The sequence below is a fragment of the Lissotriton helveticus genome, chromosome 7 (assembly GCF_964261635.1).
Source record: "Lissotriton helveticus chromosome 7, aLisHel1.1, whole genome shotgun sequence".
NCBI classification, from domain to species: domain Eukaryota; kingdom Metazoa; phylum Chordata; class Amphibia; order Caudata; family Salamandridae; genus Lissotriton; species Lissotriton helveticus.
Genome location: NC_136068.1, coordinates 1,954,141,311 through 1,954,618,322, shown reverse-complemented (window position 1 = coordinate 1,954,618,322; position 477,012 = coordinate 1,954,141,311). Strand labels below are relative to the sequence as shown.

General features: G+C 48.0%; 1 protein-coding gene and 1 non-coding gene across 2 annotated transcripts; one reads left to right on the top strand and one right to left on the bottom strand.

The window, feature by feature from the left end:
• Positions 1-164,429: 164,429 nt before the first annotated feature.
• On the bottom strand, positions 164,430-443,082 carry LOC144770014 (E3 ubiquitin-protein ligase TRIM39-like). Its single transcript, XM_078654207.1, has 6 exons — positions 442,459-443,082; positions 387,262-387,354; positions 272,691-272,789; positions 214,231-214,253; positions 183,645-183,697; positions 164,430-167,263 (listed from the first exon to the last, which is right to left on the bottom strand). Exons 1-6 carry the CDS (start codon positions 443,080-443,082, stop codon positions 166,743-166,745), a joined length of 1,413 nt encoding a protein of 470 aa, XP_078510333.1. The 3' UTR covers positions 164,430-166,742.
• LOC144771250 (small nucleolar RNA SNORA69) lies at positions 248,752-248,883 on the top strand. The gene has a single exon (XR_013599204.1). It is a non-coding gene; the product is annotated as a small nucleolar RNA SNORA69 (small nucleolar RNA).
• Positions 443,083-477,012: the final 33,930 nt, after the last annotated feature.

The window sequence follows — 477,012 nt, the reverse complement described above, 5'->3', positions numbered from 1 at the left end:
CATCCTGGGACCGGTTTCGGATTCATAATCCTCATCAGCCAGGCTATCTTGAATCCAGTGGGCAAGTGAACAAGGGACTCACGTCTGAGCATACCCTGCCACACTTAGGGCGAACAAAGCGATACAAAAGGGGATGAAGGACGGAGCGTTTGTATAAATCAAACACTCACCCCCAGTCAACTGATCTGGGTTTAATCCATCACCATTCTTTAGTTCACTCAGCCACCCCAGTTCAGACATGGCTATATGCAAATCAGTCTGACCCTGTGCCTTATGGGAACAGTCCAGCCCGAACTGCCAAGCCATGTCTTCCCTGGACCGGAAACAAGCATCCTGGGACCGGTTTCGGATTCATAATCCTCATCAGCCAGGCTATCTTGAATCCAGTGGCCAAGTGAACAAGGGACTCACGTCTGAGCATACCCTGCCACACTTAGGGCGAACAAAGCGATACAAAAGGGGATGATGGACGGAGCATTTGTATAAATCAAACACTCACCCCCAGTCAACTGATCTGGGTTTAATCCATCACCATTCTTTAGTTCACTCAGCCACCCCAGTTCAGACATGGCTATATGCAAATCAGTCAGACCCTGTGCCTTATGGGAACAGTCCAGCCCGAACTGCCAAGCCATGTCTTCCCTGGACCGGAAAAAAGCATCCTGGGACCGGTTTTGGATTCATAATCCTCATCAGCCAGGCTATCTTGAATCCAGTGGCCAAGTGAACAAGGGACTCACGTCTGAGCATACCCTGCCACACTTAGGGCGAACAAAGCGATACAAAAGGGGATGATGGACGGAGCGTTTGTATAAATCAAACACTCACCCCCAGTCAACTGATCTGGGTTTAATCCATCACCATTCTTTAGTTCACTCAGCCACCCCAGTTCAGACATGGCTATATGCAAATCAGTCTGACCCTGTGCCTTATGGGAACAGTCCACCCCGAACTGCCAAGCCATGTCTTCCCTGGACCGGAAACAAGCATCCTGGGACCGGTTTCGGATTCATAATCCTCATCAGCCAGGCTATCTTGAATCCAGTGGCCAAGTGAACAAGGGACTCACGTCTGAGCATACCCTGCCACACTTAGGGCGAACAAAGCGATACAAAAGGGGATGATGGACGGAGCATTTGTATAAATCAAACACTCACCCCCAGTCAACTGATCTGGGTTTAATCCATCACCATTCTTTAGTTCACTCAGCCACCCCAGTTCAGACATGGCTATATGCAAATCAGTCAGACCCTGTGCCTTATGGGAACAGTCCAGCCCGAACTGCCAAGCCATGTCTTCCCTGGACCGGAAAAAAGCATCCTGGGACCGGTTTCGGATTCATAATCCTCATCAGCCAGGCTATCTTGAATCCAGTGGCCAAGTGAACAAGGGACTCACGTCTGAGCATACCCTGCCACACTTAGGGCGAACAAAGCGATACAAAAGGGGATGATGGACGGAGCGTTTGTATAAATCAAACACTCACCCCCAGTCAACTGATCTGGGTTTAATCCATCACCATTCTTTAGTTCACTCAGCCACCCCAGTTCAGACATGGCTATATGCAAATCAGTCTGACCCTGTGCCTTATGGGAACAGTCCACCCCGAACTGCCAAGCCATGTCTTCCCTGGACCGGAAACAAGCATCCTGGGACCGGTTTCGGATTCATAATCCTCATCAGCCAGGCTATCTTGAATCCAGTGGCCAAGTGAACAAGGGACTCACGTCTGAGCAAACCCTGCCACACTTAGGGCGAACAAAGCGATACAAAAGGGGATGATGGACGGAGCGTTTGTATAAATCAAACACTCACCCCCAGTCAACTGATCTGGGTTTAATCCATCACCATTCTTTAGTTCACTCAGCCACCCCAGTTCAGACATGGCTATATGCAAATCAGTCTGACCCTGTGCCTTATGGGAACAGTCCAGCCCGAACTGCCAAGCCATGTCTTCCCTGGACCGGAAACAAGCATCCTGGGACCGGTTTCGGATTCATAATCCTCATCAGCCAGGCTATCTTGAATCCAGTGGCCAAGTGAACAAGGGACTCACGTCTGAGCATACCCTGCCACACTTAGGGCGAACAAAGCGATACAAAAGGGGATGATGGACGGAGCGTTTGTATAAATCAAACACTCACCCCCAGTCAACTGATCTGGGTTTAATCCATCACCATTCTTTAGTTCACTCAGCCACCCCAGTTCAGACATGGCTATATGCAAATCAGTCTGACCCTGTGCCTTATGGGAACAGTCCAGCCCGAACTGCCAAGCCATGTCTTCCCTGGACCGGAAACAAGCATCCTGGGACCGGTTTCGGATTCATAATCCTCATCAGCCAGGCTATCTTGAATCCAGTGGCCAAGTGAACAAGGGACTCACGTCTGAGCATACCCTGCCACACTTAGGGCGAACAAAGCGATACAAAAGGGGATGATGGACGGAGCGTTTGTATAAATCAAACACTCACCCCCAGTCAACTGATCTGGGTTTAATCCATCACCATTCTTTAGTTCACTCAGCCACCCCAGTTCAGACATGGCTATATGCAAATCAGTCTGACCCTGTGCCTTATGGGAACAGTCCAGCCCGAACTGCCAAGCCATGTCTTCCCTGGACCGGAAACAAGCATCCTGGGACCGGTTTCGGATTCATAATCCTCATCAGCCAGGCTATCTTGAATCCAGTGGCCAAGTGAACAAGGGACTCACATCTGAGCATACCCTGCCACACTTAGGGCGAACAAAGCGATACAAAAGGGGATGATGGACGGAGCGTTTGTATAAATCAAACACTCACCCCCAGTCAACTGATCTGGGTTTAATCCATCACCATTCTTTAGTTCACTCAGCCACCCCAGTTCAGACATGGCTATATGCAAATCAGTCTGACCCTGTGCCTTATGGGAACAGTCCAGCCTGAACTGCCAAGCCATGTCTTCCCTTAACCGGAAACAAGCATCCTGGGACCGGTTTCGGATTCATAATCCTCATCAGCCAGGCTATCTTGAATCCAGTGGCCAAGTGAACAAGGGACTCACGTCTGAGCAAACCCTGCCACACTTAGGGCGAACAAAGCGATACAAAAGGGGATGATGGACGCAGCGTTTGTATAAATCAAACACTCACCCCCAGTCAACTGATCTGGGTTTAATCCATCACCATTCTTTAGTTCACTCAGCCACCCCAGTTCAGACATGGCTATATGCAAATCAGTCTGACCCTGTGCCTTATGGGAACAGTCCAGCCCGAACTGCCAAGCCATGTCTTCCCTGGACCGGAAAAAAGCATCCTGGGACCAGTTTCGGATTCATAATCCTCATCAGCCAGGCTATCTTGAATCCAGTGGCCAAGTGAACAAGGGACTCACGTCTGAGCATACCCTGCCACACTTAGGGCAAACAAAGCGATACAAAAGGGGATGATGGACGGAGCGTTTGTATAAATCAAACACTCACCCCCAGTCAACTGATCTGGGTTTAATCCATCACCATTCTTTAGTTCACTCAGCCACCCCAGTTCAGACATGGCTATATGCAAATCAGTCTGACCCTGTGCCTTATGGGAACAGTCCAGCCCGAACTGCCAAGCCATGTCTTCCCTGGACCGGAAACAAGCATCCTGGGACCGGTTTCGGATTCATAATCCTCATCAGCCAGGCTATCTTGAATCCAGTGGCCAAGTGAACAAGGGACTCACGTCTGAGCATACCCTGCCACACTTAGGGCGAACAAAGCGATACAAAAGGGGATGATGGACGGAGCGTTTGTATGAATCAAACACTCACCCCCAGTCAACTGATCTGGGTTTAATCCATCACCTTCTTTAGTTCACTCAGCCACCCCAGTTCAGACATGGCTATATGCAAATCAGTCTGACCCTGTGCCTTATGGGAACAGTCCAGCCCGAACTGCCAAGCCATGTCTTCCCTGGACCGGAAACAAGCATCCTGGGACCGGTTTCGGATTCATAATCCTCATAAGCCAGGCTATCTTGAATCCAGTGGGCAAGTGAACAAGGGACTCACGTCTGAGCATACCCTGCCACACTTAGGGCGAACAAAGCGATACAAAAGGGGATGATGGACGGAGCGTTTGTATAAATCAAACACTCACCCCCAGTCAACTGATCTGGGTTTAATCCATCACCATTCTTTAGTTCACTCAGCCACCCCAGTTCAGACATGGCTATATGCAAATCAGTCTGACCCTGTGCCTTATGGGAACAGTCCAGCCCGAACTGCCAAGCCATGTCTTCCCTGGACCGGAAACAAGCATCCTGGGACCGGTTTTGGATTCATAATCCTCATCAGCCAGGCTATCTTGAATCCAGTGGCCAAGTGAACAAGGGACTCACGTCTGAGCATACCCTGCCACACTTAGGGCGAACAAAGCGATACAAAAGGGGATGATGGACGGAGCGTTTGTATAAATCAAACACTCACCCCCAGTCAACTGATCTGGGTTTAATCCATCACCATTCTTTAGTTCACTCAGCCACCCCAGTTCAGACATGGCTATATGCAAATCAGTCTGACCCTGTGCCTTATGGGAACAGTCCAGCCCGAACTGCCAAGCCATGTCTTCCCTGGACCGGAAACAAGCATCCTGGGACCGGTTTCGGATTCATAATCCTCATCAGCCAGGCTATCTTGAATCCAGTGGCCAAGTGAACAAGGGACTCACGTCTGAGCATACCCTGCCACACTTAGGGCAAACAAAGCGATACAAAAGGGGATGATGGACGGAGCGTTTGTATAAATCAAACACTCACCCCCAGTCAACTGATCTGGGTTTAATCCATCACCATTCTTTAGTTCACTCAGCTACCCCAGTTCAGACATGGCTATATGCAAATCAGTCTGACCCTGTGCCTTATGGGAACAGTCCAGCCCGAACTGCCAAGCCATGTCTTCCCTGGACCGGAAACAAGCATCCTGGGACCGGTTTCGGATTCATAATCCTCATCAGCCAGGCTATCTTGAATCCAGTGGCCAAGTGAACAAGGGACTCACGTCTGAGCATACCCTGCCACACTTAGGGCGAACAAAGCGATACAAAAGGGGATGATGGACGGAGCGTTTGTATAAATCAAACACTCACCCCCAGTCAACTGATCTGGGTTTAATCCATCACCATTCTTTAGTTCACTCAGCCACCCCAGTTCAGACATGGCTATATGCAAATCAGTCTGACCCTGTGCCTTATGGGAACAGTCCAGCCTGAACTGCCAAGCCATGTCTTCCCTTAACCGGAAACAAGCATCCTGGGACCGGTTTCGGATTCATAATCCTCATCAGCCAGGCTATCTTGAATCCAGTGGCCAAGTGAACAAGGGACTCACGTCTGAGCAAACCCTGCCACACTTAGGGCGAACAAAGCGATACAAAAGGGGATGATGGACGCAGCGTTTGTATAAATCAAACACTCACCCCCAGTCAACTGATCTGGGTTTAATCCATCACCATTCTTTAGTTCACTCAGCCACCCCAGTTCAGACATGGCTATATGCAAATCAGTCTGACCCTGTGCCTTATGGGAACAGTCCAGCCCGAACTGCCAAGCCATGTCTTCCCTGGACCGGAAACAAGCATCCTGGGACCGGTTTCGGATTCATAATCCTCATCAGCCAGGCTATCTTGAATCCAGTGGCCAAGTGAACAAGGGACTCACGTCTGAGCATACCCTGCCACACTTAGGGCGAACAAAGCGATACAAAAGGGGATGATGGACGGAGCGTTTGTATAAATCAAACACTCACCCCCAGTCAACTGATCTGGGTTTAATCCATCACCATTCTTTAGTTCACTCAGCCACCCCAGTTCAGACATGGCTATATGCAAATCAGTCTGACCCTGTGCCTCATGGGAACAGTCCAGCCCGAACTGCCAAGCCATGTCTTCCCTGGACCGGAAACAAGCATCCTGGGACCGGTTTCGGATTCATAATCCTCATCAGCCAGGCTATCTTGAATCCAGTGGCCAAGTGAACAAGGGACTCACGTCTGAGCAAAACATCAGGGGGCGTAAAACCTGGCCGGAGAGGCCGCACCGTCGATCAAGCAAAGCTTTCACGGAGTACGCCGCTCCCAGCGGGAGCCGCTCCGTCCCTATTAATCAGAAAATCAAGCAATGGCGCCTGCGAGCGCTGACTCAAGAAAAGTACGGCAATTCTGGCTAAGCCGACAAATACAGTAACATACTCCTAGTACCAAAAGCACCTTCTTGCCACAGGCATTTAACATAGCGCGATAAAAGCTCAAAGCATTCAATATAGCGCGATATGAGCGCAAACATACTGGTAATATCATCAAAGACAATCCAACTGTCAACTAAGACATAAATCATAGCATAATGTTCGGAGCACTTAACTGTCTGCGTGAGCAGCAAAGAAAGAGGAGGAGACACAGTGTACAGCAGCTCTTATGGGACTATACAGGATATGATGTATGTACAAGCATCATGGGAAATGTAGTTTTATTTGCATACAAAACGTTTTTCATTGGCTGCTGCGAGTGGCAAATATAAGAAAGAGAAGCATAATCCGAAGCCTCCGGTCCTGTAATAGAATCTAGACGACGGCTGGTGAAGGGCTGTTCTTAAGACATTCCTTTTCTGCCTGCGCTGAGAGTCGTGGCCCAGACCAAACTGGAGGGGAACCGTGCTCTGCCTAATCGGTGCGCCTGTTACAACAAAGAAAGCCTAACAGTAAACACAGCTCAAACAGGCACTGCACAGTGACAATGATACTTTAAAATAGTTTTAAGTACATACATTGCGTTTTTCAATATTAGGATGATTTTGTCTGCTAAAGAAAACAAAATAAGCCTCATTCAGAAATGAAATACCAAACTGGGCTTTGTAGATTACCAGCGAACGTCCAGTCACACAAACTTGTATTTCATAAAAACAAACCCCAAACGCTAAAGCTCTTTATTTGAAACAGTAAATGTAGATCTACATGACTCTCTGCTGCACCTAACATGTATGCTGACTGCAGAGCACCATTCTGTGAAATGCGCATTCTAGTACGTGTGAAGTTGATTGAACTTGGCAATAGTTTCGAGGCTTCCACTAGATCTGTACCCCTTAGCAAGCGACAAATAACTTCTGAACTTGCATATACCTGCGTAGTGACTTATTACAGCATAGCTGGTAATGCACTGGTAACAGGATCATCACGTAACCGGAAACATCACACAGTTTCTTCCTGCCATGTGATTTACTGTCAGCCGAGGCCGTGTGGTCATGTTTGGAATCACACTGTGGCCGAACATCTTTGCCTAGAGCTGCTACGGGAATGGTGTTAATAAGGCCCTTGTTATCAGGCCATTCTCTGCAGCCAATCACGTCCTCATTCCCAGGGCCCGAGTTAAGTGCAAGTAAAGTTCTGTGACCTACGGAAATGCGTGATTTTGCATTTCAGTGTGGTGATGCGGACCATCACACTGAAATGCGATAGAGTCACACCTGATGCGTGACACTTGGTAGGACTGCAAAGGCAAACAAAAAGTGAGAGGAGCAAACAGTGTGTTACAAGAGAAAAGTGGCATGTGCAAGTTACAAAAGAGTACCAAACACAGGTACAAGGATAATACTGCAATAAATGGCAAACACTCCAACCACAAGAACACACTGGGAAGGCACTTCCATAGTCAAGGAAATAGAATTTTCAATAATGGGAGGTCTTCCTTCAGATGATAGACAGGAAATGAATTAGATTTGGAGGTGTCTTTGAAGGAGAAGAGCTTTGAGGTCTGTTTTGAAGGCCTGGGAGGAGGCAGTGGTCGGAGCTGAGGCGAAAGTGAGTTCCATATTCTCACTGCGTTGCCTGAAAAGGATTGGGCCATCGATCTTTCCTTCTTGAAAGTGGGAGGTTCAAGCAGTAGATTTTCCGCATTTCGTGATGGTCTCGAGCCTCCAGAGAGTTTCAGTTTATTCGCCAGGTAGTGAGGAGAGGAGAAGTGCAAGGCTTTGTGGGTAATACACGCAGTCTTGTAGATAGATCTTGCCTCGATGGGAACCAACGGAGGGTGGATAACATCGGTGTGATGAGGTCGCTTCTTTTTGCCCCACAGATGAAACGAGCTGCGGAGTGGAAGACAGATTTAAGGGGGGACAAGTGGGATTTGGGGAGGCCAGTCAGAAGAGAATTTCAGTAGTCCAGTCTGGAGAGGACCAGCGATTGCACCAGGGTTATAAGGTCCTGCTCTGGGAAAAAGCAACAAATTCCCCAAAGAAGGCGCAGTTGGTATCGTGCAGATTTTGCAGTAGAATTGATGTGGGGGATTAGATTGAGTTTGTTGTCGAGTATGACACCAAGGGATTTTGCGCTGTCGACAATGATGGCTTTATTCTTAAACAGATTCATCTGATCCATCCATGATTGCACCGGGGGAGGAGAGAGTGAGGAGGAGAAGAGGAGGAATTCAGTTTTGGAGGGGTTCAGAATCAGTTGATGAGTTGACATCCAGTTTTGAATGGATTCGAGAGTCGAGCTTAGGATGGCGAGATCATGAGTGGAGGCAACCTTGAGGTAGATTTGAGTGTCATCTGCGTAGAGATGATAGTGAATCCCGGAGATTTCCCAGTGGTTCTAGGTAGAGATTGAACAATGTGGGTGCAAGTATAGAGCCTTGAGGAACACCTTGACCTACTGCCAAAGGAGATGAAAGACTGTTCACTATTTTGATCATTTGGGATCTATCAGAGTGGAAGGAAGAAAACCCTTTAAGCACAGTGCCCTCCATGCCCATTCTCTGTTGAAGAATGTTGAAGAGAGTGTTGTGATTGACAGTGTCAAAGGCTGCAGAAAGGTCGAGGAGAATTAGCAGACAGGACACCCCCCGAGTCGAGTATCCTCAGCGCGTCATCAATCACTTGCAGTAGGGCTGTTTCAGTGCTGCAGTTTTGGATGAAGCCGGACTGACAATTGTCAAGAAGATCATTGTCCTTGATATGACAAGAGAGTTGTTTCGCATCACATCTTTCTGTGATCTTCGCAAGAAAGGGTAGGTTAGTGATGGGGCGGAAGTTGTTGAGGTCATTCGCATCAGCAGTGGGTTTTTTAAGCAGAGGGGTGACCTGCCCAGTTTTGAAGGAGACAGGAAGGGAGCCTTGACAGAGGGAGAGGTTGACCAGAGTGGTCCAATAGGAAAGAGAATGGGAATAGAAGTCAATGGCAATGGCACTGGGGATAGGGTCATGGTGATGGTATCGGAGATTTCAAGTTTGTGTTTTACTGCAGATATGCAGTTGTGGAGCAGACAGCGCAGCTCGGTCAAGACTGTTTTGGTGACGGGGGCACTTGGGCTCTGAAGGGTGATCAGGATATTGTGTTTATACGAGGGTACTCGGGAGGGTTTCGGTGGATGCTCGGTTCTGACAGAGGAGATCGTCGGAATAGAGTAGATAGTTGGGTTACTGGGAGGTGCAGGTTGCAGAAGGGAGGCATTCAAAGGCTTGTGTGAGTTGACGAAGTTTGTAGATGACAGGTTCAGCTTGGCTATAGTAGGGTGAGGGGGCGAGGTGCATCTCGTGGGATGGTGAGGGTTTTCCAAAGGAGTAGAGGTGTATGGAAAGGTAGAAATCTTGGAGCTTAAGAGTGAAATGGCAGTTACAAGCTGGGAGATGGAGGTAATCAGAGTCTAGCTTACTTTCCAGACAGAGTAAGGCAGAGCACGGATGGTTGGGTGGCTGGATGGAAACAGGAGGGGGTGGAAATGGTGGTGGAAGGTAGGGAGAGGTGGGGGTACTGGAGGGGAGTTGGGGTATAGGGTTCAAAAGTGGGGAAAGGTGGAGGTTGAGAGCAGGGTTGGTGAGTCAGAGGCGAAGGGAGAGGTGTCTTTGTTGGAGTTACAAGAAGGAAAGGAATTAAGGACAAATTTAGGGGGAGATGGGTGCGGATCAGGGCGGTATGGTAGAAGGAGAGCGGAGGCCTGTGTGGCGTCATGGGAATGTAGGGGGTTAGGGAGGAAAAGAGGGGAGGTGGTTGAAGAGGTCCTGTCATCGAGAAGGGGTGGCTGTGAGGAAACGGGCATCTGGTAGAGTGATGGGGGTTGGGAGAATGGGAAGCTGAAGAAAGGAAGTGGTTCTGCTGTGCCCGAGGGAGGGAAATGGAAAGGGTTACCAGGGGGGGACAGGGGGTAGCACAGCACAGCTGGAGGAGTGGGGGGAAGGAGAGATATGCAATGGGTTTGTGGAGAAATCAGGGTGAATAACGGGTGGAGGGGGGGGTAGAGGAGAGGGGGGGAAGGAGGAATAAGGGGTGCGTAGGGAAGGTTTACCGGGGGAGAGGGTTGGAGGAGAGGTGGACTGAAAAGGGTTGTGGCAGGTAGGAGACTAGGTGAGGTGAAGAGATGGGGGAACCGGGATGGTGCAACTTGGACGAGGAGCGTATTAGTTAGAGGTAAGGCTGAAGTGATGAGTGGGGGGGCAAACTGTGAGGGGGGAGGCATAGGAGAGGAGGGCACAGGGGAGGGTGAGGGAAGAGGGGCTACCTGTGCTTCTCGAGGGTGCACCCTGATGGTATGTAGGGGGGTCAGGGGAGGAGAAAGTGAGTAGTAGGTGGAGCTAGATGAAGAGTCAGGGGATAACCCAGTCGCAGGGGAGGGGAGTAGGGAGGGGAAGAGGTTGTCAAAGAGCGAGAGACAGGTGTCTTTGCCTTGGATCATGACAGTACCGTCATCATCATCAAGATGGCCACCGGAGCAGGAGCTTGCTAAGAGCTCCTAGTGCTTGGGATCCCACCTTTTGGACTTATCCCTGTCAGCACCCACCGCTCCGTGGAACCGAACACATGAAAGTAACAGGATTGTAACCAGAATCTTTTTCATCCCTTCCTACCTTGTCCGGCGGATGGTTGGAACCTGCTAGCCATTCGTCTCAGTCCGGGTCGCCTGGAGACATCACCACCCTCAACGGACGACTGTTGACCATCGGTTCGGATGTCTCGAGCCTACGGAGGGTCGGTGGACGATCTGAAGCTCACCCCCTCCCCCCCCCCCTGCACCGGATTGTGGATACCTTGAAGGGCTCTTGCTCCCGACGAGTCTCGAACCTTCGGAGGGTCGGCGGACGATCTGAGGCTCACCCCCTCCCCCCCTGCACCGGAGTGTGGATACCTTGAAGGGCTCTTGCTCCCGACGAGCCTCGAACCTACGGAGGGTCGGCGGACGATTTGAAGCTCACCCCCTCCCCCCCTGCACCGGATTGTGGATACCTTGAAGGGCTCTTGCTCCAGGAGCCGACACCGTCGCCCTAGCTCCACCGGCTGCTGGATTCTGGACTACGACATCTCCTTCGTCCTGGCCCCATCGGCTGCCCGCCGCCAACCTCTCGCCTCTCTCTGTGGCGGAATATCAGAGCCTGGATATCCGAAGGTGTTGAGAAGCGCCTGGGTAAACGATTAAGAAAGAAAAACAGCAGCCACGGCGTGCGTTCCACCGAACTTCGGAAAATTAAAAAATGGCTGCCGCAGTGGAACGCAAATCATCGGAGCTCGGAAATAACCTTTAATGACCCCGAGAGGAGTTCTTTCATCATGTGTCTCTCGGCGCTGTAAACCCTCTGCTGAAGGCGACTATCGGCGCACTGATGTCTAGATTATATGCAGATCGGTTGACCCACACAATGAAAAGCGCAGTTGACACCAGCATTGCCGTCTTGGTCTTCGCCTCGCAGCCCCTCGCAGCCCCCCACTGCCCCCCAGCTGACCGCTGCTACACTGGTGAGTTTGGCACTCAGGGCTTCGCCGGTATGCCCTGCATGCATGATCGGGCAACTACAGTGCAGCTCTGCTGTTGAAGCGACGGTGCAGCTCTGCTTTGAAGTGCCTGAACTGCGGCGTGGGGATGCCTGCCTGCTGCCCAGACCTACAGTCTAGCTCTTCACCTTGGTTCTGCTGCATCGTGTTTGTTGTCGACCACGATGTCAGCAACTTTTAAGAATATAAGGTATTTACATTCAAATTGTAAGCTCTGACTTTCATTTCATTTTTGGTCTCTCCACGGCCCAAAATGGCCGGGCCATAAACCTGGAGCAATAAATCGCCTCCATGGCCTCCAGATGTACACGTGGCTGCACAACATCTCGGCCAGGGGTCACCAAACACAGATAAGACTTTCTCCTCCCCTCCTAGCATCTGGACTAACTCGACCTGCCTCAAATTAGAAAGGGAAACTAAACTGTAAATACAACAGACAGAGGACTGCTATTCTTGTCTCCCCTTCTCCTTTTTTGGAGGCCATCTTAGACTAGTCTTCCACTCTGGTTATTATTATTTTATCCTATTCCCACAGCACGGTACTACACCTACCCGCTCAAACCACCCCTCACCTACCTACACCTTCCTCCCCAGTGTGTTCTGGTAGTTTGATTTTTTAGTGTTATCCCAATAACTGTATTGTTCCCTTTTGCAATTTGCACTCATCACTTTTTGTAACACTGTGTCTGCTACCTCACACATTTTACCTGCTATAGATACTTGCACAAGTGCCACCATTGCCTACGTAACGTTTGCTCTTGTGCTGGAGTGTCTGCCTTTCTTTGCAGTATTTTACCTCTATTTGTATTTTATACGTTTTTTTGTATCCTGCACACGTATCACTTTTCTGCTGTAATGCACCGACTGCTACCTCATGTATTTTGGTTGCTCACTAGTGTCACTTTTATCCTTATAACTTAATGCTTGTTCTTATAATTTGTTCCTTTTGTGAAGCGCTCTGACACACTCAGGTAAAGTCTGCACTACATAAAATTGCATAAATAAATACACCACCACTCCCAACATGGAACCCACGGGTAAACACACATATAAAATTACCTACCCACCGAGCTCACCAAAAAAAACGCTAAACGCTTCAAACACAACTTCCTGAAGGCCCACCCGGAAATCCCCTTCGTGGACACCTACTTCTCACTGATCAATGGAGCCACGAGCACCAACATCATCTTCTACACTATACGTAGAGCACAATGGAGGAAAGTGTTCCTCGCCTCTCTCTCTGTCTCCACCACTAGAAAATCCGCCCATGGTCTAACACTTTCTATCACACCATCCCAGCTCTTCCCAGGCAAAGCTACCATCACTATCTACAACAATGAGATCATCCTTTGTCAATCCACAGATAGGAACCTTGAACTACTCGACAATTTGTTCCCCATCCTCAAAGATCATATCTCCAACCGTCGGATCTCCTATCCTAGCTCCTCAGACTACACAACACCCCCCACCTCTAATCGCCCATCTAACTCTCCTAACCCAGCACAGCATCAGAATTACACGCACCTCTCCCCTCCCCCCAACGCTCTAGTCACTCACCCACCCACTGTAACTACTACACACCCCTCAACCACAGGCATAGAGCACTCCTCTTCCTCTTCTTACATTCTCCACACCCACACCCCCCCCACCCTCCACCTCACACCTCCTACTAGTCCCACAGAACCCCTCACCGCCCTTAACTTATCTCCCCTTCCCCGCAGCAGTATCATCTCCCACCCTATCTCCCTACCCACGCTCAGTCCCCACTTCCCCACCCTCCCAACTAGTCTCTCAGAACACACCACCTCCTTTACCCTAACCCCTCCTCCTCTCTCCCCCCCCATTCTCAGCCCCCACCACCCTCCATGCACCTCCACCATCCCAAGCCTATACTCACCCCCCAACTGCCTCCCGCCAATGCCCCCACTTATACCACCAACCTCCCCCCTACCTCACCCACACCTTTCACCCCCAAACTCTCTCACCTACCGAATTTCATACCACTTACTAATTCCGCAGAGCTCTGCACTAACACTAGCGCACCCCTCCCCCCCCTCGCCAGTTCCCTATTCAATCATTCACCTTCGGCTCTCTTCCCCAACACCATCCCTAATCCCACACTGGACATGATTATCTCCACCCTTTTACAAGTCAAAGAAGATCTTCACACCATCAAAGAACTGCTCCTCATACACCCCAGACATCCCCCACCCACCACCACTTCCGCGCTCAACAAGCCCCCCACCCGCCCCACTGTCCCTCGCACTCAACACGCCCCACATTGGCAATCTATCCCCGCTCGCAATAACACCAATCGCCCCCAACGCGCCCTCAATCCCTTCTCGGACCACGACATACACACCCTCCTCCGTTCATATGTCCCAGCTCCCCTAAACAACACAACCACCACACACCTTTCCATACCCACGATTCTCTCAAATCCCCTTAGGCCCCCCACACAAAACTACAGAAGCTCCGTCCCCAAGAACCTTAGAAAAGTCCCCCTCTCTCTAGAACCCTCCACCACCCTCTTCACCCCCAGACTCAAATGCATCCTACTCAACTGCAGATCGGCCCCTAGACACTCCTCCGCCATCGCGGATCTCATCATAACAATGGACCTCGACCTAGCTATTCTGACCGAAACCTGGCTATCCGAATCTTCTACACCTATATTGGACATTCTAGTTGCCCCCAACTACCACATCATTAGACTCGACAGGAACAGCAAGACGGGCGGGGGAATCGCATGCATTTTTAGGAGCAACCTCTCTGTGACTAAAGTCACTGTCCCCTCACTCACCTTCTGTGAACTCATCTGCCTCGAGATCACCAGCGGGGGCAAACCTGTATGCTCCTTACATGTCATCTACCACCCACCCGGGGACAACCTCACCTTCTCCCAACAACATATGGACACGATTTCAACCAACTCCGGACGGCAGAACACTCAAATCTACCTGGGTGACTTCAACCTCCACTGGAACGATCAGAAAGATGCAGTGGTGAATAGTCTTAAATCTTTCCTTAATGCGCTTGATCTCACCCAAATCTGCAACAGCCCGACACATGACAAAGGCTCTATCCTCGACCTCATCATCGCCAAAGAGGACTCTACCCAACTGGGGGCAATCCAACCCTGTGACTGGTCAGATCACCACATTATCACATTCTACATCAACGAAAAGGTTAAACTTAACCCGGTTCAACCCACCAAACCCAAGATCTGGAAAAGGAACATGAAGAAGCTTAACCCCAACTCCTTGCCTTACCACAGCGGCAGCCTCCTCCTTCCCCCTACCGGCGCCTCTGATGTGCAATCCCTGACCGACCTATACCTCAACTCTATGACCTCAATAATCAATGAAGCCGCCCCACTGCAACTGAAGAGAGCCCCCACCAAGATCTCGAACCCATGGTATGACGGCAGACTCAATGAAGATAGGCGTGCCATGCGAATGGCAGAGCGCACCTGGAGATCAGATCCCTCAGCATTGCACCTTAGTACGCTCAAGAAAAAGAGGAACGCCTACTTTAGGAAAATCAAGTGCTCGAAAACAGACTGCTTCAGCCTCCAGCTCGCCCAAGCAAAAAATCGACCAAGAAAACAGTTTGAACTAGTCAAAACTCAAACCAAGGAACAACCTCTACAATCAAACAGCACAACAAGTAATATACCACCCTGTGAAGACTTTTCAGCCTTCTTTATGCAAAAAACTGATAATATAAAAAACGAACTCCTCAATGATGTAAGCCGATACTCCAGCCCCATTAGCAGAACTACCACTCTACCTAAAAACAACGTGGCATGGTCGTCCTTCGACACTTACTCTGAAGAATCAATTAACAAACCGCTCGGCACCTTGAAACCCTCTAATCACCTCACAGACCCCTTACCTGCTAATGCTGTAAAAGACTTCACCCCCCTGCTCCTCCCACTCTGGACTACAATCATTAACAGTTCCCTACAACAAGGACTCATCCCCGACTCCCTCAAGGTAGGACAAGTCACGCCTATACTCAAGAAACCTACAGCTGACCCGGCCGACCTAAATAATTACCGCCCTATCACCAATATCCCCACCTTGGCCAAACTGCTGGAAAAATGCGTACAACTCCAACTGACAAAACACATTGATCAGTTTGACCTTCTCAACCCTCATCAATCAGGCTTCCGAGCAAGACACAGTACGGAAACGGCTATGACACACATAATTGATGACGCCCTCCAAATCCTTGATCACAATGACTCCTGCCTCCTCATCCTACTTGATCTCTCATCAGCATTTGACACCGTCAAACATGAGAATCTACTTGAGCTGTTAAACACCAGAATGGGTCTATCTGGGACTGTTCTCAAGTGGTTCACTTCCTTCTTACATAACCGGTCTCAGAAGTTCAAGATCAACAACGTGTTGTCCTCGTCTGTACCTGTAACATTAGGCGTCCCAAAAGGATCTTCCCTATCCCCCTGTGGGGTGGTGGAGAAGCAGACCAGGAAGCAGGAGTATCTGGTTTAGTGGTTTTTATTGCTATACAAAGTGGTGCTATAGTGTTTGGGCAAGACAGTCACTCAATAAGCCTTCCTGTGCAATGCCTTCTGGTATTTGTAGTTGGCTTCCTGGGATTCTGATAGTGCAGGTCTCCTTGTCCGAAGGGTTGGGGCTGTCTCTCGTCAGTGCTCAAAGGAAAAGAAAGAAGAAAAGAAAGTCCCGTAAGGACAGGTTCTCAATCTTTAACGTGTGACGCGGGAGCTGAGGGGAAGTGAGGGGGTCGACACCGCTACCTTCACCAGTGTTCGCTTTTACAGCCGGTATGCCAGGAACGGTCGCGGAGCAGAAGGATTCCCGCCTCTATTCCCTGCCCTTAGTCCCCTCCAAAGCGCGCCCCCAAACTGAGGAAATGCGCCCCCGTACCTTGTGGAGCCACGTCCCTCCGGGGCCGTGGCTCGAGTTGTTGCGTTGCCAGGTAGGGTCTGGCTGCCCTTCTGTATCGTCCTCCGTCCTCTGGTTCTCTGCTCCTCGCGACGACTCTTCTGTCTCTTCCCCGGGCAGGCTTCTTTCCGACGGCAGGACTGAGTAGGTTCGGGCCAGCGTCCTCCCTTGGCATTCTCCGTCCGTTGGATCAGCTGATCGCCCATCAATCCCGGCAACCTCCAATTTGAAGTCCTCCGGCCCACGTGACCACCCGGAGTCGGGAAAGCCTGTCGAGTTAAAGGGCCAGCTCCCCGTAGACACACTCTGAAAGAACATGAGAGGAGTGGGGGAAAGATGCACCGATGTTGACATTCCGGTTTGTACAGCCTGTTCACCATCACCATCCTGCTCCTCCTCCTCACACACCCTACCCCAGATTGTTCACGGTCGGGGAACAATGGAAAACGGGAAAGGAAATCAGCATTGGCATTCTCCGTGCCCTTCCGGTGGATGACCTCGAAAGAGTACGGTTGCAACGAGAGGAACCCCCGGAGAATGCGTGGATTATTCCCCTTATTGCGGCTCATCCAAAGCAAGGGTGCATGGTCCGTAAAGAGCAGGAAGTGGGCGCCCTCCAAATAATACCGAAGTTTCTCAATCGCCCACTTAATGGCAAGACACTCTTTTTCGATTACAGGGTACTTTTGTTCTCTAGGAAATAACTTCCTACTGATGAATAGGATAGGATGTTCAATACCTTCATCAGATGTTTGAGACAGAACGGCTCCTAAGCCGTGTTCAGAGGCGTCTGTGTGTAGCAAAAATGGCTTTGAAAAGTCAGGAGACCGGAGAACAGGTGCAGTTGTTATAGCCTCTTTTAGGTTCTGAAAAGCTTTCATTGCATCAGGGGGGGGTTGGTGGAGGTCCCTATCCTTGACGTTCTTTTGGAGTAGATTAGTTAGGGGGGTTGCAAGTTCAGAGTACTGTGGTATGAAGCGCCTATAGTACCCAAGGAGTCCCAGAAAAGCCCTAACCTTTTTCTTTGTAGATGGAAACGGGGCCTCCACTATTGCCTTCACCTTTTCTGACTGAGGTTGTATGACTCCATTACCCAAGAGATAGCCTAGATATTTCACCTTTCTAAATCCAGCTTTTGATTTTTTTGCATTAACATGTAGGCCTGCTTCTTGGAGAGCGGTAAAGACTTGGTTACAGTGTTGTAAATGGGTATCCCAGTCTGGGCTGAATATCACTATATCATCCAGGTATGCGGATGAATAGTCCTGGTGGTTTTGCAACACCTGATTCATTAGCTGTTGGAACGTGGCAGGTGCTCCATGCAACCCAAAAGGTAGGACCGTAAACTCATAAAGGCCGCTAGGGGTGACAAAAGCGGTCTTCTCCTGGTCCTCTGGCTTGAGTGGCACTTGCCAGCACCCTTTGGTAAGGTCGAGAGTGGTGATAAACTGGGCTTCTCCTAATTTTTCTACAAGCTCATCTACCCTTGGAATAGGATAGGAGTCACACTTAGATATAGAATTCACAGCGCGAAAATCAATGCAAAACCGGACAGAACCATCCGGTTTAGGCACTAAAACAATTGGGGAAGACCAGTTACTAGTTGAGGGTTTGATGACGCCCAACTCCAACATACTTTCTACTTCCTTTTCGATTGCCTGTCTCCTAGCAGCTGGAATTCTATAAGGTTTTTGTTTCACTATTTTTCCTGGTTGTGTAGGGATGGAGTGTTCTGCCAAGGTAGTCCTCCCGGGTGAATCCGAGAAGATATGTGCAAAAGGACTTAGGGTGTTCTGAAGGGAATTGATCTGGTCCGAGGTTAACTCGGGGTCAAGGACCAGTTGGTTCAGTGTTGAAACGCTAGAAGGGAGGCTTTCGATGTTGTGTACGTCTTGTGGAGGGGGTCCTAACCACTTCTTGAGTAGGTTTATATGGTACAGTTGACATTTCCTAGGATTGACTTGCACCCGGTAGGACGTTAAACCAACTTTTTCTGTTACCTTATAGGGGCCTTGCCAACCGGCTTTTGCTTTCCCAATTACAGTAGGGAGAAGAACCATAACCCAATCTCCGACCGATAACTGTCTCCACTTCTTGCCTCTGTTGTATAACAATTGTTGTTTTGTTTGGGCCTTTTCAAGATTTGCATCAGCAAAGTCCCTTAATTTGTGGAGTTTAGAGCGCAAAGCTCTAGTATAGTCGAGAAAGGACTTGGTTTCTTCCTCTTTTTCTTGTTCCCACACTTCCTTGGTTATCTCAAGGAGACTCCTGGGTTCTCTTCCGTACAACAGTTGGAAAGGGGAACAACCTAGACTGGTTTGCACTTGGCTTCTTACTACATATAAGGCCAGTGGCAATAACATGTCCCACTCCTTTCCTTCTATTGTTAAGAGTTTCTTCAGGGTCAATTTGAGTGTGGCGTTGTATCGTTCACATAAACCATCCGTTTAGGGATGGTAGACTGAGGTCTTAATGTGAGTGATGTCTAGCGTTTTGCATATTTGCTTCATCAATTTGGATACAAAAGGAGTTCCCTGGGCAGTGAGGATTTCCCTAGGGAATCCGACTCTGGAAAACAGTTCCATCAATTTGTCCGAGATGTTCTGAGTGGTAGGGGTTCGTAATGGAAATGCTTCGGGATACCTTGTAGCATAATCTACTATAACCAAGGCATACAGATGTCCTTTTTTTGTACGTGGAAGGGGACCAATAAGATCCATTCCAACTCTTTCAAATGGCCGGCCCACTACCGGTAGAGGTTGAAGTGGAACGGCCGGAGGTGAATAGGGGTTCTTTTTCTGACAAACCTCACACTCTTGGCAATACTTAGTAACGTGTGAAAATATACCAGGCCAGTAAAAATGTCGTAACAGTATTTGTATAGTCTTTTGTGCTCCCCTGTATCCCGCCAATAAATGCGAATGCGCAAAAAACAGGACCTGTTCTCTGAACGCTTGAGGTACTAACAGCTGAGGTGTATCACCCTGCTTCCCAACCCTATACAGCAATTCATTCTGTATTACAAAAGATGGAAACGTTGGGGATGCCTGTTCTGCCTGTTCCCACGCTAAGCGAAGAGTCGGGTCGTTTTTTTGAGCATACCTGAAGCTGGAATCTATGAGCCAGGGGGCTTGTGTGAGGAACGTAGACTGGGTTGAGGAGAAAGGGCGTTTTTGTAACCTTTCTTGTAAAAGAAACAAAAAGGACGGGTTGTCTTGACCAATTATCATCTGTTCTGGTAGAGTAGGTACAACCCCAAGCCTAACACCCGAAGTGTGTCCAGTAGGGAGTGTCACGGGAATTTCTATCAAAGGATAAGTCTTTACATCCCCATGGACACACCTAATGGGAACCGTCCCCTTCAGGACCCCATAAGAAGGAGGTACTAAGGACTGGAGAATGACTGACTGTTTACAACCGGAATCAAGTAGAGCAGTTACCGTTGTTCTGTCTATGAGGACACTTACATGAAAACTAGGACCCAGTTCTGCTGAGTATAGGCTGGAACATGGTATGCATCCGATATCCATGGGCTCTTCCTGCGGTCTCTTCTTGGGACAGTTCCTAGCGATATGACCCCACTCCCCGCATTCAAAGCACTGTGGATTACGAAGGGGAGGAGGTTCTAACTTGAATGGTTTTGGCTTCGGATATTCTATTGTTGGTTTTATGGGTTTCTTCTCCTGTTTAACCACGCTTCCTGTGGGTTTTGGGGTCTTGTCTGTGTCCCAAGGTAATGCCCTAGGTTGCGCTCTGTAGAACGTTGTGGCCATCTCTACCGCCTGTTCTGGACTAAGGTGGTGATGTTGTTTGAGCCACCTTTGAATAGGATAGGGAAGAGCCTCGAGATATTGTTCCAAGTATATCATTGCCATTATCTCGTCTTTTGAATGATTCTGCGGTTGTAACCATTTGTCTGCAGCCGCTTTTAGTTTAAAGTACAAAGTTTTTGGATTGTCGGAGGGTGTTCCTCTCTCTTTCCTGAACTTAACCCTGTGAGCCTCAGCGTCCATACCCATATGGTCTAAGATGAGTGCCTTAATGTCCTTGTATGAGGTGTTACCATTGGGGTTGGCTACTTGATAAGCAGCTTGTGCTTCCCCGGTTAGCAGAGGTGCAAGGAAAAAAGGCCACTTGGCTTCGGGCCAGCCCGAGGCGCGTGCCGCTCTCTCAAAATTAAGTAGAAAGGCATCAGGGTCCTCTCCGGTGGCATATTTTTGAAGGGAAACATTAGGACCAGTACCCGCACGTATTTGTAACTGTGTGGTTAAGTCCCTTCGGTCGTCTGCCACCTTTTGCATTTGATCGGCGTGATTTGCCAGGCCATCTTTTATGAGTTCCCGGTCTGCATTGGCAGAGGACATTTGTTTTTCCACCGCCCATTCTAATTTCTCCTGGCCCCGAATCAACTGTTGGATGAGATTTTCCATGTCGGAGGCGACCGTGATCCCACTTCTGACACCACGTGTGGGGTGGTGGAGAAGCAGACCAGGAAGCAGGAGTATCTGGTTTAGTGGTTTTTATTGCTATACAAAGTGGCGCTATAGTGTTTGGGCAAGACAGTCACTCAATAAGCCTTCCGGTGCAATGCCTTCTGGTATTTGTAGTTGGCTTCCCGGGATTCTGATAGTGCAGGTCTCCTTGTCCGAAGGGTTGGGGCTGTCTCTCGTCAGTGCTCAAAGGAAAAGAAAGAAGAAAAGAAAGTCCCGTAAGGACAGGTTCTCAATCTTTAACGTGTGACGCGGGAGCTGAGGGGAAGTGAGGGGGTCGACACCGCTACCTTCACCAGTGTTTGCTTTTACAGCCGGTATGCCAGGAACGGTCGCGGCGCAGAAGGATTCCCGCCTCTATTCCCCGCCCTTAGTCCCCTCCAAAGCGCGCCCCCAAACTGAGGAAATGCGCCCCGTACCTTGTGGAGCCACGTCCCTCCGGGGCAGTGGCTCGAGTTGTCGCGTTGCCAGGTAGGGTCTGGCTGCCCTTCTGTATCGCCCTCCGTCCTCTGGTTCTCTGCTCCTCGCGACGACTCTTCTGTCTCTTCCCCGGGCAGGCTTCTTTCCGACGGCAGGACTGAGTAGGTTCGGGCCAGCGTCCTCCCTTGGCGTTCTCCGTTCGTTGGATCAGCTGATCGCCCATCAATCCCGGCAACCTCCGATTTGAAGTCAGAACTAATGTGCCGTCTGGGAAGTGAGGTGGGTATTTGATGGGCCCTTCCTCTAGGTATGCATGATGTCACCTGGCACTAGATAGACGAAGGAATTGTTTACATAGAATAGGACCAACAGGACCACTTTCAGAACCATCACAAAGCAAATTTGGTCAAAGTAGAACAGATTATAAACGAACACCCAGTGACCACTGGTGATCACTGAACTTGGCATCAGCCTGTGACAGAACCACATTCGGCACCAAACGTGTTGTACGCCCACAATCTCAACAGACTACTATTGGACCCTAATCTCCTGAGAATAACTAACATTAGGGGCAAAGGGCATGAGGTGGAACAAAATCTGACTAACAAGGTCTAAATATGCAAAATCTGACTAACAAGGTCTAAATATGCACGACAACCTCGTCATCATAAGACCACCTTTAGCGGAACTCAGAACAGGGTGCGTAACTCATACTTCAAGGAGAACATTTCCAAGCACCACATGTCCGTATAAGGGCCTGGCGCCCTACATACCTCGCAGTCTCCCAGGCCAACTGGCCATCTCAGCAGCGGGCACAGATGCCCTGAATCCATAATGTCAAGGCTGCTGCAAAGGCAGCGGGAGTCCTAACTCAATCAGAACTGACTCCACTGATAAAGTGGTCTAAACGATGCAGCTGGCACTACTTGCTGCACAGCTGTTAAAGGTCTGAACGGTGCAGCTGGCACTACTTGCTGCACAGCTGTTAAAGGTCTGAACGGTGCAGCTGGCACTACTTGCTGCACAGCTGTTAAAGGTCTGAACGGTGCAGCTGGCACTACTTGCTGCGCAGCTGTAAAAGGCCTAAACGGTGCAGGTGGCACCTCTTGCTGCGCAGCTGTTAAAGGTCTGAACGGTGCAGCTGGCACTACTTGCTGCACAGCTGTTAAAGGTCTGAACGGTGCAGCTGGCACTACTTGCTGCACAGCTGTTAAAGGCCTAAACGATGCAGCTGGCACTACTTGCTGCACAGCTGTTAAAGGTCTAAACGATGCAGCTGGCACTACTTGCTGCACAGCTGTTTAAGGTCTAAACGATGCAGCTGGCACTACTTGCTGCACAGCTGTTAAAGGTCTGAACGGTGCAGCTGGCACTACTTGCTGCGCAGCTGTAAAAGGCCTAAACGATGCAGCTGGCACTACTTGCTGCACAGCTGTTAAAGGTCTGAACGGTGCAGCTGGCACTACTTGCTGCGCAGCTGTAAAAGGCCTAAACGGTGCAGGTGGCAACTCTTGCTGCGCAGCTGTTAAAGGTCTGAACGGTGCAGCTGGCACTACTTGCTGCGCAGCTGTAAAAGGCCTAAACGGTGCAGGTGGCACCTCTTGCTGCGCAGCTGTTAAAGGTCTGAACGGTGCAGCTGGCACTACTTGCTGCACAGCTGTTAAAGGTCTGAACGGTGCAGCTGGCACTACTTGCTGCACAGCTGTTAAAGGCCTAAACGATGCAGCTGGCACTACTTGCTGCACAGCTGTTGATTACCTAAACCGTGTAGCTGGCACTACTTGCTGCGCAGCTGTAGAAAGGCCTAAACGGTTTAGCTGGCACTACTTGCTGCACAGCTGTAGATGAGGCAACAGCATCCTCCTGATGGCCTTGTAGTCCTCCTTCACGACCAGCCTGACGGTCTGCGCTGTGCGGCAAGTCTTAAGACAGTGGGAACACAAGCAAGGGTTGTTTAACAAATGCCCATATCCAGGGTGGGAGTTTTACTAGGAATCTGTAGTGGAATAGATTGAGATGGCTATATACTCGATTCCCAACCCAAGATGGCCGCTATAGAAAACTTCTGTCTTTGCATGTGGTGAGCTTCCGGCTCAGTCCTCTTTCTGTTTTAGTGAAGGCAAAAGTTCAGACCTCTTTCCCTTTCTGCGATTAGGGCATGTGAGGACAGCCTCCACTCTGCCCTGCAGTGCCTTCTAGATGGATGGGCCAGAAAAGTTAAGATGGCCGTCCATTTCAATCTGTGCAACGGGAAACCTTCCACATTTGTCCCATATAGTCCCAATAGGCTCTGCGCATTTGAATAATATCTTCAGTAGTGTAGACGTAGGACTGAGGTTAACTAGGTCTCTACTGACTATATTAGACTTAAGTTTTTTGCCAGCTAGCTCAGAGTTCACTAGAAACTTTCTCGAATAAGCGAGGAGGAGTTTAACCTCCCTGGATAGACAAGAAGGGATTTAGTTTCTGACAACCATAAAACATGACAACTTTGCTCTCCCTGAATAAGAGTATATCTCTAGAGTCGTGTGAAAACAAAAGACAGCTATTTCACTCAGTCAAAGGTGCGTACTTAGTTTCACCAGATTGCAGAGAAAAAGAGACGGGCATTTTCAATAAAAGATGTTATTTATTGAGCAGTCTCTTTCCTCATACAAGAGAAATGAATTGCTACAATTGCAATACTTGTAGTAAAGTAAAGTGCATACAGTAAAAGCAGGAATATAAAATAATACTGTAAAAGCATTGATATGGTTTCTTAGCCATATGATACTTTAAAATGGATAAAATAGATACATACATATATACATTGACTGATCGTACTCAACTGGTGCTTCTAACTATGCCTACCCCGGTGTACCTGGCCTAAGCCTAATACGTGGGAAGGAGTAAGTAAGTAGCAGTTTAAGTTAAGTTTGTTTTGCCAAGAATCTGACTCAAGAATTCTCTGTAAGGGTTTAGTCAGTTCAGTACCTGGGTATTAGAAGGCAGGAGGGCTGGTATCTCTCTCTCAGGACTCGGTATCCCAGTCACCCGCAAGGGTAAGCTGGAAACGCCGGAGGCTGGATTTCTCGGCAAGAGAAAAGACAGCGTCTTTCTCAGCTCTCGCATCAGCTGGGCTCTCGGGCAAGTAGTAGCTGCTCCAGATTCATCACCACCGTGTGTTTGCTTAAGGCAACGTTGGTATATTTATACCTGAGAGGTGCCGGGTTTGACGTAAGGATGGACATAAGACGTCAATAAAGATGTCACTAAGAACTGGTCGTTCTTACAGTGCTTTACAGGAGTTCTCGGACGAAATCAAAACAATATCAGCGGGGATTTCCCAGGTTGCTGGAGGCTTGGATTTGTTTAAGAACTCGGTGTGCTTTCTAGGGGGCTGGAGGAATAGGCTTGCTTAATGTGACAGCATGCGCTATGACTGAATTATGAAAAGGGTTTCTATGCCGTTGTAGGGATATTATTGATTTATAACCGGACAAGGGCAAAGAATAGGAATATTGATTCAGGTACCTAGATAAACACACTACAATATACTCTATTCCCAACCCAAGATGGCCGCTATAGAAAACTTCTTTCTTTGCATGTGGTGAGCTTCTGGCTCAGTCCTCTTTCTGTTTTAGTGAAGGCAAAAGTTCAGACCTCTTTCCCTTTCTGCGATTAGGGCATGTGAGGTCAGCCTCCACTCTGCCCTGCAGTGCCTTCTAGATGGATGGGCCAGAAAAGTTAAGATGGCCGTCCAATTCAATCTGTGCAAGGGGAAACCTTCCACATTTGGCAACACAGAACTAGAAACTCTTGATATACTAAATATAAATTCGAGGAACCCAGCAAGCTAGCCCAGTGAAATAAATACAAATAAAAGCTAAACATAAAGATCAGAAAATTAAAATTAAAATTACAAATAGAGGCAATAGGGTTTTCTCGAAGTCGCCGATATGGGCGTTGTACAATGTCTTAGTAGAGATGCAGAGAACATCAGGACTTCCCTGAAATGATCGATGGCTCCATTGGAGCTCTGGAGGAAAGCCTAAACAACCACTTCCAAAGGGATCCCCAGAGGCGGTCAGATCGCTGTGCAATCGGTAAAGTCAAACGAAAACAATGTCGCGGGGCGGGGCTGGGCAGCGTCTTGTTCCTCGGAGCCTTCGCTCACAGCCAGGCCCCCAGTCCCTCGATCCTCGCGGGGATCACAGCGCAACGACCACGCTTCCCCCGAACCGCTGAGGGGCACCACACACGGACAGAACGCAAATCCATTGGCCCCCCGCGGATCTCTCGACGCGATGTCAGCGCCTCCTTAAGATCTGCCGAGCGGTGCTGCATTCCCGCAACCTACCAGAAGCCGGTGTTGCGTTCGTCGCAAGTAGCTCTCCACCCCCCAGGTCTTTGGGGATATCTCACCAGCTCTGAGGGTACCTTCTGATCCCGTGTGCATCGCTGAAGCTGGCACCGTACCCAGGTAGCGTTCAGCTCCCAACCGACGCTGAGCGGTCACTCGCCCTCCTTGTCCGCGCCGGTGGAGCCTATCGCCGAGGATCAATGAGCGCGCCCCGCTAACGTGCCAGCAGCCGTCTCACCGGTAATGCACCGTCTCCTACCTGGCACCGTTATTACAACAAGCCTTGGCAAAGCCAATAGCTATCACCTTTTGCTACACCCTTTGGAACACATATGTGATTAGCTAGAGCTCTTGGCTTTGCTAATGTGTGTAAGCCATGTTGTAAAGCAGTGTGGCTTGTGTGCAGCATCTGCAAAGTTATAATAAAAACAAAATAAGCGTTTTTATTACCTTGTCTATAGCTAGCGCTCTAGTGTCTGGCTTGCCTGCAACTGCATTCCTATTTAAGCAAGGCAATGCAGGCGGGCAGCGATGCACCGGAGATGCGCCAGAGATAAGCCCGGCTGCGCGCTGACCGCGCCTTGCACCAAGAATGCTGCCGGCTTGCTACCTGCCCGATTAAATTACTCTAAGGAGGCTCTATTGAGTATAGGAAATGAGGTAAGGGGCGGGCCTCAAAAAGATCCCCCACAGACCTCTGCTATCCTGGCCTGTGGCCTGATCAACAGTAGATCCCTGGTCAAACACCATGAGGAGGTGTCGAGATTGTTGGAAGACATGGACCTGGATGCTCTCTTTATCACAGAGACCTGGACCAGTGCTGATTCCTCTGCTGAGTTGGGCTTTGCCTGCCCCGAAGGGTATAAGATATTTCATAAACCCAGGTCTCAGTGAAGAAGTGGGGGGGGTTGGGGTCATTTTTAAGGAGAGGTGGAACTTTGCTCCACTTCAGATTGATGAGGTCGTAGGGATATCCTCCTGGACCTCTCCGCGGCCTTCGACACTGTCTGCCACCGTACCCTAGTACAGCGCCTCAGCAACGTCGGAATCCAGGAGAAGGCACTGGAGTGGATCATCTCCTTCCTCGCCGGAAGAACACAGAGAGTCCGCCTCCCTCCGTTCAGATCAGAGGCCACCGAAGTCATCTGCGGCGTTCCTCAAGGCTCCTCGCTCAGCCCAACACTCTTCAACGTCTACATGAGCCCCCTCGCAGCCATCGCACGCCAGCACAACCTCAACATCATCTCCTACGCCGACGACACCCAGCTGATCCTCTCCCTCACCAAAGACCCCGCCACCGCCAGAGCCAACCTACACAAAGGGATGACAGACGTTGCCAAGTGGATGATGAACAGTCGCCTGAAACTGAACTCGGACAAGACGGAAGTCCTCATCCTGGTATCTGCACCCTCCGCCTGGGACGACTCCTGGTGGCCCCCCGCCCTGAACAGCGCACCCAAACCCACGGACCACGCACGCAACCTGGGCTTCATCCTGGACTCATCCCTCTCCATGACCAGACAAGTCAACGCCATCTCCTCGTCGTGCTTCAACATCTTGCGCATGCTACGTAAGATCTTCCGATGGATCCCCACCGAGACCAGGAAGACGGTCACCCAGGCCCTCGTCACCAGCCGTCTGGACTACGGCAACTCCCTCTACGCCGGAACCACCGCCAAACTCCAGAAGAGACTCCAGCGGATCCAGAACACCTCAGCACGACTCATCCTGGACATCCCCCGCCGCAGCCACATCTCCGGACACCTGAGAGACCTGCACTGGCTCCCGGTCAACAAGAGAATCACCTTCCGTCTCCTCACCCATGCACACAAAGCCCTACACAACCAAGGCCCAGGATACCTCAACAGCCGCCTCAACTTCTACGCTCCCACACGCCAGCTCCGATCGACCAGCCACGCCCTCGCCGCCGTCCCCCGCATCCGAAGAGCCACCACAGGAGGAAGGTCCTTCTCCTACCTGGCCGCCAAGACTTGGAACTCCCTTCCGACCCACCTCCGCCTGACCCAAGACCACCTCGCCTTCAGGAAGCAGCTCAAGACCTGGCTGTTCGAGCAGTAGCGGACCCCCTCACCCCAGCGCCTTGAGACCCTCCGGGTGAGTAGTGCGCTATATAAATGCTATGATTGATTGATTTATTGATTGATAGAACTGCTGGGCTTCACCCTGCAAGAAACTAAAGGAAGGGTGCTAACCGGTATGGTTAGTTATAGGCCTCCAGGCCTAGATACACACTTCCAGGCGTTGTTTGACACTATCGCCGCCCTAGCCTTGAGCCACTCCAGACTGTTGCTCCTAGGAGACTTCAACCTATGGGACAATGGGTCCTTAGGGAGTCACCTGAAGGACCTACAACATATATGTGAGAATTGCGGCCTTGATCAACTGATATTGGAACCAACCCACTCAGGTGGACATGTACTGGATCTTGTGTTTGCTAATCAGACTGAGACAGAGGTGACTGGCATACTACCCCAATGTTGGACTGACCACTCCCTGATTCACTTTAAGATCACTATATCCACCCATGTGAATAAAAATGCCTGTCCTGCAACCTACCGAAAGGGAAGAGACTGGTCTAAATTATCAAAAGATAAAACAGATCCATCTTCACCAATCAGACACCTTTTGCTCTGGGTAATTCGGTGGGTCAGAATTATCTTGCCTATTATAATTATATCACTGATACCCTTGATAAACTTGTCCCCTTGAAAAAGATAAGGAACAGAAGGAAACCGTCAGCCCCCTGGTTTAGTGAGGAGCTGAAATTATTACGTAATCAGTGTAGACAGGCAGAAAGGAAGTGGCGAAGACTCTATTTAGAGTCTGATAAGAGACTGCTAAAGACAGCGCAGAATAAATATAAAGGGGCCATCGTCAAATCAAAGGCTCTTTTTTATGTCACCTCTATACTTCAATCACCGAACAGCACAAAAACTCTCTTTAATATTATAAGGGACCTTTCCAACCCGGACTGCACGAGCAACAGGGTGGTTGCAACACAAAAGCTCTGTGACAAAACCGCTATCTTCTTTGAAGAAAAGATTGCCAAAATTGTGGGGGGGCTTGCTCAGGGTAAGGCCAGCAGTCAGGACGCACACCTTCAGACTGCTGAGGAGGAACCACGGGCAGTGTCATCCATGGAGAGTTTTCAACCCCTCACAGAAGAGCTTTTTAACAGACTTGCTCTCAGTGTATCTTCTGGCTCCCCCTTAGACCCCCTTCCTCATAAGATCTGGAAGGAGTATGGGCCAGAGCTATTTCCCTGGATGTGACTGATTTGCTGCCAGTCCCTGGAGGAAGTAGTGCCGGAGGTATGGAAGCAGGCAATGGTAACTCCCCTACTCAAGAAACCCTCGCTGGACCCAACTATCCCAGCTCATTTTAGGCCTATATCTCTCCTGCCCTACCCTATAAGAATCCTGGAAAAGGCTGTTAGTAGATCTTTGTCGAGCTAGCTATCTTGAAGCCAAGGCCATGGGACAGAAACTGCGCTGGCTACCATGCTGGACACACTGCGAATGCGAGCCAACAATGGTAATTCATCAGTACTAGTCCTGTTGGATATGTCGGCCGCATTCGACACGGTAAGCCACGCAGTTCTGTTAGGCAGACTGGAGAAACTGGGGGTGAAAGGCACAGCTCTGAAATGGCTACAATCGTACCTGTCAGGTAGACAACAGGTAGTGACCATGACTCCGTATGTCTCTTCCAAGTCCCTGGTTCACCACGGAGTGCCACAGGGCTCGTCGATCAGCCCTATCCTTTTTAATATATATCTGCGGCCTTTGATCCCCATTATAAAATCTTATGGGATCGACCTGATCAATTACGCTGACGACACCCAACTGGTGTTTTCCCTCGAAGGGAAACATGCAGTGTCTATGGACACATTCCAGGAATGCATGTGTCGGGTTTCTGGTTGGCTAAATGCTAACTCCCTACAATTTAACGAGGGGAAAACGGAGGTAGTCTATTGCTCGACTGCGAAATTGAATCAGCAGCCACAGTGTGAGCTTAGGTTCTCCCCGGAGGCCGATCTCTGTGTTCCAGTTAAGACAGTGCGTAACCTGGGAGTACTGTTTGATGAAAATCTTCAAATGGTATCGCAAACTAACAGAACCATCAGCGTCTGCTTTGGTCTGCTAAAAGCACTCAGACAGATTCTCCCTCTTCTACCCGATGAGGCCAGGCCCCTGGTAGTAAGGAGTATAATCTTGTGCAGATTGGATTACTGCAATTCCCTATATTTAGGTGCCCGCTCATATATCTTGCAGGGGCTGCAGAGAGTCCAGTCTCTGGCAGCCAAGCTGGCACTTAACAGACCACGCAGTTTCTCGACCACAATGGCGTTGAGAGATCTCCACTGGTTGCCCGTAAGGGACAGAGTCACATTTAAATCACTGTGCATTGTCTGTAGAGCATTGCACAGTACGGGCCCCTTACCAATGCAGGAAAGATTTAAATGGTACAAGCCCACCAGGCTCCTTCGCTCCTCCAGTCTGAGTCTAGCAACAACCACCAGATTCAAGAGAGCCAGGATGGGAGGCAGGGCTTTTTGCACGGGCTGCATCAGAACATCAGGCAAGCCTGCTCCCTGATAGGTTTTAGAAGGAGCCTAAAGACCTGGCTATTTGCCAAAATCTGAGATTCCGGTGCCCACTATTCAGCCCCGCTATCTACCGTTTCCATCTGATTAGGTTTTCTCTAAAAGCGCCAGGATACCCGTAGGGTGGCAGTTTGCGCTATATAAGAGCAACATACAATACAATACAATACAACACAATTATGTACACGTGAACAACCTTATTAAAAAAATAATTACTATTAAAACAAATGGAGTGTTTTTTGATGGGAATGTTGGCAACTGTGGTGTCCGGCAAAACACGTTCTAGTGTTTAAGAGTTTGATGTATTTCACTATACACCCGCCCAGCACAGGCGTCACCAGTCAGATGACCCTTCTAATAAAAGAGGCCGGGGGCATGTGCCAGGGGCCAGTTCTCAGTGACCCTACTACTGTGTCCGTGTGCTATGTACATCACCATGTGGGTCTGGTGCCCACTACTTTACAATGGCAACAAGGGGTGCCACCCAACATGTGTGCCCCCTCGTACTTCAGCTGCCATAAAGAAGGGGGTGATATGGCCCAGAGCAAACGGAGACAGACCATCTCCAACACCTTGCCATCCACCTGCAGAGTGTTGGTGTCAGACAGGCAGCACCACCCGCTAGGCCACGCTGAGGGAGAATGTGCCCTGACCCCTCCAGGTATGACAGGGCCCATGCTAACAAATGCCCAATGTGATGTGGCACCCATAAGGTGCCCAAGACAGAAAGAAGGGAAGCCACAGCATGACAACAGCGCACCCCTGATGCCCCCCTGCTGAACCTCTGTGGTGAAACTGCTGCCATTCACATACTGCCAATTTTCCCGGCGGAAAAGGGGAGGAGGAGCCCCCCCCAACGAGATGAACTACACCAAGCATACAGTTGCAACGCCTAGATGTCTGAGCTCTCATGATGAGGTGCCACCCTAAGCGGCAGCTGCCTGCCGTCTTGGTCCCATCTAGACCCCCCCTGCTACACTAGCAAGAGCCTGCTGCCACGCTTAGGCCCAGGAGGTCTCTGCCGCAAGTAAGGAGTGCCCCAACCCCTCTTACCAAAGAGCGAGAAAGCAAGCAGCCCTGCCACCCACCTGGCAATCAATCAATCAATCAAGAGTATTTGTAAAGCGCGCTACTCACCCGCTAGGGTCTCAAGGCGCTGAGTGGAGGGGGCTGCTACTGCTCGAAAAGCCAGATCTTAAGTTGCTTCCTGAAGGAGAGATGGTCCTGGGTGAGTCGTAGGTGGGTGGGGAGGGTGTTCCAGGTCTTGGCCGCCAGGTAGGTGAAGGATCTTCCTCCGGTGGTGGTTCTGCGGATCCGTGGGACGGTGGCGAGGGCGAGGCTGGCAGAGCGGAGCTGGCGGTTTGGCGTGTAGAACGTGAGGCGGTTGTTGAGGTATTCGGGGCCCATGTCGTGGAGAGCCTTGTGTTCGTGGGTGAGGAGTCTGAACGTGATCCTTTTGCTGAAGGGGAGCCAGTGCAGGTCCCTCAGGTAGGCGGAGATGTGGCTGTGTCGGGGGTTGTCCAAGACGAGTCGTGCTGAGGCGTTTTAGGTGCGCTGGAGTCTTTTCTGTAGTTTGGCGGTGGTCCCAGTGTAGAGGGCGTTCCCGTAGTCCAGACGGCTGGTGACGAGGGCCTGGGTGACCGTTTTCCTGGTTTCAGTGGGGATCCACCGGAAGATCTTACGGAGCATACAGAGTGTGTTGAAGCAGGAGGAGGTAACGGCGTTAATTTGCCTGGCCATCGTGAGGAAGGAGTCAAGAATGAAGCCCAGGTTGCATGCTTGGTCCGTGGGCTTGGGTGGGGGGCCCAGAGCAGGGGGCCACCAGGAGTCGTCCCAGGCGGAGATGGATGGGCCGAGGATGAGGACTTCCGTCTTGTCTAGGTTCAGTTTCAGGCGGCTGAGCTTCATCCAGTCTGCGATGTCTTTCATTCCGTCTTGGAAGCTGGCTCTGGCAGAGATGGGGTCGTTGGTGAGGGAGAGGATCAGTTGGGTATCGTCGGCGTAGGAGATGATGTTGAGGTTGTGCTTGCGTGCGATGGCTGCGAGGGGGCTCATGTAGACGTTGAAGAGGGTGGGGCTGAGCGAGGAGCCTTGAGGTACGTCGCAGATGATCTTGGTGGCTTCTGCGAGGAAGGGCGGGAGACGGACTCTTTGGGTTCTGTCGGAGAGGAAGGAGGTGATCCATTCCAGGGCCTTTCCTTGGATCTCGGCATGGAGGAGGCGGTTTGTCAGGGTGCGGTGGCAGACCGTGTCGAACGCAGCCGAAAGGTCGAGCAGGATGAGGGCGGCGGTTTCTCCGTTGTCCAGCAGGGTCCGGATGTCGTCGGTGGCCGCGATGAAGGCGGTCTCGGTTCTGTGGTACGCTCGGAATCCGGATGCGATGGGTCGAGGGAGTCGTTCGTCTCCGGGAAGGCTGTCAGCTGTTTCTTGACGGTTTTCGCGATGACTTTTGCAGGGAAGGGGAGGAGCGAGATGGGGCGGACATTCTTGAGGTCTGAGGGGTCTGCGGTGGGTTTCTTCAGGAGGGCGCTGATCTCTGCGTGCTTCCAGCTCTCCGGGAAGGTGGCGGATATGAAGGAGTTGTTGAGGATGTCCCAAAGTTTGGGTGCGATGATGGAGTCGGCTTTGTTGAAGATGTGGTGTGGGCAGGGATCGGCTGGGGAGCCCGAGTGGATGGTGTTCATCGTGTGGGCGGTATCGTCCGTGCTGACCTGAGTCCAGGCACACAGGGTGGTGGTGGGGGGTGTAGGTTCGGTGGTGGGGTACGAGTTCTGAGCGCTGAAGCTGTCGTGTATGTCGACGATCTTACGGTGAAAAAAGGTGGCCAGAGAGTTGCAGAGGTCTTGGGAAGGCGTGATGTCGTTGTTGCTGGCGTTGGGGTTGGAGAGCTCTTTCACGACGTTGAAGAGTTCCTTGCTGTTGTGGGTGTTGTTGTCCAGTCGTTCTCTGAAGGATGACCTTTTGGTGGTGCGGATCAGCTGGTGGTGTTTGCGGGTGGCGTTCTTAAGGGCTGTCATGTTATCCGTTGACTGGTTGTGGCGCCAGGCTTTCTCAAGGTCACGGCAGGATTTATTGGAGTCTTTGAGATCGTTGGTGAACCACGCGGCTTTCTTGCTGTTGAGGTTGCTGGGAGGGTTCTTCAGTGGAGCAAGGGTGTCGGCGCAGTCGGTGATCCACTGTGTGATGTTGTGGGCTCCTTCGTTGGGGTCCGTGGTGTTGGTGGGAGGGTTTAGGCTCAAGGAGGTGGTGAGTCGGTCGGTGGTGATCTTGTTCCACCATCTTCGGGGGGGTTTGTTGAGGGTGGTGGTGGGTCGTTGTTTTCCTGAAGTTGAAGTGTACGCAGCTGTGGTCGGTCCAGTGGAGCTCGGTGGTGTGGCTGAAGGAGATGTGGTTGCTGGAGGAGAAGACGGGTCGAGCGTGTGGCCGGCGTAATGGGTAGGGGTGTTGACCAGTTGCTTGAATCCGAGGTTGGCGAGGTTGTCTAGTAGGGCGGTGGTGTTGTTGTCCTGGTCGTTCTCCAGGTGGAAGTTGAGGTCTCCTAGGAGGATGTAGTCGGGGGAGGCGAGGGCGAGCGGGCTGATGAAGTCTGCGATGCCTAGCTGAAGTGTGAGCGTGGTCCCGGGGGTCTGTTGATGAGGGTTCCTCTGAGGGTTGTCTTGGGGTCGGTGTGAATCTGGAAGTGCAGGTGCTCTGCGGTTGCGAGGGTGTCGTCGGTGTTGGTCGTGATGTGGATAGTGTTTCTGTGGGCGATGGCTATGCCTCCTCCGGTCTGGTTGATGCGGTCCCTCCGGATGATCTTGTGGCCGTCCGCGATGGCAATGGCGATGTCGGGGGCTGAGGAGGCGTTCATCCATGTTTCCGTGAAGAAGGCGACGTCTGGTGCCGTTTTGTCCAGGAGGTCCCATAGTTCGACGGCGTGCGTGTGGATGGAGTGGGTGTTGAGCAGGATGCACTTGAGGTGGTTGTTGTTGGCGGCTGTTTTGGCTGGCGCGGTGCAGGACCGAGTGCAGGTGAAGTAGCAGGCGTGGCAGGTGAAGGCTCCGTGGGTGCGTTTCAGGGTGGCTTGGTAGCAGGCTGGATGTTGGCCGGTGTTGAGTGCGTGGAGGGTGGCGTCGTCGTAGCTCAGTCGGGTTGGCGGGGTCCAGGGGTTCTGGAGCTGGGCGCGGTCCAGGCGTAGACGGGCGTAGACGGGCGTAGACGGGCGTAGACGGGCGTAGACGGGCTTCCATTTGGCCGCTGCGCGTACGCGCGGTCCCTGCCATTTATGGGGCAGTGGGAGGGAGGAGCAGCTGGGAGGCGGGAGCGGGGCGGCGAATGGGGAGCGGGAGACAGGAGAAGGGGGCAGGGCCGCAGGAGGGCAGCGGCGGGGAGCAGAGGGGGTTGTTGGAAAGAGCGGGAAAGCGGAGCGGGGGAGAGCGAGGGCAAGCCTGGAGAGCAGGGGCCCTAAGGAGAGGCGGCAGCAAGAGGGCCAAGCAGGCAGCGGCAGCAGAATCCGGGCACACGGGGGCCGTGCGGTAGTGGAGTGACCGGGTCAAGGGTCACACCCTTGACCCGGTCCTGACGCGAACAACAAGGTGCGTAGGAAATCAGGCATCCTGAAAGGCAAAACAAGGTAGAACGAGCATTTGCAGTGCAATCAGTTTTGCACTTGTGAGAGTTAGAGCTATTTGCATGTAAACTACAAGGTCTTTTACCCATGTGTTTTGGCTTGGAGTGAAGTGGATGTATGTGGGGTGAAGTGGGTGTAAATTATAAGGCTAATGCGGGGAAATCCACAGTTGTGCACTAAATGCTATGGTAACTGAATGACATAATAATCCAGTTGTTTTATCAACACTTTATTTATGAAAGGTACAAAACAAACATTTGAATTCCAATGATTGTCTACTGTTACCTGTATCTTGAAGAAAACAACTTCAACAATCATGTTTTTCCAACAGACCGAATGTGTTTCCCTAACACTGGGAAGGGTGTTTTTTACCTGCAATTATCCATTTTTGACTACATGGTTAAGTACTGTTCCCTTCTTTTTATTGCAGTCAATCAAACAGACAGTAAAGTCCAACCTTTCGCTATGTTTAATACTAACAGTTCTCTTTAAAAAAAAAAAACACTTTCCCCAGCTAACTACTGTAAATTATGTTCGTTAAATCAAACAAATAGACAACATGAAGTATGGTCCCATATTACCATCTCCCCGTTCTGGTGACATTACCAAACAAACCATTTGCCCTTTGACCTTGTGGATTATGAGGTCATCAGAACCACATGATGGCAACAGTGGATCCTATTACTCAGTTACGTATTTTATATGTCATAGTTATGTATCCTAAATATATGCATTTTCCCAACATTGCTCTGGGTGTTAGTGTATGTTTGCGTGAAAATATGTATGACACTTTGGAGTCTGCTGCTCTCTCTGAAGTAAAGGAGGTCATTTTAGCGCAACGCGCATGCTGTTGTAATTTGGCAGCGATCGGGGTTAGCATCTAGCTGAAGCCATCTTGTTTTCGGCAGCCATCTTGTCTGCCAAGTGCTACCATGTGCTCACCATGTGCTCTGTCCTTCCTTACTGTTGTTTGCTCTTGTAATCTGCCTGTGAATAAACTATATTTAGCTTCTTCTACTCTTCACATGCTCAGTTGAGCTTGCAGCTGTCCATGCAGCTGTTCTTAGTCAGTAACTGTCAGGTTGTGTTTACTAGAAATAGCAACTGCTAGCTCCTCCTTCCTGTTGACTGGGCATTTTCTATATGAGCTTATATGGACATAAAACCTTCTGTTTGTACTTGTACCGCCTTCTTTTGAGCCCCTGTGTGGGTATAAAAGGTCCATGTTCCTTCTGCTCAGTGTGCTACTTCATACACTACCGAAGGGTGATGTGTGAATGTAGTTCCACCTCTTGAGGTTAATAAACACTTTGTTTTATATTCCAGTTTCTGTGCCAACTTCTATTCTATTGGTCTGAAGACTTGTGAAGAGAAGCGCAAACCCCTAGCACTGGTAGGCCTTGCTGAGGCCCACCATGACAAATTGGAGCCCAACCAGTGGGGCTCATCGGTTACTCGGATGCCCGAAGGAGTGGTCAAAACGTAGGATTGGAATCTCGCTGCGGACGATCGCTGCCCGAGGAGACCCGCGTCTTGGCAACCACGGCGTTTTTCCTCTCTTTCTGATCTGACCCTACAGGTGGTGCCGGTCCTCGACTGAGATCTCTTCTGTTGATTCGCCGTGCAGTGACCATTTGGTTGATTCAAGAACTTGGCAGTTGGAATCTGGACAACAGGGATTGGTAAGAGTCATTTTGATGCGGCGCTTGTTGTTAGTTTGACATTTGGGATTGGTAAGGTCGTTTGATGCGGTGCTTGCTCTTTGGTTTGGTATTTGCATTGGCCAATGATTTGGGATTTTGGGTATATATAAATTGCAATTTATATAGGCAGGTAATGAGGAGAATTTTCTCTACTTTGAATGAAATTTGAACGGCACAACTTGATTTAAGTGCTACTTTGTGTATAATACTGCATATATTGCACTATTTTTGGCATGTGTTGCTTTTGTAATGGTACCAGTTTGAGACTTGAGGAGACACAACCGCCCCCCCCCGGAGGTGACGCCTAATAGGGATATGTATATTAAATATGGTATTTCTTCTATAATGTACAGCACATTATGGAACAAGTATACTAGCAAGGATCCTGTGTTGCGTTGGCCTATGCATGGGTCATTTGATTTACGAAAGATTCAGTATGTGGAACAATGTATGTTTAAGCGAAAGACTAGGCAAGATATGTTTGACTGTGTACAAATGTGGGAGTAAGAAGTGCGTGAGCGAATGAAGCGAGAGCAAGCCTTGATCGAGAAAGAATAACAAACAAGCATTGGCATAGCCAATAGGTCTCGCTTTTTGGACCCTATAAGTATTTACTTATGCAGCAGAATATCCTTGGAGCAACAACACCAACTGTTGCATGGCTGAACACTTATAAGGCCCCAAATGCGAGACCTATTGGCTATGCCAATGCTTGTTGCTATGAGAATCTGGTCACCCTACCTTGTGCCAAGTCCAGGCTATAGAAACATCACAAATAAATAAATACACATAGCTATGGAGAAATCAGATAACCCAAGAACCACAAAGAAGTTCATACAGGGGTCTCTGTGACAGTGACAAACCTATGCACCTCCCAGGCTAGTGTTTTACGGTGCCACTCTGAAACAAGACCATGCAAACGTCACCCGATGTAAAATAAAACAGTTAAACGAGGCTAATACCAGAAGCTAAGAGTTCTCAAGCTCACAGAGAATGGTAAAACACATACCAGAGCAGAGCTACCGGAGGCTGCTCACTGGAAATGAAATGAAAAGGAGAGAAACACAGAGTAGCCATGATTAATGACAGCGGTCTAGAGGAGAGCTGGGACGAAGCCTCCCCATTTATCATCCACCCCATCAGTCACCGCCCCTCCCATGGCCCTCTACGCGCAGGCACCAGTAAAAATACCATGTGTGCTTCAGACTGAAATGCGGTTAATTAAATAATGGAGCATGGCGAGCGCTGCTCAACGCTGTTTGGAAGGTGGGAACGGTGTTCTTTGCAGGCAAGGCAAAAAATCCATGCGGGTGCTGTAAATAAATAAAGGCGCGTGGCGAGCACTTCCGGATGCTGTGTTGGAGGCGGGAGTGGTGTGCTTTTGAGGCAAGGCAAGAAAAAAGAGCATCCCGGCCCTTTACTAAATAAATGCCACGTCGATAGATGATTTTTGCGTGGTTGGAGGGATATTCTTCGCACCAAACAAAGAAAAAAAAAATCATACTGGCGCTGTTAATATATAAATAGATATAAACATTTCACGTGTGTGTTCTGGGAAGTAAACGCTTGTGACGGGCGGGTGAGAGGCCAGGGAGGGGGTGGAACAAATGGCTGAGTTTTAGCGAGGTGGGAGGGAACGAAGCACACGGAAAACAAGTAGCGTGACACAAGAATACAAGAGCGGCCGGGAAACTGAAAGTACGATGGGGCGGGAGAGCCTGGTGGGGGGGCGGGAATGCGAGCGAGGGGAGGAGAAGTGTGGCAGGCGCGCGGAGGGAAGGAGAAATCCAAGTAAGGCTGTGTGCGGGGAGAGAGAGGGGAGGTGCTGGAGCTGGGGAACAGATGGCCGTGAAAGTTTATGGCCCCAAAAGCACGTGAACTCGAAGAAAACCGCACGAAAAAACCCGTGGTTTCACGAGTATTTTGAGCACTTGAATTCTCGCCATTTCCCATTCCTTCGGAATGGAAAAGGTGAGACCTAAAAAGTATGTATGCGAAAGCATTAGAAATGAAAAATAATGAAATGAAAGAAATAAAAGAGAGAGCAGATAGGGAGCGTAATTTCAAGGTAACTGGCCAATACGCTGTTCAGCGACCCCTCTATCCTATCCTTAATAAACCACAAGATGATTCTCTTTTGCTAGACCGTTCTCCGCCTCCGTATACTTTTCCTTCTGCTCCTCATGATTCGGATGAGAACTCTTCTACAGAGCAGGAGAAGTTACGGGAAACCCGCTCTATGTTGACCGCTGAACGAACGTCTGAGCTTCGATCTTGTGCTCGCAAACCCGCTTGTGGTTTTGCTCCTGCTTCTAAATTAATAGATAACATGAAGGATTGGCAGGAAAGGGAGCAAATATATTTTACCCAGGTATTTACCGCAGAAGTTGTTGAGCAGTTTAGTAAATATTCTGATGAGTTGGAGCCCGCAGATATAGCAAATGACTGTAAGCAAATGCGTGATGGTCTTTTTGTCTTTTCTCAGGTGGCTGACTCAATCAGGCATTTGGTTAAATTACTTGTTGACACAGTCCATTTGCGGGAAGAGAAAAAGGCAGCAGACGCAGCTGCACAAACATCCCAGACCAGCGTAACACAGGCTTCTACTTCCGAAACAGATAAGAATGTAGTAGTTCATGTGAGACCTATGCAGGAAGCCGCACCGTTGTATGTCCCTCCTAAAGGAACAGGTACAGCTGATGATAAGACTTCCACTGATGCAAAGGGTTATTTTATTTATAATTGGGTTTACACTCCCTGGAATAGAGCGGAAGTTATGGCTCTTAAAACTGCATTGCCCGATCCGCGGAAAAATCCAGCTGCTTTTTATGAGGAAGTTGAAGGAGCCATTAGCTCTTGTACCATGACTCTGCCTGATATCGACATGTTCTTTGGATTGATATTACCCCCTGATATGTGGAGAACTGTTCGTAAAGTTGATGATCGTGCGAGTTTTGGGGCGGTATGGAAAGACAGAACAAATGGACGTAGAAAGGGACCCGCACAGAAACCATGTCAGTTCATTTTAGACCTTCCCTCAGCTATATTGGTTAAGTTAAAGACGATTATTCCCCCTAAAAAGATAGATTGGACTGTGTTAGCATCTTGTAAGCAAAAGACAGATGAATCGGTTTCTGACTTCTTTACACGTTTCGACGAGGCATTCCATGATTTTAGTGGCCAGTCATTGAAAGGCATCTGTTTGTCGATAAATATGTCGCCAACTTGTTGCCAGGAATAGCTAGTCACCTAAAGGCGAGTGAGAGGTCATGGACTACCTCTTCTCCGGTTTCTCTTTTGACTATGACTCAGTATTATGAACGCCAGGAATTAGAAGCGAAGGGTAATGAGGATAAGAAGACTAAGGAGTTAAAAACTAAGGTTATTTTAGCTCAGGCTTATGGTCCGCCTTCTAGAGTTAATGATAGAGGTGGACGTGGGTCTTATGATCCGTCTTTTCCTCCTTATGTTCGTCCGTCTTTGTCTGCTGACCAGTGTGGGTACTGCAAGAAATTTGGACATTGGGCTGCTGATTGTCCGGTATTGCGTGCTCCACAGTATCCGCGGGGAAGGGGACAAATGAGAACTCGTTCAGGATATTCAGGGCCTAGAGGAAGCACGGATGATCGTGCTAGATTTGATACTAATATGCGTGGACAGAATGGTTTTAACACTTTTGATAGACGGAACCAATATCAAATGTCAGATTATTTGCTGTCTGATTTGAAAGATTCTGCTTATGCATAGGATTGCCTAGGATGGGGTAAGGAATCAGTTGAAGTTCTGGTAGATCAGAAGGGTCCCTATGTTACAGCACATGTTTTGGGTTCTACTGATCAGTTTCTGGTTGATACAGGAGCTACTCGTAGCGCCTTATCTAAACAATTGGTTCCAAGGGCTCCCCTGTCTGGCTTAACCTCTACATCGATAGGTTTCGATGGAACACCTTCCCTTAGCCCACTGTCGCAACCACTTGCATTTCATGTTGACAAATTTACTGCTCCTTGTCCATTTTGCTTTCTCCGAACACACCGGACAATATTGTGGGTCTTGATATTCTCAAGTATTTCAGGGTTACGATACGATGTTCTCCAGAAGGTGTACTTGTTATTTTGAATGACAACTACCCCGTGACTGAGAGATCTTGTCTTGTTAAAGAAGACACTGCATTAGCTTCACTCCCTAGTACTTTGTGGGCTACTTCAGACACCGATGTAGGGCAAATGGTTATTCCACCAGTACATATTAGTGTCAAGGAGGGCGCTTCATTGCCACGCTTGACTCAAGACAAAATTTCTCAAGAAGGCGAAGAGGCACTTGTACACATTGTTCATGATTTAATTGAAGTGGGGGTTGTGGAAGAGGTTCCTTACAATATTTGCAATAGTCCTATTCTTCCCATTTTGAAAAAAAATACTGGGCCCGATTCACAGAACTAACTTAAGGCAAATTCCTAAACTTACTACCATTTTGGTATTCACAGAAGTTAGGACTCCTAACTTTAGGACTCCTAAATGCCTTCTGTGAATACTGAAAGTCTTAATGTTAGGTTTTTCCCAGTTTAGGAGTAGTAAAGTTAGGACTCCTAACTTCTGTGAATACTGAAATGAGGAAGTGCCTTCTGTGAATAACAAAATGATAGTAAGTTTAGGATTTTTTCTTTAGTTAGTTCTGTGAATCAGGCCCACTGATACTAGGATTTACAGATACATCCTTGATTTGCGAGAAGTTATCAAGATTGGGGTACCACAATACCCAGTGGTTTCTGACATAACGACACTTCTTACCTTAGTTCCTCTGACAGTAACTCCATTTACTGTCATTGATCTAAAGAATGCCTTCTTTTCGATTCCTATTCATCCTGATAGCCGATATTTGTTTGGTTTCACTTTGAGTAATCAATTGTACAGATTTTGTAAAATTCCTCAAGGGCACACTGAGAGTCCTAGTAATTACAGTCAAGCATTGAAAAGACAACTTGATTCTTTCACTTTATCTGAAGGAGTGGCTCTCATACAATATGTCGATGACATCTTGTTGGCAGCCAATACGCCTGAACAGTGTGAAAAATGTACTTTTTCTTTGCTTTCTTTTCTTGTATCGCACCGTCACAAAGTGTCACAGAAGAAATTACAATATAGTAGACTTAAGGTTATCTACTTAGGTCACCTTCTGTCTAAGGAGGGGCGTGCACTTACACCAGATCGCATTCAAGCAATTTTAGACACACAAGTGCCTTGTACTCAGAAAGATGTCTGTGCATTCATTGGTCTGACTTCTTTTTGTAGGCAATGGATATTAGGCTTTTTACACATTATCAAACCCTTGTTGGTGCTTCTGACCAAAGACACTCCAGTGCCCCTTCAATGGACGACTGAATGCCAGAATGCTTTTCATCAGTTACGCCAAGCTCTTTGCTCAGCAGCAGTGTTAGGGACTCCAGATTACATGAAGGTTTTTACACTCTATACATGAGAAAGATGGGTGTGCATTGTCATTTTTAGTACAGACACATGGTGACAAGCAGCATCCCTGTGCATATTTCTCAGCTGTTCTTGATCCTGTTACTTGTGCATTGCCTGGGTGCTTCTGTTCAGTTGCAGTAGCAGCAGCCATGTCCATACGTCAGAGTGAAGGGATAGTTTTGTCACACAAACTGTTGGTGCTAGTACCCCATGCAGTCCATGCCCTTTTGAACCAAACTAAGACGCAACACTTGACTAGTGCTCGTTTGACAGGATACGAATTGACACTCTTGGTCCTCACATTACCCTAAAGAGATGTGACAAAGGGTCGCCTCGATTTGCAAGATACACCCCTTTCAGATGTAGATGGAGAACTATGGGTTGATGGGTCTTGTTTGAAGTTACCAGGTGCCATGACCTCAGCTGCATATGCAATTACAACACTTCAGACAGTAGTGGATACAGCTCGTATACCACAGAAGTCAGCTCAAGCAGTTGAGCTAATAGCTTTGACACAAGCATGTGAACTTAGTACTGGCTTATATGTGAACATCTATACAGATAGCATCTATGCTTTTGGAGTGGCCCATGATTTTGGCCTACTTTGGAAGGACAGAGGCTTTCTTACATCCCACGGGATGCAGATAATGCACGGAGAACTAGTACATAATCTTCTGACTGCACTGACATATCCGAAGAAAATAGCTATTGTTAAGTGTAGCACACACAAGAAAGTGACTGACAAGACAGGACAAGGCAATGCCTTTGCAGATCGCATAGCCCGTAAGACTGCGATGCAACAAAGCACTACATCTATGTATGTAATGAAATCACAAGCTGAACGTTGGCATGATGCTAGACAAGAAGTGCTAGATATACAGAGATCTGCTTCCTTGGAAGAACTTGAACACTGGGCTAAAGAGGGAATATTGGATGATGAGGGCTGTTGGCGTAATAAAGAGATGGATAAGTGGAAATTGCCTATAGCCTATTTACAGCCTAAGGTTCATATGGCACATGGGCTGGCACCTTTTGGAGCCTCTGCAACAACGAAATTGCTTACGCAAGTTTGGGAGCATCCAGAAATTGCCGGCACAGCTAAAAGGATAGTATAGTCCTGTTTGATCTATCGGTGGTACAATCCGGGTAAAGGGACACAGACTCCTACAGGAGGGTTTGCTACACCAACTGCACCTTTTGAAGTTTTGCAAATGGATTACATCCAACTTGTACTCTGCAATAACTTGAAGTATGTTCTAGTGGTGGTATGTGCCTTCAGTAAATGGATAGAGGCATAACCAACAAAGGATAATACGTCTCTCACCACAGCAAAGGTGCTTTTAAAAGAATTATTCCCTAGATTTGGTGTTTGCAAACTTGTTGAGTGACAACGGACCTCATTTTATTTGGCAAGTTGTTGAGTATGTCCTGAAAGGATTATGGATCAAATAGAAGTTTCATGCAGTCTTCCACCCACAATCAGCAGAGCTAGTGGAAAGGTATAACGCTACTTTGAAGCTGAAACTAGCACAAATTCTGGCTTCCACATCTTTGAAATGGCCTGATGCACTGCCCTTGCAATTGTTGTTTATTAGATCTGAGCCACATTCACGATCTGGGCTTACACCATATGAGGTGGCATTTGGGAGACCGATAAACATTTGGGGAGTTCCTAAGCCAGGCCCCATGCATGATGTACCATGTGTTCTGATGAGTGACTAATTATCACAGTTGACTGACAGTTTCATTTCTATTCATCAACAGGTTCAAGAAGCTCTTCCTGACAGGTCCACAGGTGAGGCTCATGAACTCCGGCCCGGCGAATACGTAATGGTCAAAGTCTTTGAGAGATCGAACAGCTTGGAGCCAGGATGGCGAGGACCGGAACAAGTGCTCCTAGCAACAAGGACAGCGGTTCAGTGAAGAACAGGAAGAATTGGATTCACAGCACTCACTGTAAGCGAGTGTCGCCTACTTTGGTGGAATCTGCTGTGCTGACTGACCATCGAGAGATTCTGGATATAGAGAAAAACCAAGCCATATCACCTGACGAATCTGAGGAAGTCTTCCCGCACCACACGATCCATGGAGTATCCCAATACCAACTGAGACCACAGAAAGAGTCTGCATTGTTGAAAAAGACTGGTTGAGCTACCGTCCTGGGTTTGTAAAACAGAGCTGATGTGGCAAGGGGGGTATCAGTCCTACATAGTGACACCCGTCTTGACCCTCTGTGAAGAAACCAATAGCTGCCCAGGACTTTAGAGCTCCAACGATTGATTCAACAACAAAGTGATTATGTCTGCAGGGATATCAACTGTTGCTAAGATCTGTAGCAAGAAGAACATTTGTGCTGTAGGATTTGTTGTTGCTATGGTAGTTGTAGCAGTGACAACCTGGTTTGTTGAGAAAGTGGCTCCTGCTCGTCAGCTGCTGATCGCCACTACCCCGGTACCAGCTGAACATCATTACTTTAGGCTTCCATATCATGAGCAAAAGCATCGACAATCCTACTTTAACAACACGTTTATTCAGATGCTGCATCACACTCACAATGCCACAAATACTACTGACTGTTGGGTGTGTGGGATGATACCTGCTCACAAGAAGAAGGGAGGAACACCTTTTATTCCTCTTCCTTTTTCTCACAATGGTTCTTGTCAAGCCCAGATTGCGCTTTTATTTGCTTCTGAAAGGGCCAACATCTCAAGGATGACAGTAGGACGGATTAATTATCACCTCAGTAAAGTGTGTTATCCAGATGAAGATGGTTACCCTCAAGCTAAAGGGACTAACTGGTAACGGGAGGATAATCAACCTGACAATATTTCTACACCATATGTTTTCACAAATACGAGAACTATAAAGAACAGTGGACCATTTGTGATATCTGTTACCAGGGCTAAAGCATATTTATGTATAAGTAGTGTTGGGAGAATTCCAGTAGGAAGGAGTGAGTGTACTGTGTTCCTGACTATTGAAGGTGCCAATAACAGCAGTTTCATATCCTCACATAATACTTATTTTGTGTGTGATAACAAAGGATATTACCAACTCCCAGTTGGATGGTCTGGAGTTTGATATGTGTCTTTTCTGTTGTCCCCTGTGTTTTTTCGCGCCTGTATCGTATCATCGGGACTTGAAATTATACAATGATATTTCCCAAAACAGAAATAAGAGGACAATACGTATTGATGAAGTGGACCAGACCAACACCGCTTTGCAACAATATGTTGATTTCCATTTGGGTTTGTTTTTCTTTTTGGGTGCTGCATTAAACAGCAGAAAGATAAGACGATTGACTTGAGTTGTGGAAGCTGTTACCAATCAGATAGCTATGGCAACATTACAGAAGAGTTGCAAGTTGCAAGGATTGCAGCACTCCAAAATTGTATGGTTTAGATGTGATTTTGGCTGATCGAGGTGGTGCATGTCACATCATCGGTAGTAGTTGCTGTGTGTACATTCCGGATCACGCTCCTTCAGTGTTTGATGCAATCTCTAAACTGCATAAGATTGCTGCAGAAATTCATCCAGAGACTGGTACATGGACTTTTTCAAGCTGGTTTTGTACATTATTTGTTACCCGGGGCTGAATGCTACTGACCCTCCTATGTATAATACTAGTGATATTATTTACATGCTGTGTATGTATACAATGTGGTCCCATGCTTTGCTCCATTTGCATCACTGCTTGTGCACCTGCTAAGAGAAATGTTGCAGAAATAAAAGTCCAACAAATGTTGAAAAAAGAAATTACTGAAATAATGTTAATAATCGTACAGGGTGCATATTTAGATTACCCCAAATGAACAAATGTCTTCAGCTAATGCTAAAAGGGTTGTCTGTTGTAATTTGGCAGCGATCGGGGTTACCATCTAGCCGAAGCCATCTTGTTTTCGGCAGCCATCTTGTCTGCCATGTGCTAACATGTGCTCACCATGTGCTCTGTCCTTCCTTACTGTTGTTTGCTCTTGTATTCTGCCTGTGAACAAACTATATTTCTACTCTGCACGTGCTCAGTTGAGCTTGCAGCTGTTCTTAGTCTGTAACTGTGTTTACTAGAAATAGCAACTGCTAGCTCCTCCTTCCTGTTGACTGGGCATTTTCTGTATGACCTTATATGGACATAAAACCTTCTTCTTGTACTTGGACTGCCTTCTTTTGAGCCCCTGAGTGGGTATAAAAGGTCCATGTTCCTTCTATTCAGTGTGCTACTTCATACACTACCGAAGGGTGATATGTGAATGTAGTTCCACCTCTTGAGGTTAATAAACACTTTGTTTTATATTCCAGTTTCTGTGCCAACTTCCATTCTATTGGTCTGAGGGCTTGTGCAGAGAGGGGCGAACCCCTAGCACTGGTAGGTCTTGCTAAGGCTCACCACGACAAATTGGCGCCCAACCAGTTGGGCTCATCGGCAACTCGGATTCCCAAAGGAGTGGTCGAAACGAAGGATTGGAATCTCGCTACAGACGATCACTGCCCGAGGAGACCCGAGTCTTGGAAACGGTTGGACTTGGGCCTCCTTGGCAGGTTCACCCCTAGACTGTTTGCCTTTAGCCTCTGGCATGGTGGTAGTGATTTTAGGCCTCTGCGTACTTTAGCACTGTGGCCCAGTGTAAAGTGTGTGAGCTCTCTCAGTGTGTGTGGTGAGATCGGCCTGTCCTCCCATAGGAATGATTTGGGGATATGTGTGTCCATGGTAGTTCCTGATGTGTGGGGAGTGCAGGGGCGAGTTTGGTATGTGCAAACTTGTGAGATTAAATGCTGCGCGATGATGTGCACGAATTTAATGTGTCTAGTGTGGAAGTGCCACTTTTAGAAGTTGGCTTGTCTGTGCAGTAAATGTAAATTGACTGTCTGGCTTGGATTGGCTGGAGATGGCTAGTGTGCCTGGCTCCAAGAGTCAGGATGGGTCTGCCCCGGTGGTGAATGGAGAGATCTGCATGTTGATGGGAGGGAGGAGTTGCACCTGGGACCTGAATAGGACTGGGCCTTCCCTCCACAATGCTGGCTCCACCCCCTGTGGTGTGTAATGTCCCTGGCCTGTCTTGTGAATAGAGAGGAGAGCTGAGCAAAACAAAGTGCTCCAGAACCAGTTGCATCTGGCTTGCCCCTTGCCTGCACCTTTGGAGACAAAGGATTTTGTCTATAAAAGAGGGGCTGTGACCCCCTGAAAATGTTCTTGTTTGTGGACTTGAATCCACCAGGGGCGTGCTGCTGCTGGGGCTCAGGGGAAGGCTTTCCTCCCTGGGCCCTGCCCAGCCCCTGGATGCCTGGAGGACTTCTTTTTCTGGGACCCTTTTGACCTTGCTTGCTATTTTCTGGACCTTGCAGAGACTTTGGGAGCCCCTTTTTGCGCCCTGGGAGTGCTGTGCTCCTTCTCCTTATTGACCCCTTTGGGAGGGAACCCCCAGCGTGGGGATTCCCCCGTGGCACCTACCTTGCGGGTGCCTACCCCGCTTCTTGGGATATTTAGATGCAGGTTCCCACCCTGCTTGATGGCCGCTGGCTGGTGTTGAGTGCGCAGGTGCCTACCCTGCGTCTTCGTTTTGCTGTTGTGGTGACTGTGGGTGCCCACCCCACTTATTAGCGTCCTAGCAGGTGCCCACCCCACACACTAACTTTATTTTTATTCATGAGGGAGCCTACCCCTCCTTTCTCACCGCCGACATCGCCGTCCGCGGCCCGCCTGGTTGTGGGCGGGGCCGCCGGACAGAAAAGGAAGTGACGCCACCGTGTGATGTTGCGGGGCTCCCGAGTGGAGGGAAGAGCCCTGCAGTAGCGGGCGGAGCGGAGAGAGCCCCGGGTCCCAGGAGGGGGCCCGGGTGAAGTAGTGAAGCAGCAGCCAAGGTCGCCGATAGCAGCGCGGGGCTCCCGTGATTAAGGAGAGAGCCCCGCATCGTGCTGCATGAAGCGCCCCAGATCCTGCCCGAGCCGGTGAGTGAGGGCAGGGTGGGAGACATAACCGGTACTCCTCTTCTGGGCATCCCCACTGAACAGAGGGCTGCCCCCACGGTAGGGGCATATTGTTTAAAGGGCCCGTGCCCCGCTATGTATCCAGGCACCATAGTGGTGCCAGTTTCCCGAGCGGCCCCGGATGGCAGCAGGCTGCTCCGATGTTCCGCATATTTGTTGCCAGAGCCTAGAGAGCTCCAATGCGCGCAATATTTGTTCCAAGAGCCTAGGTGGCTCCTCGGCTCCCCCTTATTCCTAGAGCCTGGATGGCTCTAACACTTTGCATTAGTTACTTTCAAGAGCCAGATGGCTCCAGTGGTTTGTTAATTATTTACTGCGCCCCGTGTGGCTCCCATCCTTGACCCATGTTTGCTTTCAGAGCCTAGAAAGCTCTAACATTTGGCGCATCTTTGTTTCAGGGCTACTGAGAGCCCATGCCACAGTTCTGACTTCACAGCTGCCCAGCAAGTAGTGGGCAGCTGCACCGTTTAGGTCCTTTTCATTTTAGGGGACCTGTGTTGGACCCGGGAGTGAGATGCACTCCTTTGCCCCATCTCTTCCTGCACGGCTGTGCAGCACTTAGTGTCAGCTGCAACGCATAGGCCTGCTTTTGAGACTCCCAGCTGCCCAGCAAGTAGTGGACAGCTGCCCCGTTTAGGTTTGCGCCAAGTGCGCCCCCTTGACTGTCGCTGCATTGTCAGCGTGCCCTGACTCTGGACAGAGGGCATTTGAGCCCCTTAGAGATGGCCAGTTGGCCCTGGGGACTATTAGGTTTATAGATCGTAAGGCCATAGGGTGAGTTAAATAGGTGCTAGGAAATGTAATGTTTATAGTATGTGTCATGCACCTTGATTTATGCTTATAGAGGTGCTTTCAATGCTTATTGACCTCTTGTCTGATGTTTTATTCCTCTACTATGGTCTAGGTTTGATTTATTTCCTACTACAGGTTATGTTATTAAGTTTCTTTACTAATGCAAGTTATGTTTAGGAGATTATGGTCCCCCAGATTTTAGTTTATGAGGTTGGCGCAGAATAGAGTTCTCGCCTTATGTGGTACGGTACCTGTTATGATTTAGGTTACAGGTTGGCATGGAGGATTAAGTCTGCCAGTGATTACTGGGTGTGTTCTGAGATTATGATATGTTCCTACGTTTACTATTCTTGACCAAGTGCTAATTGTGACAGTGGCCCCGTGGCCCTGCCATGTGTAAATAATCCCCTGTGATAATTTTGCCCGTGCCAGGGGGCACCGTGTATATTGTGTGATTACCATCTTACGTGTTCTATGATCATACAAAGGCTATTTTTATATATAACCTTGTGTGGAGTTCCTTTTGTGGTGTGCCTAGTATGTTATTACTGTGTGTGTTGTGCAGATGCTTTACACATCGCCACCGGGATAAGCCTGACTGCTCGTGCCAAGCTACCAAGGGGGTGAGCAGGGGTAATCTTTGGCGTGTAACTCCCTTTCCCTGACTAGAATGGTGGTGTGGTACAGAATTCCGTGTTCTGTCATTACTAATATGACATTGTTAGCCTGATGTAGCTGCATACACGTATATTCATAGTTATGTACCATTTAGTGTTAATAACGAAGAGTAGCTTTTGTTTCTTCTTATAGGTTAAGTTGCACATTAGTTACAGAAACCACACTAACGCCATTTTGCATTTGTCGACTCGGGCCTGGGTAGTGATCAGGTGTTGTTTTTCATGTTACTGAGCGAGTCCCAATTAGTTGAGCTACAAGACAGCTGAATTCATGATGTTTTTCTCTGCTCTAAGGCCCAAGGTCGCATCTGGCTTTAGAGGTGATAAGCACATTCTTGCCGGCGCCAGGCTGTTACTCCCATGTACCGAGACGTAAGGGAATTATCCTTTCTGACCTTCCCCATAATAGCAGAAACAGACTTCTGAGCAGGCTTTGTGTGCCATATATGGTTCTTCCTTAAGATCCTGTACCTATTGGGAGGTTGCCAAATATGGTTATTTCATGTAATGTAATTAAGGTATAAATGACTTGTCTCATGTGTAAATCGTCAGTCTTCTCGGCGCACTGATTTTGGTGTGGACGAGGGGGCTCCTCTGCGCAGTCTTTTGTTAATAAACGATTGCTATTTCTTCACTGCCAACTGACTGGTTATTTGGTAATGTTATTGGGCTATTGGTAAGTGTGGCCCTTCTCGATATTTTTCCAGTACTACAGTTGGCGACTCCGCCGGGACTCCGCGCTTGGGGTCGTCCTCCCGTAATACGGGGTGAAATAAGGACATTAGGGGGATTGCTCTGGTCGAGGGGGTGGATGGATATATGATTTTGGCCGAACTCCGCTCTCGCGATCAGAGAGCCCCAGCTGCTAGTGCCCCTCGCCGGAGTCCTACGGGTGTAACCCAGGAACCGATCCGAGTTGATCTTCGGGAGTGGACAGTGGAGAACTTGCAATCCTACTTGAGTGCACCAGGTGAGTGTATTAGTTTGTTGTTTATGAATTGTGCTATTGAGAAATGTTTTGGAAAACAGTTAACTGATTTTGGTGGTTTGGTGGTCGGCATACCACAAGGAGTTTTGGAGATCTGACGGGGCAGCATTGAGGCATTGATAACAGCTTCCACTAATTATGACTAATGAATTCGCTCATGTTTGTTGCTCTTCATACAGACTCCATTGGGAGCGGGTTGTCTGTTTCCTTTCGACATCACGACAAGGTGCAGTGCCGGCAACGTGGGGTTTTTTTTTTATTCAACTGGAGCGATTAAGCCAAGTAGATACGTGCCTTGGGTAAGAATAGCTAAGGAACCCTATTTATTATTAGCGGTTTTGAAAAAACAATCTCGCCAAAATGTAAAAGCTATTAGTTGCCAATAAATGTTACAAGTACGCATTCTCACTCTGAGATGTGTACAGCAACATAGTTTTTTATTTATAAAGGAGTAGTAAGTGGAATACCGAGTTCTTTAGGCTCTATTTAGATCGAGCAAACAGCAATAGTAGAATTTACGAATGTGCATGCTGCGAAGGTCTTTGGTTAAACTTGAACCTAATGGGGTTGTGATAACAGACAGTCTTCTTTTTGGGATTATATATAAACAAAAAAGCCTGTGTCCCAAATAGGCAGAGTTTATTGCCACGATCTTAGTTTGCAAGCGACTCCATTCTGCATAGTCGCATATATCAACGGCTGTGTTTTAATCACAATTGAAATTATTACATCTGCAAAAACAGCATGAGCGGCATTTTCCGTAGGTCTATATCTAACTTTATTGTACTCTTGACAGACAAATCGTTCCTCTCCAGAGTGTACGGTTAAGCTCACATCAGGAGCAGCTAACATCCATCTCAATAATTGTAAAACGCTATTCGCTGCCGCGAGCATCTCTAATTCGTACACAGATGCGGCATTATTCATCTTAGGTAAGATGAGTGGGGGTTGAATAACAATGTGTGGTCATTCCTTAAATATCAGTTAGTGTGTTTACATACATGTATCTTTTGTCATAGATTTATAATTCTCTCTGACTAACCGCAAAGGTTGGCTAGATCCTGACCAACAGCATAATAGAAGTTTGATGCAAGTGATCAACAATCACGTTATTGGTAAGAAAAATACCTAGAGCATTAAGTCTTGTAAAATTAAGGAATAAGTGAGGCTCGTTAGGATTAAAAATAATGTAAATCTAGTTTCATCTTGTAACATAATTGTAGTACACTCTCTGAAGGGTTACTATAGAACCAGGCAAGTAGACTCTAATCTTTTTTAACATAAGCCATTTGTGATGAGCATGTAATTCGACATAAACTTATGGTAATTAAAATTGGATGCTCGCCCTGAAATAAAGGTCACAATAGAATAGTGCCTTATGCACAACCATCGTAATACTAAAAATTATGATTTGATCTTAGCCTACTGCCAGCTAATACTTAGTGGGCTTAGGTCAATTGATTTACAACTGCTCAAATATAATAATATCAGTTTGTACCAGGTCAAGTAATATCTATATTACTTTGATGTTATAGGGAAAATCGTTTCAAGGTTCAGTACTTATGATTAGTCTTATGTTTTCTATGCATTTTAATATAGTGAAAGAAGTTTATGCCTGTGTTTTTTGGTTTTTAAAAAAAGTATTGGGATATATGTTATGTTGATTATGTGCCTTTTGTTTATTATTTTTCTAGATGAAAATTGTGGCTCCTGAAGAAGGCGTTTCTTTGTAACGCCGAAACGCGCGTCGAACCATTATCATTGCCACTTAGTATCATTATTAATATTTTTTACTGTTTGTCAATTTAAATGTTTTTGAGTATAGCAAAATTGTCCAAATTGTTTTTAATTATTGAATGTGTATATATGACAGTATGACAGTCGATGTCTACTTTTTAATATGATTGTTATTAAATGAATCAGATTTATTAAACTTGTACTGTTTTCCTTGAATTCACCTTTCCCTATGTCCTATAGGTGTCCATTGTGTCCTATAGTTTTGTATGTATTTGGAGTTGCTAATTACACACAGTGCACCGGCAGATGCTCCACGGACTTGTTTGGTGAATAATAGAGGTTGCAATCAGACGCCTCGGTGTGGCATTTTTGAGTGCACATCCGGCCGGACTGCCCTCGGAAACGTCCGTGGTTCTACCTGGGCGACTTCTGGACATATCTGAAGCGGCGCTAAGGTAGCGGGCTCAGTCAGAATAGTACTGAAGGTGAACCCGGAGGATTGCGGGATGGTCTGTAGGCCGGTTTGTGGTTAATTCCTGTCTGATGACCTCTTGGTAGTCTCCGGACTTCCTGTTTTTCTTTGTTTCTGTTTGGTCCGGTGGCTGGAGGTTCACAACTTCTCTATGAACGGGAGTCGACGGGCTCCGTACTTTGGCGGTTTCATATCGATCGAACATTGAAAAAGAAAAATGTTTGCCTTTTAATGTGAAAAGTTGTATGTTTAAATTTGTGTGTATGGTTGGTGTGGAATTGACGAAGATTGAGTCTGAATGAAACGTGGCCATGTTTTGATTGTGTGTGAAGAAGTGTGAAGGGTGATCACCTAAAAATGTCGTGTTTTAGTAAAATATGTTTGGATGCTGTTGTCGGCGGAAAAATACACGATTAGATGAAATTCAGCCTGCCCCACCAGAAGGCAGTCCAAATTTTGATATGTATGTAAAACATGGTCTCACGCCCATTTTATTCAGCAATCTGTGGCATAAATACACCAAGGATAACGAAGAATTACAGTGGCCTGTAACTGGGTCTTTTGATGAGACGAAAATACAGTATTTACAGGATCGTTTGTTCTCTAAAAGAAGTCGGCAGGGAATGTTTGATTCTTTAAGATTATGGCAAAAAGAGGCAAAACGTCATCGAATTAGAGAAGAGAAGTTGTTAAAAATACAGAATGGTCAGACCATAACTCAAAAAGCTATGGCATATGATAAAGAACAAACTGAGAAAAAGATAGAATGTTTAGACAGACAGTTCCGACTGCAGGCAGATAAAAGTTACACAGCTCGACCTGAGGTTTAGGATGAAATAGAGGAGTTATTAGACAGGCGTCCTCCACCCCCTTATGCTCCGCAATGAGTGTATCCTGCGATACCCCTGGCAAGTGCCCCCGATGCACCTGTCGTGTTAGCTACGGCCCCTTTGACTTCTGCCACGACTATGTCAACAGGAACTATTTCTACTCCTTCCCCTACGACACCTGCTATGGCTACTTTATTGACTGGCGATTTATTGACTCCTGTCATGTCCCCAATGACATTGATCTCACCTTCGTCTTCTGTGGCTTGGCCTTCCCAGTCAGCCACTTCAACTCCTGCCAGGGTTGATTTGACCCCCTCCCATGCTCCCGGAATAGGGGGCGTTCGACGATTATATACACGTGCTGTTGTAGGATGCAAGGAAAAACAGATGGTGATAGATCAGGCGTCCCAGTGGGTGCGGAATGCTATTTACACTATGGAGGATATTTGGGGAACTATGAAGGATTACAAACCGGTTATGCAGCAATATACCTTAGAAACTATGGCTAATCGGTTGATTTCTTTATAGGAACAGTGTTTTGAGGCCGGGAGAGCCCCGCAGGTCCTATACAATAGTGTGGACCGGGCCCATAAGTTTGAACTAGGACAGGAACATGTATTTTTTTTAAAAAAAAATTTTTAAACAAAGTTTTATTGATTTTATACATCAACACACAACCAAATGACAGTGGTTTCTTTAGTTTCACGAAGCAGATCAATAGTACAACAAATTTGCCCCACATATCTACGCCCTATCCATCTCCCTATCCCCACCCCCACTACCCCCACCCCCCGTGCCAGTGTGCCTCCGTCGCTACTCTTGCAGTGCAACATAAATCTGCATGATACAGCATGTGACTACTCCTTGGCCTTGAACAGTAACTCCCCAACCTATAAGGGGACCAAACGCTACACAGACCAGTGCATGCTACTCAGCCCAGCGTTCACAATCCGCAGTACGACCAATCGGTTCCTCGGCTGCCATTGAGTATGGAGGCCTAGTGTACTATGTCCCCAGTGGATGTCCCCGCCCTCCCCGCCTCCGTCGCCTCTTCCTGGCTCGCTTGGACCTCCGCCTCACTGCCCTCTGCGACTTCTGACATTGATTGTAATTCTACCACTAGCGCACTCCACGCCCTGGCCGCTTCTAGCGCTTTATCATTATTGGCGCGGCTGGCTAATTGTAAGCGAAGGGTCCCTACACTAGAGGCCCATTGCTGAAAACACCCCCGCCATCTCAGGAAGCTGGGGCCCCCCCTAGATTTCCAATGTTTTGTGAGCACCCTCTTGGCCAGGATCAACCCCAAATCGAAGAATTTACTGGTAACCTTTGTGGCCGGTGTGTGCGGGAACCAGAGTAGAAGGCAGGCCCCCATATCAGTTTCAACTTGGCGTCCTGTGATCTCATTCAAACACATCATAACATGTACTGGCAGCCCAACGACGTGGGGGGTTCCGCCAGACCCTTCCTCCAGCGTTTCTGGATCGCAGAGACCAAAGCCATGTGGAGTAGGAAGTCACCCCTCGGCAAATCAAATGCCTCCTGCAGATCGGAAAACGACAGCAAGACACCATCCCTGTACAAATCTCCTACCATGTGGACCCCACGGTCCTCCCAAGTAGCCAGCCCCGACCAGTCCCCGCCGTGCGGGAGGGCAGTACACATGCCTAAGGGGATCTCCGGCGCATAAGGAACATGAATACCCGCCCGCTTTTGACTACGAAGCCAGCAGTGGCGGAGGGTGCGCTCCTCCAGAGACAGCTGGTCCAACCGAAGTCCCTGCTGAAGCAGTATGAAAGATAGAACATGCCGCCGTATAATCCTGCCCTGTGAGCCGTCTGGGCCCCTAAATTCCCGCGCCACAGCCTGCGAGAGCCACTGTAGCTGCGCCGCCAGATAGTACCATTCAAAATCCGGCACTGCTAGGCCTCCTTCCTCCCGCGATCTGAGTAGGGTGGTTAAAGCTACACGCCTCTGCCAGAGACCCATATAAAGCCTATCACCATCGACCGCAACGTCCGAAAGAAAGAAAGCGGAATCCACACGGCAGCGTGCAGAAAAAATAAAGCAGGCGCGGGAGGACCACCATCTTCAGCAATGCTATCCGTCCGGCCACAGACAAGGGAAGGGTGCGCCAAAATCCAATACTGCCTCTGACGCTTCTCAGCGCTCTGCCCACATTTCCCTCATACAGGAACGAGTGGGTATGATAAATGTGAACCCCGAGGTACCGTAGACACTCAGGCTCCCAACGTAGTTCCCCAAGCTCCGCAGGCCGGGCACATCGGGGAGTCAAGGGGAACAAGCAGGTCTTGGACCAGTTAACACGTAGCCCCGACAGTTCACCAAACTCTCGGAGCAAGGCCCGCGCGCCCCGCACCGAAGTCTCCACATCAGCCAAATACAACAGGAGGTCGTCGGCATATAGGGAAATATAGTGCTGAACACCACGCAACAGCACCCCCTCATAATGCCGCCCCTGTCGTGCCCGTGCCGCCAACGGCTCAATCGCCAAAGCAAATAGGAGCGGGGACAGGGAGCAACCCTGCCTGGTACCCCTCGTCACCGAACACGCCGCAGATATCATACGGCCCGTGCGAACCCTAGCAGTAGCAGAAGCATATAGCAGCTGCGTCCAGCAGACGAAGCCGTTCCCTAACCTGAACCGGCGAAGCACGCAGAACAGATACGGCCACTCTACACTATCGAACGCCTTTTCGATATCCACCGAGAGGACAGCCGCGTACGGAGGGCCCTCCCCCTCAACGTCCATGACCCATATCAAGCGCCGTATACACGTCGAGGTGATCCGCGTGTGGATAAAGCCCGCCTGGTCCGGGTGAACGAGAAAGCACATATGGGCAGACAGTCGCGTGGCCAGAATCCTGCTCAGCACCTTATAGTCCACAAAGAGCATCGAGAGCGGACGGTATGCCGTTCTTGCCGTGGGAAGGCCGCCCTTCTTCAACAACGGCACTATAATCGTCTCCCTCGTCGACTCCGGCAACCTGCCCAGCTCCCACGCCTCCCCATAGACCTGTAACAATTGAGGCGCCAGGAGGTCAAGGAACGCGGCATAGACCATCACCCCCTGGCGTCTTCTTCCGGGCCATGTGCTTAATCGCTGCTCTAATCTCCCCCAGCGTAATAGCAGCATCCAGGGCATTTCCATGCTCCGAATCCAGCTGCGGCAGCCGAGCCTCATCTAGGAAGGCATCCAATCCAGCCGGGAGCATAGACAGTCTGCTCCGATAGAGCTCCGAGTAGTAAGCTAGGAACTGACCATTAATTTCCTGTTGGGAATAAACCAGCGTCCCGGCAGGCGTGTTCAGGGACAGAATCGGTGTGGTCCCAGAGTGAGGGTTTGCTAGCCACGCCAGCAACGATCCGGCCCGATCCCTCTCGGCATGGGCCCGGACCATATACTCCCGGTAGTCATGGCAGCGAAGCCTTTCCACTTGGGTGGCTACTCGCTCCCTAGCCGCCAACACCTCCTCCCTATCGCCCCCCTCCGTGTGGTTAGCCTTCTCCACCTGCCGAAGCGAGGCCTCCTCCCGCTCCACGTCAGCCAGCAGCGTCCTACGCACCCCGGCCGAGGATGAAAGGCACGCGCCTCGAACCACCACCTTGAAGGCGTCCCATTCGATCGCCCTGGCAGTCGCGGTGCACGCATTTTCCCGAAAATAGCGCTCAATGCATTCCTGCAACTCTGTGTGAAATATCGGGTCTTCCAGCGTCAACGGATTCAGCCGCCACGTGGGGATCGGCTGCCGCCGTCTAGACCAGAGGACCGTGAGCAAGCAAGGGTTGTGATCCGAGATAGTCCTCGCCAAGTATTCACTACTGCGCGCTAGTTCCTGGGCCCCAGAAGTACTGTGGTTCTGAAAATTCTGGATTCGTAATCGTTGTGGACTCGAGAATCAAAACTTCGTCGAAGTATGACGAATTTGGTATCAAAAGACCGAGAATGACGAGCACAACATGTACATATATTTTCAGCACATTCGAGGGACGATTTCACCTCGAAATCGTCATTTCCGTTCAGAACCCTTGGCTTCCATTTTATATACTGCAGCCATCTTGTGTGTTGCCCTTTACATAGGCCTTAATCCAGCTGAATTCAATTCCACAAGGACACATACTCCTTAATCGACTTTTCGTTGACCTATACAAGTTGAAACCATTGCCCCAGGCCGAACTCGTTAGGTCAGTTCCCCTCCCAGTGGCCGAACAAGATAGCATCAAGGCTCAACCAGCCATAAAACCATTTCAGCACGCACACCTGCCGTATCTCGCTCACATCTGTCTCCACTCCTTTCTCTTCATTTTCTTTATGATGGGGAGGTGCCCGGTTTTATTGGGGGTCCACCGATATCTGATGAAATGTTGGGCCCTGCCGAGTGATTTGTTGTAGGCAGCACAAAGTGAAATATGGACATGTCATCATGACTCTGCTTTTTCTTTGTATTGGAAATATGTTAACGATTTACTTTACAACCAAGAATGTTTGCCTGAAGCTTAAAATTGTGTATAAAAAGAGAAGCCTGACTTTGTAAATTTGAGCAGTCTCCTGAGAATACACTTCCCGTGTGTTGTACTTCTAGGACACTTGTTACCTTGGTTGCAGCCAATAAAATCGATCCTTGACTTCACCTAGAAGAATCTGAGTTTCTGTAGGTCTGAATCAGGAAGAACTCGAGGTCTCTGGGTGTACCCTGACACCGCTGGGTTACCGGTTCTGTGCCGGTTCTTAAGAAAACCCAGTACCTCAGTTGGCGCCCAACGTTTGGGGCGATTCCAGTGGTACCAGTCAGCCAGAGATTCGTGAGGAGCTTCGTGTGAAAATTCCGGAGGACGGCCAACCACCTCATCGACCCCTGCATGTCGACGTGGTCCGAAGGTCTTTGCTGCGAGGTTCCCCGCTTCCCGACGGCTACGAGGACTGCTGCCTTGGCTATCGCCCTGATTTGGACCCTTGAAGTTTAGTAGAGCGAAACACTGAGACGAGTCTTCTGGTGAAGTCATCGATATTTCAGTTAAGTATAAGTGGAGCGTCTCCCAGTCCTTAGTTGGTTCATAGTTTTTGGTATCCTTTTGGGATAGTTTTGTGTTGGTACTTGCAAGCACCAAAATCGAACGACTTGTGTATTCACAAGAACTATCGTAATCGATAATCCTTCGAAGTTTGGAACTAGACTAGAGAGCGAAGATGCCTAGTCTTAGACTTGGAAATTTGTTTTGTCTTGGTGGTAATAATAGGGACTCCCGATTGGAGGACTCGTGTCCGGTTCCTCCGGTTGGAACTCCAACTTACGAGCTATATGTGAAACATGGGGTAGGCCCCATCACATACAATGAAGTGTGGATCAAATACACCAGAAAAGATGGTGTTTTAAAATGGCCCCAATATGGTAGCTTTGATACCGAAATCTTAGATAACCTTGAAGTTAAACTGTTCAAAAAGAAAGCCCGGCCGGCAATGTTTGACTCTTTCCGCCTATGGCGTAAAGAAGCCAAACAAAAGGAAATCAAATTAGCTAAGAAAAATAAGAGAGAAGGGGAACTTTCAGTAATGCAAGCTGCTATGCAGTTTAAAGACAATGAAGAAGAGCAGATGAGTGAGCAGTTGCACAGGCAACGTAAAATGGTGATAGATAAATGCTATCCAGTTTTGCTGCGTCTTAAGCAAGATGCAGCAAAAGAGCATGAGAAAGATCAGTTAATGTCACACCTTGTTGGAATCGGCCGCATGGCGTGGCCCTACCCCTCCCGCATGGCGGGCCCCCAACGACATCAGTCCTCCGCCGAACCTCGGGCGACCCCTGTTGCCCGACCCTGCACGCCCCAACACCCACACTGCCGGTCCGGATACCATCCCGGACCACCTCTACCGGCCTGACTCCATCTTGGGCCCAGCACCTTCTGAGCACGAGGCTCGCCCGACTCCATCTTGGGCCCACCACGTCACGGACACATGGCCTCGGCCCCCGGCCCAGGCCCCAGCGAAGCCCCGACATCGAGGCACCAAGATCCGCCCAGGTGGTCAAGTGGCCACTCAACAGATCCGAGAGGAGGGAAGTTTCGATGGGCCTCCAGCCGTCCCCGGACGCCTGGTATCGATCGCCCTCCGGCCTCCCTGGGCGCTGGCTCCACCCCCCTGCTGGGTGTCTGGACACCATCATCCCGGCCCCTCTGGCCCCCAGGCGCGAGGGACCGGACATCAAATGACGCCAGTCCTATATCTGGGCCAGCCCCGGAGAAGGACGGGAGTTGTATCCTGGACTGGAAGCCCTGCTGACGCTGTCGCGGCCGACACCAGAAGAACTCATTGCCTGTAACCTGAAGAGACCCTGAGAGCCTGCTGGCGCTGCCGCGGCCCACCTCCGAACCATCCTGAGAGCCTGCTGGCGCTGCCGCGGCCCACCTTCGAACCTTCTTGAGAGCCTGCTGGCGCTGCCGCGGCCCACCTTCGAACCATCTTGAGAGCCTGCTGGCGCTGCCGCGGCCCACCGTCGAACCTTCCTGAGAGCCTGCTGGCGCTGCCGCGGCCCACCTTCGAACCGTCTTGAGAGCCTGCTGGCGCTGCCGCAGCTCCACTTCGCGGAACCCCCCGGCTCGAGGATTGAGAGCTGTGCGTAGGGTACCCCGTCCTACACCCGAACCAAGACTGTCCCGCTACCCTGTCCCTTGGTTACGAGACTTTACAGATCCCTCGATCTATTGTGTACCTATCGTGAAGAACAAGCAACCATTATTCTTGATAAAGCCTAAGAACTTATCCTCTTGTGTGGTGTCCGTTTGTAGTGTGGTAATTATTCTGCTGTACGATCCTAGGAGAGGACCCTCACCAGGAGGCCTCTCGGTAACGCTCGGCTACTTCCCAACGGAGGGGTGGACCTAGGGGTGGTCAGTCAGACATCTTCTGCCTCCCCCGGGAACGCCTTTCTAACATTGGTGGCAGCGGTGGGATCCGAGCCGACGCAGATGGTACAGAGAGTGATTCACCCACTACCGAGAAAAACACACTACGACCATGACTACGCAAGAAACGAGACCGACTACAGAATTCCAGAAAGAGAAAATGGAAGATTACAGTCACAAGGAATTGAAACAATTCTGCAAAGACCTGGGCATCGCTACCACTGGCCTAAGCACCAAGGAAGACTTTAAATCGGCCCTACAAGCCTGGGTGGAAGCCGGTGTCACGCCACCACAGAACGAAGATAACCCGGGCCCGAATGGACGCCCGGAGACCGACCCGACCTCAGCGGGAGAAAGACCCGCAGATCTAGGCACGGGCCTCTCCCACGAAGACGCCCGAGAGCGCGAGAGGAACCGGCTCCACGAGTTGGAGCTCGCCCGACTCCGACAAGACAGAGAAATACAACTAGCCGAAAGGAAATTAGCCCTCGAGCAACTCCGGTTGGAAGGAGACCTGGAGGAAAGAACAAGACAAAGAGACCTCGAAGAAAAAAAACTCATGCTCGAGCACGAGCGTGGCTTAAAGGAACTAGAGCTCAAGGCCAAAACGAACGATGCCAACGTATCCGGGGGCAAGACCTCGCCCCCTCCTATGGACACGAAGGTGCACATACCCAAGGATGTCGTCAAAGAGTACTATAAGAACGACGACATCCAACAGTGGTTCAAAGCCTACGAAGTAGCCATGACCGCCCATCGAGTACCCCTCAAGGACTGGGGCGCCGGCCTGTGGGGGAAGTTCGTCAATGAGGGGAGAGACGCCCTGCTAGAGCTCCCCGATGCCGAGATGACCTCGTACGAGCACATGAAAACCGCTCTCCTCACTCGCTACAGACTCACCCCTGAAATGTACCGGCAGCGATTCCGAGACTGTAAAAAAATCCCCGGTACCACTTGGGTGGAGTACGTAAACTTTTACAGCAGAGCTTTCGAGGGGTGGATCAAAGGCAGCCCAGGTCACCACCTTCCAACAGTTGGTTGACCTCATCATATGGGAACATCTTGCCAACAACTGCTTCATTGAACTTAGGCAGCATCTCCTCGACAGCAAATTGACAGAGCCACGAAAACTCGCTGTCGAGGCTGATAGATGGGTGAGCACCCGAGTCCCCCGAAGCCCGATGGGAGACTGCGGCCGGGGATCCCCGGGGAACCACCGACCACGAGGCGGCGGGGGAGGCCAGAGCAGAGGCCGAGATTCCCCCACGGGGTCCTTCCCTACCACCGCTTCTCCATCCCTGGGACGAGGGGGGGGTCCCTCCAGCGAGACCGGGGCCCCGCCTGAATGTTACGTGCCATAGATGCCAGCGACAGGGTCATTATGCGAGTGACCCCCTTTGCCCGATGAACCAGCGACCGGCACCACCGGGCCCCCGAACCGCCAGATCGCGGCAGCCGCCCTGGGTACCGAAGGAAGCGAGGAAGAAGACAACGACCCCGAGCAGGCCGAGTGGGAGCCAGCCGCGATGATCTTGGCATGCCTGGGTGATCGAGACATGATCCCCCGAGACCCGATCCCAGGCAACACCCAGAAATACCGCCAATGGGTCACCATCAATGGACGCCGGGCCGAAGCCCTCCGTGACACTGGAGCCAGCGTGACAGCGGTCCGCTGCCACTTGGTGACCCCGGAACAAATTCTACCCAATATCCTGTGCCCGGTACGGTCGGCGGACAATTCCGAGAGTTTGTGCCAGATGGCCGGCATCCCCTTCGAATGGGGAGGGGTGTCGGGCATGCTGAAAGTGACCGTCCGAGACGATGCCCCCGTGGACTGCCTCCTCGGGAACGATCTGGAAAGTTCCGCCTGGGCCCACGTCGAGCGGAGAGAGCATCTGGGGATGCTAGGCCTTCCCGAATGGGTCTGTGCGACCACTCGGTCCATGACCGCCCGGGCCGCCGCCCTGCTCGAAGATTCTCTGCCGGAAGAACCAGAGTGGCCCGCACCTCCACCGCCCGCCGTCCCCGAGGAGGCCGACCCTGAACCCGGCCCCCAGGGGCCCAGCCATGAAGACCTTGCCGAGCTCGGCCACCTTCCCGAACTAGCTCAATGGTGCCAAGAAGGTGGCCCCACCCGCGAACAATTCCAGCAGGAACAGAAAACCTGCCCCTCCCTCGAGGGAATCCGACAACAAGCAGCCACTCAAGCCGCCGGAGACCCCTCAGGGTCCCACTGGGTCTATTGGGACCACGACCTTCTCTACAGCGAGCAAAAGATTGCCGAACTAGGGGCCAGCCGGGTGCTGGTCGTTCCCCTCCGATTCAGAGCCAGTGATGGCGGGACTATAACTTGTTTAGAAGTTTTACTAGTCTGTAATGATACGAGGACACTACAAGATGGCGCCCGCACTAGGAGACTATATATAGACACTACAAGATGGCGGCCGTGCTGAACGCCAAAGTCGGAGTACACTTGACTTACTAACGGTGAGCACGAAGCCTCTAAATTGTACAACCAGGTTAGAAAGTAGGGTAGTCTCGATACTTATGAATGTACCCACTTTTCTTTTGATAGACACGGACTCGTGTGTGACACATATGGAGAGGCAAAGCTACTAAGAATAGATATAATGTGATATATACTACGGGTCAGAAATTGATCACTAAGGTGAGACACATATAAGTTGACTTAAAACTGTAGTGGAAAATGTTGAAACCGTCCTATGTTTTTATTAATAATAAGATTGAAACAGGTATCAATTTACTTTAGGTATAAACGGAAAAGAATTACGGACATTTGAATTGGAATTTACGAGTTTGGATAGATCCATATACTTTTGAGCACCAATACTATATAACCGAATACTATTTGGTGAGTGGAATTAATGATCATATTTCAATTGAATTTAAAAGACGTGACCAAACTGTGCACCTAGTACACAAGAGATTGGTTATAATACTTGAAATACTAATCTAAATTATAGGTGAGGACATAACAGAGAATATATTGAATGGAAATGAATTCATAGATTGCTACGTGAAGATGAGTTGAATATAGACATCCACCACCAACTAGGTGAGCTATATACTTGTGATCTGTCAGCTATGGGTGTTATCGGGAACCACAAACCTTAGACTTAATAACTATACATACAAAACTCGTATTCAGTGGATTTGAGAATATTTGTGATACATTGATTTGCTTTGTTGTACGTTGAAATTCATGTCTTTGGCAGATATGATCCTTCTTGGAGAAATCAATGTGATAATATCGATTGTTTATTAGATTGTGTTTTGAGATGAGAAAACCAATGTGATATTTTTTCTGAGATGCAGAGAATTTGTGAAGTATTTATAAAAATTTTTTAACTGTAACTGTGCGAATTAAGATTGATTGTTACTATTTGGGTTGCAGCCCTGAAGAAGTCAAATTTCCTATACGGATTTGACGAAACGCGCGTTGGCTGCGAGCAACTATTTTTTGGAGATTGGACTTGATCTGAATGAAGATTGGAAAATAAAAAAGGAATAGTGAAAACTAAAAAGGACTTCTTTTGACAACATTTGTGTGCTCGGAAGAATACAGTTAATGTTTGGAACCTTGGTTTGTCTTGGTGACTGTGGTAACCAGTCCCCCACCTCTTCCTGAGCACCATCATTGATAATTTGATCTTGCATTGTTTAAAGTACATATACCTTGACTTGTGCTGTGCGCTCTGTTAAACCGTTACCATTTCAGAGACTTCCTGTTGAACTTGGCACATGACGTGCCCCTCGCCGGGCACCTGGGGCAGGACAAAACATACAGCCGCCTGGTGACCCATTTCTACTGGCCGAAGATGCGCAACGATGTGCACAACCACTGCCGCACCTGTCCGACCTGTCAAGCCAGCGGGAAAAGCGGGGGAAAAGTCAAAGCTCCGCTCCAACCTTTTCCCGTGGTCACCACCCCCTTCGAGCGAGTGGGGATCGACATAGTGGGGCCCTTGGACCCCCGCACCTCTCAGGGGCATCGCTTCATCCTCGTCCTGGTGGACCATGCCACCCGCTATCCTGAAGCCACCCCCCTCCGAACCATCACGGCCCCAGTAGTAGGCCGAGCCCTGATGGGGTTCTTCTCCAGAGTCGGCTTCCCCCGGGAAGTCGTGAGTGATCGGGGCACAAACTTTATCTCTAAATATATGCGATCCCTGTGGCAACAGTGCGGGGTCACATATAAGTTCACCACCCCGTATCACTCCCAAGGAAATGGACTTGTGGAGCGGTTTAACTGAACCCTGAAAGGGATGATCAAGAGCCTAGAGGAGCCGCTATGACGCAAATGGGATGTCCTGCTGCCCTGCCTCCTGTTTGCATATCGCGAGGTACCCCAGAAGTCCCTGGGGTTCAGCCCCTTTGAACTATTGTATGGGCACCCGGTCCGAGGCCCTCTCAGCCTGGTCAAAGAAGGCTGGGAGACGGCTGCCCGAGGTGCCCCACCAGATGTCTACCAGTACCTCCTGACACTCCGCAACCAGACTCGGAAGTTCCGGGAACTTGCAAAGGCCAACCTCGAGGCCAGTCAGGAGGAGATGAAACGCTGGTATGACCAGAACGCCTCGTCCATCGAGTTCGAGCCAGGCCAGCAGGTCTGGGTCATGTCCCCGGTCGAACCTTGTGCCCTCCAGGACAAATGGACGGGGCCCTTCAAAGTGGTGGAGCGCAAGAGCCCCGTCACCTATCTGGTGGACATGGAGTCCCCCAGGAACCTCCTCCGGGTTCTACACGCTAACCGGCTCAAGCCGCACTTTGTCCGCACTGAACTAAGTCTGCTGCTAGCGACCGATGACGGAGCTGAAGACGACTCCGAACCCCTACCAGATCTCCTGAGTACCGCCGAGAAAGACGGCTCCATCGAAGGGGTCTTGCTCTCCTCCGCCCTGACCCCAGAACAGCACCAAGACTGCCGGAAGCTGCTGGGACAATTTGCAGACTTGTTCTCCCTCACTCCTGGAGTCACCCGGTGGTGTGTCCACGATGTAGACACCGGGGACAGCCCGCCTGTCAGGCACCGAGCCTTCCGAGTGCCCGACCGAGTGCGGGCCTGCATACAATCGGAGGTGGCCAAGATGCTAGCTCTGGGGGTAGTCGAACCCTCCAACAGTCCCTGGGACAGTCCCGTTGTCCTGGTCCCTAAGGCCGCCGCCCCCGGCTCACCCCCGGAGCTTCGGTTCTGTGTTGACTACCGGGGACTGAATGCCGTTCGAGGACCGACGCCCATCCAATCCCCCGGGCGGATGAACTGATCGATCGCCTGGGGGCCGCAAGATATCTCAGCACCTTCGACCTAACGGCCGGGTATTGGCAGATCGGCCTCACCCCGGGAGCACAAGAGCGGTCAGTCTTCTCGACCCCGGATGGCCACTACCAGTTCAAAGTGATGCCCTTCGGCATGAAAAACGCCCCGGCCACCTTCCAGAGACTCGTGAATAAGGTGCTGGCCGGGCTAGAAGAGTTCAGTGCCGCCTACCTAGACGACATTGCGGTATACAGCCTCCACTGGGCCGAGCACCTACAGCACCTCTGGGAGGTCCTGACGGCCCTTCGACGGGCCGGACTGACAATAAAGGCCAGCAAGTGCCAGATCGGCCAAGGGTCCGTGACCTATCTAGGACACCAAGTAGGGAGCGGCCAGGTGGCTCCCCTCCAGCCAAAGATTGACGCCATCCGGGCCTGGGAGCCCCCCGGTCACTCAAACAGCGGTCCGAGCCTTCCTGGGGCTCACCGGATACTATCGTCGCTTCATAAAGGACTATGGAAGCATTGTGGGGCCCCTCACAGAACTGACCTCCAAGAAACTACCCCAAAAGGTCCGCTGGACCCCCGAGTGCCAGATCGCCTCCGACACACTGAAGACCGCCATGTGCACCGCTCCAGTGTTCCAAGCCCCCCGACTACAGCCGAGAGTTTGTGGTCCAAACAGACGCCTCGGAGCATGGCATTGGGGCGGTCCTCTCACAAGTCAACCCTGAGGGAGTCGACCTTCCCGTGGCCTTCATCAGCCGGCGGCTGCTGGCCAGAGAGCAACGATGGAGCACCATCGAGAGGGAAGCCTTCGCCGTCGTGTGGGCCCTAAAGAAGCTCCGGCCCTACCTCTTCGGCACCCACTTCCGGGTCCAGACCGACCACCGGCCCCTGCGGTGGTTAATGCAGATGCGAGGAGAAAACCCGAAACTATTGCGATGGTCCATCTCCCTGCAAGGGATGGACTTCCCTGTGGAGCATCGCCCCGGCAACGACCACGCCAATGCTGACGGCCTGTCCAGGTTCTTCCGCCTCGGCGAGGAGAACCCCCAAGAAGATGGGTGACTCTCCCCTGCCTTCAGCTGGGGGGGACGCGTGTTGGAATCGGCCGCATGGCGTGGCCCTACCCCTCCCGCATGGCGGGCCCCGAACGACATCAGTCCTCCGCCGAGCCTCGGGCGACCCCTGTTGCCCGACCCTGCACGCCCCAACACCCACACTGCCGGTCCGGATACCATCCCGGACCACCTCTACCGGCCTGACTCCATCTTGGGCCCAGCACCTTCTGAGCACGAGGCTCGCCCGACTCCATCTTGGGCCCACCACGTCACGGACACATGGCCTCGGCCCCCGGCCCAGGCCCCAGTGAAGCCCCGACATCGAGGCACCAAGATCCGCCCAGGTGGTCAAGTGGCCACTCAACAGATCCGAGAGGAGGGAAGTTTCGATGGGCCTCCAGCCGTCCCCGGACGCCTGGTATCGATCGCCCTCCGGCCTCCCTGGCCGCTGGCTCCACCCCCCTGCTGGGTGTCTGGACACCATCATCCCGGCCCCTCTGGCCCCCAGGCGCGAGGGTCCGGACATCAAAGGACGCCAGTCCTATATCTGGGCCAGCCCCGGAGAAGGACGGGAGTTGTATCCTGGACTGGAAGCCCTGCTGACGCTGTCGCGGCCGACACCAGAAGAACTCATTGCCTGTAACCTGAAGAGACCCTGAGAGCCTGCTGGCGCTGCCGCGGACCGCCTTCGAACCTTCCTGAGAGCCTGCTGGCGCTGCCGCGGCCCACCTCCGAACCATCCTGAGAGCCTGCTGGCGCTGCCGCGGCCCACCTCCGAACCATCCTGAGAGCCTGCTGGCGCTGCCGCGGCCCACCTCCGAACCATCCTGAGAGCCTGCTGGCGCTGCCGCGGCCCACCTTCGAACCTTCCTGAGAGCCTGCTGGCGCTGCCGCGGCCCACCTCCGAACCATCCTGAGAGCCTGCTGGCGCTGCCGCGGCCCACCTCCGAACCATCCCGAGAGCCTGCTGGCGCTGCCGCGGCCCACCGTCGAACCTTCCTAAGAGCCTGCTGGCGCTGCCGCGGCCCACCTTTGAACCGTCTTGAGAGCCTGCTGGCGCTGCCGCAGCTCCACTTCGCGGAACCCCCCGGCTCGAGGATTGAGAGCTGTGCGTAGGGTACCCCGTCCTACACCCGAACCAAGACTGTCCCGCTACCCTGTCCCTTGGTTACGAGACTTTACAGATCCCTCGATCTATTGTGTACCTATTGTGAAGAACAAGCAACCATTATTCTTGATAAAGCCTAAGAACTTATCCTCTTGTGTGGTGTCCGTTTGTAGTGTGGTAATTATTCTGCTGTACGATCCTAGGAGAGGACCCTCACCAGGAGGCCTCTCGGTAACGCTCGGCTTCTTCCCAACGGAGGGGTGGACCTAGGGGTGGTCAGTCAGACATCTTCTGCCTCCCCCGGGAACGCCTTTCTAACACACCTGTTAAGTTCGCCACCCCCCTATGCACAGAATGCTACGGCACCTCCGCAACCTTTAGTTGCGCAACCTGTAATTGCATTGCCTCCTGCTTCTCTACAGCACCCACCAGCTACTCTTCAGCTGGCTCATACTTCTCTGGTGCAGCCTCCTCAAGGCTCACCGACCACATCCGCTCCGCCTATGCCTCCTACGACTTTGCCTAGCGCTCCTTTTATTTCTCCTGATGTCTCCTCTGCTATTGTCTCTGACTCTGCCTTGTCTCATCCCGTTTTTCCGCCTGTTCTTCCTTCAGTTTCACCTTCCATTCGGCAGAAAATGGCCAGCACTGTCACTAGCCTTCTTTCACCTCTTTTTGGGTCGCCTACTACGACCCCTAAAATGGAACGAAGACAGTTGCGAAGTCGACTGCCTGACTATCAAGAAAGAGACTCACTGAATCGTTTGGCACGAAAGTGGGTTATGGACACCGTAAAATATGATGTAGAGTCGGTCATGGAAGTCTTCCATCAATGGGAAGCACCGACGCAGAGATATGTTTTCGAACAGATGTGTGTTTTCCTTTGTGAGGATTTGGAGGACAATGATATGGAATGCATCCCGCAAGAGATGTGTCGTATACGGTTTAAGTTTGGAGAGGGTATGATTGTGGGTCCCGATGTCGAGAAAGCGATTGAAATATTGTTATCCTATCGGTGTAAGGGGACCGGTTCTGGGTCACAATCTGAGCCTATTGCATCTGGTAGGAAAAAGGCGCGACAATACCCCATGAGGGAAGTTCCCCCACAATGGAGAGAGGGCAACACGACTGTCGACCCCCCTATTCTGCCACATTTTCAGCGTGTATGGGTACATGTCCCATGGAAGCGAGCTGAAGTTTTAGCACTCAAACAGACATTGCCTGATCCGCGTAAGAATCCTGCAGGGTACTACAAAGAGTTGTCACAGATTGCTGGATCATATATAATGAATTTAGCCGATATAGATATGCTATTTGGGAATGTTGTTCCACAGCCTTTATGGAGTAAGATTCGTCATACAGATCACGATCAGGAATTAGGTGACTCATGGGCTAATATTACTGCTACAGATGCCCGACAAGTTGGTGGTGCCAAGCCTGAGCCTTTGATAGCAGAACTCCCCGGTAAAATAGTGGATTACATGAAAACGATAATGCCTGCAATACGTGTAAATTGGGACAAGTTGTCTGCATGCAAGCAGAAGAAAGAAGAAACTGTCTCAGATTTCTTCACCAGGTTTGAAGAAACATTTGTCGATCACAGTGGTCAGGATATGACCACAGAAGGAGGTCAGAGATTGTTCGTCGATAAATTTGTGCACAATCTACTTCCAGAATTGTGTAAAAAGTTAAAGGATTCAGAAAGTTCTTGGGCAGTTTCGTCTTCAGCGCAGATATTAGCTACAGCACAGTACTACGAAAATAGGGACAAAGACGAGAAAGACAGAGCAGAGAAGAAAACTAAGGAGTTGAAAACGAAGGTTTTGTTACAACAAGCATATCCGCCACATGGTGGTGGTAATCAGAATACTAGTGGCCAGAATTACTATCAGAATAATTTTCAACAGCCTCAACAGTATCAAAGGAACTTGCAAAGAGTCGAGTACACTCAGCCACGTGCACCTATAGGCCCCAATCAGTGTCTATATTGCAAGGAAGAAGGTCATTTTAAGAATAATTGTCCAATTCTGTTACAGCGTGCAAATGGTGGTTCAAACACAAGAGGTCGAGGCGTTCAGCAAGCCTCTAGAGGTAGAGGACGTGGAAACGTCCCACAAAACACACGTCCACTTCCACCACAAAATTCTATGAATAGGTTCAATCAACAGAACAACGCATCTGACAGAACAGCTCAGTACTATGTCGATGATTACTATACAGAAAGTGAGAATTGGGAAACTAATGATTGCTAGGACAGCCGTAGGCAAAGAGGGAGTTGTTTCAGTTCCAGTAGATCAGAGTGGACCATACGTTGAGGTGATTACATCAGGTGTGTCAGAACCTTTTCTGTTGGATACTGGTGCTACAAAGAGTTCTATTATGCACTCCAAACTCCCTGGCGCACCTTTGTCTGGCGAAATGAACGTTTCTGTAGGTTTTTCTGGCGCCCCAGTTAGAAATCCGATTTCTGACCCTTTGTCTCTTTCTGTTGGTCCTTGCGAATTCGAAGCACCCCTCATTCTGACAACAGATTGTGGTGAAAACTTGCTAGGATTGGATTTGCTAAAAAGATTGTATGCGACTTTATACTGTTCTCCTTCAGGAGTACAACTTACTTTAGGTAAGAAAGTGGTTTCTCCCATGTACCTGTCAAGAGATAAACTTCCAGCAGAATTGTCGTTTCTTCCAGATATCCTTTGGGCCGCTGGTCCTAATGATGTGGGTCTTTTAGAAATACCACCATGTGTTGTTGTCAGGGTCTGACTAACGTGCCTACCTAGAATTGGACTACATCTCCCAGAATGCCTAGCATGAAGGGGGAGGGCCTCAGAAGGCATATATTCTCCTGGACGCCATCTACTGGTGCTTGTGATTTGTCTTCGTAGAGCCGATGTTGCGGACGCCCTGTCCCCGCGGAGTTCCAGGGAAGGTGTGGTTCGTTTTGTTCTGTGGCTGCGGAGCAAGCTGTAGTGAACTACGTGACGACAGGTACCGGCTGGTACTGTCAAGAGGTTACAGCCGCAAGACGCGTGAGACGCCAGGATTGCCCCCTCCGCGTTCTTGCGATACTGTTTGTATTTGTTTATGTGAGTGAGCAGGAGATGCTTGGATTTCCCCCTCACTGTCACTCACGGGACGCGGATTCATCTGCGAAGCAGACACCGGCTGGTGCTGCATGTCATAGGTGGCGAGGGAGACGCGGGATTTCACCCTCCGCGCTTACCTATGCCTACACGGTGTTTCTCGGCTGAGAACACCGAACGGGAGACGCAGGATTGCCCCCTCCTGTTGCAGGGACTTTGTTTTCGTTGTGTTTCCATACTCGAACTGTGAGTAGGAGAAGCCGGCTGGCTTTCTATGAACGTTCACATTTTTCTGTTCTTTTTACATCAGCGGATGCTGTTGTACCTTACAAGAAGCGGCTGGGAGAGACTGTTATCTATCCAGACGCCTCTTGAGAACCCCATTTTTCAGTCATGATTTCCACAGGCTACTGGTGAGTGAATGAGGGTGATACAGGTGGGAGGTTGATGTGTGTGTCTCTAGCAGAAAATAGACAGGCTATAACGTACCGCTCTTTCCTTTAGTCTGAGGAAGATTCCATCAGTGGGAAGGGTCTATTTTCCTGAGAGTTATCAGGTGAGGATTCACAACAGCACTTGTGATATAGCTAAGGGGTTAGAGTGCAAGGAACTAACGTGTCTTTCCTTGTCGTTACAGGTCCTTATCCCTGCTGTTCCCTTCCCCTTCCCTGTTTTCCCTCGCCTGACTGCTTTTATACTCTGGAACTACTCAGTCAGAGTGTGGAGACGTCAGGAGGTGGACCCCTATTGAGCATCTTTTCGATCCTGAGGAATAGCAGCCGTGACAGTTGTAACATTGAAAGCCAATGTGAAAATGCTACGAATTCCCCAATACCGAATTTCTAGTGAAGGTGAGAAAGCGTTGCTAGCGATCGTTTATGAATTGATTGAAAAGGATGTGATTGAAGAAACAAGAGGCAACGTTTGCAATAGTCCGGTTCTGCCTGTTTTAAAACGAACTGACCCTTTTCAGCCACCCGTGTACAGATTTGTGATTGATCTTAGAGAGGTCAATAAAATAGTTGTGCCACAATTCCCAGTTGTCCCCGACATTACCACATTATTGACTATGATTCCAGCTTCTGCCTCTTGGTTTTCGGTGATCGACCTGAAGAATGCCTTCTTCAGCATCCCTATTGCTGAGGAAAGCAGGGATATTTTTTCCTTCAGTTTAGGAGGTCGCAGCTTCCGCTTTAAATGCGCTCCTCAGGGCTACTGTGAAAGTCCTTCGATATACAGTCAAGCTCTAAAAACACAGCTTGATACGATTGTTTTGCCTAAAGGTGCTACTCTTGTACAGTATGTTGACGATCTACTTATTGCTGCAGATACCGAGAAAGTTTGTAAGAAAGCAACGTCATTGTTACGCCATCTGTGTGATTTACATCATAACGTGTCACTTTCCAAACTGCAATACTGCCGACAAGAAGTGACCTACTTAGGTCACCTCTTATCGAAGGAGGGAAGGAAACTGACCCCAGAGAGAATTCAGGCAATAGCGAAATTGAGTGTGCCTAGAACACAAAGAGAAGTGCGTGCTTTCTTGGGTATCACATCGTACTGTAGACAGTGGATTCCAAATTTTTCATTATTGGCCAAACCTTTGGTGGCATTAACATGTAAAGGCACACCCAATCCCATTCCTTGGTCTGAAGAGTGTCAGAAAAGTTTTCTCGAATTACGCACAGCATTGTGTTCGGCTCCTGTGTTGGGTACCCCCGACTACAGTAAGCCTTTCACATTATATGTCCACGAGAAAGAGGGCTGTGCATTGTCTGTGTTGACTCAGTTGTTTGGAGGTAGGCAGCGTCCATGTGCCTATTTTTCGTCGACTTTGGATCTGGTAGCTAAAGCATTGCCAAGTTGTTTAAGAGCCACAGCAGCGGCAGCTGTCTCTATTCGACAGTCTGCTGGTTTAGTAATGAATAATACACTAATCGTGATGGTCCCACATCCAGTAGACACATTGTTAAATAGAACCAAGACACAGCACTTAACTAGTGCTCGTCTGTCCAGTTACGAACTGACATTACTAGCGAGTCATGTGCACATAAAAAGGTGCAGCACCTTAAACCTAGCTACATTGTTGCCAATTGCAGAGGAATCAGATGGTTCAGAACAACACGATTGTTTTCTCAGAACAGAGGAAGAGACGAAAGGGAGAATAGATTTATTCGATACTCCTCTTGCTGAGTGTGATGGAACACTATGGGTGGATGGTTCATGCTTCAAGCTCCCGAGTGGTGACACGACTGCGGCATATGCCGTCACGACTTTGCATACAGTTGTTGAAGCTGCACGTGTCCCGCATAATTCAGCTCAAGCAGCAGAATTGATTGCACTCACGAGAGCATGTGTGTTGTCTAAAGGGATGAAAGTGACTGTCTACACCGACAGTCAGTATGCATTTGGAGTGGCTCACAGTTTTGGACGATTGTGGAGAGAACGTGGATTCCTGATTTCGCATGGAGCTAAGATTCAGCACGGTCAGTTGGTGAATGAGCTTCTTGAATCACTGACCCTGCCTCTGCAAGTGGCGATTGTGAAATGTAGTGCTCACAAGAAGGTGACTGATGATGTTGGTCGTGGAAATACATTCGCTGATGAAATCGCGAAAGAAACTGCAAAGAATGTGATGAGCCGAATGTATGTTGCAGGCCCTGCAAGATGGACTGGTGATGTTGGAATGTGTGAAGACACGATAGAGAGTGTGAAGTCCATCCAAGCTGAGGCCACAGAGAAAGAGTTGAGTACGTGGAGAGAAAGTACGGGTAGGATGGATGCAAATGGTTGCTGGATTGAATCATCAGAGCATCAGAGATGGTTGTTACCCGATGCATATGTGTTTGCAGTGGTTACAATGGCTCATGGAATGGCTCATATCAGCGTGAAAGGGATTTGCGAGTTGTTGGCCCCAGTATGGAAGAATTCAGGGATTCCCAAGTGTGCAGAGAATGTTGTCAAAAATTGCATGGTATGTTTGAAACACAATCCTGGTAGGGGAACCCCAACTGCAGCTGGTCACTTTGCACCTCCTACGTATCCGTTCGAGGTTTTGCAGCTAGATTTCATCCACATGGAGAGGTGCAACAATTTAAAATACGTACTCGTTGTTGTTTGTGCTTTCTCAAGATGGGTAGAAGCCTATCCCCTAAAAGACAATACTGCCTTGTCCACAGCAAAAGCCCTTGTAAAAGAGTATTTCCCTAGATTCGGAATGCCAAGAACGGTCTGGTCTGACAACGGGAGTGAATTTGTGGGTCGTGTAATGAAGAATGTATGTGAAGGACTAGGTATCCGGCAGAAGTTTCACGCTGCAAATCACCCCCAATCAGCTGGATTAGTAGAATGTTACAATGGCACTTTAAAACTCAAACTGGCCAAAATCCAAGGGAGCACAGGTCTTAAATGGCCTGACGCTCTACCCTTAGCACTCCTGTCCACCAGAATGACTGTGCATTCACGAGTGAAACTTAGCCCTTATGAGATCGTTTTTGGCCGGCCAGCCAATATATGGGGAGTGCCTAGGCCCAAAAAGTTTAGCGAGCTTGAACACCCTGTTTTGCTTGATTACCTGTATGAATTGACGGCTAAATTGCGTGTTTTGCATCAACAGGTTCATGACACCCTGCCTCCGGTCTTTGAGACTCCAGGACATGCCATTGAACCTGGATCCTGGGTGCTGGTAAAGAATTTCCAGAGAACAAAAAACGACCAGCCCAGGTGGACTGGACCTCACCTCGTCCTTCTTTCTACGAGATCTGCGGTTCGGGTGGAGGGGAAGGCCAACTGGGTCCACGGGATCCATTGTAAAAAAATCCCTTTCCCTCTGCCTCACGACCAGTGGGTCCGGAAGGGTGTCACTGACTCAGAACCTGATGCCGTGGCACATGCCGTCCCTTTTAATGATTTGCACGTAAAAAGAACTGACTCTGAACCAGAAAATGAGAACGTTTCGCACAAGGCTGTGCCACCATCCAAGCTATTGAACACTGCAGAGCCTGACCTTTTGTTCCCGGATCAGACAATACCTGGGAAACAACGATATAATTTGAGACCGAGAAAAGCGAACTAATAAAACAATTTCTTTTTGCAATTTGAGACTAAAGATCCATAGACTAATAAAATCGATATTTTCCTTTCCCCCCCAAGTACTATTTTTGAAAGTGCAGCTCTCCCATCTAGGAAACTTGCTTATTTTTGTTTTTCGAACCGCCATCCGGGTTCAGCTGCTAGGGCCGCGGTTGCCTAAAAAGTCTTTTGGGTGCAGCTAACGACGTTAGGTCGGTAGTTCCGGTTGGTCTAAGGGAGTTGCCCTGGACTGACGGAAGCATCCTTTAGCAGAATCAACCTACCACCGCGGGTATTTTTAATGAGTTATGTTTTGTTCTCTTTTCGTGTAACATTTGCACCCACTGCATCACCTCCTCCTCCCACTGTTTCCTCTCATTCTTTTCACCCCCTTCCTGATCATGAATCCAATAGAAGGTTAGAGTTCATTAATAACTCCTTCGTTCAGCTTTTGCACCAACACCAACTAGTAATGAACACAACTAACTGTTGGGTGTGTGGTCTTATGCCTCACACTACGGATAAAGGTATCCCTTATCTAGTTCTGCCTTTCAGTCATAATGGCTCTGTGTGGGCATACAGAACCATGTTCATATATGCACGAGAAGTCCAACCCCTACGTTCTGTAAAAGACAACCTCAAGACTAGCGCCCTAGTCAAAGGTATAGTTGACATGATTAAGGAAGTAATTTCTTATGAAGATACCCCGGATGATGAGATACTTGCATATGTGGGTTGGAACGTGACCAGATATGGAGCTACTTTAATTAAGAAACAGCAAGCAAAGAGGTCTTCCCCGATCTGGATTGTACCCCATCAGGGTAACCTGTGTCTGCAAGGTATTGGCAAGAATCCCAGAGCTCAGTTAGGGAGAAGTGTCTGTACAGAAACGTATGTTTTGGGGTCTCAGACCTCCCCTGCGTTTTTAGCAGCCCAAGGGTACTTATTTCATCTGCCATGATAGAGCCTATACATGGTTGCCCCCTGACTTTTCGGGCTCATGTTTTGTTTCATTCCTGTTGCCTCCCACCTACACAGCAGCGGCCGACTACCACCGGACATGGATAGTTAGAGGTGTTTTGAGTAAAGAAGACACTGCAGGTCAAGAATTTGGGGACTTTGCAAAGGGGTTTCTGCCGTTCTGGGGATCCATGGCTAGCAGTAGGAACATAAGGCAATTGACAAGGGTAGTTGAGTCCACCGTGACCGAAACTGCTGGTGCCCTTAGTAACTTGACTGCTGAGCTCCAGTCGGATCGACTTATGACCCTTCAGAACCGGGTCGCTTTAGATGTTATGCTTGCAGACCGAGGTGGGATATGCAGATTGATCCAATCTAGCTGCTGCATTTTCATCCCAGATAACGCTCCAACGGTGTACCAGGCCATCTCCAAACTACATAAGATTTCCGAATCTATTCATGTGGATAAGGGAGATTGGTCGTTAATGGGATGGTTCTGGGAACTGATATCTGCCTGGGGATGGAAAATTCTAATGGTCATTGGGATGGTCTTAGCCATTCTTTTCCTGTTCTGTCTGTGCATACAGTGTGCTCCTGCAATATGTGGCCTCTGTGTTACATCATGTGTAAGGAAGCCTGTGTCAAGAGATGAACTAAGTACTACAATGATGTTACAGCAACATCTCAATGACTTTAGGAATACAGATCTGGACTCAGACTAACATGAGGATAGATTAATTGCCTATGTAAGGGCAAAAGGAGGGTTTGTGGTTCTGAAAATTCTGGATTCGTAATCGTTGTGGACTCGAGAATCAAAACTTCGTCGAAGTATGACGAATTTGGTATCAAAAGACCGAATGAATGACGAGCACAACATGTACATATATTTTCAGCACATTCGAGTGACGATTTCACCTCGAAATCGTCATTTCCGTTCAGAACCCTTGGCTTCCATTTTATATACTGCAGCCATCTTGTGTGTTGCCCTTTACATAGGCCTTAATCCAGCTGAATTCAATTCCACAAGGACACATACTCCTTAATCGACTTTTCGTTGACCTATACAAGTTGGAACCATTGCCCCAGGCCGAACTCGTTAGGTCAGTTCCCCTCCCAGTGGCCGAACAAGATAGCATCAAGGCTCAACCAGCCATAAAACCATTTCAGCACGCACACCTGCCGTATCTCGCTCACATCTGTCTCCACTCCTTTCTCTTCATTTTCTTTATGATGGGGAGGTGCCCGGTTTTATTGGGGGTCCACCGATATCTGATGAAATGTTGGGCCCTGCCGAGTGATTTGTTGTAGGCAGCACAAAGTGAAATATGGACATGTCATCATGACTCTGCTTTTTCTTTGTATTGGAAATATGTTAACGATTTACTTTACAACCAAGAATGTTTGCCTGAAGCTTAAAATTGTGTATAAAAAGAGAAGCCTGACTTTGTAAATTTGAGCAGTCTCCTGAGAATATACTTCCCGTGTGTTGTACTTCTAGGACACTTGTTACCTTGGTTGCAGCCAATAAAATCGATCCTTGACTTCACCTAGAAGACTCTGAGTTTCTGTGGTCTGAATCAGGAAGAACTCGAGGTCTCTGGGTGTACCCTGACACCGCTGGGTTACCGGTTCTGTGCCGGTTCTTAAGAAAACCCAGTACCTCAGTACAAAGAATAGTGTCAAGGCGTACGTGGAGATCATGAGGCGCGGAGTAAAACGAGTAGTCCCTGTCGGCGGGATGGAGCATCCGCCAGGCGTCCAGGAGGCCCCATTGCTCTTGCCAGTTCCTCCGGGCCTTGGCCACCCTGCGCACTACCGACTGAGCCAGCGGGGGATGGGAGCGATCTATATCCACATCCACCACCGAATTAAAGTCCCCCCCAAGGAACACCGTGCCGATCAACATAGACGCCAACCTCTTTGACAACGCCGAAAAGAACGCGGCCTGATCAAAATTAGGGACATAGACACTGCAAAGCGTAACATCTCGACCATCCAACCTCCCCATTACTGCCACAAACCTCCCATCTGAATCAACCTCCGTCGTCATGGGCTGGAAGGGGACACCCGCTCAAACCCAAATCAATGTTCCTCTAGCATGGGCGGAATAAGTAGAATAGAAAAGTTGCCCCCTCCATCGCCGCTGCAGCGCCCGCTCCTCCACCAGAGTTAAGTGGGTTTACTGCAGAAAAGCTACCTGAACCCCCTGCGCACTAGGTATGCATGCACCTTATACCTCTTACTCATGGAGTTAAGCCCCCGCACATTCCATGTAACACATTTCAGTTCCAGTTTAGCCGCCATCTGTAGATCTATAGCGGTGGGCGATCCCTAACAACCCCAGCGGCACACTGACAAACCCCTGCAACATCAAACAACCCCAACCAACCCCCAACCCACCCACCCCCAGAACAAGCGCCAAACAGTTGTTACCCATCCAAACTCCTACCCCCAGAGGTGAGGGAAACTCTGGAAATCACCAGAGACTCACAAGCTATGTGAGATAGAGGGGATAGCTCAACACCCTCCGGCCGGACAGCAAGAGACCCACCACATCGTGATAGGCCGATCCCGACTAAGAAAAGACCCCCCCCCAAGCAGCACCCCCGCCCAATCGAAGTCACATTTCCATGGCGCCCCCGCAAGTGCCGGCAATACCCCGGTGATACAGGGAAAGGAGCCACACCCAGCACCCCGAAGAGCAGGACTCCAGCAACCCTGGGATGGACATCCCCACAGGCTGAGCACCCCTTCTTACTGTTCCTCGCTCATCTGCCTGGCATTCACTCGTCCATCAGTCCATCGGCCGTCTGGGGGGTAACCTGAGGTAGCTCCCCAGGATCCTTCTCCGAGCCCCCATCCGAGCCCCCCAGTCCCGCTTCATCAGAGCCCAAACGGGAGCCCGAGTCCACTGCTAGGGCCTCCGCCGCCACTCCAGAAATGAGCGAAACCGCCTGCAAGGCAGCCTGCTTCTCCAGCTCCGTCTGCGACGCCGACGGGGACCGCCGGCTCTGTCCTCTTTTCGGATTGCGCCTGCTCCTCCGCGGCCGCGGCCGGCCCTCCATAGCCTCCGTCCATGTTCCCGCACCACCCTTGCCCGCTTTGTACCGTTCCAGCCATTGCCAAGCGTCATCTGGTGAGTCACAGAACGTCGCCACTCCATCCACCAGCACCTTCAGGCGCGCCGGGAACAGCAGAGAGTACTGCACCCCCTCGTCTCGGAGAGCTCGCTTGACAGCGACGAAGGAGAAGCGGCTGCGCTGGACCTCCTGGGAGTGGTCGGGAAAAAGGGACACAGAGGCATTGTCCACCTTGTACGGGCCATTCGATCGAGCTTGCCGCAGGATAATGTCCCGATCTCTGAAATGCAGCAGACGGGCTATCACAGGCCGAGGGGGACGGCCTGGAGCCAGGGGTCGGGCCGGGACCCTATGAGCCCTCTCCAAAGTATAGAAGTGCGTCAGGCCCTCAGGAACCACCACATCCCGCAGCCAGCGTTTAAGATAGGAGACCATATCGTCCCCCTCGACATTTTCGGGCAAACCCACCACTCGGATGTTATTGCGCCTATTGCGCCCTTCTGCATCGGCCGCCCTCCTTTCCAGGTGCTGCACCTGCGCGCCAAATCCTCCAGCGTAGCGTCCGTAGCCTTCTGGGCCGGTTCGAGCGTCTCCAGCACCAGTTCCGCAGACCTGACGCGGTCAGCGAGCTTGTCGTGGTCCGCCTTCAGTAGGCCAAGGATCGTGGATACCTGTGCAATATCCTGGCGCAGCGCTTCTCTCGTGACCCCCATTGGCCTTGAGGATCTGGTCCATCTGCTGCTGCTGGAGGCCCATGTTCTGTCCGTCCGCCGCCCGCTGGTCGTGCACATCAAGGGAGTCCTCAGATTGATCCGCCGTGGCCGCGCCAGCACCTTTCCGTGGCTTCCCCATATCGTACCACCTGAGCACACAATTGCGCCAAGCACCAGGTGTGTGTCCCGCTGTGTGACCGGGGCCGCGGAGCGCACCTCCACTTTGCTGACCAGTGTATGAAGCTGGGCGGGGTCCACTAGACGGCTCCGGGCGGTAGCGTAGGTCCACTCTCCAGAACACTCGTCCGCTAACACGGACCGCCAGCAACACCAGCCACGCCAGGCCGCTCCGGGCCCCCAACGGACACCGGATGATCCAGAGAGCAATCCCGCAGCCAGGGGAGCTCCAATGCTACTCCGGGCCCTCACCAGCGCACAACGGGGATCGCAGCAAGTGTCTCGTGCCAGGGGAACCAGCCACGCCGAGGCAGGTCGGCCGGGGGTCTCCCACGTTCCGGGACCCGTGACGCAGAGACCAATGCGCCACCACTAGAGTCTAAGCCGGGCCAGGGACACGGCCCCCCCGGCGCGATGGCAGGCCCTCGAAAGTACACCAGCTCCCAGTCCTCCAGGGCAACAAACGGGCCCTCAAGGGGCCGGGCACCAACCTCTGCTTCCGGTGCCAGGCAAGCTTCGCTCTGAGGTCGGGAGCCCTGGCCCCGATGCACTGAACGATCGGCCTCTAGCCAGTGCTGCGCCTCACAGCGCCTGCTCCGCTGGATCCGCCGCGGGCGGAGGCGCCCCTCGGCGGACAACACACCGCCGGTCGGGCGCAGCGCTGCCTCAGCTTTACCCCGGGCAGGCCCTCTGTCCGTGTGCGCCAGGCAGGTGTAACAGCAGGCCCTCGGGTACCAGCGCGGGACGTCCTCAGCAACCTCCGTCGGCGGGCCGACCCCCAGTCCGCGCCGATTCCCGCTCAGCCACGGAGGGTCAGATCTCTCGGCGTCCCCTCCAAAATCGGGGCCGGGGATCTAGGAACGGCTGTAGGCCCTCAGCAAGATGGCCGTCCGGCGGCACTCAGGCTTCCCGGCGACCGCTGATTTCAAGATGGTCGCGGGACCCTCCAGATGTCCAGCCGCTGTCGAAACGCCACCAGACCTCCAGGAACCACAGCGGGTCGGTGGCGCCGCCGGGGAGGGGGTCCACCAGGATAAGTGCCGAGATCAGCCCGGAGCTCGGGGCTCAGGCGACCATGCTCGGCGGAGTCCAAGCCACGCCCCTAGGACAGGAACATGTATATGGAAATTTGGTTACCATTATGCGATATCGGCAAAGATTATTTACAAAATGTCCCGCATGGGATTCTCAGCATCCCATGCGAGAAGTCCATCCCATTTACCATCCTGAAATTCCAAGACTTAAGGATAATGCCAATCAGGTCATTCAGGCCCGAGTTGAAGCACGGTTTCAAGAACAGTGGGTATATACTCCTTGGAAACGAAACAAAGTCCTATCCCTAAAATCCCATTTACCCGATCCACGTAAAAATCCCATTGCCTATTATAAGGAGATTACTGAAGCAGCTTCTTCAGCTGTGATGACTTTGGCTGACATGGAATTATTTTTTGGATTATTGGTTCCAGTTGATGTGTGGCGCCAGGTACACGACCAACCTCACGCTAATGAGTTAGGGGGGACGTGGGAGCAATTTAAGGCTTGGGACGGGGAACGGAAACCTGGAGATAAACCTAGAGCTGAAAATGTTGGCCTTGCCAGGTCGAATTATTACATATATGCACACACTAATTCCACCCCGAAAAGTGGACTGGGATAAACTGACTGCATGTAGACAGAAAAAGGATGAAAGTGTATCAGATTTCTTTACTCGATTTGAAGGCGTGTTTATTGATTTCAGTGGACAGCATTTATCGGTAGAAGGGGGAGTAAGATTGTTTGTTAATCGATTTGTGACTAATTTATTGCCGGAAATATCAGCACGGCTCCAGGCTGCAGAAAGTACTTGGACCACCTCTACTCCCTCAGTTATATTGAGTATGGCTCAATATTATGAGCATAGGGAGAATGAGAGTAAAGACAAGTCCGATAAAAAGACTAAGGATCTTAAAACCCGTGTATTATTACAACAGGTGGCCCGGGGACGTGGCAGGAATGAAGGAGGAAGGGGTTTGTTCCAAGAGGGGCAGGGACAGGACGATGAGGAGGTCCGGCTGTTGCTTTGGGACAGAATCAGTGTGCTTATTGTAAGCAGGAAGGGCACTGGTGAGCTCAGTGTCCTTTCCTTTTAGCACTGAATAGAACTGTGAGAGGCAGAGGTAGAGGAAGAGGACGGGGTGGTATTGATTGAGGCGACCTGAAAAGAGAGGAAGTGATACAAGGTGAGTCCAGAGGGAATTATTTTGATAATACCAATGGGAAGCAGTATTACAATGGAGATTATGGAATGGACGAATCAGATGGATATTTTTATGCATAAGACAGCCACGGAGAGAGAAGGGGCCAAGTGTCAGTACCCGTGGACCAAAAGGGGCCTTACGTTAAAGGATAAATAATGGGAATGTCTGAAAACTTTTTAGTGGACACGGGTGCAATGAATAATTCGATTGCTCATTCATTGGTCCCATGGGCTGCTCTGTCCGGGCATAATAATGTTTCAGTTGGATTTTCTGGTATTCCAGTAGTAAGCCCCATTTCAAAGCCACTCTCATTCACGATAGGCCCAGTTACAGTAGATTCTCCATTTCTGTTGACATCACAATGTGAGGAAAATTTATTGGGATTGGATTTGTTAAAAAAGATGCATGCTAAGATTTATTGTTCTCCGGATGGAGTATTATTGACAGTTCAGTTACCGGAACTATACACCAAACAGAATGTCATGAAAAGTGACCAGCTTCCTCCGGAACTGGCGGCCATTCCTCCTACGTTGTGGGCAACTGGTGATACTGATGTAGGCTTATTGAATATTCCACCAGTTTCCATTACGTTAAAACCCAATGCTAGGTTGCCTCGTATTCCACAGTATAAAATCTCCCCAGCAGGGGAAAAGGCATTAATGTCGATAATACAGGATTTGATAGACAAGGGCGTGGTGGAAGAGACAGCTTCTAACACATGTAACAGCCCCATATTACCGATTCTAAAGAAGGCTCTTATAGGGAGCAGTCTTGATTATGCTCATACGTACCGCTTTGTAATTCACCTCCGGGAGGTTAATAAGGTGGTAGTACCACAATATCCAGTGGTCTTGGATATTACAACGATACTTGCTATGATTCGCCCTACTGAATTTTTTTTCTCAGTTATTGATTTAAAGAATGCTTTCTTCAGCATTCCTATGTTAAAAGTTAGGCTGCACACGTCAACATTATCGGCGCCATCTTGCTCTCCTTGAACCCATTCGTGCACGTAAGCGGCAGCCATTTTGAGCACCATGGCCTCCCTGCCCCTCGCTGATAGCCAGCGCGTCTCTCTCTCTCTCTCTCTCTCTCTCTCAACCTCGCAGGCATTCCCCCCGCACACTGGCCACCCCCCGCTCTCACATGCCTTGGGTCATAAACCCCTCTTCAGCGCAGCTCTGCCTCGGAATCCCATCCTGTTCCCAGCGCGACACCTCCCTTCATTCCTTTCATGGTCCCAGGCCCTTTGATACAAACCCCTTTTCCTGTGTGCCCGTTTGTCTTCCTCGTTCCCAGGCCGCCACCTGGCTCTGCGGATACTGTTTATTGCCCCCCCGTACAGTAGGAAGCTTCCCCCATTAAAGGACCCTCGAATTGATCAAAGCCCCCACCCTATGACATCCGATCAACCCCACACATTCCGTGAATCGGCGGAATGTCCAACTGCGCGATAATCATCACCTATTGTGACCGGGGTGGGGACTTCAACTGTAAATGTGTGTGGGAACGGGCCTGTAGGGGAGATTCCGGGGATGTCCTTTCATACTTCAAAGCATTTCAAGAATGTGTTACCTGCAATAAAGATCATAAACCTGTGTATAAGAGGCCAGGCCTCAGAGATGCGGTTAGAGCACCTCGTGACGATACTTGCTGTCCGAACTGATGTGTTCTCCTCCGGAGAGAATAAACCCTTGTTTCCTGCCTTCCAGTCTCCAGCGCCTGCCTCTTCATTGATTAATATCTTGTGGGTTAAAGAGGCGACACCGCCGGGCAATACTTAAGGATCTTTTCTGATTGGTAGCCTAACCTTTTTACAATTGGCGTCCCAAACGTGGGGCCCATCAGTGACTCGTGGATCCAGTGGGAGAGGTCCTGACGACAGAGTGAATGACTGCAACGATCGGGAGTGCACCTGTCCGATAGACCCTCGTCTGACAGCCGATCATCCGAACTTCACTGGTTCCGAACAGACCTCTCTCGAGTGATCTACGGTCCTGACTGGGAACCATCAGGAGTGCCGCGAGGATTACGAAGAAAAGAGGACGATCGGGCGCTGGATTCGGAAGACAAGAAACTGTCCATGCGGTCCAGGTAAGGTCGTGTAAACACGACGAATTGCGAAATGATTGTTTGATTGTTTAGAAAATACTAGTATTACTCTTTGTTGATTTATTTGGAGATTCGCTGTCTGCAAACGGAGAAACAACAGGCTCTCTCTTTGCAAGCAGTGAAGGATAGGTAACGCAGCCGTCATGCCTATCTTTCTCCCCCACTGATTAATTATTTGAACCTGAACTATTGTTCACAGACTGTTTTCTGGAGATTCTCTGTCTGCAAACAGGAAAGAGCTCCCCCCCCCCCCCTTTTTACAGATAGTGAAAGGGTAGGTAACGCAGACCTTTGCGGGCCTACTTATTCTCCCCACTGAATTGTTTGATTGACCGAACGTTGACTATTCGATATTGGTTCATGAGGTATTCACTGCCTGCAAACAACGTAGAATAGAAATATTCTGTCTAGTCTTTGCACGCAGTGATAAGATAGGCAGTGCTGACTTTTGTCCTCGTTGTGAGCCGTCATGCCTGTCTTCTCCCCACTGATTGGTAGCCTGTTTAGCCCGGACCGCTTATTAGAGATGGACCATCCGGCTCCACTGGAAGGCACCCCTAATAAGGACATGTTCATGAAGCATGGATTGATCGCTATAGCCTATAACAAACTGTGGCATAAATATACGAAAAAGGATCGAGAAAGTCAGTGGCCACTGATAGGATCCTTCGATGATGACAAAATAAACGCGCTAGAACAGCCCTTGGTAAAAACAAGACAACGCCCACTATGCTTGATAGTTTCGGCATGTGGCGCAAAGAAACTGAACAACGTAAAAAGAAAACTGAGAGTAGGTTGGGAAAAGAGCTGCGAAAAGCAGCCCACCTAGCTGCTCAGAAACTAGAAGGAGAGATAAAGGAAAGAGAGAAAGCCAAACAGAAACTAGAAATGGAAACATCAAGCCAGTGTCCGGTTAGAACGTCCTCCATGCTCTACCCTGATTTACCCTCGAAACAACGAGCCAACGATGATCTGCTGTTAGGTCCTCCGATCATCTACATGCCCCCTCCATATGCCCCTTCCCAACCCTTAGCACAGCACCCACCACCCCCAGGTACAAACGAGGGTAGCGCCACAGCTTCGGCCCCCATGACCTCTGTGCCGGCCGAACTCCTTGTATTAAATACTACGCAAACGACAACGTTAGGCGACCCTGAGACCCGAAGGGCTGGTTCTGCAAGAACAAGCAGACTAAGCAAAGATGAGCGAGCAGGGATCGACAAGATAGCAAGGACACTGGTAGAAAGGAAGGAAGATGAAGAGTACATCACAGATATGTTTAACTCGTATACAGGGAGTCACAGACGACATTTTACCGTACGACTGTGTTACCATGTCTTGAACGCATACGAGGACCGATATCGAGACAAAGGTCCCGAGAGCCTAACGACTCTGTACCGGAAGGTCGATATCGGGGATGAGGGCGAGTGTGATGTGACGGACCTCCTTACGTGAACGCTTGAGGTTTTCCGCCACCTCACTGAACGAGAATCGGGAACTAAACCCACGACATCCGTAGCGACTGAATCACAAACTGAGCAATCTAACACCATGATGCCGATACGAGAGGCTGCCCCTTACTGGGTTCCTCCACGAGGTGCAGGGACTAACGATGATGCAAACCACCAAGATGCAAAAGGAAGGGTAGTGTACAACTGGGTCTACCAGCCATGGGACCGGCAAGAGATTCTGACATTCCGAAAATCTCTGCCTGACCTACGTAAAAACCCCACTGCCTTCTATACTGAATTGGGTACAGCCCTAGGTTCAACGATTATGACCCTGGCTGACATCGACTTGTTTTTCGGGTTATGTCTACCAGCTGATGTGTGGAAGCAAATCCGGAAAGTCGACCACCTTGAGCTGTTTGGACATACCTGGTCACAACTCGATGACATTGATAAACAACGAGGACCTGGACAAAAGCCTTTGAAATCCATTCTAGACCTTCCAGATAAAATCGTACAGAAATTAAAAACCCTGATTCCAGAAAAGAAAGTGGATTGGTCGATAGTAACGGCCTGTCGCCAGAAACCCCAGGAGGATGTATCGGAATACTTCTCCCGGTTTGAAACGGTGTTCTCCGATTACAGCGGCCAGGACATGACCACTGCAACCGGACACCATCTGTTTGTCCAGAATTATGTTAAGGGTCTGTCACCGGAGGTCTCCCAGAAACTGCAGGCTAGCGAGAGTAGTTGGGCAGCCTCCAAACCTACGGCTATCCTCCAGATGGCCCAATATTATGAACATCAGAAAAATGAAAACGATAGAGCAACAAAGAAAAAGAAGAAGGACTTGAAAGAGAGGGTGATGATTGCCCAACTGCAAGGGGTGACTATAGGACGAGACCAATACCGGGGAAACTATCAGACGAACGTCCCTAAGACTGCATTTCCCCAGGACCGCACTTTGACTCCCCACAGTGGACGTACAGACCTTAGAGAGGACCAGTGTGCTTTCTGCAAAGGAACTGGCCATTGGAAATCCCAGTGCCCAGTTCTTCTGGAATTAATCAGAAACAAAGACCCCAAGGACATAGCAAGTGGACCGAGAAATAAGGGACAACAGCGAGGGCCCCCAAATGACACGACTAACGACAGATCAGGCAGACCAAATACATTTGATCGACCCAGACAGAACCAATACCAGCAATCTGACTACGATGACGCCCACAACTTTGCATAGGACTGCCAAGGGCAAGGGAGGGATCCAGTCGAGCTCTATGTTAGTGGGAGAGGTGTGGCGCCGCGGCCAGGGCGACTGACGCTGGAATCTGGGGACCACGGTTCGATCCCCGGCTCCGGCGGCAGGTTAGCCCAGCACCATGTGACTCTGGGCAATAGCTCGCTTAATCTTCCCGACGGCCCCCCAGCGCCTAGAGACCCTTACGGGTGATTGTGCGCTTTACAAATGTGGACTTTACTTTACTTTATGTTGACCAGCAAGGCCCTTACGTCACTGCTAAGGTCCTGGGTACAAAGTCTCCATTTCTGGTAGACACTGGCGCAACACGTAGTGCGTTATCTAAACGACTGATTCCAAGGGCACCCTTGTCTGGCTCACTTATAACATCGACAGGTTTCGATGGAACGCCCTCCACTAACCCTTTGTCCGCCCCGATCCTCTTCGACTTAGAAAACAACACCACTGACACCACGTTTTTGCTTTCCTCCAATAGCCCCGATGCCATTATGGGACTTGACTTATTGAAACACTTCCGAGCGACAATCAGATGTTCTCAAGACGGAGTTCGAGTTTTCCTTTACGACAACCCCGTTCTGCTTAGACATTGCCCTCCCCGACGCATGTTTTCCATCACCGACGCTGACACATCCCTGCTTGACACTCTTCCTCCGTATCTGTGGGCCAAGGCGGATTCGGACGTAGGGCGCATGTTGATTGACCCAGTGCACATTACTGTCCGACCAGACGCAACACTCCCAAAACTTCCACAATATCGGATATCGCCCGAGGGCGAGAAGGCATTGGTAAAGATTATTCAGTCGCTGATAGACGCAGGAGTGGTAGAGGAAGTGGTGAGCAACGTTTGCAACAGCCCTATCTTGCCCATCATCAAGAAACAGGGAGAGGGAGATGAGAAAGCATACCGTTTTATCATTGACCTTCGAGAGATCAACAAAGTGGTGGTACCCCAGTACCCCGTGGTCTCAGACATCACCACCATCCTGACTTTGATTCCTTCTACTGCCACCACCTTCACTGTCATTGACCTCAAAAACGCATTCTTTTCCATCCCCATCCACCCAAACAGCCGATATCTCTTCGGCTTCACCCTAAAAGCCCGCTCATATAGGTTCTGCCGAGCACCCCAGGGCTACACCGAAAGCCCTAGCATCTACAGCCAGGCCCTCAAGAGACAACTGGATCAAGTCCAGTTACCCGATGGAGTGGTGTTAGTGCAATATGTCGATGACATCCTTTTGGCAGCCGACACCACTCCATTAGCAGTTACAGCCACCATTCAACTCCTGCACTTCCTCGCGGAAAATGGCCACAAGGTCTCCAAGAAGAAGTTGCAATTCTGCCAACCCCAGGTCACTTACCTAGGCCACCTGTTGTCCAAAGAAGGAAGGAAACTCACTCCCGACCGGATCCAAACCATTCTCGAAACTCCTGTCCCTAAAACCCAGAAACAGGTTCGCTCCCTACTAGGCCTCACCTCCTTCTGCCGACAGTGGTTACCAAACTTTAGCCTCATTGTGAAACCGCTGCTTTCTCTGCTAGCTAAAGACGTCCCCTTCCCACTCCCTTGGACCCCTGAGTGTCAAACCTCCTTCACGGAACTACGAGATGCCCTTTGTTCGGCCCCTGTCCTAGGTACCCCCGATTACACAAAGCCCTTCTCCCTTTACACTCACGAAAGGGAGGGGTGCGCTTTATCTGTCCTGACCCAGTCCATTGGCCCAAAGCAACGACCGTGCGCTTACTTCTCTGCCACTCTTGACCCTGTAGCCAGAGCCTTGCCTGCCTGCCTTCGAGCTGTAGCTGCTGCTGCAATCTCTATCCGACAGAGTGAGGGGATCGTGCTCTCGAATTCCCTCACGGTACTGGTACCCCATGCAGTTGACACCCTCCTGAACCAAACCAAGACGCAACACCTGACGAGTGCACGACTGACTGGATACGAACTGACTTTGCTTGCACCCCATATCGCCCTGAAAAGATGCACCACACTGAACCCGGCAACTCTGTTACCCTTACCAGAGAACGATCCCAATGTGCACCCTGTACATGACTGCATGACTCTTACGGACGAACAGACTAGAAGTAGGGTTGACCTCAGAGACACGGCTTTCCCTGACCCTGACGGAGAGCTGTGGGTGGACGGTTGTTGCATCAAACTCCCCGATGGCACCACTTCCGCTGCCTATGCAGTCACCACGGCTCGAACTGTAGTCGAGACAGCCCGCATCACGCAACGATCTGCCCAGGCAGCGGAACGGATTGCCCTGACACGAGCCTGCATTCTGGCAGCAGGAACCACAGCGAACATTTACACCGACAGCCAGTATGCCTTCGGGGTGGTTCACCATTTTGGGCTCCTTTGGAGGGAAAGGGGATTCTTGACCTCACACGGCACCCCCATTTTGCACGGGGATCTAGTCGCCGCCTTGATCGAAGCTGTCCTTCTCCCCAAAAGGCTTGCAGTCGTCAAATGCCAGGCACACAAAAGGGTGACAGACATCATTGGGCAGGGAAATGCGCTAGCCGACATCACTGCCCGAACGACAGCTGAAAATAGGACGACAACACATATGTACGTGACCAGGTCACAAGCAGAAAAATGGACTGACGCTAGGGACACTATTAGAGACATTCAAATGGCTAGCACACAGCACGAACTGACTGAATGGACACGGGTGGGATTAAAAGATGACGAAGGCTGCTGGCGGACAAGAGACACAAACAAATGGTTGCTACCTGACTCGTACCTGATTCCCATACTGACTATGGCACACTCCCCTGCCCACATAGGATCAGCCCCCATGATTGAACTTGTCTCCAGAGTTTGGCACAATGATAAAATCACAGACTCCGCCAAACGTCTGGTCCAACAATGCTTGATATGCCTGCAACACAACCCCGGGAAAGGAACTGTAGTACCCCGGGGAGGATTTGGGGTCCCAAATCACCCGTTTGAAGTCCTGCAGATGGACTACATCCAGCTAGACAGGTGCCAAGGCCTGAAATATGTACTTGTTGTGGTGTGCGCATTTAGCAAATGGGTGGAAGCATACCCAACCCGTGACAACACTGCTATGGCCACTGCAAAAGTACTGTTAAAGGAGTTTTTCCCCCGTTACGGCCTTTGTCGTATTTTATGGAGCGATAATGGCCCCCACTTCATAGCCGAAGTCATCCAGCTCATCTTAAAGCCGAAATTCCACGCAGTCTTCCACCCCCAGTCTGCTGGACTTGTTGAGCGACACAATGCCACACTAAAGCTTAAACTGGCCAAGATAGTGGCTACCACGGGTCTGAATTGGCCAGACGCCCTCCCACTGGCATTGCTATCGATGCGTTCCACCCCCACCAGACATCACTTAACACCTTATGAAGTTGTTTTCGGTCGACCCATGAGTGTCTGGTCTGCACCGAAACCAACTTCCATTCATGACGTCCCGGACCTCCTAATGTCTGATTATCTGTATAAATTGACTGAAACTCTGTCTGTCATTCATCAGCAGGTGCAGCAGGCCATCCCCGATGCTTCCAGGGGTCCGGGTCACGCCATCTAACCTGGAGATTTCGTGCTGATCCGAAACTTTCAGCGGTCGAAGAGTTTGGAACCCCGGTGGACGGGCCCCTGGCAAGTGTTAATCACCACTCGGACGGCTCTTCGTGTGGAGGGGAAACGGCACTGGCTGCACGCACACCACTGTAAGAAGGTCTCCTCGACCCTGGCCACGGCAGAAAACATCGACAACCAAGAAGAGCTCCTGAACAAGGACCGACCGTCACTAACCTGCTATCCTGATACCAAAGCACTTGAACTTTCGAAATTCTCTGATCCCACTGTGCCATCCAGAGAAGGGTATTTCCTGCGTCGAAAGGAGGGAGCTTCGGCTAAGTAGACCACGAACTAAGTTAAATCTCAGAATGGTGACCCAAAGCAACCAAGGGTTACCAGGAGAGAAGCTAAACTAAGTCTGTGGTTCTGCCCACTACCGAGCACCTTGAAGATGAAGATGATGGAAGCGCCAGATAAGAAGATGATGGAAGCGCCAAATAAGAAGATGATGGAGGCAACAGGAAATACCCACTACAGAAACCCAAGAACAGACAGACTCCACAGCTCAAAGACAATTGCACTCTTCATCACAATCCTTTTCTGTTTTCTCCTCATGACCACACTCTGGATTATGGAAGAAAATGCACCTGCTCACGAAACATTCCTGACCACTGCTCAGCCTACCACCATGAAGGAACATTATCTGATTTCGCTCTCTCCTCAACTCAGAGAGAGACGAAAGGAGTTTTGGAATAACTCTTTCGTACAGCTACTTCACCAGCACAATCTTGCCACCAATGCCACCAACTGTTGGATCTGTGGGTTGCTACCCCACGCCACTGGACACTCGATACCATTCATCCCTTCACCCTTCTCAGTTCATGGCTCCTGCCTTGCTTGGCTGATCCTCCTGCAAGAAAGCTATAAGGACAATGCCACCTCCAGCAAAACCGTAACGCATTTCTTCCACGGGGTCTGGCGAAACAAAACAAAGACACACTTCTGCCCGCAGACCTCCAACGACTCAATCCACATGGACATCCCTGCTAAAGAACGAATTGAAATGCAGGTGTTCAACAATCCAACCAGACCCACCTTCTCCTACCTGCGGAAACGAACGGCTGCCACTCTGACTGTGGCCCTGTCAGTCATCAACGTCACAGGCCACATGTGCATAGAAGGACGTGGGACACAGCTGGTGGGCCGCAGTGCTTGCTGTTTTACCAGAACTTTGGACTCCACGGATCCACGTTCCTTTGTGTCGTCCCCAAACATGTATTTCGTCTGCGGCACAAAGGCCTACACCTGGCTCCCCAAAGGCTGGGGGGGCACTTGTTTCATCTCCTTCATCCTTCCTCCGACTTATGTGGCCCCAGCGAATCATCATAGACAAAAACGAGCCAAGGACATTGAACAAGCCGACTCAACAGGAGCGCAGTTCCTCGATGCCATGAAGGGACTTGTTCCCCTCTGGGGCCCGATGGCAAACAGCCGTGCCATCCGACATCTGACTCAGGCAGTTGAGACTACTGTTGAAAATTAGTACGGTTTGGTGAACATTATCTGCGCCATCTTGCCTCTTCCCCTGATGCCACACTTTTGTCGTGTGCACCCGCCATTTTAAGATGCCCTGAACAGAACAAACCCTTTTTGCATACCGCTGGCCCCTGACATAGCCCTTCGCCCTCACTAAGCCTGCACGCTGACCAACCCCCTGCTTGCACCTGCCCTGAATCATAAACCCCTCTCCGGCGCTGCTCTGCCTCAGGCCCTCATCCTGTTCCCAGCGCAACACCTCCCTTCTTCCCTTTCATGATCCCCGGCCCTTTGATGCAAACCCCCTTTTCCCCGTGTGCCCGTTTGTCCTCCTCGTTCCCAGGCCGGCACCCAGCTCTGCCGATACTATTCCTTGCCCCTCCCCGTACAATAGAAAGCCTCCCCCATCAAAGGATCCCCGGGTTGATCAAAGCCCCCACCCCACGAGATCCGATCGAACCCCACATTCCATGAATTGACGGAATATCCAGCTGCGCGATACTCATCACCTGTTGTGACTAGGGTGGGGACCTCTACTGTAAATGTGTGTGGGAACGGGCCCGGAGGGGGGGGGGGGGTTCCGGGAATGTCTTTCCGTACATCAAAGCTTTGTCATGAGTATGTAAACTGTAATAAAAACCGCAAAACCCTGTATATAAGGGGCCAGACCTCAGACATAAGTTAGAGCACCTCAGAACGATACCTGCTGTCCGTTTTGCCGTGTTCTCCTCCGGAGAGAATAAAAACCTTGTTTCCTGCTTTCCAGTCTCCAGCGCCTGCCTCTTCATTGATTAAATAACTAGAGGGTCACAGAGGCAATACCGCCGGGCAAACATCGATTGTCCACGACCCGAATGAGGTTTTTACAATTGGCGCCCAACGTTGGGCCCATCAGCGACTCGTGGATCCAGTGGGAGAGGTCCCGACGACAGAGTGAATGACTGCAACGATCGGGAGAGCTCTTGCCCAATAGACCCTCGTCTGGCAGCCGATCATCCGAACTTCACTAGTTCCGAACAGACCTCTCTCGAGTGATCTACGGTCCTGACTGGGGACCATTAGGAGTGCCGTGAGAAATACGAGAAAAAGAGGACGAACGGGCGCTGGATTCGGAAGACAAGAAACTGTCCACACGGTCCGGGTAAGGTCGTGTAAACACGACGGATTGCGAAAATAATTGATTGCTTGATTGTTTACAAAAAAATATACTAGTATTACTCTTTGTTTGACCTATTTGGAGATTCACTGTCTGCACACGGAGAAACAGTAGGCTCCTTCTCTTTTGCAAACAGTGAAGGATAGGTAACGTAACCGTCGCGCCTATCTTTCTCCCCCACTGACTCTATTATTTCTTAACGGTTTTTGGGAGACTCCCTCTCCCTCACTGATTAACTGGGTTCTTTAACCCCGAACTACTGTTCGCAGATTGTCTTCTGGAGATTCTCTGTCTGCAAACCGGAAACAACAGATTCCTCTTTGCGGATAGTGAAAGGGTAGAGGACGCAGACTTTTGCGCCCTACTTACTCTCCCCATTGATCTTACTCTATCTTATTTATTTATTGATTGTTTGATTGTTCCTCATTATTTGTTACTTTTTGTTCATGAGGTATTCACTGCCTGCAAACAACGTAGAATAGGAATATTCTGTCTAGTCTTTGCACCTAGTGATAAGATAGGCAGTGCTGACTTTTTAGTCCCTCGTTACGAGCCGTCATGTCTGTCTTCTCCCCACTGATTGATAATTGGTTCAGCCCGGACCGTGTATTAGAGGTGGACCATATAGCTCCACTAGAAGGCACCCCTAATAAGGACATGTTCATAAACTATGGATTAGTTACCATAGCCTATAATAAATTGTGGCACAGGTATACCAAAGAAAGTCAAGACAAACAGTGGCCACTGGCAGGATCCTTTGACCTTGATAAAATAGAAACGTTGGAAATAGCCCTTCGCAATAATAAGACAACGCCTATTATGCTCGACAGTCTCGGTATGTGTCGCAGAGAGGCTATGCAACGACAGAGAAAAGACTAGGACAAACCAGGTAGAGAAATATACCGACAGGACAACCCCGGGACACCACGACCCAAAAGTTATCCCCCGACACTACGCAAAAGACGGCCAGACTTAGGGCCAGACCAATGCGCTTTTTGTAGATATGTCGGACACTGGAAAGCCCAATGCCCGACTCTACTGAGCGTGAGTAAGGGCAAAGGGCCGACAGGAATGACAGGCCAGCAGAATGAGAAAAAGCGCGAGACAAAGAAAAATCCGACTCGCACGGACAGACCAGATAGAACCACCACGTTTGATTATGCCCGATGGCACAGGTTCCGCCAGAACGATTTCAGCGACATGTTCGAGTTTTCCTAGGTCGGACAATATAAAAACGGGAACCCAGCCTAGTTCTAAATTAACAGACGGAGAAAGATAATTTTGGCCAAATAATCACTGTTTTATGTTTGTCTTTGGATCTTGTGTGTCATGCTTTTACTGTCCCCCCCCCCGTCCGAGTTTGTGTGTACGTAATATATGAATCTGCGTCATCCCCCTGCACGTGCTTCCATGTTACATAAACTATGTTAATAGAAATTTTAGCATGAAACAACCTGGAAAGAAAGAAATGGGAAACGAAATCAGTAAGCCACTGATAAACACGAACTTTTATTTTAACATAACAAGCAAAGAAAAACACAATAACGCTAGAAAAACAAGAACGGTAAACTATAGAACAGGAAAGTCAACAGAACATTCGCCCCCCCCACATTCTGGAACCTTCCAAAGTAGGGCTGGGTTACGGCTACGCCCAACCGGCGGCAACCCATATAAGGCGGGCCCTGCTGCCAACACTTGGTCAGGAAATCTTAACGTATGGGGGAGCCGGAGGAGAGGCAGGGGCCAGCGGAGTCCAGCCGCAACGGCCCTAGGTAGTTGCCGGTAGTCCCGCCACATGCCTCCTCGGCCCAGCCGCAACGGGCCTGGATAGTCTTAAGTAGTCCCGCCACATGTCCAGAGAAGAACGAGACACCTCTTCCTTTTCCCTTCCGTAACAGTCGCAGCAGCTCTGGGCGGCGGGATGCCCTGTCCACACCTCTGCAGGAATGCGTCCAGGTCGGGCTGGGAGGGAGAGGCGACGCGGACGAGCCTCCCCCACCTCCATGGATAGGAGGTCTCCCAGCCCCCGGCCCAACGCCGAACACCCCCAGTCAGGCGATGGTGCCCCAATACTTGCGCAGCACCGAACGTGCAATGGTGCCCATATTTTCGGAACACCGAACCTGCAATGACTGCACCGATACTCGTGCCGCGCCGAATGCGCGCCACAGGTGGCCATACTCCCACAGCACTGAGCACACGACTTGGGGAGCACCGGATGGGGAGAGACCTTCGTGCGGGCCGATGAAAAAGAGCAGCATGGGGTGCACCGGAAGAAGGAGACGGCGCGAACGAGTCTCCCTCGCCCCCCAGGTGGGGGCATCACAGCTGCACCCCAGCCGAACGTCCCGCTTTCACAAAACAGAGCCCTCTTTCTTTCACTCCGAAGGATCTCTTCCACTCTTGCAAACTCGACGAGAGTGGCCCCTGTAGGGCCTCAAAATGGCGTCTGGGTCCGCTGGAAGGCGGGCCCCGGCCGCTAGAGCAACTTTGACCAGCAATATAACTCGGACACTTGCCCACTGGGGCACAAGCCCCCATCTCCGACAGCATCTCCGCAGCCTTGAAGATTCTACAAAGGTCCCCGGCGGAGCCTTCGGCCCCTGCAGGCTTCCGGTAAGGGACGGCTGCCTTGATCACTAACGAAACAGGCATGACATTGCCACTCCTTCTGTTAGCATGAATTCTAGAACTGCCGAAAAGGACTCTGGTCCAACTGCCGGTTGTAGGAAACATTTTTCCCTGATGCTACTTCCGGACTGACCCGGCCCCGCCCAAAATGGCGCCGGTATCAATAGGAACTTACGAACACCTCGTGGTGTCCCTTTTCACTATACAAACTTGATGTTCTGAGACTTATATGATCCTTTGTACACTTGGCTAGAAAAGACAAGGAGAGCTCACTCGACGAACATTGTGAAAGGATCCCGTTAAAAATGTTGATTACAAATGTACGGTGTATTATATTTTTATAGCTGATGTATAACCCCATTTATGACGCACACATACGGTATGCATATAGGAAATCTGATTGCAACTATTCTGACTATGCTTCTAAATTATGAAATAAACGCCCCCGAACCCCCCGGCCAACTGATAGACGTTCTGGTTTGCTACAAATGAATTGCTAAAACTTTCAGATGTTTTTTATTGCTGCCAAACAACACCCCCCACTGTACGCACTTTAGCCATTGCCGTGCCCGGCCAAATACGACTGCACCCTTATGAATCCACATACTATGATCTCGCAAAAATAAAGGTCCTTTTTTTCAAAATGATGAACGGGTATTGCTTGCTTTATTTAAAATGTGGGATGGGCGGGAGAGTTCTTTTCTGTGCACCCTACTATGCTCTCTCTTTAAGGTTGAAAGAAGATGGTTGCCCAGCCCTGGAGGTCGGATCGGATCGACAACACGACACTCTGCCTTCAAAGTACGCGACTGACTCATGAACTCTCGCATGGAGGAAGACCTCGACTTCCAAGGATGGGTAAAACGAACGGTGTAAATGAGGGAATGTAAAAGAAGGGTGAAATGAAATGATGTAAATATTATAAAGTACGACGTTCAAAGGTACTAGGGAACAGAGCTGACCCAAGAACCGAAGAACCTTAGAACGTCACAGCGTTGAAGGAGGTTTAAGGATCCCGATAGTGAGATACATCTTTCGACTAGATACCTCGCACTAGGCACCTCTGGTTTCCTTTTTTTACGTTTCCCCGCACACGACCTATATGGACACACTGCCCCCCCCCCCCGACTCCAGAAACCATATCCCCGGGGACTCTGCCCCAAGGAGGAAAGACGAGTAAGAGGTAAGTAAAGGACTGTTGAATCCATGTATTTGAATATGCGCGAATGCTGTCCCCCCCCCCTTTTTTTCCTCCCTCTGCAGGTTACATCAGAGATTACAGCCGAGGTGTGGCGAAGATCTGAAGCCTTGCCGTGTCTAATACACGAAGCAGACTAGCGCTGCAAGGGGGCGCCTAAGCGCGCCTACTAACTACTCACGTATCGAACAAACCCGTAAAATTAGTATGACCTGATAAAAAGTGATCACCCTTAAACCAGACCACACGAATGAACCCATGTCACGTATGATGCGAAACTATGAGAGAATGTGTGTGTGTGACTGAGGCGTTGACCCAACTGGTCGAAGGACCGAGAATGCGAGAAAGTGCGACAAAATGGTACCTCCTTTCTTTTTTCCTTTTTCTCAAGGCACGTCCCCTCTACCCTGTCTAATGCTCAAACTGCATGATTACAAGATTCTAACGCAGACCCGTGAATGTCCTTTACTGTGTAATGCACTAAATAGCCTTTCTTGAATACACTGCCACCCTCTCTGTTGCACGTGTACTATTTAGCCTGCCGTTGCACTCTCTCTCTCTCTCTCTCTCTCTCTCTCTCTCTCTCTCTCTCTCTCTCTCTCTCTTTTTGCACTCCCACTCTTCCGAGCGATTAACCCCGAAATTGGCAAACCGCCACCCCTAGCACACCACCCAATTGGCTTCAAATACCGTCAGTATTTGCACAAAAACTTGTCTTTAATACAATCACCCTGAGACCGTGTCATTACCTCTCCTTTTCCGCTAAAAGTCAATAAACCGAGGTTGGGCCGTAAGGGAAAGGACAGGTAAGACGACAGAGGTTCCCTAATCTGGCCTGTAATAAGGGAACTACATGTCAACGGCTCCTATGTTATAAAAAAGGACCTCAGAATACGCGACCCTCCCCACCCCGAAATTGTCGCAATACCCAAACAGTAAAAATGATCACCCCTGTCCCCGTATCAGCCGCTCCAAACTGGAGTTATGAAACTACCCCTCATTCCCGGTTGTGAGAGATGGGTCGATTTACGCCCTTACCATAAGTTTTCTATGTCCCTAGTTGTTTCCCATAAAACCCCTGTCTTTTCTGATTAAGTAATCAGGCCGTAGGAAGCTACAAAGGAACCAGAATGATGTTTTACGAGGTTAAAAGACTAGGCCAAAGTGAAGAAATCGTTGAAATGAGCCCTGCCGAAAGTGAAAAATGTTTAGTTGAAAAGCAGGACGCATTGATAAAAAGAAATGTTTAGCCTATGTTCGTCCCCCAGCAAATACCTGTTTAGTACCATGTTGATAGCACACAGAACCCTTGGTAAATATAAAACCCTAGAGAACGGCATATCTTTGTCAGGCTCGTCTTACGAAGGTGGGTCTCCATCAGATAAACTGTCGTAACTGTAATAAATAATTGTGAAGGAAAGTCATGGTAAATCCAACAGGCCCGCCATCGGTCATTTATATGTTAGTTGTGAACCCTAATATAACGGACGTTTTCGTTTCTGCCCGGAGCTGAGAGAGAAATAGACTTTTGTGATTACCTTCCTCTGCAAATTCTCTAAAGACTGTCTTTTCAAACTCGTTTAAGGGTACGGCTGTCGGGAGAGAGAAGGACCGGATGTGGGAGCACGAGGCCTGACTGCAGACTATGGAACACCTGCGACATTGGCCAAGGCGAGACCACGACAGAAAAGAGCTGCAGGACGAGGCACTGTTTTCGACAAAATGAGAAGAAAGGGCCGACCTGATGCCCCTGCTCGATGTCCAGTGTTTGCCAACAAGTCCCCGCTCTCTGAATTCGGTCATAAGCCTGCCTATCTGAAATTCTCCGTCCCCCTAGTCTGTACCCGATCTGGCCCTGCTCCATCCCCCTTTTTCCTCCGACCTACCCGAAAGAACTGCTCACATGCACCCTTCTTCCATCTGAACTTTTTGACAATCACCTCAAAGGACACAGGGCGAAAAGGACCTTTTCGACCAGGAATGCGAGGGAAAGGTCGTGCCCTGCAACGCGAGACCTAGAATAGAGCTGGACCCGTAGCTCCACCGCCGGTGCTCCACAGCGCCAACGAAAGACAACAAAGAATACTGAGAACTCATTAACTGCGAACATTCTGACATCCCAATCACCGTTTCTGCTGCGCCTCATTTCTCTCCCAGCCGCCATTGTGTTGATTATGCACCAATCCGAATCTGATATATGTAATAACCTATCAGTTCACATTATGAAATGTACTCGCTGCTCTCGCAACAGAATCGTTTTTGTATTGCATTTCTATGACTTTCCTGCTAGACAAATTTATCAAAGTTTATCAATAGGTCCGCCTCCTAAAACTAGAAATCTTAAAATGTATTGTTTACAACTCTTTCATCTAGGGTTCCTACTGCTTTCTTTCTCATACCCACCACAATAGAACCGAGTAGAAAATGAACCAGCAAGATGCCTTGAATATGTTAAAGGGAGGACTGTTGAAAATTAGTACGGTTTGGTGAACATTATCTGCGCCATCTTGCCTCTTCCCCTGATGCCACACTTTTGTCGTGTGCACCCGCCATTTTAAGATGCCCTGAACAGAACAAACCCTTTTTGCATACCGCTGGCCCCTGACATAGCCCTTCGCCCTCACTAAGCCTGCACGCTGACCAACCCCCTGCTTGCACCTGCCCTGAATCATAAACCCCTCTCCGGCGCTGCTCTGCCTCAGGCCCTCATCCTGTTCCCAGCGCAACACCTCCCTTCTTCCCTTTCATGATCCCCGGCCCTTTGATGCAAACCCCCTTTTCCCCGTGTGCCCGTTTGTCCTCCTCGCTCCCAGGCCGGCACCCAGCTCTGCCGATACTATTCCTTGCCCCTCCCCGTACAATAGAAAGCCTCCCCCATCAAAGGATCCCCGGGTTGATCAAAGCCCCCACCCCACGAGATCCGATCGAACCCCGCATTCCATGAATTGACGGAATATCCAGCTGCGCGATACTCATCACCTGTTGTGACTAGGGTGGGGACCTCTACTGTAAATGTGTGTGGGAACGGGCCCGGAGGGGGGGGGGGGGGTTCCGGGAATGTCTTTCCGTACATCAAAGCTTTGTCATGAGTATGTAAACTGTAATAAAAACCGCAAAACCCTGTATATAAGGAGCCAGACCTCAGACATAAGTTAGAGCACCTCAGAACGATACCTGCTGTCCGTTTTGCCGTGTTCTCCTCCGGAGAGAATAAAAACCTTGTTTCCTGCTTTCCAGTCTCCAGCGCCTGCCTCTTCATTGATTAAATAACTAGAGGGTCACAGAGGCAATACCGCCGGGCAAACATCGATTGTCCACGACCCGAATGAGGTTTTTACACTACAATGAACATCACAGCTGGTATCTTTGCTAACAACACCGCCGAGCTTCAAGCGGTCCGCTTGGTGGCCCTCCAGAACCGCCTTGTCCTAGATGTGGTTCTTGCGGACCGTGGTGGAGCATGCCGCATTATTGGGTCCAGCTGCTGTACATACATACCGGACAACTCACCCTCAGTGTACAAAGCCATCGAACATCTTCACAGACTCTCTTCAGAAGTCCACCAGGATCAGGAAGAATGGTCGCTTGGTGGTTGGTTCTGGAACACCGTTAAGAACTGGGGCTGGAAACTGTTCACCATTATCCTGATTCCTGTAGTTGTAATATGCGGTCTATGCTTAGGAATTCAATGTCTGCCACCTCTGTGTTCACTATGTACAAATTGTATTTGCCCTAAGACTGTGGACTTTGGAAACGAACGCATGGGAGCATTATATGATGCCGAGGTTGGGAATTTGATGAAGATTGTCATTGAGTAGGCAAGTTGGCTAGATATGTTGAAAAGGGAGGACTGTTAAAAGTTAGGCTGCACACGTCAACATTATCGGCGCCATCTTGCTCTCCTTGAACCCATTCGTGCACGTAAGCGGCAGCCATTTTGAGCACCATGGCCTCCCTGCCCCTCGCTGATAGCCAGCGCGTCTCTCTCTCTCTCTCTCTCAACCTCGCAGGCATTCCCCCCGCACACTGGCCACCCCCCGCTCTCACATGCCTTGGGTCATAAACCCCTCTTCAGCGCAGCTCTGCCTCGGAATCCCATCCTGTTCCCAGCGCGACACCTCCCTTCATTCCTTTCATGGTCCCAGGCCCTTTGATACAAACCCCTTTTCCTGTGTGCCCGTTTGTCTTCCTCGTTCCCAGGCCGCCACCTGGCTCTGCGGATACTGTTTATTGCCCCCCCGTACAGTAGGAAGCTTCCCCCATTAAAGGACCCTCGAATTGATCAAAGCCCCCACCCTATGACATCCGATCAACCCCACACATTCCGTGAATCGGCGGAATGTCCAACTGCGCGATAATCATCACCTATTGTGACCGGGGTGGGGACTTCAACTGTAAATGTGTGTGGGAACGGGCCTGTAGGGGAGATTCCGGGGATGTCCTTTCATACTTCAAAGCATTTCAAGAATGTGTTACCTGCAATAAAGATCATAAACCTGTGTATAAGAGGCCAGGCCTCAGAGATGCGGTTAGAGCACCTCGTGACGATACTTGCTGTCCGAACTGATGTGTTCTCCTCCGGAGAGAATAAACCCTTGTTTCCTGCCTTCCAGTCTCCAGCGCCTGCCTCTTCATTGATTAATATCTTGTGGGTTAAAGAGGCGACACCGCCGGGCAATACTTAAGGATCTTTTCTGATTGGTAGCCTGACCTTTTTACACTATACACCCTGAGAGTAGACATATTTTCGGCTTCTCGTTATCAGGCCGTAGCTTTAGATTTTGCCGTGCTTCTCAGGGCTATACAGAAAGCCCTAGTATTTATAGTAAGGCTTTGAAGGTAACTTTGCATGAATTGACTCTACCCTCAGGAAATGTCCTTCTCCAGTATATCGATGACCTGTTGGTGGTGTCTGATACGGAGGAGGACTGCAAAGAAGCTACGGTTAAACTATTGTCCCATCTAGCAGCCCATGGAAATAAAGTATCTCTTTCTAAATTTCAATATTGTCGACAGGTGGTGACCTACCTTGGTCATCTACTGTCGAAAGAGGTTGACTCCTGAACGTGTGTCTACTATTTTTAAACATGCCTGTTCCTCGTACTCAACGAGACATTCGTGCATTTCTTTGCATAACCTCTTACTGTCGCCTGTGGATTCCTAATTTTTCTCTTCTTACTAAACCACTGTTATATCTGATTACGAAAGAAGTGCATGAACCCTTACCCTGGACGGATGAGTGTCAGAAAGCTTTCGATTCTTTGAAAACTGCTCTTTGTTCTGCACCTGTTTTAGGAACTCCTGACCACCGAAAACCTTTTGTACTTTACGCGCACAAGGTGGACGGTTGTTCGCTTTCAGTGTTAACGCAAGGATTTAGTGGTAAGCAAAGACCTTGTGCTTATTTGTTAGCAGTATTGGACCATGTCGCTAGAGCACTTCCTAGCTGTCTGAGGGCTACTGCCGCGGTGGCGGTGGCCATTAGGCAGTCGGAAGGACTCGTGCTAAATTCTGACCTCACAGTGATGGTACCGCACGCTGTGGACACACTTTTGAATAAAACAAAGACACAGCACCTTACAAGTGCATGTCTTACTGTATATGAATTGACTTTGTTTGCCCCTCATATTACTATAAAAAGGTGTGCTACTCTGAATCCAGCCACGTTACTACCTCTCTCTTTGGATGAACCAAATAATGATATTACATCATTGTATATTTCGGACAGAAGAAGAAACAAAGGGACGACTGGACCTCACAGACACGCCCCTATCTGACCCCCAAGGGGAGTTGTATGTGGATGGTTCTTGTTTTAAATTACCAGATGGCACAACAACAGCTGAATACGCAACCACCCTGCGTACTGTAGTTGAAACGTCTTGAGTTCCCTATCATTCTGCACAGGCAGCTGAGCGAATAGCCCTGTTACGAGCATGTGAGCTAAGTGAAGGACTGGAGGTAAACATTTATACAGATAGCCAGTATGCCTTTGGTGTGGCTCATAGTTTTGGGAAGCTGTGGGCGGAAAGGGGATTCTTCACTTCTCATGGCCAACGAATACAACATGGCCCTTTGATATTAAGGTTGTTAACTGCGTTGACCTTGCCCCGGAAGGTAGCAATTGTTAAATGTAGTGCTCATAAAGCCATAGTGGATACTGTGGGAGAAGGAAATGCTTTCGCTGACCAAAATGCAAAAGACACTGCTAAATCTAAAATGTCCCCGATGTATGTAAATTCAGCCAGGTGGGTGGAGGAGTCTGATATGTTTGATAACACCATGGAGAGTGTCCGAGAGATACAGAAGGAAGCTACTCCAGCTGAATTGGCCCGGTGGGAGAATGAAGTAGGAAGGTTGGATGATAATGGCTGCTGGGTTGATTTAAGTGAGAAGCAACGATGGATGCTTCCCAATGCTTTTGTCAATGCGGTAGTGACTATGGCCCATGGGAATGCACGTATAGGAGCAAAGGGAATTTGTCATTTACTGGACCCAGTTTGGAATAATCCCAATGTTTTGAAAATTGCCACCCATCTGGTCCAACATTGTATGGCTTGTTTACGATACAATCCTGGAGGAGGAGAACCTATTCTTAGTGGGAACTTTGCACCACCCTCTTTACCTTTTGAGGTGCTCCAAATGGATTATATCCAATTGGAGAGAGTGAATAATCTGAAGTATGTCCTGGTATTGGTTTGTGCATTCAGTAAGTGGGTAGAAGCTTACCCTACCAAGGAAAATACTGCACTAGCAACTAATAAAGGAATACTTCAGAAGATACGCGGTCCCTCGGGTCAAATGGTCGGACAACGGGACCCATTTTAATGCTGATCTTATCAGACATATCTGTAATGGATTACACATAAAACAGAAATTTCATGCTGCTCGACATCCTGAGTCCGCTGGGTTAGTCGAGAAATATAATGGGATCTTGAAGTTGAAAATGCTAAAATTCAGGAAAGTACCGGGTTGCGGTGGCCAGACACGTTGCCCTTGGCTTTGATGTCTTTACGCGTGACCCCCCATTCCCGTTCAGGTCTGTCCCCGTGCGAGGTTATTTTTGGACGACTAGCTAATGTATGGGGTGTTCCTCGTCCGAGAAGTTTTAGAGAAATACATTATCCAATGATGTCGGATTATTTGTTTGCCTTGACTAAAGACCTCCGTTCTATCCACCAACAGGTATCTGATGTATTGCAGCCCCTGCCGGAGGGTTCGGGACATCGTTTGGAGCCCGGCTAGTGGGTAATGGTGAAAAATTATCAGCGAAAATCGAGCCTTGAGCCTAGGTGGATGGAACCGGTACAAGTTTTGCTGGCCACCCGAACAGCGGTGAAGGTGACCGGACGGAAGCACTGGATCCATGTTGCTCATGTTAAAAAGGTACCAAAGAGAAAGGAGGTCTCCTTACAAATCCAATTAGGGACAAGGAGAGGTAAACGTACAACAGAAGAAAATTCCCTATCTTTCCACAATATGGAGAAACTTTTATAGTGGATGCACTATAAAAGTTTCTCCATATTGTGGAAAGATAGGGAATTTTCTTCTGTTGCATGTTAAAAAGGTGCCACTTCCCCTTCCTTTTGATCGTCTGAATCCAGAAGGGATATTGACCCAGGAAGGTGAAAGTGTTCCTTGCGTGGTTCCTTTTTCTGACGCCCAGGAAATTAAAGGGTAAGAAAGGGGAGCCGGGGGCACGAGAGAGGCCGCGTCAACAAGTGTGAAAAGGGAGCTATTATCGAGGTTCCTTGGTCACAAAAGAATCTGTTGCTCCAGTCGTTGCACGAAATGTTCATGGAAAATCTGGCACCTTGGAAGCTTCCTCATCTGTTTTGTTTAGTGATCAAGAATTGCCAGGTCAGGCTCGATACAACCTGTGGCCCAGAAACCGACACTGTTCCCCCAATAATTGCAGGAGATAGGGAAAGACTTTAGTGGTAGGGACTTGCTAGAGAATCTTGGGGGTACTGAACGAGACACTGAACTGAACCCGTTGTGAGCTGGAACTTTGTGTTGCTCTGTTCAGAAAGAAAGACTGAGAAACTAGGAAAAAGGGGCCCAGGTTGTAGTGGGAGAAAATAATCGACAAAAGTGTTTGTTCCTTTTTGATGAACGATAGGAGCCTGCCTGTGAGGCTCTAGACGGACACAGGAAAGAAGCACCCTCTGGGAGGATGGACTGCATTTTTTAGAATAGTTTGGACTCTAGTTAGAATGTACCCTTTTGGTTCGATTTATTCCTGAGGAGGAGCGTCCCCTTGCTCCGTGATATATGCCCATTTATGTACCTATGTTTTCATCATCGACAACCAGAGTGAAGGTTGCTTTCGTAATAACCGTTGCAATGTTGTTTATCATAATAATGAGTGTATTTTTATATCTAGAATTCCATCACCCCATGCAAACAGTGATAGGGACTCCTACCTCGCCAATAGGGCACCATTTCTTCACGTTAGCCCCTCATAAAGAAAGACATCGTCAGACCTATGTTAAGAATGTATTTGTAGAAATGCTGCATCAGACTCACAGTGCTACCAATACGACAAATTGTTGGGTTTGCGGTCTGCTACCCTGTGTAATACATCAACACGATCTCTTTATCTCATTGCCCTTATCCTATCTAGGAAGTTGTGAAGCCTGGTTTAAATGATTGAGTATGATGTACTTGCATTACCCTGTAGATACCTCTCGATATACCGAAAGGGATTACGAGATGATTCTGACTATATAGAAGTACACCAAGGTTTTGGCCCACAGGGAAATAATGGGGAGGGGTCCTTGGATCCCACGGCTTGCATGAATATTTATACCGAATATGAGAATGTTACATTGTTGAAAACAGAGATATTGGATTTTGGCGAATTTAATTTCACCCAGTATTTTCAACACTTCTAGGATCGAAATGTTACCGATAACAAGCCAATTCCTGTGCCCATATTAAATAGCACCTCAGGACATATCCCGGTAGGAGACAGTCGGTGCAATTAAACCTATCGATTGCGTAACTTTAGTAGTCCACCATTGATAACACCCCCGAATGTTTATTTTGTTTGTGGAGAGAACGCTTATACTTGGCTTCCCCAGGGGTGGATGGGCCATTGTTTTCTATCCTTCCTGTATCCCCCTGTATATATAGCTCCCCCGAATGATCATAAGGATCATCGGTTAAATGGACAAGGGTCTCTAATAAGACATGATAAAAGAGAATTGGATATGTCAGAAGTAGATCAAACTGATACCCCAGAGCAGCATTTCATTGATATAGTAATGGGAGTGTTTCCCATTTGGGGACCCATAATGACAAGCAAGGAGGTGAGGCGGTTATCCAGAGTAGTTGAAAGAGTCATTAATACCACTGCTGGTATATTAACAAATTTGACAGTAGAACTTCAGGCTACGAGACTTGTTTCTCTTCAAAATCGTATGGTGCTAGACGTTATCTTAGCAGATCGAGGAGGAGCTTGTCGGATCATCGGCAGCTCCTGTTGTATATACATTCCTGACTCCGCCCCCTCTGTCCATTTAGCCAATCAGAAATTACACCGTATAGCAGCAGAAATACATACTGATACAGGGAGTTGGTCCCTCTCCGGCTGGTTTTGGGGCCTACTGTCAGCCTGGGGATGGAAGATTTTAATGGTATTAGTAGGTATAGTGATTGTCCTGTTCACATTTTGCTTATGCATACATTGTGGGCCTGCCTTTTGTTCCTATTGTGCCAGGAAAGTGTCCTCTGCCCTGGTAACGCCCCCCTTGAAGAAGGAAAAATCTCAGATGGTACAACAGGAAATTCGAGATTTGATGCAGATAGATGAGGGTATCTTTGAGGATTAATTTAGCTACATCACGCTAAAAGGGCGGTTCAGTGGTACAGAATTCCGTTTTCTGTCATTACTAATATGACATTTTTAGCCTGATGTAGCTGCATACACGTATATTCATAGTTATGTACCATTTAGTATTAATAACAAAGAGTAGCTTTTGTTTCTTCTTATAGGTTAAGTTGCACATTAGTTAGTGAAACAACACTAACGCCATTTTGCATTTGTCGACTCGGGCCTGGGTAGTGATCACGTGTTGTTTTTCATGTTACCGAGCGAGTCCCAATTAGTTGAGTTACAAGACAGCTGAATTCACAATGTTTTTCTCTGCTCTAAGGCCCAAGGTCGCATCTGGCTTTAGAGGTGATAAGCACATTCTTGCCGGCGCCAGGCTGTTACTCCCATGTACCGAGACGTAAGGGAGTTACCCTTTCTGACCTTCCCCATAATAGCAGAAACAGACTTCTGAGCAGGCTTTGGGTGCCATATATGGTTCTTCCTTAAGATCCTGTACCTATTGGGAGGTTGCCAAATATGGTTATGTCATGTAATGAAGGTATAAATGACTTGTCTCGTGTAAATCGCAGTCTTCTTGGCGCACTGATTTTGGTGTGGACAAGGGGGCTCCTCTGCACAGAGTCTTTTGTTAATAAACGATTGCTATTTCTTCACTGCCAACTGACTGGTTATTTGGTAATGTTATTGGGCTATTGGTAAGTGTGGCCCTTCTCTATATTTTTCCAGTACTACAGTGGTCTCTGCCTGGCTTTGGCGCAAGCCTCAGCCAACCAGAGATTCCCATTTCTAACATTGGTGGTCAGCGGTGAGGATAGGACTTGCGTTTGCTCAATACCGCAGTGACAACTGGCTGCACTACAAGCTCTGCATTTTAGATAGTCACATGTTTAGGGATTAGTGTCTGTAAGGTTGTTCTAAATGTCATTTTTGTTGAAATGAGTTTTATGTTGCACTATGAGTTGGGTGTCCTGCCAAGTACAGAAACCAGAGTATCTGGAGGAGTGACTGCCCTTGTGCAGACTGTTATTTGTTGGGTTGGCCTGATGCTGAAGGAGTCAGGCCTACAGCGCAAGCTGTAGGAGCGATTGCCCATGTGCTATCTGCTATTTCTTGGCGTGGTCTGACGCTGAAGGAGTGACTGCCCTTGTACTGTCTGCTATTTCTTGGGTTGGCCTACAGTGGTAACTTAATTGGCATGGAGTAACTAGCTCAGGAGGGTAGATTATCCCCTAAGTGCAGTTTGTTGATTTAGTTTCTGGTATCCCCAGTAGGGTAGGATCCAGTGGTGGCAGCAATTTGTAATCCAGTGCAAGAAGTCCCATTCCCAGTTCCCAGAGTATGGTACCTGGTTGCCAGTGAGGGGTACAGGTTGTGTTTCAGGGCAGTAAGATGCTGTCTCACCAGTATTGGGGGGAGTGTGGATGAAAGTTGTATTGCACTGGACGAGTGGATATTAAATGGTGTTAAAGGGCTCTTCAGTCTGTGTTGTCAGAGAGAGCCTGGCAAGTGAATGTTCTTCAGAATAATTCCAACACCTGTTGGAGGGTGTAAGTTCTCTTTGAGTCTGTGAAGCTTGTATTGGGGAGTGACCCTAGAAGAGTGGTGCAGGTATCTTCACGCCCTCGCGGCTGGAGATGGTTCAGAGAGAGCCTGGCAAGTGAATGTTTTTCAGAATAGTATCAACACCTTTTGGAGGGTGTAAGTTCCCTTTGAGTCTATGAAGCTTGTATGGGGGAGTGACCCTAGAAGAGTGGTGCAGGTGTCTTCACGCCCTCGCGGCTGGAGATGGTTCAGAGTAGCCCAGATAGGTACCCTTATTGTGAGGATGTTATGTGGCCTCACGCCCGAACTCGCTGGTGGCGTGAGGCCTGGGTTGTATTCCGAACCCCAACCTTGGTCTCCAGGACTGGTTGGTTCCATGAGGGAATACCAGGTAGGGAGCCTAGTCTGTCCTGTTGGACCGTTCTTCGAGGTGGTTCTTCCTGTTTTGGTGAGTTGGGGGTGTCTGTAGTCAGGCCCCCACTAGTTTCGGTGTCTAGCAGTACCACTCCTGGGTGGAGGGTGCCAAGGTCCAGCTGGAGGGATGAGAGGGGGAAAGAGTCTCCCGTGGAAAAACCATTGGGTCAGAGCCAGCCGGAAGGGCTGAACCTCATAGGAGTGACCCTGGGGACGCCACGTCTGTTCTGGGGCATCTTCACACACTGTCAAAGGGACAGGAGGTCATGAGCTCTGCGCCAGGCAGACTGTCACGCGACACATTAGTCAGCTGTCACCCTCGGGAGGGTAGATGTACTCCCAGGAAGTCCTGGTTATCCGGGCAATTGTGAGGTAGTAACCCCCTGAATGCAGGTGGGGGTCCCGGTTGAGAAGTGAGAGGGGGAAGTAGTCCCCAGTGGAAACCAGTAGGCCAGGGGCCAGCCAGAAGGGCTGGGTCGCCAATGATTGGCCGTGGTGGCACCACTTCTGTCCTGGGGGACACACACTCTCAGTTGGACAGGAGGTCGTGAGTTCTGTGCCAGGCAGACGGTCGCACGACACATTAGTTATGTCTCACCGTCGTGAAGTCCTGGTTCGCCAGGCATCTGACCAAAGGGTACGTCCCTGGTTTGGGGAGCCAGTAGCCGGTGTTTCTGGATCTGGACTTCAGGGCAGCTGTAGTCAGTGTCCTGGCCGGTTTGCCTTCCAGGGGTACCCCTGAGAGCAGGTGGGGCCCATCTTAAGTGAAGAGACCCTGTTCTACAGTGGAAGGGTACAGGACTCTGGAAGGGGGTGCAGAGGGAGGGAGTCCTCGCCTGAATGTGGATCTTAGGTGGTAGACCAGTTGATGGCGAGAGGTCCTGATCTGGTGGGAGAGTTGTGTTCTGGTGGGTGCTTCCCTGGGAGGGTGCGGAACCCCAGAAGTAGAGGTAGGGTGGGGCACTCTTGCCCGTGACCTCTGGTCAGACTGAGGGTGCGGACCCTAGGTTGAAGGATCAGTGGTAGTTTGGAACTGCACTGAGAGAGAGGGTGGAGAATGGCTATTGTATGCCCAGGGTTACTTCCCCCCACTCTATGGTGTGGCAAGGACCAGTGGTATCTGGGTGGCATAGGGCCTGGTCCTGGCCATGGACAACTAAGGAGTACCAGTGGGGTAGCCTAGTTGAAGCCACATTTTTTTCCCATCTTATTTATGTATTTATCTTTTTGAAGGAACAACGTGAGGTCAGAGTGGCGTAGAACCGGAGGGTGTCCCTGCAGTGCGGGCCCGCATCCGTGTTCCATCAACCCAAGCAGGGAAGCCCATCACGGTTGTGATTGGTCTACCCTGTGTTTTGGCTGGAAGGAGGTTGTGTTAGACTTGGGCCTCCTTGGCAGGTTCACACCTAGACTGTTTGCCTTTAGCCTCTGGCATGGTGGTAGTGATTTTAGGCCTCTGCGCACTTTAGCACTGTGACCCAGTGTAAAGTGCGTGCACTCTCTGAGTGCGTGTGGTGAGATTGGCCTGCCCTCCCATAGGAATGCATGGGGGATATGTGTGTCCATCGTAGTTCCTGATGTGTGGGGAGTGCAGGGGCGAGTTTGGTATGTGCGAACTCGTGAGATTAAATGCTGCGCGATGATGTGCGTGGATTTATTGTGTCTAGTGTGGAAGTGCCACTTTTAGAAGTTGGCATGTCTGTGCAGTAAATATGAATTGACTGTCTGGCTTGTGATTGGCTGGAGCAGGCTGGTGTGCCTGGCTCAAAGTGTCAGGATGGATCTGCCCCGGTGGTGAATGGAGAGATCTGCATGTTGATGGGACGGAGGAGTGCACCTTGGACCTGAATAGGGCTGGGCCTTCCCTCCACAATACTGGCTCCACCACCTGGGGTGCGTCTGCTCTTGTGAATAGAGAGGGGAGCTGAGCAAAACAAAGTGCTCCAGAATCAGTTGCATCTGGTTCGCCCCTTGCCTGCACTTTTGGAGACAAAGGATTTTGTGTATAAAAGAGGGGATGTGACCCCATGAAAATGTTCCTGTTTGTGGACTTGAATCTACCAGGGGCGTGCTGCTGCTGGGGCTCAGGGGAAGGCTTGCCTCCCTGGGCCCTGCCCAGCCCCTGGATGCCTGGAGGACTTCTTTTTCTGGGACCCTTTTGACCTTGCTTGCTATTTTCTGGACCTTGCAGAGACATTGGGAGCCCCTTTTTGCGCCCTGGGAGCGCTGTGCTCCTTTTCCTTATTGACCCCTTTGGGAGGGAACCCCCAGCGTGGGGATTCCCCCGAACTTGCGGGTACCTACCCCGCTTATTGTGATATTTAGTTGCAGGTGCCCACCCTGCTTGATGGCCGCTGGCTGGTGTTGAGTGAGCAGGTGCCTACCCTGCGTCTTCGTTTTGCTGTTGTGGTGACTGCGGGTGCCCACCCCGCTTATTAGCGTCCTAGGTGGTGCCCACCCCGTACACTAACTTTATTTTTATTCACGAGGGAGCCTACCCCTCTTTTCTCACCGACTTTGCCATCCGCGGCCCGCCTGGTTGCGGGCGGGGCCGCCGGACAGAAAAGGAAGTGACGCCACCGTGCGACATCGCGGGGCTACCGAGTGGAGGGGAGAGCCCTGCAGTAGCAGGCAGAGAGGAGAGCGCCCCGGGTCCCAGGAGGGGGCCCGGGTGAAGTAGTGAAGCAGCGGCCGAGGCTCCGATAGCAGCGCGGGGCTTCCGTGATGAAGGAGAGAGCCCCACATCGTGCTGCATAAAGCCGCCCCAGAGCCTGCCCTAGCCGGTGAGTGAGGGCAGGGCGGGAGACATAACCTCTTCCGGGCAGCCCCGCTTAACAGAGGGCTGACCCACGGTAGGGGCATATTGTTTAAAGGGCCCGTGCCCCGCTACGTATCCAGGCACCATAGTGGTGTCAGTTTCCCGAGCGGCCCCGGATGACAGCAGGCCGCTCCGACGTTCCGCATAATTGTTGCCAGAGCCTAGAGAGCTCCGATGCGCGCAATATTTGTTCCAAGAGCCTAGGTGGCTCCACGGCTCCCCCTTATTCCTAGAGCCTGGATGGCTCTAACACTTCGCATTAGTTACTTTCAAGAGCCAGATGGCTCCAGTGGTTTGTTAATTATTTACTGCGCCCCGTGTGGCTCCCATCCTTGACCCATGTTTGCTTTCAGAGCCTAGAAGGCTCTACCATTTGGCGCATCTTTGTTTCAGGGCTGCTGAGAGTCCATGCCACAGTTCTGACTTCACAGCTGCCCAGCAAGTAGTGGGCAGCTGCACCGTTTAGGTCCTTTTCATTTTAGGGGACCTGTGTTGGACCCGGGAGTGAGATGCACTCCTTTGCCCCATCTCTGTCCGCACGGCTGCGCAGCACTTAGTGCCAGCTGCAACACTTAGACCTGCTTTTGAGACTACCAGCTGCCCAGCAAGTAGTGGGCAGCTTCCCCGTTTAGGTTTGCCCCAAGTGCGCCCTCTTGACTGTCGCTGCATTGGCAGCACGCCCTGACTCCGGACAGAGGGCATTTGAGCCCCTTAGAGATGGCCAGTTGGCCCTGGGGACTATTAGGTTTATAGGGCGTAAGGCCCTAGGGTGAGTTATATAGGTGCTAGGAAATGTAATGTTTATAGTATGTGTCATGCACCTTGATTTATGCTTATAGAGGTGCTTTTAATGCTTATTAGGTTTTACCTTTTGTCTGAAGTTTTATTCCTCAACTATGGTCTAGGTTTGATTTATTTCCTACTACAGGTTATGTTATTAAGTTTCTTTACTAATGCAAGTTATGTTTAGGAGATTATGGTCCCCCAGATTTTAGTTTATGAGGTTGGCGCAGAATAGAGTTCTCGCCTTATGTGGTACGGTACCTGTTATGATTTAGGTTACAGGTTGGCGTGGAGGAGTAAGTCTGCCAGTGATTACTGGGTGTGTTCTGAGATTATGATATGTTCCTATGTTTACTATTCTTGACCAAGTGCTAATTCTGACAGTGGCCCCCGTAGCCCTGCCATGTTTAAATAATCCCCTGTAAATATTGCTCGTGCCAGGTGGCACCGTCTATATTGTGCGATTACCATCGAATGTGTTCTATGACAATACAAAGGCTATTTTTATATTATAACCTTGTGTGGAGTTCCTTTTGTGGTGTGCCTAGTATGTTCTTACTGTGTATGTTGTGCAGATGCTTTACACATCGCCACCGGGATAAGCCTGACTGCTCGTGCCAAGCTACCAAGGGGGTGAGCAGGAGTTATCTTTGGCGTGTAACTCCCTTTCCCTGACTAGAATGGTGGTCTCTGCCTGGCTTTGGTGCAAGCCTTAGCCAACCAGAGATCACCATTTCTAACAGAAACCATGGTGTTTTTCCTCTCTTTCTGATCTGACCCTGCAGGTGGTGCCGGTCCTCAACTGAGATCTCTTCTGTTGATTCGCCGTGCAGTGACCATTTGGTCGATTCAAGAACTTGGCAGTTGGAATCTGGACACCAGGGATTTGTAAGGTCGTTTGATACAACGCTTTTGGTTTGGTATTTGCATTGGCCAATGATTTGGGATTTTGGTGATTTATAAAATTGCAATTTATATAGGCAGGTAATGAGGAGAATTTTCTCTACTTTGTATATGATTTGAACAGCACATCGTGATTTAAGTGCTACTTTGCCTATAATGCTGCATATATTGCATTATTTTTGGCATGCCTGTTTCTAAGCACACTTCGTAGAATGTGTTGCTTTTGTGGTGGTACCAATATAACACTCAATAAGACACAAAGGGCCCACCCGGAGGGGACGCCTAATAGGGATATGTATATTAAATATGGTATTTCTTCTATAATGTACAGCACGTTATGGAATAAATATACTAGTAAGGATCCTGAGTTGCGTTGACCTATGCATGGGTCATTTGATTTACGAAAGATTCAGTATGTGGAACAATGTATGTTTAAGCGAAAGACTAGGCAAGATATGTTTGACTGTGTACGAATGTAGAAGAAAGAAGTGCGTGAACGAATGAAACGAGAGCAAGCCTTGATCTAGAAAGAACAACGAAAAAGTATGTATGCGAAAGCATTAGAAATATAAAATAAAGAAATTAAGGAAATAAAAGAGAGAGAAGATAGGGAGCGTCATTTGCAAGTAACTGGCCAATACGCTGTTCGGCGACCCCTCTATCCTATCCTTAATAAACCACAAGATGATTCTCTTTTTCTAGACCGTTCTCCGCCTCTGTATACTTTCCCTTCTGCTCCTCATGAGTCGGATGAGGACTCTTCTGCAGAGCAGGAGAAGTCACTGGAAACCCGCTCTATGTTGACTGCTGAACGCATGTCTGAGCTTAGATCCTGTGCCTGCAAAGCTGTTCGTGGTACTGCTCCTGCTTCTGAACTTATATATAACATGAAAATTTGGCAGGAAAGGGAGCAAATATATTTTACAGAGGCATTTGCTGCAGAAGTTATTGAGCGGTTTAGGAAACATTCTGATGAGTTGGAGCCCGATGATATAGCAGAGGACTGTAAGAAAATGTGTGATGGTATTTTTGTCTTCTCTCAGGTGGCTGACTCAATCAGACGTTTGGTTAAATTGCGTGCTGACGCAGCCCGTTTGCGAGATGAGAAAAAGGCAGCAGACGCAGCTGCACAAACATCCCAGACCAGCGTGACAAAGGCTTCTACATCCAAAACAGATAAGAATGTAGTAGTTCATGTCAGACCTATGCGGGAAGCCGCGCCTTTGTATGTCCCTCCTAGAGGTACGGGAACAAGTGATAATAGGGATTCCGCAGCTGCATGGTCCGTGGGTGTGGGTGCGTTTCCCAAGGCCGGTGGCCACCGAGATTCGTCCCAGGCGGAGGGGGATGATCCTAAGATGAGGACTTCCGTTTTGTCCGAGTTCAGTTTTAAACGGCTGTTCTTCATCCATTCGGCTACTTCTTTCATCCCTTCGTGTAGGTTGGTTTTGGCGGTGTATGGGTCTTTGGTGAGGGAGAGGATCAGCTGGGTGTCATCTGCGTAGGAGATGATGTTGAGGTTGTGTTGGCGCGCGATGGATGCGAGGGGACTCATGTAAATGTTGAAGAGGGTGGGGCTGAGTGATGATCCTTGTGGTACGCCGCAGATGGCTTCGGTGGCCTCTGATCTAAAAGGGGGAGGCGGACTCTCTGGGTTCTTCCGGCGAGGAACAAGATGATCCAGTCCAATGCTTTTCCTTGTATTCCGACGTTGCTGAGGCGTTGTATAAGGGTGCTATGGCAGACTGTGTCGAAGGCTGCGGAGAGGTCGAGTAGGATGAGGGCAGCTGTTTCTCCGTTGTCCAGTAGTGTTCGAATGTCGTCTGTTGCTGCGATGAGGGCGGTCTCGGTGCTGTGTTTGGCTCGGAAGCCGGACTGTGAAGGGTCGAGGGATTTGTTGGATTCGAGGAAGGCGGACGAGCTGACTGTTGATGGCTTTTTCAATGACTGGCAGGGAATGGGAGGAGCGAGATGGGGCGGTAGTTCTTAAGTTCAGTGGGGTCTGCTGTGGGTTTCTTCAGGAGGGCGCTGAGTTCGGCGTGTTTCCAGCTTTCTGGGAAGGTAGCGGAGTTGAGGGAGCAGTTGATGACGTCTCGGAGATGGGGTGCGATAATGGAGTTTGCTTTGTTGAAAATGTGGTGGGGACATGGGTCGGTTGGCGATCTTGAGTGGATGGAGTTCATCAGGCGGATGCTGTCTTCAGTGGTGATTGGGTTCCAGGCGCAAAGGTTGTTGGAGGGGCGTTTTGGTTCGGATGTGGGCGGGGTGGATCGGTCTTCGGGCTGGTTTTCAAAGCTGTTATGTATGTCGGCGATTTTGTTGTGGAAGAATGAGGCCAGGGAGTCGCAGAGGTCTTGGGAGGGAGTGATGTCGTTGGTGCCGGCGGTGGGGTTGGTAAATTCTTTTACGATGTTGAATAGTTCCTTGCTGTTGTGGGCGTTGTTGTCTAGTCGATCCTTGAATGCTGATTTCTTGGTGGATCGGATCAGTTGGTCGTGATTGTGGGTGGCGTTTTTGAAGGTGGCCAGGTTGTCAGTGGTTGGGTTTTTTCTCCAGGCGTTCTCGACGGTGCGACAGATCTTCTTGGATTTCTTAAGGTCATCGTTGAACCAGGGGGCTTTTTTGCTACCTTGTTTGATTTGATGTTTTTTTCAAGGGTGCTAATTCGTCAGCGCTGTGGGTGATCCATTGTGTGAGGTTGGTGGCTGCAAGGTTTGGGTCCGATGAAGTAGTAGGAGGGTTTTGGTGAAGCGATGTGAAGAGCTGGTCGGTGGTGATTTTGTTCCAGGTTCTGTGGGGAATTGGTTGTGGGTGGTTGTGGGTCGTAGTCAATTTGTAGTTGAAGTGAACGCAGCTGTGGTCCGTCCAATGGAGAGTTGTGGTGTGGTTGAAGGAGATGTGCTTGCTGGAGGTGAAGATTGGGTCGAGCGTGTGCCCGGCATAGTGGGTAGGGGTGTCTACAAGTTGTTTGAGTCCGAGATTGGCGAGGTTGTCCAGAAGGGTGGTGGTGTTGCTGTTGTTTTTCTTTTCTAGGTGGAAGTTGAGGTCTCGCAGTAGAATGTAGTCCTCGGAGGGGATGGCGTGTGGGCTGATGAAGTCAGTGATGTCTTCGCTGAATTGTGTGCGGGGTCCTGGAGGTCTGTAGATGAGGGTGCCTCTGAGTGTAGTCTTGGGGTCGGTCTGGATCTGGAAGTGGAGGTGTTCGGCGGTTGTGAGGTTGTCGTCGGAACTGGCCGTGATGCGGATGGTGTTCTTATGAACAATGGCGATGCCTCCTCCTGTTTGGTTGATGCGGTCCTTTCGGATGATCTTGTAGCCGTCAGGGATGGCTATGGTGATGTCGGGCGTTGATGAGGCGTTCATCCAGGTTTCTGTAAGAAAGGCGACGTCCGGCGATGTGGTGTCGAGTAGGTTCCAAAGTTCAATGGCGTGACTGTGGACCGAGCGGGTGTTGAGCAGGATGCACTTCAGGTGGTTAGTGTCGGAGCTCTGTTTGGAGTTTGTGGATTTGGTGTTGGTCTTGGTACAGTCGAACTTGCAGGAGTGGCAGGTGAAGGGTCCATGGGTGTGTCCTGGGGCGGCTTGGTAGCAGTTTGGTGGTCGGCCGGGGTTAAGGGCTGAGAGTGTAGCGGCGTCGTACGTTAAGCGGGAGGAGTTGCTTTTGCGGGGGCCAGGGGGTCTGGCGCTGGGCGCGGTCCAGGCGCGGACGGGCATAGACGGGCTTACCTTTGGCGCACCTTCGGCGCGCATCCGCAGCGCGTGAACGCTGCGCGCAAGTGCATCTGACATAAGTGGATAGTGGGGGGGCGGAGCGAGGGAGGGTCAGCTGGGAGGCGGGAGCGGGGAGGAGAGACTGTCCAGGGATCACAACAACAAAATGGCAGCACAAACAGAAAGCGAAACAGGGGCCCAGCCTGAATAGCGCTATGATCTGGGCAGTGGTAGAGGCACAATCAGGCACAAATAATATTGCAGGCGATGCAAGTAGTGCAATAATGATAATAACCACCAATGAGCAAATCACAAATAATAATTATCAGCGAGCGCTACGATAACAGGCTACTACACCAGGCGCTATGAAATGTTACAGGCAATGCGAGCTCAGTGAATGAATAATTAATTAGTAGCAGCAAGCGCAACGATACCAGGCAGCAAGGAGGAGAGTGGCGCTGCAGAGTCAGGAAGGTCAGGGAGCGTGGGGAGCGACCGCTTCAGAGCAAACCAAGACGGTCACACTCCAGATTACACGAAGGTTTTTACACTCTATACATGAGAAAGATGGGTGTGCATTGTCATTTTTAGTGCAGACACATGGTGACAAGCAGCATCCCTGTGCATATTTTTCAGCTGTTCTTGATCCTGTTGCTCGTGCATTGCCTGGGTGCTTCTGTTCAGTTGCAGTAGCAGCAGCCATGTCCATACGTCAGAGTGAAGGGATAGTTTTGTCACACAAACTGTTGGTGCTAGTACCCCATGCAGTCCATGCCCTTTTGAACCAAACTAAGACGCAACACTTGACTAGTGCTCGCTTGACAGGATACGAATTGACACTCTTGGCCCTCACATTATCCTAAGAGATGTGCGACCCAGCTACTTTGTTGCCATATCCTGTGACTCAGTCTCAGTCAAAGGAGCCTCATGATTGTATATTCCTTACTGAGGAACAGACGAAGGGTCACGTCGATTTGCAAGATACACCCCTTTCAGATGTAGATGGGGAACTATGGGTTGATGGGTCTTGTTTGAAGTTACCAGATGGCATGACTTCAGCTGCATATGCAATTACAACACTTCAGACAGTAGTGGACACAGCTCGTATACCACAGAAGTCAGCTCAAGCAGTTGAGCTAATAGCTTTGACACAAGCATGTGAACTTAGTACTGGCTTATATGTGAACATCTATACAGATAGCATCGATGCTTTTGGAGTGGCCCATGATTTTGGCCTACTTTGGAAGGAAAGAGGCTTTCTTACATCCCACGGGATGCAGATAATGCACGGAGAACTAGTACATAATCTTCTGACTGCCTTGACATATCCGAAGAAAATAGCTATTGTGAAGTGTAGCACACACAAGAAAGTGACTGACAAGACAGGACAAGGCAATGCCTTTGCAGATCGCATAGCCCGTAAGACTGCGATGCAACAAAGCACTACATCTATGTATGTAATGAAATCACAAACTGAACGTTGGCATGATGCTAGACAAGAAGTGCTAGATATACAGAGATCTGCTTCCTTGGAAGAACTTGAACACTGGGCTAAAGAGGGAATATTGGATGATGAGGGCTGTTGGCGTAATAAAGAGATGGATAAGTGGAAATTGCCTATAGCCTATTTACAGCCTAAGGTTCATATGGCACATGGGCTGGCACCTTTTGGAGCCTCTGCAACAACGAAATTGCTTACGCAAGTTTGGGAGCATCCAGAAATTGCCGGCACAGCTAAAAGGATAGTATAGTCCTGTTTGATCTATCAGTGGTACAATCCGGGTAAAGGGACACAGACTCCTACAGGAGGGTTTGCTACACCAACTGCACCTTTTGAAGTTTTGCAAATGGATTACATCCAACTTGTACTCTGCAATAACTTGAAGTATGTTCTAGTGGTGGTATGTGCCTTCAGTAAATGGATAGAGGCATAACCTACAAAGGATAATACGTCTCTCACCACAGCAAAGGTGCTTTTAAAAGAATTATTCCCTAGATTTGGTGTTTGCAAACTTGTTGAGTGACAACGGACCTCATTTTATTTGGCAAGTTGTTGAGTATGTCCTGAAAGGATTATGGATCAAATAGAAGTTTCATGCAGTCTTCCACCCACAATCAGCAGAGCTAGTGGAAAGGTATAACGCTACTTTGAAGCTGAAACTAGCACAAATTCTGGCTTCCACATCTTTGAAATGGCCTGATGCACTGCCCTTGGAATTGTTGTTTATTAGATCGGAGCCACATTCACGATCTGGGCTTACAACATATGAGGTGGCATTTGGGAGACCGATAAACATTTGGGGAGTTCCTATGCCACGCCCCATGCATGATATACCATGTGTTCTGATGAGTGACTAATTATCACAGTTGACTGACAGTTTCATTTCTATTCATCAACAGGTTCGAGAAGCTCTTCCTGACAGGTCCACAGGTGAGACTCATGAACTCCGGCCTGGCGATTACGTAATGGTCAAAGTCTTTGAGAGATCGAACAGCTTGGAGCCCAGGTGGCGAGGACCAGAACAAGTGCTCCTAGCAACGAGGACAGCGGTTCAGTGAAGAACAGGAAGAATTGGGTTCACAGCACTCACTGTAAGCGAGTGTCCCCTACTTTGGTGGAACCTGCTGTGCTGACTGACCATCAAGAGATTCTGGATACAGAGAAAAACCAAGCCATATCACCTGACGAATCGGAGGACGTCTTCCCAGACCACACGATCCATGGAGTATCCCAATACCAACTGAGACCACAGAAAGAGTCTGCATTGTTGAAAAAGACTGGTTGAGCTACCGTCCTGGGTTTGTAAAACGGAGCTGATGTGGCAAGGGGGGGTATCAGTCCTACATAGTGACACCCGTCTTGACCCTCGGTGAAGAAACCAACGGCTGCCCAGGACTTTAGAGCTCCAACGATTGATTCAACAACAAAGTGATTATGTCTGCATGGATATCAACTGTTGCCAAGATCTGTAATAACAAGGCCATTTGTGCTGTAGGTTTTGTTGTTGCTATGGTAGTTGTAGCAGTGACAACCTGGTTTGTTGAGACAGTGGCTCCTGCTCGGCAGCTGCTGATCGCCACTACCCCAGTAACAGCTGAACATCATTACTTTACGCTTCCTTACCATGAGCAAAAGCATCGACAATGCTATTTGAACAACACGTTTATTCAGCTGTTGCATCACACTCACAATGCCACAAATGCTACTGACTGTTGGGTGCGGGGATACCTGCTCATCAGAAGAAGGGAGGAACACCTTTTATTCCTCTTCCCTTCTCTCACAATGGGTCTTGCCAAGCCTGGTTTGCGCTTTTATTTGCTTTGAAAAAGGCCAACATCTCAAGGATGACAGTAGGATGGATTATCACCCCAATAAAGTGTGTTATCCAGATGAAAATTGTTATCCTCGAGCTGAAGGGACTAAATGGAAATGGGAGGAGTATCGACCTGAAAATATTTCAACACCATGGGCCATATTACCAAGGTGAAGTATCGCCGCTTTTTCAGCGAATTGTGCCGAGAAAGCGGTGATACTTCTAGCGCCCTATTAACAAGGGCATGCCAACGCCTGCCTCAAGCCCATGTCAGCGAGAAACATAATAATGACATGCAAAGTGGGCGTTCCCACGTCCAACCACATGTAAAATGTGGTTGGGCGTGGTAACGCCCTGTTACCAAGGCAGGCGTTGGGAGAAGGAGACCTGCGATAACTATCGCAGGTCTCCCAACGCCTGCTCTGACCAGGTGTGAGGCATGTGGGTGTGGATCACAAAGCTGAATCCACCCCCTCATATTATCAAGGCACACATTAGCGCGTGGCAACAACGCTTGTTTTCACGCGCTAATGTTCCCTATCGCCGGCAATCGGCGGATATAACATCGCCTACGTGTTGCACGTTGGTAATGACGTGCTAACACGGCGATAAAATCCGGCGATAGGGAAATGTGCGATGTGCGTTTTTTAATGGACATCTTGGTAATATGGCCCCATATGTTTTCCCAAATATGATAACTATCAGGCACATTGGACCATTAGTGATTTCTGTTACCAGAGCTAAAGCAGACATGTGTATAGGCAGTGTTGAGAGAATTCCAGTAGGAAGAAGTGAGTGTACTGTGGCTCTGACTATTGAAGGTGCCAATAACAGCAGTTTCATATCCTCACATAATACCTACTTTGTCTGTGGAAACAAGGGATATTACCAACTCCCTGTTGGATGGTCTGGAGTATGCTAGGTGTCCTTTCTATTGCCTCCTGTGTTTCTGGCGCCTGCATCGTATCACAAAGATTTCAAACTGTACAATGACATTTCTAAGAACAGATAAGAGGACAACAAGCATTGATGAGGTGGACCAGACCGACACCACTTTGCAACAATATGTTGATTTTAATTTGGGCTTGTTTTTCTGTGTGGGTGCTGCATTGAATAGTAGAAAGATAAGACGATTGACTTGTGTTGTAGAAGCTGTTACCAATCAGACAGCTATGGCACTTGGGAACATTACAGAAGAGCAAGTTGCGAGGATTGTAGCACTCCAAAATCGTATGGTTCTAGATGTGATTTTGGCTGATCGAGGTGGTGCATGTTGCATCATCGGTAGTAGTTGCGGCTACATTCCGGATCACTTCTTCAGTGTTTGATGCAATCTCTAAACTGCATAAGATTGCTGCAGAAATTCATCCAGAGATTGGTACCTGGACTTTTGCCAGCTGGTTTTGGACATGGTTCGTTACCTGGGGGTGGAAGCTATTGACCATCCTGTGTAACATTAGTGATACTATTTACATGCTGTGTATGTATACAATGTGGTCCCATGCTTTGCTCCGTCTGCATCACTATCTGTACACCTGCTTAGCGGAATGTTGCAGAAATAAAAGCCCAAAACATGCTGAATAAAGAGATTACTGAAATGATGCAAATAAACATACAGGATGCATATTTAGATTACCCCAAATGAACGAATGTCTTTAGCTATAAGGCGCGTCTGTTGTAATTTGGCAGCGATCGATGTTAGCATTTAGCTGAAGCCATCTTGTTTTCGGCAGCCATCTTGTCTGCCATGTGCTCACCATATGCTCTGTCCTTCCTTACTGTCGTTTACTCTTGTACTCTGCTTATGGACAAACTATATTTAGCCTCTTCTACTCTGCACATGCTCAGTTGAGCTTGTAGCTGTCCATGCATCTGTTTTTAGTCTGTAACTGTCAGGTTGTTTTAACCAAAGTCAGCAACTGCTAGCTCCTCCCTCCTGTTGACTGTGCATTTCTGTATGACATTTTATGTATGTAAAACCTTCTCTTCTGTACTTGCACCGCCTTCTTTTGAGCCCCTGTGTGGGTATAAAAGGTCCATGAACCTTCTGTTCAGTTTGCTACTTCATACACTACCGAAGGGTGTTGTGTGAATTTAGTTCCATCTCTTGAGATTAATACATTTCAGTTTCCGTGCCAACTTCTATTCTATTGGTCTGAGGACTTGTGCAGAGAAGGGCGAATCCCTAGCACTGGTAGGCCTAGCTGAGGCCCACCATGACACACAAGTCCTGCCTCTGCCTCATCCATAGCCTGCCTGCGAGGGGGGAAGCTCACGGGTCCTGCCTCTGCCTCAACCATTCAGAAAAGGGGGTGGTGATGAACAGAGTGTCTGAATTAAGCAGACCACTCTTACCCAGTCCAAAGATCAGGGCTTGATCCATCACCGTTATTTAGCTCGCTGCCCCATCCCAGCTCAGAACCTGGCTATATGCAAATTAGTCTGTCCCTGGCCCAGTGCATCATGTGAACAGGGCAGACCAAACTACTAAGCCAATTCTTCACCAGAAAGGAGACAAGCTACCGGGGACCGGTTTCTGGCATTTCAGCCTCGTCGGCCCGGCTTGCTTGAATCCTGATGGAGCAGTGATCAAGGGACTCATGTCTGAGTATACCCTGCCACACCTATAGTGGCCAAAAACGATTCAGAAAAGGGGGTGGTGATGAACAGAGTGTCTGAATTAAGCAGACCACTCTTACCCAGTCCAAAGATCAGGGCTTGATCCATCACCGTTATTTAGCTCACTGCGCCATCCCAGCTCAGAACCTGGCTATATGCAAATTAGTCTATCCCTGGCCTAGTGCATCATGGGAACAGGGCAGACCAAACTACCAAGCCAATTCTTCACCAGAAAGGAGACAAGCTACCGGGGACCGGTTTCTGGCATTTCAGCCTCGTCGGCCCGGCTTGCTTGTATCCTGATGGAGCAGTGAGCAAGGGACTCATGTCTGAGTATACCCTGCCACACCTATAGTGGCCAAAAACGATTCAGAAAAGGGGGTGGTGATGAACAGAGTGTCTGAATTAAGCAGACCACTCTTACCCAGTCCAAAGATCAGGGCTTGATCCATCACCGTTATTTAGCTCACTGCCCCATCCCAGCTCAGAACCTGGCTATATGCAAATTAGTCTGTCCCTGGCCCAGTGCATCATGGGAACAGAGCAGACCAAACTACCAAGCCAATTCTTCACCAGAAAGGAGACAAGCTACCGGGGACCGGTTTCTGGCATTTCGGCCTCGTCGGCCCGGCTTGCTTGAATCCTGATGGAGCAGTGAGCAAGGGACTCATGTCTGAGTATACCCTGCCACACCTATAGTGGCCAAAAACGATTCAGAAAAGGGGGTGGTGATGAACAGAGTGTCTGAATTAAGCAGACCACTCTTACCCAGTCCAAAGATCAGGGCTTGATCCATCACCGTTATTTAGCTCACTGCCCCATCCCAGCTCAGAACCTGGCTATATGCAAATTAGTCTGTCCCTGGCCCAGTGCATCATGGGAACAGGGCAGACCAAACTACCAAGCCAATTCTTTACCAGAAAGGAGACAAGCTACCGGGGACCGGTTTCTGGCATTTCAGCCTCGTCGGCCCGGCTTGCTTGAATCCTGATGGAGCAGTGAGCAAGGGACTCATGTCTGAGTATACCCTGCCACACCTATAGTGGCCAAAAACGATTCAGAAAAGGGGGTGGTGATGAACAGAGTGTCTGAATTAAGCAGACCACTCTTACCCAGTCCAAAGATCAGGGCTTGATCCATCACCGTTATTTAGCTCACTGCCCCATCCCAGCTCAGAACCTGGCTATATGCAAATTAGTCTGTCCCTGGCCCAGTGCATCATGGGAACAGGGCAGACCAAACTACCAAGCCAATTCTTCACCAGAAAGGAGACAAGCTACCGGGGACCGGTTTCTGGCATTTCAGCCTCGTCGGCCCGGCTTGCTTGAATCCTGATGGAGCAGTGAGCAAGGGACTCATGTCTGAGTATACCCTGCCACACCTATAGTGGCCAAAAACGATTCAGAAAAGGGGGTGGTGATGAACAAAGTGTCTGAATTAAGCAGACCACTCTTACCCAGTCCAAAGATCAGGGCTTGATCCATCACCGTTATTTAGCTCACTGCCCCATCCCAGCTCAGAACCTGGCTATATGCAAATTAGTCTGTCCCTGGCCCCGTGCATCATTGGAACAGGGCAGACCAAACTACCAAGCCAATTCTTCACCAGAAAGGAGACAAGCTACCGGGGACCGGTTTCTGGCATTTCAGCCTCGTCGGCCCGGCTTGCTTGAATCCTGATGGAGCAGTGAGCAAGGGACTCATGTCTGAGTATACCCTGCCACACCTATAGTGGCCAAAAACGATTCAGAAAAGGGGGTGGTGATGAACAGAGTGTCTGAATTAAGCAGACCACTCTTACCCAGTCCAAAGATCAGGGCTTGATCCATCACCGTTATTTAGCTCACTGCCCCATCCCAGCTCAGAACCTGGCTATATGCAAATTAGTCTGTCCCTGGCCCAGTGCATCATGGGAACAGGGCAGACCAAACTACCAAGCCAATTCTTCACCAGAAAGGAGACAAGCTACCGGGGACCGGTTTCTGGCATTTCAGCCTCGTCGGCCCGGCTTGCTTGAATCCTGATGGAGCAGTGAGCAAGGGACTCATGTCTGAGTATACCCTGCCACACCTATAGTGGCCAAAAACGATTCAGTCTTTGGACTGGGTAAGAGTGGTCTGCTTAATTCAGGCACTCTGTTCATCACCACCCCCTTTTCTGAATCATTTTGTCCACCTTAAGCGTGGAAGGGTATACTCAGATGTGAGTCCCTTGCCCATTGCACCATCAGGATTCAAGCAAGCCGGGCCGACGACGCCTGAAATGGCAGAAACCGGTCCCCGGAAGCTTGTTTCCTTCCCAGTATAAGAATTGGCTTGGTAGTTTGGTTTGCCCTGTTCCCATCATGCACTGGGACAGGAACAGACTAATTTGCATATAGCCAAGTTCTGAGCTGGGATGGTGCAGTGAGCTAAAAAACGGTGATGGATCAAGCCCTGATCTTTGGACTGGGTAAGAGTGGTCTGCTTAATTCAGGCACTCTGTTCATCACCACCCCCTTTTCTGAATCATTTTGTCCACCTTAAGCGTGGAAGGGTATACTCAGATGTGAGTCCCTTGCTCATTGCACCATCAGGATTCAAGCAAGCCGGGCCGACGACGCCTGAAATGGCAGAAACCGGTCCCCCGGAAGCTTGTTTCCTTCCCAGTATAAGAATTGGCTTGGTAGTTTGGTTTGCCCTGTTCCCATCATGCACTGGGACAGGAACAGACTAATTTGCATATAGCCAAGTTCTGAGCTGGGATGGTGCAGTGAGCTAAAAAACGGTGATGGATCAAGCCCTGATCTTTGGACTGGGTAAGAGTGGTCTGCTTAATTCAGGCACTCTGTTCATCACCACCCCCTTTTCTGAATCTGCCTCAACCATGGCAAGCCTGTGAGGTGGGAGGACACTCATGGGTCCTGCCTCTGCCTCCTCCATGGCCTTCCTGCGAGGGGGGGGGAAGCTCATGGGTCCTGCCTCTGCATCATCCATGGCCTGCCTGCGAGAGGGGAAGCTCACGGGTCCTGCCACTGCCTCATCCATGGCCTGCCTGCGAGGGGCGAAGCTCACGGGTCCTGCCTCTGCCTAGTCCCTGGCCTGCCTGCGGAGGGGTGGAGTGGGGGGGGGAGGAAGCTCATGGGTCCTGCCTCTTCCTCCTCCATGGCCTGCCTGCGAGGGGAGGGGAATCTCACAGGTTGTCACGATTTGCTCCATGTGTTCTCGTGTCCATCAGCAGGGGCTGAACTGTGGGACTCTCCAGTCTTCTAATCAGCTTCCAGACCCTCCCCTGTATGCATATCCTGATTTCCAGCCATTTGGACACTTATTGGGAATTGACATTCATTCCCAATCCCTACCGGATTTTGTGAAAGCCAGCCTGCTTATACTTGAAGCCAGCCTCCTCATGCTTGAAACTCCATTACCCATAATTCCCTGCTCACTGCTTTGTCTCCACCCCTGCAGGCCATGGATGGGTGGAGGAATTCAGCTCACCGGTGAAAGCTGCTACTAGCCTGCCCACTCCCGATGCATGTGATTACTGAGCGCTCTTTTAAGCCCCAGCCCCATCAGCTCAGTGTTGGTCATTGTAGCTGTCTACCGATGAGACTGATCCTGGTTTCCAGTGCTCCTGAGCTTTTGCTATTCTTGTTTCCTGAGCTTTAGTTATGCCTTGTTCCTGACCGGCTGCTGTTTCCTGTTCCTTGTTCCTGAATTAGCACTGCCTGCAGTGCTACCCTGAGTCTTAGTATTTCTTGTTCCTGAACTGCAGAAGTTTAGCACGGAGTGCTTCCTTGTTTCCTGAGTTCCTGGGCTTCAGCTATTTCTTGATCCCGATTTGCACTGTCTGCAGTGCTACCTTGACTCTTGAGCCTTAGCATAATTCTTGTTCCAGCCCCAGTACTGCCTTCTATGCTACTTTTTCTTGATTCCTTAACCTGCACTATTCTAGTATACCCTTGTAGCCTCCCCTTCTGTATATCCCTTTCCAGTCCCTGCCTTTCTTCCCAATTCCTTGGTTCCAGCTTTTTGTTTGGGGTATTTCTATTCTACTGTCTTGCTTCTGTTGGCTCGTTTGTTTGTTACCTGCTTTCCGCCAAGTGTGCCCTGTGATTTCCTTCCTTTCCTGTTAAGCACTCCTCCTGGCTAGCTCCTTGTCTATTGTGCTTGTGTTTAGTTCTACCCCCTTGCTGTTACTGCCTTGCGTGTTCCTGTTTGATCGCCAGGATCCATGGGCACAGCTGACTACCTAGATGGTGTTTCTTGTTCACTGTGAGTATTGTGTTTGAGTTACATTTATAACATCACCATAGGTATAAGATCCACAGACCCTGCCTTTGCATTCATATCCTATATGTGGGTATTTGCAGTCCGGATCTGTAACAGTAATTGTGCGTGAGAAAACTACTGAGCTTCAGTCTTACCACATGGAGCTCCTGAGTGCTTTACCCCACAGTCCCTTTTATTGTTAATGTTGTTTCATATATAGGTGACTCATCACTGGGTCAAAAAAACACTCGCATATCTCCCCTGACTTGAAATACTTGAACTGGCTGCCTTTTGAAGCCAGAATACATCTGAAAATCGCCTGCATGACGCACAAGGCTGTCCACCTGAGCTCACCCAGCTATCTCACTCAGAAGCTAACAATTTCTGGAGGCTCTAGAAACACCAGAGGCACAAACAATCTTCTGCTGAAGCCTCGAAGGTTCCGGAAGGAAAAAACTTATAAGCGCTCCTTCTCAGGAATGGCACCCAGGATCTGGAACTCACTCCCTCCTGATACGAAGCTTATTTCCTCCACTACACTGTTTAAGAAAGAAGTAAAAGCTATCCTCATGGCTAAATACACTTGAACTATTATTCTGGACTCATTTAAGTCTCTGCACCGATCTTTACTACTTGTCGTCCCCTTTGTTCATTTGTTTTACTTGTAGTACCTACTTACATGATTTTCTATGTTCCCACGTATTTGTACTATTAGCATTACTGACGTATCTGTTTGACTATGCTCCCTCATGTTCCCCCTTTCTATGTAAAGCGCTCTGATATCTGCAAAGATCTTGTTCGCGCTATATAAAACTTTCAAAATAAATAAATAAATGTGTCTTGCACCTTTGTCTTGGGTGTAGTTTTTCTGAATGCTAAATTGCCTCAGGAGTGCCTTTCCTTTGTGAGTCTTAGCCATCTTGTTCCTTCGTGAAGGATTCCCCTTTTCTCCTCTGACTTCTTGTATGATCCAGGGCAGCGCTGTACTTCTCCTTCTGTGTACGTTTTTCTACCCAGTTCCCAGTTTTTGCCCAAGCCCCTGACTGTTCCCCACATAGTCGCAGACAGTCCCTGAAACAGATCCTGCCTCTGCTTTGTCCATGGCCAGCCTGCGAGGGGAGGGAAACTCACGGGTCCTGCCTTTACCTCCTCCATGGCCTGCCTGCGAGGGGAGGGAAGCTCACGGGTCCTGCATCTGCCTCGTCCATGGCCTGCCTGTGAGGGGAGGGACGCTCACGGGTGCTGCCTCTGCCTCGTCCATGGCCTGCCTGCAAGGGGGGGCTCACAGGTGCTGCCTCTGCCACCTCCATGACCTGCCTGCGAGGGGGGATGGAGCTCACGGGTCCTGCCTTTGCCTCCTCCATGGCCTGCCTGCGAGGGGGGAGGGAGCTCACGGTTCCTGCCTATGCCTCGTCCACGACTTGCCTGTAAGGGAGGGGAGGGGGGGGGGGGGGGGGGAAGCTCACGGTTCCTGACTCTGCCTCGTCCATGGCCTGTTTGCAAATGGGGTGCTCACGGGTCCTGCCTTTGCCTCCTCCATGGTCTACCTGTGGGGGGGGGGGGGGGAAGCTCACGGTTACTGCCTCTGCCTCGTCCATGGCCTGCTGCCAGGGGGGAGAAGCTCACGGGTCCTGCCTGTGCCTCCTCCTTGGCCTGCCTGCGAAGTGGGGAAGCTCACAGTTCCTGCCTCTGCCTCGTCCATGGCCTGCCTGCGAGGGGGGGGGAAGCTCATGGGTCCTGCCTCTCCCTTCTACATGGCCTGCCTGCAAGGGGGGGAAGCTCACGCGTCCGGCCTCTGCCTCCTCCATGGCCTGCCTGCGAGGGGGGGAAGCTCACGCATCCTGCCTCTGCCTCCTCCATGGCCTTCCTGCGAGGGGGGCAGCTCACGGGTCCTGACTCTGCCTCCTCCATGGCTTGCTTGCGAGGGGGAGCTCACAGGTCCTGCCTCTGCCTCCTTCATGGCCTGCCTGCGAGGGGGGAAGCTCACAGGTTCTGCCTCAGCTTCGTCGATGGCCTGCCTGCGAGGGGGGGGAAGCTCACGGGTCTTGCCTTTGGCTCCTTCATGGCGTGCCTGCGAGGGGAGGGAAGCTCACGGGTCCTGCCTCTGCCTCCTCCATGGCCTGCCTGCGAGGGGGGAAGCTCAAAGGTCCTGCCTCTGCCTATGGTCTGCCTGTGAGGGGGAGGGGGGGGAAGCTCACGGGTCCTGCCTCTGGCTCCTCCATGGCCTGCCTGCGAGGGGGGAAGCTCACCGGTCCTGCCTACGCCTCGTCCATGGCCTGCCTGCGACAAGGGGACACTCACAGGTCCTGCCTCTGCCTCGTCTATGGCCTGCATGCGATGGGGGAAGCTCACGGGTCCCGCCTCTGCCTCATCCATGGCCTGCCTGCGAGGGGAGAATCTATTGTGTTCTGCCTCTGCCTCATCCATGGCCTGCCTGCGAGGGGAGAATCTATTGGGTCCTGCCTATGCCTCGTCCATGGCCTGCCTGCGACAGGGGGGAGCTCACAGGTTCTGCCTCGTCCATGGTCTGCCTGTGAGGGGGGAAGCTCACTGGTTCTGCCTCTGCCTCCTCCATGGCCTGCCTGAGGGGAAGCTCACGGGTCCTGAGAGCAAGAGATCTGCAGAAAAAAGCAACAGAGTTGCTGAAAGAGGCAAGAGTGGTGCAGGAAGAGGTGTAGAAAGAGGCAAGAGAGCGGCACAAAGAGGGAAGACTGGTGCAGACAGAGGCAAGAGGGGTGCAGAAACATGCAAGAGAAGTGCAGAAAGAGGCAAGAGAATTGCTGAACGAAACAGGGGTGTAGAAAGCAGCAAGTGAGCTGCAGAAATAGGCAAGAAAAGTACAGAAAGAGGGAAAACAAGTGCAGAAAGAGACAATAGGGGTGAAAAAAGAAGCAAGACAGATGCAGAAAGAAGCATGAAAGTGCATAATGAAGCAACAGGGTGCAGACAGAGGCAAGAGAAGTACAGAAAGAAGCAATGGAGGTGTAGAAGGAGGCAAGAGAACGGCAGAAAGAGGCAAGAGAGTTGCAGAAACAGGCAATAAGAGGTATATAAATTTATTTATTTATTTATTTATTTTTGATATTTGTAAAGTGCATCGTTTACCCTTGGGCGTCTTGGCGCTAATAAAACCATTTATCTGTGACGGTCAACATAAGGAAGAGATGATCATTGGGCAAATAGCCAGGTCTTTAAGAGCTTGCGGAATTGGAAAAGAGAGGGGCTAGCCCTGATGTTCGGGGGAAGCGTATTCCAGAGCCTTGGGGCGGCCACCAAAAAGCGCCGGTCGCCCCAGGTGACGGTTTTCGTGCGAGGAATGACCAGTTGATTGAGGGTAGCTGATCGTAGAGCTCTGTTCGGTTTGTATTGTTGTAGCTGTTCCTTCAGAAAGTGAGGACCTTGGTTGTTGAGTGCTTTGAACACAATACAAAGAGACTTAAAGTGGATTCTATTTCGCACCGTGAGCCAGTGGAAGTCCTTTATATTGTTGGATATGGATTCATATTTTGTCTTGCCCGAAAGCAGATGGGCAGCTGCATTCTGAATACTCTGCAGTTTAGTAATTACTCTGGACTGAGCATTAAGGAAGAGACCATTGCAATAGTCCAGAGACGAGAGGACAAGAGAGGTAATCAGAGTTTTGATGGCTGAGTCAGGAAGAAAAGGACGTATTTTCCTTATCATCTTTAACTTCAGATGTGCTATGGACACTGTTCTGTTGGCATGATCCATGAAGTTAAGACCCTCGTCGAAGATGATGCCGAGGTTCCTGACTTTAGCAGTTGGAATGGGAGGAGTGCCGAAAGCTTCTGGCCACCAGCTTGATGGCCAGGCTGGGGAAAGGGGTCCGAAAATAAGTACCTCAGTTTTTTCTGAGTTTAATTTGAGGCAGTTGGTAGCCATCCATTCTCCTATACCTAACAGTCCCTTCTTGAATTTTTCAGCCACAAGATCTCCATCCCCCTTAATCGCCAACACAAGTTGGGTATCGTCGGCGTAGGAGGTTAGGCTCATCCCATATGCTTTGATGGTTTTAGCAAGGTCCGACACATAGATATTAAAAAGTGTCGGACTCAGGGATGAGCCTTGAGGTACTCCACATGGAGATGAAAGTTGGGCCGATTGGAAGGGTCCTAAGATGACAGCCTGCGTTCTTTTGGCAAGAAAGGAAGCAATTAAGTCTTTGGCAGTGTGGCAGATGCCAAGTCCCTCGACACGGTCGACCAAAATAGTATGGTCGACCGTGTCGAAAGCTGCTGATAAATCCAGCATAACTAGAATGGCTGTGCCCCCTTGATCCCTGATTACCCTGATGTCATCAGCAGCCTTAATCAAGGCTGTCTCTGTCCCATGGTATTTCCTAAATCCAAATGCGTGTTGTCCAGGAGATGGTGTTCTTCAATAAATTCGGAAATCTGGATGTTCATAGTTTTTTCAATCACCTTTGCCATGAAAGGTAGACTTGCAATGGGACGGTAGTTTTTTAGCTCGCTTTTATCCAGGGATGGTTTTTTTAACAGGGGTTTTAACAGGGTGTTTTTAAGGGGGTCTGGGTAGTTGCCTGATAGGAGAATGGAGTTGCACACCTGAGTCAGTAATGGTATGATAGAGTCCATTACCGGTAGGAGTACTGAGAGTGGACAGGGGTCGAGGGATGATCCTGATTTGATAGTAGACAGTATAGTTTTTATTTGTTCGGCCGTGACTGGTTGGAAGCTAGGGAACATGTTAACTGGAGCTAAAGTGGGGGGCCTAACTCTGCTCACGTTTGAATTGATGGAAAAGGCCTGGTAAATATCGTCCACTTTAGTGAAAAAAAAGGAGGCTAGTGAATCACATAGCAGTTGTGATGGAGGAGGGGTAAGGTCAGGAGAATTGCCAGACAATGTTTTAGTGATTTGAAACAATAGTCTGCTAGAATTTTTTGCTTTCTGTATCTGATCAGTGTAATAGTCTTTTTTGGCTTGGACAATCATGGCTTTATAGAGTGCCAATGCTTCCTTATAGGCTGCTTTGCTGGTTGTATCATATTCTTTTCTCCATTGTCTAAAGAGAATAGGGATGCAGAAAGAAGCAAGAGAAGTGCAGAAAGAAGCAAGAGAAGTGCAGAAAGAAGCAAGTGAGGTACAGAAAGAAGCAAGAGAGGCGCAGAAAGGGACAAGAGTGGTGCAGAAAGGGACAAGAGTGGTGCAGAAAGGAACAAGAGAAGTGTAGAAAGAAGCAAGAAAAGTGCAGAAAGAGGCACGCGAGATGCAGACACAGGCAAGAAAGCTACAGAAAGAGGGAAGACGAGTGCAGAAAGAGACAACAGGGGTGCAGAAAGAGACAACAGGGGTGCAGAAAGAGACAACAGGGGTGCAGAAAGAGACAACAGGGGTGCAGAAAGACGCAAGACAGGTACAGAAAGAAGCATGGAAAGTGCAGATTGAAGTGGTGCAGAAAGAGGCAAGATAAGTGTAGGAAGAAGCAACAGAGGTGCAGAAGGAACCTAAGAGATTTGCAGAAACAGGCAAATGAGGTACAAAAAGAGGGAACAGAGGTGCAGACAGAGGCAAGAGAGGTGCAGAAAGAACCAACAGACGTGCAAAAAGAGGCAAGTGAGGTGCAGAAGGATGCAAGCGAACTGCAGAAAGAGGCAAGTGTTGCAGAAACAGGCAAAAGGGGTGCAGAAAGAGGGAATAGGTGGGCAGACTGAGGCAAGAGAGGTGCGGGAAGAGGGGTGCAGAAATTTAGAACAGAGTTGCAGGAAGAAGCCAGAGCAGTGCAGAAAGAACCAACAGAGGTGCAGAAAGAGGCAAGCAGTATACAGTAAGAAACAAGTGAAGTGCAGAACAAAGTAAAAGAAGTGCAGAAAGAACCAACCGAGGTGGAAAAAGAGGCAAGAGGGGTGCAGAAAGAAGCAGGAGGGGTGCAGAAAGAGAACTGCAGAAAGAAGCAACAGAGGTGCTGAAAGAAGTACAAAGGGTGCAAAAAGAGACAAGACAGGTGAAGAAAGAAGGAACAGAGGTACAGAAAGAGGCAAGAGTGGTGCTGAAAGAGGACAGAGGTGGAGAAAGAGGCAAGAGATGCAAAGAGGGGTGCAGAAACAGGCAAAATGGGTCAGAAAAAGGCAACAGACGTGCAGAAAGAGGGAAGAGAGGTGCAGAAAGCAGAAGAGATTTGCAGAAAGAGGCAAGAGAAGTGCAGAAAAAGAAATGGAAGTGCAGAAAAAGAAAGATGTGCAGATAGAAGCAACAGAAATGCAGAAAGAGGCAAGGGAGGCACATAAGGAAGCAAGAGGGGCTTGCACACCATTAGTACCAATTTAACACCCACATTTAGCAATAAGTAACAGGTGGCCATTCTAGGTTTGCAAAGGGCCTTCTACCACGCTGTAACACTTGTCACTGCATTTTTGGTAACATTTGAGCCGTTTGAGCTTGAAACAAGGCATTTTTTTCTTCAAATCTGGGGATTAGGGAGCTGATGATTAATTATGTGGCAGAAAATGTATAATTGTGCGAAAGTCGGTGCAGCCAAACAGTTGCATAATTCCAGTGGCCCTGCTCATACCTCTGACTAGGTCCACAAGTGCTCTTCAGTGATTCCTTCTTTATTTGTCTCACTGGGTTCGTATTTGAGCTTCTATGGAAACGAGGAAGACTAAATCTGAGGTTACCACTCCACAACAAAGACTACCATACCACATAATTACTCTCCATAACATATAATCCCACTCTACATAATTCCTATACACTAAATACCACATACTTTCTATCCACATAATTTCACTGCACAACATACAACACAATTCAGTACACACAACGTACATCCACTCCACAAAACATTAATAAAAAACATTTACAACACCAATAGCTCTAATTCTTGCAAATACAAAACCTACTACATTTCAAACTCTTCTTTAACTAGTAGTCAAGTTTGCAGAGTGGTGGAGAAAGGATGATGGGCCTCTGACCAGCGCTCCGGAATTCCACTGCATAGGACTTCCAGGAGGTACCAGCAGGGCTTCTTTGCCCCCATAGTCCCACAGGAGTAAATTAGACTTCATCCCCCATCCCGTAGTCTGCCAGGTGGGCGTGTTTGCAGAATGGTGGAGAAAGTGGGCCATGGCCTCCAAAGACGTCTTAGCAATCTCACCGTGTGGGACTTACTGGAGTTAACAAGAGGGGTCGTTGGACCCAAAGGAAATCCTTGGGTGCAAACTACCCCTCCTATTACCTCTAGTAAGTTCCACACAGCAGGATTGCTAAGTTCTGGTAGCAGGCCACGCCCCCCCTTGCCCACCACTCTGCAAACATGCTCCCTGGCATGCTCTTGGATGGAGATTAAAGTCCCCTTTGCTGGTGGGGGTCCTTTAGGGGCCAACTAGCCTACCTCTTACCTCCAGTAAGCCCCACACAGTGGGATTGCTGAGAGGTGGACAAAGGCCACGCACCCTTTCCCCACCACTCTGCAAACACCCCATCTGTTGCGTTTTAAGTTGTGGTATTAAGTCCCCTTCATTCCTGAGGGTTCCTGGGGGCCAACCAGCCCACCGGGTACCTGCACTAACCACCACACACCTGGATTGCTGAGTGGTCCAAAGTCACGCCCCCCTTTTACACCACTCTGCAAACACGGCCCCTGGCACAGTGCTGCTCGGGTGATGAAGTCCATTTGTGTCCTGAGGTCCGTCAAGTTTCTGCTTACGGTATCAGCTTCAATTACTGAAATTCCTCCGTAGTCGTAGGAACCAGCCATAGGGTAAACTGTCAGCCTTCAGGTGGTGACTGTCGAAGGGAAGTAAACTGTTGCAGTCTGTCTTTTTCTTGAAGGTTGAGTTGACCTTGATCTATGTAGATAAGGAGATACAGGAAAGGGATTTCTTTCTTAGACAGTGATATGGTAAACTGTAAATACAGGTCCACAGAACTGATCCATTCATAGACCCAATGACAATTCTCCTCGTGCCTTTACATAGTATGAGAATATCATAGATGTAGTGTTTCCATGAGAAGATTTCTGGTCGTATGCATTTGAGGAGGAGAATACATGTGGGGACTCAAAGTGGGCCAGATATAAGCAGGCCAGGCTCGGCGCAAAAATGCCTCCCATACAAGTGCCTTGTATCTGATGGTATAGTTGTATCTCACACAGAAAAAAGTTGTTTTTCCTGGCTATTGTAGCACAGTGCATGAGGAAGTCCACAGGAGTGCCGGCTGGAATGGTGGTTGTCCTTAGAAGGGGGTCTCTCACTTCGATGATGACGTCCTAGGGGATATTAGTATAAAGTACCTCTACATTGAGGGTTATTAAGAATATGACGTTCAGTGGGTTTGCCACATTCTTAATAAGGTAGAGTACATCCTTAGTATACTTGAGGAGGGTGGGGTTTCCTGGACCAGTAGCTGTAGGTAGTGGTCACAGAATTGACTCAAGGGCTCCAGAAGTGATCCGATCCGGTACACAAGCAGTCTTCCTGGAACAGGACGAATGCCTTTGTGGATTTTCAAAAGGACCTAGAAGTAGGGTGTCCTTGGAGACATATTCACAAGGAAATCAGCTTCATTTTTGGAAATCCAGCCATGGATCTCAACTTTATTCACCAGTGTTTTAATCCGGGTCATCATAGCATTTGTGGGGTCCACTTTCAATTTCTTGTAATGTCAAGTATTCGCTAGTTGTCGTTGGCATTCTGTAACATGGTCATCCAAATTCATGAGGACTATGGAACCTCCTTTTTTGACTGGTTTTAACACAATGTTGGGGTCATCTGTTAATCCCAACAGTGCTTCCCTCTGTCTGGAAGTTAGACTGTCGTATGGTTTTGTGGGTTTTTGTCGGACAATGTCCTGTGGGACAGCTTTTCCAAAGGTGAGAATCTCCCTCTGAATCATTGCCGAGGTACAGGTAAATCTCGAAGAATTTCTCAATACCGAGTCTTGGGCAGTAGATGTTTATTTGCCTTGAAAGAAGGACCGTAGTCGGATCTTTCTAAAGAATTTGTGTAGTTCTCCTATAAATCTGAATTGGTCTTCTCTAGGAGTAGGGACAAAGCCTAAGCCTCTTTTGAGTACTGTTATCACTTTGTCTTTAATATCCCTTTTTACTTATATATCTTGGTATCACTGGAAGTCATCCAGGAGAGATTCTCGATACACACATACAACATATGTGTACACTGTAGATTGACACCATTCAGGTACAAACCCTTCCATGACACCTCTGATGCTCCAAGATGGCGGATGCTCATACACACTATTGTGCTTCCAGTTCCCTGGACCTGGTATTAAATATCTTTTATAGCAACACCTCATACCAAGATTAGAAATCATCTATATGAGACTTTTGACCCAAAAACTTGTTTTTCCAGATACACTTTTGACATCTAGCACCCACTTCCATTGGATATGCACCCCCAGATTTACACCTTTCGGCATAAACTCTTAACGTAGCACTTTTACTGTTCCAAGATGAAGATCGCTCATGTGAGCCCTTCCAGTCTCTACCCGGAAGTTATCATGCCTGATAAGACACCGCTCTTGATATATTAACCGAGAACCGAACATTTGGGCAGACAAAAGGACGGGTAGGTGCAGCTACTCGAAGCAACCGCCCGACAGTGAGTAACTACACTAAACAAGCACACACTACTGCAAAGGCTGGACACACTGGGACAGACATGTTTTTAAATCTTGCTTCTGTCCCAGGATTTGATGGTATTGCACCCTTTCGTAATGACCCAGGGGGCACATTCCCTATACTGAAGAGGTAAGAGGATGCGTCAACGCATCGCACAACTTACACCTTGAAAGCCACATCATGAGTACACTGGTCTGCCATTAATCACGAGTATGCGGACCCGGTGTTACTTTGTCCCTCTTCCTCTTTTCAGCAATATACGACCACCTAAAATATACTTTTTGTTAATACTTTGCACTAAATCGATCATTTCCCCGATTTATGCAACCTAGTCATGATGATCACAAAGATGTTTTACTATTTTGTCTGAAAAGTTTAACAATGATATGGTTCGGTTCTTTCCTACATATACAGCCAGTGATGAACCTCATATAGAATATTTGTATGTTGCATCCGAGAGATTGGCGAATATGATACATTGCTTGCCATACTTACTCTGCAATGTCTGGTAGCCAGACACACACAGTGGTCCCCTCTATGGGACCTTCTCGCCGCTAAGGAGCTCCTATGCCAGAAAAATTATAACACTGATGTGCCTTTCTTTTTTTCTTTCTTTGTTCCTTTCTTCTTTTGATCTAGGTTGGATGACTAAAGATAGGATCCAATAGGTGGCACCTCATTACTAGGTGGTTGGGGTTGGGTGGGGTCCCCCGCTCACCTTCAATTACATGCACCCTTTTTTTGGCCCTGAAAAAGCGCCAGGGATCTCTGTCCAAGACCAATAGAGGCGCGAAACATGTTGACCCAATAATTACAAAACTGCTCACTCACATCTACATTAGATTACCAAGGTTTAATACAACCCCCTAGTAGCACCAACCAGCTGCTTTTTTGAATAAGACAGAGGAATCCACCCATTAAATTAGCATTGCATCGATATCTTCTAGTCAGTTTTATACTCACTCACTTCCCTAGGAGCACTCCCTCACACGCTTCATATGGCGAGAATATTAAAAGATCTCCGCTAAAGTGACTCTTTGGGGGACCCTTAGGGGATTGCAGTGCCGGCCCGTCGAGGAGCATCTGTCCTATGATAAAGTATAACATCCCTTGGCAACAAGTAAGAGTCTCGCTGACTCTCCTATCTGTTCCCTGGATCTTCCTCCTTCTCCTTTAGCAACAGTGACCCCTCGATTTGGAGACTACAACATAAGCACTCTTGGGCTTGAGGTGGGGGAGCAGGCAGTATAAGCACTCTTTATGAGGGTTGACTGAACAGCCTCATCTTCCCACAAGTCTTACATGATGAAAATAACCACTTCTTTGACCCCTCTGACTTGGTGGCAGAATTTGTCAGATGAGAGGAACAAAGGTCAAACAAAATGAAGAGTTCACCTGAAAGTCACTGTCCAAAGATAGCAGCTGTAAGGAAAAGACTGAGAAGAGCTCGGGGAGACTCCCTTTCCACAATATGTAGTAAGACATTTAAGGTGTGAAGCCACTGCACAAGATGGAAGGCTGCAAAACTGTACTCTGATTGGTCAGACTTTGGTCATGTACAAAAAGATGTGCATTGCCACTCAATCCGCTAGGGAGATGCAATTATAATAGACTTAGATAAAATAGCCTTTTACACTACTAGTTATAATTACTGTGGGACTCCCACCTCGACCATGGGGAAGATTGAAGCATGCAAATCTATTGATTCAATACTGGAGAATTGATATACATTCTACACGATTACAAAGGGTAACATAGTTGGAATGTGTTCTCTATTCCATGCAGTGATACTGACTCCAATCCCCTCCACTGCAGTCAACTGTTCTCCACTCCATTGTATTCCTCTCAAATCCACAGTAAACCATTGTAATCCACTGTACTCCATAGTATTCCACTCTAATCCACTGTCCTGCGCTCCAATCCGCTGAATTTCGCTTCACTGAATTTCACTTCACTGTACTCCACTGCATTCCACTCCAATGGAATCTACTGCAATCCATTCCAATGTAATCCACTGTAATCCAGTCCAATCTATCCACTGTAATCCACTCCATTCCACCCCACTGTAATTCACTCCACTCCAATACACTCCAGTGTAATCTACTTTAATCCACCACAATGTAATCCACTGTAATCCAATCCAATCTATCCCACTGTAATCCACTCGAATCCAATGTAATGCACTCCACTGTAATTCAAGGTAATCTGCTCCATTCCAATCTACTCCACTCTAGTTCACTCTAATCCACTCCGCTATAACCCACCACGCTGTATTCCACTGCACTGTAATCCACTCAATTCTATCCCAATTCAATACATTAATCCACACCACTGCAGCCCATTACAATTCTCTCCAATGCACTTTAATCCATTGTAATCTACTACAGTTGAATCCACTCCACTCTGCTGTAATCAATTCCAATCTAATCTATTCCACTCCACTGTATTTCACTGTAACCCGTGCCTCTGTAATCCACTCCAATGTTAGTCACTCCAATGCAATCCACTCCACTGTAATCAGCTACACTTCAATGTAATCCACTCCACTGTTATCCACTGCAGTCCACTCAAATCCAACCCCAATTCAATACATTAATCCACACCACTGCAAATCATTGCAATCCTCTCCAATGCACTTTAATCCATTGTAATCCACTCCACTCTGCTGTAATACATTCCAATATACTTGGCTCTAACATTGAAGTGGATTACAGTGAAATACAGTGAAGTGGAATGGATTAGTCACTCCAATGCAATGCACTCCACTGTAATCAGCTTCACTTCAATGTAATCCACTCCACTGTTATCCACTGCATACCACTGTAATCCAAAATACTCCACTCCAATTCTCTCCGATCCACAGTAACCCACTCCATAGTAATCCAGTCCAATTAAATCAAACCAGTTTAATCCACTATAATTCAGTTCACTATAATCCACTCGAGTGTAATCCATTTCAATCCACTAGAATTTATTTTAATCAACTCCATTCCACGGTAATCCATTACAATCCGCTGTAATCTACTACACTATAATTCACGCCATGGTAATCTACAGAAATTCACTATAATCCACTTGTGTTATCTTCTGTAATCCACTCCACTGTGACCCACTGTAATTATCTGCAATGTAATACACTGTAATCCACCCACTCTAATCCACTCCACTCTAATATATTGTACTCCACTGCAATCCACTCCATTCCACTGTAACCACTCCAGCCACTGAAATCTACTCCAGTGTAATCTGCCATATTCCATTTCACTGGCATCCACTCCATTCTATTCTAATCTACTGCACTCAATTCAATTATCTTTATTCAATTCGCACAAGGTGTATCATAAAAGAGTAAAAGTGCTCGACCTGCGGAGCTTTTGCTCCCACCCCCGCTTCTGAAGGAGAGGCTGATTCCCCGCTTCGGAGGAGAGGCGTGTTTAGCCTGCGGTGCTGCGGGGACAAGCTGGGGCAAGCTGTAGAGCCCCTCTCCCCTGCATAGATCGAGACGGGAGTGCTGCACACGCCGAACGGAAGAGCGACGCTACGCAGGAAGACTGCAGCAATCAGTATGCTGCAGTCTGGGGGCGTGATACCGGCAATTTGGAGACTGCGGTGCGGGGGAGACCTATGTGGACTCTGGGATGTCCTATTTCCCGGCAGCATACCAGTTGGAGGTGGGGAGTGTGGCGACTGGCCCCAGCCACCGCGGGGGGCTGGGGGTTGTCAAGAGCCATTTCCAGTAGGATCCAACGGGGGATAGTGCCTGGGACACACTTTCCCTCCTTAGGGGATGGTAGGGCGACTGGTCCCAAACTAAAGAAGAAGACTGAGGGGGGACCCCCATCGCCCCTGGAACATCTCCAGACAAGCAGTTGGACTCCCTGAGCGCCAGTGCAAAAGCAGTCTGACCGCGCTGACCGGGGAGTAGCGGCGCTGCAGGCCCGAGGTGGTGCATAGCGCTTGGGGTGGAGTGCTTGTGGCGAGGCGGCTCATAGAGAGAGGAGTGACTGGCTACTGGAATTGAGCCCAAAGTGCGGGGAGAGACACTAGACCAGGATAGCACGAGCCAGAGGAGCCTTGCTAACTGTGCACTGCGGAACCAGCTCGACGTGGACCGAAATCTTAGCCATCTCGCTCGCAGTGCTGTTGCGGACGAGAGAAGACAGTGAGGATAGGAGAATACGTCCCGGGTGACACTATGGGCAAGCCGTACACCAGGCAGCCGAAGTGAAACTTTGAAGCGGCAAGAAAGGGCAACCGGGGTGCGCAGGATGACCAGGAACATACTGGAAGAAGCGACGCCCAGGAAGCGCCCCCAGGGCAATCCACGTATGAGCAAAATATCCTCCGAGAGGTCCGACAAGGATTTGCCAAAGTGGATAGGATGTCATCCAGAATGGACGCCATTGCGCATAAACTGGATGGCCATGTGGACAGAATCAAAGAACGGCGAGGCGCCTCTCTGACTCAGAGGATGTGACAGCGATTCATACCACACAGCTGGCGCGCATGGATAACCTACTGAGGGTCATTGCCGCAAAGAATGAGGACTTGGAAGCGCGCAGTAGGCGCAATAATATATGCATTTTAGGAATACCGGAGTCGACCAACACTGGGAGGATGGAAGACTAAGTGGAGAAAATGTTGATGTCTGCGATTGGTCCCAAGTCCTTCTCTAATCAGTTCATCGTAGAGCGAGCTCATAGATCGCTTGGACCGAGGCCTCAGCCGGGCACTACTCCCAGACCCATCATAGCCAGGTTATTGAACTAAAGGGATCGTGATGTAGCTCTGCGCGCCGCACGGAGTAAACAGACTGACATTTGACGGGAACTCATTTTCCATCTATTCAGACTTCACGGCTATGGTCCAGGAGGAACGGCGCAAATTCTTAGACAGCAAAAATAGGCTGAGGAAAGCGCAAATTGACTATGCACTATTGTATCCTGCTCGCCTGAGAGTGACGCACCAGGGCAAACAGAGGTTCTTCACCAAGCCACAACAGGTGGAGGACTTCCTCAAGCAAGTGAAGAAAATGCATCGCTCCGAGGAAGGAGGAATGGAGGCGCAGACGTCCCAGTCAGCGAGAGCACAAGGCGGCTCTAAATGAGACAATATTTGCAGGCAGTAGACGCCTTAACTGTATACTGGGTCACGTGAGTTATATATAGGAAACGTTTCTTACTTAAATGATGACCCATACTGGGTACTAATAGAAGCTCACCGGGCACCCTCTGCCCGGAAGGGCCGGGCGGTCTTGCTTGCGTAGGGTAGCAGTGTTGCCACCTAGACCTGGCCCCTGAAGGGAATACCCTGGGATTGTACGCTGCATGCTGATTGCAAGGACTGTAGAGCTGATCTTGTTGGAGAGGAGATGGGGGTGGGGTGGGCGGGCATGTGGTACTGGGAAGTTGGGTCTGCTTCAGTGGGTGGGGGGACTTTCGTTATGTTTTGTTTTTTGCATGCTAATTTTCACTAACAATGCGACTCACTTTAATGTGGGGGTTAGTAACGGAGTTAGAAGTTGTGCATCCACGGTGCGTTAGAACAATATTCTGGGCTGAGGTATGTGGAGGGGACTGCCTTCTCTGGGTAGTCAGCAAAGCAACAGCTAGTGTCCTGGAGCATGGCTGATCAAGATCGAGGGAAGCTGAATATCATTACCTGGAACATCAGGGGTTTGGGGGATGCCACGAAGAAACAGCAGGTTCTGGTGTATTTGGAGAGACACAAGATACACATAGCCATGCTGCAGGAAACGCACTTTACACCTCGAAGATCTAGTGCGTTTGCGTGCAAATGGGCCTCACATAGAATTTTCTAATCCTACTCCTCATACGCGAGTGGAACTGCAATTCTTGTTAAAAAATAGGTGCCATTTCAGCTGTCGGAGGCAACATGGGACCAGGGAGGCAGTTATTGCTTGGCATGGAGCAGGCTGGGATCTGTGACTGTCACGGTGGCCTGCTGTTATGAGCCCAATGTAGACGACCCGCATTTCTACACTGCGCTTTGGTCCAAGATATCCGAGACGGGCTCCGCTCCTATTATCTGGGGCGGCGACTTCAATGTTACACTCAGTCCTAGCATGGATAGGTCGCATCCTGCCCCTCATCATTACACCAAAGCACGCACAAAGCACGCACAATCCTTTGTGACACAATCACTGAATGTCAGCTGATTGACGCCTGGCGCTACTTGCATCCATACGCTAAGGAGGGAACGCACTTCACAGCGCAAGTTGCGTCTTGGGCGAGACTGGACTATTGGCTGCTGTCTCGTGGGTTAAGCCCTGCAATAGATCAAGTACAACACCTGGCCAGAACTTATTCGGACCATGCCCGTGTTAAGGTTACGCTGCTCTCTTCAGACCTGGATGTGCCACGCGGCCCCTGGAGGCTGAATGCCCTTAACTTGCTAGATGTGGTATTTCAGGAAAAGCTGCGGGAGGAAATACAGGATTTCTTTGTACGTAAAAAATGGTCGGTGGACAATGTAGAGAGTATATGGGAGGCGTTTAAGGTCATGATCCGTGGCTTTTGCATAGCAAAGGGGGCAGGGGTACTCAAGGACATACTCACCCAAATAGCGGAGCTTGAGACGGACCTTAAGTTGCTGGAGGTGGACCTGGATGCCGCACCTACTGCAGCGGCTCAGGTTAAGTTTAGAGAGACACTTACAGAATATAAGGACGCAGCTCAAAGGTAAACGAGATTCAGGGGTAAGCACTGGGTAGCCCGATGCTACTGGGAGAGGGAACGCCCCGGTAAAGTACTGGCGCAAATGATCGGGAACCCTCGCAACGCTAATTGTGTGTTAGAAATAGAAGATTTAGAGGGGACGGTATATCGGGACACAGCTTCTATCCTTACCACTTTCACACAGCATTATCAACGTCGGTACACGTCAAATTGAAGGAATGACTTGGACTTAGAAGGTTACCTGGGGGATGTGACCCTGGGGTGGCTTAGTAATGTACAGCAAACATTTCTGTGTGCCCCCTTCGAGCTGGATGAGGTCAGAGAGGCCATCATGGGAATGCAATCTGGGAAAGCTACGGGGACGGATGGGATCCAGATAGAATTTTATAAGACATGTGTTGACCTCATGGCCCTAATCCTGCGAGAAGTGTATGAAGAATCCCTGGAGGTGGGCTGCCTTCCTGCATCTATGAGGGAGGCTATGATCCTCTCATTATTGAAGCCGGGGAAGCCGCCTCAACATTGTGACTCGTACAGGCCGCTCTCGCTTCTCAACTGCGACGCCAAAATACTTGCTAGGCTGATCGCCGCCCGTCTGAGTCTCCTGATGGAGAACCTGATCCTCCCTGATCAATTGGGCTTTGGACCTGGCAGGGCCACGTCCCATAATCTACGGACGCTTTTTGCTGCTCTTAATAATATATCGCCTGACCTGCCAACGTCAGCGCCCGTCTGCGCCCGTCCGCGACTGGCAGGGGCCACGTCCCCTGCATCTCCTCCCCAACAAAACATCAGTTATAGCTCAGAATTCCTCTACAGTTGGAGGGCCATTAAAGATCTAAGCTGCAGACATACATACTCTGCTCCAGAGCTGCCTATGACCTGTGCCCTGTGCAAACACAGGTTGAATACCATCAAATGTCAGGATGGGAAACGGGACTTTACCATGCTCCTTCTAAATTGCAGGTCCCTACCCAGGCACAAGACAGAAATTGCCCTCATGCTGGAAGATTATATGCCAGATGCAGCTTTTCTAACAGAGACATGGCTCACGCCAGACTCCGACCCTGACATAGTCGTAGCGCTACCCCCAGGTTTTCAGATTATACAGAAAGATCGACCCTTAGGTAGAGGGGGGGGTGTAGCTATTATTTTTAAAGAGCAGTATCTATGTCGATGCTTGCCTGACTATCCCAGACTGAAAGCCTCACGTTCTGGATCGAATTTTCCCCCAATAACTGTTTCTCAGGCACGCTCATATATCGTCCCCCAGGTCCCCCAAAACAATTCAACAAGTCTCTCCCCCCGCTTATGGCCGAGCTAGTTACCACCCCCTCAAACTATACGTTGTTAGGCGACCTCAACCTTCATTTTGACTCTGCCTCCGACCGTATTGCCACAGAGTTAGCGGATGACCTGGCGGCTTTACAACTGGAACAATTGGTTGACTCCTCAACCCACATTAAGGGCCACCTCTTGGACCCAGTTTTCAGCAACTGCTCTGAACTGAAGGTAGGGTATCCTGTCTGCCTACCCTGGATTGACCACTCACTTACTCCTTTAATATGGTCCACATGGAAGGTCCCGTCCCCCCCCCTTACCCCCAATGGTGCGAAACTCTAGGAACCGGTCTCAACTCCCAGTTGAACAATGGTCCAATAGCCTTATGTCCTCCATACCTCCCCCTAACGGGGATCCGTTCGTCGCTAATGAGGAATATGAGGGGTGGATTTCACAATCCCTTGAGACCACACTCCCCCTCAGTAAATCCACTATGAAGCGATCCCGAAAAACTGCCCCTTGGTATTCCGAGGAACTCAGGGAAAAAAAGCGGCATTGTAGGAAACGGGAAAGAAGCTGGCGCCTGGAATACGCCCAGGCTGATAAAATCCTATATAGAGAGTCCATTAGAGCCTATAAAGACGCGATAAAAAATGCCCAATCATAATATTTCGCAAAACAAATCATCCTGGCAAAATCAAAACCCAAAGAAATCTTCCAGATTGTAAAAAAGCTCACTAAACTCCCTCTCCCTTCTATACCCAGCTGTAAAACCACGGACCACTGCAACGACTCGGCAGACTTTTTTGATCAAAAAGTCCATCAAATCTATACCTCTTTCCCTGCTAAGGACCTAACCACCACCTCAGGTAGGGTCAAGGGTGTCTGATGTTACTCTTCAGACCCCTGTAAAGCTGGATCACTTCCCGCTTTTAGATCAGGAGGCTCTGGAATTGTTGATACATCAAGTAAAATCAGGCCCGCCACATGACCCAGCCCCACCAGACGTATTGGCTTCAGTAAGCCATGTGGTCCTTCCCACTATCATGAACCTCCTCAATGCTTCCATCTCTTCAGGCACGGTCCCATCCCCCTGGAAGCAAGCAATGGTGTGGGCACTGCTGAAGAAATCAAATTTAGACCCAGGCAATTTCAGTAATTACCGCCCTATTTCTTTGCTCCCCTAGGTGAGCAAGCTCTTGGAGAAATATATCAATACGCACCTCATTGACTTTCGAGAGCAATCAGTTGCTGGATGCCACCCAGACGGGTTTCCGTCCGAAACATGGCACGGAAACTGCCTTACTGGCAGTTACCGAAGAAGCCAGAAGGATCCTGGATCGAGGGGGATCAGTGGCAGTGGTCCTCCTCGATCTGAGTGCAGCATTTGACACAGTCAATCATGATATGCTGCTGCACCGCCTTGCTGAGCTTGGTATTTCAGGGGGAGCTATGGGCGGGGTTAAATCTTTCTTGAGCAACAGGACCTTCCAGGTCTTTGAGGGTGACACCGCCTCCTCCAGTAAACCTTTGAGCTGTGGGGTTCCGCAGGGCTCATCTTTGAGCCCCGCGTTATTCAACATCTACATGAGACCACTGGCTGATGTCGTTCGCCCCTTTGGGATCAAGATCATTTCATATGCGGACGACACGCAGCTAGTGGTCTCCCTTGCCCAGGAGGACGGCCAATCAAACCAGCCAGGGTTAAGGAAATGCTTGGAGGAGGTAAAAAGCTGGATGTCTACATCTTGCCTTAAACTCAACGGGGATAAGACCGAGCTGATGCTCCTTGGTCTCCCGGCGGCAATTAATATTGACTCCTTGTGGCCCTTAAGCCTGGGATCTTCACCCCTGCCTAAGGATAACATCAAAAGCCTGAGAGTGTGGCTGGACAAAGCCCTCACCTTTAATACCCAGGCCAACAAGCTATCCACAACCTGTTTCGGACTTCTTAGGATGTTGAAGAAAATTCTTCCTCTTCTACCTATGGAAGCCAAACAGATAGCTGTGCAAGCCCTGATCCAATCCCGACTGGACTTCAGCAATTCACTGTACCTAGGGGCTCCTAGCTACACATTGCAGAAACTACAGATTGTGCAGAACTGCACGGCATGCACTCTGCTCCAGCTACCGCGTAGAATTTCAGCAAAACCCGGGCTGAGGAGCCTACACTGGCTCCCGGTACCTGAAAGAATCTCTTTCAAGGCCATGTGTATAGCCCATCAGGCTTTCTGGAAAAATGGCCCGGAGATTGGTCGCGAGCTAATCACTCCATACCTTCCTAGCAAACATCTCCGCTCTAGCCAGGCCTTTCTGGCGATAGTCCCCAGAATTAAGAGATCTAGAGCTGGCGGCAGGATGTTTTCCTATAATGCCGCCAAGCTATGGAACACACTTGCCCTACAGCTTAGGGCCAATCCCAATCTGCTTTCCTTTCACAAGGAATTAAAGAGTGGAGAAGTGTGGCTCAATGGTTAGAGCGGCAGACCCTGATGCAGAGGTCTAGCCCGGGACCAGGGTTCAATTCCCCGCCTCGGCGGTTCTTGAGCTCAAAAATTCCACAGACCTGATAATTCTCGCCTCGTGCCTATTCCAATCATGGAGTCCCACTCTGCAACTCTGGGCAATAGCTTGCTTAATCTCCACAACGGCCCCCACAACGCTAAGGATGTCTGGCCTCCACCTTGGGGGTGCCCAGGAGTGGACACCTCACAGGGAAAGCCAGGATGGGTTCCACAGCGGTATTCGTACAAGCGTCTTGAGACCCTTGCGGGTAAGTAGTGCGCTATACAAGTATCAATTTACATAAAGACCTTCCTTTTTAAAGCTCATAACTAGCCCCTTCCGCCCCTCATCTGATGAGCAGCATCTTGGTCTTGCAGCGCTTGGACGCCCCAGGGCAACAACCGCGCTATACAAGTCCCCTTTTCATTTCGTTTCATTTCATTATTCTAGATGGCACTAAGGCCTTCGATTCCATTGAATGGGACTACATATTTGGGGTGATGTTGAGAATGGGTTTCCCCCCCTCTCTTTCTCTCGTGGATCTGGTTGCTATATAATATGCCGGTGGCTAAGGTATCTGTTAATGGACGAATGACCCAGACATTTTCTATTACTCGGCATGCGCGACTTTTTGCTATAGCAGTCGAGCCCCTGGCGGCGAGACTGTGGCAGCGCCACAATGACAAGTCCCTGAGGTGCAATATGCAGCAGATACTGGTGTCCCTTTATGCGGATGATATCACGCTCTAATCCGAGATCCGCAGGCCAATCTTAATCCGGTCCTTCATGAATTCATAATTTTTAGGGAGCTATCGGGGAGCCAAATTAATTGGGGGAAGTCTTGTATTTTCCCACTGACGGCGTCCACGGGACGATTCCCATTGGATTACCCCTTGGAGTGGTGTGAGGACGAACGACGCTATTTGGGGATACGAGTCACCAGGGACAGAGAGGAACTTATGCGCTTGAATTATGGCACTGCAATGACACGTATAGCGGACTCTGTGTCCCGCTGGATTGCTCTGCCTTTGTCCACGGCTGGTCGAACCTCGTTGCTTAAAATGGTGATCCTCCCAAAGCTGCTCTATTTATTTTTAAATATCCCATACTACCCGGGAAAATTATTTTTCAAGATGATCAGGTCTGAAATGACGCGCCTAGTCTGGGGAGGGAAACAGCCGAGGTTACAATGGAATATCCTTACTAGGCCATATGCTCGGGGCGGGTTTGGGATACCACACTGAGTTATACTACATCAGTGCACAGGCGCACTACGCGTAGTTCTTGGTGAAGCAGTTGAAGTATATGCCGCAGGTTGCGGTGGAGCACTGGCTGGCGCACCCCCTTCCGTTGGATGGGGTGATTCATGATCCGGTTAACCGGAGAGGAGTTGGCCTAACGGCTAGGGCGCTCGACCTCGGAATCTGGGTTCGGGTCTCGGTAACGACGCCAAAAACCTCCTGTGATTCTGGGCAAATCACTTAATCTCCCCGTGCCTAAAATGAATGTGTGTCCTCATGTAACGTAACTGGTTCTATATAAAGCGCTCTGATACCTGATTCAGTTCGGGTCTAGTTCGCGCTATATAAAACTCTGCAGAAAAAAAAACCCACTGAAAAGACACCGACTACCATTACATGCACGTGGCGGCGTGGCATTACATAGGACGCATGCTAAAGGCGCCCCAGCTGTACGCCCCCTACTTACCTCTCACATACCACCCGAACATGCCTCTTCTGCAGGAATTGCTCTTTCACGATTTGAGGAAACGTACGCTTATCCACACTTGGGGAGACTTATGTCATGAGGGTCGGTTCCGCACATTGGAACATGTTTTCTTATACCTCCGGCTGCGACAGGGCATCAAATCCCTTACCCCAGACTTCCCAGACGAGCCACAGGAGCTAGCACCACTAGAACTGCTGCTCAAGAGCGACACGGTTAAAAGCTTCGTCTCTATGCTTTACCAGTCAGTTCACACTCAAAGGGAACTGCCTGATGCGCCCGCTCGCACACGATGGGGGGAGGAACTAGGCCGCGAATTGACAGACGACCAGTGGGAATACTGCTGTTCGCAGACTGAGAGGGTGTCATCGAGTAGCAGACTTCGAATAATACATTATACATTCTTACACAGGTTATATTATACACCAGCAAGGATGCATAGATACCACTTGAGGGAGTCAGATAGATGTGACAGATGTCGAGCACCAGGAGCAGACTTTTTACACTTAGCCTGGGAGTGTCCAGGAGTGGGCGAATATTGGTCAAAGGTATTTGAGGTGCTGACACTAATGGTAAACGCGCACCTAGAGCCCACACCACTGATGGCCTTGCTCAGTTATGTGCAGCCAGTACAGGCGGCACACCGCAATTATGTTGCCCTTGCCTTGCTCATTGCTAAGAGGCGGGTGGCCTGCCGCTGGGGCAGAGGGAGGGCGCCCAAATTCAAAGATTGGATTGCTGACCTGGTGACGTGTCAGGAACAATTGGCTGCATACGCCGAATTACTATCATGTGCGGCCAGACCTAGATATATCATGGCAAAACTGCTATTAGGCATGAGTGTGTTGTCACACTCGATCAGTTAGGACTGTTAAAAGTGCCTAGGATAGAGCTGAGCCAACAACATGTGCACAAGGCTCGTGGTCTGCATTATGGACTCCTTAATACTCGCTCCCTTCAGAAACACAACTTGGAGGTATTTAGTTTATTGGAAGATGGGGAACTGGATGTTCTGGGAATAACGGAGACATGGTTAGAGGACACCTCTATGTCAGATCTCATAGCATCTCTGCCAGCGCAATTTTCGGCGCTTCACCTAAATAGAGCGGATACGAAGAGAGGGGGTGGGGTGGCCCTTCTATATAGCTCACGCCTACAGGGTGAAAGACTCCTTGCCGAAAATATGGGTGGCGCTGAGGTGCTCAGTGTTAGACTCAAGTTGGGGACAGACTGCATAGTCATTCTCTTAGTTTATCGCCCTCCGTGGGCATCGTCGGATTTCCCTGATTTATTCCTGAGATTAGCTCAAGATACGCGCTTAAGATACGATAGGGTGATTATCATGGGTGACTAACTATACCTGGGAGAAAGCACCAAAGGAAGGACAGGCTCTTCAGATTGATGAGGCATTGATATCTTTGGAGTTTGTCCAACTAGTGAAGGGTCCAACACACATCAAGGGTCATACCCTGGACTTGATTTGGACAACACCTCCTGTACAAGATACAGTGGTGGCCCAGCCATGTGTTTGGTCTGATCATTTTTTGGTGAGAGGCGAGTTCCTGCTGGACAAACAAACAATGAAGCCTAGGGAAGGATGGAAGGCGGTTAGGAAATGGAAAAACATACATGAAGATAAAATGTTAGACCATCTCCGAACCCATCCATCTCCCAACACCAAGACAGATAACTCTGAGGTCCTTTGTAAAGAATTATTGGACAAACTTAGGAAGACTATGGACCACGTGGCACCTATACGTAGGTTGAATATAACGAGTAGAGCACATGGGGCCCCCTGATACAATGAACTCCTTAGGGAGAAGAAACGAGGACTTCGGAAATTAGAAAGAGCCTGGCGGAAGCATTATGATTCCAACTCACGGAGCCAGTATATACAGGCACTCGCTCAATATAAACAGGCGGTTATAGCCAGGAAAGCAGAGTTCTTTGAGGAGAGAATAACGACTGCTAATAACCCTCAGAAAGAAGTCTTTAAAGTCCTCACGGAACTCAGGAAAAACAAAGCACAAACTTTGGAGTTCATGCAAGAGGACTGCCAAAAATTTCAAGATTTCTTTGTCAACAAAATCTCCGACCTAGTAGTTGAGATTGCCACAACCCCCGAGTTTGATTGTCCCTCGTTGGATACACCTGGCAGAACATTGGTGTCTAGTCCGTTAACGGCCTTTTCCTTGATTACGAAGGAAAGGTTGCCAGCTCTTTTGAGTTGGGTTAAATCGGGTTCCTTGGCAGACCCGTGCCCACCAGAGGTGTTTAAACTAGCACTGCCAGGCATAGAGGACGAAATGTTGAATCTACTAAATACTTCTTTACTAACAGGCCAAGTTCCGTCTTTCTTTAAGGAAGCTCGGCTGATTCCCCTGCTGAAAAAGGCTGGGGCGGATGTGAAATGCCTAAAAAATTTTAGGCCCATATCTCAGCTGCCGTTTTTGACGAAGGTGGTTGAGCAACACGTACTCACTATCATGTCGGAACATCTGGAGAATAACAACCTATTTGAGCCAAACCAAGCTGGGTCCTGTGCGAATCACAGCACGGAACTCGTTATGCTGTCTATTCTGGATGATTTGAGGAACAGGGCAGATAAGAAAACTCCAAGTGCCCTGGTGCTGTTAGACCTCTCCGCGGCATTTGATACTGTCTATCATAAACAACTATTGTCGCAGATGATGGATTTCGGCATCGTGGGCATAGCACACGCTTGGCTCTCCTCCTTCCTCGAAGGGAGGTCTCAGAGAGTACAGCTTGGTGACCTTCTTTCCACCACCTCAGCGATCACCTGCGGAGTGCCACAAGGGTCTGCCCTGTCGCCCCTACTCTTTAACATCTATTTACAACCCCTGATTAGATTGCTCAACCAGATGGACTGCCATGTATATAACTATGCGGATGACACCCAAATAGTGATCCAACTCGACCAGGGTCCGGGTGGCCTCGTAAGACTGCAGAACATCTTGAAGCATACAGCTAACTGGATGTCCAGAAATTCATTAAAAATCAACCCGGATAAGACCGAGGTACTGCCAATCACCATCGCAGGGAACCCATGGATTGAGGATTTCTGGCCTAGAGAATTAGGGTCACCTCCGGAACCAGTTGCTGTAGTCAAGAGTCTAGGCATCCAGGTGGACGGCAGGCTGTCTATGCAAAAACAAGTGAGGACGGTGGTAGGGACTTGCGTTGGCCTCCTCCGACAACTTAGAAAAGTTTCACCTTTGTTGTCCTTTTCCACCCTGAGGCGAGCAGTCTCCGCCACAATCCTGGCTAGGCTAGATTATGGCAACTCGCTATATATAGGACTGCCACAAAAACTCTTGTATAAGCTGCAGGTTGTCATGAACGACGCTGCTAGGCTTATTTTTAAAAAACCAAGGAATACTCATGCATCTCCCCTTATGCAAGAACTACACTGGCTGCCGGTTAAGCAAAGGGTGATGTTCAAAGGATTGTGCATTGTTCACAAAGCCCTGTACGGTAAGGCTCCAATGTACATGAAATCTCGCCTTATCCCTTATTGACCCGCACGAACACTTCGATCCGCTGACGCCTCTCTTCTTATTCTACCACGTTGTAGATTGGCCACAGTAGGTGGACGTGCCTTTTCATATTTGCTCCCAACAGCCTGGAATAAGCTGCCAGTTGAATTACGGAAGGAGACTAATTTGTTGGCCTTCCGAAAAAAACTAAAAACAGTGCTTTTCCAGCAAGCATGGGGTGTTCTATAATTTTCTCTTTTATGAACAGTTGTTCTCCACAGTACTCGATGTTTGGACCCTGATCTCGATAAAGCGCTTAGAGACCCCTGGGTTATAACGCGCTATATAAATCGAAATAAATAAATAAATAAATATATCTGGGCTCCACTAACGTGTTACTTACTAGCACACCCACAGGAGACAAGAGCGGATGGCACGACAATAATTGCGCAATAACTGTATTGTGCCATAGTCATATGAGATGGTGGACTCTTGACTGGTTGGGGGGGAGGCAGGGAGGGAAGGATGGTATTGCATGCTTAAAATGCGGACAATGTGATGGGACTTAGGATATATGGACTCCAACCAATGCTGTGGAATTGACGAGGTAGCGTGATTCCCTTGTTATATAACTAAATGTTGAACATGTAGGCTCAATGTATCCTGAACGTATAAGTTAATTCATGCCCCCTGACAAACAAGACGTGATCAGCATTGTTTCAGATATGATAAATGATGTGTATGCTTATATAAGACTGCCGGGGAGACAAGTTTTACTCTGCTAAAGAAAAGAATATGGATGTAATAGAAATGTGGATGCTGGTTTGTTGTTGAAAAACTAATAAACAGAATAATAAAAAAAAAAAAGGATTGGAAGCAGTTGTAAATATAAAACAAGCCAGCCTGCATTGTTTAAAATTAAGTGATTTCAACAAAGGTACAATAAAAACTTCTCAGGTCTTTCTAAAATTTACAAAAATGTGCATAGTATGATTGATTGGATACATTATCAAATGAGCAACGTTGTAAATCTTTTGACTAGTCTTTCGAGTTTGGGAAGCTTATCAGGTGGTGGAAGATATTTAGTCTGAAATGTGATAAAACAAATCTGTGTTGGGCATTAAGAAAATTAAAAAGGTATGATTGCATGGAAAAGGTAGTCAAAACCATTTGATTTTGTTTCACGGTTGGTTTGACCAGTTCCATGCATAATCGCAGATCCACCAGATGGTTTGGACTCTGTTTTTAACCCTTTCCTCGAGATATCCATCAAGGATTCTGGATGATCATAAAATTCCTAACGGCCCATATCTTTAAGGGAATTCTCGATAAACTTTAACCACGGAATCTTTAGGGCCATTTCAGAATTACAGCAGTCCTTTGCTATGGCACGGTTTAAATCCATATGTTCCGAAGTCCATATTTTGTGCCATAGCAAGAGTGGTTGGGTCCTTACCAGATCTATTAGCTAATTAGTCCCCAGTTCAGAAAGACATACATAATTAGAACAGGTGGGGAGAAAGGGGGAGTGCTAAAAGATTTTTTAAAAAGGCATTTTCCACCGCCTGCAGTGATTTGACATTTGCACATCCCCAAATGGCCGAGCCATACATTGCAATGGTTCTACACTATGCATAGTAAATAGATAGCCTTTCTTTAAGTTGGATGTTACCCACTTTTCTAGCAAAATTGCGAAGTGCAGAAATGGATCTTAAAAACTGCCATCTTCTAGATTCAATTGCACTTTTCCATGTACTTTCACTGTCAAATAAAATACCCAGATAGGAAAACATTGGACTTTAGGGTAGATTCTCTCCCTAGATGTATGTTACGGCATTTTGTTCTCCTCCCTGCCCACTTTCATAACGAATGTCTTGCTTGTGTTGGTTCGGAGCCCTAGGTTTTCCATAAATAGGGTGAATTTGTCGAGTAGGCGTTGCTGAGCTACAGGAGGGCGCGCCATAAGAACAGCGTCGTCTGTATAAGGCAAAACCGGGATCGGTCTTTGTTTTACTTGTGGCAGATCCGCACATGAGCTAGCCAATGTGTTGCCCAAGTTGTTAATATAAAGATTGAATAGAAATGGGGCAAGCACACACCCCTGACGTACCCCTTTTTCTAATTTGAAAGTGCGAGTACAATCTCCTTTAATACCAAACCGGACCCTTGCATAGCTATTCAATATAGATGTCTTAAGAGAGCAATAATTGTACTATCGATACCCATTGAACTCATCACGGACCACAGTTTCTCATGAATAACGCAGTCAAAAGCAGACGATAAGTCAACAAATACTGTGTACAAATGGCTATCTTTAATGCATGCATATTTGCCCAGTAGCAGGTTCAAATTATTAGCTTGCTCTGTAGTGCCAATGCCCTGGGGGAATCCATATTGCAAATCGGAGATCGTATTATTACCATCTACCCAGCTTTGTAGCTAAGAGTATCCGTCCCACCACCTTTACTAATGAGTCGAGTAGGGAGATCGGTCTATAGTACGATGGACAGTTTGTCACCTTTTTTGAATATAGGTACAATTTGAGATTCAGCCCAAGTTAGAGGGCACCGCGTACATGGTTAAGATCTAAAGACGTTGGTAAGGAGGGGAGCCCAAAGATCAGTATTTGCGTTAAATAGATCAATTGGGATGCCATCTGGCCCAGGGGCTTTATTTCCCCTACTAGATCTAATGGCAAGGGAAACGTCTTCCAAGGTAAAATTTAAAGTGGCCCAGTCAAGTGTAGGGGCAGACATCTGCCGTGCAACTTCGGGACTTGGTATTAAATGATTAGTTGCATTAGACGAACAGAGAGCAGAAAAGTGAGTTACCCACTCATCTTCAGTCACAGCAATCTCAATTTTGGTTCTATCAGTATTACTAAGGAATGGGGAGTTAACCACATGCCAGAATGCAGTGGTATCATTACTATGACTAGCCTTGTGCAATCTCTCCCACATTTCCTCTTTAAGTGTTTTCTTTCGTCTTTTAAATGAAGCCTATATTCCCGCCTCCAGTACTGTATCTCCCTAGTGTTTCTAGGGGTTTTCTTCAGTGATCCTATACGTTTTTGAGAGTCTTACTGCATACATGGTCAAACCATCCTTTCCTGTTTTCTGTCCCTGCTTTCTGCCGTGATCATAACCCAGTCTTGATGGTGCCGGTTATTTGTCCGAAGGATTCTGTAATAGCGAACGTCTCCTTTGTAATATCCAAACAAGCATTAAAAGCACTCGTGTGTTTCCGGATTAGGTTCTCTAAAAAGACAGTTGGATTAACCATCGACCAGCGTAATGCAAACCCAATGATTTGTGAGAGCTCTAAATTCTCCACAGCAAAAGTGCTGGGAAAATCCCTCCGCTCCTTTACTAGCCCTAGGTTTAATTAAAGAGTCTGGGGATAATGATCACGTAACGTGAAATTGCCAATGTGAGTTGAATAACGAGTTGGGAAGAGTAAGAAGTCTATAGCACTCTTACCCATAGAGCCATCTAAGGTACAAAGTACCTCAATTGGGAGCTTGCCCAGCTCTTTACAAAAGCCTAGATCGTATTTAAAGATGAGCTCGTTGAGCTTCTTACCATGGGTGGTATCCCCGGTAGTTGGTGAAATCAACCCACAACTGGATTTTGAAGGCAATTTACATAATTGAATATTAAAATCCCCCATCCACAGTATTAATTTCTCCCCAGCCCCCTGTGTAAGAATGGTGTCCAGATAAGTTACGATAGATGACAATGTGGCCAGTATAGATCAGCACAGAGGCCCTTCTACCCCCAGGAGTACTTACTTGACCTTCAAGCCAAAGCACCCTGCGCCGACCATCTCTGGTACCCAGACACCCCCCATACCCAATGTATCAAATGTGGGTTCCGAGCCAAAGCTTTCTCTGAGGCACCTTTAGAGATTCTCAACCCCACAATCCTCAATATATATAGCCTTAACTGTAGGTTTCTAGTGAGACACCATGAAGAAATATTTGATCTTGTTCTGGACCGGACGTACTTTTTCTAACTGAAACTTGGCTAACCAATGACTCGGTGGCTATTCCTGCCCCGCCCTCCCGACAGGCTACTTGATGCTCACACAGAATAGACCTAGTGGCAGGGGAGGTGGGTTAGCTGTGATATTTCAATCTGCCTACTCTTGCACTTTCTCTCCTCTGACCATACCTGACTGCGAATGCGCCCTATTTAAGATAGAGATATCAGACAATTTTACTCTCACTGGGCTTCTTATTTACCGCCCCCCTGGGCTGGCTGGAGCCTTCCAGGAAGTCCTGACTCTTACCACATCCACACTTGCCCTGCAGACACCCAACTTTAGCATCCTAGGAGACCATAATCTACACCTGGAGCGCCTTGACTCCCACGAGATAACCAACTTCCTGGGAGACATGGAAGCTTGCCAGTTAACTCAGCTAATGGAGGGCCCGTCTCATCTTGCAGGCCATCTACTTGACCCAGTATTTTCCAAAATTCGGTTGCTGAAAGTCCATGCCCCCTTCCATTAATCTGGACGGATCATTTCCTTATACATATGTGCCTTAGTATATCCGATGACTCCCGGCAGAATCTTCCCCCACCCTCCTGGAAACGCCCCTGGGGCAAACTGGACGCTCTCAGCCTCAAGTCCAGCCTAAAATCAGCTCGCCAAGATTGGCCCACCGATCCTGAAGAAGCAGACAAAGACTACAGGAGGTGGATTAATAACTCGCTGGACCACTGCATCCCAAAAAAGCTGTCTTGGGCCAAATGCAAGCAGTCGCACTCCTGGTACAACGAGACCTTAGCGGCAGAAAAAAGACACTGCAAGACTTTGGAGCGCGCCTGGAGGCGCTCTTATGACCCTCTAGCTAAAAAAAACTACAAGAAGGCCACTAAAGCGTACCACAAACTCATACAAAAAACAAAAGCGGCATTCTACACCAATATGATTAATTCTAGCCGTAATCCTTCCAAAACCATTTTTTCTCTTATAAGTGACCTGACAAAATCCCCAACAGGAACCAACAATATAATATCCTCCAATTTGCAATGCGAATCCCTGGCATGATATTTTATCAACAAAGTTGAGTGTATTTACAACTCACTGGATATCAGAAGGACAACCTCTAATCCATGCCCACCTACCTGTCCTTCCGACCTCCCGTACTCCCTATAAACCCTCCCACCTATGTCCTTTAAAGATCTGGAAACCCTGGCTGTGAAGGTGAAGTCTGGTTCTCCCGACGACCCGGTTAAACCAGACACTTTCAGGAAATTCCAGGATTCCATCTTGCTTGAGGCATGGGAACTGATAAATAGATCGCTCCAGTCATCAATAATGCCCAAATCGTGGAAACATGCCAATGTTGTCCCCTTACTGAAGAAGCCTGCTCTGAATGCATCTCTGCCAGAGAACTTCAGGCCTATTTCGCTACTCCCGTACCTGGCCAAGGTGATGGAATCACATGTTAATTCCACCCTGACCAAGTATCTGGAAGTTAATGAGATATTGGACAGGTCACAAAACGGATTCCGGCCGAAGCATAGCACAGAATCTGCCCTGCTGGCAGTCACAGAACAACTGAGGGCATCGCAGGACCTGGGCAACACCTCAGCTCTGATCCTGCTCGATATTACTGCTGCCTCCGGCACGGTCTTCCACGAGATTCTGCTCCATCATCTCGGGGAGATCGGGGTCAGTGGCAGGGCCCTGGCCTGGTTTGCGTCTTTTCTATCTGACCGCTCCTTCCAGATCCACGCCCCTCCATACCTGTCTGGCATGCATCCCCTCAACTGTGGTGTCCCCCAGGGTTCCGCTCTCAGCCCTACGCTGTTTAACGTGTACGTCCGCCCCCTTGCCCTCTTGGCCAAAGAACGGAATATCAATAGGATTTCATACACTGACGACACGCAACTGATTTTCACCTTCTCTAAGAACACCGCCTTAGACCAGCTAAAATTTCGTGAAGATGTTCTGGCCATCTCGGATTGGATGGCTGAGAACTATCTTCAACTCAATTCCTCAAAGACGGAGGTGCTCCTGATTGGCTGTGACTCATATAAATGTGACCATCAGTGGTGGCCTTCGACATTGGGTCCTCCCCCTCACCCTAAAGAGGCAGTTAAGAAACTGGTGGTCCTGATGGACAACTCCCTCTCTTTCGAACTACATGCAAAAAAAGTTGCAGGAACGTGCTTCGGCCGCCTTCGCGGACTCAAATCCATCCTGGGATTCTTTGAGGCTCCCACCCGCCAAGTAATCATAGAATCAATAGTTCTGTCACATCTTGACTACTGCAACGGGCTACTATTGGGCACTAATAAAACGGTGTCAAAAAGAATTCAAAGGGCTCAAACTGCGGCCGCCCGCACTCTTTTTGCCCTACCCAAATTCTGTTGCATCGCCCACCTTCTGCATCGCCTGCACTGGCTGCCCATGAAACAAAGTATCCAATTTAAGACTCTGTCTGACCCATAAGATCTTACACGGCCAGGGCCTCCAGATGCTGCAGGGACTCTGTACTTTCTATGTTCCCGCACGAGCACTGCGCTCCGCAGACCTGCATCTGGCCTGCACCCTCAGGGTGCGCAAGAGCAGAGCGTGAGGCCGCTCCTTCAGGTCTCTGACCCCTGCCCTATGGAACTCTATCCCACTTGAAGCGTGCAGCACACAAGATCATTGGCCCTTTCGAAAACAGATCAGAACCTGGCTGTTCGCCTCCATTTAGTGAGGCTGTCGCACACGCCTACTCTTGAAAGTGACTATATACCTCTGTCAATTCTGCAGTGTCCTTTCCCCCTGGTTCTGTCCGCGAGCGCTGGGACGCCCTGTTGCTGGGGCAGCCATGCGCTATATAAGCTAGTTTAACATAACATAACATAGAATTTAACAAATGGTGTGTGGCACACTGTGGTTTGTAATGGTTGACTTCCTGTAAACGAAGGTTCTGTTTTGTAAATCTAACTGTATCACAAACTGGAGGCTACCGGGAGAAACCACCAACAGGAATTCACCTGCTCCCTTCATACACAAGTAGTCCCTTACCCAGTCCTAAAAGTATGTTTACCTTCAGTGGCCTGCCATGAACTCCAGCACATTCTTTGCCATTGCCAACTTTTGTATAGCACTTTCAGTACGGCACTGAAGCACTTTATTAATCTGTTACCCCCGGATGAGCGGAAATCCCAGAGGGTGGTTTGCTTGTGCATGGTATGGAATGGTAAGCAGACAATTGTTATATGTCTAGTTTAGCAAAAGCTTATTTTGGTTCATGTAAAGTGGATGGTTGTTTGGGCTAAAGGGCATTGCCATTTGTCGTCGACCTTGGTGCTCAGTTTCCTCCGGCACAGCCTACAGAGGACAGCAGCTTTAACCGAGTGAGTGGCTAGGGTACCACGTTGGGAGTCTCAGCGTGATATGTTTAAGCTATTTTTACAGGAAAGCTTTTTTTACACAGCAAATATAACACTTAAGCATTACTCCGCTTTCAGCTACTGCAACCATACAACCTCGAACAGGAAAACAATGTGCACTCTCACCCCAATCAGACTTCATAGTAGCTAATCGGCCACCGTAGAACACCTGCTGCAGACAAAGGTGCATTATTTAATTAAAAGGAATCCTGCTCACAGATACAACCCACCTGACTGACAGATGAGCTGGGGCTTATTCACTAATGAGTCAAACATTCTCCTTTGGTAAGCATCACCAACTGTAGTTTGAGGTGTGTTAGAAGGGTCGACCCCCGAGGGTCAGGATATGCTCTCCCGACCGCTCAGTGACCCACCACTCCCAAGAATACTGCTGAGTCAGGACGTGAGGTCCTTGGCGGGGAAGACTTCGGGTCTAGGAGCCGAGCCTTACACACTGAACGCACACCACACTTATGAACGGACATCAGACCGTGGATTTCAGTAAGCAAGTTCTTTATCACACAGTAGAGACTGAGGCAAAAGGAACACGTATTTACAAGCGATCGAGGGATCGTAAAGTCTCAGTGGTAAGGAGTAGGGAAGCGGGACAGTCTCAATATTAGGCCAGTACGAAGCATACCCTGCGCACAGCTCTCAATCCTCGAGCCGGGGGATACGAAAGATGGAGGTCGTACTGTCTGCTCCACTCACTGCTTCTCAAGCCAGGTCGTGTTGGTAGCGGCGTTGGTCCAGCCAGACCAGAGTACTCCTCGAGCCGCGACGAGGTCAGCAGGGCTCGATCCGGAGTGAACAGAGTGTCTGTCAGTTCTTGAGGAGCCGCGACAGCGTCAGCAGGGCTCGGGGTGTTCAGCGAAAGTCCTTATCGATCAAGGATGAGCCGCGACGAGGTCAGCAGGGCTCCGAGGTTCCAGCTCCTCCTCCACGAGGATGAGCCGCGACAACGTCAGCAGGGCTCCGAGGTTCAAGTTTCTTCTTCACGAGGGTGAGCCGCGATCAGATCAGCAGGGCTCTCTTGACCAGGATACAACTGCCCGCTAGTTCTCGGGCGGGCCTTGATATAGTGCAGTGGCCCTTTGATGTCCGGACCTTCGCAGGCGGAGATCTCATGCCTCGGGGCTGGTCGTCTGAGTGTTCCGTCGGCTGGCCCTTTGATCCTTTAGAAGATGCGTCCGGGAATTCCCAGACGCCCAGCAGGGTCTGGAGCCAGATCTCGGGGAGGTCAGAGGTGCGATCGAAACCAGCCCACAGGGGAAGGCCAGAGGTGTGAGGGAAACCAGTCTCCCAGGGGAGGCCGGAAGGCAATCGAAACTCTTTGGTCTTATCTCACTCAGGAAGCCCTCTACCCCCCCAGACGGGCATGGCGCGTCTGAAGCCTAAGTTTCGCTGGGGCCGGGGTCAGGCAAGGCCTAGGGGTCAGGGACCTAAGGAAGGGGGGGATGCAGGTTCTGGGCGCCCGGTGAGAGGGAGTGGGATGGCGGAATGCGGGGATGGTCGTTCATTGGTAGGTTCGTGCAGGGAGCGTGGCGGACAGGGGACGGGACGACCAGGGGTTTCTGGGTGCAGGGCTACGCTAACGGGGTGCTGAGGAACGGGGGGGGAACAACACCACGAGGCCAGGTCCAACAAGGTGAAAGTAGGGGATATGTGCACAAGGCGGCAAGAGTTAGGCAGGATTTCAAAAAGAGCTGGCAGTAATGTTTAATATATGTAACTCCAGGCTAATACATCTAAACTAAAAGGAGTGAAACAACACAGTGAAAAGAATGACAAGTTTCTCTTAAACAAAGAAGTTAAAACGTTGGCCTATTGGAATATTTCTGTTACACCTTCACGTTATATAAAAATAACTTTTTTTAAAGTGCTTTATACAGCCCGTCATTAAGCACTGTAAATTACACATTTAGCTATGACTCAAGTTAATGGTACCCGAATTGTCTCTAGCCCCCTACGACTGTTTGGGTTCGTAGAAGATCAGGCATGACTTGAAGCACTAAGAGAGGAAGAGTGACAGATAACAGCAAGCCATCAAAACTTGCTCTGCTCCAGCATCCCCAACACACAGCGACACATGCCTTGTTCTTCAAAGTAAAAGCCATCTGCCTGTCTCCCGAATCTCCCCAGGGAGGGTGGACCTCAGAAGGCTCAGCCCTACTTAACACTATCTGAAAACACAACAAATAGACGTTGACAAATCCATTTACTAGTTTGACATTCGTTCTACACCTAAAGCGGAAAAATCAGAGCAGAAAATGAAGGTGCCATTTTTAATGCATTACGCTAAAAGGTTGAACATTATCCAGTTCTACCTTTAAGAAGCTGTCTTTTTGCAATCATAGAAATCAGGTATGACCACTGAAGGCCCAAGAGGAATGCATCAGTGAAACATTTGCAAGACAGCTGCCAATCCTGTAACATAGATCCATTACAATCAACAGCTGCAAGTGTCTCTGGTCTACTCAAATGAAAATCTCCCTTGGGTTCTGCTCTCATAGACCTGCACCTGACATCACTGGCATGAATGTTAGGGGTACTAAACTAGAAAAGATAGACCATGTGTATCCCAGTGCACTCAAGAGGTCATCTTGCCTTTTAGTGGCTAGACACCTTGAACTCATATTGAAAAGTGTTAACACAGCACAAGAATGAACGGAATTTCCACAGTTAGACTGAAACTGCCTCACCATAAAGGAACGAGAGACCGGCGCAGGAACAGCTGAGAGAAGACGAGCCGAGTGAATTGGGCACTAGGCTCCTCCAGAACGACAGGTGTAGAGGTATGCAAAAGTGCATTCGTCATGCATCCGCGATGCTTTTACATGCATGTGGGTCAGGACCTTGACTTGGACGTTCACTATGCATGGCGTAGCACATCCTAGTTTACCACACGCATCTTACTAGGAAGCATCAACAAGGTTCCACCTGAGAGTGACCGGAAGTGGATCACTAATCTGTTAGGACACCGTGGACCACTTACGTCCTGTTACATCTAGCACAGCAGATACGAACAAGACAGAAGGAATCATCAAGAAACCCACTATGTGGGGGGTGCCACAGGACTCACCAAGCTGCGACCTCTAGCAATGCTCATAAGTTGATGTGATTTCTAATCATAGGCTAAGAACACTGAAGCAACCTTTAATAGAGATAAAACACAGTCACAGCATTTGTGTTTTTTTTTAAATATATAAAACAAGCATGGGCATAACCAATAGGTCTCGCCTTTGGGACCGTGTAAGTGTTTAGTTATGGAGCACAATATCCTTGGTGCAACAACATCAACTGTTGCGTGGCTCAACACTTATAAGGTCCCAAAGACGAGACCTATTGGCCGCTATTCGTAGGAGGAAACAGTCAAGTGTAGAATTTAACGATGTTCTGGGAGTGGCTACCTCCCCCTCTATTAGTTTCAATTGAGCTACTATTCCAAGTAAAGGTAAAATAGAAAAGTGATCAAAGTTACTTATGCAGGATGGTTCTTTTCGAATTGTATCTAGAAATAACTGAAAACAGTTTGGTCGCCGGGCGACAAAAAATGAAGAGATCAGGCCCAGCCTCTTCGGGCTCCGACGAGCCGGCCAGCGCACACGCCACGCGCTGCGGGAGCACTCCCCGGCTTCAAGCGCCTCCTGGCGCAGGAGGATGACAACGGCGTCGGCCGCAAAGCAGACCTGCACCCCCCAACACCATGGCAGAAACGGACCTCCACTCTACAACACTCTATTACACTTCCTTTGAGCAATGCTGAAAAACCACATTACTATACAACATGGCTAAAGCACATTGTCAAAGCTAATACCTTGCGCATAGGCAAGAACTATTGGCTTTGTCAATGCTTGTTAACAGTGCCATAGCAGTTCATTGCAATTATTGCCTTCCGGCTGCCAGATGAACTGGCCAGGTCCATAATCTTCTCATAAATGCTCTTCAGGGCTCACAGCAGGGAGCGGACAGGCACTATCAGGGTTGGAGGAAGTGGCAGGCATGAGCACGCACATAAAGCTAACTGGGCCCAGACTGGACCTCTCGCAACTTTAAGAGCAGGCTGCAGTCAAGCAAACAAGACACCATGGTATTAGATCTGGCTTAGACAGATTATATTTATTGACAATGACTTAAAAAAATCCAAACAAAAATAAATATATATACATATATTAAAATATTGAAAAACAGAGGCGTTCCGGTAAAACTTTTCATCCATAGTTCTGTTCCAGTGCCCTTCACATTTCCTTCCACCCCTCCACAATACACAGCGCGGAGCTATGCGTCCGCGCACTTCAGCAATTAGCTCTTTACTGTGTGACATCTTTTTCCATGAGCGCATACGCATAGTCATCTTAAAAACATTAGCCCCTACAGTGCCAGGCAAAGTAGGTTAAACTTTCTATTAATTTCAATTAGTTTTCGTGATGGGTCATGGGCTGGTTGGTATGAAATTTGAGTTGGCCCTGTCATCCCACAACTTTCCCACACAGAAATGTGAGGGAAGTGTGTTTCTTTTAGCTAAATTTAAAGTTTGCAGGGTATTCTGGTTAGGAAAACATAGGTAGATCCACACAAGTCACACCTCCCTGGACTCCCCGGGTTTCTAGTTTTCAGAAATGTCCAAGTTAGATAGGTTTCTGTAGATGCCCGGAACCAAAATCGCAGGTGACTCCCTCGCCAAACAAAGTCTGTTTTTTGTGATCTTTACTGGAAAAATGCGGTGTGTCCACGTTGCTTTTTCCAGCCATTGCATGTCGCAACAACTGGGCCTACCCAACCAAGTGAGGTAACATTTTTATTGGAAGACTTAGGAGAACAAAGAATAATAGAACAAGTGTTATTACCATTTGACTTTCTATGTATTTCTGCCTTCCAAAGGTTAGACAATGTATAAAAAAGAAGGCATTTTGAAAAATGCCCTCAAATTCACGATACTATGGGTACCCACAAATTTGGAGAGTACAAATAACCACTGCTTCCAAACTCCATATTTTGTCCCCCTTTTTGGAAGTCCATGGGTTTCCTTGATACCTATGTTTCACGCTTTATATTTTTCCAAATGATAGGTTTCACACCCATTTCTACCACTAACTGGAGGGAGGTTTAAAGCACAAAAAATAGGAAAAAGAGGCTATGTCCCAGTAAAATGTCAAAACTATGCACAAAATGTTCGCTTCCTGTCAAAAGTCTGCCTGTTCCTGAAAGCTGGGAAGATGGTGATTTTAGAACGGATAACCCTTCGTTGATACCATTTGCGGAATGAAAAACGGATGCTTTCATCTGTATCAATTTCCCCCCATTTTTCCCCAAAACAACTAAGTTTTGCAGCATTTTGGCTAATTTATCAGAACCCCTCCAGTGGAATCCACGAACCCTGGGTACCTTTAGAATCCTCTGGATGTTGAAAAGAAAGGACGCATATTTGGTTCGGGTACCTTAGGTGGACAAAAAGTTACAGGGGCCTAGGTGCAAACTTCCCCAAATAGCCAAAAAAACGCTTAGCATAAGGTGTGTGGGGGGAGGAGGGGTTAACAGTGAAGCGGTTAAAGCCTACAACGTAGGTTTACACGGAAAAAAACAAACAAAAAGGTTGCAGGCTTGCCAAGGTGGACTAATTGAGGTTCTAATTCCAGCCTCGTCTTTTTTTCTCCTCATCCTTTCTAAATCTGTTTGGGGGCCTCCTGGTTTTTTTTGTTGTTTTTTTTTTGCAGAGTTTTATATAGCTCGAACTAGACCCAAACCGAATCAGTTATCAGAGCGCTTTACATAGCACCAGTTACGTTACATGAGGACACACTTTCATTTTAGGCACGGGGAGATTAAGTGATTTGCCCAGAATCACAGGGGGCTTTTGGCGTCGTTACCGAGACTCGAACCCAGATCCCCAGGTCCGAGACCCGTTAGGCCAACCCCTCTCCACATACTATGTGTACACACAGCACAGGTGGGAGGAGAGCACAGGGAGGGGTAGAGCACAGGGAGGGGTAGAGCACAGGGAGGGGTAGAGCACAGGGAGGGGTAGAGCACAGGGAGGGGTAGAGCACAGGGAGGGGTAGAGCACAGGGAGGGGTAGAGCACAGGGAGGGGTAGAGCACAGGGAGGGGTAGAGCACAGGGAGGGGTAGAGCACAGCACAGGGAGGGGTGAAGCACAGGCGGAGGAGAGCACAGAACAGGGAGGGGTAGAGCACAGGCGGAGAGCACAGGGAGGGGTAGAGCACGGGCGGAGGAGTGCACAGTACAGGGAGGGGTAGAGTACAGGGAGGGGTAGAGTACAGGGAGGGGTAGAGCACAGGCGGAGGAGAGCACAGGGAGGAGTAGAGCACAGGCGAGCACAGCACAGGGAGGGGTAGATCACAGGGAGGGGTAGAGCACAGGCGGAGGAGAGCACAGCACTGGGAGGTCCTTCTATTATACCAGGCGCATGTCTTCCCCTGCTGCGACCAAGAATAAGGGGTGCACCCCCTCAGTGAAGGTGCCATTGCAGGTGCAGAGATGCTTCCAGGTGTCTGTGTTGTACAAGGAGAACCGCCCCCCCTCATAGTCCAGGTAGAGCCCCAGCTTCTGGGGGGGCGGTTGGGGGGCCTCGGGGGAGGGAGAGATGGAGAGAGCACGGTACCAATCACCATCCCACTGATTCACATAGCAGACCCTGTCCACAGGGAACTCTACTGTAAACGACCCCGTATCCAGAAACTCCCCTGCGACCCCCACTGCCTCCCACTCCTCCTGCAGCACGTGCACCTCCCAGTAATGCCTCCCCGAGGTGAACCCCTCCCGACCCAGCACAGCGGGCGAGCGAGAGAATATCCGAGGATTGGCCGGTGTTGGCACCGGTCTCAATGTCCATATGCCGGTCCCTGTCGCACGTCTCCCGTCCTCAGACACGGACAGCTCTCCACGAACCGTGTCTGGATCCAGAGTCACCAGCGCTGCAGAGAGAGAAGAACAGAGGGGTAATGACACACTGTGTGACCTCAGACAAGTCACTGTCCCACCCAGAGACCCCAGCACTGAAGAGAGAGGAGAGAGTTAATGACACACTGTGTGACCTCAGACAAGTCACTGTCCCAACCAGAGACCCCAGCACTGCAGAGAGAGGAGAGAGAGAGTTAATGACACACTGTGACCTCAGACAAGTCACTGTCCCATCCAGAGACCCCAGCACTGCAGAGAGAGGAGAGTTAATGACACACTGTGTGACCTCAGACAAGCCACTGTCCCACCCGGAGACCCCAGCACTGCAGAGAGAGGAGAGAGAGTTAATGACACACTGATCTCAGACAAGTCACTGTCCGACCAGAGACCCCAGCACTGCAGCGAGAGGAGAGAGAGTTAATGACACACTGTGTGACCTCAGACAAGTCACTGTCCCACCCAGGGACCCCAGCACAGCAGAGAGAGTTAATGACACACTGTGTGACCTCAGACAAGTCACTGTCCCACAAGAGACCCCTGCACTGCAGAGAGAGGAGAGAGAGTTAATGACACACTGTGTGACCTCAGACAAGTCACTGCCCCACCCAGAGACCCCAGCACTGCAGAGAGAGGAGAGAGAGTTAATGACACACTGTGTGACCTCAGACAAGTCACTGCCCCACCCGAGACCCCAGCACTGCAGAGAGGAGAGAGAGTTAATGACACCCTGTGTGATCTCAGACAAGTCACTGTCCCACCCAGAGACCCCAGCACTGCAGAGAGAGGAGAGAGAGTTAATGACACACTGTGTGACCTCAGACAAGTCACTGTCCCACCCAGAGACCCCAGCACTGCAGAGAGAGGAGAGAGAGTTAATGACACACTGTGTGACCTCAGACAAGTCACTGTCCCACCCAGAGACCCCAGCACTGCAGAGAGAGGAGAGAGTTAATGACACGCTGTGTGACCACAGACAAGTCACTGTCCCACCCAGAGACCCCAGCACTGCAGAGAGAGGAGAGAGTTAATGACACACTGAGTGACCTCAGACAAGTCACTGTCCGACCAGAGACCCCAGCGCTGCTGAGAGGAAAGAGAGTTAATGACACACTGTGTGACCTCAGACAAGTCACTGTCCCACCCAGAGACCCCAGCACTGCAGAGAGAGGAGAGAGAGTTAATGACACACTGTGTGACCTCAGACAAGTCACTGTCCCACCCCGAGACCCCAGCGCTGCAGAGAGAGGAGAGAGAGTTAATGACACACTGTGTGACCTCAGACAAGTCACTGTCCCACCCAGAGACCCCACGCTGCAGAGAGAGTAAGTAATCGCTTTAGTGCTTAATTAAAATCTTTGCAATCAGCTAAACATATGTACAAAAAGCAAAAGATAAAACATTTTGTAATACTAGAATTAGCTAAATGTATTTAAAAAATGCAATGTTTCCGTAATATTGCAAAGAAGTTTAAAAGCTGGCATGCAGTACAGGCTATAAGGTGCGATGGGTGGCATGAAAAGTGCAAAATGTTTTGGAGTCTAGTCCCTGTCGGAGGGATAGTGGAAATAGAAACTAGGAGGACTGAGTGGAGGTTAAATGGTTAGTTTTTATTGAAGTATATTCAGGGTTATTGGTGGTCTCAGTTGTTAGTGTTAAGGATGGTCAGGTGGCTGTATTTTGGGTGTGTGTCCAGTTTTCGGTTCCCTCTGCGACTGTGGTCTTCCTGGATCAAGGTCTGGTTGTGGCCATCCTGGAGTTCTCCAAAAGAAGAAAAGAGCGGTCAGCAGACTGCACTAGATCTATTTGGGTTTAGCGTCACCACATCCGAAGTGTACAATAGATGAAAACAATCGGATAGAGGGTAATTGTGTCCTGCTTCCTCTGTTTAGAATAAAGAGGGAATAGATACTCTATTAGCTTCCTATTTTAGCCTAAGATCGGCTGAGTTACGGGATATTCTCCCCTTTCCACTCCAGCCGTTAAAACCTCTAAAGTCACGGCAGGAACAAAGACAATTCAATGACTGAGTTTCCAAAACTAAAAGGAGACCAGGGCTGCGGTTAGAGAGTAACAAAGATGATATGCCTTGACAAAGCAGTAATACGATATTCGTATCCCTCCTAAATCAGGAGGGAGACACACTATATGATGACAGGAGCATACGTGCGACAGTGCGGGAAAGGAAAGGGTTGTGCCCAGGATTACTTTCAGTATGTTGACCCCCTTCACTTCTGTGTCACTCATACTCTCCTGAGTTGCGGCGGCTTCTCAGCGTCCTCCGGGGGTGTCCACCAGTCCTCGGACCAGCTTTCTGCGTCCTCCCCGCTGACTTCAGCTCCCGTCGTGATTTACGAGTCCTTTGATTCTTCTGGTGGCTCCTTCTCCAACCATTGATCCGTCCAGTTGAACTCCGCGTCTTCCGGGTTCCTCCTCCAGTCTCCCTCTTCTTCCTGTCGCCTCCTCCTTAAGGCCGGTTGACCCACCTTATCCGGTTGGTTTCTCCTCACCCATTCGTTGGGCTCCCCGTCTTTCTTCTTGGTTTCCTGCAGAGAGGAGGGAGGTGTTGCCATTAACTCTTCGTGTCCCCTGACCGTGTTTTGACCGAAGACGACGGAAAAGGGTGAGTCTCAGTCTTCGTCTCGTGCCACTCTCTCCCATTCCTCTAAGAGTTCCTTGGGCAATGCCGGTTCCTTTAAAGTTAGTGTGAAGGGTTTTGGTCAATATAGGATGGAGGTCTGTAACGGGGCTTCCAAAAGTTCACTGTTGACAGTTGCAATCAGCAGTTCATCATGTCATTTGCTCGTCTAGTTCCTTACGCCCCTTGTCAGTAGTTCCTATGCAAGTGAAAGGCTAGTTCCTAGGTCCACGTTGCTAAGCCTGGGATGACACAATAGATTTGAAGATTTTATGTTGTTGTTACTGACCCACAACACAAGAGTGGCTGCTTAAAGTCTACAGGAACAATAGTGGTAGACAAAATTACCAGAGTCAATCTCTTTTAAAAAGAATCGTCATGAAAGACTCAGAGGACGGTGGGCCCAAGTTAATGACTAGGTTATTAGAGTACTACCGCGGTTAGCTTTAGTTTTTGCTGCACTCAAACCGGACACAGCTGTAGGCCAACCAAACGTTGCTATCCTCTAAGCAGGCCTTTAGCACCTGCCTCCATGTTCGTACCAGGCTTTCAATCAGGCACAGCTTTATTAGCTGTCTACATTCCGCATCCAAGCCCTTGCAAATGCATAGTAGTTGTAGAACATCCTCATTGGTGTCTCCGCATAATCTGCATGGTTTGTTCCGTTTCCACGGTATCGCATTGCCTTTGGACAATGGGTGTGGGCATCTGGCGGCGAAGTTTGGGCATTTTGCATTTTCGTGAGTGGCGAAGAGGTCTATCTGAGGGTGTCCCCACGTTTGGAAAAACGGTTGAAGAACTTGCGGATGAAGTTCACATTCGTGGATCTGCTGTGTCTGTCGACTTAGCAGATCTGCGATAGTGTTTTGTACTCCTGGGACATGTTAGGCTATACCTCTAAAGACCTTCCTCTTAGCCCATCTCCATATCTACTGTGCTAACAGAGCTGCAGAGAGTGTGTCCCTCCTTGTTTAATTATGAAGTACATAGCTGTCATATTGTCTGTGCGTACTAAGACAGCTTTGCCTGACACTTAAGTTTGGAATGCTTTTAGGGCTAGAAAGACAGCTAGCAACTCTAAGTGGTTGATGCGGAGTAGCTTTTGTTGCGGTGTCCGCCTGCCTTGCTTGGTGTGATGCAGTACGTGAGCTCCCCAGACGGAGAGCGACGCGTCCGCGGTCATGATTTGAGGAACTGGCTCTAGGAATGGTCGGCCCTTTGAAAGGTTTTTGGTGTTCCACCACTGCAGAGAGCGAGGAGTCCGACTGTCTACCAACACTAGGTCTGTTAATTGACCATGAGCCTGGTTCCACTGTCGTGATAGGCACACTTGAAGTGGACGCATTTGCAGTCTTGCGTGAGGTACTACAAATATGCAAGATGCCATCATACCTATGAGTTGCATGAACACTCGAGCTGGAAGCGAGTGTTGTGGTTTGAATTTTGTTAGGAGCGTTTGTACACTTGTTATCCTGGCTGGAGAGGGATAAGATAGTGTTAATTAGGTGTTTATTTTAGCACCAAGGTATTGTGTGTTCGAGGATAGCAGATGTGACTTGGTGTGATTTAATGTGAATCCCAAGTTGTGGAGTAGTAGAATTGTGGCGTGAGTGTGTTGTACACACTGGCCGTATGAGCTTGCTTTTATGAGCCAGTCGTCTAGATGTGGGAAGATGTGAATATGTTGTCTTCTTAAGTGTGCTGCAACTACCGTGAGGCATTTGGTAAACACTCTTGGTGCTGTTGTGACTCCGAATGGGAGCACTTTGAACTGATAGTGCTGACCGTCCAGTGTGAATCTGAGATATTTTCTGTGCGCTGTGTGGATAGGAATGTGGAAGTATGCGTCCTTGAGATCTAGAGTTACAAGGAAGTCGTTTTGTGACAGGAGCGGAAGACTTGTTGAAGTGTGACCATATGAAAATGGTCTGACTGTATGTAAATGTTTAGAGGTCTGAGGTCTAGAATAGGTCTGAGATTTGTCTTTCTTTGGAATTAAGAAATATAGGGAGTATACTCCTTTGTTGTGCTGATGCTTTGGAACTATTTCTATTGCATTTTTCTGCAGGAGAGATACCCCTTCCTGTCTGAGCAGTGTCAAATGTCTTGTGACATTGGACTTTGTTTGGGTGGTATGTTTGAGGGGGTGGATGTTAGTTCTAAACCGTAACCTGACTGGATTATTTGAAGCACCCACCTGTCTGATGTGATGTTTTCCCAGGCTGGTAGATATTGCTGTAGTCTTCCCCCGACCAGAGTGGAATGGGGCGGGGGGAGGGGAGTCATTGGGTAGGGGTGGAGGCAGAGTGGGAATTGTTGGTCTTGCCTCTGCCCTTGTTGTGGTTACCTCTGTACCCACCCCATTGGTAGCCCTTACTATATGTAGATTGTGTGGGGGCTTTGTAGGAGGTGGAAGCTGTGTCTGAAGCATATCCTCTGTTACCTCTATAGGATGAGCGTCGAAATGAGCGTCTGGGAGCCTGCGACTGCAAGGCTCCCATAGATTTTGCTGTGTCTGTATCCTTCATTTTTGCGAGGGATATGTCCACATTGGGTCCAAATAAGTGTTGCTCAAAGGGTTGATCGAGTATACCACTCTGGACTTCGGGTTTAAAACCTGATATGCGTAGCCACGCATGTCTACGCAACAAAACACTTGTGTTAACTGCTCTGGAGGCGGTGTCCGCTTCGTCAAGTGCACAACGTGTTAGTAATATTTTTCCCTTCTTGGATAAGCTCATTAGCTCTAGCTTTGTACTTATCCGGGAGGTGCTGCATCAGTGACTCTAGTTCATCATAGTGTGCTCGGTCGTAAAGTGCCCATAATGCTTGTGTATTGGCGATACGCCACATGTTTGCTGCTTGTGAAGCGGTTCTCTTCCCTGACGCATCAAGGAGTTTAGACTGTCAGGTGAGGGAGCCTCACCTGACGTTTGTGAGTTAGCCCTTTTGCGTGCGCTTGACACTACAAGCGAGTCTAGGGGAACTGGGACTTTAATGTAAGCTGGATCTGAGGGTGCAGCTTAATATTTAGGTCTTTGAAAACCTCAGTGGCATGTTTAATAACTCCTTTGAGCATGGGTAAGATGGATGAAGGACTTTGTGCATTGTCAAATGTATCTAGTAGGAAGTCTTCCTCTACTGTTTCTATATGCATATCCACCCCATGATATTGCGCAGCTCTTTGTACCAACTGATTAAAGCCCATAGTGTCTTCTTGCGGGCAAGGCCTAGATGGGTATATGTCATCTTGAGGGGCATTTGGAATGTCTGGCGTGTTATAATCGTCCCATGGGTCAGGTGAGCCAGGGGGAATAGATGGATCATCTGGGTTACCCCCCTATGTCATCAGAGCTATCATCCCCATTATCATCATGTATGATAGTGTGTGTAGGGGAATGCTGTGGCAGGGGAACAGGTGGTGATTGCATAGGTGGAGGAGAAGGGGAAGGCACTCTTAGCGGGGAAGTGGGTATGTCCTTTTGAGGAAGGAGCCGGTGCTGGTGTTTCTAGTGGTCGTTTCTTTGAACTTAAAGTTAGTCAACCAGTAGTTGGATCTTTCACCAAAGTCTTTTGTGCAGGGTCCGGGTGAAATAAGTCCTCTGCAGAAATGTGATCCTTTGGTGTGGAGGAAGGTTTTGACACAGAAGTTGCTTCTTTTGGTTTTTTGGTAATGTCCTTTACAGGAGAAGCTGGGATTTTTTTCGGCTCTGAATGTTTTTTCGGCTCCGACAAATTTTTCGGGGCAGATGAATGTTTCGGATCGGGTTGTTTCTTCGGATCCAAAGCTTTGCCTGGCTCCGACCTTGGTTTCTGTGCAGAGGTAGGAACTGCCTTTTTAGGTGCCGCTGGTTTTGATGTGGGCGTGGCAACCGATGGGGTCTTTTTTGGTGCCGGTAGTTGTGCGTCGGCACCGTGTGGAGGTCGACTCGAGCCCGAGTCGCCTGAAGGCTTTGTTAGCTTCTTAGCCGGGCCCGAAGGTGGGGCAGTAGAAGCAGTGTCTCGGTGTATACCCGAGGGCGAGGGTGTGACGAAGCCTTTTTGGGGTGTGTTTCGAAGAAGGGTCGGGGTCGACGGTCTTACTTACGACCCGCTGCGCTGGAGTGATGTCCTCGACATCTTCTGCCTCGGAGTTGCTGTCGACGCCATGTTGTTCTGGGACGTAGACGCCTTCCTCGAAGATGTCGTCTGGAATCGGAGCTGAAGATCTTTGAGCCATAGTTCTCAGAGCTCTTCGGTCCCGGATCGTCTTCTTGGAGTGGAAGGAGGCACAAGCAGAACAGTCTCTGGCCTTGTGCTCCGGAGAGAGGCAAAGGTTACACACCTCATGAAGGTCGGTGTGGGGAAACTTCGACCCACATTGAGGACACTTTTTAAATGGCGTCCTTTCCATGAGCTGGAGTCGAGGCCTAGTTGGGCCCGAAGGCATTCGACGGCGACCGGAATCGAAGTCCTGGATGTCGATAGAGTAGTGTCGACTGGAAACGCGTTCTAACCTGAATTCTCGAAGCTGCTGAGGAATGCACGCCGACGGAAATCGGTTCCAACACGAAGCGCTGGAAACACCTCCGAGCCCGGTGGCGGAAAAAAACTGTCTGGGGATGGAGCCGATGCCCATACTCAGTTTCATCCAAAGGAGGAGTCACCTATCCCGTGACTTCCAAAGACTTTTCTACAACAAAACAAACTGCAAACATCCGGGCCCAACACTAGGTGGCCCTCTATGTATAGTGTGTAATCTGCAGCTCATATGCCTCGAACACTTATTTAGCACACAGTAAATTAGCACAATATACGTTGAGCCCTAGGGGCGTACCAAACCATATATTAAGAAAGTGGTATAAGAACCACGACTGACAGAGACAAGGCCTAGAGCCTTTAGAATCGCTGGGGCCACCAGGAACCACCCAAGATAGTGACACAGGGGACCCAAGTGGGACGCTTGCAGTGTCTGAACACAGCCGCAAATCTTCTATGGGGAAAGTCGCGGTTGGACTTTTAAATATAAAGGACACTTAGAAGAGGACTTGGAGCAAACCGTTTTAGAACTAGGCAGTTATACAGTCAATACCCACGGGAGCACCGGAGTACTCTAGTTACCTCACCCAGGGAAGCCGGGGACATAGGTGTCTTTTGGTGTCTGGTTTCGTGGTCAGTTTCAATGGGGACCTGCTGCAAAGTGCTGCTGGCGTGCAAATGGAAAGTGTCCGGGTGATCCAAGCCTGGATCGAAGATGAGAAGAACCTGAAAGCAGAGGGGACAGAGTCTGGGTCACTTGCCAGTGACCAGGGGAACGATAGTCGAATGCCCACCGATGTCGGGTGATTTCAGGTGAAGGTGAAGCTCGACCCTTCAGCCACGAGGACCAGGAGGTGTCGACGACGACCAGGTTCTGGAATTGAGCTGTCCCACAAAGGATGTCGAGTGCTGTGGTGTCGGTTTCCGCATTGGACCCAACCGGCCTTGGCAACAGCAACCCCCGCAGAAAGCAAAGATTGGCTTTGGTGCAGACCTGCAAGGTCTGAGTGACTCACCACTCGGTGGCGAGTCGGGGCCCGTCTGGAGCAACCAGGAAAGCCTAAAGGAAAGGAGAGTTACCTTCGAAGGGACCTACCAGTCGACGGACCAGGGATCGCAAAGGGGTCTCGAGCGGAAATTCTAGAAGCAGGCTCACGGAACACTCGTGGAGTGTAGGCCCACTATCTTCGGTACAGATGTTGCTCAGGGCTTGAACTACAAGTAGCCCATTGCACAACTTCGGGAAAGCTCTGGAGTCGATGCAATTGCAAATGTGCATGTTGTCCAGGAGTTCCGGTCCCACGTCACTTGTGAGGGCTGCGGGTCTCGGCTTTGCTGGGATCTCGTGTCAGCCTCTGAGAAGTTTGGAAGTCCGTGTCCTGAGTCGCAAATACTTCGGGGTCCGGCAGGAGCCTCGGAAATGCAGTCCGGCTAGATGCTTCTTTGGTGCATGCTTGAGCAGCGGAGTCACTCCTTGACCCCAAGGGAGATTCTTCAGTCCTCTAATCGATATAGTGTGTTGAAGTTCCAGGATTCAGCTTCAGAGTTTGGTCCAGGTGTAATCTAAAGTCCTGTTGCCATGGGTCCCTTACTTATATAAAGAAAGGGGTTGGACATACTCTGGGGACTCACCTATGGGAGGGTCAGGGAGGAGCGGTGGTCACACCCCTTTCCCTTTGTCCAGTTTCGCGCTAGAGCAGGGGTTGAGTGCCCCTGCGACCAGTTTGAACTGGGGTATGCACAAGGACACCAAGTGTGCTCCCCGCACCGTCTGAAAAGCATTGTCTGAATGCACCCACCCAGCCCCAATACACTAAAGCCTGTCTGAGAGGTGGTTACACCTCCCTGTCACTGGAAACCTATTGTCCAGGCCTCCCCTGCCGGCGTTTCGTCCAGCACCAGGAGGTCAGACTTGTGTCTGTGGCGGCAGCATCCATTTTGTGATGCTAGGGTTCTTTTAAACTATTACCGGTTAGGTCAGTGTGTACATTTCTTCTCCCTCTAGAAGAGTGGAATTCTAACCCCGCTGCTAGGACTGACGGGGGGGGGGGGGCACGGGGGCTGGTATGAGTCCAAAGATTTTGACACCAAACACAACATGTTTCCATGCAGCCATTCCAAAGTTAGCATTTACCGCGAGGTTATAATGCACTTAAGAGTATATGATCTGCCTGCATGACAGAACAGCTTCAGAGAATAGATTCCGAAAGCTGCAGAAGGGTCCTGCTCATGCATGGGCACCCTCTCACACAAAAACAAGCACTCTGCCTTCAGGATTGAGAAGGCCTGCCATAAGAGTGACTGATAAGTTTATATGCATCAGTGATTAAAGGTAGATATAGGTAACCTACATCTAAGTAAGTGGTGCATGCACCACCTTACCCCGGCTGCAGTAGCAGTCCTGTGGTGCCATTTTGGAAGGCTTCCCCGGGGTGGCATAATACTTGCTGCAGCCCCTGGTAGGCCTCTGGGGTACCTGTGCCCTTAGTACCTAAGGTACCATATACTAGGGACTCACATGGGTACCCCAGTAACCAATCTGGGGTGAACTTAAAGTACATGCAATCATTTTAGAGAGAAAGCAGCTAGGCTTGGGTCCTTGAATAGCAGGGCCCGAGCCAGACTAAAGTCGAGAAACAGTGAAACACCAGCAAAAAGTGGGGGTAACCATAGTAAGCAGATCCTACTCTTACAGTCAGTAGGTCCTTTTCTGGTTTGAACTTGATCGTTGGTCCCCTGGATAGTTCCAGGAGAGTTGAGTACCATGTCTGCCTAGGCCAGTGAGGGGCAATGAGAATCATGTTTGTCCTTGGTTGTCTTGCTTTTTGTAGTACTCTTCGTATGAGGGGTATTGGAGGAAAGGAGTAGACAAATGTCTGAGACCAGTTTAGAGAAAGCGCATTTCCTCTTAACTGGTGGTGTGGAAACCTCGAGGCAAAGTATTGGCATTTTTTGTTCTGTATTGTTGCAAATAAATCCAACACTGGTGTTCCCCAGGTGTTGAACAGGTGGTGCACCACCTCGTGCTTGAGCTCTCACTCGTGAGAGCAGTTCTGTCTGCTTAGTTGGTTTGCTGTGATGTTGACTACTCCAGGTAGGTGCATCGTTTGCAGGTGAATGTTCTTTTGTATTGTCCATTGCCATATCTCCTGTGCTAGCTTGCTCAGGGGGCTATTGTCTGTTTGTATCAGAATAGTCTTGTTCTGGATATGTTCTGGAATGCTTTGAGTGCCAGAAAAACTGTCTTTAACTCTAGGTAGTTGATGTGAAGAGGGGCGGGTTTAAGCCTCGCTACTCTGAGACATAAGATCTCGCAAGCGAGACTGCGCAGCCTACGCTAGCCGAGACCTAAAAAATGAGATAATGGTATATGTGCACTAATGCTTTTAGTCTGAGGATTCAAAAGCTGAGGCAATGAAATTTAGTTTGAATTCATTTGCCCTCATATTACCCTTGTACATTTGCTAAAATGATTGGGGGTTGGGTATTCATATTCTTTACCTCCTCAAAAGTGCTATGTACCTCCTATAACTTTGTTTATGCTCAGATGCTACAAATAGGGGTTGATAGTGTTGACAGAAGTGAAACCTGTTTCAGGTTTCCTACTGTCAAAATGGGGGAAGGAGGCTAGCTCCTCTACAAATTAAGGCTAGGTAAAATGTATGTTGCGCTCTCTTTTTCTCCATTTTCTTTTAGCCTGTCTAAGCGGTCTGTGAAATAGCAATGAGACATTTAATTGGCTATTCAGTAATACTGTTTTAAACATTGTTCGCATTAATAAAATAAATAAATATATATGTTATGTTACTGCCCATCCTGTTTGATGAAATTATGACAGGATCAGTAATCTAGATTGTTGTTCCCTTATTTTGATCTTTAAGGGGAACTAGATGTGGGTAGGTTTTATTTTACAAGTCTTAGGTGATAATACCATTATTGTATGTCATTCTCATGCTACATAGTTTTCGAAGGGCATTGCTAGTTTATATTAGCTAGTCTGTGTAAATAAACTGACAGTCCTTATTAGAGCTGATGTTGCATAGTTTGGATCATGAAAAAAAGAACGCAGGGAAGATGCCCATGCGATCCTTAGCAAAAAAATGTTTTGAAGGAAATATTGTTTTATAGATAAGAAACCCTGTTAAATTAGAAGTTTTAGATTTTCTGCTGTTTCTATAACATGATCCTAAGCATACAATGTAGGTGCTTTTATTAAGTAGAATCATTTTAGAAGTGTCTGCAGTCCTGTACAAGTAATGTAAAGTTTATGAGAAAAAGTGTAGAACATTTCCTTTCTTTTTTGAGGGTTTACAGATTAGCACACAGGAATACACTAATGTAAGGATTTAGGGTATGTCTGTGTTGTTTTTCTCGGAGTTCAGTAAATTAATACGGACTTCCTTGGATGCTTGGGATTGGGTGATGTATTACTCTTGTCAGTTCACCAAAGAGTTCCTTTTATACTTGCCATTAGGTCCAGGCTGTTATGTTTTTTTTTTAACTCTCTCATAGATAGATGGAAGTGGTTCCTGGGTGCCTTGCTAATATATGGGGCGTCCCAAGACTAGGAAATATTCTGAGACTATCCTCTCTGTTGATAGACTGTTTCTGTGCCTTGTCTAAAGACCTTTTGTTCTGTCCACCAATAGATATTTGCTGCCTTACAACCATTGCCAGAGGGGCCCGGACATCAGATTCAGCTTGGGGAATCAGCACCATTCCAGCTTGAAGCCAAAGTGAAAATAACCAGCACAGGCATTGCTGGCAACTAGGACCTCAGTGAAGGCGGAAGCCCTGGGATGAATCCTGGTCCCAAAGTGAAGGCAAGTTTTCACCTTTGTTTGTTGGTCAAGAGATACCTGGGTACACTGTATGCAATATGTGGGCCCAACAAATGAGCAGTATGCATGCAGAGCAATACAGGAGTTAGGGAAGGACTTGAGTTTAGGGTACAAGTGCTGTGTCTCTGGTGCCTGTTAGATTGACGTGAAGAAAACTGGTGCACTGCCTGAGACACTGGACAGGATCGTAGAGAGCATTTACCCTGGTGGGTGACTGCCCTATCCTGAAAGAAGAGACTTTTTCCTTGAAACTGGGCTGGGATTTATGAGATGCGAGTTGTGGAGCTCCACCGTGGAAACAACAAGAGCCTGCCTGTGAGGCTCAAATGGACACAGTGAGAAGACTCCCCTCTGGTTGGTTGTACAGCGGCTACAATTTCCCCAAGGACTTCTTTTTCTTGTTAATAATGTACCCCTTTAGTCGTCCCATTTTTTAGGAGGAGCAGCCCTTCGCAGCTCTGCGTCCTAATTCTTATGGCCCTGTGTGGTCCTCCTGGTCCCAAATATAATTGATGTTCTAGCCCTCATAAAAGGAAAATGGACAAGTAGCCCTGAAAATGTTTTTACTAAACGGTTTTAGGATTTGCTTTTGCTTAGAACTAGAAAAATGATAATTCTGTTTGTAATAGTGGTCATTATTCTCTCCTGCTATCTGTATGTTAATTATGACCTAATGTTTAGTTCTCTTTGTAGTCGTGCTTATACCTCATATATACCCGCTTAATGAAATGTTTAGAATGGAAAATGCCCACCTAGCAATGAATTAGGATATTGATACATGGCAGGTGCTACGTTGGTTGCACCAAAACTGGGTGGCACACGCTTACAGGTCATGCAATACGCTGATGACATGATCATCATGGACCACACAAAAACAGGCCTACAAAGAGCGCTGATTGCCCTCAATAAATATAACATAAAAAACAATCTTTCAAAGAACGAATCAAAAACCAAAGTCATGATTTTTGGGAAACATAAAAAAAAGAAAAATCTGTCCTGGCGAGCAGGCGACCTGCATATAGTTACCTGCTCTAGCTATAACTATCTAGGAGTGTGGTTTAATGAAAAGGCAAATCAAGCGTCTCATCTCAAACACCTTCGCTCCAAGGGAGCAGGGGTTATTCACAGCCTGAGGCGCCTGAATCGGCAATTGTACAGCCCGACAGCTGAGCCGATTTCAAGGGTTCTACGCGCCAAACTACTCCCGACAATGTCCTATGGCCATTTGGCCTTCCCTGGCAAAATGTATTAATTTTTAGCGAACTATCAAATAATGGCCTACAAGAAAATATTCTCGGCCCTCCAGCATCCAAGGAGGGCGAGGCTGAGACTGGAGTTGGGCCTAGCAAGCGCAGATCTTAATTGTCTGGGAGATTTAATTAAATTCTACATCTGTATCCTACGCGCTCCAGCTCAATCCATGAAAGAGCAATTGCAATCACTGTTTAACGGATGAACTCTCCCCTTGGCGCAGACAGCTGCACTTGGCTATTTCCACATTGAAGATCGAAATCATTAGCTTTTCTAATCCAATCGTTTCCTTGTCAATGTGGAAAAAAACAATAAAAAAACAAATCACTCTAGTGTCATTCGAGAGAGATGTTGCTCGGCTCCCCAAAAAAACACTTCTTGCAGCTTTGAATGACTCGTATATTAAGGGAAAACCACAACCATACTTTTACTATCCCCTTCAAACACACTCACAATAAAATCATTTATATGAGGTTGCTAGCCCTTCCAATTCATGACTTCAACTCGCTGTGGGCTCGGAGCAATGGCCAACTAACATGCAGGCTCTGCAGTTATCCATATGAATCCAGGCTACACTTGTTATGTTGTTGCCCCCATCTTGCCAATGATTGCCGATGCCTACTGGCTCCAGTTTTTCGGGAAAAGTCACTGAGACATTGCAGGGAAGCATCGGATCTGTGCTTTTGTAACAACTCAGCCCAAGTACTAGCATGAGCTGGGAAGTTTGTTAATATTATTTTAACTGCACTGCATAACGCCCAGTCTTAAAGAAACTGACAAGCTCCATTCTCATTGCATAAATTATTGTCGACGGAAGCTAAAACCTTTAGCGCCAAGTATTGTGACACTCTTTGCTATTGTCTTTTTTCTTTTCATATTATACACCCCCTTTTGATCAAATGTCCACTTGTGATGCTGCCCTTTGGACATTAAATGTATCTGCATTTCCAGATCTATAAATGTGTACATAACTTATTAATTTTACCCATTTTTAATAATTAAACTTAGTATCAATATGTTGCTAGTATGTTACGGTTTTAATTAACTGTTTAATAAAGAAGCATAAAGATACATTTATGAAAATTAATGTGCAAATATTTTCTGTGTTCCTACTGGATCATAGGCATGTCTTTAGCTCATGCTAAAAGGACTATTCTGTTAAAGATTGGAGGGATTTGTTAGCATGAGCTGAAAGCCATTTTGTATTTTGGCAGCCATTTTAGTTAGCCATGTGCTCGCCATGTGCGATTTCCCTCTTCAGAGCCTTGCACATGCTCAGAAGGGCTTAGCTAGTAGAATGCACCTGCCCCTCTTCTTGTATAACTGTCAGGCTATTTTTGCTGCTGTATGTTGAAGTAACTCTCCTCCCTCTTTGTTGAGCAAGCAGATCTTGCATGTCCATATTAGGCATTTTGCATGCTTACATGAGCCAGGACTGCCCCTTGGTCTTATGCGGACCATGTAACCCTACGCATATATAAGGCCCCTGTTTTCTGTACTCCTTAGACTGCCTCATACAGTTGCTAATGGTTCTGTGTGAAGTAGTCTCCCTCATCTGAGGTGAAAAAATGCATTCTTTTTATATTTCAGCTTCTGTGCCAATTTCTGCTTTGTTGGTTTAAAAGGACCACGTATCAGTGAGACCCCTGAGAAGGTTTCTATGTTCTTCAACTTGCGGTGGCACTTCGGGCACAATTTGAAGTGGGTCTTCTCCATGACCCGCACCTCGCCATTTTCGTCCCAGTAGTCTTCCTGCTGGGCGAAGTTTCTACAGTTGCGTGTCGATGTACTGAAGTTCTTCTCGGTTGGAAAGGCGATGAATTCTTCCTTCTTGTTTTTTCAGGGAAAAAACGCAAAAATCTTTGGAGCTTCCAGTCTTGTTTCCAGACCCAACGGCAGAAAAAATAATCTGAAGATGGCTACCATGCACGTCGACCTTCAGGACACCATCTGACGTCACTCAGGGGACGTACCTGGCACCAAATAGTGGTCGACAGCGACCCAAAAAAAAAAAAAAAAAAAAAAAAAAGGAATTCCGGACCCAACCACTAAATGGCGGAATGATGCACAGAAAAGGATTCACGCTGCAAAACTGGCCACCCTTGCCTTACCCTGAGCCTGAGGAGGACCCGAATCCACGTCTCAGGTTTTGTCTGGATGCCACTAAGCACTGTTGTTGTTGAACTCTGGGGCCACGGCAGTCCAGCAGGCAAGGTGGACAGATGGACCGAGGTGGCCTTAAAGACAAGGAGTTGGGGTCTGGACAGCAGCTAACCCAACCCTGCAGCGCATGGGCGGGTGGGTATGTAACCACCAGTGCTGGCCCGTCACCACACACCAGCCAGCAGTAGCGGAGACTGACCAGAACGGATAAGGAGGGACCTCAGTCAAGGTGAGCCTTGGACCCCAAGCACAAGGACTGAAGGATGCTGGGAGGGAATATAGGGCTCTGACCTTGGTGCTCACAAAGTACAGAGGGAGGGCGCATCTCATGCCTGACATAGTTGTGCATCCTAATGAACTTTGTAACTTCACTTCTGGCACTGATGTACCACGCCATAGGGTTCTGGAGAACGGATGAGGTCAGTACAATGCACAGAGGTATGGTTCTGCTGGATGGTAACCGTAGCGTTGACATGGTGTATGGCACAGTGATATATTGGACAGTTTCAGACATGGCACCCACAGTGGAATCCTCCTGACACAGGTCAGACTCCAATAAACTGGACAAAATGGCTTATGAGGGGAGTTTGAAGGAAAGCCTTGGCAGCCATCCTGTTGTGTGGGGCAGACCTGTCACTCTACTGCAGGCTTCTGCTGGGTCGACACAGAACCAGAGTTCAACAACAAGAGTTTAGTTTCGGGACCAGATGTCCCCAGTACGTGCTCCGTGATAACCAGGGTGTGCAGGTGCTGGTAACAGCAACAGCTGAGCCCGTCTCACTCCATTTAGGACAAAGTGCAAGGTACTTACCACTGTCATTTAGCCCCTACAACAGCAAGTAGGCAATAGAGCAGAGGCGCAGCCACACAAAACAGATGTGAGTGCAGAGATCCTAAATATCAACCTGCTTACAACACAAACTGCTAAATGACATTAGATCGGTTCAATTGGCAGAAAATGGTCACATCACAAAGACTTCACTTTACCTTTGTACTTTTGGGCGAACCTCTTCGTTACCAGACTCGTGAAATGTCCAAATCTGAAACATACAGAATTCCACTTATTAGAAAATATTCTCCGAGGAGCTGAGGGGACAACAGACAATTTCAACTCTCAGCATGTCAAAGAATTCTTTCAGATCACAAAGACTCATCAAATTGCCTCAGAAATCACCTATTTTGGATGATGCACTTACAAAATGTAATAACCTAGCAGAGTTCTTTCAACAGAAAATCCAAAATATTTACTTGTCTTTTCCGTCCGCTCAGACCACTTATTCTACGACCTCCTCCTCTGAGCTGACTTTAGAAACTCAAACCTTATTAGCACAATTTCCTCTCCTGGATCTGGCTTCGCTGGATTTAATTACGGCAAAAATAAAATCTGGCTCCCCCATAACCCTGCTCCTCCACAGGCCTTTACTTTGGTTGCAGATACTATCCGCCCTGCTATTCTTGACCTTGTGAACTCCTATCTCTACAGGTGTAGTTCCATTGGCCTGGAAATACGCGATGGTTAAAGCCCTCCTTAAAAATCCCAATCTTGAGCAGGCTAATTTGGCCAACTATTGACCCATCTCCCTCATGCCCTGGTGACCAAGATTTTAGAAAGACACAAATACTACACTTGTAGTCTTCCTGGAATCCAATGATCTTGGCACTGAGACCCCCCTTCTTGCAGTGACAAAGGAAGCAAGAAGGATCCTTGATCAAGGGTGCACTGCGGCAATTATCCTTCTCGATCTCAGTGCCGCATTTGACACTGTTAACCATAATACACCGATTTTCAGACTCAAGAATCTGGGAGTGTCCGGCTCTGCAGTAGCTTGGCTGCAGTCCTTTCTCAGTGAACCCTCCTTTGAGGTTTTTGAGGGAGATGTTGTTTACAACTAGCTGCCTCTCAGCTGTGGGGTTCCTCAGGGCTCTGCCCGGAGCCCCACGCTGTTTAACGTTTACATGAGACCCTTGGCAGAGATTGTCTATTCCTTTGGCATAAAAATCATCATCTATGCAGATGACACGCAGCTCATGGTGGCGCTTAATCACCCCGAGGGGTCATCTAGCACCCTAGGCTGCTACCTAGAGGAGGTGGCCAAGTGGATGGAACTCTCATGCCTTAAACTTAACAGGGACAAGACGGAGCTTATGCTACTGGGCAACTCTCCCCTCCTTTAATCCTGCATCACTTTGGCCCGACTGCCTAGGACCGGTCCCAGCCCCAAAAGATCAGATTAAGAGCCTCTGGATCTGGCTTGACCGTTCCCTCACTTTAAATCATCAGGCAGCGAAGCTTTCAGCGACTTGCTTTGGCCTACTAAGGATGCTTCGGAAGGTCCTTCCTCTCCTCCCCTTCCAGGCCAGAAGGATCATGGTCCAGGCTCCGATTCTCTCCCGCTTGGATTATGGGACTGCCTTATATCTGGAAGCTCCACAGAATACCATTTAACTCCAGATTATTCCAAACTGTGCTGCCCGCAGACTCCTTCAGATTCCACGCTGGCATTCCGCAAAACAAGCTCCAAGGAGCTTGCACTGGCTGCGGATCAGGGAAAGGATTCAGTTTAAGCCCATGTGCCTGGCCCATAAATCCTTCTGGAAGAACAGCCCGGCCGTTTTCCAACTCTGATCACTTCCTATCAACCTAGGAGAGATCTTCCTTCAACTGCCTCTTTCCTCTCCCTCAACCCAGAATAAGGAGAGCCCGATGTGGTGGGCGCTCCTTTTCATAAAATGCTGCCATTGGTTGGAATGCCCTTCCACTTCATTTACGGAAAGAGCCCAATCAGCTCACGTTCCAAAAGCTCCTAAAAACCTGGCTCTTTTAGATCTGTATTCATCTCTCACTGTTCTGTCTTCTGTACCCGTCCGCAGCGCTGGGAGGCCTCCGGGTAGCCATTGCGCTTTATAAGTGTCTTTTCATTTCCGTTCATTTCAAAGACCACAGCCTTTAAGAAAGATTAAAATCTACACATTTTCAAACAAGTCCTGTCTTTTTAACTACCAACACGGTGCATTCTGGACCTTGTATTTTTAGTTTTAACAGTGTAAGTTTGGGTCTGAAATGGCAGCATGACAGTCACTTAGCCAACTATGAAATAAAATTGGGAAAGAGGGAGAGTGAAAGGGAGAGAAAGTGTGTGTGTGTGGGGGGGGGGGGGTTATTAAAGTATTTACCAGGTCTAACATGTAAAAGGGGGAGTCAAAGGGATGAGCAATGAAACTGAATGGAAAGGAGACAAGGAACGGAAGTTGTGTTTAAGTTGGGATCAGATGAGGAGGCTAGTATACCATAGGTGTACGGGTGCTAGTCACAGAATCTAATGGTACCACAAGAGAAAAATGTGTCACAAGCGACACTGCCAGGCTGGGGGGAAGGAGCCAGGAACTGTAGGGGCTCCGATCTTTAAGACACATTCTTGAAGTTCCAAGACAGACTTTGTTCTTTATTCTAGAATTGATGTGCTAGGATCAGTGTATCCATAAATCACCTTAAGATGACTGAAGCCTGTAACTCATTGATTGGACAATGTACCTGCCAATCAACAAGCTGCAGCTGCATTCACACGAGTGTCATGGGCTTGGGTTGATGCTTGGGGCTTTAAGATCCCTTCTGGAACGTGGTCTCCCATGATGGGGGAGTTGAGTGGAGGCGCAGAAGGCTGCTGGCGGAAGAGGTGAAAGACCTGCCTTCCTTTATACTACTCTTTGAATGAATACTGGAAGAAACTTGTTGTGTAGTGTGGTCAAACACAGAGTGGCAGTGCCTTGCAAGGTCACCATGGATGGACGGTTGGCTGTGAGCCAACATGCTTTTCATGGAGCTTGAAAGCAGATGCCGTCAAGAGTTACTTCGGTTTCACGCACTGACTCAGGCTCACGCGATGAGGTGTAGAACAACAATGTATAGAACTAAAAGACTGTTCACATATGATGAAAAGTAAGAGTGTGGGAGAACTTGTAAATGAACAACACTTGTAGGGAGAGCAGTGTTGATTTCCATTCCTTGATACTAGTGAGAGGAGATCGGTGAGCGATGCAGTGCCAAAGTCCCAGGAGCTGTGGGAAACTGCTTCCAACTCTAGAATGACAATCTGCTTTTATTAATATTGAATCATGGTGTGTCTCATTTGATAAATAGTTTGTTTTTAGGTCTGTTCATAGGGCCAGGGTCAATTGCATTGTGCCTTTGAGTATTTTGTGAAGCTGATGCTACTTGCATTATGCAGCTGAGTTCCCATTTAACTTTTGAAATCTCCTTGTAACGAAGAGGAAATGTTTAAGCAAATATTCCGTAGCATGTCGTGGGAAAGGAATCCCACTCTTGCCAGAGCTGCCACTGCCTCCAGGTGAAGCACCAGGGTTTTCATTGGTTTTAGTTGCTGAGAGGTCAAATATTGTTTTTTCCCGCTTGAGAAAGCTCTTACCAACCTGCACCTAACTCCGCTCCCTCTTATGACCATCTCAAATGATCTGCTGAGTGAAGTCATCTACTCGTTCCCGACACCTGGCAGATGTATTTTTTTTCACGTGTGTCAATGTTCTGCATGAATCTTTATAAATTAGATGATAGAGTGGTCATGTTTGAGATCTACTTGGTTTAACATTAAGCTCCCTCACAAATCCTGTATGTAGTTTTATACTTTATATTGTAAGAGTTCTTAATCCCTTCGCCGCGGGGCTAATTCCTCCTTGTGACGAGCTCGGCTCGTCACGCTGCACGGTGGCGCTGTGCTGATGACGAGCTGAGCTCGTCATGTCCACGCCCGTTTTTAGGAACGTTCTGCACAGCGGGGGAATTAGCCCCGCGTGTGAGCACTGCGCATGTCATGACTAGCTCAGCTCGTCGTCAGCACAGCGCAATCGTGAGCACGGGAGGGGTTAAAGAGCACACAATGTAGGCTTTATAAAGGAGTTAAACACCAGCCACATTGATGCATATAATTTCCACTACAAAAAAGGGCAACCAAAACAATGCATTTGGTTCTCCAAAAAACAGCTATAATAATTTACCAACCATAATTCAGATGGGTGTCAAACGAAGATGCCACAGAATCAAGATATGCAAATCCATTAAAGAGCCAGTGCTGGAGAAAGTATTTTAATGACACTGTAAGCATCTGCGCGTAGTGTGTAGTGCTGTAGATTCACATACACTAAATAAATCTGCCATCTAGTGTTGGGCTTGGATGTTTGCAACTTGTTTTTCTTTTAAGAAGGCTTCTAATCACAAGGTATATCGACTCCTCCCTTAGTTGGCAATGATTGCTTTATGCATAGCGGGTAAGCGTAGCAATGGAGCAGTAAATTGTTGACTTCGGTAACAATGAAAGATGTTATAAAGAGTTCAAATGAAAGAATGTACATCTGCAACAACTAAAGGCTTCTAGGAACGAGGGTGGGAGCTTGTGAACCTACAGCACTACATCCTACAAACAGATGCTTACAGGGTATGCGACTGTCAGAACCTCTTTCAGAGGCCCACGCAGCACACCTACTATGAATCCTTAACAACTGCGCCAAGTACCCCTTCTGCACTTGACGCAGTGGTACCCGTGGACAAGCAAGCAAGGCTCCCTCAGGGGTGAGTGTGGGGGGACGTGTGTAGTTACAAGTTTGTGAATACAATTCAAAGTGCAAACAGTACGAACAATAATGTGGAGTCAAATATTTGCTTTTATTAGAGAAAAGAGATAATTTATTAAGTCTATGCACTACATAAGCACCATGCGCAAAAAGAAATTTACAGCATATGCCTCTGTATATATGGATTTACTTTCACTATAGTTATGTACCTATCTTTGTGTATTGCTTAGTATGAAAATGTAGAATAATTATGTTTTAAAGAAAAGTACAACACGTAAAAAAAACGATGGTTTATCTGGTGCATCTTTGGTCTACATGTACATGCTTCAATTGTCCATCTGTGTACCTTCCATTTACTTGGATCTGTGTGCTTGCTACTTTTCCCCTGAAAAAGCATACCCAATGCACAACCATATTTCTCATCCTGTACCACTATCTAGATCTTCAATCTACGTATACTTGCCAACTTTATGCATCTATGTACTTTCAGTGTACTTATGGATCTATATATTTATCACTTTTTTCTAATTTAGCATTTCAAATGCACTACCCTATTTCTCAGCCTATACTTCGCTCAATACATCTTCTAGCCCATCTTTCCGCCTCATCTCAAACTTCTTTCTACTACTCTTTCCAATGCACTGCCCTGTTTCTCACCCTATACATCTATCCTCTACATCCACTCTTTTATCCCAAACCTATACCACTACTATGATCCCCAAAATAACCCTTTCTACACTCTCCAATACTCTACTCCTTCTTGCATCATCTGACATCTTTTACTAAACCGATCCCCCAAAATAAACTTTCTAAACTCTTCCCTCTGACTCTTCCCCCTCCACAACCCCTTTTTACTCATCCAAAAGCCTCCTCCTACTGCTATGACCTCCCCCTTCACTCTTCTATCCCTCCACTATCATTTTCAATCAAAATAACAGACTAACATGTTCCATTCTCAAATTTCATATTGCACTATACTAATTCACCAGAAATCCTTCATGGGTTCCAGAGTAGCGTGCTACTCGCCAAATAAAGAGCTTCAACACCCTATCAGGGTTACAAGCACTATATAAATGCAAACCGTTTTCCCTTTTCTACCCTTCCCCAACCCTTCTCAATCTAAATAAGTGACTAACATGTTCACCACTCAAATTACTTTCATATTTCACTATACTAATTCAAAACTAATCCTATGGGTTCCAGAGTAGGTTGCTACTTGCCCAAAAAAAAGAGCTTCAAAACCCCATCAGGGGTAGCAAGCGGTATATAAATACAAACCTCTTTCCCTCTTCTATCCCACCACCTACCCTTCTCTATCCAAATAACTGAATAACATATCCACCCCTCAAATTACTTCATATTTCACTATAATATATTTTCAAAACTAATCCTTTATGGGTTTCTGGAGTAGCGTCCTACTTGCCCAAAAAAAAAAAAAAAAAAGAGCGCTTCAACACTCCGTCAGGAGTAACAAGCGCTATATAAATACAAACCTTTTTTCCTCTTCTATCCTTCTGCTGTCCTTCCGAATCCAAATAACTGACTAACCTATCCGCCACTTAAATTACTATCGTATTTCACTACACTAATTCAACACTAATCCTTTATGGATCCCAGAGTAGCGTGCTACTCGCGGAAAAAGCGCTTCGACACCTCGTCAAAGGTAGTAAGTGCTATATAAATGCAAGTACAATACATGTAAAGAAATATATAAATGCAAATGCTTTCACGGCCCATGCACTCCACTACATTTTCATGTAACATAGTCCCATCTGGCATACATACACTCCGTACACGCACTAACCACACATACTGCACATGCTTTCACTGCCCATGCACTCCACTACATCTCTTTTTCTATTTTCACAGTACAGACAATTCAAATTCCCAGTGCACTTAAATACAACCTTAATGTTGATGTGTCATTCTACATGGTGACTTGAACATTACTACTCAATGAACACAGCACAGGTCGTCTTTTTAACACAGATGGTTGCGTGCATTAACGGTGTAGTATGGGCATATAATACCCAAGTAAGCTGTTGCCTTCACTTGAAGGGCAGGACATGTCCAACATATGTATCCTCGTCCGGCAGCGATTAGTCAAATGCAACTTCGTCCAGCAGCACAGTTACATACAATTTGTGGATAACACGATCGTTGAGTAACAATAGACAGTGAGGCATGGGTGATTGGAAGTGAACAATGTCGCTAGTTATAAGATATCCACATTTATCTAATTTATGAAACATAACTAATAAACTTGAAATGAATACAAAAGAAAAAGATATCAGGTACATTGTCAAGTATATGTTACTAGTGTGTTATGTGCCTTTCAGGGGAAGCAGCGCCAAGGGCCGCGTACGTGTCTGTAAATTTGGTTTACTGTTCCGGATCAATTTTGTTGTTATTACAGTAAATGAAATCTTTTCCATTTAGCTGCATAGCAAGCTCTAATAGTGGGGTGTCTGGCTTCTTTAATAATGTTCATACAGTCGGGTGGGAGGGTGAGGTAACCGAACTCTAGGACTTCAGGAGCCAGATCGCCATGTTCAGTTGTGCTGCATCTGGGTGCCTTATCTCTCCATGGTTCTGGTGAGCATCTTTGGGGAGAGACGTAATTTTTGGAGGTCTATAATGCTGAAATTGCTAGATCTGCTCTTCTTAATTTCGACTATGTTATAGAAACCATGGAAGATAAACCGATGCTACTTACCTTCCCTGGCATTTCATGTGGAATGACGGACCGCCTGTTAGGAGTCACCTCTGGGTCCCCCCTGGATGCGTGCCCCCTAAAGGTCTTAAAAAGGGAGGTCAATATCCCCCACCTCACCTCAGTACTGAATATGACTATTTCTGAGGGGCACTATCCCACCTATTGGAAAAACGCTGTGGTCAAACCACTTTTAAAAAAGCCTTCCCTGTATCCTACAGAATTAAAAAACTATTGCGCCATTTCTCTGCTACTGGTCCCAGCCAAGATCATGTAAAGGTACCTGAACTCACACCTTAGCTCCTATCTATTGGACCACCAGTTGCTTGATAGCTCACAGCATGGCTTTAGAAGTCATCACAGCACTGAGTCAGCGTTAACAGCGGTTTTTGATAACATTCGGCTCCAGGTTTATTTATTTATAAAGTTTTATATAGCGCGGACATGACCCACGGGGGTATCGGAGCGCTTTACAGTACCTGATTATCACAAGTTATACTTACAGTCGTGAATCGCATATATTACAATACAAGAGAGGTAGACATTGTTGTTTGGTTAAAAGCAGAGGCAGAGTGCAGACAGAGTCTATGGGGTTGTCAGGGGGCTTTACAGGAAATAATTATTAAAAGGTATACAGACAATCGGGGAACGCATATAATACAATATAGGTGAGGTAGACATTGCTGTTTGAATACAAGCAAAGGCAGGTAGGCTTCTAGGCGTTATTGGTTTCGGATGACAATTTGTTCATGAGAAACATTTTCGTTTCCTTTTTGAAGGTGGTAAAGGAAGGGATTCTGCGTAAGTCTCGGGGAAGGTTGTTCCAGATCTTCGGTGCGATACCAGAGAAAGCTCTGCATCCAGTTCTCTTTTTGTGGAAGGATTGAGGTTTTAGGAGAAGTGAGCTTGCGCTTCGCAATTGTCTGCCACCTCCCGACCGTTCTAGCTTTTGTGCTAAATTGGTGGGAGTGTTGCTGTGTAAGGCTTTGTGTGTCATGCAGGCGATCTTTAGTTGTATCCTCGACTCGTATGGTAGCCAGTTCAGAGCCTTAAGGGCCGGGGTGATGTGGTTATTTCTTTTTATACCGGATACCAGCCTGGCCGCCGCATTAAGTGAAGCTCTGAGCGGTGCTAGTTTGTATTTAGGAAGACCGCAAAGAGTGGTGCTTCCGTAGTCCAGTCTTGGTAGTACTGGTCCTTGGACCGCCATTTTTAGATCAGACTGTGGGAGGAAGGGTTTAAGTTTCCTTAAGATACTCAGCTGAAAGTTGGCTCCTTTGGTGGTATTGTAGATTTGTTCCTGCATATTTAAATGTTTGTCGATGGTGATTCCCAGGGATTTTGCGGAGTCAATGATGTGAGGGGCACAATCAAAGGAAGTAAGATGCTTCAGCCATGAGTCTAAGTTGGGTGCATGATTGGGAGGGGAGATGAGGAGGAACTCAGTTTTTTTGGTGTTAAGCATGAGGTGGTTTCCATTGAGCCAACTTTGGGTATTGTGAAGAATGGCGTTGAGGGAGATGAAGTCCTCTGGTGAGGAAATTTTCAAATAAAGTTGAGTGTCGTCCGCGTATAGATGATACAAAATGTTAACAGAGCTAAGTGCATTAGCAAGGGGTTCCATGAGAAGATTAAAGAGGATAGGTGATAATGCTGATCCCTGTGGGACTCCTAGTGTGACCATGGAAGGTTGAGAGAATGATTGCTTCAGCTTGATTCTTTGGGTTCTGTTGCTTAGGAAGGAGGTAAACCATTGTAAAACTAGACCGGTTAGGCCAATCCTTCGTTCCAGTATAGATAGTAGATTGTCGTGTTTAACCGTGTCGAAGGAGGAGGATAGGTCGAGAAGTATCAATCAATCACGGCATTTATATAGCGCGCTACTCACCCGGGAGGGTCTCAAGGCGCCGAGTATCAATAGGCATGATTCATTGTGATCCAGCATTTTTAAGATGTCATCCATTATGTGTGTGAGTGCTGATTCAGTACTGTGATCTTGACGGACACCGGATTGGTGATTATCTAGGAGGTTGAAATTCTCGATGTGGTGGCAGAGTTGAATTTGTACATATTTTTCTATTAACTTTGCCAGCGTGGGGATGCTGGATATAGGTCGATAGTTATTGATGTCTGTGGGGAGGGAGTTAGCTTTCTTTAGTATGGGTGTGACCTGCCCTATTTTCAGACAGTCCGGTATGGAACCTTGCCTAAGAGAGGCGTTGACAATTTTTGCCCATAGAGGTAGAATGGAGGACTTTATCATTTTGAATACAGATGGGGGTAAGGGATCGGAGAAATGGTTGGCAGGGTTGATTGCTAGCAAGGTGCTATAGATTTCTTGTTCAGTGATGGGCGAGAATGAGTGGCAGTTGACAGTTGATGCAGGGCATACTACCCTGCTGGTTCTTCTTGACCTCACCACCGCTTTTGATAGCCTGTCTCCTTTGCGGCTGGTGAAGTGCCTCCAGGAGACTGATCAGGGGCATGGCCCTTGGGCTTCTTCCCTCCTTCCTTCACGAGCGGGCACAAATAGTGAAAATGGGCCAATATTACTCTGCTTCTAACCTGTTAATATGTGGCTAACCCGTTAATATGTGGAGTTCCGCAGGGCTCTCCTTAAGCCCAACACTTTTTAATATCTACGTCGCCCCATTGGCCAAGGTTGTGAGATCCTTTGGATTTCAGGTACTGTCTTACACTGACGACACTCAAATCATGGAGTCCATTACTAACAGCATTAGGGAATCGGACGCAGCTTTTAAAAATTGCATGAAGGCAGTCACATCCTGGATGGTGGAAAACTACCTCAAATTGAATTGGGAAAAGACGGAGATCTTGATTTTTGGCAATCAACATGACATCTAGTTGAATGATTGGTGGCCTGATACTCCGGGCAGCTGCCCATCCCCTGTGCCTCATGGCATGGGAAGAATCTCTAGGTTATAGTAACCTTCAGATAAGCAGAACAGTGTCCACCTGTTTTGGAATAGTCAGGCTTCTTAGGAAAATCTACCAGTTCCTCTCATTTGCATAACAAAAGCAGGCAGTGATTGCATTGATAATGTCCAGACTGGATTATTGTAATGCCCTCTATCTGGGCATTAACAAAGGCCTGCTGCGACGGCTACAGTTAGTACAGAATGCTGCAGCGAGGTTGGTGATGGATCTGCCAAAGTACCACTCAGTTTCAGCCTCCCTCACTTTGCTGCACTGGCTACCTCTGGATCGAAGAATTCTCTTTAAGACTCTATGCCTGACCCATAATGCCTGCTACAGCCTAGGCCCTGAGGCCATTAGAGCAATGTTCCAGCGCTATACCCTTACCAAGCATCTCAGATCTGCACGCAAGAATTTGCTGTTAGTTCCCAGTTATAACAAGCATTGGCATAGCCAATAGGTCTCACCTTTGGGACCTTATAAGTGTTTTGCCAGACCTATTGGCAAATAGCTGAAGCTTACTTTAGCCGCACCTAAAAACTGGGACTCGCAATGACTATTAAGATGTTTTGAGAGGGAGTGGGGAGTTTAGGCGTGACTTAATACCTCAAAAATAAATATCCGAAAGCTGCCATTGTCTGACACACAAAAGGAAAAGCCCTGTCTAAAAACGTCTTCAACTGAGCAATAGAAACTACAGCCCCGCGCTTCACACTTCCCATCCACCAAACCAGCAGTGCTGGGGAAGAACAATTATTGGTTTTTGGGGAAGTGGTGTAAAGAGTAGTGGTCAAAGCCATTTAGTTTCTTGGCGCTATTAAGAAGGAATCTGCACAATAAAGTGCTGTTCTGTGGAGATGCAGAGGTACACATTTTAGTGCTGCCTTTGAAATGGGCAGCTGCCCACACTATTGTAAACTACCATGCTGCGACGCCCCCCCTTCTTTTCCCTTTCAGAGAGAAGAGTGCCGCTGCTTAGTGAAATGATAATGTATCAAAGCAGCCATCGACTTATACCCTCCCCTTCATTCAGCTATTGTTCAAAAGGTCACATAACCTCTCGAACTCGTACCTTCGTGGTACAGCGTTCTGCCATTCGCCAGAGCCTAGGTACAGTGGGCTATAAGTGGGATGAAAAAACTAGTGGTCTTTCAAAGGGGCGTGGCCGGTGTAATTAAGGGTGTGGCTTAAAACACAAGCTAAAAATCTGCGTTTGCATAGTGTGCTGCCCGACTGATATTTTGCTGTTTCTGTCATTGCATCCAATGATCCAGATATATGATAACACGCGTAACATTATACTTACAACATGCTAGGACTATTAGCTTTGTCAATGGCTGTTAGTTGTATAAAATAAATAAGCATCAACTGACTTTGTTCTATAGAATATTGAAAATGCTTCCGTTTTGAAACAACGAGACTAAAAAAACTAAAACCAGTCTCTGAGGTTACATCAAAGGCTTTGATAAGTGGTGGTACTGCTGCAGGGTTAAGATTTGTATTTCACCCCCGAGGGTGAAATCAAAAATAGAGAGCCCGAAAGGTGTCCGTCTCAGCACCCGCTTTTAAGAACTGGCCGTGCTGAGCACCGGCAGGACACGGCCCTCTTAAAGCACTGCCTAGGAGCGCTCATATGAAACTAACACCTCAAATAAACTGACCACATAAAACTGAATGGGCATACCCATACTACAAAACATAAAAGGGAGTGTATTTAGGGTGGGTCCCCCGTGAGAGCTGCTGGTTTCAGCCAAAGTCGCAATGGCCCAATACGAGTAATATAAAGTGATTAATGGTTGAAAGGCGGAGCTGCACAGTTGGCTGCATGCTCCTCGGGGGTTCCTCCCATCAGGCAAATGTCTTTGTAAACCAGCAAAGCAAACAGATTAAGTGCTCTTTTAGTGCGCCATCACAAAATGTTGTGGCTGGGAAGAGAGGGGGGGGGCTGGTTGGCATCAATGAGAGTTAATGCACAGGACAGGCAAGCTCCGCTGTTACGTTATAAAAAAAAAACAGTTTTACGCCCACCATTATCACTTCTTCAGGAGACTCTTCCACCTCCTGGAAGGTGGGGCCCTGGGCATTTGCCCACGCCCTAAAACTGTTCTGGTTCTAAACTATGCATATAACACAGGGAGTGGATTTTAAATTTACTGTAGTCTTCTACTGCGTTTCAATGTGGCAGCCACACAAAAAATGTAATTTCTCAGTGCTAATGGATAATAATACTCAGTGGCTCAAATTATCCATCATCTGCTCAAAAATGGATTTGTCTCCAAAATGAGCACCAGAGGAAATAGCGAGAATGCCAAAAGTTAGAAAAATTAATGTAGTACTCCCTTCTAAACCCTCAGACTCTGATCCATTCTGTATTTTCCAAAATAACCACCAACTATGCAAATGAGTTCCATTTAGATTTGCCTTGTGTTCTTATGTGACCTTCAAGCCAGTCCGAATTTTTCAAGTTCTAGAACCAAGCCTGCTGGGACTCGTAGCTCACATACCAGTCTACGGCTTTTAAGCTGCAGATTACGTTATGTTGTGGGCTACAAAAATTAGGAGTGGCTACTGTGTCTCAGCTTTGCTGTGGATGTGGGTCGGGGTCAGAGAAGTCTGGAAGTCCCGTTCTTGAGTCGCATAGTCTTCGGGTTCCGACGGGACCCTTGAAAATGCAGACCGGCGAAGTTGCCTGTTTGAACAGGGTGGTCACTCCTTGACCACAAGGGAGATGTATTCCGTCTTCCAGTCGAAATGGAATGTCGAAAGTCCAGGATATGTCTTGCAAAGATTCGTCCAGGGTAATCTAAAGTCCTAGGGACACAGCTCCTATACTTATACGAAGGTTGGGGGCTGGATTTCCTGTAAGCTCCCTCCTATGGGTGGGACCTGGGCAGGGGGTATTTACACCGCTTTCCCTTTGTCCAGTTTCGCGCTAGAGTGGGGCTGGAGTGCCCCAGCAACTGGTTTGAACCAGACTATGCATGGAGCACCTTGTGTGCCCCAGGCAGTGTCTAGATGCATTCACTGAATGCAGTCCTCCCTGCCCCAATACACATAAGCCTGTCTGGGGAGGTGCTGGCACCTCCTTGGGCAGGAAACCTATTGTCCAGGCATCCCCTGCTGGAGTTTCGTCCAGAAGTAGGAGGTCAGACTCGTGTCTGTGGCAGCAACATCCATTTTGTGATGCTGAGGCTCTGTTTTACTTTAACCGGGTTGTACAGTAACTACATGTCTTCTCCCTCTAGTAGGGTGGAATTCTACCCCCGCCACCTGGACTGCCGGGGGGGGGGGGGGGGGTAGGATTCCAAAGTGTTTGACACCTTACACGACATGTTTTGATAAAGCCAAACCAAAGTTAGCATTAGCCGCGAGGTATGGCTGTATCATGGAACAGCTATAAGGAGATGGTTCCGAAAGCTGCAGAGGGGCTCAGCTTATGCTAGGACACCCTCTCACATAAAACCAAGCACTATGCCACCAGGATTGTCGAGGCCTACCATAGGAGTGGCTCATAGGTGTATATGTGTCTATATGGAAAATGCTACTTACCAGTATGCATCTGTTCTTGGCATGTAGAGCTGCAGAGTTGCAGAGCTGCACACTATGCATAGATGGCCGCCTAGTGTTGGGCCCGGATGTTTACAGTATGTTTTGTAGAAAAGTCTTTGGAAGTCACGGGATAGGCGACTCCTTTGGGTGATACTGCGCATGGGCATTGGCTCCATCCCCAGATTGTTTTTCGCCATTAGGGAAGTGATGGAGCTGTATAAGAGATAGTGATGTCCATGTGGTTTGTATCTAATTGAGATAATACTGGAACAGATAAAGGTAGCCAGGGAGGCTGGTGGGCGTGTGCAACTCTGCAGCTCTACATGCCAAGAACAGATGCATACTGGTAAGTAGCATTTTCCGTTCGAGGCATGAGCTGCAGATTACACACTATGCATAGATTATAGAGGAGTTCCCACCCCTAGCGGCGACCACCAGTGTCTGTTGCAGTTGTTTGAAACAGAGTTTTTAGTACAGCCTGGCCCACAGTGGCTTGTTGTTTAGTTTGCACATCCACACAGTAGTGCTTCGTGAATGTGTGCGGTGTAGTCCATGTGGCTGCTTTGCATATATCGTCTAGGGGAATATTTCCTAAGAATGCCATTGAAGCCCCTATTTTCCTTGTAGAATGGGCTTTTGGTGGGATTGTTAATGTGCGTTTGGCTTTTTGATAACATATTTGTATGCATTTAATAATCCACCTAGCGATCCCTGATTTTGATATGGGATTGCCTTTATGTAGCGGTGTGAAAGACACAAAAAGATGTTTTGTTTTACGAAAAGTTTGTATCCTTTCAATGTAGTACAGTAATGCTCTTTTGACATCCAAAGTGTGTAGAGCTCTTTCTGCGACTGTTTGAAGCTGCGAGAAAAACACTCGCAGCTCAACAGATTGATTTAGATGAAAAGGGGAATGACTTTTGGAAGGAATATTGGATTAGTACGAAGAACCACTTTGTTATGATGCATTTGCAGAAAGGGTTCCTGAATGGTAAATGCTTGCAGTTCACTAACCCTTCTGAGAGAAGTGATTGCTACTAGGAAAGCTACTTTCCAGGTTAGGAATTGCAATTCGCATTTATGTAATGGTTGGAAGGGAGGTCCCATTAACCTTGTGAGAACCACATTTAGATTTCACACTGGTGCAGGTGGTGGTCTGGGAGGAATTATTCTTTGGAGTCCTTCCATAAAAGCTTTAATAGCTGGCACTCTAAAAAGAGATAGATGTTGTCTATTTTGCAAGTATGCTGCAATGGCTGCAAGGTGTAACCTGATAGACGTGTAGGCTAAGTTACACTTTGGAAGGTGCAATAAATATCCAATGATGTGTTGAATAGACACAACTAAGGGGTTAATTTGGTTGTTTTGGCAGTATAAGACGAACCTTTTCAACTTAGCAGCGTAGCATGCTCTAGTGGTGGGACGTCTAGCTTCTTTAATAACGTTCATACATTCTGGGGGAAGGTTGAGGTAACCAAACTCTATGACTTCAGGAGCCAGATCGCCAGGTTGAGCTGAGCTGGGTCCGGGTGTCTGATCTCTCCATGGTTCTGTGTTAATAGGCGTGGAGATAGGCTTAGTTTTTGGTGTGGCACCACAGATAGTTGCAGCAGTGTGGTGTACCACAGTTGTCTGGCCCAAGTTGGAGCGACTAGAATGAGCGTCAGGGAATGTTGCTGTAGTCTGCGTACCACTAATGGAAGTAGTGGGAGAGGAGGAAAAGCGTACGCAAATAGTCCTGACTAGTTCATCCATATCGCATTGCCTTTGGACAATAGGTGTGGGCATCTGGCGGCAAAGTTTGGGCATTTTGCGTTTTCGTGGGTGGCGAAGAGGTTCATCTGAGGTTGTCCCCACATTTGAAAGAACGGATGAAGAACTTGTGGATGAAGTTCCCATTCGTGGATTTGCTTAGTTTGTCGACTTAGTAGATCTGCCATAGTGTTTTGTACTCCTGTGACGTGTTGGGCTAATAGGAAGATGTTTAGTGGTATAGCCCATCTCCATATCTGCTGTGCTAACAGAGAGCTGCAGAGAGTGTGTCCCGCCCTGTTTGTTTATGTAATACATAGCTGTCATATTGTCTGTGCGGACTAAGACAGCTTTTGCCTGACACTTGAGTTTGAAAAGCTTTTTGGGCTAGAAACACAGCTAGTCACTCTAGGTTGTTGATGTGCAATAGTTTTGTTGCAGTGTCCACCTGCCTTGCATGGTGTGATGCAGTAGGTGGGCTCCCAAGCCGGAGAGCGTTGCGTCCGCTGTTAAGACTATTTGAGGAACTCGCTCTAGGAACGGTCGCCCTTTGGAAAGGTTTTTAGTGTTCCACCATTGCAGAGAACGAGGAGTCCGACCGTCTACCAACACTAGGTCTGTTAGCTGACCTTGAGCCTGGTTCCATTGGCGTGCTAGTCTCTCTTGAATTGGACGCATTTGCAATCTTGCGTGAGGAACTACAAATATGCAAGATTGCCTCATTCCTATGAGCTGCATGAACACTCGAGCTGGTAGTGAGTGTTGCGGCTTGAATTTGGTTAGGAGAGTTTGTATACTTGTTATCCTTGCTGGAGAAGGATATGCTAGTTTTAGTTGGGTGTTTATTGTAGCGTTGAGATACTGTTGCATGTGTGAGGGTTGTACATGCGACTTGGTGTGATTTATTGTGAAGGAATAGTTTCTGTCCTGTAACTCCAGTTCTGTAGTAGGGGTATCTCTGTTATAGTCATAATCTAGTGAATAGTCCCGCCCATGTGCGAGGACCCCGGCAATCAAAAATAATCTCTTAAATTGTCAGAAAATTGCAGAACTGCAAAGACACTTAAGAGAAAATTTAAAGACAAATAATGCAGCCTATATCCACAGTCTACACTGTCCAGTACTTCAACTAGAAAATTCCACCAAAAATCCACAAACAGCAAAGCCTGTCCAGATTTCCCTTGCTGCAACAGCAAAAACCCTCAAATGATAGAGAGGAAGGCATGGACAGACAAGCCCCATAGGCTGCCATTATGTGGCTTAAATAGGATACTGTGCCTTTAAGAGAACTTTCCAGAACTTCTCCCAGTATCCCAGAATGCACTGCAGGTCCCTCTTACTTTCAGTTCTTTTTGAAGGCGTAACACGCCAGACCTGTCGCATTCCTTAAATGAACATCTCTCTCCGGCGGGAGGGCGCTTATGACTATAACAGAGATACCCCTACTACAGAACTGGAGTTACAGGTAAGAAACTACTCCTTCTGTAGTAGGGGATCTCTGTGTATAGTCATAATCTAGTGAATAGAATGGCAAGCCCATCCCCACACCAAAGCGGCGGTGGAGAAAAGAGAAATAACACCACTACTGTGCGAACAGATTTCGCAGCGAAGCCTGCCCAACCAGAGCGTCTGCCCTGGCATCAGTGTCCAGGCAGTAATGCTTAGCAAAGGTATGAACCGACTTCCAAGTGGCCGCCTTGCAGATTTCTGCAATCGGAACATTACGGAGCAAAGCTGTCGTGGCGGCCTTGCCCCTGGTGGAATGAGCCTTAGGCTTACCTCCTAAGGTCTTATTAGCTTTTTGGTAACACAATTGTATACAGGACACAATCCACCTAGAGATAGACTGCTTGGAGGTCGCAAGACCCGTCCTGACTGATCCATAATTGATGAACAATTGGTCTGACCTACGAATATCCTTGGTCTTCTCCAGATAAAATTTCAATACCCTCCTAACATCCAGGGAATGTAACGACCTTTCCGATGGAGATGAAGGATTCTGAAAAAACGTAGGCAAAGTTATGGTCTGGTTGACATGAAAATCAGAAATAACCTTGGGAAGAAATTTAGGGCGAGTACGCATAACAACCTTAGCAGCATGAAATACAGTATAAGGTTCTTGGCAACACAACGCCTGAATTTCACTCACCCTGCGGGCCGATGTAATGGCCACGAGGAACGCCGCCTTCCAGGCCAGGTGCTGCAATGAAGCCTTATGAATGGGTTCAAAAGGCTCCTTCATCAACCTGGACAGCACCACATTCAATTCCCATGAAGGCGAAGGAAGCCTGACAGGAGGGAACACTTTCTTCAAGCCTTCCAGAAAATCTTTGATCACAGGGATCTGGAAAAAGGAAGTCTGTGAAGGGCATTTCCTGTAGGCAGTCAAAGCAGCAAGATGAACCTTAATAGAATGGACATTAAGGCCAGACTGCGCCAACTGTAGAAGATAAGGAAGGATGACATCTTCCTTGCATGTCGTTGGGTCATAGGTCTTGGACTTGCACCAGATACAAAACCTCTTCCACTTGTACGCATAAGAAGTCCTAGTGGAAGGTCTCTTAGACTCCTTCAGTATGTCCATACAATCTGCAGGGAGATTCAAATGACCATATTGCACTATCTCAGGAGCCATGCTGCCAAACTCAAAGACGAGAGGTTGGGGTGCAACATCAGCCCCCCGAACTTCGTGAGAAGGTCCGGCCTGCACGGCAGCCGAATGTGAGGAAGGAGAGACCGGTGAAGCAGGTCCGTGAACCACCACTGTCTGGGCCATTCCGGGGCAATCCGTATCATCCGCGCCCTGGACTGGGACAGCTTGATGAGAACCGTCGGAATCAGGGGAATGGGTGGAAAAGCGTACAGAAAGCTGTTCAACCAGTTGATCCATAACGCATTCCCCAGCGTCCCCGGCTGGTAGTACCTGGAGGCGAAGTCTCGGTATTTGCTTTTTTCGGCGGTGGCGAACAGATCTACGTCTGGAGTTCCCCACCTTGCGAAGACTTCTCCTAGTACTTTGTCGTTTATGACCCATTCGTGGTTTTCCTGAATCAGTCTGCTCAGTGCGTCTGCCTGAACATTCTGCACACCTGGTAGATGGGTGGCCGTTATCGTCAGTCCTCGGGCCAGAAGCCAGTGCCAGATCGCCTGCGCCTCCTGCGACAGGGTGCGTGATCTCGAGCCCCCCTGCTTGTTGAGGTAATACATCGTGGTCGTATTGTCCGTCTGTACAAGCAGAGAGTTGGTCTGGAAGGACGGGTGAAAGGCCTTCAGTGCCAAGTGAACAGCTCTGAGTTACAGGAAATTGATGTGGTACGTGGACTCCATCGGGGACCACGTTCCTTGAATCTGTAAGTCTCCGGAGTGCGCTCCCCAACCCAGGAGAGACGCATCCGTCACGATAGTCTGAGTGGGAATGTCCTTGTGGAAGGGAACCCCTCTGAGGAGATTCTCCACTGAACACCACCACTTCAGAGACTGAAGAGCATGTAGAGACAGTCGTATCTTGTCGTCCCAAGATCCTCTCCTCTGATCCCACTGATCCTCCAAGCACTCCTGCAACGGTCTCATGTGCAGTCGTGCATGGAGCGTTAGGAAGATACACGAGGCCATCGATCCCAGTAGAGAAGACACTGTCCTCACTGTTGTGGATGGAGTGGTCATAAGAGCCTGAGCCTTCCGAAGCAGTGATAATCGTCGCTCCTCCGAAGGAGACACGCTTGCCGACAGCGTATCGATGGAGGCTCCCAAGTACTGAATGCACTGGACTGGAGTTGGTACCGACTTGGACATGTTGATGTGCAACCCCAGCTTGTTCAGTAGAACGCACGTCTTCTGGAAGTGTGCTTGCGCTTCCGTGAAGGAGGAGGCCTTGATCAACCAGTCGTCCAGGTACGGGTAGACAAACACCTTGTTCTTACTTAGGTGTGCGGCTACCACTGCCATGCATTTTGAGAATGTTCTCGGCGCAGACTTCAGCCCGAATGGCAGTACTGTGTATTGATAATGATTGGCGCCGACTTGAAACCGCAGGAACTTCCTGTGTTTGTGTGCAATGGCCACATGGAAGTATGCATCCTGGAGGTCTATGGCACACAGCCAGTCTCCCCGTTGCAGCTGAGGATAAATCTGATGCAACGACAGCATGCAAAACTTTTCTCTGCGAATCCACTTGTTTGCTTGTCGCAAATCCAGAATGGGCCTGAACTCGTTCTTGTCCTTTTGGCGAACCAGAAAGAACCTGGAGTACAGACCTCTTCCTCTTTGAGACAGAGGTACGTCTTCCATCGCCCTTTTCCTTAACAGGATATCGGCCTCCGCCTGGAGCTCGCGCAGTTGATACTGCGAGCTGACCGGAGGAATTGATGGAGGCGGGCTGGTGAACCGAAAACTGTATCCATTGCAAACAATATTCAGCACCCACTTGCCCTGAGTACGGGGCCGCCTGTTTAGCTCCCATGCGCGCCGAAGCTTGAGAGTCTTCTTTGAGCGGAACTGTGCACACAACTTGCACTTGCCGTCGTCGTGGTCAGGCGAAAGGCATTTGTTACACACGGGGTGTAGATCGATGTGTGGGTACTTGGACCCACAGAGCGGGCAGTACTTAAAGGGGCTCCGCTCCATGTCCGAAAAATGTTGCAGTCGTGTCGCGATGAGAAGGCCTCAAAGTTCCGAGAGCGAAGAAAACTCCGCTTATTCCGGCTCCAAGAGACGGAAGACTCGAGACCGTGCGCAGACAATACCGACGCAAGAAAATCGAGGCCTTTTGGCCGCTAAAAGTTAGTTTTTCTTGGTTCTGACAGTAAGACGTCGAGACCACATCCGAACCCAATGGCGGAAAAAAACAATCTGGGGATGGAGCCGATGCCCATGCGCACTGTAGTCCAGGGGAGGAGCCACCTATCTCAGGATACTTCGAAGACTCTTCCAGGACAACAATGTGCGATCATCCGAGCCCAACACTAGGCGGCGATCTAATGCTAAGATATGAATTTAGCAGCCCACATGCCTCGAACTTTTTCTCCACTCTGCCAGAAAAGATTGAATGCTTCCCCCCACCAGGGCGGGTAACAGTTGCAGGGGAAGTAAGTGCTCAGGGCCTAGACCCGGTATGGCCTTTAGTCGCTGGAGTCGACTGATGGCCGCCTCTGCCCCTCTAGCGCTTCTGGAACGGTCTTCTGAACTGCTGCTGTTGTTGCTGCGGTTGTCCAGAAGACTGGCCACGCCCTCTGCCTTGACCGCCGAACCGACGTTGGAACGGGCGGTACGACTTCTTGGTCTCCTTGGGCTTCTCCAAACCCACCGCTGTGAGCGTTTCGGCCTCCGCCTTCATGCGGGCCATTTCATCATCAGCGTGCTTCCCGAACAGGGTTTCGCCAGAGAATGGAAGATTGGCAACCCTTTGTTGAGCGTCCGGTTTCAGAGACATAAGGCGGAGCCATGCAGGTCTCCGCTGGTTAATTCCGTGGCAGAAACCATGCGCCGCCAGCAGAGAAGAGTCGGCTGCAGCGCTGAGGACTTGATTCGCCACCAACATCCCTTCATTCAGCACCTCTTGAAAGTCTTCCCGCTTGCCCCGCGGTAGAAGCTCCACAAACTGTTGAAGGGATTCCCAGAGGGCTCTGTCATACCGACCCAACAAGGCAGTGGCACTAGCGGCCTTCATTGAGGTCGCTGAAGTCCCACAAACTCTTCTCCCAGACGAATCCAACCACCTAGATTCCTTATCTGGTGGAACTGTGGAGGACGGCGTGGTGGCATGCTGTTTGCGCGCAGCCGTCAAAATCACAGAATCTGGAGGGGCTCTACCCTAAGAAAGGCCGGGTCCGAGTCCGGAGCCCGGTACTTCATCTGCAGTCTCGAGGATGCCGCCTTAGTCACTGCTGGGGTGAGAAAAAGATCCATGGCCGGTTCTTCCAGACCCGGCACCAGTGGCAATAACGGCCGAGACAAATGCTTCTGGTGTAGCGTCTCGAAGATGACTGATGTCTTGGGAGTGGGCACCGTTAAAGTAATGCCCAATTTCGCCGCACCACGTAACAGTACGCCCTGGAAGGACACCAGATCATCAATCGGTGAAACCCTCGTATCTGGCGAATCCGACAGGGTCGGGGAATAGTCCCTGGTCCCGGACGACCTGGTCCGGGAACGAGACCTGTGCCTCCTGTGGCGCCGTCTAGATCGTGTGGAAGACCTGTTGCGCGAACGTTCCCTTCTTCTGAACCGGGAGCGCGACCTCCCAGCACGTGGGCGCTCCACCGGTTTCCGTGGAGGCGTCTTCCGTGGTCTATCCTGGGGCTTCGGAGTAGGTGTCCCCTTAGGAGGTGTTGGAAGTAGAGGCAGCGACACCGACCTCGGTGGTCTGACGGGAGGCCTCTCCGGCAAAGGCGCGGGCCCATGAGGTGGGACCGGCGGCGGAGGTTGCCACGCAGGGGGTAGCGAGGAAGTGGAGGTAGCGGCGGATTAACCGGATGAGCCTCCTTCGGTAGAGGTGGAGGAGTCGCAGGCCTTGGTGGTGTATATACCGCCGAGTACACCGCGCCCGGTGACTTCTTCGGGGGAGGAGCCTGTGACCCAGACCCTCCAGAGCGTGAGCGAAGCCTCCGACGTCCTTCCCCAGATCCAGCGTGACTTTTCGCGCCAGAATCCCTTCTGCGCCGCTTAGGGGAGGTGGAGATCCTCGGGGACGCTGATCTCTTCCTGCTCGACGTCGAGCGTCGTTTTTCAGGCGTGGAACGGCGATCCCTCGACTCCGGCGTCGAACGCAGTCTCCTCGACGTCGAGTGCTTCTTCCTCGACGACGACCGTCGCCCTCTCGACGACGAACGGTCCGACCTCAACGGCGAGCGTCGACTCTTCCTCCTCGTCGACCGTTTCCTCACAGTCCTCGACGTCGAGGATCCCCTTGACGGCGATCTGCTTGACGGCGACCGGCGGTGTCGCTTCGACGGCGAGCGCCGGTGCCTCCTTCGTCGACGGCGATGCCTCGACTCTGACGTCGACGACGAAGACGCCGTCGGCGGTGACCTCGACGGCCGCCTACCCAGGCCTCTCGACGTCGATCTTCCACGCTGTATCGACCCGGAGCCCCGGGGAGAAGGGGAACACACCGTAGTCATCCCTCTCGACGTGGTCATCGATGCAATCGACGTCGACGGAGACTGGGACCTTTTGCTGGTCTTACTCAGCAGGGGCAGAGGGAGCCTTCCCAGCCTGCCCAGACCCACCTGCAGCCTAGAGTCGCCTCTCTTCCAGGCCTTGGAGCCTAATTCTCAGCCTTTCCCTCAGGGTCCTTGTAGAAAAGGTCTGGCAGATGTCACAATCTTGAGGGACATGCTCTTCAGGGAGGCAAAGAATGCAGACGTCGTGTGGATCAGTCTTGGCCTTCTTCCTTCCACATGCTGGGCACTTGTCGAATAAAGCAGGCATTTTAGATCCCTAAAAAGCCTGAACAAACACACAGAAGTGAAAGGAAACACCAAGTAGCAACTGAAAACACTTTTAAATCCAAAAAGTGTACAAAAACTCCAATAAACCCTTGAATAGGGAGAGCTCAATGCACCAGGGTCCTGTAAGCAGGAGCCGGAAAAGAGAACTGAAAGTAAGAGGGACCTGCAGTGCATTCTGGGATACTGGGAGAAGTTCTGGAAAGTTCTCTTAAAGGCACAGTATCCTATTTAAGCCACATAATGGCAGCCTATGGGGCTTGTCTGTCCATGCCTTCCTCTCGATCATTTCTGAGGGTTTTTGCTGTTGCAGCAAGGGAAATCTGGACAGGCTTTGCGGTTTGTGGATTTTTGGTGGAATTTTCTAGTTGAAGTACTGGACAGTGTAGCCTGTGGATATAGGCTGCAATATTTGTCTTTAAATTTTCTCTTAAGTGTCTTTGCAGTTCTGCAATTTTCTGACAATTTAAGAGATTATTTTTGATTGCCGGGGTCCTCGCACATGGGCGGGACTATTCACTAGATTATGACTATACACAGAGATCCCCTACTACAGAATCCCAAATCGTGGAGCAGTTGAATGGTAGCGTGGGTGTGTTGTGCACACTGGTTGTATGAGCTGGCTTTTAGGAGCCAGTCGTCCAGATATGGGAAGACATGTATGTGCTGTCTTAAGTGTGCTGCTACTACTGCTAGGCATTTGGTAAACACTCTTGGCGCTGTTGTGACTCCGAATGGGAGCACTTTGAATTGGGAGTGCTGCCCGTCTAGCACAAATCTGAGATATTTCCTGTGCGCCGCATGGATGGGAATATGGAAGTAGGCGTCCTTGAGATCAAAGTGGCAAGGAAGTCGTTTAGCACCAGTAGTGGAAGGACATGCTGAAGTTTGACCATATGGAAATGGTCCGACTGAATGTAAACGTTTAGAGGTCTGAGGTCTAGGATGGGTCTTAGTAATCCGTTCTTTTTTGGTATCAGGAAATACAGTGAGTATACTCCTTTATTTTTGTGGTGCTCTGAAACTATCTCTATTGCATTTTTCTGCAGGAGGGATATTACCTCTTGTCTGAGCAATGTTAAATGTCCCTGTGACATTGGACGCTGCCTGGGTGGTATGTTTGGGGGGGTAGATTTTAGTTCCAGACAATAACCTGATTGAAAATTTGTAGCACCCACCTGTCTGATGTGATGTTTTCCCAGGCTGCCAGGTATTGTTGGTGTCTTCCCCCGACAGGAGTGGAGTGGGGCGGGGGAAGAGGAAGGGAGTCATTGGGCAGGGGTAGAGGCAGCGCGGGAATTGTTATTTTTACATCTCCCCTTGTTGTTGTTACCTCTGTACCCACCCCTTTAGTAACCCTTGCCATAAGTGGATTGTGTAGGGGCTTTGTATGAGGCTGAGGCTGTGACTGAGTAGTATCCTCTGGAGGCACTTCTATAGGATGAGCGACGAAATGAACGCCTGGGAGCCTGCGGCTGCAGGGCTCCCATAGATTTGGGGGTGTCTATCTTTTTTCAAGAGATACATCCACATTGGGTCCAAATAGCTGTTGCTCATCGAAAGGTTGATTAAGAATGGCAGTTTGTACCTCAGGTTTGAATCCTGATACACGTAGCCAGGTGTGTCTGCGTAGTAAGACGCAGTGTCCGCTGCGTCAAGGGCACATCTGATGTAATGTTTTTACCCTCTTGGATGAGTTTGTGTGCCCTATCCCTGTACTTATCAGGGAGGTGTGTCATTATTGACTCTAATTCGTCGTAATGTGCTCTATCATATCTAGCTAGCAATGCCTGTGTGTTGGCGATACACCACATGTTTGCAGCTTGAGACGCAGTTCTCTTTCCTGATGCGTCTAATAACTTAGACTCTTTATCTGGTGGAGCAGCATCACCTGATGTTTGCGAGTTTGCTCTCTTGCGTGCGTTGGAAACTACAAGTGAGTCTAGTGGTACTGGTCCCTTCATGTATGTTGGATCTGAAGGGGCGGCTTTATATTTCTTCTCTATACGAGGATTAATGAATAGTATTCTGGGGGGGGAGGGAGCGCGCGTCTGGGGGGGCACGTCTGGGGTCAAAACAGCAGTGGTTTATGTAGCTAACAATGCAATTTTACGGAAAACAGTGCAGGGTGTCCCCAGTGAGCATGGAACCTACAAAAATAGTAACATATTTGTGACATACACTTGGTTTCCAACATTTAGTAAAGTTGACCATCAAAAGCAATGAGTAATGTGAATAGTGTCCTTAAAAAATAAAAGGAGCTGGTGAATGGTTCGCTTTATTTTTGTTGACGGAGTTTCGACCCCTAAAGCAATGAGGGGTCTCTTCAGGACCTAATGATGTAAAGACATCAGAGATGAAGAATTAACTGTAAGCGTGATTGATGTGCACCCCAGGGAAGTGAAAGTGTCAAAGGTTTACTCACATGGGACCTGGTCGGGCACCTGGTGAGGGGAAGGTAGCTGACAGCAAGGTCAATTGCACGAGTCGCAAGACTGGATGCTGAGAGAGTAGAAATTATAAAAGGAAACGCGTCAATCTGTGTGATTCATATGGGTCTCAAGAGCAATGCTGGGGTTAGAAGTCTATCAGATGCCATCATACCCAAAAACCGCACCCCAGTCCCAATAGAAGGCACCTTGCTTGAAAAAGAGGCAGCCTCTGGAATGCCACCACCCTCTCTTGGTTAGGGCATGTCTTTCTGGTGACAGATTTTAAGATGGACCTTACAAAGGGCTTGATTTGTCATTGCTAGAGGTGAGACCATTTAGCATTGCTGGTAAATACCAACTTGTGAAGTAAGGACATGACTGTTTGAGTGCGTTCTAGGCAATGTTCTCTGCTGCTGCTCTTGGTCAGCTAGTCATCTAGATGTGAAAAAAATCAGAATGGCCAAACCGCGCAGATGCAGCCACCACTGCTCAACAATCTGAAAGCCTTTATCGCCCTAGTTGCACCAAAGGTCAGAGCTTCGCTTTGTGGTAACAGAACTACACAACCACTTCCAAGTTACCTTTGGTGGGCTGGAAGAAAGGGAACAAAGGTCTTAAGTCCTGTGCCACTGACATGGTGGGGAGGGAGGGATGGATGGATGCAGGGAGGGGGCAGGTGAACAGGCAAACAAGGTCCTGAAGGTAGTCCCAAAAGGATATACTAGTTCTGCGGCTGGAGGTCTAGGATCGGCTGCAGGAACCCATCATTTTTGTGAAGTAAGAAGCATATGGACTACGCTTCTTTGTTGCATTAGTTCAGGGGCACCTGCTTGATGGTAATTTTAGCCACGAGTTCCTGCACCTGCTCCTTGATCAGCCCAAGGTGGTGTGGTCTGAGGCCATAGAGTAAAGGACATGGAGTAAAGGACATGGAGTAAAGGCAGAAAGGACATGGAGTAAAGGACATGGAGTAAAGGACATCGAGTAAAGGCAGAAAGGACATGGAGTAAAGGCAGAACGTTTGGTGGCCCAGTCTGGATCTCTCGGCAGCACCCCTGTTCTACTGATAGCATTCATGTCTCAGAAGTAATTCTCTCCCGCTGGGGAGAAAAAAACCTCAGTCTTCCCCCTAAGGCAACTCGGACGTAGCCACCTAGTCTTTCCCTCTTACCACCTTGGATACATTTTTGGGTGGAAGGTGAGCCAGGAAAGGACTGAAGGTGGTAGCTGTGCCTTTGGTTGGATATTGGAGCTTTGGACCTACCTCTAGTCTGGTGCTATTGAAAAGCAGACTTTGGGGTGGAGGACTGGAAGGCACCCACTAATTTACTTATTTGTGTCCTTTTTGATCTTTTCCAACATCTCATCGACCAGGGGGCCAAAGAGGTGCACCCTATAAAAAAGCATATTGAGAAGAGGATACATCTTCGGTCAAAAACTAGAGATTCATCCCACCTCCTCGTGCTCAATGAGTGGTGGTATGGGGACCGTAGTGATCCGGCTTATGCTCTAGAGCACTCGTTGATGGGCGGTGCCACGCTCCACACATTGCTGTACTCGGCCAGGCGGAGGAGGATATTGCCGAGGGTCACTCAGGTGGTCTTCGCGGTCTGGCGGCAAGCTTTGCATCGTATGGGGTGGTGGGGCAAGCTGACGGCCGAGACGCCGTTGTGGCATAATGGCCTGCTCCCGGCACTGGCTTCCCTTTCCGGGTTTGGCGGCTGGGACGCGATCGGGATTTCGTCCCTTGGTCACGTTCTCTCCGGTACTACGCTTAAGTCCTTTCAGGACCTTAGCTCTGAATTCAATATGCCTAAGTCCCAATTCTTCCGGTACCTCCAGTTCCGTCATGCCCTTGGCCCGAGTCTGGTGGGCTTGGAGCAACTCCCTGATTTCAGTCCCATCGAGGCTAAACTATTTATGGGTGACCTAGGCGACAAAAAGGTTTCTCAGATATATCGCTCCTTGGTTACACACTGTTCCCCTTCCCTCTCGTCGTTGAAGGCCTCCTGGGAGATTGATATTGGCCCCTTGGATGATGATGACTGGCGCGAGGCGCTTGAATCCCCCCGGGGAGCTGCTATAGCTGTCCGTCTCAGATTTATTCAGTTTAAGTACCTTCACAGGGCCTACTATACTAGAGAACGGCTGTGGCGGGCGGGCCTTATAGCCGCCCCGGAGTGTCTGAGGTGTGGTGCTGAGAGAGGGACGCTTCTCCATACTGTGTGGTCCTGCGGGAGGCTGACCAGGTTCTGGGCGGGAGTTTGGGACTGTCTTTCGGAGGTGCTGGGGTGGGACCTGCCCCGTACCCCTAGGCTGGGTCTCCTTCATATCCTGGATAATGTTGGGGGCAATGCTTACAAACGTCACCTGCTGCTTTTGGGACTAGTGGTGGCCAAGCGAGATCTGGCCCAGGCCTGGAAAAGCGTTCGTGCCCCCCCGCTTGGTGCATGGAAAGCGGGACTGGACTTCCTTATGGGCCTGGAATTACCTGTTTTTGAGGCCAGAGGGTGTCCCCGGAAGCACTACAAAATTTGGAAAAGATGGGCGGACTACAGGGGTCTGCACCTCGACCCCCCCGCTGATCTTGATGATGTGTTGGCTCTGAATGTGGACCCCATACCTTAGACTGTTGGCTGACTCCACCTTTGTTTTGCATCTTATGTTGCTACGCTGTGAACACGTGCACTGGGTTAGGGAGGGTTAAGGGGTGGGTAGTAGGGGGGGTGTGGTAGGGCGGTTGGGTTTGGGTGGTCTGGGAGGGGACTGGGGTATGTTTTTATAACTCTGGGTTCACTGCTATGCCTTTTTTCAATGTCTGTCGTTGACAGTCTCCTCCTGACTGTGGAGGGCTGTATCGATTTATGCATGAACTCTTAATAAATACGGTTTTGAAAAAAAAAAAAAATAGAGATTCAGAGCCAAGCTTGACACTGTAAGAAGTTGCCAGTATACATAATTATGGAGGCGGTACCTGGACATTCTAAGGCACATCTAATATTTGCATTAGGTATGATTTTTTAAAAGGGACTAAAAGCTGGTAGCAGAAGGCAAAGTGCCACTGGGGGGTGCTGGATTAGTTATTCCATATGCTCCAAGCAGTGTCGTCTGACAAAAGTACAAGTCAACTGAGTTGGCAATATACTTCCCCACTGCCACACGACTGCCAGCAGTGTCAGTGCTTCAGCTTACTTTGTCGCGTGGAGGTGCATCACCGGTTATCTTCCCTGATGCAAGTTTGTGCTCCATAGGTTGCGCTGGGTGAATCCGATCCAGAATGTAAAAAGGGTCAACCAAAGCTGGCTTGAATTTCTTCTCCACTTTTAGGGTAATGCCGTTGGCTTTAATACGCTCCTGGAAATGTTGAGTATCAGCTTTCATTATGCATCTGAGCATGGAAGGGACTGTAAAGATATTTCCTTTTTGTACAAGGTCTCTATGAGGAAATCATCGCCTTCTGGCACGACGTGCATCTTCACATTGATGGTGGGTGGCCCTCTGGATCACAGCATGATAAGCAGTGGTGTCAGCCAGGGAGACCCTAACGGTCCAGGTGATCAAACGAATAGTGCTCTCAAGGGACCTCCACATCACCAGGTGCTGAGGGAAAGTAGTGAAGATCCAGAGTTGACTGGCGTGTAAGAAGATTCAGGAGAGGACTGAGGAGAGGAAGGCTATGAAGGTGCGAGAAGGCGTTGGGTGGCAGTGGTGAAGGCGAACACCCAGGTGCAAGTGGAAAATGGGGGGCAAAGCCCCATCCCTCATTGGGACAGGAGGAACGAGAGGCTCAAAGATTAGCTGATAGGCCAATATCCAATTCTTGGCGACACAGGCATGTGTTGGATCTGTATCCTTAGTAAGAATCTTTCCCATACAGCCTCATATCGAAGATCTCTGGCAACATGATTGATCCCATGATGCTTTTGGATCACTGTGCTGAGGGTTCTTTTGGAAAAAGTCTCACAGCGTTTCCTTGTCAGGATTTGAACCCATCGGGGGAAGGCAAACTCAGAGTCGAAGAAGGCTCTCTGCATTCAGCAGTATCGAGTTTTATCCAAATGTCTACACCGTTTCAGGCTGGATTTGGTGATCAAAACCAGGCTCCATCAGGTGCTCTGCGTCATTCAGGGAACACTCTGGAGGTCGAGATCGCGGACCTTGCGTTTGTGACCGGACTGGGGCTCTAGCTGTGGACCTGGTCTTCAAGCTCGAGGGCTTTTGACGAAGATGCACTTGCCTCTTCCTGCTAGATGTCGGAGACCTCAGAGAAGAGCAACTTCAGGCTCATTTCAACATGGGAGGCAGGACAGGCCACCTTGTTCTTTCTAGGTGCCAAAAATGTCGCAAGATGTCATGGGCATCGGGCAAGGGTGGTGCTGCATCTTGTGATGCAAGCAATACCTCCCTCTTCGGTGACAGAGGATTTTCTACTCTGGAGGGATTGCCGGAAATGTTATGTTCAGCGACAGAGCATGCTGTGTTGGTATGACCAATGATTTTTATGATGCACCTACAGCAGAACTAGAAAGGAATGTATTCTATATAAACAATCTCTCTCCCCTTCCTCCCTCCCCCTGTCATTCTCCAGAAAACTTCGTGAAATTCATGTGAGTCACAACAATGCAGTGTGTGTGCAGGAAGGGGGGCGGGGGGTGGCGGGTAACGTAACAATGCGTCTCAAAGTCATCAGATCCAGAGCACCAAAAAGGTACTTGGGTGTCAGTGAAGAGTGCTCTGAAAAGGTACCAAATACGCAGTAACTGTTTTCACAGTCACTGAGCTTGAAGTTCAAAATGCTGGTTTTGAGGAATCTGCTGAGGAACGCACCAGTACAGAGTTGGCAATTGAAAGCCCAAGCTCGATGGCAGAAAAAAACAATCTAAGGGAGATCCTCTGCCCTAGTGAATTGTGAACTAAAAGAGTGAGTTTAACTGCTCGTGTCGCAAAACTTCTTTGAAGAAACCAAGTTTCAAACATCCTGGTCCAACCCCAGAGTATGTAGAGCAGGTGTCTCTAGAGTTACACATACTATAAACATATTGTTCCTTCTCTGCTGGCGAATAAACATTTTTAAAAGGTCTAAGGTGCATTATCTTACATGTGACATCCATGTATTTTTCTTACACACTCCAGAAAGGCTGCCACAAACAGACAAGACTTACCTGTTCAGGGTGGTTCGGATGTCCTGAAAGACAGAACAAGAAAGTAATTAGAATCCATTCAGCAATCCAGAAACCGCAGCTGGCCAGACTTAAAATTATGCACACCTGAGCCTTACAAGTAATAGGTTCACAAATCTATGTAATACATGTACTCGAATACTGTGATCTTGTCCACATAATGACCTGTCACAAAGATAATAGATAACTACACTTTTATAAAACTATTGCAAACAAATGTCCATTTTGTATCATTATAAACAGGGAGTCATCAGCTGTATAGTCCATGGAGACGGCCAACCCTAATTTTAACCGACACTATAGTGCACCCATCCACTTTCTAACATGCATGCTGGGATGACCCCAATAAGGTTCCACCACTAAACATTACCTAAGCACCCACACAAGCAAACTCCACTTATCAGAGAACACGGAAACGAGCCAGAACATGGATCTGGCATGAATAGAAAGGAGGCTCTTATACAACAGGGGCCCACTACTATAATCAGCTGTCACCAGCTTCTACTAGTGTCTAATCGACTGCACTACTTGTCCTGCAGGTCCCCTCCACAGAGGAAGTAAAAATAGAGCTGAGTGCGAAGGAACCATGAACACTTATGAAGGGTACACAGACACAGACACCGACAGACGTAACTTGGTCTTACTGCTCTTTTTTGCTTTCTTCTCGGTCGAATCTTTCAAATTAGGCTATTCTACGAGCTGAGCTCTGTCTGCAGTTTGATTGAAAATCTTGTGGTTAATCTAAAAGCTTAATTTTTTACATTACAATTAAAACGAGCCTGTCTTGCTACATTTAACACTTTTGTTCCAAGTTAAATCTGATAGTGGTTTCAATTTTAGATTTCACCACATTTTGGTTTATAAACAGTGTAAGGACACAGGCTTTTTGTATGTTCCCCTAATGTAATTACCCAAAAATGACCTGAGCCCTTCTAAACAGGACTCAATGTATGTGCTCTAACCCTTAAAATAGAGCATGTTTAATTGGCTACTCCCCAATTGGCACAGCTCAACTTGTAGGTCCCTAATATATGGTTCTGGGGTACCTAGCATGTGTAAGCTGAAGTGTGGTCTGCAGCACTAGTTGTGCCACCATGCCTAGGACAAGGTAAAACATGTCTCCCACACTGCAGACTGGCAGATCAGTTTGAAGCTGCTAACTCTACTTTGCCATTTAATGGCAAAGCCCAAACCTCCCTTATTAGGTCTCACCTAGCTTTGCTGCGCACATGCGTCGCTCACTCGGCGAGATTTATTGCAAATGAGGAGTTTTAGAAAAGGGCTTGAAGCCCCGTGCATTATTTCCATTGGCCTGTGTCACCATTTATGGTAAACTGTGGCCTGCCATTGGAAATAAGCTTTCTGGGGTGGCTCCTTTTGGCTTTTTTTTGTGCAGCCCATCTGGACTGGATCTCCTGCTTCACGGCTGTCGTAAAGCAGTTTCTTATCACAAGGAGGCGTGTTATGTAAACAAGCCGTGCGATTCAGTCTAGATGGGCCAGACAAAAAAGGAGACATGGTGCCGCGTGTTTATTTTTGCACCTCTCTTTCACTTTAAAGCGAACACAATGCAAACAAGCATTTACAATGCAACGGTTTCGCCTTTTCAAACGTTAGAGCTATTGGCATTGTAAATGACAACATTTTTATTTATGTGTTGGTTTTGAAAACAGATAAATAAATGGCATTGTCATTTACAATGCCAATAGCTTAATCTCTCGCAAATGACACACACCAACAGAGAGCCCCCCACACAGAGCCCTCCCCACACACACACACAGCCCCCCCACACACACACAGAGCCCCCCCCACACACAGAGCGCCCCCCCCACACACACCCACAGAGCCACCCCCACAGAGAGCCCCCCCACAGAGCCCACCACACACTGCGAGCCCACCACACACTGCGAGCCCCCACACACACTGCGAGCCACCACACACACTGCGAGCCACCACACACACTGCGAGCCCCCCACACACTGCGAGCCCCCCACACACTGCGAGCCCCCCACACACACTGCGAGCCCCCCACACACACTGCGAGCCCCCCCCACACACTGCGAGCCCCCCCACACACTGCGAGCCCCCCCACACACTGCGAGCCCCCCCACACACAGTGAGCCCCCCCCACACACAGTGAGCCCCCCCCACACACAGTGAGCCCCCCCCACACACACACTGCGAGCCCCCCCACACACTGCGAGCCCCCCCACACACGGCGAGCCCCCCCCCCACACACACTGGAGCCCCCCACACACACTGCAAGCGCCACACACTGCTGCTTTTTACAAGGAGGGGCCGCATCAACCGAGAGGGTGACTTAGGAAATCCATTGGACTAATCCGACGAGCGCTGCCTGGAAGTGTTTTTTAATGTTTTGTCTCAGTTTGTGGAAAACAACTAATATTGGGTCACTGGATATTTAAAAATAAAATAGATGCAGACTTCTTTTTTTTTTTTTTTACTATTTCTCAAGCGAATTAACTTGCCAGCTGAGATGTGAGCAAATGTGTGCTTTTCGTAAAAAAACATTCCCAGAGCACGAGTTATACTTGTCCCGGGCCTGTAACCCCCCTCCTCCTCCTTTCCTCAAACATCATCCTCCCGCCACTCGAACAACCCCCACGCCTTCCCTTTCCAAATACACTCTCACTAGCAGGCTACTACCCGATCGCTGCAATAGGAAGGGATAATGCGCGAGAAGAGGATATTACTACTTAAATACACAGACGGTAGCAAAACAGCACATTCTTACAAGCAGCGCGTTATATCGGGCCCACCACACCCAGTAAAACCGAACCTTGTTGATGAACTAGCGCTTCAACGCCTCATCAGAGATAGAGTGCCCTACAATTGCACTACAATGCTTTGTGCGGATTGAAGGATTCAAAGTCCGGAGTCTCAGAGATAAGATTTCAGTAACAGGGCCCCTGGAGGAGAGGCATTTATGCGTAACTCACACCCCGTAGTTCCAAACTGTTATAAGAGGCTCGGGTTAAGCACAACACGTCACCCGGCAGCCTCCTCGATCGTAAAAGAAAGCAGACATGTATTGGGGAATGGTAGAATGTTACGCGGATCGGAGCGTGACAAGCTGGTGAAAAACTTCAACAATGCATGTTGTAAAGTGTGGAAAAATAGTACAGAAAAGAAGAACACGCCAGTGGTGAGCATTTGGGGTTAAAACAATGTTTATGAACTACTGTTGTCCTCTTGTAGGCATTGGGTTAAGCAACTGTTATTGCTACGACAGAGTCAATTACCATAATACAATTTAGACAGGGAAATTGAAGAACGGACAGCCTGCCTGCAGAGAGTGCCCAACTATGTTGGCCTCTTTTAAAGAAGTTAACGGAACTTGTAACAACCCTTCCATGAGACAAGAAACTCCTTTGAACAGAACAGTTCGTGTGGTGTGTGTCGACTCAGCTAATCGGCCTGCATGGGCAATGAGACAAACAGTCGCTCAGTGCTATGTAAGCGCCATGCCTCAATCCTGACCTACAGCTGCAATATAAATCAGATTGACTTCATACGTAGTTTTATGGATAGTTTTTTGTTGTCAGCCAATGCAACAAGAAGGGGTTATTAGCTCTTGAGCATACTACGTCTGCAATCGATTGTGCATGACATTTCCCTCTAATGAGTAGAATAGTCAAGAGGGTAAAAGGCGAACTTGTAGTAAGTCTAAAACTCACTGGAACATACCCGGGTCGCTGAATATATCTACTGAGAGGGATTTGACGGGGACTCTCAAAGCACCCCTACACTTTCAAAACCAGATACTTTTAAGTATTCGATGGAACATGCACGGTGGATTACCCGTACCTGTTTATTTCTAAAGCCTCCGAATACATGGAACCGGACTTTTTATTTGGAATTTATGCAAACTCTACGACAGATGAGACAGGCCAACAACATTAGCCGTAACAAATGTTCAGTCCTGTTCAGCACAGCTCCATGTTAATTTCTGCTTTTGGCCTGGTGCAGGTTTTAAATATTTGCCACAGTAAACTTGGTTAGTGTGGCAATTGTGGGCCTCTAGACATACGTACAGGAGCACTAGCAAACACCGCCAATGTATTATTATATATGATTGTATTTATTATATTATATATTATCAATTGCCAAGCCGCACTGGTAAAGATGAAAAGCTAAGGAGTGTATGCTTTGGCGGAGGGCTCTCTTCGAGGTGCCCCAAACCTTCGATTGCTCACAGCCATCGTCTATCACTGGAATAGGACGCAGGTGCAGTACATACTTTCAAGGCACACGTCTCTGTGACTCGCACTCTGATGGCTGAACCCCATTTGAAAGATTGGCTTTGAGGGCCGAGACGTTCCCTGTCAGTGCAGCGAAAAAAGAAATATCACTAGGAAAAAAACACATTACTGTTTCCACTGCATTTCAGACGCTTTGATGAACCAGTATTAACATGCAGCTCACGCATTCTTCAAGGTGACTGCAAAACACATCACGTTCGCCGCCGGAAGAATAGCAGTCGCAAGAGCAACGTTCATTAAAAAGGAAAAAAAATAAGGCATGTGCCTCGAAACACTGGCGGAGGGCTTGAAATGCAAGTATGCAATGGTTCATACAGTCACACAATTAAACAAGCACCTACGGGCACACGGACAGCGGGAGGGGGGGCGGTAAGACGGACAGCAGGAGGGGGGGGGCGGGAAGACGGACACCGGGAGGGGGGCAGAACGGGCACACGGACAGCGGGAGGGGGGGGGCAGGAACGGGCACACGGACAGCGGGAGGGGGGGGGCAGGAACGGAGAGCGGGACATCGCGCAACCCACCCCTACAAAGGACACTTCCGAAATGGTGGAAAACAAAGCTGTAAAAAAAAAAAAAATAAACACCGCCCACGCATGACGATCGCAAGGGGGCGGGATGAGTAAAAATGGCCGGAACGCCCACGAATCTGTTCCGGCCATGACGGACAGATCTCTGTTCCAATGGCTAGCCTCCATTTATGGAGCTAGCCAATGGAACAGAGGGGCAGGACATGAGTACACATCTCTAGACATAAGCTTTCGCCTTGCGCAGAAAGTCTGCTGCGCAGCCTTTCGGCGAGGCGAAACCTAAACATAAACAGCGGCTGCCTAGCGAGAGCCTGTTTTTTTTTTTTACATTATCCTACTGGTTGTATTTATGGTTCGAGCCTCACCGCTATGGCGCAGGAGAGGCAGCATGTCGGTCTCCCACACACCAACCGCCCCCCTTGCCTTGTGAAAACACATGGGGCCGTGTATTGTAATCTCGGTGGTAAAGCTCACATTTGCGCCGCCACTTCCCTATCTGGGAGCCCTCTCGCCATCTTCGGACCGGCCGAGCCTTCTTTATCCAAGCCGGCTCTTATCTGCCCTCTCCACGTTTCCTGCCCATGCGCTGCCACTCTTTGGAGAGGGTTCACTGACAGGAGTCGTGTGGAGGGGTGTGGACAGTCCTGAGTCCTCTGTTAAAAACAGGCGCAGGGGTTGCTTTGTGTAAAACCGCTGCTGATCCCCTCTCTGCGAAAGTGCCCGGCCTGACCTCAGGCTAGAAGCTACTTATGATGAAATGTTCTGTGCACTCGCTGCCCTGTCCTCCTGTGCCCTTGAACTAAAACCAACCACCTCCCCCCCTCCAAGTGCATGCTGCTACGACAGGCCTGTGCTCTTTGCCCGGCGGCCATCTTTCAAGGGGTGCCTCTTGCCATGTGTGTGCCTGGCAGGATTGCCCTCGCGAATCTATGGGTTTTACTGTGCCTCTCCCCCCAGCACCATGAGGATGGCCATCCATTAAAGCATGTTGGCTCACGGCAGCCAGGAGGGAGTCCACAGACACTGCCTCCCTGGACCTCCGCCTGCCTTTCCACGCACGCCTGCACCCTCTCTCAGGCGTCGGCCTTGCCCTTGGTGCTCTGCACTGGGCGCCTTTGCCTCCACTTGCATTTTCTGCATGGCTGGCACCACCCACATATCTTACCGCCCTACCACTGGGCATGCCAGCATTCTTACGCATGGCAATTCCAGCAATCAGTCCGTGGCATCCCTGCCCTCACCCAGGACCCTCAGAGTTTCTGCATGGTGCCACCATGCACCAACCACTCATTCCCTGCCCTCTGCTCTATCACCAACACTATCTCCAGGGTACCCTTACACCGTGACCACAATACCAGGGTATTCGTCTTTTGTGCACGGCTGCCACCCTGTACAGACCACCCGGGCTCTGCTGCTGTGCGATGGCCTCTATCGCGCACATGCCACACCCTGCCCTCTGTGGATGCCATACGTGCTTCCACTGGCATCGCAAAGCCCTCTGAGGTGTCATCTTACAACCCCCCCAACCTCTGTAGGTATGGCTTCTATGCACAGAGCAGCAGAGACCCCCGCACCCGGTGCTCCTTCGTGCAGAGCAGTCAGGCATTCACCAGCACCCCAAGGGCCTCTGTTTTACTGCACGGCTGTCACGCTCCACAGACCGCACCCCCCCGTGACCTCTGTGAGCACTGCTTCTGTTATGTTATGAAGGGCTCTTCTATAGCGCACGGCTACTCCGTGGAGTGTCCCGGCGCTTTGGCAAAGAGAGCTAAGAGGGAAGTACACAACACAACGCCCACCGCAGGCCGGCACAGAGTTACTGGGAGAAGAGCCAGGTCTTCAATGCACTGAACAGCACATAGACCCCCCCACCCCCAACATATGCTCTTGGAGCACGGTAGCCATGCACTCGCCAGCATCCTAGGGGCCTCGGTTTTACTGCACGGCTGTCATGCTCCACAGATCGCCCCTGTCCTCTATGAGCACTGCTTCTATGCACAGAGCAAAAAGAAGGGGTAATGCCCTAAAAGGACAAACACCAGGACGGGCCGTATTTAACCCCTTTGCCGCGGGGCCAAGTGGAAAGTCGAGCCGAAGTGGTGAAACATTGAGGTACCAGTAAGGTACACGACTTTTAATAAAGTTTATACGCTGCATATCGTACAAGTCAAACAAATGAATGCCGGTCTAACGACCAGTGCTTTCTTTTTTTTTTTTTTTTTTTTTTTTTTACAGACGGGCACAGACAATGACGTGATTTTTAACTTTCGTGAGCAGTGGCGGAAAAATGGTTGGATGCAGCTAGGCAGGTATGTAGGCTTGCAAGGGCCACCTCGAATAGATGCAACATAAACTTGAGTAATGGAGCGAGTGATTAAAGAAATGCTCCTTTTTCACTTTAAGATTCAGTCACACATTCGACACAGTCGTGTTGTAGGATATCTAGCATTGGGAAAGCGACACCACCAGCACAGTCGAGATAGGTGGAATCTGAGGTATAATGATAACACAAGTGCGAATCAGGCACGTTAATGACGGAAAGTCTAACCAGACTTTTATCTTTTGTTTAAACAGGGCCAGCCCAGGTGGTTTCCCCCATCATTCAGACAGCAGCAAGCTTGATGAAAAACATTCGAACATCAGGTATAGTGCATTTATGTAACTAGTATACTGGAGAGAACTGTATAATGTTGAGTAAGGAGAAAGTGATACATTTGGTTTTTGTTTTGTAGATCATACCAATGTGTGTGTGTATATAATTCAGAAGCCCTGATGAGAGCCCTTGGGGCTTGAAACGCGTCAGTATTTGCAGTAATAGGCATTAAGACCAATACTGAAAGGGTGCTGGATACTGAGGAACATTGAATGAAGTTTTCTTCTTTCTAGTTTGGAGAATTAATTTGAATCCATCAGTTGCAAAGAATTAATTTGTATCTATCAGTTGCAAATAATTAATTTGTATCTATCAGTTGTAAACGATTCATTGGTTGATGAATTGTATTGATGTTTTGTTGTATTGTGATAAATGTATTTAATGTATATTGTGGTAAATGTTGCAAAGATATGTGAATGTTTGTAAATATAGGAATATTTTGATATGTGTTGGATTGGAAGGATTAAAAGTATTTTTTACCTACGTTCTTCCCAATGTATATAAATCAAAAAAGATAAAAAGCTATTTAAGAAAAAAAGGTTAAATAAATGACCTAATCATATGAAATAATTCAGTGTGATTATTGCTATAAGGAAATTGCATGAATTATCCAGAACACCAGGTGCCCCCCTTTTTTGCATCTATGTACAGAGCAGCACAGAGACCCCCCTCCTCCCCCCCATAGGCTCCTCAGTGCACGGCAGCCATGCACTCGCCAGCACCCTAAGGGCCTCGGTGTTACTGCACAGCTGTCACGCTCCACAGACCACCCCGGTGCACTGTAAGCACTGCTTCTATGTACAGAGCAGCACCGAGACCCCGCACCCCGATATGCTGTTCGGTGCACGGCAGCAATGCACTCGCCAGCACCCTAAGGGTTTTACTGCACAGCTGTCACACTCCACAGACGGCCCCAGATGTGGCCTTCCTGACCGAGACCTGGTGGAACGACTCCTCGGCGCCCGACTTCGCCATAGCCATCCCAGACAGCTACAAGATCACCCGCAGGGATCGCGCCAACGGAATCAGAGGAGGAATAGCCATCGTCCACAAGTCCACCCTCAAGGTCGCCACCCACGAAGACGACCCCCTCAACACTGCCGAACACCTGCACTTCCGGATCCACACTGACCCCAACACAACCCTCAGAGGAACACTCCTCTACAGACCACCCGGACCCAGAGCTCAATTTAGCGACTCCATCGCCGACCTCGCCAGCACCCACGCACTCGCCTCTACGGACTACATCCTCCTCGGGGACCTGAATTTCCACCTCAAGAACAACAACGAAGCCAACTCCGCCAGCTTGATCGACAACCTCGCCAACCTCGGCCTCAGACAACTAGTCACCGCACCCAACCACGCCGCTGGCCACACGCTGGACCCCTTCTTCTCCACAGGCACCCACGTCGCCTTCGACCACTCCACCGAACTCCACTGGACCGACCACCACTGCATCCATTTCACCTTCAACAAACCAACCACGCACCACCGCACCCAACAAGCTACCTCGCCGCTGCTGGAGCAAAGTCACCGAAACCCAGATCAAAACCCACCCACCGACCCCACCAACCCACACATCGCAGCCCGCAACCTCAGAGTGGTTCGACGACTGCACCAACACCCTCACCTCACTCAAGAAACCCTCCAACAACCACGCCAGCAAGAGAGCGACCTGGTTCACCGACGAGCTGCAGACCTCCAAACATGCATGCCGGAAACTGGAGAAGATATGGCTACACAAACGCACTCCGGATAACCACACAGCCCACAAGGACGCCACCCTCAGACATCACCACCTCATCAGATTAGCCAAGAGATCCTCCTTCAAAGACTGCCTTGATAACAACGCACACGACAGCAAAGAGCTCTTCAGCATCGTAAAGGAACTCTCCAACCCCAGCGCCAACAACATATCGCCCTCACAAGAACTGTGCGACTCACTAGCCATCTTCTTCCACAGCAAGATCGCAGACATCCATGACAGTTGCAGACAAATTGGATGAGAGGCAACGTATAGCAATAAAACAACGTTTATGCACTCAGTGAGACAACATATTAAGATGCTGTTATTCGTCTTAGTTTGTTTGGCGCAGGCTACACTCCCTGCAAGACGTATTCCGAACACGGCTCCATAGGACACTGGATTCTAGCTGTAGTCTACAAGAATCCTTCTCCTACTGGAGAGCTCATTCCTGATAAGCAAATTGTTTCACTCATAATCTATACGATTGTATCTGCCAATTGGACGGCCATAGTAGAATCATTTCTACTATTAAACATTTTTTGCCCTGAAGAAGCCCATGTTTGGGTGAAACGCGTTGGCTGGTTTCATCATCCACATACTTTACACAGCTGATAATAAAAGATGAATAACAGCATCTTAATATGTCGTCTCATTGAGTGCATAAACGTTCTTTTATTGCTATATGTTGCCTCTCATCCAATTTGTCTGTAATTCTCTTTTTGTGGTCTATAAGCAGAAGGCTACTTGAGGTGGGCAATATAATATTGTACTTCTGTGACTAGTCCTGGCAGTGCAATCCTCTAAGACCCGGCTGCTTAACTCTGTATTGTCACAAAACAGAACAAGATAGCTAGTCAGGTTTGTTAATTAGTTATTTGGGAAACACCCAGCCTGTCTGTGCTGCGTGAACCACAAGTCTGCTTACACAGAGATTTTTTGATTATTCTATTTTATTCAAATATCGTTAGTTCATCTGTATGTCTTAAAAGAACACCTTTGTCAAAACAATCAAGTTAACATTCAGACAAAAATGTGCGCAATATATACAAGAGTGAAAATAGTTCACAATACATACTCAAATTTACAAACACCAAAAAAGAATATACTATGTACAAATGAATTGAAACATGAAGACATTTAGCAAAACACCAGTCCTTTGAATAAGGAACCAATGGACAGGCGGACACATAAATTGAATACAACTGCCTGCCTGTCTCAATACACCTGTGATTAAATCTTTTTATATGATTGAACAGCTAGGGAGAGTGGCAATGATATTAATAATTCCCTAGCTGCACCCTTCTTCCTTATCTCAGGCTGGGGGTCAACGCGTTTCGAACCACTAGTAAGTTGAGGGTTCTCCTCAGGACGTGGACTGGGTGAATCCTTATCTGCAGAAATCGTGCAGGAACTGCAGGGGTGTAAGATGGCTTCACGCAGTATGGAATTCCTGGACTTGAAGAGTCAACAAAAGTCGAAGACATGTTTGTTGGAACGCTCACGGGTGAATCGGGAGATCGTGGGAGGGGGGCTGCTGACCTTTGATTCGGAATCAGACACAAACAGGATTGAGTCTGTTCAGCGGTCTCCGGCAGGCAGTTGTATTCAATTTATGCGTCCGCCTGTCCATTGGTTCATTATTCAAAGGACTGGTGTTTTGCTAAATGTCTTCATGTTTCAATTCATTTGTACATAGTATATTCTTTTTGGTGTTTGTAAATTTGAGTATGTATTGTGAACTATTTTCACTCTTGTATATACTGCGCACAAAAAATCTCTGTGTAAGCAGACTTGTGGTTCACGCAGCACAGACAGGCTGGGTGTTTCCCAAATAACTAAAAAACAAACCTGACTAGCTATCTTGTTCTGTGAGATTGTTTAGGTCCAAGCTGGTCAGTGACAGGACTCAAACCTTCTTTTGTGTAACTCTGTATTGTGACATCCATGACCGCTTCAACACCATGATCGCCCCGACTACGCCAGACCCCACCTCCCCTGTGAACACCATGAGCGCCAATCGCTTGACCTCCTGGTCCAGCGTCAACGACGACGAGACACGCAAGGTCATGAACTACATCCACTCAGGATCTCCGTCAGACCCGTGCCCACACAACGTATTCAACAAAGCAGACGCTGCCATCGCACCCCAACTACGGAAAGTCATCAACATCTCCTTCGATACAGCGACATTCCCGGAAAGCTGGAAACACGCCGAAATAAACGCCCTCCTCAAGAAGCCCAAGGCGGACCCAAGGACCTCAAGAACTTCCGGCCCATCTCCCTGCTCCCGTCGAAGGTCATCGAGAAAATCGTCAACATGCAACTGGCCCGCCACCTGGAAGACAACATCATCTTAGACCCGTCCCAGTCCGGATTCAGACGCAACAACAGCACCGAGACAGCCCTCATCGCCGCCACAGACGACATCAGGTGCCAACTAGACAACGGCGAAACATCAGCCCTCATCCTTCTGGACCTTTCAGCCGCCTTCAAAACGGTCTGCCATCACACTCTAAAGAGACGCCTCCTAGAAGTCGGAATCCAAGGGAAGGCCCTTGACTGGACCACGTCCTTCCTCTCCGGCAGAACCCAGAGCATCCGCCTACCGCCCTTCCAATCAGAGGCCACCGACATCTGCGGCGTCCCCCAGGGCTCATCCCTCAGCCAGACACTGTTAAACATATACAGGGCCCCCCTCGCACAAGTGGCCCGCCAACACGACCTCAACATCATCTCCTACGCCGACGACACCCAGCTCATCCTCTCCCTCACCAAGGACCCGTACACTGCCAAAACCAACCTCCACAAGGGAACTGAGGCCGTCGCCGACTGGATGAGGAACAGCCGTCTGAAGCTGAACTCGGACAAGACTGAAGTACTCTTCCTCGGACCCACCCCCTCAGCATGGGATGACTCCTGGTGGCCGACCACACTGGGAACAGCACCGACACCCACCGACCATGCACGCAACGTAGGGTTCATCCTCGACTCCTCCCTCATCATGTCTAAACAGGTTGTGTGGTTCTGAAAATCTGGACCCTGTCGTTATCCCGATATCGAGGTCCAATACCCGTGTCACAAAATATCAACGTACCATGACGAATTTGGTGTCTATGAACCGATAATGATTAGGACATCATTCCTATGTATTTGCGTCACAATCGAGGGTTGCCAACACCCCTAAGTCGTAGTTTCCATCCCAACCCCTTAGACTCCATTTTGTGAACGGCATCCATCTTACGTCTTGCCCTCATGTTAAGTCAATTAAAGGTCGAGCTTGATCCAAAAGGGACACGTCCACCTTCCCCGACTTCTCCCTGACCTGTCCCAACTGACTCCATTGCCTTAAGCCAAACCTGTTTGGGCAGCTCCTTGCCCAGTGGCCGAATCCGATAGCATCAATGCATAACATTCCACAAACCATTCACTACATACAGACCATGCTTTCTGCAAACATGCACCTGTCCACGTTCCTTGTTTATGGCCAGTTTTATGACTGGGTGGTACCTTTCTTTATTGGTGTTTCATCGATATCTGATGGGAGTTCCAGATCTTGCTGGGTAATCTATCACGAACTGGACATCTAAAATGTGGGCTTGCTTACATGACTTCGCACTTTGTATTATTGCAGAAATATGTTTATAGCCATACCATAAACTCAAGAATTCTTGCTTGCAGCCATTATTTTTGTATATAAGGAGAAGGCTGGTTCTGTAAAAAGGAACACGAACAGTCTCCTGAGAATACATGACCTGTGTTTGTCGTGCTTCTAGGACACGTGTTACTTGGTAGCTACCAATAAAACTTGATCTCTGACTGCGACTAGAAGACTCATTGTTTCTGTGGTCCGGAACAAGGGAGAACTCAGAGGTCTTCGGGTGTTATCCCCTGGCACCACCGGGTTCCTAAAAACCCGGCACCTCAGTTGGCACCGTCTCCTCCTCCTACTACAACACCCTCTGCATGCTCCGCAGGATCTACAAGTGGATTCCGACCGAAACAAGAAGAACGGTGACCAAGGCCCTTGTCAGAAGCAGACTGGACTATGGCAATGCACTCTACGCAGGAATCCCAGCCAAACACCTACAAAGACTACAACGCATCCAAAATGCCTCTGTCAGACTGATCGTCAACGTCCCCCGCCGCAGCCACATCACCCCCCACCTGAGAGACCTACACTGGATCCCCGTCGACAAGAGGATCACCTTCAAGCTCCTCACCCACGCACACAAAGCACTCCACAACGCCGGACCAGCCTACCTGAACAGCAGACTCAGCTTCTAAATCCCCACCCGCCAGCTCCGCTCCGCCAGCCTCGCCCTCGCCGCTTTCCCCCGCATCCAACGAACAACCTCCGGCGGCTGTTCCTTCTCCTACCTCGCCAAGACCTGGAACACCCTCCCTAGCCACCTACGGCAGACCCAGGACCTGCTCGCCTTCAGAAGACTCCTCAAGTCCTGGCTCTTCGAGCAGTAGCAGCACCACCCCCTCCCCTCAGCGCCTTGGGACCCTCAAAGGTAAGTAGCACACTCTACAAGTACTCTGATTGATGTTCTTGTGAAGAAGGAAGGCACCGGAGAACCAAAAGTAATAAAGAAGTAATTTATTAAATTATCCTCGAAGATTGCCCACGACCTGGACAGACCGCTCAGCTTGGGAACCCAATTGCACCTGCGAGAAGTTAAATTTGAGTCCCTGACCACCGATCCATTACAGAAAAGGTACACAAGGCAAAAGTAAACAGACACAAGTGTGCCTCTGACAATGTGTAATAATGAATTAAATACACTACAACAATGCAATAGGCCTTGCCTTTAAGTTAAAGCCATTTGCTTTGCTATACAATACCATTAGCAAAGCAAATGGCTTTAACTTAATAAAAGGTGAAATTTATTGCATTTTCAATGCTTGTTAAGACACCCCTAAGGTCCGGTGCTGTATATTAAAAAGGTGTAACATGCACTTTTACATGTTTCAGCAGGAAGAAGCGGATATAGTAGTTTTTGATGTTAATAGGCTAGTAGCCCCATTGGAAAGTGCAGTAACAGGAGGACACCTCAGCCCTGCTAATTTCTGACTGACACCACTTAAGTTGGTGCTGTAATGAATCAAAAGAATAAGTGCATTCAATCCGATTTAATGCTTTAATCAAATTTAATGTCACTGGAGGGCACAGTGCAACTTTAGAAGTTGCCACTTTGGTTACCTATGGTATCCTGTGCCAGTTTACGCTTGCACAGACTTGTCACTGACAGCCTTCTGCCCTCTTGCAGGGATGTCTGTACGACTCCCTGGAAAAGACACCATAGAACCCTGCGTGGGGGAGAAGAGCTACGTCTCTAATGCAGAAAGCCACACAGTGTTAGCCCAATGTCATTCTTCATAGGAGAAGCCATCTTTGAAGGGCACGTGGGAAACACTTAGGAAAGGGCCTGCTCTTCTGTTTAAGGCGACAAGCTGGAACTAGGGACAGGGAAGGGATACCCATACCAACTGTTAAACCATGTACACACTTCCGATACAGAATGCAGAAAGTTTAGGGGGAATGGGGGTGTTAATACTCTGGTAATATTTTTAAATACCGGATTATTAATTTAATATTTGAATTTTTCATAATAAAAAATAACTGTAGGGATGAGATACATGGGTTTTAGAAGAAAAGGGAGATGAAGTGTCATAATTCTTATACATGTTAAGGGACTATTATCACGTATACCAGTACCAAGCATGGTAAGTGTATTAAGGGAGGGGGGAGAGAAGAGAGAGAGAAGATAGGGAGAAAGGGAGAGAGGGAGAAAGGGAGAAAGGGAGAGAGGGAGAAAGGGAGAGAGGGAGAAAGGGAGAGAGGGAGAAAGGGAGAGAGGGAGAGAGAGAGAGAGGGAGAGGGAGAGAGAGAGACGGAGAAAGGGAGAGACGGAGAAAGGGAGACACAGAGAGGGAGAAAGAGAGAGAGAGAGAGAGAGAGAGAGACAGACAGACAGGAGAGAAGAGAGCGAGAGCGGCAGAGAGAGGGAGGGAGAAGAGTGGGAGAAGAGGGAGAACAGAGAGGGAGAACAGAGAGGGAGAACAGAGAGGGAGAACAGAGAGGGAGAAGAGAGAGGGAGAAGAGAGAGGGAGAAGAGAGAGGGAGAAGAGAGAGGGAGAAGAGAGAGGAGAGAGGAGGGGCTTTTTGGCTTTTTATATTTTGGGAGGGGGCCGCGTGGTCTCCATTCTGGAGCAGTCTAAATCCTTGGGGAACACCACCTCCCAGGAGCGGCTCCCGCTGTGTCTCGGGGTGCTGTTTGCTATGGCTGAAGACGGCTGTAATGCCAGAAACCGGTCCTCGGAAGCTTGTTTCCAGTCCAGGGAAGGCATGGCTTGGCAGTTCGGGCTGGACTGTTCCCATGAGGCACAGGCTCAGACTGATTTACATATGACCATGTCTGAACAGGGGTGGTAGAGTGGGCTAAAGAAGGGTGATGGATTAAACGCAGATCTCTTGACTGGGTGTGAGTGTTTGATTGGTTCAGATGCTCCGTCCATCACCACCACCCCCTTTTGTACCGGTTTGCTATGGCATGGCGGGAGTCGAGGTTCCCGCTGTGACAAGCAAACTTGAGGGCATATTAACAAGTGCCATTTTGCCGCAATTTTTTTTAAAAGGCCAAAAATGCGGTGAAAATTACATCGCCCTATTTACTAGGTAATGCTAAGATGCATTAATGCATGTTAGCAGCCGGTTTGCTAAGGGCTCGCCTCGTATCTCCAATGAGTTGCAATATAGGTGTTCCTAGTGGCAAGGTAGGTGTTTCTATGAGAATATAAAAAGGAAGAAGGAGGCATGGCAACATCGTTGTATTTACAAGGCAGCCCTGGATTTGAGGACCGAAAGCAAAACTCTCGCTAATTGCAGTTTAGGTCGGCTCCGAACATCTGTTAAGTAGACTTAAGCAGGTTTAATATGCGAGGTGGATTGATATGTCAAGTCCACAGTCTTATATTAACAAGCTTAAAATTATCGTCGCTTTAGCGTTAGAAAAGTGTCTTTAAAGCGGCCATAATGGCTTAATAGGCTTTTGAGAATTCATGAGAACTCCAATAGAAGCCCACGTTTACACCAGAACAATTTAACGCTGCCCTTGATAATATGCCACCAAGTTTGCTATGGCAGGGCGAGAGCCTAAATCGCTGCGTCGCCTTTTTGTATCCAGTCTGCTGCACCTCATGTCCTCCCTCCCCTGAGCACCCAGGCCTCACTTCCCACCTTTTCGTGGACAGGGCACCTTCTACATCATGCAGTCCCACTCTGCCACCAAGAAGTCTCACATATGGTGCGGAGTCTTGATATCACTATGGTTAAGGACATACTCGTGCTCCCATCATCATCGCAGGTTTCTCACCGGCTCAATCCTTGTGGTACCACTAAGTCAGTGACCAAAGAGGCCACGCACGTAGTGGTGGGCCCCCCTGCTCGGTGGTACGGGCCTACATGAGGTGTCCGAACCACTAGGACAGGCCATCTCAACGATTGCAATGGAAGCAACTCTAAAACGGCGTAGAGCATGTGCGTTCCTTTTTAGGTCTCGCTACGACAAACGCGCTGAAAGCGCGTTCTCGCTGCGAGAACTATAGTCGTCGTCTCAGCTCAAAAACCAGTGTTTCGACAAGACCTGGCCGCGCGCAGCGTTTCCCCATAGGATAACGTTGTGCGCGGCCAGGTCTTCTCTCCACAGCATAGACCGGATCGCGCTGCGCGCCTCTCTGGAATGCAGGGGGAGTCTGCAGAGAGTCGCGCGGCGCTGATAAGCGGCGAAGCTCGTTGTTGCTCGGACACACATTCTTTTTGTTAGGCTCAGAGGTATGAAGTGATTTGCCCAGAATCACAGGAGGTTTAGCGACATGACCGAGACTCGAACCGGGTTCCCCAGGTCCGAGGTCGAGCGGCCTAGCCCTGGATTCCTGTACTTGCTATCGAAGGGGTACATTTTCAGTTAATCCCAGGGTACAGCCCCTCAGATCTAAAGATTCATAAAAGAAGGTGAGTTTCGAAGCGAAGGCTTTCCTTCACTTGTAACAGCAACGAGGGATCCTGAGGATTATTTCTTCCCGACATAGTTGAAGCCCTTCTTGGCATGTTAAGGTCTGACCCAGAGAGAGCTATCTTGCCAACAGTGTGCAAACATACATACATATCTCGAGGCGCTTTATCCATCAGTCTATTGAACGATCATTCACAGTTTGCGTCTACCGTCACCGCACACACGGTCCCAGCACAGTACTGAGTGATGCCCATTGTGTACAATGTCTCGCGCTTAATACAAGTTAAAGGCTGCTATGGTTGCTGGTGTATGCGATATATCATTTGAGTACGTGTGAATGTCTCTGACTCCAGTAGGGGTCAGTCGGCATTGTGTGATACCGGATAACGTACCCTGTGTTTTCCATCACAGTAGTCTATGAAACAGGGATCTGCTCGCTTGGTATGCACTCCTCGCTGAGACAGCTGGACGTCTCCCTTGGTTCCTAGACCTCCCGGCACTTGTAATTCTTAGTTCAGATCGTCTTCCCGCACAACAAGCTGAGAGGTGTCCTTGAGTGGACAGAGCCCTGCTTCAAATTAAGAGCTTGTTTAAGCCACCCAGGGACAGATGTCGTGTGTTTTGCCTGTGCTTGTGTGTTCGCGAGTGTGCATGGCTGTTTGTGTGTCTGCGTCTCCTTCCCTTTACCCGTTGTGTCTGTGCGTGCATACGTATCTTGACACATCGTGTGGGGGAGGGGGGCATCAGACGGCGGGGGCAGGAGTCGCTGAGTAAAACGATATTTCTGACCGCAGCATCTCTGATGCAAACCAGACGCGTGCAGTGAGCGCCCCTCGGGGGCTGCGGGGCCTGGAAGGGACTCACTCCGGCGCATGTGCTCTGTGTCAGCAGTGGTGTTGGACGGACATTGTCGTCCCACAAGCAGCCTCGCCTCCGCTCCCAGGAGACAGATTCACCCCAGCGTGAGTCTTATCAAGAAACAAGGGATCACAATAAAGCATTTTAAGGTTCAGCAGACCCGGTTACAAGTGTCTCGGAGTGAGCATACAAACACATTGTTTCGTATCAGACTGAAGTGTCTCTAGAACATGACCACCAGCCTCCTGATGTCCCAAATGACGCGCATGGTAGGGATTCATCACCGAACCTGCGCAGATGGTTCCAAGAAGTGTGGGTCTGGCTTCATCAGCCAGGAGCAGTGTCTGAGAATCAAGGATTTACTCTACTAGTCCACAGCTAGGGTGGGGGGCTATGGAGGAGTATTAGGGGATAGCAGTACGGATTCGAAAAGGCCAAACACTTAAAAAAGAAGCGCATCTTTATTGTTGAATAGCTCGAGTGATGTTTCTATCAGTGAAGGACTCTTCTTCCTCAACCATCGAATGTTTTTAAGGGTAGAGGGACCATCTCCCTGGAGGAAAAAGAAAGGGTTGGCCTTCTATACTGATTTAAGGGCAGTTTCAGCCACCGAGCCATTCAGTTTACCATATTCCATCATTTATGGTAGACACATGTAGGTACAGGACAGATAGTTCCACCCTCCAATGTGTATAGAATTCAAGACTTTATAGTTTAATAAAAATAAAACTTACAATCGAGTTTTTCTAGTATCGCCCCGAGAATTTGGAATTTTCTAGCAACTGAAATCAGGATGAACTCCTCCTGTCTCCTTTTCAGATGGTCCATATGGACTGGATAACACGCCTATTTAGATAAGAAATTGCTTCACGACAGCCATGGAGCCGACGATCCAGTCCGGATGGGCCGTCCAAAAGGGAGACAGATCGGTAACCAAGAAGCATCCTTTTCAATGGGAAGCCAGTGTTGGTGTTGCAATATTTCGCAATGCCAATAGCTCAAACTTAATTAATGCGAGACCTCTTGCATTGCAAATGCTTGTTTATTGGTAGTCATGTGTAGTGACGTATGCGCTGGATGGGTGTGGTGTGGGTGTATACCAGCCATGAGGCAGTGTGTGTGTGCCGTTTTGACAACTACACCTGGAAGTAAGAAATCACCACAATGAAAATCTGGGCCTTGTAGCGGTTTTGTTTTCCTGGAAGTGGAAGCGGAGTGGGCTGGACGGACGTATGCCACTGCTGCGCGAGGCTGTAAACGATGACTCTGGAGCTATGGGCGTGGTTCCGTCGTGAGCTATATGAGAAATCAACTGATTCAGGTGTCCGTGTTGTATTGCTGCCGTCACCCGGGTCTTAAACGCAAATGTGTCATTAGGTCTGTAAAGTCCCACAACATGGCCAACATGGAAGGTACGGGGTATCACTGACCCTGTATTCATCCATAGTTGCACACATAAAAGATGGTGGACATGACGCATTTCTGCGAATATGAATGTTTGTTGTTGTACATTTAGTGGAGTGTTGTAGCTGTAATACATGGCTGTGAAAGGTTTAGGTTGCAGTTTTTGGCACATGAAGGGCAGATAATATATATACATATGTGGTCATTCAGGTATACTGTCGAACTTGGCGCTGGAAATCAGTGTTCGAGGCTTGGAGTTGCGTCCACATCCTGTTATAGTAGAGTAATGACGTTATCTACGCGTGCCTGAAAATGTACTGTAAATACGGTGCTCAAGTAAATTGTTGATATAGTTTTGGGTCAACTTCGCGCTACATAATTATGCTAAAAAAAAAAAAAAAAAACAAGAAATAGCACACACTTATAAATTGACTATACAGGTTCTTTGTAGTATTGTAATGATCCACTTTGTACATTTGTATTTGTAGAATGAGTGAGAGAAAGTTATATAATTGAAGTTTTTGTTATTGGCAGAGGTAAGATGGTTGCATACATTGTTTACAGCACAATATAATGTGGTAGGGCGCAGGAGCAGCATTTTACAAACATATTAAGTACAGACACAGATAGATAGTTGAAGTGGGTACGGGCACGTGTGCTCGACTCCATTTTATTGCGTTGCTGTTGGTAACAAGTAGAATAGTAATCATTTTATCATACACAGATATTTAATCATACGGTTTATGACTTCTTCTGGACAAAGGTAGGAGCACTATTTGTGAAATAATACACAGAAGATTCTATCGTAAAGGGTTCATGAGTTGTGGTGCACTAAGGTAGGATCGGTTTGTGTGGAGCCTGCGATGATGCGTGATTCAGGCAGAGCGCACTGGTAAGAATGTCTTTTGGCAACTGAATTTTGCCTTAAGGCCACGTGGCGATTATTTATGGTGCACTGAGTTAGTGGTACGTCTGGGGCTCAGCGTGTGCTCACCCTGCAATGATGCGTGGTTGAGCTGTCTGTACTCAAAGTATTGACTGTTGCATACTGGACTGCATGAACTTGGGGGGGGGGGGGGGACCTACCATCAATGATTATCAATTGATGTGCAAACTAGGTCTACTGATTGCTCCCCATAACAAATTCAACAATTGCATTTCACGCAGTGCATTCTAAAAATGGGGACGTATGTCTGGTGGCGATGTTAAAGGTGATGCCTCAGAGGTACTTGGTATTGCCGGTGGTGGAGGTACATTTTGGCGCGGTGTTCTACATTCTTTGTGAGTATAGTTCACAGGATGCAAGGATTAGAGGTGCTTGCGCATACTAGCAGTGCCACAAGAGTATTTTTTGTCTCTGCCTTAAATAAATCAAGGCTAAATTCCCTACTGTCTGTAGTGTAGATACAAAGCTGAATTAAAGTTGTAAACCCTGCTGTTCGCAGTGTAAGTCTTACGCTGGACTGCATTATCTGTAATCACGATTGAAATAAAAGATGAAACATGTATGGAATTGTTGAAATGTGTATGTTTCAGGGACATTATAGTTCAAGTTGTGACCTGTGCTGTTCGCAGTGTAGACTGCCATTGAGTGAGCTTTTGCACTTGCAGCGTGAATTTAGGTTTTCAACTAAACCTAGAACTGATATAAAAAGTTTAAGGAAGGCAATTAAAGGGATATTCTATAGGGTTTGATAGACGTTTTACTTTGTTTTGTACCGCACTCTGCAAATAATGAATGAAGAGTCAGTTGAATTCTGCCTGAATAGGGCCACGTGGCGATGAATTATTGTGCACTGAGTTAGTAGTACCTTTGGGACTGAGCGTGTACGTAACTCCGATGACGCGTGGTCTGGGCAGGCCGCACTGGGGGTAATGTTTTTTGACTACTGAATCTTGCCTTAATAAAGCCTTGTGGTGATTATTTACGGTGTACTGAGTTAGTGGTACGTCTGGTTTTTAGCGTGTACGTACCCTGCGATGATGCGAGGGGGGAGACACAGTAATTGGAGTAATGTCTTGTCGATTGAATTCTGCATAAATTTATTTAAAAGTGATAGTATGCCTGACTGACATAAAACTGTTCTCTTTGCGATTATTTATGGTGCACTGAGTTAGTAGTATCTTTGGCGCTGAGCTTGTACATAGCCTGCGATTATGCGTGGTCCAGGGGGGCCGCACTTGGAGCAATGTTTTTTGCCTAGTGGTACCTGAAGAACTCAGTGTGTGCGCACCCTGCGATGATTTGTGGTTCAGGTGGGTCGCACTGATTCAATGTCTCTTGCCTATTGGAATTCGTCAAGTGAAATCGCCATTCCACCTGAATCGTGAGGCCTTACAATGTAGATCAAAGGCAGTAGTCAGTACAGACATTGAGGAATGTTTTCTGTCGCATCCTTTAACAATAGATCCAAAGTTGAATTCATGCTGTGAACCCTGCTGTCCGCAATGTAGATCGAAAGCAGTGGTCGACACAAACATCGACGAATGCTTTTTTTGTCACATACTTTAACATCATCTGAGGACACAGTACAATTGTCTCTGCCTTAAATAAATTGAGAATTAATTCAATGTTGTCTTTAGTGCTGCTGTGCTTCTAGTATCAAGTGGTAAACTCGGTTGATCACAGTGTACATTTGAAGGCGGTACTCAGTACAGACATTGAGGAATGTTTTTTGATGCATCATTTAACAAAATTGTCTCTGCCCTACATAAATCAAGGCTAACTTCAATGCTGTCCGTAGTGTAGATGCAAAGCTGAATTCAAGTTGTGAACCCTGCTGTCCGCAGTGTAGATCGAAGGCAGTAGTAAGCACAGTTCTAGACGAATGCTTTTTGTCACATCCTTTTACAAAATCGGAAGACATAGTACAATTGTCTCTGCATTAAATAAAGCAAGGCTTGATTCAATGATGTCCGTAGTGTAGATCCAAAGCTGAATTCAAGTCATAAAACCTGCTCTCCGCAGTGTAGACCGAAGGCAGTAGTCGATACAGACATAACTGTGGTGCTGTGGCATTGACTACGGAATGGGCCTGTATCGAGGAGGCACGGGATCATGACAGCAGCTATGTGGCAGGGTGAGGACCTTCGCTGTGGCAGTCTTTTCTCTTTGCAGAAGTGAACCACGTCCAAGGCGTAGCCTAATTATTTATAGTCTTACGCTGGAGTTGCGTACGTTGGACCAGCCCACTCCGCTTCTGCTTCAACGGTGGGGGGTGGGGGAGAGGGACAACACAGCTACATGACCGAGATATTTCCCAGAGTCTGAGATAATATGGTTGCGTCCAATATGCAGTACACTACAGATATGAATTACTATATTTTCACATGGAAAAGTTTTTTGTTTCTAAAGTGAGTTGTGTATAGCATATCATCGGCACACTTGGGATTCTGTAAATTATTGTTGAATGTGCAAATTTACTCCCATATACATAGTTGATTGCCACATCTCTGAACATTCAGCTATTGTGCGTTTGAGAGGATATGGTATCTTGGGAAGGTCCGTTGTCCTGTTTCTCGCTGCCTCGGAGGTAGTAGGGGGGAGGGATCCGGGGGGGTGGTTGTGGTGGTGGCGGCGCTGGGTGTTGTGATTTTTTTGTGTCGGATGTGCATTAGTACCTCTATCACATATTCGTCTAAATATGGGTGTGAGTTGGGTGTAATTCACGCAGTGGATAGTCGACTTCCTTACACCAGTTAAATGTTGATGTTAATATATTACTGGTAAGTGTAGCTATCGCCTGTTTTTTAGTGGTTTGTGACAATTTTGTTGGCAGAAGGAATCAATGGAAGAGGTTTCAGGCAGGTTGTAGTTAGGAATTTTCATTTAAAAAAACTTTAGAAATTCAATGAAAAAAAACATAGGTTTCAGGGGTGTTCTAGTTAGCTGGACATTTCACTCATACTGTAGTGTAGTTCCTATATTCCCAATAGGCTCTGCGCATTGGAATAATAAATCCTGTAGCTTAGATGTAGGACTGAGGTTGACTAGGTCTCTACCGAATCCATTAGACTTAATTGTGAGTGCCAGCTAGCTCAGAGGTCACTAGAAACTTTCTCGAATTCACAAGAAGGCATTAGTTTCTGACAACCGCATAAACATGACAACTTTGTTTCCCAAGAATAAGAAATCAATCTCTAGAGTCGCGGAAACAATAGATAGCTATTTTACATGCTTCGTTTCACCAGAGGTGCTGAGAAAATAGAGAGACTGGAGTTTTCAATAAAAAGTATTTATTGAACAGTCTTCTTTCTTAAGCATAAGAAATGTACTGCTACAATCGTAATACTGGTGATATAGTGTAGAGATTACATAATACGAACAGTATTTTAAAGTAGTACTGTAAAAGCATGATATGGTTTCTAAGCCATAAATTGCCTTAAAACGGATAAGATACATACAGTGTTAAAATGATGGCTAAAAGTACTCAACTGGTGCTTCTAAAATACGCCTACCCCGGTGTACCTGACCTAAGCCTAGCACAGGGGATGAAGTAAGTGAGGAGTAGTTTAAGTTTAGTATTTTCTGCCAAGAATCTAATCAAGAATTCTCTAAGGGTCTAATCAGCTCCGTACCTTGGTTTGGAATGAAGAGATCTTGTATCTCTCTCTCAGGACTCGATTTCCAATCAACCCACAGCGGTAGCCTGGAAACACTGGAGCTGGATTTCTCGGCAGGAGAAAACACAGTCTCTCAGTGCGTCAGCTGGAGTGTCGGCACTTGCTGCTGCAGGGCGTCGGGCAAGTAGTTAGTTGATCTGCTCCAAACCACTGTGTCTCTGCTTGGGCAAATCTAGGCATATTTATACTATGAAGGTGCAGAGTTTGACGTGTGATTGGACTTAATAACGTCATAGAAGACACAGTTCTTCGAAAACTCCATGATTTCCTAGATAAATTAGTATTCAGGCAAGGGGATGTCCCTAGCTGCTGAAGGCGGGTTTTTCTAAGAAATCGTTGCCGATTCTTGTAACATAGTGGAAGTAGCCATGCCGTATTTGGGCTGCATAGGCTCAGTCTAAATATGGTAATGATTTCTATGCCTATATAAGGATAGGATAATCCGTATCTATACAAGGGAATGAATCGGGAAAATTTACACTAGTGTCCTAGATTCATTTACAACACCCACTCCACGATCTTAAGTTCAATAAAAATAAACCTGTAAGCACTGAACATATCTAAAGCTGGTGTATACAATCCCACCCAAAATACAACATACAAAATTGCATTTGAAAAGGCTTGTTTGAATATAATGAGTATAGAATAAGCAGGTCTTTACAGACATGAAGCATAGTATACATTCTATCATTGTAAAATATATTCATGAAATGTCTCTGAAGCTTTTACAGAAAGGAAAAATAAATTTGAGAGCATCCCATATCATACTTTAAAATACCTTTTTGTTCTGATTATTAGGGCAAATAAAGTCATTTAGGAAGTTCTTCAAAAGAAATCTTGTTCTCCAAGAATAGTTCTACTTTAAGCAGATAACTCTGTGCCAAAAGTTCTATTTTGGAAAAAGTTCAAATTAGTAGATGGTTTTGAGAAATGAAGGCTGAATTTCAGAGTTCAGAGAACGCTTTGTGAAATAATCAATAGTTATTCTCAGGAGTGTCAGGAGAAAACATCAGATCGTCTAGGCTGGAAAAGAAACAGTCTACCGTTTTTCCAACTTCGGAAAATAAAAAAGATCTGCAGGTTTCTCACCTATGAAGCCAGAATCCAGGTTATTCTTGCTATGGTTATGTCCCATGTTGATTATGCCAACTCTCTTTACTATGGCATTCCCCTCTATCTATCCAAACGTTTACAAATGGTCCAGAACCAGGCGGCTCGTTTGATTACTGATCAACCCAGACATCTTCATATCACTCCCCTCCTGAAACAACTTCATTGGTTACCTGTAATTCAGCGTTGCGCCTTTAAGCTCGGGTGCCTCATCTACAAGTCCCTTAATGGGAAAAGTCCTAGATTTGTGAATGATTTGATCCACAGGCACGCTCCTTCCCGTAACCTTCGCTCAGCCCATAAGTTACTGCAGTCCACACCCTCTTACAGACTAAAGTGCACGGGTGCCAGGTTTGCTGTGCTGGCACCCATGTTCTGGAACTCTCTCCCTCCCGACATACGATTCTGCCACACACTTCTTAAATTCAGAAGCGGTCTAAAAACTTGGCTTTTTTGCCAGGCTTTCTAATAATGCATTCGAACTCGGGCTCTGAAGACATTGTAGCGCCAAGAAACCTTCTCGGTGTATGTGCGCTTAATAAATTTAATTTAACATAACATAACGTAGTAGGTGAAAGTGGAACCATTTCAGTTAGCAGATCAAAAGTGCAGAAGTGTGGATCATCGCCGTCAGCGTTTGATGCATTAGCAATGTCCGTAGTAGATGGTACCTATATGCCTGTAGTTTCTCATATCTCACTCTCAGTTAGACTGGCCGGTGAGACCTCAATGAATGCAGTCATCAGCATAGGCAGCCGTTGGGGGCAACCCGATGCAGAGGCGTTACAGGACCTAGCAAAGCGTCAACATCCAATGGCAGTACTGATGGAAGTGTAAGACAAATGTCCAACACGCATTCCTGTCCGCAAAGCAGGCATCGAAGAACAGGTAAGATGCAATCTTGCCAGATTGGTCTGAACGATAGAAACCAGGTTGTGTTCAGATCTCTTAAACGAGCCAAGCCAAGAATCTGTGAAATTCTCTCACGATACCTCATGGCAAGGAGGCATTGTTCCATGGTAGTCTGGGTGTTGCTGGTGGCTGGACTTGCCATATCGGAGCAGAAGGAATAAAAATAGGATTCCTGCTACTAGTCCCAAGATGAGAGGCAGCCCGCCGAACACAGTGCACGAGATTTGGAAAAATGACGAGGACTGCTTCAAATGGAGTTAACAGTTCCGAAAAAATCGTCTTAAATACATGTGCGATGCGGCTGGTATCAGACATGTTCAAGATTTGACTTCACATTTCTGCGAAATGTACTGGGCAGTTTGTTGATAATAATGCATGTATCTCTGCAGAAGACCTTGCAACTTGCAGATCATACGTTTCTCTAGACAAGGTCAGTGGCACTTTTTTTATAAAAGAATGACTTTCATTCTGCTTAAAGTATCAATTCATATAGAAGAGATTGTCAGTGAAGGCCATAAGTCCGTTCCTCTGTCAGCCTTGTGCGTTGGATACAATACTTGCATACAACAAGTGACCATGGACGACACACTAACTAGATGAGCTTTTCCTGGCAACATGCCACAACAGCTGTGATCATTGAGCATAACTTAACTGCCATTGGATAGTTTTCTGAAAATTGATTCTATCACTGTGGAGGGTGTCCTGTGCAGATGGCATGAAAGGTTATTTGCAGAACCGTCGCAGGCTCCGTGTAAATGAATACTTTTGCACAAAAGTGTACCGCTTAGTGAGTTCATACAATTATTACCACTAAGGAATACCTCTTTTCCCTTATTCCAACATTTGTGTGTAAGGTAAAGTCCAAGTCGACTTAATGTATTCTTTACCCAACCTTTCATACAGGCCCGCTGGTATATGCTGTAGACAATACTCGAACTTGAAAATCGTCACTGGTATCATAATGGTGCCATGTATTATCCATTCAATGACAGGCTTCTCAGAAACTGTTAATGGTAATCTTTCCAGTTTTTCAATGCTCAGCACCGTATAGTCTGCACCTTTTTGGGCCAAAGATATTTGTTTATCTGTAAGGTTAAATACAGAAAACAATGACGTTGTGTTGATTAGACGCCATGGCACATAGCCTGAACGCAGACTTTGTAACGTCCAGCCCAACTGCATTATAGAACGTAATTGAGACTGGCCATGTTCTAACATTAGCAAGTCCTGCTCTATTATGTCAATTGCAGATGACACAATGCTGTCCAATGAATATATTCTGGAGGACAGAGTTGTTAACCCATTGTCTACTACAGAGAGAGTTCTCTCAAAATGAATACGATCAATTTCTCGTATTCTCTCTGCAGTTTCTATTTGCGGCACTTTCCAAGCCTCGTTATACGCAGCATATATACCGGCGTATATGAAACGTTTTTGACGTGGTTTGCGATGCCTCATTATGAAATCTCGCAAATCATTGCCTTCTTTAAGTAAAGATAAGTGTTGTTTGATTTCCGGAAGTGTAGATTTCTGTAGCCACTCAAGGCATAGCTTTCCTACACTATAAGTAGTTACTATCCCTGGATGTTCTCTCTGGGAGTATCTTTCATCTGGATGTTCTCTCTGGGAGTATCTTTCATCTGGCCTATTTATTGTCAACCCCTGTGTTTTTTTCAGGAATCTATCATGACCGTTATTAGTGTCTGTGGGCCAGATTAACCATTTTTTCCAATCCGGATTAGTTCTGTTCCATTTTAATATAGGGTACGTCTACCTCCTCTTCTGTAGCATTATCACTGTCAGATGTGGGTTTAGGTATAGACGGTTTGTTTAAATCTTTTATCTTAGCTAGGCCAAGACACAAAGTTTGTTGAACAGTGTCAATTAAAAACATTTGTTCTGGTATAATGCAGGCTCTTAACAGGGCTTCTAAACCTTGTACCTGCCAGTCTTTTGTGCCCCAGACAGTTTTTGTCTCGATGTTGTCTTTCCAAAAGTCAAAACCTAATGTAGACAGCTGAGCCTAAAAGTTTGCAGAATAAATTTGTTTACTATTGGTCAACCTTGTTTTCATTCCTGTTTTATTCTCGTTTTTGTACTAAAACGTTTCTAGATTTGTAACATTAAATCCTGTTAAGTATGGAAACTTTTCATAGAACTTTTTTGAGCTGCCTTTTGGCGGCGTCGGACAGTGTTCCCATTGATTATATGTATAAATATTTATAGGGTTTGCAGATTTATGCAAATAATGGTGACCATAATGATTAAAACAATACACTTGGTCATAATCTGATAAACCTTGTAAGTATTCATGTTCAGTAAATTTAGCTGACATCTCTAAATCTGACAACATATTATTAATAGTTTCAAAGTCCCAATTATCAGAAAATGTGTTTGGTGATACAAAGTCACTTAAAGAGATCTTGAACTGGTGCGGAATCTTCAAAAGCTCTACCGGGCCATAGATGTCATACTCAGTTTTGTCCCATGCTATACCACCAGGTATAGGAACGGCTGTGATGTTCACGGATGACAGATCTCTTCTTTCACGATGGGAAGATTTATGAGGTTTCAGGACCAAGTTGACTTTCTGACTTGCTGTGTTCATTGTATTATATTTTCCATCATTCTTCCCAAGCTCAAAACCAGAATGAGCCAGAGAAGGAGGAAAAGTACTCATAACACAATCCAAAATTCAATCCATGGTGAAACCAGATATACTTTCTCAAGTTGATGATAGTTTGTGACGGGAGCAGGCGCAAGGGGCACATGAGTAATGGGCAACAGGCGTGTCTTTGTTAAGGAAGGCTTTATTGCTGCAAAAAGATAGTCCGTACACTTTTTCCCGGTAGGGACAGTCCTACGCAGGGAGCGGCTTCTGGAGGTCCTTCTCCAGGGCTTGGTGGTTTCACTCCTCCGATAGCCTTTCAGGCTTCGTCGGGGCTTTCTTTCGTCAGGGTCCATCTTGGCTTTCGGCTCTCAGGACAAATAAACAAAAGAGGGCAACTCGTGAGATCAGCGTTCTCAACTGTGCAGATGTACGGGAAGGGAGTGAGGAATACAGAGCAACAACCCGTGACTGGCTACTATATACAAGTGCAGGGAGGGGTAATGCATGTATATGTGAATATGAGTTTCTGCTGGGTGACACAGTGTTCACTGTTCTGTCCTCTTAGATACAGACAGGCCAGTAAAACGTTGTGCCCTCGATTACTACATCATGTGGCTCTTGTACTGTTCATTCACCATGGTAAGTGAATCCAGCTTTCCTCCGCTTGCATACTGGAGGAAGGGACGTCGCAGCCTGGTGGGAAGACCCGTGGGAGACTGCTGTAGACTTTGTGTTCTTTATTTTAAGGCCCAAGGAGGGCAGGTCTTGGTTTGTGGTTGTTAGGAGTCCCCGCAGGGTTTAGTTGCTTCAGGCTCCAGCGCACGTTCGGGTACCAGTTCAAGGCGACTCCCGTTGTGCAACTGCTGCGGCGCCACTGTTCCTCCTCAGCGGGTGTTGTCGCGGTCGCAATCCAAGCTTCCTGTGTCATTTATGAAATGTTTTCGTTGTTGCAGACGGGGTTACTCGTGGGAGCAGTGTAGATTGATTTTTTTGTATTTCGTGAGAATCGTGGAAACATCTCTATGTTCTTATTCTCTAACGATTTGATTTGTTGTTGTTGGACTTTGGCCCTTAGGGCAGGTTCACCCCTAGACTTTTTGCTTTAAATGGTGACCTGGCAATGGTGATTTTTGGGTTCTGCGCACTTTCACTGTGTTCCAGTGGAAAGTGCGTGCGCACTCTGAGTGCATGTGCTGAGCTAGGCCTGCCCGCCCATAGGAATGCATGGGGAATGTATGTGTCCCTGGTAGTTCCTGATGCGTGGGGTGTACAGGCTTGAGTCTGGTATGTGTGAACTCGTGAGAGTGAATGCTGCGAGATGGTGTATGCAGCATGTATGTGTCTAGTAGGGAAGTGCCATTTCTAGACATGGCTGTACGTGTGCTGTGAGGGTGCTGGCGCGTGATTGGCTGGAGCTGGCTGGCATGCCAGGCTCCAGGAAGTCTGGATGGGTCTGCCCGGTGGTGAGTGGGAGATCTGCATGAGTAATGTGTGGGAGGAGTGTACCTGTGTCCTGGATGGGCTGGGTTTTCCCCACACAATGCTGGCTCCGCCCCCCTGTGGAGAGTCTAATGACCCAGGCCCTGCCAGTGAATAGAGAGGGTGGTTGAGGTAAACAGAGTACTCAAGAACCAGCTGCGACTGGTTCCGCCCCCACTCTGCACCCTCAGACAAAGGGAAATGGTGTAATACAAAGGCTATTTTTATATAACCTTGTGTGGAGTTTCCTTTGTGGTGGGCCTTTGGTTGTTGTTGCTGGGGTGCGTGCGCAAATACTTAGCCTACATCGCCTCCAAGTTTAGCCTTGCTGCTCGCGCCACGTTACCTAGAGGGTGAGTAGGGGTTATCTTGGCGTGTAACTCCCTTGCCCTGACTTGGTAGTGGTGGTCTCTGACTGACTTTGGCGAAAGCCCTGGCCAGCCAGGGATCCCATTTCCAACATTGGCGGACAGCGGTGGGATAAGGATTTGTGTTTGCCTTGTACCTTGGTAGCAGCTGGCTGCACCACAAAACTCTGCATTTAGATGACCACATTTTAGGGCATTGTATTGTTTTGGAAGTTTCATTATTTTCTTCTCCTGAAGGTATCATTGTGCAATTGTGTCAGTACATTTGTCCCCCACCCCGCGCCCAGAGTCTGGTACCTGTGTCACATGTGGTCAGGTTGAGAAGTCAGGGGTGGTAGAAACTGCCTTACTAGTCCGAGGGGGGGGTTGTGTGTGGATGAATGGTGTGTGGCACTAGGCAAGTGAGTGTGAGTTCTCTGGGGTAGAGAGCTTGCTGATACCTTTGTGAATTGTGTACTCCTGTGTTAGCTCAGACCCTAGGTTCCCTGTGTGATCTCTTCTCTAGAACGTCCGCCAGAATGGTGCCTGCTTTTGATGTCTGTGATCTGTTTAGATACAGTATGGGAGAGTTGGTAAGGTTCTGTGAAGAGAGAGACATAGGGGTGGATGAGTTAGACACTCAGTCCGAACTTAGGAGCAGCCTGATCCTATGGCAAAAGTGTCAGTGGGACCTTGAGCGCAGTGAGGAAAGGGCCCGGGCTTCACAACAGGAGGGTGGTGGGTCTGTGGGGAGCCCTGAAGATTCAGAAGAGGAGGAAGAAGATGATAGCACAGGGACGCCAGCAGATAGTGAGGACCCCATAGATAGGGAGTCCCTTGCTGGGTCCAGCTTAGGAGGCAGCGCCTCATCCCTTTCCCTGTCCCCAGAGGAGCTGGAAGATAGGAGGAGAGAAAGGGAGCACCAGCTGGCTTTAGAGAAGCTCAGGTTGGAGCATGCCCAGGCTATGGCACAGCTGGGCATTAGAAAGCAACAGCTGGAGGTTAAGAAGCAACAGCTGGAGGCCGAGAGGGTCTTAGCGCAGGACAGGATAGAGGAGGCTGAGAGGGCCGCCACCAGAGGCAAAGTAGCTTTGGAGGGTAGACTATCCCCTGCGCGCAGTGTTGAGTGTCTGGATCCCCCAGGGAGGGTTGGGTCCAGTGGTGGCAGCTATTTAAATCACAGTGTAGAAAGTCCCAGTTCCCCCAGTCTGGTACCTGTTTCCCCAGAGGAGGAGTTAAGGGTGAAGTTCAGGGACAGTAGGAAACTGTCTCACCAGTCTTGGGTAGATTTTGAGGATGAATGTTGTGATACACTGTGGGCTTGGGTAGAGGTTCACACTGACTCTGATTTTGAAGTCTTGTTTGATCTTATAGTCAAAGAGCAGGTGCTCAGTGGTTGTTCGCCAGAGTTGCGCCAACACCTGTTGCAAGTTGGATTTACTGATCCAGAGTTACTGGCAAGGGAAGCCGACCGCTGGGAAAGGGCCAGAGGTTCTCTAGAGTCATTAGGGAGTGAGTCCAAAAGAAGTGGTTCAGGTATCTTCCAGCCCAGCGTGGTGGAAGAGGCTCAGTGTAGCCCAGCTAGGTCCCAGGATAGCGAGGAGGGTGTAGGGGCTCACTGCCTGGCTCAGTGGAGCAGGAGTGAGGGGGAGACCAAGGTTCCCCAGACGCCCGAAGCCCTGCCTCAGGACTTGGATGGTTTCTGTAGGGAACACCAGGTTGGGGACCTAGGCTGTCCTGTTAGACCACTTGAGGAAGATCTCCTAGTGAGTAGAGGACCTGGAGCGTCTGTAACCAGAGCTCCTATGGTTCTAGAGTCTGGCAGTACCGCTCCGGTAGGGAGGGTACAGGAGTCCAGAGTGAGGAGTGATTGGGGGAGTTCCCCAGTGGAAGGACCAGTGGGTCAGGGACTACCCAGTTGGGCTAGGTTCCCGTGTAGTGACCCGGGTGGCGCCACTTCTGGTCTGGGGGATCGTCACGCACTGTCAGGTGGACAGAGGGCGGGAGATCTGCGCCAGACAGACAGTCACACAACAGATGTGTCATTTGTTAGCCTCAGGGGGATTGTGTGTGAATCCCCAGAAGTCCTGGAGTGCCAGGCAATTGTTCCACCGAAGGTTTTAGACCAGAGGTTGGAAGGCCAGGTTCAGGATCAGCCTGACCTGAAGGGTAGGACGACTGTAACCAGTGTCCTGACCGGATCTTCTTCCAGAGGAACTTCTCCAGGTGGGAGAGGGCAGACCTCTGGAAGGGGGTGCAGAGGGTGGGAGAGCCCACCTCTGACCCCGGTGCAACCTGAGTGGATAAGCCCTGGGTTGGAATGGCGTTCTAGGTGTACCCCTCGCCGGAGGAGGAGGAACCCTAGAAGAAGAGGTAAGGGGAGGAGAGCCTTCCCTGAGACTCCTGGTCCGCCTGAGGTTGTAGGCCCTAGGCTGGAGTACCAGTGGCAGTCTAGTCCTGTCTTGCAGACAGGAAGAGTGGAAAATGGCTCCTATGTGCCAGGGGTTACTACCCCCCGCTCTGCGAATTGGCATGGACCAGTGGCACCTGGGTAGCCCAGGGCCTGGTCCTGGCCGCGGACAACTTGGGAGTACCAGTGGGGTAGCCCAGTTGGTCCAGACAGTGTGTTTAGAAGGAATCCCCTGGGTTCACCAGGGCGTAGAACAGGAGGGTGTCCCTGCAGTTGTGGGCCCGCGTCCGTGTTCTATCGCCCCAAGCAGGGAAGTCCATCACGGTGGTGATTGGTCTCCCCTGCGTTTTGGCTGGAAGGGGGTTATGTTGGACTTTGGCCCTTAGGGCAGGTTCACCCCTAGACTTTTTGCTTTAAATGGTGACCTGGCAATGGTGATTTTTGGGTTCTGCGCACTTTCACTGTGTTCCAGTGGAAAGTGCGTGCGCACTCTGAGTGCATGTGCTGAGCTAGGCCTGCCCATAGGAATGCATGGGGAATGTATGTGTCCCTGGTAGTTCCTGATGCGTGGGGTGTACAGGCTTGAGTCTGGTATGTGTGAACTCGTGAGAGTGAATGCTGCGAGATGGTGTATGCAGCATGTATGTGTCTAGTAGGGAAGCGCCATTTCTAGACATGGCTGTACGTGTGCTGTGAGGGTGCTGGCGCGTGATTGGCTGGAGCTGGCTGGCATGCCAGGCTCCAGGAAGTCTGGATGGGTCTGCCCGGTGGTGAGTGGGAGATCTGCATGAGTAATGTGTGGGAGGAGTGTACCTGTGTCCTGGATGGGCTGGGTTTTCCCCACACAATGCTGGCTCCGCCCCCCTGTGGAGAGTCTAATGACCCAGGCCCTGCCAGTGAATAGAGAGGGTGGTTGAGGTAAACAGAGTACTCAAGAACCAGCTGCGACTGGTTCCGCCCCCATTCTGCACCCTCAGACAAAGGGAAATGGTGTAATACAAAGGCTATTTTTATATAACCTTGTGTGGAGTTTCCTTTGTGGTGGGCCTTTGGTTGTGGTTGCTGGGGTGCGTGCGCAAATACTTAGCCTACATCGCCTCTAAGTTTAGCCTTGCTGCTCGCGCCACGTTACCTAGAGGGTGAGTAGGGGTTATCTTGGCGTGTAACTCCCATGCCCTGACTTGGTAGTGGTGGTCTCTGACTGACTTTGGCGAAAGCCCTGGCCAGCCAGGGATCCCATTTCCAACAGTTGTCCTGTCATAAAATATCCCTACGATTTTGGTAATGAATGAACCAACCTATTAATTGGCACCATTTTAAATGAACTGTTAAAATAACTTTGTTAACATTAGCTTTTCTGTTACAACTATCTGTGGCTATTTCAGCCCATTTGTTGCGGAGACTATAGAAAAACGAGAAGACTTGGCTTCAAGTTTATAGTAATCGTTAGCTTTAACGTTACAAAAGACCCTCAAATGCATCGGTTTGCACTGTTATTATCGTATGTATTTTAGCACAAAAGGAGGTTGCAATTACAGCACTTCATCTTGTGGGTGCGTTGCCATTAAGCCTGCCGAGAGTAAAGCTGTTAAAACAGTTCTGATTTCATTTATACATAGATGAAATCATTCGTTTTTAACATCTACAGAAATTCTTGACGCCATCTTAACTTGCCCTTTTCCTTCAGGCGAATGAAGAGAATCGGTACTAAGTTGGGATCCAGCTTCATCCACTGAATCAATGGAGAACAGTGTCTCTAGGACACCGGGATTTACCTAGATCTCATGAGCTGTGGATCCATCAACAGTAGGATATAATGTGTAAGTGATTACAGGTTTAGGATTAATGCGATTGCTGGGCGCCTAGAGTACAGCTGCTCTAGTAACACCCTTGTTTTGTGGCAAAGAGTCACTCTTGGTTATTAGCTTCCATTGTATTGGTTAAAAATGGGCAACAGTGCAAGATAAAGGACACTCCTTACGGGTAAGCATTGTGTATTTCCGCTCAACCAAGATGCAATAAGTTAACACTGATCACTACCAAGTGGTGGACTACAAGACCCAGAGGGGTGGCCTGGCGTCTTTTGGGTTCTCTGACATGCATAGACTGGTTGCGCTTGGCCCCCTCTGTGCCTGGACATAGCCCTGGCGTATCCTTGAGGAAAGAAAGCACGCTATATTTCGTAGGGCTTTCACCGGTATCCACCTTCCAGCAAAAAGTGTCTCTGGGCTCTAGGGTTCTTCCCATACCCTAAGGCAGCTTTAATTCAATTTCACAAAAGTTATAAAGTCTGTTTTTGTTTTTGATGATAAACTCATTAGCACCAACTCTGACTCTGCTCTACCCCAAGGGGCACAAAGCCTGCACTGAGAGCTGCCTTTATGCTGGACCCAATCTCTTCTAGTGTAATCCCCAATCCAATTCCTCATCCAGATATGCCACCCCCTGCCGCACTCGCCACAACTTGTTGACTTCCTATTTGTTTTTTATCTTGATGTTTTGTTGGAATTAAAGTAGAATTACGGCTTGAAATTTTTTAAACTTTTTTTTCTTTTTTCGTGCAACCTGTGCAATGTGCTTGTCGCTTTCAACACTACTTTTGTATGAGACTTGGAGCTAATGAAGGCCATAAAAGCCACAGAAGATGGCTTCAATGCCATAAAGGAAGAACTATGTGCCCTTAGATTAATGGTGATGCAGCATAGATACATTCTAGATTTAATGATAGCCATGGAGGGGGGGGGGGGTGCAAGAAGATTGGATCCGCCTGCTGCACAAACATGCTAGCCAATAATGCAGACAATGGGACATTGATCAGGGCCATTCGGACATTGTATGATCTCCACATGAAGATTGTCGAAGAGGGAGGTGCTCCGGATGAGTTGTTCAAGGGCTGGTTCGATTGGGTGCGGTCCTGGATGTCAGGGTTATTCAAGGCCTTGTTGCATCGAATTGTTGTGTTGCTTTTGATGTGCCTTATGTAGGAAGGTAGATCCCTGACTATGGTTGACCCCAACTTTTTGCCTGGTGTTTTGCTGGTTTTCTGACTTAGTTGACCTGGGGACCTGCTATTCAGGACCCCAGGCCTACTGCTCTCTCTGTAAAATGGATTCCATGTACCTTAGGTACATATCTAATTGGATACTGAGTCACCTTATCAGTCCCTGTACAGTGTACCTTAGGTACCCAGGGCATAGGTGTACCCAGGGCCTACCAGGGGCTGCAGCATGTATTATGCCACCCCTGGCTGGCCATCCAAATCTGACACAACTGGCTGCACGACAGCTGGGGCAAGGTGGTGTAATCACCCTTTGCTTTAGATATAGTATACCTATATCTAACCCTAAAATGGACACATATATTCCTATCAGTCACTCCTATGGCAGGCCTTAACAATCCTGAAGGCAGAGTGCTTGGAATAATGTGAGATGGTGCTCTGGCATGAGCTGAGCCCGTTTGCAGCTTGCGGAACCAAGTCCTAATAGCTGTTCCATGATATCGCATACCATATACTCTTAAGTGCATTATAATCCTCGCGGTTATATGCCAACTCTGGTATCGCTTTATCAAAACATGTCGAGTAAGGTGTCATACGAATTGGAATACTAACCCCTCGCCAATTCTGGCGACGGGGTTAGCATTCCACCCTTCTAGAGGGACACGACATGTTGGTAACCTGTAACCCCGGTTAAAGTCAGACAGAGCCTTGGCATCCACAAAATGGATGCTGCCACCGAGACACAAGTCTGCCCTCCTGTTGCTGGGAGTCCTCCCAGCGCAGGAGATAAGGACAAAGGGTTTCCTGTCAGGGGCGGTGCCAGCACCGTCCCAGACAGGATTTTGTGTATCCTAGGTAGGCAGGGCTTTAGAGGAAGGTGACTGCAAGTGGCACCCCGGTGCTCACTGTGCATAGGCCGGCTTGAACCAGTTCCAGGGGCACACCAGACCCTGAGCTGGGGAAAGCCCGCCAAAGGAGAGGGGTGTAACCACCCCCTCCTAGTCCCACCCATAGGGCAGGACTTAGTCGCGTGCCAGCCCCCTTTTGCAGGATAAAGGTAGGAGCAGGCCCCCTTCCAAAGTAGATCAATCTTTGAATCCTGAACCGACCTTCTACACGAAGAACTCAAGACACTTCTCAAGATTTTCTCCCTTGTGACTAAGGAGTAGTCACCCTGCAGCAGCAGGCACCAACCAAGCCTCGCGGTTTGTTGCCAGTCTCTCCTTCGGATCAAGACTGCTCCAGCACGACGAGAACCGGCTTCCCTGGCACCTCCGACCTCAACCTACATCAGCACAGCTGTGATCCGTGGGTGCGACGAGACCTTGAGGGACCGGCCATCTTCAGAACTGTACGACGCTTGTCCAGCACGACCACCGAGTGACCCTCGACCGAGTGCTTTGGGGTAAGAGAAGCCCCGACCCTGAGCAGCTCCAGCACCGAAGTTCAGCCCCCCTGCATCCACGAGATCTGCGTGGGGCCCTTCTGCTCTTTGCTGCTCACCGCGTTGTCCCGGTCACTTGCCCGTTGGCTAGAGGCCCTTTTACGACGCTCCCAGACGACAACTACTGCTGGTCTGGTTGCTCCAGACTAGCCCTTGCTCCCCTCCAAAAGAGGAGCCCCCTGGACCCTCCTGGTCCACTGAAGACGCCATTTTAGGTCCACCGCGTGGGCCTTGCATTTGCCAAGACTTGTTGCCCAATCCTGGGTCCAGCGACGTCGACAGCAAGTACCTTCGTGGGACAGCTCGCACCTCCATCCTGGTCGCCGACAACGCCTCCTGGTCCGAGAGACTGCAGAGCCCAGCAGCACCCACTCACCTGGTCGAGGTGACTTCGTCCGGTGCCACTCTGGTGCCCACCTAAATCACTGGCTAGTGATTCAGAACTTGGTCCCCTCTGCTTTCAGGTCTTCTTCCCTGATCCAGGCTTGGATCCACCCGAACTTTCTTCACTGGCCGCCTGCCAGCAACTTCTCTCTTCAGGCTCCTGGTTCTTCAACGTGGGTTTCCGACGCAACTTCAACCCTATGCAGCCGCAGCCCCTGGGCTAGGTAAACTGAGTACTCCGGTGCTCCAGCATAGTCCAACACCCTAAGTGTTCGGATCCACTCCCGTTTTCGACCCACCTAGTCGGGTTCGCCCGAGAACAGTAACTTTGCAACTGCTACACATCCATAGACTTGTTCCCGCATTACGCGTGAGAGTTCCCACTCTGCACGTGGCGTCCCTAGGCCTCCTACTTCTAATCTAAGGGTTCAGCATTGTAGGCCTAGCGTTTCTACAGTCTAGAAAAGTATTACTTACCTGCTTGCTAGTTCGCATTCCACTTCTTGTGTATATGGTTTTTCGTGCCCCTCGGGCATTTGTGTAAATTGTGCGACTTAAAGTATTTTCGTAAAAGTTTTTGTTGTGTGCTTAGCTCCCTGCCTCATAAAGAGCCAGGGTAGTCTTGTTAGAAATAAATATACGTTTATTTTCATAACAACTTGTGTGGTGTCCTTTCACTTGGTGTTCAAGGGGTAATGTGATGGTAAAACAGCTGGCTTAACACGCCCTCTAGAGTCTTAGCCTTAGACTGCTCGTATCCATGCTACGAGGATAGCTGGTCTATAAGGTTGACTTACAACCAATCATCAATAAGGGTTGTTTGGACTGATACATAGTGATCACTAGAATAGTGAGCACTGCATATCAGGCCAACTTCTCACATTGGTGGCAGCGGTGGGATTTGAGCTTGCTGTTGTTTTACCACACGTATCCTAAGAATATCATTTGAAAGATCACATAAGTACTAAGGTACATATAACTTAGCTTAGAATACTCTGAGTTCTACTGAACCAGCTGTTGTAGCTCCTAGGGCCTAGCACACCCTAAACTACAACTCTAGCAAGGGATCAGTAGGCAAACATATAGTGTAGGTAAGTGCACCACTTACACCTCACTAGAAAAGCATGTCTACCCAGGGAGAGTCTACTGAGACCCCCCTTGTGGTTATTGACCCTCCACAGGTCACTTCAAGATATGCAGCTCTCAGTTTCCAGGAGATGAGACAAGTGTGTACCTCCAGGAAACTGAAAAAGGGGTCTAACCCCACCATTCCCTTTCTGATAGGTCTCTTAGAGACATATGATGCGAGAAAGCTTTCTCAGCTAGATGGGAATATGCCAGCCTTAGAGGGTACCTCTGGGGATCCAGACCTCCACAACACTGCAAATGCAGTTGAGGAGGAGGAACTCTAGGAGCTCTCTGGGGATGAGGTAGACAAAGGTCTTGAGGCAGTCAGAAGGCTAACTAGGACCAACTTAGACTTACTTGGGCTAGGATCTGGGGGACCCCCAGTACTGACCCGAAGTGGGCCTAACCTTGGAGTTAGGAGAGATAGATCTCTTTCTAGGGACTCCAATAGATCTCTGCACTCTAATGCCTCTTCTCAGAGGAGAAGGAACTCTCCCCAGAGGAGATTGACTTCCCCTCAGAGGATAGAGCATGAAGCTAGGATGAGCCAGGCTGCTCTGAGGATTGAAAGGGAAGAACTTGCCCTGGCCAAAGAAAAGCTTGCCTTTGCTAGAGAGCAGCAGATGAGTGGGATAGTTCCCACTGGTGGCAGCAATCTCCCAAGAGAAAAGAGAAGGGTTTAGATACTAAACACCTGACAAAGATAGTGCCCCCCTTTAAGCAAGGGGATGACATCCAGAAATGGATGGCTGCTTTGGAGAGGGCCTGCACTGTGCAGTGCATTCCCCAGAGTCAGTGGGCAGCTATACTGTGGCTCTCCTTTGATGGTAAAGGTAGAGATAAGCTCCTCACTACAAGAGTGGAGGATGCTAACAATTACCAGGTCCTGAAAAATACACTGGTTGATGGGTTTGGCTTAACCACTGAGCAGTACAGGTTGCTGTTCAGAGACACCCAGAAAACTCAGTCTCAGGACTGGTCTGACTTTGTAGATTGTGCCACTAAGGCTTTGGAAGGCTGGCTACTGGGTAGCAAGGTTACGGACTTCACAGGATTATATAATCTTATTATGAGAGAGCAAGTCTTAAATAATTGTCAGAACCAGTTATTACAACAGCACCTGGTAGACTCTAATCTGACCTCTCCACAAGAATTGGGTAAGAGGGCAGACAAATGGGTCAGAACCAGGATTAGGCCCAAGAACCAAGGTGGTGACCAGAAAAAGGAATCAACCAAGCCTCAAGAGAAGGGTGGGAATAAATATCCAGATCAAACCACATCAGGGCCCCAAAAATCCTCTGAGGGGGGTGGGTCCCAGAATCCTTCTAATAACCAGAAGAAACCTTATTGTTACCCCTGTAAACAGGTGGGTCATTTGAAAACTGACAGCAGTTGCCCAAAGAATAACAATAAGGAGAACATACCCCCAAGTAACATTCCCAAACCTCCTGTTACTATTAGTAGTAATCCCCCAGGTGGTGGGAGTGCCCCCAAGAATTTGGGTGCATTTACTTTGGGAGTTCCTGGAGACTCTGGCCTAACCAGGTCCCCAAACTTAGATACTCTTGTCTGTGAGACTGGCATGGGGTTTGCCAACTTCACAACTTGTCCCAACACTTTGGGCAAGTACAGACAGGAGCCCCTCATCAATGGTATAAAAGTTGAGGCCTATAGAGATACAGGGGCTAGCATCACTATGGTGTCTGAGAGTCTAGTCCCCTCAAGGCAACTTTTACCTGGTGCCACATACCAGGTGACCAATATTGATGGAGTACAGAGAGATCATCCCATGGCAGTGGTCAATCTCAGCTGGGGAGGTGTCACTGGCCACAAGAGAGTGGCAGTGTCACCAAACTTGCCTGTAGATTGCCTACTGGGGAATGATTTAGAGCTCTCAGCCTGGGCTGAAGTAGAGCAAGAAACCCATTCTAAAATGGTAAACATCCTTGGTAAGGTTAGTGGGGCAGTGATAGCCACAGCCCCAGTCCCAGTCCAAGATGTCCTCCCTGAACAGATCAGGAGGGCTGTGCCAGTCACAGCCCAATCTCAGACAGCTTCCTTCCCAGAACAGGTTGTCAAGGCTGTGATGGTAACAGCCCACACCCAAACTGAGCCCCCTCCTGAAAAGGTTGGGAGAGTTGTGATGGCCACAGCTCAAACTCAGACAGATAACAGTGTTGTGAAGCCTGAAACTATGGATCACTCCACTCAGACAGAGCATTGAGGAGGAAGAGAAATCTCCCTCCCACCAGACTTTAGGAAAGGATCAGCCTCCTCAGGGAACTGATCTGACCCCTTGTGAAGAAACTGCCCCAGAGGTAGTCAGGCCTAGCCTGGCAGAACCCCTGATGTCAGTGGACCCTTCCAAGGTGGGACCCAGTCTGGAGCAGGTAACCTGCCCCTCTCTACCCTGCCTCAGTCAGCCCAGGGCTGTAGAGGTCAGGGAGACCAGTGTTGGACCCCAAGGGGCCCACTGTCCAAAAGAATTCCCCAATCAGCAGATTAAGGGCACTGAAGCTAGTAGTCCTAGCCAAGTGAAAATAAAACAAACTCCTGAGGGATCCCCCTTAAATTTAGTTAGGGACCTCCCACAGATGGACACTGTTGGGCACAGCCAAACCTGGGACCTGAGGGCCCCAAACCTGACCTGTCCCTCCAGTAAGCCAAACAGAGGGACCCAAACTCCAGCTGTAGGTAGCCAGAGGTTGACCCTGAGAGCCCAAAACAACTCAGTCTTGGAAAGAAAGGCCTCTATGGTGGAAAATGATTGGAGGAAGCTGAGCCCAAAATTAGTGGAGCCTCACTTCAATACTCCATTTCAGCACCAGCCTTTTTCTTTGCCAAAACACACCACAGGTAGAGATTCCCTATGGTGGAGACCCTCAGATACCCTTAGGGTGAGGGATTGCTTAGTGGACCATGAGATAGGGGGTAACCATGCCAGTGCTGGTACTTCCTTATATGGCCACTCAGGCAATATAGGCTTACCTGGCAAGGATAGCCTTATCTCCTTTCGTTGGGGGGCGGGGGGTTATGTAGGAAGGTAGATCCCGGACTATGGTTGCCCCCAACTTTTTGCCTGGTGTTTTGCTGGTTTTCTGACTTAGTTGACCTGGGGCCCTGCTATTCAGGACCCCAGGCCTACTGCTCTCTCTGTAAAATGGATTCCATGTACCTTAGGTAAATAACTAATTGGATACTGAGTCACCTTATCAGTCCCTGTACAGTGTACCTTAGGTACCTAGGGCATAGGTGTACCCAGGGCCTACCAGGGGCTGCAGCATGTATTATGCCACCCCTGGCTGGCCATCCAAATCTGACAACTGGCTGCACGACAGCTGGGGCAAGGTGGTGTAATCACCCTTTGCTTTAGATATAGTATACCTATGTCTAACCCTAAAAAGGACACATATATTCCTATCAGTCACTCCTATGGCAGGCCTTAACAATCATGAAGGCAGAGTGCTTGGAATAATGTGAGATGGTGCTCTGGCATGAGCTGAGCCCGTTTGCAGCTTGCGGAACCAAGTCCTAATAGCTGTTCCATGATATCGCATACCATATACTCTTAAGTGCATTATAATCCTCGCGGTTATATGCCAACTCTGGTATCGCTTTATCAAAACATGTCGAGTAAGGTGTCATACGAATTGGAATACTAACCCCTCGCCAATTCTGGCGACGGGGTTAGCATTCCACCCTTCTAGAGGGACACGACATGTTGGTAACCTGTAACCCCGGTTAAAGTCAGACAGAGCCTTGGCATCCACAAAATGGATGCTGCCACCGAGACACAAGTCTGCCCTCCTGTTGCTGGGAGTCCTCCCAGCGCAGGAGATAAGGACAAAGGGTTTCCTGTCAGGGGCGGTGCCAGCACCGTCCCAGACAGGATTTTGTGTATCCTAGGTAGGCAGGGCTTTAACGGAAGGTGACTGCAAGTGGCACCCCGTTGCTCACTGTGCATAGGCCGGCTTGAACCAGTTCCAGGGGCACACCAGACCCTGAGCTGGGGAAAGCCCGCCAAAGGAGAGGGGTGTAACCACCCCCCTCCTAGTCCCACCCATAGGGCAGGACTTAGTCGCGTGCCAGCCCCCTTTTGCAGGATAACGGTAGGAGCAGGCCCCCTTCCAAATTAGATCAATCTTTGAATCCTGAACCGACCTTCTACACGAAGAACTCAAGACTCTTCTCAAGATTTTCTCCCTTGTGACTAAGGAGTAGTCACCCTGCAGCAGCAGGCACCAACCAAGCCTCGCGGTTTGTTGCCAGTCTCTCCTTCGGATCAAGACTGCTCCAGCACAACGAGAACCGGCTTCTCTGGCACCTCTGACCTCAACCTACATCATCAGCCCAGCTGTGATCCGTGGGTGCGACGAGACCTTGAGGGACCGGCCATCTTCAGAACTGCACGACACTTGTCCAGCACGACCACCGAGTGACCCTCGACCGAGTGCTTTGGGGTAAGAGAAGCCCCGACCCTGAGCAGCTCCAGCACCGAAGTTCAGCCCCCCTGCATCCACGAGATCTGCGTGGGGCCCTTCTGCTCTTTCCTGCTCACCGCGTTGTCCCGGTCACTTGCCCGTTGGCTAGAGGCCCTTTTACGACGCTCCCCGACGACAACTACTGCTGGTCTGGTTGCTCCAGACTAGCCCTTGCTCCCCTCCAAAAGAGGAGCCCCCTGGACCCTCCTGGTCCACTCAAGACGCCATTTTAGGTCCACCGCGTGGGCCTTGCATTTGCCAAGACTTGTTGCCCAATCCTGGGTCCAGCGACGTCGACAGCAAGTACCTTCGTGGGACAGCTCGCACCTCCATCCTGGTCGCCGACAACGCCTCCTGGTCCGAGAGACTGCAGAGCCCAGCAGCGCCCACTCACCTGGTCGAGGTGACTTCGTCCGGTGCCACTCTGGTGCCCACCTAAATCACTGGCTAGTGATTCAGAACTTGGTCCCCTCTGCTTTCAGGTCTTCTTCCCTGATCCAGGCTTGGATCCACCCGAACTTTCTTCACTGGCCGCCTGCCAGCAACTTCTCTCTTCAGGCTCCTGATTCTTCAACGTGGGTTTCCGACGCAACTTCAACCCTATGCAGCCGCAGCCCCTGGGCTAGGTAAACTGAGTACTCCGGTGCTCCAGCATAGTCCAACACCCTAAGTGTTCGGATCCACTCCCGTTTTCGACCCACCTAGTCGGGTTCGCCCGAGAACAGTAACTTTGCAACTGCTACGCATCCATAGACTTGTTCCCGCATTACGCGTGAGAGTTCCCACTCTGCACGTGGCGTCCCTAGGCCTCCTGCTTCTAATCTAAGGGTTCAGCATTGTAGGCCTAGCGTTTCTACAGTCTAGAAAAGTATTACTTACCTGCTAGCTAGTTCGCATTCCACTTCTTGTGTATATGGTTTTTCGTGCCCCTCGGGCATTTGTGTAAATTGTGCGACTTAAAGTATTTTCGTAAGAGTTTTGTTGTGTGCTTAGCTCCCTGCCTCATAAAGAGCCAGGGTAGTCTTGTTAGAAATAAATATACATTTATTTTCATAACAACTTGTGTGGTGACCTTTCACTGGGTGTTCAAGGGGTAATGTGATGGTAAAACAGCTGGCTTAACACGCCCTCTAGAGTCTTAGCCTTAGACTGCTCGTATCCATGCTACTAGGATAGCTGGTCTATAAGGTTGACTTACAACCAATCATCAATAAGGGTTGTTTGGACTGATACATAGTGAACACTAGAATAGTGAGCACTGCATACCAGGCCAACTTCTCACACCTTGTATTTCAGGTGATACTAACCTGTTGTAAAAAAGTGAGCTAGAGTGGGAAGAGCATTCTTGGTCAGGAAAAGCACCACAGATGTCGTAGAACAGAGTGTTATATATGGAGTGATTCCCATCGAAGATGGGAGATTAGGAGAAGAAGTAGTTGAAGAATCAACTAGAGGGGGGTGTAGGAAGGTGGATATCTGACTATGGTTGCCCCCAACTTTTTGCCTAGTGTTTTGCTGGTTTCTGACTTAGTTGGCCTGGGATCCTGCTATTCAGGACCCCAGGCCTCCTGCTCTCTCTGTTAAAATGGACTCCATGTACCCTAGGTACATATCTAATTGGATACTGAGTCACCTTATCAGTCCCTGTACAGTATACCATAGGTATCCAGGGCATGTAAATGTATGTAAATGTATGTAAATGTATTTCGATTTATATAGCGCACTAATCACCCAGAGGTCTCAAGGCGCTTGCTTAGGGAACCCGTCCTCGTATTCCCCTGTGTGATAACCCCGGCATGGTATCCACAAGGTGAAAGCCAGGCATCCTGCCGCGAGGGGCCGTAGTGGAGATTAAGCAAGCTATTGCCCAGAGTCGCAGAGTGTGAACCCGTGAGTTGAGTAGGCACCGGAACGAGAATTATCGAGTCCGTGGATTTTTTAGCCCAAGACCCGCCGAGGCGGGGAATTGAACCCTGGTCCAGGATCGATCTCAGCTTCCGGGTCTGCCGCCTCTAACCCCTGAGCCACACTTCTCCACGGCATAGGTGTACCCAGGGCCTACCAGGGGCTGAAGCATGTATTATGCCACCCCTGGCTGGCCATCCAAAACTGACACAACTGGCTGCATGACAGCTGGGGCAAGGTGGTGTAAACACCCTTTGCTGTAGATATAGTATCCCTATATCTAAACCTAAAATGGACACATATATTCCTATCAGTCACTCCTATGGCAGGCTTTATCAATCCTGAAGGCAGAGTGCTTGGAATTGTGAGATGGTGCTCAGGCATGAGCTGAGCCCGTTTGCAGCTTGCAGAACCAAGTCCTAATAGTTGTTCCATGATAACGCTATACCATATACTCTTAAGTGCATTATAATCCTCGCGGTTAAATGCTAACTCTGGTATAACATTATCAAAACATGTCAAGTAAGGTGTCATATGAATTGGAATACTACCCCCTCGCCAATTCTGGCGACGGGGGTAGCATTCCACCCTTCTAGAGGGACACGACATGTATGTAACTGTGAACCCCGGTTAAAGTTAACTCGAGCCTCAGCATCACAAAATGGATGCTGCCACCACAGACACAAGTCTGACCTCCTGCTGCTGGGAGTCCTTCCAGCGAGGGAGGCTTGGACAAAGGGTTTCCTGCCTTGGGAGGTGCTAGCACCTCCCCAGACAGGATTTTGTGTATTGGGTAGGCCCAGGCTGAAATGAATGAGACATGCCTGGGACACACAAGGTGCCCTGTGCATACACCGGTTCCAACCAGTTGCTGGGACACTCCAGTCCCAGATCTGGCGGGAAACTGGACAAAGGATAGGGGGTGTAACCACCCCCCTTCCTGGTCCCACCCAGGGGAGGGACCTAGTCCGTAGTGCAGCCCCCTTTAGGAGAATAAAGGTAGGAGCTGGTCCCATTCCAGATTAGATTAATCTTGACAACCTTCCACGAAGAAACTCTTGACCTTAGACCTCCTGATCATCAGAAGACTGAAGAATCTCCCCTATGGTCAGGGAGTGACCATCATGCTTCGCAGGCACCATCAAGCTTCTGTGCGGTTTGCTGCAAAGTCCTTCCATCCCGGAATCTCCCTCCCTCCCAATCCCTCTCCCTCCCTCCCAATCCCTCTCCCTCCCTCTTCCTCCCTCCCTCACTCTCTCTGTCTTCCTCCCTTTTCCTCTCCCTCCTACTCACTCCCTCCTTCTCCTTCCCCCCCTCCCTTTCCCTTCCACTCCCTCTGTCATCTCACCCTGCCTGTGTGCCAGCCTGGGCACACACACACTCACAGCCACACCCAAGCACTTCACAGGCCTTTAAAAGACCATTTGCATGCTAATGAGGCGTTGATGTATTTCACCTCTTCTTAGGCCCCTGCAGCTTTACTCTGGCCATCGCTAGGATCGCACGGCCGGCAGCCCCCACAGAGTAGCAGAGTCTCTCGTGCTGCTGCAGACACGATAAAAAAAAAAATTAATACACGGGTACGATGTCTCGGGGGTCCGCGGGCCGCCCCAGAAGGCTTGCCGGGCCGCTGGAGGCCAGCGGGCCGTACTACGAGTACACGTGATGTAGACCATGGTTGTGGTGTCTGGTTGGATCAACACCCTGTTTCCGTACAGCTGCTTCTGAAAAGCTTTCAGGGCTAGGAAAGCTGTCTTTAGTTCCAGGTAGTTGATGTGCTTGACCGCATCCTGTTGAGACCATAGCCACCTCACCTTCAGTCTGTTCATGTGCGTGCCCCACCCCAGCTGGGAGGCGCCCGTTGGGATGGTCACTGTTGGAGTTGGTTGTGTGAATGGTTTCCCCTGTCATATGTTTTGTTCGTTCCACCACACTATTTCTTGATGCACTGGGTGTGAGACAACCACTAGATCTTCCCAACTGCAACAGCTGCTAGGCATTTCGTTAACACCCTTGGTGCGGATTTCAGCCCGAATGCCAGTAATGTGAACTGGTAGTGGCTTTGGTTGATCACAAACATTAGTAGGCGCTTGTGTTTGTGGTTGATGGGAATGTGTAAGTATGCGTCTTAAGTCTATAGTAGCCATGAAGTCTCCTTGCTGTATTTGTGGTATTATGTCTTGTAGGGAGGTAATCTTGAATTTTTGCGACCTTATGAATTTGTTGAGGGACCTCAGATCTAGGATAGGTCTCGGTGTATAGTCCACCTTTTGTACCAGGAAGTAAGTTGAGTAAACTCCCTTGTTCCTTTGGGTTTGCGGTACCACTTCTATTGCCCCCTTGCTGAGCAATTCCTGTGCCTCCTATTGCAAGAGCAAGAGCTCCTTGGGTGAGTTTGTCTTCTTGGTTTTCTGTTTGGAGGTTGTCTTTCGAACTCTATACAGTATCCGTATTGTATGATGTTTAGGAACCATTTGTCTGATGTGACCTTCCACCATTCCTGGATGAAGTCTCTTACTCTTCCCCCTACCGATTTTGAGGTACTGTTTGTCATTGAATGTTTGGCTGCATATTCTCTTTTTGTTTTTCCGCCCACCCTGAGGTGATGCTAGAGTGGGGGCCTGATGCATCGTGGAGTCACTTGGTTGAGGGCTGTTATCAACCCCTCCGTGTCTGTCCTTGTCAGTTTCCGTGCCCTCGACAAGACTGTCCACAGGGTTGGTACTGCCAGTTCTGCTGCTGCGGACCCTGCTGCTGCTGGCCTTGGTTGTTCCCTTAGTAGCCTCCCTGGAACGCTTGATGCGACGTGGTCGGCATGTTGCCTCCACTTCTACCACCGGGTCTCCTCGTGGGGGTGCCTCTTCTCCGCCCCCTGAACTGCAGCACTCCCATGGACCAAGCTGTTTCATTGTCCTTCTTGAGCTGTGTCAACTCGTCGTCCACTGGTGTGCCGAACAGTTGCTCTCCATTGAAGGGTTTCTTTAAGATGTTGCTTTGTACCTCCGGCTTGAATCCTGAAATTCTCAGCCATGCAGGTCTTCTCTCAGTCACCCCTATCATTATTAGCCTGCTAGAGGTTTCTGCAGCATCCAGAGCCGATTTTTGGCATGCGTTCACCAAGTTCTTTCCTTCCTCTACCAGGAGACCAGCTCTCTGTTGGTACTGATCTGGTAGGTGCTTTAGGAGCGGTCCACTTCTTCCCAGCGATGGTATGTGTGCCGGGTTAGCAGGGCGTTGGAATTCGCAATGTGCCACTGTATTGCCGCATTTCTCTCCACCTTTCTCCTTGTGAGATCCATACTCCTACTCTCCTTGTCTGGAGGTCGCCCGGTATTTTTGGTGACATAGCCCTTTTCCTAGCCGTTGCTGCAATTATGGAGTCGGCAGGCACTGACCCCTGGATGTATGCAGGGTTCTTTGAAGAATGTTTGTATTTTTTCTCTGTTCTTGGTGTCACAGCCTTGCATACTGCTGGCTCCTTAAAGGCCTCTCTTCCCTGGTCCAGCGCACCAGGGAGCATGGGCAGGAATTGGCTTCTGGTCTGTTGAGGCAGTAGTTTCCAGGAGGAAACATGCCATGAGCTTCTCTTCCATTTTCACCCTATAAGTCTGTGCAGCCTTCTGCACAACCATATTAGAGATCACGGTCGTCTGGCGGCGAAGGCCTCCAAGGATAAGTGTCTACACCCTCCGACAGCGATTCGGCGTCGAGATCTTGCCAATCCACGTCTTGTGCCTCCGAGGACGTTCCGGTAGAATTGCAGATCTTTGTCGCCCTCTCCCTCGAAATAGTAGTACCCTTCCCTTAGTTCCTCAACTGGTTCGGGTGTTTTCGGCGGTTCCGCGTCGTCGTCGTACCTTTTGACCTTGGGTTTCGGCGGGATGGTGTATAGACTCATCTTTTCGTCAAAGTCCTTCTTCCGCTGTAGGGTGCTCGCCATTTCGGCCTCAAGCCTCCTCTTCTTCCTCTCCATCTCATCGGCATGTTCGGCGTCGAGGGGTGGAGCGCTTCTCTTCGTGGACATTGACATCAGTCCCTCTTGCCTCGGCGCAGAGGTGTCCTTCTCGAGGGCAACCTTCGACGTCTGAGTTTTTTTTGCAGATTGGGTGGTCCTTTTTGAAGGATCCGCTCGGCTGACTGTCTCTTTAGGCTGTTGCTTTTGTTGAATATTTGGAAGGCAGAGCTCCTTTCGAGGCCCAGGCCTCGTAGTGATGGAGGTGGCCCATGCATGTTGTGGTTCGCCATTCTCTGCCCCGGTCTTGGGAGTAAACGCCGAGCAGGCGTTGCAGGCTTTGCTTCTGTGGTCGAGTGGCAAGCAGAGGTTGCAGACCGGATGCTGGTCCGTCTATGCGTACTTGTGGTGGCAACTGGTGCAAAACTTGAATGGTGTTTTGTCCATACCCGCGCTCAGAGAGGCCCCTGCGAGCCCAATCTCCGAACGTCGAGATTTTGTTCGTAAAGCTTCTCTCTCGTCGCTCCCGTTACCTGACCTGTAGTCAGGTGTAGTTGAAAACTTGATTCTTCGTCTAATATCTTCAATTTCGCTTGAATTCCTCTTCCAAACTTCTGGAACTCCTCGGCAACGATCTAGACCCACAGTGGAAAATAGAATCTGAAGATGTCGACCAGAGATGGGAGCTTCCGCCGGAAGCACGTTGACGTCACGAACGACACCAAATGGTGGGATGTCGATGCCCACCTGGGCCATGGCAAAAAAAAAAAAAAAAAAAAAAAAAAAAAAGACTACAATTCCAGACCCAACAACTAGATGGCGGAATAATGCACAGCATAGTGAATCCAGAAAGAGTCGCGCTGCAAAACTGCTGTTTTAATCTACTCATTTGTGACGTAAATCCTATGCTTGTAACTTTATGCTATTGTGGTTTTAGAGTATATAAGCCACTGATTTTGAACTGTTTGTTGGACATCAGACTCGTCTTGGCCGATCCTCCAAGCTGATTAGTGCATTAAGCCATATTGTATGGTCACCCTGATCCTTTGTTATTCTTAAAGAATTTTTTTTCCCACCAACAGCCTGTGTGTAGTTGCGGCACCATAGCTGATTACATTTAATTATAGTTTTGCTCCCTCCCACCTCCTAATTACACAGTTGTATTGGGTGTAGTTTTTTCGCCATGCCTCTCACTACGTGGTTCTATTTTAGAGGCTTTTAAGCAATTTTCGCTTACAGCCGTCATTTAGGCTTCTTTTTAGTTGGATGTTAGTTTGGGGCTGGGCTTTTTTTAACAGAGGATTTGACTTGTTTTTTGGTTGTAGCCATGGCAGCGCAAAAAGCTGGCAGTGAATGTCAGACTTTTTGGCTTTGCCAGTGCTTGTATTACATTGGTGTCCCAGACAGCATTAGCAGCAGGGAAGGGGCGTGTGACCCGGCACTTCCTCGTTAAATTCATTGAAGCTGCAGGACTGACTGGCCAGGCAGAGAGAACTGAAGCTCCGCTCCGCATCAGCATAAAGTCTTGGCGCATCCTGTCTGCCCCTCCACCATCCCAGCCGGCCTTGGGTGGAGAAGATAGCCCCACGGAAAACTGCGAGCCGGCCTTCACCGAGGCGGAGGTGGTTAGAGGCGAGAACTCTCGTTTCTGTATTGTTTGTTTATGTCCTTTGAAAACAATGGAGGCAGCCGCTTTACGCAGCAACCACCATTGGCTAATGATCACTGCTCATACATCAAGCTTGTGGCAAGCTTGTGGCATTTACTGCTAATGATTGATCCGGTAATAAAGGCTGCTGGGTGCTCACAATCCTTCCTGCTCAGGCCCCCTTATCGAAGCTTATCGCAGCTCAGGAGGAGGCAGGCAGCCAGCTTTCGCCTAGTGCTGCCTCCAGCAGTGCACCTCCGTGTTCCTAGGCATGGTTTCTGCCTCTCTGAAGCACGCAGCCTGCTTGCTCTCCCTGTTCTTCAGTTGGGGCGAGGGGCGTTAGCGCCGGAATGAAGTCGCCAGAGTACTTCGACGACGCCCTCGCGCACGGACGTCAGTTCTTATACACAGCTTTTCCGCGCCAGATACGCAGAGCCATGATAGAACCAACACTGGTGCCATGAAACTAGGGCCCTGAAAGGGGATGACCTTAACCCTAGATATCGGTTCGCAGAACGGGGATGATGGGCGGGTCGGTAAGGAATCTATCACTAACTAATGTCTTACAGATATATCGTTACACAAGTAGTAACTTGTGCATCTGAACGAGACACGTTAGTGATATCTTAGAATAGATACCCCAGCAATACCAACCTCGGTGGTGGGTCTGCGAACTAATAATCACACCAGAAAGTCCTGGAGGACGGAACGGCCAAAGAAGCCATCCGTCCGGACTTGACTGTCCAGGCAGTAGTGTCTCGCGAACGTGTGCAACGAGGCCCACGTAGCTGCCTGACAAATGTCCTGTAAGGGGACTCCTCGGCCCAGGGCAGTAGTAGTCGCCGTGGCCCGAGTGGAGTGGGCCCTCAGCCCAACAGGAGGTTCCTTTTTAGCCAAAGAGTACTGGCGTGTGCGATCAAGATAGTAAGAGAGTGCACATTTTGGGTCCAGACGGTGGAGCCTCTCTTCCTCTTTCGAAGGATGCGGAGGCGGAAATAAGGTGGGCAAGGTGATGGACTGCCCGATGTGGAAGTCTGTGACTACCTTGGGCAGGAAAGAGGGTCTTGTCCGCAACACAACCTTGTCCGGATGGACAGAAAGGAAAGGAGGTTTGGAAGAAAGAGCCTGGAGCTCACTCACTCTCCTGGCAGAGGTGATGGCAACCAGGAAAGCAGTCTTTAGAGTAAGAAGACGGAGAGGACAGTTATGAAGTGGCTCAAAGGGAGCGCACATCAGATAAGTAAGTACAAGGTTCAAGTCCCACTGAGGCATCACGAATGGAACAGGAGGAAATATGTGTGTGATGCCCTTCAAAAACCTATTTAAAATTGGGGACTTGAACAAAGATGGCTTATCAGGTAGCCTTAAGAAGGCGGAAAGGGCAGAAAGGTAGCCCTCGATAGTGCCCTGAGCAGAGCCCTGCTGGGCAAGAGAAAGAAGGAAGAGGAGAACCTCAGAAACGGGGGCAGAGAGTGGATCCACAGCCTTTGCTGTGCACCATGCCACAAATCTGTTCCACCTGCAGGCGTATAACGACTTTGTGGAGGGACGCCTGGCTGCCAGAATGACATTACAGACTTCAGGAGGCAAGTCAAATGGCCTCAACTGTCGCCGCTCAATCTCCAAGCTTGTAGGTGGAGACTGGAAAGGTACGGGTGGAGGACCGTCCCCTGATGCTGCGACAGAAGGTCCTCCTGAAGAGACAGACGAATCAGGGGAATCGACAGACATGCTGAGTAGCTCTGGATACCAATATCTTTGTGCCCAGTCCGGAGCCACAAGGATAACCTGGGCCCGGTCGCACCTGATCTTTTTCAGCACTCTGGGCAGAAGTGTTATAGGCGTTAAGGCGTACAATATACCGTAACTCCACTCGCGACGAAAAGAGTCTCAGAGCGAGTGCCACCTTGGAAATTCCAACGCGCAGAACTAATGACATTGCGCGTTCTCTTCTGTGGCGAATAGAACTAACCAAGGCTCTCCCCACTGCTGAAAGAGACCTTGCGCCACGTCAGAGTTCAGATGCCATTCGTGATCCATCATGCACCGACGGCTGAGTTCATCCGCCCTGGCGTTCAGAGAACCTGCCAGGTGTTGAACCACCAGGGTCACACCCTGATGTTCCAGACACTGCCAGAGGCGCAGAGCCTCCTGGCATAGGGTCCACCACCCCACCCCGCCCTGTTTGTTGCAGTACCACATGGCGGTGGTGTTGTCCGTGAACACCTGCACTACACTCCCCCGGAGAGAGGGGAGGAATGCCTTCAGTGCAAGACGGATCGCCCGCAGCTCCGGAAGGTTGATATGGAGCTGGGACTCTGCTGGAGACCTGAGGCCCCTGATCTCCACCTCTCCCATGTGGCCTCCCCAGCCCTGGAGGGACGCGTCCGTCACAACTACGTGCTCCGATTGGGGAAGGGATAGGGATCTGCCACTGACCCAATCGCGATTCATGAGCTCACACTGCAACTCTCGTGCAGCGCCCTCGAAACCTGGACGTGATCAGACAGGTTGCCCTGATGCTGTGCCCACTGGAACTTCAGGTCCCACTGCAGGGCCCACATATGCCACCTTGCATGTGTCACCAGCAGGATGCAGGAGGCCATCAGGCCCAGAAGTTAGAAGGTCAACCTGACAAACTCGGGATAGAGGCTGAAAGAGCGTTATCATAGCCTGAATATCCCGGACTACCTGCTTGGGAGGATAAACCCGAAACAGCGTCGAATCCAGAACTGCTCCGATGAAAGGTAGCTTCTGAGAGGGACTCAGGTGCGACTTCGGGACGTTGATGGAGAACCCTAGCAAATACAGGAGGTTGGCCATAGTCTGGAGGTGGGAGAGGACTGCCTGGGGCGAGCCCGCCTTCAACAGCCAATCGTCGAGGTAGGGGGAAGACTGACACCCCTGACATGCGCAGATGAGTTGCGACTACCGCCATCACCTTCGTGAACACCGAGGGTCACTGGTAAGGCAGAATGGGAGCACGACAAACTGAAAATGCTCCTGGCCTACCGTGAACCGCAGGTAGCGCCGGTGGGCCAGCAGGACAGGAATGTGAAAATAAACATCCTGCAAGTCCAGCGCTAACATCCAGTCTCCAGGGTCCAGGGCAGCCAGGGCCTGAGCCAGAGTCAGCATCTTGAACTTCTCCTTCCGGAGGAAGCGATTGACTTCCCAGAGGTCCAAGATGGGGCGCAGGAAGTAGTGGGAATAACAACCACTTGCCTACTTCCTGACCGGGAACTCACTTGATGGCCCCCTTGGCCAGGAGGACCGTGACTTCCTGACGGAGTAGAGCCAAATAATCCCCCGATAGGCAGGGGTACCGCAGTGGCATGGCTGGAGGGGAGGACAGAAAGGGGAGCGAGTAACCCTGGCAGATTATCTGCAGCACCCACTCGTCAGAGTTAATTTCGCACCAGTGGTGGATGTGGTGTCGTACCCTGCCACCCACCGGAGTGAGTGGCTCCCTGAAGCTCGGATTAGGAAGGCTTGGAGGCGGAAGCAGCGGGGTGGAGGTGGACTGACCCGCTCGCTGGTTACCAGACCCGCCCCTGCGGAAGCCACGGCCACGCTGGGGCTGGTTCTGCACATGATTAGTGGAGGAGCATACTTTGGTGCTCTTACTCTGGCCAAGAAAGGAACGAAACCCAGACGTGGCAGGGCTCTTCGTGGAAAGACACAAGGACTTGGCCGTGGACGGCAAGTCTTTAAAGCGCTCCAGGGCATCGTCAGCCTTGTCGCCAAAGAGGTGGGAACAATCAGAGTCTAAGCTTCGCTGGGGCCGGGGTCATGCTAGGCCCAGGGAGTCAGGGACCTCAGGGAAGGAAAATGGCTGCCGGGCCCTGTGGGGCATGCAGGTTCTGGGCGCTCTGAGCCGGGAAGCGGGTCAGGGCATGCGGGGCTGGTCGTCGATTACGGGGTCTGGGCGTACAGGGAGCAGGACGACCAGGGGATTCCGGGTGCAGGGCTAGGCTAACGGGGTGCTGAGGGACGGGGGGGAACCACGCCATGAGGTCAGGTCCAACACAATGCAATAGGTCTTGTCCTTGCAAGAGTTTGAGCTATTGACATTGTAATTGACAATGCCTTTTATTGATGTGTTGGTTTTCAAAACAGATTAATAAAAGGCACTGTCATTTACAATGCCAATAGCTTTAACTCTTGCAAATGCGAGACCTATTACATTGCAAATGCTTGTTAATGTTGTGATAGGGCCGGAAAATGTGATACTCTCCCTTAAAAAAAAAAATTGTTTCAACTTAATTACACAACAAATTGGGAGTTTGGTTCTGGATATAGAGTAACACCCAGAAGGATGGCCTATTGTGGGAGAAAAGGTATGGTGTGAATAGAGGGGCCCAACAGCGTGCTGAAAACCCATGCAGTCCATATTGGTCTTATTTCAGACTTTGAGGTTTTACCCTTCACACACAAGGATGAAGCATGTCACACTATGTGGTGACAGTCAAATGTCCTCTTAAATGTCATACACAGCATGTAGCCATAGAATCTCATCACCTCTTCTGGATCTCCATTCACCCGCAGCCAGGACCGGACTGAATCTGGACAACATCCCTGTAGCCACCAGGACCGCCCAGTGCTGCTCTAGCTCAGAGAAGAGTTGAAGATTCAGCTCTTTAAAGAACTCTACATCACCGCGCATCAACCGTCCAAAACCCAGCTTCCTCTCCTCTGACTTGTTGCTGGTCTTTAAGTACGGACAGTGCTCAGCTGCCTTTTAGATGGGTTTGGGCTACAGAACTAGTGCATACATAGTCTTTAGGACTCAGGAGAATCCTTGTTTGGAAGTAGTCATTTCATAAGTCTGATATGGGAAGGGGGAAGCACTACCCCCAAAATATAACTAATTCCTTCACTCATATATTCTCTCTGCCCACATCCGAGAGGAGCCCTGAGAGAACAGGAAACAAAGGTTATTGATCAGGGGACAACAAGCTACAGTTCCCTCTTTGACAGGGTTCAGGAGGCAGAAAAGAGGACGGGGAAGAAACAGGAAACAAATGATGGGACCCCCAGCAACAACAATGTAGAGCCTGGACGCCTTTCTGCTTTAATGAGCATGCATTCCTGTTAGATTTGGGGGTCTCTAGTTGGCACAGGTAGGTACTTGTGACAAGTAGGAACCTTCTCGTCTAGTCAGGGTAAGGGGAATTGCACTACTAAAATAACCCCTGCTCTCCCTAAATTGCGTGGCGCGAGCAGTCAAGGCTTATTTCAGAGGCGTTGTAAGCTAAGCAGTTGTGACCACATACAGTAACCCAGTGACAACACTACAAATGGACACCACACGTTTTAGTTAAAAAATAGGTATACTTTAGAGTTACAACAAGACCATTAAACGACAAAAATACACACCGATTACTTTAAGATGGTAGATTTAAGCTTAGTTCAGTTCAGTTCTTAGATGCGACACCCTGCGTCAATGTACCTTAAGTTGCGTTGCGCTTCCACGACAAGCAATGTCACAGCAATAGGGAATGCGGCAAAGCTCAGGTGCAAAGAAATAAAGATGTGAAGATCTCCCAGATGTGGCATGCTTCTCGGGATGCGAGAAGCTCTCGGTCCGATGCATGGACTGCAGCGGCAACACCCTTACGATGCGACGGCAACAGCTCAAGCGGCGATGCTCTTCTCACACGATGCGTGAAGCTTCCGCATGATGCGTCGGCTACAGCGGCGTCATCCAAGATGTGACGGCAGCAGCTCCGCCGGCGTCTTGCTTCGAGGATGCGAGGTGCTCTTGGTCGATTCGGTGCAATGCGACAGTTCCAGCGGCAACACCCTCATCCTTCAGAGTTGCAACGGCAGGCACAGAGACGACGACACACTCCGACCTCGTTGCGAGATTCTTCCCCTGATGCGATGCGTCAGCTGCAGCGGCGGCACCCTCCTTCTTCGGAGTTGCTGCGGCGGCGACATTTTCTCGTCGTTGCAGTACGCTTCTCTCCGATGCGATGCAGTGCGACAGTTCCAGCGGCAACACCCTCCTTTCTCCGGAATTGCGACGGCAGGCACAGCGATGGCGACACGCTTCTTCTCATTGAGTCGCGCTTCCAGCTTCTTGCGACACGCAGTTCCTCAGAAGGCCCAAAACAGCAGCAGGCACTGCCACATGAGCTGGGGAGTGAAGTCTGTTGTCCCTGAGACTTCAGCAGGAGGCAAGCTCTTTTCCAAGGCCTTGGAGATCCTTCACAAGTTGAAAGCAAAGTACACAAAGTTCGTTTCTCCTTCCTTTGGCAGTAAGGCAACCACTGCAGGCCAATCCCCCAAGCAGCACTTCAGCTTGGGAATAGTCTCTCCTCAGTTTCTTCAGGTTCCTCTCCTCAGTAAAGGTTTCTTGTTGTGGTCCAAAGTGATCTAATTTCATGGGATCAGGGTCCCAATATTTATACCCAGAAATCCTTTGTTCTCTGAGGGGAGAGGGGCCTTTGCCCAGTCCAAACCAGTTCTGAAGCACTCAGTTTACCAGACTTCTCCTTTCCTTTCACAGTGCAGGGCATGCACATCAGACGCCCCATAGGAGGTGGAGCCAGCATTGTGGAAGGCAAGTACTGTCCTGGAGCACTTTGTTTACAGGACTCCTCTTCCTTCAGTGTGTAGGGCAAAGACATCAGCCGCTCCCCAGGGGGTGAAGCCAGCATTTTGGAAGGCAGGCACAGCCCTATTCAGAGTTCAAGTGCACTCCTCCCTCCCATCAAGATGCAGATCTCTCTATTCACCACTGGGTCACTCAACCTGTCTCCTGGAATTCCCCAGCCCTGTCACTCACAGAAACCAGACATAGGAATACACAAACTAGCAGAGGCAGGTTTGAACGGTTAGACAAGCAAATACCTACTTTCTAAAAGTGGTATCTGCAAACACAGAATATTAAAATAAGATGTATTTTATTAGTCTGAGTTCAGGGATACTAAAATCGATTTTCTACCATGTTCTCTGAGCGTATTAGGAGTATAAAATGTAGCAATTCGAACAGCCCATTCTGGCCTATGGAGAACAGGCAGCCTTGCAATAGTGAAAAATGAAAATGGCTGTAATTCACTATTAGGACATGCCACACACATCAGGGCGTATACTACCTTATTCTTACAATTCACCCTGCCCTTCGGCCTCCCATTGGGGGTGCCTAATATGAAGAGAAGGGAAGGTTTAAGGACTGGGAAGTGGGTGCACTTGCCCAGCCAGCATGACAGTACCAGACTGCACTGGGGCACGGACTAGCAGTGGCACAGTGCCCAAAGCATCTAGCCCAGCAAAAACACATGAGGCAACAGCAAAAATGGAAGGGAGACCCACGCCAATGGGGCAGTCTAACAAATCCCAATTCCCATACCAAGGCTTTCAGACAAAGGGGCCCTTGGAGGGTCAGTACCAGTGCACATGTACCATGGGCCACGAAGGTCACCTGATCTACAGACCCCACACACTCCAGTGCTTACATTGAACACTGTGCAGCCCAATGTTATATGTGTCTATTTCAAGTAGACCCTCACCTTGAGGAGCTCCTCTGCCGGCTGCTGGCACTTTGTCTCAATCTCGGTCATTAAATTGGAAATTTGCTTTAATTTGATTTTCTCCGTCCTCCCAGGTCGCTGTTAAGAAGGAAAAAGTATCAGATATTAGAGGTTGTAAAAAAACAAACAAAAGAAAAAAAACAGCAGTTTTTAAGAAACACAGGACACAAGTTATAAGAAACAGAGCAGAGATCCCAGGAAGCAGAGAGTGGACGTTGTAAACACCGCTTGTGCCTGGCGCCTAATATGTGAATGGTTTGTGCCGTCCAACAGCAGGAGGGCGTTTACAAGAGCCCAGAAGGAGCAGGTCTGCATCCCTCGGGTGCAGCATACAAATGTCCTCTTTGTCAAGGTCGGGATGAGTGCGCTCTGCGTGGCTGCAACACCCTTTCACATATTCATAGCACTCGTGCTTTTCCTGCACGGAGCTTCACAATTATGCAAGCCTAAAAGAAGCGCACATTTTTTAGGTCTCGCCCTTGCGCAAGTGAGATCTATTGTTGCAGACTTGCTTAGCGAAGCGGGACAGGAGAGGTGCACAAGCTTGTAAAGACATTGGAGACATGAGCTGTGAACGCACGCTTTTGGAGACATGAGCTGTGAACGTGCGCTTTTGGAGACATGAGCTGTGAACGTGTCCAGCGGTGAACGTGTACGGCATAGTCGTTAGCTGATGTTGCAGTACGGGTTATGTGTGTGCGTTTGGCCCCATGTTAACATGCTCTTCTTTTTCGTGCTTGGTTAACATGCAGTGAACGCGTACTTTTCTAACCCGCTTTTAATAAAAACATTACTTCGAAGCGCTTAATGTGCACGCAGTTTATTTGCTATTACTAGTGCGCTAGAAAACATGATAATATAGGTGTGGTCGTTGTTAATTTGCCGTACTGCCTATCTGCACGCCTTTGATGCTGCATTAACATTCTACATGTGTTCTTTGACAGGAGTGTTTTTTTGTCGTAAACACTTTTGTCACGCGGTTTTAAAAACATGAGCTGGGAACGCCTAATGTGTACGCAAATTAGTACTCTAGTGTTAACACGCTTCCTGCTAGTATACGCGTTATTAGTAATTTATAGCTTTTTTGCTATTACTAGTGTGGTATAAAACATAAAAATTTACGCATACTCTCTGTTATTCGGCTGTAAGTTAAAGAGAAAACAAAAAACCTTAGTGGTGGCTTATATTTTTGTACTCATACCGGTGCGGTATAAAACATAATATGCACGCAGTCTGTTTTTGGGTGTGTGCAGATTTAGTTTTTGTGTGCTTTTGCAAGAATACTTTAACGCGTTTTAGTTGTGGCGCATGCATTACAACGCTGCTTTACTTTTTAGTATACGCTTTCAGATGTATAAAAGTGCTGCTTTTATTTTCAAATTGCATTTTTGGGGATTTGTTGCTGCTTAAATTAAAATGCTGACGAACTAGAGGCAGACAATGCAGGCCCGTACAACTGGCGCCACATTTTCAATTTGTTCCTTCCAGTTAGCACCTCAAACAGCAAATGGCCTAGCGCAATTTTATCGCGATTTTTCTTCTGTGCTCATGTTTCATTGCTCAGTATTTGAAAGCTACAAAAGAAGTGTTTCTGTTGCTGGTGCTATCTTAAAAACACTTATTCTTCTTTGTTTCGCACTTACGATTAAAAGTGGCGCCATGTTTTTGTATTGCTTACGTAGTACGCTATCCATGAACACTTTAGGTTGTACTTTTAAAATAAGTACGATTAAAAGTGGCGCCACGTTTTTGCACTGTTATCCATTAAAAAAAGTTAGTTGTGCAGCACACAATTGCAGTGTAAATAGGCTAGCTAGAGGCTTTAGGCATATTTGCAAAAGTTTCCTTAGCTTAGTGAAGCGCGTTCTCTTTCGCGTCAACACCTCTTACGCGCTTTTAACAAAAAAACATTACCTGGGAACGCTTAATGTGCACCCAGTTTATTTGGTATTACTAGTGCGGTATAAAACATTACAATATACGCGTGGTAGTTGTTAATTTGCAGTACAGCCTATCTATACGCCTTTGATGCCGCATTAACACTCCTCTTATACGCATGTCATTGGCAGTTTATTTGCTATTACTAGCGCAGTGTAAAACATTACAATATACGCGTGGTCGTAGTTAGTTTTCCGTACTGCCTATTTGCGCGCCTTTCATGCCACATTAGCATTGTTTCTTGTTGTGCTGCATTTACATGCGTTCTGTGTCGTAAACACTTCTGTCACACGGTTTTAAAAACAATCTAGGAACGCCTAATGTGCATGCAAATTAGTACTGCAGTGTTAACACGCTTTTTGCTTGTATATGTGTTATTCGCAGTTTATAGCTTCTGTTGCTATTGCTAGTGCGGTATAAAACATTAAAATGTACGCATAGTCTATCTTTATTTTATACGGCTGAAAGTTAAAGAGCAAATAAACAACTTAGGGGCAGACAATGTAGGCGCTTACAATTAGGTACGGCGGCATAGGTTGCAGGACAAGCTATGTGCAGGAGTATTAGTAATGCACAGTTAACATAGCTCCTTTTATACGAGTGTTAGTGGCAGCTTATATTTTTGTACTACTACCGGTGCGGTAGTTAACATAATATGCGCGCAGTTTTTTTTTGTGTACATATTTTGTTTGTGTGCTTTTGCAATAATACTTATCAATGCTTTTTAGTTGTGGCGCATGCATTAAAACGCTGCTTTACTTTTTAGTATGCCCTTTCAGGTGCATAAAAGCACTGCTTTTAGTTTCAGTATGTGCTTTTGGACATTTGTTGTTGCTTTAATTAAAGATCTGACGAACTAGATGCAGACATTATACGGATACAACTCACCCCACATTTCCAATTTGTTCCTTCCAGTTAGCACCTCCTAAACAGCAAACGGGTTAGCCTAGCGCCATGTTATCGCGTTTTTTTTGTGCTGATGTTTATTACTCAGCATTTGAAAGCTACAAAAGAAGTGTTTTTGTTGCTGGCGCCATCTTTAACACTTCTTCCTGTTTAGCACTTTAGGTTGCACGTTTAAAATAAGTACGATTAAAAGTGGCGCCATGTTTTTGCATTGCTTACCTATTACTCTATCCATTAAAAAAAGTTAGTTGTACAGTACACAATTGCAGTTAATAGGCTAGATGGGTGCTTTAGGCATATTTGCAAAAGTTTGCTTAGCTTAGTGAAGGGCCTGTTAAATGTAGGTACGTACGACTTCAAATGCATGTTTCTTGCTCCCACACACTTGTTAGTACGATCTTATAAAGTTTTCTTTATTAGGCCTTCTGCTTAGCAGGTTATATGCGGCTTTTTGTAAATAAAGTTTTCTGTGGTAGCCTTGTACGTCATTAATGGCATCTTGTAAATAACGTTGCCTTGCTAAGCCTTCTGCTATGCATGTTGTTAGTAGCATTTTTAGGTCTCGCCTGGCGATTGCAGCGCGAAATCATGTCGCCAGCGAGATCTATTGTCACTGACTTGCCTCTCAGGGGAGACAGGAGAAGGGCACGCGCAGGACAGACTGGATACGTGAACGCGCACATCTCCTGTCCCCCTTTCTCACGGCATCAAATACACAAAATGCCCAAGACGTGGCAGAACACTGGCACTTAAAATAAAATATGCCCCCGATGGAGTGGCCCGCAGCGGCATGACCACTCCGGACAGGCACTTCCTAGTGCCTGCATGCAGCCCCACTCACCGGGCTGCTGTGCAAACTCAGTTTCCGGTCTTCTCGGTGGCCTGCACGGGGTTCCCATGCGATGCCCTGCAAAAACAGATCTTGCCTCTCCACTTCACCCGGGCCTCCTCCTGGTATCCGGGACTTCTGAGGACTTCAACCGCTACCGCGGGGCTCTCCCATCCTCATGGAAGCCCCGCATCAATGAGCCACACCAGCCTCTTCTGGCGCGTCACAGGCCCGCCCATGTCACGGGCAAGGATGCCTGACTTCCTGGTTTCCCCCCCCGGGCCGCAACAGTGATTTTGAGAAGGCTGAACGGTGGTGGGGCTTGTGGCGCCGCCTCCGCCTCCGCCTACCTTCCCGGGGGTCGGCCCTCCCACAGCTCGCACCGGCAGCTGCTGCCCGGCTCACAGGGGGGCTCCTTCGGCGGTCCCGAGCTGGGCTAGCTCTCGCTGGCCTCCCAGGAGGAGCTGCTCAAGCTGGTGCGGCCGCCATACTCTTACTCTGCATTGATCGCCATGGCCATCCAGAGCGCACCAAGCGCAAGCTCACACTGGCGCAGATCTACCAGTACGTATCAGACAACTTCCCCTTCTACAAAAAGAGCAAGGCCGGCTTGCGGAACTCAATACGCCACAACCTGTCCCTCAACGACTGCTTCAAGAAGGTGCCTCGGGACGAGGACGATCCAGGTGAGCGCTGCGGCCCTGGAGCGCCCGGGGGTCCTTTGGTGGGCGCTCTGCTGGGAATAAATGTAAAATAGCTACTGTAAATATCTCAGCGAGCTGCACACTCGCTGAAGTAATACGCAAAGGCCTCTGTGTGTAAGTCTACGATCATACATGTTCTGTTAGTTGATGTGTGAATTACTTCTGACTTTATCCTAAACTACAGAGGTAAAACTCTTTGCTAAAGGGACAACGTATGTACTTTTCATGGTAGATAAAACCATTATTTTTAATGGTAATGATAACGTTATGATTGTCTGAGAAAGTGTAGTATATTATGGTTAAGACTGTATTTATAACAAGGGTGCTTGCATTTAGTGCTTATTGCCAACACCTTGCAGCACTACACCAGTGTAAACAGCTTGTTTGGCACTAAAGCTTTGTGCAGCACTTACACTGCATGTCAAGAGTAGTAGAACCGTTCAATATTTATTAAAATCGGACCTAAGCACCCTTAATGGATTTGCGATAATCAGTGGAACAAATGTCCCTTCTCTATGGGGCGAAGCACTGCTGCGCAAGTGTGCAAGTGTCTAGCGCCCAGAGGCTATGTATGCACTGGGACCCTCCCTTGTGATACTGCCGACAGCAGCGGGAGGAGTGTTTCACACATTGCTCTGTGATTGTATTTGCATTTGTATAGCGCTTCCTACCTCTGACGAGGCGCCAACAAGCATTACACTTCCTAGAGTCACTCTTCCCTAGGAAGCATTTGCAATGCAATAGGTCTCGCATTTACGAAAGTTTAAGCTATTGGCATTGTAAATGTCATTGCCTTTTATTTACATAGATAAAAGGCATGGTCATTTACAATGCTAATAGCTTAAACTCTTGCAAATGCGAGACCCATCGCATTGTAAATGCTTGTTTAAATATCTTGTAACAGTTTTTGCTAACAGTCATGCCATAAAACATTAAAACACGCGCATGTGGGGGGCGTGGCTAGCAGCCGAGCATGGCGGCAGACTAGAGGACGAGCTCCGTGGTTAGAGCGGCCTCTCCACAAATCCGTACACACATCCGATCTTTAGCAGACCTCTGTCGGGGGGGACCAGACGCCCGGGCGGCATCGCTGGCAGGGATTCCGGTTCCATTTGCATGCTGGGTGACCGAGTTACCGCCGACTGTTCGGGCGGCCTACAAGGAGAGAAAAATCCGGGGACTGCAGCTCCAGGTCAGCCCGACCGGAAGTGCTAGCAGCTGGGGGAAGACCCGACCGCAAGTGCCCGAGCTCCGGAAGGCAATACGTGGGGCTCGGGACTACGGCGCAAGGAGTGTGCTGGATCGACTGCCGAACACAAATATGCCAACGGGAGGGTCGTGAAAGACAGCGGACGGCGGGACGCCAACGCAGCCACAGCGACAGGCCCGAACCACCATCTTGGACGACAGCGCTCCGCGAGGGGCCCACGGCGGAGTCCCCGTGCGAGGAATAGTATCACGGCCACATCGTGGGTGAGACACAGCGGCCAGACACGTCTGCATCAGACAGGAGACACACTTTTGTGCCTGGCTCAGCCAGAAAACTTGACACTGAGGTCGCCCCGGCCCCCCGCACGGGAGAGACAGAGCGGGAGGCGCCTACGCCAGGCCGCAGAGCGGACACCGGCCGGACCCACAGGAAGGGCCTCGGCGGGCAATGTACCAGTACCGGTGACCTACCGGGGTGCCCTCCCCGGTGCAACTTCTTCACTACATTGGCCGATGCCCGGCCTGGACCCACTGCTATACCATAGTGTCCACCGCATAAGGAGCCAATCGATAGTGTCTACGTAGGAGGCCTAGGCGGACAGACCGCTGACACCAGGTCCCGATCCTTGAACACTCAGAACGGACAGCTACGGTGGTTGCTTGAGATCCGGCCCTTCTCCGAGGAACTGATAGATCGGACATTACAGTGCACCCCACTGCGCGCCAGGATGGCGGGCCGAGGCCCCAAAGGAGGCGCGGCATAGGCGCGCTTGGAAAAATTTGCTTATGAAAAAGGCGCATCCTCCCCGCCAGAGGTACGACCACCCGGCGGTAAATCAACGGACGGAGCGGGAGGGAAGAAGGCGACGCTGGACGAAGTTATGCGAGCACTGACTCAGGTACAAACTACAGTGGGCTCAATCTCCACCGAGATCACACTCCTGCGGGCTGATCTCCATAAGATGTCAGAGAAAGTGGGCTCGCTAGAGGTAGTCACCAAATCGTTAGTGGAGGACGTCTCGGAGTTACAATCGGCGATGGAACATGTGATGGCCGACAAGAAAACGCTGAAGGAAAGGCTTGATGACCAAGAAGGACGCTCCAGGCGAAACAACATCAGAATCCTTGGAGTTCCGGAATCGGAAGGTACGGGAGCGACGGATCTTTTTGTGGAGGACTTGATCAAGACGAAACTGCAACCTAAAGGCCTCTCCGCCTTCTTCTCAGTTGAGAGGGCGCATAGAGTGCCGGGCGGCCGGCCTAAACAAGGTGTAGCCCCAAGACCCATTATAGCGCGACTTTTCAACTTTCGTGACAGGGATGTCATCCTACAGGCTGCGAGAAAGTCTCCTCCGGTTCAGCTACAGAATGCGACACTGGCCTTCTTCCCAGACTACACGGCGGAAGTCGCCAGGCGCAGACTGACGTTCTTGGAGGTCAAAAAGGAGTTGAGAACACGAAAACTGCCATACTCAATGCTCTTTCCGGCCAGACTGCGTGTAGTGGCAGAAAATAAGACTTGGTTTTTTGACACTACTGAAATGGCCAGAGAATGGCTGGACGGATGGCGTCCCGCCACGCAGCCGCGCCGATCGAACAGGACTCAGGGCAGCCGACGTGCAAGGAGTCGCGAGGGCTCAATGACCTCGGACCATGGGGACAAGGAGCAGTCCTCGATGGGAGATGAACTGGAGAACGAGGATACCTCGGAACAATGATCACCCGGCGGAAGAGGAACAATTATTCCTACAGTTAGCTGCCTGGGAGGCTGCCATTGGACACTGGGCGGAGGGCCTCCGGAGAGTGTAACGAGAGGCCGCCGACTGTGGGGTGTTCCTCACCTCAACGAGCAAGTATTTCGTGTGTGGGAAGGGTTAAGCACTCTGCTAAGTTGGGGAGGCGGGCGGTTGTAGGTCCGTGTAGCAAGAGGGCAGGGAGGGGGGACGTTTGGGAGGGGGTAGTTGCTAAAGTTTGCACCTCTGGACAGGAGGTATTGTTTGTTTACGATTTGACTGACGGTAGAAGGACATATGATGGGGACGCTGAAACTCTGCAGACAATGATACTGAAATGGCCGCACAAGTATTCCCCCATGGTACCCATAGAGACCCTACCACATATCACCCATGTCACAAGGCGCCCCGATTGATACCCCGCAGGCAGGACCTCAAATGACACCCGTGGCACCACTACACCTCATGTCATGGAATGTAAGGGGCCTAGGCGACAAGATCAAAAGGGGACTGGTCATGCAGGGCAATAGGAGGGTGAACCCGTCCATGGTTCTACTTCAAGAGACACATCTAGTGGGCACTGCGAGTAAGGCTTTGAACAGGAGGGGATACCACAGGATAGTGAATTCAGAGTTTACTTCTGGGTCACGTGGGACAGGGATATTGATGCGCAAGTCGTCCCCGTTTATACTCCTGACTACCAAAACGGACGACCAAGGCCGATTCGCGGCAGCACACGGGCAATGGGAGGGTAAACCTTTGACCGTGGTTTCAGTTTACATTCCACCGGCGCTCCACGCCGTAGCATTTCCTGCTTTGGGGAAGTTCCTCCTGGAGCTCCCAGAGGGTGACCTAATCATTGGGGGGGGGGGACTTCAATGCGGTTGCACATAACACACAGGATAGGTTCCCGGTTAGGACACACACCCCTGGTCCCTCGCGCCTCAGCGATTTTCTGGAAGCACAAGGGTTGATAGACATATGGCGAAAACTACACCCCACTGAGCAGCAGTACACATACTACTCAGCAACGCACAACAGTATGTCCCGCATTGATTACTTCCTCACCCTGGGCGGTGGACTCCTTACCATAGACGAAGTGCAACTCAAACCCAGGGGCATATCAGACCACTCACCACTAACACTAACGCTAACGCTATCATGTACGGGAAGGGCCCGTAAACGGTTGTACCAGATACGCCCAGGGTATCTTGCGATACCGTCGGTAAGAAAGGAGTTGAAAAATACGACTCGGTACTACTTTGCGGAGAATCAGGCCTCGGTGGAGTCCCCCGCGGTCTTATGGGAAGCGTACAAAACGGTTCTTAGGGGACAGGCTATTTCCACGATAGCGGGATACAAACACGAGAAGGGGAGGGAACTCCTGCAGTTGGAACTCGACCTAGCCGATGCCAACGCTGCGCACACGGCAGATCCTACGACGTCCACGCTACACTCCCTTCAACTCTGCCAACAACTACATGACTACCACTTGAAACAGCGCGCGATAGAGTACATGGCAGCGACCGCGCATAAAATATACGAAGTGGGGGACAAAGCGACTAAACTTTTGGCCTGGTTGGCGAAGGAGGGCAGTAATAGGAGTATACTACAGATAGTGGATGACGACGGACGGGTACACACGAACCCAGCGGCAATAGTTGAGACGTTGGCAGATCACTTTCAAGGTGTTTATACCCCAGAATTTGATGTCACGAGCGAGATAGCAGTGGCGGCGCTCGCAGAGGTGCCGACGCCTACTCTGTCACAAGACGCAGTAGACTAGCTCGACGCAGCCCTCACGGTGGAGGAGGTGCAAGCGGCCATCAATATGATACATTCCGGGAAGGCAGTGGGCCCTAACGGCATACCTATCGAATGGTACAAGTCAATGGCGGACACTTTGAGCCCGCCTTTACTGGCCATGTATGTGGATAGCCTGGGCCGAGAGATCATGCCCCTTGAGCAACGGCAGGCGACCATCGTGGCGATCCCAAAGCCGGGCAAACCGCCCACTGACTGCGAGTCGTACCACCCCATTTCGCTCATTAATGCGGAGGCAAAAATCTTGGCGAAGCTGTTAGTCACAAGGTTGCAACCTCATCTTGCTCAGCTGATTCACCCGGACCAGTCGGGCTTTATGCCACACAGAAGCACGGCATTGAACCTCCGCAGGGTGCACAGAGCAGTGGCGCGGGCGCCTTTGCTTACGGAACCGGCGGCCATACTCTCTCTCGATGCCAGAATGTCGTTTGATATGGAGTGGAGGTATCTTTTCGCAGTGCTAGCCCATATGGGATTTGGTCCCAAATTCATCGCCTGGATCAGACTTCTATATAATGCCCCGGTGGCACGGGTAACAGCGAACGGGCATATCTCTCGTGAGTTCCCATTGCATAGAGGGACGAGGCAGGGGTGCCCGCTTTCACCGTTATTATTTGCAATAGTCTTGGAGCCTCTGGCCGCGGTCCTTAGAACCACCCCACTCCTCAAGGGAATGAAATGGAGGGACGACTGGGAGGATAGAGTGTCCCTCTACGCCGACGATATGTTGGTTTATTTGACAGACCCAGAAAAGGGCATCCCAGAACTTCCCACGCTGTGCGAGACGCACGGACGGGCGTCTGGCTACAAGATCAACTGGGCAAAGTCAGTGCTATATGAGCTGCGGGGGCCCCCACCGATCATCCCAAGCGAATGCCAACTGGAAATAGCGGGCACCTCATTTAAGTATCTGGGAATACATAGAACGCGTAACGCTGCTGATTTCTACGACAGGAATCTACTGCCGCCCCTAAACAGACTACGGAAGGATGTCGGTCATTGGATGACCCTCCCTCTGACACTGCTGGGGAGGGCAGCTTTATATAAAATGATGGCCCTGCCCCGACTCTTATATGTGCTTGAGAACGCACCGACACTGGTGCCACCGCGTTATTTGCAGAGCATCGCGGCGGTGGTGAATAGCTTGCTATGGGGGCAACGCCCGGCGCGCATAGCACATCTGAAACTCAACAGGAGCTGGTACGATGGAGGGATAGCGTTGCCCAACATACAATTGTATTATTGGGCGTCACAACTTAAAGTGATTAACCAATGGATACATGCCCCGCAGGACGATCCGACCTACCTGGCAGACAGAATACAGCTGGGCACACAGTCTACTGGCTCCACTATACCACAAGGGGCTACTGGGGAAACTAATAGGTCCGACTAAACATACAGTAACACTGTGGCATAGGGCACAGAAGAGGCTTCAATGGGAGGGAGTTATAACAAAAATGACACCTCTGTGGGACACCAGGGCGTTGGGCCACTTGCGACGTACCAAAGGCTTCACCCAATGGGATATTATAGGCCTATCTACGGTGGGAGACCTATGGTTGAGAGAAGGAGTGGTGCCATTCGCGCAACTTCAGCAGACCTACAGCCTGAGTCCTAACGAAACGTACAGATATCTCCAGATTAGGCATGCACTGCAAGCGGTGATACCAGCCGGAACCCAGATCGCAGAGTCATCCCCACTAGAAGATCGCTTGCTCACTGATTTCATGCAAACACACGCCACCTCCCTAACATATCGTAAACTCCTGAATAACTTGCCAGACCCCCTGGATAAACTGAGGGAGACTTGGGTGGGAGAACTGGGAGACATGAGTGAATTGGAATGGAATATGGCTCAGGCGTCACCGAGGGAGGCTGGCATTTCCTCAAGGTTCAGATTGGTGCAGCTTAAGGTCCTGCACAGGGTGTATTTCACTAGAACACTACTGCATAGATTACACAGGGCAGCGCACCCGTTTTGTTTGAGAGGTTGCAATGAGGAAGGCTCATTTAAACATACACTCTGGGACTGCTCGATTATTACCACATACTGGCGTCAGGTCTTTCGCACCATATCCCAAGCATTGGAAAAGACACTACTGCCCGACCCCCGCACATGCCTTCTACATATCTGGGGCCCTACAGACCTTACACGAAAAGATCAACAATGGGTCATTATAGGCCTAATGGTAGCCAAAAGAGACATAGCACCGAAATGGGGGGCGGTGGAGGCCCAGACGTTAGCCCTGTGGTGCAAAAATATGGACATGCTCATGGTAACTGAAAGAGCGGTATATAAACTGAGAGCCAACCCGCGTAAATGGAATAAGATCTGGACACCCTGGAATAAATACCGGGGCGACCTGTGTGAATCCCTGTCAGAGGGCGAAGATGAAAGTTCCGACGAGGACGAAGGGTAGGGGGAAAAGCTAGTAACTAGTGACTCACTCCGCAATCCCGCCGATAGAACACTGACCGAGCGGGACATAGAAGGGAGAATGGAGAGGCCTCCGGTAGAGGGTAGGAAAGGAGGGATACCAACGATGGCCTTTAACAGTAACCTACATATTGAAAATAACATTATATATATGCTAATATTCTACAGAGTCAAGAGTTATGTTAAGTTTTGTTTACAAATATAAAAGTAAGATACTATATAAATGTATGTTATAAGTCATTGTCTCCATATGATCACTTTGCCCGATTTGCTGCCGGACCTCTGGTTGTCAGCTGAATAGCTGTGTCACATACGTATGGTACATGTTTCCACGAAAAAGAAGCCGGCCTCAGGGTTGTAGGCTTACGACTTTGTATTATTGAAAATTGTGAATAAAGATCTTCCGACCAAAAAAAAAAAAACACACGCATGCTCCTTTTTAGGTCTTGTGGCGTTTACAGCACGAAAGCGCTGTCTCGCCAGAGACCTATTGTGAGTGACTCAGCTTTCCAGGAGACAAGAGCTGGCCACGCGCATCCATAAATCAGGGATCGGAGCGGGCCGCGCGCGAACACGCATGCTGTGGCCATCTCCTGTCTCCTGGGAAGCTCCAACACACAATTTTGGAAAAACAGGGGACCACTACCAATAATGCGTTCACTACACGTAGGGTATAGTAATCATTTGAAAAAAGAGAAACTGCAGCAAGCAATTTATATCTCATACGCCATTTCCTATAGGGTGGACTTCTGTATCAATACAGTGCACAATAACATGAAAAACCAAATAATAACTAACTAAATTTGATAAAAATATATTCTGTTTATTTATATTTTCTTATTTTATCTTCATTCAATTATACTTAATTTCAAAAATTCATATCATTTCAAGTGATTCTGGTCAGCAATAATTCTAGAAAAAACATACAAAAGAAAGCATAAATCAACACCAAATGACTAGTTGGTTAAGGGACTATTGAAGTTGGCAATGCGGTGGGTTGGAACACTACGCGCGTTTCGGCCACTGCCTTCCTCAGGAGACCGTCATTTGCAACAAAACAATAAGGACAACACTGAAAAAAGTATAAAAATTGTATTAAAAAAAATCAGTTGTGTACACTATTGTTATACAAGATTTACATATACATTTATATTCCACCTCTAGGTATGGTCATTTTTTTAACAGCAAAGCAGTACTTATAAGTCTATACTTTCAAAAAGCAGCTGAGACTTTTATAGTCCATTTTAGATTGATACTAATTTTTAAGACTAAACATTCATAATTTTACAATTATAATTCAATATGAATTTTGATTAACATTTTGTGTTCTAGGTTTGCGGAAAAATACGTGTTATTTATATACATGGACTTATTAGAAAATACCAAGAAATAGTTCATTTACATGAGCCTCACAAATTGGAGCCCCATTGACAGAACAATGAACACACAGAAAGATAGAAGAAAAAGAAGAAAAGCAATGGTAGGTTAATCCCACAGGAGATTTCTGCATATTCTTTCTATATAGCTGTCTAACTATTACTGTTGAAGCATTTTTTTTATATATAAATGCCAGGTTTTTACTTACTTTATATGCTTTAAGGGGAAGATTTATATTACAGTACAGGGTGGATTTAATCGTGACAAGTGTAAGGTTGGTATGCACCCGCATGTACCGTCACAAAAGCTTTTTTTTATATTTATATATGATAAATAATCATTCTTGATGGTTTCATACATATTATCTGCATAAATACAGAGAGAGAATGATGACATATCACTATAACATTTCAGGTCCTAAAGAAACAGGAAAAAGAATGATGGAACAAATAAGTAACTTACTCAGTTATTGCCCCACCTCTGTGTGGGCTTTTAATGGTCGAAGGATAAGACTTTCTCCTTGTGTATAATGGACTGACTCCGATAAGTGTCTAGGAGTAAATAGTACCTTAGTTAACAACTGATTTATGGGCTAGACATTAGTCCCTTAATTACGCTATTGGCTATGGATAAAATAATTTACCAATATAGTGTGTTACGTCATACTGCGTAATATTAATGCACCGGCTATGACGTGTTGGAGCGCGGCCTCTGGACTGCTACGTCGCCAGTCAATTTTTAGATTAATAGGGACGGTTTCCTATATATAGATGACATAAATGGACATGTCAGTCTTCACGATATTTATTGGTTGAAAACACAGTACAGCCACGGTATGCTAGATGACAAAATTACATAGATATATACCTGCAATGAATAAAAAATAAATATATATATATATATATATATATATATATATATATATATATATATATATATATATATATATATATATATATTCACTGAAAAAACCATAGGTTATAGACCATATATAGTTAGGAATTAGCATTTACAAAACCTTGAAAATTCACTGAAAAAACCATAGGTTATAGACCATATATAGTTAGGAATTAGCATTTAAAAAACCTTATTTTACTCACACAAAACCATTGAAATTCCATATATAGTTAGTTGCACTAACTATATATCGCGCACCCGCAATCCACTGCTGATGATGTCACATATTACATCATTCATGACATGGTCAGTGACATCACTGATGACATCACTGATGACATCATCTAGTGTCTGTGTTTTTGTAAAGTTTAAATACGTTTTACATATTGAAGAATGACTGGATGGATGGAAGACTGAGTGTGTGTGGCTGGCTGGGAGGTGTGTGACGCTGTGCATATCAATGTGTACTTGTATCAGTGATTGTATAAGAGAGTAAGTATGTGTTAGTATATGTGTGAAAAGTATGGTGTTCTGTGTTTAACTATAGATGAGGAAATCGAAGTGTGATTGATTCTTCACAGGACTGACTAGGTGTATGAGTGCATATGATAGTGTTCTAATAATAACTGACTGTATGTATGAGTAATTGTATGGGTGAATGAGTGAATGTGTGTGTAGACGTACGAATCAGTGAGTGCGTATGTAGTAACTGGTATTGGTGTGTCATGATGTCATCAGTGATGTCATTTGAGATGTCATCAGTGATGTCATTTCAGATGTCATTAGTGATGTCATCAGTGATGTCACTGAAGTATGGTGTTCTGTGTTTAACTGTATAGATGAAGAAATGGAAGTGTGATTGATTCTTTACAGGACTGACTTGGTGTGTGAGTAACTCCATGGATGAGTGGCAGTGTGTGACTGTCTGCATAGGTGTATGAGTGCATATGATAGTGTTGTAATAATGAGTGACTGTATGTATGAGTGATTGTAGGGGTGAATGAGTGAATGTGTGTGTAGACGTAGGAATCAGTGAGTGCGTATGTAGTAACTGGTATTGGTGTGTCATGATGTCATCAGTGATGTCATTTGAGATGTCATCAGTGATGTCATCAGTGATGTCACTGACCATGTCATGAATGATGTAATATGTGACATCATCAGCAGTGGATTGCGGGTGCGCGATATATAGTTAGTGCAACTAACTATATATGGAATTTCAATGGTTTTGTGCGAGTAAAATAAGGTTTTTTAAATGCTAATTCCTAACTATATATGGTCTATAACCTATGGTTTTTTCAGTGAATTTTCAAGGTTTTGTAAATGCTAATTCCTAACTATATATGGTCTATAACCTATGGTTTTTTCAGTGAATTTCAATGGTTTTTTAATAGCAAATATCATAAGCTGTCGAATGTCAAGTACGTGGTAAGTGAAAACATTTTCGTGTTTATGCACACTGATCTGCTTTGAATGGTGCCCCCCCCCCCCTCATTTCTATTAGGAGTACTCTCTCTTTGCACATAGTGAAGGGTAGTTAACGCAGGCCTTTGCCCCCGTTGTAATACGTCGTGCCTGCTTCTCTCTCCATTTGATTGATTGTTATCCAAGTATTTACTGTTTTAGAATTGGTTCTCTTTGGTTCATTCTCTATTTACAAACAAACACAGAGTCGCAATACTCTGTTTAGTCTTTGCAGATAACGAAAAATCGTGTAAAAAAAAAAAGAAAAGGAATCGAGCAAAATCAGTAGGCCACTAACGGGATCTCTTTTTGACCTCGCTAAAATAGAAACATTAGGAACAACCCCTCATGACAAATACAAAACTAGTGAAATGAACTGAACTCCACACAATGATGGCTGCAAAACAGCTCGGCTCCGCCACCCACCCCGCCCAAAATAACGATAAAGAGCGGCTGCCATGATTGGTTGCGGAATGGCCACGACGGAGCTACGAAATGGTACTGCTCTCATGCTAACCCCAGCTTCAGTCTGAAACATCCAGAAACACTGTAGACTACCAATTCGATCAGTTCCGGTAGCGCCCCAATGTAACCCGGTAGAGAAGAACTAGCCCTCCCCTCTTTGACTGATGTTTCTTGTTGCCTGTCCCTTCTGTTGTCATTTAACAGAACTATTTAGCCTGCTGAAAGGGGTTGTGTTCCGACCGCTGGTTGGTGGAGACATTTTGACTATTCTGGACCTGCGTTGTCGCGTAATGCGTCATATGACGCGCCGCGTTAGCGCATCCGGAAGTCATCCGGGGCGCGCAGCGCGTAACGTAAGCATAACAAGTCATGTGACTTGTTAATAAAACTTTTCATTGGTTCATTTTACTTTTCTTATTCTAATGATGAAAGGCTTGGTCATATGACCTAAAAATTGCGCTTTTTATTACTTCCGAACATTATTTTTTCTTAAATATATGTTATAATGTTCCAGGCTAATGTACTTTCCCGGAAAATTTACAACTGTCCTGCAAGTAAAATATATTCTTTTTTCGAGAAAAAGAGCGTTTCTTCGTCCCATGACGGAGCCGTTGAGCAAAAGAGGGTCGACCTGCTGTCTTAGTCGCCGATACGCCTGAATATGAGATTCTTATCGATCACTTTATGTTGCAGGAATAGAAAACACAACAGCCCTTGACCATTTATCTTTACTGCGTTCCTTCGTATTATACCTTTTACCCTTCATGTAATTGGTCTGCTTTATTTCACTTGCCTTTTAATGATTCTAAAACAGTGACTATTATTAAAAACTTTACCAATGTATATACTACTACCATGTTTTCATTTAAAAACCTTTATTGTGAAAATTTCATTATACAAATACGAGCCTATAACCACGTGGGCCGGCCACGGAGCAAACTGTAATCGTATATGATGAGTAGACATTTACACTGTAGAGGAACGTAACGGGCGGGCCATTAGGTTGCAAGAACTAAGGTGTCTAACAGTTGCGGAATCGGTGGACATACATTTTATAATTAAAATACGACAGGGCCAGTTGCAATAAAATTATCTAGATATACATTTGCGGGCAAGTACCATGGGTGACGTTAATTCGAACTTTCAATAGTACAGTAATCAATAACACATCAGAACTTAATATCAATAGGGATGTCGAAATATTCAATCAATTCTCGTCCCCGCCCGCCATGTGCTTCAAAACTGCATAAGTATCTCGTGATTTCAAGGTTCTGCAACCAGTACACAACAAGGAGTTACGAGTCCCATTTATTCCGGCGCCATTTTGGGCGAGGACGGTCAGGTCCAGGATATAGTCAAAATGTCTCTACCAACCATCGACTATGATGATGTTCATATGCTGTATTTATTAGAGTAACACTCATCTGTCCACATGAAATTAATTTGCCACAATCTAAACATGTCATTTTAATCTTTCCAAAGTTCTTCTAAATATTTGGGACCGTTTCCCTTGCCTCTGATGCTGTCAGTGCCACTTCTTTGATGAATGTACTAGCAGGTCAGGGGTTCTCCTCCAAATCTCTTTTATGCAGCACTATAATTAATTGGTGCCACCTCTCCATATGACGATGCATGGTATAGTTACCATAACTATATTTTTTTTCGGTTCCTCTGGAGAGTTCATCGTGGCAGATGAAGCGTGTAACGTACCGGGCATTTACATTTTTTTGCATGTACAGGAAAGGAAAAAAAAAACGAGCGTCCGAGTTCTAAGGTGTCCCAGGGCCATTTTAGTGGACCAGGCCCAAATCCAAAGAACAGGCCGCCATTTTGAGAGTCCTGTTGCAGCCGCCTGTCGCTGTAGCATCAAGAGCAGCCGAAACTCAGCTGAATGGCAACTGAAACGGTAAAGGGGCGCCCCACTACAGCAGACGAGCCTCCACCTAGGAAGGCCCGTTCACGCCGCCTCCCCCCCCCCCCTTCGGGCACCCCACGCCGGTATTCGGAGCAGTATTGTAGGATGGCCACACCAGTGCGGCAACTTGCTAGACATCACCTCGGTGGTAACCGAATCTCAACGCCTTGTGGTGTCTTCTATTCAGAAAACATTGTTATGCTGCCTTCGACCTATTCGCCGCAAGTGCGCACACAACTCAACTGCATAGCTTGCTAGACACCACCTCGGTGCCATCCGGATCTTGGAATCTCAGCGCCTTTTGGTGTCTTCTCTTCAGAAAATATTGTTGCGCTGCCTTTGGCCCCATTCGCACATCGGTCCGCTACTGACGCCATCTCACAGGCTAATGGGGCGCCCCACGCCGAGTTTCAGCATTGTAGGATGACCACACCAGTACAGCAACTTGCTAGACATCACCTCGGTGCCATCCGGATCTCGGCGCCCCACTGCAGATGAAGTGCCTCTCAACTATGAAACCACCACGGTGACATCCGGATCTTGGCGCGTTGTGCTGCCTTCGGCCTATTCGCACATCGGTCCGCTACTGACGCCATCTCACAGGCTAATGGGGCGCCCCACGCCGAGTTTCAGCATTGTAGGATGACCACACCAGTACAGCAACTTGCTAGACATCACCTCGGTGCCATCCGGATCTCGGCGCCCCACTGCAGATGAAGTGCCTCTCAACTATGAAACCACCACGGTGACATCCGGATCTTGGCGCGTTGTGCTGCCTTCGACCTATTCGCACATCGGTCCGCTACTGACGCCATCTCACAGGCTAATGGGGCGCCCCACGCCGAGTTTCAGCATTGTAGGATGACCACACCAGTACAGCAACTTGCTAGACATCACCTCGGTGCCATCCGGATCTCGGCGCCCCACTGCAGATGAAGTGCCTCTCAACTATGAAACCACCACGGTGACATCCGGATCTTGGCGCGTTGTGCTGCCTTCGGCCTATTCGCACATCGGTCCGCTACTGACGCCATCTCACAGACTAATGGGGCGCCCCACGCCGAGTTTCAGCATTGTAGGATGACCACACCAGTGCACCTTACTAGACACCACCTCGGTGCCATCCGGATCTTGGCATCTCAGCGCCTTGTGGTGTCTTCTATTCAGAAAATATTCTTGCGCTACCTTTGGCCCATTCACACATCGGTCCGCTACTGACGCCATCTCACAGGCTAATAGGGCGCCCCACGCCGAGTTTCAGCATTGTAGGATGACCACACCAGTACAGCAACTTGCTAGACATCACCTCGGTGCCATCCGGATCTTGGCATCTCAACGCCTAGTGGTATCTTCCATACAGAAAATATTGTTGCGCTGCCTTTGGCCCCATTCGCACATCGGTCTGCAACTGACACCATCTCACAAGCCAACAGGGCGCCCCACGCCGACTTTTACCATTGTAGGATGGCCACACCAGTACAGCAACTTGCTAGACATCACCTCGGTGCCATCCGGATCTTGGCATCTCAGCGCCTTGTGGTGTCAGTCAGAAAATATTGTTGCGCTGCCTTTGGCCCCATTCGCACATCAGTCCGCTACTGACACCATCTCACAGGCCAACAGGGCGCCCCACGCCGACTTTTACCATTGTAGGATGGCCACACCAGTGCCACAACTTGCTAGACACCACCTCGGTGCCATCCGGATCTTGGCATCTCAGCGCCTTGTGGTATCTTCCATACAGAAAATATTGTTGCGCTGCCTTTGGCCCCATTCGCACATCGGTCTGCAACTGACACCATCTCACAGGCCAACGGGGCGCCCCACGCCGACTTTCAACATTGTAGGATGGCCACACCAGTGCGGCAACTTACTAGACACCACCTCGGTGCCATCCGGATCTTGGCGCGTTGTGCTGCCTTCGGCCTATTCGCACATCGGTCCGCTACTGACGCAAACTCACAGGCCAACGGGGCGCCCCACGCCGACTTTCAGCATTGTAGGATGGCCACACCAGTGCTGCAACTTGCTGGACACCACCTCGGTGCCATCCGGATCTTGGCGCGTTGTATTGCCTTCGGCCTATTCGCACATCGGTCCGCTACTGACGCCGCCTCACGTGCCAACGTATTTTCTCCGCATTTTATACCCTATGCCGCATAACAGGTCATGTGACTTGTTTATAAAACTTTTCATTGGTTCATTTTACTTTTGGTTTCCTAATGATGGAAGGCTTGATCATGTGACCTAAAAACAACACTTTTCATTGGATGAAAACTTTTTTTTTTTCCCCAAACGATGAAAGCCCCACCTTGTTTCTGGATGTTTCAGACTGAAGCTGGCTTCAGCATGAGAGCACCACCATCTCGTAGCTCCGTCGTGGTCATTCCGCGAGCAATCATGGCAACCGCTCCCCAGAAGCCTACAGGAGTCGGGGGCCCCCAAAACTTTTGATAAATCCTCAAGGCGGAGGGGACGCTTTCGTGAATGGGGTCCAAGACCTAGCAGACAAGCGTCCGATTTCCAAGGTGTCCCAGGGCCATTTCAGTGGACCAGGCCCAAAAAGGAAAGAGCCTGCCGCCATTTTGAGAGTCCTGTGACAGCCGCCTATCGCTGCACCTCAAGAGTGGGCGCAACTCAGCTGAATTGCGGCTTTTGACACAGTGGACCAAAAACGGACGGAATGGCAACTGAAACGGTAAAGGGGCGCCCCACTACAACAGATGACACTCCACCTGGAGAGGCCCGTTCACGCCGCCTCCCCCGGGGCGCCCCACGCCGTTATTCGGAGCAGCATTGTAGGATACCAAAACCAGTGCGGCAACTTACTGGACATCACCTTGGTGCCATCGTTCTGCTGCCTTGGAACTATTCGCACAACAGTTTGCTACTGATGACCCACCCCCCGCGACGCCCCACGCCAGAAATCTGGACGTTGTGCTGCGTTGGGACTATTCGCACAGCCGACCGCTACTTCGTTGTTTTTCCCTAAAAATGTTTATATGTTATTACTGTTTTTGTTTTCTTGTATATATTTATAAGTTATTAAAGTTTTATAATCTTACTACTTTGTTGGAGTGCTATATATTTTTAATGTGACACATAATTGTAAAAACTTTGATGTACAAAGAGTCATCCCTGGAATCTTCCGCTTCAGGCTCAGGCTCGGTCCCCTCCCCAATCACAATACAGGATGGTTTTCAGATAATAGGAACGCGTCTGCTGTGACGGATCTCATCGAGTGTGGGCCTTGATCTACTATAACTCCTTTGAAGAGGGGTGATTCTTTACAGCTGGGGCCATAAACTACATCTGCAGGGCTAGCTGATACCCTAGGACCGGCCTGGACAATCGGACACAGAGGAAAAGGAGTGTCAGAGGGTGCGGTAGTGAATAGGGCGAAAGGGAGGTGTCGGGCGGGCACAGGGTGTGATTCTCAGGGAAGAGCAGCGCAGATGGGGGGTGGTTTATTACCCATGCATAAGACAGAGAGCGGGGGTGACCACTGCCTGGGGGAGATGCTTGCGAGGGTGGGGAGTCATGCTAAGGATCGACAGCGTGCACAGAGTGGGTCTGGTCAAGGCATCTAAAATGACTGGCGTGCACGACAAAAGTGTGGCATTTGAAAAAAGGCAAGATGGCGCAGACAATGTTTTTCAACACTTCCTGATTTCCTTCGAATCGAACGTTAACAGACGTTGGGGCATATTACCAAAGTTAAGCGATATTTATCCCCAACGATGCTTAGCAACGATTTTTTACCGCTAAGCATCGTCAGAAATTATCGCAGATAAACCTTGCTATTATCAAGGTTTATCGCAAATACGATAAAAAACGACCGCAATGCATTACTATCGCTGAAAACTCAGCGATATTCATGCATTACCGAGCTAATGCTCTTAGCCATGTTATCCACCTCCCATTGGATAACATGCCTTAGAACTGCTCAGGGCAGGTGCTAGCTTTTGGAGATATTCGCGCTTATCGCGAATATTTCCAAAAGTTGATAATAGGAGATAGCGATGTTAGTTAGTTTCCAGTCGCTAACATCTTGGCATGCCCACTTTGCATGTCATTAGTGATAAATATCACTCACATGCAAAGTGGGGCCCAAGATGGTCGCTATCTCCTACTAGCCGTCGCTAACTGGTGTTAGCAACAGCTAGGTAATACAGATATAATTTTATCTCCGCGAAGCGGAGCGCTGTTACAGATATATATCTTTTTTTGAACGTTAATTTCTCAAAATCCACTGGAGCACATATATTGAGACCTAGCAAAGGCACATCGGACTACCAGTCCCTACAATTTTGCCAAGTTTCGTGCAGTAGGTAATATATATATATATATATATATATATATATATATATATATTATATGGCGACCGCCAGTAGGTAATATATATATATATATATATATATATATATATATATATTACCTACTGGCGGTCGCCAGTAGGTATATATAGTTAGGATTTTTTCTCTATGGGATTTTTGAAAATTCTATGTCTAATAACTTTGGCGTTTGTGGACGGAATTGGCTGAAATTTTCAGGAAAATGGCACATTTTGTTTCTGAGCAGCCCTTGAAAATTTGGGGGGGGTTCGTCAAGGGGGGGCCGAGAAAAAAGGGGGTCCCAAAACGTGTTTTTAACATTGAGTTTTCCATAGGGCGGTTGGCCTCACTTTTAGCCCGAACGGCTGAATGGATTTGCACGAAACTTGGCAAAATTGTAGGGACTGGTAGCCCGATGTGCCTTTTGTAGGTCTCAATATATGTGCTTCAGTGGATTTTGAGAAATTAACGTTCAAAAAAAGATATATATCTGTAACAGCGGACCGGGCAGCGCTCCAGTTCGCGTACTTTTCGCGCAACGGAGCTTTGTGAAGCGAAGCTGATTGGTTCTCCGGCGTCTGTAAACATTCCAAACAGTCCGTAGCGGCCGCCATCTTGTCTCTCGGTAGGATCGAGAGACAAGAGGAGGCCAAAGCGAAGGGGCAAATGACCATAAGGGGGCATAGTAGATCCTCGCTGACCCCCTAGGTTTGATGTGGAGGTTTTAAAAGGGCCCCGCGGGGCAAAAAAAAAAAATAATAATAATAAAACGGCTGAATGGATTTGCACGAAACTTGGTAAAATATTAGGGACTGGTAGCCCGATGTGCCTTTGCTAGGTCTCAATATATGTGCTCCAGTGGATTTTGAGAAATTAACGTTCAAAAAAAGATATATATCTGTAACAGCGCTCCGCTTCGCGTAACGGAGGTTTGCGAAGCTGATTGGTTCTCCGGCGTCTGTAAACATTCCAAACAGTCCGTAGCGGCCGCCATCTTGTCTCTCGGTAGGATTGAGAGACAAGAGGAGGCCAAAGCGAAGGGGCAAATGACCATAAGGGGGCATAGTAGATCCTCCTTGACCTCTTAGGTTTGATGTGGAGGTTTTAAAAGGGCCCCGCGAGGCAAAAAAAAATAAAATAATAATAATCGAACGGCTGAATGGATTTGCACGAAACTTGGCAAAATTGTAGGGACTGGTAGTCCGATGTGCCTTTGCTAGGTCTCAATATATGTGCTCCAGTGGATTTTGAGAAATTAACGTTCAAAAAAAGATATATATCTGTAACAGCGCTCCGCTTCGCGGAGATAAAATTATATCTGTATTACCTAGCTGTTGCGAACACCAGTTAGCGACGGCTAGTAGGAGATAGCGACCATCTTGGGCCCCACTTTGCATGTGAGTGATATTTATCACTAATGACATGCAAAGTGGGCATGCCAAGATGTTAGCGACTGGAAACAGTCGCTAACATCGCTATCTCCTATTATCAACTTTTGGAAATATTCGCGATAAGCGCGAATATCTCCAAAAGCTAGCACCTGCCCTGAGCAGTTCTAAGGCATGTTATCCAATGGGAGGTGGATAACATGGCTAAGAGCATTAGCTCGGTAATGCATGAATATCGCTGAGTTTTCAGCGATATTAATGCATTGCGGTCGTTTTTTATCGTATTTGCGATAAACCTTGATAATAGCAAGGTTTATCTGCGATAATTTCTGACGATGCTTAGCGGTAAAAAATCGTTGCTAAGCATCGTTAGGGATAAATATCGCTTAACTTTGGTAATATGCCCCAACGTCTGTTAACGTTCGATTCGAAGGAAATCAGGAAGTGTTGAAAAACATTGTCTGCGCCATCTTGCCTTTTTTCAAATGCCACACTTTTGTCGTGCACGGCAGTCATTTTAGATGCCTTGACCAGACCCACTCTGTGCACGCTGTCGATCCTTAGCATGACTCCCCACCCTCGCAAGCATCTCCCCCAGGCAGTGGTCACCCCCGCTCTCTGTCTTATGCATGGGTAATAAACCACCCCCCATCTGCGCTGCTCTTCCCTGAGAATCACACCCTGTGCCCGCCCGACACCTCCCTTTCGCCCTATTCACTACCGCACCCTCTGACACTCCTTTTCCTCTGTGTCCGATTGTCCAGGCCGGTCCTAGGGTATCAGCTAGCCCTGCAGATGTAGTTTATGGCCCCAGCTGTAAAGAATCACCCCTCTTCAAAGGAGTTATAGTAGATCAAGGCCCACACTCGATGAGATCCGTCACAGCAGACGCGTTCCTATTATCTGAAAACCATCCTGTATTGTGATTGGGGAGGGGACCGAGCCTGAAGCGGAAGATTCCAGGGATGACTCTTTGTACATCAAAGTTTTTACAATTATGTGTCACATTAAAAATATATAGCACTCCAACAAAGTAGTAAGATTATAAAACTTTAAAAACTTATAAATATATACAAGAAAACAAAAACAGTAATAACATATAAACATTTTTAGGGAAAAACAACGAAGTAGCGGTCGGCTGTGCGAATAGTCCCAACGCAGCACAACGTCCAGATTTCTGGCGTGGGGCGTCGCGGGGGGTGGGTCATCAGTAGCAAACTGTTGTGCGAATAGTTCCAAGGCAGCAGAACGATGGCACCAAGGTGATGTCCAGTAAGTTGCCGCACTGGCTTTGGTATCCTACAATGCTGCTCCGAATAACGGCGTGGGGCGCCCCGGGGGAGGCGGCGTGAACGGGCCTCTCCAGGTGGAGTGTCATCTGTTGTAGTGGGGCGCCCCTTTACCGTTTCAGTTGCCATTCCGTCCGTTTTTGGTCCACTGTGTCAAAAGCCGCAATTCAGCTGACTTGCGCCCACTCTTGCGGTGCAGCGATAGGCGGCGGTCACAGGACTCTCAAAATGGCGGCAGGCTCTTTCCTTTTTGGGCCTGGTCCACTGAAATGGCCCTGGGACACCTTGGAAATCGGACGCTTGTCTGCTAGGTCTTGGACCCCATGCTCGAAAGCGTCCCCTCCGCCTTGAGGATTTATCAAAAGTTTTGGGGGCCCCCGACTCCTGTAGGCTTCTGGTGGGGAGCGGTTGCCATGATTGCTCGCGGAATGACCACGACGGAGCTACGAGATGGTGGTGCTCTCATGCTGAAGCCAGCTTCAGTCTGAAACATCCAGAAACAAGGTGGGGCTTTCATCGTTTGGGGAAAAAAAAAAAGTTTTCATCCAATGAAAAGTGTTGTTTTTAGGTCATATGATCAAGCCTTCCATCATTAGGAAACCAAAAGTAAAATGAACCAATGAAAAGTTTTATAAACAAGTCACATGACCTGTTATGCGGCATAGGGTATAAAATGCGGAGAAAATACGTTGGCACGTGAGGCGGCGTCAGTAGCGGACCGATGTGCGAATAGGCCGAAGGCAATACAACGCGCCAAGATCCGGATGGCACCGAGGTGGTGTCCAGCAAGTTGCAGCACTGGTGTGGCCATCCTACAATGCTGAAAGTCGGCGTGGGGCGCCCCGTTGGCCTGTGAGTTTGCGTCAGTAGCGGACCGATGTGCGAATAGGCCGAAGGCAGCACAACGCGCCAAGATCCGGATGGCACCGAGGTGGTGTCCAGCAAGTTGCAGCACTGGTGTGGCCATCCTACAATGCTGAAAGTCGGCGTGGGGCGCCCCGTTGGCCTGTGAGTTTGCGTCAGTAGCGGACCGATGTGCGAATAGGCCGAAGGCAGCACAACGCGCCAAGATCCGGATGGCACCGAGGTGGTGTCTAGTAAGTTGCCGCACTGGTGTGGCCATCCTACAATGTTGAAAGTCGGCGTGGGGCGCCCCGTTGGCCTGTGAGATGGCGGCAGTAGCGGACCGATGTGCGAATGGGGCCAAAGGCAGCGCAACAATATTTTCGGAATAGAAGACACCACAAGGCGCTGAGATGCCAAGATCCGGATGGCACCGAGGTGGTGTCTAGCAAGTTGTGGCACTGGTGTGGCCATCCTACAATGGTAAAAGTCTGCGTGGGGCGCCCTGTTGGCCTGTGAGATGGTGTCAGTAGCGGACTGATGTGCGAATGGGGCCAAAGGCAGCGCAACAATATTTTCTGACTGACACCACAAGGCGCTGAGATGCCAAGATCCGGATGGCACCGAGGTGATGTCTATCAAGTTGCTGTACTGGTGTGGTCATCCTACAATGTTGAAAGTCGGCGTGGGGCGCCCCATTAGCCTGTGAGATGGCGTCAGTAGCGGACCGATGTGCGAATAGGCCGAAGGCAGCACAACGCGCCAAGATCCGGATGTCACCGTGGTGGTTTCATAGTTGAGAGGCACTTCATCTGCAGTGGGGTGCCGAGATCCGGATGGCACGGAGGTGATGTCTAGCAAGTTGCTGTACTGGTGTGGTCATCCTACAATGCTGAAAGTCGGCGTGGGGCGCCCCATTAGCCTGTGAGATGGCGTCAGTAGCGGACCGATGTGCGAATGGGGCCAAAGGCAGCGCAACAATATTTTCTGAAGAGAAGACACCAAAAGGCGCTGAGATTCCAAGATCCGGATGGCACCGAGGTGGTGTCTAGCAAGCTATGCAGTTGAGTTGTGTGCGCACTTGCGGCGAATAGGTCGAAGGCAGCATAACAATGTTTTCTGAATAGAAGACACCACAAGGCGTTGAGATTCGGTTACCACCGAGGTGATGTCTAGCAAGTTGCCGCACTGGTGTGGCCATCCTACAATACTGCTCCGAATAACGGCGTGGGGTGCCCGAAGGGGGGGGGGGGAGGCGGCGTGAACGGGCCTTCCTAGGTGGAGGCTCGTCTGCTGTAGTGGGGCGCCCCTTTACCGTTTCAGTTGCCATTCAGCTGAGTTTCGGCTGCTCTTGATGCTACAGCGACAGGCGGCTGCAACAGGACTCTCAAAATGGCGGCCTGTTCTTTGGATTTGGGCCTGGTCCACTAAAATGGCCCTGGGACACCTTAGAACTCGGACGCTCGATTTTTTTTTTCCTTTCCTGTACATGCAAAAAAAGGTAAATGCCCGGTACGTTACACGCTTCATCTGCCACGATGAACTCTCCAGAGGAACCGAAAAAAAATAGATATGGTAACTATACCATGCATCGTCATATGGAGAGGTGGCACCAATTAATTATAGTGCTGCATAAAAGAGAGATTTGGAGGAGAACCCCTGACCTGCTAGTACATTCATCAAAGAAGTGGCACTGACAGCATCAGAGGCAAGGGAAACGGTCCCAAATATTTAGAAGAACTTTGGAAAGATTAAAATGACATGTTTAGATTGTGGCAAATTAATTTCATGTGGACAGATGAGTGTTACTCTAATAAATACAGCATATGAACATCATCATAGTCGATGGTTGGTAGAGACATTTTGACTATATCCTGGACCTGCCCGTCCTCGCCCAAAATGGCGCCGGAATAAATGGGACTCGTAACTCCTTGTTGTGTACTGGTTGCAGAACCTTGAAATCACGAGATACGTATGCAGTTTTGAAGCACATGGCGGGCGGGGACGAGAATTGATTGAATATTTCGATATCCCTATTGATATTAAGTTCTGATGTGTTATTGATTACTGTACTATTGAAAGTTCGAATTAACGTCACCCATGGTACTTGCCCGCAAATGTATATCTAGATAATTTTATTGTAACTGGCCCTGTCGTATTTTAATTATAAAATGTACATCCACCGATTCCGTAACTGTTAGACACCTTAGTTCTTGCAACCTAATGGCCCGCCCGTTACGTTCCTCTACAGTGTAAATGTCTACTCATCATATACGATTACAGTTTGCTCCGTGGCCGGCCCACGTGGTTATAGGCTCGTATTTGTATAATGAAATTTTCACAATAAAGGTTTTTAAAAGAAAACATGGTAGTAGTATATACATTGGTAAAGTTTTTAATAATAGTCACTGTTTTAGAATCATTAAAAGGCAAGTGAAATAACGCAGACCAATTACATGAAGGGTAAAAGGTATAATACGAAGGAACGCAGTAAAGATAAATGGTCAAGGGCTGTTGTGTTTTCTATTCCTGCAACATAAAGTGATCGATAAGAATCTCATATTCAGGCGTATCGGCGACTAAGACAGCAGGTCGACCCTCTTTTGCTCAACGGCTCCGTCATGGGACGAAGAAACGCTCTTTTTCTCGAAAAAAGAATATATTTTACTTGCAGGACAGTTGTAAATTTTCCGGGAAAGTACATTAGCCTGGAACATTATAACATATATTTAAGAAAAAATAATGTTCGGAAGTAATAAAAAGCGTAATTTTTAGGTCATATGACCAAGCCTTTCATCATTAGAATAAGAAAAGTAAAATGAACCAATGAAAAGTTTTATTAACAAGTCACATGACTTGTTATGCTTACGTTACGCGCTGCGCGCCCCGGATGACTTCCGGATGCGCTAACGCGGCGCGTCATATGACGCATTACGCGACAACGCAGGTCCAGAATATAGTCAAAATGTCTCCACCAACCAGCGGTCGGAACACAACCCCTTTCAGCAGGCTAAATAGTTCTGTTAAATGACAACAGAAGGGACAGGCAACAAGAACCATCAGTCAAAGAGGGGAGGGCTAGTTCTTCTCTACCGGGTTACATTGGGGCGCTACCGGAACTGATCGAATTGGTAGTCTACAGTGTTTCTGGATGTTTCAGACTGAAGCTGGGGTTAGCATGAGAGCAGTCCCATTTCGTAGCTCCGTCGTGGCCATTCCGCAACCAATCATGGCAGCCGCTCTTTATCGTTATTTTGGGCGGGGTGGGTGGCGGAGCCGAGCTGTTTTGCAGCCATCATTGTGTGGAGTTCAGTTCATTTCACTAGTTTTGTATTTGTCATGAGGGGTTGTTCCTAATGTTTCTATTTTAGCGAGGTCAAAAAGAGATCCCGTTAGTGGCCTACTGATTTTGCTCGATTCCTTTTCTTTTTTTTTTTACACGATTTTTCGTTATCTGCAAAGACTAAACAGAGTATTGCGACTCTGTGTTTGTTTGTAAATAGAGAATGAACCAAAGAGAACCAATTCTAAAACAGTAAATACTTGGATAACAATCAATCAAATGGAGAGAGAAGCAGGCACGACGTATTACAACGGGGGCAAAGGCCTGCGTTAACTACCCTTAACTATGTGCAAAGAGAGAGTACTCCTAATAGAAATGAGGGGGGGGGGCACCATTCAAAGCAGATCAGTGTGCATAAACACGAAAATGTTTTCACTTACCACGTACTTGACATTCGACAGCTTATGATATTTGCTATTAAAAAACCATTGAAATTCACTGAAAAAACCATAGGTTATAGATCATATATAGTTAGGAATTAGCATTTACAAAACCTTGAAAATTCACTGAAAAAACCATAGGTTATAGACCATATATAGTTAGGAATTAGCATTTAAAAAACCTTATTTTACTCACACAAAACCATTGAAATTCCATATATAGTTAGTTGCACTAACTATATATCGCGCACCCGCAATCCACTGCTGATGATGTCACATATTACATCATTCATGACATGGTCAGTGACATCACTGATGACATCACTGATGACATCTCAAATGACATCTCAAATGACATCACTGATGACATCACTGATGACATCTCATTTGACATCAATGACCACATCACTGATGATATCATTCATGTGACAATACAATGCATCTCCTCATATTTTAATATAACCTCTGTTTCACCCAGTGTTAAATACAGAGTATAATTTTTGAAACCATTGACACACCAATACTAGTTACTACATATGTACTCACTGATTCCTACGTCTACACACACATTCACTCATTCACCCATACAATCATTCATACATACAATCACTCATCTTTACAACACTATCATATGCACTCATACACCTATACAGACACTCACACTCTGCCACTCATCCATGGAGTTACTCACACACCTAGTCAGTCCTGTAAAGAATCAATCACACTTCCATTTTCTTGTCTATACAGTTAAACATAGAGCACCTTATATTTTCAAACATATACTAACACATACTTACCTTGTTATACAATCATTGATATAAGTACACATTGATCTGCACAGAGTCACACACCTCCCAGCCAGCCACACACACACTCAGTCTCCCATACAAATACTTGGACAATCAATCAATAACCCATATAGTTACTCATATAGCTATTGATCAACACATGCAACAGTTTACAGAACAACAGACATAATGATGCACAAATTAAGACAGTTTAGTCACTAACCCATGCACTCAGTGAGACACATTTAATCACTCACTCATACAGTCAGTCATGCACCTACTAAATCCTTCGTCCAGACACTTATACATCCACTCATTCTTCAATATGTAAGACATATTTAAACTTTACAGAAACATAAAATCACTGGATGTTGTTATCAGTGATATCAGTGATGTCATCAGTGATGTCATCAGTGATGTCATCAGTGATGTCACTGACCATGTCATGAATGATGTAATATGTGACATCATCAGCAGTGGATTGCGGGTGCGCGATATATAGTTAGTGCAACTAACTATATATGGAATTTCAATGGTTTTGTGTGAGTAAAATAAGGTTTTTTAAATGCTAATTCCTAACTATATATGGTCTATAACCTATGTTTTTTTCAGTGAATATATATATATATATATATATATATATATATATATATATATATATATATATATTTTACAGCGTCCAGCGTGATATCATTTCAACAGCTGTGACGTGTTGAACGCGGCGTCAGGACAGCTACATCGCCGGTCGGTATTTGAATAATAGGTCTAATTGCCTATATAGGTGAAGTAGATAGGAATACCAGTGTTGGCGATATATGTTGGTAACTGTATGATACAACCACTGTGTGCTGAATAAAAACCCCCAAAGACATATACCTTAAATAAAGTAATAGCCATCGTTATGGAGGATGTCTTCTAATAGTTGTTTAGCGCCCGCCGTTGTATGTGAAGGCCATCGTATGTAGCACGGGGTTCTAAACAGCTGGTGTACAATAAAAAGGTATATTAGAGGATGAGAGTCTCTAAGGCGGTATCTACCAAAAAGCTTATAGCGTCGATCTTACCTGAGAGTTATACGCGTGTTTCTATGTAGCTGGGATTCTATGATACAGGCGCCGCCATCCGCGTTCAAGGAAAGTGACTAGCAAAGCCACAAAACCGATCTATTTATATGCTAAACACAGAATACAATTGAAACCCGGTGTGAGACAACTCCGGGTCAATGCAGTCGCCTTGGTTTTGACGTAACCAACTTTATTCAGCATACACGATCGATGTCGACAGAGATGGGACTGATATGTAAACCCATGATATTCACTCGTAAAAAGTTCTTTCAAAATAATTAATATTACCTACATTGATTGCATTGATTTATAAGGTAAAATATAGAAAAAAACTGATAATTTAAGAAAGTTCACAATACAGTTAAAGAAACGGACCTATGGTATGTCCTAGATAAAGAGAGAGGACTACAACCTGCCGCCATATTAAATGGGAAAAAGAGAGTGCCATGTTAAAAACGAGTAAGGGGTTTGTATGAGGTTGGATGAACAACCATAGTATAATTAAGACACTTCTGGTTATATGGAAATCAGCTATTGAGGACGAGTTTGCAGTCATCAAGTATTCATTGTAAATGAAGATGACAAATATTACAAATGAAATCATGGGGTACAGGTTTCATATAATTGCCTGCTCCCATGGGATATCTAAATTCAGCCCATTTGCCACTGTGTCCAAGATAAAAATCCAATAAACTTTTTTTCGGATTTTATCTGGGCAAAGTCCTTCACTTGTTTGGTTTGTTTTGGAAAACATACAATGTAAATCTTCTGGTGAGTGCCCATTTTCTACAAAATGAGATACTAAAGGTGCACTCCTCTTTTTTGTTCGCACTGCTGACTTGTGCTCTGTGATTCTTTTTCCTATGGCACGTGATGTTTCACCCACGTATCCCTTGTTGCATGGACAGATTAGTAGGTAAACTACGTTTTGTGTCTTACAGTTAGTCATAGTTTTAGATGTGATTTTCACATTGTTAAATATCAGTTCGCTGCCTTCTCTTACTTGTGGGCATGTTTTACAATTACCACATTTGTAATTCCCGGTTACAGGATTATCACCTGTGATACTTCTCTGTGCGGATTTCTTAGGGCCTGGCATTCTAGATCTTACTACCAAGTCCTTTATGTTTTTGTTTCTTTTGTAGGCGAAAAGTGGTCTGGGAATTGTTTCATGTTCAGATTTATTAACATTAAGCAAATGCCAATTTGAATATATAATTTGGTGCACTTTATCATTCAAAAGTGAATGCCTAGTCACAAATACTAGATGATCATCCTTTTTTGGTTTATGGTCCTCAAGAAGATGTTGGCGATCAAAAAATCTGGCCCGTTTAAATGATTCACGAACAAGTCTATGAGGATATGAGCGTTCCTCAAATTTTTCTTTCATGGATATTGCTCGCTCATCATAGTCTTTTAGCTTAGTACAGTTACGTCGCAGTCTTAGAAATTGACTGAACGGAATACTGTTTTTCTGAGTTTACGGGTGAAAGCTTTGATAGTGAAGTAACGTATTACGGGCAGTAGGTTTGAAATATAGATCTGTGAAAAGGTGGCCTTGATCATGCTTAATTTTAATGTCAAGGAATTCCATTTCTTTGTTGCTTACATGGGATGTAAATTTTAGATTGCTATCACATGCATTGAGCCAAGATATGAACTCCTTTAGCATGTCTTTGTTATCATCCGATATAAATATAACTTCGATGTAACGTGACCAATAAAAAATGGATTAAAAAAAGGGAGCTATTTCATTGAAAATATGACTGTGTTCAAAATGTGCAACATAAATATTAGCAATGGTGGGTGCGCAAGAAGCGCCCATGCTTACGCCTTTAGTTTGTCTGTACAGAGTCCCTCGAAATTAATTCAAAAATGTTATCTTCTAGGACTATCCTTAGACAATCTAAAATGAAGTTGGCATTACAGTCAATCTCATAGGCGTCGATGAACCATTGAGTTACAATGATGGCACCATCGCATGGAATGTTTGTATAAAGGCTTTCGACGTCTAGCGTCACAAGCCATTGTCTGTTTTGCTGAAAGGGCGTACCTTCAAGTTGGTTTATGATATGGCCTGTATCTTTCACATACCCTGGTATGGCTGATGTGTGGCCGTAGAATTGCATCCAAATACTTGGACACAGGCTTAGTTATACTGCCTATAGTGGTCACAATTGGGCGTAAAGGAGGATCCACCTCATTTGTGTGTATTTTAGGTATGCCATATAGGCTCGCCATTCTCGGTTTATCGATGTTCATATATTCAAATTCTTTGTTACAGATATCCCCATTACTTAGTGCCTTAGATGTCAGTTTTGTTATTTTCTGTTTGATTCTGGCAGTTGGATCTTTTGTGATCTTAGTGTAAAAGGTTGTGTCATTTAACATCTCCTCGATTTTTTCTATATATGTAGAAGTGTCTAGAATCGCAATTCCTCCTCCTGTATCACACCCTTTGATAGTGGTTACTGTGGACTCTTAATTCTTTTAGGGCTCCATATTCTTGTTTGGTGATATTAAAAGGGGTACTAGGTATGTACTTGGTAGTCAATTTGAGTTTATTAGTGACTACTTGCTCAAAGATACGGATTTCAGGTGTTACTTGGACTAAGGTGGGGGTAAAGACTGATTTCGGTGCAAGACCCGTTTTGTTTATTTCTAACATGTTGTTGTTGTCAATATTAGAGAAGACATTTTTGAGAAGTATTGTTCTGAAAAATATCATCAAGTCATTGAAGAGTTCAAACTTATTGAGTCCAGAGTGTGGCACATAGGTTAAGCCTTTTGATAACACTGAATATACAGCATTATTGGACGCTTGTTTGCCAAGATTAAATATTGGTATAGTTTTCATTCCCTCCAATAACGGGCTTTCTGTGTTTCCAGGTATCTGTTCGAATTGGGTGGTTGGTGTTCCTGGAATTGAAGACGGTACTGTGGTTGATACTGTGGTTGGTATTGACCATGTGGTTGATATGGCTGACGAGGTTGATATTGCGACTGGTATTGGGGTCTGTACTGTGGCCGATATTGTGGCCGCCAGTTGCCTCGACTCTGTGGGTGCCTTCCTAAAAAAAGATCTAGACCTTTGGTTAAATCTATTGCCTTGATTTTGATATGGCGATGAGCCACCATTGCTGTCTGAATCAGACGTGTTCGAGAACGTAGTCATTTTCTTTGGTCTATTATATGTTTGTAGTGTAAAGGGATCTTGTGAGTTGCTATCTGGTTGAGAATAGTAACCATCAGCTAGGTACGGATAGACTTTTTCTTTGCTGTAGTACCGTAGATCTTTTTGAAATGTATCCAATTTACGTTTTAGGAGGTAGTCAGTATAGGAATTAAGTTCTGTCTAGTTCTTCTAGTCTCTTTTTAGCATCAAGTATAACATCTGATGATTTAATTTTGTTTTCTAAATCAAGTATTTCTTGCAACAGATCTGATAACTGTTTTTGCCGTTTCCACGATCAGCATCATTATGTCTCTCGAACAGCGATTTGCAATGAGAGACCATTTTTCCAGGAATGGTTTAATATGTACGAACAAGCCCGGGATGTTCTTTATTTGTAGCCCTTGGGTAATCATCCCTGCTTTAAGATAATCAAGGATGTATTTTCCATGTAGCTCAATTTTTTTTGATTTTTTTCTTGAGGTTTAAGAGTTTTTTTAGATCTTCATTTTGGTCAAAATTAGTTGTATTTACATTATCAAAATTAAAGGCCGATCCTACCATGGATTCAAAGTCCTTGTCTGAAAAACCAAAGGATTTTTAGAGTCGACATGATGATTATGTGATTTTAATTTTTCAGATTTTAGACTGGATAGATCGATATTTATGGCCTAGTGTCTTATTCCCTACACTGTAGTTATGTTCTTCTTATGGAAGATTTTAATAACACCGCCCAAAGAAATTAATAGGAAGGGACAGGGAAAAAGAAAGAAGAAAGCACAAAAGATATACAAGTAATTCAAAGTCCATGTAAATAGGTAAAGAACCTTAGTTACAAACTAGCTGCATACATTTCCTACCATATATTATTCAATTATCGCTCCCCTCATGGTCAGGCCATTTTTGGAAAAACAGGGGACCCCTACCAATAATGCGTTCACTACACGTAGGGTATAGTAATCATTTGAAAAAAAGAAACTGTAGCAAACAATTTATATCTTATACGCCATTTCCTATAGGGTGGACATCTGTATCAATACAGTGCACAATAACATGAAAAACCAAACAATAACTAGCTAAATTTTATAAAAATATATTATGTTTATTTATATTTTCTTATTTTATCTTCATTCAATTATACTTAATTTCAAAAATTCACATCATTTCTAGTGAATCTGGTCAGCAATAATTATAGAAAAAACATACAAAAGAAAACCTAAATCAACAGCAAATGACTAGTTGGTTAAGGGACTATTGAAGTTGGCAATGCGGTGGGTTGGAACACTATGCGCGTTTCGTCCACTGCCTTCATCAGGAAACCATCATTTGCAACAGAATAAGGACAATACTGGAAAAAAGTATAAAAATGGTATAAAAAAAAATCAGTTGTGTAAACTATAGTTATACAAGATTTACATATACATTTATATTCCACCTCTAGGTATGGTCATTTTTTGAACAGCAAAGCAGTAGTTATAAGTCTATACCTTCAAAAAGCAGCTGAGACTTATAGTCCAATTTAGATTGATACTCCTTTTTAGGACTAAACAATCATAATTTTACAATTATAATTCAATATGAATTTCAATTTTGATTAACATTTTGTGTTATATGTTTGCGGAAAAATAAGTTCTATTGATATACATGAACTTATTAGAAAATACCAAGAATTAGTTCATTTACATGAGCCTCACAAATTGGAGCCCCATTGACAGAGATAACAATGCACACAGAAAGATAGAAGAAAACGAAAAAGAAGAATAAAAGCAATGGTAGGTTAATCCCACTAGAGATTTCTGAACATTCTTACTATATAGCTGTCTAACTATTACTGTTGAATAATTTTTTTTATATATATATATATATATATATATATATATATATATATATATGGTATGCACCCGCATATACCGTCACAAAAGCTTTTTTTATATTTATATATGATAAATAATCATTCTTGATGGTTTCATACATATTATCTGCATAAAGACAGAGAGAGAAGGTTGACATATCACTATAACATTTTAGGTCCTAAAGAAACAGGAAAAAGAATGATGGAACTAATCAGTAACTTACTCAGTTATTGCCCCAAATCTGTGTGAGCTTTTAATGGTCGAAGGATAAGACTTTCTCCTTGTGTATAATGGACTGACTCCGATAAGTGTCTAGGAGTCAATAGTACCTTAGTTAACAACTGATTTATGGGCTAGACATTAGTCCCTCAATAATTACGCTATTGGCTATGGATAAAATAATTTACCAATATAGTGTGTTACGTCATACTGCGTAATATCAATGCACTGGCTAGGACGTGTTGGAGCGTGGCGTCTGGACTGCTGCGTCGCCAGTCAATTTTTAGATTAATAGGGATGGTTTCCTATATATAGATGACATAAATGGACATGTCAGTCTTCACGATATTTATTGGTTGAAAACACAGTACAGCCACGGTATGCTAGATGAAAAAATTACATATATACCTGCAATGAATAAAAAATACATATATATATTTTACAGCGTCCAGCGGGATGTCATTTCAACAGCTGTGATGTGTTGAACGCTGCGTGAGGACAGCTACATCGCCAGTCGGTATTTGAATAATAGTTATAATTTCCTATATTGGTGACAGATAGGAATACCAGTGTTACAGATATATGTTGGTAACTGTTTGATACAACCACTGTGTGCTGAATAAAAAGCCCCAGACATATACCTTAAATAAAGTAATAGCCGGCGTTATGGAGGATGTCTTCTAATAGTTGTTTAGCGCCCGCCGTTGAATGTGAAGGCCATCGTATGTAGCACGGGGTTCTAAACAGCTGGCGTAAAATAAAAAGGTATATTAGAGGATGAGAGTCTCTAAGGCGGTATCTACCAAAAAGCTTATAGCGTCGATCTTACCCGAGTTATATACGCGTGTTTCTATGTAGCTGGGATTCTATGATACAGGCGCCGCCATCCGCATTCAAGGAAAGTGACTAGCAAAGCCACAAAACCGATCTATTTATATGCTTAACACGGAATACGATTGAAACCTGGTGAGACACAACTCAGGGCCAATGCAGTCGCCTTGGTTTTGACGTAACCAACTTTATTCAGCATACACGATCAATGTCGACAGAGATGGGGCTGATATGTAAACCCACGATTATTCACTCGTAAAAGTTTTCAAAATAATTAATATTACCTACATTGATTGCATTGATTTATAAGGTAAAATATAGGAAAGAAAACAGTGATAATTTAAGAAAGTTCACAATACAGTTAAAGAAACGGACCTATGGTATGTCCTAGATAAAGAGAGAGGACTACAACCTGCCGCCATATTGAATGTGAAAAATAGAGTGCCATGTTCAAAACGAGTAAGGGGTTTGTATGAGGTTGGATGAACAACCATAGTATAATTAAGACACTTATGGTTATATGGAAATCATCTATTGAGGACGAGTTTGCAGTCATCAAGTATTCATTGTAAATGAAGATGACAAATATTACAAATGAAATCATGGGGTACAGGTTTCATATAATTGCCTGCTCCCATGGGATATCTAAATTCAGCCCATTTGCCACTGTGTCCAAGATAAAAATCCAATAAACTTTTTTTCACATTTTATCTGGGCAAAGTCCTTCTCTTGTTTGTATGTGGTGTCCCCGAGTGGTGTGGTGGTGGTGTCCCAGAGTGATGTGGTGGTGGTGTCCCCAGAGTGATGTGGTGGTGGTGTCCCCAGAGTGATGTGGTGGTGGTGTCCCCAGAGTGATGTGGTGGTGGTGTCCCCAGAGTGATGTGGTGGTGGTGCCCCAGAGTGATGTGGTGGTGGTGCCCCAGAGTGATGTGGTGGTGGTGCCCCAGAGTGATGTGGTGGTGGTGGTGCCCCAGAGTGATGTGGTGGTGGTGGTGCCCCAGAGTGATGTGGTGGTGGTGGTGCCCCAGAGTGATGTGGTGGTGGTGGTGCCCCAGAGTGATGTGGTGGTGGTGGTGCCCCAGAGTGATGTGGTGGTGGTGGTGCCCCAGAGTGATGTGGTGGTGCCCCAGAGTGATGTGGTGGTGGTGGTGCCCCAGAGTGATGCGGTGGTGATGTCCCCGTGTGATGTGGTGGTGGTGTCCTAGAGTGGTGTACCCGAGTGATGTGGTGGTGGTGGTGTCCCCGAGTGATGTGGTGGTGGTGGTGTCCCCGAGTGATGTGGTGGTGGTGGTGTCCCCGAGTGATGTGGTGGTGGTGGTGTCCCAGAGTGATGTGGTGGTCGTGGTGTCCCAGAGTGATGTGGTGGTCGTGGTGTCCCCGAGTGATGTGGTGGTCGTGGTGTCCCCGAGTGATGTGGTGGTGGTGTCCCCGAGTGATGTGGTGGTGGTGTCCCAGAGTGATGTTGGTGGTGTCCCCGTGTGATGTGGTGGTGGTGTCCCAGAGTGGTGTACCCGAGTGATGTGGTGGTGTCCCCGAGTGATGTGGTGGTGTCCCCGAGTGAAGTATCGTCTTAATTGATCTGCATACAAAACCCTTGTTATGTATATAACATTGATTAACAAAGCATGGGATGTGTTATGAAGAGAGACGAGTAGGCATCGATCAATACTGCAATGATTTTCTTAGCCAAGAATGAAGTATGTCTGCGAGATGAAGAGAGGGTGGTAAATTGGATGAGGAAGATGAATTAATAGGTGACGGGAACAGTAAGCGCGGGAAAGGCGAGGAAAGAGGTGGAGGGGCGAGATCCAAGATCAGCGAGGGAGGAGGTTGGAGAAAGGCCAAAATTCATAGGAGCAAAAGCAGCGAGCAACAGAAGTGAGCCTGTATGGAAGAGAAAAGCCAGGGCAAACAATATGAAACCACACGATTGAAAGCGAGAGAGAGGGGAAGAAACAGAGTTTGTTACATCTTCTTGAGCTTGATGCATTGCTGTTTCCACCTCATTCATGGCGATTGCCGCTTCATTTTCAACAATTGATTGTCCTAGTGGATCTTGACTCGCGCAGCAGAACTTTGAACAGTCTCTAGCAATCTCAGCTACAATTGTAGCTTCTTTATCAATTTCATCGTTCAACATTTTCACATAATTTGCAAAAGCACTGTGTACCCGAGTGATGTGGTGGTGGTGTCCCCGAGTGATGCGGTGGTCGTGGTGTCCCATGTGATTCCTTTTATGCTATCTTTACAAGCATTAAAGGAATCTTCATAGCTCTGGAAATCTCCAAGTAATTCCAGTTCTGAACGCCATGGTTTGAATAGTTGTAAATGGGCTAAAAAGTAAAATTCTTTTATCAGCAGTGTCGCAACTCAGCTTTCTGTGATTAATCAAATTTCCTTTCGTTTGTTTCACTAAACATCCTTCGGAACCAATGACTCCATATTTTCCATCATTGATGTTCTCTGTAGTATTCCATTTAAAAGTGTAATTTTGCAGCACTTCATAGAGACACAAAGTCAAAGTCAAAGTTTTTATTTGTAAAGGTACTCATCAGAGGACCACAAATATACATTTACAACATTCAAAAGAAAAATAAAACATAACTTCACATATCAATCAATATAATTTTAAAAAAGATTTAAGAAATTTATAAAAGTTATAGCAAACAAGTTCATTTGGAGGCTGTTTACACAGATCCATTAATTCACTCACTCGAGTAATTCTACAAGATCGATAGATAGGAGCGAGGTATCTATTCCGAGCAGTAGTTACCATTGAACTGGGGCATACATACAACAGATGCTCTAAGGTTTGGTCTCCCCCCTCACACAAAGGACAAATCATGGATCCCCCTGGCTGCCATTTTACGGTATAAGATAATATGGGTAAAATACCCAGTCTTAACAAAGTAATCGTCCTCCTTGGGCCGTGTGGCAATGAAAACCCAATATATGGTCGTTTTTGTTTATATTCCAGGGAGTTTACAAAAGATTTGTACATAGACAGTTTTTTACAATGTTGGTAGTCTAGTTGATAGCTTAGCTTCGGAGTAAAGCATTTTAAAAAAAGTTTCATTTGAGCATTTGTCCAACCTTTTAGCATTTCCGGGGTAATCTCTGCCATTTGAAAAATAATTTTCATATTTTTTAAAAATGTTTGATTTTTCGATGCATCCTCCAACATTTCCTGGCCCAGCAGATATCTTAATGTCCCTTCTTTTGCATGGAGTAGATTGTAACTCCATCTTATTACATTTGCTACCGCCGTGGCATATGAGCTCGTGATCGAAAGTTCCATACGTAGTGCTTGAACTGGTGTAGAGTCGGAAACTTTCATTATCCTTTTTAAAATGTTTCCCTCCTTACGATCCATATAGGACCACTGTGTCATTGGAATGTATTCTGTTGCGTATGACAAAACAGGAGGAATTTTTGTTTTATATATTTTTATTAAAGAAGAGAAATGCCGATTCCCAGTTGTCCGGTATAGCCTTAGGAGGGCCTCAGTATGCACCTCAGACTTCCTCTTCAGATTTTCTATATGACTTTGATTAGAGTTATTTTTTGTGAGGATCCTGCCTAAGTATGGATATTCGTTGACTGTTTCTATCTCCTTTCCACCTATACTCCATCTATATTTGACAATAGATTTCTTCTTTGAGAAAACCACAATTTTTGTTTTGTTTAAATTGGGAACTAAGAAGTTAGTTTTAGAGTAGTCATGAAGGATGTCCAAAGATTGTTGCAGACCATAAGGGGTAAGATCGAACATCACGATATCATCGGCATATAGTAGCACTTGTATATTTTGTTTAGCAATTTTAGGGGACAGATTTGAACCTTGAAATAATTGTTTAGGTAAATCGCTGAGGTATAGGGAAAATAATAATGGGGCTAAGAGACATCCTTGCTTTAGGCCGTTAGATGTTTTTATCCTTTCTGTTAATCCTTGTTCGCCTCCCATTTGGACCTGACTCCATGTATCAGTGTGGAGGTTCACTATTGTTCGGAGCAGTAAGTCTGGGATGCCAAGTTCCTTAAGTTTAAACCATAGAGTAGGGCGATCTACTCGATCAAATGCCGTTGAGTAATCTACGAACACCGCATATACCGCCTGGGATTTACCAGTTACATATTTATCTATTATTGTTTGTATTATAGCGATGTTGTCCGTTACTGAATGTTTTGGCCGAAAGCCAGCTTGAAACATAGGAATTTTTTTTGATGAGAAAGCCCATTCTTTTAATCTTTGTAGTACCTCCGCTGCGAATATTTTTCCAGCAGCATCCATTAAAGCAATTTGGCGATAGTTTCCTGCGATTGTCCTGCTTCCCTTTTTGTGTATTGGAATGGTGGTACTTCCCTGCCAGGATATAGGAATCTGTCCAGTGTTAAAAATATGATTGAATAGATTTGCTAACAATTTACTCCATTCCATTATATTTGCCTGATAGATCTTTATTGGGAGCTGGTCTGGTCCAGAAGCTGCTGTTTTCCTAGCTTTTCTTATGTTCCGTTCCACTGAGATCGTTGTGACTCTATATACATATGGGTCAACGTCATCACTACCTTGTTCTGTGCTTTTCCCCTCAAAGTTACCCTGGTTTGCTTTATATAAGTCCATTAAGTAGGATTCCCAGTCCTTTGGAGTAACGGGTATTGCTTGTAACTTTTTAGGTCTCGCCTGTCGATGCGCATGCGCATCGAGCAAGCGAGACTATGGGGGCTTATCCACTCTTTGTCCAACTTGCAAGGAATCGTGGCGATTCCTTGCAGTGCCCGTGACTTTTAAGCTCAATGCGCATGCGCATTGAGCTTAAAAGCGCGTGCACATGCCCCCAGCCGCCTGCCTTGCCTACTCTCCCGCCCCCTCACTTCTTGATTGCACGGCCGCTAGGCCGTGCCTCCCCTACTCTCCTCCTCCTACTCTCCTCCCCTCGCCGTCTGTTCCCGCACTCCTCCCACACCCCGGCTCCGCCCCCTCCCCTGCCCGCCGTGTCGTGCTTTACATTTCGCACATTCTCTCTGCCCGCAGTTTGCAGACATTGCCTCAAACCCCCTGGAAATGTGTTTTTTTTTAAAGTTCTGGACAGATTGGGTTGTTTTGATTCAGCCAATCCTTTCAAAGCTTTTTGAAATATAATAATGCATAACACCGCAGTAGCACAAGCGCTAAACGTTACCTACGGAATCTGTACAGTCTCATCGCACTCCCAATGATGGGGCCAGTGCAGTTTCACACGGTGTTCTGTCGCCTCGCCGCATCCACTAAATCCTTTTCCATTCTCCTCTTAGGGCGTTCCTCCAAAGCAGCCGTCCCGGTCCCGGAGTGCATGCAGGTCAGATAGGGACTCCAGGGTACCCGGCAGAGCGCTCTACGTGCCGGCAGGGCGTCGTTCACTTTTACGCACTACCGATGTTTGGCAGCGAGTGTTATCGGCCCTGGGGGACTTCAAATACAGTCCGCTAGCTGTTCTGGTTATCGCCCCCGGGTCTCCGGCCCAGCTCCGCAGTGCCTGCCTACCTCTTCATCGGCTCGCAGCTCCAAACCGCACGTCTCACGGTAAAAGTTCCTGCCGCGAGCGGGACCAGCAGACTCTCTTCCGCAGTCAGTAGCAGGGCTTGCTGTACATTCGGGCCCCCCGGGCAGCACAAAACAGAGGGTGAGTCGTCCCTAGCGATCTCCACGGCGACGCACAGTTCCCCGCCTCAGGTCCGCAGCGCCACCATTTTGTACATTCACGGCTTCGGAGGTCAGCAGCAGATTCCTCAGTCCCGTCAAGAGGTAAAAGCAATGATCACAGCGAAATATACCGCCTCCAAGTTCCGATGCTTACATTTATACGTTTGGTATTTAGAGGAGCACAATAACCAGGATAAATTACGGGGTGAATCGCCCGAACTGCAAGAGCCTCACTCGAGTGTGGCCATCTTGCTTGGCGCCCTCTAGCGCCCCCCCAAGATGCACTGTAAACTTCTAGAGACAATGGTAGAGCAATTACAACATTGTGTTCAAAAGGACTTATAAGGCAGCATTAGAAAAAATATTATTCAGAAGTACAACTAGCCAAAAAAGCAAATTTTAAGGCGAGGATAGCAGAGTCTGGCAATAAGTCCAATAAAACCCTATATGGGCCCAGAGGCCGCCATTAGAGACTATCAACCCTCGGCTGATTGTTGTAATCAACTGGCTCCATACTTTTAAAGTAAAACCAAAACCATTTAAGCTAGCCTTTTATTAGATCCTCTGGGCAACTATCCCTAAAAATAAATTTGAACTATATAGGGATCTCCACACAGGACTGCATGCACTATCTGAAACATACACCCCTCACCCTCACTCACTCACCCTCAACCCCTCACCCTCAACCCCTCACCCTCACTTACCCCCACCCTCACTCACCCTCAACCCCTCACCCTCACCCCCTCACCCTCACTCACCCTCAACCCCTCACCCTCACTCACCCTCAACCCCTCACCCTCACTCACCCTCACTCACCCTCAACCCCTCACCCTCACTCACCCTCACTCACCCTCACTCACCCTCACTTACCCTCACCCTCACTCACCCTCACTCTCACTCACCCTCAACCCCTCACCCTCACTCACCCTCAACCCCTCACCCTCACTCACCCTCACCCACCCTCATCCTCACTCACCCTCAACCCCTCACCCTCACACAGTGCAATAGGTCTCAGACCATTTCAGTTAGAGCTTTTAGAAATGTTTATGGCTTTTTTTATTTGTAATACTTTAGCATTGGCTACAGGAAACAAAAATGCTAAACATTTACAAAAAAAACCCATAAACAATTCTAAAAGCACTAACTCTAATGGTGCGAGACCTATTGCATTTCCAATGCTTGTTTTTTGTACCAGTTAGTTTTGCTACAAGTGACCAGTACTTCCGGGAATTCATGTCTTTTGCCGCTTCTTGAATATCCACCCAATTCCTGTCTTGATTTTCGTTCTTTGTTTTTTGCTTTTTCCTTCTAAGTTTATTTTTTAGTTTATTTATTTCCTTCTTAGTTGACATAGAGTTGTTCAAATATTGAGAACGTACTAATCTGTTCAACTTTTTCTTAATTATATTTAATTGGGTATTTTGTGTATTATTTTTATTGCGGTTTTTAGTCTCATTATTCACACCTTTAGGAGCGCATTGCAGTTTGTCCATTAATAGATTTTTTAGCTTATTGGTAATGAACTCGAAATTTTCTATTGGATCATCCAAGGTAATTTCTGTTAGGAGATCTTTCTGTTCGATCAACCTCGATATTCTGTCCAATACTTTCGAGCTCCAAAAGATTCTTCTTTGGGCACTATTTACCACAACAGTGCTTCTACAGAATGTTAGCTGCCTACTGGTAGCTGCTTGAGTCCTCCATTCTGTTTTTAAGATTAGCAAAGCATGGTCGCTCTCTTGGCTTGACTGAATTTTTAGGTGGGTAACACTCTTTTAAATTCATATCACAAATAATATAGTCAATAATAGATGGATTTCCATTGCCCTGTCTGGTTTTTGAAGCGGGAATGTCTCCTTCTATATTTCCATTCAGAATTACACCTCTTATTGTAGGAAGTGTTGATAATAGTAACTTTCCTCTTTTATCACATTTTGATCCCTTTGGGAATTGTGGGACTAAAGACTCAGCAAGAATGTCATCGTAAAGTAACATCCATTTTCCAATTTCTGCATTCGAGATTTTGCCATTTAAGTCACCTGCTAATAAATATGGAATGCATAATTGATCTTCGATAATTTGGGTGATAGATTCCATGATTACTAAAAAGATATTATCATAGTTCTTGCCCGGAGGGGCGTATATATTAAATAGCAGAAATGATTGTTTCGTTGCTTCCTCATTTGTTTTTAGATGGATTTTTAGGCATTGCAGATTTTGTGAATTGGTCTGGATGATTTCCTGGGCCCACATATAATCCTCTTTCAGTAATATGGCCAGGCCACCCTTTGCGTGGCCACGAGTGGATGCTATAGCGGGGATATCGTATACATAATAACTATTTTGCGAAAACGATTGTGTTTCCCAGGTTTCCTGTAGCATTATGAGGTCCGGGAGGTTACTTACAGCTTCAGTTAATTTGATCTTAGTTACCCCCGCTATATTCCATGATAGAATTTTAAGACCATTGCTAAACAGGTTGTCCCAAGTATGATGTACATTTGTTACTGTTCAAATTCTCAGATACCCATGACCAAGATTCAGTACTTTCTCTATATTCCTTTCCCTTTATATCTTGTTGCCAAACTAACCTTTCGCCATTTTCTAGTTTTACCTTCAAAAAGTTTTTCCCAGAATATTTAGTTCCTGAATGCGTTACTTGGGTCACATATGTTTCTCCCAATGAATTTTTGGGGTACGAGTTGGAGATTTTCCATATTTGATAGTCATAACCAGGAGGAAGCCTATTATCTTTAAGATCCATTTTTGGATAGACGTCGTAACCATGTTTATGTAGTGTTTCCTTTTCACTAATTATGATTCCAGGTATAACATTTGACCAGAAGGTTACTGTAGCTATTTTGTTGTTATCTTTTTGTGGAAAGGTTACTAAATCGATCTCATTGCTAGTCATCGATTTCAGGGGTTTAATATGATGTAGTAGATTAATAATTCTTCCTCTATTTAATGGTGATAAATCCGTTGGGAAGAGTTCTTCCAATTGAAGTGTTCTAGAGTATGGTGTTCCTGCTCCTTGTTGATTTTCTCCTTTGTTCTCATTTTTGAGCATATTTTGGAGTTGTGATGTTTCAGGGACATTATGCGGGACAAAGGCCTTAGCAGCAGGATCTAGATATTTCAATTTTTCTTCTCTTTTTTTTGGACTAGTTTCCATATTAACCATGGCTCCAGACTTAGATGGTTCAACTTCTGGTGCTTCTTGGTTATTGTTAGGAGTTATGAACTTTTGGAATTTTAGCTTGCAATTATTTTTCCTATGTATACGTCTTATTGGTCTCTTCCTTTTCCTTTTTCCTTCTGCTCTGTCAGTATTTATAGATTTATTTGTTTTTCCTACTTTTCCCTTTCCCGACATTTTATTTGAAGTAGCTTTTTTGCTAGATTCACCCATGTCTTCTTCCTTCGGTGTATCCGAATTCGTTAACTTTGTGAACATTGGATAATGTTTATCTTTATCTTTAATAGATTTTTCTTTGAAAAGTCTTTTCAGGGAGAATATCGGTGTTTCATGTTGTCGTATTAACTTGTCCTTTTTTTGTTTCGGGATTACTGATGTTTGTGTGCCACAGTCATTTTTTCCTAGATCTTTGGCAACATTTTTGTGGCTTATAAAATTCCTTTGATCATTATCCTTATACTTCATTAGGTTTTCCCCTAGTTCATGGGGTTCTTTCCGTTTCTTTTTTTCCTCAACCAAATGCTTAAGGATTCCGATTTGTACGTCCAGTGTTTGGTCGGAGTTTTCTAGTATGTTCCCTAGAAAGGAAAGAACCGACTCTAGTATGTCATGTAGGGAAATCAAAGCTTTTGACATTGGTGTAGCTATATTAGCTGTGTAATTGGTATTTATGAGAAAAGGATCTACCGACGATACGTGAATTTGTGGATTCGTTAAGTTTTCTTGCAAAAGGCAACTATTAGATATTTTTGTCTCTTGTTGGTTTTGTATTATCTTAGAATTATTTGCACAAAGATCTTCTAGATCGCAAGTATTTCCTGGGCATTTTTTTGGAGTTGACGATATTAAGTGATTTTCCTCATGTCCCTGGGTTTGTAAGTTATTGGAATTATTAACGGGCTTTTGCAGTATGTCAAAGACAGTGTCACTTAAATTCAGTGTTGGAGCTGGGCCAAGTTTGGATAATACTTGTGCTTCTGACTCTGTACCCAATAGTGAGTTTAATATTTCTTCTTCCAGGAGTAATTTCTTGTCGATTTCAATTTCTTCTTTAGATGTCAAAGAAGAGAAGTATTCAGTGATCGCCGGGGTCCTTGTGATGCGACCTTGTTGTATCGACTTATCGGTTGATTTACGAACAGCATCCTCCGTACCCATACGTTTCATAAATATAGTCCTAGATCGTAATTTTTTTATACCCATGACTTTAGCTACCGCTATTTCTATTATTAATATTTATTTCAAGTCACTCGTAAAATTAGAGTGAGTATATTACACTGATGGGGCAACAGGTATATTGACGATCAAGCTTACCAGGAGCAGGAGGTTAGTGGGGTGGCCCGTCCCGTCCTGGTCCGTCCTCGGACGGCCTCAGACGGCCCGCCCTTTGCCCGGGCTTCACCCCGGGCTACGACCCGCGCGCGTCCCGCGATGCGCGTGAGAAGTGGGAGTTATATTACTGCGCGGGTAGGGAGGGCGTGGCACTGGGAGGGGGCGCGGCACTCACGGGAAGAGGACCAGCTGTAGGTGGTGAATGCTGGTCCTCGCAGTCCCGGGGCCGGCGCCTCTCCCTCCTCTGCGGCCACAGAAGCAACGAGGTCCTTAATAGAGTTAAAAGCGGCAAGAGCACAGGATACAAGCTACTCCAGTAGCGTAGGGGACACAGCAAGCGCTTCTCCTGCTTCACGAGCGGCTCCCGCGGAGCGGGGGCCGCGAGTAGTTATCGAAAATCAGCAGGGCGTGGCACTGGGAGGGGGCGCGGCACTCACGGGAAGAGGACCAGCTGTAGGTGGTGAATGCTGGTCCTCGCAGTCCCGGGGCCGGCGCCTCTCCCTCCTCTGCGGCCACAGAAGCAACGAGGTCCTTAATAGAGTTAAAAGCGGCAAGAGCACAGGATACAAGCTACTCCAGTAGCGTAGGGGACACAGCAAGCGCTTCTCCTGCTTCACGAGCGGCCCCCGCGGAGCGGGGGCCGCGAGTAGTTATCGAAAATCAGCAGGGCGTGGCACTGGGAGGGGGCGCGGCACTCACGGGAAGAGGACCAGCTGTAGGTGGTGAATGCTGGTCCTCGCAGTCCCGGGGCCGGCGCCTCTCCCTCCTCTGCGGCCACAGAAGCAACGAGGTCCTTAATAGAGTTAAAAGCGGCAAGAGCACAGGATACAAGCTACTCCAGTAGCGTAGGGGACACAGCAAGCGCTTCTCCTGCTTCACGAGACATGTTCTCAAGATGATGACTTCTGTTTGGGTGATATGTGTCCAACATATTCATTTTCAAAATATCTGTACTTTCTGGATCTTTTTCTGCTAAATATTAAATTTCTTGTACAGATTTCAGTACTCTATTTCGCATTGCCGCAATACCCAGACTGACATAAAGGATTCTTCTAGATTTGGAGTATAGACTTGCAGATGATAACCGATCAGAGCATTCATATGCTCCAATTTCTTGATGGGATAACATCTTCAAACTGAAACTGCATGATTTCTTACTTCAAGTCTTCTCATGAGAAATCTCTTCACACATTTCTTTCAATTCCATCTTTTCTGATTTTGTAATATAGGATGTTACATATCGAGCAACAGCAATGGAATTGTCCGCAACATATTGAATATCCATGTTAGCATTCCACATGGACAAAATAACTGGGTTGTAGTCATTTATGTATTTTGACTTCATTTTTTCTTAAGTTTTAGGTATTTTTGGGATATTTCTTGTGATAGTATGTCACAAAGATGACATAAAACTGTTCACTCTTCCTTTGGATATTACAGGACGTGGAAATGCAAAACGACATTTGGTATAGAACTTGTCCATAGATTTGTATTTTCTTCAACAGTATTTTCCACATCGGTGGCTTTGGAATCGTAACACTTGTGCTCTTAAGTTGTTTTCTTCTGTGCTTTTGGGTACAGCACATGTTGCATATTGTTCGACAAAACTCAAAACAGTATCATCCACATCTGTTCCGAATTTGGGAGCGTCCTTAATCCATAACAGCATATGGATATGAGGAGCACCTCTTGCTTGATACTCCTTTCTCCAAAAGAAATCAGCAACTTCTCCAAGAGGAGGTTTTTTTTTATTGCAGATAAAAGACATCATAGCCTCAAATCTATGATTAAAATACCTGCATACATTAACAGGAGCCAAAGAGCACAATTTTCCACGTGTCTTGTATTCAATACTTTTTATATTGGCATTTGCCTCTCGAAGAAGTTCTACAAATCATCCCAAGCGTACTCCGCACAGCTTAGGGCAAGGAACCATGTTGGAGTTCCTAATTTCCGTAGCATACATTTCAGTTCTCCATGCCGACTGTACCAATATTCATTAGTCCCACGCGGACATGCCATCAAATTCATGAGCTGAGATTCTAGATGATCATCTCTCTGGTGCACTTTATCCATAAAATCTTTTGCAGATTTATTCCAGTTTTTAAAATGTGATTGACTGCATATGAAAGTCCAGACAAGTCACTTGCAAACAAAAAGATGAAATATCGAAATTGTTGAAATCTTGGATCTTCTGCATATAATCTTGTTGTCCTATATTCAGGATGCAGGTATCAGCACAGGACGTTCATCATATCGTCCTCCTTTTCCAGTTGGGAACAACTGTGGAAAACGACGAGCTTCCAAGCTCTCTTCCCATACACTCATGGGAGTTCCTTTTGCTTTTTTCATTTGGAACAAATCAATAGTGTACCCCATCACTTCTTTTGAATGAAGTGGATGCACACTGTAATGTTCATAGATTTCTTTACATCTTAATATATCCACTTTTTCAATTTGTCCACTTGACGTTTCAGTATATTCTGCCAAAACTATTTCTTCTCCCATATAAACATTCTTATTGTATGTATTGTTTTTTTATCAAATACAATGTTGCCTTTTGCACTTTCCTAACATCCACTAACTCCTGCCAGATTTTCTTATTCTTAGTCGGCAAACCATTAATAAGAATAACTAGTGGTTCACTTTCTACATTCTACACCAATAGTTTCAATATTTTTCTTTAAATCGAACGGTAAATACACAACTCTTCCTTTTAATCCTCTTTGTAAATCTGAAGGAGGCAATTTACCTGTTTTAGGCTCCATACGAACAATAGCCTGAAACGGGTGCACACATTGAATGAGAATAGACTAATAGGTGTTTAAATCTATCAGTTCTGGAGGAATAGCAACCAACTCTAGATTATTATGAACAGCTCTAGTGGGCATTTTATTTTCATCTAATTTGTTATAACAATAGTTACAAACACGCTGTAGGAGGGTGGATACCGGACTATGGTTACCCCAGATTTTTTTCCTAGTGTTTAGCCGTTTTTTGACTTGGTTGGCCTGGGACCCTGCTAATCAGAGCCCAATGCTATCTGCTCTCTCTTAAAATGGACTCCATGCACCCTAGGTGCATAACCAAATTGGTACTGGACTCCTGGTCAGTCCCTGTACAGTGCACTATAGGTGCCCTGGGCATAGGGGCATCCAAGGCCTACCAGGGGCTGAAGCATAGCTTTTGCCACCCCTGGCTGGTTCTTAAATTGACACAACAGGCTGATCACTCAGCTGGGGCAAGGTGGTGTAATCACCCCTTGCTTAGGTATAGTATACCTATGCCTAAACCTATATTTGGACACATATATACCTATCAGCCACTCCTCTGGCAGGCCTTAACAACCCTGGAGGCAGAGTGCTTGGTTTTATGTGAGATGGTGCTCTAGCATGAGCTGAGCCTGTCTGCAGCTTGCGGGACCATTTCCCTACAGCTGTACCAATGATACTGCCATACCATATACTCTTAAGTGCATTATAATCCTTACGGTTATTGCAACTCCGGTTTGGCTTTATCAAAACATGTCGTGTTTGGTGTCATACAACGTGGAATGCTACCCCCTCGACGATTCTGACGATGGGGGCAGCGTTTCACCCCTCTAGGAGGGGAAGACATGTTACTTACTGCAAATGCGGTTAATCCAAACCAGAGCCCCAGCATCACAAAATGGATGCTGCTGCCACAGACACGAGTCTGCCCTCCTGCTGCTGACCGAAACTCGACAGAGGAGGCTTGATCAAAGGATCTCCTGTCACAGGGAGGTGTTACACCACCCCAGACAGGAGATAGTGGATTGTAGCAGGGAGGGTTGAAAGAAACTAGACTCTGCCTGGGGCGCACAAGGTGTCCCCGGGCAAATGCCAGCCAAGCCGGTTCTGGGACTCTCCAGTCCCAGTCCTGGCCGGGAAGCTGGACAAAGGAAAAGGGGTGTAACCACCCCCTTCCTGGGTCCCACCCATAGGAGGGACCTAGCAGGTAATCCAGCCCCCAGATTTGGAATATAGGTGGGAGCAGTGCCAATGCACATCAGATTATCCTAACTGAAACTCATGAAACGAAACTCTGGACCCTCCGACATCCCACTCTACGTGGAAGACTGAAGAATCTCCCTTGTGGTCAAGGAGTGACCACCCTGTGCAAACAGGCACCATCCAGCACCTCGACGTTTGCTTTGTTGCAGTTCCCGCCGGAACTCGAGCGACAGAGTTCGACAAGAGCCAGCGATCCTGACTTCTAACAGCCTGATCCACAGTCCATGCAGAGCTGGGACCCGTGGAGGCGACCTGAAGCGTGGGAGCGGCCATCTTGAAAAAACCACGAAGCGCTGACCGTGCAGCACCCGAGGCTCCCTCGAAGCTGTGCATTGGAGTTTGAGAAGCTCCAGCCCGAGCAGCTTTTGCACCAAAGCTCACCCATCCACACTATGAGTGCTGCGTGGGGCCCTTTTGCATTTTCCTGCTCGACGCGTTGGTCCGGTCGCTTGCCCGTTGGCTAGTGGCCCCAGAACCGACGAACCTTTGAATTTACACAGCTGGTCTGGTTGCTCCAGACTGGCGCTCGCTCCCCTAAAAAGGAGCACCCGCTCGGACCTTGCTGGTCCGAGTATTAAGCCTTCTTCGAATCCTGCGTGGGTTGCCTTTGCCAAGGTTTGTTGACTCCGATCCGGAAGCCGACACCGCAGACAGCGAGAGCCTTCGTGGGACAGCTCGTGATTCACTCCTGGACATCCTCGGTGCCCCAGAGTCCACAAGGCAGCGGAGACAAGCTTCACGACATCGACCTGATTGCGCCCGACATTGCCTGGTTCCTTCCTGGTCACTGACTCGTGACCCAGACTCCGTCCCCTCTGCTTTCAGGTACTCTTCAACTTCGATCCACCCTTGGTTCGCACCGGACACTTCTCTTCTGGACGCCTGCAGCCTCTTCATCTTCAGGCACCATCGAACTGCGTGACGAAACCAGACACATTTTGGCACCTATGCACCCGCTTCCTGTGGGTGAGGTAACTTACTAGCGCCGGTGTTCTTACACTGGTACACACCTCTAGTGCCTAACTCTAAAGTTTAGTAGTCATAGTCCAGTCGGAAGACAAATCTGTAAAACGATAACTTTTACGCACCATTGACTTTACATTGGTGCAAGCTTGTGCTTTTCGCACTGCACCCGAATCCCGCGGGCTACTCCCGTCCTAACTGTCGTTAGTCCACTGTAGTCCAAGTGATTCCCAAGGCCCTAGGCCTTACCACTGATCGATTAGTGATTGTTATACCACTTTTTTGATATATGGTTTGAGTGGCCACCGGCCTCATCCAAAAACGTGCAACTTGTATATGTTGTATTGTCCTTTGTTTAAACGCTTGTGCGTCATTGCTCATAAAGAGTAGTGGGGATTATTCTGAGAATAAATACATATATTTTTATAATATATAACTTGTGTGGTGTCCTTTCATTTGATATTACAGGATTGCATATGGTAAAACAGCTGGCTTCACATGCCCTCGAGTTAAGCCTTTAAGGCTGCTTAGTCCATGCTACCTCTAGGATATCTTGTCTATAAGGTTGACTTACAACCATCACCATAAGGGATTGTTTGGGCTGACACAAGGTGCCCACAGAACTGTGGACATCATATACCAGTCCAACTTCTCACACACGCTGATCAGAACCCAAAGCAAAACAATTCTCTACCATCAAATAAGTTGCAAATTCTTTCAACTTATATTTATTTTCTTTTTCACTTTTTAAATACAGATTGACACGCCTGGTCTTATTTTTGTAGTGAGTTCGGCGACAACAAATACAAGAAAAATTTGGCCTGTCACCTGAAATCACCTTAAACTTTGTAATTTAATTTTCAAATTTTTTGAACAACTATGTTAAACATTCTCTACAACATTTTCTTCTATTAATGTCTGAGTTTTTTCACTCTCTTCTTCAGGACCAAAGTAACAAAACTCAATCATCACAAACCCTTTTCACATCTGATACTGACCCACGCAAAAAAGCACTGTTCAACTCATGCTGGACTTTTTGCATAATACAATCTTCTCACTAACTTCTGCATTTGAGTATGACGTACTGCCAACATCCTGAAATGGTGAAAAACACTGACATACTTTTCTAGAAAGACAAGCCAGAGAATGACCATGCAAACCAGTATGTTTTCTCACTCTGCAGGGGTCTAGTCCTTGCAACACCTTAATCTTTTGTTTAATACTTTATTTTACAATATGCTTGTAGGAAATTGCATAATTTATCAATAGATCCTGGTCGTACACTACAAATACCACTACAATCCCAAGTGTACACTGGGGCTTAAGGACGTCTCCCTAGAACTTAATCAGCTATCACTTCTTATGCATTTCTAGGAACCATTTGCTCTCCCAATTCGACAACCATTTCTAACCTCATAAGCTCGACCATTGGTGTCAACTGCATGCAACAAACCATTGCTCAGTAAATAACTCTTCATCAAAAAAAGGCTCAGAACTTGCAGTGTGTTTCCATTGCCCTAAGAAAATATCACAAAAATTACTTCTGTTAATTACTCATCTGCTCGTACTTTTGGCCTTTATTAAATAGATTGGTTTATCTAGTAATCAAATTCTCTTTAATACTAAAATGAATAGTTTCCTCTTTACTCCAAAAGCCTTTTCAACAATGGATTCCATATGCTTTTTATAAAATAGTGTTCTCTTTCTAAATTGCTTTGTATGTTTCAGTAAATTATGGACTACTGTTGTAAAAAATAAATTGTGGATCTTTATATTGATGTTCTCTTCTTTTACTATAAGTTGTATCCTTTGTATGTACATTGCCTTTTTTTCCTTTCCTATTATTTACACTTTTTTGTGCTTGGAACATTTTCAGTGCTTTCAACATTTCCAGTTTTTTTCTTGAATCTTGTAATATTTTTAATAAAGTCCTTTGTGGTCTTATTAGAAATGTTTCTCTTTTTAGACACATTATGTTGGTCTTCCAATACTTGTGGTTGAGTTTTTTTTCAAGTAAGAATCCTTTTTCTGACCTTTTCTTCTTTCTTTCGCCGGCATGACAACTTTATTTTAATGATGATAAACAGTATCTGTTAAAAATAATCATAAGTAAGTATTTATTAATAACTTCAATCAATCAATAGAAACGTTATTCGGTTATTAAAAAAAGAATAACCATAAATTATACTTTTTGTTACTATACAAATATTTCATATAAATTCTGACAAAAAAATTGTAGGCCACTCCATAACACTAAAACCTGAAGCACTGTATGAGTACATGCATATTTACTAAATGATCACAATACTATAAGGAAAAGACACTGAGTGAATTCATAATTGGTTCACTTTTACTTTAGTAAATACATTACTACATGGTACATAAACAATCACTATGGTTTTGCAACAGTACAGATTTAGAATAGTGCAGTGTTTGTCTAGTGTAGGGGGGGTCGTGCTGGGGAAGTGTTCTAGGGTAGTGCAGTGGTGTTTGGGTAGTGTAGAGGTCGTGCTGGGGTAGACTTAGCTCTGGGATGCCTATGGGTAGCCATGCGCTCTATAGGAATTGATTAATAATAATTTAAGGTTTAGGGTAGTGCAATGGTGTTTGAGTAGTGTAGGGGGTCGTGCTGGGGTAGTGTTTTGGAGTTTAAGGTACTGCACTGGTGAATGGGTAATGTAGGTGGTCGTACTGGGGTAGATTTAGGGTAGTGCAGTGGTCTTTGTATGGTATAGGGGGTCCTGCTGGGGTAGTGTTCTAGGATAGTGCAGTGGTGTATGGGTAGTGTATGAGTTCGTACTGGGGTAAGTTTAGGGTAGTGCAATGGTGTTTGGGTAGTATAGGGGGTCGTGCTGGGTAGTGTTTTAGTGTAGTACAGTGGTGTTTATGTAATGTAGGGGGTCTTTCTAGGGGTAGATTTAGAGTTTAGGGTAGTGCACTGGTGTTTGTGTAGTGTAGAGGGTCGTGCGGTCAGTGCTTCATGGTAGTGCAGTAGTGTTTGAGTAGTGTAGGGTGTCATGCTGGGGTAGATTTAAGGTTTAGGGTAGTGCAATGGTGTTTGGGTAGAGATGGGTGTAGGAAGGTGGCTACCTGACTATGATTACCCCAGATTTTTTGCCTTGTGTTTAGCTGGTTTTTGACTTAGTTGGCCTGGTTCCCTGCTAATCAGGGCCCCAGGCTATCTGCTCTCTCTGTAAAATGGATTCCATGTACCCCAGGTACATACCACAATTGGAAATGGACTCCTTGTCAGCCCCTGAACCATGCACTATAGGTGCTCAGGGCATAGGTGCCACCAAGGCCTACCAGGGGCTGCAGCATATCTTTTGCCACCCCTGGCTGGTTCTTAAATTGACACAACTGGCTGATCACTCATCTGGGGTAAGGTGGTGTAACCACCCCTTGCTTAGATATAGTATACCTATATCTAAACCTATATCTGGACACATGTAAACCTGTGAGCCACTCCTATGGAAAGCCTTATCAATCCTGGAGGCAGAGTGCGTGGTTTAATGTGAGACGGAGCTCTAGCATGAGCTGAGCCTGTCTGCAGCTGTCGGGAACAACTCCCTAAGCTGTTTCAGGATAATGCCATACCATATACTATTAAGTGCATTATAATCCTCGCGGTTATATAGCAACTTTGGTTTGGCTTTATCAAAACAGGTCGTGTAAGGTGTCATACGATTTGGAACACTATCCCCTCGCCAGTCCTGGCGACGGGGATAGCATTCCACCCCTCTAGAGGGAGAAGACATGTTACTTTGCTGAAATGCGGTTAATTTCAAAAGAGCCTCAGATCCACAAAATGGATGCTTCTGCCACAGACACAGGTCTGACCCCCTGTAGCTGACCGAAACTCAGCCAAGGGGGCCTGGACAAAGGGTTTCCTGTCGCAGGGAGGTGTCACACCCCCCCAGACAGGAGATAGTGGATTCTAGCAGGGAGGTTTGAAAGAAACCAGACCGTGCTGGGGGCGCACAAGGCTGCCCCTTGCATAAGCTGGCCAAACCGGTTCTGGGGCACTCCAGCCCTTGTGCCAGCGCGGCCTGGATCAAAGGAAGGGGGTGTATCCACCCACTTCCTGGGTCCCACCCATAGGAGGGGACCTAGCAGGTAATCCAGCCCCCTTGATTGGTATAAGAATGGGAGCAGTGCCAATGCACTTCAGATTATCCTGATGAAACATAAGAAACGAAACTCTGGACCCTTCGACATCCTACTCGACGTAGAAGACTGAAGAATCTCCCTTGTGGTCAAGGAGTGACCACCCTGTGCAAACAGGCACCATCCAGCCATCGACGTCTGCTTTGTTGCAGTTCCCGTCGGAACTCGAGCGACAGAGATCGACGAGATCAAGCTTGCCTGCCTTCTAACAGCCCGATCCACAGTCCCTGCAGAGCTGAGACCCGTGGAGGCGACCGGAAGCGTGGGGCACGCCATCTTGAAAAGACCACGAGACGCTGACCGTGCAGCCCACGAGTGACCCTCGAAGCTGTACAACGGGGTTTGAGTAGCCCCAACCCTGATCCACTCTTGCACCGAAGTCCACCCCTCTACACTCGACGAGTGCTGCGTGGGGCCCATCTGCTTCTTTTGGCTCAACGCGTTGGCCCGGTCACTTGCCAGCTGGCTGGTGGCCCCTGTGCCGACGAAACTTGAAATACGACTTGCGATTCTGGTTGCTCCAGATTTGCACCAGCTCCCCTGAAAAGGAGCCCCCACTCTGACCCTCCTGGTTCGAGTGAGAAGCAATCTCCCGGTTCCGCGTGGATTGCTCTTGCCAAGTGTTGTTTGCCCCAATCTTGAAGCCGACAGCGCCGACGGCGAGAGCCTTCGTGGGACAGATCGTGACCTGCTCCTGGACGTCGCAGATGCCCCAGAGCCCACGTGACAGTGGAGAGAAGCTCCTCGACAACCACCTGATTGCGCCCGACATTGCCTGGTTCCGTCCTGGTTCCACCCTGGTCACTGCTGAGTGACCCAGACTCTGTCCCCTCTGCTTTCAGGTACTTTTCGACTTGAGTCCACCCTTGGACTCCACCGGACACTTCTCCTTCACCTCGCCTGCAGCCCTTTCAGCTCCAAGCACCAAGAACCTGCGTGACGAAACCAGACTCAACTTCGACCCTGTGCACCCACTTCCTGTGGGTGAGGTAACATTGCAACGCCGGTGTTCCCACACTGGTACACACCTCTAGGGTCTGTATCTTAAGTTTTGTTCCTCTAGGTTCAGCGGAAGTGTCTTTAAACTCTATTTGTGTAACTTTTACGCACCATTGACTTAACATTGATGCATGCTTGTGCTTTCAGCACTGCACCCGAATCACGCGGGCTTTTCCCGACTTCAGCATTGCTTGTCCCGACTGCTCCCAGCGATTCCCTAGGCCCAAGGCCTAACCACTGATCGAATGGTCTCTCTTATACCATTTTTAGGTTTTGCCTGGCGAAAAGATGCGCACTGCGCATCTTTTTCGCGCAGGCGAAAACCTGATGAGAACTGTAGTGTGGGTTTGGGTCGGCCCTCGTCATTCATTGGCTGGCTCCATAAATGGAGCCTAGCCATTGGACGAGGGGCCTGTCCGTCAATGCCGGACCAGATTCGGGGGCGTTCCCGAGATTCTTTGGCTTTTGCCGACGTCACGCGACGTCAGCCGAAAGCCGGGAACACCCCCGAATCTGTTCCGGCATTGCCGGCACCCGCCTTCCTGCTTGCGTGAGTACTTTTCCGCCACGTCTCTCCTGCGCTCTCAGCGCTTCCGGTCACCTTCCCCATGCTCCTCGTTATGCCCCCACAACAGTCGGGGATCTCTGGTGATGAGTTCGCCACACGCGGGGTAGGCAGCAGTCACGCGAGGTCCCAGGGGCTGGCAGGAGGACTTCCCCCGGCAGCAGCGCCTCTTCTCGAGGGGCACAGGCGCGCGTCCAATCCGTGCACGGCTCTCGGGACGAGCCCCTGATGACGCCGCACGCCTCTCCGGTCCTCGGCCAATAGGAGCGCAGCTTCTTCGTGTAGACCCTGGCGGTGGACCAATGGCAGCGCGTCCTTCTCAGACGAGCCTCCCTGAGCGAGCCAATCCTAGCGCGGCCGCTCCGATGCTGCTCACGGGTCCCGGGCCGCTGGCGGTGTGTTTTCTTAGCTCAGCCTCTTTTACAAAACTATAAGCCGTTGCGGTGTCTAGGTGCTGAAACCAGGATTTTTGTGGCCGGTGTAGGTGAGCCCAGATGTGGGGCTCATGTGGCATTTTTCCCATATCATAGTGCGCTGGGAAAGCACTGAAAAAACCTATGGCCCAAAGATGTGCGCCTCTGCTTAGTACAGCACGGGTAGGGCGCTTCTAACTATAAACTTCTAAGCCTGAGAAGTGGGCTCTTACTTCCTCATGATGAGAGCAGCCGTGACGCCAACTGGAAGTCAGGCTGTGGAAGCCTGGTCCTTGGCGGGGCTCCTGTGAGGAAGAGTGCTCCGTGGGTTTCCTCAGCCTTGTTGCGGGTAGGGCCCAGACACACAGTAGAGACCGGAGCCTTGCGGGCTCCATTCAGCCGCTTTCGACATGGACCCCCTAGCTGGATAGCAGCCCTGGGTGCGTGCATTGTGAACGATGGCAGGAGCCTCCCAGCCGCACCAGGCGGCCTGCAGCAGAATGTGAGGAGACCGGACCAGCGGGCGGCTGCAACCTACACTCGCTCAGCCCCCAGGGAATGGTAAGTGAGACTGAGCTTCAGGCTGATGAGCCCCATGCAATGCGCTCATGGGACCAGTCCTTGGCATGAAGGGAGGTCCCCGGTCAACGTGGGCAGAGCATGGGACACCCCTACCCGTGGTATTTCGCCTACATTGGGGTCTCCAGATTTTTGGCGTTAAGGCAGGGTGTGTTGCACCCCTTACTTGTGGTGGTGTGCTCCAAAACGGGGTGAAACCTCAACGGAGGCCCCCGGGGACGAGGACTGCTGCATTTTCTGGTGTAGTTGGGTGTTTGGCCCGGAAGCCTGTACAAAGGACACCAAGTACCCAAAGGAAAGCGCAGGTGTTGTGCTGATTGGGATGTTCATGTATTGGTGTTTGCACTGCTACAAGTGGGCTGTGGTGCACGACTAAATGTTGGTGCTGGATATCATTAGGGGGCACAAATGTTTCTGGGGGACTTATGGTCCTATGGCCTCCTCTGAGACAAAGTGATGTGCGACTTATGTGATGCTTATGCCTAATGCTTTATACTAAGTACAGTTTCTACAAATAGTTATTGACTATCCCTAACTGTAATGGTCATGACAGTGGCCCGATTGGTCTTGTGATGTATGTAAAGTTATGACAACTGCCCGATTGGCACACTGATTTATGTACTACCTGTGAAGTCATGACAAGAGCCTGGTGGCACAGTATATATATGTGATTGTGTTCTAACGTGTTTTTATGGATAATTCATATTACCTTGTGTGGAGTTTCTTTTGTGGTGTGCCTAGTGTGTCGCTGATGTATGAGTGTGTTGCTCAACTGCTTTACACATTGACTTTAGGAAAAGCCTGACTGCTCTGGTCAAGCTACGAAGGGGGTGAGCAGGGGTTATCTTCAGCTTGTACCTCCTTTGCCCTGACTAGAGTGGTGGTTTCTGCCTGGCTTTGGTGCATGCCCTAGCGAACCAGAAACCCCATTTGTAACAGTGCCTCTCTGTCCTAGACAAGAATTGAAGGAAGAACTTGACAAATTGTGTTCCATGTCTGTTATTGAGCCCATAGAAGAGGGGGAGTTATCTCAAATTATGTTGGCACTTGAAGCAGGTAAATCTTTGCGTCTATGTGTGGATCTACGCAATCTTAATCGCAAAATTTGGAGGATTGTCAACTGCTTCAGCATATCAATGAGATGCTAGCTACATTGAAAGTTATTTCAGTTTTTACAATTTTAGATATGTCTGCAGCATACATTAATTGAGTTACACCAGGATTCGAAACATCTCACTTCATTTGTGACACCGGAGGGGTCATGTTGATATAGTTATTTGGAAGATAATTTGGTCAAAATAATTATTAAGAATGGCTTTTGGTGTCAGGGATGGGATGGAAAGGTCGACTCATAAATATTTAGTGATTATCTCTCCAGCTGAAGGTTCTATTATATGCCTTGAAAGTGTGTGGCAGTCAGTGGGTGCTGGTTCTCTTTTTTTTTTTACTTTCTACATTTAGGTCTGTCATTGAAACTAGACAGTAGCTATGATCAATCATTTATCACAAGTGAGTGGAAGTGACATTTGTGGATCAAGTGATCACAGAGAATGCTGTTTGGTTCTTTCTAGAGATATTTAACAAAGAAGGTACATCTGGTGTTATTCTGATAGAAAATTAGGTTCATTTACCTTTAATGTCATGAACAATGTTTAACAAAGTTTTAGTGGGATGTGTGCAGAGTGCCTACCAGTGCAGAGCTAAAGTTGTAGATACTGTTAGGGACAATCTGTGGTCATGCAAAACTGTGCAATTATTAGCTACTGTCAGGTCACCATGGGTTTTACTAAGAAGAGGAAGGGTATGCAGTGAGTTGTGTTCTTTGTGGATGACTATAGCAATAAGTAAGGGTATGAGTGGTGAACTGTCGAAAAGGCCAGGGTGCATGCTGATGTCACATCATGTATGGAGGAGTGTGGTAGCAAATGTCATCGTTCTCTTGTTGGTTTTTGGGTGCACCCCTCCTCCCGCTCTCCGTGTGTCCGTTCCTGCCCCGGCACCCCCCATCCCGCTCTCCGTCTGTCCGTTCCCTCCCGCTGATTCTCCCTCCTTCTCTCTCGCCCCCTCCCCTGGTGGCCCTGTCGTGGAATGGGGTGTATGTCGTCCGCAAACACCATGAGGCAGCGGCAGGGACGAGCACACAGCACCCCTCAAAAGCGTGCATCCGTGTATGACCCTTGCTGCGTGGGGGGCCGGTGAGCCGACCGATGTGCACGGCGGCGCATTCAGGGGGTCCTGGAGAGTCGGGTGTATGTCGCTCTTACAGCTCCCACTACCGCACCTTCCTCCGCCCTCAGTCTTTGTGAGGTAGTGTCGGGCTGGTCACTCGGAGCTCCCTCGCTCCTCACAGTATTCAGCAGGAGGATCCGGGCAACAGCAGGCCCGCCGCACCCTCGTTCGCTGCACGGACAGAATTTGTCCACCTACCCTGTCCCCGCAGAGCAGCACGAGCCGGGGCTCCCAGTTTCCAAGAGAGGGCTGGTACAGTGATGACGCCCACCAGTGGCCGAGTGGTCAGTGCCGAGAGCTCCACACCTTAAGGAGGGGGGTCAGTACTCACAGAATTATGGCGCTATAACATGCCCCATTTTCACGGCGTCCTCAGTCCCAAGGCACAGCCCGGTAGTGTCCTGCCTGCAGTTGCCTCCGTGTGCCCCTGTTGCTTGCTTGTGCCCCTGTTGCCTGCTTGTGCCCCTGTTGCCTGCTTGTGCCTCTGTGTGCCCCTGTTGCCTGCTTGCCTCCGTTTTCGTGCCCCTGTTGCCTGCTTGTGCCTCCGTGTGCCCCTGTTGCCTGCTTGTGCCTCAGTTTTCGTGCCCTTGTCGCCTGCTTGTGCCTCCTTTTTCGTGCCCCTGTTGCCTGCTTGTGCCTCCGTTTTCGTGCCCCTGTCGCCTGCTTGTGCCTCCGTTTTCGTGCCCCTGTCGCCTGCTTGTGCCTCCGTTTTCGTGACCCTGTTGCCTGCTTGTGCCTCCGTGTGCCCCTGTTGCCTGCTTGTGCTGTGTAAGTGTGTGTAGAGTGCTCTGTGTGGGTGGGTGTGGGGGGCTTTGTGTGGCTGTGTGTGTGGGGGGCTTTGTGTGGCTGTGTGTGTGGGGGGCTTTGTGTGGCTGTGTGTGGGGGGGGCTTTGTGTGGCTGTGTGTGGGGGGCTGTGTGTGTGGGGGGCTCTGTGTGGCTGTGTGTGTGGAAGGGCATTGTGTGGGTGTTTTTGTCTGTCATTTGCGAGAGATAAAGCTAGTGGCATTGTAAATTACAATGCCATGTATTTATGTTAAAACAAAACAAATAAAATAAAAATAATGTCAAGAGCAATGCCAATAGCTCTAACTTTAACAAAGGCAAAACCATTGCATTGTAAATGCTTGTTTTAGTATATGGTTTGAGTGGCCCCTCGGCCTCATCCAAAATTGTGCAACTCTGTATGTTATACTGTGCTTTTGATTTAACGCTTGTGCCCCTTTGTTCATAAAGAATACTGGGGATTGTTTTTAGTAATAAATACATATATTTTTATAATATATACTTGTGTGGTGTCCTTTCATTTGATATTACAGGATTGTCTGTGGTAAAACAGCTCGCTTAACACCACCTCTTAAGTTAAGCCTTTAGGCTGCTTAGTCCATGCTACCCCAAGGATAGCTTGTCTAATAAGGTTGACTTACAACCAGACACCATAAGGGTTGTTTGGACTGATACAAGGTGGTTCCAGAATTGGAAACATCACATATCAGGCCAACTTCTCACAATGGGGTCGTGCTGGGGTAGGGGATTAGGGTAGTACAGTGGTGAATGGGTAGTGTAGGGGGTCGTGCTGGGAGTAGATTTACAGTTTAGGATAGTGCAGTGGAGTTTGTGTAGTGTAGGAGGTCGTGCTGGAGTAGATTTAAAGTTTAGAGTACTGTAATGGTGTTTGGGTAGTGTAAGGGGTCGTTCTGGGGTAGGTTTAAGGTGTAGGGTAGTGCAATGGCATTTGGGTAGTGTAGGGGGTCGTGCTAGGGTAGTGTTTTAGAGTTTAGGGTAGTGCAGTGGTGTTTGTGTAGTGTAGGGGTCGTGCTGTGATAATGTTTTAGGGTAGTGCAGTAGTGTTTGAGTAGTGTAGGGGTTGTGCTGGGTAGTGTTTTAGGGTAGTGCAGTGGTGTTTATGTAGTGTAGGGGGTCGTACAGGTGGTAGATTTAGAGTTTAGGGTAGTCCACTGGTGTTTGTGTAATGCAGGGGGTCGTACTAAGGTACTCTTTTAGGGTAGTACAGTGGTGTTTGGGTACTGGAAGGGGTCGTGTTAGGGTAGGTTTAGGGCAGTGCAATAGTATTTAGGTAATGTAGGGGGTTGTGCTGGGATGGAATATGCTACTTACCAGTATGCATCTGTTCTTGGCATAGAGGGCTGCAGAGTGGTAAATTTATGAATAGATCGCCATCTGGTGTTGGGCTCGGATGATTGCACTTTGTTTTTCTCCTGGAGAAGTCTTTGTCGTCATAGAGGACTCCTCCTTTTGGTGTTAGTGCGCATGGGCATCGGCTCCATCCTTAGATTGTTTTGCCATAGTAGGGTTAGATGGAGTAGTGTAGTAGAATACATAAAGATATGCCCATGTAAGTGTATCTAAGTAAGATAATGTTGGGACAGACACAGGTTTCCGGGGAGGCAGGGAGGGCATGTACCACTCTGCAGCCCTCTATGCCAAGAACAGATGCATACTGGTAAGTAGCATATTCCGTTCAAGGCATATGGGCTGCAGATGGTACATTTATGAATAGATTGTACAGCAGTTACCTCCCTAGCGGTGGTCACCAGTGTCTGTCGCAACTGTTTGAAATAGAGTTTTTAATACAGCTTGGCCCACTCTGGCTTGTTGTGTAGCCTGTACATCAACACAATAGTGTTTTGTGAATGTATGTGGTGTAGACCAAGTTGCTGCTCTACATATGTCATCTAGGGGAATGTTCCCTAAGAATGCCATAGATGCTCCTAGTTTTCGTGTAGAATGAGCTCTAGGAGGCACAGTTAATGTTCTCTTTGCTTTAATGTAACATATTTGTATACATCTTACAATCCATCTAGCTATGCCTGCTTTAGAGATAGGATTGCCCTTATGTGTTGGGGAAAATGCCACAAATAGTTATTTAGTTTTCCTGAAGTTTTGTGTCCTTTCTATGTAGTACAAAATGGCTCTTTTGACATCTAGTGTATGTAGAGCTCTTTCTGCTACTGTCTGTGGTTTTGGAAAAAAGACTGGTAGTTCCACTGGTTGGTTGATGTGAAATGCTGAAATTACTTTAGGCAAGAACTTTGGGTTTGTTCTAAGAACCACTTTACTCTGGTGTAACTGCAGGAATGGTTCTTGTATTGTCAATGCCTGTAACTCACTTACTCTCCTGAGTGAGGTAATGGCTATCAGGAAAGCCACCTTCCATGTAAGGAATTGTATTTCGCACCTATGCATAGGTTCGAAAGGTGGTCCCATTAGTCTGATGAGTACTACATTGAGGTTCCAGACCGGGGAAGGTGGTAATCTTGGTGGAATGACTCTTTTAAGGCCTTCCATGAAGGCTTTTATCGCTGGTACTCTGAACAGTGATATGTGTTGCCTGTTTTGTAGGTACGCTGCTATAGCTGCTAGATGTACTCTGATAGATGTGTATGCGAGATTACATTGCTGTAAGTGTAGTAAGTAGCAAATAATCTCCCTTGTTGATACGTCCAGAGGGTTGATATTATTAGTAGTACAGTGTATAGCAAACCTCTTCCACTTAGCTGCATAGCATGCTCTGGTGGTGGGACGTCTCGCTTGTTTAATGATCTCCATGCAATTTGGTGGTAGATCTAAGTACCCAAATTCTAAGATTTCAGGAGCCAGATCGCTAGGTTCAGTTGTGTGGGATCTGGGTGCATTATTTCGCCATGGTTCTGTGTAAGATGCATGGGTAGAATTCTTAGCTTTTGATGTGGCACTTGTGAGAGTTGCAGGAGCGTGGTGAACCACGGTTGTCTTGCCCACGTGGGTGCCACTAGTATCATGGTCATTGAGTGTTGTTGCAGCTTTCTGACCACTAATGGGATTAGTGGGAGAGGGGGAAAAGCGTATGCAAATTTGTTGGACCAATTTATCCATAACGCATTGCCCTGCGACAGGTGGTGTGGGTACCTGGACGCGAAGCTTTGGCATTTTGCGTTCTGATGGGTGGCAAAGAGGTCTATCTCTGGCTGTCCCCATCTTTGGAAGAATGGCTGCAGTATTTGTTGGTGCAGTTCCCATTCGTGTATTTGTTCCGACTGTCTGCTTAAGATGTCTGCTATCTGGTTTTGGACTCCTGGTAGGTGTTCGGCTAACAGATAGATGTTTTGAGGAATGGCCCATCTCCAGATCCTCTGGATAGTTGGAGAGAGTGCGTCCCCCCCTGTTTTTGAATATAATACATTGCTGTCATGTTGTCTCTTCTGATCAGGACTGCTTTGTTGGTAACATGTATTTGGAAGGCTTTCAATGCTAGAAATACTGCTAGTAGTTCTAGATGATTGATGTGCAGTCTTTTTTCCTGCACACTCCACCTTCCTTGTACTGTGTATTTCTCCATATGTGCTCCCCAACCTGTGAACGATGCGTCTGCTGTTATTGTCACCTGTGGAATTGGTTCTAGGAACGACCGCCCCTTGGCAATGTTTGTTGTGTTCCACCACTTCACAGAGCGGTGTGTGCGGTCGTCTACCAACACCAGATCTGTAATCTGTCCTTGAGCCTGATTCCACTGTGTCGCTAAGCATTCTTGTAGCGGACGCATTTGTAGTTTGGCATATGGTATTAGCAGTATGCAGGATGACATCATCCCTAATAGCTGCATAAACACTCTTGCTGGTAGTGAGTGTTGTGGCTGGAATCTTTGAATGATTGTAAGCATTGTTTGAATCCTGACTGGATTGGGGTATACTTTGGCTTCTTCTGTGTCTATAGTAGCCCCCAGATATTGTTGAACCTTGCTTGGTTGTAGGTGTGACTTTGTGTAGTTCACCGTGAACCCTAGCTGGTGTAGTAGCTGAATTGTCTTTTGTGTGTTTTGAAGACATTCCTCTTGTGACTTGGCCTTTATTAGCCAGTCGTCCAAGTATGGGAAGACATGTATTTGTTGTCTTCTTAGGTGAGCTGCCACCACTGCCAGGCACTTTGTGAACACCCTTGGTGCCGTTGTGACACCAAACAGAAGGACTTTGAACTGATAATGTTGTCCTTCTACCACAAACCTGAGGTATTTCCTGTGTGCCTTGTGAATCGGGATATGAAAGTAAGCGTCTTTTAGATCCAGTGTAGAAGAAAGTCCCCTTTCTTCAGTAAAGGAAGTACCTGTTGGAGCGTGACCATGTGGAAATGTTCCGAATTTATGTATGCATTGAGAGGTCTTAGGGCCAGTATTGGCCTTAGAGACCCGTCCTTTTTGGGAATTAGGAAGTATAGGGAGTATACTCCTGTTCCTTGTTGGTGCTGTGGAACCTTCTCTATGGCATGCTTTCCTAGCAGGGATAGTACTTCTTGCTTTAACAGTGTCAGGTGATCTTGTTTCATTGGACGCTGTTTGGGGGGGATGTTTGGTGGGGTAGATGTGAGTTTCAGGCAATAACCATGTTGGATAATTTGTCTCACCCACCTGTCTGATGTGATGTTTTCCCATACAGGTAGGAACTGTGATAGGCGTCCCCCGACCGGTGTTGTATGGGCTGGGGGGAGCTGTATGAAGTCACTGTTTTGGGGTTGGAGAGTTGCGGTTGTTGTTGTTGTTTCCGCGACCTCTACCCTTGTTGTTGCTACCTCTGTAGCCACCTCTTGAATTACCTCTGGGTGATGTAGGTGTAAAAGAGGTTTGTTGCTGGCTTGTACCTGTGTTTTTGGATCCTCCTCTATAGGTGGATCTACGAAAGGAACCTCTTTGTGTCGGCTGTTGCAATGCCCCCATTGATTTAGCCGTTTCGGTATCCTTTTTCATCTTTTTTAGGGCCTCATCTGTCCCTGTGCCGAAAAGTGTTTTCCCATCAAAAGGTTGGTTCAGTAATGATGTCTGTACCTCTTGTTTGAACCCTGATACTCTGAGCCATGCATGCCTCCTTAACATGATGCTTGTGTTTATGGATCTTGCTGCAGTGTCTGCCGCGTCTAGGGCGCACTTGATTGAAGTGTTAGTAATTAACTTCCCTTCTTGTATGAGTTGATCTGCCCTCTTTTGATGTTCTTTAGGGAGATGTGTGATGAGTTTTTCTAATTCATCATAATGCGCTCTGTCATACCTTGCCAGTAGTGCCTGTGTATTAGCTATGCGCCAGCTGTTTGCCGCTTGAGATGCTACTCTTTTGCCAGAGGCATCTATTAGCTTGGACTCTTTGTCAGGAGGTGGAGCCTCTCCTGTAGATAAAGAGTTTGCTCTCTTACGAGCGTTTGTGACCACTAGTGAGTGTAGAGGAATTTGCCCTTTAATGAATATTGGGTCTTTTGGAGCTGCCCTATATTTCTTATCGATTCTTGGGTTCAGTACCCTAGCCCTCACTGGGTCTTTGAATATCTCCGATGTATGACTGAGAAGGCCCTTCAGCATTGGTAGTGTTCCTGATGTTCTTTGTGCAGTAGGTAGTGTTTCTAATAAGAAATCCTCTATTTGAGGTTCTGCATGTAGTTCTACCTTGTGATATATTGCTGCTCTATTAATGAGTTGCGCAAAACCAGTATTATCATCAGGAGGTGAAGGTTTTGAAGGATACAATTCAGGGTCGTTATCGTTATCTGACCCTACGCTGTACTCTTCCCATGGGTCTGTCTCCTCTGGGATTGTGTCTTCATCATCCCCAGGATGTTCCCCCTCCCCTGTGTCACTCTACATCTGTTGTAGGTGTAGATGGTCGTGTGGGAGGAATGTTTGGCCTATTGTGAGGAAGAGGAGAAGAGGGTGTGTCTCTAGGTTTTGGAGAAGGGGGAGGAGTTGTATTTGTCCCCATTGTTCTCTTCTTCGGATGAGTCTTGTCGTCCGACTGTTCATTCTTCCTCTTTTTAGGTAGTTCTGTGACTACCTTGCCCGTTTTTGGATCAATAAACAGAGTCTTTTGTTTAGGATCGGTTTTATATTCCTGTGTCGGTACCGCAGTTTTCGGGTCCGAAAGGTGTTTTTTCTTATGAGTGTCCATTTGTACTTTCGGCACCGAGATTTTGTTCGGATCCGATATGTTCGGTCTCGATGATGTCCCCGGTGTCGAGGGCGTTTGACGTCGAAACGTGTTTCGGTGTCGACATGGACTGTTTCGACTTCGAGCTTTCCTTGCCATGGAGCTTCGGTGTCGATGTGGGCCGTTTATCGGAACCACCATGATGGGAGGCCGAGTGTTTCGGTTTCGTTGCCGGGCCCGAAGGCGGGGCGTCGGAAACTTTTTTCGGTTGTCTGACCGGGCTTGAGGGCGGGGTCGACACCGTGTGGGGTCTGTTTTTCGGTAAAGGGACGTCGTCACTCACGGTTTGTTGGACGTCGATTTCCTCGACGTCGGACTCGTCCGCTTCCGACCCCGCCTCGTCGGCCTCCTCTTCTGGGTGCTGGTCCTCGAACAGCTCCGGGATTGCTTGTGACTGCATTCTCGATACCTCGTGTCTTCTGGCTCGACGGTTTCTAATCGTCGTTTTTGACAAAAATGCAGCACAGGCTTCACAGTCCCTGGATTCGTGTTCAGGGGACAAGCAGAGGTTACACACCTCGTGTAGGTCCTGGTGTGGGAACTTAGCACCACACGTTGGACATTTTTTGAATGGAGTCCTTTCCATGGACTCCGGGCTGGACTACGTGGAGTTGGTCTTCTTGTAGTCTTCGCTCTTCGAAACGCGTCGAGATGGAAGTGAAGTCGCGTTCGATAACAATACCGTCGAATTGGAAAGTTTTACGCGCCGAATATACCGTTTTTTACCGAAGTCGGTCCGGAGCGCTTCTATCCTCATCCGAACCCGATGGCGGAAAAAAACAATCTAAGGATGGAGCCGATGCCCATGCGCACTAACACCAAAAGGAGGAGTCATCTATGACGACAAAGACTTTTCCAGGAGAAAAACAAAGTGCAATCATCCGAGCCCAACACCAGATGGCGATCTATTCATAAATGTACCATCTGCAGCCCATATGCCTTGAACAGTGTTTTCGGGTTTAGGGTAGTGCAGTGGTGTTTGGTAGTGTAAGGGGTCTGGCTGGGGTAGGTTTAGTGTAGTGCAATGGTGTTTGGGTAATAATAATAATTTCTTTATTCGGTTTTAGACATTACAAAACCATAAAAGCAACATGATAAGTTATACATATACATGTTTAAAAATATCAAGTCTATCATAAGTGTTTTTAACAGGATTCTAAAATATTAAAAGAATCAATTCCATTAAGCATTTAGAGATTGTTCCTGTGCCTTATAATACACTTTAAGAAATGTAATACATGATAACAAGTGCATTCAGAGTCTAACATTTGTAGGGATAACATGGCGGGACGACATTGTCTAAAACCCCAATTTCTAAAGAACAAGGGAACCCAGTGGGTGGCAGAGGACCATGGGTAATAGTTACTTTGAGGGAGACAAAGGTCCAGAGCACAATTTAGGTAGTAAGACAATGAAATATAGACCACAATAGGCCAGCGTTTTAACAGGGGAAGTAACCAGATTTTTCTGTGGGTGATAAAATATTTACAGAACAATATGGTATGTATGCAGGACTGTGGGGACATGTCATCACATGGACAATGAGCCAACGTTGGTTCCCATGTATTCTTTACTGGGAAGGCTACGAGTCTATGAAAAAGGTTAAATCTGAACCTTGTCATAAGCATCTTGTCGTAAGTGCTGATCTCTAATGTCAGATAAGGCTGGATTTGCGGGGTAAGCTGTACCATGTTTGCATGTAATACACATTGTTTAGATGATACCAGAGTAATTCTAAGGGTCTCTAAATGATTCAGGGCTATTTGCTTCAACTCTTTCTTTGATAATTCGGTTAGCTTGTCAGGTGTAAGATAGTACTTTTCTAGACCCAGGTCTTGAAAGAAGTGCCTGACATAAGTAAGCCATGCTATTTGTGCGCGCAGTCCAGCGCCATGGAATCCACTAAAATATTTTTTGTCAGCACGTTTTTGTCCGAGACCCAAATGCGCCTCCAAAGTAACAATGGTTGGACCCTTATCAGGTCTTCTAGATATGGAATTCCTAATTCTACATGACATGCATAGATCGAGGAGCATTTTGGAGCACATAGGAGAAATCTCATGAAAGCATTCTCTGTTATCTGGAGAGAACTGACATCTGCATGGCCCCATACCACAGCCCCATACAATGCAATTGCTTGACATTTCGCTGCATAGATTTTTAGCAGTTCAGCTGGTGGTCTCCTTCCAAGTCGTTGGGAGAAGTTCATCAGTGCTACGATTGTTCTCTTAAAAAGATGCCTCCTAGTCTCAATGGCTGCCTTCCAGTTTAGCCTTTCATCAATCATTATGCCCAGATAGGGGTACTGGGGAGTCCTCTCAAGTTTATGTTCATTTAAGTAAATATTCTTGGTTCGTTTTCGTCCTCCACCAGCCACCATAACAAATGTTTTTTTAACGTTTACATGCAAGTCTAAGGCACTCATAAAATCAGCGTACTTGGTCAAGGACTTCTGGAGTTCAATTGGTGTGCGGGCCAGGATGACCGCGTCATCCGCATAAAGTAGAGCGGGGATCAGGCGTTGGTTTAATCTGGGGAGGTCCTGTCCCCCTCTCAACATCACCTCCTCCAGTCCATTTGTATATAACGAGTAGAGGAAGGGGGCCAGGACACACCCCTGCCTGACTCCCCGCTCCACTCTGAAAGACGCGGTAAGTTCCCCTTTTGTGCCATAGCGCACTCTTGCAGAAGCCTCTGTATATAATTCTCTCAGGAAATCCAGGAGGGTGGGATCCACCCCCATCTTTCTCAGGAGAGTCCATAGCTTCGCATGAGATACGCAATCAAACGCAGCGGACAAGTCAACATATACCATGTACATTGTCCCCTGCTTTGCATGAATATATTTGGACACGATCATACTTACATTAAGGGCCTGTTCTACAGTTCCGAAGCCTTCCCTGAATCCAAATTGTAGGTCGGATAAAATGTTGCTGTCATGTGCCCATTGCTGTAACTGTTAGAGTACTACTCTGCCGACTACTTTGCCCAGAGAGTCCAACAATGAAATTGGGCGATAACATGTCACGTCCTGGCGGTCCCCCTTTTTAATAACTGGCACCATGATTGAGTTGGACCAGGACTCCATCAATCCCAATTTCGCTGCTGCAGTACATACTCTTGCGAGTATAGGGTCCCAGAGGTCCGGAAGGTGTTTAAAAAGGTCCACTGGGACCCCATCGGGGCCAGGTGCTTTACCACCTTTACTTGATTTTATCGCCTTGATTACGTAGAGTATGTCGAATTGCAGGGGAATTGGGAATTCAACCGGGGGAAGAGAGTGATCTAGCCCTTCAGTCGGGGATGTTAGTTTAAATATTTTTGTGAAATGATTTACCCAAATTTCCTCTTCTATGGCCACTTCTATCTTAGGGCTATTAGAATCTGATAGAAAAGGGGTCTTAACTATCCGCCAAAAGGACTCACTATTTTTCATAACTGCACTTTTGTGAAGATCCTCCCATAGTACTTGTTTAAGTTCTTGCTTTCTCAGCTTCCTAGCCTTATTGTATTGGAGCCTGAGGTGCTGTATCTGTTGGTGGACTCTATGTGGTTGTTTAAGGGCCGTTTTTAGGTTAGTTAGCGCCACAGTGCAGTCGTGGTTGAACCATCCTGTTGGAGTTGGCTTAGTTAAGTTTGTATTTCTAGTCAGCAGTCCTTTGGTTTTTTCTAAGATTGTCTTAAAGTTTTCAAGGACCACCCCATCCTCTACTGATAGATCTAAACATTTTATTATGTTAGGATATGTTATCTTTATCAGTTTCTCGGTTAATTGGGTAGGATCGATCTTTTCCCATTTCAGGGTATACCCGTTACTCTTTCCGAGTTCTATCTTGTTTTGGGATAGGGTGTTTGCTATGGTTGATGTTTGGGTTTCTAGATCATTCAGATTAACATCTAATCTAAGGGCACAGTGGTCACTTAGGATATTTTTCATGAGTTTAAAATCCCTGGTTAGGTGTCTTAATCCATCCGTCAAGAGGATGTAATCGACGGTGGTTTCATGGCCCCTCCCTAGGTACGTTGGATCTGGAAGATTCTGAGTAGGGTCGGTTTTATTTGCAATTGTCAATTCTAAATCTAGAAGGAGGTTGTTGATAGCTATCCCCGTTCTTGCATGGGGAAAGTGCGTGAGAGGGTTGTCATGCTCGTCCACTATCCCACAACTCCACATGCCCGAACGTGGGCAGGGGTGTAGGTTGAAATCCCCTCCCCATAGTAGATGAACAGTCCCTTTTTTTTTCCCATACGATTGACTAAGATGTGCAATTTTTTCCTGAATTATTAAAAGGGTGGTGCAAAAATGGTCGTCCTCTAAATTATTATAAAAATGTATTAGTATAATAGTTATTTTTTTTCCTGCTGAAAGACAAATTAATTGGAAATTTGGGGCAAGCTCTGCCTTTAATACCTTGAGGTTTTTTATGGTATTTGCTATATAAGTAACCAGGCCTCCCTTAGGCCTGCCCGCATTACTTGGAAGGGCTGGTGACAAGTAAGTTTTATCACCCAAAAGATGCGACTCCTTCATGGCCCATGTTTCTTGTAGACAGATAATTTTTCCTACCTCTAGGAAATGAGCAGCAGAGCCATCCTCTATTTTAGGGCGGAGGCCTGCAATGTTCCAAAAGATGACCGACAGATATTGTGTTTTATTCTCTGGCCCTAAAACAATCATCCCTGATTTGGTGTTTGGGTAGTGTAGGAGGTTGTGCTGGGATAGTGTTCTAAGGTAGTACAGTGGTGTTTGGGTAGTGTAAGAGGTTGTGCTGTGGTAGATTTAAGGTTTAGGGTAGTGCAATGGTGTTTGGGTAGTGTAGGGAGTCGTGCTGGGGTAGTTTTCTAGGGTAGTGCATGTGGTGTTTATGTAGTGTACGGTGTCATGCTAGGGATAGTGTTTTAGAGTTTAAGGTAGTGTAGTAGTGTTTGTGTAGTGTAGGGTGTTGTGCTGTGGTAGTGTTCTAGGAAAGTACAGTGGTGTTTGGGTAGTGTAGGTCGTGCTGGGGTAGATTTAGGGTAGTGCAATGGTGAATGGGTAGTGTAGGTGGTCGTGCTGGAGGTAGATTAAGGGATTAGGGTAGTGCAGTGGTGTTTGTGTAGTGTAGGGAATCGTGCTGGGGTAGTGTCACTGCAAGAGCACATGTACTTATATGTCTGCAAACACATCAACCAACCAAATCATTCTCTCTCAATTTTCCAAAATGAACACCGACAGTGATTCTAGACAAATAATATTGCTTATAAATGGAGTAGTAGGGTAGACCGTGGTTTTTGAATAGTGTATAGGGTCGTGCTGGGTAGGTTTAGGGTAGTGCAATGGTGTTTGGGTAGTATAGGGAGTCGTGCTAGGGATAGTGTTTTAGGGTTTAAAGTAGTGCAGTGGTGTTTGTGTAGGGGTCGTGCTGGGGGTAGATTAAGGGTTAAGTGGTGTTTGTGTAGTGTAAGGAATCGTGCTGGGGTAGTATCACTGCAAGAGCACATGTACTTATATGTCTGCAAACACATCAACCAACCAAATCATTCTTTCTCATTTTTCCTAAATGAAAACTGACTCACTGTGTGATTCTAGACAAATAACAATACTTCTTATAAATGGAGTAGTAGGGTAGTACAGTGGTGTTTGGGTAGTGTAAGAGGTAGTGCTGTGGTAGATTTAAGGTTTAGGGTAGTGCTATGTTTGGGTAGTGTAGGGCGTGGTGCTGGGGTAGTGTTCTAGCATAGTGCAGTGGTGTTTATGTAGTGTACGGGGTCATGCGGGGGATAGTGTTTTAGGGTTGAAGGTAGTGCAGCGATGTTTGTGTAGTGTAGGGATCGTGCTGGGGTAGTGTTCTATGAAAGTACAGTGGGGTTTGGGTAGTGTAGGAGGTCGTGCTGGAGTAGATTTTAGGTTTCGGGTAGTACAATGGTGTTCGAGTAGTGTAGGGGGGTCATGTTTTAGGGTAGTGCAGTGGTGAATGGGTAGTGTAGGTGGTCGTGGTGAATGGGTAGTGTAGGTGGTCGAGCTGGAGGTAGATTAAGGGTTTAGGGTAGTGAAGTGGTGTTTGTTGTAGTGGAGGGAATCGTGCTGGGGTAGTGTCACTACAAGAGTACATGTACTTTTTTGTCTGCAAACACAAAGCATCCATTCCATATATTTCATACCTGCATTTTACCATTAAGTCTAAACTCATTTTGGAAACAAATAACCAATGACTATTTTCTAATTCTAGCAAAATGTGAGAACACAATACGTTTTTAATCAATTACATGTCTGGAAACACATGAAGTACCAAAATGCTTCTCTCAGAGTGATTTCTAAACACACACAGACTCGCTGTGTGATTCTACACAAACAACTTTATCCCTTGCATTTTACCAAAACACATTCACTAGTCTACAAGACTTTATGTGACTCTACACATTACACAACATTTTCTACTAAACATTAGTATAGAGTGCTTCTATCAGAATGATTCCTAAATGCACACAAGACTCACTGTGTGATTCTAGACAAACACTATCCCTTGCATTTTACCAAAACACATTTCATAGTCTAGGAAGACTGGAGTCATTTTGCAAATACATAAAAAATGACTAGTTTCAAATTCTACCAAAACATGAGATCAGCATAGTTATCTGTCTGCAAACACATAAAATACACAAATGCTGATCTCAAAATGGTTTCAAAATGCACACACTCTCGCAATAAAATTCTAGAGAAAAAAAAAGTATTCTCTGCACTTTAGCAGGAGAAACACATTAGTCTGATTAAAATCAAAATGCACCACATACATCCCCTCACAAATTAATAACTCACCTTTCAAATTGTTTTGTAGACTAAGAAGTATGTCAGTCACACACCAGATTTTCTCATACAGAAGCTCTGTTTTGTACACCTCTCACCAGAACCAAAGAATGGCAGTTTCCCTCTCATTTTGAACACATATACACCTATACATCACATTGCTTCCCACATTAATTCAAAAGCAAACACACATGTCTATTGGTTACACATTGCAACCCTTTCCAAATGACATAAATTTCAACCCTACCCCCAATCTGCCTTCTGCCTGTTACCATAGAAACAGTTCATGGAACACTTAACTGATAACACAATGTTGCTAATCAAAACAGCTAGTGTGCTTGACTTTTCAACATATCAGCTTATCTTATGTAATGTTCCTTGGGGGCGTGGCCTGGAGCTTGGCAACATTGCAGCACTGCAGCACTGTAGTGCAGCTCTGCCAGCCATCGACTAAAATCCTACATTATCCTGTCCCACATCCTGCCATCCGGCAGTTTCGCCTGCTGTACCTGATCCGCTGAGGGATGTGAACACTCGGTGCTGCCCGTATCTCGCCTTGCTGGAGCACAATCGCGAATTAAGGACACCGCTTGGCCGCCCGATACATGGAGATCATGGTGGCGCGCGGGTGACGGAGCGGTTCGCCTGATGGTGCGAGAGCGTTAGGACGACAGACAACCAGCTGCGGTTTTCATCGGGGGACCGCTGGAGTACAAGCGCGCCTACGATCAAGGTGCTAGTGGGGGTGGGAGCTCCTTGATGCGTGGATGCGGCGGCTGGAGGAGAAGCCCGTTCGAGTTGCAGAAGGGGGGCAGGCTAGGACAGGCCCCGACATCGGACTCCGAGCTGGCGGCGGCGACACCTACCGCCACGGCGTTGGAGAAATCTCTTGCCGCCATACAGGCCAGTCTACAAGCCATCGACTGCAAAATCGAAGCGTTGAATGGCAGGATGGACTACTTCTCGTCAAAACTGGATAAACAGACGGCCCGCATGGATGAGACAGAACAGCGAATAACTGATGCGGAGGATGGGCTACAACAACTTGCAGAAAAGACGACGGATATCACCAAACTACTGGCAGTAATACAGGCAAAGAACGAGGACATTGAAGCGAGGTCCCGACGTAACATCCGCGTCCTAGGACTGCCTGAATCCAAAAACGTGGGTAGACTTGAAGACTACATTGAGGCAATGCTTCAGGAAATCTGAGGTAAGGATGAGCTCTCCCCACTGTTCGCCGTTCAGCGAGCGCACAGATCCCTGGCCGCGCGACCACCGCCAGGGACCCCGCCGAGGCCCCGTAATAGCCCGACTACTTAACTTCAGGGACCGGGACACGGTGCTGCGCGTCACCAGGCAGAAGGGGTCGATCACATACCAAGGTAATGCGTTATCATTTTACCCGGATGTCACGGCCCCTGTTCAAACAGCCCGTAAAGATTTTCAGAATGTCAAGAAGCTGCTCCAAAAGGAACAAATCCCGTATGCCATGCTGTATCCTGCACGTCTGCGAGTTGGGACACTGGAAAAGGGTAAAATATTCACAAGCCCTAAACAGGCCATGGAACACTCGAGACAACTGCGACACCAACGACAGCGTTCCAACGCATCCCCCACAACGGACATTGATGAATGAACAGTAAGAGGGGGCCCTACTGAACTGTCGATGTGTCGGGGTGTGGTATATGGCTAGGTGCAGATTAAGGTAGTCTTATACTGACGGGAACTGCAGAAAGCGGATAGCAATACCACTACACAATAAGTAAAGTGAGGATGCGTATATGCTGGGGTACGCAGGGTTGGTGGACATTAGGATACATTGTTGGCTGCCCTCCCTACGTGCTATGGGAGTGGTGTAGCTGCCCCGACCCCCGATGGGTGATCCCCAATGGGTGTTATGTTTACTTCAGGTGCTGATGTTTTGGGAGTTACTTGGGGGGTATGTCCTTAGCGATTGGGGTATGCTGAAGTGGGAGGGGGGTGGGGAGGTGGTTTCTATTTTTTATAGGCCAGGGATGCTTGACTCTTACTGTGATGCAGTATATTGTCATTATGGACTGATGCACTTACTAACTAGATTAGGCATTAGGTACTACACCACACCTGCAAGACATAAATGACAAGGACCACTTATAAGATAATTACATGGAATGTACGAGGATTAAACACAACACAGAAAATTCGGCAGGTATTGGCACAGCTAGACTGGCACTACGCCACTATAGCACTGTTACAGGAAACACACTTTACCAAGACGAAGGAAGATAAAGTAGCTAGAAAGTGGGCGTCCTATAGATTAGCGTCCTCCTACTCATATGCGAGGGGGGTTCTGATCTTAATCAAACGAGGCGTGGTCTTCACAGCGCTGGATTCTAGTACTGATCGAGAAGGCCGTTGAGCGATGGTGCTTGGAGATCCCTTCAGCGCCAGGATACTCCTTGGAGTCGCAGTGCGCTTTACAAGTACACCCACAAGTGCTTGGCAAGCTGGGCAATACGTTAGTAACGATAATACATTTTTATGGGCCAGTGGTAGATGATACAGCTGATTAATTACAAATGTTTGGAACGTTACGTACCTGGCCTGACACAGCCATCGTTTGGAGGAGGAGATTTAAACACACACTTAAACCCCGCATTAGATAAATCGAATCCACAGGGAGCCAGGATGGTCAAGGTGGCTAACTGCATCAAAGATGGAATGCTAGAATTTGGATTAGTAGATGCTTGGAGACAGACACATGGGGCTCTTAGCGGGCATGCACATAACGCCGGCAATAAATGGTTGGTCTAGATTAGATTACTGGCTGCTGAGTGAAGGAGCAAATGAGTGGGTAACGGACGTCCGCAATCTTCCACGGACACTATCAGACCATAATCCAGTGCTGCTCACACTGACCATTCCATCAAACCCTCAGAAACCTTTTACATGGCGATTCAGGGCAGAGGCGCTTTCAAACCCAATATATGCTGAGACACTTAGAACGGCTGTAGTACAGTACTTTGAGAATAATGTGGGGACGGTGGATAGTCAGGAGATATTGTGGGAGGCCTTCAAGGTCACAATAAGGGGAGCATGCATAAGCACGTCGGCAGGCATATTAAGAGACATACGTAGTAGGTTACGCACACTGGAGAGGAAGCTTGGGGACCTGGAGGCCCAATATGATAATGCACCCACTAAATGTGTGTTAGCAAGTATACACGAACATGTTAACGAATACAACGAGCTTGCTGAGACAGAGGTGAAGTATATATCAAAACGACATGTAGCCAGGCACTATGGGGAGGGCGGACGTCCGGGTAGGACACTGGCTTGTAGACTACAATGCAGGGCTGCTCAACCCCCAATAGAGCGGATTGTTGACAACAGTGGACAGGAACATTATGCCCCAACGGATATAGTGGAACTGTTCAGGCAATTTTATGCAAGGCTTTACATCTCTAGCGGCGAAATGGACATCCAGGCGCTGCAGTCCTATTTGGAGGACATCGCCTGCACGTGGCAGTCTGACGTGCACAGAAAGTAGCTTAGTCTTCCGATAGGTGTTGAGGATGTGACAGATGCTATAAAGACACTCCCGAATGGGAAAGCTCCTGGACCGGACGGTCTACCTGCAGAATTTTACAAGCGCATGCTGATCTCCTAGCTCTGCATCTTCTGGCTATGTATGCAGAGGCGTACGAAACGGGCCGTCTACACCCTTCCTTGCGGCAAGCAATGATTATAACATTATTGAAAAAACAAACCCCTGAGAGATGCGAATCATATCGCCCTTTGTCTCTTATAAACCTAGATGCAAAGATACTCGCGAACATTTTGGCTACGAAACTACAGCCCTTGATGCCACTACTGGCTCTCCCAGATCAGGCTGGATTCATTCCGGATAGATCAACATCCCTAAATTTACGAACTATATTCGCCATGATGCACGTTCTCAATCCAGACTTACCAGCGGTGGCAGTCCTACTGGACGCCGCGAAGGTGTTTGATTCATTAGAATGGTGCTATATGCTGCACATACTGAGCAAAATGGGGTTCCCCCCAATGTTTGTACACTGGATTACATACTTTACGCCGACCCCATGGCGAGAGTGCGTATTGGAGGAGATACTTCTGAGCCGTTTGATATAGAGCGAGGCACACGACAGGGCTGCCCGCTGTCCCAGCTTTTATTTGCCATCGTTATAGAACCTATGGCGTGTAAGATCAGGCAGATACACAGGGCAGCGGCACTTAACTTTAATAACAGGCCGGTAGGGATCTCCATGTACGCGGACGATATGGTCCTATATGTTCGTGAGCCGAATCAGTACTTGTCTCCTGTCCTTCGAGAGTATGTTAAATTTAGCTTATACTCTGGACTCATCAACTGGGACAAGTCAGTCATCATCCCCCTCACCGTGAACACTACACCTCCGGTGGTAGAGTACCCGCTGGTCTGGTCCGCGGACCCGGTCAAATACTTAGGGATATGGGTGCGCAGGGACCCAGAGGTAGTCATCACTGAAAACTACGGCGCGGCTTACACTACACTAGTTGCGCACGTAGACACCTGGCTGAGATTGCCTTTGTCCTTAGCAGATCGGATCGCCATAATAAAAATGGTGGTACTGCCTAGATTTTTATACCTGTTTTGCAATATCTCAATTTCATTAACAAAACAGTTTTTCCGAACTGTCCAAACTCAGCTTTTACGGCTAGTATGGGGCGCCAAGCAGCCGAGAATAAGCTGGCACACTCTGACCCTGCCCTATGAAAGAGGTGGGTTCAAGGCACCAGATTTGTATCTATACTATCTATGCTGTCAAGCTCAGTACGCCTACTACTGGCATAAACCGCATGACTTCATCCCGCATGTTGCGGTGGAGGAGGGCGACAAACATCCTACACCGCTGAGAGGTATCATAACGCACACGCACAGACACACTCCGAGGGGGGAGACCAACACGGTTGACGTTACAACAGCAGCCTGGCAGGCGAGTTTGAAAACTTCCCCTATACGCTCCTGCACTACCCATCGAGGGACACGCATCACTCTCGGTGGCCCAAGATAGGGGCTCTGTACAGTCACTTAGAGAGGCAGGTATCACGCACCTAGCGGACTTATACCCTGAGGGCATGTACATTACGGGGGAGGATCTCTCCTATATCTACAATCCCATGCCATTGTTTCAGTTTACATGCTATAGACTAAGGCGGGCACTTAAGGATCATTACACCAGCTTCCCGGAAGAGCCGGCGACTTTAGCTGCCTTACAATTCATAGTTACAGCTCCTACGAAAACAAAGCTCATCTCTAAGATATACAAAGCTGTACAAAAAGACACACTGCTCGGAACTGACACCAGTTTACTTAAGTTGAACAGTGAGGTAGAGTGGGCGCAAATATGTTCTGTGACAGGGAGACTAACGGCTAATAGCAATCTTCGAATTATACACCTAAAATTCTTACATCAAACATACCATACTCCCTACAGACTATGGAGGATAGGGCTCAGAGCTACAGGAGGGTGTAAAAGACGTGGGACCGAGCCGGCTGGGTTCATACATTTAGCGTGGCACTGTGGGCCGGTTTATGCATACTGGGACAAGGTACTCTCTGCACTAAAAGATATGACTGGTTCCACACTGTCTAATACCCCATTGTTGTGCCTTCTGGGACATGATCCTCAGCTTAACGGAGTGATAGGCAGATTTGTGCTGGTGGCCCTGCTTATAGCGAAGAGACGCACACTGTTTACATGGGACAGCAGAAGATGCCCCAAAGCGGACAAGTGGTTGAAAGATATGGTGTCAATCAATCATAACACTTGTATAGCTCGCTACTCACCCAGAAGGGTCTCAAGGCGTACTGCAGGGACCAATTAGAAACATATGCAGAAGAACTTCCAACCTCGTCCAAGCCCAGGGACATTTGGGCCCCACTCCGGGAATATTTACTGACATGCAGTGACACAGACGCTGAAACTGCAGTGTAATACAGATCATGGAAGGGTGGATATGCATAAGGCCTGGCTGCCGATGTACCATTTTGACATGTGTTAACCTAGCGATAATGCGAATGTATGATGTGGTGGGTACCTCACGTTTGCTTTGATGCTTTACTGCTCACAGGTATTAATGTATCCCTTGGCTTGGTTATGTTGATGTTCACTAAGGAATATGCTACTTACCAGTATGCATCTGTTCTTGGCATAGAGGGCTGCAGAGTGGTACATTTATGAATAGATCGCCATCTGGTGTTGGGCTCGGATGATTGCACTTGTTTTTCTCTTGGAGAAGTCTTTGTCGTCACGATGTCGATGACTCCTCCTCTGGGTGCTGGTGCGCATGGGCATCGGCTCCATACTTAGATTGTTTTGCCATAGTAGGGTTAGATGGAGTAGTGTAATAGAATACAGAAAGAGATGCCCATGTAAGTGTATCTAAATAAGAATGTTGGGACAGACACAGGTTTCCGGGGACGCAGGGAGGGCATGTACCACTCTGCAGCCCTCTATGCCAAGAACAGATGCATACTGGTAAGTAGCATATTCCGTTCGAGGCATATGGGCTGCAGATGGTACATTTATGAATAGATTATACAGCAGTTACCTCCCTAGCGGTGGTCACCCGTGTCTGTCGCAACTGTTTGAAATAAAGTCTTTAATACAGCTTGGCCCACTCTGGCTTGTTGTGTAGCCTGCACATCAACACAGTAGTGTTTTGTGAAGGTATGTGGTGTAGACCAAGTTGCTGCTCTGCATATGTCATCTAGGGGAATGTTTCCTAAGAATGCCATAGATGCTCCTAGCTTACATGTAGAATGAGCTCTAGGAGGAACAGTTAATGTTCTTTTTGCTTTAATGTAACATATTTGTATACATCTTACAATCCATCTGGCGATGCCCGCTTTAGAGATAGGATTGCCCTTATGTGTTGGAGAAAACGCTACAAATATTTGTTTAGTTTTCCTGAAATTTTGTGTCCTTTCTATGTAGTACAATATTGCCCTTTTGACATCTAATGTGTGTAGGGCCCTTTCTGCTACCGTCTGTGGTTTTGGGAAAAAGACTGGTAGTTCAACTGGTTGATTGATGTGAAATGCTGAAATTACTTTAGGCAAGAACTTTGAGTTTGTTCTAAGAACCACCTTATTCTGGTGTAACTGTAGGAATGGTTCTTGTATTGTCAATGCCTGTAATTCGCTTACTCTCCTGAGGGAGGTAATGGCTATAAGGAAGGCCACCTTCCATGTAAGGAATTGAATATGCTACTTACCAGTATGCATCTGTTCTTGGCATGTAGGGCTGCTAACATTCATATCTTTAGCATAGATCGCCGCCTAGTGTTGGGTCCGGATGATTGCACCTTGCTGTCCTGGAAGAGTCTTCGAAGTATCACGAGATAGGTGGCTCCTCCCCTGGACTACAGTGCGCATGGGCATCGACTCCATCCCCAGATTGTTTTTAGCCATTGTGGCAGAGATGGAGTGGAATAGTGTAAAGGATGTCCATGCAAATGATTTGAATGCAAGAGAGTATCTGCAGCCGCTACGGGCACCGGGGAGGAGGGTGGGCGATATGAATGTTAGCAGCCCTACATGCCAAGAACAGATGCATATACTGGTAAGTAGCATATTCAGTTCGAGGCATGTGGGCTGCTAAATTCATATCTTTAGCATAGAATACATAGCAGTCCCTCCATTAACGGCGGTTGCCCGTGCCAGCTGCAGAAGTCTGAAAGAGTGTCTTGAGAACAGCCTGTCCTACAGCTGCTTGCTGCTTGGAATGTACATCGACACAGTAGTGTTTTGTAAATGTGTGCGGTGTAGTCCACGTGGCTGCTCTACAAATGTCTTCTAAAGGAATGTTTCCCAGGAAAGCCACGGAGGCCCCCATCTTGCGTGTGGAGTGCGCCCTTGGGGGTATTGTTAAAGTACGTTTAGCTTTTTGATAACAGATTTGAATGCACTTAACAATCCATCTGGCTATTCCTGCTTTGGAAATAGGGTTGCCCTTGTGCTGTGCAGAGAAGGCAACAAAAAGTTGTTGTGTTTTCCTAAAGGGTTGTGTTCTATCTATGTAGTACATCAACGCCCTTCGAACGTCTAATTTATGGAGCATTCTTCCCGCTACTGTTTGTGGGTTTTGGAAGAATGCGGGCAGGTCAATAGTTTGGTTGATATGAAACTGTGACACCACCTTCGGAAGGAATTTGGGGTTAGTACGTAGTACTACCCTGTTTGGATGAATCTGAATGAATGGCTCTTGAATTGTGAGCGCTTGCAGCTCACTAACACGTCTGAGCGATGTAATAGCAATGAGGAAAGCCACTTTCCATGTCAGAAACTGAATTTCGCAGGAGTGCAGTGGCTCAAAAGGTGGGCCCATCAGCCTAGTGAGGACCACATTGAGGTTCCACACTGGAGCTGGTGGTGTTCTTGGAGGAATGACTCATTTCAGTCCCTCTAGGAAGGCTTTAATGGCAGGCACCCTGAAAACAGAGAGATGCTGCCTGTTTTGGAGATAAGCCGCTATGGCGGATAAGTGTATCCTAATGGAAGCGTACGCTAGATTGCATTTGTAAAGATGTAACAAATAGCAGATGATGTTAGGAATTGAAGCATCTAGCGGGTCAATGTGATGTTCTGTACAGTAAATGACAAAACGCTTCCATTTTGCTGCATAGCAAGCTCTGGTAGTGGGCTTCCTTGCCTCCCTGATGATGTCCATGCATTCAGGAGGCAGGTTGAGGTAGCCAAACTCTAGGACCTCAGGAGCCAGATCGCCAGATTGAGCTGTTGCGGGTCTGGATGCTGAATGTCGCCATGGTTCTGCGTCAAGAGCCTTGGAGTGAGATGCAGCCTTTGATGCGGTACCACGGAAAGTTCTAGAAACGTGGTGTACCATGGTTGGCGAGCCCACGTTGGAGCAACCAGGATGAGCGTCATCGAGTGTTGCCTTAGCTTTCTTGCCACCAGCGGTATGAGAGGTGCTGGGGGGAAAAGCGTACGCAAATTTGCCTGACCAGTTCATCCATATCGCATTGCCCTGCGATTGTGGGTGAGGGAACCTGGCGGCAAAGTGTTGGCATTTTGCGTTTTCCCTTGTGGCAAACAGGTCTATCTCTGGATGACCCCACTGCTGGAAGTACGGGTGGAGTACTGATGGATGCATCTCCCACTCGTGCATCCGATGGCTGTATCTGCTGAGCAGATCCGCCATCTGATTGTCCTTGCCCGGGAGGTGTTCTGCCATGAGGCAAATGTTCCTCTGAATGGCCCACTTCCACATGCTCTGAGCCAGGTGAGACAGCTGTGGCGAGTGAGTACCTCCCTGCTTCTGGATGTAGTACATTGCTGTCATGTTGTCCGTCCGGATCAACACGACCTTGTTGCACAGATGTACTTTGAAGGACTTGAGTGCCATGAAGATTGCCATCAATTCTAGATAGTTGATGTGCATTCTCTTCTGCTGTGTCGTCCATAGTCCCTGCACCGTGTAGTGGAGCACATGAGCTCCCCACCCCTGGAGAGATGCGTCCGTCGTTAGGGTAATCTGTGGCACAGGCTCTTGGAACGGTCGGCCCTTGCAAAGGTTGTGTGGATTCCACCAATGCAGAGAGTTGTATGCCCGACCGGTCACCAACACTAGGTCGTTCAATTGTCCTTGAGCCTGTGTCCACTGATGTGCCAAGCATTCTTGGAGCGGACGCATATGCAGTCTCGCGTGCGGGACTATGAAGATGCAGGAGGCCATCATGCCTATCAACTGCATAAACACTCTCGCTGGAAGTGAGTGTTGCGGTCTGAACCTCTGAATGAGCGACTGGATGCTGTCGATCCTCACAGGGTTCGGCTGAGCCGTAGCAGTCAGCGTATTTATTGTCGCGCCCAGATACTGAAGCACGTGGGCTGGCTGTAGGTGCGACTTCGGATAGTTTAACGAGAACCCCAGACTGTGAAGGAGGTGAATAGTGTGGGACATGTCCGCGGCGCACTGCTGAGCCGACTTGGCTTGAACGAGCCAGTCGTCCAGGTAAGGGTAGACATGTATGTTTTGTCTTCTGAGGTGCGCCGCCACGGTCGCCAGACACTTTGTGAACACTCTGGGGGCAGTGGTCACTCCGAAGGGTAGAACCCTGAACTGATAATGCCTGTTTTGTATGGTGAACCTGAGGTACTTCCTGTGGGACGGGTGTAGCGGTATGTGGAAATAAGCATCCTTGAGGTCCAAGGTTGCCAGAAAGTCCCCTTGGTTTAGCAGGGGAAGAATTTGTTGCAGTGTAAGCATGTGAAAATGTTCTGACAGTATATACAGGTTGAGGGGGCGTAGATCCAGAATGGGTCTGAGGGAACCGGCCTTTTTGGGGAGAAGGAAGTACAGGGAATAGACCCCTGTACCTTCCTCCTCCACCGGTACGAGCTCGATTGCGCCTTTTTGCAGCATCACCACTACTTCCTGCTGCAATAAGTGCAAGTGCTCTGCCGACATAGGACGATGTCTTGGGGGAATGTTGGGTGGAGTGGATGTCAACTCCAGACAATAACCGTACTGGATAAGCTGTCTTACCCACCTGTCTGTGGTGATGGATGTCCAGACTGGCAGGAACTGCTGGAGTCTCCCCCCGACAGGTGTTGGATGGTCGGGGGGCAGTGACAGAGAGTCACTGTTTGTTTGCGGCAGAGGAACGGGAGTTGTTGTTGTTTCCTCTGCCTCTGCCCTTGGAACTATTACCTCTGTAACCCCCTCTATTTTGTTTGGGGTACGAGGATTGTGCACCACCTTTCGAGAACTGTGTTTGTTGGCCCAAGTGTCCTCTGGTAACCCCGCGTGCACCTGAGCGACGAAAAGTGCTCCCCCTGAACTGTTGTGATTGAAGCGCCCCCATGGACTTAGCTGTCTCATTGTCCTTTTTCATTTTCTCGAGGGTGGTGTCCACATCAAGGCCAAACAGTCTGTCAGCATTAACGGGCTGGTTGAGTATTGTTGTCTGAATGTCAGTTTTAAAGCCTGATATGCGAAGCCATGCTTGTCGCCTTAACATGACGCTAGTGTTAATAGCCCTAGCCGCTGTATCAGCCACATCAAGCGCACACTTTATTGCTGCGTTTGAAATCAGTTTTCCCTCTTGTATGAGCATTTCTGCTCCCTCCTTAAACTGGTCAGGTAGATGTTGAAGGAGCTGTTCTAGGGTGTCATAATGCGCCCTATCATAACGCGCCAATAGTGCCTGAGTGTTTGATATACGCCAGATATTGGCAGCCTGCGCAGCCACCCTTTTGCCCCCAGCCTCAAGCACTTTGGACTCCTTGTCTGGGGGAGGAGCTTCACCCGTCGTCTGGGAGTTCGCCCTTTTGCGGGCATTGGCAACGACCAGAGAGTCCAGAGGCAACTGTCCTCGAATATATACAGGGTCCCCAGGTGCCGGCCTGTATTTCTTTTCAATACGTGGGTTCACCACTCTCGCCCTGTTAGGTTCCTTAAAGATCTCTGGGGCATGCTTAAGGACACCTTTTAGCATAGGAAGGGTTTTAACTGTTCTCTCTGAGACTGAAAAAGTGTCAAACAAGAAATCTTCTTCCACCGGGTCGGCATGCATGTCCACATTATGATTTGCAGCTGCCCGCTCTATTAAGGCATTGAATGCCGCAGAATCCTCAGTTGGGGATGTACGTGCACCAAAACCCTGTGGGTCCTGTACCACCTGATGGCCTCCCTGGTCACCAGTGTCGTCATACGAGTCCTGATGGACATCAGGGTCATCATTCTCCGGAAAATTGTACTGGTCATCTTGGTTATCTTCTTCTCCCTCAGACTGGTTTGGAGAAGGTGATGGAGTCCTCCTTGGAGGAGGTTGAATAGGTTCCACAAGGGCAGGAATGTCCTGTGCTGGCCTTTTCTTCTTTAGAGGAATGACATATGATTGTAGTGGTTGGGAAGTGATCTTTCTTTTATAGAGTGTCATTTTACCTGTCTCGGCATCGATGTAACGCTCAGATTCTTCTTCTGAGGCTTGGTGTCGATCCAATAGGCCACTTTGCGTCGAAGGTTCCGACGTTTTCGTGATCTTCGGCACCGATTTGGGTGCAAACGCCTTCGGTGCCACCTTCGGCGGCAGAGTGTAGAGAAGGTTGCTCGAAGGCTTCGCAGGTACGTCCACTGGTTTCGGAGCCGACGGCGTGTGGGGCGTCGACGTCGAAGACTTCCCCCGAATACGTTTGAGGGAGTCTGTGACTTGCTTTGTGAAGGAAGCCGAGTGTTTTGTAACCGACGCCTTTTGTCCAGTACCATCGAAGGCCTTCGGCGTTGAAGCGGTGGCCGCCGATGCATCTTCAGGTGCGACGGTCCGCGCCTCCGTTATAGGCTTAGGCGCCGGTGCCGTCGTTGTAGATTTGGTGTCTTTGTGCCGATGCGTAGTACCTCCGGACTTCGGGTCGAGGGCCTGTGCAGACTTTGGTTCGACGGCTTTAGTGGTTTTAACCGGCGCAACCGTGGCCGACACCTGATGGACGACCTGTTTCGAGGACGGGTCCTTGGGCACCTTCTGCGGCGCCTCCGACTCGACAACCTTCTTCGACTTCGGAGGGCCGGAGGGCGACGGAGTCGATGAGGTAGCAGGCTTTGTAATTCGACGGGACGTCGGCCATCTTAGGTGTTGTCGAAGCCGTAGGTTTCGTTTTTGATGGGACGTCGGCCATCTTAGGTGTTGTCGAAGCCGTTGGTTTCGGTTTCGATACGTGCAATGGCGTCTCCGCTGTTGTGTCCGCGGCCGGGCCAGAAGGCGGGGCTGGGGATAGCAGTGCAGGGTTGTGGGTAAGGCCGAGTGGCGATCCCGTGACCTGAGCCTGAAGCATGTAACTTTCGGGGCATAGCTCTTCCTCTGAGCTATCTTCCGCGGCCCCATAGACTTCTTAGTCGTCCCCTACCTCCTCTACGTCTTCAAGGTCTTGGCCCTGTCCTTCGACGTGTTCCTCAGGATCGGCCTCGACCTCCGTCGACGGTGGTGAGATTTGAAGATGATGGCTTTGGCCTTCTTCTGCGGGGTCGAATATGTCGTCGGGTGCAGGAGCCGCTCGCCGGGCCTCGAGGCGCGCCGCGCGCCGAAGCTTGAGCGTTTTCTTTGACCTGAACTTGGAGCAGGCCATGCAGTTGTCTTAGTTGTGGTCCGGCGAGAGGCATTTGTTACAGACGGGATGCACGTCGATATGTGGATATTTAGATCCACAGACGGGGCAGAACTTGAATGGTGATCATTCCATGGTAAGGTCGTCGGGGTCTTGCTGCGACGAGAGGGCCTCGATGTCCGAAGAGTTGCTTGACTCCGCAGAAATCTGACTCGAAGAGTGGGATGATGCTCAAGACCGCACGCTAACAATACCGACGCAGGGAACGAAGGCCTTTAGGCCTTAAGAAGTACGTTTTTTTCGATTCCGACAAGGAGTCGTCGAAATCACATCCGAACCCAATGGCGGAAAAAAAAATCTGGGGATGGAGTCGATGCCCATGCGCACTGTAGTCCAGGGGAGGAGCCACCTATCTCGTGATACTTCAAAGACTCTTCCAGGATAACAAGGTGCAATCATCCGGACCCAACACTAGGCGGCGATCTATGCTAAAGATATGAATTTAGCAGCCCACATGCCTCAAACTGTATTTCACACCTATGCATAGGTTCGAAAGGTGGTCCCATTAGTCTGGTGAGTACTATGTTGAGGTTCCAGACCGGGGAAGGTGGTAATCTTGGTAGAATGACTCTCTTAAGGCCTTCCATGAAGGCTTTGATTGCTGGCACTCTAAACAGGGATAGGTGTTGCCTGTTTTGTAGGTACGCTGCTATAGCTGCTAGATGTACTCTGATAGATGTGTATGCGAGATTACATTGCTGCAAGTGTAGTAAATAGCAAATAATCTCTTTTGTTGATACGTCCAGAGGGTTGATGTTATTACTGGTACAGTATACAGCAAACCTTTTCCACTTAGCTGCGTAGCATGCTCTGGTGGTGGGACGTCTTGCTTGCTTAATGATCTCCATACAAGTTGGGGGTAGATCTAAGTACTCAAAAAACAAAAGGTGTGGAGGGTCAAGGGTAGATCTAAGTATCCAAATTCTATGATTTCAGGAGCCAGATCGCTAGGTTCAGCTGTTTGGGATCTGGGTGCATTATTTCTCCATGGTTCTGTGTAAGGTGCATGGGTAAAATTCGTAGCTTTTGGTGTGGCACCTGTGAGAGTTGCAGGAGCGTGGTGAACCACGGTTGTCGTGCCCACGTGGGTGCTACTAGTATCATGGTGAGTGTTGCAGCTTTCGGACCACTAATGGGATTAGTGGGAGAGGGGGAAAAGCGTATGCAAATTTGTTGGACCAATTTATCCATAACGCATTGCCCTGCGACAGGTGGTGTGGGTACCTGGATGCGAAGCTTTGGCATTTTGAGTTCTGATGAGTGGCAAAGAGATCTATCTCTGGTTGTCCCCATCTTTGGAAGAATGGCTGCAGTATTTGGTGGTGCAGTTCCCATTCGTGTATTTGTTCTGACTGTCTGCTTAAGATGTCTGCTATCTGATTTTGAACTCCTGGTAGGTGTTCGGCTAATAGATAGATGTTTTGAGGAATGGCCCATCTCCAGATTTCCTGCGCTAGTCTGGATAGTTGGAGAGAGTGCGTCCCCCCCTGTTTTTGAATATAATACATTGCTGTCATGTTGTCTGTTCTGATCAGGACTGCTTTGTTGATAACATGCATTTGAAAGGCTTTCAATGCTAGAAACACTGCTAGTAGTTCTAGATGATTGATGTGCAGTCTTTTTTCCTGCACACTCCATCTTCCCTGTACTGTATATTTCTCCATATGCGCTCCCCATCCAGTGAGCGATGCATCCGCTGTTATTATCACCTGTGGAATTGGCTCTAGGAACGACCGCCCCTTGGCAATGTTTGTTGTGTTCCACCACTTCACAGAGCGGTGTGTGCGGTCGTCTACCAACACCAGATCTGTAATCTGTCCTTGAGCCCGATTCCACTGTGCCGCTAAGCATTCTTGTAGCGGACGCATTTGTAGTTTGGCATATGGTATTAGCAGTATGCAGGATGACATCATCCCTAATAGCTGCATGAACACTCGCGCTGTTAGTGAGTGTTGTGGTTGGAATCTTTGAATGACTAAGCATTGTTTGGATCCTGACTGGATTGGGGTATACTTTGGCTTTTTCTGTGTCTATAGTAGCCCCTAGATATTGTTGAACCTTGCTTGGTTGCAGGTGTGACTTTGTGTAGTTCACCGTAAACCCTAGCTGATGCAGCAGCTGAATTGTCTTTTGTGTGTTCTGCAGACATTCTTCTTGTGACTTGGCCTTTATTAGCCAGTCGTCCAAGTAGGGGAAGACATGTATTTGTTGTCTTCTTAGGTGAGCTGCAACCACTGCTAGGCATTTTGTGAACACCCTTGGTGCCGTTGTGACACCAAACAGAAGGACTTTGAACTGATAATGTTGTCCTTCTACCACAAACCTGAGGTATTTCCTGTGGGCTTTGTGAATAGGGATATGAAAGTAAGCGTCTTTTAGATCCAGTGTAGAAAGAAAGTCCCCTTTCTTCAGTAAAGGAAGTACTTGTTGGAGTGTGACCATGTGGAAATGTTCCGAATTTATATATGCATTGAGAGGTCTTAGGTCTAGTATTAGCCTTAGGGACCCGTCTTTTTTGGGATCAGGAAGTATAGGGAGTATACTCCTGTTCCTTGTTGGTGTTGTGGAACCTTCTCTATGGCATGCTTTTCTAGCAGGGATAGTACTTCCTGTTTTAACAGTGTTAGGTGATCTTGTCTCATTGGACGCTCTTTTGGGGGGATGTTTGGTGGGGTAGCTGTGAGTTCCAGGCAATAACCATGTTGGATAATTTGTCTCACCCACCTGTCTGATGTGATATTTTCCCAGACAGGTAGGAACTGTGATAGGCGTCCCCCGACCGGTGTTATATGGTCTGGGGGGAGCTGTATGAAGTCACTGCTTTGGGGTTGGAGAGTTGCGGTTGTTGTTGTTTCCGCGACCTCTACCCTTGTTGTTGTTACCTCTGTAACCACCTCTAGAATTACCTCTGGGTGATGTCGGTGTAAACGAGGTTGGTTGCTGGCTTGTACCTGTATTTTTAGATCCTCCTCTATAGGTGGACCTACGAAAGGAACCTCTTTGGGTTGGCTGTTGCAATGCTCCCATTGATTTAGCCGTTTCCGTATCTTTTTTCATCTTTTCTAAGGCCTCATCTTTCCCTGAGCCGAAAAGTGTTTTCTCATCGTAAGGTTGGTTCTATAATGAGGTTTGTACCTCTTGTTTGAACCCTGAAACTCTGAGCCATGCATGTCTCCTTAGCAGGATGCTTGTGTTTATGGATCTTGCTGCAGTGTCTGCTGCGTCTAGGGCACACTTAATGGAAGTATTAGTTATTATCTTTCCTTCCTGTATGAGTTGATCTACCTTCTTTTGATGTTCTTTTGGGAGATGCGTGAGGAGTTTTTCTAATTCATCATAATGAGCTCTGTCATACCGTGCAAGTAGCGCTTGCGTATTAGCTATGCGCCAGCTGTTTGCCGCTTGGGATGCTACTCTCTTGCCGGAGGCATCTATTAGCTTAGACTCTTTATCAGGAGGTGGAGCTTCTCCTGTAGTTAAAGAGTTTGCTCTCTTACGAGCGTTTGTGACCACTCGTGAGTCTAGAGGAATTTGTCCCTTGATAAATATTGGTTCTTTTGGAGCTGCGTTATATTTTTTATCAATTCTTGGGTTTAAAACCCTAGCCCTCACCGGGTCTTTGAATATTTCTGATGTGTGATTGAGGAGGCCCTTAAGCATTGGTAGTGTTCCTGATGTTCTTTCTGCAGCAGGTAGTGTTTCTAACAGGAAATCCTCTATTTGAGGTTCTGCATGTAGCTCTACCTTGTGGTATTTTGCTGCCCTATTAATTAGTTGTGCAAAACCTGTATTATCATCAGGTGGTGAAGGTTTTGAGGGATACAGTTCAGGGTCGTTATCATTATCTGACCCTACATTATACTCTTCCCATGGGTCTGCATCCTCTGGGATTGTGTCTTCATCATCCCTAGGATGTTCTCCCTCTCCTGTGTCACTTTCTACATCGGTTATAGGTGTAGATGGGCGTGTGAAAGGAGTAGTTGGCCCAGTGTGAGGAGAAGAGGGTGTGTCTCTAGGTTGTGGAGAAAGGGGAGGAGTTGTATTCGTCCCCATTGTTCTCTTCTTAGGAGGAGGAGTTTTGTCGTCCAACTGTTCCTTCTTCCTCTTTTTAGGTAGTTCTGTCACCACCGTGCCAGTTTGTGGATCAATAAACAGAGTATTTTGTTTAGGATCGGTTTGATGCTCCTGTGTCGGTACCGAAGTTTTTGGTTCCGTAATTATTCTGACTGTCCATTTGTGTTTTCGGCACCGAGAGTTTATTCGAATCCGATGTCTTCGGTGTCGAGGATGTCTTCGGTGTCGAGGATGTCTTCGACGTCGAAGCATGTTTCGGTTTAGACTTCGAGCTATCCTTTGTATGGAGCTTCGGTGTCGATGTGGGCCGTTTTTCAGATCCACCATGGTGGGAGATCGAGTGTTTCGGTTTCGTTGCCGGGCTCGAAGGCGGGGCGTCTGAAACTTTTTTCGGTTGTCTGACCGGGCTCGAAGGCGGGGTCGACACCGTGCGGGGTCTGTTCTTAGGGACGTCGTCACTCACGGTTTGTTGAACGTCGATTTCCTCGACGTCGGACTCGTCCGCTTCTGCCCCCGCCTCGTCCTCCTCTTCTTCCTCCTCTTCGGGGTGCAGCTCCGGGATTGTCCGAGACTGCATTCTCAATACCTCGTGTCTTCGGGCTCGATGGTTTCTAATCGTCGACTTGGAGGAGAATGCCGCGCAGGCTTCACAGTCCCTGGATTCGTGTTCAGGGGACAAGCAGAGGTTGCACACCTCGTGTAGGTCCTTGTGTGGAAACTTAGCACCACACGTTGGACATTTTTTGGATGGAGTCCTTTCCATGGACTCCGGGCTGGACTACGTCGAGATGGGCCTCTTGATCTAGTCTACGTAGCAGTTGGAAATCTTGTTGTTGGCGTCGAAACGCGTCGAAATGGAAGTGTAGCCGCGTTCGATAACAATACCGTCGAATTGGAAAGGGAATACGCGCCGAATATAACTTTCTTTGTCGAAGTCGATCCGGAGCGCTTCGATCCTCATCCGAACCCGATGGCGGAAAAAAACAATCTAAGGATGGAGCCGATGCCCATGCGCACTAGCACCCAGAGGAGGAGTCATCGACATCGTGACGACAAAGACTTCTCCAAGAGAAAAACAAGTGCAATCATCCGAGCCCAACACCAGATGGCGATCTATTCATAAATGTACCATCTGCAGCCCATATGCCTCGAACCTGAAGTTACTGTGACTCATGTGAAATGACTATGAATATCCTCCACAATGCTGTATGATCTAAAAGCTGATCAAGTTAAAAAAAAATTAAAAAACGTTCCTTCCAATCAGTTTTTGTTAACCAATAAGAATCATGCTTTAAAAAAACAGAAACATGCAACCTACTTTTCAGTGTAGAAAGTTGTCACACAACCAATCATTTTTTTTTCAAAACTGCATCTTATCCACCATTTTAGAACAAGCATTTACACTGCAACGGTCTCGCCTTTGCAAAAGTTAGTGCTATTGGCATTCTAAATAACAAACTTTTTATTTATGTGTTGGTTTTGAAAACAGATAAATAAATGGCATTGTCATTTACAATGCCAATAGCTTAATCTCTCGCAAAGGTTGTCCCTGTTTTTAAAATTCGCCCACTCACTTGCACGTTAAAACTGGAAATACACAGTGTTTGGTGCGGGTCCTTTTTCCTCTCAGGGCAGCACGGCGGCGGACATCTTGGGTAAGAGCTGTGGGGCCCAGAAGCTTTGCACGGTCTAGAAGTCACAAGGACGCTAGACCGGTACTTAAACTGGGAAAAGTAGGCGGCCTGTCATTGGAAACAATACTAAACTGCAAGGAACAGCGCAGAGCATAGTGCGCTCACAGGAGCAATTGCAAGCATCTATTTTAAATTCCCGTTTTGCTATTTTTGTTGTGATTTATTTGCCGGTTGTCCCTGTTTTTAAAATTCACCCACTCACTTGCACGTTAAAACTGGAAATACACCGTGTTTGGTGCGGGTCCTTTGTCCTCTCAGGGCAGCACGGCGGCGGACATCTTGGGTAAGAGCTGTGTGGCCCAGAAGCTTCGCACAGTCTAGTCGTCACAAGGACGCTAGACCGGTACTTAAACTGGTCATGCTGACGCGCAGCGGGCACGCGCTGCGGGCTCGCCAGAGCATCGCCGGAGTCACGCCAGAGTCCAGCCATAGGGCCAGGACTCATGACCATCGGCTGTTTTACTCGTCGGAAGAGCTGCTCCAATTTGATAACGGTGAGCAACCTTTAGACCCTGTAGTTGTAGCAAAGCTGATGAAGTATGCTATCAAGCGTTCCGATATCGGCCAGCTCGGTATCAAATCTTCTCTGTTAAAGCTAGCCTGCCTTAACACTAGGTCGCTCCATAAACATCATGTGGAGATCTTTACACTGCTTCAGGATAGCGACATTGACGTTCTAGCCTTGACCGAGACCTGGATGAACGATAGTTCCATGCCAGATATCATAGCAGCTCTCCCAGCTAACTGACGCAATATGGCAAAACCGCGCAGGAGAAGCACGGGGGGTGGGGGGGGGGGGAGCGATTTTATTTAAAAAGAGTCTGATAGTAGAAAAACTAGTGTCAGTGTCAGTGGACCTATCTGATTTACTAGGGATAAAGATTACCTCGAACAAATCCTGTTTGGTAGTCTTGTTAGTCTATCGACCACCTAACTCCACCCCACTATTTAATGACCTATTTGCTCCTATTATATCTGACCTTTGTACGAGATATAAAAATATTGTAGTAACTGGAGATTTTAATCTACATTGGGATAACTCCCACAGGGACTTGGCCACACGTCAATTGGATATTACAATGTCCTCTCTGGGACTCAAACAACTTGTGGAAGTACCCACACACATCAAGGGTCATACCCTAGATCTTGTGTGGACCTCTGATCCAAATGTGATACTTTGAGAGGTTTCACCATGTATATGGACCGACCATTACTTACTGAATTGTGAAGTCCATATCGATGGCCTCCTGAGCCACCTATCGCGTGGAGCTAGAAAAATTCGCAAATGGAATGAGGTTGATTTAAAAACCTTGACGGAGATATTTCCGGATGTGGCCCGGCCTTTTGGCGTCGGTAGCAACTTGGATCTGGAATACTCTGACCTAACGGAGAGCTTGTGTCAAGCTATCGATCAGATAGCCCCTGAACGGATGCAGTCCATTAAGGGACATGGTAAAGGAGCGCCATGGTTCACTCCGCTCCTGAGGGAGCACAAGCGGAAACTCCGGGCTTTAGAGAGATCTTGGAGGAAAGCCAAACATGTCATAGCTAGGGATCAGTACACAGCCTCTCTTCATACATATAAAAATCTCATATTGCAAACAAAAGCGGAACACTATGAGCAGCGCTTAAAGAAGGCTGGGAATATCCAGAAAGAGACTTTCAAAACATTATTCGAGTTGAGTAAAAAAACTGAAAACTCAGAAACTACTATAAGTTGTAATACCTTCCAGAGATTCTTCTTAGAAAAAGTGGAGAATATCCTCTTGGAAATAAAAAACACCAAGGTGAATAAGCCTGTAATACACCTTGATCCCCATAAAGTTACTGATTGCACCATTGAGGAGTTTCCAGAGATAGAAGCGTTGAGCTTGGAGCAATTGATGGACAGGACAAAATCTGGCTCCCCAGCTGACCCATGCCCTCAGAGTATATTTTGAGTGGCATGCCCCGTCCTGGAAGAACGTATTATCTCTCTCCTCAACAGATCATAAGCAATGGGATATCTACCTGCAGAACTTAAGGAAGCAAGAGTCAAGCCCCTGTTGAAGAAGGCCGGTGCAGATGTTATGTTATGTTATGTTATCTGTTTTGTAAAGCGCAAACAGCTGCCACAGCAACGGGGCGTCCCGGCGCTAGAACCATAACACAGCCATCTGAAACGAGAGACGAGACCTACAAAGAGGGAAAGAGATGGGTTTTGGTCGCTCTGCGGAAGGCTAACATATTGTCGATGCATCGGATGTGGAAGGGAAGGGAGTTCCATAACTTGGCCCCCAGTAGTTTGAAGGAACGCCCTCCGATGCGGCAGAACTTTATGTGGGGTACCATGGCTAGGTGTTGCCCCTTGGACCGGAGATTCCGTTTGGGAATATAGGGGGTCAACAGTGAACGGAGGAGCTCTGGACCTTCGTTCTTCAGGATTTTAAAGGCGAATATGAGGGCCTTGAATTGGATGCGGGCTTCGATGGGTAGCCAATGAAGTCTGTGAATGGTCGCTCTCGCTGAGCACCTTCTAGGAAGACCTACTATAGCCCTTGCAGCCGAATTCTGGATCCGTTGGAATCTCTTTATTTCAGCTTTGTTTGCTCCTAACAGCAGGACACTCGCGTAGTCCAGCCTGGACAAGATGGTAGATTGTACGATAAGTTGTCGCGTTTTGGAGTCAAAGTAGCATAAGATGGGGTTGAGACTTCTCAGTAATCCAATGCAAGTTGCGGCAACTTTTCTGGTGTGCGACTGGAAGCTAAGAGTAGAGTCCAGCCACACTCCTAGATTTTTTGCTAGAGTTTTCGGGAGGGGTGCTGGGCCCAATGATTGGGGCCACCAGAGGTCATTCCAGTTGTCACTGTTTTTCCCCATTATCAGCACCTCGGTTTTGCCACCGTTAAGTTGGAGGCAGTTTGCTGTCATCCATTTCGCGACGGCAGTCAGTCCATCCCTGAATCTAGTGGCCTCGGGAGAGGGGGCCTCATTGAGGCTGATGACCAACTGAGTGTCGTCGGCGTACGACACCATTGTGAGGCCCCATGTCTTGGCAACCTCCGCCAAAGGTTGCATATATAGGTTAAACAAGGAGGGACTGAGGGCAGAGCCCTGTGGGACTCCTTGTCCTATGTCTTGGGGTTGGGAGATAAACGGAGGGGCAGATACCCTGAATGATCTGTTGGTTAGAAATGATCGGAACCATTGAAGCGCCGCATCTACGATCCCGATGTTTTCAAGGCGTTTTAGTAGGATGGCATGGGAGACCGTATCAAAGGCCGCGCTGAGATCGAGCAGTATCAGCGCGGCGCTTTTACCGGTGTCCATAATTTCCCGTAAATTTTCCGTAGAGGTGAGGAGCGCGGATTCCGTGCTATGGCCCGGCCTGAACCCGTGTTGGGAGGGGTCCAGGATGTTGTTTTTTGCCATGTGATCACTGAGAATTTTGTTCGCGTGGGCTTCCGCTAGTTTTGCGACCCATGGGAGCAATGAAACGGGCCGGTAGTTCTCCGGTTTAGAGGGGTCTAGGGAAGGTTTTTTTATAATCGGCGTAACCCAGGCCTGTTTCCAGCAAGTGGGTACCGTGGCAGTGGAAAATGAAAGATTAAGGAGTGAGGTCAGAGATGGGAGGAAGAATTCCAAAGCTCCCAAGAAGTGAATTGGCCTCATCGGATCTGTGGGGGCACCAGATTTCACCTTCCTACAGAGTTTGGTAAGTTCTTCACCGGAGATAGCGGGTAGGCAAGTGAGCCTGGAGTCTCCAAAGGTGGCGTTGGGGGGGCTGGTGTCCTCAGGACTATCCTGGGTGAAGGCGTTGTAAATTTTCTTCACTTTTTCCGTGAAGAAGGTGGCTAGGTCTTCACATTGCTGCTTGGAGGTCATGTGAGAAGCCGGCTTGTCTCCATTTTGCAATTTTTGCACGATTTGGAAGATAGTTTTCGTGGGGTTGGGGCTAGCTTTTATCTCAGTAGTGTAGAAGGCAGCACGGGCTACCCGGATTGCCTTGTGGTATGTTCTGAGAGTGGCCAAGTATGCGTTTTTGTCCTCCTGCTTGTATTCCTTCCTCCATTGCCGTTCCGCTTTTTTACAAGTCTTCCTCATCATTTTGAGGTTCTCATCGTACCAGGGGTTGGAAGGGTTGTTTCGCCCTTTTGTCCACTTGGCTGGTATAATGGCGTCCAGTCCCTTGGTGATCCAGTCCTGGAAGGACGCATATGAAGTTTCAATGTCGTTTGTATCCTCCAAGTTAGGTTCCCCTAGGTTGACCGCTAAATCACATTGTTGGAGTTTGTGCCAAGGTCGTTTTAGGCACGAGGTGGGTGACTTTTTTACGGGAGGGGAGTTGTTCGGGATTGAGAGGGTTATTAACGAGTGGTCCGTCCAGGCCATGGGTTTGGGGTCGTCAGCTTTGGCCTCTGGTATGTTAGTAAATACCGGGTGAAGCAAATGGCCCGCGACATGTGTGGGGGTTCGGACGAGCTGAATTAGCTGCAGGGCAGCTAGGTCTGCAATGAAGTTGCTGATTTTAGCATCCGACAAATCGTCTAGGTGGAGATTGAGATCTCCTAAGATCGTGAAGTTGGCCGAGCCAGTGATCATAGCGTGTGCTGTCTCAGTAAGCTCTTCAGTGAATTTCGTAGAAGGCCCCGGGGGTCTGTAAATAAAAAGGCCAGAAAGAGTGCAATGGGGACTTGTGGAAATTTTGAAGCGAGCGCATTCGCTGTCCGCAATACTTTCCTTTTGAAAGGAGCAGGTAAAGGAGGATCTATGGATGGCGGCAATGCCACCTCCTCTTGAATCTCTATTGATGCAAGTCATAGAGAACCCATCCGGTATTGCTAGATTGGGGATGCTAGTTAGGTCGTCTTTAAGCCAGGTTTCACACAGAAACATTATGTCTGGGTTCTCGTCCATTAGAAGAGTTCTTACCTCCGCATGGTGTTTAGCCAGAGATCTGACATTCAGCTGCATGATGGTAAGTGACGTTATCCCATGGTCTTGAAGAATTATAGACCAATCTCTCAGCTGCCTTTTCTCTCCAAGATTTTGGAGCAGCAGGTCCTGAAATCCTTATCTCTCCATGTGGAGTCTCACCGCCTACTTCATGAGCGCCAGGCGGGGTTTCGAGCACATCACAGCACCGAGTTGGTGATGCTGTCGGTGCTGGATGAGTTAAGAGGCATGGCTGACACTAAGAAACAGAGCGCCCTGATTCTTTCAGATCTGTCAGCGGCGTTCGATACGGTCAGCCATGCCCTGCTCTTGGAGAGATTACGGGATTAGGAATGTGGCTTTCAATTGGCTGAAATCCTTTCTCTTAGGAAGGACACAGAGTATACAGCTGGGGGATTTGATTTCAGATGTGGGGACCTTAGAGTGTGGGGTGCCTCAGGGCTCCGCACTGTCCCGGTTACTGTTTAATCTATATCTTCAACCCCTGATTGCATCTCTGGTTAATATGGGCTGTAAAGTTTTCAACTACGCGGACGATACTCAGCTTGTGCTGAGTATCGATAACACCAAGGCCGCGCAGCTCCAAGTGCAGAACATCCTAAGGCACACGATTGGGTGGATGACTGAAAACCTATTAAAGATCAACCCGGACAAAACCGAGGTATTAGTAATTCCATCCACCACCTCACCTTGGAGCGATCTTTACTGGCCACAAGAGTTAGGCTTAACTCCAAAACCGAGTTCAAATGTAAAAAGTCTGGGGATTAAACTGGACAGTGATCTATCAATGTGTAGCCAAATCTCCTCTGTCATCGGAAGCTGCACGATCATCATTAGGCAGCTACGTAAGCTAGCCCCTGTCCTGTCTCAGTCTATGCTGCGTACAGTCGTAGCGGCGACCATAATATCCAGAATGGATTATGGGAATTCCCTCTATCTGGGCCTTCCCAAATCTCTAACCAATAGGTTGCAGGTCGTGATGAATGACGCGGCGCGTCTGATTTTTAAACTTCCCAGAAGGACCAAGGCCTCTCCCCTGTTACAGAGCCTACATTGGCTCCCTGTAAAAGAGAGGGTAGAGTTTAAGAGCCTTTGCACGGTCCATAAGGCAATTTATGGCCATGCACCCGACTACATCAAAGATCGTTTGAGAGTGTACAGCCCAAAAAGAACTCTCAGATCCTCTGGCTCTCAGTTGCTGATCTGCTCTCGGTACAAATTGGTGACCAGGGGAGGGAGAGCTTTTTCTGTGCTGGTCCCCCAATTTGTGGAATAAGCTACCTGAGGGGCTACGCAGTGAGGTGAACCTCCTGCGATTCAGGAAATCCTTAAAAACATTGCTATTTGGAAGGGTGTGGGTAAAGGGTAAGTTGGTTGGTGCATTATTTCTCCATGTTGTATGTAGTTACTGTATAAACTCCATCGATTTCCACGCGCCTAGAGACCTGTAGGTGATTGGCGCGATACAAATCCAAAATAACAATAACAATAACAAATGCAATAGGTCGCTTATTTACGCGAGTTTGAGCTATTGACATTGCAAATAACAATGCGTTTTACTTATGTTTCAAAAACCAAAACATAGATAAAAGGTCTCACACTGCTGTCTCTCCCTAGAACACACTCACTGCTGTCTCTCACACGGCTGTCTCTCTCACAGACACTGCTGTTTCTCACACTGCTGTCTCTCATACACACTGTTGTCTTACACTGTAGGTGTGGGTTGTGGGTTTCCAGCTCATATCACACACACACACACAGAGCGCGCCACACACACACAGAGCGCGCCACACACACACACAGCCACACACAGAGCGCGCCACAGCCACACACACAGCCACACACACACGCACAGCCACACACAGAGCGCGCCACACACACACACACACAGCCACACACAGAGCGCGCCACACACACACACACACACACAGCCACACACAGAGCGCGCCACACACACACACACACACACAGCCACACACAGAGCGCGCCACACACACACACACACAGCCACACACAGAGCGCGCCACACACAGAGCGCGCCACACACAGAGCGCGCCACACACAGAGCGCGCCACACACACATACACACAGAGCGCCACACACACACACACAGAGCGCCACACACACACACACAGAGCGCCACACACACACACAGAGCGCCACACACACACACACAGAGCGCCACACACACACACACAGAGCGCCACACACACACACACAGAGCGCCACACACACACACAGAGCGCCACACACACACACACAGAGCGCCACACACACACACACACACAGAGCGCCACACACACACACACAGAGCGCCACACACACACACACAGAGCGCCACACACACACACACAGAGCGCCACACACACAGAGCGCCACACACACACACACAGAGCGCCACACACACAGAGCGCCACACACACACACACACACAGAGCGCCACACACACACACACACACAGAGCGCCACACACACACAGAGCGCCACACACACACAGAGCGCCACACACACACACACACAGAGCGCCACACACACACACACACACAGAGCGCCACACACACACAGAGCGCCACACACACACAGAGCGCCACACACACACAGAGCGCCACACACACACAGAGCGCCACACACACACAGAGCGCCACACACACACAGAGCGCCACACACACACAGAGCGCCACACACACACAGAGCGCCACACACACAGAGCGCCACACACACAGAGCGCCACACACACAGAGCGCCACACACACAGAGCGCCACACACACAGAGCGCCACACACACAGAGCGCCACACACACAGAGCGCCACACACACAGAGCGCCACACACACACAGAGCGCCACACACACACAGAGCGCCACACACACACAGAGCGCCACACACACACACAGAGCGCCACACACACACACAGAGCGCCACACACACACACAGAGCGCCACACACACACACAGAGCGCCACACACACACACAGAGCGCCACACACACACACACAGAGCGCCACACACACACACACAGAGCGCCCCACACACACACACAGAGCGCCCCACACACACACACAGAGCGCCCCACACACACACACAGAGCGCCCCACACACACACACAGAGCGCCCCACACACACACACAGAGCGCCCCACACACACACACAGAGCGCCCCACACACACACACAGAGCGCCCCACACACACACACACAGAGCGCCCCACACACACACACAGAGAGCGCCCCACACACACACACAGAGCGCCACACAGAGCGCCACACACACACACAGAGCGCCACACACACACACAGAGCGCCACACACACACACACAGAGCGCCACACACACACACAGAGCGCCACACACACACACACAGAGCGCCACACACACACACACAGAGCGCCACACACACACACACACAGCGCCACACACACACACACACAGAGCGCCCCACACACACACAGCGCCCCACACACACACACAGAGCGCCCCACACACACACACAGAGCGCCCCACACACACACACAGCCACACACACAGCCACACACACAGCCACACACACAGCCACACACACAGCCACACACACAGCCACACACACAGCCACACACACAGCCACACACACAGCCACACACACAGCCACACACACAGCCACACACACAGCCACACACACAGCCACACACACAGCCACACACACAGCCACACACACACACACAGCCACACACACACACACAGCCACACACACAGCGCCACACACACACACAGAGCCACACACACACACAGAGCCACACACACACACAGAGCCACACACACACACAGAGCCACACACACACACAGAGCCACACACACACACAGAGCCACACACACACACAGAGCCACACACACACACAGAGCCACACACACACACAGAGCCACACACACACACAGAGCCACACACACACACAGAGCCACACACACACACAGAGCCACACACACACAGAGCCACACACACACACAGAGCCACACACACACACAGAGCCACACACACACACACAGAGCCACACACACACACAGAGCTACACACACAGCTACACACACACACAGAGCCACACACACACACACAGAGCCACACACACACACAGAGCCACACACACACAGAGCCACACACACACACACAGAGCCACACACACACACAGAGCCACACACACACACACAGAGCCACACACACACACAGAGCCACACACACACACAGAGCCACACACACACACACAGAGCCACACACACACACACAGAGCCACACACACACACACACACACACACAGAGCCACACACACAGAGCTACACACACAGCTACACACACACACAGAGCCACACACAGAGCGCCACACACACACACACACACACACACACACAGAGCCACACACACACACAGAGCCACACACACACACAGAGCCACACACACACACACACACACACACACAGAGCCACACACACACACACACACACAGAGCCACACACACACACACACACACACACAGCCACACACACAGAGCCACACACACAGAGCCACACACACACACACACAGCCACACACACAGCCACACACACAGCGCCACACACACACACAGAGCCACACACACACACAGAGCCACACACACACACAGAGCCACACACACACACAGAGCCACACACACACACAGAGCCACACACACACACACAGAGCCACACACACACACAGAGCCACACACACACACAGAGCCACACACACACAGAGCCACACACACACACAGAGCCACACACACACACAGAGCCACACACACAGAGCCACACACACACACAGAGCCACACACACACACAGAGCCACACACACACACAGAGCCACACACACACACAGAGCCAGCCACACACACAGAGCCACACACACACAGAGCCACACACACACAGAGCCACACACACAGAGCTACACACACAGCTACACACACACACAGAGCCACACACACAGAGCCACACACACACACAGAGCCACACACACACACACACACAGAGCCACACACACACACACACACAGAGCCACACACACAGAGCCACACACAGAGCCACACACACACACAGAGCCACACACACAGAGCCACACACACACACACACAGAGCCACACACACACACAGAGCCACACACACACAGAGCCACACACACACAGAGCCACACACACACACAGAGCCACACACACACACAGAGCCACACACACACACACACAGAGCCACACACACACACACACAGCCACACACACACACACACACACACACAGAGCCACACACACACACACAGAGCCACACACACACACACAGAGCCACACACACAGAGCCACACACACACAGAGCCACACACACACACACACAGAGCCACACACACACAGAGCCACACACACACACACACAGAGCCACACACACACACACACAGAGCCACACACACACACAGAGCCACACACACACACAGAGCCACACACACACACACAGAGCCACACACACACACAGAGCCACACACACACACAGAGCCACACACACACACACAGAGCCACACAGCCACACACACACACACACAGAGCCACACACACACACACACAGAGCCACACACACACACACAGAGCCACACACACACAGAGCCACACACACACACAGAGCCACACACACACACACAGAGCCACACACACACAGAGCTACACACACACAGAGCCACACACACACAGAGCCAGCCACACACACACAGCCACACACACAGCCACACACAGCCACACACACAGCCACACACAGCCACACACAGCCACACACACACAGCCACACAGAGCCACACACACACAGCCACACACACAGCCACACAGAGCCACACACACAGCCACACACACACACACACAGAGCCACACACACACACACAGCCACACACACACACACAGAGCCACACACACACACACAGAGCCACACACACACACACAGAGCCACACACACAGAGCCACACACACAGAGCCACACACACAGAGCCACACACACACACACACAGCCACACACACACACAGAGCCACACACACACACAGAGCCACACACACACACAGAGCCACACACACACAGAGCCACACACACACACAGAGCCACACACACACACAGAGCCACACACACACACAGAGCCACACACACACACAGAGCCACACACACACACAGAGCCACACACACACAGAGCCACACACACACACAGAGCCACACACACACAGAGCCACACACACACAGACAGAGCCACACACACACACAGACAGAGCCACACAGACAGAGCCACACACACACAGACAGAGCCACACAGACACACACACACAGAGCCAGCCACACACACACAGAGCCAGCCACACACACACAGAGCCAGCCACACACACACACACACACAGAGCCAGCCACACACACACACACACACACAGAGCCAGCCACACACACACACAGAGCCAGCCACACACACACACACACAGAGCCAGCCACACACACACACACACACAGAGCCAGCCACACACACACACACAGCCACACACACACACACACACACAGCCACACACACACACACACACAGAGCCAGCCACACACACACACACACACACAGAGCCAGCCACACACACACACACACAGAGCCAGCCACACACACACACACACACAGAGCCAGCCACACACACACACACACACACAGAGCCAGCCACACACACACACACACACAGAGCCAGCCACACACACACACACACACAGAGCCAGCCACACACACACACACACACACAGAGCCAGCCACACACACACACAGAGCCAGCCACACACACACACACAGAGCCAGCCACACACACACACACACAGAGCCAGCCACACACACACACAGAGCCAGCCACACACAGAGCCAGCCACACACACACACAGAGCCAGCCACACACAGAGCCAGCCACACACACACACAGAGCCAGCCACACACAGAGCCAGCCACACACACACACACAGAGCCAGCCACACACAGAGCCAGCCACACACACACAGAGCCAGCCACACACAGAGCCAGCCACACACACACAGAGCCAGCCACACACAGAGCCAGCCACACACACACACACACACAGAGCCAGCCAGCCACACACACACAGAGCCAGCCACACACACACAGAGCCAGCCAGCCAGCCACACACACAGAGCCAGCCACACACACACACACACAGAGCCAGCCAGCCACACACACACACAGAGCCAGCCACACACACACACACACACACACAGAGCCAGCCACACACACACACACACACACACACACAGAGCCAGCCACACACACACACACACACACACACAGAGCCAGCCACACACACACACACAGAGCCAGCCACACACACACACACAGAGCCAGCCACACACACACACACAGAGCCAGCCACACACAGAGCCAGCCACACACAGAGCCAGCCACACACAGAGCCAGCCACACACAGAGCCAGCCACACACAGAGCCAGCCACACACACACACACACACACACAGAGCCAGCCACACACAGAGCCAGCCACACACAGAGCCAGCCACACACAGAGCCAGCCACACACAGAGCCAGCCACACACAGAGCCAGCCACACACACACACACACACACACACACACACAGAGCCAGCCACACACACACACACACAGAGCCAGCCACACACACACACAGAGCCAGCCACACACACACACACAGAGCCAGCCACACACACACACACAGAGCCAGCCACACACACACACACAGAGCCAGCCACACACACACACAGAGCCAGCCACACACACACACACAGAGCCAGCCACACACACACAGAGCCAGCCACACACACACAGAGCCAGCCACACACACACAGAGCCAGCCACACACACACACAGCCAGCCACACACACACACAGCCAGCCACACACACACACAGCCAGCCACACACACACACAGAGCCAGCCACACACACACACAGAGAGCCAGCCACACACACACACACAGAGAGCCAGCCACACACACACACACAGAGAGCCAGCCACACACACACACACAGAGAGCCAGCCACACACACACACACACAGAGAGCCAGCCACACACACACACACAGAGAGCCAGCCACACACACACACACACACAGAGAGCCAGCCACACACACACACACACACAGAGAGCCAGCCACACACACACACACACACAGAGAGCCAGCCACACACACACACACACACAGAGAGCCAGCCACACACACACACACACACAGAGAGCCAGCCACACACACACACAGAGCCAGCCACACACACAGAGCCAGCCACACACACAGAGCCAGCCACACACACAGAGCCAGCCACACACACAGAGCCAGCCACACACACAGAGCCAGCCACACACACAGAGCCAGCCACACACACAGAGCCAGCCACACACACACACACACACACAGAGCCACACACACACACAGAGCCACACACACACACAGAGCCACACACACACACAGAGCCACACACACACACACAGAGCCACACACACACACAGAGCCACACACACACAGAGCCACACACACACACAGAGCTACACACACACACAGAGCCAGCCACACACACACACAGAGCCAGCCACACACACACACAGCCACACACACAGAGCCACACAGAGCCCCACACACAGAGCCACACAGAGCCCCACACACAGAGCCACACACAGCCACACACACAGCCACACACAGAGCCACACACACAGCCACCCACACACACACACAGAGCCACACACACACACAGAGCCACACACACACACAGAGCCACACACACACACAGAGCCACACACACACACAGAGCCACACACACACACAGAGCCACACACACACACAGAGCCACACACACACACAGAGCCACACACACACACACAGCCACACACACACAGAGCCACACACACACAGAGCCAGCCACACACACACAGAGCCAGCCACACACACACAGAGCCAGCCACACACACACAGAGCCAGCCACACACACACAGAGCCAGCCACACACACACAGAGCCAGCCACACACACACAGAGCCAGCCACACACACACAGAGCCAGCCACACACACACAGAGCCAGCCACACACACACAGAGCCAGCCACACACACACAGAGCCAGCCACACACACACAGAGCCAGCCACACACACACAGAGCCAGCCACACACACACAGAGCCAGCCACACACACACAGAGCCAGCCACACACACACACAGCCAGCCACACACACACAGAGCCAGCCACACACAGAGCCAGCCACACACACACACAGCCAGCCACACACACACACAGCCAGCCACACACACAGAGCCAGCCACACACACAGAGCCAGCCACACACACACAGAGCCAGCCACACACACACAGAGCCAGCCACACACACACAGAGCCAGCCACACACACACAGAGCCAGCCACACACACACAGAGCCAGCCACACACACACAGAGCCAGCCACACACACAGAGCCAGCCACACACACAGAGCCAGCCACACACACACACACAGAGCCAGCCACACACACACACAGAGCCAGCCACACACACACACAGAGCCAGCCACACACACACACAGAGCCAGCCACACACACACACAGAGCCAGCCACACACACACAGAGCCAGCCACACACACACAGAGCCAGCCACACACACACAGAGCCAGCCACACACACACACAGAGCCAGCCACACACACACAGAGCCAGCCACACACACACAGAGCCAGCCACACACACACAGAGCCAGCCACACACACACACAGAGCCAGCCACACACACACACAGAGCCAGCCACACACACACACAGAGCCAGCCACACACACAGAGCCACACACACACACACACACACACACACACACAGAGAGTGCCACACACACAAACACATCAGTGAATTTTAGAAAGAACACTTGTACCCTTTTCTTCTCCCGGAACTCTCCCAGAGTCTGGAACTCGCTGCCTGAGGATCTGCTGGCAACCAATCACTCCTTCACTTCAGGAAGAAACTTAAGCCTCATCTTCTCAATAAATACCTGCACCCTCCCACATAAGCCATCTGACTGACCTGTTGCCCTTACCCCACACTCTTCAAATAAATATGAGCATCACTACCTTAGGAAAAAACTGCGACTTTACTCTCCCCACTAACACCCTACCATGCTACCTCAGAATGATTTCATCCACACATCATACGGTCTAGTGTATACTTCTTTAACATACTGCTACTACGTATTCTTATTAACTCCATATGCAACTCAAGTCACTGCTACTAACTCTGTAAAGTGCTCTGATACCTTTGGGACAAGTTTGCGCTATACATAGCTCGATACATAAATGTTATGCAGCTTTTTTTATCCATTTTATGTGGACCTCTTAGGAGTTCAGAATTATGAATTAAAAACAGGACTGGGTTTTATGCCGAAGACCCACACTTCAAACCTGTTCCTAGATTTCGGCACCCAGTCGAATGAAGACTAACAAGCGCATCATTTTCTGTATAATGCCTCCTAGGAATCCTACTTGTGGTCAGAACTAGAATTTGGCAAATCCGACACAATAAGACACAACTTGCGTTGGCTTTATACGGAAATGAAGGAGTGAGGAACTTTAGTGGACAGGTGGAGAACATGTGCAGAAGAGCCTGGAAGGACTATGGTAACGAAGGATGGGAAAAGCTAGGCAAACATTCAAATAATCCTATGTATTGACGGGACGGATAAAACAAAATTATTTCTAAATCATACCTTGTCCTTTGCTCTCGCAGCATCAGTCCCTCCAGCTCCCGGGGGAGCCTGTTCTGCAAGGACAGCAGCTCCCGCAGCCCATCCCTCTGTGCCAGGTACAGCCAGGCAAGAGTCTAGAGGGCTCCTGCCAGCAGAGCCAGGAGAGGCATACCAATGCATGGAGCCGTGAGGGGGAGGGAGCTGCAGACCGAGACGAGGGGGCAGCTGGGGGGCTTTTGTGGGGTGGCTGTTTATGCACTGAAGAAGAACTTAGACTCCCTGGAGCGTGGCAATTACAGATTACCACAATTTGAATGTATGTAACCATCACCCTGTGCGCTCTACAGAGAGGCCAAGGATTGGATGAGCATATAGTCTGGGCACTCACTGTGAAAAACTCACTGCCTTCAGCATCAACTCTGGAACTCTTAATAGTGCCCTCTCATGAACACCCGATGAATGCACTCAGACACCCAGACCCTCATTACAAATTAAGGGATCAGAATTTGTTCATAGAGTTAGAATTATGAGTTGTCATAATTGTCACAGCGTCACAGTTGGATCCCCTGAGAGATTCAGGTATGTCAAACCTGCTGGAACTCATGAGGGAAAAAAGCAAAACATCTGATCTGGAATAGTGCAATTGGGGTGCTCGTGCGCCAGAACCACAAATCACACGGTGCACTGGGGTAAAGGAGCACCTCTGGAGCATGGTGCACCTGTTGGCATGGTGCCGGTGTCGTCACCTGCCTATTGCTAAATGCATTATTGTGACAGGTACAGTGTGGCGAGTGCCTCGCGGTATCTGCTGGTTGTGATTGCGGAATGCAGTACCAGGAGAGGAGAGTTAATAATTGACAGGTGCGGGTCAAGTTTAGCTGCACCACACGGAGTGATATGAAACAATCATGTCAGCAGGCACAGGCCCACGTTTGTTTTAGGAAGGCCTTGTTCACCCTGGCAATATGCACGTGAACGGGCACACTGGTTTCTGGTTGTCTTTAAACCAGTTTTCCCAGCCCTGGCATCCGGCACCAATGTTGTGGGAGCAGAGCGCTCTCCTGTCACTTCCGGCTGAGTGTCTCAAGAAGGGACCGCAGCGTCCGCCGTGTGCAGGTCCAGAGTGCTACACAGTGACAACAGCGACGGCTCTGGGACTGACGGTGCATGGCTCCTGATCTGCCCACCTCTGCGTGAAGCCCACGGGGTCCTGACCGCGCCTCGAGTAGGAGGCGCCTTTTTCACCCGTGAAAATGATCCACTCCACCAAGCGCGGCCCAGGTAAGCTGCTGGGGCTCGGGTGCAAGGGTGCCAGGCGTGGTCTGTGCCAGGTGCGAGCTGGCACGGGGCAACCGAGTTTACACTTACAGCGCCGTGTCCGATATTAGCTGGGCTGGGGTAGCTGCTCTGAACACCCTGCAGTGCTTACCACGTCACTCCTTTTCCTTGCATAGTCAAGGAGGCTCCTTGCATGCCTTTACTGAACACTTACAAAGGGGGCGATAGGCTTGAAGGATGAGGCTTTCTAGCTGATCGACAGCTCCTGCCGCATAAGGGACAGCAGTTTCCATGTTCAGGACTTACTGATGATGATGATTCAAGTGTACGTACAGTGCGTGGGGCCGCCCTGTGCATCTAAAATGTTGGGCTTGGGGGGGCCTTTGAAGTAAAATGACAGCATAAGTACTCGCGTCGTGTTCCCCGGTGTCAATGCCCCTGTCCGGGTAAGGCAGGGACATTCAATATGCCTGCGTCACAGACAATAGTGACCCTGTGAGAGAATTTCAAAGCTAAACAAGTGCTCGCCATCTCCGGAAGGCAAGAGAGGAGCGCTCCACACGACCATGTTTCTCCGAGGTGAAGCAGAAATACCTCGGAGAAACGCCCCGTCATTTTCGGACTGGGGGCGTGTTTTTCTTTCTCTCCTCTTCCCATTGGTGGGAAGAGTCAATGAGGCGATTGTTGCCATCGTGTGAGAAAAGCGATGAGATTCAAGTCATATACTCAAAGGGACAGTAATGTTCCTCGAATGTTGGAGCGGCAATTTCAATTGGCAGGCAATCTGCGATGTTGTCAAAGGTCGCACATTGCAGGAGATCATTCGCGGCTGCCCAGGAATCCAATTCCTCCAGGATACCTTTTTGCGTTGCATCCGCCATTGCTCCACTACCCGAACAATCAAGTTCATGGTTTTCAAGATACTCCATTACCTGCTGGATATCGGGAGCGATTGTTGGGATGTTGGCAAGGCATAGATCCATTCACCAGTCGAATGGGCAACTTTTGCAATAAAAAGATGGTCGCACGCAGATTGCATATGTGTAAATAAATGTCATGTTGTAGCTGGCTCCGACAATAGATACAGGCAGGCAGCCGAAAAGTTGTTCCATTTTTTCACGGTATTGATGTAGCTTCAAATAGAGGTGTATTCTGTCGGACATGCTCGTTACCACAGGGAGCGGAGCCATTTTTTACAAGCAAAAATAGTAGTAGGATGGCCGCAAAGAGAGCGAGAATTACGGGCACTGTTCCTGTTATTCCAGAGATGATCAAATGAAGTCTGGTATTATACCAAAAACAATATGAAAGCCTGTGACAAGGCTGGAGGACAGTGTTAATAAAGTGTGCCAGAGCTTGTGTCAGATGTGTTGAAAATTGTGTAACAATTCACAAAGTGTAATGGGAGGTTCGTATTTAAAAGGGACTGTCTTTACTTGAAGTTCGTGCTATCTGCAGTCGACAAATTTCTTTTGCAGAAATTAGTGACAATTCGGTTTGAAACAAAAGTGCTTTCAGTTTGCTCAGTTTAATGAAATCTGTTTTCAAAGTAGGTATTGGAGGCCAAATTGAACTTTGGTAGTCACTTTGTGTGGGTGGGAATAGACATTGCCCCAGGAAGTTACTAAGTTTGAAACAGTAAGGACATATGGTATGCCAGCTCACATTCCGTAGCAGTCCATGTTTTTAAGAAGCAGATAACTGCCGTTAAAAAGCTGTGTGAATGTTGGTCTGATTATGGGAGTTGGCATGCTTTTAAGAAAGCACTTAAGATTAAGGGCTGTAAGCTTAGAAGCGTCGTGCAGTTGGACATTCTTGCATAGTAATGAATGACTGCAATTTTGGTTGCACTTTTCACCTGTGAGAAAAACTTCTGTATCCTCTTTAAGACAGGGATATGTAAATGGGAGAAGCCACTGCGTGTGAATAAACGCGCTAACATGAGAAACAACATGTACACCTAGCAGACACGACATCACTACGTACTGTGGGAACCATGGCTAGCCATGTTCACAAACCAAACACGGCATGACACCTCTGCCACACAATGCAGAATACGTGGAGAGACGGGAGCAAAGTATGTGCGAAGGTGGCAAGTGATTCTTGATTATAAAAGTATACAATGGAAAGTGTTGAGGGGATGTGCCGGACAGATTTAAGTATGTAGAGCATAGACATGTACATGCCAACATGCACTGATCGTCTATTGAGTGAAATGGACAGTGGATGCAACCATGATAGTACAATCGCTTCCCCTCCACCCCCCAAATATTTAGCGTAGTGGGCTGGCTCAGCATACACAAGGCTAGCGTAGGGTTATGAATAAAAGGCACATTTCTCTGGGTGTGGTTCTCTTCCGGAATGGCGAACGTGTCTGCCAAGTCTGCACAGTTTACACTGCCACGAGGCTGATGCCATGAGCGAAGATGGCTGCGTGAATGGTGCTCTCATGTGTGAGTAACAAGGACCCCCTGCACATTAATTGGGCAGGGTAAGAAAAACAGTGGAAAATATAAATTCCAAGCAACTTAAAATATACATAAGCACATATACTAGTAACTATTGCAAAAAATGAGTTCAAACATAAGATAAAAAGATCATCAAATTTTAATCACCAATATAAAATATATTCAAGAAAACAATATTTTTTAATTGCTAAAATATTTCATCTAATAACAATTTGGTGGCAAAAAATAAACACGACAAGTTGTCTTCATGAGGAGTAGCCAACCACACACTTGTCAGTTTATTTCTCAACTGAGATGTAGGGTAAAATCATGCAGTCACAACCTCAAGATTGATGAGGAGGTTATTCTTTTGTAGTTCACTAATGGGGCCAAATCGGAATCAAGTTCACACGGTGGTTCGTTTTCGTTACTTAAAATGATGGAAATAATAGCAGGAGGCCCACCCAAAAACCGGCGTGTTATCGATATCCGGTTATTTTTAAAACGTAATTTGACTTATCCGCAGCCCCAGGAAGCAGAATATGATTCAGGGCATATATTGGATTAAAACTGGCGGTCTAATGATCTCGCACAGGAACAAACGGGTCTTCTCAATTGAACAGAAAACCGGTCTCGACTGGCGTGGATATCGCGCGGTTGACTGGATAAGACTAATTAAGTTTTAAAAATAACTGAATATCGATAACCCGCTCCTCACTCACTCCTTCCTTCCTTCCTTCCTCGCTCCTCCCTCCTTCGCTCGCTCCTCCCTCCTCCGCTCGCTCATCCCTCCCTCCCTCCCTCACACCCCCCTCCCCCTCGCTGGCTCCTCCTTCGCAGACTGGCGTGAACCAAAGTGTGCACAGCTAACTCATTCTATACATAGTAACGACTACAGGTGTAACTACAGGTGTGCATCTGTTATACTGGGAGATTAGGACAATCAGCTTTTGGAACGAGAGCGCTGGAAAGAAACGGATATATGGATGCACTGGAATCAGGGCCATATGGCTAAACCATATATTTCAGATCTTGAAATGTTTATATGCACCCACTAATTGGTCAACAATTTTAAATCAACCTTTGTTATATAGGGCTTTCATAGTTTCCAATCTCCGCTAAAGTCTCCCACTCACCATCCCTCCCGTAAGTCCTTCCTTTCTCTTTTTGGATTCTTCGAGCTTTTCCGCCTCCTTCTTCATAATTTCCAACCAGTCTTGGAGATCAGCCTGCAAGGAGAGATGTCTCTAAATTAGAAGTGAGCAAGAAGCATATTACACACATCACCAACCCCGAACCATACCTTCACATAAGGAACAAACTCCCATACATCGGAATACATAAAGAGCTGAACCATTCTTTCCTATAACTCAAAGTGTTGCAATGATCAGTGGTAGAGCAGAAATTCTCCTACCAAAGGAGCCTGAACTGCATCTATCGGAGAGCTCTTGTAAGCTAATTAAATCCTCATGTAGTTAATGTTAAGTATCCATACATCCCTGCAATCACCGCATTGCTACCAACTCACCTCCCACAAATGAGATGCCATTGGAATTGCTCAGTTTTTTACCCTCCCCCAAGGATGAGGTATCTGCAGTACATAAAGATGTGAATGATTTAAAGCACTCGTCACAACCTGCCAAGGCTAGGCTTGGCATTTTTCTCCTTTAAACTAATATCTGCACTAATAAACTGAAAGAGGAGAAACACGACCCACTCACAGTAATTAACATTAATTAGAAAAACAAAGAAAACAATTAAGATTTCCAAAACACTGCACATAAATGCATTTAAAAAAATGAAACAAAAATCCTGTAACCCCATAGAGAAAAACAATGTAATAAATCTGAACCAACACCTAGTAATCATAGCCAAACATACAACAAACCACCTTTTTTTATAAATTTCATTAATTCAGTAGATTACCAAGAAATAAATATGAATGAATTAATAAATATTGGTCTTGTAGAGCGCGAAACTTAGCCCAAGGGCGTCAAGGCGCTATAAGCGGACCATAAGGGTGCAGATAAGGAGAACATGCTCATACCGCGGACTGTGAAAAGAGCCAGGTCTTTAAGGCTTTACGGAAGTGAGAATGAGACTCCCGACTCGAAAGCTCTTCCGGAGGCCGTTCCACAGTTTAGCAGCAGCAGAGGAAAAAGCTTTTCCTCCCCATTTAGCCTTCTTAAATCTCGGAACTAAAAGCAGGATTTTATCTGCCCTGAGGAACACCGCAAAGGTTTAGGGGCTGAAAAGAATTGACCAAGCTTCACCATCTGAGCCCGCTCACTGAGGAAGGAAGCAAGAAGCTCCAAGGCAGAGCCACCGATACCTATCTCTCCAAGGCGATCAATCAGCCCACGAGGAGACAGAGTATCAAAGTCCTGACTTTCCTCTAAACTTTCACAGCTCAGGAGTGAGCAGCGGCACGCATTGTTATCTTGGCTCATGTTCCTAATTAAATAAAGCATGGTCGCTTTCGCAGCCGCGCCTGTTTAAACTTTGTTTTTCTCCCTCTTTGATGCTTAGAGCTCCTCCCAGTTCAAAAGGCACCTTTAATAAAAATAAACACTAAAACGTTTAATGTTAGGGTAGGCGCCTTAATGTAGTAATTTTGCCTCATATCGCTTTGTTGGACAGGCCGCATGTTCGAGCTGTCCCCCCCTCCCCGCAATGGGACCAGGACCCTGGCTCTCCCTGCATCCCCAGCCAGAGTCCACAAACGACCACCCGAAGTACCCTGCAATCCCTCCACTACAAGACACCAGCTCCGGACCCAGCTGGCCCGGGTCACCATCTACCCCACGACATCGACCCGGCCGCCATTTTGGGGCACTGCAGCACGAGGCCGCGTGGCCTCAACTCGACCCTAACCCCGGGCCCGGCCGGCCCCGACATCGAGGCCCCACCATCCTCCCAGGAGGCAGAGTGACCACTTGGCGAGTCAATGGGAGAAGGAATCGTCAACGGCTCTCCTCCGCCAGGTGTCGATCACCCCAGGCCGCCTGGGCGCTGGCTCCACCCCCCTGCTGGGTGTCTGGACTCCCTCATCCCGGACCTCCCGGCCCCCAGGCGCGAGGGTCCGGACATCAAAGGGGACCAGACCTATAACTGGGGCAGGACCAGACCAGGAAGGCAGTTGTATCCTGGAGTCGAGAGACCCGAGAAGAACTCATCCGTGACTTGGCCTGCTGGCGCTGCCGCGGCCCTCTGCCTCGTGAAACCATCGTCTTGGCCTGCTGGCGCTGCCGCGGCCCTCTGCCTCGTGAAACCATCGTCTTGGCCTGCTGGCGCTGCCGCGGCCCTCTGCCTCGTGAAACCATCGTCTTGGCCTGCTGGCGCTGCCGCGGCCCTCTGCCTCGTGAAACCATCGTCTTGGCCTGCTGGCGCTGCCGCGGCCCTCTGCCTCGTGAAACCATCGTCTTGGCCTGCTGGCGCTGCCGCGGCCCTCTGCTTTATGAGACTATCACCTTGGCCTGCTGGCGCTGCCGCGGCCCGATCCACAGACACTCCAGCTCGAGGATTGTGAGCTCGCCTTTTTACCACTACCTGTACCGATCCGGTACCAAGACTGTCCCGCTACCCCCTTTCCCTACAGAGACTAGAAGTGAGAGGACCCCCGGGTCCAAGATATCCTGTATCGCTGATATCCTTGCCTTAAGAACCTTATATAAAGCCTTGAACTCGACTTGGTGTGGTGCCTGTTTGTGGGGAGGGAGGTAACTTGTCTGTACGATCGCCGGAGACGGTCCCCCTCGGGGATCTCTCCCTCGGTATCCGGCCGACCCTCAGGGTCCCCGTCTAACATTGGTGGCCAGCGACGGGATCCGAACCTACGCATAATCGTACAGAAAGTCACTCGCCCCACCACACACAACAACCATGTCAATAGAGAGCGGAACAACGGAAAAATTTCAGATGGAAAAATTGGAAGACTACAACCACGGGGATCTGAAGCAATATTGCATAGAACTTGGACTTCCAACCACAGGTCTTAGCACAAAGGAAGACTTCAAACGAGCCCTAGAAGCTTGGGCAGAAACGGGTACGGCCGTACCCCGAACACAAACAACCGAAACGAGCCCCGCACCAACTAAAGAAAGAGCGGATCTCTCCCTGGAAGAGATCCGAGAAAGAGAAAAAACCAGACTCCACGAATTAGAACTTGCCCGACTTCGCTTGGATGGGGAACTCAAGCTGGCAGAACAAAAAATAACCCTGGAACACTTACGGCTCAGGGAAGAGCGGGAAGACAAGCAAAGACAGAGGGAGCTAGAGGAAAAGAGACTAGAGTACGAACATGAGCGCAATCTCAAAGCACTGGAGATCCAGAAACAGAATAAAGACCTCGGGCTCCCCGAACGACCGACCCCGTCTGCCTCGACCGAACCCAAGGTTCACATCCCCAAAGATGTCATCCGGGAATACCACAAGAACGATGATATCCAGCAGTGGTTTAAAGCCTATGAGGTGGCAATGACCTCCCACCGGATTCCCCGAAGCGATTGGGGAGCCGGATTATGGGGGAGGTTTGTCAACGAAGGGCGGGACGCCCTGCTGCAACTCCCGGACCAGCTGATGACCTCCTACGACCACATGAAGGCCGCCCTCCTCACTCGATACGGGCTCACACCTGAGATGTACCGCCAACGGTTCCGCGACTGCAAACGGATTCCGGGTACAACTTGGGTGGAGTGCGTGAACTTTTTTAGCCGAGCCTTCGAGGGGTGGATCAAGGGCAACAAAGTAACCACCTACGAACAACTCTTTGACCTTATCGTATGGGAACACCTGTCGAACAACTGCTTCGTGGAGCTCCGGCAACACCTCCTGGACAGCAAGCTAACCGACCCTCGACAACTCGCCGCCGAAGCCGACCGGTGGGAAAGCACCCGAGTTGGCCGGAGCGCACCCAGCGAAGTATCCAGATCGTATCGCCCCCGAGGGGGAGGAGGAAGTCAGGGTCGGGGGAGAGACCCCGGCCCCTCGTCACCCCCCAGAAACCCCTCGACCCCGGTTGGCCGGGGAAGCCCTGCCGTCCGGGCCGGTTTCCGGGCCAACATTACGTGCCACAGGTGCCAGCGACCCGGCCACTACGCCAGTGATCCCAACTGCCCAAAGAATCCGAACACTACTCCCCGCCAAGTTGCAGCGGCGGCCCTAGGGGAAGAAATAATCCCGGAAGACCAAGAGGAGTACGAGACCGATCCCTCTGAATGGGCACCCGCCGCCATGGCACTGGTCTGCTTAGGGGAGAGAGACATGATTCCGCGGGCCCCCCTTCCCGCCAACACACAGAAGTACGGTCAATGGGTCAACATCAATGGCCGCCGGGCGGAAGCCCTCCGCGACACCGGGGCCAGTGTAACGGCGGTCCGACGCCACCTCGTCACTCCAGACCAAATCTTGCCGAACATTCTTTGCCCTGTTCGATCAGCCGACAACTCCGAAAGCCTATGCCACATGGCCTGCGTCCCCTTCGAGTGGGGAGGAGTAACAGGGATGTTAAAAGTAACTGTCCGCGATGATGCCCCCGTGGACTGCCTCCTAGGAAACGACCTTGAAAGCTCTCCCTGGGCAGCTGTCGAACGGAGGGAGCACCTGGGGATGCTTGGCCTCCCCGAATGGGTCTGCGTCACGACCCGGTCCATGACCGCCCGCGCGGTCCCCAGCCCAGAAGAGCCCGAGTGGCCAGAACCTCCTCCCGCGCTCATCCCAGAAGAGGCCGCCCCAGAAGCCATTCCCTTGACCCAAACCGAAGAAGGACCCGACCAGCTTCGGGACGTCCCTGACCTGGCACAATGGCGGCAGGAGGGAGGCCCCACGCAGGAACAATTCCGGGCCGAGCAAAAAACCTGTCCTTCTCTCGAAGGACTCCGGCAGCAAGCCCTGGCCCAGAGCACCGGGGATACCTCGGGGGCCCACTGGATCTACTGGGACCAAGACCTGCTCTACAGCGAGCAGAAAATTGCAGAACTAGGGGCCAGTCGGGTGCTGGTGGTGCCCCTTCGCTTCCGAGACTTCCTCCTGAACTTAGCCCACGATGTCCCCCTTGCCGGACACCTGGGGCAGGATAAAACCTACGACCGCCTGGTGACCCATTTTTTCTGGCCCCACATGCGGAAGGATGTCACCAACCACTGCAAGGCCTGCCCCACCTGCCAGGCCAGCGGAAAAAGTGGCCGAAAAATCAAAGCACCATTACAACCCTTTCCTGTCGTCACCACCCCGTTTGAACGAGTGGGAATAGACATTGTGGGGCCCCTCGACCCTCGAACAGCCCAAGGACACCGGTTCATCCTGGTCCTTGTAGACCACGCCACCCGCTATCCCGAGGCCATCCCTCTTCGGACTGTGACGGCCCCCGTGGTGGGCCGGGCCCTGATGGGGATCTTCTCCCGGGTGGGGTTCCCCCGGGAGGTCGTCAGTGACAGGGGCACGAACTTTATCTCCAGATATATGAAGTCCCTCTGGCAGCAATGCGGGGTCACCTACAAATTCACGACCCCCTATCACCCGCAAGGAAACGGACTGGTCGAGAGATTCAACCGCACCCTCAAGGGGATGATTATGGGTCTAGAAGAACCCCTTCGACGCCAGTGGGACGTACTGCTGCCATGCCTCCTGTTTGCCTATCGGGAGGTCCCGCAGAAGTCCCTCGGCTTCAGCCCCTTTGAACTACTGTACGGACACCCCGTCCGGGGCCCCCTCAGCCTAGTCAAGGAAGGATGGGAGCAGCCTCCCCAGAAAACTCCCCCGGACATCTACCGGTATCTCCTGGCTCTCCGCAACCAGACCCGGCGGTTCCGAGACACCGCCAAAGCCAACCTCGAGGCCAGTCAGGAGGACATGAAGAGGTGGTACGATCAGCACACGTCCTCCATTGAGTTCGAACCTGGACAACAGGTCTGGGTGATGTCCCCGGTTGAGCCCTGTGCCCTCCAAGACAGATGGTCCGGGCCCTTCAAGGTAATCGAACGCAAGGGGCCCGTCACCTATTTAATCGACATGGAGACTGCCCGGAACCCCCTACGGGTCCTCCATGCCAACAGGCTCAAACCCCATTTTGTGCGATCCGAACTCAGCCTCCTAATGGCTACCGATACTGGGACAGAAGAAGACTCCGAACCCCTTCCGGACTTACTGAGGGCCCTCGAGCAGGATGGCTCAGTGGAAGGGGTCCAGCTCTCCGAGGCCCTGTCCCCGGAGCAACGCCAAAACTGCCAAACGCTCCTGAGGCAGTTCGCCTCCCTGTTCTCCCTCACCCCCGGAGTCACCCCCTGGTGCCTCCACGATGTGGACACCGGGGACAGCCCTCCTATTCGACACCGAGCATACCGCGTACCAGACCGGGTACGAGCCTGCATCCAGACCGAGGTGTCCAAGATGCTGACCCTAGGAGTGATCGAACCCTCAGACAGTCCCTGGGCGAGCCCAGTCGTCCTGGTTCCCAAGGCAGCTGCCCCGGGCGTTGCCCCTGAGCTCCGGTTCTGCGTGGACTATCGAGGGCTGAATGCAGTTACCCGGACCGACGCTCATCCCATCCCCCGGGCAGACGAGCTAATTGACCGGATGGGGGCCGCCCGCTACCTGAGCATCTTCGACCTAACAGCGGGCTACTGGCAGATCGGCCTCACCCCTAGGGCCCAAGAACGATCCGCCTTCTCTACCCCAGACGGGCACTACCACTTTAAAGTCATGCCCTTCGGCATGAAAAACGCCCCGGCAACGTTCCAACCGCTGGTAAACCAGGTACTGGCGGGCCTGGAAGACTTCAGCGCCGCCTACCTGGACGACATTGCTGTGTACAGCCACCAGTGGACCGACCACCTCCGCCACCTGCGGGAGGTTCTACACGCCCTCCAGCAAGCCGGGCTCACCATCAAGGCCAGCAAGTGCCAAGTTGGCCAAGGGTCCGTGACCTACCTGGGACACCAAGTGGGAAGCGGGCTGGTGGCCCCTCTCCAACTCAAGATTGCTGCCATCCAGGCCTGGCAACCCCCTACGAGCCAAACGGAGGTCCGGGCCTTCCTGGGGCTCACCGGATACTACCGGCGGTTCGTGAAGGACTATGGCAGCATCGTGGGGCCCCTCACAGAGCTCACCTCCAAAAAGAGCCCCAAAACCGTCAACTGGACCCCGGACTGCCAATCAGCCTTCGAGAAGCTAAAGACCGCCATGTGCACGGCCCCCGTGCTCCAGGCTCCCGACTACAGCCGGGAATTCATTGTGCAGACGGACGCCTCCGATCATGGTGTGGGGGCCGTCCTCTCCCAACTCAACGCCGAAGGGGTCGACCATCCGGTGGTCTTCATCAGCAGACGCCTCTTGCCCCGAGAACAGCGCTGGAGCACCATTGAGAGGGAGGCCTTCGCCGTAGTCTGGGCACTCAAGAAGCTCCGGCCATACCTCTTCGGCACCCACTTCCGGGTGCAAACAGACCACCGACCCCTGCAATGGCTGATGCAAATGCGGGGGGAGAACCCGAAGCTGTTGCGCTGGTCCATCTCCCTGCAGGGGATGGACTTCACGGTGGAACATCGTCCAGGCCAGGACCACGCCAACGCCGACGGCCTGTCACGCTTTTTCCGCCTCAGCGAGGAGAGTCCCCAGGAAGATGGCTGACTCTCCCCGCCTTCAGCTGGGGGGGACGCATGTTGGACAGGCCGCATGTTCGAGCTGTCCCCCCTCCCCGCAATGGGACCAGGACCCTGGCTCTCCCTGCATCCCCAGCCAGAGTCCACAAACGACCACCCGAAGTACCCTGCAATCCCTCCACTACAAGACACCAGCTCCGGACCCAGCTGGCCCGGGTCACCATCTACCCCACGACATCGACCCGGCCGCCATTTTGGGGCACTGCAGCACGAGGCCGCGTGGCCTCAACTCGACCCTAACCCCGGGCCCGGCCGGCCCCGACATCGAGGCCCCACCATCCTCCCAGGAGGCAGAGTGACCACTTGGCGAGTCAATGGGAGAAGGAATCGTCAACGGCTCTCCTCCGCCAGGTGTCGATCACCCCAGGCCGCCTGGGCGCTGGCTCCACCCCCCTGCTGGGTGTCTGGACTCCCTCATCCCGGACCTCCCGGCCCCCAGGCGCGAGGGTCCGGACATCAAAGGGGACCAGACCTATAACTGGGGCAGGACCAGACCAGGAAGGCAGTTGTATCCTGGAGTCGAGAGACCCGAGAAGAACTCATCCGTGACTTGGCCTGCTGGCGCTGCCGCGGCCCTCTGCCTCGTGAAACCATCGTCTTGGCCTGCTGGCGCTGCCGCGGCCCTCTGCCTCGTGAAACCATCGTCTTGGCCTGCTGGCGCTGCCGCGGCCCTCTGCCTCGTGAAACCATCGTCTTGGCCTGCTGGCGCTGCCGCGGCCCTCTGCCTCGTGAAACCATCGTCTTGGCCTGCTGGCGCTGCCGCGGCCCTCTGCCTCGTGAAACCATCGTCTTGGCCTGCTGGCGCTGCCGCGGCCCTCTGCTTTATGAGACTATCACCTTGGCCTGCTGGCGCTGCCGCGGCCCGATCCACAGACACTCCAGCTCGAGGATTGTGAGCTCGCCTTTTTACCACTACCTGTACCGATCCGGTACCAAGACTGTCCCGCTACCCCCTTTCCCTACAGAGACTAGAAGTGAGAGGACCCCCGGGTCCAAGATATCCTGTATCGCTGATATCCTTGCCTTAAGAACCTTATATAAAGCCTTGAACTCGACTTGGTGTGGTGCCTGTTTGTGGGGAGGGAGGTAACTTGTCTGTACGATCGCCGGAGACGGTCCCCCTCGGGGATCTCTCCCTCGGTATCCGGCCGACCCTCAGGGTCCCCGTCTAACACGCTTCTAAACTTTTGATGTAACTATTGTTCTCCAGCAGTATGTACACATTATTAAGGGTTTGGGGACCGATATTAAAATCCCAACGCCAATTTTTAGGTCTCGGCCTAGCGTACACTGCGCAGCAGTGTCACGCAGCCGAGATTTTCCTAGAGTGGGGCTTTAACCCGCCCCTCTTCTCCATTGGCTGGCTTCCTAAACGGAGGCCAGCCATTGGAGGAGAGGAACATCACTCCGTTCAAGCCCCGTCTTTTTGGGGTAGAGGGGTGTGTTTTGGCTGTTCTTTCTCTCCCTGACGTCATCGGTGGAGAGCAGCCCCTCATCACGATGCCTGCACGCCCAAGTCAGCTCTCCGATTGGTGTTCCTTATTAACCAATCAGAGGGCTGACTGGCAAGTGCAGGCTGCGTGAGCAGACTCTGCCTAGCTTTTCTTGTTGTAGTTTTGCCTACTTGATTGGCTGCTGCTTCTGTGTATTCACAACCACGGGATGCAAGACTTCCGTTGCGGGAGCTCTAACGGAGGACGAATTCTAGTCTCAAATGCAGTCTGTTATGGGAAATTCAGGGAAGATAAATCGCTTTATCAGATAAACCCAACTGAGCAGACAAACAAAACGGTCCTAAACATAATTGAGTTAGCTGTGAGGACCGAAGTGCAAAGTCATTGGGGCAGGAATAGTGGTCACGCTTGGGAAAGTGCAGACAAACAAGGGTATGGAAGTACGGAGAGGAAGAGAAGGAGAACATAAACACATTGTGGAGTGTGAGGCGTAAGGGGGATCAATGCCCGTAGAGAAGAACGGAGCGTGAAACCACAGAGTAAAGTAGAGCGAAACGTGCAAACTCAGGGGGGATACGGCTGGTAACATTAGAAGGTAAGGTCCAAAATACAAGTAAAAGCAGAAAAAATCAATTATGTAGACTAGGGCTCTAAGGGCAGGGTAATGAAAAAAGTTAATTTATACAAGTGTATTTGTTGTTTATGGATGCCACCTACATACATGCGAACGGCCAAGGGCTGCAAACTGCCTGAGGTGACCCACTTGTGGGACACCCCCGCGCCGCACGGCCACCAGCTGCTGCGTGTGCCCCCCTGCTGTGCCCTCTGCCTCGCTGCCTGCCGCGCTGCCGGCTGACCCTGATATCACTGCTCTGTTGTGTTTTTCCATTCATTTGTGCTTGTTTCTTTTCTTCGTGGTTTTTGCCCGTGTTAAGTATCTTTTTACCATCATTTGTGCTTGTATTGTATTGTTTTTCCTTCGTGATTTTGCCCGTGTTAAGTATCTTTTACCATCATTTGTGCTTGTATTGTATTGTTTTTCCTTCGTGATTTTGCCCGTGTTAAGTATCTTTTTACCATGATTTGTGCTTGTTTCGTAGTCTGCCCGTCCCCCTTCGTGCTTCCCGCCTTCCTCGCCGCCCCCCGCTTCCCGCCACCACCGCCGACCCCGCCCCTTTTTTCTTCTGTTCCCTCCCCGCTCCCGCCTCCCAGCTGCTCCGCCCACCCGCGCACTTGGCCTTAAAAGGCGACCGTGCGACACAGGTAAGTGTGACCCACCTGTGGGACACCCCCGCGCCGCACGGCCACCAGCTGCTGCGTGTGCCCCCCTGCTGTGCCCTCTGCCTCGCTGCCTGCCGCGCTGCCGGCTGACCCTGATATCACTGCTCTGTTGTGTTTTTCCATTCATTTGTGCTTGTTTCTTTTCTTCGTGATTTTGCCCGTGTTAAGTATCTTTTACCATCATTTGTGCTTGTATTGTATTGTTTTTCCTTCGTGATTTTGCCCGTGTTAAGTATCTTTTTACCATCATTTGTGCTTGTTTCGTAGTCTGCCCGTCCCCCTTCGTGCTTCCCGCCTTCCTCGCCGCCCCCCGCTTCCCGCCACCACCGCCGACCCCGCCCCTTTTTAGGTTTCGCTGGAGGGCGGAGCTCTTAGCTCCGCCTCCAGAGAAATCTCTTGATTTCCAGTAAGGAAAATGGAATACGCCCCCCTGTCCCATTGGCTAGCTCCATAAATGGAGGCTAGCCATTGGAACAGAGATCTGTCCGTCAAGGCCGGACCAGATTCGGGGGCGTTCCCGAGATTTTTTCCCAGGGCGGAGTTACATTTTTTCCGTTCCCTCCCCTTTCACGGAAAGTCTGTCCATTCCCGCCCCCTCCGTGTGCCTTTCCGCCCCCCCTCGCTGTCCTGAGCACGTTTCCCGCCGTCCGTGTCCACTCCCGCCCCCTCCCGCCGTCCGTGTCCACTCACGCCCCCTCCCGCCGTCCGTGTCCTCTCCCGCCCCCTCCCGCCGTCCGTGTCCTCTCCCGCCCCCTCCCGCCGTCCGTGTCCTCTCCCGCCCCCTCCCGCCGTCCGTGTCCACTCCCGCCCCCTCCCGCCGTCCGTGTCCACTCCCGCCCCCTCCCGCCGTCCGTGTCCACTCCCGCCCCCTCCCGCCGTCCGTTTCCACTCCCGCCCCCTCCCGCCGTCCGTGTCCTCTCCCGCCCCCTGTGTCCTCGTAGGTGCTTGTTAGTGTTTTATCCGCGGGCGTGCACACAAACAGCTCCCGGGCCCGGAAGGGTGGCCTGACAGTCTCAAACACATTTCACTGCACTCCGAGACACCTTTAGGGAGCAGATCTATTTCGAGTTCATTTAAAGTGCAGAGGCCACCGGTAACAGCTCCGCCCCCCTACTCACACAAACACCTCAGGTAAGTGGCCACTCTGTATCTAGAGTCCGTGGTTCAATCGCGGCTTTCCACTTGACCACAATGGTTGATCCTGGGAATGCCATGCTGCCCTCTCATGCGCCCAGGTTCTTGAGTGGCTGTGAGAGAGAGACCCGAGGGCCCCTAGAAACAAGCAGAGTGCAGGCGGCGTCCTCGGGTACACATGCATTACAGTCATTCGGGAGCGTGGGCGGCGGCACTCACCTCTGCAGCGGCGGCAGCACGTCGAGAAGAAGCACCTGCAACAAGAAGCACTTTTCATCCTGCCCTCCCCGCTCTCATGGCCGGGGCCCGAGGCAGGAGCGTGCGGAGAGCGGCCCGAGCAGCGACTTGAACCAGCGGTGGCCTCTGCAGCGCCTCGAGAGCCGAGCCCGGCGGGGGGGGCGAGGCCATGAAGGGGCGTGGTTACGAACGGGCGTGGTCATGCAGGGGGTAGGGCCGAGCTCCTCCGGGCGACCGCAGCGGGGCTGCTACACTCATGCCAGGATCCCGCCCGGAATCCACCTTGCTAACGCCACTCATATGTTGTGTAATTTTATGAAGGGGCGAACGCTGCACAAGCAGTTTCTGTCCACCACGGAGAGTTTCGTTAATGAATGATCCTGGAGGGGGCACAGGGCCTTAATTGTATGAAACTGCTGCCCTCACAACAAATCGCTTTTTTTCCATATCACTCAATCGTTTGTTTTGCAAACAGCCGTTTATTTAAAGCAATATTTAGAACTATAAATGAGGACATCGCATAATCAATCACAAATTAGGGACAACCCATTTATTCTGCCCATTTTTCTCGTCGAGGATCTCGGTTTTGCTACTGTGCATTGGTAGTTTTTAGGTTTCGCTGGAGGGCGGAGCTCTTAGCTCCGCCTCCAGAGAAATCTCTTGATTTCCAGTAAGGAAAATGGAATACGCCCCCCTGTCCCATTGGCTAGCTCCATAAATGGAGGCTAGCCATTGGAACAGAGATCTGTCCGTCAAGGCCGGACCAGATTCGGGGGCGTTCCCGAGATTTTTTCCCAGGGCGGAGTTACGTTTTTTCCGTTCCCTCCCCTTTCACTGAAAGTCTGTCCATTCCCGCCCCCTCCGTGTGCCTTTCCGCCCCCCCTCGCTGTCCTGAGCACGTTTCCCGCCGTCCGTGTCCACTCCCGCCCCCTCCCGCCGTCCGTGTCCACTCCCGCCCCCTCCCGCCGTCCGTCTCCTCTCCCGCCCCCTCCCGCCGTCCGTGTCCTCTCCCGTCCCCTCCCGCCATCCGTGTCCACTCCCGCCCCCTCCCGCCGTCCGTGTCCACTCCCGCCCCCTCCCGCCGTCCGTGTCCACTCCCGCCCCCTCCCGCCGTCCGTGTCCTCTCCCGCCCCCTGTGTCCTCGTAGGTGCTTGTTAGTGTTTTGCATGCAACACGAGTGTGCAGGTTTACAAACAGCCACATCCGCACAAGCCGCTGTTGCCAGGTCGAGCCTGGCATCAGGCCACGCTCAGGTGGTGTCAAATGCCTCTGTCCCCATGAGCAATCCGAATGGAGCCAGGAGCAAGAGGTGCGAAGGATGCCGTAGACGCACTGCCCGTGGGCAGACCTTTTAGTGTGAACCACTTTCTTTCTGAAGAGGGAACTTCGGCGATGTACAGTGAGCCCGGAACCCATGCCTCTAACCTGCTAACGTAACCGGGGTTAGCGACTGCTGGGGCAGTGCTAGAATGTGTGACAGCGCAGTTCACTCTGAAGGGAAGGGAGAGAGCTGGCAGTGCTGGAATATTAGACAGGGTTCATGCACCGCTCACGCTGATGGAAAGTCATGAGCACCGGGCAGTGTTGGAATGTGAGCCAGCATTCCCGCACCGCTCACTTCACCGCCTGCACTTTCCACTCTGTCCGGACCGTAAATCTGCAGGAAAGCCCAAACTCATGGTTTAGCCACAGGAACACCGTTGCATGAACGCGACCGGCAGTTCTGGTACAGCGCCTGATGCCTTCCAGTGAGTCTTGCAGCACTTTACAAATACTCCTGCAACTCGAGGCAGTAACTTCAACAGACAAAGTTCGGACTGCCCTGAGCAGAGATTAGAGTTTGGGGCGGAGTAATGCCTGAGCCCTCATGAGTACACCACATTCCTATACATGAGGAGAATGCCCCCCTCCTCACCCCGTAAAATGCACGGTAGTTGCTAATGGGGTCCCCGTTCTGCAGGTCACGCCCTTTTAAAACACCACCGTTATCAGCAAGAGTCTGACATGTGACAGCAGCACAATAATGATGATTGCTAGGGGCTTTGGGTGCCGCAATGGAGGAGCACACTCTGCAAACATGTGTTTTAAGACATATTCAATACACATTGAATTAAAACACAGTACAGCGCCCTGAGGTACAATTCCCCTATAGCATCTCTGTTTCTGGGTTCCCCACTACTAATAGTAAGCTGCTTGACATGCAGGTGTTGTAAAAGATATAAAACCCCAACAGCACGACAGGGCAGAACCCGGAGTCTCGGCTGAGAACGTGTGTTCCCGTCTGTGGCGGGAGTCCCAACTACTGCGACCCGGTAGGTTAGTGTGCCCTAAACAACTCCAGTTCCAGCAGGGCTGAGAATACTCACATCGCCCTTTGTTTCGGTGTGATGGCTCAGAAGGTCAATGCGCCTGCTACAGAGAGCATGAAAGAGCGGCAGATAGAGAAGTGACGCATACCAGACAACCCTGTTTCACATGGGCCGGGTAAGGATACATGCGGTACAAACGTCATTCTGGACCTGAAAAACACACCAGTGACGGCGGCCCGCAGTCACGTTTGCAGAGTGTTACAAACTAGGAGCTGGGAGGGATGGTGAACCACTACCCAGACCCGAAAGGTGGAGAGCTCCTTTCGGAAAAGAAGAGGGGGAGTAAGTAAGAAAGTGAAAATGCATTAACCGTTAGATTAATTAAAACCAATACTGTAAAATGAGCATAAATTATCATCGTCCCTACAAATCTCAAAGCAACTTAGTCCCACACTTCATGTATCTTCTCGACTTATTGTTAATTTGCACTGCAGAAAAAATAGCATCTGGGTGTTTTATATTCTGCGTCATTTCATTAAAATATCCCGGTATCTATTTTCTTAAAAACCATATGATGAAATATGGAAGACTGGAAATAATATATTTTTGTAGTTAGAAATAGCGATACTGTCCACCTGCCTGAGTCAGGGGTCTGCTTCTTAGTTGCTTAATATGCTAAAGTGCATAGTGCAGTTTTAAAGTGCGATGTGCTATCTCCTCAGGCTAGATACTATACATTGTCTGTCGGCCAGTGCTCACCAGTAAGATTATTGATTCACAATCCGATCTGATGTTCCTATGCTACTGATGGATGGCCCTTACTGTGTACTACTTCTGCTCATAATAGAAAAATGTACTGCCGCCACCGAAGAGTAGTGAAAAGAACATTGTGCTGATTGAAATTACGCATCTTACACTCTCGCTGACTTGAATCCCGCGGCTCAATGTGAAGCTCAGGTTAAGAAGTGCCAAGCTGTTTTTATTAGATCTCACATGTTCTAATTAAACTACTGTTTTCCAATCTCCACTCCCCCGTTATTTCTGTCCACCTCCCGATAACAAAAAAATGGATTTACAAACAAGCATGAGAACAGGCAGGAAGAAGTTGCCAGCAGTGCAAGTACAAAAAAAAGTAGACAACATTTTTTATGTTAAAATCTTTTTTTAATCAGGGTTTTCAGTTGCATATAATGTCGTCTTCGTTTGTATAAAGGTAACAAAAATGCTTAACACTTTTTATTATAACTTTTCAACATAAGGCACAGCAGCCACAATGCTCTACAACATAGCCAAAAGTTCTGGCTAAACACATAAGGTCCCAAAGGCAAGACTTATTGGCTATGCCAACGCTTGTTTTATAAGCTGGTCAGCTGGCACCAAGGGAACCCAGGACAGGGAGTGGAGAGTGCATAGGGAGTGGAGAGTGCATAGGGAGGGGAGAGTGCATAGGGAGGGGAGAGTGCATAGGGAGGGGAGAGTGCATAGGGAGGGGAGAGTGCATAGGGAGGGGAGAGTGCATAGGGAGGGGAGAGTGCATAGGGAGGGGAGAGTGCATAGGGAGGGGAGAGTGCATAGGGAGGGGAGAGTGCATAGGGAGGGGAGAGTGCATAGGGAGGGGAGAGTGCATAGGGAGGGGAGAGTGCATAGGGAGGGGAGAGTGCATAGGGAGTGGAGAGTGCATAGGGAGTGGAGAGTGCATAGGGAGTGGAGAGTGCATAGGGAGGGGAGTGCATAGGGAGGGGAGAGTGCATAGGGAGGGGAGAGTGCATAGGGAGGGGAGAGTGCATAGGGAGTGGAGAGTGCATAGGGAGTGGAGAGTGCATAGGGAGTGGAGAGTGCATAGGGAGTGGAGAGTGCATAGGGAGTGGAGAGTGCGTAGGGAGTGGAGAGTGCGTAGGGAGTGGAGAGTGCGTAGGGAGTGGAGAGTGCGTAGGGAGTGGAGAGTGCATAGGGAGTGGAGAGTGCATACGGAGTGGAGAGTGCATAGGGAATGGAGAGTGCATCCCCTCTACTTCTCTTCTATGGACACTTGTACTTCTTCTACTTCTCCACTAGCACAGTGTGTGTTTCCACTCGCCCGTGGCACTGGAGACTGAAGCACATCCTTCTTAGGGTGAAAACCGTCTTGCTGGTCATTATGGACACTCTTTCCAGTTCTGTACTTTTATGTGATCACACTATGCATTATGGGGGGTGTAGTGTTGCTTTGATTCCATTAGAACACAGCTGAAAACAATGATTTGTAGATAAAAACTCTAGTCCCACTAAATCTTGGAAGTGCTTATTCACACACACACATGCATGCACGCACATATGCAAACACACTCTCACTCCCTCAACAGGTGCACTACCTCCTCACAAGCACGGACACATGTTTGTAAAACAGGTTCTTTAACCCACCATGCCATCCCATAATGCAGTTCGGTTGGCTAGCACACCGTGGCTGACTGAAGATGCGCACTAGGATGGCGCCGGCACTTGACAGCCAGGCACAGAGAGGCGCGTGATTGACAATGGGCGACAAGACGAGCGTGACTGAGAGCAGACGCCAACTGAAATGTCCAACCCTTAAAAAGGAAAGATTTAATGACGGTATTTTTTGTGGAACTGGTGGCGAGCTTCCTGTTTCAAGATGAATGAGTGGACCATGTCCAAAAAGACTGACACTCCAGTAGGGTAGTGTAGTGCTTTCAGCAAGCGTTGCCTTAATGTGCCACCCCAGCACGATTTAACCCCCTCAGCTGTCAATTGGGCATCTGTCACGTGACACCTGCAGACCAGACTCTGAATTTCTTCAGTGAAATCCAGTAGGGTACAATAGGTCTTACATTTGCAAGAGATTAAGCTGTTGGCAATGTAAATGACAATGCCATTTATTTATCTGTTTTCAAAACCAACACATAAATAAAAATATTGTCATTTACAATGCCAATAGCTATAACTTTGGCAAAGGCGAAACCGTTGCATTGTAAATGCTTGTTTCTTCTGTTCCCTCCCCGCTCCCGCCTCCCAGCTGCTCCGCCCACCCGCGCACTTGGCCTTAAAAGGCGACCGTGCGACAGGTAAGTGTGACCCACTTGTGGGACACCCCCGCGCCGCACGGCCACCAGCTGCTGCGTGTGCCCCCCTGCTGTGCCCTCTGCCTCGCTGCCTGCCGCGCTGCCGGCTGACCCTGATATCACTGCTCTGTTGTGTTTTTCCATTCATTTGTGCTTGTTTCTTTTCTTCGTGGTTTTTGCCCGTGTTAAGTATCTTTTACCATCATTTGTGCTTGTATTGTATTGTTTTTCCTTCGTGATTTTGCCCGTGTTAAGTATCTTTTACCATCATTTGTGCTTGTATTGTATTGTTTTTCCTTCGTGATTTTGCCCGTGTTAAGTATCTTTTTACCATCATTTGTGCTTGTTTCGTAGTCTGCCCGTCCCCCTTCGTGCTTCCCGCCTTCCTCGCCGCCCCCCGCTTCCTGCCACCACCGCCGACCCCGCCCCTTTTTTCTTCTGTTCCCTCCCCGCTCCCGCCTCCCAGCTGCTCCGCCCACCCGCGCACTTGGCCTTAAAAGGCGACCGTGCGACAGGTAAGTGTGACCCACTTGTGGGACACCCCCGCGCCGCACGGCCACCAGCTGCTGCGTGTGCCCCCCTGCTGTGCCCTCTGCCTCGCTGCCTGCCGCGCTGCCGGCTGACCCTGATATCACTGCTCTGTTGTGTTTTTCCATTCATTTGTGCTTGTTTCTTTTCTTCGTGGTTTTTGCCCGTGTTAAGTATCTTTTTACCATCATTTGTGCTTGTATTGTATTGTTTTTCCTTCGTGATTTTGCCCGTGTTAAGTATCTTTTTACCATCATTTGTGCTTGTATTGTATTGTTTTTCCTTCGAGATTTTGCCCGAGTTAAGTATCTTTTTACCATCATTTGTGCTTGTTTCGTAGTCTGCCCGTCCCCCTTCGTGCTTCCCGCCTTCCTCGCCGCCCCCTGCTTCCCGCCACCACCGCCGACCCCGCCCCTTTTTTCTTCTGTTCCCTCCCCACTCCCGCCTCCCAGCTGCTCCGCCCACCCGCGCACTTCGCCTTAAATGGCGACCGAGCGAACGCGCAGCTTTGACGCGCAGCGGGCGCGCCGATTGTGCGCCGAAGGCGCGCCAAAGGTAAGCCCGTCTGCGCCCGTCCGCGCCTGGACCGCGCCCAGTGCCAGGACCCCTGGCCCCCACCGACGGAAGCCGACCCGACGATCATACAACGCCGCCGATCTCATCGCACTCAACACCGGCCGCATCCCTGGATGTCATCGAGCCGCCCGAAGCACACCCACGGACCCTTCAGCTGCTACGCCTGCAAGTTCACCTGCACCCGGACTCATCCTGCACCAGCACTCGCCAAGCCGACCATCAGCAGCAACCACCTGAAGTGCATCCTGCTCAACACCCGCTCCGTCCACAGACACGCCGTAGAACTCTGGAACCTCCTCGACACCACCGCCCCCGACGTTGCCTTCCTCACCGAGACCTGGATGAACGCCTCCTCAGCCCCAGACATCGCCATCGCCATCCCGGAGGGCTACAAGATCATCCGGAGGGACCGCACCGCCAACCTGACGGGAGGAGGCATCGCCATCATCCACAGAGACACCATCCGCATCACAACCAACACCGACGACACCCTAACCACCGCTGAACACCTGCACTTCCAGATCCACACCAACCCGAAGACCACCCTCAGAGGCACCCTGATCTACCGACCCCCGGGACCACGCACACGATTCAGCGAGGACATCGCCGACTTCATCAGCCCGCATGCCCTCCCCTCCGCCGACTACATCCTCCTGGGGGACCTCAACTTCCACCTGGAGAATATCAGCGACCGCAACTCCATCAGCCTGCTCGCCAACCTCGGACTCAAGCAACTGGTGTCCACCCCCACCCACCTCGCCGGACACACACTCGACGCCGTCTTCTCATCCAGCAAAGACGTCACCTTCAGCCACGCAACAGGACTCCACTGGACGGACCACAGCTGCGTCCACTTCAGCTTCAAAAGAACAACGATCCACCACCACCAGCAACAGGTTGCCCGAAGAAGCTGGAACAAGATCACAGCCGACCAGCTCACCGCTTCCCTGAGCCAGCACCCCCCCGCCAGCTCAGCGAACCCCAGCCAGGCCGCCGTCAACCTCACGAAGTGGATCAACAACGGCGCGGACGAACTCGCCCCTCTGAGAACCCCGCCCAGCAGACCCTGCAGCAGAAAAACACCATGGTTCACCGACGAACTAAAGAGCTCCAAGAAGAACTGTCGAGCCCTCGAGAAAGTCTGGAGAAGGGAACCAAACACGGACAACATGACCACCCTCAAGCTCGCCACCCGGAAACACCACCAACTGATCCGCGCCACCAAGAAAAATACATACAAGGACCGGCTGGACAACAACGCACACAACTGCAAGGAACTCTTCAACATCGTGAAAGAGCTCTCCAACCCCAACGCCGGAAACAATGACATCACCCCGTCGCAAGACCTCTGCAACTCCCTCGCTTCCTACTTCCACAACAAGATCGCGGACATACACAACAGCTTCAGCAACCAACCAACGCAAGCCACAACAACGCCACCCACCACCACCCTCCGCACCTGGACCCCGATCAGCACCGAAGACACCATCCGCACAATGAACTCCATCCATTCCGGATCTCCGACTGACCCCTGCCCTCACCACGTCCTCAACAAGGCCGACGCTGTCATCGCACCCCACCTGTGGGACATCATCAACACCTCCTTCGACACCGCCACCTTCCCTGAGAGCTGGAAGCACGCCGAACTCAGCGCTCTACTAAAGAAACCAACAGCGGACCCCACCGACCTCAAGAACTACCGTCCCATCTCGCTCCTCCCGTTCCCGGCCAAAGTCATCGAGAAGACCGTCAGACAGCTGGCCGCCTTCCTCGAGACGAATGGATCCCTCGACCCCTCACAGTCGGGCTTCCGAGCGAACCACAGCACCGAGACCGCCCTCATCGCTGCCACCGATGACTTACGAACTCTGATGGACAACGGAGAAACAGCGGCCCTCATCCTCCTGGACCTCTCCGCGGCTTTCGACACTGTCTGCCACCGCACCCTAGTACAGCGCCTCGGCAACATCGGAATCCAGGACAAGGCTCTGGAATGGACCACCTCCTTCCTCGACGGAAGAACACAGAGAGTCCGCCTACCACCGTACAAGTCAGAAGCCACCAAAGTCATCTGCGGCGTCCCTCAAGGATCCTCACTGAGCCCCACCCTCTTCAACGTCTACATGAGCCCCCTCGCGGCCATCGCACGCCAACACAACCTCAACATAATCTCCTACGCCGACGACACCCAGCTGATCCTCTCCCTGACCAACGACCCCGCCACCGCCAGAGCCAACCTGCACGAAGGGATGAGAGAGGTAGCCGAATGGATGACGACCAGCCGCCTGAAACTGAACTCGGACAAGACGGAGGTCCTCATCCTGGGCTCCTCGCCCTCCGCCTGGGACGACTCCTGGTGGCCCCCCGCCCTTGGCACCGCACCTAAACCAACGGACCACGCACGCAACCTGGGCTTCATCCTGGACTCCTCCCTCTCCATGACCAGACAAGTAAACGCCGTCTCCTCGTCTTGCTTCAACATCCTGCGCATGCTATGTAAGATCTTCCGGTGGATCCCCACCGAGACGAGGAAGACGGTCACCCAGGCCCTCGTCACCAGCCGACTGGACTACGGCAACGCCCTCTACGCCGGAACCACCGCCAAGCTCCAGAAGAGACTCCAGCGGATCCAGAACGCCTCGGCCAGACTCATCCTCGACATCCCCCGACGCAGCCACATCTCCGGACACCTGAGAGATCTGCATTGGCTCCCGGTCAACAAGAGAATCACCTTCCGTCTCCTCACCTACGCGCACAAAGCCCTACACGACCAAGGCCCGAGCTACCTCAACAACCGGATCAACTTCTACACTCCCAAGCGCCTCCTCAGATCAACCAGCCACGCCCTCGCCGCCGTCCCCCGCATCCGAAGAGCGACAACAGGAGGAAGGTCCTTCTCCTACCTGGCCGCCAAGACCTGGAACTCACTCCCAACCGACCTGCGCCTGACCCAAGACCACCTCTCCTTCAGGAAGAAGCTCAAGACCTGGCTGTTCGAGCAGTAGCGGCCCCCCCCCCCCACCCAGCGCCTTGAGACCCTACGGGTGAGTAGTGCGCTCTACAAATGACCTGATTGATTGATTGAGGTGACGCTTCAGGTGGCCACCATGTAGAGCGTATCATAGCAGATTTCCAAGCACTGTAAATTACAGCTAATCAATTTAATGAGACTTACTCTGCCAGCCTCGGGAAGATCGAAGACTGAGTTAGCTATGGGCCAGTTCAGTTAAATGCATATGAAAGACATATCTGTGAATTAAGGTTGGTGCTGTATTTTAAATGTGTCGGTACGTATGTGGCTTTAATCTTAAACTTGTTTTTATTTTTTCACATTTGTTCTGCAACTAAAGTGCTTTCTGCCAGACAAAGTAGTGACAGTCTGATTACTACTACTATTACGCTTGATGCATGGAGGATGTGGAAGAAATTAAATGAGTTTGAAGTATACACTTCTATTTAGTGTAATGGGCATTATACAATTTCATGAGCGGAACAGTTGCAAAGGGAAGTAGTGGTGCTATTTTAATTAATACAGGCAAAGCAGATTTGCGGACATTGTGCTAATAATGATAGGAAACCATACTAAGAAATGTTCATTTGCTAATGTGAAGAGTATTAGGAATATAGAAGGTTGTATTTTAGGAATGTATGGAGTGGCTTTACGGTTTTATGTGTTTCCAACAGAGGATACATCATATCAAATACTAGTAATCTAAAAGCGTTTTAATGTTTAATAAATCCACAATTCTAATACATTGAAGATATAAATGCATACTTGTAATTTATATTTCTTCTGTGGACAAGTATGCCTAAAGAGTGTTGACATTTCTGCATTTTGCTATATTTAGTAGGATGGCACACAACTATGGATTTAGGCAGTAGGTTTCTGTTTCTTCAGCAGACCGGCACCGACTGATTCCAGCCTCTGATCTTACAGATTTTCTTGAGGCTTGAGCAGGCCTCCGCAATGCACTGACGCCCTTGCAGTGAAAGAAAAAAGAAAAAAAAAAAACATACTAACCATTGCAAGCAGACTAAAGATAAATGCTGAAGCTTTGCTGGAAAGTTAATCTAGAAATGTCTCTAGGAGGGAGAGAGGTCAACAGCAGTAAATGTTTCTGCAACAAGTGTGTAACATTTTATAGATCGTGGTTATAAAATGGATGCATATGATGGATTGCCACGTCGCAGTACTGATAAGGTCTTGGAAAATATTTGGCTCCTTAATTCGATGAAGCAGTGACTGAATTTGTAGAAGGCCAGGCTTCTACAAGGCAAGGATTTTACTGTCTTTGCCGAAGCGGGGGTCTGGGTGGTTGTTACGACTTCCCCTATTAGCCGGCTAGTAATCTCTTACATATACAATTTTTGTCTGTAGGGGTCGTTGCTTCTGGCGGGGGGGGGGGGGGGGGGGGGAGACCGGGAGCTTGTATGATAATCTCCTCCTCCACTTTTTCCTTGTTTGGTACTTAGTTAGGTGGGGTGACAGGCACGCTGCTAGTTGGGGTGGGGCGGAAGCCTTATGCAGAGGTGCAGGGAGGGGGAGGGGTATATGTTGTTTGTCCTAGTTAGTATTTTATGTCTTTCACTCCTGTCAAAATCCTGATAGTGGACGCTTTTCAATGGAAATATCCTGATTGGTGGGCATAGGGGACCTGGGGTGGTGATGTCATTTATACTCTTAGTATTGTTATGCTTTTAATTGCTGCTGATTGATAACGATCGAAGTTCCGTCCATTGTTCGTATATATTGCCTCAGACGATAACCTTTTCTTTGCCCGCATTCCTACAATCCTGTCTTAATTCATAATGCATTGGTTAATGATATCGATGTTTCAAAGTTATTATTATTGCGTGTCGTCAGATCGTACGCCATTTATTTCGAGAATTGCTTAGGTCGCATGGCTCCCCCGCTCCTTGCTCACAATCCTGTATGTGCTTTGCTCATGCCGTGATGTATAGCGTCTGCTGCTTTACTGTATATTGTTTCTCATTAATAAAAAGAATTAAAAAAAATCTAAATAAAAAATAAAATCAAAATAAAATGTGACATCATCAGCAGTGGATTGGGGTGCGCGAAATATAGTTAGTACAACTAACTATATAGGAGCAATTTCAATGGTTTTGTATGAGTAAAATGTCCAGCTAATTAGAACACCACTAAAACGTAGTTTTTTGAGTGAATTTCATAGGTTTTTTTAAATGCTAATTCCTAACTATATATGGCCTGAAACCTATGGTTTTTTCAGTGAATTTCAAAGGTTTTTTAAATGCTAATTCCCAACTATATAAGGCCTGAAACCTATGGTTTTTTCAGTGAATTTCAAAGGTTTTTTAAATGCTAATTCCTAACTATATAAGGCCTGAAACCTATGGTTTTTTCAGTGAATTTCAAAGGTTTTTTAAATGCTAATTCCTAACTATATAAGGCCTGAAACTTATGGTTTTTTTCAGTGAATTTCAAAGGTTTTTTAAATGCTAATTCCTAACTATATAAGGCCTAAAACCTATGTTTTTTTCAGTGAATTTCAAAGGATTTTTTAAATGCTAATTCTATTAGCGGATAACGTTTAAATATATTAATATACTAGTGGGACCACCTGAGCAGCCCTAAGGGGTCAGGGTGTTTCTACCCTGCCCCCTTTTGTGTTCAGTCTACTAAGACCCAAGATGGATGCCAACACTTCCTGGTTAGAAGTGTTGACAGGACAATGAGCATGCAGCTTTCTCGGGAAGGCATGCTGATTGGCTGTCACTGTCTGTCAACACTAGCACAAGATGGATGCCAACACCTCCTGGTTAGAAGGGTTCACAGCCAATGACCATGCAGCTTTCTTGGGAAGGCATGCTGATTGGCTGCCACGGTCTGTCAACACTCAAAACTAGGAAGTGTTGGCAGCCATCTTGTGCCTTGTTAGAACCAAGGCACAAGAAAGCAGTGAAACAAAGGTGTGAAACTCGCAAAAGGGCCAGAGTAGAAGCACCCTGACCCCCTAGGCCTGCTCAGGGGGTCCCACAAGGACCCCCCAAGGCAATAAAAAAAAGAAAAAGAAAAAAAAAAGGGTCAGGGTGCTTCTACCCTGCCCCCTTTTTGAGTTCAACACATTTGTTTTTCTGCTTTCCTGTACCTCACTCTACCGAGGCACAAGATGGCTGCCCACAATTTCTGTTTTAGAGTGTTGACAGGCAGTGGAAGCCAATCAGCATGCAGCTGGTGCGCGTACGCCTACCGTAAGCGCACGGGTAAGCTGCTATAGATATATATATTTTTTTGAACCTAAATTACTCAAAATCCACTGGAGCACATATCTTGAGACATAGCAAAGGCACATCGGGCTACCAGTCCCTACAATTTTGCCAAGTTTGGTGGAAAACCATTCAGCCGTTGGAGCTAAAAGTGAGTCCAACCGCACTATGGAAATTAACATGGGGAAAAACGTTTTGGGAACCCCCTTTTATCTCGGCCCCCGATTGATGAATCCCCCCCAAACTTTCAGGGAAGGAGCGGAGAGCCTCAACCGGCGCCAAAGTTATTCCCAATAGAATGTTGCGATTTCCCTATGGAAAACAAACCTAACTATATATACCTACTGGCTACCGCCAGTAGGTAATAAGCATACATATATACACACCCTGTGGCATCCCAGCAAGTCTGGGATGCCACAGGGTGTCCGAGTGGGCAAGTCACTCTATTTTGCCCCGGCTACGTGGAAACACAAAACCCGGCATGGAGTCTGAAACAGGAACAGCGCACTCAGCAGCCAAGGAGGAAGGGCCAATGCAGTACTCCAATGGGAGAGGACGAACTATGATTTAAACAGGCCCTCAGGTGTGACATCGCTGCTGGGGAGCAACGGGCACTGAAGAAAGCAGAAAGGCTGAAACACGTCTGCCCTGTCCAGTGGTTCCTGGGCACAGCAATCCCCTCTTATGTGATTTGCAAGGACAATACCAACTCCTTTGTCTGCGCATTTAATTGGCAATAAACATCATCCCCTGTCACCGAGTGGACTCGGACCCATTCTTTCGGGAGTGGGATTGGATGTAATATTCAACGGTGAGCAAGCACCAGCTTCCGGGACCCCCTTTCGTTCAGGAGCAACACACTAAGCTTGTGAGCAAATGGACTGTGTATCTAAAAATACAACGTGTAGCCCCCCGAATGGTGAAAAATGCGCATGTGTGCATTCGCCGTTTGGGGAGAAAGGAAGCAGTATTTCACTGCGTGAAGGTGACAGGGGTAAAACTGACCTTTTTTGTTCCCTGTGTCGCCTGCAGGGGTGCGTGAGGATCGTGGCCAGCAAGTCTGGGATGCCACAGGGTGTTCGAGTGGGTAAGTCACTGTATTTTGCTGAAGAAAGCAGAAAGGCTGAAACGCGTCTGCCCTGTCCAGCGGTTCCTGGGCACAGCAATCCCCTCTTATGTGATTTGCAAGGACAATACCAACTCCTTTGTCTGCGCTTTTAATTGGCAAAGAAACATCATCCCCTGTCACCGAGTGGACTCGGTCCCATTCTTTCGGGAGTGGGATAGGATGTAATATATATTTAAACATTACTCGCTAATATATGTATTCACTAAGATACACTTAATAAGCCAGTTAACCAATCAATTTTTTTTTTTTTAAACACTGTCAATAGTGATGTAATATGTGACGTCATCAGCAGTGCATTGCAGACGTGCAAGTTATAGTGAGTCCAACTAACTATAACGTGGGAATTTCAATGGTTATATGCGAGTAAAATTTCCAGCTAACTATAACTGGTGTGAAACCTATGGTTTTTTCAGTGAATTTCAAAGTTATTTTTTATTTTTTATTTTTATTAATTATAAACACAAGAGTAAAATGTACATATCGGGTGCCAGGTGACAAAATAAAGTACAGCCGTGGGTGGGCAGGCGGATTAAGGAATTACATTACGGTCAAATCATCAGCGCAATATCAATACCAGCTTAGAGCTGAGGCAAAACAATACAATACAGATGACCATAAGCAAACCACATCAGTACCCGCCCACCAGGAGGATATGCGAATTAGGCAGTCGACACCCAGGTATGATAAACAAAAAGGATCAGGAGAATATGCCACATCTCTTGTGAAGAAGGAAAAGGGAAATAGAAAGGTCATAGAACAAAATAAAGGGAAAAAAAAACTCTGCCCCCCCACCCTGCACCCCTGCAGATGGCTCCGACCTAACCCCACTAGCAGCGTGCCTGTCGCCCCCTAAACTACACCCAAGGAAGGGAAAAGCTGGAGGAGGAAATATATCACAAAACGATACGGGCTCCCGGACTCTCTTCCCCCCGCCAAAAGCAGACATCCCCAACCGTAGTAAAAAACAGATTATGACAGACCAATAAACAAATCAATAGGGGAGCCACAGACAGGAAAAAAGGAGGACAACCCCGCCCGGCCCCCGGCGCTACAGAGGCAGCAAATCCCTTTTCGAGCACGGAAGTAGCACCAAACTCAGACAATCAAAATCCCATCTGGCCCTCGCGCCCACAGACACAACCCAGCAGAGCTAAAAGAAAGTCATTGCACCGAAGTCAAGTCAAATTCAGCCCTGGCCCACACGATCCATTACACAGACCCCATCCATTATAACCAGCCCGCCACGATTCTTCAAGCGAGCCCTGGCCAGTCGAACCGCAATAACAGCAAGAATATCCGGAAATAGAGTAGTGTCAAAGACAACACGAAAGGAGTGATACCAGGATAGACAGTCACAAAGTCGAAATGTCAAAGCAAGTTCATTGCCCACCAGCGATAAGTCAGCAAAGCGTTCTTGAACACTCGGAAAGAAAAGAAGCAAGGCAGTAATCCGACATTCACTGGAGAAGTCACGCTGAAGTACAGGAATAGTCACATCCAGCTCGGGCGATAATCGACACGGGGCAGCCCAAACAGCCAGTACTTTCGGGCTCGCTCGCCGCCATCTTAGGGTCGCAAAAAATTTCCAATTCCGATTCCAACACAGGGTCCTCGATAGCGATCGGTCCTTGCGCCGCGGGTGAGGCATCTCGGCTCACTACCATCAAAGGGTCGGAATCCGGTCTCCGGCAATTGTGATCAACCGGTATCCCCAACTTCTGGACGGTGGCAGTGACACGGTCGTGGAGCTCCCAAATGGCGGCCATTATCGTGCACAGCGACGGTGTACTTTCAGCCCGCTCCATCGCCCCTCAGTGAGCGACCGGGCGGGTATCCGAACCCCGGAGGTCGACTACTCCGGGGCACCAGGCAAAGGCAACACAGATGACAACTGTTAGCACTTCAAAAGCACAGTCTCAGCACCGTCGCCGCCGGCGAGGAACCAAGCCCATCAACCCCGGGAGCTCAACGGGGTCTCCGGGCGGCGGATCCTCAACCAAAAGGCGAGCCGCCGTAGTTGCAGGATAAAGCTGCCACCGGACACCATCCAAAACGGAGAGGAAAAAACGCCACTTCGGGAGACCGGAACCACCCAAGTCCCGCGGCCGATGTTGTTTAACTCCAACCTGGGTTAGAACTCGAGGCCCCGGCTTCAGCTCCAGGTTAGGCCGAAAATGGCGCACGGCGAATCTTCCTCATGTGAGCAACCAGAAATTCCGGGATTGCACCTTTAGAGTCAGGCGCACTTCAGCTACACGGGAGTCCGGCGGGGAGTAAGGATGGAAGCCAGGATATATGGGCCTCCGGCGGAGGTCAGCGGAGGCGGGAGCTTATGCGGCCATCTTGGTCGCTAGCGTAGCTCCTCCTCTTCAAAGGTTTTTTAAATGCTGATTCCTAACTAGAACTGGTGTGTAACCTATGGTTTTTTCAGTGAATATATATATAAAATTTCTATGGCAAAATGAAACCCCTCATTTTGTTCCTTTTCAAATTAAATGTATTGAGTGTTACCACTTTATTCCAATCAAGATGACTTCAGGGGTGCCATATTTTTGTCATAAGTAAGACTGTTAGCGTTCTAGTTGTTCTTTAGAACACTCTGGGACATTCTGCCATTGGGCTACATCTGGCTGATATTTGGGCTACATTTGTTTTTTTTGTCTCTGGTGGCCATCTTTGGGCTACATTGGGCTACATTTGGGCTCTAACATATATATATATCCCAATATATATTTTTTCAAAGTTAATTTTCGTAAAAACCACTGGAGCATATATATTGAGACATAACATCGGGGTACCAGTCCCAGCCGTTCGGGCTAAAAGTGAGTCCAACCGCCCTATGGAAATTAGCATGGGGAAAACACGTTTTGGGACCCCCCTTTTATCTCAGCCCCCGCTTGACGGAACCCCCCGAAACTTTCAGGGAAGGAGCGGAGCACAGCGAGGCAAAGTTAAGTAACATTTCAGGCAGATTCCTCAACCGGCGCCAAAGTTATTCCCAATAGAATGTTGCGATTTCCCTATGGAAAACAATCCTAACTATATATCTATATATATATACACACACATACATACATACACACACATATATACATATATAAACACATATATACACACACACATATATATATATATCATTGAAAAAACCATAGGTTTCACACATGTTATAGTTAGCTGGACATTTCACTCATACAAAACTTTTGAAATTCCCGTTATAGTTAGTTCAGCTAACTATAACTCGCGCACCCGCAATGCACTGCTAATGACGTCACATATTACATCACTCATGACATGGTCAGTGACATCACTGATGACATCACAGGTGACCTCATCCTTGTGAAAGAGTGGCAGTGGCCGCACTCCATACACAGGAGGCCTCTCCTGGTGCCACACACAGACCCTGGGCTCCAGAGGCTGCACACCATACAGAGGAGCTTCGCCTGGGGCTCTTCCTAAAGACCTTTGGGCTCATCTCGTACTCCTCATAGGCCTCGGCCAGAATCAGCAGCACGTGGGCCCTGTGGGGGCGGACTTGCTGTAGATGGGCCCTCTGACAGACCCTGTGGCCCTCTCTCACAGACCCTGGGGCCCTTGGGGCTGCACACCTCACACAGACCAAGGGGGCCCCTCTCTCAAAGACCAAGGGGGCCCCTCTCTCACAGACCAAGGGGGCCCCTCTCTCACAGACCAAGGGGGCCCCTCTCTCACAGACCAAGGGGGCCCCTCTCTCACAGACCAAGGGGGCCCCTCACACAGACCAAGGGGGGCCCCCTCACACAGACCAAGGGGGCCCCCTCACACAGACCAAGGGGGCCCCTCACACAGACCCCCAGGGCCCCTCACACAGACCCCCAGGGCCCCTCACACAGACCCCCAAGGCCCCTCACACAGACCCCCAGGGCCCCTCACACAGACCCCCAGGGCCAGGGGTATTCAAACTGTGGGGCCGTGGAGTGATAGTAGGGGGTCGCGCATTCCCTTCACACTTCTGCCCAGGCCCATAGGCCCCCGTCGTGTGTCTCAGCCAGGGCTGCTGGAGTGCGTCTGGAGTCTTATCTCCAGCACACCCCGCGTTTTTCACAGGTCATTAAAGACCATTAGCATATTTACTTTTTTCTTTATCTTTTTTTTAAATGTTTTTATTAGACATAAGACATGGTAACAAATTCAATCAAATATTCACATTAGCATATTTAACACCCATGTCAGATATCCCAGTTTTAGTTTTCACCGAGCCCAACCCACCCACCAGGGGGGTGTTACACGGAGAAAGGGAGAGGGAACAAAAACACAGTAAAGAATACTTTATGAATTATAAAGGAATATAAAGAAAGGGGGGAAAATATTAGTAGCCCACAGTTATCCAAATTAACCTGGCTGTTCGAGCAGTAGCGGACCCACCCCCTCCCCTAGCGCCTTGAGACCCTCCGGGAGAGTAGTGCGCTATACAAATGCTTTGATTGATTGATTGATAGTTCTCGGAGATCATCCAATTATTCAAGGGTTTTCAAATCCGTTCACCCTCCATTCGGGCCCTTAGGCCTCTTCTCTTGTAAACCAACATTTCCCATTTGCTCACTGTTAGAAGGGGCGATCCCAAAGGGCCAGGTTATGCTCACCCGACCACCCCGTGACCCACCTCTCCCACAAGTAATGCAGAGTCTTAACGTGAGGTCCTTACCGGGGAGGACATCGAGTCTAGGATCGTACACACTGAGCTCACACCACACTTCTGAACGGACACCACACCGTAGGTTTTCAGTAACAAGTTCTTTATAAACAGTAGAAAGGAATTGGCACTCTTATCTACAAGCGATCGAAGGATCATAAAGTCTCAGGAATTCGGGAAGAGGGAAGCGGACAGTCTCAAGTCTTTAGGGCAGTACGAAGCGTACCCTGCGCACAGCTCTCAATCCTCGAGCCGGGGGATACGGACGATGGTCGTACTGGCTGCTTCACTCACTTCGAGTCGACTCAGGGCGTGTCGGTAGCGTCGATGGTCCAGCCGGACCAGAGTACTCCTCGAGCCGCGACGAGGTCAGCAGGGCTCGATCCGGAGGTGTTCTTGAGGAGCCGCGACAGCGTCAGCAGGGCTCAGGAGGTTTCACGAAGATCTCTTTAGAATCAGGCTCGAGCCGTGACGAGGTCAGCAGGGCTCAGAGGTTCTAGTTTCGTTCTTATGAGGAAGAGCCGCGACAGCGTCAGCAGGGTCCGAAGAGTTCGAAGGTTCAGTTTTCCCCAAGGGTTAGCCGCGATCAGATCAGCAGGGCTTTCTTGTCCAGGATACAACTGCCCGCTAGTTCTCGGGCGGGCCTGGATATAGTCCAGTGGCCCTTTGATGTCCGGACCCTCGCAGGCGGAGGTCTCATGCCTTGGGGGATGGTCGTTGGGGAGGTCCGTCGGTTGGCCCTTTGATCCTTTTGAAGATGCGTCCGGGAATTCCCAGACGCTCAGCAGGGTCTGAAGCCAGCACTCGGGGAGGTCAGAAGTGCGATCGAAACCGGCCCACAGGGGAAGGCCAGAGGTGTGAGAGAAACCAGTCTCTCAGGGGAGGCCGGAGGTGCCATCGAACCTCCCCGTCTAATCTCACTCAGGGAGCCCTTTACCCCCCCAGTAGGGACTGGCGCGTCTGGAGCCTAGGATTCGCTGGGGCCGGGGTGATGCAAGGCCCAGGGAGTCCGGGACCTCGGGAAGGGAAAATGGCTGCCGTGGCCCTGTGGGGTGATGCAGGTGTTGGGCGCTCGGAGCCGGGAAGGAGGACGGGGATGCGGGGCTGGTAGTCGGTCGTGCAGGGGGTTTTGGCGCACAGGAACAGGACGACCAGGGGATTCTGGGTGCAGGGCTAGGCTAACGGGGTGCTGAGGAACAGGGGGGAACCACGCCACGAGTCCAGGTCCAACACATTAATACATTTTCCCAACCATTCATACACATTCGGGGGAGTGGAATCCAGCAAAACAGTGGCAATTGATAATCGCAGAGTGGCCATGGCTATAAAAAAAATAGTTTCTGCTCAGGTATAGTCATGTTTTGATCCAAAACACCCAGAATTATAGTCTGCAGAGTCAGTGATATCCTACGCTCCAAAATTTGCTCCAGATATTTCTCAATCTTATTTAGCAAAGGAATAAGACAAGGACAAGATGCAAACAAATGAACACTGTCGGCCGCGTATTCTCCATACCGGGGAAAGTCAACTCCCACCGTACCCCCCCCCATTGTTGTATACGATGTGGAGTGATATACAAGTTAAACCATGTCTTGAAACACTGCACTTGGAGGTTTGCTGAGATGGTAGCAGTTTGACTATAGTCTAAAGATTCCTCACAAACCTCCTGCCCCGCGTCTAATCCTATCTGCCACCTGCTAAAGTGTTTACATAGATCGTCACTTCGGCTCTCATTTAGTAATTTATAAATCCTGGAGATCGTTGATTGTCCCCCCTTAATAGCATCGATAAACGGTATTTGATGCCAACTGGCCGTTATTCTGGAAAAAAAATCTCGGATCTGTAGGAATTTAAAAAAGTGTCTATTACTAACTCCAAACTTCTCTTTGATTACTTCAAAGGTCAGTAGCCCGGATTCACACACTATATCCCCGATTACAGTGACTCCTTGTACTGACCAATCTCTAAAATGTCCATCGTGAAAAATTCCAGGTAGTAGGGGATTCCCTACAATAGGGGAGTATATGTGAAGCCGACGGATATTACACAACTTCCGGGCCATAGACCACACTTTGAAAGCTCCCCATAGCACCTTAAACTTCACCCGTTTAATGTAAGCAAAATCAATGTGTCTGAGTAGAAGCCCTCGTACTTTTTCTCCAAAAATTAAACAATAAATTGAGATGTCCGAGCATTCTAAGTCCACGACATCTAAGAGTTCAGCTATATGCCTAACCGTTATTGCCCAATAGTATATCTGAAGATTGGGTACGGACCATCCCCCTCTCTCCCTGGGCAGTGTCATATTACATAGCCTGCCTCTGCCGTTTCCCTGCCCATAGAAACCAGGAAATGATCCGATCAAATTTTTTACACCAGGTTTGCTCAAAAAATAAAAGGGATAGCTCTTAAATGATACAATATTTTTGGAAGAAATATAATTTTGACGACATTACATCTACCCATTAAGGTTAATTGCAGATTATTCATCTGACGGGCATCAATATCCATTTTTTCCATCAAGGGAGTTGCATTTATCGGTATGATCTCATCTGGATTCGGGCATATCTCTATCCCCAGATATTGTGCATGATTCTGCACCCGGGGATCTACAAGGGAAATGTTATCATTTTGTATAATCGGAGTTTTGGCCTCATTTAAATGGTACCCTGAGATCCGGCCGAACTGTGACGTAAGAATCTGGATTTTTTTGTAGGGCCACCTGTGGAGAGTCTGTTAAAATGGCCAGGTCATCCGGATAGCCTAAAACTTTAGTGCCCCCCCCCCCCCCCTTTGATAGTATTGGAATCAGTTGGTATCAAATTATTGAAAAAATGTTTTTTAATTAAGGGATGGATGTAGATTGCAAATAATAAAGGGGAGCAGGGACAACCCTGCCTTGTGCCTCTAGAGATGTTAATTTCGGCTGTCTGAATTCCCATAACAGAAATTAGGGCTATAGGTTGTATGTACATACTCTTAATTGCAGAGATAAAGCTCCCCCAAACCCATAATGTTTCAAAGTTGCCCATAAAAAAGGCCAGGAGACCCTATCAAAAGCTTTCTCTGCATCCAGCAGAATCAAGGCCATAGGGTCTCCTGAAACCTTGGTAAAATCAAACCGCGCAATTGTACGGCGTATATGGTCTATTGTTTCCCGTCCGGGAACAAACCCATGTTGTTGGGGGGAAACAAGCTTTTTTTTAATCACCCCCGAGAGCCGATTCGCCAGTATCTTAGCATAGATCTTTATATCACTATTGATAAGCGTAATCGGCCGATAGGACACTGTATCAGAAGGTTCCTTACCCTTCTTCAAAAAAGACACAATACGGGCTCTTTTCCAAGATTCTGGAGGCATATCCCCATTCTGGATCTTGCGAAACATTTCAGTCATAATCGGTAGAAGCTGTAGTCGAAAACATTTATAAAATTCCCCCGGTAAAAGATCAGGACCAACAACTTTACCAGAGGGGAGGGAATCTATAGCTAACCCAATCTCATCCATTCTTATATCAGTGTCTAACAGATCTCTCTCCTCAGAGGATAGTATATCAACCTCTATTTCATTAAGATAATCTTGGATTAGACGTTTTCCATAATATCCTCTGTGTAAAGTTTTTGATAACATTTTTGAAAGGTTGAAGGAATAGCTCCTTCATCAGAAACCAAACCCACATCTGGATCAAGAATATTTTTGATGTGATTTTCTGACTCTCTCTCTCTAGTTCTGGAAGCTAGTAGACGTCCGGCTTTTTCACTGTTTTCAAACATCCTAGACCTCCATGCGACAAATTTACTTGCTGCTTTATTTTGTGATATTTCTGTTATAGTTGATTTATCTAAAATAATCTGTGTTTGAATTGAGTCACTGTCCAGATCCTGAATAAAAGCCCGGGCTAGATTTACCTCCGCTTTCTCCAGATCTGCATATAGCATCAGTAATTTAGTTTTTCCTTTTTTCTGGCTTTCCCATCCAAAACGAGTGGTCTCCCCCCTTATCCCCACCTTCAGTGTATCCCATACATTTTGTATCCCAGTACTACCTAGATTTTCTTCAAAGAATCTTGTAATCCAGACAGCCATTGTCTCAATATATACCCCATCTCTAAGCAAACCACGATTAAATGTCCATAGATCTGGTTTATTCCCGCTGAGCTGCACATTGACCTCCAATAAAAGCGGATTATGGTCCGACATAACTCTAGGATACTTCGTAATATTAGATTTTGCAGCCAGCACTGAAGAACTGAAAAAAATTAGTCTAATCTAGAACATACTTTATGAGGGGCTGAAAAATAGGTAAATCCGGGTCAATCGGTTTATAAAATGCCCAAACATCGATCAGGCCATGCAGATCCATCATATGCCGTATGGCCCTGTAGACCTTTGGTTTTCGTCCCCCTTAAACAGCCCCCGGTTGATTCATCAAGTCACAATCAATATTAATATTAATATTATGGTCCCCACAAATTATCAACGGGACAGGCCATCCTATCAGTTCCAAATTCAGCCATTTAAATATTTCGGGATCATCGAGTACTGGCCCATATATTGAGCATAAAGTCAACTCTTTATTCAGAAATTTACCTTGCACAATGACCCAACGTCCATAGAGATCTACTGTAGATCGAACAATATTAACCTGGCCCGTCTTGCCAGAATGGCCACTCCTTTAGTTTTAGCTTCTAATTTAGTCCAGGATACTAACTGGAACCCCTCAAACTCCATACATTTATACCGACTGGCCTCAATATGCGTTTCTTGAAGGCAGATGATATCTGCCCGCAGAGATCATCTCTAATACGACGCCGTTTGTTTGGGTCGTTTAGCCCACAGATATTTATTGATGCTATTCAAATATTAGCCATACCACTAAGAGACTATTTCCCAAATTAAACCTGCCACAATTTTGATTCAAATTAAACATACCTCCCTTCTCCAAAACCAGTCTCCCCTCCCCCAGTAACCCCCCTTCCTTCCCACCCTCTCCTGCCCCCGCTTCGACCCCCTCACCCCCCTCCCCCCCCACAAAACAGGCAAAAAGAGTCCTCGGACCCGTGTGATGCCTCCCGATTCCCAAATGCCCCGTGGTCACTCCCTGTCCGGGCCAAATCAGACCGTAAGAGTAAAGAATAATGCAACAAATATAAGCTCAAGAATCTGAGGGAAAAAAAAAAGAGAAAGTGTAGGGGAGTAGTGTCTGCTTTCCTATGGTCACCCCAATTTTTGCTTCACTGGTTTTCGTCTTAATGTGGCTGAGGGCCTGCTAATCAGACCCACAGCCTGCTGTTCTCTCTCTAAATTCACAGACATGTACTTTAGGTACATAACCAAATTGGTACCGGACTCCTTGTCAGCCCCTTTACAGTGCACTATAGGTGCCCAGGGCATCAAAGGCCTAACAGGGGCTGAAGCATAGCTTTTGCCACCCCTGGCTGGTTCTTAAATTGACACAACTGGCTGATCACTCAGCTGGGGCAAGGTGGTGTAATCACCCCTTGCTTAGGTATAGTATACCTATGCCTAAACCTATATCTGGACACATATATACTTATCAGCCACTCCTATGGCAGGCCTTAACAATCCTGGAGGCAGTATGCTTGGTTTTATGTGAGATGGTGCTCTAGCATGAGCTGAGCCTGTCTGCAGCATTCGGGACCATTTCCCTATAGCTGTTCCAGTGATACTGCCATACCATATACTCTTAAGTGCATTATACTTACAGTTATTGCAACTCCGGTTTGACTTTATCAAAACATGCCGTGTTTGGTGTCATACAACGTGGAATACTACCCCCTCGCCAGTTCTGACGACAGGGGCAGCATCCCACCCCTCTAGGAGGGGAAGACATGTTATTTACTGCAAATGCGGTTAATCCTAACCAGAGCCCCAGCCTCACAAAATGGATGCTGCTGCCACAGACACGAGTCTGGCCCCCTGCTGCTGACCGAAACTCGACAGAGGAGGCTTGATCAAAGGACCTCCTGTCACAGGGCGGTGTCACACCACCCCAGACAGGAGATAGTGGATTGTAGCAGGGAGGGTTGAAAGAAACTAGACACTGCCTGGGGCGCACAAGGTGTCCCCGGGCAAATGCCAGCCAAACCGGTTCTGGTTCTCTCCAGCCCCAGTCCTGGCGGGAAGCTGGACAAAGGAAAAGGGGTGTAACCACCCCCTTCCTAGGTCCCACCCATAGGAGGGACCTAGCAGGTAATCCAGCCACTTGATTTGGAATAAAGGTAGGAGCTGTGCAAATGCACATCAGATTATCCTGACTGAAACTTATGAAATGAAACTCTGGACCCTTCGACATCCCACTCGACGTGGAAGACTGAAGAATCTCCCTTGTGGTCAAGGAGCGACAACCCTGTGTAAACAGGCACCATCCAGCACCTCGACATTTGCTTTGTTGCAGTTCCCGCTGAACCTCGAGCGACAGAGATCGACAAGAGCCAGCGATCCTGACTTCTAACAGCCCGATCCACAATCTATGCAGAGCGGGGACCCGTGGAGGCGACCTGAAGCGTGGGAGCGGCCATCTTGGAAAAACCACGAAGCGCTGACCGCGCAGCACCCGAGGCTCCCTCGAAGCAGTGCATTGGAGTTTGAGAAGCTCCAGCCCCGAGCAGCTTTTGCACCGAAACTCACCCCTCCACAATCGACGAGTGCTGCGTGTGGCCCTTTTGCATTTTTCTGCTCGATGCGTTGGTCCAGTCGCTTGCCCGTTGGCTAGTGGCCTCTGAAACGACGAACCTTTGAATTTACACAGCTGGTCTGGATGCTCCAGACTGGCACTCGCTCCCCTGAAAAGGAGCACCCGCTCGGACCTTGCTGGTCCGAGTATGAAGCTTTCTTCGAATCCTGCGTGGGTTGCCTTTGCCAAGGTTTGTTGACTCAGATCCGGAAGCAGACACCGCCGACAGCGAGAGCCTTCGTGGGACAGCTCTTGATCCACTCCTGGACATCTTCGGTGCCCCAGAGTCCACGTGGCAGCGGAGACAAGCTTCACGACATCGACCTGATTGCGCCTGACATTGCCTGGTTCCTTCCTGGTCACTGGATAGTGATCCAGACTCTGTCCCCTCTGCTTTCAGGTACTCTTCAACTTCGATCCACCCTTGGATCGCACCGGACACTTCTCTTCTGGACGCCTGCAGCATCTTCATCTCCAGGCACCATAGAACTGCGTGACGAAACCAGACACATCTTTGCACCTGTGCACCCGCTTCCTGTGGGTGAGGTAACTCTTGAACGCCGATGCTCCTGTAGTGGTTTACACCTCAGTGTCGAAGTCTAAAGTTTTGTCCTTCTAGTCCAGTCGGAAGACTCCTAAATCTGTAACACGATAACTTTTACGCACCATTGACATTGCATTGGTGCATGCTTGTGCTTTAGGCACTGCACCCGAATCCCGCCGGCTACTCCCGTCCTAACTATCGTTAGTCCACTGTAGACCAAGCGATTCCCAAGGCCCTAGGCCTTACCACTGATCGATTAGTGATGGTTACACCACTTTTTTGATATGTGGTTTGAGTGGCCACCGGCCTCATCCAAAAACGTGCAACTTGTATATGTTATATTGTGCTTTTGTTTAACGCTTGTGCTTCATTGCTCAAAGAGTAGTGGGGATTATTCTGAGAATAAATACATATATTTTTATAATATATAACTTGTGTGGTGTCCTTTCATTTGATATTACAGGATTGCATATGGTAAAACAGCTGGCTTCACATGCCCTCTTGAGTTAAGCCTTTAAGGCTGCTTAGTCCATGCTACCTCTAGGATAGCTTGTCTATAAGGTTGACTTACAACCATCACCATAAGGGATTGTTTGGACTGATACAAGGTGCCCACAGAACTGTGGACATCATATACCAGGCCAACTTCTCACAAAAAGAAAGGGACAGATGTATACACAGAGCATATAAGATTCAGATAAATACACATAGGGAATGCCCAGGGATGTGGAATTCCTATAGCCCGACGCCCAGGACATATTGTTTGGGGTGAAGGGCAACACATTTTAATGTGTATTTTGTCCTTGGGACAAGTAGGCCCAACCCCCTGCAGCACAAACCATTTGGCTGCCAGTTTGCAGTAGCACATTAAGGGCCAGGGAAGGGCAATGCCTGAAGTTAAGTTATTATTTGTGTGCCTATGTTAATGCTGTTCAAACTTGTATTTATGGTTCATTATTTGAAAGCCTTTATTATTAGGGTGAGCGCTCTAGGTAAATGTAGGTTCTGATTGCACTACTGATAGAGGTTACAGTATAAAAATGTGTACTCGCGGTTTCAAAGTTTAGCATTATGAGGCTATGCATAATGCTCCCAGAATGCTCTCTGATTAGATGCAAATATTTGCTGAAGCTTGAGAACAAGATTAAGGACTCTGCTTTCAATACAAAATGTTCCTGGTATATGTCCTTGCATTAAGTGTAGCTGTATGGCTTTCGTGAATGTACAAGAATTTATAGAAGTAGGGCAAGAAATGTACTCCTGGAAAATATTTGAAAACTGTAGTTTATCATGAGCAAATATGCATGTGAAGATTTGCTCATACGAAAACCCGAGTGTTTGCAAGGTCATTTTCCCATCAACCACTTTTTTCCCAACTCTGGAAGAAGGTTTACGTCTGCCATTGTCGGGAGTAAATTTCCAACATTTCTCAGTATGGGAAAAGATTAGAGAAGAGTTGTTGAAAATCCTTAAAACATGCAAGTTAGTAGATTTGCGCAGACTTAAATGGGCAGTCTAACCCTGGAACTATTGCTTACCACTACCTTCAGTCCCAGTATGTAGATCTGCAGAAACGTGGTAACATAAAGGGATTGCTAGTATTCAAAAACTACTTTGGTATGAGCCCTGGCATAATCAGAGAGGCTACATAAGAGCTCTAATACAATGATATTGCTGCCATAATTTGCCGACGAACCACATGGCACCAAAGGGACATGTGGATTTTGTTACAGGACAAGTAGATTTATGAAGCAACGTGCCCCATGGGCAAGTAGATATTTTAATAAATTCCACACCCCTGATAATGCCATATAAAGGACAGAGTCAATGTCGCTTACACTTGAGTCAAATTTAGCCATCAGAAAGTTTGTTCAAAAACAGCTCAGCTTGTATTTCAGAAGAAAATACCTGTGTCTTGCCATGGATGATGACCTATAACCGTGCGGGGTTCATTAAATAAACCTCACATCCCTTCTTTTGGAAAGGAGTAATCAGCGAACGGAGACGCCACCTCCGTTCCACGGTTACATGGCAAAAATCGGGCCGAACAAAGAAAGAATGCCCGTCTGCAGATCTTTTAGCGTCTGGACGCGCCTTTTCGAAAATGGCTTGCCTCAGCAAAAAATTAGTATAGCCCGAGGTTTTGTTTCAGGACCAGAGTTCTTTTTTATAGAGAACAGAAACCTATGGACTCTTTGGATTCTGACTCCCAACACCAATGAGAAAGTTACGGAAATGCAGCTTTGAACAATTTCACAACAAATCCTCTTATGTCTTGCCCCTCGGCCTTCTCTTCAATTTCAAGCAGTCTTAAATTATTCCTACGTAGCCGATTCTCGGAGTCTTCAAGCTTCCACATGATATCTATTAGCTTTTGATCATTGGCGGTGGTTTTCTCTTCTGCGCCCTGTAATCCAGCCTCGAGCCCCACGTTCTTCAAGAGCCGTGGTCTTAGCAATTACCTCTGAGCAAGCCTTCATGTTCTTACGGATGGCCCCTTGTATCTTCATAGTGGCCAGCTGAGCCCTCTTATGCTCCTGCCTTGCCTTACTTTGAATGGATTTTAACATAGCATAAATCTGAAAGTTAGAAGGAGATGAATCCGTTTCTCCTCTGGGGCCCCCTACTTGTTCTTCATGTGTACTTGGCCCTTCAGCTTCTGCGAGGCTAGTAGTGGCATGTAGGTAGTCCCATTGCAGGTTGTTGCCTGCCTAAGAACCATCACTGTCACCTGCCTTAAATCCCTGTTTAGACAGCTTCCTTCCTTTAGCATGGAACATAGTCACCTTCCTTAAGGTATCCCCAGTTTTAGGAGGGCTCCCGCTCTCTTTGCCCGACATTAAATCTTCCTCCGCAGAGTCTACAGTTGACTCAGAGTCCTCTGCTAATGAAAAAAAACTGTTGCCATCCTGGGCATCCTGGTAACTACCCCCAGCTGAGCCCGAATATGCCCTTTCCCCGAAGGGAGTGAGGAATATAATTTCCTGATCCGCAATTTGCAAAGGGCTCTTCATAATGTTTTCACTCCCTCCAGACTCGACAACAGTAGGCACTAATGAGGGATTAGGAACACTCCCCCTCTCTACCTCGCCTTCTACTCCGGGAATTACAGAGTCCTCAGTATCCTGCAATATTTCTCTAGACTATTCTATACCTGGCACAGGCACTATCACTATAACTTTTAAACCTTTAGTACTTTCCTCGGACATCTCGGTATTTTTATCAATCTCAGCACCCCCTGCAGTCTCGGGCGGCGCTTTTGCACTGTGTGCCGGAATTTAAATCTCCGTCCCTTTCCCTGAAAACATCCCAGGGACTGTTACTAATCTCTCCTTTCCAGTGCAGACTACACCTGGAGTCAAAGTCCCGATCTCCCGGTTCCTGCCTTTCTCATTCGAATTGGCATGGGGCTGAGTCTTATCCAGAGGCTTCCCTTTCACTGAGCCCTTAAGACTCACCGCCAATGTCTTTAATGCTGCTTTCTCCGTCTTTTGAGATTTGCCGGCTTTCTCTTTCTCAAGCGCTGGTACCGGCGTTCCCTTCATTGATGCCGAGGAATACTCCGTAGTTCTAGCTGAAGCTTTCTCATTCTTGCGAGGCGGCATTCGAGCTCTCCGAACGCCGCTTCCGGCACTTGGCTCTCCGCAGACCACACCTTCCAGACCCACAGGTGTGCTGGGCTCCGGAGGGTGGTTACAGAGAGCCGTGCTGCCCATAACCAAGGGTTCCAGTCATGCCGCGCCGTAAACATGAGATTTCGCCTCATTACCTGCCGCCAAATCGTGCCAAGATATTCTCCTGAATGTCTCCGACCCTTAAATGTCTTTTAATTCAATAAGAGCCTCTCCACTCTCGAGCAGTAATCCATTCTACAAACGCCGGACAGGGAGGTAACACTCACTCGGGTCAAGCGGCCGCCATCTTGCCTCACCCACGCTCCTTCCCTTCACACTTCTGCTCAGGCCCATAGCTTCAGCCCACCCTCCTCCTCCCCGGTCGTGTGTCTCAGCCAGGGCTGCTGGAGTGCAGCTGGAGCTGCTGGGGGCTCGGCAGGGCAGTGTCTGGAGTCTTATCTCCGGCACAGCCTGAGTTTTTCACAGGTCATTAAAGACCAAAGACCATTAGCATATTTACATACCTTTAGTAAACTGGTTACAGAGGCAGGCTTCGGGTTTTTTCTAGTTCCAGTAGCCCTGGGCCCCCACTCTGCCTATTCTATACATTTGCATTTTACATTTACTGGGGTAGTGTGAGAATGCATTTCATGGAAAGTTGAGCTATTGGTATTGTAACTGACACATTTTTTAATTGTGTTTTTGAAAATAGCGAAATTAATAGCTTTGTCATTTACAATGCCAATAGTTATACCTTTCGCAAATGTGACACTTATAGCATTTGTAATGCAATATGTGTTGTATTTACGTGAGTTACATATATTGATATTACAAATAACAATGGTTTTTATTTTTTTAAACAATTAATACTTAAATTAAATTAAAGTTATTGTAATTTATAATGGCAATAGCTTAAACTTTTGGAAATAACTTTTGTGAAGATTATGTTCAGTGTATTTTATTGTGACGAAAATCTAAGAACAGAAGTGAAATATTAACATTTTTTGGTGACATTTGTAATAAAGTTTGAAACATTGAGAGAACATATTTGAACCAGTTGTTGTTGAATGGTTGCACAGATTGATGCTGTGGTGGCGCTGAGTGATGTTGTGGTGACGAGTGGGGGCTAATGTGTGAGGGGGGCAGTGTGTGAGAGGGCCGTGTGTGAGGGTGCAGTGTGTGAGGGTGCAGTGTGTGAAGGTGTGGGTGTGATTGTGCTGTGTGTGTGCCTTAAAGTAGTGTGAGTGAGCAATGTGTGAGGGGGCAGTGTGTGAGGGGTGTGATTGTGCAGTGTGTGTGCCATAAAGTAGTGTGAGTGAGTAATATGTGAAGGGTCAGTGTGTGAGGGGGCAGAGTGTGAGGGGGCAGAGTGTGAGGGGGCAGAGTGTGAGGGGGCAGAGTGTGAGGGGGCAGAGTGTGAGGGGGCAGAGTGTGAGGGGGCAGAGTGTGAGGGGGCAGAGTGTGAGGGGGCAGAGTGTGAGGGGGCAGAGTGTGAGGGGGCAGAGTGTGAGGGGGCAGAGTGTGAGGGGGCAGAGTGTGAGGGGGCAGAGTGTGAGGGGGCAGAGTGTGAGGGGGCAGAGTGTGAGGGGGCAGAGTGTGAGGGGGCAGAGTGTGAGGGGGCAGAGTGTGAGGGGGCAGAGTGTGAGGGGGCAGAGTGTGAGGGGGCAGAGTGTGAGGGGGAAGAGTGTGAGGGGGAAGAGTGTGAGGGGGCAGTTTGGAGTGGGCAGTGTGTAAGGGGGCATGCCTATAATACTGAGGTCTAAAGTAACTATTGTTTAGATGTACTTCAGTTTATTTATAGTAGTAATTATTAGTTATTTATATTATCAAATACTTAACATTATGTTAGGACTGTCCAAACAATATTTCAGCCCAATACTTTTCTATTGCGAGTTTTATTGGAGCTTCTTTACAACGTTGGCACGTTTAGCTATCAACAGTGCCTGACCCCTTCTCTTGTGCAGTGATCTCACCAGCATGCCAATTATTGGAAAGGAAGCCTCGTCACCACCGCAAACATCAACAATTTCTATACCAACTACCATCCAAGAGACATGTGACGCATCACAGACTTGCAATACAGGCTAGCATTTAGCTACTCCAGAAGAGGGAACCCCTGTATCCGATTAACGTGACAGCAGGACCTCGGGACACTTAATGAAAGCTGTGGAATCTTACATCCGATTACAAAAGAGGAAGTAGTTGTCGAAGCTGACCACAATCAATGCTTCGCATTGAATGCAGGTCGTGCTTCGACCTAAAAATACAAGAGAATGCTTTTTTTTGTTTGAAAGTCAGACATGAGCATCCATTTTGATTTAAAGTCATCAATTTAAAAAGTAAATAGCTGCATAAAACGAATAGATGCCAGCACCTCTCTTTGACGTGGTTCAAACACCGACAGAGGTAAGAAAGGGAACTTATAGGTGGAATGCACCACGGGTATGTGTTTAGCTGTAATGTCCCTGTCATATCACAATAGAGTGTGACACTTTGCCCCATTTACCTCTGACCGGGAGAATGCATGGTGAGCCGAACACAGGTTCCTGCTTCCCTTAAGTCTTCAACAACCCGTTGCAGTGGCTTGTGGACCAAATATTATTTTGCTATGGGTGTGATCACTCATCCATACACCTGCTTCTTATACTGAAGCGTCCAAGTACTCACTCTTTTTTGCTTCACGTTCATTCATTGTTGCAGTGACAAAGTACTGCAACTGATTGTCGGACTCAGGTAAAGATAAATGCGAGCGACTGTTAGAGATGAGGGCAGTGAAGAGAGAGAATGGCAGAAGGTGGTTAAAGGTGAAGTGAGAGGTTGAATGGGAAGAATTCAGTGTTAGAATTGGGTGTCTCTGGTTGGCGCAGTGCAGCACTGGCGACAAGCAGGGACCCTCTCCTCTAACTCAGGGCAAAGGATTACTCACAGAAATAACCCCTGCTCACCCTCTAGGTAGTGTGGCGCAAGCAGTCTAGGCTAATCTCTGGAGCACATATGGTTAAACAATTGCAGTATCACACACAACAGCTACCAACCCACCACACAATGACACTAGACTGTAGGTGGTGTAAAAATATATCTCCTTTATGTATATTTCAAGCAGGCTTATAAATACAGTCTTATGACTTTGCAATCAGGGTTCCAGTTACTTGTTTAAATGTCCCAATACTTTCACCAGGGGTGCCACAGTTCTTTATAGCGATACTAGGGGGCCTTCTGCCCACTTCCTTGCAGGTTTGGTGCTCCTTAGTCCCTCTATGCGCTTCGTAGCGCTCTAGTACGCTTTGTGCTGCTTCGCGGTAGGAGCCCTGCGAAACCTCACGCTTCTCGCGTGCGGTGCGGTTGCTGGGAACGGCTGGTACAAGCCGTACAAGCAATCACACTGCCAGCGCACTGCTCTCAGCGCGCTCTATGCCTCTGGTGCGCCCAGCCTCAATGCTCACACGAAGTGGGCAGAGGCAGGAGAGGTGTATGCTGCACCCAAGGCGCTCGGGGGCCAATCACTCAGATAGAGGTTTAGAGCTGGCAGTGCGAAAATAAGCCAAACATGGACACCAATCAATGTATACACTTTACATAGGGAGAGCATAAGCACTTTAGCACTGGTCAGCAGTGGTAAAGTGCCCAGAGTCATTAAACCAACAAAAACAGGTCAGAGGAAATATAGGAGGAAAATGGCAAAAGGTTTAGGGATGACCCAGCAGGAAGGGCCAAGTCCAACATTCAGAAATTGTAAAAAAGGGGTGATAGAAGTGGACTGAAAATTGAGAGAGGGATCTGGGATTAGGAGAGCAGAGGGTGTGAGAGGAAAGCGGCATAGGTAAACTGCTTAACTCTGCACAAGACCGCCAGGGTTCTAAGGGAGCCCTGCTGATCCCGGCCAGGGCCAGGTGAGCTTCTAATGTGGCAGCACGTAGTCCCGTGGAGTGGAAGGCCCATCACAAGGGTTAAATAGACATCTTTCTGACGTTAATTGCTGAATTTTGGTTATAAACTGGCACTGATAGGGTGAAATCGTTTCTCAGTGTTACTGTGTGTAAAAATAATGTAGCAATGCTAACCCAAAATACGCGGCATCACATAACATTATTTACATTTTCACACAACACAATTTGGTCAAGCCGGTCGTGTAATTTAGTCCTCACCTGCCTCATATTTTCAGTAGCCCTGCCTACAGGTTTAGAAATTTTTGTCCGGAGGGGATCCTTATACCTGAAAATGTTGAATTGGTATGTCTCGGCATCCTAAAGTTTGAAAACCTCTGCCCTAGGGCCTCTCTCACAGACCCTGGGGCCCCTCTCTCTCACAGACCCCAGGGGTCCCTCTCTCTCTCACAGACCCCTGGGGGCCCCACACACAGACCCCCGGGGGGCCCCACACACAGACCCCCGGGGGGCCCCTACACACAGACCATGGGGCCCTCACACAGACCATGGGCCAGGGGTATTCAAACTGTGGGGCCGTGGAGTGATAGGAAGGGGGTCGCGCATTCCCTTCACACTTCTACCCAGGCCCATAGCTCCAGCCCACCTCCTCCCCCGTTGTGTGTCTCAGCCAGGGCTGCTGGAGTGCAGCTGGAGCTGCTGGGGGCTCGGCAGGGCAGTGTCTGCTGTCTTATCTCCGGCACACCCCGAGTTTCACGGGTCATTAAAGACCATTAGCATATTTACATACCTTTAGTAAACTGGTTACAGAGGCAGGCTTGAGGTTTTTTCTAGTTCCAGTACCCCCTGGGCCCCCACTCTGCCTATTCCATACATTTGCGTTTTACATTTACTGGGGTAGTGTGAGAATGCATTTCATGGAAAGTAATATAAAGTAGGTTTGCCAAAAGAAAATGCCAGCCCTGTGTTGTTTAAAGAGCCTGATAAAACATCCGACACTAAATAGACTTCTAAATAAAAAAATATGTATCCATTTGTTATGTGACTTTTCTGTCTTTTTTTCCCTTTATCGATCATTGAGGCAGCCCTAGAACACAATTAAAAGTGCTTTCTATTTATATTTCTAAGTATGCACCGATAAGTGCTGAAAATACAGTTTTAGGTGACTGCTTATTTTTTAACCATCTGGAACATCAAAATAATGAGCTGGCAACCGTATTCATAGGACTGGGTGCGGGACAGCAGTGATAGGGGAAGAGGGGGAGTACTGGGGTGGGTGCTGAGCAGTGATTAATTTGTAATAAAACATGCGTCAGGGCTCTCACCAGTAGGCCACTGCAACTTTAACCACCCACTGATTGCCTTGTTTGCCCGGTAAATGTACGAACCATAACACTTGTACAAGTGACTATTCAGACTATTTCAAGCCTCCAAAGTTATAAGAATGGCATGGGTGTCCGGAGTTTATGTTTAATGTACATTGAATTAATAAGCAACTGTTCTGCTCATCTCTAAATTACACAGATTAGACAGAGCCACTGTGGCAGTCTCTCATAGTGCTAGTGTGCACAATTATGTGCCAGTGCCAAGCACTGGAAACCACTGCTCAAATTAGGCACTGGTGCGGAGGTAACAGGGGAGAGGGACGTTGGTTCAAGAAGGTGTGGAAGAACAAAGGTGTGGAAGGTGAACGGGGGGGACTGAACAGGTGCAAGATACTGATGGAGCGAGATTTAGAAATATATTTATTTCAACTCTCAAAGTTGAACTTCCATAATAAATAATAATATTAACATGTGTGAAGTGAAAATTATTAACCAACCTAGATTAAATTGCAGATCATTACACGTGAGAAACTAATATATGTGCTCATATATGTGCTTTATGTTGCAAATGCTTGTTTGTAAAAAAATAATGAACTAATCCTGTCTATTGTTTTGTCAGAAATAAATGCGGCTGTTTTATTAATGGTATGTGCTTATTTCTGTGTGCTCATGTTTTGTCTTTTCGTTTTTAATGTTGCACAATTCTGTTTGTTGCTTTATTTGCTTCTGCTAGGTAACATTTATTAATGGGTTAATAATTAGCAAAGGTGGGTGGGTGGGTAACAGAATGATTTCTAATTCATTCTGTTATTCTTTTGTATTTGTTTGAATACTAGTTACTGCGAAAAAGGCTTGAGGCCTAGTACGACTTTAATATTGAGTTGTCGAAGTCCTGTTCAGAAAAAGCAAGAGCCCAGCGTGGAAAGTTTTTGTCACGTTTAAAAAAATGCAAGTTCAATTGAACAATGAACTATTCGTGCTCTTGGTCGGACTAGCCAAGGTCGGAAACCGGCAGAGAGATTGTCAAGCTAAGGAAGTCACGGACTGACATTTACAAATGTTTCGTTTTGGAGGAAGCTGCGTGACTTGTGAATAAGAGACAATAGACTATAAGAGAGTCGGGCTTCGAAAAGATGATGACATTATGTGGTCTGACTGCAGGTACTCCCATCAGAAATTCAAAACTGATTAAAAGATTGATCGATGGCATTTAATTACCAGAAAAGATTGCTGTCGTGAAATGTGCGGCTCACAAAAAAGGTGAGGGCTTTATCACTAAAGGAAATGCCTATGCAGACGAGATTGCCTATTTCTGTGCGAAAAACAATTTTTCAATTAATCGGGAAAAGAATGATGAACATGTCTTGAGCTCAAATATGCTAACATCAGTAGTTGAAACATGGCAGGGAGTTAAAGATTTACAAGACGAAGCAAGTGATGAGGAGAAAAACACATGGTTGAAGGCAGAATGTAGACAGCGAGATGAGGATGGAATTTGGACTTATAAAGACGGCAGACCAGTTTTACAAAACAGCATGATTGCTGACATAGCTAGGATGTATCATGGTCAGGGACATATTGGAAGAGATTCCATGATTAGGCTTTTCAGACAGACTTGGTTCAATCCAGAGTTCAGAATTATTGCAGAATCTTTTTGCCAGAGGTGCTTGATTTGCCAACAAATGAACCCCAACAGAAAAACAGTTGTGAGCATGGGAACCATAGGACGGGAGGGTGGTCCTTTAACCAGGTTGCAAATGGATTTCATTGACATGCCACCACACAACAAATTGCGTTATGTCCTTGTAATAATCGGTCTGTTTTCAAGGTGGGCTGAAGCGTTTCCCACCCGTCACAATGATTCAATTACTGTGGCAAAATTACTTTTAAGGGAAATTATACCTAGGTACGGTTTTCCGGTGACTGTGGAAGACATTTTGAAAACAGATTGTTACAATTGGTTTGTGGAGCTTTAAACATAGAACAGAAACTGCATTGTGCTTACAGACCGGACGCATCAGGTGTTGTGGAGCAAGTGAACGGTACTATTAAAAATAGAATCGGAAAAATGTGTCTAGCTACAGGTATGAAGTGGACAGATGCACTTCCACTTGTTTTGATGTCTCTGAGAAGTACACCTGATAAAAAGACAGGTTTAAGCCCACATGACATTCTCATGGGCAGAGTTATGAGACAGGCATTTATACCGGTAAGAAAGTTGATGACTATTAATGATAGCGTCATTTTGGAGTACTGCAGGAACTTGTCAGACGTCGTAACTTCTGTGTTCAATCAGGTGGGACCTGAAGTGCAAACAAGAGAAAAAGAGCAAGCACATGATCTGTTACCAGGTGAGGACAAAATTTCATCGAAGAAGAAACTGTCTAGTACCTAGGTGGCAGAAACCAAGACAAGTCATTCTAGTCACAACAAATGCAGTGAAGTGCAAGGGTTTGAAGAGGTGGATCCACGCGATCCATACTATTCGTGTACCTAAACTTGAAAATTCTGACGAAGAAAGTAACACCACTGCTGATTCAGATTCTGAAGAAGAACCTGAGAAAAATTCAGATCCTGAAGATCGACAAGAAAGTCGACATCTGGAAAGTTTGAATGAAAATCAAGCATTGAAAGAAAAAGATTTGGAAATTGTGATACAAGACTCAGAAAATGATGAAGATCTGCTAGAAAAAGAAGTAGAGGAAGAGACTGATCAAGTTGTGATTCAAGACCAGGAGAGTATTGAAAAGCAGAAAAGAAGCTCTGAAAGCAGGAACAGGAAATCTGAAACTGGGAAGTTGAAGGTAATTGAAGAAGAAGAAGAAGACGACGACGACGAATTGCCAAGTACCAGCTATAAAGATGATGTTCCTAACGGAGTGAAGCTGCCGAGTAAAGAAGTACCCGAGTCCAGAATTCAAATTTCTGACAGTGAAACTGATGAGAGTGATGAAGATTCTCAAATAAGAAATTTCAGAAAAAGAGCTTGGAGAACAGAGTGTAATGTGACCGAGCCAAAAAAGAAATTACTGGGAAAAGGTGATAACTGGCAAAGAGAAAATGAAGGCCTGAAATTCAAAGTGGTACACAGATCAAATGAGCAAATTAACGAGATATCAAGTCAAAAAAGATCCTGAAAAGAAAAGTGAGGCAGGAAAGAAAATAGAAGTCATTAGTAGAAGGGCAAAAAGAGTTGTGAAACCGAACCAAAAATATAAGTCACCTGAATGGACTTACATAATTATTCCACCTGTAGTGGAGATCAACAGTAGCAGTCAGGAAGAGGTAGATGACAATAGTGACAACGATTGAAGTATTTTCTGTTAAAATTTAGGGTTTTCGTTTTTGGCATAAGGCTGAAGAAATTGTGTTAGGTGACACAAGGTCGAAGAAATTGTGTTAGTTGAAAAACAAATTGTGACGCAAGGTCGAAGAAAAACTGTTAGAAGGTGAGGGTTTAATTTAATAAAAAAAAAAAAAAAAAAAAAAAAAAAAAAAAAGGGGGCTGTTAGAATTTAGACATTTTAAATGTTTTATTTTCAAAACTTAGTGCAAATGCCATACGTTTTTGTAAATAACAGTTCAAGATGCTCAATCTTTAAGAGATGCTGTAAAATGTCTTTGATTTGTGTGGTCCTAATAATCCTGTTTTGGTTAGTTCTAGCCGTCATTTTCCCTTTTGGAATTGACAAGGAAACGTATAAGGCCAATATGACGAGCAAAGCTTCAGTTAAACAAGATAAACATAGTGCAACAGGCAAAACTAGCAGAGTTATTGATCATAGAGCAGAGATTCATCAAGATAGATCTGTTGGTGATTTTTGTAGTAATACTTTTTCAAGACTTCTGGCTGAACATGTAAAAGTCATGGAAGTCAATGATTGCTATATTTGTGTGAAACTGCCTGCTTCTGTTCCGGCGGGAGTTACCTATAATATGCTTCCTCTTACTTATGGCATAACCTGCAGTGTGATAGCTAGCTTATTTGATCAGACTGGTCGTTTGGAGTATTACTATTCCAACCATGATGAGATCTTTGCAAACCTGAAAATTGAGAAAAGCTTGAATAAGTACAAACAAGCCAAACAGATGAGGGAATTTTTCATAGTGACAAATGAACTCACCTATGAGTATACTTTTAGAAATAATTTAACATGTTAATTGAGAACTGAGGAAAAGTCTTTCCTGAATCTAGTTGAGGAAAGGAGAGCAATCTACAAAAGAAATGAGATGCTCAAGCAGACCAAATCTAAATTCTGGCAGTTAGAGGACGAAAAACGTAATGGTATATAATTTGAGAATGTTGCTATACACATAGACAAACCAATTAGTGGTAAATTTTGCATTAGGAGAGACAATACTTGGTTTGACAAATATGTTGTAGGTGCGAGTCATTGTGAGGACACTTATCAAATCATGGGGGGTTGGGGATTTAAAGGTGGCAAGGATCCAATTTATCCTGGGATTTATTTTGTATGTGGAGATAAAGCTTACTACAACCTCCCTGATCACTTGTATGGGACGTGTTTTGTAGGATTGGTTTTTCCGAAAATATTTCATGTTGACAGAAATGCAGAAGGTTCATTTGAAATCAGCAATCATTTGAACAGATACAAAAGAGAAAGTTTCTCAGAAATTTTGGGAGACATTTTTGAAGCAGTGATACCTTTAGTGGGTATAACCCTGAATGCAGGTAGAATCAGAAAATTGTCGACAGGTTGTCAACTGACACAGCTAGTGGTTTCCAATTAGTGGATACTGAGCTCATTGCTATTCGGTTCATGGTAATGCAGAATCGTCTTGCTTTAGACATTCTGTTAGCAAAAGAGGGAGGAGTCTGTGGCATTTTACATGTCCAACACTGCTGTACCTATATCCCAGATAAGAGTCAGGGTATTGAGATGTATATCAAAAATATCACTGAGTTGCAATCAGAAATTGTACCCTTAGAAGAGGATGATTTTTCAGAACGTTTATCCAAAAGATTTGCAGCAATCAAAACCTGGTTTCAAGAGATTGGTGGTTCAATTCTTGGCAAAATACTGACACCTTTATTAGTTATAGTCTTTGTGATACTGTTGTTGAAGATCAGTTGCATGTTACACAAGAGAAAGAAATACCGGAGGGAAAAGAAAAGAATATACAAGATCAGAAAGGAACAGGAGAGAGAAATAGAACTGGAAGAGTTTCGTAGAACTCAATATGAGAGTTGCAGACAAACAGCTGAGACAAGTCTTCAGAAATACTAACAGTGTAGATCAAAATATGTTCATCTTTGGGATAAAAATGTTGCTAAATTTTTGGGTGTGGTTTGGTGATTTTGAAATCACCAGATGAGGGAGTTGATGGAGCGAAATTTAGAAATATATTTATTTCAACTCGCAAAGTTGAACTTCCATAATAAATAATAATATTAACATGTGTGAAGTGAAAATTATTAACCAACCTAGATTAAATTGCAGATCATTACACGTGGGAAACTAATATATGTGCTTTATGTTGCAAATGCTTGTTTGTAAAAAAAATAATGAACTAATCCTGTCTATTGTTTTGTCAGAATTAAATGCGGCTGTTTTATTAATAGCATGTGCTTATTTCTGTGTGCTCATGTTTTGTCTTTTTGTTTTTAATGTTGCACAATTCTGTTTGTTGCTTCATTTGCTTCTGCTAGGTAACATTTAATAATGGGTTAATAATTAGCAAAGGTGGGTGGGTAACAGAATGATTTCTAATTCTTGCATTAATTATTCTTTTGTGTTTGTTTGAATACTAGTTACTGAGAAAAAGGCTTGAGGCCTAGTACGACTTTAATATGGAGTTGTCGAAGTCCTGTTCAGAAAAAGCAAGAGCCCAGCGTGGAAAGTTTTTGTCACGTTTGAAAAATGCAAGTTCAATTGAACAATTAACTATTCGTGCTCTTGGTCGGACTAGCCAAGGTCGGAAACCGGCAGAGAGATTGTCAAGCTAAGGAAGTCACAGACTGACATTTACAAATGTTTCATTTTAGAGGAAGCTGCGTGACTTGTGAATAAGAGACAATAGACTCTAAGAGAGTTGGAACTAGGTTTCGAAAAGATGACGACATTATGTGGTATGACGTTTGTCAGCCAATCAAAACTTTGGATGGCAGGGAAAAGTATTCATTTTAGTGAGATTAGTTAGGGAAAAAGGTATAAAAACTGACCCGTTTGGAGGGAGGGCGCTTCTCGCTTTCCGAATCCAGATGGGTGTGACGTGCTGACGGACTCTTTGGATCACGTAAGGATCAATAGGGTTAAATTACTTTTACTTTAAATTTCTTTAGGCAAAGTGAGTTTTAGACAGGGAAATAGGGCTTAGGTGATGGAAAACTGTTTAGTCTTCATTTCAATCATGCTAATTGATTTTGCTTGAAAACTGTTGTTTCAAATTGCTATTCTTCAAATAATGCTGCTTAAATAAAAAGATTCTAATAAAATGCACTTTCCTCGAATAAATAGTTAATAAATAAGATTTTTGAAAAACAAGCTGGCCTTGTTATTTCATGACTTTTAGTTACCATCAGCAGATCCATTTGCCTAAGTGGCTTAATTAAACAGAGCTTTATAAAAAACCATGGTGAAGTCATTTTACTACAGTTATATATAAATGTGTATATAATTTGTGAATAGGTTTATTAATTAGTTCACATGATTCAGTTGCTCAAAATATGTCACGTTAGTTTATGGGCCTTGTGAGTGTTTTATGATTAATGGTGAGAATTGTGGAGTTGGGTAGCGTTGCTATGACATATTTTCTATAGAGGCGCTGGATCAATACAAATAGACAAAAATTTGAATGGAGAGACTTGAGGTGAATGAGAAGTGCTGAGGGGCACAGGAGGTGACGGGGCCAGAGAGGCCATGCGATAAATGCGAGCGACTGTTGGAGATGAGGGCAGTGAAAAGACAGAATGTCAGAAGGTGGTTAAAGGTGAAGTGAGAGGTTGAATGGGAAGAGTTCAGAAATTGTAAAAAAAAGGGGTGATAGAAGTGGACTGAAAATTGAGAGGGATCTGGGATTAGGAGAGCAGAGGGTGTGAGAGGAAAGCGGCATAGGTAAGCTGCTTAACTCTGCACAAGATCGCCAGGGTTCTAAGGGAGCCTTGCTGATCCCGGCCAGGGCAAGGTGAGCTTCTAATGTGGCAGCACGTAGTCGAGTGGAAGGCCAGTCACAAGGGTTAAATAGACATCTTTCTGACGTTAATTGCTGAATTTTGGTTATAAACTGGTACTGATAGGGTGAAATCGTTTCTCCGTGTTACTGTGTGTAAAAATAATGCAGCAATGCTAACCCAAAATACGCGGCATCACATAACATTATTTACATTTTCATACAACACAATTTGTTCAAGCCTGTCGTGTAATTTGGTCCTCACCTGCCTCATAATTCCAGTAGCCCTGCCTGCAGGTTTAGAAATGTTTGCCCGGAGGGGATCCTTATACCCGAAAATGTTGAATGGGGGGGGGAGGGGGGGGGGGAGAAGGGGTCTCGGCATCCTAAAGTTTGAAGACCTCTGCCCTAGGCCCTCTCTCACAGACCCTTGGACCCCTCTCTCTCACAGACCCCAGGGGGCCCCTCTCTCTCTCACAGACCCTGGGGGGGGGGCCTCTCTCACAGACCAATTCTCTTCTTACTGGCCTCCCCAAATCTCACCTGTCCCCACTTAAGTCTGTCTTCCATTCAGCAGCTCGTTTCATTTATGGGGCCAAAAGAAGCGATCACATCACACCGATGTTATCTATCCTCCGCTGGCTTCCCTTCGAGGCTAGAGCTATCTACAAGACCGCTTGTATCACCCACAAAGCCTTGCACTCCTCCTCTCCCCGCTACCTGGCGAATAAACAAACTCTCTGGAGGCTCTAGACTTTCACGCAATGCAGAGAATCTACTGCTTGAACCTCCCACTTTCAAGAAGGAAAGAACAATGGCCCAATCCTTTTCAGGCAACGCAGTGAGTCTGGAACTCCTTTCCGCCTCAGCTCCGGACCACCGCCTCCTCCCAGGCCTTCAAAAGGGACCTCAAAGTTCTCCTCCTCCAGAGACATCTCCAAAAGTAATTCACGTCCTCTTGCTATTTGGAGGAAGACTCCCCACTACTGATAATTTCCACGACCATGGAAGTGCCTTCCCAGTGTATTCCTGTGGTTGGAGTGTCTGCCTTTTTGCAGTACTTTCCATGTACTTGTGTTCGGTGCCCTTTTGCAACATGCACACACCACTTTGCCCTTGTAACACACGGTTGCTACCTCTCACATGTCTTTACCTTTGATACTTGCACAAGTGCCACCTTGCCTACGTAACGCTTGTTCTTGTGCCTGAGTGTCTAGCACCTTTTGCAGTATTATACCTCAAATTATACTTTGTTCTCTCTTGTAACTGCACACTTGTCACTTTTCCTCTTGTGCACTTTTTACTACCTCATGTATTTTGTTTGCTGACAATTGTCACTATTACCTTTACTACCTCATGTATTTTGTTTGCTCACAATTGTCACTATTACCTTACGTAACGTAACGTTTGCTTTCGTAATCTGTTCTTTTGTAATGTTTCTTATTATGTTTCATTTCTGTTCCTTTTGTGAAGCGCCCTGACGCCTTCGGGTAAAGTCCGCGCTATATAAAAATGCATAAATACATAAATAAACCCGGGGGGGGGGGCTCTCTCTCACAGACCCTGGGGGGGGGCTCTCTCACAGACCCTGGGGACCCCCTCTGACCCTGGGGGGGGGGCTCTCTCACAGACCCTGGGGGGGGGGCTCTCTCACAGACCCTGGGGGGGGGGCTCTCTCACAGACCCTGGGTCCCCTCTCTCTCACAGACCCTGGGGGGGGGGGCTCTCTCACAGACCCTGGGGGGGGGGCTCTCTCACAGACCCTGGGTCCCCTCTCTCTCACAGACCCTGGGGGCCCCCTCAGACCCTGGGGGCCCCTCTCTCTCACAGACCCTGGGGGGGCCCTCCTGGCTCCTCACCTTGTACTCCTCGTAGGCCTCGGCCAGGACCACCACGTCGTGGGGCCTGTGGGCGGCGGAGATGGTGCAGAGCGGGCAGATGAGCTCCTCCTCCTCCCGGCAGAAGTGCCGCGCCCGCTCGTTGTGCTCCCCGCACAGGCCCCGCACCACCAGCGGCTGCCGGAGCAGGTCCTTCACCAGGGGCACGATGCTCTGCATGCGCCGGATGGGCCGCAGGCTGCCCTCGGTGAAGCTCCGCCTGCACTCGGGGCAGAGGAGCTGCGTCGCCCCCGGCTCAGGGCGGGGGGCCCGGGCAGCCTCCTTGTCGGGGCAGCAGGCGGCGGCGGCGTCCAGCCGCAGGGCCTCCATCTGGGCCTCCAGCTCGGCGGCCTCCCTCTCGCGGCGGGGGAGCCGCGCCGCCTCCAGCCGGAGGGCCTCCATGCGGGCCGCGGCCTCGGCGGGCTCCTTCTCGGGGCGCGGGAGCTCGGCCGCCCCGGCCCCCCCGGCGCCCTGCTCGCAGCGGCTGATGCATGCCCGGCAGAAGATGTGGCCGCACTCGGTGAACACCGGGTCCGCGAAGTACCCGAGGCACACCGAGCAGGTCAGCTCCTCCTGGAGGTTCCGCTCGGTGCCGCCCGCCGCCATGCACTGACGGAGGTCACTTCCGGGTTCGTGACCTTCACCCTCTTCAGCGCGCCCTCTCATTGGCCACACTGTCCCCACTTCCACGGACGAGCTTCAGTCAGGCGGCGTTCTCATTGGATACACATTCCGATTGGCTGCAGCACTCAGCAAGCTCTGATTGGTTATCAAGCGTGGGAGAAACAACAAGCGTTGAAAATGCAATAGGTCTCGCCTTTCATTAAGTTAAAGCCATTTGCTTTGTTGTACAATACCATTAGCAGAGCAAGTGGCTTTAACTTAATCAAAGGCGAGACCTATTACATTTTCAATGCTTGTTAATTAGATTCCTGGCGATGGCGGGAGGAAGCTTAATTAACGTTACTTTTTTTAATTAGGTGAACTTGGGTGCAGGGCTCACATTAAACGTCTGTTGACCCAGACCTGCCTTTTTGGGGCGTCATGGACTTAAGCCGCTAATGCAGTCCAGCCAAGTATCACGCATGCGGTGTGACACTAACGCATTTCAGTGTGGTATTCCGCATTACCGCACTGAAATGCATCGTCACGCATATGCTGTGTAGTGGCTGTCATCAAAAGCATGGTATAAAACAGACTTAATAAAACAGTGTCTTGCCCGTGACTTTCGCGCACTGCTAGAGCAGGCTTGAGGTTCCGAGCTGAGCTAACGCTGCTGGCAGCCTCACTCAACTGTTACAATGTAATGTATCATGGTGCTTCCAATCCCGCGACGCGGCTCTCACTATCTGTCAGCGCCTGACGTCATCGCGTGGGATGTCACTTCCTGGAGCGCGGGGAGTTTAGGGAGCTTAACTAAAAAAGGCGGCCGGGCTGGCTAGTAAGTTTATGGCCGGAGGGTGGGCTGCCTATAATCATGGCCGGAGGAGCGCAGGATAATTCGGACCATTTAGCCGCTAGCAATTTCAGCCCTCGCAGACCTCCTTACGGCACCCTGGCAGCTTGGCCAGTGTACACCATGCACTCACCTCACTGTTTTCCCGAAAGTTCCCCGACCCCCGGTGAAACTTTTTTTCCGCTCGATTGCCACCTCAGGAGTATTACCAGGCTTGCTTCATCCTAACATCCACTAATAACGTGGGCGTAGCGCTACAAATAACCGTGGCCTGAGCGCTACAAATCACGGCCGGAGCGAAGTACAGTAATGATGGCACCCGGCTGTGACCCTCGCAGCGCTTCCTGTAGCAGCTCGCACAGGCCTGGGTCTGTGCTATCAGCTGCTGCTATTTTACTTCCACCAATCTGCTGCGTGTCCAGGGGACTCTTGAGGAGGCATTTGACATGCATACCTGGAGGATGGTAAGATTATTTTGTTCATGATACGTGGATAGTGAGATATGCTAACCTCGAGCTTTACGAGGGAAAGGTTGGTGTTTTCCCTGGATAGAAGTCCCAAGTACAGGGACTGTTTCTTAAATTCGTTAAAATCAAGGTCTGTGTTATATTTTATTAGCTCTTCTGCTTTTGCATTTACAATCATGTAGCACTGGAAATCGTACCTGCATTAGAATCGTTTAGCAGTATAATTTGAAAGGTAATTCTTGGTAAATACATGCACAAGAAACTAACACAGTGCACATCATATTTTATCACCCAGCATCAGTCCACAGACCTGCAGGTAACTGAACTCCCTGTCTCTGGAGTGCTGCTCTCATTGATTCTCTCTCTGTGATTGACGGTCTGCCTGACAGCTCTTACCTGTTTATGTGCTATAGTACATATATGATAGGTTTCCCTCAGCCTCATTGCTTGACTTTGCTTGTGAGAAAGTGTCACTCCTAGTCCTTGAAATGTCACTCATAATTGCACCCAAATTATGGAAATGTCACACGTGCCAATCTGGAACCTTGGCAGCTATGGCTAATGTGAAGTTTTCTTAAGCGAGAACCGTGCCTTAGGCACCGCGGCAATAGCCTGTACCATATAGTAGCATTATATAAGGGCTAATGGGTCACATTCTTCTCACAGGTAGACAACAAAAACATAGTGGTACATGTATTTGGGACCCGCAGGTGACCTGCATGCCAGGGTGAAGTGACTTGCTTCCGAGTGCGCAACAGTCAAAGCTGTGGCAGGTGCAGCGACACCGAGGCCCACTGAACTCCGACTAGAGATGTCAGTCTGTTGGGCCCACGCCACCCTTGCTACGCCAGAACTTGCTCAGACGTCTGCTGTCCACCCACAGCCCCTTCCGAGGCCTGCCATTTTGACAGATGGGTCTGTCACTCATCCACAGCCTGGCTCCTGTGCAGGGAGCTTTTTTTTTTTTTGCAGAGTTTTATATAGCGCAAACATGACCCGGATCGGGTATCAGAGCGCTTTACATAGCACCAGTTACGTTACATGAGGACACATTCCTTTTTGTTTGGCACGGGGAAATTAAGTGACTTGCCCAGAATCACAGGTTTATAACTGATCTCTGGGAGATAGTACAGGCCTGGGTTAATGGTTTTACATGTGAATCCTGTGCAGAGAGAGAGCCAATTGGAGACTTGTGGGGCGTGAGATCATGCGGGCGTGAGATCATGAGAGCGGGTAGTGTGAGGGACAGGTGCCCCGGGCACATCCCTGCCCAGCACTTCACACAGGGCACAACCCTGACCCCATTCATTAATGGATAGGTGACCAGTGCCCGGCGGCGCCTGGGACCAGAGGTGAAAAGTGACCTCTAACAAACCCCAAGCAAGAGTCCAAGAATGCTGCTTTAGATTGACCACAATAACGTCATGGTGCAGAATGGCTGCTACAAAGTGATATAGTGACATTTGCCTTCTACATCCATAAAAAATGAATTTTAAAGTAAAAACTAAATAATGCAGGCGTTGTCCGCTGTGGTATAATCCGCAGGCAGACATCTTGCTGCAGTAATCAAGCCTCCTCTGAGCTGTCATCGGGTTCTCTGTGATGTCATCAGTGGAGAGACAGACTGAACTCTGATGTCATCAGCGGAGGGCCAGTATGCATAGTGACAACACCCAGTGCGCGACATTATAAGTATGTGCTGCGATAGGAAGCTGACCACGTACCTGACGGTCAGCGTGCTTGGGATCTATGACGGCTTGAATTTTGGCAAACACGGCCACTGTTTTCACCTACCAGAGTGAAATTCTTCTTGTTTATGTATGGCTGCTACTGCTTTTTCCCACTATTTTAAACACGCCATGTGTTTTTAATTTGGAGCATTACGTAATGTTGAAAAAATCTACTGCCTTGACATTTGTATTGTGCATACAATACTGCTCAGATGAAGCCTTATTCAGAGTGAAACACGTTGGCTGCATGTGGTTCGTTTCCACTTGAATATTTTTGAAAAAAACAGATGGAAAAAAAAACAGGGCGTGTCTCCGGCGATAATTATCATCCGTTATATGTAATGTGTATCTGTACATTGTCATAAAAAATCCAACAAAAATATTAAATAAAAAAAAAAAGCAACAGAAAACACCGACGGTCCAGTTCTCATTCTGTGATAGTTCAATGTGTACAAATTAACCTTTCCTGTTGAATTACCTTTCCGTACTTTGTTTTCTTGTGCTTTAATTTTGAGTCCTGTGGCAGCGGACCCTGGAGGTGGGCATCCAGACCAAGTTCAAACCATTGATGCTTAGTATATAGTGACTAGTGAGTTAGTGCGGCTTTAATTATCCCTTACTGCCTGTGAATATATATTATTTATCTGTGATGTCAGCAATGAGAAATTGCGTCCTCAATTTCAGTCTTTACTGCTTGGGTGTTAGGTATTTTGCACAGCACGTGCACAAACTAGGGCACTGATAGGGGTCTAATTCAATGCACTACAAAGTTATGCATATTTCTCTTCATATAGATCACCCTCACTGCCAGGCAACAACGATGGTCTATGCACTGTGAACACGCGTGTTCTGTACCGTGGAACAGTGTTCATATCCCCCATGGTTACAAATATAAAGACTATTCCGTACCAAAACCGGTGTCAAATATCACTTGGATAGATTGAATTTCACATGCAAATTAGGCCCAGTGTGACAGGTAAGAAACCTTTCCTTTTTATTGTGGTCTTACGTGCGGAATGCGAGACGCAAATGCACTCAACATGACATGTAGTGGAGAGCTAATGTTACAGGTAAACAACTTTTTTTTAAATTCCTTGAATGCACGCCTATGGTGCAGTGGCCTGCCCTGCCAGTGCCCTTTGTACAACACTGGGTTATAGATAATAAACGTATAGATTTATGTCTATGTTGTACTAGCCCTAGACGCTAAATAATACCAGAAAGGCTGGTAGTACAGCACTTCTGAATTCCTCAATACCCACCCAGCGTAGCCTTTGGCCCACAGACGATCTGTGGCGTGTTTAGAGGTGAGAAACAAAAAACGTAAGCCTGAAACTGGTAATTCTCCTTTTAAATGCCATTTTCCTGGAGGCTTCTTTGTGAGTGTGACATGTCGTGCAGCCTTGGCTAGCCCTTCTTGTCAAAGTCACTCACACATTGTAACCCATTCACACTAATTGTGAGAGACACACAGTGCTTGGGGGGTGACAATAAAGGGGAGGGTGGAGATTCAACCATCGTCACATCTACTAGGCCGTAACAAAATCAAAAGTGCCTGTCAGTGCACATTCTGTACCACTGGGACACCCCCTGCTCAGACAACATAATGCAGGCAATCCTCACAAGAGAAGAAAAGGTGCCAACCTTGCCCAAATGCCTGCCAGTCTTCCCAGTTAACAAGATCACAACTTGTGGGTTGTCTGTGTGGGGTTGGGAAGTAGTACTCTTACGTTTCACTAAACTTGGTTAAGCACTCCAGGTATGTCGTTCTGCTTTGCATTCTGGAACATGGACTCCTGACTTTGTAATGGCATAATCAACAATACAGGCCAGGAAATGACATGCCATGAATGCAATAATCCGTTTTACAAGGATACCTCGGCATTTGAAATCGTATCTGTAAAAGAAAATGGCTTCTTTTAACAAGCATTTACCATGCAATAGGTCTCGGGTTAATTAAGTTTGAGCTATTGGCATTGCTTAATATTGCAACACCAATTGCACCAAAAGTCTATAAATTGTAGGCCAAAAAAATGTGTATTTATTTTTGTAGCAGTGGTGGCATGCTGCGCTTTAGATGAATATGTTTAAAAGTAAAGTGCGCCATACTGCGATTGCTACAATAGTTATTTGTGGATGCGTTAACAATTGATGTGTGCACTGATGGCTGGTGGTGTGTGTGCCTGTAGAAATTGTGCACTGATGGCTGGTGGTGTGTGTGCCTGGTGGAAGTGTGTACTGACGGTTGGTGATGTGTGTACCTGGTTAAATTGTGCACTGACGGTTGGTGGTGTGTGTCTGATGAAAGCGTGCACTGACAGCTGGTGGTGTTTGGGCCCGGTAAAAGCGTGCACTGACGGCTGGTGGGGTTTGTACCCAGTGAAAGCGTGCACTGACGACTGATGGTACCTGTGCCTGGTGAAAGTGTGCACTGACAGTGTGGTTGTGTGTGTGTGTGTGGTGGTGGGTTTGTGTTACTATCCTTGTGGGGACTTGGGCATGATAACACACTCACGCTGTGGGGACTTGATTGCACTGTGGGGACCTGAACCCAGGTCCCCACAAGGTAATGTCTTCTAAATGATTAAAAATTACTTCAGGAACATCTGTGTCAGTTTTTACAACTTTTGAAAAAATTGCCTTGTGGGGACCTGTGTTTCATAAAGTGTGTTTATATTTTTGCTCGCTCTGTCCCCGTAGGCAGGAGGTGGTACTGCAGTCCTAAACACACTTTGCATTTAAACACACATTGCTCACCAGAAACAAATACTAGCACCAGAAAGGAGGCACATTTCAAAGGGAAAGCTCCATAATCCTTTAGTTATCCAAATATTCTAAATGTAAATTAACCTTTTCTCTACAAAAAATACTTATTTACATGATGCTGCTATTGAATTTAGTCGTTTTGTGTCTGAAAATTGTGGTTTTATGAGCATTTTTAAAATCTATTTGAGTTGGAACACTTCACTATTGCCATGTGATCTTTATCTTCATTTAAGGAATGATGGTGCACTGCACTGTGATATAAAGTAAATGATTCTGATCATGTTTTGCAAATAACTTAAAGGACTATTCAGGCCCAGTGTTCAGAGCCCTTGCCTTTTTTCGCTATGACAAAGTCAATTCACTCCAAGACTGTGACCATCCTTTGGCGGACTAGCCAGCCAGAGTCAACTTCAGCACTGGTGGTGCCTGGTGCAACAGTCTTTTTTGGTGCCCCCCCCATGACCTCCTTCTGCATGGATGACCTCACTACAACCCTTCAAATGTGCCCCTCATCTCTTCATAGCCCCTCTCTCACATGCATTTGTTTTATTGCACCACTGATTGAAGGTTGTCAGAGCATTATACATCACACACATTATACAGAGACAATACATCGTACAACTCTAAATTAATCTGTAGGTAATGCTACAAAAGACACTAAGGATTACGAGGTGTAGGAATCGCATGTCATCCATTGAGTATTTTTTCTGGAAACACACAAACTCAGGATTTAAAACATACCACAGTGGTTGGGATACAATTTTCTAATCCAAATTTGCTACTATCCAAACAAACAGTTTTTAGCAATAGTAGGATAATGAAAGTCTGGGGGAAAACATAACATTCTAACATATACAATACAGTTTGCATAAAGTTCTTTGATGAAAGTTCTTTGGTCACTGTGCTATTTAAGATTGTAATTTATGAACTGCAAGTAATAAAAAATGTATGCAACAAGAGCAGTTATCCACTGAGCAACTCACATAAAATACAGTCCTTTTGTCTGCATGGTACCCTTTCTTTGCTGTAGGCATATTAACTAGGCCTGGGAATAATTATTATCACGCTAATCAGAGTAATTTTTTTAATTCCTTTTCGGTAGGTACTCTTTGATGTAGAAATACCGATAATAACCCAATTACACCTGCTCGCGTAACTAAGAGTAATTTGGGGAAAAACAATCCTACCAGGAGAACACACTTAGTGAGTGCAAGTGGCTGCTTGAGCGTGCTATTTGTGTTCTGCTGCATTTAGAGCTATTTATCAATGTAAAGTGCCTCCATGCTTCCAAAATGGAATTTAGCGCTAGAAGCTGGGAGTAAGTTGGAGGGAAAATTCAAGTGCAACAGCACATTTAGCGCTACAGCTCAGCACAAAATGCCTGTTCACGCCCGTTATGGCTGTTTGGGGGGCTTTTGGCAATAAGAAAATAGTGCTAAACACGGGGGAAGGTAAATTTTTTGAATAACCTACCCCAGGTGCACATTTTGCAAGCATGATCGGCTCCTTTCTCTCGCTATTTGTGTTCGGTTGCATTTAGCACTATTTCTTAACATAAAGAGATTTCTTATGTTCATTTTTGGACGCAAGGTTGTATTTTTGCATTATGAAATAGCACTAAACCTAGAATTACTCTTTTTGCATAATTATGCATAATCTCACAGAATGTTTAGATAATTCCACTTGATTACGCTACACTAAGTACGCGAGTTATGCCTACCCCCAATATTAACCCTCTGCTCTACTTTCAGATGAATCAAAACTACTATTAGCAAAAACTCTGAACTCTCTCCAGCAGGAAGGTTAATCACCAGAGTTATCTTGACATTTTTATTGTTGTCTGAAAACTGATGTCCACAAAATCAACTCTGCAGCAGGTGCTTTTAAGCTCATACCTTATTTCTAAACACAGCCCACCCCTGAGCTCAGAGCCAGGTGTGGCTTCACCAGCTGCACCGCTCTAAAGCCGGCCTGTAGATAGCATCCCACCCTCATGCTTTTCATCCCAGAGTGGGGCTTCTTTCATGTTCAAGTGGTATTATCCTGTCTCCGCAATAGCCTAGGTTTCACTAGACTGTATGTACATGGCCAACTGTGCTGTGTCTCTATCACATCCTCTGACTTATAAAAAATAAAAAAATATTTTTTCTGCATTGCAAGCCACTCTTGAAATATCAGGAGCGCTCAAGGCACACAGCTCTGCATTTTCTAGCCAGGTGTCTCACTGCATCCATTAGTGTTGAAGGCATCAACAATGGAAAATCATCTTAGAGTACTGTTCCTATTGCCTGCTTTGACTGAAAAAACACAGTAATCACTGGGTACTTAAGGGTGTTACTGGTGGCCTTCTGTGGAGCACACACCCCTGACATTTCTTCAGAGAACACCACTTCTACACATGATGGATGCACCATCTACAAACCTCCTGATTCAGTGTAACTGATCCATGATCATTAGGTAGGGTTCCCACCCTTGCTGAAAGCGCAATTGCTCTAGGGTTGCACTCTACATTGCCACATGGATACTTGGTGGTGCATGGTAAGACACAGCAGACACCATGGAGCTGTAGTGCTGGATGTCAGGCTGGAAAGCTGTTGCAAACTTTGTGGCCCCTTGTCGCCTCATCCCTGCATATTACTTACATATACCCTTCACCGTTTGGACAATCAGAAACACTCTCATTTTAAAATCACATCAAGTTAACCCATGGTTTAACCTATTGCCAGGGCTTTAAGTGAGATGAAAAAACTGGGGGTTCTCTCAAAGGGGCGTAGTCAGTGTATTTAAGGGCGTGGCTTAAAACACGTAAACTAAAAATCTGTGAGTGCCTCCCGACTTGTATTTTGCTGTTCTGTCATTGCATCCAGATATATGATACAACAAGTAACATCATACCTACAACAAGTCCGGACTATTGGCTTGGTCAATGGCTGTTAGTTGCATAAGATTAATAAGCAGCAACTATGGCTTGTATATAATATTCAAAAAGTTTCCACTTAAAGCCCTGGTGACACCACAACAATGTTGCTGCTCCTGAGACCCATTTCGAGGCCTCCTTTAAAAAAACTGCCAGTGCTCAGCACCGGTGAAACCCGGCCAACTTAAAGCCCTGCCTATTTCTCTTATTTTAATGTGAGTGCTAAGCTGAGAGAAAATATTTTTGCTTTGTTTTATTTGCACAGTGCACTAACATGCCACTTCGATAAGAGGCATGCTCCATAAAAAGTAATAAATGAATAAACAAATCAAGCAAGGGGTACCGTAATTACTGATGAGTAATGTGCACAGTGTACTCAGTTGTGCACTCAGAACTGGGGGAGGAAGTAACAAACAAAATGTATGTTTACCACTTTACTACACAAACACAAAATCTGCACCATTTGCCAGCAAGTTTCGTGACACATTTTTCCTGATGAAAATCCCGTCTGTAAGAATTATTGGGGTGAGAAATGTGTGCCCCACTTGTAATCCAATACATCGTTTGTGTTAAAAAAGGATAAGAGTTTACATTGGTATGAAGGAATCAAGAAAAGGACAAAACTTGTTATAATTTATCATTAGCATTTACAATTAATTAATTATTTTAGCTTACATTTTTATTATGAATGGTGTAATATTGTCCTAAAACGTTTGCACATGTACAAACCTGTGATAACAGGTGTTTCTCTTTTATTAAGCGCATATCAGGTAGTCTTCAAAACTGTCACTAGCACTGAGTTTAAATTGCAGTGGTATTATTACCTGTTTAAAGCATTCTCAACCCTTACGAGCGAGAATTCAGGAACAGTAATATACGAGTCATTAGATATTTGCTTGCATAATGTTCTGGACTTTTCTGAACTTTCAGCGCTTACTTGAAATGTGTACTTTATGAAAGCAGAGTCCGTGAAATAAATGGTTTGGAAAGAATACCTGTGAACTTTGTGCGCAAGGATGTAAGCAAAACACTTTTACAATTCTGCTCACTGAAGAATCACTTTACCCAGTTTGAATAGCATTTCCTCTGCCTCTCGAAATGATAATCCTGGCGGCCTTGAAGAAAGAATAACCTGTAAGGTTTCAGGACGGCCGGGCACAGATATGCAGATTCACATTTAGGCATAACAAAGGGGACATTAGCCCGTCAAGAGCCCAGTGAGCTGGAATCACCTGAACAGGAAACTCTCCCAGACTGGGGGATGGGCCTGGCTGAAAAGACGGCACCTTTGCAGGGAAAGGCAACATGAGATGTGACTGACTGGGACACTGTGAGTAGAACGCGGTTTAAGCACCCAGCCTAACTCTTTTAGTGAGTTTGTAAACATTAATAAAGCAAGAAGTGTCATTCAGAACAGCCAGCATAAAGGCATACAAAGGTTTATTTGTCATTAAAGATTAATTGGGAGAGTATGTCTTGCGTCGCCTCAACATTCTGTTATTCTGGAATATTCACTTAATCCCAAAAAAAAGGGAATGTGATCCTATGCAATGTTACTGGTAATAATGTAAAGCACTCCAAAAGCTTTGGGTTGAGTTTGCGCTATATAAAATTGCATAAGAAGTAATTCCAGACTACAATGCTGTTGTGCGTTTCCATACACTGAAAGGGATATAGCTCGTCAGTGCCATCCAAAGACCTAGTGCTTTCAGGTATTTATTGCTAATTCATACCTCACAGTCAAAGCAATGTGATTGTGAGTTATGTGTAAGCCACCTCTAGCATCCGGTAATCATGGGTGTTCACTCCAGAAGCATGGTACACATTGAAGAAATCAAATGAGAACATTTTAGTTAGAGAAATTGCACTTTTTCCCTGTCACTGATCGCTTTCATTAAGATGGTGTATATATCAAAGTTCCTTTATCAGCTTCAAAACTATCCCTGTGAGATTTCTTGGGGTTATTTTACCATTTCAATTATCTCTTGCTTGGATTCCTCTGCAATGGATGTGCATCCACAATCGCATTGAATAAATGTTTTGGATTACTGTACGTCTCTACCTACCCCCTGTCTATGGCAGGCTACTTACAGGGAAGAAAAGCGCACCCGCACTGCTGGCTAAGAGTGGAGTGGCATAGAGTGCAGTGGCATAGAGTGGAGAGGCACACAGTGCAGCGGCATACTGTGGGATAGCGGAGAGTGGAGTGGCATAGACTGGAGTGCCATAGGGTGGAGTGGTGTAGAGTAGAGTAGCGCAGAGTGTAGTGACAGAGTAGAATAGCATTGAGTGTAGTGGCATAGAGTGAAGCTGCTTGCAGTGTAATAGCGTAGATTGGAGGAGCATAGAGTAGACTGCCGTAGACTGGAGTGTCATAGAACAGAGTGTAATAGCGTTCAGCGAATTAGTGTAGAGTTGGGTGGCGTGGAATGGAGTGGCATAGAGTGTAATACCATACAGTGGAGTGCAGTGGAGTGGCATATAGTGGAGTCGCGTGGATTGGAATGGCTTAGAGTAGACTAGTGTACAGTGGAGTGGCGTACAGTGGAATGGCATACACTGGACTAGCATACCGTGGAACGGCGTAGAGTGGAGTGGCATACAGTGGAATAGGGTAGAGTGTAGGGGCCTACAATGGAGTGGCATAGAGTGTAATACCATAGAGTGGAGTGCAGTGGAGTGGCATATAGTGGAGTCGCGTGGATTGGAATGGCTTAGAGTAGACTAGTGTACAGTGGAGTGGCATATAGTGGAGTGACGTGGAATGGAGTGGCATAGAGTGTAATACCATAGAGTGGAGTGGCGTACAGTGGAATGGCATACACTGGACTAGCATACCGTGGAACGGCATAGAGTGGAGTGGCATACAATTGAATAGGGTAGAGTGTAGGGGCCTACAATGGAGTGGCACAGACTGGAGTGTTGTAGAATTGAATGGCTTGGAGTGTAATAGTGTCTAATGGAGTAATGCACAGTGGTGTGGCTTACAGTGAAGTGGGGTACAGTGGACTGGTGTATAGTGGATTACCGTAGAGTGGAGTGGCATAGAGTGGGGTGGCACGAAAACATGTGACATTAGAGCTTTATGTAGGATGAAAATGGTGGAGCGTGTGTAGAATGGGCCTGGCCAAAGAGATCTAACTAGCAATCCTTTCCAAGAGATGTAGCCTATGTAATCAATGCTGGTATGTAAAACATGTGTAGTAGAATCCTGTGCTTCATACAGCATGCAACCTGATCTTTAGTTTGGTGCCTCTTGGTGAGTTTTCGGTTATTGCATCCACACATATCACACAGCAGCAAACACACGCCTAACACAAGCCAGACCTATTTGCTTTCCCAAGGCATGTTAACAGTATTAGAAAAATTATTAACAATGATATTGGGTTTAAATATTAAAATTGAAAATCTTTCTGGAATTTTGGTTGTGAATTAAACTGAACATTAGTGACAGTGTTGGAAAAAGTATTGATCTTCAGAGTGTCTCATTCACTCCTGTTTCCCTTGCACACCACTTTCCTCTATGGTCTCTCACTTGGTTAGGCACAGACTTCTTGCCACATCTTTCTGATATCATACATCTGCATATTTTACAGGTAATGTCCTTACACTTTTTTCACTTCTTTAATTCTGTCCTTCTGCATGTACTTCATTGTGTCACCTTCCTTTTACCGTGCCTTCTCTCTCACACACACTCTCTCTCTGTTTCCTCTTACCTATAAACATAACATTTTATTCTCATTTGGTACTGTTAATATTTCAACAGGAGTGTACTTCCTGTACATATTTTCATTCAAACTGGTAATTACACTTGCCACATAAGTGACCATCAATCTGTGAGTTGTGCAGAGAGGCCAAGGATTGGTCGAGTATGTAGTCAGAACCATTTAATGTGCAATGTGAGAAACTCTCACTGCCTTCATCCTCAACTCCACAGCTCTCAATCATAACCTGTGATGAGCTGCCACCCTCAACCTGTATTCACACAGACACATAAGGCACCTATGTGCATAGTTTGCAGTAGGCAAGAGTTCTATGTTGCAAGAAAATAACCTATAAAAACACCATATAGGAAAAGAAAAGACTGTTAGGTAATGTAAACGTGAATTGTAAACAGGGACTGCATCGCTGACATTGATTACTTTTCGGGTTTTATAGTCATTGCCATTAAACCAATCAGTATTATTTTCCTGCCAGATTAAGGACATGAATATAGGGTCTGGTAGGTGCCCAGTTCAAAGTCAGTTTTTAATAATTATCTATTTCTGGATGTGAGACTTGGTAGAATCTACCCCACCAAAAGCCATTTACACTGTATTACCAAACCACTGACACCCTGGTACGGTGGAGACCTTGATGACAACAATCTCTCCCTTCTTCAATATGGAATACCATGGAAGAAAAACAAATCCACTGATGACTTCATACTCTAAAACCCATTTGCGCAACACCAACATCACCAGTGAGGTATCCCAACAAAAGTGGAACGCTATTCAAAACAATTCAAGACCGACCGATCCCCACACTCAGCATGAAAGTGCAACACCATCATCTATTCTTTACTGTAAAATTACAAATGATCTGACAGCACATAGACAGCGCTACATCTCACTACTCTTACAGGCACATGCATCAAAGGATTTTGAGATCGCAAACGGTGCGAATCGCAAATATCGGCCGTTTGCGATCGCAAAATCTGCTTTTGGAATGCATGAAGGGTGAAGGCCCTCGCAATTTGGGAATTCGCAAATATTTGCGAATTCTCAAATTGCAATTGCATTTAAGGAATCGCATTTTGCGATTCCTTAAATGCAATGCATGAAACTTAAAAAAATTGCGATTTCGCAATTAGGGGGAGCAAATTACCATGAGGTTGAACCTCATGGTAATTTGCGAAAACTTTGAAAAATGCACTTTTGTGCATTTTTCAAAGTTTCATGTTGTGCACACACATGCCCATAGGGCATGTGTGTGCACAACATATGTGCACAGATTGATTTCAGGGGTGCCACAGGGTGTCCTTTGGACACCCCTGCACCCTTGAAATCGCATTCTCAATTTGCGATTCGCTAATTGCCAATCGCAAATTGAGAATGTCTTCCCATTCATTCCTAAGGGCCTCTAAGCCCATAGGAATGAATGGGGAGGTATTGCTTAATTGCGACTCGCAATTTGCGAGTCGCAATTAAGGAATATTAAGAAATCGCAATTTATTTAGCGATTTCTTGATGCATTGCATTTTGCAATTCCTTAATTGCGATTCCTTATTTTTCGCAATTAAGGAATCGCAAAAAGCAATATTGATGCATGTGCCTGTTAGAAACTCCACTTACCTTTTCTGAACCCAGATCAATTTATTTCCTTTGGCCTTGTACTTCCCTGCGTTGCCAATGTCATATAAAAATACCCACATAAATATACAGTTTTGAAGTTATTAAAAATCGTACCTCACCACAGCTGGTTTCTTTTTGCACTCTATTGTTTTTACGTACTTGTAACTGAAAAAGAACAGCCACAATTTGCAGAATACAAAGATTAAAACCATAATTTGATAGATTACTGAGAGGTGTGTGTACTGTTTATGCGGAATAAAGCAAGACGTTGCTTTCTATGACCGAATGTGGAGGTGTCAAGCCGGCAGCACTCAATTGGGAACACCAGAAACATTGCACATGTACAAATTAAAAGAAAGAGCTAAGCGCAAACATATAAACTGGTATCCATTAAGCACATTTCAATTATACCACCTCTTTAATGCACATAGTATTTTTAAATAACAGTTTGGGGACTTGAAATTAAACATGTTTCCTTTTATTGGGGAGTGACATTTTAGGAATGTAAATTTCATTTTATTTCTAAAAGTGTCTAATTGTTGCAAGCCGATTTTTACATGTCAAATATCTCGAGGTGCTGAAATGCCTGTGCTTTTTTCACCAGCCTGAAAAAGAAATTTCCTTTTCCCCTGTCTCTGCTTACAATCGAACAGGTATTGAATGTATTAAATTGTATCTGAGAGAGCGCAAATCAAAGAAAAATCTAGAAGTGCACCATATTTACAAGCACGTTGTATTAGTCTAGTAAACATTATGTTGGAGTGTCGAATTTATAGAGTGCAAATGTATAAGAGTGTTTAATTAAATTAGAATGCATATATCTGTGTGAGAAGCTAATGTAGAATTGTGTAGAAATGTTAGAATGATGTTGGAATCCTATGTTATGTGGCTGTTGGAGGGGAAAATGTAATTCTGCTAAACGTAGAGATGTGTAGGCCACATGGCAGTTCACAAAGAATACAAGAAGCTGATGCATTTCCACATAATATGGATTTTAATGTTATTGTAGTTCAAAGTATTATTGATCATAGAACTGAAATATGTTTTATATAAGTTTATATATTCATTTTGTGTAATAAGATAGAATACTGTTTAGACTAAGAAATTAAAGGTTTGCAGAGTGCATAGGCCCGTTTCATGTAATTCTAATAGGCCTGAATAGACAAAAATCGTTTCCTTTTGATCTGCATGTGCTCGTTAGAGAAAGGTCGTGTTAGGCACAAACTGTGGAGCCTGCTCGATGGTTTACGACTTAGAAGATACGGTGGAGGCCGGAATTTGGGCCCACAGTACAAGTGTCTGTTTGCAGGTGCGAGGGGGTTTTAATCAAGAGAGTGATGAATAGACTTTTGTCTCGGGAACCAGGCACAGGCCTGGAGGAGTCTTCAGGAATTTCCTGGGGGGTACCGTCCTGCCGGAGAGGAGCCTGGGAAGCAAGGTCAACTCTAACGAAGGGTCCAGAGGAGTATCAGCACGGAACATACCAGAACCAACACCACGTGAGGGGCGTCTCTAAGGGGCGTTTCTATTGTAAATGTGATTTTGTATTAGGGACAGAACCCTTGGGTGGAGTTAAGGCAGATGGTCTGAGGAACCTAAGAGAGCGGATGGGTAGGCAGATAGGTTAACTGCGAAACCTCGATTCATAACGAAGACTAAGGGAAGTGTGTGATCTTCTTTGGAAGTCACCACGGCTGACACCTTTTTAAGGTTAAGAACTTGTTAAGTAGGGATGTCACTTAGTCTAGTGTAGGGACAGTCTAATCTAAATTTTCCTTTCTGTAAATGACTCACAAGCTACAGCTTGTGTCTATTCTTGCAACTTTGGTGATTCTTGAATTGGTTTTGGTGATATTCTTCTGCCGACTAAGAACATTTAGAAAATTCATGTTTGTATTGATACCCGTATATCTTTTGAACCTTATTTTGAGATGTTTGTATCTCCAGTTAACTTTGGCTTTGAAATAAACTTTTAAAACTTATTCTTAGTAAGTGGTTTTTTAGAGTGGTGTAAGTCATCAACTGATTGACCTAGTAGTGGATTGTCTTTTACTCAATGACAGGTACCAACGGTTCAGTCGACCTGAGTCGGGATCTAGATCTATAACTATAGACCAAAAATCCTGCGTTAACATATCCAACGACTGTGCATGAAAGCTTCTTTTTAAGAGAACACCTTCAGTGTCCCATCCCGTGCTGCAGCCCTCCCCTCCCCCATACTTCTGTTGCCACTTTTGTCGCTCTCTGTTGCTGCAGTGGCTGAGGGATCAGATGTCAGCGCGCTCCGTCCCAAGTTCAACATAACAAAGGGCCGAGAGCTTGACCGTCCCCGTCTGCACAGCAGAGAGTAATCCAAGGGCAGCCCCTGCACCCCAGGCTGTAGCCGCTGGGGGAGGGATCCAATGGGTCAGAAGTGTTATGCTAATGTCTGCCCTTCAAATGAAGCATCGTCTGCAGACGATGTTAGCAGATAAGGCGCTGACTTGAATTAACTACATCCTGCTCTTTTGAAAACATTCTCTCAAGTTTACATTTGCAGAACCGCTTCTCATGAGCCATGCATCCCTTTAAACTTTTACTGTTAAAGTGATGTCCTCATAGGAGGAAGGCCAGGCATACGTGACCGGTTTCCCTTCTTGCACTCTGCATAGGCTCACAAAGCACATAGGCATGAGAGTGGGAATCAGCTGAGACAGCAGGTGCCAGTCCGTGCATCCACATCACTCGTGCAAGCACATTGTGTGTTCAGGTTGCGAGGGCCCATATTTCTCGTGGCCTATATTTATATTTTCCAACAGTAAGGGGTGGCGATATAAATGTGACCTCCTCTGCGCTTGTGTTTCCTTTTTGCTGGCGTTCAGGATCTGCATTTCAGATACAGAACTTTTCAATATATCCCTTGCCTGCGGGGTGTCTGTCACTGAAGCAGCTCTGTGCTTCTACTGTCATAGATATCAATCCATTTCACTATAACTTAAATGGGTTTCAATTTACACCTGACACACCCTGGGCAAAACGTCAACTCAAACTGTACACACGCACATTTTCTTCAAGACCAATTTCGTTTTGTAAATTTGCACATCCACAAGACCTGCCTAGGCTTTTTGCTCCTTTTTATCAATATAATGTAGTAAAAACTAACTTTTTATAATGTTCTCCCACTTGTCCTGTGAAACATTCTACAGTACAAAGAAAATGGATTCCTGCTTAGAGGCATGGGGTTTGTGTTCAAGGACTTTTACATACACAAATACAAATTGTTCTTGTTATCTTTCATTTCCTGAGTAATGTTTTGACTTCAAGCTCTTGCTCTGTTTTAGCAGAATTCTATTGTATGATTACTGATATTCCTTTTTTCACCCGTGATTATTATCATAAGATATATCATAAAGGGACCTGCAGAGCTCCTCAAAGCTACCGGCTTATTGAAAACCATAAACCCCATTCCTGTCTCTCACACCTCTGTATTCACCGCTCTGTTCCATTCCATGATAACAGCGCGTTGGGGGTCATCACACACAACTTGTAAACACTTCCCACAAAGTATCCATACAAAGACAACATCCTTCCAGCCACACATTCCATATGATGTAGAATGCTGCCCATGTAGGTAAGCGCTTCAGCGCCTGCTCAGGGGTAGTTAGTGCTATATAAATATTTCAATACAATACAATGCCCTTCTGTGTGAAAAGACTCATGCCCAGATTTAGCAATATTTGACCCAACGCGGAGTAGCCTACAAAGTTGCTACACTATGTTGCGACAAAGGGAGAGAGAAAAATGAACCATATCTACTAAGATATGTCACATTTTTTTCTTTCCCCATAGCTAGTGCAATTTTGACTGCATTGTGACAAATCACACACCCTTTGCACCATAGTGCAAGGGTATGTGCATTCCCTAAAGGATAGGTTTTGTAACGGAAGGTGGAGGAAGCTGGCTCTGTATATACTATACCAAAGTGAGGTATCGTGTGCACAGAGTCCAGGGGAACCTCAATGGTAGGTAGAGGTTAAAGTACATAGCACCTTACTCTCTTTGTGGTAGTGTGGGTGAGCAGTAAGGCTTTATCAGAGGGTAGTGTTAAGCATTTATTGTACATACTCAGGCAAGAAATGATGTCACACACTCAAAGACTGAACTCAGACCAATTTGTTTGCATCAAAAATATTATTTATTTTATTTCTAGAACCAAGCCAAGCCTGGTACAGGTAAGTGGAATAATACTTTGCAATATTTATGCAGTAATTTACAGTTGAATGCAGGTTCAAATTCAGTTGGTTGATTTACAGGTAAGTCAATAATCACAATAACTTTTCAGATACTTTGTAGATTATAGTACACATTACTTCTTGGAATACTTTTTAAGTTTCTTTTGCTAATCAGTGTGAAATGCCTAGATATCACACTGAGACATTTCCTAGACAAAAGGTAAGTAATTCACTTTTTTCACCTGTAGTTTTTTCAAGGTTTCATACAAACCAACTCCACATGTAAAAGAATGTTCAAAGAAAAGCAGTCAATGCAATCCTATGGTAGAAAATGAAGTTATCGGTTTGGAGGTAAGTGCTATTTTGTGGGAGTTGGGTTTCTGGGGTTAGGACCAGGGTTTCCCCAGGGTAGAGGATGTACTCTCAAAGCACCTTCAGTGGCACTAGGGCGGCCCGGTGCAGAGTGCTGAGGCCCAATGTTATCCAATAGTGGATAGGGGGTGTTCATTTGGTGACAGCTGACGAGCAGGCCACAAGGTTGAGGGAGTAAAGCTCCCGGACTTAAACTCAGGGCAAAGAGGGGGTTCAAGTTAGCACCCAAAGTGCACCCACAGCAACACAGGGGTGGCCGGGTGCAAGTATTGGTGATTTGGCGTTGGGTGCCCTGTTTTCAAAGGGAGTTGCCGGTTTGGGATTTTGGTTGCAGGCTTGGCCCAGGAAGACTTCCGGGAGGAACCAACAGCTAAGCAGGTAAGTTGGAGGGCTCAGGGACGTAGATGTACCTCGGGTTCTCATCTCCAGGGCGCAGGGCGGCTGGATGCAGTGGTGTCTTTTGAGGTCAGATTTCACCTTACCGGGCCACTCGCGGTTGTGTGGGTCTCCCTGCAGAGACTGCAGGCATTGTTGGGGAGTCCTGGAGGTGTCAAACCATGGTAGACTTGGGCTCTGGAATGCTGGGAGACCTATCTGGGACCGAAGGGCTACCCGGGTTTGGGTCGTAGGCATTGGGTGCAGTGGTAGTTCCAGGCATCAGGCTTCTTTGTCCTCAGCAGGCCAAGAGTCTGTCTTGGGAGTTTCTTTTGAACAGAGCTGCTTTTCACAGGAGATCCGGTCTTTGTTGAAGGAAGTCAGTCCTCCAAGGGATTCTGGAGGTTGCTGGCCACAGGACAAGGTGACTTTTGGCACAGGATCTCTGGATACTGCAGGCAGGCTGGTAGGGCTCGGGGCCAGGTAAGTTATGTTCTGCAGTCTTCTCTGCTGGGCATCTTCTTTTGTCCTTCGAAGGTTGCAGTAATCAGCCTTCCTGGTTCAGGGAGGCCCCCTAAACACTAGATTTAGGGGGCGTTTTAGGGGTCTCAAAGTCAGTAGCCAATGGGCTACTGACCTTGGGGTGACTACACCCTTTGTGTGCTCACCCCACATGTGGGAGTGGTCACAAATCCCTAATTCCGATTGGAGAGTGCCCGCCATCTGCATGATGTCGGGCACTGAAGAGTGAGCGTCACCTTGCCTCCCCCACCAGAGGGGTGGGGTTGGCAGAGGTGGTCACACCTTCTAGGCTGATCGTATTTTTCCTGCCTGTCTTCCTGCCAAAAAGAAGGGGAGACAGGAAGGGGTACTGCTCCTGATAGCAGGAGAGGTTGGAGGTCACATTACAAAGGCGACAAGGCCTTTGAAGCTCCCCTGCCATAGATTGTTCTTCCTGACCTTGACCCTGCTCTCAGGCAGGTCGCTCCCCACGCCACACAGCACCACCTGTGTGAAGCTGCCCCTGAGCCCGCTGCTGCCACCTGTTGAAGGTTCTAGGCTGTGGGCTCCGGTGCTCGCTCTGCCCTTGCTCCCTGTTAGCCCACTGTGATTGTGTTCTCTGCTTTTACGTTGGTATTATTGTTTTGGCCTGTATTCTTTCTTTCTGTACTGTTGCTCTGTTATTGTGCCCTTTTTGGTCCTTTGCCCTTTTTTGCCTTCTGTGATGACTTGGACGCAGCTGTCTCACAGGACACACACTGGTTACATGGTTACTTGCTCCCTGACATCAGTTAAGATATCTAAATATAAGAGAAACAATATTTCTGTCCCCTGGTTCTAAGAAGACATGAGGGCACTCAAACAGAGCTGTAGGAGACAGGAGAAAAGATGGAGATCAGATCACAAGGATAAAGGAAGGGTTTAAGTACAAGAAATGCCTGGGTGACTATAAGGCTATGATTTTAAAAGAAAAAGCTTCTTATTACACAAATAGGATCGGAGCAGCTAAAAATTCCACTAAGGAACTGTTTCAAACTGTCATTAAACTCACAACAGATACAGCAAATGAGCTCACTAACACTAGTAAATACTTCTGCAATATGTTAGCCCACCTTTTCTTACAGAAAGTTAAAGATGTTTTCAGTCTCAACTTGGCCCACTGTTTCCCACTGTGACATGACCCGTCCAACCTCCACTGGCTTGGGTACTACCTTTAATGCATTTACTCCACTGTCTAGAGATGAGGTCACAAGATTGGTCAACCAACCAGAACTGGATCCCCTTGTCCACCTAGGATTGCCATGCTAGCAGCCGAGACTATTGTGCTCAAATTAATAGACAACTTCCATTTAATGTTCCAATCTCGTTCTTTTCCCACTAGTTGGAAGAAAGCAACAGTGCTTCCATTAATAAAAAAAACCTTCCCTCTACCCTCTTGATCCAAACAGTTTCACTCCATCTCATGTCTACCTATGCCATTGAAGATCATTGAGAAAGTGATGAATACTCAACTAGCTGAGTTTATTCAATACCAAAACCTATTGGACATAACTGAGTTTGACTTCAGTAGAGGCCACAGTACAGAGACAGCTCTAATTAAAGCCACTGAAGAGTTCAGGCTGTACCTAGACAAGGGGGAAGTGTGGCATTGATTCTAATCAATCTGTCCGTGGCTTTCGATATTGTTAACCACAGGCTGCTGATGGATCTCGTCGCCAACATCAGAATTAATGGAACAGTCTGGGAACTGCCTAACTCATTTCTCCATGGTCGAGAACAGTCTGTTTGTCAGGTTGAATATGTCTCACTGTCTTACTGTCTTCCTTGCAGGGTTCCACAGAGGTACTCACTCAGCCCCACACTTTTCAATGACTATGTTACCCTTTAGCCAAGCTAATACAATCTTTTGGTTTCTCTCTTACATCCAACCCCACCGACACACAAATTGACATCTCTCTGGCTAACGAGGACTCCTGCACTTGGGCCAGATTCTGTGAGTGTGTGCAGATAGTCACCCTTTGGATGTCTGAGAATTGTTTAAAATTCAATTCTGGAATGACAGAAGTAGTGCTCTTCGTAGCCATTCCTCTTTCTGGACTCCCGCCGGTTGGCTACAAGACTTGGGTTCTCTCCCCATTCATGTTAGTAAAACCGCTACTTGGGATTCCTAATCAATTACAAATTGACTTACATTGATCAAGTCAATGCTGTCACTTCTGGAGCTTTCCATACCCTTAGGATACTAAAGAGGATCCTACTTGTATCCCATCTAATCTTCAGAAAACACTAGTTACATTCCTTGTGCTATCCAAGCAAGACTATTGCAACAGTCTCTATAATAATGCTCATCAACATGTACTCAACAAACTTCAAAACCTGTACAATGTGGCTGCCTGTCTCTTGCTGAAAATCCCAAAACACCATTTGGTAGCTAAATCTATTAGGAAACTTGACTGAAAGCCCATCAGACAAAGACTTAACTTTAAAATACTTTGGATTGCTTATAAAGCACTTCACGGCTTAGGGCCCAACTTTTAAAAAAAACAGCTTTAAGTGGTATACTCCAACTCGGACCTCAAGGTCCACTTCAGCAAAATTTGCTCTTGTGCCTAGATTTAAACGCTCAGCCTGGGGGGTCTGCTACAAAAGCTTGGAACATGCTTCTTTTACATATCAAAACCATGCCTAATTTACTGATAATCAGGAAAATCCTCAAAACGCAGATTTTTAGCAATGCCTAAGTATCCACTATCTCAGAGTTTTTATTTCACTGCATTTAGAGCCAGCGCCAAGACACCCTTGATTATTCAAGTTGTTTAGATAATTAATTAACATAACACAAGGTATAGAGTTGACTAATAGGCAAGAAGTCATTTCTAAATTTGATGGGTGGTAGTCCTTCAGGATCTTGGAGGTACTGTTCTCTGCCACATTGATGAATGAAGCATTGTCTATCAAACTTTAAACCCTGTGTCCACCACATAGGTTCCGCAAGCCCAATTACGGTATGATTTCATTATATGACAGAAAGGAAGAAAGTATGCCAATGTCTCAAGAAAAAAGCTCTCAATCCATTCAACCGCAGGAAACATTGTACATGTTGCTTCTGCACCAGGTGCCACAGTAAACTGCTATTTGCAAAGCAGGCAGCTCTGAGCATTAGTATCAATAGTATAAAAAAGTGATTTCCAACTTCTTACATCAAACATCAAATGTAAGTAAGGAAATTATTGATGCGCCATGAGTAGCATGACCACAGAAGGAGAGACATATGACGCTCATAAGAACTCTGTGGTCATGGAGTCCGTATCACCTTTTCTCTTTGGAGATTTTTTTGGCCGTCCATAGACAGCCCTACATAGATAAAAATGTCCTTCTTGAATTTTTCCAAAGCATTCGTTAGCCCTGAAAAGCAAGAATATATCGCAGAATAGCTTCTAAGGGCCTGATTGGGACTTTTGGCAAAGCAAGAGCGGGCGGGACACCATTGCCACGCTCCCACTGCACCAAAGCCGTTCCCGCGGTGATGCCTCTAAAAATGGGCACCGTAATGGGAATGCTCAAAACAGTTCCTTCATGGCATTGACTGTAAATTCCAAGCCGTGCAGGATCTGGTGTGCACACACAGGTGGGGGGCACATGATATGCACCCCTGTCTGCATCCACATGGCGTGAGGCACAAGAGGGCCCAGTAGGGCCCCCTTTGTTTTATCTCTGCCACGGTTTTCATGGGGGTGGAACTACCATGAAAACCACCACTGCACCACCACCAATTTGGCAGTCCGCTGACCACCAAACTGGTAATCTGGCCCTAAGTATTCACTACAATGATCATCTCCTTGAGCCAAGTGAAGAGATGATCTTGTTTTGGTGTTGACTTTATACAATCGCTGGTGAGTCCTTGTCATGTGTAGGAAAACTTCCATTTCTCATCTTACCATGAATTCTTGTTTATAACTAACTTTTTTATGTTCTTATAATCAGCATTATTAAAAATATTCATAACTTTACAGGTACTGTTTATGAAGTTTGTAAACAAAGGCCACACATGTGCCTGTCATGTTTGATTACTATGGTTGCCCATTTGGCCTGGTAATGCCTTTTATTACCCTTTGCCAAAATGTGTCCACTGGACCTTTACTCATTGGTGTGGATCACCCTGCTACATCAGACCAAGTAACTTAGTCCAACAACTATGACTCTTCCTAAGAGAGATTTCTGTGACTTCACCTTCAATAAGCATGTGACTTCAACTTGTTTTTGTATGTGCTAGAAAATTACTGGAAAATTGGATAGATGCAAACAGAAACTTTGTGTCTATCATGTCATTTAAAACGATGGACCTTACACCTCTGGGTTTTAAACATAGCATGAAAAATGTAAAGTAAGAAACTGAGTTTGTTACAAAAAAACTGAGCTACTTTTAGTCATCTGTGTGCTGCATGCGTAACATTAGATTTTGAATTCTTTTTTGTTATGAATAACACTTTGAGACACATATTTCTGTACTCTTTTTTTTCTATGCAAAGTCAATGAATGAAATACCCTAATTAATACCCTGATTAATGTCATGGAATTAGATCTAAAAAATGTAAGGTATATCATTGTAGAGTTGAACACTATATTGAACTAGATGCAATATTTCCTCTACACTGCATAAGAAAATGGCCCTGATTAACAGTTTCCAACATTTTCTGTGACATGTTACGTTTTATGATCCCTCAAGTGTTTCTTGACATACATATATTTTGCAACCTTTTGATTCACCACAATGGGGTGAAAGCTTGTGATTCTGATGGATAACTGTCAATCATAGCCCCTCTAAAAATCTTAAAGTAATATATTTGGATCAGTGGCACAGTTCTTATATGATTTAATTCATAGTTTGCCAACTGACCACAGCAAGAGGGGGTGGGGGGGTAGAAGCTGGGCTACAACAGACAGAAATAACACGCAATGGGAACAGAAAAACAGGAATGCAGGAGATACAAAACATTCAAACCAAAATCACAGCTGCGATCCTGGGGCACAGGAGAACACACGCTAGGAGCGGCAGCAGGCAGCAGCGGGGCGAGCACACAGAGGTGGTGCTGCTCGGCAGTAGGGGGGGGCAACCTGGCCTGCAAGCAGGTCTTAAACTGAATCTTTCTAAGGCAGCGGTTGCACATTTTTCATATTCAGCTTCTGTGCTGCAAATTCTTTTTAACCTCAGGAGCTCACCATAAGGAATACTAGCAATTAGGTGCTGTGGGTGGGAGCTGGTGACATGTAGGGTATGATTCCCCGCTGTTGGCTTCCTATGTAGTGTTGTATGTATTTCATTGGCTGCTATGTAGATTGTGATGTCTAAAAAATCATTTAACACAAATAAGGGGAGAGGGTCAATTGTGTCTAAAGCTCTCACACCCCGAACCCCCTAAGTAATAATTGTACACACGTAAAGGGGTGGAGAGGAAAATCAAGAAAAGGAAGAAGGAAAACCCCTAAACATTCCACAAAACAAAAAGTCCTTTGTTTTGAGAATACTGCCCTCACTCACACACCGAAGTGTGTGACATGCTTCATCATCGGATCTGCTTACAATACACCCAGGTGTAGCCACACTCTGGACGGAGCATAGGGAGGGGGGGTCTAACATAAAAAGACCACAAGACAAATGTACGAGACCAAACAACATATAAACATATACATCAAATAGTGATCAGTGGATATCACCCTGTGACTGGAAAAGGTCCACAACACGTGCAGTTAAAGGGAAAGTGTTTAAAACTAATTTGTGGATACCAAACGAAAACTTTATTAACAGGCTCCACAACCAGGATTAAAAGAAATAAGAGGATGGGTAATGTTTTTAAGAGAAACTCATTATTCTCAAAACAACCCTCCTAATACCGCCTTTGTCAACATGTTTCGACTGACTTACTGTGCCACGAAGGTCACCCCGGTCTTCTTCAGGACATGTGTTGTTGCCCGTTCCATTATTGGTCACACCGTAATTCGGTCAATGTACCAATTAACTGATCACATGGGATTCTAGTTGAATCAGCATGTATGGAGGGATCCCAACAACATGGGAAACATATGCTGGAAATGTAAATAAACCCCCTATGAGTATATTGTTAGAACCCCATGGGGGTAAAAAAACTGAATACGATCACATCTATCACATCCCCTTAATCTGAAAAGAAAATCTCTATCTTTTGTCCATGGTCTCTGTGGATACCAAATTCAGCACCCACCGGTATCATATAAAATGAGATAAAAAGAAATAAAATCTTGTATGCAATGTTATAATCGAAAAACACTCTACATCTCTTACTGAATCCGCCCTCTGTCTCCGGACGTTATGTGTGATTAGTATTAAGCCCCATAAACAGCTGCACCACGAGCAACATGAGCTCCCTTTCATGTAAATCACTCACCGAGTTTATTGAGGAAGTAAACTCGACATGGCGTCCTGCAGGTAGGTGTCCCAAGAACACAACCTGCAGTAAGGGAAAATAACAATACGAAGAAAGTATCTCGCACCCAGCCTGTAATTACGTTCTGCTAATAATGTTAACGGTGCGAGTCACCGTGAGTGAAATATATATGAACCTGTAACCTTCAGGCATGTTGGCGTCTGTGAGAGTAACGCCACATGCTACGGGAGTAACAGGTCATAATGGCACCCCAAGCCCCTCTGTAACTCCTTACTGTTCCGAGGATGACACCTCGTTTGTCAGCCTGTCTTCGGATCGCCGCGTAGATGCCGGCGATTTGTTGAGAAAAGTTCAAATAGCCTGGGACATCCGCCCGTAGGACACGCTGATAGAGCGCGCGAGGTCACCCAGCCAATGATTCCGCCGTTTCCGGCTTCAGGGCCCATATACTTCCAATTCACACTATTCATTGACAGGGCGACTTCACGGGCTGCTACCAATTGTGTGTGTTCCCTACTGTTATCACTTAGTGTACCCGACTTACCATCCACCGACACGGGTACCTATAACTTCAACGGATCAGGGGCCTAGCTGTAAAAGGAAAGGCAGCAAATGCAAATTCAAATGACATTCAATACTGTTGTAAAATGACCACGGACAACTGGAAGTTTTAAAAGCTTTATCTAAAGTTCGTTTTCGTTGAGCATTAAGTTTACAAGAATAAGGCAATCAATAATCAAGATAATGAAAAGTACATAACTATAGAGAAATAAAGTCAGGGTAATCATTTAAATGTAATTATGAGATAAAGAAAAATGCTATGCATTCAAGGCAAGGAGTTTTCAGACAGTTTAAGTAAGGCCGTTCTAGACCATATCAGAAAATGACAAACTGCGATGCAAAATATGATTTCCAAAAGGTAGGATAGCATAGGAACAATTTAAGAATATATGCACTTGACTTTATGATTCAATAGTTTGCGGCAAAACCATGGAAAAATCAACATGTGCAAAGGTGTGTCTTTATTAAAGCAAAGACAGAAAAATAGAAAGGTGCAAGTTTAAAGAACTTAGAGCAGTATTTACCTAGACTGGTGTGGAAACCAAACCCTGGCCACGGGTCAGTTAAGGACAGGAAACCCTCAAGGAAGGATACCCCTCAAAGGACATCAGGTGCAGAATGGACACCCAGGACAGGACAGGATACCCTCAGATTAGGAATCAGGACAGGACCTCAGGACAGGACAGCAAACCCTCAGGACAGGACCGCTCAGGACAGGACCGCACCCGCAGTTTGGAAGCAACGCCTGCGCTCCACCCTCTCTGCAGTTATCGATCAAGACCCCGATTGGGTCAGCGAACTCCCAGCAAAGTGCTTCGCCAGCACTTTAAGGTTCAGTAGAACCTTAGTCTATGGTCAATTTCGGACAGAGTGCTCTGCAGCGCTCTGTATCTTCAGTCACCTATTGAGTACGATGGGTCAGTGACAGGTCAGCTAAACCAGACAAGTCGGACAAATTCCCTAGGTGAACCCAGGGTAGATATACTGTTTTGGGACAGGGTACCACCCCCCAAATGTTGCAAAGTGTCAGAATCCCCAATTTCGATTGGTCCTAAGGTAGGATTTGGGTAACACACCAATCATAACACACTATTTGGATGCTTCATTTACATATCTGGGTACCGCCTAGCGAGATTGGGGTTCCCATGAGAAACTGCAAAGAAATACAATGACAATTGTACAATGTAGCTGAACAGGGACATGTGACTCCGCTCAGCCGAGTTCGCAGGTCAGTTCTCAGGAGCATCTTGCCCATCACTGCCAGCTGGCTAAGTTCCATCAGCCAAGGTTGTCAGGTCCCCGAAAAGTCGCACATGCGCAGAAGGGACCTCCAAGATGGCTTTCGGTATAGACAGACCCCCATTTCCCGCGGTACATGAAAAGCAAGCGAAAACAAATTAATACATAAAAATAACATTATGAAAACACATCATTTGGTCTTGTACTTTCAATTTATCACTATAAAATATACTTATGCAGTCTAAATGTTAGCTACATATAACAGGCACAAGAGCAGTGGCACGAGCAGTACCACGTTACTGGCAAAGCTATGTATTACGCATGCGCATAAATTTCCCTCCAACTCTGCAGACACGTCAGGACACGTGAGTGTGACTGACGCATGCGCAGTAACTAAATACAAGCGGCGGCCATGTTAAACGACTCGAGTAAATTATTTTAGTAAAACACATATGCAAGCATCAAGAAACCTTGTTCAAACATAAAATAACGTTAGTAAAACGTACATGTGATTACCTTGTTACACATAAACGAGGTTCATGAATACAGCAAGTCGCAAAATATGCGAAGCTTTGCTTCATCAATCCCCTCTTTGATGATATTTACTATCATCACAAAATTTTAATGGAACCAGATGCCAACGTTCTTTCACACTTTGTACAACTCTATCTCTTCCAGCAATTTCTCCAGTTTTTCCCTTTCAGTTTTGGTAGGGTGAGAATTCTTCACCTTTTTATAGATCTGATTATTCACTTCCTCCAATTCGAGCTCATCCACACTTCGTTTCACCCCTCTTGCATTCACTTCATGCTTTCTGGTGTGCTTACGGCATTTGCAACAGACAAATATGAAAAATAGGATGAGACCTATAATTCCAATTGGCATCAGTACTTTAAACAATAAGCCTTTACCTATACTAGCAAACCAATGACCTACATTTGATAGACCATCTACCAGTCTCTTCCAGGCACTATCAACCTCGAGTGGTCTGAGTTCCTTTGCCAAATTAGTAATGTTTCTCACATATCTTTTGAGCTGCACACTTTTGTCCGGAATATAAGTGCAACAATGTTGCGCCTTTAACATCCGGCAGATTCCGCCCTCTTTCGCCAATAAGGTATCAAGAGCAAGTCGATTCTGTAAAACCATTGATCTGATCGCAACCATTTCGGTATTGACCAGCAGAAATCCATGAGCTGTCTCAGTCGACAACACATCCACTATAGTGGACAATTTGCAAATCCTGTGAGTGTTCAGAACCACTCCCACTCCAGGTATCAGTGCACTGAAAATACTACCCATAATCTCACCTATACTTTCTCTTTTACTACGCACTAAGCCATTAGTATTTTCACTGCTTCCAGCAACTCCATTCACATGGTATATTTTCGGGAAGACAATGCCAAAATAGCAACTTCCATACCAGTGATCCGGCAATTTGAAATAAGCCTTGTCCCCACAAATATAATAAATTCCAGGAAACACAGGCTCTGACCCATTTTTGAAACCCCAACCTCCAATTACCTTGTAATTATGTTCGCATTCACTGGAACCAATGAAAATGTTATTATAATAGCTAGTCTTCTCGCGGTGAAGACATAGCTTGCCTTTCTTTTCAAAATCCAGCAACAGAGCAGGACCCGCCCCACCAGTTGAGGTGCCTTCCATGTTCTCTGCCCACCTTGGCCTTTTCTGACTTTCGTCATTAGCCTTCTTTTGTATTTTAATTCTCCTTTTCTCTGCCATGTTTAGGAACATCTTTTCCTGCTCATGCAAAGAACAAGTCAAGTTATCTCTGTGTGCTTCACCTATGTCAATATCACCAATAGTCAGGAAATAGTCTCCCATATATCGGATCACGTCACTTTTGGTATGTACAGGATTCAAGTTCCCACGTATAGGAAGCTCAGAAAAGATCACGTCATTATTAGAGTAATAGTACTGTAACGGTCCTCTTTTGTAAAATAAACTAGCTAAAATGCTACAGGAGATTCCGTATGTCAGCGGCAAGTGATGGTATGTCACGCCTTCAGCTACAGAGGTAGGTAGCTTCATGCAGACATAGCAATCTTCAATTTCCATAGTCTCTACATAGTGTATTAATAAGTTTGCGAAAACATTTAAGCGTGTCCTGTTTTTAATTCTATGATAATGTAGTTCTCCCTCATCTGATGCTTCTAAGTCTTGTTTTGTTTGTCTCAGTGCTCTCTCATGTCTAGCTACACTCTGTGTTGTCAGCTCTTCACTGTCAGTATTTACTATTTCAGTAGGGACAATATTAGTATCTTTGCTTACAGCAAAGGGAATGAAAATTGTTAGTCCTATCCAGAGTAATATCAGGACAACTATACTACAGACACATACCTTGCAGCAAGTTTTGCAACCGCTGCGACTAGGTCTACCATTCACATTTGAATCAGACATTTTGGCTTAGAAGAAGTTTCTCAACCCCTCTTTGTGTCTCTACACAAGTATCTTACTTTGTGCAAATTCACGGTGGCTCTTCTTCCTCTTCGTCAGAGTACTCAGGGACGGGCTCTCCGTCGCTTACGTCAGTGATATCGAGATCTTCAAGTTCTTCCAACACAAGTGTCCATTCAGGTGACTTGTACTTTTTGTTTTGTCTCTTTATCCGATCACTCCTTCTTTTGGAAGTGTCTTCTGGTTGTTCTGCTATGCGAGCACTTCTCCTTTCTTCTGCACGTTTTTCTTCTACTGTTTTTATTCTCAGTCTCAATTTCTTTATGTATCTAGGCTCAAGATGCTTTCTTTTCTTAAGTCTTTTTGTTGGTACTTGAACTTCGTTCCCTTCTCTTGCCCTTTTGTTCTCATTAACTGTTGGCAATTCTGTCTCAGTTTCTTCTTCTTCTATCTGACTAATTCCAGGGCTAGCATCTGTTTCTTCTGCCTGGGTACTAATCTGGCCTTGTTCAGGTAAATTGTGTGTTTGCTCTTCAAGTGTCTCTGTCTCTGTTTCCTGAACACGTTCTTCTAATTCTATCTGATCCTGTTCAAGCACTTCGATCTCTGGACTTTCTTCTGCTCGAACTATTACACTATGTCTAGTCTGTCCCTTCCCGATATCAGGTGTCAGTGGAGGAGTATCAATCACTTGTTCTGTATTCCTCTCTTGTTCAGGATCCTTCACTTGTTCAGTATCGGGCACCGGCTCTGCAGCATTCACTTGTTCTGTATCAACCACGTGCTCTGTCCCTGTCTGACCTTCTCCTTCCTCAGTTTTGATGTGAATCTCAATAGTCTGATGTTCTTCGCCTGTGCCTTGCTTTTCCTCTCTAGTCCACTCTCTACCTTCCCAAAGTCGTTCACTTGTTCGAATGGGGTCTTCGGTGAGATCAATCAAGGGAATCCACTCTTCTGGCCATATGCTCGGCAGCTCGTCTTCAGCTACTTCTGGCTCAGCTTCTTGGACCCCTTCAGCAGGCTGCGCTCCTGGTAGTTCGTTATCAACTATTCTTGGGCCAACGTCTGCTGATTCTGTAGCTCGACTGGTACTGGGCTGTACGTCATCAGCTACTTCTGGTCTGGCTCCTGCAGAGTCCTCTGCGGGACGTCCTTCTGTTTCAGGCACCTCGTCTGGTGGTACCTTCTGGGTGTGGCTGGCGTGTATCCAACGCGGAACCCCTGCACACTTGACTGCTGTGGTAGTAACCAGAATCACCTGACGTTTTTCTCCCCACCTTGGCTCCAGGCAGCTCTTCCGAGTATGCTTCTTTATCTTCACCCAGTCCCCCGGGACCAGTTTGTGGAGAGGAGTCGTTGGATTGAGGATGGCGTCTTCTCCGATCTGGCGAGAGATAGAACGCACTTGGTCACCCAATCTCTTGCAGTATTCAAGCACCAAATCATCAGTAATACTCAACAGTTTGCTTCCTGGCACCCATGCTTGTCTCATCACTCTTCCCATAATGATTTCATGGGGACTTAGGCCTGTCTTGCGATCAGGAATACTTCTGAGTCCCATCAGGACCAGGGGCAGGGCCTTCACCCAGGTCAATTTCGTTGCATCACACAGTTTTGCTAGTCTGTTCTTGATAGTTCCATTTATTTGTTCCACTATTCCAGAAGCCTCTGGACGGTAGGCACAGTGAAGCTTTTGTGAAATTCCAAAGGCCTTACAGAGTTCGTCGATCACTGCATTCTGAAAATGTGAGCCTTGATCTGATTCAATAGTGACTGGAACCCCGAACCTAGGTATCAGTTCTTTTAATAAACACTTAGCTACTGTTTTTGCGTCATTTTGGGGAGTAGGGAAAGCTTCCACCCACTTTGAAAATAAACAGACCATGACAAGGACATATCGTTTCCCTTCACAACGGGGCATGGTGATGAAATCAACCTGTATCCTTACAAAGGGACCCCCAGACCTCCCAATTTTCCCCAGTTCCACCACAGTCCTCTTCCCTGGGTTCATCTTTTGACATGACAGGCACCTCTGGCAGAGGGACTCTGCTACCTTCCTGAACTTTTTACTGTACCAAGTCTGTTGGAACACTAGAATCATGGCGTCCCTACCAATGTGTGATCCTTCATGTATCAACCTCGCCATTGTGCTAAGTAAGTGTCTAGGTAACACAGGCATACCAGTTGGGCCCAAGATGACACCATCCACACGTCTTGGTCTACACCCATCTTCCTTCCACTTCTCTCTCTCTTGCCAAGGTGCCGCCTGCTGCCACTCTTTCACTTCATCCCATGTAGGCACTTCCTCAAACACTTGAAGTTGGCAGCTGGTTCCTGGCCCCCCTCGTTTTGGATTTACGATATACCGATCTCTGGCGCACCATTGGGCCACTCGATCAGCATAATCGTTTCCCAGTGATACCTTGTCCATGCTCTTCTTATGAGCAGCACATTTTACCACTGCCAGTTCCTTTGGTAACTGGATTGCCTCTAAAAGGTCCTGAACAACCTTTCCATTTCGAATAGGGGTACCTGATGAAGTCAGGAACTCCCTCTGTAGCCACAACTGGCCGAAGTCATGCACAACCCCATAACAGTACTGACTGTCAGTATACACTGTTATGCGCAGGTTCTTCCCAATTTGGCAAGCTTTTATCATAGCAATCAATTCGGCTACTTGTGCAGACTTTATATGATATAGGTAACCTGCTTCCTCAATTTTCTCTAAGGAGACTACCGCATAGGCAGCACTCAGGCCTCCTTGTTCATGCCTTAGACATGAACCATCTACAAATAATTCTTTGTCATGCTCAGGCAATGGCGTTTCTTTTATGTCTGGGCGTGGCTTAGTGTTGAATTCTGTTAAGTCTATGCAATCATGTTCATCATCCACCCCCCCCTCCATATCCTTCGGGTCGGGAAGTAAGGCGGCTGGGTTCAGAATACTGCACCTAACAATGTTTACATTTGCAGCACCCACAAGAATCCTCTCATATTTAGTCAGCCGACTAGGGGTGAGATACTGAGTTTTTGTTCTGGTCAACAAAATTACCACTCCATGTGGGACATACACAGTTACCGGATGTCCCATGACAATGGACTCACTCTGCTCTAAACTTGCGCAGGTAGCAGCTACTGCTTTCAGACAACCTGGTAATCCAGCAGCCACTGGATCCAGGGTGGCAGAGAAATATGCCACAGGCCTTCTCGTTGTGCCATGATCTTGTGTCAGGACCGACAATGCACAATTATCACGAGTGTCACAGAACAGGGCAAATTCTTTGGAATAGTCTGGCATTCCCAATGCAGGGGCTGTACACAGACAATCTCGCAGTTTCATGAAGGCTGTTAAGCTTTCATCATCCCATTCTACAACATCTGGAGTTCCTCTCTTGGTCATTTTTATCAAGGGCCTAGCTAGGACTGCAAATCCCAGAATCCACTGCCTGCAGTATCCTATCACACCCAGGAACATTCTGATCTCTTTCTGAGTACGGGGTAACTGCATCTTTTGTATTATTCTCACTCTTTCTGATGTCACTTTCCTGACCCCTTTCTCTATCTGGTGCCCCAGATATTTCACTGATTTTGCACAGAACTGTAATTTGTCAGGGGCCACTTTATGTCCTTTCTCACTCAGATGATTCAGGAGGGCAATGGTGTCAATCACACAATCCCTATGACTTTTAGACGCCACCAAGAGGCCGTCTATGTATTGCACTAAGACAGAGTTTCCAGGTAAGACCAAAGTTTCCAAACATTTTT

What these genes read in the sequence shown, in the direction of transcription:
- LOC144770014 (XM_078654207.1), bottom strand. Translation starts at nt 443,082, where the DNA reads ATGGCGGCGGGCGGCACCGAGCGGAACCTCCAGGAGGAGCTGACCTGC. An exon ending in AAGGACTTACGGGAGGGATG is followed by an intron (nt 272,790 to 387,261) that starts GTGAGTGGGAGA and finishes CCTTCTTAACAG; the next exon opens with CGACCTGGGAGGACGGAGAA. An exon ending in GTTCGCCCAAAAGTACAAAG is followed by an intron (nt 167,264 to 183,644) that starts GTAAAGTGAAGT and finishes CTCTCTCTGCAG; the next exon opens with CGCTGGTGACTCTGGATCCA.